The 576,716-nt window shown below is 41.1% G+C and overlaps 4 protein-coding genes, 1 long non-coding RNA gene and 1 other non-coding gene across 11 annotated transcripts; 3 read left to right on the top strand and 3 right to left on the bottom strand.

The window, feature by feature from the left end:
• Positions 1 to 241,851: 241,851 nt before the first annotated feature.
• On the top strand, positions 241,852 to 414,457 carry rims1a (regulating synaptic membrane exocytosis 1a). Its single transcript, XM_069886157.1, has 14 exons — positions 241,852 to 241,941; positions 256,505 to 256,600; positions 261,425 to 261,514; positions 297,186 to 297,295; positions 303,820 to 303,932; positions 306,215 to 306,387; positions 309,346 to 309,498; positions 333,048 to 333,289; positions 340,077 to 340,175; positions 376,381 to 376,519; positions 378,000 to 378,109; positions 384,845 to 384,946; positions 399,060 to 399,199; positions 412,847 to 414,457. Exons 1-14 carry the CDS (start codon positions 241,889 to 241,891, stop codon positions 413,063 to 413,065), a joined length of 1,839 nt encoding a protein of 612 aa, XP_069742258.1. The 5' UTR covers positions 241,852 to 241,888; the 3' UTR covers positions 413,066 to 414,457.
• LOC138736512 (uncharacterized) lies at positions 403,454 to 423,889 on the bottom strand. Of its 3 annotated transcripts, XR_011340327.1 has the most exons (6): positions 423,800 to 423,889; positions 414,087 to 414,161; positions 413,112 to 413,192; positions 412,311 to 412,378; positions 406,075 to 406,275; positions 403,454 to 403,655 (listed from the first exon to the last, which is right to left on the bottom strand). It is a non-coding gene; the product is annotated as an uncharacterized lncRNA (long non-coding RNA). The 3 variants fall into 3 exon arrangements; XR_011340326.1 differs by lacking the exon at positions 406,075 to 406,275; XR_011340325.1 differs by lacking the exons at positions 406,075 to 406,275; positions 412,311 to 412,378.
• b3gat2 (beta-1,3-glucuronyltransferase 2 (glucuronosyltransferase S)) lies at positions 423,506 to 456,201 on the top strand. Its single transcript, XM_069886162.1, has 4 exons — positions 423,506 to 424,123; positions 436,313 to 436,457; positions 451,087 to 451,235; positions 455,906 to 456,201. Exons 1-4 carry the CDS (start codon positions 423,638 to 423,640, stop codon positions 455,990 to 455,992), a joined length of 867 nt encoding a protein of 288 aa, XP_069742263.1. The 5' UTR covers positions 423,506 to 423,637; the 3' UTR covers positions 455,993 to 456,201.
• Positions 456,202 to 456,685: 484 nt separating this feature from the next.
• Positions 456,686 to 564,696, bottom strand: smap1 (small ArfGAP 1). 4 transcript variants are annotated; one of them, XM_069886158.1, is made up of 12 exons: positions 564,477 to 564,695; positions 533,962 to 534,095; positions 524,520 to 524,605; positions 515,832 to 515,907; positions 508,694 to 508,762; positions 502,318 to 502,398; positions 500,222 to 500,317; positions 495,368 to 495,440; positions 480,703 to 480,830; positions 476,495 to 476,669; positions 465,554 to 465,867; positions 456,686 to 458,462 (listed from the first exon to the last, which is right to left on the bottom strand). In XM_069886158.1, the coding sequence occupies exons 1-12, from the start codon at positions 564,592 to 564,594 to the stop codon at positions 458,328 to 458,330; spliced, it is 1,485 nt and encodes a 494-aa protein (XP_069742259.1). In that variant the 5' UTR covers positions 564,595 to 564,695; the 3' UTR covers positions 456,686 to 458,327. The 4 variants fall into 4 exon arrangements, with proteins under 4 accessions (XP_069742259.1, XP_069742260.1, XP_069742261.1 ...); XM_069886159.1 differs by having other exon boundaries at positions 465,554 to 465,864; XM_069886161.1 differs by lacking the exon at positions 456,686 to 458,462 and adding an exon at positions 461,138 to 461,265 and having other exon boundaries at positions 564,477 to 564,696.
• A 2,372-nt stretch (positions 564,697 to 567,068) lies between these two features.
• Positions 567,069 to 575,962, bottom strand: sdhaf4 (succinate dehydrogenase complex assembly factor 4). The gene is made up of 3 exons (XM_069886156.1): positions 575,789 to 575,962; positions 573,426 to 573,575; positions 567,069 to 567,851 (listed from the first exon to the last, which is right to left on the bottom strand). Exons 1-3 carry the CDS (start codon positions 575,850 to 575,852, stop codon positions 567,742 to 567,744), a joined length of 324 nt encoding a protein of 107 aa, XP_069742257.1. The 5' UTR covers positions 575,853 to 575,962; the 3' UTR covers positions 567,069 to 567,741.
• Positions 575,963 to 576,039: 77 nt separating this feature from the next.
• Positions 576,040 to 576,111, top strand: trnam-cau (transfer RNA methionine (anticodon CAU)). Its single transcript has one exon. It is a non-coding gene; the product is annotated as a tRNA-Met (tRNA).
• The last annotated feature ends 605 nt before the right edge of the window (positions 576,112 to 576,716 follow it).

Here is a 576,716-nt window from a genome sequence, read left to right as displayed (position 1 = left end):
CCAGTTCTCCCTCTTAGTGTGTGATCTAGTGCCCTGCTCCAGTTCTCCACTTCCCTGGAATCTGCAGCCCCTTGTGGCTGCAGCCAATTAATAGATGCCGCCATCTTGGACACAGACCATCATCAGCTCCCTCAACAGGCTGTTCAAAGCCCATGTGGAACCAATGGCAGTTAAATGGACGGTTGGACCCTGTGGGAGCATTGCATCTCTGCTCCCTCGCTCCCCGTGAGATTTGGAGCTGGAATCTGCACCAGCGGCAGTGCCACCATTTTCACAGGAAGCTTGATGAGGGCAATGTGTTTGATGAAGGCTTCATTGATTTAAGGAAGATTTTTGACCAGATCCAAATGGCATTTGGGTCAATAAAGTAAAAACCCAGGGAGAGTGGCATGTGGGATCCAGGGGCAGGAAGCAAAGTATAACATTGATTGGCATGTTTTTAATTGGAAAACTAGTACCACAGGAATTTGGATTTGAATTTTGAATATTTGTAATAAATTTTCTAATTTTAGGTAATTATCTGCTCCACTATTTCAATCTCTTCTTTATCAACTGCTGTTTTTATTTTTATGTCTAATTCCTTCCTGTGTATTGGGCAGGCAAGGGGGTGGGTGCAGGGGAGAGACAGCAGCGCAACTCAGGCAGGCGGGCTTAAAGGGACCGAAATCAAAATGATTCTGAAATCCAGAAGATTCCGAACAGCGGCAAGTGTCCAGTCCTGATGATCCCGGATATAAGGTTAGGCACCTGCATATATTATCCTCCTTTGGATACTGCGTGTCCAGCTGAGTTCCTCCAGCATTTTTGTGCATTTTCTCAGATCGTATTAGGAGCACTGTTTTCAGTTCTGATTGTCACACTAAGAAAGGATGCATGGGTGCAAAGGAACTTCACGAGATGTTTCCTGGATCGAAGCATTTTTGTTATAAATAATGATGGGATAGGTTGAGTTTGTTTTCTATGGAAAGAGAAGAGATATACAAAATAAGAATCCTTTTCCAACAGTGAAGGTGTCTAAGACTAGAAACAGTAGTGTGACGTAAGAGGTAAGATCTTTCGTGTCAATCTGGAGATTATTTTTGCACAGAGTGTGGTTGGAATCAGGAATGTGCTGCTTGAGGTGGTGGTGGAAGTAGATGCTTATACCAATGATTATGAAACACCCAGACACAGAAGGCTACAGATCTAATAAAGCAACATGCAATTAATATATCACTCACATTGCCAGGTTCAAGAAACACATATTACCCTGAGTGGTGATTTCAGGAAACACTCATCACCATGAGTGGTAATATCAGGAAACAATCATCACCCAGAGTGATGGCTTCAGGAAATATGCATCACCCAAAGTGGTAACTTCAGGAAACACGCAGCACCCAGAGGTGTGACTTCAGGAAACACGCAGCACCCATTCTGCCAGGTTGAGGAAACATACATCACCCAGAGAGGTGGGTGCGGGAAATATATATCACTCATACTGTCAGGTTGAGGAAATGCACACCAACCAGAGTGGTAAGTTCAGGAAACACATCACCCAACCATTACATACAAAAATGTCTGTTTTCGTGCTGTAAACGCCAATGGCTCTGTGACTTTATAGTTGAACAGCAGGAAGCAAAATCATGTCTGCCCTTGATGAATACTATGTAATAAGCTAATACAACTAAGCTGAATTTATAAAAGCAAAATTCAAATGGGAAGATTGTGCAGCCAATCTCATTGATAATTACCATTGAAACCCATAATCCTGAATCCCTTCAATTTTCATTCTTATTGAGCGTGTGTGTTGAGTTGTCCTGGTGTCGATTATGCAGACGGTCAAGCTTGATTATTAGTGCTTTGCACAATCAAGGTTATGTGCTCCACAGACACCCTGATGAAGAGCCTTAACTTTAGAAATGTGTAAAAACAGCATATATTCTCAGAAGGAGGGAGACAGGCATTCCTCTGTTGAAAACATAAATGCATAAGAAAAATATTCATATCTATGTTGTAAAAAGAATTGCATAAATTTGGCATTCAACTGACTGGTTAAACTCGTGTTTTGCAGAGTTTAAATAGAATGTATCCCTCTTGGTGGTCTTTGGAAACAGAATTCAATGTGTTGGCAAATACTTCAACAGCAGATTTACTGTAAATTTATCATATGTTTTACTAAACTGAACCTATTCCAGAAATATTGCACATTTATGTTGTTGGTTTTGTCCCAAACTATGAATATTAAAGATTCCTCATTTGAATTATATCTTAATACAAATAGATTTTAGATACAATGTGATAGATAAGACGCTCAGTAAATTAGGTTATTTGTTGGTGTTTTGTCTGTTTCTCCCTTTATATTTTCTGGTATTTATTTGTCTGCAGCAATCTTTAATTGTTTTTGTTTGTATCCAGTTGTGTCAGTTGTCTCTTGAGCTGCTGCACTGATGTATGTGAGGCACATGTAGGCAAGTACAGATTATCTTAAAATAGGAAATTTCAGAGCTCTTGTGTTCTTGTTATAGTTTAAATTTGTGAGAATCAGTATTGTATATTGTGAAGCCTGCATTCATCTCAAAAATTGTATTTATAAATTTTGTTTAGTGCATGTATCTTCAAATGTATGTACCTAGTATATAGTTTTTTTTAATTTTCTGTTACATTCTGGATGCATTCAGTCAGTCTTAAAATTAAATTAATTAAAATAAAATTAAGCTATTAGTCTGGAAAACTTTTTATTTAAGGTGCATTCAAGATAGATTTTTGAATTCAGCCAGAACAGACCAGCAAAAGGGATACTGTATCTTCAACCCAGTACAACATTTGCAGTTTATCCTGTAACAAAATAACATGGGATAAAATAATAATTACAAACTATGACTTTTATAGCTTGCCCCAATGGAATGAATTGCCAACAAGACCATCGAAGAGACTCAGCAAGATGTATTCTTCTCCAGATCTGGACCAGTATGTTGTGTTTTATCCATTCTACATTTTACAAACATGTATTCATTGAGCTTTTTGAAAGAAACATTTATGGATATTAAAAAGAACCTTTTTGATTGGTTAAATTATTTATTTGTTTACATTGGTTCTGCTGTTTCACAGTAAGCATTCAAATGAGAAATTAATTTTGAGTTCTTTCATTTTATTAGTGTAAATTATTAGCCAGTTGATATTAAAAGAGATACTTGTGTGTCTTGTTACTTCAATTTATAGATTCTAGTTTTTTTTTATTTCAATGATATGGTACATGTATTTTTGTAGCTGATTGTGTATAACTGGTTGTTGCTGGACTCAGGGTATGGAATTGTGAATTCTCAGGGCATAAATAGATCAGGTTCAGAATTGCCCAGAGTAGTGCAGCCAATTTTTTACTGATGGGCAAAACTATCGATGAATCATATGACAAGTTTGCAGCCATGAAGAGATGTTGAACAAGCAGTGGTGAAAATGTCAGGGTCATGTAAACTGAATGACCTGACCCCCAATTTCCTTATGAACTAAGCAAGTACGTTGGTATTGAATCATTCAGTTTAAAAATGAACAGGCGCTGGATAAAAACATCAGAAACTAAACAATAAAATAGATATAACTTAAATGTGAAATAGGAAGAGGAAAATGAATGGCGAAAAAAGATAAAAGTTAAGTATGATGTTGTAAAACATTTCATTTAAAATGAAAAATACACAAAGTGCTGGAGAAACTCAGCAGATTCATCAGAGTCCTTAGGAGGCAAAGATATTGAGGTGCGCTGTTAGCCAGAATCAGACAAAGATAAAGACTGTACCACAGGCTTTAATCCACAAAGTCTTCCACAGAGCCAGGCTGGCTGTGACTGCAGCAACTCTGAGTGAGGCCTCGGGAGGCCGGCACAGGCTTGTATCCCAGAGGGTGATTGACACCCGACCGGGTGGGGCTTGATCCATTCAGGCCGACTGATTGATAGCCAGCCAGGCGTTGTCCTGTCCCCTTACCCTCCTGCAGGTACAGAGGTTGCTCCCTGCAGTAGGCCAGTGGTGTACCACCACAGATATATAACCAACATTTCAGGCCCGAGCCCTTCATCAATTCCTTCTTCAAGCTGCGGACCTGCTGAGTTTCTCCAGCATTTTTGTGTATTTACTACTATCACAGCATCTGCGGACCTTTTTTTTCACTGCAGTTAAAACTGTATCCTTTATCAGTATCTCATGACATTAATCCCTTTTGTGTATGATTATATGATATGATATAACAATGATTAAAATAAATTTTCTCAGAAGTACTGATCTGTCCAAAATTTATTTGAATTCATAGAGTTAAACTGAATTCAAACACTGCAATCTTTTCTTACTTGATAAGCAATGGGGTGTAAAGTCACCATAGGTCAGCAGGAATGTGAGATTGGTGTTACAGTAAGTAAGATCAGTGATGATCTTATTAAGAGGTGGAGCAGGGTTGAGGGGCAAGTGAATTGCAATCTCATTGTAAAATTAAATAATGATACAGGACTTAAGAAGAATGACAGTCCTTCTGTAAAGCAATTCATTGTCCCTTGATATCTCCTCATTCTTGAGCCAGTAGAATGTGAATTTGTTGCTTGGGACCAGTAGTCAGTGCTGCACAGAAATATTCCATGGCTGGCAACCATTGCTCCTTGGGAAATCACAGGAGGGGTAGTCATTGTGAATGAGGAAATAATTAGACAAGCAATCAGCAGTGGTTTGAAAACCACAGGATTCATTGTTAGTCCAGTTTGGAATTTACAGGACCATCAATCATTGCTAATTAGGAAGTTACAGGATTAGGAGATGGTGCTGGTTGTGAAATGTCAGGGCATATAGTAATTGCAAGGTAGAAAAATTACTTGACCATAAGAATACAAAACGTAGAAGCAGAAACAAGCCACTCAGCATCACATTGCCTGCTGAGCAAATCTGGTATTATATATTGGATAAGGATTGTGAAACTGAAATGTTTAATGTTTCAGTCCACAGGTGCTGATTAACTTGCTAAGTTTTTCTAACATTTTCTGTTTTTGTTTCATGCTTCCAGCATCTGCAGTTTTTTAAAATGTATTTTTGTCAGAATCAGAATTATTATCGTGAACATGTGCCACTGAGATTTAAATTTTAAGGCAGACAGGGAAAATGTCAGATATGAACTATGGGAAGGTGAATCGAAGGTGGAAATTGACAGCAAATGTGGCGATTCACATTTGAGCAAGGGAGTTTTGAGTAGCACTGAAATAGCCCCCTTCACACTGCCAATTCCGTGTGGGTTAACCAGCTAATTTAGCGGGTCCTTTCCTGGTAATTATGCGGCATAAAATGTTAATTCTTGTTAAATTCAACCTGGCTCTGACACTTGATGGGAGCAAGGGTCAGAGCCTGGCTGAGTTAACTCATTAATTGCCTTCTGGTGGTGTGAAAGCACAACCTGCTCTCGTTGGAGGCGTGACCTCCCTTAAAATGTTGGGTTGTCGAACAGGTAAATCATGGGGCAGTGGGAAAGGCACCTGACTGCAGCATGCCCGGTAAGTTTTCCCACTTCTTAGGAGGGTTAGCAGTGTGAAAGGGGCTAAAGGTTATTACATTGTGGCAAGTAACATTTGTATCACAGTAGTTCTAAGCCAGTGGTTTTCAAACTTTTTCTTTCCGCTCACATACCACCTTAAGAAATCCCTATGCCATAGGTGCTCTGTGATTACTAAGGGACTACTTAAGGTGGTATGTGAGTGGGGGAAAGAAAGGTTGAGAACCACTGCTCTAGACCCAATTGTTACTGAAATATTTTGCTTGAAAAAAAATTGTAATTGACCTATTTCTGATGGAGTTATGAAACAGTGCTCATAATGAGTCAATTAGGTATGATTAAAATTAGTTTTCAAACTTTTTCTTTCCATTCATATACCATCTTAAGCAATCCCTTACTAATCACAGAGCAACGATGGCATAGGGATTACTTAAGGTGGTATGTGAATGGAAAGAAAGAGTTCGAAAACCAATGTTCTAAGCAATGATCATATCCTACAAGAAAGTCTGAGTAACTGCCCTTGGCATTAATGGTATTACCATCACCAAGTCACCCATCATCTTGGTGTTCACCCCTAACCATATAATTGGTCCAACCATATGGATGGGATTGCTTTAAATTCAGACAAAAGGCTGTATATTTTGAAGTGAGTAATGCGGTGGTGGCCCCATGTAGTAGGCACAAGCTAGATGTCTGGCAGAGTACTCAGTTTTGTTTTATGCATTGGAAATAATGTCTCACAAATTTGGTTGAGTTTTGAGAAGAAATAACCAAGAGAATTGATGAGGGGAGTCTATATTGACTTTACAAGGCCTTTGACCAAGTCTCACCTAATTGGCTAGTGCAGAACAAAAAGTAAATTAGCAAATTAGATACAAAATTGGCTTGTTTTTCTCAATGGGGCGGGAGTAATGACTTGAAGTCCTGTGATTAATGTGTGTTGTAGGAATCAGTGCTGAGTCAACTGATCCTTGTGCTACATATTGATTTGGATGAGAATGCAGGTGGAATGATGCAATTTTGCATCTGACATTAAAACAGGTGGAAGAGTGAATAGTGGAGAAAGTTGTCTAAGATTAAAACACGACCCAGATGAAGTAGGAAAGTGGGCCGAGGAATAGAAGATGGAATTTAAGTCTGATAAGTGCAAAGTGATGCATTTGGTAGTTAAACCAGGACAGGACAGTCTGGTGAGTAACAATGTCCTGGGGTGTGTTGTGGAGAAACTTTTTGATTGAAGAACATAGTTCCCTGAAAATGGAATATGGGTCGAATGTGTGGTGAAGAAAGCATAATGCATGCTTGACTGTATTAGCCAAGGTATTGAACATTATATCTGGGATATCATCTTATTGTAATACAAAATATTGGTTAGATTGCACATGGCCACAAATATTGCTGCTGAAATTGTCTGACTGACTGACCTCTCGCTTGCAGAAGCCAGATGGAAGTTCCTGGACACCTTCTGGATCATGACCCCCACCAACACCATCTTTCCCATATCATGACAGAGCTCAGTATTTCAGGAGATCTCCCCTCCCCAGGCTCCAACCTGATAGTTCCTCAACCCGAGAGTGCCTCGTTTCTTTATCTCTCCCAAGATTCACAAACAGGATTACCCTGAAGACCCATTGTTTCAGCTTGATCGTTGATCTTACCCCACTGAACTTATCTTCTCATATCTCAATTCAGTATTGCTCCACAGTTCCTCATTCGTGCTATGTTTTTACAGTCTCTAAACAGGTCCATTTCACATAAGGAGGGATTTAGGGCCCTCTTCTTTATGAACACAGATTAAATCAGTTTGCATCTACTAAAACTCCTCCCCTTGCAGAACTTGTTCTTACCTTCTCTCGATTCCTCTCACTTTCTTAAAATCAAAGGCACCTGTGTGGGTCCGAGCTACATTTGCTATCTTGTTGGCTATGCCAAACAGACATTATTCAAAACCTACTCCCAACTCTTTTTCCACGAAATCCATTGTGTTAGTGATAACTCCTAGATCTGTGTGGAATTGGTCCATTTCAACAACTTCAGCAAAATCCTCAAATTCACCTGGACTGTTTCTTTCCCCTTTCTGGATCTCTCTTCATCTTATGAGCAAAACTTCTAATGACATTTGATACAAACCCACTGACCCTTGCAGCCACCAGGACTACACCTTCTCTCACCCTGTCTTTTGTAAAGTTGCCATCCTTTCTCTCAGCTCCACTCTATCTGTTCCTGGGAGGAGAATTTTATTCCAGGCCATCCAAAATGCCCTCTTTATATTTGGCTTCTACCTACCTCCTCCTTTCTCCCCCTCCCACCCACCTATTGCCATTTATAAACCCTTTCCTGCATCTTCATTTCTCACAAGACCACTTTCTACATGACTACTCTATTAACTCTTTCCTGCTCACCCATTCCCCTATGCCACCCAGGCACTGTCTGCTGTAACCATGGGAGGTTTAACACCTCTCTATACAGCCTTTCCAGCTGAGACAGTTTCATATGCAATTCCAACATTGTAGCATCTGATGCTCCCAATGTGGCCTCCTCTACATTGTGAGACCATGTGCAGAATCAGCATTTGCTTTGCTGAGCACCTATGCTCTGTCATCACACACCAGATTGCTGGCCATTTCAATTCCTCACCTCACTCCCACACAGACTTGTCTGAATTCCGCCTCCTCTGTTGAGGGTGAATACAAATGAAGTACAGCATCTTGTATTCCATCCGGATCATTTAAAACAGTGGTTCTCAACCTTTTTCTTTCCATTCACATGCCACTTTAAGTAATCCCTATGCCATAAGTCCTCTGTGGTTAGTAAGGGATTGCTTAAGGTGGTATGTGAGTGGGAAGGAAGGTTGAGAATCACTGCTCTGGACCCAATTGTTACTGAAATATTTTGCTTGAGAAAAATTGTCATTGCCCCATTTCCTTTGGAGTTATTTAACCGTGCACATAATGAGTCAATTATGTAGGATTAAAACAATGGTTTTCAAACTGTTTCTTTCCATACACCTTAAACAATCCCTTACTAATCACAGAGCATCTATGACATAGGGATTACTTAAGAGTCGTATGTGAGTGGTAAGGAAAAAGGTTGAGAACCACTGATCTAGAACACAATAGCATGCACATTGAATTTTCCAATTTCAAGTAAATTTGAACACTTGAGTCACTTAGGCAGAGAGGACTATGGATCAGATGTTGGGCAATGGGGATAATTTGGAAGACCACTCACTAAATGGCATGGACTAATTGGGCCAAAGGTCCAGTTATGTGCTGATTGACTCCATCTGCAGTCTCTTTTATCTCTGCAATACTCCAAGTAGAGTCTCACCAACATCTTATGCTCTTGTAATATGGTGTCCAAATTCTTGTTCAAAATCCTTTGACCACTCTTCTATCCATGTGCGGGTATACCCTGCTTTACGAAGCTGGAACGTTCCTATCAAACCTTTCCTAAGCCTAAATAGTGTAAAACGAAGATCCATTCACTACTATTGGAGGTTATTTTAGTAAAAGTGAAAACCCATTCAAAAGCTTTTGAGAAAGTGAATACGGCTTTCTTCGTAAAAGCGAATTTTCGTAATTTTGAGTATTCGCAAAGTGGAGTATATCTTTATTTGTATCCCTTGCTCTCTCTGGTTTACAGTATGCTCCAGTGCCATGCATTGTGCAAGTTCTGTCCTGGTTGAACCTACCAAAATGCAACTCTTTGCATTTGTCCGACTTATAACTAAAACCTTAGTCCTGATAATGGATCCCAACCCGAAATGTTGACTGATCATTTCTATCTATGGTTACTGCCTGACCTGCTGAGTTCCTCCAGCAGTTCATTGTTTGCTGAATATTCCAGCATCTACAGTCTTTGTTTTTCCTGTACTCAGTATTCTGACCAATGCCACCTTCTTCACCGTGTGTCTAAGAGTGTGGCCACTTTCATGGAACTATGCACCTGTACCTCTAGGCTTCTCTGTTATGCAACATTCTCCAGGGCCTATCATTCGCTGTTCAAGTCATGCCCTGGTTTGACATAAAGCAGCACTTAGTATTTGTCCAAATTAAATTCTATCTGCCATTCCCTTGACTCTAAATTATCTAAATCCTTTTGTATTCCTAAGTAGTCTCTTCCTGACAGCCTACTACATCATCTATAGGGGTTTATTTAATGCAAAAAAGCCATGATATTGCTTACTCAAGTTTTTTTTTAAAAAGGCAAATTTACCTTTTATGTAGAGGATGGAAAAGGCGGATAGCACAGTCATTTTATGTAACCCAGAGCAGTGCGCCAGCTTCTCAGGCCAAAAGGGATGGGTTGTGTAGCACAGTGGTTCTCAACCTTTTTCTTTCCACTCACATACCACTTTAAGTAATCCCTATGCCATAGATGCTCTGTGATTAGTAAGGGATTGCTTAAGGTGTATGGAAACCATTGTTTTAATCCTACATAATTGACTCATTATGTACATGGTTTCATAACTCCAAAGGAAATGGGCCAATGACAATTTTTCTCAAGCAAAATATTTCAGTAACAATTAGGTCTAGAACAGTGATTCTCAACCTTCCCTTCCCACCCATATACCACCTTAAGCAATCCCTTACTAATCACAGAGCACCTATGGCATAGGGATTACTTAAAGTGGTATGTGAGTGGAAAGAAAAAGGTTGAGAACCACTGGTGTAGCACAACAGCAGCTGCCCTGCGACAGCTCTGTCGCCCACCCCGCTGCCTGACAGCTCTGTCGCCCACCCCGCTGCCTGACAGCTCAGTCGCCCACCCCGCTGCCTGACAGCTCTGTCGCCCACCCCGCTGCCTGACAGCTCTGTCGCCCACCCCGCTGCCTGACAGCTCTGTCTCCCACCCCGCTGCCTGACAGCTCTGTCTCCCACCCCGCTGCCTGACAGCTCTGTCTCCCACCCCGCTGCCTGACAGCTGTCTCCCACCCCGCTGCCTGACAGTTCTGTCTCCCACCCCGCTGCCTGACAGCTCTGTCTCCCACCCCGCTGCCTGACAGCTCTGTCTCCCACCCCGCTGCCTGACAGCTCTGTCTCCCACCCCGCTGCCTGACAGCTCTGTCTCCCACCCCGCTGCCTGACAGCTCTGTCTCCCATCCCGCTGCCTGACAGCTCTGTCTCCCACCCCGCTGCCTGACAGCTCTGTCTCCCACCCCGCTGCCTGACAGCTCTGTCTCCCACCCCGCTGCCTGACAGCTCTGTCTCCCACCCCGCTGCCTGACAACCCTCCCCGCCGCCTTGATGCCTTACAGCCCCATCAGAAGCGGGCGGTGTGAGGGAGCGGGTGACATGAGGAGCAGGGAGGAGTGAATGAGCGCAGCCTGACAGTTCCACCAGCCACTCTGTGACAGTGCAGTGGGGCAACAGGGTTGTCAGCATGATGTCAATCATCTTACCTTTCTTTATGGAGCCGCTTTCAGCGGCAGTCCTTTCATGCAGGTGGTGGAGTGACTTCACTCCACCTCTGAGTGTACCCACCTCTGGCAGATGGATGATTGAGCGAGTTCAAGCATTCAGTCCACCTTCCAACCTTTTATGGAAGTAAGTGAAGCAATGTGAAGACTGAGTCTCTCTGTCTTTACAATTGCTTTTCCCTCCCACTATAAAAGGGCCTTATGTTGGTGTCATCTCCAGATTTGCTAGCCATCCCAACTACATTCTCTTCCAAATTGTTAACATTGATGACAAACAACAATGGACCCAGTACCAATCCCTGCAGCATGCCACAGGCCTCCAATTTGAGAAACACTCTTCACTACCAGCCATATGACTCCTTCCATCAAGCCAAATTTGAATCCAATTGGATCCAAATTAATTTATCCTACTGAACTAGCCAACTATGTGAGACCTTACCAAAGACCTTGCTGAAATCCATGTAGACATCATCCACTGTCCTGCATTTTCAATCCCCCTGGTTACTTCTTGGAAAAAAAAAGATTTCTGAGACATGATTTCTCATGCACAGAACCATTTCTAATCAGTTCCCGTCTATCTAAATGTTGATAGATCCTGTCCCTCAGAATCCACTCCTTTAACTTTCCCATCAGGGATGTTCAGCTCACCAGCCTAGTTTCCTGGCTCATCCTTGCAGCCCTTAAATAAAGGCATAACATTAGTCACCCTCCAGTTTTTAACTTCTCACCGGTGGCCAAAAATTATACCAATAACTTTGTCAGGACCCAGCAATTTCTTCCCCAGCTTTCCATAAATGTCTCAGAATACAGTTGGTTAGGCCTTGGGATTTATCATCCTCAATTTTTAATCCTCAAGCTTTAAGACTGCTTGTACCTTTTCTTCTATAATGTGGATATGGTCCAAGCCACCACACTCATTGGCTTCTATGAAATGATGCCAATGAGTCATGAGAAATGCTATCTCGTCTTTACCATGCGAGCATGGAATGAACGATAAATAAAGGTGACTTGACTTGATCCTCTCCATAGTAAATGCAGAAATAATAATTTGCAATCTCACCTATCTGCTGTGGCTCAACATTAATACTTGAGGATCTATTCTCCAACATATCAGTAGTTATCTCTTCTCCCTTTAAAATTTTGGGTCACATTTACTATCCTCCAAACTGTTGGAATGGTTCTTGAATTGTATGGAATTTTGATGGATTATCCTTGATATTCATCATTAATTTCTCTCATCATGCAGGTACTCCCTGACTTATAACCTATGCGACTTGTGTCCATCTGCACATAGGACCGAATTTTTAAAAAATGTATATTAGAAAAAATATAAAATTTATGCAGTTTATGTTGTATTTGACAAACTATAACAGGGATACAAAGCATGTAAAAGCCAAAATGTATGCACTTACTTTGTTCATCAGAATCCCGGGGTCCATAGGCTGGGCGCAACCATCTTGATTCCTGTGTGCATGTGTGAGTCTTCAGTTGGTGCATGTGCGGAGGGTTCACATATTGGAGTTTGGTTGGCGCGTGCGCGAGTGTTAAGGGCGCAATTCAATATCATCAGGGTGCAAGGTTATGGTGTTTTTCCTTGCATTATTGCTGCATTTTATTTCTCCCAAGATCCATGGAAAAAACTCTGATGTTCAGAATTTATGTGAGAAAACTAAATAAACAATTTATTTTTCACCTCCTGTTTCTTGGCACACGTATTAATGGCATGGCTGTACCTAGAATAGGTGCGTTGTCTTGAGAGGAATGGTTGGAGAAGCTAGTTTTCTATCAGATGGAGTTTAGAAATGAGAGGGGTAATTGATTCAAACATACGATTCTGAAGAGTTCCTAGAGGGGAATATGGAGAGGTTGTTTCCTCTTATGGGAGAATTTAGAGCTTGAGATCACTGTTTCTCCCATTTAATTCAAAAGAGATGACTTCTGTCACAGAGTTCTGGGTCTTTTGGGGTCTCTTCCTCAAATGGAATTGGAAAGAGAGTCTTTAAATATTTTGAAGGGAGAGGTAGATTGATTCTTCGTAATCAATTGAGGAAAGGTCTTTGTGGGTTGAAGGCAATATGGAGGAGAAAATGCATTTGGGTCAGCCACGATCTTATGAAATAGTGACACAAAGGAATCTGGAACAAAAAAAACTTGCTGGAGGAACTCAACAGGTCTAACAGCATTAGTGGGAGAAAACGCATTGTTGACTTGAGAAGAAGGGCTTCAGCCAGAAACATCAACAATTAATTTTCTCTCTCTTATGCTGCTCAACCCACTGTGTTCCTCTGGTAGATTGTTATATTGAATAGTGAAGCATTCCTGGGGAGCTGAATGGCCACTCTTGCTCCTAATTCATATGTAGATATGTATGAATGCAAGCTCATTTTAGACCATTTCATGCCAGGCCTCCGATTGGAGGCCAGCTACAAGCGTGCAGGAAAAACTTAAAACTTACCTTTCATAGAGCTGCTCCAGCATTGCATTCATGTCATGTGGTGCCTTGAACCGCCCTCCAGATCTGATGGAGGTGGGGCGACTGGTGCATTAGTGCCACCCATCATAAATAGGCAGCAGAGCAATGGCTGTCTTCTCTACCCATAATCCCCCATGCAACTGGAACCGCTGTGTTTCCCAGAACAGTTCCAGCGGGATTATGGATAGGGAAACAGGCTATTGCTCTGCTGTGGTTTGAGCTGCAGAGGGCAGCCCAAAGGCTGAAGCGGCTCAGTGAGGCTGTCACAGCCTATTTCGGCCACCTGGCCTGACAGCTCCTGCCCGCCGCCACTGCCTTGAAGGGGTCATGGAGGGAGAGGAGTGAGTGGGGAGATGGGTCACAGGCTGATGTTGTCATCAGCCTGCCCCTAACTACCGCTAGCAGCAGCTGTACATTCAAGCCAGGCGCCTAATTATCCTTCCCTGAAAAGGGTTGGATTCGGCGCCTTGGAGCTGGCCATAACACATTCAGAAAGGTAATTCTCTAGGTGTAAGAGTGGAAAACCTAACAGTTTAACAACAGCATGAATGCATTTTACAGTTTACCTAATGTTGTAATGTTTGCATTGTTTGAAAATTAAAGTTGAACTTAATTTGCATATCTGTGAATATTTTAAAATCAATGAGAAGAAACAGTTTTGATCAAACACCCAGACTTCACTTGAACTGGTGATTGCTTTAAAAATGACATAAAGCGCAAATTAAGTTGTTAAACACATGAAGATGCTAATCAATTCTCCTTGTATTTTAAGGAGGAAACCATTGGTTTAGTGCTGACTTTTTTTAAACTATTTCATTTTTTCCTTAAATATATTCATACAGTCTTTAAACTCATACATTTCAAATATGTATTAAATGTTTACAAACGAAAGAAAAAATTTCCCCCTTTTTCCCTCCCCCCACCAACCCATTTAAGAATATAACTGCATGCTGTCAGTGCTCTCATTTATTTCATAATTCTTATTTCTGGGCTATCACATCTTTACATACATTGAAGGGTCAGATTTACAATTGGACCACTGGTTGCCATATCTTAATAAAAGTGTCATATTTATTTTTTAAGTTATAAATCATTTTCTCCATGGGTATACAACTACACATCTCCCCATCTCCCCAGCCCATCGAGAAATAAGTAGAGGAGAGTCAGGCTTACAAGTGGTTGCTATACACTTGGCTATTTTTCTTTTTATCCAGGCCATGGACCTCTCCCATATACTCCTTCTTTATTTTTTTTCATATATGAAATTATCTGTCCCCTCAAGTAAGCTTTTAATGTATCCCACATTAGGAATTAGTAGAGGGTCTGTTTGTTTCACAAAACAATTTTATTTGTTCCCTGATAAAATGACAGAAATTTGTCCTTCTCAATAGTGAAGAATTAAGAAACCATCTGCATATATTCTCTTGCTTTTCAGGTATCATTATCATTAAAATCAGAGGCACGTGGTCAGAGCGTAGTCTGGTTAGATATTCCATTTCAACCACTATGTTGTTCAATTGTGCAGACATTAAAAATCAAATCTATTCTCGTATAGGAGTCATGAACATTTTGAGTAGAATGAGTAATCTCTCGTTGTGGGGGTGTAATTGTCTCCATTCATCTATCAGGTTTAAATCTTTCATAAAAGATTGAGTAACTTTCGCATCTTTTGTCTTTGTCACTCTCCTTGCTGATTTATCAAGGACGGGATCCAGGCAAAAATTAAAATCTCGCATCAGTACATTTTGTCTCTGCGCCTCTGTTTTAAAGAAGGCATTTTGTATAAAGAATTCATCATCAAAATTTGGACCATAGATATTCATGAGTGTCCAGGATTCTGCATATATCTTACAATCTGCCATTACAAACCTTCCCTCTGGGTCAATGGATGTGCACTGGTATATTAAAATTGCTGCTTCCCTTGCTTTGGTGTTAAAAGAGAAAGATATGACTTGTCCTACCCAGTCCCTTTTAACTTATTGTGTTCTGATTTTGTATTTCTTGTAGAAAAACTCTATCTTCCTATAATTTTTTAAAAAAGTGTGCCAAAATTATTTTCCTCTTTATGGGTCAGATGATGTAAATATGAATAGAATGTTAATATTATAACTGTAAAATTTTAATGTTATATTCCTATTTACATTTGTACATATTTAGCTCTATCATTAGACTCTTTTGATTATTTATACAGAAAAGTGATTTTTCCCCTTTTAACAAATGCATGATTTGCCCCTACTCTGATGGTGATGTAATCAAGAAACCCCGGGAGCCCATGAGAAAAGCCCGCAGTACTGTCCAAGGAAGAACCCCTTCCCTTTAACCCCCTTAAGTCAGAGTATTCACCCTGCTACTCTCTGTTGAGCTCTTCATATACCTTTCAATATTACTTTAAATAATGGATAATAAATAGTTCAAAAAATATAACTATCATTTTACTTGCTATCTGATTTTTAACATTTACAGTTCACATTCTTGTTTTTCTTATTCTTCTTTCTGGCATCAGTTTTTGGGTACCCTATACAGTTCTTGTAGAAATCTCTACTTCCTTTACTGTTTTACAAAATCTTTTGGGTACAGCATTGCTTATTTTATATTCCATGTTCTTAATTGTCTTTTAACATCATCAAATTCTTTTCTTTGTTTTACCAAATTAGTACCTAAGTCCTGAAAGAATAGTACTTTTCCTCCTTCCTTCTTGAGCGGGCCACTATTTTCCCTGGCATACTCCACTGCTGCTCTCAATGTTATGCAGTAACTCAAAAATCTCACCAGGACCAGTCTTGATGTTTGGTTGTCCATTCTCCTGGGGCCAAGGGTCTGATGGGCTCACTCCATAAGAAGTTTTTCCCACTCCCAGTGCTTGTGGGATCCATTTTTCAAAGAAATTCACTGGGTCCTTCATCTTGGTCCCTTCTCTCAGCCCGACGATTTGGTCATTATTTCTTCTGCTGAAAGTTTCCGTGTGGTCGATTTTGTCCAGCAGCAGTTGTTTATCTGCTTTCCATTTCTTTGCATTTTCCTACAGGGTTTTTAATTGTTCTTGAGTCATTATCAGGTCATTTTCAACCTGGTGCCCTGAATATTCAGGTATGGTATTCAGTCACTGTTGTCATTGCTGTTAGTGCATTTTCTACCTTGTAGAATCATCAGGCCATTTCACGTCGGGCCTCTGCCTTGAGGCCAGCTACAGAACGGATAGAAAATGGGAACTTACCTTTCAGATAGCAGCCCTAAAAGGCTGCTACAGCATGCCGTTCATATCCGGAGGCACCTCGTGGTGCCCTCAGGATCCAACGGAGGTGGGACGACTGGTACTGTAGCAGCACCTGTCATCAATATGTGGCAGAACAGTTCTATTTGCATGGGGGATTATGGGTATGGAAGACGGCCATTGCTCTGCCGCATTTTAAGCCGCAGAGAGCGCCCCAAACGCTGAAACAGCCTGGTGTGTCTGTCCCAGCCCGCTCCGGCCACCCCCTGATGGACCCCGCCAGTCCCCGCCGACACCCCCCCGCTGCCCCGCCGGTCCCCGCCGACAGCCCCCGCTGCCCCGCCGGTCCCCGCCGACAGCCCCCGCTGCCCCGCCGGTCCCCGCCGACAGCCCCCGCTGCCCCGCCGGTCCCCGCCGACAGCCCCCGCTGCCCCGCCGGTCCCCGCCGACAGCCCCCGCTGCCCCGCCGGTCCCGGCCACAGCCCCCGCTGCCCCGCCGGTCCCCGCCGACAGCCCCCGCTGCCCCGCCGGTCCCCGCCGACAGCCCCCGCTGCCCCGCCGGTCCCCGCCGACAGCCCCCGCCGGTCCCCGCCGACAGCCCCCGCTGCCCCGCCGGTCCCCGCCGACAGCCCCCGCTGCCCCGCCGGTCCCCGCCGACAGCCCCCGCTGCCCCGCCGGTCCCCGCCGAAACCCCCCGCTGCCCCGCCGGTCCCCGCTGAAACCCCCCGCTGCCCCGCCGGTCCCCGCCGACAGCCCCCGCTGCCCTGCCAGTCCCCACTGACACCCCCCGCTCCCCGACTGCCCTGAGGGCTCCACGCCGCCCCTGACTTGGAGGGAGAGGGGTGAGTAGGGAGATGGGTCGCAGGCTGATGGCATCATCAGCCTGCCCCTAAACAGCCACTTGGTGTGGCTATACATTCAGATTGATCGACGGAGGGCTGCGTTGCGGAGATTATCCCTCTCGGAGAGGGGTTGGAATATGCGGCTCGGAGACCACCTCTGCACATTCAGAAAGGCAGGTGATTATGCGTTTTGGCGGAGTTTCTCTTCCTTTACATCTCAACTTTTGGGCTATCTGAAAAGGCCTATTCACTAGGAACCTCCATAGATTCTATCATCTTTTGGAAATCCTGTGTCGATCCCCTTCTTTCTTGGGTTGGTGCTGACATCGTGGCTGCACCTTCTTCACCACTCCCTTGACTTTCTGTCAAAGATCTCAACGACTTTTGAGCTTCTTTAGTGTTATTTTCTGGGTCTTGACCTTCTTACCCATCAATCCTTTGTTTTTAGCAGCTAAAAAAATGTATTTTGATGACTAAATAGATCTTTTAATCAATCGTCAAGGAAAGCTCTTTCACCCTAAGTCTGTCTAGGTCCTCAGCGTGGCCTTGCCCCTGCTGACTAACTGCTAATAAAATCTTACAGATGTGTCTTCATGGTTGTGATTTAAAATATAAATACCAAGATATATTTGCACATTTAACAAAATACTTCTCATCAGTAATTTTATGATTGTCACTCTAGATGTCCTACAAAAAAAATGTTGTCCACCACTCTCTGAAATTTTGTGTTGTATAATCTACATGGAAACAGTCTGAAATCACAGCCTTTACTGTATTTCCCCACTTCACAGACGGCTCCATCAGCAATTTGAGAGTTACAAGGAGCAAATAAGGAAGATTGGTGATGAAGCCAGACGTTACCAAGGGGAACACAAGGATGATGCTCCAACATGCGGGATCTGCCTCAAAACTAAGTTTGCTGACGGCTGTGGCCACATCTGCTCTTATTGCCAAACCAAATTTTGTGCCAGATGTGGGGGTCGAGTTACTCTTCGCTCAAATAATGTGAGTACACCTAACTCTAATTTTTTATGGCTTTGCTCATTATTTATATTTGAGAGCTACCAATTATTTTGTGATATTTGTATAGATTCTCTGCCCAGGAGAATAACTTGCCAATGGTCTTTAACATACTATAAATGAATACGAGATTTTAAGCAGTTTGTTCTAAAGGCAAAAATGTTAGAGTCTTAGTTTTAGATTCTTCAAAGCAATTTTCATAACATTACTACTGGAAGAAAAGCTACATGCACAAATATTGAGTCAATTGTGGAGTCTCATTTGTGAATGAGTAATCAGATTTTATCAATACAGATACTCCCTGACTTATGACTGTAATTTGGACTGAATGAATGGATGGACGTATGTCAGAATTGAGCATTTGTGTTTTTTAGTTTAAAACCTATAACATTTACACGGTTTATGTTGTATTTGACAAACTATAATGGATACAGGGCAAGTAAGAGCCAAAATGTGCATACTTAGCTTGTTAGTCAGCGTCCAGGGATCCGTAGGCTGGGCGTGGCCATCTTGATTCCTGTGTGCATGCAGTGGGTTTGCGTTTTGGAGTTCGGTTGGTGCCCTTAACTCTTGCACATGCACCAGCCAAACTCCAATGCTTGAACCGCGCTTGCGCACAGGAATGAAGATGGGCGTGCCCAGTCTACGGACCCTGGAACACCAAATAACAAAATAAATACACACATTTTGGCTCTTACCTGCTTTGTATCCCTGTTAAAGTTTGTCAAGTACAATGTAAACCACGTAAATTTTATATCTTTATATTTTTTAACTAATTTTCAGTCACATGTGCAGATGAATGGAAGTCGTATAGGTCGCAAGTCGGGGAATACCTGTACTTTGCCAGTCAGCTCTTGGTTTGTTGAAGCTTGATTCTCTTTCTGAGCTGCCTAACATTTCATTTATTAATATGCAGCAGGCCACTTATGAATTGGAAATAATCTGAAGGAATGCTATCAAAGTTTATCTCCGTGTAATTCCTGGTTTAATGTGAATTTGATTAAGAAATTGTAAGAAGGACCTTCCCTGACCTCATTCTTATGCTTTGACAGATGTGTTAAGTGAGAACAGAACAAGACAATGGAATTATTGTTGCATAAATTTTAATATCTGTACTAACTCCCATGCATATGCCTGGAATTTGCTGTTTATGTATCAGTTGGGAAAATATATTATCCAACCTTACTTTGTAGTGTTCTATGCTCTTATTTACATTCTTTTGAAGATTCTGAATATCTTCATCCTGATCAGAGGAAATAATACAGCTAATTATTTTGGGATGCGTAAGGATCTTTTTGTGAGGGGTTCCTTGGGGAAGAGCAGCAAAATCATGATCTATTTATTTATTAAAATGGAGAATTAATTGTGAGAGTAGAGTTCTGATTCCAATTAAAGGAAATTATTAAGATGTGAGAAGTGAGTTACGGTGATAGATTGGGAAATGCTATATAAAGGATGACCATGGATAGGCAAAAGCAAACACTTAAAGAGTGGAATAATTACAACAATCTCAATCTTCTGGCACAAAATGGATTTTAAAATTAATTTGAGATGCTACTCAATCTAAGGAGCAGAAAAAGGACAGAAGAAGTAGCATGCTTGAGAATTGGGAACAATTTAGAATTTAGAAAAGGAGAACAGGGGGATTGATTTATGAGGGGAAAACAAAAATATGAGAGTAATTCAGGGAAAGAAATTGACAGTAAACTGACAGAAGGCATCAGTGAAGTTGGTCAGAAACTGGTAGAGCCGCTGTCTCATTGACCTTGGGTGCTGTCTCCAAGGAGTTTGCAAGTTCACCCTGTGACCACTAATTTTATTTTATTCCATCCCCTATCAAAGTGGTTCTCAACCTTTTTCTTTCCACTCACATACCACTTTATCCCTATGCCATAGTGCTCTGTGATTAGCAAGGGATTGCTTAAGGTAGTATGTGAGTGGGAAGGGAAGGTTAAGAATCACTGCTCCAAACCCAATTGTTTCTGAAATAGTTTGTTTTGAGAAAAATTGGCATTGGCCAATTTCCTTTGGAGTTATGCACATAACGAGTCAATTAGGTACGATTAAAGCAGTGATTTACAAACTGTTTCTTTCCACCTACATATCACCTTAAGCAATCCCTTATTAATCACAGAGCACTTATGGCACAGGGGATACAGAGTCGAAAGAAACAGGTTGAGAACCACTGCAGACAGAGAAAGATAAGCAAAAGAGAGTCTCCCTGGGACACTGAATGTCCATGGCTTTGCCTCCAATGCTCCCACAGCCTCCACAGCTACACTGCCTTCATTCTGAACCATCGGCAACCCAAGCTTCAGATGTACATCTCTAACACAATCAGGGAGCCTCCAATGCCCTCTCGCATCCCAATTCCAATATCTGGTACCCCTTCAGTCAGTCTCCAACAGGCTGTATCCTTTGTGAGTTCCTTGGCTCGAGTCACCAACAGGCCGTTTCCTGTGTGTTCTTCAGCCTCAGAACCCCTCACTGGTCCGCTGCAAAGGTCATCATCGCGAGGGTCTCTCCTATTTTGTGGTATCCTATGCCAGTCATCTGCTTCCCTGGAGTCTGCAACCCTTCATGGCTGCTACTGATCATAGGTGCAGCAGTTTGGCCAGACCACACGGTCGCGGGATTTTAAAATAAACCACCACCAACTCCTTTAACAGGTTGTTTAAAGCCTGTACCAAGTCAATGGCAGACATATTTGGTGATTGGACCATGCAGGGGAGCACTGAGACTTCGCTCCCCATTATCTTTGGGTCCGTACCAGCTCCAACAACATCACCAATTTTTTTCTACTTCTAGATTAGGGGCATGCCTTTGGGATGTGGGAGGATGTAGGGGCACCTGGAGAACCCCATGCTGTCATGGAGAAAATATGCAAACTTCACTTAAACAAGTTCAAGTTTTTTTGTCCTATTTTACCTGAATGATGAGAAGGGTTTGTTTCGAGAGCAATCGAACAACTCAACTCCAAAATGCATACAGCAGTATAAAAGAGAAGGGCAAGAGGACATGAAAACATGTAGCATTATAGTGAAAAGATCAATTAGTACTTAGAAGAGGTAGCACGATTATCAGATGCTTATCAATCAAAGATACTCACAATTCCTGATAGTGACTCCAGGGTTACACACCAATATCTGTCAGTGCTCTACAATACGCAAGCACAATACACTAATCAACAGATAAACAACAAGCTTAATTACAACTATAACAGGTGTATGGCACAAAAGCCCCACCCTGTACTAACATACACCTCATAATTAGTCTGCAGCATTGCCTATGGCTTACAATAAGACTCTTCACTTTTGGTTTTTCGGCGTCGCCTGTGACCTGAAACCTGGAGCGAAGCTCAGGGAAAGCAATCTGCTCCATGAGGTGGGGTTTTACTGCAGCCAGCTAGAGGAGTCATCCTAGGTGCACTCCCAAGATGTGTGAGGACTAATGGTGTCTGGAGGGGTTGGTTCAGATGTGCTCACCTGACCTAGGAGAACCAATTTCATGAGAGCTCACCTGTGGGTGGGTCTAATCTTGAATGACATGGGAAAATTACTTTCGACCTGCCTCCTGGCTGGCTGGTTAGATGATCCTCCAGGACAAAGCACATGAAAATTCCTTTGTTCGGGCCAGTTTTCAGTCAGATAACATTCCAGCCTCGAAAGTTGCTGCACCATGTCACTCAGTCTACAAACTAATACAATCTCAAGGGACGCTTTATAAAATTACATTCACAAAGAATGGGATAATGCATGCTATGGACATGATCATTATTGCCTAGTGAATTATGTTGGCCCACCAACTTCCTGCTGCCTAAAAAACCACCAGCTTCTCCATGGAATGTTGTATTCAAGAAACTGGTCCCTAGCTTTAATTTGTTCACCAACTCAAGTAAGTGATATTCCCTGATTTTTTTAGGAATTCAAGTGCAGCAGTCTTGACCAACCACAGCACATGCACGTCCTTCATCTGCAAGCAGGAAGTCCAGGGCCATCCATTTCTTTCTTATGCTGAAGTGCCACAGCCATAACATTGGACAATGATTCCATTATGGTGGCTTTTCATCTGGGAAAGACCAGCCTTTGAACCCCCACCTCACTGAATGTGCGGTTGTTACTGGTATGTTGTGGGGGGGGGGTTGAAGTTGGTTGGGGTCCATTACCTCCTGGCCTCTTCCAACGCTGGATATCAAAACTCACAGTTCTAGACAATTTCCCCCTTAGTTTCTTTATTGAGTGCAGCAGGAGGGATCAGTGTCGGCGACAACTGGTTTGTTGTCTCTCGTGCCGTATTTGCAATCTACTCAACAGATCTTCCCATCGCCGCTGTCACTGATTCCAGCGTCTGCAGATGTGTTATCCTGTGAATTAGGGCAGACTCGCTCTCTCCAGGTAAGAGTGTGTGTGTGGGCAGGTCATTTCCAGTTCACCTGGTAACACGACACATCATGTGTCTCCCAGTCTGTGTGCTAAAACCTCCCTCCTTCTCAGTGAGATGATGGACCCACTAACCCCTAAATGAAAACCCAAGATTTTTACCATGTCAGGATTTTCGGGGATCATGGTGTGCTTGGCATCAGAAGTGTCAGTCACCACTGGATGTGCCCCTTTCCCCATTGTGCAGCCACAGGGATATAGGCCATCGAGCCTCCTGGCTGGGAAAGGGCCACCAAACATATCGGTTGGGAGACAAGCCCCAATCCTACGGCAGCAGATCGGAGGGCTGCCACTCATTGGTTGATCCTTGCTGCAGCTCTGTCTGTCTTTTTGACCCAAGAACATACTCCGCTAGCCATTCTAGCACGCAGATTGCCCCCCTCACAGTTTTCCTGACTGCTGGCCTGATCAGGGACACTCCATCCCCTTCATGTCAGGTCAGGCTGTGGTGACCAGATGTCCCATCAGTGCGGGGCTAACTCCAAAATTCTCAGGAGAATCACAGACATGGTACCCTCATAGAGCCCAGTAATCAGGGCCCATTCCCAAACAGCCGTTGTTCTGTCTTCCACCATATAACACTCTGCTCAGGACCTGAGATTCCACTCTAGTGCCACAGGGTTGCCTTGTCCTTGAAGACATGCAGTGGCATCTGTAAGGCATTATTAATGGCCTGCTGGATGGACACTTCATCCAGGATTCCTGCTTCATGACAGTACAGGCTCAGGCTGGTACTGCCCTTGTCTCAGAAGCAGAGTAGCCACGTGGCCAGGGACTCACCCATCTTTGCCAACAGTCAACTCCTTGATAGAATGCTCCTGGCTCTTGTGATCTTGTAGGGACCTGGGGCATGATCACACGTGGCATCCTGGCTCTCCTCCGAATTACTATTTGAAAGGGTTGACAAAGGTGCCCATGTCTGGAATGGGACTGTGTAGTCAATTTCTGGCCTGCAAGGTTTGGGTGTATTGGGAGGGTGAAGTCTGCAAATCTTATCTGCATCCTCACTATCCTTGCTGCCCATCCAGATGTGCACATTCTCTAACCACATGTCAGCTCCATCTCCCGCACCTCCCCACTCCCCCCCCCCCCCCCCCCAACAGCATCATGGGTCGCACCTTGACTGGGCCTGGCTGCCACCTATCTCAGTGAGCCACTTCCAGTTGCTGCACCTTCAGTAGCCTGCACACCAGTTAATGCCCTTAAATTCAAGCTCTAATGTCCAGATTTGCGCCATTGGGACTGCATTTCTCATGGTGGAGCAACACTGCTTCAGTATCTTCTCCTCACACTTTAACTGGGTAGTCACCTGTTTCTCCTCCTGAGGAGTGGCACAAGATGGTTGCACATTTCCTACCTTCACGACTCAAGTTTGTCTGACCAGTCCATTGGCTTGCCATAATTTGCCAGCAGGCTGGCCAAGTTACCAAATCCAGCACTATTGTCTAACCATACAGTTATTCTCCCTCCTCTACCCTTGAAACTCTTCCTGTTGGTCCTGTTTGCAAAAGTATGCAGCAGAATACACTCTCCCCACCCCCCCAACTCTCCCTACCCCCCAACTCTCCCTACCCCCCCACTCTCCCTACCCCCTCACTCTCCCTACCCCCCACTCTCCCTACCCCCCCACTCTCCCCACCCCCCACTCTCCCCACCCCCCACTCTCCCCACCCTCCCCCACTCTTCCCACCCCCTCACTCTTCCCACCCCACACAGATTTGTATCAAGCAAAGCCTCATGACCATGCTTGTGTCCAGTCAAGACTGGATACATGTTGGTGGAAATCAATTATCTTTATTTAAACGTGAGGGAATTGGCAACAGAACACACTCAGACACAACAGTAGCATGCAAATCATACACATTAGGTGCTAATCATTTAAAGATACTCACAACTCCCAATAATGATGCTTGGGTTACACAATACCCGACAGCACTCTACAATATCCAAGCACAATACACTAATCCACAGAGAAACAGTAGTCTAATTCATCTTTCTTTGGCTTGGTTTTGCGGACGAAGATTTATGGAGGGGTAATGTCCACGTCAGCTGCAGGCTCGTTTGTGGCTGACAAGTCCGATGCGGGACAGGCAGACACGGTTGCAGCAGTTGCAAGGGAAAATTAGTTGGTTGGGGTTGGGTGTTGGGTTTTTCCTCCTTTGTCTTTTGTCAGTGAGGTGGGCTCTGCTGTCTTCTTCAAAGGAGGTTGCTGCCTGCCGAACTATGAGGCGCCAAGATGCACGGTTTGAGGCGATATCAGCCCACTGGCGGTGGTCAATGTGGCAGGCACCAAGAGATTTCTTTAGGCAGTCCTTGTACCTCTTCTTTGGTGCACCTCTGTCTCGGTGGCCAGTGGAGAGCTCGCCATATAAGACGATCTTGGGAAGGCGATGGTCCTCCATTCTGGAGACGTGACCTACCCAGCGCAGTTGGGTCTTCAGCAGCGTGGATTCGATGCTGTCAGCCTCTGCCATCTCGAGTACTTCGATGTTGGTGATGAAGTCGCTTCAATGAATGTTGAAGATGGAGCGGAGACAACGCTGGTGGAAGTGTTCTAGGAGCCGTAGGTGATGCCGGTAGAGGACCCATGATTCGGAGCCAAACAGGAGTGTGGGTATGAGTGTGGGTCTAATTACAACTATAATAAAAGCCCCACCCTGTACTAGCATAAACCACACAACTAGTCTCCAGCATTGCCCATGGCTCACAACCTGGTTCAGACACTTCACAGTCAGTTTTCCAGCATCGCCCATGGCCTACAACTGGAGTGAAGCTCAGGGATGTCTTGAGGGCACTAAGAGAGCGATCTGTTCCACGTGGTGAAGTTGATGCTGCAGCCGGCCTGAGTGACCTGTGAAGACCAATGGCATCTGGAGGACAACCTCACCTGTAGGCAGTTCTAACCTTGTTGGCATAAGGAAATTACTTTTGACTTATCTTCTGCCTAGGGTGGCCATTCCAAAAGGAGGATGTGGTCATAGGTCACTCTATACACACATAGTGTGTTAACATTTGTTGTTTTTGCAATCCGGTTTAAATTTTATTTTAAAAAGATATATATATTTTTTGAAACACACTAGTAACCATTGATCATGTTCTCCTTTTTGGAAATTTGGAAATGGACACCCTGGCTAGTCAGATGACCCTGCAGGAGCAAGCACATGGAATTTCCTTTATTCAGTCCAGTTTCCAGTCCAATTTGTTGGATAATCCTCTTCATAACAGCTGTATCTCTAAATTAAAATTAAATATTTAAAATTAAATATGTTGATGTGTGATTTCACAGTTGTCAACCTTTTCTCCAACAGGAGAAGGGTGAGAGAATGTATCTGGAGTAGGATGGGTCCTTCAGTTTGTTGACTGGCTTTCTGAGACAGTGAGATGTGTAAATGGAATTGATGGGGGAGAGGGAGGTTTGTGTAATGTTTGAAGTTGCATTCACCACCATCTGAAGCTTTTTCTGATCTTGGACAGAGCAGCTGTGATACATCCAGCTTGGATGCTGGCTGTGGTACACCTTTAGAAGTTGTTAAGAATTGGTGGGACAATCCCAACTTTCTTAGCCTTGTACGGACATAGAGACATTTATGTGCTTTCTTGACTGTTGAATCACTGTGGTTGATCAGGTCACTTGAAATATTTACTCCCAAGAACTTGAAGATATCAACTATCTCAACTTCATCATCAATGATGTGGACAGAGGTCTGGTCTCTACCTTCTTTCCTGAAATCTATGATCAACTCCTTTGTCTTTCTTACATCGAAAGAGGGATATTTTTTATCTTGATAAGAAGCCACTGATTTCTCAATCTCCTTGTATTCAGTCTCATCATTATTTGATAGATGGAGTAGGATATGTATTTGGCAATGCATTTTTGGATGTAGAGGAAGTATACCAAATGGATTTGTACACATGCTTGCCCCAGACAATGCTGGAGGTCAGAATTGAACCAGGGTATCCAGATTTGTGAGATAGAAACTCTACTAACTGCAATACATTTAAGCATGAAGCAACATGAGATATGTCACCCAACTTCGATTGATTTTTAATTCCTCAGTAGCACATTTTGCTGGTTCAGAATGGTTAATGATTTTGCATTAGCTTCTGGTTGGTCACGTTTGTTGTTCTTTGGAAAATGAGAAATCGCTTGACTGAATTGGATGGGAATGCTGGTTGTAAGAGGTGATACTCTGGTCTGAAACACAGTTTACCCATTTACCATCCTTGAACTCCAACCTCCATCCAGTATGTGTCCAGTCTCCTTCTCAGGGCTTCTCTGATCACCCTGAAGTCTTCCCGTTGCATTCTAAAATATTTACCTTGTATGCTCACTGATGTTTTCTTCACTAACCAATATATCAGCATTTTCTTGTCTTGGCAATAAGATGAGATTTTTGTTTCCTTATTATTTTTTTAAGTTTGGCAGCATCTTTATTGAATGACTTTGTAAAACAATCTTATTGATATTTTTCACTTTGAGCATTCTTCACAGAAGAGATGACCAGATGCAGTCATGAACATCTGGTAGAAATTTTCCAAAATTAAATGCTGGAATATATGGATCCAAATCCAGCTACTTCAACAGTTTTCTTTTGATAATGTTTCTCTGCACCTGGTTTCAAGGCAGTAGTCACTTCACTAGAAATGTCACTTTTTATGAGTAGCGGAGTCATCGAAAGGCTGTGTTCCTATGGTAGAGAAGAATGTGCTATAACTGAAACTAGTATTGTTTTCACCTAACAGGCATGCACTGTTCTCTCAATCTGTCACTGAGTTTCTGAATTGTTATCACAATTCCTTAAGTTTCAAAATGGTTATGAAAAAGGATAAGCCTGGACTTCATGGGAAAATACTATTTTATATCTTTGTTTCTCTGTTGCCTATCACTCACCTGCATCTGTCTTCCAACTACTCCTCCTCCTCCCCACTTGACTCCTTCTGTCCATCGTCCTTCCGCTGTCCACCAATCTACTGGTCTCTTACCTCTCTTCCTCTCCTCTTTATACTAGCGATCTTCCCTCTCCACTTTCAGTCTTCATGAAGGATTTTGACCCGAAACATTATTTCCCTCCAAGGATGCTGCCTGATCCACTGAGTTCCTCCAGTGTCTATTTTTTGTTCAACCAGAATATTGTCTGGATTGGAACAATTCATTTTATAAGGAGAGATTGAATTGGCTGTATTTGTTTTTCCCAGGAGTGGGATAGGCTGTAGGGTGACCCAAAGAAGAGCAGAAATTTATGAGGGGAATAGATAGTAAAACTGTTTTTCCATTGGTAGAAGCGTATGGCAGGAGGTTTAGAAGCATCACTAGGAAATAGAAGGTAGCCAATAAATCAGGTCTGGGCTTAACCTTGGTTACCCTTTACTTTCTAAGGGTTCTGCATGACTGCTGAGTTTCTTCAGCACATTTTCCTGTCTCACCACTTTCAGGAAAACTTACCTGAACTCCAAGATCACTCCATTCTACAATACATTCTCCAGAGCCCAACCACTAACTGTACAAGTCTTGTCCTGGTTTAAAATACAATACTTCACACCTGTCAAAATTAAATTCCATCTGTGGTTCCTTGGTTGAATTCCCCAGTTGATCTACATCCTATTATAATCTCAGATAACTTTCTTCACTGTCCAGCATACCACCAATTTTGGTGTCATTTCAAATTAACTGACCATGTTAGCTACCTTGCCATCCAAATTATTAATATGTATGAAAACTAACAGGAGAACTAGCACCAATCTCTCTGGCACACCTCAGGCTTCCATCCTGAAAAACATAAACTTCCACTTCTAGTCATTGACTCTTACTATCAAGGCTAATTTAGTATCCAAGTTAGCTAACTTACCCTGGACCCTATGTGATCTGACTTTCCAGACCAGCCTAGCATGCAGTTAAAGGAGTCCCGTAAGGCAGGTGTCTTGCTTAAACAGATTGTACACCCTTGTGCTCACTGGAGTGAAGTTTTACTTCTTTTTTGATGAACTCAAGCTCATTAATTTTTTGGCAAGAGCTGTAGAGATGAGGGACATTCTTGGTTAACTCTTTGATGCACCTTTCTGCTTGGTGAAGTAGGGTTTCAGTTTGTAATCTCACCTAAAATTGTCCTCAACATAGCACTGATTTTTGCTTTCTGGGGCTCCGAGATAAATCCACAACCTTCTGGCTGGAATGTGAGAATGCTGCCTACTGAGGAAAAAAAGTTAAGTATCCCAGGGTCCACTAATTTTCCATTGGACAGGTGAATTAAGGTTATCTCAGATTGCAACAAGAAGAAAATGAACTGTCACAGAATGGCAGATGGAATATAATAGACAAATGCAAGATGTTGTACTTTGGTAGATTAAATGAGCATACATCTTGGACAGTGAATACTAGGCCTCTAAAGTTTGTTGTAGACCAGCGATACTATGGATTACAGGTATATAGCTCAATCAAAGTGGAGACACATGTATACAAGGTGGTAAAGAAGGTATTAGGCATACTTGCATTTATTGATCAAGCAAGTATACTTGCTTGATAGGAGCAGAGACATCATGTTACAACTATACAAGATGCTGGTGAGACTGCGCTTGAAGTATTGGCATAATTCAGATAACCCATCTTTTGGAAAGATGTCATTAATCTGGAAAGGGTGCAGAAGAGATTTATGAGAATGTTATCGAGACCGCTTTAGTTGAATTAAAAGGAAGGATTCCAGGAGCATAGGATGCTAAGGGGAGACCTTAAAAAAAAGGCCATAGATAAGTAAATAGTCATAGCCTTTTACCCAGGGTGGGGAAATCCAAAAGAAAAGGACATAGATTTAAGATGAGAGAAGAAAGATTTAAAAGGGAGCTGGGAGGGTGGTGCATGTGTGGAACAAGTTTCCAGAGAAAGTGACATCTCTCAGATTCTAAGTTCTGACATTTGCATACCGTAGAGCTCGTTGAAAGAATCAAAGACTTGTTGATCCAAACCAAGGCTTTTATTAGCAAAAGACAGGAGCTCTTCACAGGTGGCCGACCAGTCCGGAATGATCCGACCTGGCTAGGGACACAACCCTTTAAGGCCCAGACAATAGGTGTGGCTTAGCTCTCAGCCAATCGCTGTAAGCACAGTCTAGATACAGTAACTATATACACTATGTACATTGGTGATAATCTGTACTATCACACATACACAATCATCCTCTTAGTGTATGTGCACTTAAAGTCAAAGTCAAAAAATCAGAGAGGTACAGCAAGGACAGAGGCCTTGAGCACACCAAGTTCACACTGCTTCCAAATTCCAATTTGTATAATTAATTGTGCCCTTAATTCTCTTTGATTCTCCCCATATTTGCACAATTCTTCTCCAGATTTTATACACTTGGGGCAATTTACTGACTAACTTGCACATCTTTGGAATGTGGGAAGTAATTGAAGCATCCTCAAGAAACTAACACAATTAGAGGAAAAAGAGACAACACTGTTCAGGATTGAACTCAATTGCTAGAGCTATAATGAACTGGGAAAGTGGACAAATATGACAAGAAGAATTTAACTTGGACAAGGGCAGGGTGTTACACTTTGGTAGATTAAACCAGGGCAGGGCTTAAAAGATGAATGGTAAGACTCAGAGGAGTGCTATAGAATGAAGAAACTAGGAGACATAGGTCCATTTTTCCATGAAAGTATTGGTGCAGATAGGCAAGATGGTGAAGAAGGCTCTTGGGACACACTCCTTCATTAGTCAATAAATTGAGTATAGGAGCAGGTTAAAATTGAGTATTAGTTCAAGGTGTTGGTGAAACTGTACTTGGAGTATTGTACTCAGTTTTGGACACTCAGCTTTAGGTAAGATAACATTGAGCTGGAAAAGGTGCAGAACAGATTCACAAGAGTGCTACTGGGACTGATAGGTTTGAGTTATAAAGAGAGGATGGATTGGGTGGGATTTTTCTCTCTGCAGAGAAGGAGGCTAAGAGGAGACCTTATATAGGTTTATAGGGTAAATAAGTCATCAGCTTTTCCAAGAGTAGGAGAATCTAAAATTAGAGGGCATTGATTTAAGATAAGAAGAATAAGATAAAAAGGGACCTGAGTACATCTTTACATAAGAGTGTGGTGGGTATATGGAACAAACTGCCAGAGGAAGTGGTAGAAAGATTATAACACACAAATATAGGAAAACATAGGAAAAGTTTTGAAGGATATGGACCAAATGCATATAAATAGGACTAGCTTGGTTAGCGTAGACAAGTTAGGCAGAAGGGCCTGTTCCTGTGTTGTTGAACCTTATTACTCTAATATTACCTTTTTCCAAATTGCACCACTGTGCCACCAAGTTACATTATCATACTGCTACTTCCTTGCTTTCCAATGAAAAACTCTTCATTTTCTTATGTTCATTAAAATTTGAATTACATTTTTAATAAATGTGCTCTATAACTAATTTTTCCGAAGAATGATGGAATTGTCCTTCCAAACAGTGATGCAAAGGGGATTTTTGAAAGCCCCTATTCAAATCAATGCTTTCTTTTTTCAAACTGTTATTTACTTCTCAGCTGGAACCTCAGAATTGAGGATGACTTGTTTCCAGTCCTGTTCTTTGGGTTCTGAGAACACTTCTGAGACCATAGTGCAGACTCTGCCACAGATGGGATAGGAGGTGCTTGATAAAATAGGTGTATGGGTAGTTGGTAAAGTGGTTTGAAATTTTGTAAACCTCCATGGTGTTTTTCTCTGTATAACTGCTTATCTTTTACCCTGATTGAGTTCAGTAGTCTGGTATTGAACTCGTGAATCATATGGCCTGCCAGCAGATCTACAGTGTGCAAAAGGGCCTCAGTGCTGGAATGTTGACCTGGCAGAGGACATTGCGTTTATTTTGCTTGTCCTTGCAGTGTATTCGGAGGATTTTACAGAGACAAATTTGATGATATCTCTCCAGTGTTTTCAATTACCTTATTTAGGCAGATCCTATCTTACCAGCATGTTGGATGGCAAGGATCACTGCTGCCTCCTAGACCATTAGCTTTGTGCTTGGTTTTGATCTTCAAACACGGATATACTTTGTCACCAAAGACTGTTCTGCTTTACAAAACAAAAGCAATGAATTCGCACAGTTGTCTCCTGAGATACAGGAAGTAGTCCAAGTTTTACTGCAAAGGGCAGAGTTGAACAGTGGAGACAATTTGTAAGAGTGCTATTTTGTTTTGAGTGTCAGGTCAATTCTCTTGTATGCTTTGTGAATGAATTGTTGTTTCCCTGGAGACCAGAATGTAAAAGTATCTATTTGCAAGTAGTTATCTGCATACTGCAGATTGATATCTGACATTGAGTTATTTGGTACAAGAATGAAAGTGATCAAGAGTTGGTCAGTTTCTCAATTAGTACTGCATATTTGATGTTTTCCTTCTAACAGATGCTGTCTGCTGTCCTATTGATAGGTTAAATATACAGTATATAGCAAGCAGAGGCAGTGCTGAAGAACCTGCACATGCCATGGACAGTTGCTGGACCCCCGTGCTCTTTTTTTCATCAGTTATTTAAGACACGTGATTTTTTTTTAACTGGTACTTGGCTTTCAGATATCTGTGAAAATGTAGCTTTTCCCTTGAGATATGATGGAGATTTCAATATAAAAACTAGATTTTGCTCAAAAAACTCTTGGATCATCTGGTCATTCTCATTAAATCAGTCATGGTATTTCCAGGTAGAGAAATCAAGTGTGTTCACAGGGGTTCTCATTCAGAGATATGCTGACATTATAGAAACCCTGGACCTGGTGTTGGTTTGGGTGGTCAGACACTGTCCACAAAGATACTTTCCAAGGTTTTCGACAAGATGTTCACAGATGAGAAGGATCAAAGGTGAGCAAGGTCAAGGAAAGGGTGGGTAGATGTTCCTTGCATCACTTGACCTGATCTGACCTATATAATAGCTCTAGGAGATGCTCAGTATGGATGATAGAGTGCTGGTAATGGACAATAAAGCAAGTCAGTCAATACCTCTGCTGAACTTTCCTTTAGTATTTTCAGTCATTTTCCACAACATAGCATGAATCCATCCAGGCATTTATGCTATTACATAGCCAACAGTAAATTCCAGGTGTAATTGTTGAAACTTTGCCCAATTAAGATATAGAATTTATTGCATTCATTAACACAGGCTTTTATAGAAGTGCCTCGAGAATAGAACATCTTTTGGAATAATGGAAATACATTAAGCTTTCACCATGCACTTTGTCAAGAAGATGGACATCAGTTTAGTACTGATTTGAAGTTAGGGAAGGATATTTTGGATACTGTTCAAACTTAAATTGAAAGAGGTCTTGATGAACAAATGTAAATACAAACAATTACTAATTTGGTTTATTGTGTGATTTGCTTATAACTGTTGATCTAATTACAATAAAAAATAAAATATTATCTCCTGCTGTGTTGTGTTGAAAATGTTTATAGTATTGTTCTTTAATAAAATTGTGAATCTTTCCATTCTCGTGATTAACACTGCCTCCTTTCTTCCTCTCTCGTTTTTTTTTCTTTGCTATGCTTCCTTGGATGCTCTCTAAAAGGAGGACAAAGTGGTTAGATTTTATGATTTTTCTATTTCACTTTTTGTTTATCTATTATTAACAAAGGAGGAATGTAAAATGTAAAAAATAATCTTGAAAAGTATTTGATTGACTCGTCCTTAAAATGCTGAAGAAATATAATTTTTGTTAGAATTTGTTGTTAATCTGAGTTTGGAGGTCTAATGTGTTGGATATTTCTTTAAGTTTATTTACCAATCCAGTTATGCCAGAAATGGTTATATTTTGCCATTTTGGGCATCCACCAAAATGTGTAGGTCAGGTATAGCCTAAAATTTTGGAAAACGGCCTTCTTCCCACTCAACACCACATGTCACACAAGATCCCTACAATTTGGCAGCCACCATCTCGTAAACAAGGTTAGAACTGTGATACAACATCAATAACCCCTGCACCATCTAGTTCATTCTTAATATTCTAATTATTTGTTTGTCATAGAGGAGGGAAACAGATCATTTGGTCAACCATATTTGTGCCCATCTACATCAATTGTACCTCAGCCTGTACCTTTCTATGCCTGAGCAATTCAAGTGTTTTTTTACACACTTCTGAAATGATTTTAGTGGCTCTGTTTCCACCACCTTCTCAGACAAGGTATTCCAAGTACTCACTATACTCTGGATGAAAAAAAGTTTTCCTCAATCCCCTTTAACTCTCTTAAACTTATCCAGAATCTATGTCCTCTAGTTTTATCTATCACTGAAATGGTGAAAGGTTTCATGCATTGTACCCGATATCTAACCCTTGTAATTTTATGCAAAAACAAAATGATAGTACATATAGAGAAACACAAAGATGGCAGATGATGGAATCTTGAGCAAATTAAAAATTGCTGGAGGAAGTCAATGAGTCAGGCAGCAGCCATAGTTAGAAATGGTCAGTCAGCGTTTTGCATTGAGGACTTTTGTCAATCATGAACAATATTTGTATTTTTAACAACTGTGGAGCATATAGTTTCATCTGTGATTAGTTGGTAATATTAGAAATGACATCATGGTCTTCTTACTATATAATTTTTAGATAATGCTAATTCTCAGAAACACGCCATTCCGTGAGGCAGCATGGTTCTGCTGTGTGCTGTTCCAATAATTTTCCTCATTGATAGGTAGTGTGTAGTTCTCAAATTTTGGTCAACTTGTCTTCCAAGGTTAGGTCTTCAGGAACATGCTAGGGGAGAGGGGGTATTTGTGGTGTCTGCAGTTGGATGAATTTGGGTGATTAAATCAAAAGAAAAAATAAATTGCAAAACAGTGACAGTACTTTTTAAATGAATGAATATGAATTAAATGAATATCCTGGGGAAAAAATGACTAATTTATGGTTCTAAATTGGGCAACAACTAAAGTGACAGAAGAAAGTGGTTAGGGAGGTGTATGTAGAGTGGCCATTTCCAAATGTCCATAATGGAGGACATTCCTCTAAGCTGTGTGCGTGGAAGTACATTGCACACATTGTTCATGTGCACATGCACAGAAAACGCACACAGTTTAGAAGGGACACAGCATTAGAAAACTTAACCAAAAAAGTCATCCCCTCTGTCTCCATCTCTCCACACTTCCATTGTCCACTGCATTAACAGGATGTAAGTTTTAAAAATCTATTTATTATTGTTTAAACAAACTTTCCATAACATTCAGCTGAGAGATTATACATCTATATCTTATGTTCATATTTGCCATGATTTCCCACATAATATTTATCTGAAGTATACACATAGAGAGAAGAAAGGCAGAACAAGAAAAAGTATACATGTAGGGAGTGATCGATTTTTTTTTAATATATATATATATAACATAATCATTGATTTGTAAGAATAAGGTCAGGCCTATGAAGTATTATGTAATTAAACCATTTTCCCCAGTATGAATCAAATTGTTCCAGTTTATAATTAACAGATGCTGTTGTCTTCTCCATTTTATAAATGTCCATTATAATTTCCTTCCATGTGTTTAAAGTTGGGCTCTCCTGTGATAACCATTTCCTAGAAAGAGTCTTTTTAACAGCCACCAGCAGTAAATTTATTCAAAATGTATCTCTTTTCAACCATTCTTGAGGTATATATCCAAAATATATGGACTTAGTACTTTCTAAGGGTATTTTACATTTAAAAATGTCTTGTGGGGCATTGGTTTCCCACTCCAATAATCTTTGATAACAGGGTAGTCCCAAAAATATTGTAATGTTTTTCATTTTGATTTCCACAATTTCTCCAGCAAACAGGAAGGTTACTATTAACCATATAACCATATAGCCACTTACAGCACAGAACAGGCCAGTTCGGCCCTACTAGTTCATGCCGTAACAAATCCCCACCTTCCTAGTCCCACTGACCAGCACCCGGTCCATACCCCTCCAGTCCTCTCCTCTCCATGTAACTATCCAGTCTTTCCTTAAATGTAACCAATGATCCCGCCTCAACCACGTCTGCCAGAAGCTCATTCCACATCCCTACCACCCTTTGCGTAAAGAAATTTCCCCTCATGTTCCCCTTATAATTTTCCCCCTTCAATCTTAAACCATGCCCTCTAGTTTGAATCTCCCCCACTCTTAATTGAAAAAGCCTATCCACATTTACTCTGTCTGTCCCTTTTAAAATCTTAAGCTCCTCTATCAAGTCCCCCCTCAATCTTCTACGCTCCAGAGAAAAAAGCCCTAGTCTGCACAACCTTTCCCTGTAACTCAAACCTTGAAATCCTGTCAACATTCTCGTGAACCTTCTCTGCACTCTCTCTCTATTTTGTTTATATCTTTTCTATAATTTGGTGACCAAAACTGTACACAGTACTCCAAATTTGGCCTCACCAATGCCTTGTACAATTTCAGCATAACCTCCCTACTCTTGAATTCAATACTCCGATTTATGAAGGCCAACATTCCAAATGCCTTCTTCACTACACCATCTACCTGAGTATCAGCCTTGAGGGTACTATTTACCATAACTCCTAAATCCCTTTGTTGCTCTGCACATCTCAATAGCCTACCATTTAATGCATATGACCTATTTCAATTTGCCTTTCCAAAATGTAACACCTCACACTTACCTGTATTAAATTCCATCAGCCCACACCTCCAGCCTTCCTAAATCACCTTTTAATCTACGGTAATCTTCCTCACTGTCCACAACACCACCAATCTTTGTATCATCTGCAAACTTGCTTATCCAATTCTCCACCCCTGCTTCCAGATCGTTAATATATATAACAAACAATAGTGGCCAGGACCGATCCCTGAGGAACTCCACTAGTCACTGGCCTCCAATTTGACAAACAATTTTCTACCACTACTCTCTGACACCTCCCATCCAACCATTGCTGAATCCATTTCACTACCTCCTTATTTATACCTAATGACTCCACCTTTTTTCCTAACCTCCTGTGGGGAACTTTGTCAAAAGCTTTACTAAAGTCTAAATAGACAACATCCACAGCTTTCCCTTCATCAACCTTTTTTGTAACCCCCTCAAAAAACTCAATCAGGTTTGTCAAGCATGATCTACCCCTGACAAAACCATGCTGATTACTCCCTATCAATCCTTGTACCTCCAAATATTTGTAAATACCATCCCTCAGAACACTTTCCATCAACTTGCCCACCACAGATGTCAAACTCACAGGCCTATAATTCCCAGGTTTACATTTGGACCCTTTCTTAAACAGCAGAACCACATGCGCCACCCTCCAATCCTTTGGCACTACCCCGTGGCCAGTGACATCCTAAATATCTCTGTTAATGGCCCCACTATCTGTCCAATAGCCTCCCCGAGTGTCCTTGGGAATATTTTGTCTGGTCCCGGAGATTTATCCACCTTTATCTTTTTCAACACAGTCATCACTACCTCCTGGGTTATCCTTATATGCTTCATGACCTCCCCACTATTTTTCTTTACTTCTACTGGTTCAATATTTTTTCCCCAGTGAATACCGAGGCAAAGAAATCATTCAAAATTTCCCCCATTTCCTCTGACTTCTCACTCAGCCTACCCTCGCTATCTACAAGCGGTCCAATTTTATCCCTCACTAATCTTTTACTTTTAATGTACCTATAGAAACCCTTTGGATTTATTTTTACTCTGTCTGCCAAAGCCTCTTTGTGCCTTTTTTTGGCCTTTCTAATTTCTTTCTTAAGATTCCTTCTACACTCCTTGTAGTCCTCCTTCAAATTCTCAGCTCCCTGCTCTTTATACCTCTTGTACACCTCCCTTTTTTTCCTAACCAAATTTCCAATATTCCTCGAAAACCAAGCCTCCCTATGACTTCCAGCCTTTCCTTTGATCCTCACTGGGTCATATCTACTCTGTACCCTCAAAATTTCTTTTTTGAATATCCTCCATTTTTAATTTACATCCTTATCTGAAAATATCCTGTCGCACTCAATACTCCCCAAATCCTTTCTTATTCCTTCGAAATTTGCTCTTCTCCAATCCAGAACCTCAACTTTAGGCCCCTCCTTGCTCTTCCCTAAAACTACCCTAAAACTAACAGAGTTGTGATCACTAGACTCAATTTGTTCTCCAACATTAATGTCTGATACCTGACCTAGCTCGTTCCCTAACAGGAGATCCAGTATTACACTGTCCCGAGTCGGTTCTTCTACTAATTGATTTAGAAAACAATCTTGAACACATTTAACGAACTCTAGCCCATCCATTCCTCTAACTGTAAGGGTATCCCAATCAATGTAATAATTATAATGGGATTTCTGAGAGGGTGTAATATTTTATCAGGTTTTCCACCCGAACTCCCTACAATTCTGTGAACTGGTACACCTCCATATCATTGTCCATTCTTCCTCAGATACAGTTATCGCTCCTTCCTTTTCCCACTTTGTTTTAATGTATGAAGTTGAGTACATTTTAAGATTTGACAGACCTTTATATACACTTGAAATGATTTTACTATCATTATCTGAATTACAGTACAACTCCATTTATCTTAAATGGTCGGGACCAGGCTTATGTTCGATAAGCTGGTCATTTTTTAAAAACAGCCCAGCCTCAACAACATATCACTTGTATCAATGTTTAATCGACAAGGGAAGCGTTTTTAGGCATTAAAATAATGTTTAATTCTCACCAAAAAAAAAGCTGGCCGCAGCGCCGCAATCTTTCGCCAAGACTGACCAACTACTGCTGCTGATCCCTGGGGAGGCTTCCCAGGCTGGTGGAATACTCACTGGCAAGTCGGCAGGCTCCTGCCTCCCTGGCCCCTGGAGCTCCTAACTCCTGACTCTGAATCCTCCCCTAAGCCTACCACACACGCACACCAAGGTGTCCGGTGTATGTGTGCAGCAGTAGTCCAAGGGGAGGGTTTGGCATTGGGAGCTCGTGTGCTGCGGAGGAAGGGGAGAAGGAGGGAGAGAAGGGGTGAGGAAAGGGTGAGGAGGGAGGAAGAGAGGGAACACCACTGAGCCTGAGGTCCTGCTCTTGTCTGGGAGACCACACTCCTTTTTTTAATAGTTTCATAATTTTATATCATATAACATTAATTTATAACAGATTAATACAAACATTATACAATTGAATAAATCCCCCCCAACCTCCCTCATCCACCCCACTAACACCCTCCTTCCTCCCCCTTCCACCTACAAAGAAAGAAGAAAGGAGATTATCGCTAAAAGACAACAATAATCAACTTTTTATCTGCGGAGACCGAGACATCCAGCAGAGTGGACTGAGAGATTAAATCTTGATACCAAGAGTTTTTAAATATGGGCTCCATACTTTTACAAAAAAATGATAGTTTTACCTCAAATTATATGTTATCTTTTCTAAAGGAATACAAGATTTCATTTCTCGCCATGCAGCACCCCCATCCCCAGACCACTCTCTTTGATGATGCCAGGAGAAGGGATTCTCTGACCACTTGTGGCTAGGAGACAGTGGCACACATTTTGAGAGGGAGAGTTAGAGAGAATGGTAAATAGTAGAAGGTAAAGAAGAAATGGAAAGAGAGAGGGGAGGGAGTTACTTGAAACAAGGATAATCGTCATTCTAATTTCATGACGAGTGAATTTGTTTTCAACCTGTGAGGTCAGTTTGGCTCTGAAAAAAAAAATTCAGATTGCTGAGGATTTCTAATTTGTTTCAGATATCTTCATTTATCTGAAATTTTTTAATTTTTTCAGATAATTGAGGATTTTGGAGAACCCAATTTCGGATAATCAGAGTTGTATTGTATATGCTTCGAAAAAAAAAGTTCTATCAAACATGTACTTGAATTTTTAACTCTCCTATTAACATAATTTGCATCTTCATATTCCAATAAAAGTCTTGTTTTACTATTTTGAAAAATTAAATAAAAATTTAATGAAAACGGAGTTATTCACCCTCAAAAATCACAATCCATTCTCTACTCGGTGGTCGTCATTGACTGAAGCAGAGCTGAAGACCTTTTTTGCCAGAAGTACACGCCTGCGCCTTACCCTAAATGTTCCCGAGTCCCAACCCGAATCCCTCCCTCCCGTCTGTGTGCAGGCCTACCGCACATGCACCAGCTGGCCCCAGTACTCAAATCCATTGTGTATGCACGCAAGAAGAAACATGGCCACGCATGGCCTTTGGACCCCGTGACACTGCAAATGAACAGGTAAATGCGTGCCCCTGCCACCTTCCTTGCCATTTTTGCAGATTCTGCTCCTTAAATTGGGGGTGTAGGGTCTACATTGCTAAATGGAGGACAAATTTACTTCTGGCTTGAGGTGGCGCCAGACGGAGGAGACTTTTCGGCCTAAATCTTGACATTTGGCTACCCTAGGTGTATGCATGAATGAAAAGCTGATTGAACAACAGTGAGAAAAATTGAATTCCTGCTGCAGCATTATATCAGCAACTTTCTTTGCATGGTTGAATTCTTACCCATGGAGTCCAGATAGAATAAACTGCATCGCTCCATGAGATTGCTGGAGCCTCTTTATTCAAATTCAGATTTTTTTTTTAGTAAAATCAATAGACAGAAACAAAATGATTGTTAGTCAACACCCAACCTCTTCGACTTCATGTCATTAGGAGGACAATAGACAGTTAAAACAAAATGCCGAAAACATTTCTTAATTTAATTTGAAGCTTGGCATTTTTTCTTATAATCTGTTTTATCATTGCTAGAACTATTGTGAACACCTTAATAAATCATGGTATCAAGGGTGACCATATAGGGGTGGAAAGCCGGCAGAAATGTCAGCTTTTGCTCTCTCAAACTAAACATGCATCTCCTCTATGAATACCAGAGTGCCCCACTCTGCCAATGTTCAGTTTTGCTTTCAGTAAATCTCAGAAGAACAGCAGCTAGTTGAGTTTCTTGTGCTATGTTTTTAGAAAAACATTTGGCAACAAAACTTATTATTTCAGAGGAGCTTTCTGTAATGTAAAATGGATTCTGCACACTTATTAAAGAATGTGGCAGGAATTGTGCACAATTCCTTTAAGTGACAATGAAAACTGAAAATTGAATATAATCAAGATTACAATAAACAAAACTTTTGTTTTACATGCCAATGTTCCATAATGCTTCATGGAGCATGAGGGAAAAGCTATGAGAAATATCATCAAGTCATTTCCTTTAAACATGCAGACTCTGAGTTATCCTTTCAACTTCAAAGTGCAACTCTTAAGTTGTATGCTACATTTTACTGGTTGTTTCTCATGGATAGCCGCAATATCGTGACATTGGCTGGCTGTGGTCAACCTAACATGGAAGTTGAAAGATTGCCCAGAACCAAACAATAGGCAGATTATGGAACAATTGTATTTCAATCCTAAAGGTCTGTGAACTTCCTTTGAGTTCGAGGTATAAATTCAGTCCCAATTCCACTCTTAAAATCAAGTTCTTATTCTGAGTAGGTAAATGGAGTCAGCTATGGCAGTGGATTGCTCCGGTTACGGGATGTGGGAAACCTGGAATAGCGCAATTTCCCATGAAGACTACACTTGCAAAAGGTGCATCCACTTGCAGCTCCTGATGAGCCAAGTAAGGGAGCTGGAGCTTGATAAACTCTGGATTATTCGAGAGACACCGAGGGTGATAGGAGTTTCAGGGAGACAATCACCCTCAAAAGTCGGGAGGCAGGTAGCTGGGTGACTGACAGGAGAGGGGAGGGGAATAGACAGAGAGAGCAAAGCACCACTGTGGACGTTCCCATCAACAATAAGTGTACCGTTTTAGTTACTGTTGGTGGGGACGACCTACCAGGGACAAGTTATAGCGGTCACGTCTCTGGCACCGAGACTGGACCCTCAGCTCAGAAAGGAAGTAGGGAAAAGAGGAAAGTAGTAGTGATAGGAGATTCGATAGTTAAGGAACAGATAGGTTCTGTGGGAGAGATTGAGAATCCCGGATAGTCTGTCGCCTCCCTGGTGCCAGGGTCCACAATATCTTGGATCGTGTTCTCAGTATTCTCAGGAGGGAGAGTGAGCAGCCAGATGTCATGGACCATGTAGGGAACCAATGACGTGGGAAGGAAGGATGAGGCAGTCCTGCAAAGAGAGTTTAGGGAGTTAGGTGCAAAGGTGAAGGACAAGACCTCCAGAGTTGCAATCTCAGGAGTGCTACCTGTGCCATGTGTTAGTGAGGCTAGAAATAGGAAGTTAATGCAGCTAAATATGTGGCTACAGAGATGGTACAGGTGGGAGGGCTTCACGTTTCTGGACAATTGGGCCCTATTCCAGGGAAGGAGGGACCTGTTCTGACGGGATGGTTTGCACCTGAACTGGAAGGGGACTAGGTTTGCTAGTGCTGCTCCAGGTGGTTTAAACTAGATTGGCAGGAGCATGAGACCCAGAGTAAATAGTGAGGTGGAAGAAGATGAAGGTCATGCAAGGACTGCATGTAATGACAGAAATCAAAAGTTTGTCTGTGATAGAAATGTTCTCAGGTGTATTTATTTCAATGCAAGGAGTATTGTTGAAAAGGCAGATAAGTTTAGTGCATTGATTGGCACATGGAATTATGACATTATTGCCATTAGTGAAGCTTGGTTTCAGGAAGGGCAGGACTGGCAGCTCAATGTGCTGAGGTTCCATTGTTTCAGATGTGATAGAGATGAAAGGGGAAGGAATGGCTTTTCTAGTCAGGGAAAATATCACAGCTGTGCTAAGGCAGGACACTACAGAAGGCTCATCTACAGAGGCCATACGGGAAGGGTGTGACCACACTGTTTGGGTTTTATTATAAAAGAGCTAGATGGCTTGGAATTTGTCAGATATGTTCAGGAAAGTTTTCTAAATCAATGTATAGAGGTACCAACAAGAGAGGATGAAATACTTGATCTCCTATTAAGGAACTAGACAGATCAGGTGACAGAAATGTGTAGGTGAACATTTTGGGTCCAGTTACCATAATGTCATTAGGTTCAAATTAATTATGGATAAGGATAGGTTGGTCCTCAAGTTGAAATTCAAAATTGGAGAAACGATCTGGGAGGAGTGGTTGCAGTAAGTTGTTTTCTGACAAGGATGTGTTCAGTAAGTGGAAGGCCTACAAAGGCAAAATTTTGATCATACAGACTGCATATTCCTGTTAGGATTAAAGGCAAAGTTAACGGACATGGGGAACAATGGATTTGAAGGGATATTAGCAATCTGGTAAAAAGGAAGAGAGAGGAGAACAGCAGGTCTAGCAACAAAGAGCAAATGAGAAACTAGAAGTGTATAGAAAATGTAAAAATATACTTAAGGAAATTAGGAAGGCAAAAAGAAGACACAAGGTCTTTGGCAGGTAAACAGCAAGGGTTTCTTCAAGTATGTTAAGAGTCAAAGGATTGTAACGGACAAATTTGGTCCCCTAGAAGATCAGAGTGGTCATCTATGTGAGGAGCCTAATGAGACGGGGGAGATAGTAAACAATTTTTTTGTATCAGTATTTACTCAGGAAAATGGCAAAGGAAGGAAGGGAAACCAGCAGTAGTGGCATAGAACATATAGAGATTAAAGAGGAGGTGCTTGCTGTCTTACAGCAAATAAAGTTAGATAAGTCCCCTGGACCTGACATGATATTCTCTCAGACCTTGAGGGAGATGAGTGTAGAAATGACAGGGGCCCTGGCAGAAATATTTAAAATGTCCATGGCACAGGTGAGGTACCAGAGGATTGGAGTGTAGCTGATGTTGTTTCCGTCGTTTAAAAAAGTAAACCAGGAAATTATAGGCCAGTGAGCCTGATGTCAGTAGTGGATAAATTATTGGAGGGTGTTCTGAGAGATCAATTATACAAGTATTTGGACAGCCAAGGGTTGATTAATGCTTTTTGCATGGTAGGTCGTGTTTAATGAATCTTATAGTTAAGAGTTTTTTTTGAGGAGCTTACAAAGAAAGCAGATGAAGGAAAGGCTGTGGATGTTGACTACATGGACTTTAGTAAGGCCTTTGACAAGGTCCCACATGGAAGATTAGTTCAGACATTTGGTATCCATAAGGAGAGTTTGTAAATAGATTTAAAATTGGCTGAATGGGAGAAGACAGAGAGTAGTAGTGGATGATTGTTTCTCAGACTGGAGGCCTGTGATTATTGGTGTGCCTCAGAGATGCAGGGAGCATTGTCTGTATCAGTGATCTGGGTGATAATGTGGGAAATTGGATCACCAAGTTTGCTGATTACTCTAAGATTGGAGGCATTGTGGACAGTGAGGAAGGCTTTCAAAGTTTGCAGATAAATCTGGATCAATTGGAAAAATGGGCCAGGAAATGAAAGATATATGAGGTGTTGCATTTTGGAAGGATAAATCAAGGATGGGCATGCATAGTAAATGGTAGGGCAATGAGGAGGAGTACAGTGGAACAAAGGGATCTGGGAATAAAGATGCATAATTTCCTGAAAGTGGCATCATAGGTAGACATGGTTGTAAAAAAAGCTTTTGGGCATCTTGGCCTTCATAAATCAAAGTATTGAGTACAGGTGTTGGGAACTACCTGACCATATGCTTAAAGGGATCACAGTAAGTGGCACAGAAAGACTCCAAGGATTGTTATCACTAGTCACACAAAACTTTTAGCAAGAGATTGGAAACGCTACCCCTGCCATCCTCCTTGTAACCTGTTGTCTTCTGCTGTGCCCTCCCTCTCTGATTTCGCTGTAAACTTTTGTACAATCTAAAAACGTATTACTCACTGAGACTCACTGGCCTGAATGATTACAATGAAAGCCAGAAATGAAATTAATCTGGGCCCTCTACTCTGTAGTGCAAGTGTGAATTTAACCATTAACTGAAGTAATTGGGTGAAATTGTATTCCACATAGTGTTTAACCTTCTAATTATTAAACCCAATCTGTCTAGTCACTTATCTAACTCTTACATAATTTTTAAAGAAAGTCTGTTTCACCAAAGTACCGGGAATTTTTTGGATGACATTTTAGGAGCAAGTTAGAGTTTGGGAGGAGATGAAAAAACTTGGAGTTTTTAAATGAAAAGTTCATTTAACTTTGGTGTTTTGGAAGGAAAATTAAATAAATAGAAATTGAAAGGTTAAGACATGTATTGTAGGAAATGTCTGGAATGTGGGATTCAAAATCAATAATCAGTTAGGGCAGACTTAAGGAAGCTGACAAGTGAGCAGAATCACAAGTCAGCATCCCAAAGGAACTTGTTTCATCAGTGCTAGGAATCTAGTTGATCCTACTCTGCCATCCTCTCTCCACAACCCTACAAGTTATCTCCTTTCAAATACTTTTTCAGCTCCCTCTTGAATGGTACAGTTGAATATGCCTTTCACAGCATTTCAGAGCTTGTCTACTCACTGCAAAGAAAATCATTTTTTCTCATGTTAGTTTTAAAATTATTTTACAAGGGTAACTATGCTACAGGAGTCTCAGCAGAAGGTGCAGCTGAAATTTTGGATAAGCTAAAAACTGATAAATAGGAGATAATGTAAAGCTGTCACATTTAATGGATGAATCATTACTCCAGATGGTATGGATCCTGAACTGGGAGAAACCTAACAACTGCAGACTAGTTCATTTAACTTTGGTGTTTTGGAAGGAAAATTAAATAAATAGAAATTGAAAGGTTAAGTAAGATTCACGGAGTGAGAAAAAGTTGAAAATTTTCAATTCAGCATTGAGACCTGATGGATATAGTGTTCACAGACATATTATTTCTCAAGTTTACATTGGATATCATTGGATCAATGCAGGAGGTTGAAATCAGAATGCATCATTGAAGTGAAAGGTGATTGGAACTCAAGAGCATCCTTGCAGTATGATTGCTCTTTCTCAGGCTTAATGACAACAGGCTCAGATAACCAGCTATGAAGGCACATACTTAGACAACCAAGTAGTCAGATGTGTGATAGCTGTGTTCCTGTCAAGGCACAAAAAGTACAACCAAGCCACAAAGTACAATACACACAGAATTTATTTGAGTCATGCCAATGGGAATGAGCAGTATTTAGTAGTGGGTAGACAAGGTCACCTCACGAATATGGGTGGATCTCATTCAAAAAGAACTCTTCAGAAGCTATATTTAAGGCATTTTCCTGCATAAAAATTTGATAAATAACATTCCTTTGAACTCATTGTTACAAGTTTAATGTTTACATCTTGCATATATTCTTTCTAAAGACAGGAAATGGTTTGATGTCAATCATTTATTCTCATGCAAGTCATGATTAAGAGACATCCTTCTTGTAAACAGAAATTAGCAGAAGTCTGGAAGGGTTACTCCCAGTACATGTTGACTTCTATTCTCTGCCTGCCTGATTACTTAACGCGTGCAAATAGCTAGTATTACACTTAAGTCGTTAAAGTTAACAATGGTGGGTGAAACTACTGAGCAGAAACAATGGGATAGGGGTGGTACCATTAAAGTTTGTCATAATAAGGCACTTTCAAGCAGGGAAAATCTCAGTCTGTAAAGATGGAGGTTCTTCAACCTTACAGCTAAAGATGTACCATTGTAAATGCACCGTGGCCAGCTCTGAGGCGCCGATTCCAACTATTCTCGGGGATGGATAAGTGTGGGGACCGACACAGGGCTGTGGGGAGAGCGCGGGCCAGTGGGATCAGTGTGGGGACCAACATGCGGCTATGGGGAGAGAGCAGAGTAGTGGGATCAGTGAGGGGACTGACACAAGACTGTGGGGAGAACGCGGGCCAGTGGGATCAGTGTGGGGACCGACATGGGGCTATGGGGAGAGAGCAGGGCAGTGGGATCAGTGTGGGAACTGACACAGGGCTATGGGGAGAGCATGGGGCAGTGGGATCAGTGTGGGGACAGCCCGCACCGGCCGCCCCAGCGCTGACAGTCCACACCGGCCGCCCCAGCGCTGACAGTCCACACCGGCCGCCCCAGTGCTGACAGTCCACGCCGGCCGCCCCAGCTCTGACAGCCGGCCATCCCAACCCTGACAGCCCGAAGGGACAGGAGCCGGAGTGCGCTCCAAGGAGCCTCCCGTGCAGCTGTTCCTTTCAGATGGCAGGCACTGCGCTTTCAGCGCTACCTATTGACCTACCATTCCACAGGTCTGAATCCGCTTCTGCAGGCATATTCTTGGCAGAGAATGCACCTGAAGAAGCCTATAGAATAGCACAGCACAGGAACAGTCTTCAGCTGCACATGTCTGTGCCAGTCCCGATGTGCAAATCAAACTAAAATTCTGTTTAAACATCCCTTCATCGTCTTCATAAGGATTTGGCTATCTAGAAGCCTCTTAAATGTTTTCAACATTTCTCTTTGCAAACTGTTGCAGGCACCTACTACTCTCCACATAAAAATTGTTCTTCACATCTACTTTAAACTTTTTCTCCTGCATATTCTCGTACGGTGAGCCTGGCAATTCATCTCAACTTCTTCATATTTTAAAGCTCTTCATCCAGAAAATGGTTTTATTGAATATCTTTACTCAATTTATTTGTGATCATTTGTTTCTTATGTCTCTACTTTAAATTATCTTCACATTCACTTGATTTCCAAACACCATCCTGATTTTATTGACTGACAAGTATCTCCTTTGTTAATCTCCTGAGATAAAAGCTCGCCTGACTGAACTTTGAGCACTAAAGTTTGCAGACTGTTAAGTAGTTAGCTAGGATTGTTCGCACCTATTCAAGGAGTCTATTTGAAAAAAGAGTTCTAAGGTGGTTAATCTTCTGAAGGCAATGAATTATTTTTATTTAAATAGAGAAAAAATGATCAGGCAATGGTCTTCCCTTCTAACATGAAGTAATGTATGAAAAATGTGCACTGATAAATGGTTACTTTTTTTTAAAATTTTTTATTTTTCACACCATAAATCACATTAGCCATGATATACACTTTTTCTTTTTCACACATTTACAGTGACTTTTTCTCCCCCCCCCCTCCCTCCTCCCAAGCCACCCCCCCACCCCCCCCCCCACCCCCGCTCTCATCCATTTTAGGTATACAATCTAGGTTGCATTAATTCAGTCAGACAATGTTGTCATTCAACAAAAATACACTAGAAATTCTACAGAGTCCATTCTTTTCTTTCCTTCTCCTTCCATCAACTTAGGTAATGTTTGTCACCGGTAGGTTTTCGCTATTGTATTTAATGTAAGGCTCCCATACTTGTTCGAATATTTCAATATTATTTCTTAAACTATATGTTATTTTTTCTAATGGAATACATTTATTCATTTCTATATACCATTGTTGTACTTTTTTAATGCCTAAATTTTTCCCATCTATTTTAAGAACTGCTAATTACGAGCTTGCTTTTGTCAATAACCTGTTTTATCTTCAGATAGTGTCAGTAGAAAATTTAAAGTGGCCTCGTTGAAACAGGGCTTAAAATCCTGTTAGTATGCACATACTTATTGCCAGAACCATAAAGGAATAAGTCAATTGGGAAGGGGGGGGGGGGAGGGGGGGTTAGATATCAAAAAATGTCTCTCTCTCTCAAAGGTGGGGTGGGTCTGAGTTTTGAGAATAAGTGGAGAGAACTTTATCTATAGGCTTTTCAGGTGCATTCTCTGCCAAGAATGTGCCTGCAGAAGCAGATTCGGACCTGTGGAATGGTCGTTGCGGTGGTCATCTGAAAGGGACAGCTTCACGGAAGGCGCCTCAAAGCGCACTCCGGCTTCCATCCCTTAGGGCTGTCAGGGTTGGGATGGCTGGCTGTCAGAGCTGGGACAACTGGGGTGGGCTGTCAGTGTGGGGACATCCCCACACTGATCCCGCTGCCCCATTCTCTCCCCACAACCCTATCAGTCCCTATACAGTAGGGAGGCCGGCGTGGGCTGTTAGCGCTGTCAATATGTGGGCAGCGGGATAATCATCCCCTTTGTGTTCACCTGTTCCCCTCTCTGGGGTTCTGTATCACTCTGAATTGCCACTTTGGGCTGGTCCATGTTTTCATTACACTGTGTCTGTTTCTAGCTCATGCTGGACCTTGGTTCTTCTTCTCTGGTGGGTTTTTGCCTCGTCCATTGTCTGGTTGGGTCTGCTGTGGGGTTTTATAGTTTGTATGGGATTCCTGTTTGGATCATTTGGGGGGGTTAGGATAAGGTGGGGTCTGAGTTAGGGTGTCCCTGTTATCCCTCATGTGTGCTGGCTTGGGGAGACTGCATTGCTGATTCCGCTACCCCACTCCCCACAGCCCTATATCAGTCCCCACCAGCAATACTGACAGCCCGCGCCGGCCACCCCACAATGTGGGGTGTGGGGAGAGAGCGGGGCAGCGGGATCAGTATGGGTACAGCCCGCGCCGGCTGCCCCAATGCTGACAGCCCGCGCCGGCTGCCCCTGCCCTGACGTCCCGCGCTAGGGGGCAGGGGCAGCTGGGGACTGATTGTCATCCCCTTAGCAGCCGCTTTCAGGTGGGTGCGTTCATGTGCCGGGGAGAACCTCACTGCTCTGGCGATTATCCCTCCCGGAGGAAGGTTACAGAGTTCGCTTCGCATGCGCCTCCTGCGCTTTCAAGTGGCCTCCCAACAGCCGCATATGGACATAATATGCGGCTTTACATTGGGCGATTTTGGCCACCTGAAAGTGCCTTATTTTAACCCTCTTGCAATCTGTTCCCGTTCATTTTTATAAATCATTCGTGTCTGTATTTTCCGACGCTATAAATTGTGCGCTTGTTTTTTCTCATGATTGCTAATATTTTAATTGTAACTACCAGGTTTTTAATCTGCAAGGATAAGTTAATTTCACACTCTGTATTTGGTGCTGGTCTGTTCCTTATTTAAATTTTAGTCATTTGTGGTCCTTAAATGTAATATCTTCTACAGGGCTTCTGTTTTGACACCTGGAAGCCTCCACTTCACACCTTCTAAATTGGTTTGCTGGAGAAAAGTTTAATGTGTGTCTTTTTGGATGAGCTTTTACCTATTTTGTTGTTGCCTCATACCCTACATCATCCCCCTCTTCTTCATCTGACTCTGAAGGTATTAGAGCTGTGGGATTTAAGTTTTGTCCTTGAATTGGGTGGTTTGGGGTAAGGGGTTGAGGTGGTACATGTGGTGGGTGGATTCCAACTGGGAATCTAACTTTCCTCTTTTCATCGTCATGAATAAATAGGTTTGTAATGGCTGACACAGTGTGATCTAATATGTCATTTTATTTTCTCATTACTTTATTAATCATTAAGTTATTTTGTTTAATTTCCTTATCCCTCTTCGTTTGTTATCATGCCAGTCCTGCCATGTTTTTTGATGTTCTTTTCTCCTATGCCCCTTCTACTTGCATTATCTCTCCAATTCTTCTTCCCTTCTTCATCGCACTTTTTGTGAGCCTCCTCCTTTCGTTCTTTAATTCTATTTTTCCCATTTCTTAGAGGCATCTTTTTGCCATATTAGTTGTTCTGCTTTGGCAATTCCACGTCCCTCCTGTTGGCCATGCTTTTTTCCTTGATCTCTTAGTTGATACAGCTGACAGGGTACAGTATTGTTTTCCATGTTTAGGGTGGATGTAACACATGGTATATAGGCCTCCAAATAGTAGTGTAGAGGTGAGGGAAGGCATTAAAAGAGAAATTAGAAAAGCGTGCAATAAGGGAACAGCTGTCATCATGGGAGACTTTAATTTGCATATAGATTGGACTAGCCAAATTAGTAAAAATACTGAGGAGGAGGAATTCCTTGAATGTTTACGGGACGGTTATCTAGACCAATATGTCGAGGAACCAACTCGGGAGCAGGCTATTTTAGATTGGGTATTATGCAATGATAAGGGGCTAATCAACAATCTTGTTGTACGAGGCCCTTTGGGTAGGAGCGATCACAATATGATCGAATTCTCACTCGACATGGAGAGTGATGAAATTAAAACCGAGACTAAGGTCCTGAATTTAAATAAAGGGAATTATGATGGTATGAGATGGGAGTTGAGTAAGATTGATTGGGTGGTGTTTATGGGGGAGTTGACTGTGGATAGACAATGGAAAGCATTCACAGATCTAATGGAGAAATTGCAAAAATCGTTTATACCGGTTTGGCATAAAAATATACCAAAAAGTGTGACTCAACCGTGGATAACAAGGGAAATTAGAGACAGCATTAGGTCCAAAGAGAGAGTATATCAATTGGCCAAAAAAAGGTGCCACAACCGAAGACTGGGAGCAGTTCAAGATGCAGCAAAGGAGGACAAAGGGATTAATCAAGAGAGCAAAAATAAATTACGAAAGTAAGCTTGCGGCAAATATAAAAACCAACTGCAAAAGCTTTTATAAATATGTCAAGAGGAAAAGATTGGTGAAATCCAGAGTAGGTCCTTTGCAGTCAGAATCAGGGGTATATATAATGGGGAATAGGAAATGGCAGACCAATTAAATTCTTACTTTAGTTCTGTTTTTACAAGAGAGGATACAAATAACCTCCCAAGGATGTTGGGAAACATAGAGACTAATGCAAGGGAGGAACTGAAAGAAATCAGTATCTCTAAGGACATGGTCTTGGGGAAATTGATGGGATTGAAGGCAGATAAATCCCAAGGGCCTGATAATCTACATTGTAGGGTACTTAAGGAAGTGACCATTCAGATAGCAGATGCTTTAAGAATTATTTTCCAGAACTCGATAGACTCAGGTTCAGTACCCATGGATTGGAGGGTACCTAATGTTACCCCACTATTTAAAAAGGGGGTAGAGAAAAAGCGGGGAATTATAGGCCAGTGAGCCTTACATCAGTAGTGGGCAAAATGATGGAATCCATTATTAAGGATGTAATAGCGGAGCATATGACTAGCAGAGAAGGGATCGGATGGAGTCAACATGGATTTACAAAAGGTAAATCGTGCTTGACAAATCTATTGGAATTCTTTGAGATGGTGACAGGTAAAATAGATGGGGGAGAGCCAGTGGATGTGGTGTACCTGGACTTCCAAAAGGCCTTCGATAAGGTCCCGCATAAATGACTGGCTTACAAAATCAAGGCTCATGGGATTGGGGGAAAAGTATTGATGTGGATTGAGAACTGGCTGGCAGGTAGAAGACAGAGAGTTGGGATAAATGGCTCATTTTCTGAGTGGCAGGCGGTGACCAGTGGGGTGCCACAGGGATCTGTACTGGGACCCCAGCTGTTCACAATTTACATTAATGATCTGGATGAGGGGATTGGATGTAATATCTCCAAATTTGCAGATGACACGAAGCTAGGAGGGGTTGTGTGCACGGAAGAGGGGGTCAGGAAGCTCCAGTGTGATTTGGATAAATTGAGGGACTGGGCAGATACATGGCAAATGCACCTCAATGTGGATAAATGTGAGGTTATCCACTTTGGTAATACAAACTGGAGGGCAGATTACTATTTAAATGGCAATAGATTAAGAGATGGGGAAGTGCAGAGAGACTTAGGGGTACTTGTACATCAGTCTCTGAAGGCGAGCATGCAGGTACAGCAGGCGGTTAAAAAGGCAAATGGTATGTTGGCCTTCATATCAAGAGGGTTTGAGTATAGTGTCGGACTCTGGCTTTACCTTACTCTTAATTTAGTCTATGTGTAGTCTGAGTCCAGCGCGTTCTTTGAATGAAGTGATAGGAGAAGGTATTCGGTTCAACAGTCAATTTATTACACAGCACAAGAATAAAACTTAACAGAGCTCTGGGTCACTCATTAGTTCATAGGTCACCTGCACAGTGAGCTACTCCCCAAGACTGACCCCTATTGTCCAGTTGGCTCAGGTTATATAGATCAACCTTATCATACAGAACAAAAGTTGGCTTCCTTTGCTAGATTTCATTATCATACAGAACAAAAGTTGTCTTCCTTTGCTAGATCTTTTTGCATAAGGGTTATCACAAGTCATCTCCTGTTTTGCAGATATCTGGGGTGTAGCACTCCCATCTTAATCCTCCAGGCCAGACTATCCTGTTGTGTTGATCAGAAATTAATTCATCCCCAGATATTTCTAATCACCATTCTGTTCTTGTCCGGCCAATTTCTGCTGTTCTCTTTAACACCTCCTCCTGCCTTAATCTTCCTCCTAGACTGGTTTTCCATTCCCTTTGTTTCTTGCAGGCCATTCTTTGTTCTGATCTGGCCTGTGTCTCCTGTGCTACTCACCACCTCCTTTAGTGTGAGCATTCCTCCTAAATCGTTTTATGCATTTCCTCTCCCTGTATTTTGGAGAGACAATTTTGTTCAACCAACTTTGCTCCATGCTGTGATTGCCACTTAATCACATTCCTTTTTCCCTGAACCATGCAGTAAATATACACTTATTAATTAATCATTTATTTCATACTGTTTTAACCCCTAGATTCCAACAGTCCCCCTTTTGGTCTCATGAAAATGAGACCAACCACCAGTTAACTTATGGGACCAAGACCTCAGGAGTTTTTGCAAGGACCAGCATCTCCGACCACTTGTTAAACTTAACCTCACAAACTTGGCCATTATGAACACACTTCAGTCCAGTGGGGGCCCCAACACTGTGTTCAGGAACATCAGTCCAATCCGCAAAGTACTGTTTTGGTTCGTTATGGGCCTCCCAGGTTGACCCCAAACCCTTTGTACAGTTGTTTCCTTCTCCAGATGGTTCAAGGGCTAGGAACAACATCACCCATAGTCCCCACATAGTGTCCATCACAGCTCCCTTCATTGTTTTGATGCCAATAAATTGATTATACCGTCAACCACTGATACACAGTCACCGTAGTCCAATAGTCTCTTTAAAAAGGGACGTTAAGTGTTCTTAGTCCGTGGTTGCTTCACAGGTTCTCAGTCACCTCCGTTCGAATCTGTTCCAGTGTCCGTGTCGGTGGGTCCGTTGCTGCACACTGACTCCAATGATACCACGTCTCGCCTTTTCCTTGTAATCGAACCGCGTGGGACGTCCTCTCCACCACTCTGTAGGGTCCTGTCCACCTGGGCTCCGACCACTTTCTTTTGATGACCTTTAGCAGAACCCACTCCGCGACTGAAGGTATCGGTGTTTCCCCTTGTCTGTTGGGACTTGTGACCTGTTGTGAAAAATCTGACACCAGAGCCGTTAGTTTTTCATAATAAAGCTTGCATCCCATTGAGCTTACCTCATTCTTCGTAGTCTGAATTCCGGCTCCCGGTCCTGGAAACTGGTGCCCTGTTTGTAGTTCATATGGAGTAAATCCTGTCACAGAACTTACCGAACTCCTTATTGACATTAATGCCAGGGGCAACGCATCCACCCAATTTAGTTTGGTCCGTGCCTGTACTTTCCCAATCTTACTTTTTATTGTTTGGTTCATCCTCTCCACTTTCCCTTGGGATTGCGGATGGTACACCATTCCAAAGGCATGTTTCAATCCCAACATTGCTTCTACCTCCTGTAGATCATTATTCTTAAAATGACTTCCATTATCAGACCTGATTTTTCTAGGAAATCCGTGTCTCGGAATATACTGGTTGATCAGGAATTTACATACCGTCCTTGCAACTTCTCTTTTGGCAGGGATTGCCTCCGGCCACCCTGTGAACACATCTACTGCTACTAAGAGGTATCGATAGCCACTTACCCTCTCAATCATGTCCGTATAATCAAGTACGATTTCCTGCCCTGGTAACTTAGGTAGCGGGAACTGACCTTCATGTGGCTTTACAGTCGCCTTTACATTGAAAGCTATACATACATCACACTCTCTAATATGGTTCTCCACCATCGCCGGCAGGAAGGGGTGCCACCAATGTATCAAGTACCTTATCATCTGCTTCTTTCCACAGTGTGTTAGCCCATGCGCCTCCTCGAGGAGGGGTTTCATGAGTCCAGATGGTAAAACTGGCCTCCCGTCTATCGATCTCCATAGTCCTTGATCCTCGGTTGCCCCCCTTTCCTCCCATACCATCCTTTCCTGGGGTGATGCCTTTGCTTGTTCCTGTACTATTACTTCTACCCTACACGGTGGTAATAAGTCATGTGCTGTTCTGTCTGCCTGTATCATAATAAACTGAGGGCCGTATCCTGCTGCCCTTTTAGCGGCCATGTCCGCTTCCTGATTTCCCCGAGCCACCATCGTATATGTTCTATCATGTCCTTTACGTTTAAGAACTGCTAATGCCCTTGGTTTCAGGAGAGCCTCAGCCAGTTTTCTAACATCCTTCTCGTGTTTAATTGGGGTCATTGCTGCTGTTAAAAACCCATTCTAATCCATTGACTAAGTTCAACCTGAATTGTCCCTACCACATATGCCGAGTCTGTATATATATTGACCTCCTTCCCTTCTGCCCATTCTAATGCTGCTATCATTCCCTGTAGTTCTGCGAGTTGTGCTGACTCCTTTCCTCTCACTGTCCCTGTAATGATTTCTTCAAATCCTCCTGTAGTTTTTCGTACCACCGCATAGGCAGCTTTCAATCCATCTGTGGGGTGTCTGTAACAACACCCATCTGTAAACAAGGTTTCATCTGGTTCTCTTAAGGGTGTAGCCTGAAGTCAGGTCTTATTTTAATATCCTTTACTACCCTCTTCTCACAACAGTGTGGTTCTCCCTCTCCCATATTGTCTGCCATGTTAATGCCTTCATGGGTAAACGTAACATTTGGAGCATTCAGGATCTTTTCTAGTCTCGTCTGCCTTAGTGAAGTCATTGTAAATGCTGTCGAGCTCACAAATGCTACAATACTATGTGTTGTTAATACCGTCAGGCCATGTCCCATTACTATGTGTGCCACCTTTTGTAAAATCTTTGCTACTCCCGCTGCATGTCTCGTACATGGTGGGTGTCTGTCTTCCGTTGGGTCTAGTGTGATACTCACATACATGAGCACACATCTTCCACACCTTTTTTTCTGAAAAAGAACACCATCAATTGTGTGTGCTTTTTCAGAAACATCCAAAAAGAAAGGCAGTTTATAATTTGGAATCGCCAAATCTGTAGCTGTTGTAAGAGCTTGCTTCAATAGAATAAAACTCATCTCAGCCTGTGCAGTCCAATCAAGTGTAGCTCCCAGATTCCTCATCCCCTGCTCATTCACCAAAGTTCGCAGTGGATGTGTCAATTCACCATACGATGGGATAAACTGCCTACTATAACCTGACAAACCCAAACACGAAAGCATCTCTTTAACTGTCTTTGGTTTTGTATAATGTAGTATCGCTGTTCGATGTGCAGGGGAAATCCCTGTGCCTTTCGCTGAGACCATTCTCCCTAAAAAGGTGACCACCTGCCTGCAGCTTTGCAGCTTTGAGCGAGAGACTTTAAAGCCTGCCTTGAACAGCTGCACTAGCAGGAGACAGGTGGCCTCCAAACAGGAAGTATGATGAGGTGCTGCTAATAGGATGTCATCTACATACTGGATTAGAACTACCCCACCTGGCAGTGCTAGCCCCCCCAGCTGTTCTTTCAACACCTGATTGAAAATCCCTGGAGATAAAATAAAGCCCTGCGGAAGCCTAGTATACTGCAACTTTCTACCTCTATACGTGAACGAAAACACATCTCTTAATGGTTCTGCCAGCGGCAAGCAAAAGAAAGCATTCGCTAAATCTATGCAAGAGAACCACTTGTGGTTGGGGGTTAAAGCAGTCATGGCAGTATATGGGTTTTGTACTGGAACTGTGGGTGTTCTCACAATACCATTGATGCGCCTTAAGTCATGGGCCATCCGATATTTGCCCGTGTCTTGTTTAGGAACCGGTAAAATGGGTGTACTCCAACTAGAACGCGAATGTTCCAACACCCCTGAATACATAAGGCCATCAATGGTCTTTGCCAAACCTTCCTCAGCTTCAGGTTTGTGGGGATACTGCATCTGCCAAATAGGGGTGTAATCTGACAGTTCGAAGGTTATGGGATCAACCTGCTGACAAAAACCCACATCTGCTGGTCCCACTGACCACAGGTTCTCAGGGAGAGAATCTAGCATAGGGGCCGAGTCGGGGTGATCCATCTTCTCTCTACCATGAAAGCGTTCAATCTGTTTATGCTCAAGGAGGACTTGATCATATGTTGGAGACAAAATTTTGTATGCCTGACCAGTGAGGAGAACTGCACTGTCGGTATTTGGGTGTCAGACCAGTCCCTTAGGGACCTCAAGTTCCGACACATCGGTCCCAAATCTTTTGCCTGATGAGTAGTGCCAATTGCAAGGGTGACATGAGGAATGGCCTCACCTGCCATCTCATACCATTCCAGCTGATCAGATGTCAGTGCCACCGCAGCGGCCACTCCCTCCTTTCCTACCACTATGTAGTCCGAATTAATTTCCCATTGCCTGCCCTCTACCTCTTCATAAAAGGCATGCTGATACATTTCATCCCCATCCCTATCGTAAAAGAGGGTCATATGGGGAGGGTCCGAGGGAGGGGTATACGGGTGTAACGTCTGGATCCACGGCTTCCATTGATTATAAAGTTTTAGCAGCCCTCCCTTCTGAGGGTCCTCTGGTTGCAACAACACCCAGTAAATGTCAGCCCATTGTCCCTCAGACGCGGATCCTCCAGCTGCCGCCAACAACATCTGAGAACTGGAATGCAGTGTCGTCAATGAACAGTTCATAGAATATCCATTTGGAAAGGTGACCTCTATTCCGCTGGGTCCACAAAGGATCGATGCTCCGCACTTGACCAACAGGTCTCTGCCCAAGAGATTGGTAGGGCACCTGGCTGACAAAATGTATTGATGTGTAAAAGTCTGTCCCGCCACAGAAGTGACTAATGGTGTAGAAAACGGCAGATTTTCTGGTGTACCCGAGAACCCTATCAGCTGGACGCTAGAGGATGATGTTTTATCTTGAAATTCAGTGCCAGTGAGTGTTGAAAATCTGGCTCCCGTATCCACTAAAAAGGATACTTCCATGTCCATAACTTTAATCTGCAGGAAAGGGTCTGCCAACCTAGCCTGCTCGTGGGTGCTCGGGCTCCGTCACTGTGGGCAATATTGCTCCTCCTCTGTCAGCAAAGGGAATTGTCTCTTTGGAGCTAAAGCCGCATGGGGTGCCTGATGTACCGGGGGTGGCACTGACGATCTCTGGGGCTGGACCCAATGCTCATTTTGTGGTGGTCCATATCCCCTTCCCCCAGTGTCCCGAGGATCCCAAGCCAGGGGGCATTCTCTCTTCCAGTGTCCTGGCTGACCGCATACAAAACATACGGCTGGTTGCATTCGTGGAGCACCCCGACCTCTCCCTCTTACTCGGAATCCCCCCATTGGACCTCCCATTCTGGCCACATAGGTGGGACCCGGTGCCCAATATGGGGCCGGGTGCCAACTCATATTATTCCCTTGTGGTGGCTGCGGTGGCTGCTGAATCATCTGGTTCGCACCCTTTGAGGAATGTTTCTATGTTTCTATTCTTTGCACTGGCTACCAATCCATGCTTTTATCGATAGTCTGTCCCATTTTCCCTACCTGATTTCCGAATAGATCCCAGATGGTATCTCTTGTGGCAAGGTATACCGAATCTGACTGTGTCATCTGCCAAATGACCTTTGCACTTATCAGGAAGAATTTGGCACAAGCTACTGTAGTAACCTGATTCTGAGTAAAGTATCATAATTTAGTGTGGTGAAACATCGTTTGACTAATTAGTTTTAGTAGACCAGGTTGACACCGCAACCAATTGCTCAGTATGATACTGAAGAGTCAGAATGTACCCTTCCACATACCAGTCTCTGAGATCTCTGTGTGAGTCAAACTTTCCCCAATGGTATCTCTTGTCAACGCACATCTTTTTTTTCTGAGTACTGAATTAGTGCAGTAGGCTAGACAGGTTTAGAGTCTGTATACTGACTTATCGTTTGTGTACTGACTTCGGCGCCTAAGTACTGACAGGCAGGCTGAGATGAGAGGCTGTCGGCTTAGTAACTTTCTTCAGCTGGCAGGACACTGTGGCCAAGAGTTAGGTATCATAATTTAGTAAAGCCGATTGTTTTTAAATTGACCAGGTTGACACCGCAACCAACCCTTCCTATACCCGCAACTGGCAGAACAGTCTGCTCAGTTTGTAGGCTACAGTCTGTGTGATGTTCCGCATGTATACATTTTTATCAACACTCAATACTTGTAAAACTCAACCATTATCATCAACATCATCATCTTAATTCTCTTAAAAACTCATTTCACCTTAGGCATTGTGTCTTGGGCTTTAGTTCTTTTTCTCTTGGCAGGGATCCAGATCAACCATGTATGAGGGACCACAATGCTTCCCTGGACCAGTGCAGGAGTTCGGGCTCCCAAAGGTGCACTTCGACTCCATTCGATGCTCCAGTGTCCTTGTGGCCGCTTACAGCATATGTTGTGATATTGATCTTCCTAATGAGAGATTGCCGACTATGCCAATGTGATTGCCGTGCTCCTGTCAAAGCAAAAAAAGTATAACCAAGCCACACAGTACAACATACACAGATGAGTCATGCCCATGGGAATAAGCAGTATTTAATGGTGGGTAGACAAGGTCCAACCAACTAATTTTCCCTTGCAAATGCTGCCACCGTGCGTGCCTGTCCCGCATCGGACTTGTAGGTCACCAACGAGCCTGCAGCAGACGTGGACATACCCCTCCATAAATCTTCGTCTGCGAAGCCAAGCCAAAGAAATAAGAAGACAAGGTCACCTCACTAATACTGGTGGATCTCATTCAAAGAACTCAGTCAGAAGCTACAATATTTAAGGCATTTTCCTGTGTACAAATTTGATAACATTTCTTTGAACTCATTATTACAAGTTTATGTTTTACATCTTGCATATCTTCTTTCTAAAGGCAGGGAAATAGTTTGATGTCAATCATCATTTCTCATATACATGTCATGATTAAGAGACATCCTTCTTGTATGTATACAGAAATTAACAGAAGTCTGGAAGGGTTACTCCCAGTACACATCGACATCCCTGCCTGATTTCTGGTTTTTACTTAACGCATGCAGATAGCTAGTTTTACACTAATCTTAAATCGTTAAAGTTAACAATGGTGGGTGAAACTTCTGAGCAGAACAATGTCACACTGGGATTGGCTGGCACCATTAAGGTTACTGCTGACAATTCACATTGCATCTGATAGGTAGTAGGCTCAATCATTTGCGTTTGGGCGGGAAACCGGTTTGAATGACTAGATAGGTAGTCAGTTAGCACTACTGTGTTAAAAGGAAGACATCAAGGATTCTGGAGCCTGAGGGCTTTGTTGGGCAGCAGTGATAATTGATCACTATCTGGAAGGTTTGCTAGCCTCTAAACTTGTATTTTCTCTCCCAGCCTGTTCTCTGGAAGCCTGTGACTGAGTAAAACCTATGCTGGTTTTCTTATAATCGATATTTGTAGCTAACCTATAAACATAAACTTCTACAGCTGTATCTTCTTCTTTGGGTTGGCTTCGCGGACGAAGATTTATGGAGGGGGTAAATGTCCACGTCAGCTGCAGGCTCGTTTGTGGCTGACAAGTCCGATGCGGGACAGGCAGACACGGTTGCAGCGGTTGCAGGGGAAAATTGGTTGGTTGGGGTTGGGTGTTGGGTTTTTCCTCCTTTGCCTTTTGTCAGTGAGGTGGGCTCTGCGGTCTTCTTCAAAGGAGGTTGCTGCCCGCCGAACTGTGAGGCGCCAAGATGCACGGTTGGAGGCGAGATCAGCCCACTGGCGGTGGTCAATGTGGCAGGCACCAAGAGATTTCTTTAGGCAGTCCTTGTACCTCTTCTTTGGTGCACCTCTGACACGGTGGCCAGTGGAGAGCTCGCCATATAACACGATCTTGGGAAGGCGATGGTCCTCCATTCTGGAGACGTGACCCCCCCAGCGCAGCTGGATCTTCAGCAGCGTGGACTCGATGCTGTCGACCTCTGCCATCTCTAGTACTTCGACGTTAGGGATGAAAGCGCTCCAATGAATGTTGAGGATGGAGTGGAGACAACGCTGGTGGAAGTGTTCTAGGAGCCGTAGGTGATGCGGTAGAGGACCCATGATTCGGTGCCGAACAGGAGTGTGGGTATGACAACGGCTCTGTATACGCTTATCTTTGTGAGGTTTTTCAGTTGATTGTTTTTCCAGACTCTTTTGTGTAGTCTTCCAAAGGCGCTATTTGCCTTGGCGAGTCTGTTGTCTATCTCGTTGTCGATCCTTGCATCTGATGAAATGGTGCAGCTGAGATAGGTAAACTGGTTGACTGTTTTGAGTTTTGTATGCCCGATGGAGATGTGGGGGAGCTGGTAGTCATGGTGGGGAGCTGGCCGATGGAGGACCTCAGTTTTCTTCAGGCTGACTTCCAGGCCAAACATTTTGGCAGTTTCCGCAAAGCAGGACGTCAAGCGCTGAAGAGCTGGCTCTGAATGGGCAACTAAAACGGCATCGTCTGCAAAGAGTAGAGCCTTGTGACCCCAGGATGGCAGAGGCTATCGTGGAGGGCATGGAAGTGATCAATTTGCAGCCTGGCGCAGGTCCCCCTGGACAGGGCATTGGGTGGCTTATTGAGTTGCGCTGCCGGTACAAGATCTCATAATTGTAGGTGGACAGCTCAATTCTCCACCTCATGATCTTGTCATTTTTGATTTTACCTCACTGTTTAAAGCCTTACAGGTCTCCGTAGACGGGGGAAGGTAGTAGTTTTCACTAGGGGTTGAGGCTTGTCTGCATAGTTAGGGATACATTGGGCATAATACAAGAAGTGCCCCAGGCACCTTTTTAAAGCTGGGGTTCTGTGGCAGATATAATTCCAGAAGGGGCTGCATGCACTCAGGGTCGAGGGCGATGATGCCATGCTCCACCATGTAGTCCAGGATTGCCAGCCGCTTAGTGCTAAACAAGCACATTTTCTTATTAGATTGAGGGCCTTTGCAGTGCCAGAAACCTCTACAGGTTCTCGTTGTGTTCCTTCTGGTCATGGCAGCAGATGGTGACATTGTCCAGATATGGATATGTAGCCTTTATCATCCACCATGCAGTCCATTTCCTTTTGGAACACCTACACCCCATTCATGAGGCCGAATGAGACCCATGGGAAATGGTAAAATCAGCCATTGGCCTCAAACTCCATGTACAGGCGGTCTTTTGGGCGAATCAGGATTTGGTGGCATCCCGATTTAAGATCTATGGTAGAGAAGACCCTAAAGTTGGTGGTTTCATTCACCATTTCAGCTATGTGGGTCAAAGGGTAGGTACTTAGTAAGGTGAACCAGTTGATGGTCCTGACTATAGTCTATTACATCCGGTACTTCTCCCCACTCTTCACCACCACTATTTGTGCCCTCCAGGGACCGCTCCACCTCTGTCTTAATGAATTCCCTGTCCTTGGGGCTGTATAGGCTGCTCTTGCAACTGGTTTGCAGTCCGGGGTGAGGTTTTGGAACAGTGGAAGCGAAGGGATTCAGAGGGTGGCCAGTCCGCAGGTTGGGAGCCCAACCCGGCATTCAGCCGTGTGATTGGGTCTCTTTGGAGGGAGGGGGCGGGCTTCCTGTAATTGGTTATTACTGACACAGCAATCTGAAGTTCTTGTGTTTTGTGATCCCCATGGTTAGATTTTAATTTTTTTCCAAAATGGTTGAACTTTATCACAAGACTAAACTGCATGTAAAAACATTCCAGTATGAAGTCCACACCTAAAACATAAATCTGAATTACTAAAGCCATACCTTTTTAACTTCTCGGGAGTCAAGTATACCTGATGTAAAAAATTATAATTAATTAAAATATACCTTGCATTAAGTAATTTAGTCATACTATCTTGACACGTAACTTCCCATCCTCCTGAGATATATCAAAAGATAAACCTTCTTCCCATTTAATTCTAGATTTACTTAAATCTGATTTGTTCATCTTGTAGCAAAGCATACATTTGTGAAATAAAACCCTTTTTTAATGTATCCAAAATCAAAAGCTCAAACTTAGATAATTTTGGAAGAGAAATGATGCTACCTAAATGAACTATCACCAAAGCTTGCAGTATGATAATATACAAATAGAGAATTAGATGGTATCCCAAACTTCTCCCTAAGTCTAGTAATAGAAAGAAACTGTCCATCTTCAAAACAATCATCTATCACCTTTATGCTCTTAGAATTCCAAATCTTTAAATATGGATTATTCATCGAAAAAGAAATAACTTCATTTTGATATAATGGGGTTTGGGCCATAATCTTACCTCTCGAACCCATAACATAATTTCTTTTAGTCCAAATCGCAAATAGATGTTTTAAAACCGGCATATTATATCACTGTAACAAGCAACGATTCAACTTTAGCCCACCCAGGAGGTTGAGTAACATCTAACATTCTATTAACAAATTTTAATTGTGCAGCCTCATAATAATTCTGAAAATGAGACAGTTGAAGTCCACCTAAAACATATTTCCAAGTCAATTTCTGCAATGCTTCCCTAGCTAATTTATCTTTCCACAAAAAACCTTCTCACCGCAGTATTCAATTCCTGAAAAAATGCCTTTGGAAGTGGACATAGAATTGATTGAAAAAGATATTGAATATGTGGAAAAATATTCATCTTAATACAATTCATGTGGCCTATTAATGTTAAAGGAAGATTTTTCCACTTATTCAAGTCTATTTTAATTTTTAAAATAACAATACATACTTTATATAAAGAATGATAATTTACATCAATGGTTTCCCCTAAATATTTAATTTTATTAGACCATTGCAACTTTATAATCTGTTTACAATCTGTATAATCATCTTCTGAAACTGGTAATATTTCACTTTTATCCCAATTAACTTTATACCCAGACATAACTCCATATTGCTCCAAACACTGTAACAAGCAACGATTCCACTTAAATATAAATTGATGAACTTGTGATTCAGAAATACAAGCCAATTCAACTTTAGCCCACCCAGGAGGTTGAGTAACATCTAACATTCTATTAATAAATTTTAATTGAGTAGCCTCATAATAATTCTGAAAATGAGGCAGTTGAAGTCCACCTAAAGCATATTTCCAAGTCAATTTCTGCAATGCTACCCAAGCTAATTTATCTTTCCACAAGTGTTTCAAAGATTGTTCCGGATGTGTTAAATATATCAACACATCATCTGCAAATAAATTAATTTTATATTCATCTTCTGCAATTTTTATTCTTTTAATATTATTTTGACTCTGACCAATACAAATAAGGTTGGTGACAATGGAACAAAATAGAAAAATATATAGAAAAAGTGGAAGATTCCTTCATGGGCTGGGAAATTCAGAAGAGAGAGTTGTTGAAGAAGATTGATTTTTTGGAAAACCAAAGTCAGCGTAATAATGTGAAAATAGTGGGACATCCAGAAGATATTGAAGGCTCGGATCCAGTTAAGTTTTTTAAGAAGTGGATTCCTGATATTCTGGGTGCTGAATTTTTCCTCGATGGCTTGGAATTGGATAGAGCACATAGGGCATTAAGGAAGAAACCTTACCCAGGACAGCTGCCTTAAGCTGTCCTAATTCGATGTTTGAGGTATCAGGACAGGGAGATGATTTTGTGGATGCTGTTCAAAAAGCTCATCAAAGTCAGGCTCCACTGATAGTTCAAGGTAATAGAGTATTCTTTTATGCAGATTTGAGACAAGAGATAATTAAGAGACGTAAGGAAATTCAGCTAAAGAGGTATTGTGGAGAAAAGAGCGGTATCCCACTGTGTTGAAAATTTTTTATGGGAATTATCAGTCTCAATTCTTTCAGAGTGATCATGATGCATTAATTTTTGCTAATTCTTTGCCAGATCTACGTGTTTGATCTGATCGACCACAATCACCTAAGAGCAGAATATCTGAGAAGTGGAATGGGAATGGGAACGGGAAGAAGGGGGAAATGACGCAAAGTCTGCTTGATATTGAGGATCCGCAACAATCTTTGTCTGGACTGGAGTTAGTAGGATGAACTTGAACAGGATGATTAATTTCTAAAGAAGCTCAGTTGGGGGAGGTGGATGACTTTGATTCTTCCGAAAGTCATCTGCCAATAGTGGCATTGTCCACACCCGGTTAATTGGGGACTTACTACAGTTGGGGAGTTTTTTTTAAATATATATATTTTTTAGGGTTTTTTTGTGCGACGCTTTAGAGGCGAATTCTTTTATTTATGCAAGGGGAGCTTTTTTTATATTTGTATTGGCTGTGTGAGGTGCCCTTTTTTAGTAAAATATGGCTAATTTGAATTTTGCAACTTTTAATGTTCAGGGTCTTAATAATCTGATTAAGCAAAAGCATGTACTGGCATATATTAAAAAGATGAAGGTTGATATTGTTTTTTTACAGGAAACACAGTTGACCGAGAGAGAACATATGAAGTTGAAAAGAGATTGGGTTGGACATGTTATTGCTTCTTCTTTTAATTCTAAGGCGCGAGGAGTGGCAATTTTGGTACATAAAAAGATACTGTTTGAATTGGAATCATTTTCTGAGACAGCCAGCAGAGTTTTGATGGTGAATTGTAACATTTTTGTGGAATCGTGGACATTGCTAAATGTTTATGCATCTAATATAGACAATGAACGGTTTATATCTGAAACTTTTTTGACTTTGAATCAGGCTAATGAAAATATTTCAATTGTGTTTTGGATACGTTATTGGATAAATCTCCAAAAAGTGTAAACAAATCTAAGATGGCTGTACAAATGGCAGCTTTGATGAAAGATTTTAATTTGGTTGAAATTTGGAGAAGATTAAATCTGACAGAAAAAAAATTTTCTTTTTATTCAAGACATGATTCTTTTTCTAGAATTGATTTGTTTTTAGTATCAGCACATCTCCAGGCTCGGATTACTCAGGCTGAATATAAGAGTAAGATTGTATCCGATCATTCTATGTTACTTATATCTTGTGTTGGTTCTGAAGCTATGTAGACGACATCAATGGAGATTTAATGCAATGTTACTGAAACAACCTATATTCATTAGCTATATTAAGGAACATATTGTGTCCTTTTATAGATAAATACTAATTTGGTAAAGAGTAATTTTGTTTTATTGGATGCTTTGAAAGCATATTTGCGAGGTCAAATTATTAGTTACTCTGCAAGAATTAAGAAACAATTTTTGGCGAAGAGTTTGACTTTGGAGAAGGAATTAGCAGTTTTAGAAAAAGATTTTCAAAGGAATTCCACTGAAGATAAAAAAAAAAGCAACGTTGACTAAATTGAAACTCCACCATAATACATTGCAAACGTATCAATATGGACGCTTAATACAGAGATCTAAACAACATTATTACAAATTAGGGGATAGAGCCCATAAGATGTTTGCTTGGCAGTTGAAGGCTGAATAGGCTTCGAGGACTATTAATGCTGTAAAAAACAATTCAACGGTTACCTATAAATCTCAAGAAATTAATGATCAATTTTGTTTATTTTATCAAAAGCTATATACTTCTGAAGGGGTTCAAGAAAATGGTTCTATTGAGTCTTTTTTTATCTGCTTTAGATTTGCCAGTTTTAAAGGATGAGGATATGAAGAAACTGGAGGCCCCATTTACAGACTTTGAAATTAAGGAAGCTATACAGACTATGGCAAATGGGAAATCTCCTGGAGATGATGGGTTTACTGCAGATAAGGAGTTTATGAAGTTTTGTCTCCTGTATTTATGGATGTGCTTAAACAGGCAACAGATGAACAATAATTACCAGATTCTTTTTCAAGAGCGATAATTACAGTAATTCCAAAGAAAGACCCTTTGAAAGTAGCTTCATATTGACCAATTTCCTTATTGAATGTAGATTATAAAATAGTAGCAAAAGTACTAGCAAACAGACTTGCTAAATATTTACCACAATTGATACATGTTGATCAAGCAGGTTTTATTAAGAATAGGTATGCCTCGGATAAAATTCTTAGATTAATTATTTTGATCAGTGCATTGAGACATCAGCTCAACCAACCAATGATCATCGCACGTGATGTGGAAAAGGCATTTGACTGAGTGGAATGGCATTTTTTATTTAAAGTACTAGGAATATTTAGGTTTGGGCCAATTTTTACTGGTTGGGTCAAGGCACTATATAAAATTCCAGTTGCTAGGGTGGTGATGAATAGTCAAACTTCATCATTTAAATGATCGAGATCAACGCGTCAAGGCCAGTGTTGGGTATCTTGAAGAGATTTGAGAGGAAGGGTATTTTTGTGGTTGGAAGCCTGTGATCAGTGGTGTGTCTTAGGGATCAATGCTGACTTTTACATACATGAATGATTTGAGTATCAATATGGGAGTTATAATTACTATATCTACAAATCTCACAAAAGTTGGTAGTTTGTGATAGTGAGAAGGATTGTCATAGACCACAAGGTGGCATTGATGGGCAGAGAAATGACAGATGGAAATTTGGGAGGACGAATATGGCGAAGACAAGAGGAACAAATACTTGTTTTCCTCTTCAGCAATCTACAGGCCAAAGGTATGAACATAGACTATTAATTTCTCTCTTCCTCCATACTTCTTCTGTTCTTCCCCTCTCCCCTTTTTTATGTCCCCTTTCACATGCACTCCCACCCAGCCCCTCACCGATTCTCATCCTCCACCTCTGGTTCTATCCGTTTCCATCCTCATTTCATCACTGGGCTCTTCCACTCTTCCCTCCTCCCCATTCTACCCTTCATTATACTCTCCCCACCATTTTGGTTCATCTGGTCTCTCTTTATACCACCATTGTCATCTTATTTTATTCGATTCATCCACTGGCAACCTTTGTCTTCAAATTACCCACTCCACCCTTCATGACTCATCTTCCTCCACCTGACCCCATTACTTTTTCTTTCTCCTCTCTCTCTTCTTTCTCTGCTGATCTTCTGCCTTTGCCCATCATGCTTCATCTCTACATGGTCCACCAATTCCACACAGTCCCCTGTCCTGCTCCTGCCACCTGTCCTCTTTGCACTGTCTTCTCTCTCTGCATTTCCTGTCTTGATGAAGGTCTTTAGCCTGAAATGTTGACCATTCTTTTCTCCACCAATGCTACTTGACCCGCTGAGTTCCTCCAACAGATTGCTTTGGATTCTAGCATCTGCAGTCTCCTGTGCGTCTTTAATCGGGGTAGGACATGCATAGTCACTGGCTTTGACTGAGGGACCTCAGTGTATAAATCCAAAGATCCCTGAAGGTGGCAGCACAGATAGATAAGATGGCTTCATTAGCCAAGGCAAAGAATTTGAGATTGGAGCAATTGGGTTACAATTTTATAAATCATTCAATAGGTGCAATTCACACTTGTGGTTTCACACAGGACGGATGCAGTTGTGGAAGAGAGGATATTCACCAGAATGTTGCCTGGGATGGGTGTTTAATTTAATTTTAATTTGGACATACAGCACAGTAACAGTATACGTGCCTGAATACCCCAATTAACCTACAACCGTAGTACATTTTTGAAGGATGGGAGGAAATTGGAGAACTCGGAGGAAACCCACACAGACATAGGGAGAACTTACAAACTCCTTACAGACAGTGCTGGATTCGAACCTGGGTCGCTGGTGCTCTAATAGCATTGCACTGACTGCTACACTAACTGTGCCCCCCTTTGAGTGGAGTGGAGGAATCTGAGAGATATAATACAATGATAGGCCTATATATAGTGGATTGTAAGAAATCTTTTCCATTGCAAAGGTATCTAAATCAAGATGGCAGAGATTCAAGGTAAAGAGTAAGAGATTTGGGGGTGAACTGAGTTGGGCTTGAATCTAGATGGCATTGATAGAATAAATGGTAGAAGCACATATTCTCTCAGCATTTAAGAAGTATTTTGATGAGGGTGATATCACCAGTGCACAGAATGCTATGGACCGTGTGGAGGTAAATGGGATTGGTATATAGGTATTTGATGATTGGCATTCTGTTATGTCTGACTAAATGATTAGAAGTAAATAATTTTAATGCACTGTCGAACTTCAGTGGTAGATACAGTGATGCAGTTGGTAGAGATGCAGACTTATAGCTCCTGTGTCTCAGATTCAATCCTGATCTTCACTGCTTTCTGTGTTGAGTTTGGATGTTTTTCCTGTGATCCTGAGTGCATTAATTTGATCCCATATACCAAAGACATTAATGATTAGTGTAATTGGTCAATGTAAATTGCTCCTTATGGAAAAATGGTAATATCTGGGGGAGTTGATAGGAATTCTTGGAAAAATAAATGCCCTTAGTATAGAACTATAGATGGAGCTTGACAGTGAGTACAGACCTGGTGGGCCAAAGGGCTGTATGATTCCATGACTAACTTCATTCCTGTGTGTTTATTGTAGTATTTTCATTAGTTTTCCTTCAATTCTAATTATACACTGAGTTTACATCTGATTGTTGTAGAAGCATTGGATGTGGACACATTTTAATGAGGTACTATTAAATGGATTTAACTAAACAGGTGAGGCAGAATCACACAGAACAACATTGATAATTTAATACATTAGTCACTGCAAATGTACCCCAGTTCAACTGCTACTGGAGTCATCTCTGGTACCCACTCAGCCCACTGAGTTGCCTTAATCATCAAGCTCTAATCCTACACCAGCCCCATATTCCCATGATCTACTCCTAGATTTTACCACTCACCCACACACCAGGGAAAATTTATAGTTGCCAATGAATTTACCAATCCATAAGCCTTTAGAATGTGGGAGAAAACAGCATTTGGAGGAAACTCGTATGGTCACATGGAAAACTTGCAAACTTCAGTTCGCAACAGAATTCGGGATTGAACCTGGGTTTTTGGAGTTAAAATGCAGTACCTGAGCCACCCACAGGAATAGGTGGGAGTGTTGGATGCAAGAGATTGAAAGTCTTTCTTCAGCTCCATAGAGATTTCATAAGAACATCTTTACCATTGAATATCTTTTAATACTTGGTTAAAGAACGTTATTGGGAATTGTTGTTTTATGCAGAGCTTCAAAATAACTTAAGAAGAGTTTTGATAGTAATTAAGGGTGAGGTACTTTCGAATTACAGAGGATAGTGTGGCTAAATATCTTCTCTTTCTGAAAGCACTTGACAGGAAAAATTGTGATTTGTGATTCAACAGATGGCATTAAATATTATGAAAGTAATGGTGAAAATAATAGAATTACAATGCATTTAAACTATGAAGTAATTCAATGGTATAAAAGGTTATGGGGTTGATTGGCTAATTTCTGTTCCATCGTGGCATTCACAATTTGCTTCTAGAGATCTTTAGATGTTTTAATTTTCATTTGAAGGGTGCATTGCTGCTACAAATTAAGAAACTGAAATAAGAGCCTACTGCCAGCGTAGTTTTCAGCTCAAGGAGTGTAAAATATCCAAACATGGTTAAGTACTTGGGAAAGTGAAAACTTGTCAGAGATATAATTTAAGGAGGAACATATGATTTATTATATGGGCAGCTGCCAGTATCTTTGGTCATGCTCTGGAATGTTATGTTCAGGCTGAATTTATAAACTCAGAATATACATCAAAACATTATGTCACTCGGGTTTCTTAATTGAAGAAAGTGACTAACAACTCCGTTAATTACTTACCTTATCCAGATGTGATGTATCTTAAGGTCTGACCACAATCTTTCAGATTTGGGAGCAGCCTTTAATGAGCTGGATGATTCTAAATTTTACAACTGTTTTTTTTTAAATGGGAGAGCAATAGTCCTGGTAAATAGATTGAATTCTCAAAGTAACAGCCAGGATAGATTGGTTGAAAAACAAATTGGACCTAACTAACCTGAGATTTTTGAAGAAACAAAGTAGGTTGATGAAATCAAAGCAATGTTACATCCAATACACCAATGCATCAAGAGCATAGATATTGGTCAACAGACACAATCATTTCCCCAAAGTAGGGGAGTCTAAAACTTGAAGGCATAAGTTTAACGTGAGGGGAGAAGGATTTAAAAGAGAACTCAAGTGGCAACTTTTTCCACACAGAGGGGGGTGCATATACAGAATGAGAATGTGTTGGACTCAAGTAAAATTACAATGCTAAAGACATTTGGACTGCTGCGTGGATAGGAGAGAGTTAGAGGGATTGGGCTAAATGCAGGGAAATGAGATTAGCTCAGATTGCTAATCTGGTTGCTGTGAATGAGTTGGCCAAAAGACCTGCTTCTTTGTGTACAACTCTGTGAATCTATTACTGAATGTTACTGTATTTGAAAGGAGGAGAAAGATATGATACAAGTGTTTATTGTGTTAGAGCCCAAAGGACCCCAAAACCCAGCAGCAATAGACATTCACCAAGACAAGTAGTAACTTAAACAAAAATTGTTTTTAAAAATCTTTAAAGATGAAAACAGAATCAAAATTTAACTTATCTCTATTAACTAAACCCAACTTAACCTCCTTCTAATTCTAAGCACACGTGTATGTGGTGTGTTTGTAAATGTAGGAAAAGTTCTTTGGTTTACAGTTCAATCTCACTTCTCATTCTCTGGTTGCAGGCATTTCTTATACCATGCATAGAATTTAACATGCATAAAGTTCACCAGGCTTTGGTGCTCGAAAGGTAAATGTTTACCACTCAGGAGAGTTTGCAGAGAGAGATTTGTTGTTCCAGGATTTCCACAACTGAGGTACCACCATTAGTCACCTCAATGTCTTGCTGGTGAAACTTGCCCCATCAGGGTTCTCTTGATGATAACCTCCTTCTTTCAGGCTAGCACAGAGTTCCTTTCTGTTCCACTTATTCGAAGAGAAACATCAGACAGATAGCACTTCCTAAAAATGTTCAACACAGCTGACCTGACTCCAGTCCAAGATAATGGTCTATTAATTTAATTACATCATTTCAATTAGCACCTACTTGTTAACTGTGCACAGCATTCTCCACTTTCTGTTAAATCACTGAATATGAATTCTTCAGTATTTCAAATAAGATCTTTTTTTAAAGTGTGTGGTATGTATGTTACCTACTCTAATTTTACCAATTTATCTCCCAAATACATCTACTACAAATATTCTATCACAATTGTTATATAGATAAGAAAAATATACCTATGCACCAATATTTGCATTTGTGCACCCACAGAGATGCCAAAAATACATTAACAGTAATGGTAGAAATTAGTTTGCCATAATATGCCATGAGACAGAAAGAAGGATAATAAATATAAAAAGATAGATAAATTAACATTTTCGATTCCATAGATTTTTATTAGTTAGTCCTATCTAAAGTAATTCATTTTTTCCTCCCTTGGTTCATATTGGTTTTTATCAATGGCTTAACTTAGACATCCAATCTTTCTTGAACCTTTTTATTGACCATAATCTTGCCTCTTTTGAACAACTATCTGCTAAATTTGATATACCCAGACAGGTTATTTACAGGTTAGGGATTTTTTGAACTCTTTAACTTTCAGACTTCCTCAGGATTTTGAGTTTAATTTTATGAAGAAAAATATAATTTTCAACCAGACCATAAATGGCTGTGTCTGCCCTGTATTAACTACTTTTGCTATCGATGGAAAATGCCCTGGATTGAATTAAAAAACTTTGGGAACAAGATTTCAAACAAATATTTTCTGAGACTACATGGGATTCTATTTTAAGACATTCATTCATCTTCTCTTCATGCTGGACACTCGGTCTTGCAATTTAAAGTAGTACATCATGCCCACAGTTCCAAAACCCAATTGCTAGATTCTATCCTACCTTCAACTCACTCTAAATGGCTGTCTGATATGATGGCTTGTTTGTCTTTAGAAAAAGTTAGATGTTCCACTACTGTAATGAATGTAAACTTTTATTAATTATAGGGTTATTTCCTTAATTATTTCCCCAATTTGTAATCTTTACTAATTTCTGATTCTTGACCTCATTATTTTGTTTTCATTATCAGATAGTGGACCATGTATTTGCCAACAGCCTCTGTAGGTAGGGGGTCGAATTTATAGATGAGGCAGTTTCTTTTTTTTTCTTTTTGCATGTATTCTTTTTTTAAAAATATAACACAGATTTTGTCATTACTGTTCTATTCATATTTATTTACCTATAACATTTGCTAAATGAAATTAATAAAAATATTGAAAAAGAAAAGCAAGATAAATAAATATTCACAAAGAAACAGCAGAAGGACCTAGGAGATGGAGATAGAGATGGGAGAATTTGACATGAAAGATGGTGCATAATCATATCCTTAAAAAAAATAGATCAAATCAATTTTGAATCCATTCTAAATCCTTGTAATCAGTGGTTGGACCTTTTAGATAATTTAGATTGATAACAGAGGTGGAAAACCTTTTTGGGAAAGAGGCATTTAAAAGTAGATCCAATGGAAACATTGAATGACAAATTTATTCCAAGAAAAAATTCCGCAAATCTGCATGTCATTCTTCAAGCTACAGACAGGAATGATGACAGTTCAAGCTTTTTTAAAGAATGGACACCCAACATAGCCACAGTTGAAATGAGGAAGATCCTACCTAGGGTGAATCCTATTAAGCAGCAGGTCCAGATAACACTCTTGGTTGGGTGCTGAAGGTCTTTGCGGTCCCATTGACAGAGGTCGTAATGGACATCTACAACTGCAGCAGTCCACTGTCCCTGCATGCAGGTTTCAAGACAACCACTATCAACCAAGAAAGCGATGGTACTAAATGACTACTGCACAATGGCACTGATGTATACGATCATGAAGTGCTCTGCTGGTGATGGAACACATCAAAGCGTACCTTCCAATGACATTGGACCAGTCCCAGCTTGCCTTCCGTCCAAACTGGTCAAAGGATGATGCAATAGGCTCGGCCCCCCCCTAGAGGACAATGTCTGATATGCCAAGCTATTGACTTAGCTTAGCATTTAAATGATCATACCTCAGATAAATGTGGATAAACTGTCCTCTCCCCTCAACACTCCTCTTTGCAACTGAATTCTGGACTTCTTGACGGAAAAGCCACAGTCTGGGTTGGCATCAAATTTTCAAGCCCAATTACACTGAGCACTGGTGCACCTCAGGCTATGTGCTCAGCCCGCTACTGTTCACGCTGCTGACTCACAACTAAACTGCCAGATTCCTATCCTGGTCTCTCAACACCTCCTCATTAGTCAAGAAGGCGCATCAGTGCCTACACTTCCTAAGGAGGATGAGGAAGGCAAGGCTACCAGCCTCCATCTTGACAACCTTTTACAAGAGCACAACTGAGAGTGTCCTGTCTGGCTGCATCATTGTGTGGTACGGTAGCTGAAAAACATCATACTGGAGGTCTACCTAGAGGATCATTACAACGGGCAAGAGGATCACTGGTTAAAATGTACTGGGATCACTGTCTAAATAGAGCTCTAAAAATGACTAGACCTTTTCCATCCAGTGCATAGTATCTTCAACCCACTACCACAGGAGCATCAACATCAGGACTGCCATGCTGGAGAACAGCTTCTTCTCACAGGCTGTGAAATTGTCCTGTAACCATGACAATCATCCCAAATATATGCTTATATTTCTTTTGATTATTTATGTGATAATTATGCATTGTGTGTTTCTTTGTGTGTACCATGGTCTGGAGAGACACTGCAGAGAGGATGCAGGAGAGATGTACTAAAATAATTCAATTTATCCAGCTCCTATGCATAGGCTGGAGTCACTGCAATAGTTTTCCTCCTAAAGAGACATTTAAAATTATGGGAGTTATAGATAAGTAGATAGAGAGCAAATTATTCTCATTTACTGAAATGTCAAGAACCAGGGTACAATGAATAAAGGTGACTGGCAAAGGAGCTGAGCCTTTGTGCAGTGCTGTTTACAGTTGGAATGGATTTCCCAACAAATGCTTCAATTAAAATATGAGAATGTAACTTTGGCATAGAAATTATTTGAAGAGACTAATTTGCAGCGTTATGGTGGTACAATTCCAATTGTGACTGAAGTGGAAGCACGGATAAAATGGCATGAACAACCTTCAGTGTTGAGGTTCTACAGGGTTGAATTTTATTCAGGGGGAAAAAGCAGGGAGTAATTTTGGGACAGCAGCTGAAAATAAGGTGATAATCATATTTGGATCTCTAAAAGGAGTGTTACTCATTCCACTGTTTGCAGAGCACAGAGAAACTCTTGCAAAACTAATATAGGAGCAGGTATTCCGCCTTTCTGATGTTGCACTTAAAATATCTTTAGCAGGAGTTGGTACCAGGCTCTTGTTCATGAAAGTGGACAAGGTGTGGGATATGGGGGATGATATTGGTATCAGGAAATCCTTTGTTAAATGACACAACAATGGGAAGAGTGTGTCAGGTGAAAAACCCTGGTTCACATATCCAATATTGTTTAAATGAGTTCACAGATATCGTCAAGGCATGACAGTCAACGTGGACATGGTGAGCTAAGAGGGTCTCATCCTATGCTCTACCATACACCATGCTTATGGACAGTGAATTGATTGAAGCTTCAGCAACCTGCAACTAAATACCTGCAAGAATCATGCTTCAGCAGGACAGTTCCAACACATACAAACCAGAGGACATGGGTTAAGAGTGAAAGGGGAAAAGTTCAGGGGGATCATGAGGGGGAACTTCACACAGAGTATGGTGGGAGTGTGGAATGAGCTGCCAGCTGAGGTGGTGAATCCAACTCAATTTTAACATTTTAAGAAGAATTTGGACAGGTACATGGACGGGAAACATATGGAGGGTTATAGACTGGATGCAGGTCTGTGGAACTCGGCAAAAAAAATGGTTTGACACAGACTACAAGGATTGATGGGGCTGTAGTGTTCTATGGTTCTATAAGTCTTACAAGAGTCTTCAGCATGGGGGCCTTGCCTTTAGGTCCTTTAGATACTATATTGTACACATAAATCTATTTCACTGTGGTAGAACTGGTTTCAAATAAACAGAATTGCAAGAGGATTGATGTTATCTCTGCATTATCTGAACTCAGCATTTTAGCATTGTGCATGGAATGCTAAAATGTGCAGCTTGCAAAATATGTGAAAGTCCTCAGGGTGTTAAAAATATTGCACCATGAGATGGAAATTCTGGCACACTAAACTCCTTGTTGTTCCTTACTGAGAACATCTTATTGACCAATCAGCTCCTTACTAGTTTGGGGAAAAGTCGGGTTGAAAAATTACAGCTGATCTATCATCTCATGTGGCAGGTGCAAGCCAAAATCTACTTATTCGTAAATCAATGGCTGGGTCAGGTTATGTGCATTCGGAGTGCAACTGCATTGGCCATCTCAGGAGAACTGAATCTCTCTTAACATGTCAGATTCTCATCAAGGAGGGAAAAAACAGCAGATGGACAAAACCTCAAGCTTTTTATTCTCTTTTCTAATCCAGTGATATTTAAGCCAAATTAATTGTGTTTGTATTACAATTCAGAGTGAGGTCAGAATACATGGGTGGAACCAGGGACCTTTCCTATCTATCTGTGTAGCTAAGATCCTCATTCAACACTTTATTAGGTACAAAGGGCCTTCCACAAATACAATTCAACATTAATTTGTAAGCTGGGGTATTCATTTGTAATAATTTGTTAATTTGCAAGTTTTCTAATGTACATTCTTGTCTTTTTCTGAAAACATTGTTTTTCAATTACATTTGATCAGCTGGAGTAAAGGTATTTAATAATCCTTTCAAGGTAAGGATTTTAAAAACATTTTCATCATCCATTGTGCTGCATTTGGGTAATGCAAAAGATAAAAGCAAAATTAGATCCTCTTAATCTTTCATCAGAGTGTTTGTGTTGGGAGGCCTGACATCTGTGGATTGTTATTCTAAATTTGGATTAGTTTGGATTGGATCCAAATAATTATCATTAAACTCTGGTCTGATCGTTGGACACAGCCACGACTAATGTAATGTTTGGTATCTTTTGTACATTTCTCAGAAATTATTCTTTTCTTGTAGACCAGGAAGCAGTTTACATTTAGAACTGCCTTAGTTCAGAGATTGTTATCTGCTTGACAAGCAGCTTTGAATTGCAAAGACAAGAACTTCATTTGTGGTACTGTTTGCAGTTGCTGTGTGAGTATAATAACTGCATTTTTTGTCAGTGTTCCTTGGGACACAGATTTCCTTGATTGATAAATGTGTAAATTGTATTGGAGATGCCAGGTACAATAACAATTGAAACCAATTTTACTACCTTAATCGAGAATGAAAATGTTTTGTGATTGTAAAGTAAACCAACATTTGAGATGAGAATCTGTATTTCAGTCAATGTCTAGGTATTGAAGCAGGTAGTTGGGTAATAAATTTTTAAGTTAAATAGCAATGTTTAATTGTTGTACTGTTTTCAATAGTGAAAAGTTCTTGGTACCAAATAACCTAGAATATATAAATTGTATATTTATATATAATGAATTGAACATTTTCTTCAAAGTTACACAATGCACGTAAATATGTCTAGTGTGAAGAAGCATCAGGAATCAATTTATTTGCCTTGCTTCTAGATCCAGGACCAATATGTGGCAGATGAAAACCTAGATTTTTTTTGGTGGTGGTGGTGGGGGGGGGGGGGGGGGTGTTAAAAGTAGAAATAAATGGAAACAGTGGAAGTAGAGATCCATGTAGGATGCAAAATGTGAAAAACAGAGCATAAATATCAGCATTGCACGTCTGAGACTTTGCTATAAAGTGATAATTTGTTGAAGCCACATGCAGCAATATTAGAGGATGCACCATCATTTGGGGTATTGCTGGAAGTATGGTCACAATTTTCCTTAAGATAGGTTCTCAACCTTTGAAATTGTCCATAACACAACCCTCAACCCCATCCCATTCAGCAAGATAGTTCTCCCTGATCCCTTCCCTGTGCAGCTTTCTTTCCTCTAAATGTCTTCTTGTTCAAACCTTTCTCATCCTGCTTCATATCATCTCTTCAAGCAAGAACCAATGCCAAAAAAATATTCCCGGCACCAAAATTCAACAATTATGATGATAGAGTATCACTCCTTCACACTTTGAATTAATGGGACACATCAATGAAATTTTCATTACTTGGATGCCCCAGGGTTTTCCAATCCTTGTACCTATTCTGTATCCGATTAGACATTAAATTCACCTAGTCTAATTTATATTTTTTTCAGTTCATGTCAGCCACAAACGAGCCTGCAGCTGACGTGGACATTTACCCCCTCCATAAATCTTCGTCCGCGAAGCCAAGCCAAAGAAGACATCTCAGTGGGCGAGCATTTTGGTGAGATTGACCACAACCCCCTTAGGTTCAATGTAGCTATGGAAAAGGATAAAAAGAGTCAAACTGAGGAAGGGCTAATTATTTAATGGATGAAGCAGGAACTAGTGAGAATAAATTGGAAACAGATGTTTAAGAGTGAAAGCACAAAAGTAATTTGGAGGAAATTTAGGGACCACACGAGCAGGGTTCAAGATAGGTTTGTCCCACTGGGACAAGGAAAAATGGGAGGAAAAGAGAACTGTGGCTGACAAATCAGGTCAGGCAACAAGTCAGGAGGAAGAAAGAAGCATACATTAAATATAGGAAGCATGAAACTGGAAGGGCTCATGAGAAGTATATGGTAGCCAGGAAGGAGCTTAAGAAAGGACTTAGGAGAGCTCAAAGGGGGCTTAAGAAGGTGTTGGCATGTAGAATTAAGGAGAAGCCCAAGACATTCTATGCATATGTGAAGAACAGAAGGTTAACGAGAATGAAGGTTGGGCCGCTAAAGGATGAGGGAGGCAACGTGCCTGGAGGCGGAGGAGGTTGGGGAGGCCTGAAATGAATTCACAAGAGAAAAGGACCTTGATTATAGTGAGGTTGAAATTCTACAGGCTTGTGTGCTGGACAATGTGGAGATTAAGAAAGCAGAAGTGTTGGAGCTTCTTAAAAACTTAAGATTGATAAGTCCCTGGGGCCAGGCGAGATATACCTGCTGTGGTAAGTGAGAGAAGAGATAACTAGTCAGTAGCTATGATCCTTGAATCCTCTTTGGCAACAGGGGAGGTGCCAGATATTGAAGGATGGCAAATGTAGTCCCCTTGTTTAAAAAAAAGCAACAGAGAGAATCTTGAGAATTATAAACCTGTGAGTCTTACGTCAGTGGTGTGTAAACTAATGGAGAAGATTCTGAAGGATAGGTTCTATGAACATTTGGAGAAGTGCAGTCTACTCAAGAAATTGATGAGGGTAGGGTGGTAGATATAGTCTACATGGATTTTAGAAAGGCTTTTGTCAAGGTCCCCCACAAGAAACTCATCCAGAAAGTCATGAGGCTCGAGATCAGTGGAAAATTAGCTGTATCGATTAAAAAAAAATTAAAAAGAGCTTGTAGGAAGAAAGCAGAGAATAGTACTGAAAGGAAATTATTCTGTCTGGAGGTTGGTGACAAGTGGAATGCTGCAGGGATCTATTCTGAGACCCTTGCTCTTCGTGATTTTTATAAATAACCTGGATGAAGAGGCAGAGGGATGGGTCAGTAAGTTTGCAGATGACGTGAAGGTTGAACGAGTTGTGGATAGAGCTGACAATTGTCGAAGGTTACAAGATGAGTTGGACAGAAAAGTGGCAGATTGATTTCAATCTGGATGTGTGAGGTGATGCATTTTGAAAGGACTAATCAGAAGGCTGAGTACAGGGTTAATGGTCAGTTACTTAAGAGTGTGGATGAACAGAGGGACCTCGGAGTGGAAATCCATACATCCTTCAAGGTCGCCACACAGGTTGATGGGATAGTTAAGGGCTACAGATGCTGGGATTCATTAATGGGGAATTGAATTCAGGAACAGAGAGGTCATGTTACAACTCCACAAATCTTTGGTAAGACCACATTTAGAGTATTGTGTTCGGTTCTGGTCACCTCATTATAGGAAGGATGTGGAAGTTATGGAGAGGGTGCAGAGGAAATTTACCTGGGTTGGGAAACAAGTCTTTTGAGGCAAAGTTAGCAGAGCTGGGACTTTTCATTTTGGAGCGCAGAAGAATGAGTGGAGACTTGATAGAGGTCGACAAGATTATGAGATATAGATAGGGTGAACAGCAAGCACCTATTTCCTAGGACAGGATCAGCAAACACTAGAGGACAAATGTACAAAGTTAAGGGAGGGAAGTTTAGGGGAGTTAAGTTTTTTACACAGATTTGTGGGTGCCTGGAATACTTTGCTGGGGATGGTGGTGGAAACTGAAACATTGGGGAAATTTAAGAGACTCTTAGACAGACATGGGTGAAAGAAGATTAGAGGGTTATGGGGTAAGGAGGGTTAAGTACTTTTTTTAAGGAAGGGATATATGGGTTGGCACAACATTGAGGGTTGGAGGGCCTGTACTGTTTTTTTTTTCTATTCTGTGAATCATAACTTCCTTCATTAATGTTAACTTGAATCCCTCTTCCATCCTCCCTCCTATTCAATGCCCCCTTTCCTTCCATTCCCTTGGGTCTTCTTTAACTTTGCACATCATTGGTATATGATGTGCTTTCATCCCTCTTGCTCATTCAGATCCCTGGTCCTTAAGTTAACAAGTTCACATGGAAGATAATCTTCCAGAAAGGGAAGGTCTGAGGAGGTGATATTGTGACTTCAAAGTGTAAGTGGGAAAGGGTGCCTGATGTCTATAGTAAGCTGGAATGGAGAATCAGTTGGAAAGCACCCTAAATCACAGGCACGAAGGGAGAAGAATACAAATAATGATTGTTGGAACTATAAGGGTTAAAATGGATTGCAAATTTGCAAGGAGTCTGTGTTTTTCTGGATGTTGTTTAATATATTTTGATGCTGTCTCCTAGCAACATCTGAATGCCAAGATTACAGATGGTTTCTCAGCCATGTTAGAGAGATTACATGTTTTACTTTGATTCTTTTGTTCTGCAAAATGGACAAATCAGAAAAATTCCAACAATTTCTATTGATTGTATAACAATGTTTTAATGGCTTATAACATATAGCAACTGATAATAATATTAACAATGTTATAATATTTAATAAACTTTGGAAAACTCAACTTTAGTACGAATTTTTTGAACAAGTTATAGGCAACTGCAACATTCTCTGATCCTCCAAGTGACTATAAAGGAACATAGTTGCTATATTTAAGTCAATAAAAACAGAATTAAGTCAATAGAAATGGAATTAAGGCAATAGGAAGTTGGAAATTGGATTTGGAATTTGAACTGGAGGAGGCATGATCGTAAACAACATAATATAACCATATAACAGTTTACGGCATGGAAACAGGCCATCTCGGACCTTCAAGACCACGCCGGTTCACTCAAACAAATCCACTAGATCCTCCATAACCCTCCAACCCCCTCCTATCCATGTATATATCCAGCCTCCTCTTAAATGAAAGAATTGACTCTGCCTCAACTATTTCCTCCGGAAGATTACTCCATTCAGCCACCACTCTCTGAGTGAAGAAGCATCCTCTAATGTTTCCCCTAAAATTTTGCCCTCTTATCCTCAACTTGTGTCCTCTTGTTTCAACCTCCCCTGCTCTTAGGGGGAAGAGTCTACTTGCATCTATTCTATCTATTCCCTTCATAATTTTAAACACCTCTATCAAATCCCCTCTCAACCATCTACGTTCCAATGAATAAAGTCCTAACCTCTTCAGTCTTTCTCTGTACTCTAGGTATTTTAAGTCAGCCAACATTCTTGTAAATCTTCTCTGCACCCTCTCCACCTTATCTATATCCTTCCTATAATTTGGAGGCCAGAATTGAACACAATACTCCAAACCTGGCCTCACCAACACCTTAAACAGTCACAGCATCACTTCCCAGCTCCTATACTCTATGCTATGATTTATGAAGGCTAACATACCAAATGCCTTCTTAACCACCATGTCAACATGGAAATCCACCTACAAGGAACGCTGCACTATAACTCCAAGATCTCTTTGTTCTTGTGCATTCCCCAATGTCCTCCCCTTCACAGTAAGCAGTAAGCTTTACTTAAGGATTTCTTCTGTGTGTTTATCGCAAGTTAGAAACTGCATGTTTGGAGAAACTGCTGTTTGTCCTTTGAGGACTGTTTTGATTTTAGAGTTATTGTTGTGTAAGTTTGATGTCTGAGTGCGATATTCAGCTGAATGAATAAGGATCTGGCAGTCGCCACTGGAATAGTCCTTGTGGAACTATGTGTTGCTGAGATGAAGGTCAAGAAACTTAAAGAAGAATTGGGGGCAGGCCATGTGATGATGTGGGATTAGACTGTAAATCCCTTCTCTCTCTGAAAAAGTTTTTTTAAAGTTATAAAAGGTTGAAGAAGTTTAAAAAAAGAAGGAAAAGGTATTGGAAGATGTCACCAAAGAAAGAAAAAAACAAAAGTAACTACACAAGATGTTGAAGAAGGATCCTGAAGCTGTCCGAAACGTAGGAGCCAGTGGAGAGAAGCCTGGAGCCATTGCTGTATGAGGTATCTGCCAACAATGGCCACCCGTTACAGGTGAAGAAGTGACTGCGCATGCGCAAGGAGTCGCACATGTGCAGAACACAAAAATAGGAGGCAAGTTTTAAAAAGACTCAAGAAGCCTCCAGCTCCAGTGGACAGGAAGGGAATCAAAAAGAATGTGAAATATCTTCAGAACAAGGAGCTATGGCCAAAAAGGTGGAAAAAGTGAAAGAAACCTATGTAATTGCAGCTGAAATGAAAAACTAAATGGACAGTTTCCAACAATCTTTGGTGCTATTAACAGAAGTTAAAAAGTGTAATGAGAGTATAGTTGAAAATAAGAATTTTACAAAAAAGGTGCAAAAAATTATGCAAAAAATTGATTAAAAATTTGAAGTTATGTAAGAGAAAATTAAAGGGAATGAATTTGAAATTCAGAATGTCAAGGAACAGATGAAGAAAATGCAAGCTGAAGCAGCTGCAACAAAAGATCAAGTCACTCAAAAAATTGATATTTTAGAAAATTTCAGTAGAAAAAAATAACATAAAAATTGTTGGACTTGAAGGTGATGAAGGTCAAGAAATTAAGACATTTTTTACAACATTGGATTCCAGAATCTTTGGGGGGGGGGGTAGGGGTGGGGGGGGGGGGGTAACTGAATTTCAATGAGACATTGAGATTGAAAGAGCACATAGAGCATTACATTCAAAGCCACAACCAGATCAGAATCCACGTCAAATTGCTTAGTTATAAAGTGAGAGAAAAGATCTTGGAACTGGCACTTAAGCAAGCGTAAGAAAGACAATCACCATTAATTTATAATGGAAATATGATTTTCTTTTACCCTGTTATAAGTTTTGAATTGTTGAAAAAGAGAAAAGAATTCAATGCAGTTAAAAATGTATTATGGAAGAAAGGTTATGTCTTTGTCTTAAGGCATCCAGCAGTTTTGAAAATCTTTGTTCCAGATGGAAAAAAAAGAGGGAGAAGTAGTGGGTGACGCTTGAAATGTAATATAATACCGAATGATTTTGGGTGGTATTACAGAGGGGGGGAAATTTTTTTTTGAGAGAGAGATAAATGGGGAGGAGAGTTTTAACCTGTAAGATCTATAATCATGTTTAGGATTTATAAATGGCTAAGAATGTATAGATATAATGAAACAAGAAACAGTACTGTATTTCGAGAGAGTTAGATGGGAGTATGGAATTAACTACTACAGAATCATGAGTGCCGGTATGGTTTCGACCACAACTCAAATAGATCAGGGGTTTAAAGTCTTTTGGGAGGGGGGGGTTCTATCCTTTTTCTGTTTTCTTTTTCTTTTCTAATACTCCAAAACTAATCAAGAACATTATGCTAGTGTTATAAAAATGAGAGGGATGAGAGTGGAAAGATAAATTACCAATGTTAGATAAAGATGAAAAATTAGAACTATCTAATTCTTTTAGAGAAATAGAAGTTTATAAGACTGATGTTGTTGCAGAATAATAAAGCATCAGGTGAAGATGGTTTCCCACTGGAATTTTATAAAGAATTTAAGGAATTATTAGTACCTGTTTTAATGGGTGTATTAGACCAAATGATAGAGGTACATGACCAACCAGAATCTTTTAAAACAGCATTAATAACAGTTATTCCAAAAAAAGGAAAAGATTATTTACAATCTTCTTCTTATAGACCTATATCATTGTTGAATACGGATTATAAAATTGTATCAAAATTGTTAGCTAACTGATTAGCTAAATTCTTACCAAAATTAATAAATATGGGTCAAAATGGTTTTATTAAAAATAGGTGAGTGGCAGATAGTATAGTCACATTTTTAAGTTTGATAAATGTAGCACAGAATAGAAAGAAACCAGCAGTTGCGGTTGCATTGGATGCAGAAAAAGCATTTGATAGATTGGAATGGGACTTTTTGTTTAAAGTACTAAATATATTTAGGATTCCAAATGCTTCTATAAATTGGATAAAAGGACTATATAATCAACCTAAAGCTAAAGTGGTTACAAATAAACAAATATCAAAACCCTTTTTGTTAGAAAGGTCATCAAGACAGGGATGTCCAATGTCACCATTTTTGTTTGCATTAGCAATAGAACCGTTGGCGGAAATAATTAGAAATGATAAAGGAATTAAAGGTTTTGAGATAGATAGGTAGATAATAAAGAACATAAAATTAGTTTGTTCAAAGGTGATGTTACAAGACCAGAAAGATCATTGAATAAACTAAATGTAAGATTAGAAGTTATGTAAGAGAAAATTATTATGGATTAGTATCAGGTTATAAAGTTAATGTTGATAAAAGTGAAGTGATGCCTATGGTTTATATGGATTATTTGCAATGTAAGAGAATACAAAGCTTAAATGACAAATAGAAGCAATTAAATATTTAGGAATAAAAGTTAATAATTTATTTAAGTTAAATTATTCATTGCCATTAAAAAAGATAGAAGAAGATTTGAAAAGATGGGAAGATTTACCAATAACGTTAATAGGCCAAGTGAATTGTATTAAGATAAATATTTTCCAAGAATACATACAACATTTACTTCAATCATTATCTATTTGTGTACCAGAAATGTTTTTTTTTCAGATTTTGAATAAAAACATGTGAGAATTTCTTTGGAAAAGTAAAATCCCAAGAATAGGTCTCTTAACATTAACATGGAAATTTGATCAGGGAGGATTAATATTACTGAAATTTTAAAATTATTATAAAGCAGCTTAATTTAGATTCTTGTCTTCCTATTATCAAACTGGTGAGAAAGAAGCTTGGGTTCAGATTGAAATGAATAAAACTACTCCAGAAAAAAATTCTGCATAAATGGAATAGTGAATTGTTTAAAGGGAAAGTGGGAATACCAATTTTAAAGCATTTATTGAAAATATGGAATGGGATCCATGTGGAGGGAGAAATCAAAAATGATTAATTATCTGAAATGCTAAAATAAAATCAACTTATTCCTTTCACTTTGAATAATTCTTTATTTGATCATTAGTACAATAAAGGTATTCAGAGGATAAAGGATTGTATTTTTAAAAACTTTTATTCAATTAAAAGATAAATATAATATACAGAATAATACAATTTTTGCATATTATCAATTAAAATTGTATTAAAAAACTGGGAACAACTTTGAGACTTCCAGAACAAAGGCAATTTGAATATATAATAACAGATACTGTTGCACTAAGTAATTTATATCCAATATGTATATAAAATTACAAAAAATAAAGAAAAAAAAGATCTATATAAATCAAAATTACAATGGGAAAAAGATTTAAATATACAAATTCAAGAGGAAATATGGTCTAGATTATGTTGAGAGAGTGTTACAAATATGGTCAATGCTAGATATCAAGTGGTTCAATATAATTTTCTTCATCATTTATACTATACTCCACATAAATTAAATTAAATCTAATTACTCAGATAAATGTTCCTGGTGTAATAAGGAAATAGGGACCTTTTTACATTTAGTATGGTCCTGTGTAAAAATGGAAGAAGTCTAGAAGGATTTGAGTGAATTGTTACGAGCCCAAAGGACCCCAAATCCCAGCAGCAATAGATATTTACCATTACAAATGGTTACTTAAACAAAAGTTGTTTTTTAATTATCTTTAAACATGAAAACAGAATCAAAATTTAACTTATCTCTATTAACTTAACTAAACCCAACTTAACCCCCTTCTAATTCTAAGCACACGTGTATGTGATGTGTTTGTAAATGTAGGAAAAATTCTTTGGTTTACAGTTCAAACTCACTTCTCATTCTTCCAAGTTCTCTGGTTGCAGGCATTTCTTATACCGTGCATAGAATTTAACATGCATAAAGTTCACCAGGCTTTGGTGCTCGAAAGGTAAATGTTTACCACTCAGGAGGGTTTGCAGAGAGAGATTTGTTGTTCCAGGATTTCCACAACTGAGGTACCACCATTAGTCGCCTCAATGTCTTGCTGGTGAAACTTGCCCCATCAGGGTTCTCTTGATGATAACCTCTTTCTTTCAGGCTAGCACAGAGTTCCTTTCTGTTCCACTTATTCGAAGAGAAACATCAGACAGATAGCATTTCCAGCCATCCTCCACTCTGGAGCTTCTGTTTCAGTTCCAACAAGCTTCTCCTGGTTTGTTACAGCTTTCTGTGTCACACACAGTCCAAGACTCCCTTCTGACTCCCTCTCTCTCTCTGAGACTCTGACTCAACAGGAAGCATGAGCTCTTCTCTCTCTCTCATTTGCAAAACCCCTGACCTTCTCCAGCTAAAAATTTGTCTTTTGTTTCATCTGTTGTTTTTAGGTAAACAAGAACCTCTCGATGACCTTTCTGTGAAGAGGTATTAGGAGACAGCCTGTCTCTTGCTGTGGCTTTAAGGACAATAGTCCATTCATTCATTTAAATTAATTTTTCAGTATTTAAAATAATATCTGTTTTAAAGTGTGTGTATGTAACCTACTCTACTTTTACCAATTTATCTCCTAAAAAACATACCCAAATATTCCATCACAGTATTACAAGGACAAATTATGAAGATAAAGATTGTCGGACTCTGGCTTTACCTTACTCTTAATTTAGTCTATGAGTGGTCTGAGTCCAGCATGTTCTTTGAATGAAGTGATAGGAGAAGGTATTCGGTTCAACAGTCAGTTTATTACACAGCACAAGAATAAAACTTTACAGAGCTCTGGGTCAGTCGTTAGTTCATAGGTCACCTGCACAGTGAGCTAATCCCCAAGACTGACCCCTATTGTCCAGTCGGCTCAGTTTATATAGATCAACCTTATCATACAGAACAAAAGTTGGCTTCTTTTGCTAGATTTCATTATCATACAGAACAAAAGTTGTCTTCCTTTGCTAGATCTTTTTGCATAAGGGTTATCACAAGTCATTTCCTGTTTTGCAGATATCTGGGGTGCAGCACTCCCATCTTAATCCTCCAAGCCAGACTATCCTGTTGATTGGATCAGAAATTAATTCATCCCCATGTTAGAAATTAAAGTACCTTTAAAGAAATTGCTCGAGACAAAAATTGAGAACAAAGAACATTTATTACAACAACAATGCAAAGTTGGGTGCTTCCCCTTACCCTGGGAATACACACACATACTGGGGCTCACCCAACTTTTATACAGTCAATTTCAGTATCAGAGTGCCCTCCCCCTTACATTCTTCTGCCCCCTGGATGGGTTTGGCATAGGTAATCCTTCCTGCCTACGTGCAGTTTCAGTACACTTGGAGGACCAGGGGGTATCCTGTGGGTGCCCCATCATGTCATTGTCCTTATTCACACCTTCCTGATTCTCTGGGCTACAGTCTCTTGATATGCAGAGTTGACTCATTCTATCTAGGGTTGGCTAATTTCATATGTATAAATCTGTGTATGGTTAGCTAATTAGAAATGTATGACTTGGTACTTCTGTCCAGGGCTAGGAGACCCTTATCTGATCCAGACTACCTCAACTTCCTACATTCTATTGTACCTTACCATTCCTTATCTTAGTCCTATGGTCTTGTCACAAAGACTAGAAGATTCTTATGTTAATCGTGCTGACTCTGCTTTCCTGCATCCGAAGCCCCAAGCTTATCCTGTTTGAACTGGTTACAGCCATTTTACTGATGAACTTTAGTTTCTTCCATGTTCATAATTTTAGATCAATTTTCCCATCTCTCACAATCCTCACTTTTCTTTTAGATCAGTAATACTGATCTTTCACCATGATCAGTGTTACTGATCTTTGGTTACTAGTGTCAGTGTGACTGATCCCCCCCCCCCCCTCCTCACTTTTCTTTTAGATCAGTAATACTGATCTTTCAAGTGTAAGGTGTAGTTTTACCCAGCTGGTCAATAACCGAATTGTAATCTCTGTGTAAAGTCTTTAGGTAGGGGAGCACCATGAAGGTCAGAGTAGCGAGTCCAGCTGCTTATTAGGGTTGCGAGTATCAGGCTCCAGTTCTCAGTAAAGAGTCTAGTCCATCCCACATCAGTCCGAAGTTGCCACGTCTGAACATGGGCATGGGCAGATTCACGTTGAAACATTGAAGCAGTGTCTTTTAACCACCCGACTTTTGTAAGCATTGTCCTGACGAAGTCTGTGAGAAACGCTGCCTTCAGCAGCGAACGAGTAGCAGTAGTCAGGCGGTTCCGTTGAATTGTGGCTAGTATCTGATGTCCTCTTCAGCCCCGAACCCTAGGGCTACCGATCTCCAAAGGCTGTTTGGAGCCTGATATTAAAGTGTCAAGCAGCTCACGTTGTTGGAAACTGGTGCTCCCCTTCACGGGGTGATGAAAAGTGACCAAGCTGGGGGGGGATTGTTTCTTGTGATTTAACTGTGTGTTGCATATGTATCATTGAACTTGTGAGTTGCAGCCTGTCTGTGTACATTAGCATATGTATTAACTCTCTCTCTCTGCTACATGTACAATCCTGACTACCATTCTGTCTGTCTTTGTCCCACCATGTCCTTTGTGCTATCGCTTTAAAACTCCTGTCTTTAATACCTGTGTAGGCTAAGATACAAATTAGATGTACTCCACGAAAGCTGTTCAGTTCCCCTGGTCCGTATTGGAATCCCTTGTTAACCCATATCCCACTATGACTATACATTAAATCTATGCCCTGTCTACATTCTAAAGGAGCACAATTGTAACCTCTGCTGCCCCTATTCCAGGGGGACTTAAAACATTAACGAACAATATTCCAAAAAATGAGTAAACAACAATGAAAGTAAAACCCATTGAAAGCAGCAAAAAAACAACAATAACTGAATAAACCACCATAAATGTAAAGCTCATTGAAAACAGCAATAAAATACAACAAAAACTGAATAAACCACAATAAATGTAAAGCTCATTGAAAACAGCAATAAAATACACAAAACTGAATAAACCATTAAAAAAACGAATAAAATTGTAACATTACGGCACTTTGTCACGGCGCAGTGTAAGTTTCAGGTCTGATGGATAAGGAACTGCACGCCAGGTTGGGGTTTGAATCTGTGTGTCGTGATGTTGTGGTTCAGAAGCTGGTTTAATTCTTTGAATGTGGGTCCAGCCTTTCTCTCTTGTTCTTACTGCGGTGTCTGTAATTAAAAGTACACAGAAGGGACCATCCCAGGCAGGTTTTAGTTGATCCTCTTGCCATGCTTTTACATATAACCAATCACTAGATTTTAATAAAATGAATAACAATCTGACTTTCCTTTGTGTTAGTGTAAAAATTGTAAAATGAAACACAAACCATATTTGCATGGGTTTTGAATATGTTAGACCTTATTAAAATGCAGTTGGAGCTGCTTGTCTGTATGGGGCACAACCCTCCAATTTGTTAGAGTGAGTACATAACAGACATTGTAGCACAAGAGCCCCTGCAAGAGAACTTGAAACATATTCAACCTTTAGTTCTGCCTTAAGTAAAATGCCTTGTGCCACAGCTCACAGGAGCTGGCCTTATTTAAAACAGTCTGTAAAACAGGCACCAAAAAAAGTTAAAAGATGTTCTTATGAAGATTGCACACACAATAATTTAAGTACAGGCTAGTTTCTATTATATTCCACTTAAAAGTTCTGCTGCATGAATCCTGGAGCTTGTGGAGTCATTATTGAATCAAGAAATATTGGTACCATGCCAATCTCATTCTAACATGCCAATTTCTCCAGTCCTTAAGTCAAGATGTACTGAATAGCATCTGGTACAAGATCTGTGAGTTCTTAATGATATTATTCTTATGCACCCAATTGTTCTGAACTATGCCACCAATTTAAATCATATTCCACCTATTGCAGTACTCACACAGCACCATAGACCAGTTCGCAGGTTTATTTCTCCATTAAGTTGAATCCAGTTGCGCAGGGTTTACCTCCATGATTATTTACAATGTAACTTCCGCACTACCGGATTTAAATATAAACCTGATGAATGGGGGAAAGTTATCATGAATTAAATAACAGCGGCAATACAGAGAAATTGTGCTGAGGCATTAATTTCACTCCAGAGGAAAATGCACCAGAGAAATGAATGATTAAACTTATAGGAATCCCCATAGGAATCCCCAGAGGTATCTTTATTCTCCAGAGGTGGGTGATCTTTCAACTCACGGACCTTGACTGCTGAATGTGTAGAAGAAATGTACTAAATCTGTTGATAGGGCTCCATACCTCTAACTGCAAGACAAGAGCCTGAAGCCTCAATTTCAAGTGCCACAGTGCACTTAAAGGGACATGCACACTCCCCCTTCAACTGGCTGATCCAGCCACTTTACACATCAGATCCTTTCTTTATCTTACATACACTTAAAATAAGACGTGTAGAACTCACCCTATTTGCGCAAACATTTCTCCCTGCAAATGTTATAACATCACAACTCTCAGGTAGTCCCTGTGCAAAATCACATTTGAATACAATTTATTTCATAAATTGGAATTAACTGGTAGTTAAATTCGCTAATTCTACAGTATTGAAAAACGATCATTTATGACATTTAATTTTTAGCATGAATTTTAATCAATATTGGTCAGTGACTGAAGTGAGAAGTCGTGATTTATGAAATTATCTCTGGTCTCTACTCTCCCACTCCCTGCACTTCTCCCAACATTCAGGAGCTGGCACACAGTCCCTGCCTTTTCCATGTTACTCATCTACTATTACTTTAACTGCTTGCATCAAAATGTTAGCCTTTGCTTTCTGCTTATCCTCAGATGTCTGGACAAATGCTTTTTGTGTGATCTGTAGAAGCTGGGTTATTCCCTGCTCATGCCAATTTTCTGTCTTTTGTAATTTTCTCCTAATGTCTGGGGCTGAGTTGGTAACAAAGCCTGTTAGTACCAATTGTTCCCCTGCTGGGGATTCTATGTCGAGACCCCCATATTGTATATATATTTGGTCCCAAAAATTGGTCTAACTGTTCGGCACATCCCTGGGGATCTTCTATCAGGGAGGTCAGTTCTTTCTTAAAGTTACGCACTTCAGTACTGGTCAGGGGCACATTTACGAAACCGAGACCCTCTCCCATGGGAACTTCCCGCAGTGGTCTCATCCAATTGGTTTCTAGCTTATTAGGTCTGGGTTCCTGCTCCCTGGGAAATGAATCAAAGGGTTCTGCCCTTTCTTCCTGAAGAGTTTCACGCTGTTCTGAATTAAAGTTACCTCTCTCTCCTGCCAACAGAGGTGGTAATCGAGTGCTTTGTGAGCAAGTTATCATACCACTCCTGCTCTCTTCTCTCTTCTCTAGTGGTGGGGGAGGTGGGGAAGGTGCAGAAGGGTAGGTCATAGGAGGGGAAGGAAAGATAGGAGCCGGCATAGGAGGAACATAAGGTGGAGGGAGGGAATGTAACATATCCCAACCCTGTGATTCAGGGACAAAAGGTTCCTCCTCTCTCTTATCCCTGAATTCTTTCTCATTCAAAACCAGCTGTTCAATGGATCCCTTGAGCCAGCAGGCTGCATATTCCCTGCTCTAAACATTGTCTTTCTGGTTTTGATAGAGCCATAGGTTCAAAGCTTTACACATCCATTCATCCTCGGATCCGAATTTTGGCCAGTACACGGAGCTCCCTTTAACCGGGTATTTAACCCATTCATTACAACAATACCTGACCATCGTCAGTTTGTCTTTACCACGGGTCTTTCCTGTGCCCCACTCAGATAACATCAACCCAAGCGGGCTGTACGTAGCTATCTGGTGGTCACGTCCTGTGTCAGGACTCTCATCTTTACTGCCCGCTATTCCCATGCTTAGGAACAAGTAAAATACTCTTACCGAGTTCTAGCAGTACTGCTCTAGCACGCTTCCTTCCGCCGTTTGTTCTCAATGCCTCTTCTCGGATATCACTCGCTTCTTCCACTGACCAGCCACCCGTCGCCCGTGAGTCCAGCTGAATCAGCCGGGGTGCACCTACTCTCGTCGTCGGGGTACTCTGTCAGTGGAGGGAGTGTGATCCCGGACGAGCCCCCATTTGTTAGAAATTAAAGTACCTTTAAAGAAATTGCTCGAGACAAAAATTGAGAACAAAGAACATTTATTACAACAACAATGCAAAGTTAGGTGCTTCCCCTTACCCTGGGAATACACACACATACTGGGGCTCACCCAACTTTTATACAGTCAATTTCAGTATCAGAGTGCCCTCCCCCTTACATTCTTCTGCCCCCTGGATGGGTTTGGCATAGGTAATCCTTCCTGCCTACGTGCAGTTTCAGTACACTTGGAGGACCAGGGGGTATCCTGTGGGTGCCCCATCATGTCATTGTCCTTATTCACACCTTCCTGATTCTCTGGGCTACAGTCTCTTGATATGCAGAGTTGACTCATTCTATCTAGGGTTGGCTAATTTCATATGTATAAATCTGTGTATGGTTAGCTAATTAGAAATGTATGACTTGGTACTTCTGTCCAGGGCTAGGAGACCCTTATCTGATCCAGACTACCTCAACTTCCTACATTCTATTGTACCTTACCATTCCTTATCTTAGTCCTATGGTCTTGTCACAAAGACTAGAAGATTCTTATGTTAATCGTGCTGACTCTGCTTTCCTGCATCCTAAGCCCCAAGCTTATCCTGTTTGAACTGGTTACAGCCATTTTACTGATGAACTTTAGTTTCTTCCATGTTCATAATTTTAGATCAATTTTCCCATCTCTCACACCCAGATATTTCCAATCACCATTCTGTTCCTGTCTGGCCAATTTCTGCTGTTCTCTTTAACACCTCCTCATGCCTTAATCTTCCTCCTAGACTGGTTTTCCATTCCCTTTGTTTCTTGCAGGCCATTCTTTGTTCTGGTCTGGCCTGTGTCTCCTGTGCTACTCCCCACCTCCTTCAGTTTGAGCATTCCTCCTAAATCGTTTTATGCATTTCCTCTCCCTGTATTTGGGAGCAGACCATTTTGCTCAGCCAACTTTACTCCATGCTGTGATTGCCACTTTATCACATTCCTCTTTTTCCCTGAACCATGCAGTAAATATAAACTTATTAATTAATCATTTCTTTCATAATGTTTTAACCCCTAGATTCCAACAGTCCCCCTTTTGGTCTTATGAAAATGAGACCAACCACCAGTTAACTTATGGGACCAAGACCTCAGGAGTTTTTGCAAGGACCGGCATCTCCGACCCCTTGTTAAACTTAACCTCACAAATTTGGCCATTATGAACACACTTCAGTCCAGTGGGGGCCCCAACACTGTGTTCAGGAACGTCAGTCCAATCCGCAAAGTACTGTTTCGGTTCGTTATGGGCCTCCCAGGCTGACCACAAACACTTTGTACAGTTGTTTCCTTCTCCAGATGCTTCAAGGGCTAGGAACAACATCACCCATAGTCCCCACATAGTGTCCATCACAGCCCCCTAAATTCTGTTGACTTCAATATAGAAATATCACTTCAAATACTGAAATACAGTCACCGTAATCCAATAGTCTCTTTAAAGGGACCCGTTCAAAAAGTTCTTAGTCCGTAGTTGCTTCACAGGTTCTCAGTCACCTCCATTCGAATCTGTTCCAGTGTCCGTGTAGGTGGGTCCGTTGCTGGACACTGACTCCAATGATACCACGTCTCGCCTTTTCCCTGTAGTCGAACCGCATGGGATGTCCTCTCCACCACTCTGTAGGGTCCTGTCCACCTGGGCTCCGACCACTTTCTCTTGACCTTTAGCAGAACCCACTCTGCGACTGATGGTATCGGTGTTTCCCCTTTTCTGTTGGGACTTGTGACCTGTTGTGAAAAATCTGACACTAGAGCCGTTAGTTTATCATAATAAAGCTTGCATCCCATTGAACTTACCTCATTCTTCGTAGTCTGAATTCCGGCTCCCGGTCCCGGAAGCTGGTGCCCCGTTTGTAGTTCATATGGAGTAAATCCTGGCACAGAACTTACCGAACTCCTTATTGACATTAATGCCAGGGGCAACGCATCCACCCAATTTAGTTTGGTCCGTGCCTGTACTTTCCCGATCTTACCTTTTATTGTTTGGTTCATCCTCTCCACTTTCCCTTGGGATTGTGGATGGTACACCGTTCCAAGGGCATGTTTCAATCCCAACATTGCTTCTACCTCCTGTAGATCATTATTCTTAAAATGACTTCCATTAACGGACCTAATTTTTCTAGGAAATCCGTGTCTCGGAATATACTGGTTGATCAGGAATTTACATACCATCCTTGCATCTTCTCTTTTGGCAGGGATTGCCTCCGGCCACCCTGTGAACACATCTACTGCTACTAAGAGGTATCGATAGCCACTTACCCTCTCAATCATGTCCGTATAATCAAGTACAATTTCCTGCCCTGGTAACTTAGGTAACGGGAACTATCCTTCATGTGGCTTTACAGTCGCCTTGACATGGAAAGTTATACATACCTCACACTCTCTAATATGGTTCTCCACCATCGCCGGCAGGAAGGGGTGCCACCAATGTATCAAGTACCTTATCATCTGCTTCTTTCCACAGTGTGTTAGCCCATGCGCCTCCTCGAGGATGGGTTTCATGAGTCCAGATGGTAAAACTGGCCTCCCGTCTATCGATCTCCATAGTCCTTGATCCTCGGTTGCCCCCCCTTTCCTCCCATACCATCCTTTCCTGAGGTGATGCCTTTGCTTGTTCCTGTATTATTACTTCTACCCTACACGGTGGTAATAAGTCATGTGCTGTTCTGTCTGCCTGTATCATAATAAACTGAGGGCCGTATCCTGCTGCCCATTTAGCGGCCATGTCCGCTTCCTGATTTCCCCGAGCCACCATCGTATATGTTCTATCATGTCCTTTACGTTTAAGAACTGCTAATGCCCTTGGTTTCAGGAGAGCCTCCGCCAGTTTCCTAACGTCCTTCTCGTGTTTAATTGGGGTCATTGCTGCTGTTAAAAACCCACTTCTAATCCATTGACTAAGTTCAACCTGAATTGTCCCTACCACATATGCCGAGTCTGTATATATATTGACCTCCTTCCCTTCTGCCCATTCTAATGCTGCTATCATTCCCTGTAGTTCTGCGAGTTGTGCTGACTCCTTTCCTCTCACTGTCCCTGTAATGATTTCTTCAAATCCTCCTGTAGTTTTTCGTACCACCGCATAGGCAGCTTTCAATCCATCTGTGGGGTGTCTGTAACAACACCCATCTGTAAACAAGGTTTCATCTGGTTCTCTTAAGGGTGTAGCCTGAAGTCAGGTCTTATTTTAATATCCTTTACTACCCTCTTCTCACAACAGTGTGGTTCTCCCTCTCCCATATTGTCTGCCATGTTAATGCCTTCATGGGTAAACGTAACATTTGGAGCATTCAGGATCTTTTCTAGTCTCGTCTGCCTTAGCGAAGTCATTGTAAATGCTGTCGAGCTCACAAATGCTACAATACTATGTGTTGTTAATACCGTCAGGCTATGTCCCATTACTATGTGTGCCACCTTTTGTAAAATCTTTGCTACTCCCGCTGCATGTCTCGTACATGGTGGGTAGGTGTCTGTCTTCCGTCGGGTCTAGTGTGATACTCACATACATGAGCGCACATCTTCCACCCCCTTTTTTCTGAAAAAGAACACCATCAATTGAGTGTGCTTTTTCAGAAACATCCAAAAAGAAAGGTAGTTTATAATTTGGGATCGCCAAATCTATAGCTGTTGTAAGAGCTTGCTTCAATAGAATAAAACTCATCTCAGCCTGTGCAGTCCAATCAAGTGTAGCTCCCAGATTCCTCATCCCCTGCTCATTCACCAAAGTTCGCAGTGGATGTGTCAACTCACCATACGATGGGATAAACTGCCTACTATACCCTGACAAACCCAAAAACGAAAGCATTTCCTTAACTGTCTTTGGTTTTGGATGATGTAGTATCGCTGTTTGATGAGCCGGGGAAATCCCTGTGCCTTTCGCTGAGACCATTCTACCTAAAAAGGTGACCACCTGTCTGCAGCATTGCAGCTTTGAGCGAGAGACTTTAAAGCCTGCCTTGAACAGCTGCACTAGCAGGAGACAGGTGGCCTCCAAACAGGAAGTATGATCAGGTGCTGCTAATAGGATGTCATCTACATACTGGATCAGAACTACCCCACCTGGCAGTGCTAGCCCCCCCAACTGTTCTTTCAACACCTGATTGAAAATCCCTGGAGATAAGATAAAGCCCTGCGGAAGCCTAGTATACCGCAACTTTCTACCTCTATACATGAACGAAAACACATCTCTTAATGGTTTTGCCAGCGGCAAGCAAAAGAAAGCATTCGCTAAATTTATGCAAGAGAACCACTTGTGGTTAGGGGTTAAAGCAATCATGGCAGTATATGGTTTGGTACTGAAACTGTGGGTGTTCGAACAATACCATTGATGCGCCTTAAGTCATGGGCCATCCGATATTTGCCCGTGTCCTGTTTCGGAACAGGTAAGATGGGTGTATTCCAACTAGAACACGAATGTTCCAACACCCTTGAATACATAAGGCCATCAATGGTATCTGCCAAACCTTCCTCAGCTTCAGGTTTGTGGGGATACTGCATCTGCCAAATTGGGGTGTAATCTGACAGTTCAAAGGTTATGGGATCAACCTGCTGACAAAAACCCACATCTGCTGATCCCACTGACCACAGGTTCTCAGGGAGAGAATCTAGTATAGGGGCCGAATCGGGGTGATCCATCTTCTCTCTACCATGAAAGCGTTCAATCTGTCTATGCTCAAGGAGGACTTGATCATATGTCGGAGACAAAATTCTGTATGCCTGACCAGATGAGGAGAACTGCACTGTCGGTACTTGGGTGTCAGACCAGTCACTAAGGGACATCAAGTTCCGACACATCAGTCCCAAATCTTTTGCCTGGTGAGTAGTGCCAATTGCAAGGGTGACATGAGGAATGGCCTCACCTGCCATCTCATACCATTCCAGCTGTTCAGATGTCAGTGCTACCGTAGCGGCCACTCCCTCCTTTCCTACCACTATGTAGTCCGAATTAATCTCCCATTGCCTGCCCTCTATCTCTTCATAAAAGGCATGCTGATACATTTCATCCCCATCACTATCGTAAAAGAGGGTCATATGGGGGGGTCCGAGGGAGGGGTATACGGGTGTAACGTCTGGATCCAGGGCTTCCATTGATTATAAAGCTTTAGCAGCCCTCCCTTCTGTGGGTCCTCTGGTTCCAACAGCCCCCAGTAAATGTCAGCCCATTGTCCCTCAGACGCGGATCCTCCAGCTGCCGCCAACAACATCTGAGAACCGGAATGAAGTGTAGTTACTGAACAGTTCATAGAATATCCATTTGGAAAGGTGACCTCTATTCCGCTGGGTCCACAAAGGATCGATGCTCCGCACCTGACCAACAGGTCTCTGCCCAAAAGATTGGTAGGGCACCTGGCTGACAAAATGTATTGATGTGTAAAAGTCTGTCCCGCCACAGAAGTGACTAGTGGTGTAGAAAACGGCAGATTTTCTGGTGTACCCGAGAACCCTATCAGCTGGACGCTAGAGGATGATGTTTTATCTTGAAACTCAGCGCCAGTGAGTGTTGAAAATCTGGCTCCCGTATCCACTAAAAAGGATACTTCCATGTCCATTACTTTAATCTGCAGGAAAGGGTCTGCCAACCTAGCCTGCTCGTGGGTGCTTGGGCTCTGTCACTGTGGGCAATATTGCTCCTCCTCTGTCAGCAAAGGGAATTGTCTCTTCGGAGCTAGAGCCTCATGGGGTGCCTGATGTACCGGGGGTGGCACTGACGATCTCTGGGGCTGGACCCAATGCTCATTTTGTGGTGGTCCATATCCCCCTTCCCCCAGTGTCCTGAGGACCCCAAACTAGGGGGCAGTCTCTCTTCCAGTGTCCTGGCTGACCACATACAAAACATACGGCTGGTTGCATTCGAGGAGCACCCCGACCTCTCCCTCTTACTCGGAATCCCCCCATTGGACCTCCCATTCTGCCCACATAGGTGGGACCCGGTGCCCAATATGGGGCCGGGTGCCAACTCATATTATTCCCTTGTGGTGGCTGCGGTGGCTGCTGAATCATCTGGTTCGCACCCTTTGAGGAATTCTTTTTTGTCTCATTTGCCTTTTTCCTAGCCTCTTCCAATTGATGCTTCCAATTGCACTTGTGCCGACTCCGTAGTTTGTTTGTCCTCCTTTTGCTTAGCCCTGTAACGTTTCATGTGATGGGTCAAATGTTTTTCCCATTGCTCATTCGAGCAGCCAGGAATATCAGGGTTATTCTCTAACGCTTCCCTAACTACAGCTGGCAGTCCACTCGTTACTGCAGCCCTAAAGAGTGTAGTTTGCCAGGGATCTGTGGCAGGGTGTAGTCCTGCTTTATCCGTCCAACTCTCCTTACACTGACTCAAAAAGGTCAAGATCTCCTCATCCTCTGACTCCTTTTGTCTATTGTGAGGAGTGAGGGTGGTGTGATCCTCTGACATTCCTACTGAGAAGGCATTCTCAAGTGTCTGTTCTTGCTCTCTCTCATTTGTTATTTCCAATCGCATACTAGTTTCCCTTACTTTACATACATCATTCTGAATTTCCTTCGTTAACTCCTTCATTTCCTCCACCCTTTCCTGCATAACTCTCTTAAGTCTCTCCTTCGCCTCCTGGAGTTCGTAACCTGCTAATTCAGTGACATTCATTATTCCCTCATTTATCTGCATCACTGGCATGTGGGAAATAGGATAAGGTGGTGGCAATGTCTCCGGTAACTTTGGATATAGCGGGGCTGACGGCTTAACCTCCCCCGTATTCTCCTTAGTGATATAGGATCCTTTTTTAATATCATGTTGAAGGTTCGGTTCCACAGTCATGCAAGCCAATGTCATATTGTGTAAATCTGCCCTTCTCTGTTCCTTCACTTCCTTCTGCTGTTTAAGCCTTCTTCTATTCCATATAGATCCTTGTCCCTTTGCCTCATGTTCCTGTACCTCCTTGGCTGCTTCCCTCTCTGCTTCTCCTAAGTACAGTACCAGCTGGATTTTTTCAAACCCTCGTGGTACCTTCCCCTGACTCTGCAGCTCTTTCCATATCTGTTCGTACCGTGCCATAGCCTGTACCTCCTCTCCCTTCGGTAATCCTCCCAGTAATTGATTCCTTGTTTTTTCCCCACTGTCGGTTTACAGCTGGGGGAACCCTTCTGTCTTCCCCAAGCTCTTGCCCTACATCCCTATTTACTCCTTCCATCTCTGTTCCGATTTTTAACCCTTTAGACTTCGTACTTCACTGGGTCTCTCCCCTGGTAGGATTTTGCCACCCTGCAATCTACTTCGACCCTTCCTAAGTTATTATAAACACCAGCGGCACACTATACACAATCCTTAAACGAATACTTATTATAAACTATTATGATACACTACACGATTCTTAAACAGATACTTATACACTATAGAAACAAATAACTATAACACAATACACCTTATACAGATACTTATTATACACTACTATGGTACACGATCCTTAATCAAATACTTATTACACACTATAGAAACAAATAACTATCACAATACACCTTATTCTAATTGGCCAAGTGTGTTTAAACCTATCTCTCGAGATCGCTACGAGGGGACTCCAACCCCGTTCTACTAGGGGGACTCCAACCCCCTTTTTTCTACAGGGGACTCCAACCCCGTTCAACGAGGGGGACTCCAACCCCCTTTTTTCGACAGTGGACTCCAACCCCGTTCTACTAGGGGGACTCCAACCCCCTTTTGTTTTATTCTTTGGCTTTAACTAGGGCTTTTGCAGAGTAGTGACAACACACAATTTTATCGTTGCCAATAGCAGAACTTCGTTTAAACAGGCGTCTGCTTACCTCCTTTTGTAGAATGGTCACTTGTTGTTATCACCACACCACAATCGACCGGTGTTTCGTATCTTTTTCTTCCGTCACTTCTCCATCTTCATCACGTCGGGGTCACCAAATTGTCGGACTCTGGCTTTACCTTACTCTTAATTTAGTCTATGTGTGGTCTGAGTCCAGCGTGTTCTTTGAATGAAGTGATAGGAGAAGGTATTCGGTTCAACAGTCAGTTTATTACACAGCACAAGAATAAAACTTAACAGAGCTCTGGGTCAGTCGTTAGTTCATAGGTCACCTGCACAGTGAGCTATTCCCCAAGACTGACCCCTATTGTCCAGTCGGCTCAGTTTATATAGATCAACCTTATCATACAGAACAAAAGTTGGCTTCCTTTGCTAGATTTCATTATCATACAGAACAAAAGTTGTCTTCCTTTGCTAGATCTTTTTGCATAAGGGTTATCACAAGTCATCTCCTGTTTTGCAGATATCTGGGGTGTAGCACTCCCATCTTAATCCTCCAAGCCAGACTATCCTGTTGATTGGATCAGAAATTAATTCATCCCCAGATATTTCTAATCACCATTCTGTTCTTGTTCGGCCAATTTCTGCTGTTCTCTTTAACACCTCCTCATGCCTTAATCTTCCTCCTAGACTGGTTTTCCATTCCCTTTGTTTCTTGCAGGCCATTCTTTGTTCTGGTCTGGCCTGTGTCTCCTGTGCTACTCCCCACCTCCTTCAGTTTGAGCATTCCTCCTAAATCGTTTTATGCATTTCCTCTCCCTGTATTTGGGAGCAGACAATTTTGCTCAGCCAACTTTACTCCATGCTGTGATTGCCACTTAATCACATTCCTCTTTTTCCCTGACCCATGCAGTACATATAAACTTATTAATTAATCATTTCTTTCATAATGTTTTAACCCCTAGATTCCAACAAGATACAAAAAGATCCAAGAATATTTTTACTTGGAAATATATATGAAGCAGATATCAAATTGAAATTAGATAAATGTCAAGAAGAATTTTGAGTATAGCAATAGCTACAATAAAGAAATGTGTAACAATAATGTGGAAAACATAATTATGTAAAAATAGATGGCATATAGAATTGCAAAATTGTATACCTTTAGAAAAAATGACCTACAGTCTAAGAAATCAAATTGAGAGTTTTTATAAAATTTGGGAGCTGTATATGGATTTCGTGAACAGAAATCCATCCACATCTTCCACTTTACCCACTCCTCTCAGTTAGTACTTATGAAAAATAGTCAATAAATACAGTGTATGTAATAATTTAGGTGCTCTCTTTTTCCTTTCTTTTTTTCCTTCTTTTGGCATGGGGAAGAAGGAGAAAACAAAATATTTATTGTATCATTTTGTATTGTTTGTTCCAAGTTACTATTTCATTGAAATAATGTTTTGTATTGATACAAATGATAAATAAAACTTACAAAAAAATTACAACTTCAGGGAGACAAAACTACTCTTCAAGCAACACTGAAAGAGGCAAGAGAAGGAGAGAAGGTAACAGCTGCTGGGAGTACAAATCCCACAGAATAACAGCAAAAAACATCAATAGAATCTAAGAACAGCCATATGAAAATGGCAGAAGATGTCCCATAAGATGTTGATTTGGAGGATGGCTGGAAAACTGGAGACAAAGTCAGAGATATTAAGGCAACATTTGGCATATAAGATGAGATACAACCATGTGATAGTGCGTCAAATGCTGGAAGCAGGAGAAGTAAGAGAAGTTCTAGAGCAGGGTCCAGAGTTTCAAGAACTGTATCTGCATGTTTAAAAGCTCAGGCTGAAGTGGCTGCTCTTGAAGCAGGACACGAATGGCTTAAGAATAAATATGCCTTGGAAGAATTAGAGGAAGAGCAGGAGGAGCAGTTAAGGAAGAAAGATGAACAGGGAAGAAGGCAAAAAAAGCAGCTGAAACTGGAACCCAAAATAACTGTTAATAACGCCAAGTCGAGGATACTAGAAGGCTGAGGTAACTGGTGTTCGAAGTAAATTATCTAAAACGTTTAACATTATAGAGTCATGTTTTGAGCAAGAGCAACTGGAAAATAAAATATTTAATATCAAAGAAGAGCCAGTACTACGGTTACAAGATGCATATCTATCAGAACAAAGCAGGTTAAAATACAGCGGCGCCAGATCTCGAACCCCAATAATGACCCCAGTGGACAGAGATGTGAGCCAAGTACCATCTTACAAGGCAGGATAACGAATCTGGATGAACAAAGTAATATGCACCCAGGCATGAGAAAACAAGATGAAATGGCTGCATCATTATTCCAATTATAGTCATTCTTCACTGCCTAAGAGAGAGAAGTTTTTAATGGTGACCCACTTCAGTTCCCAGCGTTCTTGAGAAACTTTGAATGCAGTATTAAAAATAAGAGCCAGAACTTGGAGGGATGTCTATATTATTTGGAACAGTTCATGAGCAGACAACCACAAGAACTTGCCATCACATGGCCCTGAATGAAGGATTCAAAAGGGCTAAGTTTTCACTAAAGAAGCATTTTGGCAACAAGCATAAAATTGCTACAGCTTATGTACAGAAGATTCTTTCATGGTCGTCAATAAAATCGGATGACACAAAGGCTCTCTAAGCTTATGCCTATAGACTACACTTTCCATTTTCTAGTATTTCCCAATTTCAAAATGTGTCATCTTCCAAGAAACGCAAGGACGATATTCCAAATTACAATCTTATCAATCCAATAAACCAAACTCTGTAGATGCAGATTTACTTAGCTTTAATTGGTTGCTATAAATCACCTACGGCTCCTAGAACGCTTCCACCAGCGTTGTCTCCGCTCCATCCTCAACATTCATTGGAGCGCTTTCATCCCTAACGTCGAAGTACTCGAGATGGCAGAGGTCGACAGCATCGAGTCCACGCTGCTGAAGATCCAGCTGCGCTGGGTGGGTCACATCTCCAGAATGGAGGACCATCGCCTTCTCAAGATCGTGTTATATGGCGAGCTCTCCACTGGCCACCGTGACAGAGGTGCACCAAAGAAAAGGTACAAGGACTGCCTAAAGAAATCTCTTGGTGCCTGCCACATTGACCACCGCCAGTGGGCTGATATCGCCTCAAACCGTGCATCTTGGTGCCTCACAGTTTGGCGGACAGCAACCTCCTTTGAAGAAGACCGCAGAGCCCACCTCACTGACAAAAGACAAAGGAGGAAAAACCCAACACCCAACCCCAACCAACCAATTTTCCCCTGCAACCGCTGCAACCGTGTAGGCCTGTCCCGCATCGGACTTGTCAGCCACAAACGAGCCTGCAGCTGACGTGGACATTTACCCCCTCCATAAATCTTCGTCCGCGAAGCCAAGCCAAAGAAAGAAAAAAGAAATGCATAAACATATTGCATAACTTTGGCATCAAGATTTTCATAACGATGAATAAACAAAGCATTCGGTTATATTTAAAGACAATAGTATAAGATGATAAGACAAATTAAGATGATAAGAAATGAATAAATTGAATTCAAAGAAAAGTATTTCTACCTTGTGTCCCTTTCATGGTTCTCCAAAGAATGAGAAAGCAAGCTCCAAGTCTGCACAGATGTTACAACATATGACATCATAGTAACTATGGTAACACTACAAACAATACTTATCCTTAAAGAGATAGGCACAAAATTACTAAGGAGCAAAAACACAAGGTTTCAAACTGTATATTAATGAATTGTCATGTCCAACAAGAGATTGGAATATTCCAAATGAAAAGAAGAATTTCTCCTGAATTTTCTCTTCAAATTCAGCATTCACTGTTCTGCAATTATTTTATTGTCTGGCCTACAAATTTCTCTTCTTCAAAGGTTATTACGATACAGTAATGACATGTTTAACAGAATTTGAAACTAAATCCAGAAACTGCTTATCCTCCTTTGAAGGTTTTTGAATATCTGTGAGACTTTAGGAAAATCAATTTTAAACTGTTGTTCCCATAGATCATTAACTTTGACAATTTAAATTAGATTGACATTTACATTCGACAGCTCCTGATCATCAATCATTTTTCTTCCTAACGTTCTATTAATTGTCTATCCAAGCAATGTTCTCACAGCATAAGGTCTGTCATTTTGACTCCAAGAACATAAGTTTTTGGAGCATCTAATCTAATTAGCATCTTAATTTTGGCATCAATCTTGGGTAAGCAAATGCCCTTTAAATGATCCCACTGTTTGGTATCATCCTGATAGGGAATATTCTCCTTATTCACAGACATAGTCTTCTAAGTATGTACACTTGGGAGATCGTAAAATTAATTGCTATTCAATCTAGCAATTTGTAGACCTGAAATTCTATTAGTTTCAGTGTTCTTTTTATCATTCATCGTCTTCAACAAGATCTGTGATCTTTTACCAGGAAGATTGTTTATTCATTAACTCAACAGTACAAAATGATGCAGTACTTCCTGGATCAAGAAATGCATAGGTCTTCAGAATGAAGCTTCCTTTTTTAGCTTTAACCTGTACAGGAACTATTGAGAGAGCTTTGTCACCAGCCCCAGTAAGAATGTTAGTCTGAACTGAAGCTGAGCATTCTTTTTAACTGTGTCTTTAATCTTGGATTCAGATTGTTTGACATACTTCTAAACTTTACTTCATTGAGTGTGCAGTAACTTAGGATGCTTTAAACTGCATATATCACAACTGAGTCACTTGTTACAAGGTTTTGCTGATGTGTCCTTTACACAAGCAACCAAAATATATTCCATTCTTTAAAAAGGTTAATTTCTCGTCACATGACTTTTTCTCCAACATTTTTCTAAAGCATGCTTATCTTTGCAATACAAACAGCTTTCCTGAACAATCTGATCTTCTTTTTCCATTGTTTCCTTGTTTTTTCTTGTCCTTGTATCTGACACAGCAGTAACAAAGGTACTTCCCTTTGGTTTCTGTTGAAACAATGATTTAGACTTCTTTACATCTTTAGAAACTATTCAAGTATTCTTAATATTTCCAAATACTGGTACAGTGTTAACATGCACCTGCCATTCCAAAATTGTACAACATCCTCAAAGGTAGTGTCCCTTCTGGGAATCATTTTAAGCTCTTCAACTTTGGTTCTCCATAAGTTCTTAAGCTTGTAAAGTAATTTGTTTATAATAATGATAAATTAGCAAGCAAATTCGGCTCTTGCAATTATGCTCTTCTTCCCATTGCTTTACAACATCCTCTCAGAAAGAGTGTATATGCTTGTAAAGCCTTTGCATCCTTTGTTTTTATTGCTGACCAAAAAAGAATCTTTGTGGACTCTTGTGATTTTATGTTCTTTGCCATAATGATGATGCAATAATTCTTTTGACTTTTTAAAACCTTGGTCTAGATCCATATATTGGCAACTTTTGATTAGTTCCTTCACCTATCCTCCATTATACTGTTTTAGGTAAAGCAGACCATCTTTAGCATTTTTATTAGGCCCTTTCAGGTGGACTCTCCACCTTGAGGGTGGTGCCAGGAGCAGATTTTAACTTGTGGACTTACTTTTCAGGTGGCAGCCCTAAATGCTGCTAGCACATTACCTGGTCCACCTGAAAGGGCTATTCATATCCAGAGCATAGCGCTCTGCCGATTCTCCCTCCCAGAGGAGGGTTTGTGTCGGCGCCTCGGAAGCACTTCTGCTGTATTCAGGTGAGTATGTCTTTAGCCGCAATGGGGGAGATTATGTGGGTTTATTCTGGGATGTTCAGGCCACCTGAAAGGGCCTTATCACTTTCAATGTGATGTTCAAAGGATTTCATGACCATCAGATATTGTCACGAATCTCCATTAAAACTTGGAATTACCTTCTTAATTAAACAGTATGAACCTTGTTGCTTCGCTAACATAGCAGAAATTTCATTTTGTTTCGCTATGAATGATAATATATTGTTTTTTCCACCATGGCTTGTGACTGGTTGTCTTGTTGTGAATGGAGCTGGTGCTGCCTTAGGTGCAGGACCTTGAGTTGTAAGTGATGACATTGATGGGGATCCTTGGTATATAAGTGATGGTAATGGTGGAGATCTTTGACTTGTCGCTGGTTCTTCGGCAACACATAAAGACATCAATTGTTGAGTATGATCAATTTGCATGGTTGAACCTGGTTGAAATGCTCTCCTTTCAGGAAGATTCATAAATTGTGTGCTCAGAAGGGATTGAATGTTCCTAGCTCTTTCCACAGGGTCGGTCCTTGTCATTTGTGCACTAGGAGGATCACTGGTGGCTTCTTGCTCGAGTATACTCATTTCTTGTGATTGTGGTACCCATTGACCTGCTGGAATGTTAGGTGCTGGCCCTTTGGGTGGTTCACTTTGAGTGATAGAGGAGTCACGTGATGGAGTAGTGGCCGGTAGGAGAATACCAGCCCTCTCTAGAAAAGTAGAAAAAAAGTGAAGGAAAAGCAAAACCCCAGATACACAAAACACAACTAATAAAAGGTAAAGGTATGGAGAAAAGAAAGAAAATGGCACCTAAGAAAGAAAAACCAAAAACAATGGGAAAAAAGAAGGAAAGATGCTGGAAGAGAAAGAATAAAGCCTTACCTGCATGAAAAAGCAGGGACCCACCATGGATAGAGGAGCCCACGCCCCAAGGTTAGTGGAGACCCCGCAGGGTCATGACCTCCCGACCACAAGACTGCAAAAATGGCTCACTGAGCCAAACAGAGGTGCGCAATGCACACAACAAGGAAAAGGAGAATACCGACAGGAGGGAGGACCAGCTATGGAGTGAACCTACACAGCACAAACAGCTGAGAGATGCCCAACAGCAGGGCTCCCAGCTGGAAGAAAAGGAAAGCAATGGGAAGGGGAGAGATGAGAAAGAAAAACAAAAGCAGGAGGCCCAACAGATAACCAGCCCAGAAGAAGAGAACCAACATCAAGAAGCCATGAAAAAAAACCCAACAAACTGAGGTAAGCAGCTCACCAAGAAAGTCAGAAGAGACACAGATACAAGGAAGAGAAGTAGAAGACACAAACCCAAGAGCAGACACAGAAAAAGAAGAAGAACACCAAGCTCTGCACAGAGGAATAGAAGGTAAAGTGAATGGACAGTACATAGATTAAAAAAAATTTCAAGAACAAATGAAAGCATTAAAAGAATGGTTGACACTAGAATTTAGTGAAATGAAAAGAAAAATGAAAAGTACAGAAGAAAAAGTGAATAGAATAGAGCTGGTCATAACAGATGTCGGGAAAGGATTAGAAAATGTGGAAGAACGTGTAATGGCAGTAGAAATGGAAGTGAACGACTTAAAAAGAAAATTGGAAGAAAGTGACAAAAAAGTTAAAGAAACACAAGAGTTGTTAGCTCCGAAGATGAATATAATGGAAAACTATAGTAGGCGAAACAATATAAAGATAGTGGGCCTAAAGGAAGATGAAGAAGGCAAAGATATGAATGAATTTATAAAAGAATGGATCCCAAAAGTCCTGGGAATGCCAGAAATGCAGGAAGGAATGGAAATAGAGCCCCGAAACCACAGTCACAACAAAAACCAAGATCCGTTTTAGTAAAATTTCTGAGATACATGACAAGAGAAAATATATTGGAGAAGGCAATGAATAAAATTAAAGACAAAAAAAACCACTGGAGTACAAAGGGCAAAACATTTTTTTCTACCCAGACATAAGTTTTGAGCTCCTAAAGAAGAGGAAGGAGTTTAACACATCAAAAACGATCCTATGGAAGAAAAGCTATAAATTTATGTTAAGATATCCAGCAGTGTTTAAAATAGTTATCCCAGGGGAGCAAAACAGACTGTTCTCGGATCCGGAGAAAGCACAAGAATTTGCAGAATGCCTGCAGGACAGAAAGAGAGATGAAGAGATGTAACAAGAACGAAGAACAACGACAAACTACATATAAAGATGTAAAATAATGTATAAGTAACAACTAAAGGAGGGAAGAAAAGGGAAGTAAGGGAGAAGGGGGGAAAAAGAGGAGGGGGTAAAAGAAAAGAAAAAGAGAAGAAAAGAGGGGAGCTTTGTTTTAATGTAAAGATAAAAGTCTTTTCTGGAGGGGTTTGGGTGGGAGAGAATAACAGTCACTGCGAAATCAGTTGACACTTGCGAACGGGTTCACAGTCTGAATGGAGAGGGGAGTTGTGGTTGCCTTTCAAGGATTGACCTCTTCCTGTTGTCAGCCCATATCCAAGGGAGAGTGACTCAAAGAGGGGGGTGGGGGGAAACACTTGGGGTTCAGGGAATTTTAGATGTGGCAGTGGTTGAGGTATTTTATGTTTTAGAAGTGTTGTCATACATTGAGTTCAAAAAATAAAAACTGAAAAATGAAAATGGGGAAAAGAGGAAGCGGAAATGAGATGTAAACAGAGTATGAGATGGTCATGTTGAATTATATGACTATAAATATTAATGCAATACATAGGCAAATCAAAAGGAAGAGGCTATTTAAATTTACTGAAAAAAGAAAAAATAGATATAGCATTCGTGCAGGAAACGCATCTAACTGAAGTGGAATACAATAAATTAAGGAGAGACTGGGTAGGGCACGTAACGGCAGCATCATATAATTCAAAAGCCAGAGGTGTAGCTATATTAATCAACAAAAATGTACCAATCAAAATAGAGGAGGAAATGATAAATCCAGCAGGGAGGTATGTAACGATAAAGTGTCAGATATATTCAGAACTCTGGAATTTGGTCAATATATATGCACCTAATGAAGAGGATCAAAAGTTTATGCAAGATATTTTTTTGAAGATTGTAGATACGCAAGGGAATATATTGATAGGAGGGAACTTTAACCTTAATTTGGATTCAAAGATGGATAAAACTGGACAGAAGACTAGCAAAAAGAACAAAGTAGCCAAATTTATGGTTAAATCAATGCAGGAAATGAAACTTTTGGATATATGGAGGAGACAACACCCAAAGGAGAAGGAATACTCATATTATTCAAGTAGAGATAAAACATACTCAAGGATTAACCTCTTCCTGTTGTCAGCCCATATCCAAGGGAGAGTTAGGAAAATGAAATATAAAGCTAGATTGTTATCTGATCACTCACCCCTGTTATTAGCAATAGAACTGGAGGACATCCCACCAAGAACATATAGATGGAGATTAAACTCCATGCTACTTAAAAGACAAGAATTTAGAGAATTTATTGAGCGCCAAATTAAAATGTACATTGAAATAAATACGGAATCAGTGAAAGACAAATTTATATTATGGGATGCAATGAAAGCCTTCATCAGAGGGCAGATAATAAGTTATGTAATTAAGATGAAAAAGGACTACAATCGGGAAATAGAACAGCTGGAAAGGGAAATAATAAGTACAGAAAAAGAACTAGCAACAAGGGAAGATACAACAAAAAGAAGAGAATTGGCGGACAAAAAAAAACCGAAACACTACAAACGTATAAGGTGGAGAAGAACATAATGAAAATAAAGCAGAATTATTATGAGCTAGGAGAAAAACGCACAAAATACTAGCCTGGCAGCTTAAAACAGAACAAGCTAAAAGAACGGTATTGGCATTAAGGAAAAAAGACAAACAAATTACATATAACCCAACAGAGATCAATGAAAACTTCAAGGAATTCTACGAGCATTTATACTGAACTGAGAACGAAGGGAAAGAAAACAAAATAGATGAGTTTTTAGCTAAAATTGAACTACTGAAATTGCAAGGAGGAGCAAAACAAATTGATAAAACTATTTGAAATAGAGGAAATACAGGATATATTAAAAAAAGCTGCCGAACAATAAAACACCTGGAGAAGACAGACTCCCAATATAATTCTATAAAACATTTAAAGAGTTATTAATTCCTCCTCTCCTGGAAGTAATGAACCAGAAAGAAGAAACACAAAACTTTCCAGATTCATGTAAGACAGCAATAGTTACAGTAATACCAAAGATGGGGAAAGATCCACTAACATCAGGATCGTATAGACCAATATCTCTACTTAACTCAAATTATAAGATAATAGCAAAACTATTAGCAAACAGATTGGCCGACTGTGTATCATAAATAGCAAAACTAGATCAAACAGGATTTATTAAGAAAAGACGAACAGGGGACAATGTCTGTAAGTTCATTAACTTAATCCATGCAGTGCAAGAAAATAAGATACCAACAGTGGCTGTTGCTTTAGATGCAGAGAAAGCCTTTGACAGGGTAGAGAATGGAATTATTTATTCAAAGTATTAGAGGTTCAACCTACCAGAGAAATATATTAATTGGACTTTGAGTGATAGATCTTGCAGTTGCCTGAGCTAATGCTTTTACTCTGGCCATATTCATAGCACGTTGTCCCTCTAAATCTAGTCTTTTCTTTTCTCTCTTCAATAATCGTTTTTGTTCTTCATTAGTCATTTGTAGCTTCAGTCGCTGATTCCTCATTTCAGCTTCTTACCTTAGTTGCTGATTCTTCTTTTCAACTTCCATATCTTCTAAAGCACGTCTTTTCTCCAACCACTCATGTTGTGCACAGATAGTAGCCAAGTCTGCTTGCGCCTTAGCATACATAGCTGATATGCTTGAAGCACGTGAACCTATACTTGCTCTAGACGTCTTTTTTTAAAAAGCTTTTTATTTTTCACACTATGAACCATATTAACCAAAATACACACAAACATTTCTCTCTTGAATATACACAGTGTCATTTTCTCCCTTTTCCCCCCTCCCTTCCCTCCCTCCTTCACCCCCCCCTCCCCACCCACTCAACATTCAACATATATGATACATTAAACCCATTAAACAATGTAATCACACAATGAAAATAAACAAGAAAATTGTGTCATCTACTTTTACACACTGTGTCAGTTCATTTCGTCTTCTCATTCTATCATTTTCTTAATTTAGGGGGTGGAGGTTTGCAGTAAGCCCTCTCTGTTGTGTTCCATGTACAGTTCCCAAATTTGTTTGAATAATGTGACTTTATTTTTTAAATTATATGTTATTTTTTCCAATGGAGAACATTTATTCATTTCTATGTACCATTGCTGTACTCTCAGGCTCTCTTCTGATTTCCAGGTTGACATTATACATTTTTTTTCCTACAGCTAAGGCTATCATAATAAATCTTTTTTGTGCTTCATCCAGTTTGAGGCCTAATTCTTTACTTCTCATATTACATAGAAGAAAGATCTCTGGATTTTTTGGTATGTTGCTTTTTGTGATTTTATTTAATACCTGATTTAGATCTTCCCAAAACTTTTCCACTTTCTCACATGTCCAAATTGCATGTACTGTTGTTCCCGTTTCTGTCTTACAGCGAAAACATCTACCTGATACTGTTGGGTCCCATTTATTTAACTTCTGGGGTGTGATATATAGCATGTGTAACCAATTGTATTGTATCATGCATAACCTCGTGTTTATTGTATTTCTCATAGTTCCGGAGCATAGCTTTTCCCATATTTCATTTTTTTAATGTTTAGATCTTGTTCCCACTTTTGTTTGGGTTTACAGCTTATTTCATCATTCTCTTTCTCTTGCAGCTTGATATACATGTTTGTTATAAATCTTTTAATTATCATTGTGTCTGTAATCATTCAAAGCTGCTTCCTTCTGGTAACCTCAGCCTGCTTCCCAATATGTCCTTTAAGTAGGTTTTCAGTTGGTGGTATGCAAACATTGTACCGTGAGTTATTCCATATTTGTACTTCATTTGTTCAAAAGATAATAAATTATTTCCCAAAAAACAATTTTCTATTCTTTTAATCCCATTTCTCTCCCATTCTCTAAAGGAAAGGTTATCTATTGTGAAAGGGATTAGTTGATTTTGTGTCAATAATAATTTTGGTAGTTGGTAATTTGTTTTTTTCCTTTCTACGTGAATGTTCTTCCAAATGTTGAGCAGATGGTGCATTACTGGTGAACTTCTATATTGTACCAGTTTTTCATCCCACTTATAAAGTATAAAGTATAAATGTTCTGGTACCTTCTCCCCTATTTTATCTAGCTCTAACCTGGTCCAATCTGGTTTTTCCCTTGTTTGATAAAAATCTGATAAATATCTTAATTGCGCTGCTCTATAATAATTCTTAAAGTTTGGTAGCTGTAAGCCCCCTTGTTTGTACCATTCTGTTAATTTATCTAGCGCTATCCTCGGTTTCCCCCCCTTTCCATAAGAATTTCCTCATTATTTTCTTTAGCTCATTGAAGAATTTCTATGTTAAGGGAATTGGTAACGATTGAAATAGGTATTGAATCCTTGGGAAGATATTCATTTTAATGCAATTTACCCTTCCTATCAGTGTTAGTGGTAAATCTTTCCAATGTTCTAAGTCATCTTGTAATTTCTTCATTAATGGCTGATAATTTAATTTGTATAGATGGCCTAGATTATTATCTAGTCTAATACCTCGGTATCGGATTGCTTGTATTTGCCATTTAAATGGTGATTCTTAAACTTTGTGAAATCCGCATTATTCATTGGCATCGCTTCACTTTTATTTGCGTTGATCTTGTACCCCGATACTTCTCCATATTCGTTCAATTTCTTATGTAATTCTTTTATTGATAATTCTGGCTCTAAGTTAACTATGATGTCATCTGCAAATAGAATGATTTTATATTCCTTCTCTTTTATTTTTATCCCTTTTATTTTATTTTCTGTTCTTATCAGTTCTGCCAAGGGTTCTATAACTAAAGCGAACATTGAGGGAGATAATGGACAACCCTGCCTAGTTGACCTGCTTAATTTAAATTGGTTCGATATATATCCATTTACTATCACCTTCGCCAATGGTCCCTTACATAATGCTTTAATCCAATTAATATATTTGTCTGGTAGGTTGAACCTCTGTAATACTTTGAATAAATAATTCCATTCTACCCTGTCAAAGGCTTTCCTGTGTCTAAAGCAACCGCCACTGTTGGCGTCTTATTCCTTGTACTGCATGGATTAAGTTAATGAACTTACAGATATTGTCCGTTGTTCGTCTTTTCTTAATGAATCCAGTTTAATCTAATTTTACTATTTTTGGTACACAGTCTGCCAATCTGTTTGCTAATAGTTTTGCTATTATCTTATAATCTGTGTTAAGTAGAGATATTGGTCTATATCATGGTGGTGTTAGTGGATCTTTCCCCGTGTTTGGAATTACTGTAATTATTGCTGTTTGCTCCAGATGTGTTTGAAGACTTTGAAGATCTTCTAACGCTCATAACCTTGGAAATACTATAATCAGGATTCACATGTGAACATGTGAAGTCTCCAACTTCAGCATTTAACTCGGTACAGCACCAGTGTGGCCTTCCAACGCACGTTCATCTGGTCCAGTTCCACTAACCTCTTCAGCAAATGAGGTCTGCAGTGCCTTATCGTGGCCCTCTTCTTGCTTGGTAGTTAAAGTTGCTTCTTCAATGGTGACTGGCTCCAAACTCCTGCCTCAATTCATGATCAAACAGTTCTTTAAGATGAACTGCTTGCTTGAAGTCTCTAACCTGATGAGACTTCTTCTCCATTTTGGATTCTCCACATTGCAGCCTATCTTCTCCTCGCTTCTTCCGTGTTTTACTTGCAAGGGACCAAAATAATCAACTCCCACATATGTAAATGGGGGTTCATCAGGTGAAACTCTGTCTTGTGGCAAATCTGCCATTTGTTGTTGTCCAAGTTTAGCATTTGCACATCCACAATTAAGACATTTTGATATAATTCTTTTGAACGATGTTGAAGCAACAATTATCCAATATTTCTGGCGCAATTCTGATAATACGTGATTAAAACCACCGTGACCTGTTTTCTCATGTATATGTTGAACAATCAATTGATTTCACAGAAATGTGAAATTCCTTTGCTAATATATTGGATGTTTCACTTCTTCTGGCATTATTGCTTTTTCCAATCTTCTTCCTACTCTCAATACATCATTTACCAGAATAGGATTTAGCTTGTAAACACTACTTGCTTTTGTAACATTCAGATTCTTCTTCAATTTTGATATCTCATTATCAGACGCCTTTTTCTAACAAAAACAAATGATCTCAAATTCAACATTCGCCAATTAATTAACTGTTAGGTAACAGCTCTTTTGAGACTTCAGATTTTCTTTTTTGATACGATGTAAAAACATAGATTTTAATCTAAGAATCCATGCTACTGCCTTTTTCAAACTAAACTATGAAGAATGATAGCAAATTAATTGAATAATGGGATCTTTCTCAGTAGATATTAGATTAGTATTCACATTAGTGTTTTGGATTTCTGGATCCTCCATTGAAAATTCTTTTAACTCTTCTAGATTTTGAGGCCAATCTTCAGCTTCTGACTCCTGCTTATACTCCATTGAGGGAAGCTGAGCACCACTGAAGTGAGTAATATATCTGTATTACTCTAAATAATATACTATATTACCATAACTTTACTATCTCACCAGCAATGAGCAAATGAAAATCGAGCTTCACTTAAACTGGAAGTAGGCATAATTCTCCTTCCAGTCAGCTTGTCATTTCATAACTATGGGTTCTTCATAAATTGGATATCTTCAACTGGGGGACTGCTTGTACCAGAAAAGATGTGATAAATCAGCTACTTTTATGGATTTGCTGAAGTCATTGAAGGGCAAGTGGACATTGTCACTAATCCAGTGAATAGAAATATCAAAACCACTCAGATCATAAGGAAAGATGTTGAGAGGTACAGATCTTACCCGCAACCAAAAGTGAAAAAAAGTACATTTGGCATCTTTCTGTCAATTGCGGATAAAGAAATTAAGGAAAAGGAAAGTTTGGCTGCTGTGAAGAAATGTTTATTCTGTAATGATGAGGATGCTTTGGAAAAGAATGTACAGTTGGAAAAGACGCATAGTGAGAAAATCGCTTTTCTGAACGAAAATGTAGTATGTTTTGGCCGTCTGTGTAAAGGACACATCAGCAAAAACTACAAAAGGCGACTTAGTTGCAACATATGCAGTCAAAAGCATCCCAAAAAGCTACACATCTTCTGGGAAAAGAAGAATACAGAAAAGGAACAAATAACAAAAAAAAGAAGCAGATGGAAACAGTGCTGAAGCTTTGGTATAGACAAATGGTCTTACTGAGGCCAGAGAAAATAACTGCAAACTTTTAATAATACCTGTGCAAGTCAAATCCAAGAAAGGGAGTGCAATAGTGCATACGTAAGCATTTCTTGACTCGGGTAGCACTGCATCATTTTGGAGCTAATGAATAAGCTTAATCTTCAAGGAAGAATGTAAAAAATTCTATTGAGAACTATAGGTCAAGGTAAACACATTGAAGCCAGCATTGTTCTTGGCCTAGAGATCACTGGACTGGATAATAATGATTTTTGTGAACTCCCAGATGTATACACCAAAAATCTACGTTTGTGCATAAAGGAAATATCCCACATCAATATGACATTGAACTATGGACACATTGAAAATGTTTGTTTACGCGAAATCAACTCTTCAGTTTGAGTTGCTGATTGGTCCAGATGTACGAAAGGCTCTGGAACCACTAGATATGATAAGGAGTGTGGGAGATGGACCTTATGCCTTCAAAACAATGCTTGGTTGGATGATTAATAGACTATTAGGAGGGAGAAATGAGGTTCAAGACCAGTCGGCTATATGTATCAAGATATCGATTGTCAAACTCGATGAGCAGTTCAAGATTGACTTTCCTGAGTGCCTCAGGAACGACCAAGAACCGATGTCAAAATCTGCTAGGATGGGTAATATCATTATTGCATTGGATTACCTTAATAGAAAGGGAAATATGCATGCCTGATAATAGAACAGTTGTCAAACAACGTATACTGAATTTAAAGAGAAGGTTCAAAAAGGATTCTTCCTAGGGATGGAGAGATGGTACACTGAATTACTTAGCTGTATTCCACTTGAGAAGATAACTTATAATTTACATAATAAATATCAATTTTTTTGGAAAATGTGGAGTCCATACTTACAATATGTTGGTTTGAAAATTTGAGGGACTCTCTGAAAGTCCATCCTGTTGGTAGCCCCCAATTTCATTAGTAGTAGTAGTATTGAGATTTTATGTTTTCTTGACATTCTCCAGGTTTTTAAAAACATTTTCTTATCTTTTTTTCTTTTGGTATATTCTAAGGTGGAAGGAGGGTGGATGGGGTGAAGGGAGGGCATTTTAAAATTCTTAAATAAAATATGAAGAAAGATGATTCCTTTCATTCAGACTACACCAACTGTGTCTCTGAAATGATAGTTAAAGGTTATGCAGAGAAAAGTACCAGATGATATCTTGGGACGTAGTGATTGCAAAAAATCCACACCATGGGGTTTTGCATGCACAGAAGAAAAAGCTTCGAGTGGTGTTTGATTGTGGAGCAACCTTTCAGGGAGTTTCATTGAATTTTTAACACTTACAATGTCCAGATTTGACCAATACATTGATAGGAGTCTTAACTAGATTTCGTAAAGAACCTATCGTCATAACTGCAGACATTGAAGCAATGTTCCACCAGAATATTGAAAGAAGGCCATGACTTGTTATGTTTCATTTAGTGGCCTGATGGAGACTACAGCCAAAACATAGTGGAATACAGAATGACAGGGCATGTAGTTGGAGTGAATTTTGCCCTTTGGAAGTGTGCTGAGGATAATATGAAACTGTTTAGCTCTCAAGCAATAAGCACTATCAAGAATAACTTCTATTTTGATGACTGTCTTACTTCTGTAGCTACAGAAGAAGAAAGAGCTCTTTCTTAGGAGTTGAGAGCAAGTTGTTTAAAAGGAGGCTTTCTACTTACCAAATGGATAAATAACAATTGTCATGTATTGGTGGCCATATCTGAAAGAGTGAGGGCAAAGGAAGTGAAGAATTTGGACTTCGACCGTGACAACCTTCCTGTGGAGAGGGTGTTAGGTGTACAGTGGTGTGTTCAGTGTGACCTTTTTCAGTTAAAAATTATTTTGAAAGACCGACCTCTCACTTGAAGGGGGTTTCTGGATAAGTCATCGAAAAGGGTTACTAAAACTACCCTGATCTTTATGAAAGAGCTGAACTGCATTGAGGCGGCAGCAGCCAAGGGAAAGGGATTATTCCTTTTATTCGAGAGAGCATGACTCCTAAACCAGGATAGATTTATTTTTGGGATCAGCCCAAATAGAGTGTAGGATCGTGGAAACTGAGTACACGGCGAGACTTTTGTCAGACCTTTTCCCTTTGATATTGACAATTGCAATGCGATAAACAGGAGATGGTGTACAGATGGCAGCTTAATCCATTGCTTTTGAAGTTTTGTAGCTTTATTAGAACATAGATATGTTCTGTGAGGCCAACTGTAACTTGATTGTGGACAAATTCCATCTTTGGGACACCCTTAAGGAATACCTGAGAGGTAAAATAATTGAATGTACAAAAGCAGTTAAAAAGGAATGTCAAAGGGAGGTAGAGGAATTGGAGCAGGAGATTGCAGACAGAGAAAACTACTTTCAAAACTCAGGCTCAGAAGAGAAATATCATATACGATGGAGAAAGCCATATTAAGATCGAGGCAAAAATATTACGAGCTGAGGGAGAGAGCCCATAAAGTCCTTTCCTGGCAGTTGAGGGCAGAGCAGGCCTCAAGAATAATTAATGCAGTCCAGACAGGGATGACAGGATCTCATATAAGCCAAAGGAGATAAATGAAGCCTTCAGACAATTTTATGAGAAATTGTATAAATCAGAATCATTAGGGAAGCCTGAGAAAATAGATGAATTCCTGTCAAAATTGGAGTGACCAAATTTAGGTCAGAAAGATCAGGAGGGATTGAATTCTCCCTTCACAGAAGAAGAAATAGGAAAAGCATTGAGTCTGTTACAAGCTGGCAAGCCTCTGGGGGAAGATGGTTCCCATTTGAGTTTTATAGGGAATTCATAGATCTGATGCCCATCTTTATGGAGGTATGGATCAGGTAGTCGAAACCCATACACTCCCAGAATCTTTTTCAATGGCAATTGTTACGGTGATTCTTAAAAAAGATAGGGACTCATTGAAACCTAAGGCAAATAGATTGACGAAGCATTTACCAAAGTTAACAAATGTAGACCAACCATATAACCATTTACGGAGCGGAAACTGGCCATGTTGGCCTTTCGAGTCTGCACCGGTTCACTGATTTTGTGCGTCCTCTTCAGGCAATGGTCCCGTTCTTCCATCCTCCCAACACCAAACTGCCAGACAAAATCACTGAGAGTCACGACTTTGTGACAACCTTTTCACATGGAGAATTTTCCCCTGGGCCAACCTCCCCACCTGTCACCTACATCTTCCTGGGCTTTGTGCAAAAAATACAGGCTGCGGATAATATAAGCAAACTACTGAGTATCATACATTTGGCACAGTCAAGGGATGATTCAAGTGTAGCCGTGGCCCTGGATGCTGAGAAGGCATTTGATTGTTTAGAATGGGACTTCCTGTTTAAGGTATTGTAAAAATTGGGATTAGGGTAAACTTTTATAAATTGGATCAAAATGCTGTACAATGCGCCTAAGGCTAAAGTTGTGACTATTGGAGAAATATCTCTTGCCTTCCCACTATCGAGATATAGTAGATAGGGGTGTCCATTGTCTCCTGCTCTATTCATTTTGGCTATAGAACCGTTGGCTGAAGCCATATGACAGGATTCAGACATCAAGAGATTCAGAGAGGGCCGAAAAGAACACAAAGTCAATTAATGTGCTGATGTATCTGACAGACCCAGCAACTTCGCTGGCCAGATTACACTCTGGAGGATTATGGGAAAGTCTACTGGTACAAGATCAATTGGGACTAAAGTGAAATTATGCCACTTACAAAAGGGGATTATGGTCAATTTAAAGAAAACATTCAATTGAAGTGGCCACAAAAGGGGATTAAGTACCTGGGAGTCAAGGTGGACAAAAATCTGCCAAATTTATATAAATTATACTCCCTTGCTCAAAAGAAATTGAGCTAATCCTGCCCATCACGTTGGTGGGCAGGGTCAATTTTATCAATTTGAATGTGTTGCCAAGACTTCAGTACCTCTTTCAGATTTTGCCCATGGCATTGCCCCGGAGATTCTTTCACAGGTAAGTAAGTTCATTTGGAATAGGAAGGTGACCAGAGTCTCCATGCAGAAATTAACCTGGGATTAAAGTCTGGGCAGACTGAATTACCAGACTTTAAGAAATATTATTGGACCACACAGTCGAGGTATATTGCTTCACTCTCTGAGGGAGAAGAAATACCATCCTGGGCACAAATTGGTCTGCACATGATAGGTGAGAACATAGCAGAAGACTTTATTTATAAATGGAATTCTAAATAGTTATCTAACGACAAAGACATCCCCTTATTAAAACATACTATTTATGTGTGGAACAAGATTAATCAATGCATTGGACTTAAAGTGGGGGTTTCTTCAAAAATACCCTGACTCAGAATGGCTTAATACCACTGACAATAGGTAACACGATCCTGGACACCTGGTGCTAGAAAGGGATCAGTCTATCAAGGGTTGTTATGAGCGGGGGCATCTTAAGTAATGTGAACAGCTTAAAAATAAATATGATTTGTCAAACAAGACATTCTTTTGCTATCTTCAGTTAAGGCCTTTTTTAAGGGACAAATTAGATTTAGCTATAGACCCTCAGTAGCATGGAGGCCCTGATTTGAAAGGGGAACACGCATAAATTTATTAGAGTAATGTATTTCGTACTCCAAGTGGAAAGCCCAAAGCCATGTCTTCATAAGTCTAGGCAGAGGTAGGAGTCAGTCTTGGGTGTAATGATTGATGAAAGGTGCTGGTCAGATCTATGTCATGACAGCATGACCTCAATTATTAATACTCAATTTAGGATGGTGCAGTATAATTTTCTACACCAGTTGTACTATACGCTCCAGAAATTCAACAATGCTAAGCCAGAAATTTCAAATCAATGTTTTAGGTACGGCATAGAGACAGGAACCTTTGTGCACTCAGCCTGGTCATGTGCCAATGAGAGGTCCTTTTGGGTAGACCTAGGCCAAGTCCTAATTCCTCTGGAAGATGTAATTTAAGTTTCTCTTCCCAAGCCATTTTAATTTTGACATTAGAATTTGATTGCAATTTTAAGAACATTAAAAATGTTGCCTATTAAACCCTTATGAGAAGGGTTCAAGTGGAAAAAAAAGTAGCAACTAGATCCAGTTGATACAATGTTGGAAAGTTGGACAATAAAGAATTCAGAAAATTTCTAATTTGAAAAGTATCTAAAAAAATGCGACTTAGGTGTATTATATTTATTGGATAATTGTTGAAAAGACATGAAATGGTTAACTATGGTATAATTGTTCAAAAGACATGAAATGGTTAAATATGGTATACCTTTTAACACATTATTTTGTTATTTTCAATTGAGGGCTTTTTTGAGAGATAAATTGTGACTGGAAATTATTTGAAAAGATCTTTCAAATTTGGAACAAATTATTGGTGATGGAATGGTTTAAAAAATTATTTCAATTATAGATATATTATTACAAGAACAGACACCTAAAATAGGTTTGTTTAATTCAAAGAAAGATGGGAACAAGATTTGGACACGATAATAAATCAACAAGATTGGCAGAATTTATGTAAAGAAGTTATGACAAATACTATTAATGTATGATATAGGTTACTTCATTATAATTTTTTACATCAAAAATATATAACTCCTCAGAAATTGAGTAGATAGAGATCGGATTTATCAGATCAGTGTTTTAGATGTGGAACAGAAATCGGAACTTTCCTTCATTCTGCATGGTCTTGTTTAAAGGTTAATTCTTTTTGGGTTTCTATTAGTAAATTTCTACAATGGATAACGGGAGTGAATTTTCCTTTAAATCCTGAATTGTTTTTGTTAGGAAATTTTGAAAGTGTTACTCCTAAATTATTGTTGTCAGATTCTCAATTAAAGTTTGTTAAATTGATCTTAGTAATAGCAAGGAAATGTGTCACTGTAGCATGGAGATCTGATGTTTCATTAACATTAGACGGATGGCATGCTGAAATTCAAGTTGTATTCCATTAGAAAAAATTACGTATAATTTAAGGGATAAATATTTATTATTTTTGCAAATTTAGGGTCTCAGCAAAAATAATGAAGTTAAAATTATGAATTTATAATTTTTTTCTTGATCAGTGAGGTTTTCCCTAAAAATATAATTATTTTATGATGTTTTTGAGGTCTTTGAATGTCAACTGAGGCAATCTGATTTAATTATTTGTAATAATTTTACAATGAATATTTTATATATTAGTTTTGGGATTAGATAAATTTGGGGGGAGAGTGGGTTACTAGTGTTTTCTTTGTGTAGTTTTTTAGTTTCTATAAATAGATTTTCAACATATACTTGTTAATTTTTTATTATGTAACTATATCATAATGTTCTTAATTTTTGACATTATATATGCTGAATAAATAAAATATACCAAAAAAGACATTAAAGTCCATCTATAAACAAAGCTGAAAAATAAATGATTTCTTTAACTTTTCAAAAAGAGAAGGCTTGAGCAATTATAGATGGCAGAAAAAAATAATTAAGAGAAATGGTGCTGGATAAAATAACATTTTTAAAGTCAAAGCACTTCTGAAATTGAAACAAAATCCGTAATGTATGCTTAGTATTGGGTTGAAAGTATGTCTACTAATCTTAGAAAGTGTAAAAGGAAGAACTGCTCCCAATAATGAGGCTTCTAAACATCTGCACATCCTTCAATTCCAAATCTACCCAATAAGGGCGTGCAAATTTAGCAGAATAGTAGATCCAGAAAATAATATGATGAATATTAACTGCCCGATAATGGAGTCGAAGATTAGGTAAAGCTATACCATCATCTTTCTTTAATTTCTGCAAATGGAATTTACTCTATCTGGGATTCTTTTTATTCCAAATATAAGGAGACATTTTAGAGAATATTCTCAAAAAAGGATTTTGGAATAAAAACTGGGACTGCTTGAAATAAAAACAAAAATTTAGGTAATGACATTAATACGACTTTATTAAAGATAAAGCCAATGGAGATCATTTAGAAAGAGATTGTTTCACACAATCTATCAAAGAAAAATTTAAATGTTTTGGTAATTTTAACCTCAAGATAGGTAAGCTGGTTTTTATAACCATATAACCACTTACATCACAGAACAGGCCAGTTCGGCCCTACTAGTCCATGCTGTAACAAATCCCCACCTTCCTAGTCCCACTGACCAGCACCCGGTCCATACCCCTCCAGTCCTCTCCTAACCATGTAACTATCCAGTCTTTCCTTAAGTGTAGCCAATGATCACGCCTCGACCACTTCTGTCGGAAGCTCATTCCACATCCCTACCACCCTTTGCGTAAAGAAATTTCCCCTCATGTTCCCCTTATAATTTTCCCCCTTCAATCTTAAACCGTGCCCTCTAGTTTGAATCTCCCCCACTTTTAATTGAAAAAGCCTATCCACGTTTATTCTATCTGTCCCTTTTAAAATCTTAAGCACCTCTATGAAGTCCCCCCTCAATCTTCTACGCTCCAAAGTAAAAAGCCCTAGTCTGCACAACCTTTCCCTGTAACTCAAACCTTGAAATCCTGTCAACATTCTTGTGAACCTTCTCTGTACTCTCTATATTTTGTTTATATCTTTCCTATAATTTGGTGACCAAAACTCCAAATTTGGCCTCACCAATGCCTTGTACAATTTCATCATAACTTCCCTACTCTTGAATTCAATACTCTGATTTATGAAGGCCAACATTCCAAATGCCTTGAGGGTACTATTTACCACAACCCCTAAATCCCTTTGTTGCTCTGCAATAGCCTACCATTTAATGCATATGCCCTATTTTGATTTGCCTTTTCAAAATGTAACACCTCACACTTATCTGTATTAAATTCCATCAGCCATTTCTCAGCCCACACCTCCAGCCGTCCTAAATCACCTTTTAATCTATGGTAATCTTCCTCACTGTCCACAACACAACCAATCTTTGTATCATCCGCAAACTTGCTTATCCAATTCTTCACCCCTGCTTCCAGATCGTTAATATATATAACAAACAATAGTGGACCGAGGACTGATCCCTGAGGAACTCCACTAGTCACCGGCCTCCAATTTGACAAACAATTTTCTACCAGTACTCTCTTACACCTCCCATCCAACCATTGCTGAATCCATTTCACTACCTCCTTATTTATACCTAATGACTCCACCTTTTTTCCTAACCTCCTGTGGGGAACTTTGTCAAAAGCTTTACTAAAGTCTAAATAGACAACATCCACAGCTTTCCCTTCATCAACCTTTTTTGTAACCCCCTCGAAAAACTCAATCAGGTTTGTCAAGCATGATCTATCCCTGACAAAACCATGCTGATTACTCCCTAGCAATCCCTGTACCTCCAAATATTTGTAAATACCATCTCTCAGAACACTTTCCATCAACTTGCCCACCACAGACGTCAGACTCACAGGCCTATAATTCCCAGGTTTACATTTAGACCCTTTCTTAAACAGCAGAACCACATGCTCCACCCTCCAATCCTTTGGCACTACCCCCGTGGCCAGTGACATCCTAAATATCTCTGTTAATGGCCCCACTATCTGTCCAATTGCCTCCCTGAGTGTCCTTGGGAATATTTTGTCTGGTCCCGGAGATTTATCCACCTTTATCTTTTTCAACACAGCCATCACTACCTCCTCGGTTATCCTTATATGCTTCATGACCTCCCCACTATTTTTCTTTACCTCAACTGGTTCAATATTTTTTTCCCTAGTGAATACCGAGGCAAAGAAATCATTCAAAATTTCCCCCATTTCCTCTAACTTCTCACTCAGCCTACCCTCACTATCTACAAGGGGTCCAATTTTATCCCTCACTAATCTTTTACTTTTAATGTACTTATAGAAACCCATTGGATTTATTTTTACTCTGTCTGCAAAAGCCTCTTCGTGCCTTTTTTTGGCCTTTCTAATTTCTTTCTTAAGATTCCTTCTACACTCCTTGTAGTCCTCCTTCAAATTCTCAGCTCCCTGCTCTTTATACCTCTTGTACACCTCCCTTTTTCTCCTAACCAAATTTCCAATATTCCTCGAAAACCAAGCCTCCCTATGACTTCCAGCCTTTCCTTTGATCCTCACTGGGACATAACTACTCTGTACCCTCAAAATTTATTTTTTGGATATCCTCCATTTTTCATTTACACCCTCACCTGAAAATATCCTGTCCCACTCAATACTCCCCAAATCCCTTCATATTCCTTCGAAATTTGCTCTTCTCCAATCCAGAACCTCAACTTTAGGCCCCTCCTTGCTCTTCCCTAAAACTACCTTAAAACTAACAGCATTATGATCACTAGACCCAATTGGATCTCCAACATTAATGTCTGATACCTGACCTAGCTCGTTCCCTAACAGGAGATCCAGTATTACACTATCCCAAGTCTGTTCTTCTACTAATTGATTCAGAAAACAATCTTAACACATTTAACGAACTCTAGCCCATCCAGCCCTCTAACTGTATGGAAATCCCAATCAATGTGAGGGAAGTTAAAATCTCCCATGATTACTACCTTATGATTCTCTTAAGCCTCGTATGAGGCTTTTACGTTATCTCTCTGCACATTTGTTCCTCTAGTTTTCTTGACCCATTTGGTGGTCTGTAATACACCCCTATTAGCACCCTTATGTCTCCTTCACCCCTCAATTCCACCCAAACAGCCTCACTGGACGATCCCTCTAGACCATCTTGCCACCTCACGGCAGTAATGTCCTCCTTAACAAACAGAGCAACTCCTCCCCCTTTTTTACCCCCTGATCTATCACATCTAAAACAAATGTATCCTGGAACGTTAAGCTGCCAGTCCTGCCCCTCTTGTAGCCAGGTCTCACTAATTGCCACAATATCGTGACCCCAAGTATCTGTCCATGCTCTAAGCTCATCTACCTTGTTCACTATGCTTCTTGCATTAAAATATATGCATTTCAGAGAATGACCCTCACATACATTCTCTTTTCTACCTTCTACCCTAATCTCCATCCTACCTTTGTTATCGTTTTTATTCTTATCTAGGTGGCCATGCTCCCTTGACACTGCTCTCACACTCTGTTCATCACCCCCCTGCAAAACTAGTTTAAACCTTCCCCCACAGCTCTAGCAAATCTGCTTGCCAGCACATTGGTCCCCCTCCAGTTCAAGTGGAGTCCATCCTTTTTGTACAGGTCCGACCTTCCCCAGAAGAGATCCCAATGATCCAGAAATCTTATCCCTTGCCCCTTGCACCATCTCTTTAGCCACGCATTCATCTTCCACATCCTCCTATTTCTACCCTCACTAGCGCGTGGCATGGGCAGCAATCCAGAGATTACTACCTTGGAGGTCCCGTTTTTTAACTTCCTACCTAATTCTACATAATCCTGTTTCAGGACCTCATCCCCACTTCTAACTAAGTCATTGGTCCCCACATGGACCACGACTTCTGGCTGTTCTCCTTCCCCTTGCAGAATGCTATGTACTCGATCAGAGATATCCCTGACCCTGGCACCAGGGAGGCAAAATACCAACCCGAATCCCCGATCTCGTCCCACAACCCTTCTATCTGTCCCTCTGACTAACGAGACCCCTTCTGAACCTCAGGGGCAACCCCCATGCCAGAGACCTGACCCCAACGACTCGTCCCTGATAGGCTGTTCCCCCCAGCAGTATCCAATGCAGAATACATATTGCTGAGTGGCACTTCCACAGGGGTACTCTGCACTGGCACTCTTCCTCCTTTCCTCACAATCACCCAATTCCCTGACTCCTGCCTTCTAGGGGTGACTGTCTCCCTGTAACTCCTCTCTATCACTGCCTCTGCTTCCCTTATGATCCTCATTTCATCCAACTGCAGCTCAAGCTCCCTAACACAGTCACTCATTATATGCAATTGGATGCAACTTTTGCAGGTGTAGTCATCAGAAACAACTGTGCTGTGTCTGATTTCCCACATCCCACAATTGGAGCACTTAACTACCCCAACTGACTCCATTTCCTCCTTTCTTAATATTAATACCCTTCCCACACAAGAAGCTACTTCTTGCCAAAGTCCCTCGAGCCATAGTCTTAAGACCCCACCTTCACTGGGCCACTCACTCACTGCACTGCTCCTCGCTGGCCACTCCCTCCCTTTCTACTCCCTGTATTAGCCCTTACCAATTAATCCCAATTAACTCTTGGCTCCTCCTCCTCTCACCCGACACCAGGCACTGACTCACTGTCTCCTCCGTCCTGAGTCTGACCTTTCTGAGCCCAAGCCCCGGTAAGTCCAGCTATTTATTATACTCACCCTGTGATGCTGTCTCTTGGCTCCTCCTCCTCTCACCCGACACCAGGCACTGACTCACTGTCTCCTCCGACCCCGAGTCTGACCTTTCTGAGCCCAAGCCCCGGTAGGTCCAGCTATTTATTATACTCACCACTTTAACCACTCTGAAAGGTGTATCATTATGGACAGGTACATGCATGTTTATTGGGAATAATTTGCTCTTATAAAGGTTCGATTTATATCCAGAGAACCTACCAAATGGGAAAGAAATGACAACATTGGAGGAATAGATGTCTCAGGATGTTTTGGTGTTTAGAGATAATCTGAGGAAGAATATTTTCCTAACTGTTAGCTAAAATCATGAAAAGAATTTTAGAATCAACATTCAATAACAATATTAGTCTTTTGGAAGCGCAATCAGAAAGGTCCTTATCTTTTTTAGGAATAAAGGAAATTGACGCTTCATAAAATGTCTGTGGAAATGTTCTAAAAAAAATTAGAATCACTAAAGTATATTAATAACATTTAAAGGTATAACCATCCAGACCTGGCACTTTACCAGACTGAAGGGAAGAAATTTCTTTAAAAAATTTTATCTCTGAAATTGGAACTTCCAATTAAAGTTGATCATTAGGAGAAATTTTAGGGATATTCAATTGTTGCAGGAATCTGTCCATAGAAACTTAATTGTTGGGAAATTCAGATTTATATAAATCAGATTAGAATCATGAAATGTCTTATTAATTTCAGCATGATCTGTCTTTTACAAATCTTCGTAATATCTCTTTTAGCCATAGCTGATTTTAATTGACCAGCTAACATTTTACATGATTTATCCCCATGTACTTAATATTTACTTTTAAGTTTAAGAAGTTGGCTTTCAATAGGGTATGTTAAAAGTAAATCATGTTGCATTTGAAATTCTTTCCTTAAAATTGGCTTTCTGAACAGATCAATTACCAAAATCTGTCTTTTATAAGAGGCTTATTCTTTGATAATTGACTTTTATTTTGAAGTTTCACCAATATACTACTACTATTTTTTCTTTGTAATGGTAATTATTATTTTTTATACCTATTTATTAGGGGCTGGCTGGTAATGTAAGGGTTAAAATGCATTGCAAATTTTCAAGTAGTTCTGTTTGTGTCTTTCTGGATGTTGTTTAATATATTTTGATGCTGTCTTATAGCAATATCTAAATGCCAAGCCTACAGATAGTCTCTCGGCCATATTATAGAGATTATAGTTTTAGTTTGGTTCTTTTTTCTTTGAAATAGATGGATCAGAAAAGTTCCAATAATTTCTATTGATCATATAATGTTTTAACTGCTTGTCACAGTGTATATCAACTGATAATAATGTTAACAATGTTTAATATGGTTCAATACATTTTGGAAAACTCATCAACTGTAATACCAATTTGTTTGAATGAGTCATAGACAACAACATTCTCTGATCCTCCAAGTGACTATAAAGAAAAGTAGTCACCTCAGGAACTGAATTCATGATGTTCAGTGATGTAGCAAAGGCAATCTGTAGTAATGGAAAAAATTATTATTGTATTTTTTTTGGTGTTAAATTTTAAGAAGATAATTTAGTGACAGAAAGGAGATGGTGATGTAGTTCAATCATCACATCAAGGCAGTAGTTACAGAACATGAGGTGTATAAGTGAAGAAGTGATCTACTGAATTTGTAATTGGTTGAATAAATAACTGTATATTCATGTAAATCTCTAGCTGTATTATTTCACACATAAAGTGTTGATGTTTTTTGTGGCTTTGTTTTTAAGAAATGTATGTAAGTGTAAGTAGACCGCAGAGCCCACCTCACTGACAAAAGGCAAAGGAGGAAAAACCCAACACCCAACCCCAACCAACCAATTTTCCCCTGCAACCGCTGCAATCGTGTCTGCCTGTCCCGCATCGGACTTGTCAGCCACAAACGAGCCTGCAGCTGACGTGGACTTTTTACCCCCTCCATAAATCTTCGTCCGCGAAGCCAAGCCAAAGAAGAAGACCTTAAGCACACTACAATTTTGATCTTGACATATCATTGAAGCAGACAGTGTGCAAGGGTTCAAAGTTATTAGTATTACTAAAGGAGGTCCTGGTTTTGCTCTCTATCATTTTTGCTTTTACAGTCGCAATACCAGGGAACCTAGAGCCACTACATCCACTGGATAGGCCCTCATGTAACTCAGTCTCATCCAAACTCTGCACTTCATACCCTGATCACCATCAAATCTAGCTCACTCACCACCTCTTGCTGACCATCACTGGCTTCTGCTGAAACTATGTTCACATTTTAAATTGTCTGTCCTGTATTCACATCCCTCCATGGTTTCACACTTCCTTCCTCTTTAATCCTCTGATGAATAATGGCCAGTTCTCATCTTTTGTGCAATAGCAGTGTTGTCCACTATAACCATCTGTACCTGAGCTATCTTGCTTGTGGACATCTTTCCCTAATCCTCATATTTCTACTTCTATAGAAAATAATTACTTTGAGCAGAAAAAAGTCATATTATATGCAGGTTTAAGGATTGGAGAGAGAGAGAGAAAGAGTTTTCTTCACCCAGAGGGTGGTGTTGGCTGAGAACTCAGTGCCTGGGGAGGTTTCAGTGGCAGAAACTCTAATCACATTTAGATATTACTTGCATGTGTACTTGAAGAGCCCACCTCACTGACAAAAGGCAAAGGAGGAAAAACCCAACACCCAACCCCAACCAACAAATTTTCCCTTGCAACCGCTGCAATCGTGTCTGCCTGTCCCGCATCGGACTTGTCAGCCACAAACGAGCCTGCAGCTGACGTGGACTTTTTACCCCCTCCATAAATCTTCGTCCGCGAAGCCAAGCCAAAGAAAAAAGACTTGAAGAGGCATAACCTGCAGTTTTACCAACCTATAGCTGAAAAGCAGGATAGACCATTCTGTTACTGATATAGATGTGATTGACTGAAATGTCTTCTGCACTGTAAATTTTCTATGATTCCCTTCCTTTTAGACAATTCTTGCAACTCTTCTCAATCTTTTGATTACCTGGTCCAAATGTGCCAATGTTCCTGTGAAACCACTTGGAATATTAAATATGCTCAGAAATTAGAAATGTGGCATGATGGAGGAGCAAGGAACTGAGGGGAAAAGAGCGTAGGTTATCTGAAATTGTTCATACAATTGGCTTATAGACTACCTAAGTGGAATATGAGGTATTGTAGTGTTCCTTTGGTTTGCATTTAGCCTGATCCTGACTGTGGAGAAGGCTGAAGACTGACAAGACTGTATGTGAATGGAAAGGGGAGTTGAAATCAAATCAACCTTCCAGTCTCCTACCAAAATATTAATTTCTCAGTTTTCCATCTCCACTATATCTGTACTACAGATGAAGCTTTTCACCTCTGGTTGCATTCCATTTCAACTCCCCTTCTCGTTCCCATATTGATCAGTCAGTCCTTAGCTCTCTGCCTTTCTCCATCGTCAGGATGATGACCAACTCAAAAGTAAAAGAACAGCACCTCATATTTTACCTTTTGTACTCTTGACTGCCAACCGTTATGGTCATCATATTGGGTGCCAGGACTCCAAGGTTCTTCAATTGAAGAAAAATGCCACCTGCTCTGTTCAACAGTCAACTTAAAACTGACAGGGCACTGGGAGGGACAGATTGTCAGTAGAACCCCACTGTGGAGCGCTGAAAGACAACATCTATGTACTCCCCCACCTCCACCTTGGCCTACATCAGTGGCAGCACTGCGTTTACAGCAGCTATAGCAGTCCACCATCTTGAATGTATTGAATTCCTCATCAAAAAATCTTCTATTAGCTGTCTTAATTGCTTGTTGTATTTGTATGCCAGCCTTTGACAAATCATCCAGGAATACACCTTGACCCCTGTAATTTGTATATATCTCCAAAAGTAAAAGTCACCATGGTTGGAGGAGTGTTCCTCACCTCCTTTAGTTTAGTTATCTCCTGACCAAATTTTGATCCATTGACTTGCACTGGTTACTTGCAGTTTTAGGTCAATAGAAATGCTTTAACCAGTGATCACATCTTTATCAGTGGAATGCAATTGAAAGTGTGACCTTATTTTAGTTTTACAAGTAGGTGGACTTTGTTGGCCACACCTCACATCTGAAATCAGAATTATAAAATATTAAACTCAACTTCACTGGGATATTTTTCTAGGTTTCATGGATATGAACTATTTTCATGTATTCCAGCAGTCCTTAGGTGTCTTCCCCAAGGGCTAACTTGTCTGTCAGTTTAAATATTTTAAGAATCATGATCAGATGAAATCCTGCTTTCATATTTGCACTTTATGACATTCCCTTAGGATTGCTCTAAAGTCATTGAGTCCTACAGGATGGAACAGGCCCTTCAGTCTGTGTGTTTTCTTGTCCCCTAAACCAGGATACTGAGAAGGGTGAACCAATTACAGCTTGTTAAGATTAGCTATTGCAGCACATCTTAATCGAAGGCCTTTCATGGATTTGCACACATTGCACTGGATCCTAACTATTCTATTCCAACTTTTCCATGACATCATCAGTTAAAACCTTTATTGAGAAAAGAAAATGTATTCTGAGCAAAATTATGATTAAATGAATCACAGCACTTTTGTTCACAACTTATTCTCAAGCGATATTGGTAGTAATATGAAATTAGTAAGAATTCAGGTAATTTTGTAAATGATAATCTGTATTTATATGATAACTGAATCAATCAACAAGTAAAAGTTTCAGTCAAAATATTACATAAGATAATGTAAAAAGATAATCATGCAGACTTTGGAGATTTATGTTTGAAGAGTCTGTGACCTCATCACTTAATCACTTTTGTCTTGACCAGGTAATGTGGGTATGCAATTTATGTCGTAAACAGCAGGAAATTCTTACAAAATCAGAAGCGTGGTTCATTGGAAGTGGGGTGCCACAATCATCCAATCAGGATGGAACCGTGAGTGACACAGCTACTGGCGGTGGTTCTAATGTACCAAGGGAAAAGAAAACAAGATTGCAAGAGCGTTCACATTCCCAGACTCCATTAAGTACTGCAGTAGCGGCACAAGAGGCTACTCCACCTGACAAGACTCGGGTATCCGAACTTGCTCGACAAGAGATGGGTTTTGAACAAAAACAGTCTGCTTCAAGATCAAGGAGCGAACCCCCTAGAGAGAGGTAAGCTAAGAAGAACCAAATCCACGTTGTTCAATTGTGAATCGGCAGTGAGTCCACATTGGTGCAATGTGTTGCAGCTGGAGTAGTGTATTATTTCTTAATACTTACATGAATTAAATAATTTGAAGTAGAAAGAAATAAGATGAGTGTCAAACAGCAGACAAGAAGGAGTCATACTGTATGAGATAACAGTGACCTAGGAAGGTTTACAAGGAATATGGATAGACACAAAGTGTGGCTAATAATTCTGGTGAGTCTCAAACACTAATAGCCATTTGGGATTATCATTTAATGGCAATTGGAAATTGGTTTAGAAATAGTGAGGACTGTGTAGTTAATATTGCTGGATATGGAAAGAAAAACAAAGGGTAGGATGGGAGCAATCATTAGGATGTAGGAAATTTGGTGAGTTAAAAGCCACCACAATGGCCTCCAAACAATGTAGGGGATAAAGGAGCAAAACTACAGGGAAATTACTGAGATATAAAAGCCAAAGAGTGTTGATGTAGGGTGTTAATTACTCAAATGTTAATTGGGTTAATGTTATCGGGAAAAGAAGCAAAGGAGTTTCTGAAATGCATTTAGGGGGACTGGGGGCTTCTTTGATTAACCAGAATGAGGCATTTCTAGATCTGGTGTCAGGGAATTAAGTTGGAGAACTATTGATAAAAGTGATCTTTGGGCATAATTGCACAGCAGAGGGTGCAGGGAAATCTCCCAGTACGTTGCCTGGGGTGGAACATTCCTCCAATGAGGAGAGGCTGGATAGGCCAAGGTTGTTTTTTTTTAACTAGAGGAGGCTAAAAGGTATCCTTATAGAGGGTACAAAATTATGAGGGACATAAATAGAGTGGATAGCACAATACTTTCCCTTAGCAATGGTGTCTAAAACTAGAGGACAAAGATTTAATGTAATAGGTGGTCATTTAGAGGAATCTGAGAAAGGATTTGTCTTCACAGAGATTGAGTGAAATCTAGAATGCAATGCATGATAGGGTACTGGAGGTGAAAACCCTCATGTATCTAAATAGTATCTTGATGAGCACTTGAATTGCAAACATGTTATAGGCTATGGACCATCTATTGTTAAATGGGATTCGTATGCATGAGTAATTGATGGTCAGATAAATATTGTGAGCCTAAGGGCCTATTTCAGTGCTTTATGACTTTCTGAAGTTACATAAGAAGGAAAGGATTTTAGTGATTCAAATCCCAATTACTTTTGTCCTGCATCCAATTCTGGGATTCATCAAAGAAATCCATTCATGCTTGGATTTTAGCTGATCCATCATTAAAGAAACTGGAGATGTTGGAATTTTGAGTGAACAAAGAGAAGCTGAAAAGACTCATTTGGTCAAGCAGCTTCCAAGGAGAGAAATGGACAATTCACAATTTGGGTTGGGACCTTTCAACAAGACTAAAGTGGGAAGGGAAGATACAAAATAAGTAAAGTGGAGTGGCTGAGGAGGGCCAAGAGATGACAGGATATTAGATAGAAGAAGATGGGAGATGTTGAGAAACAGGCACAGGAGAAGATCACAGGTGATTAGGGAGGGACGTGGAGGTGGAGAGAGAAAATTTCAACATCTCTGTTTAAGTCTTAAATCTAAGAAACTGTGTCTTCTGACTGGATCCCTTTTGGGGAAGAAGTATTTATAAATTGAGCTGGATCATTATATACTGTGTGTTCTGTTGAACTATATGAATCTTGTTCCTGTTCTTTTATGGAATCGTTATTTAAATGAAACTTAACACTTCATAATGATATTGTTTGTACACAACGTTGACTTTCTGTCACCATCCTGATTTATGTTAACAGGATTTTACTTGACTTTAATTGTCTTGGATTTATTTCATTGGTAGTAAAAATCTTCAAATAGAAGGTTAAGTATTTACATGCTGTTAATGCCTGTCATTGCAGGAGGAAGAGTTCATCATTTTCAGAACAGAATGGAAAGTTGCAGAAAGGTGAACGGAAACGCACATCAAAGACATCTCCTCGTCAGAGTGACAGACCAGTGGAGGACAGGGAGCATAAGGAGCGCAGAGAGAGTCGGCGTCTAGAAAAAGGCCGGTCACAAGATTATCAGGACATGGGTGAAAAATTAGAAGCGGATAAGCTGGTAGATAAAGACACACAAAGAAATGGAGAGGAATATCAGAATCGACACAGGAGTGATCCCAATCTGGCAAGGTATCCTGCTAAATCACTTCCTGAAGAGCAGCAGATGCGCATCCATGCTAAAGTGTCAAGAGCACGACATGAAAGAAGACACAGTGATGCATCCCTTCCACACACTCAAGCTGAGGAAGGCCAAGTGACAGAACACAGGTTACCAAGGAGGACACAAACACAGGAAGAGGAGAATTCCCCCACTGATCTACAGAAGTCCTATCCTGGTGAAAGAACTGCAGATGTGCAGTTGTCCACCTCTAGGCAGCAGCATCTGATCAATCATAGCCCACCAATACTGGCAAGGAGCACAGGTTCTACTGAACATGTGGATGTGAAGGAACATGATTCCTACAGAAAGCAGTCCCACCTGGATCCCACTTCTGCAGTGATTCCAACCAAGCGGGAGAAAAGTGAAACTATGCTGAGAAATGATTCTCTTAGTTCTGACCAGTCTGAATCTGTCAGGCCACCTCCACCCAAACCACATAGGATGAAGAAAGTGGGTAAAAAGAGGCAAATATCAGTCAGCAGCTCTGAGGAGGAGGGAGCATCAACACCAGAGTACACCAGTTGTGAAGATGTGGAAATCGAAAGTGAAAGTGTCAGTGAAAAAGGTAGGCACTGCAATTTTCTGATACATAAATAATGTTTACCTGAAATAAAATGTCATTGTGAAACAATGAAGCAAGAAGGGAGAGTTGGAATGTATCAATTACATATTTGAGATCCTGATCTGAGACCTTTGATTGGAAATAAAGGAAAATCGGAAATGTATCTCAATGCAAAGTGTTCAGTTGGGTGCATCGCATACTCATTAATAATGCATTTCATAAATTAAAAGGAATTTCACTGATGTTGGAATAAGTAGAGGCTGCACTAATAAGTTGATTCCATATACTGTTTATAAAATCACACATCAGCTACGCTAAGACCCAGTTATTGATTTACAGTGAGATGAAATTTAATTGATTAATATACTGTGATACAAAAGCAAAGTGACTGTTATACTGTGATATAAATACATGATAACTGTTAAAATTTGACAGGAAAACTCGGTGATTAATATACACTAAGGAAACTGAGCAACTGTGTACTGTGATTGTAAAGTTTAGTGACTGATAGGCTGAGATAGGAATGTTCTGTGCTAGATGTACTTTGGAATGACAGTTTGACTAATTGTATAATGCAAAAAGAATTCACAATAACTGACACATTGTGATAGGAAAGCTCAATGACTGATAAAGTACTCCTTACCCTAAATCTATGTGTTCTAATTTTATTCACCTCTGCTAAGTGGAAAGGAATCCTGAAATGAACCTCATTATCCTCATAATGAACCTCAATCTTTACCCTCATAATTTTATATACCTCAGCCATGTCCCCCCCCCCCTTAATGAGTTCTGCTCCAAGGTGAAAAGATTAACCTCTCCAGTCTCTGATCAAAACAGAAAAAGATCAATCCCAGTCAACATACTGTGAATCTCCTCTGCATCCTCTCCAATGCTAGTGCATCGTTCCTGCAGTGTAGTGACCAAATATATGTGCAGTACTCCAGATGAGGTCTGGCCAATATTTTTTTAAGGTGGAACATAACATCCCTACCCTTATATTCACTACCCCAACTAATAAAGGCCAATATCTCATTTGCCTTCTTAACCATGATACCTACTTGTGCTGCCACCTTTAATGATCTTTGGATTAATGCACCAAGGTCCCCTGGTTCCTTGGGGGCCTAACCATCATGGTATATGTACCAGTCTCATTAGTACTCCCAAAACTGTTGCATGTAACCCAAGACTATCCTCCATGCTGTCAACTACTCCACTAATCTTCATGTCATCTGAAAACTTACAGATCTTGACCTTCTTCCACATTTAAATTATTCATATAATTACAAACATCAAGGATCCCAGCACCAATCCTTATGGGGCACCAGTAGTCACGGGCATTTATTCATAATAACAGCCCACCAGCATTATCCTCTGCCTTCTATTGCCAAGTCAATTTAGATCCAGTTTGCCAACTAACCCTGTATCCCATAGGCCTTCACCATTTGGACCAGTCTCCAACATAGCACCTTTTCAAAGGCCTACTGAAGTTTATGAAAACCACATCAATGGCTCTGTCCTCATCAAATCTCTTGGTTAACTCTTCAAAAAATATAAATTATTAGACAAGATCTGTTTTTGATAAAGCCACACTTGCTATGATTTATCCCTGTCTTTCTAAATAATGATTAATATTGTCCTGTAGAATTTGTTCCAATAATTTTACTGCTACTGATATTAGATTGATTAATCTGTAATTGCCAGGCTTCTCCCTGCTTTCCTTGAAAAGGGGAGGTATGTTTTGCATCCTCCAGTGATCTGGTGCCTCACTGTGGCCAGCGAAGATGTAGAAATATCAGAGCCCCTGCAATGTTTTTCCTTGTCTCCCACAGCAGCCTGAGTTAAGTTTCATCTGGCCCAATGGAATTATCCACATTAAAGCCAAATCATATTGAATTCCTCCCCTTTTCATGGAGGTGTGCTAGAATTTCAATTTACCCTTGGCTGAATCCTCCAACAACAAAATCCAATTAATTTATGCATATTAATGAAAATTATCCATTTGGAACTCACCTATACTTTATTGCAACATGCACAAATTGCTCCTGTTGTCTCCAATCTTATACTATTTTCCTGATTTTTCTTTTGTTCTTTCTTTCTTTTTCAATATTTTTATTAGCATTGAAATTTCACATTAAAAAAATACAGAGTACATATGTTAAAATTTAAAAGGATACATTACACTTAAATCATATCATTTCATCCAAGGTGCTCCACATTTTAATCAAACTGATTAATAAATTATTTTATTATTGAAGAAAGGAAAATCTAAACACACTTCTAAGAATGAAGCTATTTGGCCAAAAAAACGGAAAAGAAAGATAGAATTCTTATCAAAGTGATTAATTACCTCTTTAGTCAACAATTCTACCTTCATAACAAATCAAAGATTTTAAAAATAATTCAAAATGGGTCCCCACAGTGTTTGAAAATTTACATTCAAATTGGAAATTGAACATTTAATCTTCTCTAACTTTAAACATGATATGATGTCACGTAGCCATTGAGCATGACTAGGTGGAGTAACATCCCTCCATCTGAGCAAAACCGCCCACCTAGCCATAAGAGAAATAAAAGCTAATACATGTAGCTCAAATGTTGTTAATTTTATATCACTCTATACCAAATAAAGCAGTTGAGGGATTTGGTTTAAAATTAACTTTAAAAAGTGCAAAGGAAGTTTGAAATACTTTGATCCAATATTTCTCAAGTCTCTGGCATGTCCAAAATATATGAATTAATGAAGCATCTCCATCGATGCATTTATCACAACGAGGAGATACATGCCCATAAAAACAAGGTCATTTGATTGTAATTGCTTTTGCTCTTAATATACTTGCAAATGCCTTTTGGATTTACCTTAATAATGCTGTCAGTAAAATTTAATGACCTTCCTTGAGTCCCTCATTTCCTTTTTGATTATGTTCCTACATTCCTTTTACTCTTGATGGAACTTCCATAACATTAGTTCTCTACACCTGATGTATGTTTTTTAATTTGTTTTATTCCTCTATCCAGAGTTCCCTTTAATTGTCACCATCAGCTTCACCCTGACAGTAACGTGATGTGGCTTGAACTCTTGTTATTTCTATTTATAATGCTTCCCTCTATGCAGATGTAAACTTAGCTGCATGTGGATGTTTTATTTAAATAAAGTTGGCTTTCCCTTAATTTTTCACCTTTATTCCTGGTCTGCCAATATTTTTTTTTACAGAATCACTTTGAAGTATATGGAGTTATGTCAGATTTCAGATTTATTGTCAGAGTACATTCAGTACATGACATTATATACAACCATGAGATTCTTTTTCCTGTGGGCAGGGCAGAATTACCATTTATGGGAAGTGCAAAAAAACTGTATTCAACATATACTTGTAAATAAATTTAAAAATGTATGTTAACTGACTGCAATACAGAGAGAAAAAATATCACTAAAGTGCAAAAGTAAGAGCGCTTAAATGAGTTCCTGATTGAGTTTGTTGTTGAGGAGTCTGATGGTGGAGGATAGCAGCTGTTCCTGAACCTGGTGGTGTGAATCTTGTGGCACCTCTATTTCCTGATGGTAGTAGTGAGAACAGATCCTTGATGATTGCTGCTGCTCTCCAATGGCATCATTCCCTGTAGGTGTTCTCAATGGTGGGGACAGTTTTGCCTGTGATATCCTGGGCTGTGTTCACTACCCTTTGGAGGGATATGCGCTCAGGGGTATTGGTGTCCCCATACCAGACCATGATGCTTTGGCGAGCATATTTTCCACTACATATCTGTAGAAATTTGCCAATGTTTCTGATGTCATACCAAATCTCCTCAAACTCCTGAGGAAGTAGAGGCGCTGATGTGCTTTCTTCATGATACCATTCAGTGTGTTGGGTCCAGGACAGATCCTCTGAGATAGTGACTCCAAAGAACTTAAATTTGCTCACCCTCTCCACCTATAATTTCCCAATGATCACTGGATCATACACCTCTGGTTTATAACCATATAACCATATACAGCACAGAACAGGCCAGTTTGGCCCTACTAGTCCATGCCGGAACAGATCCCCACCCTCCTAGTCCCACTCACCAGGACCTGGTCCATACCCCTCCAATCCTCTCCCCTCCATGTAATTATCCATTCTTTCCTTAAATGTAAATAACGTCCTTGCTTCAACCACCTCTGCTGGAAGCTTATTCCACATCCCAACCACCCTTTGCGTGAAGAAATTTTCCCTTATAATTTTCCCCCTGCAATCGCAAACCATGGCCTCTGGTTTGAATATCCCCCACTCTTAATTGAAAAAGCCTATCCACGTTGACTCTCTCTGTCTCTTTTAAAATCTTGAACACCTCCATCAAATCCCCCCCTCAATCTTCTACGCTCCAGAGAAAAAAGCCCCAGGCTGCTCAATCTTTCTCTGTAACTCAAACCCTGACATCCTGTCAACATTCTCATGAACCTTCTCTGAACTCTCTCTATTTTGTTTATATCCTTCCTATAATTCAGTGACCAAAACTGCACAAAATATTCCAAACTTGGCCTCACCAATGCTTTGTACAATTTAATCATAACATCCCAACTTTTGAATTCAATACTCCGATTTATGAAGGCCAACATTCCAAATGCTTTCTTCACCACTCTATCTACCTGAGTATCAACTTTGAGGGTACTATTTACCATAACTCCTAAATCCCTTTGTTGCTCTGCACTCCTCAATTGTCTACCTTTCAATGTATATGACCTATTTAGATTTGCCTTTCCAAAATGCAACACTTCACACTTATCCGTATTATATTCTATCAGCCATTTCTCAGCCCACTCCTCTAGCTTTCCTGTATCTCTTTTTAAGCTATGGTCATCTTCCTCACTGTCCACAATATCACCAATCTTTGTATCATCTGCAAACTTATTTATCCAATTCACCACCCATTCTTCCAGATCATTAATATATATAACAAACAATAGTGGACCCAGGACCGATCCCTGAGGAACTCCACTAGTCACCGGCCTCCAATTTGACAAACAATTTTCTACCAGTACTCTCTTACACCTCCCATCCAACCATTGCTGAATCCATTTCACTACCTCCTTATTTATACCTAATGCCTCCACCTTTTTTCTTAACCTCCTGTGGGGAACTTTGTCAAAAGCTTTACTAAAGTCTAAATAGACAACATCCACAACCTTCCCTTCATCAATCTTTTTTGTAACCCCCTCGAAAAACTCTAAGGTTTGTTAAGCATGATCTACCCCTGACAAAACCATGCTGACTACTACCTATCAATTCCTGTTCTTCCAAAAATTTGTAAATGCCATCCCTCAGAACACTTTCCATCAACTTACCCACCACAGATGTCAGACTCACAGTTCTATAATTTCCAGGTTTCATTTGGACCCTTTCTTAAACAGCAGAACAACATGAGCCACCCTCCAATTCTCTGGCACTACCCCCGTGACCAGTGACATCCTAAATATCTCTGTTAATGGCCCCACTATCTGTAAACTAGTCTCCCTGAGTGTCCTTGGGAATACATTGTCCAGACCCGGAGATTTGTCCACCTTCATCTTTTTTTTAACACTGCCATCACTACCTCCTCGGTTATCCTTATAGGATTCATGACTTCCCCAATATTTTTCTTTTCTTTAACTGGTACAATATTTTTTTCCCTAGTGAATATCGAGGCAAAGAAATCATTTAAAATTTCCCCATTCTCCTCTGACTTTTCACATAGACTACCCTCCCTATCTACAAGGGGTCCAATTTTATCCCTCACTAATCTTTTACTTTTAATGTACCTATAGAAACCCTTTGGATTTATTCTTACTCTGCCTGCGAAAGCCTCTTCGTGCCTCTTTTTGGCCTTTCTAATTTATTTCTTAAGATTTTTTCTACACTCCTTGTAGTCCTCTTTCAATTTCTCAGCACCCTGCAGTTTATACCTCTTGTACACCTCCCTCTTTCTCCTAACCAAATTTCTAATATTCCTCGAAAACCAAGCCTCCCTATGACTTCCAGCCTTTCCTTTGATCCTCACTGGGACATATCTACTCTGTACTCTCAAAATTTCTTCTTTGAATATTCTCCATTTTTCATTTACATCCTTTCCTGAAAAAAATCATCTCCCACTCAATACTCCCCAAAGCCATTCTCATTCCTTCGAAATTTGCTTTTCTCCAATCCAGAATCTCAGCTTTAGGCCCTTCTTTGCTCTTCCCTAAAACTACCCTAAAACTAATAGAGTTGTGATCACTAGACCCAATTTGTTCTCCAACATTAACCTCAGACACCTGACCTATCTTGTTCCCTAACAGGAGATCCAGTCGGTTCCTCTATGTATTGATTAAGAAAACTATCTTGCACATATTTGACAAACTCTAGACCATCCAGCCCTCTTACTGTATGGGTATCCCAATCAATGTGAGGGAAGTTAAAATCTCCCATGATCACTACCTTATGTTTATTACACATATATGCTATCTCCTTACATATTTGTTCTTCCAATTTTTTTTGGCCCATTTGATGGTCTATAATACACTCCTATTAGTACCCTCATGCCTCCTCCACCCCTCAATTCCACCCAAACAGCCTCACTGGGTGATCCCTCCAAACCATCCTGCCACCTCATGACAGTAATGTCCTCCTTAACAAGCAGAGCAACTCCTCCCCCTTTTTTACCCCCTGTTCTATCACATCTAAAACATTTGTATTCTGGAATATTTAGTTGCCAGTCCTGACCCTCCTGTAACCAGGTCTCACTAATTGCCACAACATCATGATCCCAAGTGCCAATCCATGCTCTAAGCATATCTACCTTGTTCACTATGCTTCTTGCATTAAAGTACACGTATTTCAGAGAATGACCCTCGCATATATTCCCTATTCTACCTTTTACCTTCACCTCCATCCTTCCTTTGTTATCTTTATCATTCTTAACTAGGTAGCCATGCACCCTAGACACTGCTCGCAAACTCTGCTCCCCACCCCTCTGCCAAACTAGTTTAAACCCTCCCCCACAGCTCTCGCAAATCTGCTTGCCAAGATATTGGTCCCCCTCCAGTTCAAGTGGAGTCCGTCCCTTTTGTACAGGTCCGACTTTCGCCAGAAGAGATCCCAATGATCCAAAAATTTTGTCCCCTGCCCCCTGCACCAACTCTTTAGCCATGCATTCATCCTCCACATCCTCCTATTACTACCCTCTCTAGCGCATGGCACCAGCAGCAATCCAGAGATTACTACCTTAGAGGTCCTGTTTTTTAACTTCCTGCCTAATTCTATGTATTCCTGTTTCAGGACCTCATCCCCACTTCTAACTAAGTCATTGGTCCCCACATGGACCACGACTTCTGGCTGCTCACCTTCCCCTTGCAGAATTCTGTGAACTCGATCAGAGACATCCCTGACCCTAGCACCAGGGAGGCAACAGACCAACCTGGATCCCCGATCTCGTCCAACAAACCTCCTATCTGTCCCTCTGACAAGTGAGTCCCCAATCACAATGACCCTGTTCTTATCCCTCCTTCCCTTCTGAGCCGAAGGGACAGCCCCTGTGCCAGAGACCTGACCCCCACGAATTCAACAATCAGCTCCTTGGTTTTGGTGACATTGAGTGCGAGGTTGATGTTGGTGCACCATTCAGCCAAGTTTTTAATCTCCCTGTATGCTGATCCATCACATATTTTTTATACAACCCACTATCGTGGTATCATCAACGAATTTGTGGATACTATTTATGTCCTACCGATCCACACAGTCATAAGTATGAAATGGGTAGAGTAGAGGGATAAGAACACAAGCCTATAGTGCTCTGGTACTGATGGAGATTGTGGAGATATTCTTACCAATCCTTGTTGATTGTCATTTGAAGGTGAAGAAATATAGGATCCAAAAAAGCAATGGGGTATTGTGTCCCATGACTTTGAGTTGCTGATCAATTTTGAGGGGATGATATAACCATATAACAATTACAGCACGGAAACAGGCCATCTTGGCCCTTCTAGTCTGCACCGAACTAAGTACTCTCCTCTAGTCCCACCTACCTGCACCCTGCCAATAACCTTCCATTCCCCTCCCATCCAATTTTTCCTTAAATGACAAAATGGACCCTGCCCCCACTACTTCTCCCAGAAGCTCATTCAACACAGCCACCACTCTCTAAATAAAGAAGTCCTCCCTCGTTTTTCTTCTAAACTTTTGCCTCTTAACTCTTAACTCATGACCTCTAGTTTCAATCTCTCCTACCTTCTCTCAAAAGCCTATCCACATCAACTCTATCTATCCTTCTCCTAATCTTAAATACCTCTATCAAATCCTCTCTCAGCCTTTAATGCTCCAAAGAATAAAGATCTAATTTGCTTAATCTTTCTTTGTAATCCAGATGCTGAAATCCACATAACATTTTCGTAAATCTTCTCTGCACTCTCTCTCTCTACCTTGTTGATATCCTTTTTATAATTTGATGACCAGAACTGCACACAGTACTCTAAATTTGGCCTCACCAATGCCTTATAGTCTTAACATCACTTCCCATCTCCTGTATTCTATACTTTGATTTGTAAAGGCCAGCATACTCAAAGCCTTCTTCACTACCCTATCCACATAAGATTCTACCTTCAGGGAACGATGCACCATTATTCCTAGATCTTTCTGCTCCACTTCATTCTTCAATGCCCTCACATTTACTACGTATGTCCTGTTTTGATTATTCCTACCAAAATGAAGCACTTCACACTTCTCAGCATTAAACTGCATCTGCCATCTTTCAGCCCACTCTTCTAAGCCGTCCAAATCCTTTTGCAATCTTCGAAAACCTTCTTCATTATCCACAATTCCACATATTTTAGTATCATCTGCATATTTACTAATCCAATTTACCATCCCATCATCCAGATCATTAATGTAAATGACAAACAACAATGTTTTAAACCCATATAATCCAAATGAGGGCTCCAAACTTTTCAATAAAAAAGATAATTATCACGTAAATTATACATTTTTTTCAATGATATAGAAGATCTCAACTGCATATGCCACCTATGTAAATTCAAATCAGTTTGATTTTTCCAAGTAATCACAATACATTTTCTCACTACTGCTAATGCTTATCTCAAAAATGCAATTTGAAATCTAATTAATCTTAATTCCAAACATATCTTTTTAATATTACTAGCAAAAATATTGATAGGTCCATTGAATTTTTAACTTTAAAAATATGTTGTAAAAATTCTTTAAGCTTCATCCAAAAAGGTTTTACCTTGTCACATAACCAAGTAGAAATGTAAAAAGGAACCTATTTCTTTCTGACATCTAAAGCATAAATCTGAAGAAATAAAGTTGTATCTCTTTAATTTTTCAGGAGTCAAATAGAATTCATGTATAAAATTATAATGAACTAATCTATATCTCATATTGATAATTTTAGTCATATTATATTTACATAAGTTCCTCCAATCTTCTTGAGAAATTGCCATCCCTTTTTCCAATTTTAATCTAGATTTTTGTAAATTTTACAGGCATTTTATTCTGTAATAACATATTTATTTCAGATATAAACCTTTTCTTCCCACCTTCTGTAAATAAAATTTCAAATTTGGTCTGTCATGGTAACCTTAAAGTATTCTCAAAATTATCCAATAACAAGGCTCTAACTTGATAATAACAAAAAAAATATATTTGATGGTATTTCATATTTTTCTTTCATTCTCTGGAAAGAAATAAAATGACCAGCTTCATAACAGTCCTATGCAGTTTTAATTCCTTTCTTATCCCATATTTTCAAAAACTGATTATTAGACGTAAAAGGAAAAAGTTTATTCTGATATAAAGGTGTCTTACTTGAAATTTTCCCTATTTCCTTATTTATCTTATTCCATACTTCCATTAAATGTATCAAAATAGGTCATGCTGTGGTGGTGGTGTTGCTCCGATCCATGGTAATTAATTGTTATTGTAGTTTATATCTCCTTTTTCATTTTTCTCTTTTTTATCCTTTTTTTCTTTTTTTGGGGGGCAGGTGATTAGGTGAGGTTTGGGGGAAGGGATATGGGGGGGGGATGGTGTAGAGGGGGAGGTTTGTAATAATAGTAGGGTGGGTTAGGAGGTGTTTTGGGTTATATACCATGTATTCTTTATTGACAACATGTATTATTTGCTTTTTTTACTGTATGTACAGGTACATGATCCTTTATCCGGATCCCTGGAGGGACAGTGTGTTCCAAATTTTGGATTTTTCCAGATTATGGAAAACCCACCCGAATTGTGCTGATGCATCCACCCCTCCCCCTTCCAGTCACCCAGCCGCTTCCCCCAAGCGTCGGTCCCTCAGCTGCCTCCCCCAAGCGACAGCCGCCCAGTCGCCTCCCCCAAGTGCCGGACCCTCGGCCGCCTCTCCCAAGCGCCGGTCCCTCGGCCGCCTCCCCCAAGCGCTGACCACCCCCCACAAGCGCTGGTCCCTTGGCCGCATCTCTCCTCACTTACTGGATTTTGGAGCTTTCCGGATTTTAGATGTCCAGATAAAGGATCATGTACCTGTATCATGGTTTTAAAATTTTAAATAAAATATTATAAAAAAAGACAAACAACAAAGGACCCAATACAGATCCCTGAGGCACACCGCTTGTCACCATCCTCCAACCTGACAAACAGTTATCCACTACAACTCTCTGGCATCTCCCTTCCAGCCATGGTTGAATCCATTTGACTATCTCAAAATTAATACCTTCCGACTGAACCTTCCTAACTTAACCTTCCATGTGGAACCTTATCAAAGGTCTTACTGAAGTCCATATAGACAACATCCACTGCTCTACCCTCATCAACATACCTAGTCATCTCTTAAAAAATTCAATGAGATTGGTCAAACATGACCTTCCACACACAAATCCGTGTTGAGTGTTCCTGATCAGACCCTGTCTCTCCAGATTCTTATATATATGCTATCTCTAAGAATGCTTTCCATTAATGTACCTACCACAGATGTCAAACTTACAGGCCAATAATTGCTAGGCTTGCTCCTCGAACCCCTTTTAAACAAAGGAACCACATGCCAATCCTCCGGCACTATATCCTCTCTAACAACATTTGAAAAATCACTGTCAGAGCCTCTGCTATTTCCTTACTAACTTCTCTCAAGGTCCTGGGGAAAATCCTGTCAGGACCTGAAGACTTATCTAATTTTAAATGCTTCAAAAGCTCCAGTACTTCCTCTTTCTTAATCACTATAGTCTCGATAATTATCCTCCTTGCTTCCTTTACGCTGTACAATTCAATGTCCTTCTCCTTAGTGAATATCGAAGAAAAGAAATTGTTTAAGATCTCCCCCATCTGTTTTGGCTCCACACACAGTTGTTCACTCAGATTCTCTAAGGCACACATGTCAAACTCTGGCCCACGGGCCAAATTTGGCCTGCGATATAATTATATTTGGCCCGCAAGATCATTTCAAAAATGTATTAGAGGTGGCCCGCTGGCCGCCGCGCCAGTATAGCGCATGCACAGTAATACAACAAATCCCAGAATGCATTGGCGTCAGCCAGCTAATCGCCCCCACCTCCTCTGTTTACGTTGCAGGGTCTCACTGTAGACTCTGGTTTTGGGGCCTGGCCGGTGTCAGGGGAAGCCAAAGCCGCTTCCCAGCGCCCGGAGCCGGAGGCCTCGGGCCTGACCTCGCCAGGACCGTTTCCCACTCCCCCTCCCTGCTGCAGGCCGACCCGCGACTCACGGTGATGGGGCCGCTGATCCGCCGAGATGCCGCCCTGCAGCGAGAGCCGATGCCCCTGCACTGTCGTGTCCCCCCGCCCGTCCACCCCCACCACAGCGCGGCCTGGCCGGTGTTAGGGGAAGCCAAGGCCGCTTCCCTGCGTCCGGAACCGGAGGCCTCGGGCCTGACCTAGCCAGGACCGTTGCCCACTCCCCCTCCCTGCCGCAGGCCGACCCGCGACTCACGGTGACGGGGCCGCTGATCCGCCGAGATGCCGCCCTGCAGCGAGAGCCGATGCCCCCGCACTGTCGTTGTCCAACCCGATCGCCCTCAAACCCCCGCCCTCCCGCACACAGGCCTGAGTAAGTATTATGAACTTTAATCTCAGGATAAAACGATCTTCCAATAGTTTCATGTCACAGTGATCAATATATTCCTGGTTAAAAATGGTCCTGCACCTGGATACAAGCTCATTAGGCATAAAACTTGAAAAGTGTGTAAATCAAAGGATATCTGTACCAATGGAAAAAGGGCATGGCAAATAACCCTGCTGGAGTTCATGTCCACAATCAGTCACCCATTTGATTGTTTCAGGAATCATGTTATTCTCCCACATTCTCAATAGCCCTCAGATTTTACTATTCGACAGCACACTAGCAACATTTGACAAATCCTCTATAGAGAAATATTATTTATTGAATATTTTATTTCTCATTTGTTAATGCTTCTGGAAAGGGTTTATCCAAAACTATTATTAAACATTTATTTTAATAAGAAAAAGTTTAACATTACATATGTTGAAAGAAGAGAAAACATGCAGATGTTGTTGAAAATTTTCAATAAATATTTAGTTCGGCCCTCAACTTAGTCCAAGTTTTTAATTTTGGCCCTCCGTGAATTTGAGCTTGACACCCCTGCTCTAAGGGACCAATTTTATCCCTCACTCTCCTTTTACTATCTGCATATCTATTCCCCGTCAGCCCTCCCACCCCAATTCAACAGCTACATTCTTCAGGACAGAGTTCAATAATGTTTCTTTTCTCATTGGGTTCTCCACATATTCTCAAAATGTGGAAAGAAACATTATTGAACTCTGTCCTGGAGAATGTAGCTGTTGAAGCTGGACTTGCTACAAAATTGTGCTCCCTCTGAGCCTTTAATGCTAAGGTAATTCTAGTTGATATTTGAGAAATATCACCCTATTACAATAAAATCCCCATTATCCAGAATTCAAAAAACTCAAACAACCAGCAAAAAAAAATTGAGGAAATAAATGTATACTTAATTCAAATAAATGAGACTGATCAGATGGACCCCATGGGAGAGTGCTGAAACTTTGTTGGACATGCGCAGGTTTGCCCTGCTGAACTAACAATGCCCTCAATGCACACACATTCTTTTCGCTGTCAAGATGAATCAGGTTGTCCGTGCAAGAAAGGTGCAACAAAGGCCTGACCGGGTCACTTGTGTGGAGCTGAATCTGGTTGTCAGCGCGAGGAAGGTGTGCCAAGAGCCTGACCAGGACACTTGCGTGGAGGTGAGCCAGGTTGTCAACTCAAGGAAGGTGTGCCAAGTGTCTGACTGGGACACCTGCATGGAGTTGAGTTGGGTTATCAGCATGACGAAGGTGCACTGAAGTCTCAGATGGCAATCCAAGTGATTAATATGATGGCAGATTTGAATTTAATTGATATTTGATGAAGAGTTAATCCTACAGAGAAAGATTTTTCTTTTTATTCCTCGCGACATAATTCTTTTTCTAGAATTGATTATTTTTTAATATCAGCACATTTGCAGGATAGGGTTACATCTGTGGAGTATAAGGCTAGATTGGTTTCGGATCATTCATTATTATTATTAGAATATTTGAGTTCACAAGATGTTCAGAAAGCTTCAAGATGGAGATTTAATACTATGCTATTGCAAAAACCAGAATTTATTAGTTTTTTAAAACAGCAAATTGAAATGTTTATTGGTATTAACTGTAATTCTGTTTCTAGTAATTTTGTTTTATGGGATGCAATGAAAGCTTTTTTGCGAGGTCAAATTATCAGTTATGCCTCTAAAGTAAAGGAGAGAATTAAAGAGATTGAAGACTTAGAGGAAAAGATAACTGCTACTGAAAAAGAATTTCAAAAACATGCTACCGAAACGCAAAAGAATCAGTTAACTAATTTAAAATTTAAATATAATGAATTACAAACATATCGGTTTGAATGTTTAATGAATCGAACCTAAGCATAAGTTTTATGAATGGGGTGAGAAAGCTCATAAAGTTTTGTCATGGCAATTAAAAAAGGAACAATTATCTAGGATTATACCAGCGATTAGAAAGAAATCAGGTATTACTTTTAATCAAAAGGAGATTAATGAGGAATTTTGTAATTTCTATAAACAATTGTATACTTCGGAATGTTATAAAAAAAGGAAGGTGCACTGAGAGTCTGACAAGGGACACCTGCATGGAGGTGAGTCAGGTGGCTTTGGTGAAGATGGGATCAAACATTCAGCCAGTGGAGTGCCCCAGCCATGCCCCACCCGCAGCAGCTGTTTGAATAAAGTTTTAATAAAATTGTGTTGGAATGAAATGGAGCACCAAGGATAAAGAGCTGGCTGATGCCGCTCTCTGCCGGGGTGGCTCTCCCAAAGTGCCTTCCTAGTAAGAGCCTTTATTTTTATATTAGTATTAAGTATATTAGTAAGGCTTTATCTGTAAACTTGGTGGAGAGCATTAATTTTGATGGCGGCACAGTTAGCGTAGTGGTTAGCGCAACGGTGTTACAGTGCCATTGACCGGTGGTCGAATTTAAATTTAAATTTTGTAAGTTAAGGGAATTACTTGATTAAAGTGAACTTAACATAATTAAAGATTACAATTCTGATTTTGTTTTCATTTGTATTTTGCACTGTGCTTTGTCTTTTAAGTGTTGTATTTTTTTTTATTTTTCACACCATAAATCACATTAGCCATGATGTACACTTTTTCTTTTTCACACATATACAGTGACTTTTTCTCCTCCACCCCCCTCCCTCCTCCCAAGCCACCCCCCCACCCCCCCCCCCTCTCATCCATTTTAGGTATACAATCTAGGTTGCATTAAACCCGTCAGACAATGTTGTCATTCAACAAAAATACACCAGAAATTCTACTGAGTCCATTCTTTTCTTTCCTTCTCCTTCCATCAACTTAGGTAATGTTTGTCCCCGGTAGGTTTTTGCTATTGTATTTAATGTAAGGCTCCCATACTTGTTCGAATATTTCAATATTATTTCTTAAACTATATGTTATTTTTTCTAATGGAATACATTTATTCATTTCTATATACCATTGTTGTATTTTCAAATTATCTTCCAATTTCCAGGTTGTATTCTTAATGCAAGTATATTAGTTAGGCATTGGAAAAGTGAGTCTCAGTCAACCGAAAAATTTGCATTTCCGGCATCTGTGATTCCTGTAGATGTTGGATAATGGGAATTTTACTGTATTATTGCATATCTCAGCTATTTTTGTGCATATCTGTTTTTCTATCTCCTGTTAGCTTGTATGGAATACACCTTCAGCAAAGAGATGACACTCTTTGTGTTCCTAATTTCAACCCAAGTTACCTCTCTCAATACCAAAGTAAAGCATTCCTTGACTAACAGTGCATTGCTACCTCCTCTTCTACATCCTCTCTGTATCACATGAAAACTATGTACCTTAGAACACTGTTGCCAGTCCTGCTCGATTTCAACCATATCTTAATGACAGAAACTCCTTCACAATCCCTCACGTTATTTAAAGCATTGAATTCATCTTCCTTTGTGGTCAGACTCCCTGCATTAAAATCATTGCAAGTTAGTTATTTTGTTCCCCATATGTGCATTTACCCCCTTATTCTATATGATCCTACATCCTTATCTAAACATCTACTCTGAGTTTATTCCCCTACAATTTTAGAAATTCTCTCCACTAGGATGTTGGTCCTATTCAAGTACAACCTGCCCACTTACCCAGAAACGATGCCAGTGATTCAGGAACCTAAAACCCATTCTCATGCACTGTCCCTTGTAAGCATTCATCTGACTTAACCTGAACAATAATGTACTCACAAATTCTTAGCACTGGAAGTGCTTTTTGACTCGTTGAAATGAACAGTCCATTCAAAAGTAGCATTGAGGTTTTTTTAACTGTTTATTAGAACTATTAAAACAATTAAACTATACTTAAAACAATAAAATATTAATCTGTTAATACTTTCAAAAGAATGGACTGTTCATTTAAACGAGTCAGAAAACATCATGTCTGCATGCTGCTCAAATGATTATAAAGGAAAATAGTCACAATATTTTAGTCTTAAGAAATTATGGATTATTGACTCATTAGTCAATAAAATAGATGATTGCCTCATTAGTCAATAGAAGACTAATCTTCAAGCAAGTCTATTTAGTCAAAGAAATTACCTGGACTATCTATATTTTGCCTTGGTTCTGAACAATACAAAAACAAATTCAAAAGTTAACTTGTTAATGTTAAACATGTAGAAAAATACCTATACTAAAAACTGTTACTATGGAGACATATTTGCAACTTACAATTCAGTTTAACCCTTACAAGGTCCTTAAACTCTTCTCCCATGTCATTTGGTACCAATATGTGTGTGTCATGACTGCTGGCTGGTTCACTCTCCTCCTTCAGAATATTCTGCAACTGTGACTATGTCTGTGTCCTGTGACTAGGTGGCTCACTAACGAATCCACAGTAGTGGGTGGTATAAAAAGGGGGGATGAGTCAGTATACAGGAGGGAGATTGAACATCTGGCTGAAAGGTGCACCAACAGCAACCTCGCATTCTGTCACCAAAACCAAAGAGCTGATTGTTGACTTCAGGAAAGGAAAATCAGATGTATATAATCCAGTGATCATTGGGGAATCAGAGGTGGAGAGGATGAGCAAATTTAAGTTCTTGGGAGTCACTATCTCAGAAGATCTTTTCTTGACTCAACACACCAATGGCATTGTGTAGAAAATATGTCAGGCCTTACTTTCTTCAGGAGTTTGTGGAGATTTGGCTTGACATCAGAAACCCGGGTAAATTTCTACAGATGTGTGGTAGAAAATATGCTGAACGGGTGCACCACGGTCTGGTACCCCTGAGCATATATCTGTGCAAAAGGTGGTGGACACAGCCCAGGAAATCATGGGTAAAACCCTCCCACCAACAAGAACACCTACAGGGAACGCTGCTATCAGAGAGCATTAACAATCATCAAGGATCCACATCACCCAACACATGCTCTGTTTTAGCTGCTACCATCCACAAGACTCGCACCACCAGATTCAGGAACAGCTGCTACCCCTTCACCATCAGACTCCTCAGTCAGTTTGTTTACATTTGTTTATTTGCTTACATGTTAAATTTTAAAATTTAAATTTATTTTTAAATTAAATATAAACATATGGAGCGGTACAGGCCATTTCGACCTACGAATCCATGCCGCCCAATTTACACCCAATTAACCTACACCCCTGGTCCTTTACGAATGGTGAATGGTGTGAGGAAACTGGAGCCCCCGGGTAAAACCCATACAGACACGGGGAGAATATACAAACTCCTTACAGACAGCATGGATTCGAACCCCTGTCCCGATCACTGGCACTGTAAAGGTGTTGCGCTAACTGCTACACAAACCATGCTGCCTCACTCAATGGGTATGTTGAGTCCGTTTTTTTTGCACTATCAATAAGTGGTAATTCTGCCTTGCCCATAGGAAAAGAACCTCAGGATTGTATGTGATGTCATGTATATACTCTGATAATAAATCTGAAATCTGAACGGCAGGAGGGAGGCAACAAACTATCATGGAGTCACATTTGTAGTCACAGAAACACTTGCTTGTCTTCTTAATGCTCGAGTCACCTAACACTCTTCCTTCATTTCTATGGATCAACGCCCTCTGTGGTGCTGATGCTGCTGCTCTCCCCAGTGAGGCCATCCTCTCTTACAGTGTTTTAAACAGTATTCCTGTTTGAGAGGGGAATGACCACAGGAAACTCCTGGTCTCGTTTCTGCCCTCAATTCTGTGTCTGTAGCATGACCAACTCAATAATGGTGATATCTACCACATTTTCCACTTCAACCATCAAATACCCATTGACGCAAAACTGATACAGATCTTATAAAACTGATACTGATCTCATTTTATGCTCTTCATATTCCCATCAGCTCCCCTAAATTCTCATCTATCAACTTCAGGGGCTAGTTGCATTGGTCAGTAACTTAGGAAAACACAGTCATGTGGTGCTCTAATGGGAAAGCAAGGTGTTTTATTGTTGGGAAAACACTGATTAACTGACAATGAATGCATACCTCAGTGATGGATAGGCTATGGTTGGAAGATTCACTGACTGCTTTAAAATTGGATTTCCTTTTATCCAGAGATAATAATGACTAATATAGGCATACCCTGTATGACACATTTTCAAAAAGCACGAGTTTTGATATTATACGGTTTGAAATTTCTGGCCCGCTGTTTTAAATTTGCAGCGTTAAAGTTTTCTTGTTGTTGCTATTTAAACCACCTCAATACTTTGCAAGACTCCAGTTTAAAATATTTAAAATATAGACACTGAGCTGTGGAATAGAGAGAGTTAAGTGGGTGTGTTGAAAGTTATTGCTGTCTCCACTGTGATTGAGCTCAATGCACTATCCTGCAGCATGCTGCCTTACACTGACTGGAATCTTTTTTTAGTCTCTGCTCTGATGTAGCAGACCAGTGAGTTTCAAAACCACTGAATCATGCCAGTTTATTTGGTGGGGAACCCCTGGAATTTGCTGTGGAATATAAAAAGTTAAGTGGCTGGTGTCGAAAGTTATTGCTGTTCCCGCTGTGATCGGGCTCCCTGAACTATCCTGCAATGGTAACTTTGGTGAAAGTCTCATGTAAATGATTTGACACAAATCTACATTTGACAAATATTTTGCTAAATTAACGATGGCTACATTGCCATTAAAGATCAGCTTTATATACCCCTTTTATTAGATTGGAATGCATTACATTAAAGTGCATTGTAATAATGCTTTGAACAGTGCGGTTTTCCATAGCATTGAACTTTCTTGGAACGTATTAACCATGTTATACAGGGTAAGCCTGTATATTGTGATACCGCCCTCTGTTGGTGATAAACTGTGAAAGCAATGTTCAGAGACTTGTAACAGGAAATATCAGCTACCATAATGCTTTAGAAGTAAGCTAGTGACTGATATACTGTCATTAAAATGCACCATGACAGAGGTGTGAATGAAAATGTTATTTACATATATCATAAAATTGTCACTCCTACCTTTGTCACATTAAATCTGGTTTAGTAAAAATATTTTTTCACATGCAGTCTGGCAAGTCAACTCTAACATACATACAACGGCACAAAGTTGAAAAGGAAGAGCTTTTGGTATTACAGTACATTTCTGATTATCTGAAAACCACTTAACTGAAAATTTCAGTTATCTGAAAAATATTTTGGTGGCAATATGACGTCACAAGTTGAAAAAAAACATCCGAAACGCTCGTGTGGGGCTCTGACACACTGTTAGCGCCAGTTTGGTAACAACAGAGCTCAGAACCAGCTGGGAAGACAGATGCTGAATGGTTGGATGCCAGCTCGAAGAAGCAGTCTGGAATCTCAAGCCATCAGTGAGTGACTGGAGGAAGTCAGCAGGTCAGGCAGCGCATGGGGACATTGTCCTTGTTTTGGGTCCCAGGCAGGAGTAGGGACCTCAGGCTCCTGGGCAGTATTGGCAACAATGGTGGGGAGGTGAAGAGGATCGGCAACAGCAGCAAGAGCGGGGACCTCAGGCTCCTGGGCAGGATTAACGACGATGGTGAGGAAGTGAAGAGTATTGGTGACAGCGGCAGGAGTGGGTCCTTGAGCTTCCGGGCAGGATTGGCAACGGCAATGGGGAGGTGTCAGGGATCGGCGACAGCTGATACAAGTATCCTGCTGATGCTATTGGGGTGTTTAAAGCCATTTCTTCGTACCCAAGAAATCAAGTTAACTGAAAAACCTCCGGTCCCAAGCATTTTGGATAGTCAGAAACGTACTGTACAGTGCAAAAATCAATTAGTACATAGCAAAACAGCATGCTATTGCTATTGTGTGGTTAATGTGTGGCCCATTTTAGAATTGCAGATGCATTTTCAAGTATAGAAAGAAACCAAAAATAGAAATGATTTTTTTCCATTACATTTTTTTTATTCTCACAGAACACACTTTAAATTTAACATTTTCAGTATTTCCTGACCTTAAACCTGTAAGAATTTAAATATTCTGCAAATCAATGATCTAACAGAAAAATGAATCAACTCTGTTATAGACAAATTGAATTAAATATATGTAGTCAACAAATGTAATACAATTTAAAACCCGTCTTCCCTAAGAGTACTTTTGTGTCTACGTCCATTAATTCAACTTTAAGGCTAATAAGATGGAGACTTTATGTTTTGGAGTAAAAATATCATCACATTTAACTGAAAAGTTGCCAAGATTATGTGCATTTTCTCTAAACATAGCTTTATGTTTGAAATTATGTTTAAAATGCTTTGAAATTTCATGTCATGAGAATGTTAGTTATGACACAGCTTCTGATCAATTTGTTAATAATAAAATATATCTAATGATCATTTTTAAAGCAAAACTTTAAACAGTTGAAATAGATTGTAACAGAGTTGATATGAATGACAGAGTTGACCACCCCAGTTAAAAAAAACCCCAAAACAACATTTTCTGCCTGACTCTGAAACTTTTAAACAATTTTTAAGTGTAAGAACAATTATTTAATCCTAACAAATGCATCTGAATTACAGATCTTCCATAAACTTGAATAATAGCTGTATGTGTCTCATGCGTTACTGATCTGGAAAATAAAATGATTTTCAAAAGGTTTTTAACTGATGGGCATCTTATTGTAGCAAATTCAGGGGCAGCCAGGAATCGCAGACCTTAGGCAAGCATACTAACCAGTCAGCTAAAGAGTCCAATCTATTAGTCAAGGAATAGAGAGCCTACACATCCATGGTCATTATGCTGCCCCTTCAGGAAGTGTGGCCCCCATGCTTCATCATTCCAGCTCCCTTGCCCTGAACATGCGAACCGGTCATTGCCGATTTCTGCCCATATTTCTTTGCTTATTTCTACATGATGTCCCATCACTAAAGTTGGTTGTGGGATGATTCTGAGGACATCATCAGAGATACCACAAAGAATCCTCACAGTTTGGCCAGAAGAAGCGATTTCTCCCCACTTTGTGCATGCATGTGACTTTTGTATGTGTCTCATTGACCTTGACAATGGTCCTATGATAAATTTCATCATCATATTTGATGATGCATCACTGTCCAATTATACCTTTGCTTTCCCACTTGATTTCATCTGTTGTCTGCGCTTGTTGCTCTTCAGTGGTGTCAGAAAGGATGGGTTGAACATCATATTCAAACCTTTTGTGTGTTATGACATGTACACTTAAGAATCTGCTTAGTTGAGCAGAGACAGCTGACATCTTTGTAGACCTTTTCTGGTATGAGACTGATCATCTGATGGAGACGCATTGTGGAAGAAACCGCCGGGAGTCATTTTGGCATCTTCTGTACAGCTTTATCCACAGCTTCCTAGTCAATGCCAGAGGTGTCTCGAGGTCTAGGCATTCAATAGACAGTCATACAATAGTCATACATACAGTCAGACAGTCATACATTTGGAATGCCTTTTATTTCACTGATCTGTTCTTTTTAAAACCTCACCCACTCCAACTGGAGCACCTCTTCTGTGTCTTGCTTCAAAGAATCTTTCTTGAAGCCCTTCTTGAACAACTCTGTGCTTAACATATAGAAGTTGCCCTTCTGGCATTATTGGATGCATGGTCCATCAGTAAAAAAAAAATAAAGTTACTGATGAATGATGAACACACATGATCTAGCACAGGGGACAGGTGTGTCCATATAGCACCACAATGCATAAATTATGGAGGATACCTTTAAGACACAACACCTTAGAAGAAACAGTTCAGTTACTATCATGTTGACAATTCTAACAATCAAAGAACCAGACTTTTCTCAATCTACCTATGACTTACTTTGCAGTTACTCTATATAATATAATTAAGGACTCATGGACCTGTGCACTCATCTAACATAGATGTTTGTGGTTCAGGGTCTGGTTCACGACTTTGTGGTGCTGTCATCTCTACAAGTCTCTGCCTTTTTGCTTTGCACCTCTGCTGAGCCTCTCTCTAAAACCTGCGCTTGTACCTTACTCCCTATCACCCAGATCGGCCATTTTGATTGTCTGCCCTGCATTTCTCCTTTTGTGCCATTTATTTCTGACTTATAGCAAATTTTCTACCTTCCTTACAGGGTCAGCATCTCACTGTGCCCTATATTGTTGTTGCCTTTATGATGCTGACGGCTTCATCAATCTGGAACTGAAATTGTTCAATTTCCATAACCTGGATTGATTTACCACAAATGTACCCTTTACAGTAAAATGACCCAGCAGAATCCAATTCATATTTGTGCATGTTTGTCTGCTTGTCTGTTCTCCATGCAATATGGAGCACTCTAGAAATGTACAAGGAGGTTCAGTAGGGATAACATTTTTTTTAAATTTTTATGCTGAATGTCATGACCTCATTGAATTTAACCTTTAAGGTCATATGAAGTTTAAAAGTTTTTTAAAAATTGAAATTGCTCCAGGACACCTCAATTAGTCACAGTGCTGTGCATCAATGTACATTCAGAATAAAAACAAGTGGCCAAACCCAGTTCAATATGGGTCCAAAAAAGCAAAGCAACATTGGTAGAAGCTCTTCACAAGCCATATGAAATTCAAAATTTCAAAAAATAATAATTTTGAACTTCCACCAGGGTCATCTCAATTACTTACAGTGCTGTGGAAGAAGATGTACTCATTCCAAGAAGTTCCATCATTCCCACTGATATACCGTTTGAGTTCAAAAGACTTCCATTTCCTTCTTTCCTAAGTAATTTTCTCCAGGGGAACACAACTATGCATTTCCTCATTCAATCGCGCTATGTCCAGAAGGGAATCAGACTTCCAGGTAACCACAATAAATTACTTAGCCACTGCTGATGCAATTTTAAGAAATTCTAATTGATACTTAGCTTAATTTTAATATAACGTTGTGGCGGTCCACTCACTACGTTTGTGAACCGCCTCCCAAAATGGCGGTTGTACATTGGCAAAGAGGCCAGCTCCCAGGAAAGCCTCCTGTATGTCTGGGACAAACAGTCTGGATGGCGCTTTCTGGTCCACACAGGAACGGAGATCAACATTCTGCCCCTGACGGGGCACGACAGCCTCAGCAGGAAGAACCTCTTAGGGTGGCAAACAGCAGCGTGATACAGACCTATGTAACCCTCAAAGTCCACCTGCAGTTTGCAACAGCAAATTCAAATGGGTCTTCACATTGGCCACTGTGACCCATTCGCTCCTGGGGACAGACTACAAGTGCACAGCCTGCTGGTCGATCTACAGGGGAGAAGCCTTGTCCATGCCAAGATATTTCAGGCATTCTCTTTGGGTGAAGCCAGGTTACCACCCTGGACCTGGACTTCATGACAATCTCAGAAGATGAGTTCACCTGGATTCTGGTAGAATTTCCATTGGTGCTGGTCCCACCGGTCACGTCAACCAAGCCCAAAAATGGAGTGCAACATCACATATTGACACAAGGACCACCACTCCACGTCATAGCATGGAGACTTCCCTTGGACAAGCTCCACCTAGAAAACAAGGAGTTCAAGAGGATCTTGCGGTGATCCAACAGCCATGGGCCTCCCCCTGTACATGGTGTCCAAGACAGCGGGAGGCTGGAGACCATGTGAGGACCACCACCAGCTGAAGAAAACTACAACTCCAGACTGCTAACCTGTGCCACACATACAGGACATTGCAGCGAACCTGCATGTGGAAAGCATTTTTTTCCAAGGTAGAGCTTATCTGGGAATACCATCAGGTCTCGGTAGACCCCAAATACATCCCCAAGACAGCCATCATAACCCTGTTCAGCCTGTTTGAGTTCCTCCGCATGCTATTTGACTTGAAGAATGCCGCACAGACGTCCAGCGGCTAATGGACACTGTGGACCGCGACCTGGATTTTGTGTTCATCTATCTGGATGATATCCTTATAGCCAGCAGCAGTTGCCAGGAACATTTGTCTCACCTCTGCAAACTCTTCACCTGCCTGAGTGAGTTTGGCCTCACAATCACTTGGCCAAATGCCAGATGAGATTTGACACCATTGATTTCCTGCGCCACAAGATTACAAAAGATGGCGTGATGCCACTGACGGCTAAAGTAGACACCATCTACCAATTCACCAGACCCAAGACCGTCAAGGGCCTTCAGGAGTTCATCAGCATTGTGAATTTCTGTCACAGCTTCATCTCTTCAGCAGCATGCATGATGCCCCCCTTGTTCGCTGTGAAGTCGGGCAAGGCCAAAGACATCACTTGGGTTGATGCCACTTTCGTGCAAGCAAAGGAAGTCCCAGAAGATACCGCATTGCTCACCCATCCCAGGACAGACATCCTGACCACCCTCACAGTGGATGTCTCTACACGGCATTCAGTGGGGTGTTGGAATAGTTGTTTGAAGGGTGCTGGAAACCCCTGGCATTCTTCAGCAGACACCTTCAGCCCAAGCTTAAGTACAGTGCCTTCGACTGGGAGTTGTTGGGGCTGAACCTGGCCATTCAACATTTCAGATACTTTTTAGAAAGAAGGCCATTTACAGATTTTTACAGACCACAAGCCATTGAGTTCCATGTTCGCGAAGCGGTCCAGTTCTTGGTCAGCATGCCAGCAGTGACATCTGTCCCACATCTCCGAATACACACAACCATCAAACATGTCTCGGGGAAGGACAATGTTATGGCAGACGCACTTTCCAGGCTGACCATCCATGCTTTGTCCTGGGGGTAGACTTTGCAGCACTGGCGGAAGCGTAGCAGGCAGACGATGAAATGCCCAGCTACAGGACAACAGTCTCAGGTTTACAACTACAAGATATAACTGTAGTCCCCGGCAGGAAGACCCTCCTGTGTGATGTTGCTACCAGTTAGCCTCACTTTATTGTCCCGGCACCATGGAGATGGCAAGTTTTATACTCCATACATGGGCTGGCTTACCTGTCTATCAGGACAATCGTCCAGATGGTCACCAACAGGTTTGTGTAGCACGGGATCAGGAAACAAGTCAGTGGATGGACAAAAGCATGCACGCAGTGCCAAGCAGCCAAGGTACAGCAGCACACTGAAGCCCCACCGCAACAGTTTGCACCCATTCACCAAAAATTCGACCACATCCATGTAGATATCATAGGACCCCTGCTGGTGTTCTGAGGAGCATGGTACCTCCTCACCATAGTGAATTACTTCTCGAGATGGCCATAGGCAACCTCACTCACCGACACAACCGCCGACTCCTGCGCCCAAGCACTGATTGCGACCTAGGTGGCACGTTTCAGACTATCATAACCTCTGACAGAGGTCCTCAATTCACCTCCAGCCTGTGGTCAGCCCTAGCCAGCATTTGGGGAATGCAGCTACACTACACCTGCATTCAAACTGGATTTCCACGGGCACCTAAAGTTTGAGCTTGCCTGAAGGGGCCCAACTGGTAGACAAACTTTCCTGGGTCTTACTTGGAATCTGCACAGCACCCAAGGAAGATTTGCACATGTTGTGAACCAAGTTGTTTTACAGAGCACCTCTGGTCATCCCCGGAGAATTCGTCCCCACCCCACGGGGCATGAGGAAGAACCTGCGGCAGTCCCGGACAGACTATGCAAGAGGCTCAGTACCCTGGCCCCCATGCTGACATCACAGCACGGGCGGACCCAGACCTGCAGAACTGTTAGATCATTTTTGTAAGAAGGGTGGCACATCGGGCACCGTTGCAGAGACCGTACGCAGGGCCATTGAACCTGCTTAAGAACAATGAGTCCACATTCGTTTTGGACATTGGGAGGAAAGATAAGGTCTTCACAATAGACCGACTGAACCAGCCCATGTAGACTTGGTTCAACCAATGCAAGTCCAGACACTGCGGCGCAGGGGCAGACCGCCCAATCAGAGGCTGATCCAAACTTTGGGTTTTGGAAGGGGTATCACCAGTCCTGGGGGGGGGGTTCATGTGGCAGCCCATTCACTATGCACTCGAACCGGCTCCCAAAATGACGGTTGCATACCAGCAAAGAGGCCAGCTACGTAGATGGCATGGGACTTCCTTCATTGTGTAGAGAAAGCCCATGAGAGGGAAAAACCCTTTGTATTCGCTGGTGACATCATTTCGGCCGACAGCAGTGGAAATTGAAGTGCGTATAAAATTGGGCCTGCGGGCCAAAATAAAGCAGTCTTAAGTACAACTCCAAGTGTGCACATCATTGTTATTTCCGCGCTGTGTGTAGCAGATTGCTACAATATGTTTTTATGTATAATATGTTTTTGCAGGAATGGCAGCCATATTTGCACAATGCAGGGTTGAATACTTAAAATACATTCTATTTTTGAATTTTCTTTCCATTTTTTTCCCATATTTGAGAAGCAGGAAAGAAAAAGAGTTGGATTTTCTAAATTGGATTCCAGATCCCAAAAGTCCCTCTTTTTATTTCTTTCTTCTACCTTTCTTTTTCTTCTTCTGCATTCTATTTTCTTACTCACTTTCTGTCTTTTTCTTTCTAATTTCTATTTTCTTTTTCTTATCAAGGGGTTTTTGTTTCGGGGGAATGAAGGATGGGGTTGTTTTGAAATTTGGACAACTTGTATCAATGATTTCTTTTCATATATTTTCCGTATTTGTGATAGTTAATTTTTGATACTTGTTTGATCACAAAATTAACATAAAATATTCAAAAAAAAAGGAAAATGAATAAAGTTCACATCTCATTAAAACAAAGAAAAAAGGGAAATTGAAAGAGAAAAAAAAGACTTCAATTCCCATACACCTGAGCTTTGCCATGTCCAGCAACAAACCCCAAGGTTAGACGTTGAAGGTAGCTGGACTGCAATTGGAAGAGCCCTGCTTTTCCCATGGGCAGGTCCATGTTGGATGTTCATGTGTTTGAAATCTGAACAGTCTTTATGTAAATACTCCAGGTGGAAAAACTAAGAACACTGTTTATAATGAACTCCTTATCTGAGAATTGTTTGTCTATGTTTTGCCGGAAGTCAACTTTGTTTGAACCATGTATCTCTGTTACAAAGAATATAAATGTTATACTTAAAAACAGAATTAGCATGAAATTTTTGGGGTAATTTGGTTCAACGATGTGGTCAATAACTGAGTGTTTTATTTCCTGGGTAATACTGGGTATCCTTTTAGTCCATAATAAATGTAAAATAATGCAAAATGCTTAAATGTGATTGGGAACATTTGACTCTGTTACTCATTGTCAATTCTGTAATCAATAAACTGTTTGAACCATTAACAGTTGAAGGTAACAGAGTTGACGTTTTCCACCATTTTGTGCCTTAACTCTATGTGTTAATCCAGGGCAGGCAACATTTCACCATGCGTGGGCCAGATGTTAGGTCAGCGGGCTGCATTGATGCTCCCATAAATTAAGTGAAATAAATAGATTGATCAATTATTCAATAGATAGATAGATAAATGATTTAAAAATATGACGATGCATTTCAGGACAGGGAAGGCATCTTCAAATCTGGAAATGCATCAAAAATCACAAGTTAGTCACAATTTAAAAAATGCATAAAAGTCAAAAAGGAGCAAAATTAGTCACAATTAAAGCAAAATAACTAACCCCAAAACAGACAGCAGCTCAATCAATGGGAAACTTGATTTTGTTTGTTGTTTGAAACCATTTTGATCTTGGATGACATAGTTGTTGATGCCAATAGCAAGTCATCATTTCAAGGAGTTAGCTATCAATCTTATCACCAGTATTTATGTAGGACTAGGTGTTAATATCTTTTATTGCACTCCTGAGACTTGCTGCCTAGACTCTGCAGGATATTCAAGTGAGTGGTGGCATCTTCTGGGTTATCAAGTGGGTGCCCTCCTTCTTCAGTGTTTCGTTGATAGATTCACTAAAACAAGCTACATAGCAGGAGTGATAAAATCATTCTTTGCTGGATATAAATATTTCAGACAGATATTTGGAGGCTGAAAACTGTCACTTAAACTGGGTTGCTTTTAAATAGTTCAGAATTTTTAAAAAAATAATGAAAAACAATGATTTTTGTTGCAAAACTGCAGACATAAATAAATTTGTCAAATGCTTATCTTGAATGTTTCTCAGCAGAAGATATTGTGTATTCCTCTCAGCTTTTGCCTTTGATCCACGAACTAAAAGTACATGAGGTAAATCCCATTTCCGAGTGAATGAAATTTGCTTTGTGCTAAATGAGGTTTGCTTGCAGCCAGTCAGATGAAGGAACATCACAGTGTCACACACACGGACATCTGGCTTTGCACATTTTTGAGTAGCTCCGGGAAGCAGGAAGGGGGGAAGTGGAGAGAACGGGAAGAGTGGGCGGCTCGGGAGAGGGGAAAGGGGGGATGGCTTAGGAAGCAGGGAGAGGGAATGGCTCAGGGGAGCGGGAAAAGGGGGTGGCTCAGGAGAGAGGGGAGTGAGAGTGGCTCGGGAGCAGGGAGAGGGGGGTGCTCAGGGGAGCAGGGAGAGGGGGTGGCTCATAGGAGCAGAGAGAGGGGTGACTGAAGGGAGAGGGGAGAAAGAGTGGCTCGGCAGAGCAGGGAGAGGGGTTGCTCTGAAAGGTTTGCTCCATTGATCGCCTGGCTCCACATTCACCAGTGGGTGAGTTGCCTGGGACCAAGCACAGGACAGCTAACCACTAATGCCCAGCTTACCTTAAGGCCCATCTTGAGGCTATGTGTGTTCCCAGGAGTGCCAGGGTGAGTTATTTTTCCAGGGGCAGAAAGTAATGCGGTTGATGATCAATTCCTGGTTGTAACAATGTGGAGACTTCAGTGAACATTCCGCGTGAACGCAATAATTTCACTCCCTGGTTCACGACCCTGAAGGAATGGGTGGCATTTATGTAGCCACAAAGTATTTCCTTTTTTGAAGGATGTTTAATCCACGTGCATAGTTCCTGGGGCCACCAATGACAAAGGCTGACAGTTTAGTGCAGCAAACGGTGTATGATGGAGTGGCTGAGGGTGATTGGGTGAAGATATTGGGTTGCAGGTCAGATACATTTGGCCATAGGTTGCCCACCCCTCTGCTAACCTTAAACCAGATACCACATGGCATGTTTAAAAACAAAATTTTATGGATTTTCATCATATTATGATTTTTTTTTAATTGAATGAGAGATTAAATGCAATATTACAATAACAGATTTGACAAATAATTAAGCTACTGTTGGTGTATCCTCAACATTTTGTACAAAATAATGAAATAAGAAGCATGACATATCTCACTGCCTTCCAGAGTTTTCCACCCAGAGGAAGTGGCATCACGGGGTGTAGGTTACAAACTTTTTATATGAATGCTTTGGCAATTTTTATTCAGTTTTATAACAGAGGTTACAGAGTTGACCAGAATATGGGGACAGACACAAAATATATTTTTTATGACATATGATACAGAAAGTAGATACAGTACAACTCCAATGATCTGAAATCAGATTCTCCAAAATCCTCATTTATCCAATTTTTTTTAAAAGATGACCTCGACCCTCAGTGGCATTCCCTCCTGTCCCCTTCTTGTTATACAGAACTTTATAATTGTGTTCATTTACCTCCCTAGGTGATCTGGATTACTATTGGTTGGATCCGGTCACGTGGCATGGCAGTGAGAGCTCACTGATCAGCTCGGTAAGTTCCTGTCAGGATTTTTATTTTCACCACTTGAGTTGTTTTAGTTTTTGTAGATGTGTACGTACTCTTAAATTATGGGGATAATTAATATTATTAATCTAATATATATTTGTGCATGTATGTCTGTTCTCCAAGGAGGTTCAGTAGGGATAAAATTTGATGCTGAATGTCATAACCTCATTGAATTTAACCTTTAAGGTCATATGAAAGTTCAAAAAAAATTGAACTTGCATCAGAAACACCTCAATTAGTTACAGTGCTGTGCATCAATGTACATTCAGAATAAAAATAAATGGGGAAATCCAGAATGCCCTGTGTTATTGAGGCAGCATTATTTTCTGGATGTGGCAAAGGAGAAGATGTACTCATTCTGAGAATTCCCATCATTCTCACTGATGTGCTGTTAGAGTTCAAGAGACTTCAATTTCCCATACACCTGAGCTTTGCCATGTCCATCATCAAACCCCAAGGTCAGACGTTGAAGGACTCCAATTGGGAGAGCCCTGCTTTTCTCATGGGCAGCTCCATGTTGGATGTTCGCGTGTTGGAAGCCCGAACAGTCTTTATGTAAATACTCCAGGTGGAAAAACTAAGAACATTGTTTATAATGAACCCCTTATCTGAGAATTGTTTGTCGATGTTTTGCTGGAAGTCAACTTTGTTTGAACCGTGATTCTCTGTTACAAAGAACATAAATGTGTTTGAAGAAATATATTTATGCAAAATTAGCATGAAGTTTATTGGGTTATTTTGTTTCAACCATGTAGACAACAGCTGAGTGTTTTATTTTCCAGGAAATCCTGCTTGTTAAGAATAATTGGTAAAATGAGTACAAAGACACTGACACATTACTTGCATTAATATGGCATAATTAAATGTCTTGACTCTGAAAAGTTACTAGTATAAAAAGTTGTACTACTCCCAAGAATTTCCTTTGGCTGTGAATTTAGAACTAGTGCTAGCTATGGAAAATCCTTGATAGAAAGTGGGAATAATGTCAGTGACACACCGCTGTCATCAAATATCAGCTGTGATGTGTAGGCCATTGTGTGTACATGTTGGTCAGTGTTTACCCAAACCACTGCTTATTCCCAACTTGTTATCAAGTAAGAACTCAAAGAGGCTAGAGGAAATGCTCCAAGAACATTCTGAAAGCAAACTTTAATAAGTGTGACATAGGTATTAGAAGTTAGCATAAATCAGACCAAATGCCATCAGTTCATGAGGAAGGTGTAATGGCCTTACACTTTTTCCTCTGTTTTTAGTTGTGGGAGGTGAGGTCAGACCTATATCATGCTTCGGTACAATGTGGGAACTGAGGGATGATGACAATATGTGCAGAAAGTGTAGCCAGTTGCAGCTCCTGATGGACCGCATAGGAGCTTACTTTGGAGCATTCGCAATGCTGAGAATGTTGTAGATAACATGTTTAGTGAGTTAATCACACCACAGTTTAAAGGGTGAGGAAAGATAGTGAAATGAGTAAGCAACAAGCAGGGCAGCAGCAGGGAGGTTGTGAAGGAGATCCCTGCTGCCATCCCCCTCCAAAACGGATCTACTGTTTAGGATATTGTTGAGGGAAATGGCCCATCAGGGGAGGGCAGCAGTAGTTCATTGCACAGTGGCTCGCTATGCTGCACAAGAGGGCAGGAAAAAGAGTGGCAGAGCTTTTCTGATTGGGAATTCCATGGTAATGGAAAATGGAAGGGAGCTTCTATGGCCACAAATATGTCTGCCAGATAGTGTGATACTTCCCAGGGGCAAGGATCAAGGATATCTCAGAGTGGGTCCAGCACATTCTGAAAGAGGAAAGTGAATGGCCAGTTTTTATGGTCCATGTAGATACCAACGGAATAGGAAAAAAGCAGGATGAGGTCCTGAAACCTGAATTTAGGGAGGTAAGAGATAAATTAAAAAGTAGGACTTCAAAGGTAGTAATCTTGGGATTGCTACCTGTGCTATTTGCTAGTCAGAGTAGGAATAGCAGAATAGTTAGGTTAAATAAGTGGCTTGAGCAGTGATGGAGGAGGGAGTACTTCAGATTTCTGGAGCATTGGAATGAGTTCTTAATTTATTTTTTTTAAATATAAATTATTTTAATTACAGCACTTTTAATGGCCGATTCTGGCCACCTAAATCTGTGCCGCCCAATTGCGCCCAAATTAACTTATAACCCTGTACGTTTAGCAAGTTGGGATAAAACCAGAGGACCTGAAGGAAACCCTCACATATGGCGAGAACGTACAAGATTCTTACTGACAGCGCCATATTAGAACTCGGGTTGCTGGTACTGCAATAGTGGCACGCTGACTACTAAGCTAACCATGGCACTCCTTCTGGGGGAGTTGAGAGCAGTGTAAACTTGACAGTCAACAGTGAGGCAGCACCAAGATTATTGCTTGTGCTGTAGAAAGGTTGAAACCGATATGACAAGGGGATGGGATTCCATACAGAAAGACAGAGGAAAACAATGTAGAGACAAAAACAAAGGCTAAAAACGAATTGGAACCATCAGGCAGATGCAGCATAAATTCAGCAGAGGAAAATCTTGTTTGACAAACTTATTGGAATTCTTTGAGGATATATCGAGCACAGTGGATAAAGGAGAAGAGGCGGACATTATTAATGGATTTCTAGAAAGCATTTGTTAAATGTGCCACATAAAAGGCTTATCCATAAGATAAAGATGCAAAGAGTTTGGGTGTGTTTTAGCATGGATAGAGGATGAGTTAACTAATAGAAAGTAGAGAGTTGGATACATGAGTATTTTTCTAGTTGTCAATTTGTGATGAGCAGTGTGCCGAAGGGGTTGGTACTGGGCCTGCAACTGTTATACATTAATGATCTGGAAGAGGGGATTGTCTCTGATGTATCTAAGTTTTCTGATGTCATTAAATTGAGTGGAAAAGCATATTGTGCAGAGGATAGGGAGAATCTGCAGAGGGATATACTGTAGAGAGGTTAAGTAAGTGGGAAAGGGTCTAGCAAATGGAGTGCAATGTTGGTAAATGTGAGATTATTCACTTTGGAAGGAAAAACGGAAGATCAGATGATTTCTTAAATAGCAAGCAATTGCAGCATGCCGCTGTTCAGAAGGATTTGGGAGTGCTGGTACATGAATTGCAAAAGGTTAGTTTGCAGGTGCAGCAGCCTATCAGGAAAGCAAACGGAATGAGTTTATTAGGAGCAGGAAAGTACTGCGTGGTTTTGGTCTCCTTACTTGAGGAAGGATATACTGGCCTTGGAAGCAGTGCAGAGGAGGTTCACTAGATTGATTCAAGAGATGAGTGGGTTAGCCTATGAGAAAAGATTGAATTGTCTGGGGCTGTACTTGCTGGAATTCAGAGGAATGAGAGGTGATCTTATAGAAATGTATAAAATTACAAAAAGAATTGTGACATATTATAGATATGTTTTTGAAAGATAAATTGGGGCAGGTTTTTTTTAGTGTAGGTCACATACAAACACTTAAAAAAAACAGATCTCATTTAAAACACTGGAGCTCTGCTCATGCTAGACAGGCCGGCTCCTAGAGTCTTTGCAGAAGCTTTGGAGAGTGCCCAAGAGTCTTCACTAATAGATTGTTATTTACAAAAAGGCAACAGATGAAAGAACTTGTCAGAGTTTTGCAAGCAGAGAGAGAAAAACAGTCTTTTTCTCTGAGAGAGAGAGAGAGAGAGAGACACAGAATTCAGTTCTGCAGTTTTACAGTCAGCAGCAGCAGCTAGGACTGGAATAGGACAAGCTGGCAAGCTTGTGGGAATCCCCCATTTGGAAGATGGGTTGTGACTGCTTAGTTCAGCCTGGTCAAAGCCCTTGTGGTTCATGCAAGAGGAGAGGACTGGCTGAAATAAGAGAAACAGAAAGGAACTCTGTGGTGACCTTAAAGAAAGAGGTTATCATCTGGAGAATCCTGATGAAGAAAGTTCTTCGCAAGACACTGAAGTGGCTGGTTACAATTGTGGGTGTCCAGCGAACAACAAATCTCTCTCTCTGAAAACCAACAAGAACCTTCCTGAGCGGTAACCATTTACCTTTCAAGCACCAAAGCCTGGTGAACTTCATAAATGTTAAATTTTGTGCACAGTATAAGAATTACCTGCAACCAATAAAGTTGGAGGAATGAGAAGTCAGATTGGACTGTGAATCAAAGAACTTTTCTAAACTTACACACACATTACACACATGTGCGCTTAGAATTAGAAGGGGGCTAAGTTAGGTAAGTTAAGTTAATATGATAAGTTAAAGTTTGATTGTGTTTTCATGTTTAAAGATAATTAAAAGCAACTTTTATTTAAGTAATCATTTGTCTTGGTGAATATCTATTGCTGCTGGGTTTATGGGTCCTCTGGGCTTGTAACAGCATTGATATGATAGAGGTAAGTTCTTTCCACAGGTAAGTGAGATGAGAACGAGGGGGCTTAGCATCAATTTTCAGGGCAGTAGATTTAGGATGGAGATGAGGAGGAACTGCTTTTCCCAGAGAATGGTGAACCTGCCAAATGCATGGTAACAGGCTCTTCTGCCCCATGAGCCCGTGCCAGCCAAATACCCAATCAACCTACATGTTCTTGAAGGATGGGAAGAAATCAGAGCATCTGGAAGAAACCCATGCAGACATGAGGAGGATATGCAAACTCCTTATAGACAGCGCCCTATTTGAACCCAGGTCACTAGTGCTGTAATAGCGTTGCACTAACTACTAAGCTAACTGTGCTGCCCAAGATGCATATAGGCAGACGTGTGAAGAGGCTGGAAATAGATACAGGCCATGTGCAGGCTGATGGGATTAGTTTAGACTGGCACCATTGTTGGTGCAGACATTGGGTAGGCTGTAGGGTATGTTCCTGTGCTGCTCTATTCCATGTAACCAAGTACAGAATGTAATAGCTTGGCTCTCCTTAGGATGGTCAGCATTAAAATTAAATTATATATCTGAAGTGCAGGATACGAACAAGAAATTTTGAAACTTAACAGCTCAGAATCAGGGCCTTTTGATCCACCTTGTCCAATCCAACTGTTGGAATGTTGGCTTTCATAAAGAGGGGATTGGAGTATAGGAATAAAGACGCCCTTCTACAGTTATACAGGGCCCTGGTGAGACCCCACCTGGAGTATTGCGTCCAGTTCTGGTCTCCAAACTTGAGGAAGGACATACTAGCTATAGAGGGTGTGCAGCGCAGATTTACAAGGTTAGTTCCAGGGATGGCAGGGTTGTCATATGCAGCAAGGCTAGAAAAACTGGACTTGTATCCATTGGAGTTTAGAAGGATGAGGGGGGACATGATTGAGGTATACAAAATCATCAGGGGGATAGACAAGGTGAAGTCTGATTACTTGTTCCCAATGCTGGGGGAGACGAGGACTAGAGGGCATAGTTTAAGAATACAGGGTAGGCCCTTTAGGACGGAGATGAGAAAGCATTTTTTTACCCAGAGAAGTGTGAATCTGTGGAATGCTCTGCCACAGAGGGTGGTAGAGGCGGATTCGCTGCCTATGTTCAAAAGAGAGTTAGATAAGATTCTTGTGGGTAACGGAGTTAAGGGTTATGGGGATAAGGCTGGAAAGGGGTACTGATGGTAATGATCAGCCATGATCTAAAATGGCGGTGCTGGCCCGACGGGCCAAATGGCCTACTCCAGCTCCTATTGTCTATTGTCTATTGCCTATATTTGCTATTCACATTTGCCCACATCCATCCCTTATCCCTCTAAGCCTTTCCTATCCAAGTACTTATTCAAATATCTTCCAACCATTGCAATTGTATCTGTATCTACATCTTCCTCTTGCAGATATCCAGATATCACCTCCCTTGTGTTGAAAAACATACCCTCAGCATCCAGACTGGCTTCAAATAGTTGAGTGGTTGAATAGTTGAATAAAGCATTAAAACATCAGTATACACTAGATAAGCAACCTAGTAAATAAAAGGGAATTATATGACTCCTTAAGACCATGGCTGATCCTAAACATCAAATCTGTTTTGTTTTGTCTTGCTTTCCTTCATTTTCACAATTCTCTGGTTTCATCCTTTGAATATACTCAGTCTCTGAACATCAACAGTCCACCAGGTCAGAGAAGTCAAAACACTCACTAGCCAATGAGAAAACAAAAGTCTGCTTCTCCCTGGCCAGCACCAGGCATTCTCCAGCTGCAGTTTTCATTTTAAATCCCCTGCAAATGCATTTTTTTTTACATTTCAATTTCACAGTAACTCCATTGCAAATCCATCTCAAAATTTGATACATCAAATCCAATGAGAATACATCAGTCCCCATCAGACTGGTTGTGGAATTGGAGTAGGAATTTATTTCCTAGAAATTTTATATGAATCAAGATTGCACATTTGTTGCACAATCCCATTGGTTGGCAAACTGATGTTCCATCTTTTCTGTTTGTCTTTACATCTTCTCTCTCTCTCTTCAGTGTTTAACATGTCCTATTCCATTCTCTCAATTCTTCCATCTCTGTCGCATGGAAATTGAAGACTTCCATGCTAGGTCATTAAAGATGTCCTCCTCCTTCTACCACCGTCAATTTGGCGCTCACCGCATATCCTTCAATCCCGCATATCTGCCCTGGCCCCCTCCGCCCCCTCTTGTCCTCATCTACCACCCCACTATCCAACACATCCTTCTCCCCCATTGCCTCCATCTACTATGTGATCTCACCACAAGACACATATTCCTCTCTCAGCCTTCTGCAGGGACCTCTTCTCCAAGACTCCTTGTTTACTCCTCCCTCCCACCAGTTGACCCCTTGGAGCCTACCCGTGACAGCAAGAAATGCTCCACTTGCACCCACACCTCCTCCCTCAGCACTGTGCCCAAACAGTCCTTCCAAGTGAAGCAACATTTCACTTGTGAATCTGCATGGATCATCTACTGTATCCAGTGCTTACATTGTGGTCTCCTCTACAACAGAGATACTAGATACAGACTGGGAGTTTGCTTTGTTGAGCACCTCCTCTCTGTCTGCCGCAATTACGTGGATCTCCCAGTGGCCATCCCACTCCCTTGCTGACGTATCTTTCCATGGTCTCGTACTGCCAGACTGAGGCCACTCATAAATTGGAGGAACAGCACCTCATTTTCCAAATGGGCACCCTCCAAGTGGATGGCATTAATATCTACTTCTCTGGCTTTTGTTTACATTCTTACCCCCCTACCCACCCCCTTCCCCCTTCCCCCTTCCCCTGTTGGGTCTCCATTGCCTTTCTTTCTCGTCTTGCACTAAATTCCACTTGGACCCTTATCACATCTCATTAACACCTTTTGTTGCTTTGGATTCCTCCCCCATTGTTTGAATTTGGAGACTCCTTTATATCCTGCTTCTACCTTTTCTGATTTTTCTTTGAAGAAAGGCTCATGGCTGAAACTTCTGCAATATATTTTTGTCAAAAAAATTCTAAATGCTGAATAAACCAGCTGAGTTTCTCTAGCATTTTGGTGTTTTTACAACGTCTGTATTGGTTCTGGGCTGGTACCTGTTATGCTCTGATAAAAATGGCTTGTAATTTATTTGAATAGACAGTAAACCCTTTGGAGAATCTGACTCCACATTGCATAGATTGTACTGGGCATATGCTCTCTGCCCTTTCTGGGGACATTTTGAGAACTAAAATCACAAACTAATCCATGGCAATGGATTATGAATTTTTGCAAATAAATTCCAGAATTAGGATTAATCAAAAGAATAATGTTTTATTTTGTGGTTTTCCTCTTGCTTATGTAATGTAATCAATTTCTAACTGTCAGCATCCTGTAACGTGGCAACCATCCAAAGAAGGTGATCGTCTTATAGGACGTATTATTTTGAACAAACGAACAAGTATGCCCAAAGAATCTGGAGCTTTACTTGGGTTAAAAGTGAGTCATTTTTAATTCTATATGTGCAGAGTTCATTCATAAAAAAACATAGCCATCCTCAAGTTATGAACCCATGTATATATAATCAAGCTCCCACAATAAATTCAGAAGTCCAAAGTAGGTACATTTGTTCATTCTTATGAATGGAATAAATAGTCTTGGTAATATATCTTTACCTCCTCTGGACACAGCAAAATCCATTGAATTCCTCCAGCATTTCTGTGTGTTTTTACAGCTAGTTTCTTCTCGCTCTCTCCTCTTGTAGTAATACTTTTGATACCATTCATTACAATAATGTGGAAGTTGCCATATTGAGTGATTTTTATGTATTTTCTGACTTGCAGACAAAATTAACTTAAAATTATCTTTGAAATTGGAACCTATTATTTACCTGGGACAACCTGTAGATGGAATCTCTGTCATGAACACTGAGCTCTTTAGAGAAGACTATTCCCCCATGTGTACTCAGGGTACATCAACCCCTGCAGGTCCCATCAACCCCTGCAGGTCCCTTGTGAAATTAGGAATTATCTGCTGGCTGAATGCCTTTCATCACTAAATAGCTGAAAGGAATTTAGGCACATATTTTGTTTTAATGTGGAAAGAATACATGTGACATACACAAGATATGAATGTATTAATATATAATTCAATTCAAATTGCATTGAAGAACATAAATGCTGATTTAAATTGACTTACTGGATAATTTTCCAAATCAAATGGTTGTTAAATCATTTCAGAAATGTACCACTGGTTTCCTCAGAGGTGGATCTGGATAGTCCAGTTATGATAAGCAAGTGGTTTTCAAACTGCCACCAAAAAACTCATATTCCACCTTAAGCAATCCCTATGCCATAGGTGCTCTGTGATTGGCAAAGGATTTCATCTGATAGTATGTGAGTGGGAAGGGAAGGTTGAGAACCACTGTTGTAGATCCAATTGTTATTGAAATATTTTGTTTGAGAAAAATTGTCATTGGCCCATTTCCTCTGAAGTTACAAAACTGCACATAACGATTCATTTAGCTACGATTAAAACAATGGTTTTCAAACTTTTTATTTCCTCTCATATACCATCTTAAGCAATCACAGAGCACATGACATAGGGATTACTAAAGGTGGAATGTGAGTTTAATGGGGGCAGTTTGAAAACCACTGTGATAAACTATTCATTGAGGCAGCAGAGTTCTTCTAAAACAGAATGTTGGTTTTATGCAGAAGAAATTTGCCATTATTGTTATCTGAAGGCTTGAAGTGCACTTTTTTTCATTTCAATTTAATCTGGCACAAATTGAAAATCAAACCTGGAACTCCATTCAGTACTTCATCAGATAATGCATGAATAAGTGAATCCACAAATAAATCTCTCATGATTGTTCACCTCATGGCAACGTGACTTCAGTATAGTTTACAAATTCTGTGAACCTGCAGGTCCTTATGATTGATGGGTAATATTGCTATAAATAAGTGAAGTTTCTCTTTTATCATATTTAGACAAGAATCAGCTTACAGCTAAAAATCAATTTGTCAATTTTGCCATCCAGGTGGTTGGAGGAAAGTTAACAGAAACTGGAAGACTTGGGGCTTTCATCACCAAAGTGAAAAAAGGAAGCTTAGCTGATGTTGTTGGGCACTTGAGAGCTGGTAAGGGAATGTCAGATGATGTGATGGATTTCGTATAGCTGCTATGGAAAATACTACCTCAGGCTGATGGATTGCTGCTATGATAAGGGACACTGACACATGGTTATAGAGTTATACAGCACAGAAACAGCCCTTCAATCAAACACGTCTATGTCTACCTACAAGTTCACATTTATATTATCCCCGAAATATCAACACTTAATTAGTAGCCATCTGTGTGTCACCATTTCAGGTGATCTGAAATCTTCTTAAATGTTGTGAGAATACCTTACTCAGATATTGCATTGTAGATTCAATCACCCTCTGGGTAAAAAAATATTATTCATTAGATCTCTTGCCCCTTACCTTAAACATATAACCTCTAGTTTTAGAAACCTCTGTTAAAAGGAGAAGCTTCTCACCTGTCTGTGCCACATAATTTTGTGTATCTCTCCCATAATATCCCACCACCCCCTCCCACCTCCCCACAATCTTTCAGCTTCCTCTGATGCAAGGAAAGCAAAACTAGCTGATCCTTACAATTGAAATTCTCCATCCTTTTCACCCTCATATCCACTCACTATTGGCATTGTTACACATGGCTTCCTGTTTTGATAAAGCCCCATTGCCAGAATAAAAATAATGATGTCAGTCAAAGGGATTTCTTGTGCTCATATTGAACAGGGTCACTAATTTTACATTAAAAAATATGGTGTGCCATCTAAAATAGAAATGTTGGCAACTTCTACTTCTTCCTCCCTCTGACCCCCAGTACACTCTTCCTTTTCCCTTCCTCACTCTCCTTAGTCTCTATCTCACCCTTTTCCCTCTGTGCCTCTTCCCTTTACCTACCCTCGCCTCTCTCTCTCTCTCTCTCTCAGTGGTCTCTTTATTGCCAGATCTTTCCCCTTCTCTAGAAATTCTTACTTGCCTTTTACTATAAATCTAAAGCTGCATGATTGTATTTCTATTTTTTTTAATATTTTCCCCCATTGACAACATAAAGGCATCTTTGGCTTGTGCACTTATACAATCCACATGTACACAATAAAGACACAGTGTGAGCAAGCTGGTGAATATTCTAAAATATATTTATTTCTGCCTACTACATTTGATGGTGACCTCTGTGACAGAGTATATAGATATGTTTTTTGGAGATAAATTGGGAAAGGTTTGTTAAAGTAGGTCACATATAGACACTTTAAAACAGATTTTATTTAAAATACTGGAGCTCTGCCACATGGTAGATGTATCAAGAGCTTTGAAGAGTGCTCAAGATACTTCACTAATAGATTGTTGTTTACAAAAGGCAACAGATGAAAGAGCATGTCGGAGCCACTATGTCTGGAAGAGAACTTGCTGTTCTGAGAGGTTCATGTGATTTTACAAGCAGAGAGAGTCAAACAGGCTTTATCTCAGAGAGTCAGAGGGAAAGAGAGAAACACAGAAATCACTTGTATAATGTGGGACTGGAACAGGACAAGCTGGCAAGCTTATGGAAATCCCCCTATTTTAGAAAACAGCCTGGTCAAAGCCCTTGTGGTTCAGGCAAGAGGAGAGGATTGACTGTCTAATATTTCACTTGGAATAAGGGAAACAAAAAGGAACTCTGTGGTGACCTGAAAGAAAGAGGTTATCATCTGGAGAACCCTGAGGGACAAGTTTTGTCAACAAGACACTGGAGTGGCTGATAGAAGTACATCAGTTGTGGATGTCCTGGAACACCAAATCTCTCTTTGAAAACCAAAAAGAACCTTCCTGAGCGGTAACCATTTACCTTTCGAGCACCAAAGCCTGGTGAACTTTATAAATGTTACTGTGCACAGTATAAGAATTGCCTGCAACCTATGAACTTGGAGGAATGCGGTGAGATTGGACTGTGAACCAAAGAACTTTTCTGAACTTACACACACATTACATACTCATGCACTTAGAATTAGAAGGGGGTTATGTTAGGTTAAATAAGTTAATAGAGATAAGTTAAAGTTTGATTCTATTTTCATGTTTAAAGATAATTAAAAGCAACTTTTGTTTAAGTTACAATTTGTATTGGTGAATATCTATTGCTGCTGGGTTTTGGGGTCTTCTGGACTCATAACACCTCTGAAAGATTCAAACTTCCAGGATGCTTTATTTCATCTCAGTATTTTACCTTGGAAAATATGGACGCTACAGTTTTTGGAATGGTGTAATAATTATGAAACTTACTTTTGTCTCTGAGGTGATGAGGTCCTTGAATGGAATGGAAAACCATTACCAGGAGCTACAAATGAAGAGGTTTACAATATAATTTTGGAATCAAAATCTGAACTTCAGGTTGAAATAGTTGTTTCAAGACCAATAGGGTAAGGTTTTAATTTACTGTTGGTGTTGCTTGTGAAAAAAAAAATATTAGGTGACAAATAAAAGTGGTCAGAATCACTTGAATCTATTGGTCGAATATGGATTTTACATTGTACATACGTTCAAGTGTACTTATACAACCTGCAAAACAGTGTTTCTCCAATCCATGGTGTATGCATATACACACAGACAATACACATAATAATTACATTTATACATAAAGATATAATTTGAAATAAATATAGATGAATATTTTGGGATGATTACTCGGTTGCAAGATGCTGTTCATCAATTTCACAGCTTGTTGGAAGAAGCTATTTTCCATCTCAGCAGTCATGATTTGGCTGCTCCTGCATATCCTTCTTGATGGTAGTGAGTCAAAGATATTATGTGCTGGATGGAAAGAATTCTCTATAATTCTTTGAACTCCATTCATTGCTTTCCTGGGCCAGCTAATTCTGAATCTAAACTGTCAATGCCTCATGGATCGCATGCATCTGTACCTTCTGAGTCAGCTGATCATGAAGGACCTTATCAAATGCCTTACCATATACTATATAGACAGCATCCACTGCCCTACTCTTATCACCACCTAAGCCTCCTCAAAAAAAACTCAATTAAATTTGTAAGTCAAGATCTTCCCCACACAAAACCATGCTGACTGTTTCTAATCTAACCATGCATTTCCAAATCTACATAAATCCTATTCCTAAGTATCATCTCCAATATCTTCCCCACGCTGACGTGAAGCTCAGAGGCCCATAATTTCCTGGAATATTCCTACTTTTCTTCTTTTTGTAATACTTTATTTTTTATTTTCCATAAAAAAACAATTATAACATTTCAATAAAAATACACACACACACACACACACAAAATTTTGAATAAACCAAAACAAAGAAAAATCCTAACTCTACCCCCCACCCCCCCAAACTGCCTCTTTATTAAATATCTCTTCATGCACCATCAGTTCTCACAATTTAAATTAACCTCAATATTCAGGGAAAGATCACTTTTTGAATTTAGCAAGATTATTAAAGTTGAGCACCAACATAGTTCAAATATGGTCATCATATTTTAAGAAGTGTCATACTTTTTCCTTAAATTGTAGATTATTTTTTCCATTGGTATACAGCTATCCATCTCATTCATTGATTTCCTGCCATATTTTTTGCCACAGAACATTTTACAAATGCTCCATTTGTAAATAAAGTCCTTAACTAGTGCTTCATTCATAGAATGTAGCCCCATATGAACCCAGTTTGGTGAATTCCCTTCAAAAAATGATGCTAAAAATCTTTCTTGTGTAGCCAAGTAATATTTTTTTAAAGTCTGGAAGTCTCAGCCCTCCTAGTTTGTTGTCTCAGGTTAGTTTTCCCAATGCAATTCTTGGTACTTTGTTATTTCATAGGAATTGTCTTAATTGATTGTTTAATAATTTGAAAAAATTCTTGGGTAAAGATATAGGTAATGATTGGAACAAGTATTGAAGTCTCCATCACTTTCATTTTTACACAACTCAATCTTCATTTTAGTGTCATCAGCAAGTCCTTCCATTTTTGTAAATCCTGTTTAATTTTATTAAGCAGGTGAACATATTTCTTAAACAGATTTTGTAAATTGTTGTCAGTTACTACTACCAAGTATTTAATTCTTTCTGCTTTCCATTTGAACCTACTATCTTTCATATCTTTCATAATCATGGTTTGTTAAGGGCATTATTTCACTTTTATCAATATTAACCTTGTAACCAGACACGCTACCTTATTTTCTGAGAGTCTCTTGTAACTTTTCCAGGAACCCTTCAGGCTCTGACCAGTATAGTAATACATCATCTGCAAATAAACATTTTATGCTCATCCTGTCTGACCATAAAGCCTCAGGATCTCTTCTAATAATTTCAGATAGAGATTCAATTGCCTTTATAAACAATGCTGAAGACAGAGGACACCCTTGCCTACCTAATCTAATCAAAGAGAATACTATTGACATTTGACTATGTGTAATTATCTTCACCTGTCGGCTGTGATTATAGTACCTTAATCCAATGAATAAATCCCCTTCCTATACCAAATTTCTCCAGTATTTTAAACAGAAACAGCATGCTAAATGGTCGAATGCCTTTTCTGCATCTAGAGAAACTGTTATACTTGGATTGCACCTTGCTTTTGCCATATGTATTATGTTAAATAGTCTGGCTAGATTATTCACTGAATAATTTCCCTTTATAAATCCTACCTGGACTGAATGTATTAATTTTGGTAGATATTGCCCCAGCCTATTGGCTAACCCCTTTGCTACAATTTTATAATCAGCATTAAGAAGAGAAATTGGCCTATATGACAACATTTTTAATGGGTCTCTATTCTTTTTGGGTAATACCATAATTATTGCCATTGAAAAAGATTCCGGGAGCATCTGTGTCTCCACCACATGTTCCAATAATGACATTAACATATCTTCAAATTCTTTATAGAACTTTGGTGAAAACCCATCCTTTCCCATAGACTTGTTAGCCTGCAACTCACTCAATGCTTTCTCAATTTCTTCCCTTGTGAAAACAGCATCCAGGCCATTTCTATCATTTTCATCCAATCTTGGAAACTTGACCCCTCCTAAGAACTCACATATTTCATTTTCATCCTCCAGTATATCTGATTTATAAAGGTCAGTGTAATATTGCTGAAAGATTATATGTAACTACATTATCTTCCTCCGTATTGCATTTATTGCCCTTGCTGACTCTTCCACGTTTAATTGCCATCACTTTATGAGCCTGTTCTCCCAATTTGTAATATTTCAGCCAAGTATTAAGTAATGTTTTCTCCACTCTGTATCTTTTTGTTTTCCATTATTCTATATTTATCCTGTTCACCTGTTCTCTGGTATTCTTTTTCTAATTCCAATATTTCTTTTTCCAATTTATTTAATTCTGTATTATATTCCCTTTTACATTTCTTGTAAATGAAATAATCTGACATCTCAAAAAAGCCTTCATTGTATGCCATAATTTAAAAAAATTGTTGATCCCAAATTTGTTTCACGAAAAATTTCTATTTGTCGCCTAATGAATTGTTTAAAATCCTCCTGTTTTAACAATATGGGGATCAGAAGCCACCTATAAACACCCTCCTAATTCTCCATTATTGAAATAGTCCACATAAGCAGTGAGTGATTAGAAAGTAATCTCGATTAAATACTCTTGACTTCCCTGCCCTATCTTTAGTCCAGCCGACAGTAAAAATATAAATTGATTCTTGAATGTGAATCATAAACCCTTGAGTAGAAAGAATAGTCTCTCTCTGTTGGATTAAGTTGCCTCCATATAGCAATCACATTTAAATCCTTCATATAAGATAATGTTATTTTAGCAGCCTTAGCCCTAGTTACTGTTCTTGCAGATTTATCCAATATTGGGTCCAGACAGAAGTTAAAATCCCTTCCTATCAAAATATTTTGTCTCTCCTCAGGAGCTATTAAAAATAGATCCTTTATAAAAGCTTCATCGTCATAGTTTGGTGCATAAATATTCATAAGCATCCATGATTCTGAATAAATCTTACAATTTACCTTTACGTATCTTCCCACTTGGTCTTTTGATATATTTTCTGCAACAACTGGAATGTTTTTATTTATTAGAATCACAACACCTCTTGCCTTATTATTGAAAGATGAAGAAAAAACCTGCCCCACACATACTCTCTTTAACTTGTCGTGTTCCACCTTAGTAAGATTTGTTTCCTGTAAAAAGACTACATCTGCCTTTGACTTTTTCAAGTGAGGCAAAAACCTTCTTTCTCTTAATTTTTCCATTTAATGTTAAAACTTTGTTTTATCTATATTGGTTTACAGACAAATATTGCACAGTAATACAGTCATAATAAATAATTAAACAATCTTGTGATCCCTATTTTAAAAAAAATGGAAAAACCCCTGCTCTGACAGTGACGTAAACAAGAAACCCCAGAAGCCCACGATAAAAGTCCACAGAATCCTCCAGGGATGAAGAACCCACCCTAAAGCACTATCTTTAAAACAAACTTCCCTCCTGATGCCATTAACCCCCCCACCACCTTAGACTGGAGTATACAACCTGCTACTACTTTCTTCAGCATTTAACATTTCCTCGAGCTCTCTGTGAAATATCAATAAGAAAGGTTGACTTTACCTAATAAATATCAGACGACTCAAAAAATATATATCTTAGTCCACAAAAATACAACCTTCATAAAGTTTTCTTCCAAAGTAATTTTTTCCTTAAAGTCCACAAACAAATTCTTCTGCTTCTTGTTTTGTCTTGAAAAACCGCTGGTTGCCTGCTGACACCTCCACCCATAAAGTCAGGTAGACAATGGAATACCTCAGGCTCTTCGTCCGTAGCTGTCACTTTCTTTCCTTTTCTGTACGACTACTGGTCTAAAATCTTAAAGAACGTGACCTCTTGTCCATGCCATTTCAGTGGGGCACTCTTCATTTTAGCATAATCAAATGCTGCTCTAAGAATCTCTTCTCAATTCCTGAAGCTCAATAGCCTCACAAGGACTGGTCGAGGATGCGCATCTACATTTCTTCCATGTCCGAAAGTTCGATGGGCTCAGAAAGTACTTCAGGAATCCAGGATTCAAAGGACTTAACCTCATCTCTTCCTTCCACACCTTCTCTTAAACCAATTATTCGTACATTATTTCGATTGCTGAAGTTCTCCATATGATCAATCTTGTCAAGGAGCATTTGCTTATTGTTTGTTTGGTCATGCAGTTCTTCCAATTTCTTAACGTGCTTTCCTGTAATTTTCAAGCAGAAGTTCCTGCCACTGAAGAAGTTGAGGCAGCTCCCTTCAGATTATCAGCGATGTCGCAGCCGAACTCAGAGCCTCTTCCGACTTTGCTTACAATTTTCTTGCAGTCATCTTTGTTAGTTATCAGTATTGGTAAACTCTTATAGAAGAAAAATCTCAAAAAAAATCTTTTGAGTTGTCTTTTATGTTTATAAAAGAACTAATTCAAGGCATATCTGTTCAGTTTCATTGCATGGCCATGCACCCCCCCCCCCCCCCACTTCTTGAACAAAAGTGCAAAACTGGTTACTCTTCAATCCTCTGAGAACTCACCTTTTATTAGCGATCTTTGACTGCAATCTCCTCACTTGCCTCTTTTGACAACTTGGGATATAGCTTAACAGGGTCTGGGAAATTATCCACCTAAATTCTCTTCACAAGACGCAGCACTACCTCTGCCCAAATATGTTAGGATTCTCCACCCAATGATCACTATTTTCCATGTCCTTCCCTTGGACATATCCTTAATTACATTTACATAAATTTTTCTAAAATGGTTTAAGAAATTCTTGATAAGATGATTTATGTATTTTATGCTTAAATTTCAGACAAAATTATTTGCAGTCCATAAAACTGTGAATTATGAGTGGAAGTAGGCTTTTAAGTCCTTCAAACCTGCTCTGCTTTTTAAATTGTTTGTGGCTGATCTGATTGTGACCTGAACTCCGCCTCCCCAGCTACTCACGGTAACTGTTCACATCTTAGCTTATCAAGTATCTCTTGACCTTTCTTAGAAATATTCAAACACTTTGGTTCCACTTCTCTTTGGGAAAGAGAATTCCAAAGTCTTACCACTCTCAGAAAGAGAAAATATCACCATATCTGAAATGAAGAGCTTCTTATTTTTAAAATAACCAACTCTAGTTTTAGTTGATTTCACAAACAGACACATCTACCATTTCAAGGCCCCTCAAGATCTTTCATATATTAACCACAACCCCTCTCTCCCAAATTCTAGCAGCTGCAAGCTTAATCTGTCCAGTATTTCCTCATAACAGAATTTGCCCATTCCAGGTACTGGTCTCATAAATTACTTCCACTGCATTGATATCCCTCTTAAATAAGGAGCCTAATGCTGCGGTCAGTGCGAAAAATGTGGTCTCATCAGTGCCCTTTGTAACTGAAGCATAATATTCCTATTTTTTCCCCCATAACATTAGCATTCAACAAATTTCTGCTATCCTTGTGAACTTATTGTGCTTCTTCTTTTTTTTTTTTTTTTTTTTTTTTTTTTTAATTTTTTATTTTTCACACCATAAATCACAATAGCCATGATATACACTTTTTCTTTTCCACACATTTACAGTGACTTTTTCTCCCTCCCCCCTCCCTCCTCCCAAGCCACCCCCCCATCCCCCCCCCCCTCTCATCCATTTTAGTTATACAATCTAGGTTGCATTAATTCAGTTAGACAATGTTGTCATTCAACAAAAATACACCAGAAATTCTACTGAGTCCATTCTTTTCTTCTCTTCTCCTTCCATCAACTTAGGTAATGTTTGTTCCCGGTAGGTTTTCGCTATTGTATTTAATGTAAGGCTCCCATACTTGTTCGAATATTTCAATATTATTTCTTAAACTATATGTTATTTTTTCTAATGGAATACATTTATTCATTTCTATATACCATTGTTGTATTTTCAAATTATCTTCCAATTTCCAGGTTGACATAATACATTTTTTTGCTACAGCTAGGGCTATCTTAACAAATCTTTTTTGTGCATCCTCCAAGTCAATTCCAAATTCTTTATTTTTTATGTTACTTAGGAGAAAGATCTCTGGATTCTTTGGTATATTGTTTTCTGTTATTTTATTTAATATCTGATTGAGATCATCCCAAAATTTTTCTACTCTCTCACATGTCCAGATTGCATGAATTGTTGTTCCCCTTTCTTTTTTACATCGAAAACATCTATCAGATACTGTTGGGTCCCATTTATTTAACTTTTGCGGTGTAATGTATAGTCTGTGTAACCAATTATATTGTATCATACGCAGCCTCGTATTTATTGTATTTCTCATCGTTCCCGAGCATAACTTCTCCCATGTTTCCTTTTTTATCTTTATATTTAAATCTTGTTCCCATTTTTGTTTAGTTTTACCATTTGTTTCCTCATTTTCCTTTTCTTGCAGTTTAATATACATATTTTTTATAAATCTTTTGATTAACATTGTATCTGTAATCACATATTCAAGGTTACTTCCCTCTGGTAAACTCAAGTTGCTTCCTAATTTATCTTTCAAGTAGGATCTCAGTTGGTAATATGCCAGCGCTGTATCTCCCGTTATATTGTACTTATCTCTCATTTGTTCAAAGGATAAGAATCTACTTCCTGAAAAACAATTTTCTATTCTTTTAATTCCTTTTTTTTCCCATTTTCTAAAGGCAAGGTTGTCTATTGTAAAAGGGAGTAGCTTATTTTGCGTCAATATTAGTTTTGGTATTTGGTAATTTATTTTATTTCTTTCTACATGAATCTTCTTCCATATATTGAGGAGATGGTGTAATACTGGAGAAGTTCTATGTTGTACCAATTTTTCGTCCCATTTATATAATATGTGTTCAGGTATCTTTTCCCCTATTTTATCTAATTCTAGTCTCGTCCAGTCTGGTTTTTCCCTTGTTTGATAAAAATCTGATAGGTACCTTAATTGTGCGGCTCTATAATAATTTTTGAAGTTTGGCAATTGTAAGCCTCCTTGTTTATACCATTCTGTTAATTTGTCTAGTGCTATCCTCGGTTTCCCCCCTCTCCATAAAAATCTCCTTATTATTTTCTTTAACTCTTTGAAGAATTTTTCTGTCAGTTGTATTGGCAATGCCTGAAATAAGTATAGTATCCTTGGAAAAATGTTCATTTTAATACAGTTTATCCTTCCTATCAGTGTTAATGGTAGCTCTTTCCAATGCTCTAAATCGTCCTGTAATTTTTTCATTAGTGGATTGTAATTGAGTTTATATAATTGGCCTAGATTTTTGTTTATTTGCACACCTAGGTATCTTATTGCCTGCGTTTGCCATCTGAATGGGGATTCCTCCTTAAATTTTGAGAAATCCGCGTTATTCATAGGCATTGCTTCACTTTTATTTACGTTTATCTTGTATCCCGACACTTCTCCATATTCCTTCAATTTCTTATATAGGTGAACTTATTGTGCTTCTTGATAAATTATCTTATTCGACATAAAAAAAGGTTGTAAACTATCTTCCTACATTCTTCCAAGCCCAGCCAAGATTGCTATTTAACCTTTCTGTCTTAAACTTCTAATTCTATTGTCTTAGTTCACAATTATAGACTGGCGTCACAGTGGGATTGTGAAGTAATATGTATATAAATCATATAAAGATTAAATTTAATTGCATTTAACCAATACTAGCGAAAAAAGCAAAATGAATCACAGTTTCAAGGAATCTGAAATATTGGAAACTTTCTGTGAGTTGGGCAGCATTTCTGCAGAGATAATCAGACCGAATGTTTCAGGTCAGTCATTTTCAAATTCATTTATTTTTGTTTTGCAAGCAGTGCAGCTGGACATCCCATCTCATACAACAAGTAAGACAGTATAAAGGTGCAGAGTTACAGAGAAAGATTAATTGGTATGGAGTAAATACGGCATAGTTTTACTATTCTGGTAATTCAGGAGTCAGGGCAGGAAAGAAACTCTCCTCTAATCTAATGGTGCATGATCTCATACTCATGACACTACTTCCTGATGGAAGAGGGTAATGAATCTTTTAATATGATAGTGTAGCAGGCTGCACTGATCCACAAGTGAACCAGGTCACAGAGGTGCAGGGTCATACTTGCTGACATCACAATGGTCCTAGTTGGGGGTGGAGGGGGGTCACAAAGGATCATGGGGGTCATACTGATAAGCTGTCAGTGAGTTCCAGTTTAATCAGTTGATTGGTTCAGCTCATTCTCATCTTCCATGTGGCTTTTCTTTCATTTGCTGCACAGCACACTGACCACAGTGGTGACCCCAGCGGTCCAAAACAACATCTTGGACTCCACGTTGAATGGCACGAGTGCACAGAATACAGTCTCGCTGAAGTTGCTGACCTTTTGGTCCTCACAGCCACTAGTCTAGTTCGAACAAGCTGAGGCCCAGTTTCAGGTCAGTCAGTTCACTATGTGGTCAGTTCACTAAACCAGGAGATTGCTGGATGAATCATTGACTTCTTGCATCAGCCCCCAGTCACTAACAGGTATGAGGCAATGAAGGCATTCCTTATCTGCACCTTCAGCCTTTCTCGCTGCTGTCGAGTGGCACGGCTGCTCCACATGGACGGCCTGGGCATCTGCACACCATCTGCCTTTATGAACTATATGCTGACATTAATAGATGGCCCCAGGCCCAGCTTACTGTTCGAGCAGATAGTTCTTGAACAGATGCCAGAAAAAATACACCTACTTCAGCAGACAACAACTTCTGTGATCCACACAGACTAGCAGCCCTTGCAGTTGTCCTGTGGCATCCTTTGATCTAGTTGCTGCATCACGCCCAGTGACTCGTCTCTCTCTCCCACTCCACGAAGGAGGCTGGCGATAGCTGCAGCAGGTGGAGACTCAAACTTGGAGCAATATTGTTTCCACCATCAGAAATGGGTTTCTGGAGCCTGCCACTGACATCCACTTTTCTCCCATCCAAGAAACACTGGGGCCGGCCATCACTGATGGCTACGACAGTTGGCTGCTGGAACAGCCTCCTTTACCTATGGGACCGGCACTCAGGGCGGCATTTTCTCATGGAGATGGGTGGAGGTCAGCATCTTGCCCCCTCAAACCAAGACACCTGTGCCAGGAAGCCAGGATCATCTCTCATCTCTTCCAACAATAGCAGCATATGCATGTACGGGGTGCAGAACATCCCATTTGAGTTCAGCTCCTTCCGTGTTACCTAGACCTTCACTTGGGCTGACATGTCTCAGCCCCTACTGGGCGCAGACTTCCTTCAAGCCCTCTACCTGCTAGTGGACCTGAAAGGCGCCATCTGGTCAATTCCAGAACCTTCCAGACCTTCATCCTTTGAGAAGCCAAGTTCCCAGCCCCCCACCTTGACTCAGTAACCTTATCAGGTAACAAGTTTGCCAGCATCCTAGCAGATTCACAGCCATTATAATGCCACAGTTCTTCACCACGGTCCTGAAACATGGCGTCCAGCACCACATTCCCACTCAGGGACCACCGCTACATGCAGGCTTCCTCCCAACAAGCTGCGACTCACCAAGGAAGAATTCAAGAAGATGGAAGAGATGGGAAGCATTTGGCGCTCAGACAGTCCATGGGCCTCTCATCTACATGGTGCCCAAGTCTTCTGGGAGATGGAGATCGCCTATTCAATGACACCATGACAGCTGACTGGTACCAAGTTCCCCACGACCAGGACTTCACGGGCAATTTACATGGAGCAAGGATCTTTCCAAAAATTGTCCTGGTCTAGGGGCACCACTAGATTCCCATGAACCCCAGCGATGTCCCCTAGACAGCCCTTATCAGTCCACTCGGCTTTTTCAAGTTCTTCTGCATGCCTTTTGGCCTTAAACACACAGCACAGACTTTCCAGAGGTTCGTAGATTTAATGGGGCGCAGCCTAGATTTTGTTTTTATCTACCTAGACGACATCGTCATTGCCAGTCATTTGCGACTGCATCTGCTCTGCCAGTGCAGTGACTGAGTGACTATGGCCTAGCCATCAACCCAGCGAAATGTCAGTTCGGCCTGATGGCCATCGATTTCCTTGGACACCACATCGATCAACATGAGATAGTCCCTCTTCCATCAAAGGTTGAGGGCATTCGTAAGTTCACCAAGCCAACTACTGTCAAAGGTTTGCAGGAGTTCATTGGGATGCCGAGATTATGTGACCTCTTTTCAAGCTCCTGTCCAGTCAGACCAAAGAACACAGCTGAGATGCAGAGTCTATGGCAGCTTTTGACCAGGCCAAAGATGCTCTGGCCAACGCCACCTTCTAGTGCATCCACGCGTTGATATTCCCACTGCCCTCACAGTCAACACATCCAACACGGCAGTCAATGGCATCCTAGAGCATCTGATTGATGGACATTGGAGACTGCTCACTTTCTTCAGCAGACACCTGCAATCCCTCAGAGCAGAAATGTAGTGCATTTGACAGAGATTTGCTTGCCCTCTACCTCGTTGTATGTCATTTCTGCTATTTCCTTGAATGACAGGATTTCACGGTCTTCACCAACCACAAGCCCCTCACTTTTGCCTTCGCCAAAGTGTTGGACCCGCGGTCAGCAAGCAGCAGCATCACCTCTCTTACATCTCAGAATACACGATGACTATCAAGCACATTTCCGGCAAGAACAACCTTATGATTGTCCTGTACGTCCATCCTGTATATACAGTCCTTGTCCCTCAGTATTGACTATACAGTGCTCGTAGTGCCCCAGCAGCAGAATGGTGAGATACCAGCCTACCCCACTCCAATCTCAGGGCTACAGCTAGAAGAAGTGCATTTATCACCTGTGGTTTATGTAATACCTGAATTTCCACGTACTGCATTAATTATTCTGGAAGTTTGTTCCGTTTTCAGCTGCCACGCTAGTACTTTATGTGTTCTTTCCCCTAACTCATAATGCACCGCTGCTTTGATCTCAAAATCAATTTTTCATAATTATAAGTTTGTTTCGTATTATAATGAAGTTTTAAATTAGCTAACTGTATCTTGTTATCTTCTGTTGCACTCTGTTGAAATTTTTTCTCTAACTCTTCGATCTCTTTCTCCAACTCAAGAAGTTCCTTATTATATTTCTTTTTCACTTTAGCCATATAACTAATAATCTGACCTCTCAAATGCACTTTCAAAGCTTCCCATAATGTAAATTTACTCTGCATTGATCTCTTATTTATCTCCAATAAAAGTTTTATTTGATCCTTTAAAAACATAACAAATTCAAGTCATCTAAGTAACATTTCATTAAACCTCCAACGGTAATTCCTCTCGGCCTTTACAGCAATCTCACAGGATATCAATAATTTGACTGACTCAAATTTAAAAATGCATCAGTTACAAATTGTATATCATCCTCATTCGGAGCATATAAATTCAATAAAGTCCATGTTTCAGAAAACAATTTACAATCCACCTTCAAAACTCTTCCAGCACTTTCAAAAACAGAGTCCAACATAAAAGGTACTCTCTTATGTATCAAAATCGCCACTCCCCTCACTTTTGAATTAAAAGATGATGCCAATACATGTCCGACCCAATCCCTCTTCAATTTCAAATGTTCTTTTTCAGTCAAATGTGTCTCTTGCAAGAAAGCAATATCCACTTTCATTTTCTTGATATAATCCAATACTTGCTTCCTCTTTATTGGATGATTCATCCCTTTAACATTAAAATTCAATTTACTAATTTTATCTAAAAAAAACTTTTAACAACCAAACCATTAACAAACTCAAGCTCCGGTAAAGAAAATATAAATTAAAAAAGAATAAAAAAAACCAACCCCGCCTCCCCCTTTAAAACCCTCAAAAAAAACCCTCCCCTCTAAGAAAAAAAAAGAAAAAAAAAGAAAAAAAAAGAAAAGATAAAAAACCCACCAAAGTGGTTCCCTCCTCTATATACCTGGTGTGGTAAAAACCACTAGTGGCAGATGAGTTCGGAAGTTACAGTGCTATCCACCCCCCTAGCTGAATTTCATACATCTCAAAAATTCATTTAAATATCAATCTAATTCAATCCACCACCCCCACAACTTCACCAACTGCTCCCTGAACATTAACAACAACAGCAGCAGACTGATCATCTCCAACTTTCTGATTCGATTGATGATTTCGACCATTTTTCTTACTACTCCCATTCGCAGGACCATTACGCTTCGGAGATCCATTAGGCTTGGATTTCTGTAATTCAGAACTCTGAGATTTATTAGGCAAAGAATTGGCAAACGACAAAGCATCAGTTTCATCATCAAAAAATTCAACTTGTGAATCCCCAGGGTATCTAAAAGCAAACCGATAACCCTTTTTCCACAGCACTGCTTTCACCGGATTAAATTCTTTCTGACAGTGCATCACATCTTGACTTAAATCTGGATTTTAAAAAAAAACTGTGTCCCTGAACCAAGATAGAACCTTGAAGTGGGTGTGGCAAGGTGGCATAGGGAGCAGACGTGGAGTTCCATCTCTCCCCAGTTGAATATTTAAAACCCGAAATTTAAAAACTGTTTAAATATTAAAATTTCTTGTTGTAAGTTTTTTTAACAACTATAACTCAACCATCAAGAAAAACACATTTTAAAAGAGTTGGAAGTGCAGAAGAATTGAGGTCTACCTTGCAGAATGATCCCCAGAAATTGATTTTAGAACATCTGAGGACTCCAAAGACTAGTCAGGCTAAGGTAATGCTGACTCCAGCGTCCTCATCACAAGATGGCACGCCGCTGCCCGTTCATTCAATGAATGGCACGCTTACGATACTTGCATGCAGGGGCCTGACATCTGATCGACGTCTCGAGCATGTCGGAGTGACCGCCGACTTGCTGAGCCCGGCAAAGGAAATGTCGGACCCTGGTCACAGGCTCAGTCTTCTGAATTTCCCAACCAGTAACTAATCCTCCATCTGTCCCACCTTCTCTTTGCAATGATCAACATTATCTTTACAATCAATAAATTCTTCTTCAATCTTCTTAAATTTGTCCTGAACCTTATCCACAGCTTTCAAACATTTTTCCACATCCATTTTATTTGAAGCCATTTCCCCCTTCATTTCAGCAAATTGACCTTTAATAATTGAAAATCCTTGACTTATTTGCAAAGTCAGATCAGCAGTTGAAGGCAAATCCAAATGGTGAGGGTTAGATTTAAACTTAGAAGTCTGCCTCACCATAGGCCCACCCTGAAATATTGCTGCTTCCTCTTCCATCTGATATTGTTCTTCTTCCTCCTCCACTCCAACAATGTCCTCTTCTTCCTCCGTTGGTATAAAGGCCACTTCAGCCTGACTACGGGTGTGGATACCCTCCCCCTCCAGGCCAGAATCACTGGGCTGAGTGAGATCAGGTCCACCTGCAGCCTGGGCCATTTCGGGTGATGCGCAGTTGATCTTCCTGGTCAGGAGTAGTTTGACACCGCGCACTGGCGCCATCTTGTGCGACCACACGCAAAGTCGGCACTGGTGTTGAATACACTTTATCACTGGACTAGCGTTGCAGTCAAGGTTGAAGAGAAATCGAGTCGGCAGGCTGCGTTGATAAGGTAGGCCAAGATTCCTCCATTGTAATTAGTTGTTTAGTGGCTTTTTTTTCCACAGTTTGAGTCTTAGTTTTCTCATAGTTGCTAGTAATATACTTAAGCAATACAATCAACAATTTTTAAGGTAATTTAAAAACTTTTATACGGGTTTTAAAAAGTTCTGCCAGGGTAGGTGTTTTCCACATCTTCTCCCTACGCCATCACGCCATGCACCCCCCTTTGGATACTCCTTGGCATCCGCACAGCGCCGAAGGAAGTTTTGGCCACGTCCTCCGCTGAGCTCGTCTAAGGGGCCCTGCCAACAGTCCTGGGAGAGTTTGTGCCAGCAGCTCGTGGCCAGAAGGAAACACCTACAGTGCTGCTAACACAACTTCGCGAGAAGATGGGCACCCTGACCCCTGTTCCAACCTCCATCTCAAAGACTGCAAATATGTCTTCATAAGAGGCACGCACCAGACATCCCTTCAGCATCCATACGAAGGTCATACGACACAACAGGACTACATGCCTTTTGGACATTGGGGATTGGCAGGAAACACAGGAAATGTTCATGGTCGACTGCTGCAAACTGGCACACCTTGACTTCAACCAAGGTTTCAGCCTCGTGGCGGAGAGTCAGTGACACAAATGTACGAACTGTGGACTTGGCACATCCGAGCACCAGTTCTGGGGGTGGGGGGGGGGTAAATCATGTATCATGTGGTGGGCTGCACTGATCCTGAAGCAAACCAGGTCACGGAGGTGCAGGCTCACACTCGCTGATGTCACAATGGTCCAGGTGGGGGAGGGGCACAAAGGACCATGGGCATCGTACTAATAAGCTCTTGGAGAGTTCCAGTAAAATAATTTAGTTGATTCAGCTCACTCACAGCTTTCGTGTGGTTTTTCTTTTGTTTGCTGCAAAGCACATCTACCACAATGGCTACTTCGTCTATGGAGAGGAGTGGGGTATATATGATGGCCTGAGCTGGGTTCACAATCCCCTATAGTTTTTTCTGTTTTTTAAAATATATATATTTTTTCAAAAATATACATTGTAACATTTTAAATATACAATATATTAAACTTTTTCTTACAAACAAAACAAAAACATAACAGTCCTTCCCTCCCTCCTCACTGCCAGAGCTGACGTGTATTTTAAGTATATTGAGTATAATTGGGGAAACCATGTTTTGTGTGTATAATAGTTACTTTTATAACCTTTTTTTCTATTTTTATTACTGTATCTGGGCCCCATGTGGTCTAGGTATGCTGCCAGACCTTTACAAAAGTGTCATATATGTTCTTTATGTTATATTTTTCCATAGTATACAGCTATTCATTTCCTCAGTTCATCGTATTATAAGTAGAGGGGAGTCAGACTTCCAAGTGATCGAAATACATTTTCTCGCTATTGCCAGTGCTATTTTTACAAATGACATTTTATATTTTGTCAATTTATTGCTTATTTCCTTAAAATTGCCTAGTAGATATATCTCCAGGTCGCCTGTGAAGGCCACTCCTGTTATCATGGTTAATTTTTCTGTGATTTCTTACTAAAATGGCCTCACCATCAGGCACGACCACATTGCATGTAGAAAAGTTCCTGTCTCAATCCCACATCTGAAACACATCTCTGAAATTTCGGCTTTTGATCTATGTAACTTTTGTGGGGTAAGATATAATTGGTATAAAAAATTATACTGAACTAATCCATAATCTTACATTTATAATTGACTTTATGCTGTCCTTACACCAGTCTGACCAGCTTCTTCCTGGAATCGCCACACCCAAGTCCGACTCCCATCTTTCCCTTGACCTCCGCAACCCTGTTTTGAACTTTCGCTCTGAGAGCATAGTGCATTTTTTTTAAATGATTTGGGTGTATTCCCCATCCAGACCATTCATTCCATTTCACTCTTTTCAGTTGGGGTCAACGTTGGTCCCCATCTTTCTCTTAAAAGTGATTTAAGCTGGAAAAAACAGAAGGTCCCATTGGCCACTCCAGATTTGTGTTTTAATAGTTCAAAGAACATAAGAATTCCTTCCATTTAACTTTCCTTAATATATCTTATGCCTTATGCTTTTGATTGACTTGGTTGTTTGGCCATTTTTGATGCTAAAATTTTGGTTTTGAGCTTTCTAACTATCTTTTTCATACATTTTGTAGAGAGCTTTTTTCAAAGTAAGTCTGCTCAGCTCCTTAGCATGGCCAGCACCCCCCCCCCCCCGCACCCCACCCAGCTTTTTGTGGTCTTGAGAAGAACAATTACTGGACCACACAGTGTTGCACCCTGATAGAATGCTTTTATGGTGCATCTGTAGAATTTGTTAAGGGATGGAAGTGATGTTGCGATTTCCTCAGGCATCTGAGGATGTAGAAGGATAGAGCACTTTCTTTACCAATATGTCAAGGTGGACAGACTACAACAGGCTGTTGGAGATGTTCACTCCAAGGAACTTAAAGCTGTCTTCTATCTCCTCCTCAGCACCATTGATGTAGGCAGTGGGGTGAACCCTGGCCCTATAACCAGCTGCTTGGTGCTGCTGACATTGAATGAGTGGTTGTGTTCTGGCTCTAAGCCACTAGACTCTGTAACTCCCTTCTATTCTTCGACACTTTGTTAGAGATCTTGTCTACGATGGTGATGCCATCTGCAAATTTATAGATAAGGTTGGAGTGATGTGAGGAGTATAGTAGAGAACAAGTGTTGAGATGATCTCAGAGGAGGTGCTGTCATCAATCCTCACTGTTGGAGCCTGCAGAATAAAAAGTAATGGATCCAATTGAAGAGAGAGGTGGTGAAGCCAAGGTCACAAAGTTTGGGAATGAGTTTGTTTGGTACTATTGTATTGAAAGTGGACCTTTAGTTGATGAATAGTAGTCTGAAGTAGATGCCCTTGTTGTCCAGGTATTCCAAAGCTGAGTGCAGGGTCAGGGCGATGACAGCTGCTGTGGACCTATTCCAGAGGTAGGTGAATTGAAGTGAATTGAGGGTGGCTGGTAGGCTGGGGTGGAAAAAAAAACAGTCCTTGTGAGGCTATTTAGACCCATTGGTGTATTCTTCATTACACTGAAGCAAGTGGATACTTCAACCAGTAGCAGGGAGAGGGTGAAGTTGTCTGTGAATACACCACCAGCTCTCAGCCATGCATCCCCTGCCACAAGCACCTGGTTTCCATGCAAAGACTTTGTTTCTCCACAGATGCTGCTCAACCTGCTGACAATCTTGAGTACATTCAGTCTTATTAACATGTACTGCACAAGATTCCTCTGTGATGCAGAATCTACCAGTTCAATGATCTGTGTTAAGTGGATTTAATAGAGATATCATAACAAGCATGTTTAGATATGATTGCTGGAATGGCATTTATAAGCAGTATTTATTGTAGCCCTGCTGTATGACTGATAAATATGCAAGGCCTTGCCCCTTCACATTCACTTGACATTGATGAATGAGCTTACACACGGCAACAATTTAACGTAGGTGGATCAGTAAGTTTGGAGAATTTTTAGAGGTCAGCGGCTCACTGCTAAAGGCCAATAATCAGTGATTTTCCAATTCATTTGGTGGGAGTTATGTTTTATTTCTGGAGACAAACTAATAATCGTACATTATTTGGAGCTATGACATCGACAACAGATGCAGCTTCATGAATAGAATGATAGAGTATTGATAGATCTCCTTGTGGAGTGAACCTAGGAAAGAACAGAATGAACAGCTGAAGGCCCTCATTGCAGAAGTGACAAAATTAAATTGAAGTGATTTCAAAGTGAATTTCATTTTTTAACCCTGATGTGGATTTTCTTAGTTAGAATTTTTTTTTATGTGGTGCGTAGCCATATTAAATTTACTGCAGTTTCTCTCAAACATAAATATATTTTGGAATAACTAAACTGTGATTGTGTGATTGCATTGAAGTCCTTTTCACTTTTTCAATCAGAGTGAAATATTCTTGAAGAATATATTTTGAAATAGTTTAATCTTTTTACCATTAATAGCCATAACAATTCCTTGATATTTTAAACTAAATTTTAAAAAATTTAAACTTGAAAACAAAGAGTTAAAAACGGGTTCTTAAAAGTCTGGCCAGAGAGGTTGAGATTACACGTCTAGACTCTACGCCATCTTGCAACGCCCCCCTTTTGAAATAGTATAAACTTATTAACTTGTTTATGGTCAAATGTGTTTATATTAATTGATTGGTGGTTGAATGTGATGGTTTATTCTGCTGAAAATACAACAATTCAAAATGTTTTTTTGTTCTGTCTTCAGTGATATACCTAGAATTCCGGAGAGTTCCCATCCTCCTTTGGAGTCTAGTAAGTATTTATAAGAAAGAGATGGTTTTAGCTTTTGATTCTGTTTCTATGTTTCATTTATTGTATATTATTCTGAATCAAAGGTAGTCATTTCCCACTCTGCCCAAAAAACCTGGGCTGACACAAAAGGACAAGAATCAAGATCAGGAATGGGCCAGTTGGCTCTCAGCCCTGCTCCTCCATTCTTTAAGATAATTGTTTATTGAATTGTGGCTTCAACACCACTTTCCTTGTTTTATTCCCATACCTTTCAACTCATGTGGATGGAGTCCCTGCCAAAGTGGCACACTCTACTTTATTGGGCAAGGTATTGAGTACAAAAGTTGGGATCTCATGATACAACTGAACAAAGTATTAGTGCGACCATGCTAGGAGTACTGTGTACAGTTCTGGATGCCCAGCTACAGGAAGGACATTAATAAATTGGAAAGGGTCCATGGGAGATTCACCAGGATATTGCTGGGATGAGAAGACTTAAAGGAAGAGGATGGATAGGCTGGGTCATTATGCTCTGGAGTGTAGTAGGATGAGGGGTGATCTTATACAAGTTTAAAAAGATAATGAGGAACATGGATAAAGTGAATGCTCAGTCTTTCCCATGGTAGATGATTCTAGAACTAGTAGGTATAGGTTTGAAGAGGAGAAATTAAGAGGGACCTGAGAGGTGACTTTTTCCACTCAAGGGGTCATCTTAACTGGAATGAGTTGCTAGGGAAATCTACAGAAGCACGTACAATTATAACATTCAAGATATATTTCAACATGGATAATAAGGATAAGAAAGGTTTAGAAACATGTGGACTAATTGTAGGCAAATGGGGCTAGTCCTGAATGCAAACTTAGTAGCAAAGATGAGTTGGGCCAAATGTCCTCATCCATGACTCTTCCCCCTTGAAAATATTCAGTGATTTCATCTCAGGATTTTCCACTAGCAGTTTAAAAGGGAGCCATCCACACTATTACCAAAAATTACCCAATAGCATGCTATAATGAGGCGGCTGTTTTTGATATTTGGTGCTGCCATGACAAATCCTGGTCAGATATGAAGCATCTAATGAGAAACAGAGGGGTCAAAGAGATTTGTTCCAAAAATAAGAGAATAGGAAGGTGAACATGATAATATGTTTTTCAAAAAAACCGGCAACAGTGGAAGAAAAGAGTGACAAAATGGGAAAGCTTAGGGAGAGAACTACAGGACATAGGCAATGAAAAATTTGGCTGCAAATGGGAGTGTATCTGAGATGGAACATAGAATAATACCTCAATGTCTATGCTGAACACAATACCAAACTAAATCTCTTCAGCCACATGATCCATGTCCCTCCATTCCCTACATATTCCTATGTCTGCCTAGAATCCAATGTATTCTAAAGTGAAAATTTATCACCCTAGTAAAGGGGTAGAGACCCATTTTTTTTCTGAGGTGAAGGGATAAGAGCCCAGAGCATCTGAAGGTACAATGTCAGAAACGTAGTGAATCCTGGGAATAAATTAGGGGCTATATATATTTTTTAAATTAATATTTTTTTTTGTTTTCTTTGAACACAGTATATGATTCAAATGTATGAAATAATAATATTGGCAATGATAGGAAAATAATAGTATTTTCTCTTTACTTGGCATGGCACAAAATTATTGGCAGGCTTCTGCTGTGGTATTTTACCCATTCAAGTACAGGTACACGATCCTTTATCCGGAACCCTTGGGGGACAGTGTGTTCTGAATTTTGGATTTTTCCGGATTTTGGGAAGCCCACATGAATTGTGCTGCCGTATCCACCCCCACCCCCTTCCAGTCACCCGATCGTCTCCCCCAACTGCGGTCCCTTGGCCACCACCCCCGATCACTGGTCCTTCAGCCACCTGGCCGCCTCCCCCGACCGCCGGTCCCTCGGCCGCCTCCCCTGACCGCCGGTCCTTCGGCAGCCTTCCCCAACCGCCGGTTCCCACTTGCCGGATTTTGGAGCTTTCTGGATTTTAGATGTCTGGATAAAGGATCGTGTACGTGCATTTTGTTTCTCTACCCAAATTTATTAGGAACAAGATTTTTAATTTCCAATATTTAGGGCTGCATTTACTTTGGAGTTGGTACAATGGGTCTGTATGTAACCCACTAACTCATTTTAACATTTTTTACCTGCTTTGACCAATGCTCTGTAACATATTTTCACTCATATAATGCACACATGCATATAACGTGCAGAAAAATATAAATTGTGTAAAAATATTTTCATATACTGCGCACACACATAGGTGTAGTTCTAAATTCCGAATGACAAAATCAATTTGCATTTAAATGAGGCTTGAGAAAAAGCCATTATCTGCCAGTTAATCTCCTGCAACTAACACCTAATCAACTTCCCCCAGAAGTGTCAATCGCTCATTATATAGATGATATCCTGCTGCAACACATTAACAAGCATTGGAGAGAAATCAATTAAATAGATAGAAGACAGACTTCAGAGTTAAGCAGGATTTTAATTCTAATGTCTCAGATCAGAGGTACTTGATATATTAATCTCCTCTCTCAGGGGATCATATCCAATGTATGCTAAGCATCTGAATGGACAAAAATATTTTGAATTAATGTTATCTTGCTAGGTTCAAGTTCCTTTGAGTCGCAGAAGATGGAACGACCTTGTATTTCAGTAATTTCTCCAACCAGCCCAGGAGCTTTGAAAGATGCCCCTCAGGTCCTGCCTGGACAGCTCTCAGTGAGTAAAACAATAGAAATATACAGAGAACTAAAAACTTAGGTTGAGAAAAACCTTGACCTTTTCCATTGATGAATATGCATTATGTAACTAGATTAGCAGCTTTCACTTAAAACTGACATGTAGCTTTACTACCTTATTGACTTTTGTTAGTAATCATTACCCCCTCCATAAATCTTCGTCCGCGAAGCCAAGCCAAAGAAAGAATTTGGATGGGTGGAATATTCAACTGGCTCCAATTAAAGACTCACACTTTTTTATTGTGATCTTTTATATCTTTTCACTTTATGCCAAACTATGGAAAGGAAAACCTAGCCAGTTATTGGTCATTTTATTTCTCTTTAGTATCTTATTCATTCCATTTATCAGAAAGTTAAAATGATACACATATCCCAGCAAGAGAAATGGGTAGTTCCTAAATCGTATTGTGTATTGGCAAAAAAGAAAAAACGCAATGCTGTAGAAACTCAGCAGGTCAAAGAGTGTACATGATGTAGCAAAATTAAAGATAAATAACCAACGTTTCAGGCCTGAGGCCTTCATCAAGGTAGGACTTGTTCTTTATTTTCATGATTTGATTTCGTAATTTATTTTGCCTTCATAACTGACACCTAATCTGTACATTTTTCATATTTGCCTTTGTCATTATGTATTTTAGAGACACTGGACTGACACAGAAAGTCACAACTTGTTCTGCAGTAGCAGGGATAGGACTAGAACATTTATCGCTAGTTTTTTACTCTGATTTAGAAAATGGGAAATAGAATATACCTCTTCAGTTTAATATCAGGGAAAGAAAAAAAAACTAAACTCTGCACAAAAGCCTTTGATAAAAGTAGAAAACATAAAGGCGAAGATTCTGAAGGTTAAGTTACACAGAATTAAGTTATAGAATTGTTTTGTTACAGTGGAAAGAGTAGACAAAGTTTAGGCAGTGAGGAAAGAGGAAAAATAATCTAGAATAACTAGGCAGTCTTGATGTCCAAAACTATCCCCTCCAAAATGATGAAGTCCTGCATGTTTTCAGAATCTCTTGAAATATCATTTGCATGTTAGTCAGTGTAACTCATCAAAGCAGCAGAGAAAATTATGAAGTCTGCCAAGCCACAGCCCCAGGCTATGTAAACAACATTTTCAAAAGTGATTCTTGTCATTTAAATACTCCTACTAATTAAAGCATATTTTAAGCAATTAAATCATTTTTGAGACTCAATTTAAAATGTGTGAATTAGTTAATATTTAACTATTTTTCAGTAATTTCTGAATAAAATGGATGATTTTGAATCCTGAATGTCTGTGTCAAGATGATAGTTATCTCGTCTGCCACGAATTCACCATTACCAGCAAGTTTACCAATCTGATTTCTGGTTGGCTTGAGTTCTCACATTGTGACAGCTCAGCTAAAACTTTATAATTCTTTGCTTTACCCCTAAATTATGAAGTCAAAAGATGGTTCCTATTCTAGATTTCTGCCACCTGACCTGGGCTAGAAAGTCTCGAATGCAGATGCAAGAAATTTGAAATAAAAATAGCACTCATTGTAAGCACTCAGCAGGTTAGGTCGAATCTATGAAGAGAGAAACAATTAATGTTTCTCTCCATGGGGCTATCAGAGAAAATCAAAATTAACAATTACCAATCAGGCTTACACATGAAAATTGCCTATGAGGATATATCCTAGAGTATAGGTTTTATCTCTGTGGTGATTCAAGTATATGCATATATGACTGTCAATGGCCCATCCCCCACTGGTAACTTGCTCCCTCGTAACTCCTCCCCTTGTGACCCTACAATAAAGGTCGACTTCCCTCTCCCTGTCCTCAGTCGAGCACTTGGAATCAGGCCAGCTACACTTATTAAAGTGTAATAAAGTCTATCGTTCTTCTCTCTATGGCTTTGGAGTCATTGATAGAGCGTATCAATTTATTACACTTTAAATCTTCCACATGGGATGGACAAACTGCTGCGACCCAACAGACTAGACCTCGACACACAGACACCCAGAGCCCCAGAGTTGTATGAGCAGTGGATCGAGTGCTTCACAGACTTCCTGGCGAGAGAACCTACCTACTCAGGATTCGGGAAGAAAGGACACGACGAGAGTGTATGTAAGTCGAAGCCTTCTCTCCGTGCACTCCCGAGGGTTGGCCATTGAACCTGACTCCATTTCCTCCCGGAGTAACGATGTTACATCCAGCCTCAAGCAGCTTAACCACGTGCGTGACCCGAGGTTGCTATCTTCCCCGATTCCATTTCTGCCATTGTGGACGATGTCACTTCTGCTGTTTTCATCCAACTCTCCTTGTGCGACCGTGTGGTCAACATGGGGGCCACCATCTTACCAAACTGGCTTCCCTTCAGACAGCAACATGACCTGGTACTCATGTCCACCATCTTAGATCAAGGCAGCCCTCACCTGATCACCCACTCGATGATGGAGATTGAGGTAAATGGGAAACAAACTAATTGCCTGTTTTACACTGGAACCTCTGAAAGCTTCATCCACCCAGGCACTGCTCACAAACTCTCTCTCCCCGTCAGACCAATGAACGGCATGATATCAATGCCGAGATCCGTGGGTATTGTATTGTGTCGTTAACGGTGTGGGGAAACGTTTTGATAGTTTCCATTTGCTCTTAATGCCTCAACTTTCCTTCTAGGACTGGACTTCCAGATCAAGTTCAGGAGTTTCATGATGGTGTTCGGAGGGCCCTATCCACCCATCACTGTATACAACCCCTAGCTCATGGACACACGCCTGGCAGCCAGTCCCCACCTGAGGATTCTTGACCATCCGCATACCCCCACCATCATTGTTTGAGAACCTGACCCTGGACTGTAAGCCATATAGCCACTAAGAGCAGATGCTAGAGTGCTGAGGATAGGGCAATCATAAAGTTTGAGATGCAGTGACTCTTGGCAGAGGGGGTCATAGTGCATAGCTCCAGCCATTGGAAAGCCCAAGTGATCAGGGGCAGAAGTAAACCCCGTATGGTGATTGACTACAGCCAAACGATCAATCACTTCATGCAGCTGGACGCATACCCTCTTTCCCAGATTACCAACATGGTCAATTAGATTGCCCAGTATAGGCAATTGACCGAAAGTCGGCGTACCACCACCTTCCCCTTCGCCCAGGAGACTGCCAGTACGCCACATTCGAAGCAGATGGCAGACTCTATCACTACCTCTGGGTACCCTTCGGAGTCAACAATGGTTTCTCTATTTCAGAGAGAAATTAATTGGATGGTGGGCAAGCACAAACTGACAGCCACATTCCCCTACCTAGACAATGATACCATTTGTGGCCATGACCAGCAGGACCACAACATGAGCCTTGCCAAATTCCTCCATACTGCTAAGTCCATCAATTTGACCTATAATGAGGACAAGTGTGTGTTTAGCACACTTTATTGTAGGGTCACAAGGGGAGGAGTTACCAGGGAGCAAGTTACTAGTGGGGGATGGGCCATTGACAGTCATATATGCATATACTTGAATCACCACAGAGATAAAACCTATACTCTAGGATATATCCTCACAGGCAATTTTCATGTGTAAGCCTGATTGGTAATTGTGCACATGGTGTCATTGCCCTCAACCACGACCATATGTGTTCCCTAATGGAACTACCTATCCTACCCAGCCTCAAGGCACTAAAAAGGTGCCTCGGGTTCTTCTCCTATTATGCCAAATGGTGCCCAACTATGCCAATAAAGCCGAACCCCAGTAAGGTCTACAACCTTCCCCTGGATGAATCCATCCTGTTCCAGGTGAAAAGCGATACTTCTGACTTCTCACTGGCCACCATTCTCAACCAGGCAGGCAGACCAGTAGCAATTTTTTCCCATACCCTTCACGGTCTTGAGACATGACAGTCTTCCATCAAGAAGGAGGCGCAAGCCATCATTGAGGCAGTACGCCACTGGCGTAATTATCTGGACGGGAAGAGATATACCCTGCTAATGGATCAACAAGTCATTGTTTTCATGTTCAATACCAAATTGTGGAGTAAGATCAAAAATGACAAAATCCTGAGGTGGAGAATCGAGCTCTCCACCTGCAACTACGATGTTCAATGACCCCCCAGACACCTATCCCAGGGGACATGCACCAACGAGCATCTCAGCTGCCTCCAGTCCCCCCACAATGACCTTTGCCACCCCAGGGTCACAAGATTGTTCCACTTCGTGAAATCATCGAACCTTCCCTACTCCATTGAAGATGTCGGGTCATTGACCAGACACTGTTGGGTCTGTGCGGATAGCAAACCACAGTTCTTCCAGCCTGACAGGTCACACCTCATGAAAGCCACACACCCTCATCCAACAGGAATGTTTATTTCCAGAACATCATTGACGAGTACTCCAGGTTCCCTTTTGCCATCCCCTATCCTGACATGACCTCAGCAACTGACATAAAGGTGCTCCACAGCATATTTACCCTCTTCAGGTACCCGAATTACATCCGCAGGGATCGGGGGTCCTCTTTTGTGAGTGACGAACTGTGGCAGTACCTGTTGGCTAGAAGCATTGCCACTAGTAGGACGACCAGTTACAACCCCTGGGAGAACGGCCAGGTCGGGAGAGAAAACACTACAGTTTGAAAAGCTTTCCTCCTGGCTCTCAAATCCAAGGGCATGGCAGTGTCCCATTGGCAGAAAGTCCTGCCGGAATCATTCCATGCCATCTGATCTCTGCTATGCACTGCTACCAACTCACCCAACATGATTGCATGTTTTCCTTCCCTGGAAGTCGGGGACTGGAACTATACTACCACCCTGGCTCTCATTCCCAGGACCTGTCCTGCTGTGGAAACATGCAAGGGGTTGTAAAACCCTCAGTATGCCTTCGTGTTGTATGTATCCAGTCGGCCATGAGGACACGGTCCCCGTCCAGGACCTGGCACATGCCGAAGATCCCTGCCCAGCCAAGCTCCACCTCCTACTGAGCCAGCCCTCCCTCCCCAGCCTCAAGACACTCGACCAGCAATGGAGATGACCCTTGTACCACCAGTGGAACTGCGCCGGTTGCAAAGGCAAAGGAGACCACCCGTCTGGCTGAGCCTCTAGGACTTTTAACCCAGCAGGGTTTTGTTTTAAAAGAGGGGGTGAATGTGGTGATACAAGTTGGGTAGTTGGCCCGGCCCTCACTGGTGACTTGCTTCCTGGTAACTCCTCCCCTTGTGACACTGGAATAAAGGCTGACCTCCCTTTCCCTGTCCTCAGTTGTGTACTTGGAATCGGGCCAGCTACGTTTAAAAGTGTAATAAAGTGTATCGTTCCTCACTCTACAGCTTTGGAGTCATTTTGATAGAGTGCATCAATCTCACAAGGAGTTAACACCTCAAGCAAGAAGAGAACTGGAGAAAAATCAGTAACCCTCATCTTTTACCTTCTTAAAATATGCTTCTTTTTCCTGTGATATTTATACAGGAAGCATCAGAAGCATTCATGGGCGAATGCATCACAGTTTAAAGACAAGATACAGCCATTTGGTGGCTGATTGGGATTAATTAATAGTCCATCTGGTGTTCCTATTGATATCAGGTTATTCACGAACACTCAAATCTCAGTAGTAGAAGATACTTAGATTTAAGATCCACATTTTTACTCATAAGTGGAGATATGTGACCTAGATAAATTTTCATCTATATTGGGTCAATAATCTGGCCAGAGTAGAATTCCAGAGAATGGCATCAAATATTTTAGTTCCCTTTGTCAGTACAGTCAGGAGTATTTATCATGTACTGAAAGTCTGAAATTTTGTAGTGTGAAATCTTTGCAACAATGAGGTTTCTATACGATGCATAGACTTCACAAAATGCATTGTTTTCACAGGTGAAACTCTGGTATGATAAAGTAGGCCACCAGCTGATAGTTAATGTGTTACAAGCCACGGAGCTTCCTTCCCGAGGGGATGGTCGGCCCAGGAATCCTTATGTAAAAATGTACTTCCTTCCAGATCGAAGGTGAACATCTCAAATCAATTCTTATTTTTTGTTGAATTTTAGCTGCACATCTGTTTGTATTGCTGTGTCGTAGGCATACTATTTTTTTTTCTCTCCAATTATTTCTTTGCTTTCAATATGCTGACAGAAACTTGTATGGAAATAAGTCATCAACTATCTGTCGGGTCTTTTCCTCTTAATCATCAATGACTTTGACCATTTTGTTCTTTTAAAGCAGCTTTGCAAGCATTGGTTCTCATGATCAAAAGCCCTTTAGTCACCCTGCTAGACGAATATGATCAAGAACAGTATTGTGAATCTGTTCCCCCATTGGATTGGCATGAATCACAGTGTATGTAAGCTTGCATGGAGTGCAACCTCCTTGGAAATAACAGTGTAACTTACTCCCTTGTTTTCCTAACCCACCCCCCCCCCACTTTTCTTTCCCTAATATCTCTGTCCAGTTCCTCTTTCTCATTTCCTTCTCTTTTCCATCCTCTCTTTGCTTGTGAGTCACTCAGACTCCAGCTTCCTTCCTGCAGCTTCTCTCCTCTTCCCTTCCTTCCATGACCTACTGTCCTCCTATCAGAATACTTCTTTTTCATCTCTCTGCCTCTTCCTTTTACCATCTCTTATTTTTTTTCTATTTCTTCTCCCTCCCACCTATATACACCTGTCACCTGCCAGCTCGTGCTCTTCCCCTTCTCCAGCCATAAATTTGGGTTTCTGCCATTTTCTTACTCTCCTAATGATGGGTTACATTGAATATCATTGTCTTCCATGAATGCTGCCTGACCCGGTGAGTTCCTTCAGCATTTTATCTGTAACCTTACATGGAATAAAGTTTGGGAAGTCCTTCTATGAGCAAATAGCATGAGCCATTAAATTACTATTATTCCTATTCCTAATAGGCCATGTTACCTGAAGCTGGTAAATAGAGAAATGTAGCATCCTTTTTTCAAACTGGGTCATTAATCTAAATTAGGAAGGTTTATGCACATGAGTGTAGTGGGTTTTTTTTTAGTAGTGCCAGAAGAATATCAAAATGTAATCTTTCCATGCATCCTTTGCATTTCTAGATATTCATGTGATTTGTAACTTTTTTTATCCTTTGTGGAAAGCTAGTTTCTACCTCTTATTAGGGTTTTTGAGATCTTATGCAGCCTGTGTGGATGGTGTTTGAATGGGTGGTTAGATATCTTGAATATGTTTCCACATTCTCCTTTTAGCTGCTTGTGCTCGCCTCTCCACCAGATTTGGTGCTTGATGCCTTCCTTAATGTGTCTTTACCAGTTTAAGTGGCATTTGACAAGAAATCCCATGTTACATTTTCTCAAGGAAGTTTGGAGGGCTTCCTTGTTGCACTTTCTCTGTCCTTTGGGAAATTTCTTGTCATGCAGAGCTCAGAATGTATGGTTTAGAAGTCTTGATGCCAGACATGTGAGCCTTGGTTAAGATATTGGCATTGGGTTGTGAACTTGTAAGACTTTACAGAGGTAGAACTAATCATGCTTCTCAAGTTCTCAAGGGTGCCTACTATTATTTGTCCATATCCCTGATGCATACTAGTAGGATGGAACCATTGCTGCTCAGTAGACCGTGAACTTTGTGTCAAGTTTTGGTCTTGATCATCAAGCTCTTTTCGGTGGGTTAAATGCTGTTGAGGGGTATTGGTGGATTTTTTTGTCAATCTAATAACAATAGATAGCCTCACATTAAACTCCATTTTCACAGGATTGGAATTTAAGAGATGGCAGAACAACATTGTTAGAAATATCACATTTTAACAGGATGATCATTTTTACATAATATTCACAGAACTCTTTTGATGCTTGTTTAAAGAAAACAAACTGGCAAATTTAAATAGTATTTGAGCCATGAGTTTGCTTATGGTACACTGAATATATTCTCCAGAAATAAAGATATTGGCTTGATGGTAGTTGGAGAAGGATCATCTTGACACGGTTGCAGTCACTTTAATGGCAGTTGGCATCATGTGTGTTCTGCTTTCAAAAGGAAGACGTTTTAATCAGATTCCTGGGTATTTTCCTGAAAATTGATTGAATTTCAACAGTTGCTACCAGGATTCTGAAAACCTGACAGTAAGAAGTCTGGAGCTGCTGGATCAAGAAGGTGAGTACCTTCACCAGCACAACTGTGGACCTGGAGTGCTCTCCTTTGCTGCTCAAGGAAGCCTTCTACCAATTGTGGACTCTGTCTCCTTCCCCCCCAGAACCCTCCTCCCCATTTCCCCAGAAATTTTGTTCCAAGCACATTATCTTGCATCTCTCTCCTTAAAAGCAGAAAATAAGAATATTAGAATCGGAGCAGGAGTAGGCCATCTGACCCGTCAAGCCTGCTCCGCCATTCAATAAGAATCTGGCTGCAGACTCGCTCCAACCATCTGCTGTTTCCCCATTCCATTAATTCTCCTACACTGTAAAAATCTATCTAACTGTATCTCATTGGTATTCTGTACAGTTATATCAGCATCTCCCTACTCCTAAATTTAATCTTTCTCTCAATGAAGTCCAATATTCCATTTGCCTTCTTGATTACTTCTTGCACCTGCAAACTAGCCTTTCGCGTTTCATGCTCGAATATTCCCAAGTCCCTCTGCACAACATGATATAATCTTTCACCATTTAAATAATAATCTGATCTTATATTTTTCCTTCCAAAGTGGATACTTCTAATTTATCAATTTTGTACTTCATCTGCCAAATCCTTGCCATTCATTTAACCAATCCATCTCTGCAAACTCTCTGTATCCTTTGCACAGTTTGCTTTTCCACTCAATTTAGTGTCATCAGCAAACTTAGATATGCTACACTTGGTCCTCTCTTCTAAATGGTCAGCGTATATCATGAATAGTTGCATTTTTCGATCACATAAATTAAATTGAAGGGTGTGTAGTTACTTATCTTTCGCCTACATTCTTTTTTGGGATTTATCTCCCCATGAATGGTAATTTCCTTCTTACTCCTGCTGTTTAATCCCTTCTACAGTTCCCATTCTTTTCATAAAAATTTCAAAATTTAACTAACCTCCTCCAATCAAATTTGTGAAGTCGTAATTGCTTTGGAGAGGCTAAGAAGAGGAATATTTAATATTGTTCCTGTTACTAAATGTTTCAAGGGTGAAGAGAGAGTAAATGCTTTGATGTTTGGCCAAGCATGGTGTCAAGATTCCCTGGTAAAACTGAAGTTAGTGGGTATCAAAGGGAAAATGCTCCAGTGGTTCAAGTCCTACTTATCAGTTGCCTGAATGTGGTGATATATATCCTGCAATTCCTCTGTTTGTCAGAGTTACACTCTACACATCACCCCCGCCCTCCCCACCACAAACAGAACAAGGATAGGGTTTCTCTTCTCCTTCCCTTTCATCCCACAAAGTTTCTCGTTCTCTGTCATTTCCATTGTTACGAGTCCAGAGGACCCCAAAGCCCAGCAGCAATAAATATTCACCAAGACAAATGGTTACTCAAACAAAAGTTACTTTTAATTATCTTTCAACATGAAAACAGAATCACACTTTAACTTATCACTATTGACTTAACTAACCTAACTTAGCCTCCTCCTAATTCTAAACGCATGTGTAAGTTCAGAAAAGTTCTTTGATTCACAATCCAATCTCACTTCTCATTCCTCCAAGTTCACTGGTTGTTAGCAATTCTTATACTGTGTACAGAGTTTAACAATTACAAAGTTCACCAGGCTTTGGTGCTAGAAAAATAAATGGTTACCACTCAGGATGGTTCTCGTTGGTTTTCAGAGAGAGAAATTTGTTGTTTTCTGGACACCCACAACTGATTGCTTTTTAAGCCACTCCAGTGTCTTGCTGACGAAACTTGCCCCGCAGGGTTCTCCAGATGATAACCTCTTTCTTTCAGGTCACCACAGAGTTCCTTTTTGTTTCCCTTATTCTAAGTGAAACATTAGATAGCCAGTCCTCTCCTCTTGTATGAACCACAAGGGCTTTGACAAGGCTGAAATAAGAACTCACATCCAATCTTCCAAATGGGGTTTTTCACAAGCTTGCCAGCTTGTTCTGTTCCAGTCCCAGCTGCTGTTGCTGGCTATAACACTGTAGAACTGTTCTCTCTCTCTCTCTCTCTCTCTCTCTCTCTCTCTCTCTCTCTCTCTCTCTCTCTCACTCAGCCTGTTTCATTATCTCTGCTTGCAAAACCACATGATCCTCTTAGAAAAGCAAATTCCCTTCCAAACAGAAGGCGGCTCTGACAAGCTCTTCATCTTTTGCCTTTTTGTAAACAATAATCCATTAGTGAAGTCTCTTGGGCACTCTCCAAAGCTCTTGCAAAGGCTGTGGGGCTGATATGTCTAGCATTAGCAGAGCTCCAGTATTTCAAATAAGATCTGTTTTAAAGTGTTTGTATATGACCCATTCTAACAAACTTTTCCCAATTTATCTCCCAAAGACATTTCTATATACTCTATCACACCACTAATTGAAATTAACATTTCCCCCTCCCCCCACCTGCCATATATACACCCCTTTCCACCTTCCAAATGGGTCTTCCTTCTGTGATTGCCTGCCCGCATATCCTCCCCACCTACCTCTGTTACCCTGGTGCTTCTCCAATCGCAGGAGGTACAACCTCCTCTCTTGCCACCATCCAAGTTCAAGTTTATTGTCATCTGATTGTACATGTACAACCCAACAAAAATCCAGCAACCCAAACAGCAAATCCGTGTGAGGCAAAGATTCACAAGCATCTCCTCCAACCTTTTCTACTACATTTAATGTTCTTCGTGTGGTGGTCTCTACATTGATGAGACCAAGAACAAATTTAGGGACTCTGTCTGCATTGGCCACCCCAAAATCGTGTTCGCATTGCAACTTCTCTTTCCATTCCCACACTGTCTTGTCCATTCTTGGCTTTTTCCAGTGCCAAAGTGAGGCCTAACAGAAACTGGAGGAACATCACCTCATATTCTGCCTTGGCAACCTGTACCCCAATTGTATAAATATTAAATTTTCAAATTTCAGGATATAAATCCCCTCCCTCTTCCTAGCTACTTTTGTTCATCCCCATTTTTTGTTCCCTTCTCCACCCATTGTCATTTCCTCTCTGATTCCATCCTCTTCCACCCACATTTCCCCTGCAGTAAACTTCCACCTATCCCCTCTGCTCTTTTGATCCATCTGACCTTCCCTAACAGCTCTTTCCCAAAAGGTCCATTATACCACCATTGTCACCTTCTTATCAGATTGCAGTACTGATTGCCTCTCTATAAATAAAAACAATGATTCTGCACGGTTTTTAAATAGCCCTGTATAGATTCAGTCTTCCTGCAGGAATATCTTTTTATTTCAATTTCAACTTTTTCGCAATCTACCATAGGATCCACAATGAATTGATAGTTTGGATTCAGAAATGGCTTAGCCTGTAAAAAAGAGAAAGTACTGATGCCTAATCTGTGACTAGGTCAAGTCAAGTTTATTGTACTTGCATTTATATAAGTTTATTGTATTGCACAAGAGCAATCCAATGAAACAGCATTCTCCTGTCCTCAATACAAAATACACAGACACACAGCCAAATGTAACACACAAACAGACAAAAAATACATATACAGGATAAGTATTCATATCTACAAATAAATAAATAAATGTTGTTTCGTAAATATGAGTCATGGATGATTAGTGAATAGTTCCCTTGGTCATTCATTTTGGACCAGTATGTGCTGCAGGGATCAGGGTTAGGACCATTGTTTGTGATTATATATATATATATCTATTCTTCTTCTTTCTTTGGCTTGGCTTCGCGGACGAAGATTTATGGAGGGGGTAAAAAAGTCCACGTCAGCTGCAGGCTCGTTTGTGGCTGACAAGTCCGATGCGGGACAGGCAGACACGATTGCAGTGGTTGCAGGGGAAAATTGGTTGGTTGGGGTTGGGTGTTGGGTTTTTCCTCCTTTGCCTTTTGTCAGTGAGGTGGGCTCTGCGGTCTTCTTCAAAGGAGGTTGCTGCCCGCCAAACTGTGAGGCACCAAGATGCACGGTTTGAGGCGTTATCAGCCCACTGGCGGTGGTCAATGTGGCAGGCACCAAGAGATTTCTTTAGGCAGTCCTTGTACCTTTTCTTTGGTGCACCTCTGTCACGGTGGCCAGTGGAGAGCTCGCCATATAACACGATCTTGGGAAGGCGATGGTCCTCCATTCTGGAGACGTGACCCATCCAGCGCAGCTGGATCTTCAGCAGCGTGGACTCGATGCTGTCGACCTCTGCCATCTCGAGTACTTCGACGTTAGGGATGTAAGCGCTCCAATGGATGTTGAGGATGGAGCGGAGACAACGCTGGTGGAAGCGTTCTAGGAGCCGTAGGTGGTGCCGGTAGAGGACCATGATTCGGAGCCGAACAGGAGTGTGGGTATGACAACGGCTCTGTATACGCTTATCTTTGTGAGGTTTTTCAGTTGGTTGTTTTTCCAGACTCTTTTGTGTAGTCTTCCAAAGGCGCTATTTGCCTTGGCGAGTCTGTTGTCTATCTCATTGTCGATCCTTGCATCTGATGAAATGGTGCAGCCGAGATAGGTAAACTGGTTGACCGTTTTGAGTTTTGTGTGCCCGATGGAGATGTGGGGGGGCTGGCTGATGGAGGACCTCAGTTTTCTTCAGGCTGACTTCCAGGCCAAACATTTTGGCAGTTTCCGCAAAGCAGGACGTCAAGCGCTGAAGAGCTGGCTCTGAATGGGCAACTAAAGCGGCATCGTCTGCAAAGAGTAGTTCACGGACAAGTTTCTCTTGTGTCTTGGTGTGAGCTTGCAGGCGCCTCAGATTGAAGAGACTGCCATCCGTGCGGTACCGGATGTAAACAGCGTCTTCATTGTTGGGGTCTTTCATGGCTTGGTTCAGCATCATGCTGAAGAAGATTGAAAAGAGGGTTGGTGCGAGAACACAGCCTTGCTTCACGCCATTGTTAATGGAGAAGGGTTCAGAGAGCTCATTGCTGTATCTGACCCGACCTTGTCGCGCATGCAGCCATCTTCAGCGCAAACTCCGGGAGATCCAAAATGAGTGGTGGACTAGCCTCGCCAAACGAACCCAGCTCAACGCGGACATTGGCGACTTCAGGGGTTTCTACGAAGCTCTAAAGGCTGTGTACGGCCCCTCACCCCAAGTCCAAAGCCCGCTGCGCAGCTCAGACGGCAAAGTCCTCCTCAGCGACAAGATCTCCATCCTCAACCGATGGTCAGAACACTTCCAATCTCTTTTCAGTGCCAACCGCTCAGTCCAAGATTCCGCCCTGCTCCAGCTCCCTCAACAGCCCCTAAGGCTAGAGCTGGATGAGGTTCCCACCCTGGATGAGACATATAAGGCAATCGAACAACTGAAAAGTGGCAAAGCAGCAGGTATGGATGGAATCCCCCCCAGAAGTCTGGAAGGCTGGCGGCAAAACTCTGCATGCCAAACTGCATGAGTTTTTCAAGCTTTGTTGGGACCAAGGTAAACTGCCTCAGGATCTTCGTGATGCCACCATCATCACCCTGTACAAAAACAAAGGCGAGAAATCAGACTGCTCAAACTACAGGGGAATCACGTTGCTCTCCATTGCAGGCAAAATCTTCGCTAGGATTCTACTAAATAGAATAATACCTAGTGTCGCCGAGAATATTCTCCCAGAATCACAGTGCGGCTTTCGCGCAAACAGAGGAACTACTGACATGGTCTTTGCCCTCAGACAGCTCCAAGAAAAGTGCAGAGAACAAAACAAAGGACTCTACATCACCTTTGTTGACCTCACCAAAGCCTTCGACACCGTGAGCAGGAAAGGGCTTTGGCAAATACTAGAGCGCATCGGATGTCCCCCAAAGTTCCTCAACATGATTATCCATATATATCTATATATATATAGATATATATATATATATAATATAAATTGATTTGATAAATAGATTACTAAGTTTGTATATGACACAGACATTGATACAGCTGTGGATAGTATAGAGGGCTATCAACAATTAAAACAGGATACAGATCAGTCACAAATATGGACTCAGAAAAGGCAAATGGAGCTTAATTCAGATCAGTGTGAGGTGTTGCACTTTGAGATGTCAAATATAAGTAGAAATGATGCAGTTAAAGGCAGGACTCTTAAAACTTTGGTGTGCAGAGGGATCTGAGGGTTTAAGTTCGTAGCTCCTTGAAAATAACACTCAAGTGAATAGGCTGATAAAGAAGGCATGTGTTATGCCTGCCTTCACTGGGCAGGGCACTAACTATAAAAGTAAGGAAGTCATGATGCAGCTTTGGTTAGGCTGCAGTTGTGTATTGTGTGCAGTTCTGGTCTCCCAATTACAAGAAAAAATTGGAAGCTTTGAGGAGATTTATTAGGATGTTGCCTGGAATGGAGAGAGAGGATAAACAGACTTGGGTTGTTTTCTCTCATGCATCAGAGGCTGAGGGGTGACCTGATGGAAGTTTATCAAATTATGAGAGGCGCTGATCAGGTAGATAGACAGAATCCTTTTTTTTTGCATGGTAAAAATATCATGCAAAAATATCACATACTGAAGGACATGCGTTTGAGGTGAGGGAGTTTTTTGCAAAGTGGTAAGTGCCTTGATTCTGTTCCCAGGAATAGTGGTGGAAGCAGATAGTGGTGCAGAGCATAAAGATATATGTATCATGTGCAAAACAGTAATCTTAGCTGTCCCATGCTGCTGTGTTATATGCCCCCCTCTCAGTTTACATTTTCAAATCTTGTGTAATTCATGCGGTGTATAATGTCTGCCTGTCCCGCATCGGACTTGTCAGCCATAAACGAGCCTGCAGCTGACATGGACATTTACCCCCTCCATAAATCTTCGTCCGCGAAGCCAAGCCAAAGAAGAATGTACCCCAAGTAAAGATCAATATTCAACATTATTAACCCTACGTCCAGTTGATAGGTTTCTGATGGTGATTATGGACAAAAATCTGCTTTGGGATAGCTGGAGCAAGGCTGTTTAGGCGTAGAATTCCAAGTGCCTCAGTGAATGGAAATGTTTGGAGATTTTTGCCTGCTATTGCAAAAGGGTACAGGGTCTGCCTGGTCCTATTCACCAGTTTTTCATCGCCACTGTACATAATTTTACTATAAAATAGTGACAGCACAGACTTATTTCAACTGCTGTTCAGTTTGAACAGCTAATCTTATCTGATGTTTATCAAACAACCAATTTAAGATTGATTCCACCCTTGCCACACTCTCTTCACACCCACTTCTGTCACAAAGAAGGTTCACCAGTATGAAATCACATACCACGAGATTCAAGGACAGTTTCTTTCCCATCATTATCGAACACCTGAATGAACGCCAAAATAATAAACTTGTGTTGCTTTTGCTCCGTACCAACTGATCTCTCTGTAACTACTTTTGTACTGTGCCCTACTTGTGCAATGTCATCTGGTCTACTCATAAAGCAACATCTATCATTGCATCTTGGTACATGTGACCATAAACCTGAACTTGTTTGTCTGAGATTTTCATTTATTTCTCGGAAATGTTTTAATATTACATATTATGTGATAATTTTGTCATTTGTCTTTTTTTAAGAAATTTCTCACATCTTTATTGCTGATGGGGGACCAGTTATGTCAGCATTTCCAATAAGATTCTTCGTGATTTAAACTTTTGCCACCCATCTCAGATTTGTTGGATGGCAATGTACAGTCACAGAAATGTACATGCACTTAGAGCACCTTTTCAAAGAAGGACAGGCTAGTTTTCATCCTCTTTTATTTATTCACCCATCCTTGAGGGAGCAGTTCTTCATTAAACATTAGGTCAACCAAATTTAAAGAGGATGAAAATGCAAATGATACTATATGATCAGGACTTTGAGAGCTGATTGCCAGTTCTTAGCAATGGAGATTATAAGAGAGTGTGTGTGGATTTCGCAGGTCGATATATGTAAATTAAATGTCATACAAGGCTTGAGTTTTCAGGTCAATGATGAACTGATGTTGCTTGCCACTGATCTTTGAAAATGCTATCCTCAAAGAAGTAAAACCCTCTTGATCGGCTATGTTATTTTCTGCTTTACTTTCTGTCCCTGATGGGCAGCAATCATGAGCTCATTAATTTGAGTACCAATTGCTCAAATCGGTCAGGGAAAGGGACAATATTTTAACTTTTTATAGAGTACAAAGATTAAGTGGAAATTTCCATATGATTGTTAAGAAGAAATATACTTCATAAACTTTTAAGATATATGCATGTTAAATATTTTGTTTTATAATCCATTATATACAGAAATATTTGTGTAAGTAAATTAAAATAGCAAGCATAAATTGGGACTTTGAGAAGCATTTGGTTTATTAGCCATTACAGCTCACCTACTGCAAATTTAACAAAGATAGTTTACACACAGGCTAGTTTATAACATCTAAAGTTTTTGATATGATTCTGGCAGAAAAATGCCAAATCATGCCTAACACCCTCAGGATTCTGCATTAGGTTACGAGCCTGAAATTCTGAATATGCTGAGTTGTGATGTCATGATGGAGACTATCAATGGTACTTTTGCCTAATCTCAGCCATTATCTTCATGTTTGCAGCTCAATTGTAGAAAAAGATCTGCCTCGATTTTGAAATTTCTATGGCAGCACAATATGAAACCTTATCCAGTTGATGTATTTTCACAATGGCATGTTTGTTTCAGATATTGAAATGGTTTCTTTATAAATGTAAATCTTGATTTCTTGACTTTCTTTGTGTTATGAACTTGAGTATTTTTGATGGGAGTTAGCAAATGTAATTGAACTGTGTATTTTAATTGGCAGTGACAAGAGTAAAAGGAGGACCAAAACAGTCAAGAGAAGCCTAGAGCCAAAATGGAACCAAACATTTATCTATTCTCATGTACATCGAAGAGACTTTCGAGAACGGATGTTAGAAATCACATTGTGGGATCAACCGCGAGTGCAAGAAGAAGAAAGTGGATTTCTTGGAGAGGTAAATAACACAAACAATTTAAATCTGAGTTTATTTTATCATTAAAATAAGTTCTCATCATTCAATATATCAGAACTGGATTTGCCTCAGAATTAGATCCTTGATAATTAGATAATTTTGACAACTCAATCCTTCAAAACCAAAGTGAAATGGGGAAGGATAGAGTAGCCATGCATTAAGCATGAGAGATGTGGAAATATGTGATGGGAAAAATATTATTTTCCCATCTTTTGTAGGATAAATGAATAGCGTTTTTTTTTCTTGCAGATCTGTGAAACAAGTTCTGGTCCTTCCATTTTGGAAGAACAAATAACATTTACATTTGCAGTACAATCACAACTTCTAAGTTAAGGGTTGGCATTAAGGAGCTCACAATGTAATTGGATCCCAGGCACTCCACCTATTTGTGGAGATACCCACAGATGTAATTCATTAAAAGAATTTCAGTTTCCAATTTAAAGCTCCTTGGTCGTGTTTATTTTGCTTGATTTCTTTTTTTATGTTATATTTTGATTCTCTTGACCAGAAATGAGGATTTATATACCAAGATGAAATCAGGTCCTGAGCTGTAGTATTTTAACATTGACCAAATGGCATTGCCTATGAGGAGATGATGATTATATGTTGTTTTATGAGTTGATGAGTTCAAGGTGAGACTTCAGGAGGTCACTTTTCAGAGTTTAGATCTGAAATTACCTTGTAACTGTTGACAAAACAAAACTGAATAGAGAATCCTCACCTAGCAGTCCACAATGACAAATGTTCATGTATAAGCCTAATTAAGGTTGCTTTACAGAAAGTATTTGCTCCAGTAATTATGCCAGTTTAGGTATAAACCAGATATTTCAATTTTAAGACCCAGATTTTTTTTCGAGCTATCCATTCTGAAAGATGAAGATAGTTCCTTTCAGTCAATTTGTGGGGTTTGTGGGATCCTGGAGTGCCTGTACAGATTGATCTTGCTTACCACATACTTGGCAGGTGAGGCCTGGAGGGCCAGCAGGGACAGAAGCTCTGTTGTGGCTCTTCCTGTTCTTTTCCTCTGTTGCCTCTTTGCGCTTGTTGTCAGCAGCGTCCACACCTTTTTTGATGGTATCCCTTCATTACAAGCAATCTTGAGCTAGATCCTCTCACGTTGATGGGGCAATGTCAGTTTTCTGGAGGTTCCTGTGCAGGACATCCTTGTACCGCAGTCGTTGGCCTCCTCATTTTCGGATACCACTGGACAGTTGGCCATACAAGATGTCCTTGGGCATTCCATCAGGCATTCTGACAACATGTCCTGCCTAGTGCAATTGGGCTGAAATCACCAAGGTTGAAACTCCTGGTATTCTGGCTCAAGAAAGGACCTCAGTATTGGAGACCTTGTCTCTCCAGGTGATCTTCAGAGAACGTAGATGACGCTGTTGCAGTTGGTCAAGCTGACGTAAGTGACTTGATATGGGCACTATGTCTCATGTCCATATAGCAAGGCTGATATGACAATAAAGACCCAGAATACCCAATACTTGAAGTAACAATGTTCTTGAGTATTTTTATGAGATTAACATGGTGACTTTTTCAACTCATTTCCAGTATTGAATTAATTGGATGCTTTCCTTGCCCAGATGTTTCTACAATTACCACATTCTGTGGAAAAGGACTTTCTCTCAGTTACATGTTTATAATTATTTGCATCCTGTTCTTAATTACATCTTTATCCATTTGTTTCTTTGCAGTTTTCTTGTAGATGGTGACTGCTATAGATGATGTTATTGAACTTTTGCAGATCCTTATAGAGTTGGAGACGGCATTACTGGATGATGAACCCCACTGGTATAAACTTCAAACACATGATGTATCTTCACTACCTCTGCCCCAACCATCACCGTACATGCCACGACGGCATGTCCATGGGGAAAGTCCAAATAAAAGGCTACAAAGTAAGTAATTGATCATTGTGGTCCCTTTAAGAGTCTTGGAATATTCAAAGCTAGGTTCTGAAGTAAATATTCAATGCAACAATAATTTATTAAATATGAATTGAAACAAGAATTTCCACTGAAGTGTGACTTAAATGAAGCAATGCAATGATGCCAATTTTCATGAAGAGACTGCAGGAGAGTTCATCAAAGCCATAACCAAAAATAAAAGTTTTAAGGAGTATCCGAGAGAAGAAAAAAAAGTGTTGGAGAGATACAGAAGGGAATTCCAGAGCTCAAGCTCTTGGTAAAAGAAAGAATGGCCCCAGATGGAGGAGCGATTAAATTTCAAAGTGCTTATGAGGTTAAAATCAGAGGAGTGCAGATATTTCAGTGCATTTTAAGCGTGGAAGATATCACAGAGTGACGGAATGAAATGAATGAAAATAAGCTTGAGATTGTTGAAAGTTAGGTGTTGCTTAACCAGGAACCAATATAAATCAGCAGAGAATGTGTGAGGAAACAATGGTAATTAGGAACTGAGTAGAAGAATTTTGGATAGATTCATGTTTGCTGAAGTAAATGTTGAAAAGTTAACTAGGAGAACCTCGGAATCTGGACACAAGAAAGGCATTGATGAGGTTTTCTGCAACATCTGAGCTGCTACAATTTGATCAGGTGGTAAGAGATTGCAATGATGGATAAGAAATCTGAATTTTAATTCATTGTCAAATATAACAAAAAGCTATGATCTATTTTGTACTATTTTAGAGTTGTCAGGGGAAAAAGGAAATAGATATTTCCCAATTGCTGATCTGGTACTGAATGATGGACAATTTAGAGATAGTGGAGAGCTTACCAGCTTTCATGGAAACAAATACCATGTTATAAGTGATATTGCTGAGAGGCAGCTTGATGATGTGAGATAGGAAGGGTTTTGACCGGCACCAGAAGGAAGAGTGTGTGTGGGAAAAATCCAGTTTGAAGCTTGAATAGGCTGTTGAAGACTATGAAAAGAAAGGACACACAGTTTTAAAAGTATGGGGAAGGATATATCAGCCCTTGATACCATGAATTAGGATGTTGTGAGGGACCTAATCAGAATTTGTTCTGTACTGCTGAAGACTCCAAAATATGAATGGAGGGAATGTTACCTGGGAAAAGAGCCATAAATTTAAAGGCTATTTCAAGCTTGCACTCTAACAAGAAAAGGAGATTGGAGATTGAGTGATTGTTTGCAATGGCATATTTAAAGTAGGTCCTCAGTTGTATTTTGATTATGATCTCTGCCTGAAATCACTAGATAAAATAGAAAACACTGTCAATTTTACAATCAGACTGTCCTTGAAGTAAGATTTTCTCTTTATCAGTGAGTAATGATATTGTAATTAAATTATCAAAAACCTATGTTAAAAATTGTCACCCAAGTTGAACAGATAGTTTAAAAGCATATGGTGAGCTAGCCTTCAATAATTGGGGAATTGAATTCAAGAGCCACAAGGTTAGACCATGCTTAGAGATTTGTGTTCTGTTCTGGTCACCTCAATATAGGAAGGATGTGGAAGCTTTAGAGAGAGAGTAGAGGAGATTTACCAAGATACTGCCTGAATTAGAGATCATCTTATAATGAAAGGTTGAGAGAGCTAGGGCTTTTCTCTTTGGAATGATGGAACATGAGAGATGACTTCACAGAGGTGTACATGATTATGAGAGCCATAGATAAAGTGGACAGCAACATCTTTTTCCCAGGTCAAAAATGTTAATACCAGAGGACATCTGTTTAAGGTGAGTGGAGGAAAGTTTAGGGAGATGCCAGAGGTAGATGTTTGATACAGTGGTTGATGCCTGGAATGCGCTGCATGGGTTGTGGTGCGGGCTGGTACAATAGTAACATGTAAAGGACTCTTTGGTACATTGATGTCAGAAAAATGAAGGGGGGGGGGGTGGTTTGAGGGGTGTTGATATAGGACAGCAGAATATTGTGGGTTGAAGGCCTGCAAGTGCTGTAATGTTCTATGGAACTATCGAGAAGACAATTGCCCTCTCAAAAATGTATGCATTATTGGCATACACCTAGCAATTTCACCTTTGCAGTTATTTTAGCAGTAGATTAAAACAATTGATATTCTCTTTAAGAGTATATTTTCAAGTGTACTTGCATAGCATTTAATTGCTTTCAAACTAAATATTTATTTAGTTTAGAAAACAATTAAATGGTATGTAACTCAAACATATACATTTTTATAGTGAACTAATCTAATAAAATTGTATTTTTAGTCCATTAAAACATTGGATGCCTTATTATCTTTGTTTATTTTTTTCCATTTACACATCTAAATATCCAAAAATCAAAATATGAGAACATAAGAAATAAGAGGATAAGAAATTAATTTACTGGATCATTCCTTAGATAATGGGTTAATGCTGCAGTGTAATATTGGAGAAACTAACATTATTCTTCATGAAATAACAATAGTTGTGAAGGGATTTAATAGTGATGTACAAAATCATGATGGGTTTGAAACACAAGTTGGTTGCCCAGTTCTCTCTAATGCATAGGTTTACTTTGGATAAATGGAGAGAAATTGATCCCATAGTGTTTAAGGATCAGGGACACATATTAAAAGTGATAGCAAGAGATCTGTGGGGCATGTTGGGAATAACTTCCACCAACAGAATTGGTCATGATCTAGAACCCATTGCCTTTTGGAAAAATGGATACCAATTTGAGGGAAAGTAATCTGCAAGGTCAAAAGTATCCCATTTGATTGGCATCTCATCCACCAACCTCGAAATTCATTCTGTCCACCATAGGTGCACTCTGGCTGCATTTGCAAAATTTAGTGCAGTTACTTGCCCAGGCCACTCTGACAGTTTTCAAACCCAAATCTTCTCTGCCAATGACAAGACGAGTGGGCACATAGGAACACCATTACCAACAGCATCTTTTCCAGGTTACATTTCATTCTAATTTGGAAATAAAACACCAGTTCTTCATTATTGCTGGGTGTACATGAATAGATCTTTTGGTACAGTGAGTTTTCAAACTGCCTTCCTAAACTCACATTCCACCTTATGCCATAGGTGCACTGTGATTAGTAAAAAATTGCCTGAAGTGGTATGTGAGTGGAAAGAAACAGGTTTGAAAACCACTGTTTTAAACATACCTAATTAACGTTATGTGCACAGTTTCATAACTCCAAAGGAAATGGGCCAATGACAATTTTTCTCAAGCAAAATATTTCAGTAACAATTGGGTCTAGAGCAGTGATTCTCAACCTTCCCTCCCACTCACATACCACTTAAAGCAATCCCTTACTAATCACAGAGCACTGATGGCATAGGGATTGCTTAAGGTGGAATGTGAATTTATGGGGGGGGGGGGGAGCACTTTGAAAACCACTGCTTTTGTATCTTCACCAGAAGGACTACATTGCTTCAAGAAGGCAGTTATTTTGGGGAGTTTACACATTCTCCCTAAACCACATGTTCTCTTCTAAATCCAATGATCTGTGAGTCCATAGGTTAATTAATCACTGTAAATTTCCCTAGAGTATTGGTGATGGTAGAATCAGAAAGTAGTTGATGATAATGTGGGGTGAGTTTTTAAAAAAGAAAGATTAGTGTAGGTGGTCAAAAGAACTGCTTCTGTGCTATGTCCCAATGACTCCATCATTTTTTTAAATGAATTATGGATAAGCAATCAATGCTGACCATATTAGTGATATTCATAATTGCCCCCTCCCCCCAAAAAATGTTTAAAGTTCTATTTAGGCCAAGACACGGTCATTATTTGATGGCATAAAGCCCTTGATACTGCAGCTCTCAGCAGAATATTTGCATCCTTCTTCACCTTTGGATGTGATACATATTGTTTTTTTTCATCAAAGTCATGAATATTGGTGCATGTGGTGGAGGGTCATTTTTTTTTCTTCACAATATAGAAGGAAACTATTCAGCTTACTGAGTACATCTTGGCCACAGAGCAATCCCATCAATCTATTTCACTGTAACGTCTTCTCTTTCACTTGCCTTTTAACTTCTCCAGTCAGCCACTTTGGCAAGGGTTGATTCACCAGTTCATCTTTAAGATGTAGGAGGAAACTGGAGCACCTGGGGGAAACTCGTATGGGCCACACGGGGAATATGCAAATTTGACACGGTCAGCAACAGAGGTTAGGATCAAACTTGCATCACTGGAGCTGTGAGTTATTTGTACCGTCCGCATCGCCATGGTGGTGTCGAATGCAGAACTGTAGGGAACCTCACCAGTCACAACCGATAAGCCTGAAAATGACAATATCTACGCTATGTAAAAGTACACCGTTTGACCTGCTGAGTTTCTCCAGCATAGTTTATTCTTACTCTGTGTTCTGCTATTTTCCCCAATCCTGTGAGTACTTGTTTTATGTACTCATTAGGTTTTCTGTGATAACATGAAATAACCTCTTTATCCAGATTATCAATGTAAAGACAACTTGACCAAGTAACCTGAGTTATACCTTGTGAAATCTAATTCCTTCAAAGTTCTCAATTTTGAAAATATGTTCTAGTATATATCAGTGCATTTGTTCTGGTTTATAAACTCTGCTATTTGCATCTCGATTAAAAAGTCTATCAGAATTTTTGAATATGATTTTCCTGAAAGTGTTTACTCTGCCCAATCATACTAGAATATGTCAGAAATGTAACCACATAGCAGTAAAGAGGAGGCTAAATGTTTATTATGTGCAAAACTAACTGCACTCTGGGGGAGGTTGAAACTCCCAAAATTGAAATTTAAAATGGGAAATACTGGAAATCCCCAACATGTCATTCTTGATCTGAGACGAAAGGATACATTAATATTGAAAGGTTACCAATTCTCATCCTCTTGTCACAATTTAATTTCTGTGCATTTACAGACTTTGTATGTGCGTTTTATTTTCACATGTTGTACAAGTGCCTCTTCCATACTAAATGAAGTCAGAATAGAGGTTAAATAAAAAAGTGATTTTTTTTTCCAAGGCATTTTGCCAACAATATTGTGACGTATACGGTGGAACAATAAGAAATTAATAATAATTCAAAATGAAGAACATTCAACCCAAATTTTGTCAAGAATATGATCCATGTTTCATTTGTTTTGAGCCATTCACTAGCAGTCTCAGCACGCTGTGTAAATATGATGTTAGTAATGAGCAATCCTGTGGAACAAATACAATGCAAAGATATTCCATGTGTTAGAGTACATTTCAGAGTGTACTGACCTGCATGGAGCCTTGCTGGCTGCTGTCATATATTGGGAATTTGTATGTGTTCTCCACAATTTTCAGATGATTAATAGATGAAAAATCTTGGTTGTGCACAATTGAACACGATACAGTGTCCCAACATGCTTATTCCTGTGAATAAGGCTTTGCAGTAAGAATGTTGTTGGTCACATCATGGTTAGAGTTTATTTCTTTTTCTTAATTTCAGTCACATAGTGAAATATGGTGATTACCTAAATAAATGTCTCTTATTCATTTAGTTTAAATTGATTTATTCTGTTTTAAACAGACCCAATAAACGTGTTGTTAAAACGGGAGAATAACTCACCAGTTTTTAATTTTCTAGGTTATTTACTCATCTAGCATGTACATTTGTTCAAACTTTTCTGTTTTTAAAATAACTACCATGTATGTTAATGAGTCCACACATAGTTGTTTTGTCTGTTTGTTCCATCACTGACCAGGATCTCAGCGAATCAGTGATAGTGACATCTCAGATTTTGATGTTGATGATGGTATTGGAGTGGTCTCAGCAGGTGGGTGGGTGGCAGAATGTACTCTGATCCTATCTGCATTTAGAATTGCTTTTGATGTGGGGCTCTAGCAGGAGGTCAGTAACAAGAAGCAGATAATAGTCATCTGCCAACCGTGATAAATTTTGTAATCAGACATGTGAAAACACACCTTTGTTAGCTGAGATTTAATAGTTAAAAACAATGATAATTATCGCTTCAAATTTACTGCTTAAGCATTTATTTCACACTGTGAAAATGGTGCATTTTGACTTAAATGTACCTTTTGAAGGTGCACAAATGATGATTGCACGTACCTTTGAACTAATTCATTTGAACTTGGGTATTATGATCATGGGTGTTCAAGGAATAACATGACAAGTGTCTTTATTGTTACATCGTTACATTGACCATGCTATAATTAGCACCATTTTTATAAAGCATGAACTGGCATAAATTTTGATTTTAAAACAAACAATGAAAACATTTCAAATCTGATTGAAGACAGTAACCTACAGGTGAACAACACAAAATAAATTGTTTTGAGTTTATTAACTTTACATCCAGAAAGTAACTTGGTGCATCTTCACTTTTATACACAAAATGAGCAGTCATAATTGTGCACTTAACTGTAAAGCTAAGGATGAGATATAAATCCTGGGTAGAGAAAAACTTGGGTTGGAGATAGAGTTACCTAGCCCTGATTCTACAACCTGTTACCCTGACAACATGTTCACCAAAGCCATACAAAATGTCACATGAAAGAAAAGAATAAAGTCGTAGAATAATTTAGCATGATATTCAGTTAAATCAAACCTGCTTAAAAGTTTTGGATTTTTTGAACATGTAATTGAACTTGCAGATTTTTGGGCTACAATTTGTGTTCAATTTGGAACAGTTGTGAGCAAATTATGAAAGTGTTTATACTTTTTGTCTACTTTAGTTTTATAAAGCAATCTATGTGTGAAGGAGATGATGTGCTCACAACTCAGTAAAATTAGAATGAACTTTATGCTCTCTTCTTCTCCTATGAAATAAGTCTGCCATTTGTGCACAGAAATTAAAAAGCACCACAATAAAATAGTGATCCATATTGGAAGAAAAAGAGGCAGAATGTGGCAAGCCAAAACAATGGTTCAGTTGGTGATTTTTGAATAGGTAATTTATTAGGATAAAACACTAAGATCTTGAGGCTTAAACACAGTTCTGTAATTAATTTCTTCATAAAAATAATCTTTAGATTAAAGAATAAAAATGCATCTAAATATTCTGCTTTATTTTGTGTTTCATTTTTCATTAATTAGTTTTAAGGAATTGACTTTTGTTTTGTGCTTGACAGCTTATATCTCACTGCATAGCTGGGCACTGCAAGAGGCTTGAGTTTTCTGTGACTTCAGTGGCGAAGAACATGTCCTTTGACATTTTTCTGGACAACAAGAAAAAATAAATGAAGGGTTACAAATGAAAATGAAAAGCAAAATTGCCTTTTATATACATCAGCCACATTTACCTGCCATCTCCTTAATATTCTCAATTTCCAGAAACTAATTTTGAAGTTTTAAGACCGAGCCTGATCTTGCTGAATCACTGCTTATGGAATTTTGTTACTCTTTGCCTAAATAGATTAACCTAAATTTTTTGATTCTCTTTGTTTAATAGTAACATTAACTAACTTATTTGTAAAATTAAATGAACTGGAAATTCTGTGCTATCTAAATACCCTTCAATTCTTAGAATATACCTTGCAAACCCTTCAAAAGACTGAGCAGTTTATCCAGATCAACTTCCTTCATCATTTTGAAAACCACCTGAGGTTTCTCTTCACCAAAAAAATCAACTTTGGAACTCCATGTCACAATCAGTTTCATTAAAAACTGAGGTGCACTTCATAGTTTTAGGAAATACTTAAAATCAATGCTCTATATTTCAAAAGAGATAATCATTTAAGAGCCCCTGATTTTGACTGCTGAAAAAGTTGCTTTGTTACATGCCTTTGAATTTCCTCCCATTAAATTGGCTGGCAAACAAAATTAGAAGGTGAAGTTTCAGTTGTCACACTCCATGTTTTGGTTTTAGCATTGACTTGTGCCACTGCAGTCTGACAGAATAAAAATATTATTCTCATTTATTCTGATGTTATATTCACTTACTGCTTCTCAAAATAATTTGCATTTTACAACTTCCAAGACTCTGGAAACAATGCTACCTTTTGACAGAGTCAATGGCCATGTTCTAACCGTGCAATATACTATTCTTGTGGCTTGCCTGTACTATTTGAGGCTGTTTGGACAAATAAACTGTCACACACCAAGATCAGTTATGTACATTCATGGAGCAAATGACATTTGTACACTTTTCAATAAATGCTTGATCTACTTATTTCCTAAATGCCTTCCTGCTTGAGCTCCACAGGTGAACTGCTGTAGGGCAGCATACAGTCATAGGCACGACATCTTTCAAATGATTGCACCTGCATGGCTTTGCTTTAATCCAATGCAGACATTTGCATGACCGCTAGATTTGTTCATGTTTCAAAGCTGATGGTTTTTTCAATTGTTTTGAATCATAACAGTGCATAATAAATGTCAATTACACAACTAAACTAGCCCCATAACAATCTAATTTGGATACAGGTTGTTTTGTTTGCATGCATTTTAAGGAAATTCTTATAATTTAAGGATTAAAAGTGATGAGCAAAAGAGAGGGTGAAAATGCTGGTTGCATGGAATCACGCTTTTAAGGTCTTGTTTCATTAAAGTTCATCTTTACAGTTGCAACATTGCTCGTATTGATTAATGTTCTTGCAAACAAATATTAAAACTTACATTGTACTTTTATTTTTGGCATCTTAACCAACAGATTATAGGGTTAGCAGTAGAGAAAGTAGAGCAAGCACACTAACAGTACCAGATCAGCAGAGAAGCCCGCATCATCGTTCACGTTCTGTCTCTCCTCACCGTGGTGACGACCAGGGCAGGACCCGGTCACGATTACCCAGTGTCCCACTACAGAGGTGTGTTTTTCATCTTCTTGCTGCTAGTTCCATATTTTTAAACTATGGGCAGGAAGTATCTTAGATATAACCTTTGTTTTACAAATTTGTCAACTAGATTATCTGTTTTTTTTTGAAACCTGACAATTTATTTTGTGGACTTGCAAAATCATTGGAGAAAAAGACACTTTGATAACAATATGGGTTTAGTGCTCTGTCATTTTTTTTTGCACTAAATCATTTTCTCTTGAGATGAAAGATTTTGAGAGAAAGTTTCCACTTGTAGTGTGGTCTTAATAATTCTTTATTGAACTGTTAATCTTTTCTCACAGGAGTCTAGATGAAATCCACCACAATCGACGGTCTCGTTCTCCCACCCGATACCAAGCTGTCTTGTACAGTCCTGTTGAGCGCAGGCCCAGGGATGTAGACTCTCACTACGCATATGAAAGAGACAGGTACAACGTTCATCACTTCTCCTCTTCCTCGAGTTCAGTATCTTGATCAACATTTGTGTCAGTTTTCATTTTGCTGGTGCTTGTAAATAATTCCACTCTTTTAAAACTTGATCTCCCCAAAATTTGGGGAGGTGGCTAAGTTACAAAGTATCTTTACTGTTTTACCAGCTGAATTATTCTATGGTTGCTTCACCTCTGATCTAAAGTCTCTATTCTGAGGTCCACGTGCATCACCTGACTTGCTTTTGATTGCAAACTTGCCAACATTCTTAGCCATATGATAATTAAGATTTGACATACAAGGATTTGGCAAAGATCCACTGGAAAAATAAAAGCAAATTAATATCTTTGTATTCTTCAAAGAGAGGTGAGAAAAAATGGCATAATGCAATTTGCCACAAATTGTGTAGAATAATTTGAGGCATTTCAATAAGAGCATGATGGAATTGGAAGGGCAGTCAGTTTCTTAATGGGTTTGAAGAAATTTTTGCCAAAATTAATTTAACGAGCACAGAGTTGGTATTAAAAAAAATGGGAAGAGCATAACCATTCCTTGAAGCTCTTTCAATTAGAATTCTCCTATTTCCTTTCTTTCTTTTTATTTTTTTCAACACATTGCATCTTCCTTTCCCTTTATTTAATTCTGCGCTTGTTTGATTAATTCCTTTTCTGTTTTTTTTTCTTGCTTTTTGCATTAGAACATAGAACACTACAGTGCAGTATAAGCCCTTTGGCCCTCGATGTTGTGCCAACCCATATATTCCTTAAAAAAGTACTAAACTCTCCCTACCCCATAACTCGCTATTTTTATTCCATCCATGTGCCTATCTAAGAATCTATTAAATGCCCCTAGAGTTTCAGCCTCCACTCCATTACCATAAGGCATTCCAGGCACTCACAATTCTGTGTTTTCAAAAAAAAACTTACCCCTGATATGTCCCCTAAATTTCCCTTCCTTCCTTAACTCTACACACATGTCCTCTGGTGTTTGCTATTCCTGCTCTGGGAAACAGGCACTGGCTGTCCACACTATCTATGCCTCTCATTACCTTGTAGACCATTATTAAGACTCCTCTCATCCTTCTACACTCCAAAGAGAAAAGTCCCAGCTCTGCTAACCTTGCCTTATAATGCATTTTCTAATCCAGGTGACATCCTGGTAAATCTCCTCTTCACCCTCTCCATAGCTTCATTAGCCTTCCTATAATGAGGTGTCTACAACTGAACACAATACTCAAAGTGTAGTCTTACCAGAGATTTGTAAAGTTGCAACATGACCTCTCTATTCTTGAACTCAATCCCATAGATCTTCTTAACTATCCTAACCTGTGTGGCGAACTTGAGGAAAGAATGGATTTGGACCTCAAGGTCCCCCTGTTCATCAACCCTCTTTTTAAAAAAAATATTTATTTGTTTAAAACCACACAATAAAACACATAATTAAAGATAATTCAAAACAATACAAATACATATATATATATATAGAAAAATATGAATCCCCCTCCCCATATATACCACTCCCTTTCCTCCCACCTCCCCCATATCCCCTACAAAGATGAAAAAAGAAACAGAAAGATCTGGACAAGAGTCCTTCAACAGAGGTGCCTAGTACTTTAATGTTTCTTATAATATGCTGAGACCTTAAGGAGAAGGAAATGTCAGAGCTTCATTTAAATATTAACACCCATATTTTGTAAATAAGGGCTCCATATCTTCCAAAATATATAATATTTGTCTCTCAAATTAGAAGTAATTTTTTCAAGTGGTATACAACTCCGAACTTCCTTATGCATATTTCTATACCCAAATCCATATCAGACTTCCAAGTTATGGCAATACATTTTATTGCTATTGCTAAAGCAATTTGAACAAACTTCTTTTGATACATATTCAATTTCAACTTAGGTTTGTGGCAGCCCGCAGATGCCACAATCACAACCAAAGGCCAGCAGCCCACACAGCAGCACAGGCCCCAATAAGCAAACCAGTGGGTGAATGGCAAGGGCAGCTTAAAGGCCAGTGACCCCAAAATGGCACTGGCCTTGCTGCGCAGCTAACAGACAGGGACAATGCATGGGGAAGAAGGGCATTGTTATGCAGGAAAGTACCTGCGCATGGGAAACCCACTTTTATTATGCATGTTGTGATGTCAGCTGGGTGGGGGAGGGGGGCAACGGTGAGATCAGTGCAAGTATAAAAGTTGGCACTGAATCCTAATAAAACTCAGAACTTATTCTGACTACACTACGTGTGTGTGTGTGTGTGTGTGTGTGTGTATCTTCTTTCGAGTAGCATGCAGCTACAATTTGTGACCCCGACGGTTTAAACGACATCTAAACCCAGCGATGAGTGAACAGGCAGCAGTTAACGTGGCTCTTCTCAAGCTGCTGACCTTCTGGACAAATTGACGATGCGTGTGGTTTGACCAGGCCCAGCAGATCACAGCAGAATCCACCTGGTATTATCATGTGGAGAGCACCATGGACCAGGACACAGCAGGCCGGGTGGCCAACTTCATCCAGGAGCCCCCATCAGAAGGCACATTCACCTCCATCAAGGGCTTTCTGATCGAGACCTTCGGCCTCTCATGGCATGAGAGGGGTATGCGTGCTCCATCTGGATAGGCCCCCATCAGCCCTTGTGAATGAGATGCTGGCCCTCCTGGGAAAACAGGAGCCCTGTATTATGTTTGAGCAGGAATTCCTGGAGCAACTGCCCGAGGACATCAAGTGCTCCTGGCTGATGCGGATTTCAGCAACCCCGCCCCGGAAAGTTGCAGCACGAGAGGACGTTCTGTGAAAACAGAAGAGAGAGTGCTTGGCATTTGTGGGGCTCAACACTAAACCCCACAGCCAGACCCATGCAGAGCCGTTGAGAGAACAGCAGCGCCACAGAGGAGGTGATCCAGATGACCAATGGTGTTTCCTACCACCAGAGATGGGGCGCCATAGCCCACTGGTGCAGGCCGCCATGAATGTTTCAGGGAAACACCAAGGCTAGCCATCGCTAATGGCCACGACAGCTGGGCATCAAAACAACCCCCTGTAAATCTGGGACCACCAGTCCGGACGATGCTTCCTCATGGACTCAGGAGCAGAGATCAGCATCCTGCCCCCATCAGGACAGAACACCAGGAACAGGCATTTGGGAGGCAGCCTTTTCTCGTGGGTGTTCACACTGGCTGCAGTGGAACATCCGTTCCTTGGGGCAGACTTCCTGCACGCCCACAGCCTGCTGGTGGCCCTCAAGGGAAGGAGATTGGTCCATGCCATGACTTTTCAAACCTTCCCCCTCAAAGACGCCACTCTATACAGAGATTAAATAAAGAATACGCCAGAATCCTGACCATTTTCCCTGTAGTGCTTACCCCCCAATTCATCATGGTGATGCCCTGATATGGGATACAGCACCACATCCTGACCCAGGGCCCGCCACTCCACATAAGGGCAAGATGCCTTCCTCTGGAGAAGTTTCAGCTGGCAATGGAAGAATTCAGGAAGCTGGAGGAGCTTGGCATCATAAGGCTTCTCTGCTGCACATGGTACCCAAGACCACTGGGGGCTCGAGACTGTGCGGCAACTACCACTGGCTCAACGAGGCCACAACACTGGATCAGTACCCTGTGCCACACATCCAGGACTTCACGGCTAACCTGCATGGGGAAAGGATCTTCTCCAAAGTGGGCCTCGTGTGGGGATATCATCAGATTCTGGTACACACCCCCAAGACTTCCATCATCACCCTGTTCGGCCTCTTCAAATTCCTCCAAATGCCGTTTGGGCAAAAGGACACCTCACAGACCTTCCAGCAACTTATGGATGCAGTGGGCTGAGACCTGGACAGAACCTTCGTGTACCTGGACGACATCCTGGTGGCGAGCAGGAACCAACAGGAGCATATGGCGTACCTCCGCAACCTCTACACTCGACTGAGTGAGTTCAGCCTGATGTTCAACCTAGCCAAATGCCAGTTCAGATTGGAGGCCATCAACTTCCTGGGCCACAGGATAACCAGGGAAGGAGCCACACCACTACCCAGCAAAATAGAGGCCATCCAGAAGATCCCCAGACCCAACACAACCAAGGGACTACAGGACTTTGTGGGGATGATCAATTTCTATCACAGGTTCATTCCCTCAGCTGCCCAGATCATGTGACCCTTGTTCTCCTGATGGCAGGCAAGGCAAAGGACATTACCTGGGGCAAGGAGTCAGTGGAATGCTTTGTGAAGGCCAAGGAAGCCCTGGCGGACACTGCTCTTCTGACTCATTCCAGGTCAGAGGTGGATGCCTCAGGAACAGCGATCGACGGAGTTCTGGAGCAGCAGATCGAAGGAATTTGGCGGTCGCTGGCTTTCTTCAGAGAACATCTGTGGCCTCCAGAACTGAAGTACAGTGCTTTTGACAGAGAGCTACTGGCATTGTACTTAGCCATCTGCCACTTCAGGTACTTCCTAGAGGTCAGGTCCTTCACGGCTTTCACAGATCACAAGCCCTTGACTTTCACCTTGTCTAAGATCTCAGACCCATGGTTGGCCTGGAAGCAACGACAGCTGTCTTACAATTCGGAGTACACCACAGGTGTAAGGCAAGTCTCCGGCAAGAACAACGTGGTGGCTGATGCGCTGTCCAGACAAAGCATCCACACACTATCAAGGGGAGTGGACTTCATGGCACTGGCGGAGGGGCAGCAGAAAGATGAGGAAATGTGCCAATATAGGACTACCATATCAGGACTTCAGCTCCAGGACATTCCAGTCGGCACAGGTATCAACACCCTCCTGTGCGATATGGCCACTGGTCAGGTCAGACACATCGCCCTGGCAGCTTGGAGACAAGTTTTTGACTCCAATACATGGACTGGCTCACCCATCCATCAGGATCATAGTCTGGCTGGTGGGCAGAAAATACGTGTGGCATGGATTGCAGAAACAGGTCAGTGGGTGGGCGAATGCACGTACGCAGTGGCAAACCATCAATGTACAGCAGCACACCAAAATCCCACCTCAGCAATTTGAGCCCGCAGAACGAAGGTTCAACCACATCCACACGGACAGAACAAGACCCTTGCCGGTATCCCAGGGTTTCTGCTATCTGTTCACGATAATTGACCGCTTCACCAGGTAGCCAGAAGCAGTACTGCTGACAGACACATTCATAACCTCGTGTTCCAGGGCCCTCATCTCACCCTGGGTGACACGATTCGGGTTACTGTCCCAAATCACATCCGACAGAGGGACCCAGTTCACCTCCAGTCTGTAGTCTGACCTTGCCAGTCTGTGGGGTGCCCAGCTGCACCACACGACAGTTTACCACCCACAGTCCAATGGGTTGGTGGAGCGAATCCACAGGCACTTCAAAACCATGCTTATGACCAGACTCCAAGGACCCAACTGGGTAGACAAGCTATTATGGGTGCTGTTGGGCATCCGCTGGTGGTCCCGGGAGAATTTGTGCAATGCCCAGGTGGTCAGCAGGACAACTCTACAGCATTCCTCAGCAGGCTAAGGGAAAGAGTCAGCAATCTGGCTCTGAATCCACTTTCCAGGCATGGACATGCAAGGACCAACATACCCAAAGACCTGCAGGACTGTGAGTATGTATTCAATCACAGGAGTCCACATTGTCTACCGCTTCAGAGGCCATACAAGGGTCCATTCCGGGTCATCCACAACAACAGGGCCATGTTTGATCTGGAGGTTGGAGGGAAGATGGAGGTCTTCACCACAGACAGGCTGAAGCTGGTACACCTGGACCCTGTGCACCCAGTCGAGACACCAGCACCAAGCCTAAAAGGCAGGCCTCCAAAGGTTGCAGAGACTTTGTCTCTGGGCACCAAGGACAATAACAAAGACAATACTGCTGGTTCTGTGGGTTGAGTCATGTGACAGCCCACCGCCATGGCAATCAAACTAGCATTCCAGGTGGCAAATGTAACTAAAGGCCAGCAACTTGCGCAGAGGCACTGGCCCCAACAAGCAAACCGGTGGGTGAATGGCAAGGGCAGTTTAAAGGCCAGTGACCCCAAAATGGAACTGGCCTTGCTGTGCAGCCAAGAGACAGGGACAGCACACAGGGAAGAAGGGCACTGTTACGCAGGAAAGTACCCACGGATGGGAAACTCGCTTTTGTTATGCATGTTGTGACGTCAGCCAAGGGGGGGGCCATGGCCAGAATAGTGCAAGTATAAAAGTCAGGCTTGAGCCCTAGTAAAACTCAGAGCTTAATCTGACTACACTACACGTGCGTCTGTTTCTCTGTGTGTGTGTGTGTGTGTGTGTGTGTGTGTGTGTGTGTGTGTGTGTGTGTGTGTGTGTGTGTGTGTGTGTGTGTGTGTGTGTGTGTGTGTGTGTGTCTGTGTTGAGTAGCGTACGGCTACAGGTTCAATATTCTTAATATCACCCATTAAAAATAGCATTGGATCCTTTGGGAATTAAATTCCGACTATTCTTTCCAATAATTTACCCATTTCTAACCAAAAAGGTTTAACTTTAGGATACTGCCAAGTAGACTGCAAAAAATCTACCAATTTCCTGTCCTCATCTAAAACATAAATCTGAAAGAGTCTGATTCAATTTTTTAAATTTATATGGTGTTAATTATAACCAATGAATAAAATTATATTGCACATTTCCTTGTCTCACATTTATTGTACTATTTTCTTTGTATTTCCCAATCCAATCTTGTTCATCTATTTGTTTATTCAAATCTATTTCCCATTTTTGTCTTGAATTATGAAGTCTTATTTTTCAGGTTTTCTTTTGTATTAACCTATACATCAATGAAATAAATTTCTTTGTATTTCCATTATGTAGTAGCTAGCTGCTACAAACTATGGCTCTGCAAAGCCTATAGCACAGGAGAAATTATAGCTGCAAGCAGGTTAGCTCAGAAAAAACGTGCTGTTCCTAGAAAGAACGACACGAACCCAGTTGAGTGTGGTTAACACTGAGCTTTATTGGGCTCACAGCCCTGTTTTTATTCTCAAGCTGAGAGGTGTGGTCAAAACCCTCTCAGCACTGATTGGTGTGTTTGTGATCTGCTTTCCCTAATAGACCAGTTAAGCTCTTTTGGTTGTGACCATTTGGAGGGCAGTGCTACAGGCCTCGTGCAGCCTGCGTTCATCCTTCATTTTGTGACTCCCCATGGGGGAGCTGCAAAGGGCCGCCACACGACCCCTCCCCCCCCCCCCCCCCCCCCCCGAATCAGTGATCGAAATGTTGTAATTTTTGGAAGGCCAGCCTCTTTTGCAGGAGGCTGTGTAATATCCAAATGGGCTGGTTTCAACCTGTCAATGGTAAAGGTCTCCTCTCAGCCCCCAATGTCAATTACACAGGTTAAACCATTGTGCCGGATTACACGGTATGGCCCCTCATAGGGTTTCTGCAATGGGGGTCTGTGCGCTCCGTGTTTTACGAAAAGATGTGTGAAGTTCTGAAAGATCTCTGGGGACAAACGTGCGGCTGCCTGTGGGCTTTGAGTGGTAAAGGGGGCAAGGTTCCCAACTGCTCAAGGTGTGCTAGCACTTCACTTGGGGGGGGGGGGGTTCTTTGGTTCCCCTGTTAGTGGCCAGGAATTCGCCCAGGATGACCAGCGGTGCCCCATATACCATTTCGGCAGATGAGACTTCCAAATCCTCTTTTGGCGCGGTTCGGATACCTAAGAGGATCCAGGGTAATTCATCAGCCCAGTTGGGCCCAGTGAGTCGGGCCATCAGGGTTGCTTTTAGGTGCCTAAGGAATCTCTCTACTAGGCCATTTGGGTGGGGATGGTAGGCTGTAGTGTGGTGCATCTGTGTCCCAAGAGCTGTTGCTAAGGCCGCCAAAAGACTGGAGGTGAACTGGGCTCCCTGGTCTGAGGTAAGGTGTTCAAGGACCCCAAAATATGCTACCCAAGTGTTGAGGAGTGCCCTGGTACATGTTTCAGTGGATATTTTGGATAGGGGAATGGCTTCTGGGCATCTGGTAGACCTGTCTACCATAGTGAGTAGGTAATGAGCGCCTCGGGAGACTGGTAAGGGCCCACTATATCAATGTGAACATGGCTAAACCTGCGCCGTGGAGGTTCAAAGGTTTGGAGTGGGGCTTTAATGTTTGGCATTGTGTGCACGTTCTGGCCCAATTGGTAACCTGTTTACGAAGGCCGTGCCAGATATAATGGTTGGCCACTATCTTGACCATGAACTTGATGGCAGGATGGGCTAAATTGTGTAAGGATTTCAGTATCTCTCTCCTCCATTTGGTGGGGATAATGGGACTGGGCTTACCGTTCGAGGTGTTGCAGAGTAAAGTTATATGTCCTGTACTAAAGGGAATGTCCTCAATGTGGAGGCCGGTTATAGCCATTCTGTAGGCTGCAATATTGGGATCAGAGTACTGTGCCTCAGCCAGGGTCTTGTAATCGATGCCTGGAGTGGTATGGACAGCCAACATGTTTGGGAGTGACAGTGCATCTGCCACAACATTTGCCTTGCCAGCAATATGTTCAATGTCTGTGGTAAATTCTGAGACATAAGAAAGGTGACACTGTTGTCCGGCCGACTAAGGGTCTGAGACTTTTTGAAAACATAAGTGAGTGGTTTATGGTCAGTAAACACTTTGAATCTTCTTCCTTCCAGGAAATTACGAAAATGTTTTATGGCCAGATAGAGTGCCAGCAGTTACCTGTCAAATGCACCGTATTGAATTTTGGGTGGCCGCAGGTGTTTACTGAAGAAAGCTAGAAGACTCCAGCGTCCATCAATTAATTGTTCTAATACTCCTCTGACTGCCATATTGGAGGCATCAACCATGAGGGCTGTGGGTGCTTCTGATTGTGGGTGGGCCAGGAGAGTGGCATTTGCTAAAGCATCCTTAGCCTTTTGGAAGGCCTCGGAGGCTTCTGCATTCCATTTGAGATCTTTTTGGGTGCCCGACATTAGAGAGAAAAGGGGACGCATGATGTGGGCTTCTGCCAGTATGAATCTATGATAAAAATTAATCATTCCTGTGAATTTCTGAAGGTCTTTAACTTTCATAAGAAGGATTTAATGGCCTAGCACCGTGGATGTCAATGTGGTGGCCCAGGAAGTTGATTACCCCTTTTCCAAACTTTCATTTAGCTGGATTGATAGTCAGTCCATATTCACTCAGTCTATTGCACAGTAGTCTTAAATGAGTGGCCTGCTCAGCCCAGTCGTGGCTGGCAATTAGGATATTGTCTAAGTAGACGAAAATAAAGTTGAGGTCCCTGCCCACAGCATCTATTACTTGTTGGAATATTTGGGCTGCATTTTTCAGTCCATAAAAATTGAAATAAGCCAAATGAGGTGATAATCACTGTTTTCGCGATGTCCTCTGGGTGGATTGGGATTTGGTGGTAGTCTCGAATGAAATCAATCTTGGAAAAGATATGTGCCCCTTGTAGATGTGGGGTGAAGTCCTGAATATGGGGTAGCAATCAGGTATTGTGGCTTCATTGAGGTTTCTGTAGTCCCAGCATGGCCTTCACCCTCCTGTGGTTTAGGGACTATGTGGAGTGGGGAGGCCCAGGGGCTGTCAGAGTGGCGTATAATGCCCAACTCCTCCATTTTATGGAACTCCTTCTTTGAGAGGCTGAGCTTTTCTGATGGGAGGTGGTGCACTCTGGAATGAAGGGGCAGACCTGTAGTAAGAATATGGTGTCTTACCCCATGCTTGGCTTTGGATGATGTAAATAATGGCGTCGTAACGGCAGGAAATTCGGATACAATTTGCACAAACTCATTGTCAGCCAGCGTTATTAGGTCGGATGGGGCCCTGTCCCCTAACCCATCCAGATGCTCTAGGATGGCTTTGTACTTACCCTCCCATGGCAGCTTTTTCAAGAAATCTGTGATCTTGGCGGCTGTGGCTTGTTCGAGGGTGCCCACCTCGTGGTAGTAATGGGTGTCGTCAGAGGTGATTTTCTTCAGGGTGAACTGTGCCTCAATTTGTTGGAACCATTCTTCAGGCTGCACTGCCCAGAAGTTTGACAGCTTCAATGACATGAAATTGATTGTAGGGTCTGTCTCCATTGCTGGGTCCAGAATGTGTCTGGACCGTCAGGGTCACCGCTGTAGCTAGCTGCTACAAACTATGGCTCTGCAAAGCCTATAGCACAAGAGAAGTTATAGCTGCATGCAGGTTAGCTCTTTCTGTTCCCAGAAAGAATGACACAAACCCCAGTTGAGTGCAGTTATTGGGCTCAGAGCCCTGTTTTTATTCTCAAGCTGAGGGGTGTGGTCAAAACCCTCTCAGTACTGATTGGTGTGTTTGTAATCTGCTTTTCCTGATAGGCCAGTTAAGCTCTTTTGGTTGTGACCAATTGGATGGCAGTGCTGCGGGCCTCATGCAGCATGCTGGGTTGTCGCGTTTGTCCTTCATTTTGTGACGCCCCTGTGGGGGCGCTGCGAAGGGCCACCAAAATGTAACAATAATTCTAATTCTGTCTCTACTGGTAATAACAGCTCTTGACCATAATTTTCACATACAAATTTCATAACTGTTCATCCACACTCTTCAGTAACCAACCATTAACCCTGTACTCAGCCTTCTGATTTGTCCTTCCAAAATCCATCAGTTCACACTTATCCAGTTTGAACTCTATCTGCCACATCACCCCCCACCCCCCACCAACTCTGCATCCTGTCTATATCCTCTTGTAACCTTTGACAACCTTCAGCTCCATCCACAACTCCTCTAACCTTCATATCATCTGAAAACTTAGTGACCCATCCTTTTGCTACTTCATTCAGGTAATTTATAAAAACCACAAAGAGAAGGAGGTCCCTGAAGAGATCCTTGCCATACTCCACTAGTCACTGACTTCCAGGCAGAATACTTTCCTTCCATTGCTACTCTCTGTTTTCTACCTGCAAGCCAATTTTTTATACACACAGGCAAGGTTCCACTGATCCCATGCCCCATGACATTCTGAACAAGTCTCTCATTGGGGATCTTGTCAAACGTCTTGTTAAAATCTATACAGACCACATCTACCACTCTACTCTCATCAGTTTCTTTTGTTACTTCCTCAAAAAACTCAATAAGGCTCGTGAAGTACGACCTTCCCTTCACAAAGCCATGCCGACTCTTCTTGAGTTGACTGCACTTCTCCAAATACTCATAGGTCCTATCCTTAAGAATCCTCTCCAATAGTTTCCACACCACTGACGTAAGACTCACTGGTCTATAATTCCCGGGATTCTCCCTATTACCTTTTTTAAACAAGGGGATGATATTTTCCATTCTCCAATCCTCCAGCACCTCTATAGCCAAAGAGGACTCAAACATCATAGCTACTGCTCCACCTAACTCATCCCTCTATTCACACCATAACCTGGGGTATATCGCGTCTGGCCTGAGCAAATTTAATATCTTCTTAAAGATATCACTTCCTCTTCCTTAATCTTCACATTGTCCAGCATACAAACCTGTTCTATTGCGACCTCACCCTGATTAAGGTCCTTTTCTCTTGTGAATACTGAAGCAAAGTATTCATTTAGGACCTCCCCAACCTTCTCTGCCGCCAGGCACACGTTGCCTCCTATATTCTTTTGCAGCCCCACCTTCATTCTCGTCATCATTTTATTCTTCACATACATATAGAATGCCTTGGGGTTCTCCTTAAGCCTACATGCCAAGGCCTTCTCATGCCCTCTTCAAGCTCTCCTAAGTTCTTTCTCTTCCTGACTAACATGTATTTCTCATGAGCCCTTCCTGTTTCTTGCTTCCTATATTTAATGTGTGCTTCCTTTTTCCTCTTGACTAGCTATCTCATCTTCTTCGTCAACCATGGTTCCCCTTTCCTACCATCTTTTTCCTGCCCCAGTGGGACAAACCTATCCATAAATTCCAGAGGGTTGTTAACTCAGCCTGCGACATCACAGGCATCAGACTTCACTCCATAGAGGACATCTACATGAGACGGTGTCTTAAAAAAGGAACCTCTATCCTCAAAGACCCCCACTGCCCAAGCCACACCCTCTTCACTTTGCTACCATCAGGAACAAGAGCCTAAATATGAGCACTCAATGGCACAAAGTCAGCTTCTTTCCTGCTGCCATCAGATCTCTGAATAATCAATGAACCAAAGATCCTGCCTTACTTTAGTAATGTTGTAAGATGGTTATAATATGAATGTTTACACTGTGATGCTGCCACAAAACATCAAATTTCATGACTTGTTCATGACATTAAATTCTGATTCTGAACCCAAGTGGTTTCCTAAACTTCCTCCACGTTAATTTCTGTGAAATTGAACATCTGTTTCACAATTGACTCTCACTAGTTCCTGCCTCATCCCATCATAATTAGCCCTTCCCCAATTAAACACTTTCCCATTTTTATCTGCTTTTATTCTTTGTCTGCTGAAGCTCAGGGAGTTGTAGTCACTCTCACCAAAATGCTCCCTCACCGAGAGGTCCGCCACCTGACAGATTCATTACCTAGGATTAAATCCACTATTGCCTTTCCTCTCATCAGCTGGTCCACATATTGTGTCAGGAATCCTTCTTGAACCCACCTGACAAATTCACCCCCATCTATTCCTCTTGCAGTCAGGAAGTGCCCGTCAATATTATGAAAGTTGAAATCACCCATAACTTCTACTCTGTATTTCTTGCATCATTCCAAACTCTGCCTGCTTATCTGCTCCTCAGTGTCCCAAGGGCTATTTGGGGGCCTATATACCACTACTAGAATAGTGATTGCTCCCTTCTATTTCTGACTTCCATCTACACACTCCCACTGCAACGTCCTCCCTCTCTATAGCTGTGATACTATCCCTGACCAGTAATGCTACTCATCCCCCCCCTCCCCCATCTCTTACCTTCCATCCTATTATTTTTAAAACACTTAAACCTTGGTACCTGCATCAGCCAAACCTGCCCTTCCTCCAGCCAAGTTTCTGTAATGGCCACAGCATCATCGTTCCACATACAGATCCATGCTCTAAATTCATCCTCTTTATTCCTAATACTCCTAACATTGAAGTAGACCCATTTCAAACCCCTATAATCAGCTACATTTGTTTTGTCTCCTGTCTGTCCTTCCTCACAAACTCCGAACACATAGCCTAATTCTCTGCACTCATGTTCTGATTCCCATCCCCTTGACAAACTAGTTTAAATCCTACCCAACAGCTCTAGAAAATCTGCCTGCCAGGATATTGATCCCTTTCCAGTTCAGGTGCAGCTCATTTATTTTGTACAGGTCAGACCTTCCCCAGAAGAGATACCAATGATCCACAAATATGAACCCCTGCTCCCTGCACCAACCATTCAGCCACACATTCATCTGTCACAACTTTCTATTTCTGATTGTTATTTATGTAGAAGATATTCATGGAGCAGTCCAGATGGACCAAATGATTTAATTCTTCTCCTACATCGTATGGTCTAAGATAAATAATTAGCTTCATTCATCATAAGCCCCCTAGCCATCCCATTGATTTTGGGAGCACAGGAATGACTAGGAACTGAATAGATGAATACTTAACAATTATCAAATTCTGGCAGTGTGCATGACAAACATTTTTTGTTGATGGATGACAACACCTGACATGCCTTGCTCCAGAGAATTTGGAAGCACAGGCTATTATATTTTCTCCTGAAATCCAAAATCTATGATGCATTTTCTCCACTCCCTTTTGTATTTCTCCTATAATTTAGGTCTATCTCTGGATTTATCTTCTCTCTATCCTACGTGATTTCCTAGATTAGTAACCATATAGGACTCTTGCTGAAAAAGGGTGGAGACTTTTTTTAACACCGGATGTTTGATTTTAAGACGTTTTCTTGAAAGTTTTAATTTTTTCCACATGCCCTTTAATTTTTGTTTTGTTCAGTTATGAGGTCCTAATGTAGTTGCAGTCATTCCAGATATCCCTTAGAAAACTTACTTTAACCAAGCTTTTGAGAAGGCAGCCTGTTCTCATAAATTAAGATTTTCCCTCATTTTCACATGTGATCAAGTGGAATCTAGCAATGCCCTTCTTGTCTCTATTCCCTGAGATAATATTGCTTACTGGGCTCAGTCAACCAAAACTTTTCATTTTCCAATACCTCCAGTCGATTAGCAAATCTTCACACAAGAACTGATGCAGTGTGTGTTGGAGGGTGAATTTGTTCTCATGCTTGGCACATACAGGACTAAGCAAATAAAAACCTAGATTTTCGTTCCAGCCTTTTCTCAAAGAGAATTCAACAAAGGTTATTATCCTGAAATGCCAAAACTGACAAGGTCTGGATCAAGAACCTGAGAACCTCCAAAGTAAACAACACTGCAGCTTGATGTGTGGCCATCATATTCTGTTTACTGGAAATGCCTTCTCTACATCCAGTCAGTGAGTGAATCAACAAGTGAATTCTTAAAATGTAGAACTAGGAATCACTGAAACCTTTCTCAAATTAAAAGAAAGCAATGATGATCATGGTTTATATGGATCACATCTAGGCACTAACTTACCCTTCTTACAATTTCTATAATGTGATGAAAATGACTAATCATTCCATTCTGGTGTACTTTTCAGAAGACAAAGAAGGCCAGTCCTACATATTAATTTCTGCTTTATCAACCCTCATGCTAAGTGGTGGTAACATTTAATGGCAGTGTGCAACAGGAGGCACAGAAAACTTATTTTCTCCTTTAACTCAGAGTGGATATTTGCTTCTGTGCTTTGATTCCTATGCTGCTTGCAGCCAGTGACTAAAATTTGCAGGAGCTTGTGAATTGCACTGCAACTGAGATGGGGAGGCATTCGATTCTGGTTGGAGTGCTGCAATGGGTGAAACATGGAGGGGAAAGGATGCTCTTTAACATTGTATTAGCACCCTCCTCTTCAGCAGCTCCCACTATCCTCTCTCTACAGGAAACAGCTGGGGAAAGATAAGCAGCATTTTTGAAGCCCATCTATTCTATTCTCCAGTGTATGGAACCCAATGTAAATGTTGGCAATCAGAGTTTGCAAACCCATTCATTGTGTATCAAGCAAAAACCAGATAAATGACTCGTGATTTAATTTCAGAGCTTGCTTGACTGAGCTGTCATTGGGAAGTGGAAAACTCAGCTAACAGGTTGGATTCTTAAGAACATATAGCCAGGAATAGGACATCCCAACATTCAGTTACATCATGCTTATTGGTGAAATTATGGAGAGTGTCAATGGCCATCAAAGAATGCAATAGGATATTGATAAGTTACAGATTTGGGCAGAGAAATGGCAGAGGAGTTTAATTCAAACAAGTATGGAGTTTAATCTTGACAAATATGAGATGTTCTACTTTACATAATGATTATTGAGCATCTGTGCAGCTCATTTCATTTACTAACCTGTTTGTGTTTGAAAAACTTGAATACTAATAGCTGGGAAATAAGTTTTGAAGGGATAAAAAAAGTAGGTTGGTACATTAGTAAGTTTGCAGGTAGCATTAAGATTGTTGGAGTTATGGACAGTATAGAAGGCTATCAAAGAATACAACAAGATATAGATCAGTTACAGATATAGGCAGAGAAATGACAGATGAAATATAATTTGAACAAATGTGGATATTGCAGTTTGGGATGTCAAATGTAAAGGGATGATATAAAGTTAATGTTATGACTCATGGACACAATGTGCTGAGTGACAGTTCATAATGTGCAGAGAGATAAGTGTACCTTGAAGAAGGACTCAGGTCTGAAACATTGGTTATATATCTTTACATTTGGACACTGCAAGACCTGCTGAGTTCTTCCAGCATTTCTGAGGAATCTGATAGTTGAGGTCCATAGGTCCTTGAAAGTGGTTATGCAAGTAGATTGGGTGGTAAAGAAGGCATTCAGAATGCTTCCTTTAATTGGATGGAGCCTTGAATATAAAAGTAAGGAAGTCATGTTGCAATTATTAAACTTTGGTATTGTATGCAATTCTGGTTTCCTCATTAAAGGAAGAATGTGGAGGCTTTGGAATTCTGAGAGATATTGATAAGGTAGGCAGTCAGAATTTTTTTGTAGGATTAAAATATCAAATACTAGAGGACATTAATTTAAGATGATGTGGGGAGAAATTTAAAGAAAATAGAAGATGCCTGGAATGGGTTGCCAGAGGTCATGGTGGAAGCATATACAATAGAAGTTTTTAAGAGGCTTTTGGATAGCCTCATGAATATGCAATAAATGTAGCATGCAAGCAGCAGAATTTTAATTAATTTGGGGATCGTGTTGGGCACAGACATGTGGCCCGTCAAACCTTTTCCTGTGCTGTACTATGCTCTGAACATAAAAAGATTCACGATAAAGCTCTTCATGTCTCTGGTTAGGTTTGTCTAACAGTATGTCTTTGATTCTAGACATCAAGAAAAGGTTCTTGGAGGCCTGAAAGTGGACAAGATTCATCAGGCAAATCCCATAGATAGGGCATTCAGATACATATAGAAACTGGAGAACCTGAGATGGTTCCTCTTAGACACCAGTGATATTCCAGTGCTGTTCCTTGTACATCAGTCTACGAAAGTAAACATAAAGGTGTAGCATACGATTAAGAAATGATATGCTGGCCTCCATAGCAAGAATATTTGATTCTAGGAACTGTGGCTTCATGGTGGAATTATATAGGGCTTTGATTTTATTTTGAGGATGTTCTTGCTGTAAAAGAAATTCAGTGAACCATGATCCAATTGGGAAGCCTGGAATTGAGGTGTAATTTTTAATTTGCTAGCATCTTTCCTGAAAAAAAATCCTTGTTGCTATGAGATGAATTTCAAACAAAAGTAGGAGCAGTTTTGATAAAGAATCAATTTTAATGCATCACAATAAAATATAAACTCTATCTCCTAAAGTCTGACTTTCAGTGTCCTGTTGCTTTTTGGGCTTCTACCAGGGTTGCAGCAAACTGTAGGGTAAGTAATTTGTGGTGAATAGATTAAATCTTGGTACACTGTCCTGGTTTTAACAGAGTTAGAGGCTAACCACTGACATTTGTTGATCTCTTCGCTAAGTGAGGGTATGGGATGTTTAAACATTTTGTTGTTGAGGCAAGTACTAATATGTGTGAATTCTCTTCATCTCTGCCATCTCCATGTTTACATAACCCACTGGTTTGATATGGTATGGAAATAGATTTACCATCCCAATTTTCATCCTGATAGGATGTGGTTTTCAGAGTGGTTATACGGGGATGAGGAACATCTTTTGACATTTCCCACTTATTGTGAATAGTTTTCTGCAATGTGCAGTAGTATATTATGACCTGGAAAACAAGTTAAATTAAATCAGACATAACTTTATTTAGCAGCTCTGTTCTTAATGTTATGCTGCATTTAAATTAATTTTCACTGATATTTAGTCACAAGAATTAACGCATTGCCTGTTTGCAAGTTTTAAGAGCTTGTATCATTAAAGTGTACAATGAAAAAAATTAATTTGTTCACTGTTAGTGTCATCTTCATCAAATCTCACTTTCTTTTTCATTGCTCCATCTTTTCTCTTCACTGAATTGCTCCCCACTCATCATGTCTGTGCAGTGAGTTCCTTATGCTGCCCAGGGCAAAACGAGGAAGGAGTGCTGAGTGCCTGCATACTGCCAGGTAAATATAGCAGCCCAGCATCATTCAAGACTGCTTTCTCATTCTGTAAAAGAAGGTAATCTGTGAATGACTTTTTCTTCTTTGGTTTAGTGTTGCTGTTGTAAGAATGGTTTTCAGTTGTAAATATATGAGTTCATTGACAGACATCTTGTTGTGCTTTAACACAGCTGCACTTTCTGTTTCTATAATGCTGCCTTTCATCCTTGTGGTGAATAATATTGGGAGTCTTATCATTTTCATTGTACATGTTTGTGTGCTCCGCAGAGTTTTGACAATGCTGCAAAAAAAAAGTAATAAAAGCAAATACATTGAGCTAAAGGATCCATCCAATCAGATTTTTGTTTCCCTCGTTTTATCTGTACATTTGGGCATTGTTCCTGCCTACATTCCTAACATCCCATCATAATACACACCCTTTCTATGAATGTTGCTTCTATAAATTAACATTGGACATACTGTGACACATAATGTTGTGTAATATTTGATTGATTACACTAGACAACGAAGATTTTGCATCCTGAACACTTTCGGGTGTATTATTTATTTTAGGCTGCTGATCACAAAAATCACCTTAATATTTTTGTGATTTCCTGTCATATTTTAAGTCTACTAGTATATTGCCCTCAAAGCAAGTTGTTTTGGTGAGTCCAAGCATGCCTGGGCATGCACTCATTGCATTTGCTATGCAAATGTTGTCTTAGGCCTGGACATGCTTAGTTAGGATAGATGGAGACAGGCTATAAAAGCAGCTTGCCTATACAGATGCAGTGCATTACATTGATATAGATTGATGCACATGTTCTTCAGGCAATAATATAGAGTGTACTAAACAATAGCATTTATTGTCTTCAAGTCATTTCAATAAAGCAGAAAAGCAACAGCTGTGATATATTCTGTTACATTTGTGGCAAGTGCTAAGGCTCAAAGACACAGCATGACTTCACTTATTAAGGAAGCCAACTTTGATTGTAAAATTTGTGACCAAGACAAACCCAAGACTCCTCACATTTGTTGTGCAACATGTGCAATCAACCTGAAAGCATCATTATATGATTAAACGTGCAAAATTCAATAAAAGTTAATGTTTCTCCAACTTCCTACATGATGCAGCAAATCTGAAATTATCTTTGAGTTCAGTTTGAAGTTGTCTATCATAACACCTTTTTTTCAGGAAGCAACCTTTTTGAAAAAAATTGTTGTTCAGTATTATTCATAAAATCCTTGTTAATATAAACAGCTGCTTTTTAAATGAAAATTACACATAACTCCAAAAACTACTGCTATGAATGGGAACTCCTCACCTCGATGTAAATTTAATGAAAAAATAATTTTTCTTTCTTTGAGTAATTTTCACTTGAAAGTGCCACAAGCATTGGACAAATAACTTTCTGAAATGACATACATTTCACAAATAATAAGCTATGCCCTGGAAGAGTTTTACAATTAGTGTTATTTTCATCTGCTCCAGTGTTGACATTTAACATTTTGTTCTCACTTTTGGGTCTAACCAGATTGGACTGAATTATCCCCAACCTTGTCAAAAGTAGGGGCAGTGTGTCATCTTGCTTGGAGCGAATTTGTTATTTGTCCCAGAGAGAATTTTTTCACAGGGAATTTATGGCGCTATTTTGAGTTTTCATTCCCAGTAGTCCAACACTTCCCTCAACAAAGAGAAATGACTGAACTGTTGAGGCAGGAGGAGACCTAGACCTTAATATATTAATAGGCCTGGGGAAAGAGAGAGCAGTCACAAGATAACAAGTTTAATTTCAGATGAAATTAAACAGAATTTCACTCCACCCTTCCCTCTCTTGCATGCATTCTCTCTCTCTCTCTCTCTCTCTCTCTCTCTCTTTTCCAAGAACATTAGAATACAGCATCATTCCTCATAATTCATGTCTGGGTTGTGCCAATTTCTTGTCTGAAATATGGTAGAGCAGGAAATGCTCGCAGAATGTTCCAAAGGGAACATTGTGAAACCTTCTAAAAAGTCTGCCATTTGAGACAATTGGTCGATCATCAACCCCGTGGACTGAGTTTTCCAAGTAATAGCCTGGGCAACAGATTTTGCTTGGAGATGATGGCAACTTTGGGATTTCATTGTACATGGAAATCTGGAAGTAGTGTTTGTAATTTGCTGATGGAGAGCAGGCTGTGTCCAGCACTAGAGTCATGCTGCAGTCTGGCAAGGAAGCAAGATCTCGGCTGAATTGTCCTATACTTATGATGCAAACTCAATAAAAGATTCCTCTCTGGGGCCAGTGGGGAGTGCTGTTGGTGTTTTACTGGAAGGGAACAGTTTCAAAAGTCTCAGGTAAGAGTTTATTCATTTGGTAAGACTCATATGTATTTGTCCTCATTGATGACATTCGTCTCATTGCTGTCAACGCATTTTGCTCCTTGGGCAGCATAATAACATCCTCAGCTTCTCTAGATGTAGAGATTGAGTCAAGAATCGGAAAGGCCTGCTTTGCCTTTGGTCAATTGAAAGATCGGGTTAGTCACAGAACTTCAGGTTGGCCACCAAGTGCAAAGTGTACAGGGGCATTGTCATATCAGCCTTGCTATATGGATGTGAGATGTGGTACCCATAACAGAGTCACTTACGTCAGACTGACAAACTGTAGCTGCATCACCTATGTTTTCTGATGAAGATCAACTGCGAGACACGGACTCCAATACCAAGGTCCTTTCCCGAGCCGGAATGTCAGCAGTTTCAACCTTGGTGATGTCATCCCAACTGCACTGGACAGGATATGTTGTCAGAATGCCTGACGGAAGACTGCCCAAGGACATCGTGTACAGCCAACTATCTGAAAGTGAGGAGGCCAGTGACTATGTTCTACATAGGAGCCTCAAGAAAGCTGACATTGCCCTTTCAACAAAGGAGGATCTGGCTTAAGATTACTCACAGTGGAGGGACACCATCAGAAAATGTGTGGACGCTGCTGAGTACAAGCTCAAAGAGGCAATAGAGGAAAGGCATAGAAAGCACCACAACAGAACTTCTGCCCCTGATGCCCCTTCATGTCTCACCTGCTAAGTAGTGCCTGTCAAGGACTCTGCAGCCACTCCAGAACTCATATTAAACCCCACAAACTGATTTAAAGGAACCATCATCATGCTATGGGATGGATAGCCAGAAGAAGATGTATTTGTTTAAAAATTCTCCTTGAAAGTTATTTTAACAAACTCTAATTGTTTGCTCATTCAAATTTTTTTAAATGTTGACAGATGCTTTGTTTTTGAATACTGTGCCACTCACTGCAAAATCTACCTCACTGTATTTAGATGCATTTGATTATTCAGGTTACATTTATATGAGCTTTATGTGAGGTTGCTGGGAAAGAAAGATTGGTGTTAAGTGAATCAAAGTTCACTAAATTCACTCCACCTTAGAGTCTCAGATTAATGGCTCAATCAGTTGATTATATGTCAGTGGAATATATGACAAATTTAAAAAAAAATATTGGAAAAGCATGAGGAACAATAAGATTTATTTAGAGTATACCTTAAATAAAAGGTAATATCAAATTACACACCTGCCCAAGTTATTTCACAGAAGTAAATGTGAACAAACTAGAAAAGTGGTGTTAAGAATGCTAAAAGCTTGCTCAAAGAAGAGGATTTGCTGAGTCTTACATGAGCAAGAGGTGCTCAGTCATTGTGAACTCAGGGGGCCATTATTACCTTCTTTTATATATCGATCAAACTCATGAAGTCTTCCACTGGTGGGCACGGAGATGTTGCTTTATTTGATGAATGGGATCAGCAGGCAACTGGATTCATGAGACTAAAAGTGGATATTCCATGACCTATGTAAAGAGGGTGAAGAACAATGAGTTTAGAGGAGGAATGGAAAAGCCAATAATTGGTTGAACTCTTCAGATCAGTATGTTGTTAATTGGCAGTCGTGAATTCAGGAGTTAGGTTTGGCCGGTAAGAGGTTTACTACTGACTAAGATATGAGCTAGAGAGCTTTGTAGGACCTAAAATTTCTCAAAGATATGGATGGAAAGCCAGACAGAAGAGCATTGTTATAATCACTGAAACATATGATGGAGAACCATGAGAAGGAGTGGGAGTGAGCAATCTTGTTGTTCTGTGATGGTGAAGAGATGGTCAAAATCTCAATTCTGTATTGAACATGACAGGGGTTCTCTCATTTAACTTGTGTCTAATTCAGTATTGGATCGAGGATAACCAGGCTGTTAACATAGATGCAAAGGAGTGATCAGGAAAGATGGAGTGAGATATTATCAAAGGCCATAGAGGAGCTAATTATGTATTTGAAATGATGTTACAATTGGGTAAGTGAATAGAAAAAAAAACCCTTCTATGAACCTTGAGGCCACTGACAATGTTGGTAAGATATTAGGAAAGAACTTCCATTGTGAAAATTATTAGTTAAATTGTTTGGCAAGGGTTGCAATTTTGCCGTGCTGGACAATGGAGAGGCTGATCTGGCAAATGATTAAGTAATTAACTATGCCAAGTAGAACAAGGAACAACACAGTGCCAGCGTGCATCAGGCCAAGGAAGAAAAGCTTGTGGGCAAAAGTCAAGGGAGCTTGGGTTATGAGATGAGAGAGCTTAGAATAAGCTCAAAGGGCAACTAAACATAGGATTGGAAAGGTTAGCTCTTGGTTTTAGACAAGCTTGGGTTAGAATGATGATGACAATCTTTGGAAAAGTCTCTTGAAAACTAAACCTTTTTAAATGTCATTATACAATCGAAGAAGAATACAGAGGAGAGCAGTAAACAAAACAATTGAGTGGAGAGAGAGGACACAGATATGGCACTAATGGTGCCACTAATTTTATACTTCTGTTCACAAATCCATATGATATATCCAATGTCATAAGGACATCATGTGGAATTAAAAACAGACATAAAGAGACTAAAATAAATAAGAACTTGCGTGGTCTGCTGGTCTGGAAGGTCAGATCGTATACAATCAAGGATGAACTAGCCAACTGGATATAGAATTGGCTTGATGTTAGAAGACAGGGTGGTAGTGGAATGTTGTCACTCAGTTTGGATGACAATGTTGTCAAACATTACAACAGGATGTAGATGAATTGCCAAAGAGGTAAAAGGAATAGTAGATAGAATTTAACTCTGACAAGTGTGAGGTGTTGCATTTTGGTAGACTAACCAGGGCAGGACTTGCATGATGAATGGTAGGGCCCTGGAGAGATTTTTTGAGAGAGACTTGTGGATCCAGGTACATAGTTCCATGAAATTGGTGACAGATGGACAGGGCGGTGAAGAAGACATCTGGCATGCTTGCTTTCATTAGTCAGAACATTGAGTTCAGGAGCGGGAACACCATTTCACAAATTTTCCAAATGTACAAGACATTGGTGAAACTGCACTTGGCGTATTGTGAGCAGTTCTCAACACCCATGGAAAGATATCATGACTACACAGAATGGTTGATATCTTGAACTTGGTGCCCAAGGAGGTGATGGAGTCAGATGCAGTCATGACGCTTAAGAAGATAGACTATTATCTGAGCAAGGCGAAAGGATGCGGACTTTGTTCATGCAAATAGGATTACTGTAGATAGGTAAAGTAGTGGACCACAGGGCCTGTTTCTGTGCTGTACAAATTTGATTATTTTCTCTGTATATCCTCCTGGCTAAAATTATATGAAATGATCAAATGTCAAAAGTACAAAGAGAATAAACTTTACTAATGGTGCCATACTTGTGGGGAATTATTAAACAGTAATGAGCTGCAGGCATTTATAAGCATGTAATCTTACTTCCGACAGTGTTTTCAATCATTAGTTCCTCAGGCACAGCTGGATGGCTTTTATCCCACCATTTCCCAAGAGATCCAACGATTCAAAGCCAAAGTTGTCTTACGCTCTGAATTTTGTTTCAAAATACAAGAGTAAAAGGTGGCAGAAACTTGAATCAGAAGAATTTCTGTGAATTATAAATTCAACCTGACAGTTAGTCCTCCAACATCACAAACATTTCTAAGACTGATTCCACCTGCATTGAATTCGCCCATCGTTATTGAATGAAGATCTACCGGGACCAATGCCTGAAGAGGGCGCACAAAATCAGTGAACTGGTGCGGACTCGAAAGGCCAACATGGCCTGTTTCCGCTCCATAAATGGTTATATGGTTATATGGAAGCGAGAAATGGAGTAAAAAAGATTCATAAGAATGTTACCAAGACTGGTGGCCTTGAATTATTAGGAGGTGCAGGATAGATTGGAACTTTTCTTTCTGGAGGGCTGGAGGCTGAGGGGGAACCTAACTGAGATTTATAAAATTTCGAGGAGAATAGATAAGTCACAGTTTTTTTTCCTTAGGGTTGAGGAATCTAAAACTAGGGGGCATAAATTCAATCTGAGAGGGGAAATATTTAAAAGGGACCTGAGGGGCATATTATTCACACAGTTTGTTGAGAATATAGAATGAGCTACTGGAAGAAATGGCAAAGGCAGGGACAATTATAACATTTAAGAATCATTCAAACAGGTGCATGGACAAGAAAAGTTTAGAGGGATATATGCTGAATGCAGGCAAATGAGACTAGCTTGGACACATTGGGCTGAAAGGTCTGTTTCCATGCTGGAAATACTCAGCAGGTTATATAGCATCGGCATAGGGAAAGCTCATCAGTCTGAAATGTTAACTGCATTTTCTTTTCACAGATGCCTGACCTGCTGAGCATTTTCAGAATTTTTTTTTGTTTCATTTAAAAGTCACAGAGTTGCCCAGCATAGAAAGGGGTCCCATAAGCACAACTCACCCTCACCAGGATGCCTATATGCTAATCCCATTTTCCTGAATTGTCCTGTGTCCTACCATTCCTTTCCTATGGATGAACCTGTCCAAATGCTTTTAAAATACTGATTGTAGCTGTCTCTACCACTTCCTCTAGCAACTTATTCCATCATCCCACCACTCTCTGTCTGAAAATCTTGCCCCTCTGATTTCCTTTTAATTGTTCCTCTCTCATTTTAAACCTCTGTGCTTTCATTCTAGACCTTTTTTTGGGGAAATGACTGTCTGCTTATTTGTACCCCCCATAATATTAAAATCTCTATATGGTTACCCTCAGTCTCTTGCACTCCAGTGAGAATAATCCCACCTATCTGATCTCACCTTGTAACTTAAACTTGTGATTCCAGCAATATGCTAATGAAACTCTTCTGCACTCTTTCTGGCACTACCATATCTCTTCTATGACGTAACAACCATAATTAACTAACTAATGTCTTGAACAACTACTTCATGATGTCTGAAGTCTTGTACTCTCTGCAATGAAAGCAAGTCAGCTCAATGCCTTCTTCATTACACAATCCACAGGTGAAAAAAGGCAACAATACTTCTAAGGTCCCTGGCATTTACTGTATCTGTCCAGCCAGTATTAAGTGATCCAGAATTCTCTTGTCAGTTTAGTTTCATCTTTCACCATTCTACCCATTTTCTTAATTTTTTAAAAATTTACATTTCGACATACTGCAATTCAGCCCTACAAATCTGTGCTGCCCAATTTACAACCTATTAACCTACACTCCGGTACGTTTTTGAAGTGTTTGGGAGGAAATGGGAGTGCTGCAGAACCAATAACATTAGTATAGAAATTCTAGTGGCAATAATGTAAAGCAAAGTAAATTGTTATTTAGAAAAGTTTATGGGCTCATAAAAGAAAGCAAACATGCTTTTTTTTAGAATTGAATCATGTTTGACAAACCTGAGTTCTTTGAAGTACCAACAAGTATGGTTTGGTTAATATTGACTTGCAAGGTTACTGTAAACCTATAGAAATGAAAAGACAAGGAAGTACAGCTATAATGTTAGTCAGGGAGGGGAAGGGTGTGGGAAGAAAAGAAGAAAATAGTGGTAAATGGTTGCTTCCCAAATGAGAGTTATCAGAGTTGCATCTGATTTTTGATATTAGGATCACTGATCTTTTTTGCATGTATTAGATTCAGATTTTTCAGATTTATTGTCAGAATACATACCACAAACAACTCTGAGATTTTTTTTTCTTGTAGGTGAGGGAGAATTACCACTTATTTGTTGTGCAAAAAAATGTATACAGCATACACACATAAATAAATAATGAACTGTAAATGGATAATGAATGTAAGCAAACTGTGCAATACCAAGAGAATAAAAAATAAATAAATAAAGTGCACAAGTAAGAATCCTTAAGTAAGTCTCTAATTGAGTTTGTTGTCGAGGAGTCTGAAGGTAGCAGCTGTTCCTGAACCTGGTGGTGCAAGTCTTGCGGCACCTGTACCTCTTTCCTGATGGCAGTAGCGAAAACTGAGCATGTGTTGGGCGGTGCTCTCCTATGGCAGTGTTCCCTGTAGATGTTCTCAATAGTGGGGAGGGTTTTGTTTCTGATGTCCTTGGTTGTGTCCACTACCTTTTGAAGGACTTTATGCTCAAGGGTATTGGCATCCCCATATCAGACTGTGATGCAGCCGGTCAGCACACTTTTCACCACATCTGTAGAAATTTGCCAGGGATTCTAGTTTCATACCAAACTTTCACAAACTCCTGAGGAAGTAGAGGCTTTCTACTTCTTTCTTCACTATACCATTAGTGTGTTGGGTCCAGGAAAGATCCTCTGAGATAGTGAATCCCAAGAACTTAAATTTTCTCACCCTCTCCACTCTGATCCTGCAGTGATCACTGGATTCTATACCTCTAGCTTTCCCTTCCTTAAGTCAACAATTAGCTCTTTAGTTTTGGTGATGAGTGCAAGGTTGTTGTTGGTACATGATTCAGCCAAGTTTTCAACCTCCCTCCTGTATGCTGACTCATCGCCTTTTTTTATACAACCCACTACCATGGTATTGTCATTACATTTGTAGAAGGTGTTATTGTCGTACTGAGCCACACAGTCGTGAATGTAAAGTGAGTAGAGCAGGGGGCTAAGAACACAGCCCTGTGGTGCTCCAGCACTGATGGAGATTGTGGAGGAGATGTTCCTATCAATCCTCACTGATTGTGGTCTGGAGGTGAGGTAATCCATGATCCAATTATACAGTGGGGTATGGAATCCCCACTTGCTAGCCTACACTTGGGCATGCGGCAAACAATTTCAAATTAAAATAACATTGCACTGAATACTGAGGATATTTTTCAGGCACCAACAGACTAGAGAGAAAAGAAGGAATCTGGCCATTGGAATTTATTGCAGTACAGTGTGTGGATGTACACATCAGAATAAAGTGGGTGGTTTCTGGGAATTTATGTGCACAAACCAAGTTGGTCAAAAGTAATTTCTATCCCCTTTTTTGGAAATGACACAGAGGAGCATCCACAGAACAGAGTACAAGCAGAGATTTCATAGTATGCATGAATTTAATACATTGTGCAAGTTAATGCCATTTGTTGGCAGTACACCTACGGGAGAATTTCAAAGACTGTGATGGTGCAGAGGAGATTTACCATTATGGCAGATTTGATTGGTCAATGACCCTTTGTCAGAATTGGGCAGGAATTAAAAAGCAGCTTGTTAGACTGCAGGAGTGTTGCAGGAGGGAGGATATCTCTAGCCCCTTTCACATTTGCCAGTGATCCTAGGAATCGAACGCCAATCGGCCTTTAAAGTGGCAAATGTGAAAACAAAATCTGCTCAATGCCGGCATCAGATGATGTCATCTCACAACAAGGATTGCTGATCTCGACCCCTAGTACAATCCCTAGCGTCTGCAGATGTCGGCATTGAGATCAGGCAAGTGTGAAACAGGCAATTGCATTGCAGGCACTTCCTATAAAAGGAAGAACAAACCAAATGCAAGTGTGAAAGCGTTCAGTGTCCCAGTTATGAGTGGTCTAGTGTGAAAGACCAAACCCCCATTCCTATCCCAGGACACTGAATGGCCGATTTACTGGGATGCAAGTGTGAAAGGGGCTTTTGATAGCCTAAAACTGGGTCACTACGGTGAAAAGCTGTAAACAATGTTATCTGATCAAAGAGTGAATGGGAGTAGTAATAGAGTGAGAACAAAGACAAAAGAATGTATCAGTTCTGAAATGTAGAGCAGGAAAACATGGCTAGCTGGTTAGAGAAAAAAAAAGAATAGGCTCCGCTTGTCTGTTGTTTTCTAGCCTTTTTTTCCACGAAAAGAGTGGAGGATGTACCCAGCCTAACTACATTCATGATTTTCTAAAGTAAATATTCTCTTTTCAATATCAGCATTACATGGATGAAATGACTTGGTGACAAACACTCTTCTCAACTAAAGATACAGTCTATAAATACTGAGGAGAAATGTGATAGCCAAATGCTAGGTTTTATATTCTTCCTTAATTGATGTCTAAAGATCTTAATAGGACAGAACTGGACAACACAGGGACAGGCCCTTTGGTACATGTGTGTGTGTGTCAAAATCACAAAATATAGGAGCAGAAGTAGGCCCATTGGCCTATCAAGTCTGCTCCACCATTCTAATCATGAGCTGATCCATCCACCCACTCAGCTCCACTCCCCAGCCTTCTCTCTGTAACCTTTGATTCCCTGACAAATCAAATCCTGTCAACCTCTGCCTTAAATACACCCAACGACCTTGCTTCCACAGTCACTTGTGGAAGTCCCATGGACTCACGACTGTCTGACTAAAGAATTTTTTCCGCATCTTTGTTTTATATTGACAACCTTTTATACTAAAATTATGCCCTCTTATCCTGGAATCACCTACCATGGGAAACATCCTTTCCACATCTACTCTGTCCAGGCCTTTCAACATTCGAAATGTCTCTGAGGTTCCCCTCTCATCCTTCTGTACTTCATTGAGTACAGTCCAAGAGCCAACAATCATTCCTTATATACTAACCTTTTCATTCCTGGTATCATTCTAGTAAATCTTCTCTGAACCCTCTCCAATGCCAGCATGTTCTTTCTCAAATATAGTGCACAAAACTATACACTGTACTCCAAGTGAGGTCTCACCAGGCCTTTATGGAGTATTACCATCACATCCCTGCTCTTGTATGCTATCTCTCTAAAAGTGAATACCAACATTGCATTTGCCTTCTTCACCACCAACTCAACCTAGAGGTCAGTCTTTAGGGTATCCTGCACAAGGACTCCCAAGTCCCTTTGTACCTTAGAATTTTGAATTTTCTCCCCATCTAAATTATAGTCTACCTGTCTATTTCTTCTACCAAAGTGCATGACTGTACACTTTCCAACATTCTATATCATCTGCCATGCCTTTGCCCATTCTTCTAATCTATCCAAGTCACTCTGCAGCCTTTCATTGTCCTCAGCACCACCTCCCCTAACACCTATTTTGGTATCATCTGCAAACTTAGACTCAAAGCCATCTATTTCATAATGTGATGTTAAGAGTGTGGCAACAACACTGACCTCTGTGAAATACCACTGGTACCTGGTAGCCAACCAGAATACGATCCTTTTATTCCTACTCTCTGTTTCTTGCTGACCAGCCAATACTCTAGTTATGCTAGTATCCTTACTGTAATTCCAAGGGCTCTAATCTTGTTTAGCAGCCTTATGCGTAGCACTTTGTTGAAGGCCATTTGAAAATCTAACTATACACAACATCTACTGTATCTCCCCTGTCTATCCTACTTATGATGTCTTTAAAAAATTGCAATAGGTTTGTCAGGCATAATTTTTCTTTAAGGGCACCATGCTGACTTAAGCCTGTCTTTACATGCACCTCCAGGTATTCCATGATCTCATCCTTAACAATAGACTCCAACAGCTTCCCAACTATTGAAGTCAGGATAATAGGTCTATAATTTCTTTTCTGCTGCCTCACTCCTTTCTTAAACAGCAGGAGTGACATTTGTAATCCTCCAGTCCTCTCGAACCATGCCAAACTCCATTGTTTCCCAATGCCTCCTCAGTCTCAACAGGTACCTCCTTCAGAACCCGAGGGTGCATCCATCCGGTTCGGGAGACTTATCTATCCTTAGAACATTTGGCTTCCCAACTACCTTTTCTTTGGTGATCTTGACTGCACTCACTTCTCTTCTGAGAGATTCATGATAGTCCAGTATGCTACTAATGTCTTCCACAGTTAAGACGGATCCAAAATATTTATTCAGTTCCTCTGCCATCTCCTTGTCTCCCATGACAATTTCTCCAGCATCATTTTCTATTGGTCCTATGACTACTTTGGCCACTCTTTTACTCTTTATATATTTTTTAAAAACTTTCAGAATCCTCTTTGACATTACTTGCTAACCTCCTTTCATAGTTCATCTTTTCCTTCCTAATCAGTCTTCTCCAAGTTTTTAAAAGCTTCCCCATCCTCCATCTTCCCACTAATGTTTACTTCCTTGTATGCCCTCTCTCTCGCCTTTCTTTTGGCTTTAACTTCCCTCGTCAACCACAATTGTCTTATTTCTCCATTTACAATTTTCTTTCTTTTTGCTCTGTGTCTGCCCTGGATTTTCCTCATTTTGTGCAGAAACTCCAGCCATTGCTGATCTGCTGCCTTCCCCATTAATGTGTTTCTCCAATCGACTTTGACCGTTCCTCTCTCATGCAACTGTAATTTCCTTTACTCCACTGAAATAACACACACCTCTCCTTTTCAAATTTCAAAATGAACTCAATCATATTGTGATCACTTTAGCCATGACTCAGTAATAGCCACAGCATTGTACTTCCCAACCTGTTGCTGTGCACCAAAATCATCCACCTTGTTTCTAATGCTCCATGCTTTTAATTATACATTTAGACCAGTTTTTGAATGAATATACTGTGTGTCTGTCATCCCCTCAGCTATTATTTTGTCCCATCACCTGTCTGTCATCTTTGCTGCACACTATCTTCAATTTACTGTTTTTTTCCCCCTGACAAATTAGATTAAACCCTCCTGAACTGCTATATTAAACCTGAACACCATGGTATTGGTCCACTTTGAGTTCAGATGTAACCCATTCTTTTTGTATAGGTCCTACCTTTCCAAAGAGATCCCAATTATCCAAGAATTTGCAAACTTACTCATCCACCCACTTAACTTTATCATCCCAATCATATATATGAAACCAAAAATAGATCTTTAAATGAATTATAAAAACTTTTCAATGAGTACAAGTCATGACAAATCATTAAATTAGCTTTTTTTGTGGAATCCTAATCAAAGTGCATAGCAACTTTAGTCAATGTCTCCTTTGATTCCAAGTTAGTTATTTTAACTTTAAAATGATCAAGATGGCAAATGCGTAATTTTCAGAGAAGAATGAAAAGAGTATTCTCCCAATCCATCAAACAAACTTGTGGCTTCCCTCTTCCTGGCATAGAATCTGCTATTCCTCCCTCCCACGTATTCTGATGGAGTTACTTACAGTAACTAGTCACCAGTTTCTCAACCAGCTATCCTGTTACCTGGCAGAAATCACAATAACAGTATTGATCATGCTGTTAAATCTGGCAGGTTCTGTACCCTCCCTAATTTTCTCAATAGGCCACTTTCCTTAACTTGTGTTGGAGACAGCTGCTCTTCAATAGGTCCAGCTGGTGTACCAATGGACTAGCATAATCATCTGGTATAGCATGGGACTAGCATGACCAGCTAGTATACAATGAGACTAGTGTGTACAGCTTGTGCACCATGAGACCAACATGAACAGATAGGTGTAGCTTGAATATCATGAAATTTGCAGGACACAGCCACAATAGCCCTTTGCTCAGCTAATCCCATTTGCATTTAGTCCATATCCCTCTTAACCTGTGGTTCTCAATCTTCCCTACCCACTTGCATTGCATCTTAAGCCATCCCTATGACATAAGAGCTTTGTGATTGGTAAGGGATGGCTTAAGGTGGTATGCAAGTGGAAAGAAAAGATTGAGAACCACTGCTCTAGACCCAATTGTTACTGAAATATTTTACTTGAGAAAAATTGTAATTTTCTCATTTCCTATAGAGTAATGAAACTGTGTGCATAACGAGTCAATTAGGTACGATTAAAACAGTGGTTTTCAAACTTTTTCTTTCCACTCACATACCACCTTAAGTTATCCCTTATCAATCACAGAGCACATAGCATAGGGACTGCTTAAAGTGGAATGTGAGTTTTGGGGGACAGTTTGAAAACTACTGCTCTAAATCTTTCTATCAACCTGTTCAAATAGCTTTTAAATATTGTAATTGGGCCCACCTCTACCACTTAGTCTACCAGTTCATTCAATATGGGGCAAATTTATTTATGTTATGTTCACCGTTGTCAATTGAATCTTTTTTCTCCGCACTTATTTTTGATTTCAGTCAAACCCTTCAGTCAATTTCTGAAGAGGAAATATAATTGTTAGCTCTGCTTTTATGGGAAATAATTCCAGGATTTTAAAATTCTGATTTTCAATGCAATTCCTGTTAACATGAAGCTCAGATTTCAAACGTTTGTCAGAATTTGCATTATTTAATTTTGCTGTATTTTAACATGGTTATTTTTCTTACCTGTCATAGTGCATTTTAATTGCAATCTAAATATTTTAATGTATTTGAACTTTTGTTTCTAATTTAGAGTGGATTAATTATCCATTTGCATGAATTAATCATTTACTTTTAACATTTAATTTTCAAACTGCTTCTGAAGCTCCACTTTGCCTTCCTGCTTTAAATCCAACATTAGACAGGACCAATCTCAGAGTCGGGAATCACGGATATTTTCATTTACAGACATCCTGGTTAGGTAAGAAGGGTTGCAAGTGTCTGGATGTTTCAGGTCCCTTCCTGTTACTTTTTTGGAAATATGGCTGTATTTTATAATCAGATGCAGCTTTAAATCAGCGTAGCTACCTTTTGATCCATTTCAAAAATAAGCTTTAAAAAAACTGCCCATGATTTTCCTTTTACTTTATATACTAATCTATGCAGCCCAAGAAGGGACATGGAACTAAGTGATGGTGATCATGTGCTCTGACCTTCTAACAGATTTGGGCTGATCTAAATCTTAACTCTGCTCACTTTGGTTTCAGAATTGTTAATTTCTTTGCCTGTCAGTTACAAGTGTGTATCTTTGACTAAGTTAGCAGAGAAGATCTTTTGGAGAAATTGTTCCAGATATCCTAATTTTAAGGTAATTTTCCCAGATTCCCTACATGCACAAGAGAAATTTAAGATTTATTGCCAAGAATATATACGGTGATTCTTTTTCCTGCGGGCGCAGCAGAATTACCAGTGCAAAAATAAACTTTACACAGAATATACATATAAATGAAAAAATAACTATAAACAGATAATGAATGTAAACAAACTGACTGCAATACAGAGAGAATAAAAAAAATAAATAAAATGCGCAAGTAAGAGTCCTTAAATGAGTCTCTGATTTAGTTTGTCATTGAGGAATGTGATGATGGAGGGTAGAAAATGTTCCTGAACCCAGCAACTATACCTTTTTCCTGATAGCAGCAGCGAGAACATAGTGTGTGCTGCGTGGTGTGGGTCTTTCATGATTACTGCTGCCCTCTGACAGCAGTGTTCCCTGTAGATATTCTCTATAGTGGGGAGGGTTTTGCCTGTGATATCCTGGGCTGTGTCCACTACCTTTTGAAGGGCTTTACACTCAGGGGTATTGGTATTCCCATACCAGATCATTCCCCAGCTCTGGATTGTATACCTCTGTCACTCCTTTCCTGAAGTCAACAATCAGTTACTTAGTTTTGATGACATTGAGTGGAATTGGTTCCTTTCCATCTAACCTATAGAAGTGTAACAGATGTGCATATGACCTTTCCTCGTAATTTAATTTTAGAGCTAGCTGTTTTTGGTGTATCTTCTCCTTCCAGATCCAATATATCCGTACTCAAGTGTGGATATGCTATAGTGGATTGGCAATAGTCTAACCAGAGCTTTATTCTATGACACTTTATTCCAGGCCCTTAAGATGAAGTCAACAGCAAATTGTGGGACCTTTTGTGAAGCAACCTAACTTGCTTCTTACGAATGTCAGCAAAGATTTGCCCCAAGCCAAATAAAAATGTAGGGAAAATGACCAAAAGTTTAGGCAGCATCTTAAAGGAGAAAGGTAAACAGTGAGCCAGAGAGGTGAAGAGAAGGAATTTTAAAGCATAAAGATAGATTAAATGACAGCTGGAGCTAGGGGAAGTTCAAGAGGCAATAAATTGAGTTCTACAGATAGCTGAGCAGTACTGTTGGAGACTACAGTGATAGGGTGTTGTGAGACATGGAGGAAGTTAAAACCAGAGTTAAGAATATTAAAATTGAAGCATTATTTAACCAAATTAGCCAGCTCTGTGATTTGTGAATATCTGTCCATTAGACACTTAAATTATATTTGCACATACTGAATACACTTGTTTTAGGCTCAACGTCTCCACAATACCTAGCTTAGTACCAATTAACATTGCAGAAGATGCTAGGTTAAAGGTGAGTGTTGCAAGGGAGGGACATCTGATCTTCTTGGGCTTCAATCAGGCAGAAGGTGAAGGAATCAAGTGTGGCAGCTCAATGACAGGAGAGCCCACATCTATACTGTTTTAGAAGACTCAGCTCAGCACCATTAGGCAGTGGTAATACTCTTTCACAAGTTTTACTTGCCTTACTTGGAGGACTATAGACTGACAAATATACAATTCGGAGCATTGGGAAGACACTTGAGCCTGACTCCATCATTTAATAAGATGATGGCTGATCTGCTGGCAACCTCAACTCTGCCTTCCCATCGGCCCTCCATAAATGTTCATTTCCTTTCTTATTCTGTAAATATCTGTCCAGGCCCAACTTAAAATAAACAAAGACTGCTTCCACTGCTCTTTGAAAAAGGGCTCTCTGAGAGAAAATTTCACCTCATTTTTGCCTTAAATGAGTAACCCATTATTTTTAAATTGTGACCCTCAGTTCGAGGTTATCCCACAAAAGGAGATATCTTTCCCATATCCAACCTATCATGACCCTTCAGGATCTAACAGATTTCAATCAAGTCATCTCTTTTTCTTTTGTGGATGCCAGTGAATACAATCCTACTTTACTAATCCTCACCTTATAAGACATCTGAACAGTTGAAAGGAGACAATCATTCATCTACATCAGGCTCAGTTTGAACTAGTTTTTATTCAGTTTTACTTAGTGGCCCATACACTGAAAACACAGCTCAATTCTTCAACTTTCCTCATTTTTACAAAGGATTTTATGTTATTGCAGACATACCAACACACAGCAGTCACGTCTATGTGGTGAACTGATGGTTGCCTTCTCTGGTATCATGCCACCATATGATTGGTATGAGATCCATGAGTCGATTTAATATTAGTATAACACAAGCTTGTCATGTAGGTAAGGTGTATATAAGATTCTACCCAGGAGCCGCACTCCACAAGCAATTCAGGTGTTAGTTATGTGAACCTTCTCTGAAAAACTTCCTTACTTTAGACAATAATGTTTGGTTCATCTGTTCAATTGCTTGTTACGCTTGTGCTCTAGACTTTTGCAAGTTGTGTCCTTGGACGTTCTGATCCCTCTGAACCTCAGATCTTGCCCCTTGGATAACATTGAGTCATCCAGTAGTCAACTGTCATTGGTGAAAGAATCCAGGTCTTGCCCACAGTTGTTTCACCTAGTGAGACTGCACCAGGTGCGCTGTGTGCCATTCTGGACTCCTTACTTGAGAAAAGAAGGCACAAAGGAGGTTCACCAGGTTGATTGTGGAATCAAGAGGGTTAACTTATGAGAAGAGATTGAATAATTTGTGTCCATCCTAATTGGAGTTTAAAAGGATGAAGGGGATTCTTTGAGAAGTATATAAAATTATGAAAGGAATAGATAAGATAGAAACAGGGAGGTTGTTTACACTGGTAGGTGATACTAGGACACAGCCTCAAGATTTGGGAAGTAGATATTGGACAGAACTGAAGAAGAATGGCTTCTCTTAGAGAGTAATGAATCTGTGGAATTGTCTGCCTAGAATAGAATTGGGTAGAGTGGCAAATCAGGTTTTTTTTTTGCATTTGTGATGACTAAATAGGTAATGTGATGTATTTTGAAATTCAAAGGCATTTGGTAAAGTGTTGCAAAATCAGAGTACATATGGGAAGTCACAATAGTGTAGTTAATGGAGCCACTACCTCACAGCTCCATTGTCTCTGGTTCAATCCTCATCTCTGGTGATGTCTGCATGCAATATGCACTTCCTTTTGTGACTCCGTAGGTTTCTTCCAGCTGATAAGAGCTTGGCTTAAAAATATATTAACAGGAGAAAATAGAGATCAGGAATTCTGAGTTAAGTCATTTCAGTCATTTCTGAGTTAAGAGCTGTGACCAAAAGATAACTACCGAACTTGGTACTTGGGCTTCCCCTCTTCACAGTCTATATCAGTGATTTGGATAAGGAAGCCACATTTTCCTGAGAAATGGATTGAAGAGAGTCAGTGAGAGAGGGGAGGAACAGGGAGGGAGAGAGCAGAATGGGTGCAGAGTCAGTGACTGTGGAAGGAGGGAGGAGCTACATTTTATTATTGAAGTTGGTGTCACGTAATTTGTTGATTCATTGGAACCAGGTGTTTTATTTTTACCTTCAGTGATAGTTTTTTTTTGCAGCTTGGTGTGGATGAATTGAGCTGTCAGTATAACAGACCTTGATGTTCTTGTTTTGTCATGTGGGCCTGATTTCTGACCTGCTGATCTGCTCTATACTTTTCTACTGATGGTGTTTCGGTCTTCTGCTCAGTCTTCTTTGTTGACTCAGCTGTTACAAAATCATTAATCTGTAACCTTCAAAATAATGCTGAAATATGAACAGATTCCAGCTTCAGGGAGTTGATGTAAACAATCGTTTTCATATAAAATATGCACAAAAATTGGATCTCCCAGATAAACTGAATTGTTGAAAACTATCATGTTTTTATATTTCTCTGTAAATGACATAGAGACTTTTCACCCTTTTTCGTGTTTTGATCCTTAACATACAATGTTCAGTTATTCCTTGAATTAACACCTCAGTTCTCAAAGCCACAATTTTGGTTTTCTTTTCACATCCCTTCAAGATCAATCTTTACTTTCAGCAGACAAGGATTATTTCAGATCAGAAGAAACATTTTACAGCCCCATGTGAGCTTAGAATCACAATATTTTTCAAAGTTCCAGAAACACCCAAATCAAACTTTGTGTGCAATCCTGCTGCATCTTTCAGAGATACAAGCGGAAACCATCAGCATGTCAATTGCTCGCCATCTAATCATGCAAACTATCAAACATACATCAACTTTTACTTGTATTGATTTTTGTAAATATAAGAGTTAAACCCACTCTGTACAACATTAGCAAATGATTGTCAAAGGTTGCTTTAACTGTGTCATGCTTCTGTTTTTGACCGGATGGTTTTAACATTCATCCTGGCAATTTTTCAGCATTTTTGAATGATTGAAATCATAACTGTTTTGTATTATGTTTTGAAGAGTGCATTGCTTTTATGATTTACGATCTAACATTATATTCCTTCTTTGTTTTCCTTTCCCGTCCTCCTCCTCTTCCACCATTGGATCCCATGTACTGGCATTAGTGAAATACAGCACTCTCTTGACAGGGCTAGGAGTGCTAGCACCAACTGTTTGAGACCAGATACTAGTTTACAGTCACCAGAACAAGACAGGTATATCCAACCCTTTTTTATCCTTGTCATCTGTGCCTGATGATTCCGTGTTTCTTTAGTTGTGACCCTGTAGGAGTCTTTGCTTTGTGTCATGTTCAGACTATAGCAGTGTTTACAATGTTTTCTGCCCTTTGGCATAAGGTGAATCCTTAGACTTGAATCATATTAACCTTGTGTATACCTTTCACTCTGAGAGCTTGGCATTTCAATAATTTTGCTTTCCTTGCTTATGTTTTTTTCCCTCCAGCTTGCAGAGAGCCTTTCATATGTTGACAGTGGTTTTGTACCTTATTATTCAGTGGCAACCGTGTCTGCCTGTCCCGCATCGGACTTGTCAGCCACAAACGAGCCTGCAGCTGACGTGGACATTTACCCCTCCATAAATCTTCGTCTGCGAAGCCAAGCCAAAGATTCAGTGGCTAGTATTTAAAAACAAAACTAGGAATTTTCTCATTTAAAAAAAAATTATTGGTGTTTACATGATACATTATAAATATTTAAACATTACAGGTTTATATTATGTTATAAGATTCAAAAGAAAAAAATGAATTATTACAAAAAACTTAATGATTTAAAAAATATTTCAGAGTGCAATCATATTGAAGAATATAATTAATCACACACAAAAAAACACAAACTACAAAAAAAAATCAAAACCCCCCACCACTAAGCAAGGTTAAAATTTAACATATAGGAATCAAGTGACAACTACTTGGAAATGGACAACACAGCACTAAAGTTTCAGAAGAATCCTAAATCTTACATTATGATCATAGTCCATAAATGGGCCCCATGTTTTTGGAAGTTAATATTTAAATCTTTGATGGCATATCTATTTTTTTTCTAAACTGAAACAAGACATAATATCACTTGACCATTGTGTTTGGGTTGGTGGAGCATTGTCTTTCCATTCAATCAAAATTGTGTATCTAACTATCAATGAAGCAAAAGATAAAATTTAATTTTGGCTTGAAATTATCCAAATAAAGCAATTAAAGGCCAAGGTTCCAAGATCTCGTGATAAAGGGACAGAAGTAGGCTATTAGGCCCATTGAGTCTGTAGACATGTTCAGACATCTTACTGCCATCCAAATTTACAACAGTCATAGTCTGAGAGGCAGTGCAAAATAATTTGTCCATTGGTCACTTGCATTCGAGCAGAGAGTGATTTCCGAGTAATATTTGTTGAAATTGTAATTCCACTCTTATGACCGCGCAGTGCCTGCTTTATATTGGCAAATCCTAATCCTCAACTCAGTGCAGATAGATGACAAACAAAATAATCTGTGTTGTGCATACTCTATCACGTATCTTACTCAAGAAAGATGAACTATATCAAATAATTTGCATGAATGCATTGTTTACAACCTTGTCAACATATTATGGGCTTCTCTTCTACATGTTATTTGAAGTTTTTATTCTCTTTAGGCTATGCCTCATCCTTGAACAGAGCAAGTTAAATGCTACAGGTATTTATTTATAAGATGTGTATAGGCAATGTTTGGCTTTAATTTGGACAGGTGAGATGCATGGAAGCCATCCAGCACTTTCTGAGCACTGCACAAGGTACAGGCATGGTGGCAACTTTTTTTCCCCCTTTTCCTCACTTACAGCTGCTTTGCTAGGTTTACTCAGCTTTGCAAGATTGACCGGAGATACTTTGATGTTTTCCTGTGTTGCTCAGCGGTAAACAGCCAACTGGAAAGATGCCCCAGCCACAGAGTGATGTGTTTAGACACAATGCAGCATTGCAGTACTAAAAGTAACTGGATGTCAAACAGAGTCAAACTAGTAAATCCTCTGCTTATCCTTATATGTTTTCCCAGTGACTTAGTGTCATTATTGCTTTACCTTGATAGGGTTTGATACTAGCCTGGCCAAGTTTGACAAATCCAGGTCATGACTTTGCATAAAAGGTTACCTGTAGAATTGCATTTCCTAAATGTTTTTCTTAAACATGAGTGAACATTTCTGTGGCATAATCCATTTTTAAAAAATCCTGAACAAACTGCACTCACGATGCATTCTCTCCACTGGCCGGCTCATTCAGAGAAAATCATGTTATTTAATGCAAACAAATGAGATTTTCCACACCACTTTAACATTGATGATTTGGAGACATCACAGAAACATAAACTAGAAAAGAAAAAACTTAAACATTCGTGAAGTAACACCTAGCTGGCCACCCATGACTTCTTTCGCACTTCATGAAATCTTTCAGATAGCTGGCTTTGAGTTCAAAGAAGCCACATGCCTTCATTAAAATGATGAAAACTGGAGTCATCCTTACAGGTGTGGCAGAGTTCTGAGGGCCTTACTTGGCATCATCTGGAGCTGCAGCTGACACAGACTACACAATAATGAGGACACTGATACTTTTCACATGGATCATGTTAAACAAATTAAAAGATTGGTAGTTCAGAGTCAAATACCAGAGTCCTAACTGTGATCACTTCATTGCAATTAAGTTACCAAAACATCTGATAGATCTAAAAAAATCAACTTCCTCTTTTCTTGTTGACAAGCTGGTTAAAAGGGTCCTCCACGACAGAAGGTTGATCCGTATTGGATTATCAGTAAATGATATGTAATTGATTATTCAAGATGAGAGAAACTGGCAAAACTATTGTGTCTGTGTAAATGCTTGTGTGCACTTTGTTTGTGGCTGTGCTATACAGTGTACATGTGTGAACATTTAGCGAAGATGGAATCCAAATCCATCATAATGCCCCACATAGTGAAAGAGTTGTGAACAGGAAAAAGGAATCTCAGGGTCATTTGTGATGTCATATATGTACTCTGGTTGTCAAGGCTATCTTCATAGAGTTTTCAGCATTAAAATAGGACCTTTGACCCACCACATCCACTCCAACTATTGCACCCATCAATATTTTTTTATGAAAAATGATCTCCCAAGGAACTTGCAGTGAATCAATGGTCTTGAATTTCCTACTTTTCTAAGTGGGCAGGATGATAAATTCACTAAGGACAAAGCCAAGGAAGTAAATTGGCATGTCAGTATTCAGAGGAGTATCTTGTGCCAATTTTGAAGGACAAGGTGTGCCTATTTTCTGTTTGCCTCTTGTATGTTCAGTTTGGGACAAGAAACACCGAGACTTTAGCTTCTTCTTGTTCTTCCATAAAAGTGTAAACATTAAGGGGTCCATTATTTAGAACACCAGGGGAGAAAATTTGATGGAAAAGAATTAGAATATCGAACAGTAAAGCACAAAAACAGCCCTTTCAACCCATGTGTCTGTGCAGAATGTGATGTCCAAGTCAAACTAAAACTCTGCTACTTGCACATGATCCATATTCACTCCATTCCTTCACATCCATGTGTCTATCCAGAAACCACTTATATGATGGTATTGTACTTGCTTCCACCAAAACCTGTGCTAGGCTATTCCAGCCACCCATGACTTTCTGTAAAAATACCTTCCCCACATTTCTCTCTTAAACTTCCCATCTCACATCCTCATTTAACCCTAGGAAAACGATTCTGAATGTCTGTCATGATTTTATAATTTTCTTTAAGGCCTACCCTCAGCCTATGTTTCAGAGATAACAACACAAGTTTGTCCAACCTTCCCCATAACTTGTACCCTCAAAGCCAGACAACATCCTCTTTTATTCCCCTTCCAAAGTCTCTATCCACATCCTTCCTATAATGGGGCAACCAGAATTGCATAAAGTTTTGCCTCAGCAAAGTTTTATAAAGATGCAAATTGACTTCCTTCCTTTTGCACTCAGTGCCCTGCCAATGAAGGCAAGCAAACTATACACCTTCTTAACCACCCTCACTGTGTACCTCATCCCCCAGATCTCTCTGCACATCAATGCTTTCAAGAGTCCTGCCATTAACTGTATATTTTCCCTTTACATTTCACCTCCCAAATTGCAGCACCTCACACTTGTAGGATTAAACTCCATTTGCTATTTCTCTGCCAACTGATCCATATCTTGTTGTATTCTTTGATAGCCCACTACACTGTGGACAACTCCACCAATGCTTGTGTCATCTGCAAAAATACCAACCCAACAATCTACTTTTTTTAATGCAAGTCATATATATCTCAAACAGCAGAAGTCCCAACACCACTGGTCATAGACTTCCAACCAGAATAATATAATTCCACCACAATCCTCTGGTTTCTATTGGCAGCCGTTTCTGCATCCAAACTATCAATTTAATGTGGGTCCCATACATCGGTACGTTCTAGATCAGCCTAACACAAAACCCAGAAACATTGAGCCAACAGTCTTGTTCTTCTTGGAACCACATCTAATGGCCACATTATAATTGCATGTACTCATCCAGTCTCTAAATTCATCTACCTTACCTATAACATACTTTGCATAAAATAAACACACTTTAGTCCATCTGTATCACTGTAACAATTCACCTGTCCCTTCGTGTCCTTCATTTCAAATTTACTTGCCTTAAAATCTGCCATCCCCTTAACTCTCCATTTGCTGCCCTGCTGCTCTGCTTCCGCCCACTCCAATTTAAATCCTCGCCAGTAGCACGAGCGAACCTCCCCATGAGGATATTGGTTCATCTCAAGTTCATGTTTAGCCTGTTCCTCTTTTACAGGTCTCACCTGACCTGGAAGAGAGCCTGATGATCCATATATCCATATTTCTTGCCTCAATACACAATGCACGGGTAGTGATCCTGAGATTATTATACTGAAAGTCCTGCTTTCTTACTTACTACCTAGCTCCCTGAATTTGTTCTGCAGGATCACATTTCCCTTCCTACCTATGTCATTGACACTAATATGGACCATAGCCTCTGGCTGCTCTCCCTCCTGATGCACCATCAAAGACTATAGTTGACAAATCCATAGGCTTTTATTCACTTAAAAAACAAAGGCAGATCCCTTCTGCTCAACAGTCCTGCACTGAGGAAGGGGGCTGTGCAACAGTCACCTTTATATAGGAGCCTGTGGGAGGGGCCACAGGTACAGCTGGCCAATGGGTATGCCTGACCAGACAAATACATTTAACAGTAGTTTACCACATTCACCCCTCATTTTTAAAAAGAGACAAGTGGGGTGAAGTGGTGCTTATAAAGTCAAAAATTGTCTTTCGATGGTTGAGACCATCATTGTACCAGTTGTAACTGCAAAGCAGTGACAAGGTCCTGGAAGGTCTCGAGTGCCTGTATGTGCTCATCGGCGCTGAGCTGGTGGGTAAGCGATGACAGGTCTGGTGTATCCCTCTGTTGGGGAAGAGGCAGGGTACAATGGCTCAGATGCATCGTATGTAGTCAGGGGTGAGGAGGGTGTGGGGTGATCAGTGGAGGCCTCCAGGGCCCCTAGAGGAGCCAAATCCCTACAGAGACAGTGTCCTATGTCCATCAGGATACACCACATAGGCATGGAGGAGATGGATCCTTTCGACTAGAGGGGCCAGATTTGTGGCTCCTCAAATGCTTCCAGAATAGGACCAACCCTGGGATATCAGCCACACCAGCGGTTTGGTCCCTGTCGCAGATTTCCTTGGAAAGGAAAACATACGTTCATGCGATGTGGCATTTGTGGCAGTACATAGAAGGGACCTGATAGTGTGGAGAGCCTCCAGCAGGACATCGCCTGCAGGAGTCTGGAAGGCCCCTCGGTCACAAGGCCAGGAGAATGGCCTTCCAGACTGTAGTGTTCTCCCTTTCCACTTGTTGGTTCCCCTGGGGGTTGTAGCTAGTGGTCCTGCTCAAGGCAATGCCCCTGGGCAACAGGTACTTTTGCAATTCATTACTCATAAAAGAGGATCCGCCAGTCGCTGTGGATATAGCTGGGGAAGCTGAATAGACTGTGCAGGGCCTTGATGACTTTGGCAGCTGTCATGTCAGAGCAGGGGATGGGAAATGACATTGATAAAATACACGTTGCAGTCTGTGGAGGGCAAAGGCCCTTTAAAATTAACACTGAGGTGCTCAAAGGGGCGGGTGGCTTTTATCAACTGTGCCCTGTCTGGCCGGTAGAAGTGTGGTTTGCACTCAGTGGAGACCTAGCAGTTCTTGGTCATGGATCTGATCTCTTCAATGGAGTTCGGCAGGTTGCGGGCTTTGATGAAGTCAAAGAACCTGGTAACTCCAGGTGCAGAGATAATTATGGAGGGTTTGTAAGCAGTCAATCTACACACTGGAACAAGTCCCATGGGACAGGGCATCCGGTGGCTCATTAAGTTTCCCTGACTGATACAAGATATTGTTATTGTAGGTGGACAGTTCATTTCTCCACCTCAGTATCTTGCCGTTTTTAATTTTGCCACGCTGCTGGTTGTTAAGCATGAATGCAACTACATGTTGGTCAGTTAGCAGGGTAAATTTTTTTACCTGCCATGTTATGGCACCAGTGCCTCACTGTTTCTTCAATGGCTTGGGCCTCTTACTTGACCGAGGAGTGTCAAATTTTTGGGCTCTGTAGGGTGCAGGAGTAAAAAGCAACTTGCCTGCTTGCCTGTTGTTTTAAAAAAACTTTATTTAATATTTTGAAAACAAAAACTTTTACAAAATCCATAATATAAAAATGAAGACTACAACTATCCCACCCTCAACAGACCCCACAAGGGAAGCATTAAAAAAAGAAAAAAAATACATACAGCAGTTTAAGATATTACTAAATTCATACATTTCAAATAAGGTAACCACATCTTAACAAAAAAAAATCATAATTATCATGCAAATTATATGTTATTTTCTCCAAATAAATCCAGGACCTCAACTCATTACGCCAATGATTTACATTTATCTCAACCTCGTCTTTCCAGGAAGTCGCAACACATTTACGTGCTACCGTCAATGCTAAACGTAAAAATGCTGTCTGAAACTTATCTAACCCCAAGTCCATAAATGGAACAATATAACCCAACAAAAAATTTTTGGGATCTAATAAAAATTGAATTTTAAGCAAATTTTGAAGAAATTCCCTAATTTTAAACCAAAATGATTGAACTTCATCACAAAGCCAAACAGAATGTAAAAATGTTCCAACACATCATCCACATCTAAAACACAACTCTGAGTTACTAAATCCATATTTTCTCAATTTCTCAGGGGTTAAGTATAACTGCTGCAAAATATTATAATTAATCATACTATATCTTACATTAAACAATTTATTCACACCATCAAAACACATCATCTCCAAGTCGGCCTGGTTGATATCACAAATTAAATCATTTTCCCATTTAATCCTGGATTTATCTAATTTTATTTTATCCATAGTATCTTGCAACAATGCATACATCTCTGAAATAAAGCCCTTACCTGAAAAATGAGAAATCATAAACTCAAATTTCGTTAACTTAGGAATTTTAATTTCTCTTCCAAAATTATCTTTCACTAACGCTCTAATTTGATAATAAACAAAGAATTCCCTGAAATCCCAAATTTCTCTCTTTTGATTAAATGATAAAAATTTACCCTCTTCAAAACAGTCCTGCAATAACTTTATTCCTTTAATCTGCCAATTTCCTAAAAATCTGATATTCCATGAAAAAGGAATCAATTTATTTTGATATATTGGGGCCTGAACCGATATTTTACCTTTGAGCCTATTAATAAATTCATTTTGGTCCAAATCCCTAACAAATGTTTCAAAAATCGATACATCATATCTCTGTGATAAAGCAGAATTCCATTTAAATACAAATTGATGTGGACAAGGTTCCAATATACCAGCCAATTCTACCCTACAAATTGCAAACCTCCCAAAGCGTATTTCCAAGTATTTATGCATCGCTACTCTAGCTAATGTTCTCTTCCATAGAAATTCTCAAGCTACTTTATTTAAGTCTTGAAAAAAAGATTTTGAAAGAGAACAAGGAAATTATTGAAAAAAATACTGAATTCATGGAAAGATACTCATCTTAATACAGTTTACTCGACCTATTAATGACAAAGGTAAATCATTCCATTTAATCAAATCAATTTTAATCTTTCTCATTAACAATACATAATTTAAATTATACAATGATTGAATATTTACATCAATCATTATCCCTAAATATTTAATTTTATCAGTCCAATGGAATTTAGTAATTTGTCTACACTGGTCGTAATTTCCTTCAGAAATTAGTAATATTTCGCTTTTATCCCAGTTCACTTTATATCCTGATAATTTACCATATTGTTCTAAACATTCTTGCAAGTAAATTAAAGATCGTTGCGGATTAGTTAAATATATCAAAACATCATCAGCAAATAGATTAATCTTATATTCATCATCTACTATCCTTATACCTCTAATATTCTCATTCTGCCTAATAGCTTGAGCTAATGGTTCGATGACCAATGCAAATAGTGCTGGCGACAGAAGACAACCTTGACGAGTTGAACACGATAATTTAAAGAAAGAAGAGGTTTGACCATTTGTCGCCAGCCTAGCTACAGGATTATTGTATAATGCCTTCACCCAACCAATAACAAAGGGTCCAAACTAATATTTCTTCAAGACTTTAAATAAAAAATTCCATTTGACTCTATCAAAAGCTTTTTCAGCATCTAATGCAACTACCATTGGTAGGCTAGGTTGCTGACATGAAGCATTGATAGGTGAAATCACTCTAAGAATATTATCAGAAGCATAACTATTTTTAATAAAATCAGCCTGATCAGCATGTACCAATTGTGGTAAATACTTAGCAAGTCTATTCACCAATAGTTTTGCTATTATTTTATAATCCACATTTAATAAAGAAATTGGCCAATATGAACCTTCTTTCAAAGGGTCTCTATCTTTTTTTGGTATAACTTATTATTGCACTTTAACATGAATCTGGTGAAGCTTGTTCCTGGGTTACCTGATGAACGTCCATAAATAAGAGGACAGATCATCATAAAAAAAATTCTAAAATTCAACAGTGAACCCATCATCTCCTGGAGATTTCCCATTAGGCATTTCTTAAATAACATCCTTTATTTCTAAATCTGTAAAAGGAGAATCCAGTTGGCAGCCAGAGCGAAGACTAACTCATCGCTTTCCTCCTGAAATGGGACAGATTCATCCACAACATTCATTGTGGCTTTATTAGGGACCCATTGGGCATAATAAGAGAAGAACCCAAGGCATCTTTTCAGGGCCTTAAGGCAGTGGGGTTGGAAGTTCCAGGAGCGGCCATATGTGGTCAGAGTCTGGGCCAATGACTCCATTCTCCATGACACAGTCGAGGATAGCAAGGCTGGTTGTGCAAAATATGCACTTGGCCTTTGTGGTGAAACACTATTACAATCATTGAACTGGTTGGCCCGCCCCAGTACTGTAACTCCTCCCCCTCCAGGATTCCTAATAAAGGCGGTATTGCCCAGTCCCCTCCCTCAGTACTGCCTTGGAATCAGGCCAACAGCATGTAAGATATGACTAAGTTTATAGCAATTAAAGCATATTAATCTTGACCTGGTCTGTTGGGTCTAATTCATAGCATTACAACCTTATTATACATGAGGTTGAGGAGTTTGACAATTTGGAGGAATTTCTGGAGGATGGTGTCATAGCCCTGCAGGGCATGGCTGCAGGTGGTGATGTGAAAGTGGCCTGAAGCTTGTACTGGTCCACCATGTGGTCCATCTCGCTTTGGAAGACTGAGATGTTGTTTGTTACGCTGAAGGGAACCCACAGGAAATGGTAGAGGTGGACATCTGCCTCAAACTTAATGTATTGGGATAGGGAGCTGGTGACATGCTGATTTCAGGTCAATGGTAGTAAACACCTTATTCTGTGCAATTTGGTTCATCATGTTAGCTATGCGGGGGAGGGAATATGCATCTAATTGTGTGTACCTGTTGATGGTCTGAGTGTAGTCTTCCCCATTCCTCACTACCACTACCTGCACTCCCTAAGGGGTGGAGCTAGCTTCAACGATCCCTCTAAGTAAACAATGTACCTCTGCTTGAAAGAAGGCCATGTCCCAGCATTGTACCGTCTACTTTTAGTGGCGGTAGGTTTATAGTCAGGGTTGAAGTTGGTGAACAATGGTTGAGAGCCTGCAGGTCGTGTGTGGTGGGCGAATGGGTTGTTGGCCATGTACTTTGAGGGAGAGGGGATATGGCTGAGGAGTGGGTGGAGCACAGCAGTCAGTTTGAAAATTGCAAGTTAGAGACAGGGGTGGATGTGGCCCATTAAACTTCATCATCATATTTTTAAGATAACATTGAAAATCAAGTCCAAATAGCACAGCAACACAGACTTGTGTCACTACCAAAAGCTTTAGGTCTTTATAGTCTGTACCCCATAAGGTTAGAGTCACAATGCAGTAGCCCCAGACATCTGCCATGTGCGATCTGGAGGCTAAGGGGACCTTCTCGTTCATCGGCATTACTGGAAGGGAGAAGCACCGCACTGTGTCGAGGTGTATGAAGCTCTCTGCGCTCCCATTGTCAAATAGGCAACTCATCACGTGGCCATTTACCTTAATGTCCATCTTTGACCTGGCGAGCTGTCTTGGTTGAGTGTGATGGAGGCTAGTGTCGGGTCACTGTTTGTCACTGTTACGGAAGACGGCAGTGACCAAGATGGCGGGCCTAACAGTTCGCACATGGTGCTGTTGGCTCCCGGCAATGGCGGCGTCCAGGGTGGAAGCCCCCGTGATCAATACACAGCGTTGCTAAGAAAGGGTTTAGGAAACACTTTGGCATAGTGTCCCTTCTTCCCACAGCTGGAGCAGGTCTAATCCGTTGCTGGGCAGCATTTCCTCTGGTGCTTACCCAGGCCGTAAAAATAGCAGGTCTGGTGCTCCCAGAGTACTGTGGCTGTAGTTGGGTTTCTCATGGAACAGGGCGAAAGCAGTGGGAGGCATTCACGGAGCACTGCTGCCGTGGTCAACTCATTAGCGGAGCATAGGGGTGGTGGTGCGACTCAAGATGGCGGCAAACGCGGTAACCATGAGGCGGCCGCATTATCTGTCGAGTAAGCCCCCATATTCTGGAAGGCCATCTCCACTGTATCTGCCAGCTCAACTGCTCTCTGCAGACTGAGCTCCAGTCTCTGGTAGATGTCGTTCAACCTGATCCTGGTGACGTAGGCATCCCTGATCAGGTCCTCAGTGTACTCAGCATTCACAGACTCTTCCAAGGGTTCTTAGGGCCCGAAGGTACTCGGCATTTGACTCACCGGGTTGCTGTTTGTGGGTGACTAGAAGATGCCTGGTGTAGACAGCGTTGATCTGCAGGTACTGGCCTTTAAGGATCTCTGTGGCCTCCTGGGATGACGTGGCGTCCCTGATCATGGTGTACACCAGGGTGAAGACTTAGGAGTGCAGTACCTGCAGTTTATCGATCTCTGACCGCATGATGGCTGAAGATACCTGCAGGAATGCTTTAAAACAGCATAGCCAGACTTCAAAGTTGGTAGATGCCTCAGGTGATTGAGGGCCTTTCTGGGTTTAAGATCTGCTCCATTGCAAAAACTTTAGTGAATAAAATTAATGCACCATAAAACCAATAGGCTTTTATTCATGAAAGACCAAAGGCACATTCTTACTGCTCAATTGTCTGGCACTGAGGAGGGGGGCTGTGGAATAGTCACCTTTATACAAGAGCCTGTGTTGGGGGGGGGGGGGGTGGCACAGGTACAGCCAGCCAATGGGTGTGCCCAACAGACAAATACATATAACAGTGGTTTACCACACATCCCCTCTCAGAATATCCTGTATTCGCTCAGAAAATATGGCATCAGGAATGCAAGATGTTATCCTGGAGTCTTGCATGCAACCACAGAAATGCCTATCTGTGCCCCTATCTATGGAGTCTCCTATCACTTACACTTGACCTGATTACCTTTTCCTCCTGAGCCTCAGAGCCAATCGTGGTGCTGGTAATCTGGCTGCTGATGTTAAACTTTGATAGGTCATTCCCACCCCACCCTACCCTGCCACCTCCCCACCCCTCCCCTCAGCAGTATCTGTTATTATGGGAAATAGTCAGAGGGGCATTCTGTATTGTCTGCCTTGACCCTTTACTCTTATGAGTGGTCACCCAGGTACTTTAGGTGTGAGCACATCACTATAAATGTCATCTCTGACCCTCTCAGATGATCCCGATTTCATCCAACTGCAGCTCAATTCCCTGACTTGATCAATAAGAAGCTGTAGCTGGGTGCACTTTCCAGGGACACTGGAAATCTGTCTGATAGCCCTCATCCTGTAAGAGGAGCATACCTCAGCCCTGATTGACATCTCCACAGCACTGAACTAAGTTGCACTCTGCCTCAAAAGCTAAAGACTATCTGTCCCTATCTGAACCTCTACTCAGCTTCACCCCCCCATCCCCCACCCCCTGCCAACTTGTCGAAAGACCCTTTTGCACAGAGTTTGAAAGCCAAGCTTTATCCACCTTTTGCGCACTGTGACAGAATTGCAAGGTGGATTGTTGGGGGTGGTGGTGCGGGTTTCTAGACTTACTTACCCATCTTCAATCCACAGAGGTTGGTAGTCTCAGTAGTTGAGCATATTTGATGGCAAGAACATGACTTTTCAGTGTAAAAAAGGCTAATGTCTCTCAATCCAAAGCAACTGCACTTGAACTCTAGTATTATTGGCCTAAGAGCATTGATCCACACTCACTTTTCAAGCTATGGATCCAGACTTAATGCAATCTCCACATACTTCAGAAAGACTAGTTCAAATTCTGTACCACTCTATCCCTGTTAAGTGATCACAGTTTTCATCTTCATCATTTGACAGTTGATTCTCAATGACAACAGCAATAAAAAGTTCGAATAGGATTGATCCATGTTTTGGCAGATAGCTAAGAAAAAATAATTTTTCAAGCTTTAACCTAACATTCAGAGTAGGTGGGAAAAGCCTATTCAAAAGTAATGTGCAGGTCTTGTGCTTTATTAGATAAACCCACTATTATGAGACTGTCACATGAACAAGGAAGGTCACACATTTATCATGAAGTCATCCAGCACACAAAACAATCCCTTCAGCCACCACATTTGTGCCAGCCATTTTTGCCCATCTAATACTAATCCCATGGATCCACATTTGGTCTATGCCTTACCTAATCAAGTCTCTTTCCAAATACCTCCTAAATGTAGAGACGGTATCTCATTCCACCACCTCCAGCAACACCTACCAGATATCAACGATCTGAAAAATTTCTTCTTGGATCTCCTTTAAAATATCTTCTTCTCACCTTAAACTTGGGTCCTTATTTTGACATCTACCACAGGAAAAATATTCTTTTTATGCCTATTATAATTGTATATTCCTCAATTAGTTCACCCTTTGCTCCAGACATCCTCAAAGACAGAATCATAGAAAGAATGTATTAGTTGGCCTCACCACCCATCAGACAGGATGGCAGCGATAAAATGGCACACAACGCAGAGCCTTATTTTTCACATGGTGTGTATAATTCAGAAGCACCCGGCAACCATATGAAACCCACTGTCAAAGAAGGAGGTTTCGAATAAGGGATGTCATACATATATGCAAAGGCTAACACAGAGCCAGACAAGATTACAGTACCAAGTACTGGCACATTACCAAGTTTTTTCCACTGTACTTTTAACAGACTTTTCACATCAAAATAATGCAAATTTGATCAAAACTTTTCAGTTACAATAAAGTTTAAGTGACAGAATCGCCATAATTCGCCATCACCATTTTCCAGCTTTGCATTATTCATGCATTATACCATTGTAAAATCTGAATAAGTTTCCATGTTGCTTGTGTTTAGACACCTGGGGTACACTCCGAGTCAGCCATCTACCGCTAAGCCTTTGCTGGCATTTTCTGGTTGCCAGTTTCTGTTTAACTTGTCTATGTATCTTCCTGTTTCATGGTGGAACAGGTGGTTTCACTCCCTAGATAGGAAACGACCTCCTAGTCCCAGGATTCACATCCAGCATGTCTCTCCAGAGGATGACAGGTACTGACTAATTCAAAGTGTACATGGAGATTTATGTATATCAATATGTGCTGCTCATTGGTAACAGTTAACTGCTTTTTTTCATTTTTGCTTTCCAGTACAGGTACTAAATATAATTGACAATTCTTATCTTTCATTTTGATCTGCAGTAAATAACTTTCAGTTTATATTCTTTTTCCATGTTCCTGTCTACTGAACTGCCCGGTGTGATAAAGAGGATATTTCACTTTCAGAATCTAATACTAAAATTACTCATCCTTTATCCTTCTGATATTGATATATTTCTGCTGATTGTTACTTCATCCAAACCAATATTCAGTCCAAAAAGCCTGAAAAGAGCCACGTTTCTTTGAATCCATAGAGCAAAAAAATAGATTGCTTCTGAAAGCGTGCAGGAAACCAGCACTAGATGGAGGTGGTGGGGTGCTTGTCTGCTTGGTCTGGGTCCCTGGGAGCATGGTTTTCAGTCCTGAGTCTCGAGTGGTTGCAACGCCTGGTTCCACTGGTTTGGATCTCATCATTGCAGCAGTTCTTGCTGGCAGTGAAGGTGATCCAGCACTGTGTGTTTTCACAGCTCCAGCTCACCAGAGCACCACTGAAGCCAGTTCACCAGGTGTAGTTTGATCACAGTCAGTCACATGGGAGGAGACACTCTCTCCCAATTCATAGTGCTGATCTGGAAGCCTTCAGAAATAAGGTGGCAAGCCCTATTGCCTGTGGTTCCAGTCACTCTCCTCTTGGCAATAATAGGAGAAATTATCAAGAATGATTGATGGCTGTGGTGAACTATGGGACTTCTGGGTCAATACAGGTAAAGGTTGATGATCCATCTTTTCCCTGGAGGAATTCTATGTCATTCCAGGCATCTGGAGGAGAAGTTGTTTGCATTGTTACTGTGCGGTCACCCACCCAAAGGAAAGTCATTCTGCTTGAAGTATATATCAAATATGTTCTGCATTATCTCTCTTCTTTTGTGCATTAATTCTCTGTGTATCAGCATCAGTTGTTAAACATACTGCCATTGGACCCTGCTCTCACCATCAGTCATGCTGTAATGCAGAAGGTCCTGTGTACCCATCCCTTTACTGGGACAGCCCATTCACACAAGGTAGACAGTTTGTGGCCAGAGGTCTGTGATAACTCTTGTAAAGCATAGTTCAGAGCTGTGTTTCACATGATGAAGTACGGCAGAAGTTTCCTGCAAGCTTGCCAGTTGACTGGTGTGGCTGGTGGCAGCACCCTGGAGCAGGGGATAATGCCCCAGTTCTGTTCTTGAAGGAGTTGGATGACTATAAAATTTAGCTGAATCAGTGTAAAGAGCAATGGTCAGTGCATTTTCCAGTCTGTCAGGGCATCTATAGGAAACAAGTCCATGGGGATGTTTTACTGCACTGTTCACACAGCATTGCCTGGGACCCTGGAGCCCATCCTCTGCAGTTGGGAAATAGGGTCAGCTGTTTACCAGACAGACACAGACTAGTGTGACAGAGCACAGGTAGAGCCTCTCTTAACGCTGAACTAGAACCTCTGCTTACATCTGGCTGACCCGTGCTCACAGCTGGTCAAACCCTCTCACTGCTTATTGCTGGCTGGCTGGACAGAGTTCAAGTTTATTGTTACAATATACCTAGTATAGTGAGAGTGATTCATATTAAGTCAACTCTAACATACAGTATTTAAGGCAGAGATTGCCAGTTATTTGATTTGTCAGTACTGTACATCAAGGGTTACAGGGAGAAAGCCGGGGATGGGGCTGAATGGGAGGATGGAGCAGTTCATGATTACAATGGGGGAGCAGACTCGATGGGCCAATGGGCCTACTTCTAAATCTTGTGATCTTATAATGTATACAGCAGTACAAAGCAGAAAAGCAAGAGCACGTTGCAGTGCATAGCGGACGATGAAAAAAATCATTATAAACCAACGGCAGCATGAGATCACTATTGGAAGTTCATTCAGGAGGCTCTACTCCAGCAGTTATCTATTGGGACCTCATCCCTTTCTATCTCTGCATTTCTTTACAGTTGACACTGACATTCAACTGCATATTCATTCAATGACGTGTCTCTTCTCCATAGTGGCTTTCAGCAAGAGTTCTCCATCTCATCTCTCCATCTGTTCAACACTCCACCACTCTTAGTGATAGTTCTTCTCTGTCAGATTGTTCTTCTCCACCCATAGAGTCATAGAGCTACACAGCATGGAAACAGACCGTTTGGGCAATTTCCCAAGACCATTTGCAGTAACAGCACCCCAGAGCCAATTGGCATTTCCAATTGGAAATGCAGAGATGTGGGGGGGGGGGGGGGGCTTGCAGCTGCATTATAATGGAATTCAATCCACACTGAACACAATAATCACTCAAGAGTGAAAAATAAACTACTAGAGCAACTTAGCGGGTTGAGCAACATCTGTGAGGGGAAGGAATTGTCAACGATTCAGGTTCCAACCCTGCAACAGTCATTCAGGTGACCCTGAAATCAGAAAAGAATAAACAACAATAATTTGTTTAATGTCAACAAATAAGCTGAATATGGTGAAGACAACAACAGTGACTTTATAGCCCGACTTTCCGCTGAACAGTACTTTAACACAGCATTTTTAGCAGGAGAGACCACTGGTACTCACATTCGTTGGGGTCAATAAGAAAGATAGTTTGAATTTCACCTGATGACTTGCATATCTCAAGTGATTGAGAGTAGATAGGTGAGACAGGAACAGGAATGGGAAGACCATATGAGGGTACATAGACTTTCCAAACTCTGCTTACTTGGATGCCAATGCTGCACCTTTGGAGAAGGTGGAAGAACAAGATGACATTGGCCTATGCAATGTGCCTTTGCCCATGGAGAGGAAGGCTATCACCAAGTGTAATAATCACAGAAGAGTTTGCAGATCCTGGTTAAGAACATGCACACAGCAGTTATTGGAGGTTAACCATCTCAACTGCAGGAGTTTATCAAGGCACAGGCACAAGCCCAACCATCTTCAGTTGCTTTATCACTGACTTTTAATCTTTCAAAAGGTTGGAAGTGGTGAAGAGTGTGGATGATTGCACAATGTTTAATTCCATTCACAACTCCCCAGCAAATGAAGCAAGCTATGCCTACCTCCAGCAAGTCTTGTAAACATTCAAGTTCAAGCTAATAATTGGCAAAGAATGGCCCACCAATGACTATTTCCAACAAAAGTGCTCACCATTTATCAATGGTATTTTCATTATTGAGTCTGCCACCATCAATTTCCTGAGTGATTATTAAGCAGAAACGTAGCTGGACCAGCGATATAAATTTACTGGTAGCAAGAGGAGGTCAAATATCATATATCTTGTGATAAGTGACTCATTTCCAAGTTCACCATCTGCAAACAGAAGCATGATGGAGAGTTCAAAATGGCTGTGCAGCTGCTAAAGGACCAGGTGTTATATACAGTGGAAACTTGGGACTATTTTATGCTGGCTCAGTGAGACACAGTGTGAGAGCCACATCACACTGAGTGGTGAGCATGCTCAGTGCAACAGTGTATTCCTACTTGACCGGCAGCCTGAGATGTGAGTAAAAGTTTGTGCTGTAAACTTACAAGCTTCTCTGAGTGTTTATTAAAACCTCCGATGGTACAACCGAGGACATAACATGGTGACAGCGATGGGATTGACAGAAACCCACATCAGATAAGGGAAAAATCCCTATAAACTAAAATAAACATGAAGAGAAGGAACAAAGGGAAAAAGCACCATTACCTGACGACCAGAGGTGGAGAAGAAAATGGCCATAGCAGCAGCAACATTACATCTAGTCATGGACTGGGAAGCCGACGACATCATAGAGGCTTTTAAAAAGTTCGAGCAGAAGTGCAACCTGGCATTCAAAAGTCTCCTCAAGGGAATCACACTAGAGGGAAAGGTTAGTTACATCCTTCTTTGGATGGGGGAGCGAGGACTAGACCTGTTTAATAGCTGGGAGATGGGTGAAGGGAAAGAAAATAATCCAGAAAGGATATTAGAAAAATTTTCCTCTCATCTGTAACCGAAATCCAACCATAGAATAAAGTGATTTGAGTTCCAGGGATTAAAACAAGAGCCTGATGTGTCAGTAGATAATTTCCTCACAAGGCTAAAGAACATGTCAGCAAAATGCAAGTTCAAAGAAATCGAGGAGAGAAGAGATGACCAACTAATCTGGGGAAGGGCTCATCCTGAAGGGGAGAAATCTCTCATGGGAAAAGACTGCTTGAAAGTAGCAGATGCCGTAGACGCAGCTAGGGCCTTCGAGGCCACTCGGAGGCAAATGCAATCCCTCTCCGTGCAGGCCAACACACTCCACAGTGATAGAAGGGTCGATCCCATAAAGCACATGCAGAGAAAGTCGCAGACATCCGAGAACTGCAGGAGGTGCAGCAGAATACACCCCTTCAGTGACCGCAAGAAATGTCCCGCATATGGTTCGAAGTGCAGGACCTGTGGGAAGGTCAGTCATTGAGAAAAGATGTGTAGGTCTGACATGAAAAAAGAAAGAAACTAAGAATACAGAAGGAAAGTACACCACGTCAAGGGAAGTGACAGCAGTGACTCCGACCCAGTGGCACTCGGCATTGAAACAATACTCCTTCATGAGATGTCCAAGAAAGTGAAGGGAGAAAAAGATGAATTGCACACCACGATCCAAGTAAAAAGAAAGATCAGAAACAAACCAACAACATTCAACTTGAAAATAAAATTGGATACTGGATCACAAAGCAACATCCTCCCACTTAGACTGTGCCGCCAAATGTTCCCCGAGTACATAAAGAATGGGTATCCAGAGGAAGGCAGACTAGAAGCTGCAAATGTAACACTCACAGCCTATGGTGGCCCTGTGATTAAACAACTAGGAAAAGTCCAAATAAAAGGCAGACATAAAGGAAAGAGCATCATATGCACATTCTTTGTGGTTGACAACGACAGACCAGCAATCCTAGGCCTGAATAACTGTCAAAAATTATACCTAATCTCTGTAAACAAAGAGATCAGGGAGAAGAAGATGTCCAAGAGGATCAATAGTGACACCCCACTTGAGCAACGTCCTCCGATCACAAATAAGGCAGAGCTCATGGACATGTACCCTGAATGCTTTGATGACACAGTCGGGTGCTTTGGGAACTTTGAATACCACATTACTATAGACCCAAAATACAAACCAATAATCCATACTCCATGGAAGGTGCCAATAGAGCTGAAACAAAAGCTAAAGCAGGAGCTGGAAGAAATGGAAGAAAAACGAGTAATAGCAAAAGTAGTCGAGACTGAGTAAATTCTGTAGTAGTAAAAGAAAAACCGAATGGCCGCCAAAGACCTAAACCAAGCAATCAAAAGAGGGCACGATCCAATACCAATGCTGGAGGACATCACTTCTGAACTAGCAGGATCCAAAATCTTCAGTAAGCTAGATGCCAAGAATGGGTATTGGAATGTGAAGCTGGATGAAGAATCGACACTGCTAACAACATTCAAAACTCCATTTAGCCGGTACAAGTTCCTGCGTCTACCTTTTGGCCTAAAGGTGAACCAAGACATCTTCCAGCAAAATATAGACGAGTCCTACATGGGATGCAAGGGCGCCGTCGGCATCGCAGATGACATCCAGATTTTTGGCAGAGACGGGAAAACCCATGATCTCCACCTACATGAGGCAATGGAGAGAACAAGTGTGGCCAGCATCAAATTCAATGCAGACAAATGCATCATCAAGGTGGAGGAGTGCAAGTTCTTTGGAATGGTGTACACACCTGAAGGGGTCAGGCCAAACCCAGAGAAGATAACAGCCATTGCTGAAATGGAACACCCGAAGGACATAAAGGAACTAAGAAGCTTCCTCGGCCTGGTCCAATATATGAGTTCCTTCATCCCACACATGTCAGACAACACAGCCAACCTCAGAGAGTTACTGAAAGAGGATGTGGAGTTTCAGTGGTCACCATCGCATCAGTGAGATTTGAAAAGCTAAAGGAAGTGGTCTGCAGAGAAGTAGAACTGAGCAACTATGACAGAAAAAAACTGTCACGTTACAAATAGATGCTTCCACCAGAGGCCTCAGGGCAGGATTGGTGCAGGAAGGAAAACCGATAGCCTTTGCCTCAAAAGCCCTGACAACAGCAGAGACCCAATATGCCAATATTGAAAGGGAGCTGTTGGCAGTCGTATATGGATGAGAAAAGTTCCACAAGTTCCTCTATGGGAGACAGTTTGTGGTAGAGAGTGATCATCGTCTGCTGGAACACATCCAGAAAAAGAACCTAAGCAAGGCACCAGCCAGATTACAGAGGCTACTCCTCCGGCTCCAATATTACAACTCTACCTTGAAGTATAGGCCAGGGAAGGAAATGGTGCTTGCTGATGCTTTGTCATGTCTTTCTCCAAATGAAAAATAAGAAATGAAAGACATGGAAATTAAGATCAATCACCTTGTCAGGATAACCAATAACAAACTAAACCTGATTAAAGAAGAAACCGCAAAAGATGAAGAGCTGCAGCTGCTCTCCCAACAGGTGATACAGGGATGGCCAGAAAGGATAAAAGAGGTACAGCCTACAATATGTCAGTATTGGTCTGTCAGGGACGACATATCCTTGGAGAATGGTGTACTACTGGCAGGGTCTCGGCAGATAATACCAGAGACAATGAAAAAAGAAATTCTCCAGAAAATACACCAAGGCCATATGGGAATGGAGAAATGCAAACTTAGAGCAAAGTCAGCAGTTTACTGGATAGGCATATAGAAGGACATCAAAAACATGGTGGCTACATGTCCGGCATGCCAGAACTACACAACAAAAAGAGATGATACCTGCGGAAATACCCGCCAAGCCATGGTGTACAGTGGGAGCAGACCTGTTCACAGAAAATCAAGAATGGTATCTGATTGTGTCCTGCTACTACTCCAAATTCCCCTTCATCAGGAAAGTGAAGGACCTGAAAGCATCGACTATCACTGCCGCAGCACGTGCAGTCTTCACAGAACAAGGGATACCTGAACAAGTGATATGTGACAATGGGACCCAATTCACATCGCATAAATTCAGAGAAATGGCTGCAGAATATGGGATCACCATCACGACTTCATCACCACATGACCCCAAAGGCCATGGATTCATTGAGAGGCATGTACAATTAATCGCACTCTTACAAAGTGTTGAGAAACAAAGGAAGATCACCAACCTCGCCCTACTGTCACGGTGAGCCACGCCTTTGAGGGCCGACATGAAATCCCCAGCAGAGCTTCTGAATGACAGAAAGTACAAGACAACCCATCCACCAGACGACCAAGAGGAAACAAGAAGAAAGTTGACTAACATACTAGAGGAAAGTCGTCAACATTATAATAAACATGCACAAACACTACCAGAACTCTTCCAAGGGCACCATGTGCACATTCAAGAGCCAGTGATAAAAACTTGGAGTCCAGCAAAGATTGTTCGAAAAGCTCAGACACCAAGGTCATGCATCATTGAGACAGAATCTGGCAGGCAGCTGAGACGAAACAGGACTCACATTCGCCTAAACCCAGATCTGACACTGAAAGCACCAGAAACTTCTGTAAATTCAATAACTTGTGAAGGAATGCGAGTAGAAACCCCAACCAACAACACCATAACAACTGAACAGCAAGCAACAGGAGAACCGAGGCAAACAACACCACCACCCACAACCGTACTAACACTACCGAAGCAAACAGACACAACAAAGTCTATGAGGTGGAGATGCAACGTCCTACCACCAGTGTGATACCCCTGAGAAGAATATAGAACTGCAGTTGTGTATTAATTAGAAATCTTAATTCTTAATGGCAAGTGCAGGTAAAGAAGCAGTAACATTTTATTTTTAAGAAATGTAAATCTTAATAATCTTTTCACTTTTAGACTTTTTTTTAAAGAAGTGGATGTTATATACAGTGGAAACTTGGGACTATTTTATGCTGGCTCAATGAGACACATTGTAAGAGCCACATCACACTGAGTGGTGAGCATGCTCAGTGCGACAGTGTAGCCATACATGACCGGCAGCCTGAGATGTGAGTAAAGGTTTGTGCTGTAAACTTACAAGCTTCTCTGAGTGTTTATTAAAACCTCCGATGGTACAACCGAGGATATAACACCAGGCAACTTGCAATGTACACCAATCCTCTCAATCTGTCTTCAGCATCTCCTTCATTGATGCATCAAAAACCATTCTGCTCTCAGCATATCCAGACCTATTCTGCTGAAGATTGTTGAGCACAGCATACCCCACCATTCTGGAGGGACATCCCACAATGCTGACTAATGCAATGCCTCTTGCCTCTGTCACTCCAAAGGTCCACCCCAAAAGATACTTCCACTAAAAGTGCATCTTCAGCATACCATTGGGTGGTCTCATGGCCATTAAATGGTTGTAATAATTCTGAGCTTCACTGGTTTGTCATTTAAAAGTGTAATCAGCCATATTACAAAACAGACCCATTGTTTTTAAGTTGCAGCTGATGAGCTGGTGAATTAGCATTCAGGTGAATGGACTGCCACAGGACAAAGGCCAAGTAGCAGCTGCCAACAATCTTGAATAATCTTGCAGTGGTTTCTCATCTGCTTGTTGGAGTAGTAATTCTGGGTAACCAGCAGGGCATTGCCTATCACATTTGTGTGGTTGAGAACAAATATGTGACAAAGCTGGTATAATTGATGTTGTTTCAAATTATTAGACTTCTTAGAATCGTGCATGTTTCAACAAGATCTCCCACAATAATAATGTTCCCTAGATCCCTAACCCAAACCTTCTTTGTTCTTATCTTGTACTCTGATGCCTTATTGAATTCTGACAATTATGGTACCCTGCATCTACTTGTTCCCCATTATCTAACATGTTTGTTACATTGTTCAAGATATCAAACAGATTTGTTGAATGCTCTTTCCCTTTCATAAAACGATGTTAACTCAGCTTGATTGTCATTGAATTGTGCAGTATAAAATCAAGCCCTTCAGCCCAGCATCAAACACCCCCTTTACATTAATCTCCACTAATTTTATTTTACTCTCTTTGGAATGTGGGAGGAAACTAGTGCATACAGAGGAAATCCATGCAGTAACAGGCATAGTATGCAAACTCTATATAGACAGGACTCAGTGTCAGGATTAAACCAGATCACAGGAGCTCTGCAGCAATGCTGATTAATTCTGTACAGTATTTTGATTTTCTAATCAACCTGCTGTTAATTCCTTACAGCTGATTCCAACTTTTTCCCAAAGGCAGGTGTCTTCCTCTTTTCTTCAGTTACATTAACAAATGTTTGCAGTTTTATAATTTTCTGTGACCTCACCAGAATCCATGGATTTTTCTTGTAGTTTGCAACCAATGCATTCTCTATCCCTGCAGCCACTTTCTTTAAGATCTTAAGATGCAGACCATCAGCTCATTTGGACTTATTGACCTTTGCTTCCATTAGTTTTCCCATTACATTTTCTCTGGTGGAAAGGTGGCTCCTTCCTCCTTTGCTGTAACCTCTTAATTTTTTTAAATTATTTTTGGAATGCTTTTTGCCATTTAATTCAAGTCAAAATATTCATTTGGAATCTTTCTCATTTGTGGAGAATAATATTGGTATATGCAAGGGAATGTACAAGATCTGATTATTATTTAAATCGTGAACCATTGCAGCATGCTGTTTTGCAGAGAACAGGGAATGTTTGTGCATGAATTACAAAAGGTTAATCAAGAAGGCAAATGGGATGGTGTTCTTCAGTGTTGGAAGGATTGAAGTTAAGAGCAAGGAGGTTCTGCTGTTACTGTACAGAGTACTGGCGAGCTGAATCCAAAGCACTGCATCTCCTGATCTCCTGACTTGAGAAAGGAAAAACTGGCTTTGGAAATGATACAGAGGATGTTCACGAGGAATGAGGACATTATGTTATCAGGGCAGATTGAGTAGCATGGGACTATACTCGTTGGGGTTTAGAAGGATGAGAACTGAGAAAATGAGTTTTAGGTGTACACAAACACAGTGCTATTCTGTCCTGTCTTTTTTGTGAGATCTTTGTCTTGCAAACAAGATTTGAAAAATTAGTTTGGTCATATTTCTAATAAAACATTATAAATAGTCATTTGAAGAAGGTTAAAAAGTACAGTATTTCAAAATGACTGGCTCACAAGTTACTTTTCTTTTTCTGCAGTGATGTCTTTACTGCCTGACCTTGGGTTGCTCCAATGATCTTCCCTAGAACTATTGTAGTACTTAGTTAATCACAAAAGTTTCTCACTGCAGGAAACTTTACAAATCATGGTGTCCCTTCATGTAATTATTGGGAGAACAATTCTAATTTCTCTAAAATCTCCCAACAGTCTTTTCCTATAATTTGGAACAAAATTGTTGTTCTAGTAATTACATCCTAATTTTTACCACATCAGAATTAATTGAGGTTAATTAATTGACCTGACAGATTTCCTCGGCTTTGCGGAAGCAAAAAGGTCTGTTTAATATTTGATTCAGTCATCCGGCTGACAGTCATGTGGTGAAGACAGAACCAGAAGAGAAACATTAAGGGAGTGTGACTGTCAGATCCTCTTCTCATTTTCAATCATCCATAAACCACTTCGTCCCTCTCATCTTACCCCTGTAAATAATCGCCGTTAGTTGTAAGTAAATAAAAGTGAGTTTGTTCTCCTCACAAGTGTCCAAGTACTATCGATCACGTTACAATTTTACTAACTTACTTTTGAAGATGGGATGGAAACTCTTCTGAAGCTTGACATGCTCCAGGTTGACCCTCTGCTCCCAGAGGCCCCAGAAGAATTTGTTACTGGTTGGAGAGCTTTCAGTCCTACATCGCAGCCACCCAAGAAGTCTTCCACTCCGACGCTCTCTGGAGATCAGCCCTTCTCTCTCGAGTCAGGCCCAAGGGACACTTGGTCATCAGGGACCGTGTGACATATGAGACAGCCATGAAGGGTCTGTAGACCAACTAAATGAAGCCCCAGAATGACGTGGTGGTGAGGCACTGACTCTCTCAACGTCGGCAATGACTGGTGTAGTGCGAATAAAAGCTCTCACGACTGGAGCCTATAATTGAGGGTAGGGTCTTAAAGTGGTCTTCAGAAGGGCTCGGGGTTTAGGTGGAAAACCAGGGTTATATCTGGGTAGATGGGAGCGAAGCCAGCCATCAGTATAACACATCACCAGTGAATCTCAGTTCACTGCATTCACCCCTTCCTGCAGAATGTAGGATCTGTGGATGAAGACAGAGAACATTGATTCAGAAGAAAATAAAAAGAATATTATATTTACAAATTTAAGCAGTCTTGGGGCTCTGGAGATCCTGGTAGAGCACCTCAGCACTGGAGGGCCTTGGTCCCCTTGTGAAGGAGGAGCAGTGTGCTGGGTTTCTAGCTCTAAGATGGAGGGGGATGCAATCTCCTCCTGAGCCGAATACCCCAAGGCCCTGGCTGGGGGTGGCAAGAATGAGCTCTGGGGCTGGTAGGGCACTTGAGGCAATGGACTTTCTGTTCCGGCGGGTGCCAGGTCCATGATGGAGATAGTGTCCTTGTTATTCGGGTACTCCACATAGGCATACGTAGGATTGGCGTGGAGCAGTTTCCCCCTTTCCACCAGGGCGTTGGTCTTGCTTCTCCTCACGTGCTTCCTGAGAAGGAGTGGTAAGCCAGGTTGGGAGCATAGTTCCTGATGCCGACCTCTCAAAATTGCATAGGAGTTCATGAGGAGTAGCGTTGGCCACTGTACATAGTAGCAACCAGATGGAATGAAGCACCATAGGTAGGACTTCCTGCCAGCATGAGTCTGGAAGGCCTGTTGACTTCAGGGCCAGTTTGACAGCCTTCCAGACTGTGACATTTTCCTTTTCAACATCCATTCCCCCGGCTCATAGCTCGTAGTCATGCTGGATGTGATGCCCCTCACCAGCAGGTACTGATGTAGCTCGTCACTCATAAAAGATGAGCTCCAGTCGCTATGTATATAGCTGGGATGCCCAAACAGAGTCAAAATGGAGTCTAGGGCGTTGATGACTGACAAAATGGATGAGTCCAGACATGAAATGCCGAATGGGAAGCGGGAGTACTCATTAATGATCATGAGGAAAAATGTGTTCCTACTCTTGGACCAAGATGACTTGATCAGGTGCACCCTTGTGGGGTGGTAGAAGTGCGACTTGCACTCTGGGCAGACCTGGCGAGATCTGGTCATTTCTCTGACATCATCTATGGAGTAGTTCAGATTGCGTGCCTTGACAAAATGAGCTATACGGGTAACTCCTGGATAACCGAGCTCATTATGCAGAGACTGCAGTTGGCCAGTGTGTGCAGAGGCACAGCTTCCTCTGGATAAGGAATCTGGAGGGTCATTAAGAGCTCCTGGTTGGTAGGTGATGTCATAATTGTAGGTGGAGAACTCAATCCTCCACCTAGCAATTTTGTCATTCTTAATTTGGGGCCTTGTTGACACTATTGAACATAAATACAACAGAGTGCTGGTCAGTGAGGAGCATAAATTTCTTACCAGCCAGGTAATGCCTCCAGTGCCCCATGGCTTCTACAATGGCCTGACCCTCTTTTTCTCATAGGGGTTTCAGAGCTCATGGCCTTGCAAAAGATTGCAACTGGACTGCCCGCCTGGTTGAGGGTAGTGGCCAGGGCTACATTCGAAGTGCCACTTTCCACTTGGAAAGTACATTCTCATCAGCCGCGTGCATGGTGGCTTTCGCAATGTGGTTTTGGACGTAGTTAAAAAGCCATTTGGGCTTCAGCCAAAAGGGGAAATGTAGTGGCTTTTAGGAGGGAATGAACCTTATCAGGGATTCACTGGATGTAATATGAGGAAAACCCAGGCATCTCCTCAAAGCCTTCATGGTCCTGGGAACAGGGAGCTCTAGCAGGCGGTGCATCCTATCGGGGTTGGGCCAATGATACTATTCTCCATCACGTAGCCAAGGATAGCAAGACTTTTAGTCTTGAACAGACACTTGCTGGAGTTATAAATGAGGTTCAGGGCTTTTACTGCTTGGAGAATGCTCTGAAGATTGGCATAATGATCCTCTAAGATATGGCCACAGATGGTGACATTGTCAAGATAGGGGAGGTAGCCTTCAACCCATACTTATCCACCATTCTGTCCATCTGCCTCTGGAAGATGGAAACACCATTAGTAATACCGAAAGGGACCCTCTGGAATTGATAGAGATGACCATTTGCCTTAAATGCCATGTAGGGATGGTCCTCGGAATAGATTGGCAGCTGCCGATAAGCATCTTTCTGGTCAATGGTCGATACTGTGCTATATCATTCACCATGTCCGAGATTCGAGGGAGGGGGTATGTGGCCAGGTGTATAATGCGATTAATTGTTTGGCTACTTGTTTTCCACTTTTACCACCGCCACTTGCGCTCTCCAGTAGCTAGTGCTAGGTTCAACAATTCCTTCATCGAGCAGACCTTGTGTCTCAGACTTTATAAAATCTCAGTCTGCTGTACTGTACCTCCTGCTCTTGGTAGCAATGGGTTTGCAGTCTGAGGACAGGTTTGGGAAGAGAGGAGGAGGGGGTCGATATTCAGTGTGGAGAGGCTGCATGTTGGTTCTGATTTTAGAGGCCCTCTGTTTTGAACCATTATGGGAGGGAGGGGACCAGAATACTCCAAGGTGACACAAGAAGTCCAGACCCAACAGTACCGGAGCACACAATTAGTTAAGTACATACAGGCATATTTTACAAAATTCCCCCCCTTCAAACAACAAATGTACGATGTTCATGAATACAGGTAGAGTGCGAATGGGATGCAAAGAATATATGATAATTGGAAGGATAACCTTCAGGTTGTATTCTTGTACAGTTTGTGAGCCTATGAAGCTTTCAGTAGAGCCTGTGTCGATTATGCATTTAGTGGAATGTCCATTTACCTTGACTGTCACTATAGAGTTGCAAAGTTGATGAGGTCTGTCCTGATTCAGAACCATGGAGGCTAGGACCCTGGAGACTCCATATTCCTCACTTGAGTGGCCCCCACCATCCCAATTTACCTGCGGGTAAGATGGTATTGACCTCGTGGCACGGGAAGAAGAGCAAGTCTGGAACATGCTCGTGACTGGAGTGAGTTCGAGGTACGTGAGGCATCAACTCCCAGAACTGGGGAAGGAGGACCTTGCCAGTACACTCGACCTGGTGAAATCCCTCAAACAGGCCCAATTGGAAGCGGACCACCTTGCCAACGAAAGCGGCGCCTTCTCTGAAAAACAGGCCTATGGCGCACAGCAGCTGCCCCAGGTACCAACTACCGCAGCCGCGCGCGACCGGGAGTGCTACTTCTGTGAACAGGCCAAATTCCCCCGCATCAGATGCCCCGCGAAAGACACTGTTCTAGATGTGGTAAGAGGGGACACTAGATGAAAGTCTGTTGGGTAAAGGAGAACCCCCAGAAGGCTACCGAGTGCGTGACCCCTGAAGAGTCCCAAACCCTGTGCTCAAGCCCAGAGGCATGTGCCCCTGCCTCTCCATGCTGCTCACCATTGCCATCTTGCAGTGCCTCATAGTGGGAACCACTACCAGAAGAGAAGCAAAGGTAGGAACGACAGTCGTCAACATTACTGGAAGAGAAGCAGCAGCGGGAACAGTGCCCATCTTGGCGCTCCTCATGGCCGATGCCACCTCTCCAGCCGGCAGATCAAGACGACAGTGGCATGGGAAACAATGCAGCCTCTGGAGTGCTGGCATCAGTCGTCCTTGACCAAGAGAAACCCCATCAGCTGAGAAACTCGACAATGGAAGTGGGTGTGAACAGACATTTAACGGTCTGTTTAATAGACATTGGCTCAACGGAGAGCTTTATAAACTCTATGACTGCTCAGCAGTACAACCTAAAGGTTTGGGCCTTCACGTCCTGTGTCACCTTAAAAGTGCGACCATGGAGTACTCAAGCCCACTTCTCCCAATCACGGTGCAGAACAGAAGGCCCAAAAAGCCGGACATTGCACATGGTCACTCCACACTGAATATCGAACCCCCACCCCTGTTCCAGATCCAAACAGCCACAAAGCGCAGGTGATACATTGCAGGGGACTGGGAATTTATTAGAGCCGAAACTCAGCGGCTGTCTAAAGAGAAAATCATTGAACCAAGCAACAGCCTGTGGAGAGCCCAGGAGGAGTTGTGAGAGGGGGAGAAAAGCCCAGGCTAGTGATTGACTATAGCCAAACTATTAATCACTTCACATTCCTGGACGCATACCTCCTCCCGCGAATCTCAAAAATGGTGAATGAAATTGCGCAGTACCGGTCTATTCAACTATTGACCTGAAAGCTGCATATCACCTGCTGCTAATCTGTCTGAGGACTGTCCCTACACAGCATTCGAGGCAGATGGACAACTTTATCAGTTCCCTAGGGACCCCCTCGATATTACGAACGGGGTCTCGGTCTTCCAGAGGCAAATGGATGAAATGGTAGATAAGTAGTAGTTAAGGGCTATCTTCCCTTATCTTGACAATGTCTCCATTTACGGACATCATCTGGACGACCACGATTCCAATCTTGAGAAATTTCTCCACACAGACAAATCCCTCAACCTCGCGTACAATGTCAGTAAGTGCGTGTTCCGGACCAAGCATCTGGCCATCCTGGATTATGTGGTGGAGAACAGCGTCATTGGTCCAGACCCCGAGTGTATGCGCCCCCTCTTAGACCTCCCCATCCCATAAAAGCACTGAGGAGGTGCCTGGGCTTCTTCTCATACTACGCCCAGTGTGAACCTCATTTTGCTGACAAGGTCCTCCCCCTATTAAAGTCCACCTCCTTCCCATTATCGGCTGAAGCCCAAGTGGCTTTTAGCTACATCAAGAGCTATATCGCAAAAGCCACCATGCATGCAGTGGTTGAAAAAGCATCATTCCAGGTGGAGAGTGATGCCTCTGGCTTAGCTCTGGCCATGACAGGCAGGCCAGTAGCTTTCCCCGCACCCTGCAAGGCCATGAGCTCCGGAACCTGTCTGTGGAGAAGGAGGCTCAAGCCATTGTGGAGGCCATCAGGCACTGGAGACACTACCTGGCCGGCAGGAAATTCACACTGCTCTCTGATCAGCGATCTGAAGCATTTATGTTCAATAATACAAATAGGAGTAAAATAAAGAATGACAAGATCGTGAGGTGGAGGATCGAACTCTCCACCTATAACTATAAGACAGTGTATAGGCCAGGTGGACTCAATGAGCCTCCAGATGCCCTATCCCGAGGAAGCCGTGCTGCTGCACACACTAGCCAGTTGCAGTCACTCGATCATGAGTTCTGCCACCCAGGTATCACCCACATGGCTCACTTCATCAAGGCACACAACCTGCCCTTCCCTATCGAAGACATCAGGGAGATGACCAGGACGTGCCAGGTCTATGCTGAGTGCAAACTGCACTTCTACCATCCCAAAAAAGCACATCTGATAAAGGCTTCCCGCCCCTTTGAACAACTCAGCGTCGATTTCAAGGGGCCTTTACCCTGTACAAACAGAAACATGTACCTTCTCAACGTTATCAATGAGTACTTGCATTTTCCGTTTGCTATACCCTATCCAGACACCACCACCACCAGTCACTAGAGCTCTGCACTCCATTTTCACCATGTTTGGGTGTCCCAGGTATATTCATAGCGTCTGGGGCTCATTATTTATGAGTCAAGAGCTACACCAGTAACTGCTCACAAGAGGGACCGCATCCAGCAGGACGACTCGCTACAACCCTCGGGGGAACGAACAAGTTGAAAAGGAGAATGCAACGTTTTGGAAGGCTGTAAAATTGGCCCTGTGGTCTAAAGGCCTTCCAGACTCACGCTGACAAAAGCCCACCACACTCCACTCCATAAGATCACTTCTCTGCACAGCAACCAATGCCACTCCTCACGAAGAAATCCACGTCGGGGGTCACTCTGCTGGCATAGCTAACAACACCACGACCGGTCCCGCTGATAAAGCATGTGAAGAGAATCAAAACAGACCCTCTGGTCAAGAAAGTGCACCTACTGCACATAAACCTGATGTATGCCTATGTGGCATACCCGGACAGCAGGGAGGACACTGTCTCAATCAAAGACCTAGCACCCTCAGGAACTGAAGTCCTGAAGCCCTCAATAGGCCAGGAGCCTCCAAAATTCCCGCGCAGGGTTCTGGGCGACATGGTCCCAACGGAGCCACCATCAGACCCTGGACCCTCGAGCCCCACAAGAGGCCCGGAAAGTCCTGGAAGAGCAAAGTCCACCAGTACCAAGACGCTCGACTAGAATAACCAGGACCTCAGACAGGCTCAACTTGTAAATAATTGTAAATATTCCTCACTGAATGTGGTCTTTGTTTTCGCTTGCAGGCTCTTTTCTGAAGGAAGGGGTGAATACAGTGAACTGGAATTCACTGTCTGTGTGTAGAGTAGACAGCTGATCCCTCCTCCTGGCTCCACCCTTGTCGGTCCCGATATAAACACTGTTTTCCCGCCTTTCCCCAGATTCACCTGAAGACCTCTGTAAATACTCGCCATTAGTTGTAAGTAAATAAAAGTGCGTTTGTACTCCTCACAAGTCTGAGTACTATCAATCACGTTACACAATGTTAAAGGAGTTTATCAACAAGTGTGATAGCATCCCATCCACCACCCTGAGCATTAATACAATCTACTTATCATGCACTTTTGTTTACCGATTCAAAGGCTTTTTCACCATCATGCCTGCCACAGACTCCAACATACTCATCACACACACACACACACACACACACACACACATACACACACACACACACACACACACACACACACACACACACACACACCCACCCCCCCCCCCCCCCCCCAGAGTGTGGATGTCCCACACTCTTACCAGTCAAAAGAGACCATTACAATAAGTCTATTTTACTTCTTGCAGAATGGTAAGGAAGCCCCTATAAAGGGAGTCCAGGCCTCTCTTTCGCTATGCCCCACCTCCTGACTCAATAATGCTTTTATATAAGTTGGGTAGGAGACAAAACTATTAAGATTCTTACAGCAATGGCCAGTTGATTTTATTGATTAAAGTTGCCATTTAAGGAGTAAATATTTATTCTGGAGTTTGGACTACCGCGTTATTTTTGCCACTTCTAGGTCAGGCCAATTTCCCTTGCAGTTTCCTTATATCAACATCTTGAGGGTACTAGTGATCAACCACAACAATTCTGTGGCCACAAAATCAAGCCAAAGATTGAATTTCCTACAACAAGATTTCACCTCTTGATATCCCAAGATCATTCCACCACCTTCAGGGCACAAGACAGAAAATGATGGACTACTCTTGTTGCCCGAGTGCATATAGCTTGAACAGTTCTCAAGAATTTCAACATCACCAAGACAAGGCAACTTATTTGACTGCACTTCATAAACCACCTGAAACACTGCCAGAACACAGTGATTGCAGTGTACACATTTATAAAATGAACTGCAGCTGTTTGCAACTGCTACGCTCACAGCATCTTCCAACCACCAAGAATCACAAGGGCAACAGGAGGTTGCGAACACTACCAACTAAGTATCTCTCCAAATCACATATTGCCCCCAACTCAAAATATATCACTGTTCTTTCATCATCTCTGGGCCTAAATCCTGGTGCACGTCTACAGCACTATGGGAGCACTTTCATCATCACATGGGATTGTTAAGAGCAGGTTCAATCTGACCAATTTGATTGAATTCTATGAAGAGGTAAGAGAGTATCAATTAAAGCAGGCAGTATATGTGAATCACATGGACTTTCATAATGTCTTTGACAAAATCCCACACGGAAGATTAGTTCAAAAGGGATCCAGGGCAAGTCGGTTAACTGGGTCCAAAATTGGCTTGGGGATAGGAGATAGAGAGTGATGGGAAAAGGTTGTTTTTGCCTTTGAAATATTTTGCATTTGGATGCCTATGAATAGTGGTGTCCCACAAGGATCAGTGGGGCTCTTACTGTTTGTAATATGTATTAATAATTTGGATGTGGGAGGCATGATCAGTAAGTTCATGAATGACATGAAGATCAGTGGAGTTGTTAGTGTTACGGAAAGGTGCGTTGGCAAATTGGGCTGAAAATGGCAGATGGAGTTCAGTCCAGACAAATATGAGGTTTTGCATATGAGAGTAAAGGTGACCCTTGTGCTACAGGTGGGTTCTGTTTCTAGAAATGGTCTATATTGAGATTTTGTATCATGCAAATGTGCATCAACTGCATTTATGACAAGAAATGCAAGTAGATAAAGATTGTATTTATTAACTTTTTACACATTAATTTTATGAGCAAGTATTATTCCATACCTCAAATTTTTGGATAATTTCTGAATTCTGTGAGGATGAATTTCTGTTACCCAAATAGCAGTAACACAGGAGACACCTGGATCAATGAGACCCGGATGTACTCTGTGAATATTGGGTCTTAGGAAGTCTTGGACTTCGGAGGACATCCATTGATCCTTGAAGATGGTTAGATAACGTTGTCAACAAGGCATATGGAATATTGGCCTTCATTTGTCAGGGAATTAAATATGAAGTTGAGAGGTTTTGCTCCAACATTATAAAACCTTGGACAAACACATCTTGAGTTCTGTGTGTAGTTCTGGCCATCATACTGTGTGATAGTGCGGAAGAGGGTGCAGATAAATTCACCTGGATGTTGCTTTGGTTGGAAGAGTTCATTTTTGAGGAGAGACTACAGGAATTATGTTTTCCCCAGGATGTTCAAAGATAAGCAGAGAGATATTTGAAGAATTTAATTTTATGAGGGGATAAGATAGTTTATACTGAAGGAAAAAATTCCTTATACAGAGATGCATTAAATTAAAGCACATGAGTTTAAAGTAAAGGGAGGAGATTTAGAGAGAATCAGAGGGGGATCTTCTTCAGCCAGAGTGGTAAGTACCTGGAATGAATTGCCTGAGAGAGTAGTTGAAACTGGGGCAGCATTTAAGATGAGTAATTCAATTGGTTAGCTATTAAAGGCCATGGACAAAGTGTGGGGAGATGCAGAGAATGCCCATGGGTCAGCATAGTTAAAGTGGATGGTGACCTATTTCCATGCTATGATTTTTGCAGTCCATGAAGGTAGCTCACAGGCACTTGACCAAAGGCAATTGGGTGTGAATAATAAATGTTGGTCTTGATGATGATGCTGAAGCTTTCTGCAAACACTAATCTAATATTGCTTAAATCAGTACGAAGCAAGGATTGTGCACAGCTGTAGATAGAGCCTATGATACACTACATGGTGTTTTTACATTGTAGGTCCATGATTTCACCCCTCTCAACCTCATCCCATTGGGGTACCTGTCTGATGAATGCAAGTCCTACCAGAGATGCCACTCTCGTCTCAGCTGTATTGTCTGATGTTAAATAATTTATATAACTGGATTTAGGAATCACTAGGACATTCCTGTGGTGGGGCTTTGGGACACAGTGCAGTGTGGGATTTGAGGTCAAAATACATTTTTAATTTAGACAGCCTTTCCCTGTGGCTAGTATTTGGTCACTGCCCATCAACAGGAGGCTTATTGGTGCTGGCACCCCACTTGATCAGTCTCTAAAGAAGTCTATGTTTATCTTCAAAAACGTTAACAGTTTTGGTCCTATACATTGAAAAAGATTGGTACTGAGAAATTAGGTTTTGTGATGTATTTTTAAAGGGTAATGCAATTGAATTTTGATGTTTGTATGTTTTGAGAATACTTTGTACATTAAATCACTTTGTTTTACAATCTTGCCCCATTCATTCTAATAAAGACTTTTCTAGCAACTGTTACCAACACCATTTTGAAAGCCCGTTGAATTGTGTTTCTAGTTTTCTTTTGTGTACTACAGGCAACAACTTTGAGGTTATTATTCCTGCTGAATTCCCAGTAAATTGTTTGTCTCTTGAAGTTATTATGGGGCATATCCAAAGAGGTCTGTGCAGTAATTGTTGATCTCAACTGCATGATTTCCGATTCATTAAGACAAAAAAGTTTATTAAGTGCACAGAGATCCAGCCGAAACTTCTGATGTAACCATCCATTGTAGAATCTTTTTCTCTTAATGATTTTTATGGCAATTCATTATTTTATCTATATACAAAAAGTATCAGTTATTGAATATCATTCAATGGATAAAGTTATGGGTTGTGAGGATGGTGTTTACTTTGTACACTTGGTAATATATCTGAGTCCTGAGTTATTTGGCCAGACCGAGCTCACCTGTGGCTGGCAGTTCAACTTTGTCACTTTTTGTTGCGTGTCTACTCATCTGACTTCACACATCTGCATGTTGCAGCACTGAAGTCCAAGGTGAACTGCATCTCTGACCATCACTCTGCCCAGACTCAGACTGAGTCCTTGGGTAGAGCTCAGGCTTCCTCTGTTGAGGGAGAAAGCTAGAGGCAGCTTATAGAGGTTGGTTGGCATAAGTAACTTGAACTAGGTCATTTGAATGGGGTTGCCAAGTTTGATTAAAAAGGTAGGTATTTATGTTAGTACCTTGTTACCATTTCTAGTGGTTTTAGTTATAAGGATTTGACTCAAACTATTTTTAAATGTCTCTTGAGACATTTAAAACAAAGAGATATTCAACAAAGGTGCAAGTAGAATTGATGTTTTGGTCAGAAATTAAGGTGTGGAGGTCTTTCATAGCAAGGGGTGTAGCCAACAAGGGTAAACTAATTTGCTGTTATTTGAACAAGAATTGGCTGGAAAGGTGATTACAATTGGTTGTTTAAGGTTGTGATAGTTTGAAGTTCTAGAATAAATAAGTTGAAGTCAGAATAGTAATGTTTGCTCTATTTTCACAGAGTGCACCAACAAGGAAGCCTGGTGCAATCATTAACAACAACGCCACTGTCCGGAAGGAGGGGAAGGCAGCTCCCACAGGTCCCTTTTAAAAGCTCAAGTGTCGAGCAAGGTATCATTTTCATTGCTTTTATGCTACTTTGATGTACTGTGGTCTGACAATTAATCTTCAGATTTATTGTCAGAGTTCACACATGACTTCACATACAACCATGAGATTCTTTCGCGAGGCATAGTTACCACTTATTGGTAGTGCAAAAAAACTGTACACAATGTAAAGAAATAAAGAAATGTAAACAAATAAAGAAAAATGAACTATACAATATAGAGAGGGAAAAAACAATAAAGTGCAAAACTAAAAGTTCTAAATGAGTTCCTGATTGAGTTTGTTGTTGAGGAGTCTGGTGGTGTATAATAATTTCACATTTGCTGCTGAAGGATACAAAAAGAAATTGGAAAAAATAATAGAATGGTTTGAGGCATACTCTATACCTAAACATAACGTGACATTAAAGAGGCACCGATTTTTCACATGTATAAAGGAAACAGAAGAAAGTATCAATCAGTATGTGACTGAATTGAGAAACAGAAGCAAAAGTGTGAATTTGGTGGGCTGACTGACTTGCTGAAAAAAGACAGACTTGTGTGTGGTATTCCAGATAATAGTCTAAGGGAAAGACCGCTAAGAGAGTAAAATGTAGACCTGGAAAAAGCCATAGCACTCTGTAGGGCTACAGAAACTGTAAAAAAGCAGGCAAAAGAGCTGTTCATTGAAACTAGCTGCAATGTGGATGCAGTGAACAAGAACAGACATAAATCATTTAACAGAAAGCATGCCAAAGTGGAAAGAGAGACGTGGCCAGTGAACAAAAATCAAAAGCCATGTTGTCGATGCAGTACACAAAACCTACCAAAAAAGTGTCCAGCATATGATAACACATGCAATGTGTGCAACAAAAGCAACCATTTGCCCGATGCTATAGGAAACAAGTGCAACAAAGCAAAGTTCATGCAGTAGATGAAAGGGAGATAGAGGAATTTTATGTAGATGTTGTGACTGAAAACAAGAAAGAAAATAGATACTGGATGTTGAGATTAAAAATGAATGACATATATATTTCAGTTAAATTGGATACTGGAGCACAAATTAATGTAATATCAGAGACTGATTTTAAGAAGATTAGACCGATACCAAAGGTGTATGGTACAAAAGTGAAGGTGACAGGATATTTGGGTACTGATATATCAGTGCAAGAAGAATGCATGGTCAAAGTAAGACACAAGGACAAAGAGCACATGCTAGTATTCATCGTGGTACCAAAGGATGTACAGGCCATACTAGGTTTAACAGCCTGTGAGAAACTGAACCTGGTAAAAAGAGTCCTCGTTGTGGAAAGCGAAGGAGAGACAGTCTATGATGAACTCATGTAAGAGTACAATGACTATTTCAGGGTCTAGGCTGCCTTCCAGGAGAACACACGATCAGAGTGGGACTTTGCACACACCACGTCAAGTCCTCATTTTCCACAATCCAATGGTCTAGTGGAAAAATCAGTGCAGTCAGTGAAAAGACTGATAAACAAGGCAAAAGACAGTGGAACAGACTTCTACCAGATCATGCTAGTGTACCGCACAATGCCACTCAAGTGTGGTATGTCACCAGCACAATTCCTTAAGGGACATAGGCTAAGATCAAACCTACCCATTCAGGAGAACCTCCTAAAAACAAAAGAGGGGGAGAAAGTGAGGAAGTTCAAAGAACAACAGAAGGAAAAGCAAAAGTATTACTTTGACAGAGGAACAAAAAACCTACTGGAACTCTACACTGGTGACCAAGTAAGGCTAAAAGACAAAACAAACTTATAGACTCAGAAGGGAACTGTCCTTAGTGAAGTCCAACCAAGATCATACACCATTCAGACAGATGAAGTTACTGTTCTGCGAAGAAATTGTCAAGATCTTCAAATGGGACCAGACACAGTAGATGGAAAGCTGGATACTGTTGAGCAACCTAAATGCACATCTGAGAAGACATCATCTGAGGCAACAACTCAGATTCAAGGACAATCATCAAGACACATGGATCCTTCTAAGAGATACAGTGAGCAAATTTAAGGACTCCTGTTATAGAATGAAGTACTGCGATCTTATTCGTTCTTCAAGTTTTAGTGTATGTAAATGCTAACACACAAAACAAGTTTAAAAAATGTTAACAATGTTGATAATAATGAAAATGTAAATTCCTGGTAGTACATCCTTTGGTCCCTTGCATGGCTACTACCAAGGCCTTGATTATAGTTACTGTTTGATTAGACTTGACTGCCAGCAGGGAGCTGACACAAAGAGCAGGGCATTGCAGTATGCAAAATCTGTAATGGAGGCTTGCAGCCTCATGGCATGCCTTATGATGCTGTTTACAGCAACCTTAAAGAAAAAAACTTTTCCTTCATCCGTGTGTTGTCTAAGAACTCACACTTATGAATACAATGTACAATGGGGGTCCCCAAAGATGCTACCAGGACCACTAATTTTCTTAATGTTTATTATTGATTTGAAATTGTGTGTACAGAGTATAATTTACAAATCTACATATGACAATACTCTAGATGAGGTCTAACCAGTGATTTGTAAAGTTGCAATTTTTGTTAGCGTTTAAGTTAGAGAGAAGTAAGAAATGTCATGTTGTTATTGGTTTAATAAAAATTGTTATTTTGAATTTACCATTGTCTGGTTAATTTTCTATTACTATTCCTTCGTTAGTGTTAACAAAATCTGTTTAGTCCCTAACAAAATTGAGAGGGTTGTTAGCTCGTAATAATGTATATCTGTGAAAGTGTGTATCTAAGAGTCTTTCAGTTCTTGTTTGGGGGATTTTAACCCATTTTTCCTTGCAAAAGACTTCTAGTTCTGTGAGATTCTTGAACTGTTTTACATGCACTGCTCTTTTGAGATCTATTCACAGATTTTCGATGATATTTAGGTCAGGGAATTATGAGGGCCATGTCAAAACCTTCAGCTTGCACCTCTTGAGATCATCCATTCTGGATTTTGAGGTGTGCTTAGGATAATTATCCTGTTGTAGAAGCCATCCTCTTCATCTTCAGCTTTTTAAAAATTTTTACAGATGATGTGATGTTTGCTTCCAGAATTTGCTGGTATTTAATTGAATTCATTCTTCCCTCTACCAGTGAAATGATCCCATGCCACTGGCTTCAACACGACCCCAAAGCATGATCAATGTAACCCCAAGCTTAACAGTTGGAGAGGTGTTTTTTTCATGAAAATCTGCACCCTTTTTTTCTCTAAACATTGCAGCCAAAAAATTATATTTTAACTTCATCAGTCCACAGGATTTGCTTCCAAAATGCATCAGGCCTGTTTAGATGTTCCTTTGCCTACATCTGATGCTGAATTTTGTGGTGAGGACACTGGAAAGGTTTTCTTTTGATAATTCTTCCAGAAAAGTCAAAATGTATTTGTGCAGGTTTTGCTGCACATTAGAACAGTGCACCATCACTCCAGAGTCTGCTAAATCTTCCTGAAGGTCTTTTGCAGTCAAACGGAGGTTTTGATTTGCCTTTCTAGCAATCCTATGACTAGTTCTCTTGGAAAGTTTTCTTGGACTTCCAGATCTCAACTTGACCTCCACTGTTCCTGTTAACTCCTATTTCTCAATTACATTATGAACTGAGGCCACCTGAAAATGCTTTTCTATCTTCCTATAGCTTTCTCCTGCTTTGTGGGCATCATTTATTTTAATTTTTAGAGTGCTTGGCAGCTGCTTAGAGGGGCCATGGGTACTGATTGTTGGGACAAGGGTTGAGGAGTTTATAAATCTTTGAGATTTGCATCTCCTGGCCTTTCCTAACGATGACTGTGAACAAACTAACAATCCCTAACAAGGTCTTAGACCTTGGTAAAAGTTATCTGAGAGCTTAAATCTCTTGGGGTGCCCAAACTTTTGCATAGTGCTCCTTTCCTTTTTTTTTTTTAACCCCACTCTAAAATTGTACAAAACAAAAATAATGCACTAATCATGTTTAAAACATTAAAAAGAATGTATCATCTTTAGCTTTATGCCTTTTGGAGATCAGTTCATCTTCTATTACTTCACTATTCACTGTAACAGAAATTTTGACCAGGGGTGCCCAAACTTTTGCATACCACTGTCTGTCTCTCTCCATTCATCCATCTATCTATCTATTTATAATTTCTACATCAGAGAGCTCTGGCAAGTAAGATATTCTGAAGAGATTCTATTAAGTATATTAAAGGCAAAAGAATAGAGCCCTTTAAAGATTAATAAGGTCATTTATGGGTGAAATCCAAAAATAGTATTTCTCATTTATACGTATTGTGGGAGAAGATATGCATGCAGGAGAACCTGTGAAAGTTGATATTGATGTCTTGATGAGAGTCCACAGTGCAGAGGAAGAGGTGCTCGAGATCTTATAAAGTATAAAGCCAGATAAATACCCAGCTCCTGATCAATATACATGAAGGGAAACTAAGGAAGAAATTGCAGAAGGGCTGACAGAGATACCTGTATTGTCATTAGCCATTGATGAACAAACCAGGGAACTGTAGGACTGAAATCCCAAAGGCATATTTTTAAACTTCATCATTAAAGTTTTGTGTCCTAAAAATCAAGCCTAAGAATCCTGCTGCATAGTTTTACTCCAGGCTTTTCCATCTGTCTGAAATGTGGTGGGCAGAATGTGCTCAGAACACCAGGGAGGTGAGTCCTACCTAGTGTCTACATTAATCCTTTTGTTTCTATTGTCAGTGCTTTGAACTAAACCATATCATATTAATTACTTTTTGGAATTGGTGGATACCTCAGGGACAACCATCTCTGTAAATCCTCCCAGTTATTAATTTTACTGTTTTTAATACTCCTAAACCAGCAATTCAACTTCCTTCTGAAATCTACTACAATCTTCACTGCTGTCCATCATATTACCAATTTCGCAACATTGTAAAGCTTTAAAATATTACTTTCTACATCTAACTCTCAAAATCATTGTGTTAAAAAGTACTGTAAATTTCTAGTCTAACAAATAGATACACAACCTCATTGCTTACTATAACTAAACTTAATCCCCACCACCAGGATCACATCTGCCTCAATTCCGTGACATTGTTGAATGCTTTCCAAACGTTTATTCAGCCAAAACCTGTTTACCTTGGCCTTCCTTTTATGGTATCTCATCTAAATAAAATTAGGCACGTTTTTCCTTTCGCTCGCTTTCTTTGTAGTTCATAGTGGTTTTTGACACAATGTAGTTTGAACCTATTGTTTCTTTCAATTCTTGCTAACAACTCAATTTGACTGTCAGGAGAAACATTTCAAAGTTTTCCAGTGATGCAAAATATGGTCTCCACTAGTTGATGCTGAAACATCCTTACTTTCTTTGTTCCTTAAAAAATGTTGACTGATTGCCATTCTTTTCAATCATTATGTTGCTGTTCCCTCTTCTCCAAGGGATGCGCCTTTTAATGGATCAGGTGTAAAATTGAACCACATGTTTCATTTCTGGTTTGATCATATCAGATTCTGATAGGTCTCACTCTTTCCATACACTCTTATAGAATCCTCTGAATGAGCAAGACGATATAGGTTGTCTTCCTCTACTACTAACTGCCCCACTTAAGTTCTGCTCACTTACCATCACTGATTTACATTGTGTTTTAATACCTGAACAAATAAAGGCCAACATTTTATTTTTTTCTGTTGCGGTTCCAATTTTCAGCCACATTACCTGTCATCTGAAGTTTCGCTGGTGGATGTAATCCTTCTATTTTTCACTATGTTAGCTTCTCTTCACTGATCAGTTGCTGACTTTAGATTTTACCTTTTAAAGTATTTCCTTCTAATTTCCTTCATCCCACTTCTGACACCATGTTTCTTCTTATATTCGTATGTGTCAGTTCTTAGACAACACATGGATGAAGGAAAAGGTTCTTTACTTTAAAGTTGTTGTAAACAGCACCATAAGGCATGCCATGAGGCTGCAAACCTTAATTACAGATTTTTCATACTGCAGTGCCTGCTCTGTGTGTCAGCTCCCTGCTGGAAACCAAGTCTAATCAAACAGTAACTATAATCAAGACCTTACTAGTGGCCATGCAAACATGATCACTCTCATTACATACATTTTTTCTCCATGCTGCCATAGCCCCTTTTGTTCCTGAATCTTCAACTTGACAAATCCATGATCTGTCACCTTAACAAATGCATTTTGGTAGTCTATATGTAATGCATCAACTGCTTTTCCCTCTTGGATCCATCGTCAAAAAAACTCATGACATTTTTTAGACATGATTTGCTTTTAACAAACCTATGCAAGCTTTCTCTAATTAACACTCATTTGTTTAGTGACAGGTTGTTCTGTCCCAAATTTTGATTTAATTTTGAGAGGGTGTTGGATAGATTTTTGAGCAAGAGGAACATAAAGAGTTATTGCCAAAATATGTGCTAACTGCTTTAAAGATAGCATGGAGATTTTCAGTCAAATTATATCTTTCTGGGTTGTGAGATTCCATGTTTACACACTTAAAAAACTTATATACAACAGCGTAAACTTGCTCAATGTTTGCTTTGGAGATTTAAAAGCAACCCATATTATTTAACAGGAAGCAGAATAGTGGAAGAGCGAACAAAACAGATAAAGACAAAAGTGTATGCCAGCAAACAGCCTGTGGGATCAGTGGCCAGTTTGGAGCAGGAGCGGGAATTATACTCAAAGGTAAGAATTACAGAGAATGTACATTATAAAAACGGCCACACTCAGAGCTGTTTCCTGCATGCAAATAGCGTCATTCAACCCCAGCAACAAATTCCTCCATCCCTTTGTTCATACATCTGTATTCACTCTTCCAACTTAACTCCTTGTAACAATGACTTTCACATCTTCACCTCTCTCTGGGTTAAAAAGACTACTAAATTCCTTACTGGATTTTTTCCTCCAGAAGTATAAATAGCTTCCCTTTGTTCACACTTTTTAAAAAAAACCTGTAATTTAAAATCCCTGACAAAATTAGACCACCCATTTTGCAAGTCAAAAGGTCTCATCTGGTTCCATCTTTCCCAATTTGTTTAATCTCTGATCCTTCCCATATCCATACAAATTAATTTCACTTTCTCCAGTGTCTCTATATACTATATATTATCTACTCAATGTTGTCCAAACATAGTTTTCTCCTTCCTTTTCCCCTGCCCTCCTACTTTTCTTCACTCCTTCCATACACTAAGTTCTACTTCCTTTCCCCCTCCTCTCCAACCTTCCTTCCCACCCCATTCCCTCATTCTTCTCCATGCTTTTCTTTCCCCCTAGTTTCTGAGGCTCCTTTCCCTTCAACCACCCCTTCTCTCCCCTGCGTACTGTCCTCCATCTTCCCCCCTCCCTGTGCTTGACAAAGTACTTTTGGTACTAATTAATGTGATAGCCTTGTTGTCAGCTCTTCTCCATATCCAAGCTCTTCAGGTGTTCTGCAATAGCTGCATCAGTCAAAAGACCAATGTTGGTACAGAGAATGAATTTTTACACAGACAGGTGTAAACAGTCTCCACTGTTTTGAGGTTCATCCTTGAAAGGACAGTTGTACCATCTCAATGAGTGATCATTATTCATTAAAAAAAATTACCTCACTAAAGACTCTAAAAGTCTTACCCATCAAAGTATAATACTGCAGGTGCTGGAAATCTGAAAGAAATCCTGCCCATGGCGTGAGTCGTAACCTTTTCTCTGTCAAATTTAGACTTGAACATCTTGAATAATTTGATGAGTAATTACGGTGTGGTGTTCATAACAACACAGAATGACTGCTGTGAACTCAGATGCTAATTGTTTTAGCTCATTTGCAAGGAATCTTAGAACATTCTGTACTAAGTTCCATCCAGAACTCTAATACAGAATTAAGAGAAACTAAGATTTAAACTGATTTTAGATCTATTTATTAACACTTTGGGATCTGGGGGATCACTGGCGAACCCAGAGCTCATCGCCATTTATATTTCCTTTCCATCTTAAATGATAACAGTCCATCTGGTGAAGCTACTCCCACTCTGTTGGTCAGTGTGGAATTTCAGGATTTACAAACAGCGACAATGAAGAAAAAGCAAGATATTCCCAAGTCAAGGTGGATGCGATCTTGAGATTAAAATACCAATTCCTAGAGGTGAAGTTGAGGGATTTGGATGGTACTGTCAGAAGAGGTTCGTTAACTAACAGTGCGTGGTATACACTGTCTTCATTGTGCACCAGCAGTGGAAGGAATTAATGTTTAGGGTGGTGGATCAGGAGGCTTCAGTTTTGCTTTAATAGCCATAAAATTTATGTGGGTGCACTTTTTCTGTTCTTGATCAACAATAACAATCCAGGAAGTTGATGATATGGAATTTGACTGTGGCAAACCTGTTCAATGTAAAGGATTGTTAATTAGAAACTTCTTATTGGAGAATTTCATTGCCTGGCATTTCTGAGGCAGAACTTTTAATTTAAAAATTTTTTTTAATTAATTGTTTTTAAAAAAAATTCAGACTTACAGCATGGTAACAGGTGATTTCAACTCAATTATACCCAATTGACTTACAATCCCCAGTACATTTTGAACAGTGGGAGGAAACTGGTCCCCTAGGGAAAAACCCATGCAGACACGGAAAGAACGTACAAACTGCTGACAGACAGCGTGGGATTTGAACCCCCATCCCAATCACTGTAACAGCTTTGTGCTAACAGCTACACTAACCATGCCGCTCATCAAACTGACTTGCAAAGGTGTTAAATCTAAACAATGCCGCGAGCCAGTGTTTTACCTTTAAAATAATATTTACAATAAAATAACTTGAAATATTCCTTGGCATATTTAAATACATTACTTGCAGTCATTTAATTATGAAATTACTGAATAAAACATAAATGATCAAAAAGAATTCTGATTAATATAGCTGAAAATAAATCTGTCACATAAAATGGACATTTTTAATGACTCAATATTTGTAAGTAATTTGTTAAATTTTTACTTTCAGCATCTGTCATACAATGAACAAAACAGAAGCATTGACAATGTTTCAGTCAGATCTTCAGACAGTGATGCCAGTGATGTATCAGCCATCTCTCGAACCAGTAGTGCCTCTCGTCTTAGCAGCACTAGCTACATGTCAGTACAATCTGAACGCCCAAGAGGCAGTCGTAAGATTAGGTGAGTTCAAACGCCAAACCTTCATTTGAAAGAATGTGCAATGTGGTAAATAGAGCTGTAAATCTTGTGCATTGACTAATTTCACATTGGACACCCAAAGGATTCTGAAGACTAATACAAGTAAAACACGAAAGTCTGCAGACACTATGGTTGAAGTAAAACCACAAATCTGGAGAAACTCAGCAGGTCAAACAGTGTATTTTATGTAGCAAAGGTAAAGATACATTACCAACATTTTGGGTTTGAGCCCTTCGTCAGGTATGGAAAAATGGCAGCAAGTATTCAAACAAAATGGTAGAGTGGAAGCATGGACCCAAAGGTAGGAGGCAATAGGAGGATAAGGGAAGGAGAGCACAAGAGCAAGCAAGTGGAAGAAGGATGGCTTAGTGGATAGAGAGGGAAGGGGGGTTGAGAACTAAGGGGAAAAAAGACAAGGGGAAAGGAAAGGCAGGGAGAATGGAGAGTAGGTTAGCAGAAATCAAACAAGTTAATGTTAATGCCATCCAGTTGGAGAGTTTTCAAACAGAAAACCAAGGTTTGTTGCTTCACTTGAAAGGCCTGTTTTGGGCCCTGAAATATGATGAAGGAGGAGGCGTGGACGCAAATGTTGTGGGGAAGGTGCCAGGGGAAGGGGGGCATTAGTGGGGAGGATTGAGTGCACAAGAGAATTACAGAGGGAGTAGTCATTATAGAAGGTGGAGATGGGAAGATGTGTATGGTAGTGGGATCATGTTGTAGATGGTGGAAATTACGGAGGATAATGTGTTGGATGTGGAGGCTGGTGGGGTGACTAGGTAAGGACCAGGGGAATCCTGTGCTTTTGCATTTCAGGACAGAGGGAACCAGGACAGATGAGCAGGAAATGAAGGAGATGCGGTTGAGGGCTGAGTTGATGGTGGTGGAGGAGGGGAAGCCATGTCTGTGGAAGAAGGTAGACATTTCAGATGATCTGGACTGGAAGACTTTATCTTGGGAACAGATGAGCAGAGACGGAGAAATTGAGAAAAGGGAATAGAATCCTTGCAGGGACTGGGTATGAAGAAGTGTAATTGATGTATTTGTGGGAGTTAGTGGTTTGTAAAATATGTTAGTGGAAAGTTTGTCTCTCAAGATGGAGATAGAGAGATCCAGAAAGGGGGGAGTGTTGTGAGAGATGGACCAGGTGAGTTTGAGATCAGGGTGGAAGTTGGCTATGAAATAAATGAAGTTGATGAGCTCATCACAGGTGCATGAGATAGCCCCGATGGATTGCTTCACAAAACACACAAACAGGCATAGCTGGGACTCATGTGAGTACCCATGGCTAGTCCTTTGATTTGAAGGAAGGGGGATGAGACAAAAGGGAAGTTATTAAGAGTGAGAACAAGTTTTGCCAGGTGGAGGAGGGTGGTGGTGGAGAGTGACTGGTTTGGATCTCTTGTCAAGAAAGAAACAAAGTGCTTTGGGACCTATATGGGGGATAGAGGGGTAAAGGGACATCCATAGTTAAAGTTCAGCGGTCCAGTTCAGGGAATTTTAAGTGATTGAAGAGATGCAGGGCATGTGAGGTATCGCGGATGTAGGTGGGGTGGGATTTGACGAGGGGAGAAAAGAGAGAGTCAGGGTTAGACAAAACTAGTTTGGTGGGCCATGCGCAAGCAGAAATATGGGTCTGACCAGATGATTGGGTTTATTTATCTTTGGTAAAAGGTAGCACCAGGCAGAGTGGGAATTGGAAACAATTAGATTGGAGGCCGTGGGAGCGAGGTGTCCAGAGGTTATGAGGTTGGAGATGATGATGGAGATGATGGCTTGATGTGCTGTGGTGGGGTCCTTTGGAAGGGGTAAATAGCAGGAAGTGTCTGAGCGCTGTCGGCCTGGCCTTGGCAAGGTAGAGATCAATGCACTAGACCACAACAGCACCACGCTTGTCTGCAGGTTTGATGATGAGGTTGGGATTGTTGTGGAGAGAGTGGAGGGCAGAGTGTTTGGAAGAGATGAGATTAGAATAAGAGAGGTGAGTGGTGAAGTTGAGATGGTTGATGTCTCAGTGGCAACATCATATGTCTGTCTCTGACCTCATGTACTATTCCACCAGGACCATCCACAAATTGAAGGAATAATTTGATTTTCTGTCTGGACACTTTCCAACTGGATGCCATTAACATCGACTGCTCTGGGTTCTGTTTCACCCTCCATTCTTCCTCCCTCCTCTTTTCCCTCGTCTTCTTTCCCTTAGCTCACCATCTCTTCCCCCTCTATTCACTGAGCCTTCCATCCTCTCCCTACTTGCTGCGTTTGTCTTCCCTCCCTTATCCACCTAATACCTCCTGCCTTTGGGACTGTGCTCCTCTCCCCACCCCTCACCCCATCATTTTGTTCAGACACCTGCTTACATTTTTCCATACCTTGATGAAGGGCTCAAGCCCAAACCATTGATTATGTATCTTTATCTTTGCTACATACACTCTTTGAACTGCTGAATTTCTCCAGCATTGTTTTTACTGAAGACAATACATATTAAATAATTAATTTTAATTTACACACATAATGATTAGTAGTTAAAAAAAATTTAAATGTTGGAGACTAGAATCAATTTGACAATTTTATTATATTTGCTCAGAGTAGTTTTAAAGTGACAATCCTTTGTTTAGCTTTTGTTTAGTATTCATTTACAGGTCTATTTGTTGAGCTTTTATTTTTACTTTATGGTGATAACAGAAAAATCTCTCTAATTTTGGATAACAAACCCCCTTAAGAGAAGCAGCCTCATTTTCTGTTCTGTTTATGGCTGTTAAGTTATGTCTAAACCTTGCTTTTATTCTTTTTGTTATAATTAGTTATGTTCATTAACAACTTTGAATTGGCAAGCAGAAGGAGGGCTCTTTTATAATGTGAAGTTTGCCCCATCCAGCTCAACTTGTTAGTTTCCATTTAAGTTATTTTGATTTTATTTTGCATGCTATGATTGTGGAAAAGATTGAAATCCTTAGAAAACAACAGAGATCAGACAAATAAAAAGGAAAGGAGGATATCGTGGGTATTAGTAGACCAGGGTGAGAGAAAGTCTGAAAAGAACTCAGGAAAAGAAGATCTGAAAAAGAGACAACATTCGGCTTCTGGTGAATTGAGGTAAAGCTCAGCTACCTCACCCTGTTGCCTCTTCCCTCAGTGGTAACTCCCACAGCTCCATCAAAGCATTTGACTGCATTTAGTCATTCTCCCTCTTTTTAAAGTAATTGCCCATGGGAAATGAATCACTTTGAATCTTCAAATATCAGTTTGAATCTTACTCGCCAATAAGATGCTGCATCTCAACAATGTACAAAGATCAGTTTACATTTATCACTGTCTAGATAGTTTACATTTTGAGCAGTATATTTTTATATCATCACTTCTTGTTTCATTTTTGGGTGAACCAATGTAGTGTAGGCCTATACCATAGTTCAAAAGGTGAGAATCACAAAGGATGAAAATATGACATTTGAGGCACTTGAATTCCATGAAATCTGAACCCAATAATTTATGTAAACTGCAGAGATTATGGTTTGCACAGTCACTGTGCATTAATAAGTAGCAGAATTTTAAGTGGCTGCTCTGCTAATAATGTAATTAACATATTATTTAATGTAGTTAAAATGTTACATTGAGAAAAATTGGTGCAGGGCATGAATGAATTAAATCTGTATTTAAATATATATTGAAGTATATAAAATTGGTGTGGATAAACAGAAACTAAAGCCATTCAAAAGGACATAAGAGGAAGAGAAATAAAAACTGGATGTTGGAACTTTGAACAATGAACTGGTGAAGAGACTCAGTAGGTCAAGCAGCGTCCATGGCTAGAAATGATTAATTAATGTTTCGCGCTGGGTCCCTTCATTGAGACATAAGTAAAAAAAGAGTGATATCGAGAATGACATGGGGTAAGAAGCTTGGCAGAAGTTAAGAGGTGACAAGGTATTGAACAGAAGGAAGGAGAAGGGGCAAATCAGATAGAGGAAGAAACAACCAGGAGCAGGAATGAGAGTTAGAGAGTAAAGTAAGAATGGCATCACAGTTAGTGTAGTGGTTAGCACAACGCTATTACAGTGACAGTGACCTGAGTTCAAATCCAGCACTACTTGTAGGGAGTTTGTACATTCTCCTCATGTTTTCATAGATTTCCTCTGGGTGCTTCAATTTCCTGCAACATTTTAAAGACAAATGGGGTAAGTAGGTTAATTTGTCACAGGGTGTCATTGGGCAGTACAGGCTTGTAGGCCAGAGAGGCCTGTTACCGTGCTGTAGCTCTAAATTTAAAAATTGAAAACAGAAGTAGGCAAAGGGGAGATGGAAACAGTGGAACCATGTCGAGATGGGGTTACTTAAAAATTCATGCTTTTTGGGTTTAAGCCTGCCCTGAGTTGTTACTCATTTACATTTGGACTCACCCTGGCAATGGATAAAGCCAAGCACGGAGACACCTATGCGAGAAGTTCTCATACTTCTTCCCACAACCTGCCTCCCCCCAGGCAGAATAAGGACAGAGTTTCTCTGGTCCTCAATTTCGATCCCACCAGCACCCACAATCAACACATTGTCCTCTGACAATTCCAACAGCTTCAACGTAATCCCACCACCAGTCACATCACCCCCTCTCCAACTTTATTCATTTTTTTTCCTGTCTGCTTGCCCCTTCCCTCCCACCTTTCAAAACTACAATTACAAAACTTGTCTCCCTCCTCACCCCATCCAGGACCATAAACAGACCTTCCAGGTGAGGCAGAGTTTTTCATGCACATTGTCCAATCTGATCTCCTGTATTCATTGTTTGCAATATGGCCTCCTCTGTGTCAGGTGAGCCTAAACATAGATTAGACAACCTCATCACCAAACATTTACTTTCTGTCTATAGGTTAAAGCTTGAAGTTCTTGGCGCCAACCATTCCAACTCCCCGAACCATTTCTTGGCCTTATCTGTTGCCAGGATAAGGCCAAATATAAAGTTTGGAACCTGTGTTTTAATTTTAATGTTAATTTTTTAAAAGTCATATTCCTCCTGGATAGCCTTCAATGCAAATGCACGAACATCAATTTTTCTATATTTCAGTAACTCCCACTATTTCCATCTCTACTTACTTTTCTCACTAACCTTCCCTCCCTCTGAATGGTTTTTCCTTGCACTCCCTCCACTTCTCTCACCCTGTGACCAACACCTTTGTCCCCTGACCAGCTTCTTCTCCCCTCAATTCACATAATAACACCCCTTCCTGCTGGAGTTTCAATAAAGGGTCCTGACCCTAAACATTGACTGAGCACATCGACCCATGGATGCTGCCTGACATGCTGAGTTGGTTTTTTATTTGCAAAGAAGATAACCCTGGCCAGTCGGTAGGTAATGTGGAAAATTTGAGAAACAATCTAAAAAAAAACAAATTGGCCTTCGGTCACTATTAAAGTCACCACACAGTTATTAAAATAAATTCATGTTTGACAAGCATGATTGAGTTCATTTCTGCATTAATACCAAGGATTGAGAAGGTTAATGTGGTTTTTGTTAGACATACAGCATGGTAACAAGCACTTTGGCCAACAAGCCGGTGCCTGCCAATTAACCTTTGAAGGGTGGGAGGAAATCAAATCACCTGGAAAAAGACCTCACAGACACAGGGAGAACATACAAATTCCTTACAGACAGTGCCAGATTCAAAGCCAGGTCACTGGTACTGTAATAGTGTTACATTAACGGCTATACTAACCTTGCTGCCATCATGTAAAAGCATATAAGGATGTCCACCAAACTTAACTGAAGTTTCTGTAAATAAAAGGAAAGGACCATCACGATAAAAAAAACCAGGATAGACTTTAAATGGGTTACTGACATCAAAGTTGGTGGTGGAAAAATTACATTGCTTTGCACTGTTTTTTTGTATAGCATGTGCTTCACTTCACTTTTAACAAATAACAATTCACAAGGAAAAATCATTAACTTGCTGATATATTTATGAAGGTTGTGATGTGTCTTCAAAGACTTCCATGTAATGCAGAGAGAAGTCCAAACACGTGCAATGGTGTGCAATACCTGCTTGGATACAATTTTGAGATTTTACCCTTTGCATTCTTAGTTTATAGGTAATCCAAGACCTCATGTGAACTCAGGCCACCACAATATTTGTGAGGCTTGCTTGATTTATCTGACAGGGAAGCCCTCATCAATCATTCTTTATTGTTCAACTCATTCCTTATTGTTCCAAATCACCTGATTAATGCCCCAGACCTCCCCATCCCCAATGGTTTGTTTCCAGTGGTTTGTTTCCATTGAGGATTTCCCACTCTCTTCTCCATGATCCTGACCTGATCATACAATCTAATTGACTTCATTCATGCACTCCTCAGAAGTGATGATCAAGCTTTATAAAGCATTGGTTGGACCCCAGCCTCCCTATGTGCAGTGTGAAAGCATAAAGCACCTCCACATAAATTTAAATGGGGTTTGTATTTTCAGCCTTAAATGAAAGAGGTTGACACCAAGCTATATGACCTGTAGAGCCACCAGACCAGCATGGCTCAAGTAGCTATTGTTTGTTGGTTAAATAGATGAGCAACCTGTTTGCACTGGGTTGCATTCAGGCCAGTAATCTAATAATGCCTCATGAAGAACTCCGTTTTACTGAATCAGGACAGGAGTTTTACTGGAATATTCTGTAGTTCTGTATACCATGTTTCAGATATTGAGGTCTGGAAGGTACAGAGTGATATCATATGAAAGAGCAGCTTTTATTGTAAATGTAAAGCAGTTTAAGGGAAGATTTAATTGTGTTCATGATTCTCAAGAAGACTGATGGAGTGAATTAGGAGAAACTTTACCAACCAAAATATTCTTTGATACATAAAGTTAAAGATTGAAATATTTGGCAAAGGAACCAGAAGACAAAGTAACATTTTGCACACAGTCAAAGATCTCTCCATGTAGAGCTTCCATAGACTGAAAATTCCAACTTTGCAGGGTTATTAGGAGATGGTTAGCCTTTTTAGAGCTTGCAGAGATGCAAGGGTGGAATTAGCTGCTATTCTATCTCCAGTCATTGTAAATGGGAGCAGTATCCAGTGGCATTTCCAAATTGTTGATGAAACATTTTCTTCTATCCTTCATCAAGAAAGGCAGAGAACAACAGGGCACATAATACTTAAATGATTAGAGGGAACAGTGGTGCATCTTCTTAATAAATAAGATTTAAAATTGGGGTAGACACAGAAGTCCAACAGAAAAGTGTGTAAAATCATATAGAAAGAATAAAGTGAAAAATGAGATATGGGAAAGGAAAATAATTATTTTTAAATTTCATGAAAAATTGAATGAATGTGATTCACTGGATCTATTGACAATTTCTTGGGTCAAAATGATTAACTGGTAAAAAATGAATTGATGTATTAATTGTTTCCTTCAATATGCAAATCCTGCAATCTTTTAGCAGTAGCATGTAAGTTGCAATTTTTCAGAGTCAAACTGCAGTGGTGTAAATTGATCAGCAAATTGTACTGATTCAAAACTCACCACATATCACATATCATGTTTGAATGAACATAATTTATGGATTTATCATGGAGCATATCATGAATTTGTCAGTATAATCTGAGCTGTAAATTACCATAATTAGTGGTGTTATTCATTTTGTAATTTTAACTCTGCCTTCTTCTTGGCTCCTTTATAGGGGAGATTAATAAGATTTCAAATTGAAATACTTAGAATCACACATGGTTTTCTTAGTATAATGAAACTCAGTATGAAACTTCTTGCAGTGCATAAGGATCAATAAGCAGAAGAGGCAAATTTGATGTAATTTGCCAAAGAAGTATGAGCAATATGGGGAAATATTGCTCAAAACATGAACTGTTTTGATTTGGAATGCACTGTCTGAAAGGGGTGAAATCAATTCGGTTTTAGTTTTCAAAATCTTCTTAGTGCTACTCAACAAGTTTTAAACTAGATGGCCGCGGGTTGGGGTCAGGGCAGGGATGAGGCAGGTGAGAAGTTTGGGGCTCATATTGGACTTAAACAGAGGAAGTTTAGTAAGCAAGACAGGGAGGAGCATGGCAAAGAGAGAGAGAGAGAGAGAGAGATCCATGATTTAAACTGCATTTATTTAAATGCAAGAGGTTTAACAGGTAAGGCAGATGAACTCAGGGTGTGGATTTGTTTCGGAGACACAACAGAAGCATGGCAGAGAGAAGAGCAAGATTGGTAAGATTGGCAGCTCAATGTTCCAGGGTCCAAATGCTACAGGTGCGATAGAACAAGATAAGAGAGGAGGGGATGGCCTTATTGATGATGCTTAGAGAAGATATTCTTAGGGAATCCAGTGAATCTTTCTAGGTAGAACTCAGAAACAAGAAGGGAATGGCCACTTTGAAGGAGTAAATGGGAATTGGGAGAACAGATGTGTTGGTAAATTGTTGATAGCTGTAAAGATAATAGAAGGTAGTATTAACGGGAAATTTTAACTTCCCAAATATTGACTCACAGGTCAAAAGACTTGAATGGAATGTGTTAATTGGGTGGATGAGACCTTCCTCAATCAATATATTGAGAGAACTGGGCACTCGACCTCCTCTTGGGGAATGGATTCAGGCAAGTCACTGAAGTGTCAATGGGGAAGCACTCTAGGTCCAGCGACTGTAACTCTTAAATTAGTCACAGAGAAAGATTGGAATTGTCCACAAGTTAAAGTCCTACATTGTACATTGGGGCAAGGTTGATTTTGGAGGTATTAGGCAGGAACTTGCAGAGTTGATCAGAAGAGGATGTTTGTAGGTCATAGAACAGCTGGAAGTGGAATGTTTTTAAAGGTGAGATTCAGACACTGCATGTCCTGTTAGTGTGAAGGTGGAGTGGGTGGGAGGGGGAAGATCAAGACTGGCAAGTTAAGGGAGCCTGGTTCACAAGGGATATTGTGGATCTGGTTAGGAAAAAGGAGAGGGCTTGCACGAGATTTAAGCAGTCTAGATTAAACAAATTATTTTCTATCCATGTGTAGAAATGTGCTTAAGAGTGTAATTAGAAGGGCAAGAAGAAGATGTGAGATAGAGCTAGCAATGAGGAGAAAGGAAATTTCCAAGAGACTCTACAGGTAAAAAGGTGGCTAAGGAAAGAATTAATCCCTTTAAAGATTAATTTAGCCATCTTTGTGTAGAGCCACAGGAGGTGGGTGAGGTTTTAAATGAATATTTCTCATTTCACTGTGAATTGAAGTGAGTGAGTTGTGATGCTCTGGACCACGTGAGAATTACCAGGAAGGAAGTGTTGGTGGACAAATCCCCAGGGTCTGATGAAGTGCATCCTCACGCCAAGTTGGAGAAGTAATTACAGAGTCCCTTGCTGAAATATATATTTACATTAACTTGGGCACAGGTGAGTGCCGGAAGATTGGATGATGGCTGATGTGCTGTTATTTTAAAAGAACAGTAAAGAACTACACATCACTGATTGTAAAAATTGCTGGATTGGACTCTGAGGAACAGGATCTACCAGCATTTGGTTAGGCAGGGACTGATTGGAAGTAATCAACATGGCTTCATGCATGGAAGATCTTGTCGCAAGTCTGAAAGAGCTTTTTGAAGAAGTGAAGAAGAGGCTAGATAAGGGCAGGGCAATAAAAGTTGAATATATGGCCTACAGCAATGCCTTAGACAAGGTCCCATGTAGCAGATTAATCTGGTAGGTTAGATCACTTGAGATCCAAGAGGAGATGGCCTATTGAATTCAAAATTGGTGTAGTGGAAAGAGTTAGAGGGTATTAGTGAAGAGATGTTTATCTGATTGGCAGTCTTTGTCGAATGGTGTAGTGTGGAGGATGATACTGGGTTCACTGTTTGTGGTCTATAGTAATGATTTGGATGCCAGTGTAAATGATGTAGTCAATTTGCAGATGGCACTAAAATTGGTGGTGTAATGGATAGTAAGGAAAGATAATAGAGTTTACCACAAGATCTTAATCAGTGTGAGTATGGACCAAGGAGTGGCAAATGCAGTTTAACTCCAACAAATATGTGGTATTGCACATTGGCAAGTCAAACTTGTTAGGTCTGCATTGTTCATGAATGAGTGAGACAAACACCAGGCTGAGTCGAAATCAGGGTTCTTTGTTCTTTATTACCGGATTGTAACACTTGCGACTAACAAAGTTAGTTGGAGAATGCATTCTGCCGTTATCAGCAAAATGGTGATTTTTTATACCCTTGGATATGTGCTTAGAACATCATCATATCATTACTTGTCCAATGACTAAAACTGTTGCTATCCTTTCCCTGCTAGCTTCCTGCCTCTCAATCCATCAATGTCTCTCTTATCTTGTAAGTACAAGGATGCATTTACATCTTGTTACAGCCCTGTACATTCCCATCTCATGATGTTTTACCTAACAGGAGTACAAGGACACCTCCCCTTCTTGTTACTGCCCTGTACAGGGTAACTCCCTACACATTCCCATCTCATGATGTTTTACCTTACAAACTATGGGTAGAACTTACACAGTGAATGGTAGAGTCCTGAAGAATGTTGAAAAATAGAGACCTAGGGGCACAAGTGCGTAGTTCCCTACAAGTGACAACTCAGGTGGACGAGACAATGAAGAAGGCAGTTAGCATTCTGTCCTTCATTGTACAGGGTATTGAGTACAAAGATTAGGGATTTATGATTCAGTTGTACAAGGCATTGGTGAGAGTATTGTGTGCAGTTCTGGTTGCTTAGCTATAGGAAGAGGTGCAGAGGAGATTTACCAGGATGTTCCTGGGACTAGAAGGATTAAGTTATTGGAAGAGATTGGAGAGGCTCTGTCTTTTTTTCCTAGAGCATAGAAGGCTGAGAGATGATCATATAAAGGTTTGTAAAATAAGGAAATGCATCGATTATGAATGCTTACAGTTTTTTCCCCCAGGGTGGATGATGCTAGAACTAGAGGGCATAGGTTTAAAGTGAGAGGGAAGAGATTTAAGGGGATCTGAGGGACAAGTTTTTCACTTCGAGGATGAGCTGCCAGAAGAAACTATAGTAGCTGGCATAGTTGTGACAGATATATGAATAGAATAGTTCTGAAGTATATGGGCCAAATGCAAGCAAATGGGACTAACCTAGAATGCCATTTCTTTATTATCTGACATGGATGAGTTGGTCCGAAGGCCCTGTTCTGTGCTGTATGACTCTGTGACTCTAAGTCAAACAAGTACCGAAAGAAAAAATGATACAGATTACACAGGAACAAGCACCAAGTATTATTAACCTGGTAATTCTGCTACATCATTGAGTTCAGACATAAAGATCAAATAATCTTCTGTATTAACTGATCACATTAAAATAGTGTGGCTTATTACGATGCATTAACTGAGGAAATTCTGGTTAAACACACATAAGCAAATGTAATGAGAAGGGCAAGACTTATCCAGTTTTCAGCATGTATGCCATTTATTTTGAATTTGATAATGTGTTCCTTGAGCATTTAAATAATTTCAATCCTTGTGGGATTAATTTTATCTTTTTATTTCCTCAGAGAAAGTTCTAAATAAATACTCACTCAGACTAAATCGAAGAGCATATATACTCAAACCTGTAATTGTGAGACAGGATCTAGATTCTCTCCATTTCCAGTCAATGAACATGTGAATCCATGGAGCAGAAGTATTCCTACCTCTCATGATTTTTATCCCATCCCTCACTTGAGACCTCTTGATGTAATCTACATCAATTTCATGAGTTAAACCCCAGACACACATTGAACTTCTACAGAAGCTAGAAATCTGAAATAAAAGTCTAGAAGACTGAGAAAGCCAGTCAGCTTCTGAGAAAAGAGAAACAGTTAATGGTTCTGGTTGAAACATTTGTCAAAAACGAGTAAAAGAGAAATGTTAATTTTATGTTGCAGAGAGGGTGGGAGAATGGGGACAAGGGAACTGTCTGAAAGGATAGGACCAGGATTAGTGTGGTTACGCACTGTTTATGAAGCCATCTTGTTGATTAATGATGAAGAGAAAACAGAAATGTAATGATGTGATGATCCTATCAGGCTGATAGGATAGTTAAGAAGGCCTATGGGATGCTGGGATTCATTAATAGGGGGATTGATTGCAGGTGCGAGTATTCTTCTGCCTCAGCTGGTTACCCAGATGTGTACTTACCATTTGGGTGTCATCATTGCACATGTCAGCATGAGTGCTAGCATCTGCAGGGTACACTGCTAAAAATACATTCTTTATACCAGTCCTATCTATTTCTTCGTGAAGGTTGTGTGCATTATGCTAATATAACATAATTTTGTTCAAGGTTTCTGATGACTTTCTTCATTAATCCTTTTGTATTATATTACATTAATTTTTCTGTCCTTATCACTTAAATTTTCTTTACTTCTGCCCCTTTCCCTTGTTTTTGTTTTAATTCATCATTCATTCGCGAGCTTCTGTGTATCAGCTGTATGAATGGGGAGGATGAGGAGGAACAGAGGCCTAAAGCTAAGTCTGTGAAATCCAAAAAGCTGACCAAGCAACAGACCATAGTTGCAGACCCAAGAGCACTGCCTCAGTCCATTGAGAAGAAGGCCTGTGACTTCTCCATCTTTTATTTAGAATGATTGGTTCCTGGAACATTGTCAGAGAGAGTTGGAAGCATAGAAACTGTTAAGGTCACAAGTACATGTAATGATCATGTTCAGAAAAGGAGGTAAAAACATAATCAGGACAACGTAGATTGCCTTGTTTCAAAACATTTTCTTATTCCAATATATCAAAATTTTCAAGTTCAATTTTTAATTGAATAGAAAATATTTTTTCAAACCTTGTTTTGTGCCAAATTAATGCAGACTTAAAAGTGAAATTAGTAAACACTTAGGAATTTCACATAACTTGATACAACAAAGGAAACCAAAACGATCAATAAGGTTAAAAAAAAAATCATCTGCCATTGGATACCACAATGGAAAATTATATGTGAAGGTTCCCTCTTATGCTGACTGATGGCCTGGATCACGAGTTCTGTTTTTAGGCTAGACTGTTTCTAAAATGAAATGAAAACTCCTGGAGGTAGCATTCATGCCTCTAGATAATGTGAGTGTTTTCCCTCAAGTAAACCTGTTGATGAAGATTTTGAAACACAAAAGTTGTAGATGCTGGAATCTTGAGAAAGCAATCAGGAACTCAGAAGGTCAAACATCATCCATGGGTAGAAATGGTTAATCAGCATTTCATGTTAGCATCCTTTATTGAGACTAAGGTAAAGAGAGGGTGATATTACTTCCATGAAGGAGGAAAAGAAAGGGGAAATGGCCAAAAGATGATAAGGTATACAAGAAAAGATGAGAGGAAAGTGGCCATTAAGAGTGGACCAGGGAGTTTTGGAGAGACTTTTCCCTGTGAAAAGTGAATGGGTGGGTTAGGGAAAGATGTAACTGGTGGAGGAATTGAGCTGAAGAGTTGGAGGATAACGTGCCAGATGCGGAGGTTGGTTGGGTGGAAACTAGGACCAAAGGGATTCTGTCGTTATTTTACATAGGAGGATGTGATGTGAGGGTGGAGTGGGTGACTGCTTCACTGAACATCTGTACTTTGTAGATTGGAGTTGTACTTCCAGTATCCTACTGATACTTCTTCCAGTAGGTTGTTGTTTGCTCTAGATTCTAATACTTACAGTCTTTTGTGTTTCCGAACAATGAACACTTTTCTAGGAAAAGAAAATATGATACATATTTTAACAGTATGTTTTATTTTAAATTAAATTGCAGTTTGGCATTTTTCTCCAAAGGTACCATAAAAATAGATGCCAATTATACTTAATTTATATAACGTGACTGTAGGTATTCATAAAGTAAATCTCAAACTTAATGGAAAACCATTTAATCAGGGGCACAGCGAGAAGAGAATAGGCGCTTTCACACTGCCCCTAAAAGCCAGTATTTAATCACCTTTTTACCATTTCACTTACCTGTGTGAATTTCACCCCAGTACTTACCTGCCAGGGTACATAGTTACAGAGCTGATGTGCTTCGCATCAGTTCCAGTGGAAATGCCTTACTTGCCTTCCCAAGACCCCAACACTATAATGCTGCAGGTCTCTCCTCCTTTTGTACCAGGATGCCAGTCCCTATGTAAAAGGTCACACTGAACCAGCTTTTCTTGGTTTAATGTGAACACTCGATCTGACCCGACCTGGCTTTCAACACGGGATTTTGACATGCCAATTTACTGGGATCTCGGGTGGAGATCACACATTCTCTCTGTGATTGTGTGGTGCTCCTCCAGATGCTCTAGTATGTATTCACAGCTACCTTAAATTGGCCCAGTGTGTACATGAGTGGTGGAATCTTGGGAGAATTGGTGGGAATTTGAGTAAAATAGATTACATGGAAAATTAGTGGGGGAATTGAATTGCTCTGTTAGCAAGCACAGATAATACAGGTTGAAAAAAAACCATGGAAAAGCTTGAGATTTAAAGATAGAAAATCTGGAGAAATTTTTTAAATAAAGATAGGGCACTAACTTGACAGACAGTAGACTTGAGAGGATTATAATACAGAATGAAAGAGGAAGATAGATAGTGGGCTTTAAAATGGAACAAAATTTTCCACAGAGGTACCCAGTAGTTTATGACAAGAAGGTGTCAGTGATGCCTATCAAGTTGTTCTATAGCAGACAAAGAATTGATTTAGGAACTCAGCAAGTCAGAATGGACAGTCAATGTTTCAAGTCAAAACCCTTTATCACGACTAATTTATTTCTATGGGAATAAATTCATGTAACCCTCTATCGTTTGGGCAAAAGTATAGGTGTGACATGAGAATAGATTGAAAGAGTGTAGAAAAATCAATATCACAATGCCTAGAGGAAACAGAAAGTACTCACCTGTGTTGTTTATTCATTTTAAATATTGTTCAAATTTTATTTTCATTCTCTAGATATTTTGATGCATAATTTTAGATGCCGCAACTGAAAATTGTCACATACAATCAAACAAATCAGGAGCAAGAATAAGCCACTTGTTTCCCAGAGTTTGCTATGCCCCATTTAGATGTCAACTGTGCAATCCTATTTACTTACATGAATTTTTATCTCTTTGCTTCTGGTTCGGGTCCAGGAGTGTGAATAGCAGAAAGTTTAGCAGGATGATGCTAGAGATGAGCAGTTTGTTGAATTGATAGACCAAGTTGATCTTAGCTTGTTCCAAGTAAAGAAAAAAGACAAAGGAGGAAACATTGCTCTTTACAGCTTCAAGTGCCCCAAACTTACCCAGTCTTGAAGTATAGATCTGTGGTAAAACATTTACAGAATAAATCCTTTTTTAAAAAAAAAGACATCATAACAATGACCTGGAAATTCATTCATTGTGTACAGCTTTTTCAAATGTTAAGTTAATAATTTTTGCATATTTATTGTAAAGTCCATTCACAAACTAAAACTGATTACGTCCTTCATATATAGTAAGAGTTTTGTTGGGGCTCTTCTGTGTATTTGTCATTTATTTGGAGCATTCATTTGGGAGCTTTCCTGTAAAACTGAATAACTCAAGTTCCAGTTGTACATGTAGAATAAATAGTTGGGATCTTGAAAGCATGTTCAGAGAGACCTTACGATACCAGTCCATGATCATTGAAAGTAGTGGCACAGGTCGATAGGATAGTGCAGAAGGCATTTGGTATGTTAGCTTTCATAAGCTGAAGCATTGAGTAAGAAGAGTTCATCTACCACGTTGCAGCTGTACAAAACATGGGTAAACCACATTTGGTATACAGTTCTGATTGTCACACTGCAAGAAGGATGTGGTAGAAATTCATAAAATTCAGAAGAGATTTACCAAGATGTTGTCTGGAACAGAGGGCTGAAGAACTGAAGTGATGAGAATTATTTTAATTGAGGCATACAGCATGGTAATAGCCCCTTCCAATTGTAAGGTAAAACATCATGAGATGGGAATGTGTAGGGAGTTACCCTGTACAGGGCAGTAACAAGAAGGGGAGGTGTCCTTGTACTCCTGTTAGGTAAAACATCATGAGATGGGAATGTACAGGGCTGTAACAAGATGTGAATGCATCCTTGTACTTACAAGATAAGAGAGACATTGATGGATTGAGAGGCAGGAAGCTAGCAGGGAAAGGATAGCAACAGTTTTAGTCATTGGACAAGTAATGATATGATGATGTTCTAAGCACATATCCAAGGGTATAAAAAATCACCATTTTGCTGATAACGGCAGAATGCATTCTCCGACTAACCTGGTTGGTCGCAAGTGTTACAATCCGGTAATAAAGAACAAAGAACCCTGATTTCGACTCAGCCTGGTGTTTGTCTCACTCATTCATGAACAAAGCAGACCTAACACAACCCACAAACCCATGCCATCCAAAGACAGCAATGAACATACAAACCCCATGAGATTTTGAATGGTGGGAGAAAACCAGAGCATCTGGAGGAAATTCATGCACACATGAGGAGAATGTACAAACTCCTTACAGACAGTGTCAGATTCAAAACTAGATCCCTGGCATTATAATAGCATTGCACTAACATGGCCCTGAAATTGGTTAGGCTGAGTTTATTCTCATTGGCACCTAGGGTGACCTTACAGAGGTTTATAAAATTATAAGGGGCATAGATAGGATTGATCAATTTCTTTTCCCAAGGCAGAGAGAGGAATGTATTACCATAAAGCAAAGAATTATGGTTAAAGGAACAATTGAAAGGAGATCTGAGATGAGTTTTTTCACACTGAGGTTGGTGGTTATCTTAAATGAGTGTCAGACAAGTTGATAGAGGCAGACAGAGGCAACATATAAAAGACATGTAGAGTGATACGGGACTGATGTGGGTAAATGAGAGTAGCGTAGATAGGCATCCTGATCATCATGGACAAGATTGGCTGAAAGTTCCCATTTATGTGCCAAATGATTCAATTATTCTATCTGAGATCAATCTTTGATTCATAGAACTGTTCTCAACATTCAGTGTGGACAACATGCAAAAACACAAGGGATGTGCTCTGCAATAGTTCATCATTCAGGCTTTTCGGAGGTTGGGTGCAGAAGATAGTTTTGCACTTCAGTTAAAGCAATACACTGCTTGGGAATGTAATGATAGATTGCATGTGATCCTCCTGACCACTAGCGGGTCAGAAACTAGTTTGTTGCAGCTTGGGTTGGATTCAAGATGGATGCCTCCACACGATGTTTTAAATAACCCACGTTTCTTTATTACAATAAAAGAAACTTCACATGGTACATGAGTGTTCATTGTACCAGGAGTGGAAGAAACACCAGGAGTGTGCACAGTGTGTATCAGTCATTATCAGCAGAGAAATGGAAAGTGTGAAGACTCCTGATGCTGTAAATTGGATTAGATATGTCGGCCACAAGTGGAGGTTGTTCAAATAAAGATTCATGCTGTACCTGCAAGCTATTGGACGATAGCAAACCTGATGCATGGAAGATTCCACTGCTACCTCAAGCACTAGAGGTTTTTAATACATTAGTTTTTGCCGAGGCAGAAGACCAGGGCAGGTTCGACAAGGTTATCAAGATGTTTAATGAACACTATTCACCAAGAAAAATGAAAGGTTCAAGATGTACATGTTTCACTTGCACAAGCAGCTAGAGGGAAAGAGCTTTGATACATTTTTAATGGACATGAAATTAAAAGGAAGTACATGCAATTTTGGATTGCTGCAAGATTCAATAATCTGTGATCAAAATGTGTTCAGGATTAATGATAAGAAAGTGAAAGAGAGGTTGCTGCGAAAGACAGAGCTTACCTTAGCTGGAGCTGTGAAAATATGCTACGCCAGTGAATTAGGTCTGCAGCACGTGAAAAAGTTCAGTAAGGGTACAAAAGCCAATGAAAACAAAGGCATAGCTGTAGCTACAGTGTGTGTCCACACACAAACAAAAAACAAGACATAGGAAATAATAAAAAGATGGAGATACATTCATTTGTAAGTGATGTGGCATGCAACATGCACCCAAACAATGCCCTGCTATGGAAAAGTCTGTAATAAGTGCAAAGGACAGAATCATTACGCAAAGCAATGTTTTTTTTTTCCAAAGTGAAACAGAACAGAAGTAAAAGGTGCACACTATAGAAGAAACTGTCCTCAGTGATACACTTTTCATTAGCATGGTAGTGCAGGAAGATTGTAAAGGATAAATGGACTGTGTTAATGCATACAAATGGAGAAAATATTCCTTTCAATCTGACCATGGGCAAAAATCAGTTTGATCTGTAAGCACAACATCAAGACAATGAAGATAAAGCCATACAACCATGCAAATTCTGTACAGCTCAAAGCCTGCAATGGACACGAAAGGTCAATGCTCTAAAATAAACTAAAGGTAAAAATTAAAGATAAAGAGCACCACGTCAGGTTCACAGTAGTCCCAGATGGGCATGAATCACTGCTTGGTGACAAAACATGTGAAAACGTAACCCTACTCAAGAAGGTGTACTCACCAGGGAAACCTATTGTGTTAGCTTATGCATTATCCAAGGGTAATGATGCAGAGTTCCACAATGAGAGTTCCACAGAGACAGATGTGAATCTCCACATGAACCTGATCACTGAAATCCAAGCAGATTGCAGCTGAAACAGAAATAGACACAGTTCTACAAAAGGACATCAAGAATCTGAATAAAGGATGGCCTTGAAGTGAATGCCAGCCATACTACAACATTAGAGCTGAACTGAGTGTTGTCAATGGGCTTCTAATCAGGCAGAGCAGAATTGTCATTCCTCAATCACTGTGACAAGAAATGCTGAAAAGGATGCATGAGGGGCACCTTGGAATGGAGAAATGCAAGAGGAGGGCCAGAACTGCTGTTTAGTGGCCAGGGATAAATACTGACATTTTTTTGAATATTTTATTTAAAAACTAAGAAAAAAAACACCACAGTACATTCAATTAATAAAAGATTATACATATAAAAGCATACATGTGGTATATCCACCTTCCCTCCCCACTACTCCATCCCTTACCCACCACCCCACAACACCCCAAAGAAAGAAAAGAGATTATCAATGAGATAAATGCGGACATTGACAGAATGGTTTCAGCTGTGAGACCTTTTGAAACATCACGCAAGCCAGTCAAAGGAACCCATGATAATAACCGATGTACCAGCAGAACTATGGCAGAAAGTTGGGACTGATCTGTTTAACATAGATGGAAATAATTGCTAGCTGATCATTGATTATCTATCGAAATATCCAGAGATTGTGCTGCTTCTTAACATGTCTGCTGCTTGTGTGATCAAATATGTGAAATTGATCTTTGCAAGGTATGGAATTCCTCAAATTGTCTGCAGTGACAATGGACCATGCTACAGCTGTAGAGAATTCCAGAACTTTGCAGAAGAGTATGATTTTCGATATGTGACTTCAAGTCCTCTGCATCCACAGTCAAACAGTAAAGCAGAAAAATGAGTTTATATAGTTAAACAGTTGCTCAAGAAAGCACAAGACGGTGGCTCAGATCCATTTCTTGCTCTATTGAGTTCCAGAGATTCGTCACTTGAATATGGCATGTCACCTACTGAGCTTCTGATAGGATGTAGACTACGCACCACACTTTCCTTCTCTGCAGACCCAAACAAGAACAGAGATGTCGAAGATATCAAATGGAAACAAAAGCATCTGCAATGGAGACTAAAAGCAAACTATGATAAGTCAGCAAGAAGCTTAGGGCCACAACTCATGTCCTTCGAACAGCTAAGGGGCAAATACGATTTGTCTTACGGGACCTTTCACTATTTCTTCTAATTAAGATCATTCCTGAAGGACAGGTGGGGCCCTGCAATGATTCCGCCTGCGCCTAGTGAGTTTGAGAGGTTGGTTCGACAGGGAAATGCACTTAAATTTATATCAAGAATGTATTCGATATCAAGCTGAAAGCCCAAAACAAGAGCTACATAGATCATAGGAAAGATGGGAGTCAGACCTGGGAATCACAATTGACTGGTGCAAGGACAGTGTCACAACAATCATTAATTCTAAATATAAAATGGTTCAGCACAATTTTTTGCACTACCTCTACCTCACACCCCAAAAAATTCACAAAACAAAACCAGATGTGCCAGAAACGTGCTTCAGATCTGGAGTGGACCAAGGAACATTCCTTCATGCAACATGGTCCTGCGTAAAGGTAGCACCATTCTGCCAAGATTTGGCTAATATACTAACCAAAATAAAGAAGGTAACTTTCCCACCAGACCCAACACTATATTTACTAGGGCATCTTATGGATATTGGCTACAAATTGAATAAATTCCAAATTCAGTTTACATTTATATCCCTGGCCATAGCAAAAAAGTTCATAGCGATGACCTGGAAATCCAACTCTCCTCTTCTCATCAGCAAATGGGCTACTGAGATGCACAGCTGTATTCCCATGGAAAGAATTACCTATAACCTTGGAAACCGGCACAGCACCTTCGTTGGAATATATGGGAGTACACCTGTAGCCACTCCCCAGCAAAAAGGTTTACAAAGACCTGCTAGCAGTCAGATTAAGAAAAGTGCCTATACAAGGGGATGGCTCCATGGTCTCCATGGACACATATGGGAAATACTGATGCCACATTTAGCCTTCGTTTATTCTCTTTGTTCTTTTCTTTTCTAACTTTTTTTTGGTTTGTATCACATCTATCTTTTCTTCTTGGGGGGAGGGTTGGTGGGTGGGAACAGGGGAGGGAGAGACATCATATATAAGTAAAACACTGGATAAAAATGACATGGTCTGCAACAACCAATGATGTATTCTCCTGTTTAAGATGAAAAATCAAAAATAAAATATTTTAAAAAAAGAAGCTTTGGGCCACTGGCACAACATGACACAGCGAGACTCTGAGATTCCAATACTTGGGACAAAAAAGCTACTGTTCTGGAGGATGTAAATCCAAGATCCTACACTGTCAGAGCAGAGGTTGGTCAAATACTGAGGAGGAATTGAAAGAGCCTGCTGAAAATGCAAGAGACACTGAAAGAACAGACAAATGCAAAAGATCCAGCCTACATAGGAACAGAGGAAACACCACCATTGATAGACAGTAGTGGACCAGCAGAGCTGTCACTAGCACCTGTGTAAAGAAGATCCACACACAATATAAAGGCACCTGGCAGGCTGAAGCTCTAAAAGAAAAAAGACCTGCTCACTTAAAAAGTTTGTGCTCCTGATGTTTGTATTTACATTTGTGTTGAACTTTAAATTGAAAAGAATTCTGTATTAGTGTATCATGTTGTTAGATTAAACATCTCAAGGAAAGGAGGTGTAATGATAGAGTGCTAGTGATCCTCCTGACCACTAGAGAGAGTCAGAGACTAGTTTATTGCAGCTGTGGTTGGATTCAAGATGGATGCCTCCATAGAGTTGATACAGTCTTGTGTGTACTTTAGCTAATAAAGTAAAATTGTTTTAAAAGAACCCACTTTTCTTTATTACAATAGAAGAAACATCACAGGGAATTTGTGTGCCTAAAACCACTTGTGTCAATTCTAGTTGGAAAGAATTGCCAAGTCTTGTTCCACCTTCCCACACTGGGTCGATAGCCCTTGAGTTCCTGCCTCCAAGCCCATATCAGTACCGTTTCAATGTAATGAGTGTTTCCAGCTTAACCACCATTCAGGCATTAAGTTCCATACCCCTCTGAATGGAAAGGTTTTCTCATCTCTCCTCATATCCTCCTAATTCTCAGCCTTCCTTGAAAACAGCCCCAGTACTTTCTGATAATCTCATATCATTTTTTGGTTCTTTTGCGAATCACCTTCTTTCTTAACCCCTATGCTCATGGTAACAATTTCTCTCTATCCACTGTTATCCTTCTTGACTTTAAGTATCTCTATTAGATCCCCTTGTAAACTCCTCTATTCCAAGAACAACCTTCTTTTCCCTGGTCTATCCATGTAATCAATTTCCTAAAGTCTTATAAAATATTATTTTGTCAAGTATAATTGTTAGAATTCAGCTTCATCTGCCATGAATTCAAATCTTTAGACTATAATTTTTTTAATTGGTGAAAATATTGCTTTTTCCTTCCCTGCATACTAGTAACAAGAATTTTTCAATGTGATTGGCTGCTCACCCAACATAATGACTTCACTTACTGATTGCTGAGTGATAAGGATCCCTCTGAACTTGACTGCAAAGTGAGGGTCCTGCATCCAGAGGTTGCCAGGTATTGTGGGCAAATCCCTTGCTGGTCGCAGCAAGTCCTGTTCTGTTGCAATGTCCAGCAAACTTATTATTTGTTATTTTGTTATTACTTGTGGGTTGATCTAAGCACTTCTCATTGGCCCATCCTCTTCCCCTCCTGATTTTCCTTTTGTAATTTATTAACATGTGCTGTGACATTATCTCCATTGTTGTGCAAAAAGGAATGAAGTAGGTAGAGTAATGTGGTCCCACTTTGCAAATGCAACCATTCATACATCTTGTAAAAGATGGCATGAAGATATTCCTTTTCTTGCATTTCATGAGTTAATTGTGAGCATTCTTGTCCTGTTAACTGCACACATACTAGGACTAGTCTTTGGCTTGGCTTCGCGGACGAAGATTTATGGAGGGGGTAAAAAGTCCACGTCAGCTGCAGGCTCGTTTGTGGCTGACAAGTCCGATGCGGGACAGGCAGACACGATTGCAGCGGTTGCAAGGGAAAATTGGTTGGTTGGGGTTGGGTGTTGAGTTTTTCCTCCTTTGCCTTTTGTCAGTGAGGTGGGCTCTGCGGTCTTCTTCAAAGGAGGTTGCTGCCCGCCAAACTGTGAGGCGCCAAGATGCACGGTTTGAGGCGTTATCAGCCCACTGGCGGTGGTCAATGTGGCAGGCACCAAGAGATTTCTTTAGGCAGTCCTTGTACCTTTTCTTTGGTGCACCTCTGTCACGGTGGCCAGTGGAGAGCTCGCCATATAACACGATCTTGGGAAGGCGATGGTCCTCCATTCTGGAGACGTGACCCATCCAGCGCAGCTGGATCTTCAGCAGCGTGGACTCGATGCTGTCGACCTCTGCCATCTCGAGTACTTCGACGTTAGGGGTGTAAGCGCTCCAATGGATGTTGAGGATGGAGCGGAGACAACGCTGGTGGAAGCGTTCTAGGAGCCGTAGGTGGTGCCGGTAGAGGACCCATGTATTTCTGCATTATACCCCCTATTACTATCCTCCATATCCTTCTCCTTGGTGAATACTGATACAAAGTACTCACTTAGAAACTCATCACTTACTCTGACTCCAAGCATACATATCCTTAGTTATCTTCTTATTTTTAATATAAGTATAAAGCATCTTGGGATTCTCTTTAATCCTACTTGCCAAGGAATCTGAAACTCACTTTCTTAAAGAGTTGGAGAGACCAAAACTTTCATCAACATTGAAACAGAAAATTTGAATGTGGATGTGGAGAGTCGTGACCTCGGGGCTACAGACCTGGTGCTGGAGGGTGGGATTATGGTGCACAGCTCATGAAACATGAGGGATTGAATGGCCTTCTGTGTTGTAAGTGTTCTGATTCTGAGTCTGGTTCTGTGCTTGTTGGGGTCTGTAATGGAAGAAGTGGTATGGATCCATTCAGGATTACTGGTCAAAGGAGCTATCCTGATGGTCCTACCATTTGTCAGGAGCCAGCAACCCTCTCACCCTGGTATATCCAACCAGAAGCTGGGCCATAAGGGAAAATATCAAAGCAAGGATAGTCACTCCAGCAAATTCAGGGTCATTATTCATTTATTGTCAGAAACCCTTTAAATGTATTTTAGCTTTTGAAAACAGAAGAATTTGTAATCGAATGACACCACCATGCTGTGTTTCACTGGAAGTGCCTGGTATTTCACTGAAGCAAACATTTGTCATAAAGTTGCATGCCACCAGTAAAGATGTGTTAATCAGGTGAGAACCATAAACATTTTGTTCCACTGCACTCAAGGCTAGGGCTCCACTGAATGGGCTCTATATGGTGCAAGATCTTTCCCTGTCAATTTTATCATCGCCTTAGGATTAGGAAGGTCTAGCTGCAGGGACAGAAAGAGCATTTTGCTCAATAGAGAGAGGATTGGAGATGAAAAGGCAAGTGAATCAGGCCAGAATCATTGCTGGGCATTGGGCTACTGTTAATTAAGTGCAGCAGCTGAGGTGAAGATCAACCCAGGACTTGCCAGATGGATGTTGGGAGAAGGTGAATGTGTTTGAGGTGCATTGTCAGTTTGGAGATCAGTAGTCAGATTGGAGATTGGGCAGTAGTTAGGAGGGGAAATGGAGAAATAGGGTGATAAGTAAACTTTTGAGTTAGGAAGTGTGGTGGAGACTCTGACCAGTTAAGGAACGACTCACAGCCCAGACCCTGCTCAGACAGGCATACTAGGTAAATGAACCAGGCCTGGCAAGTGTTGCGAAGGCCCTTCTAAGCAAATGCTTCACTCTATTAATAAGCCAGTACAAATCCCAGGTATGCATTGCACACCCCAACACAAGTCTGGGCTCCCCTGATTTAGCATGGCGGTTGCTTGGAGAGCCACAAAGGAAATTCAAAGACCTCGCGGAACTTGCAATAACTCCATGGTTTTCCTTTTCAAGTGAGTTTTTTTTCTCTTTGAAATCTAATCATTCAGCAGAAAATTCCAGATGCATTTTTAGGCATTTTGAGTTATTGTCACTGCTTTAAATGCTTGGGATTTGCTCACATTATTGTCACATATTTGGATCATTTGAGTTTGTCATCTTCTAGTGAATTAACTCAAAATTCAGCAGAGAGTTAATCTGATTTAATATCCTATTAACAAGAACAGTAATAGGGATGAAGAATTTAACTTCACGTAATTTGAGGAGAGGATGTAGAGGTATTAATCTCTCAGTATAAAAAGTAAAGTAGCATCTGAATAGATAGATTCCAAAGAATAAATGTTGGGAAATCATAGGAACATGATAAATAATATGCAGCAAAAGACTGTTACTTCTGAAAAGCTTGTCAGGAAGTAAGAGCATATCTAATGGGGAAGCTCTTCCACAGGCTCGCGCGCACACAGAGCACGCACAGACACATTGGGCTTTGTTTTATCAATTATGAATTATTCTTTGAAAGGTGCAGGATATTTATCTGCTATGAGGCAGGGAAATGAATTTGTATTTGGCATTGATGGCTGAAGAGATGGTGTTTAGAGAAGTTGTATCTATGGTACAAGAGAGAATGAATCTTACATCAACTCTCTTGCATATCTGTTTCCTTTCTATTGCTCCATTTCGTGCTTGCTTTTATCAATACAAGTCAGAAATTTTGTCAATTAATAGAAATAAATCACTAAACCTATCTCTAATTGTGCACTTTAATCTCCATAACAGGTTAAAATAAGCTAATTTCATAAATTTTATTTGCAAGATATAGGTCATTAAACAGTACAGAAAATAAACATGCCCTTCTGCCCATGTTTCAGCACTGAACTTGATGCCCAATTTAAACTAAAATTCTGCCGCTTGCACATGACCTATATATCCCTCCATGGTCTGCAGAGTCATGTGTCTATCTAGAACCCTCATAAATGCTACAATCATATCCGCTTCCACCACAACCCCTGACGGCCCATTAGAGACACCAATCAATCTGTGTAAAAATAAATCTCATTTAAACACTCCCCACCCCTCCCCCCCACCCACTTTAATTGCATGTCCTTTTGTCTGTAGCATTTGTAAACATGAGAAAAAGATTCCAACTGTCGATCCAATCTATGCCTCATAATTTTATTAACTTCTGTCAGGTCTCCCACTTTAGAGAAAATAACACAAGTTTGTCCAACTTCCTCCCCAAGACTCATATTTTAATCCAATCAACATCCTGGTAAACCTATAAAAATTTAGACATACAGCACTGTAACAGGCCAATTCAGCCCTACGAGATCATGCCGTCCAATTTACACCCCATTAACCTACGCCTTGGAACGTTATTAAAGAGTGGGAGGAAACCGTAACTCCTGGAGAAAACCTATGCAGACACGGGAAAAGCGTACAAACTCCTTACAGACAGCTCAAGATTTGAACCCAGATCCAGTCCTGATCGCTGGCACTGTAAAGGTATTGCGCTAACCACTACACCAATCATGCTGCCCTTTTCTATACCTTTCCAAAGTTTCCATATACTTCCTATAATGGTTGACCAGAATTGCACACAATACTCCAAGCACAGCCTAACCAAAGGTTTATGACTTCCTTACTCATGTCCAAGATTCCCAGTCAGCTGTTCACGATCTTTAGGTCTTGGCCATCCATTTGCATGTTTTTCAACATGAGGACTATCACAAGCCCCCACGATGCCCAATTGGGTGCAATATATGTAAATCTGGAGCAGAACTTCAGGCACATTTTACTTTTCAAATCCTGGCCACATAATTCACGACTGATTTGACCTGTAAACTGGAAATTGATTAATATGATTTATGATACAAGGCAGTTTCTGCTTCATTTAGAGTTCACCATTTAATGTGTTTTCCAGTTTTACTGGTGAAAACATTGAATGTCGAGATTAAAAACAGCATTTTGGTTATAACTTGTAGTATCATTCTGATAAGGGAGAGTGCAGTTAGGTATAGCCCTTGAAATGTAAAGTGTTTTATTCTTTATCTCTAAAATAGCTTGATAATTTGGTTCCAATCTACTTTTCTTCCCTTTTCATGTTTCTCCATGGTAAAAATTGTCGTGGACAATAAGTGCATTTACTTCTAAAATGCAAAGCAGACAAATGGCGACATCAGGGAGGAATATTATGAAGAGCACAAGTGTGAGTGAGGAGATGTATAGTCTGGACAGTAACGATGGCAGTCAGTCCGATACTGCTGTGGGAACAGTCGGAACAGGGGGCAAGAAACGAAGATCAAGTTTGGGTGCAAAGATGGTGGCCATTGTTGGCTTGACGAGAAGGAGCAGGAGCACATCACAGCTCAGCCAGACTGGTGAGTATTCATTTTGTGCACCCACACTTTACCATTGCCCATCTCATCAGAGAAAAGCATATGAACAGTCAGAATGATGTTTTATTTCTGAACCTGGTTTAAACAGAGCTTGCACTTAATATTGAGTAAAACCACAGTATGAAACACCAATTAAGTGACACAGAAGAGAACTCCCATGTGATTTGTGTATATTTGTGTATATTCAAATTCAACAATGTGTGAACTATCCTATCCCATTCCAAGTGTAGCAAAGTAAAAACAGAGCAACTTAAGAAGAAAGCCACTGTACCCAAGATTCAGATAAACATAGGAGCCAACCCATCCTCCCCATTCCCTGGCTACACCAGTTGAGCTTCACTGCTTTGGACCATTGTGTGAAGCTTTCTGTCCATTTTTGGATATTACTCATTTTAATGGGAAGCAAAAAAGAATGTTTAAAAATTTGATCAAAAATAAGTTTATTATCAAATGAGCTCTACCAACTGACCTTCCACAGTTCTGTGCACACACTGTGTCATGGTGATTTTTGATATTCTTTTGTTGCCATGGTGGTGTCCTTTTAATTGTGCATCCAGCTATAAAATGTCTTTGTTTTATTTTATTGTCTTCTCAAATTTATGATTTGAAATCTGGAAATCGGTAAAGGAATAATTCAGTGATGATCCACACCCATCAAGAAACCTTGCCAGGTTGAAATGCAGGTTCAGGAAGGAGTAGGGGCAAGTTGACTCTTATTGTATATTCTTTGCCATTGAGGCTTCAGTTGCCAGAAGTGGAATTAAAATATCTTTTGAAAGAAAAAAGAGCCATCTGCAGCATTCTTGCCACCCGGCTATCATTTACAAAAGGAAGAAACTTTGAAAGAGTCGCTGCAGAAATTTCTGCCTGGTATACCACAAATTTACATTTGTTTTGGTGATCAGGGCTACTGAACCCCACCGCCCCCCCCCCCCCAGCCCCCGCCCCCGCCCCAAGTGCTAACAATCAATCAATCAACACTGTCACACCTTTGTCTTTCTGTCATTGCTTCACCTTATATGATTAAATCTGAGTAACATTTCCCATGCTCCCAGTTTCCCATTGTGTCTGACCTTCCATTGGCTATGTTTTTTATGGATTTAAAATCATTAAAATAATGGCAAATCAAAATGGTTTGGCCTGACTCATGTGGTACAATGGCACAATCTTTCCTCAGACTAGGCATTGTATTGATTGCTGGATGACTTCCATGAATCTATACAGTCCATATTGTAATGGTGTTGGATAAGGAATTCCAGGAATAATGAAGGTGGTGGTGGTAAATGTCCAGCTGAAGATGGTGTGTAATGTGGAGAGGAGTTTGGTGGTGAATGGTGATGCCATTGGATTAATGGGAGGGGGTTGTTGCCAGTGCAAACTAATTTAACATTGTTTCTACATGGTAACAGGTATCAACAAGTATCCTTACTGTGTGGATGAAGCCTTGTTGCTCTTACCGGTGCTATTATGTATTTGGATAGCTATGTTCATGAATGTTAGAGAATATGGCTCACTCCCCATCTTTGCTCCCTCACCACTTGACAGGGGTTATTGCTTTTAACCTGCCACTGACCCAGGCTTTTCCGAGTTTCCCTATTAGTCTATATCTGTCATCTGTGGCAGATAGGAGTCTGAAGTCCTCATCCTTGGTCAATGCCAGTTTGGTCATGAACTTGTTTCCCCATTCCCCACTGATTCCCCACTGCTCCCGGGGGGGGGGGGGGGGGGGGGGGGGGATTCATCCTGAAAATGTGAGATGCAGAACACTGCAGTTTCTGGATATCTGAAATTTTTAAAAAATGCTGGAAATACTTGGTAGGTCTCAGCAGTATCAATGGAGCGAGAAAAGCTGAGTTCATACCAACAAATGTATTACGAGCAGGAGTAGATCTCTCAGCCCTGCAATATCATTGAATAAGATCATGGATAATCGGAATCTAACTATTTCTGCATTCCTCTCTATCCACGGTAACCATTCACCCCTTGCTTAACACATATCTCTCTATCTCTGCATTAAAAATATTCAAAAACTGCTTCTAGTTTCAAATATGCTGAGAGAATAAAAAACCATGCCTCTTTTTGAAATGGACCACACCTTATTTTTAAACTGTGAACCATAGTTCTAGATTTTCTCAAAGGAGGAAATGTCCACTCCACATTTACTCTTTCAAGACCCTTTTATCAAGTCCACTTTCACTCATCTAGCCTGTTAACTTTTTAAAAAAAATCAGACTACCTGATATATCACAGACCATGACAGAACGATTGAATTACTTCAATGTTCTGGGAGGATATCCTTGAATGCTTCTTAAACAAAGAATAAAGATTAGAAACAAAAACTGTTTTGTCACATTACTTGGACTGTATTAAGGAGCTCCCAACAGTCAACAGGAAACAGAGAAATGGGTGTGTAGGCAGCTATCATTGAAATACACAATAAAAGGTTTATTGTACTGAGGGGTTTCAATTTCCCAAATATTAATTGGGATGTCTCAGCACGGAAGGTTCAGAGGGCCAGAATTTTTGAGGTGTTCCCAACAGAGATATTTTTGACATGTTAAGTAAATAAACCAACAAGGGAAAGAACATTACTGAACCTTGCTTGAGGAATGTAACTGGTCAAGTGGCAGGAGTATCAGTAGAGAGATTATTTTGGAGATCTCAACTCTGTATATTTTTAAGTTGTTATGGAAAAGGGTAGTGATGGATGAGTAATAAAGGTCGTAAATTTAGGGAAGACCTGACAAAGATTGAGAGCATCTACTTGCAGGCATGTCTATCTCTGCACAGTGGGAAGCATTCTAAGGAGGTGCCAGGAGTGCAAGACAGACATGTTCCTATAAAAGGTAAAATGCCAGGAGTATATCATGTTCAGGAACCCTGAATTTCAAGGGATATTCAGTGTTGAATAAAGATGAACAATGGAAGTATATGGCAGATAATAGTGAAGTTATGACAGGAGAACCTGTGAAAATTATAAAAAATAAGAATATACAAGGAAATTTGAAAAGCTAAGAGGGGTCGTAAGAAATTACTGAAGACAGGATTAAGGATATCTGAAGATGAGCTGTGTATTAACAAAAGAAAAAAGCAAGGAAAATTAAGGCTCTTTAGGATAATTGGAGCAATCTGTTAGTGGAGCCAGAAGGTATAAATGAATACTTAATTTGTCTTCAGGAAGTAAACAGATATTGTCATGCAAGAAATAACATGGATGATGTACTGAATGTGGAGGCTGGTGGGGTGAATGGTGAGGATAATATCCTCACCATATCCCTGTTCTGTTTGGGGGGGGGGGGGGGTGGTGAAAGCAGAACTCCAAGAAGCACAGGATTCTAGCATCTGCCACCTCTCGTATGTCTCCAGCTTGCCGTGGAAAACTCATTGAAGGAGAAAGTAAAAGTCTAGTGCAGGTCCCATAAATGAAGAAGTGATACTCAGTGTCTTGGTGGGTTTAAAGGTGGATAAATCCCTGAACTGGATGGGATATATCCCAAGCCACTACAGAAACAAGGAAAGAAATTAATGGGGCTGTGACTGAGAATTTTAAATCTTCATTGGACAAGAGTCAGGTACCAGATGATCAGAGAACAGCAAACGTCCCCCTTTCCTAGTAGACTGCAGGGTCAAGCTTAGTAACTATAAAGTTGTAAGCCAAACCTCAGTGATGGGGAAGATACTGGGAAAAATTCTGAAGGAGATGATTAATGATCACTTGGAAAGCAGGGACTGGTCAGAAGCTGTCAACATTTCTTTGTTAAGGCATAACCTGGCTGATCAATTTGACTGAATTGTTTGCAAAGGTAACAAACTGTATCAAAAATGGTAGGACAGCAGATGTAATTTACATGGGTTTTATTAAGATTCTTCATGGGAGACTGGTTCAAAAGATTATGGACCATGGGATCCTAGGCAAGTTGGCTAAATAAATCCAAATTTTGTTTGGCAATAGGAGACGAAAAGTGTGATGATAAGAGGATTGTTGTTGCAATTGGATCATGTGACAAATAGGGTCTCTCAAGGATCGATACTGTTTGTAATACTTGTGAGTGACTCATATGTGGCTGAGGGGAGAATGATCATTAAGTTTACAGATGAGACACAGGTCGGTGGAGTTATTGCTAATCTGAAAAATAGCCCTAAGCTAGAGAATAATGTTAATGTGTTGTTGAAATGGGATGAAAAATGGCAGTTGTAGTTTAATCCAGACAAACGTGAGATGATGGATTGTGAATGTAGTAATGAAGCTGGGACATACACCATGAATGATAGGGTCTCGTGATACAGCCTATTCCATAAGGCAGGGGGTCACCTGTATCCTGATGGAGCTTCACTCATTCACCTAATCTCACGATAAATGGTTGTAGGAAATTCTCAACAGGACAGACAGCATCTGTGGATAGACTAAGAGAGTTAACATTCTAGGTTGCAGACCTTTTAACAGGACCTTAGTTGACAAAGGCCTTGACCACATTGCTTCCATTTCTCACATATCTGCTCTCATTCTCTCAGCAAATTTAACGTCCATACTTTTATTGTCTTATCTAAATGATTTGTACAACTTGAGGCCCAGAACCAATTCTTATGGCACACTATGCATTAAACCTTATTCATGTCTACTGTCTGTTTTCTCTCAGCCACCTGATATTTAATCTATGCTAATATGTTGCCTCCTGTATGATGAGTTTTTAAAAAATTTTCTGAAGTAACCCTTTCAAATGACTTTTGAAAATCTACCTCAATTTTATTTTATCCACAGCACACATCACTTCTTCAAACATGATTTTCTATAACAAAACCAAGTTCACATGAAGCACCTTGGTCTGTGTAAATCATTCTAAATGGTAAGGTGGTGGGACCTGTCCAGCAGGATAGACTTAGCCATGTAGAATAGTCTATAGTCATATAAATGTAGCATGCCGGGCAAGTCCAAACACCTTCTCTTTAACAATACTGCATGGACCAAGAAGCTTAATGTGTTGCCAACTGCCATCATTGTTCCATTTTGATTCATCATCTCAAGGACATCCCCTTTGTTATACACATCCCTCCATTATCTTCTCTTCACTAAAAGTAACTTGCGTCTCTCTTTTTCCCAGTTCTGATGAAAGGTCGCAGATTTGAAACATTGATTGTTTCTCTTTCCACAGATACTGCTGATCTGAGTTTTTCCAGCATTTTCTGTTTTCACTTCTTCAGTGAAGTTGGCTTTAAGGGATAACTTTGGGCTGGCTTCAGCTCATGAAGCTGAATCAAGGCCTGGGCATGGAGACCTGAGGGGCCTGTTTCTGTATGACTCTATGATCCTCTAATTCCAAGGCAAACACTACAGAGGTAATCATGAAGATGGTGTTATTTGCTGATGAACCTTAAACATATCCATGATTTGGGATCTGGTTGAGCAGGCTGCTAGAATTTTGGAATTAATGGCTTTAAATTGTTGATGTGTTAATGGTTATCCACTAATCATCTAAGTCACTCCTGCTCTGTCTTAACTCATTTTGTTTCATTCACAAACCCCTCCATCCCTTCCCACCCCATTCTTGCTGATAAACATTTGCTTCCATTTAAGCAATGCCTCATTTTTGACAATTGTCTCCCTTCCAAGCAATGTCATGGAGTCATGCTGACCAAATTGTCAATTCTGGGCTTGTCCTTTTTGCCTGCTTTGGTCTATATCCTTCTAAGCTCTTCCTATCCATAAATCTGTCCAAATGTCTTTTGAACATTGGAATTGTACTCTCTTCTATAGCTTCCTCTGACACCTCATTCCAGATAGGGACTACCCTGTGAGTGGAAAATGTTGTCCTCCAAACTTTTTTAAATCTGTCCCCTCTCACCTTAAACCTGTGTTATTCTATATCTCTGTATGTTACATTAGCATTAGACTCTTGCCAGGATAACTTCAATCCTGTAATTCTGATCTCTTGAACATAATCACTTCTCCATTGATATCTGTGTATTCAGTTGACAAGGCCCTAAATCTCTGGAATTCCATCCTGAAAACTATTGGCCTGCTGCCTTGCCTTTCTCCTTTTGGAAGGTTTTTGGCAGAAGTATCTGATGACCTCACTCAGTGCCAGATATGAGAGCCCTTTCATGAAGTGTCTCTGGTAGTGCCCATGTCCAGGGGACACAGGGTTAAGGGAATTCGAAGAATATTCTGAGGCATCATAAAGATTTTGAGTATGGAAATTGCTGTGATTTGTAGAGTTGTCATAAGGAGGGTAAAATAGTCTTGTCTTCTCCAGGCATTGCAACTCATCACAGCCAGTGGAGTGTCACTCTTTTAACAAAGGAAAGGGTAGTAATAGCAGATGTATTTCAAATGTGAAATGGATCAATATCTGAATGGAAAACATATGAAGGATGCATAGATTAGTGATGGGTGATGTGTTGCAGACCAAGGGGAAAGATTGGGAGGTGAAAGGGATAGATGAGGACAGCAAGGTGCCGTAATTAATTTCATAACTTTATTCTAAGACAAAACAGTATTACACACTGCAAGGATATCTATGTTAGAGGGTACTGTATCAACTATCTTCAGCCTGGGCACTGAGACAACAGACCCTTTCTAGTCTCTGCTCCCATTGATGCAGAATTCCCCTATCTAAGAAAATTGAATAAATATTTTCCCATTCATCAGCATCCAGTGATTTACTGGAAGGTGCATGTGTGGGGCTTAAATGAAGAGAGGATCGTAATTGGCCATGATGCCTTCCACATGCAAATAGTCATCCAACATTGACTGTCTGTGCTCACTGCCTAGGCTCACACATGAAGAATGGCCAATTGAGCGAGGTACTGGAGGGTGCCCAGTACCCTTGGATCTGTTCTGAAACTGGAGTCAGCACCTTAAGGAGAAAAGGTGAGAAAATAAGATAGAGAAAGGAATGATCTGTCCGTCTGCAGCAGCGCTGTAGTATGAGCTGTTGTGGCAGGAGAACGCCACAATTCTGCTCAGAGATACGGGATGATAATAGGGTGAACTTTGCTGCTTTAGGCCCCAATTCCCATTCCTGCACCTTGCCCCACAACAGCAAATCTACCAGTTAATGTTCTTCTCAATTCACATTTCTACACACTTTCACATTTTCTTTTTTGCTGAAATCATTCCTGTGTCTCTGAAAGCAACTTTTACTGCGATGTACTCTGTCTGACAAGATTAGCCATATAATTCAGAAAGATTGATCATGCTTAATGAGTTGCCAATCATCGGTGGCACAGCTCATCAGTATCTTACTTTTCAAAAGCCTCAGAAACAGCTCAGTCTAATGCATGGCCCCAGCTTTTACCTTTCCTTTTGATCTGGACCAAGGTATTGTGAAAAAGCCACTGGATAAATGTAGCAAATAAACCCCTCTGTTCATATTGATCTGCACCCAATCCAAGTGGACTTCTTTCATTCTCCAAATTTTTCAAGATGATAATTCATTTTATTTTTGATTATTCCTTGAAGGTTTCTCCATAATAATCCCGCTGAGGCCTCACTGGTGTATTTTATAACTTTATAGTAACTGTTTACTGTCTGCTTCTGATACAAAGGATTCTGAATGCTTTTTAGCTACCTCACAGTTCTTTAAATTATTCTAAATGCATGTCTGGGTCTCTACTGCCATAACTAGTTTAAAATTGCATCATTTAATTTTTTTCTGTCTTTGGTGTTTTGACCAAAATTTAACACTGAGGGTGAAATTTCCCATGCCATCTAACTGCCTTTTTCATTGACTTCATCTGCTTCTAATTCTATGGCACCTTGAACATTGAAAAATGCCCCACTTGCTTCACAGGAGTATGAGTGAACAAGCATTTAACCACAAATCATTTGAACAGATGCAAGAGTAAAAGCTCAGTTCATGAGCTAGGGTTATGAAGCATTTTAATAGTATTGAGCAGCACAGTTAACAGAATTAATTCCAGAGCTCAGGGCTTTTTTAAGCAGTTCAGAAATTTCCAAGAGACTGGAATTGGATGAGTGTGCAGGGAGCTTTAAGGATCTGGAGGATATTGCAGTTAAGGAAGGGTTGAATTATTGAGAGGGTTTTTTTAAAAAAAGGAATCCATTTTAAAATTTAATTGTGAACTTGAACCTATTGAAGTCAGCAAGAATAATGAATGAAGTTGCGTGGGCAACCATATAGGCTAAATGTGTTAAATCTACAGAAGCTGTGAAACCAGAGAAGGAGGAGTATTGACACTGTCAGTGACAGGGTGAAAGTTCCTGCAGCAGATTTTCTGAGATATTTGACAATGTTTTATGATAGATTATACTTTTACACTGGTGACCTCAAGTGGTCCAAGCTTTTCCATCAGGCAACAGTCTCCATATCAATCAGATTTGCCTGCACTGGAATCACAGGGTTGGAACAAGCTACCAATTTTTAGAGGAGGCAGTGTGACAGCCTTACAGTGGAAGTAAAATTTAACACATAACACTGCCAATTCCTAGTTCCATCACCCCAAAATTGGATTATTTTCTCCCCACTGCCTGCTTCCTTTCCTCCTACGCTTAATTTTCAAGTATTCTGAGTTAGCATTCTGGCCTAGCAGAGGTGATTAGGGAATTCCAGTTCAATTAACTTAAATTGGAAAGGAGATAGAACCCAAGAAATAGCCTATGATTAAGTCAAGCAAGTTTATTGTCATCTAATTATACATGTACAACTCAACGAAACAGTGTTATCTGGTCCCTGGTGCAAAACACGTAGACATTCAACCAGACATAACGCACATTCAGACAAACAAAACATATGCAACAAATATATATAAACACACACACACACACACACACACACACACACACACACACACACACACACACACACACACACACACACACACACACACACACATTTGTGGCTTCTCTACATCGGAAATACGGGGCACAGTTTGGGAGATCACCCCTTCGCTTCGTCCATAGCAGTGACAAAGACCTCCCAGTAGCCAACCATTTCAGTTCTGTATTACACTCCTGCACTCACATGTCTGTCCATGGCCTTGTGTACTGCCTTACCAAGAGCACCCACAAATTGGAGGAACACCACCAGATTTTCTGACTGATCACTCTCCAGCCAGGTGACATTAACATTGACTTTTCTAATTTATGCTAACCTGCTCTCCTCTTCCCCCTCCCCTTCCCTTTTCCAGTTTTCCACCCTCCCTTCCTCTTCCCTTCACCTAGCCATCCCTCCTCCCCTTGATCACTGCTATCCCCTCCCTCCCTTCTCTGCCTATCACCTCATGTCTTTACGATCACCCCTCTTCCACCCCATTCTTTTGTTCAGATGCCTTCATAGGCTTATATAAGGTATGGCAGCTAGGCCACATGCCCTGGTTGCCACTTTTCGGGGAGTGGGGGGGAAGTGCCACTGTCCTCACCTCGCCCACCCAATATCCAAATCTCTAGCCCAACAATAAATCTTCATCTCAATGGTGCAGTGCAGCCGGAGCTCTCTTGAGCACCCCAGAGCACCGCTCCGGCACTTCGCTCAATGCGGGATCAATGGGCATAATGACTACCTTCCTTACCCATAATCCACTATGCAACTGGAACTTCTAACCCTGTTACAATGAACCTGATTGTGAAGAACAGTGTTGATTTAGGGAACGGGAATTCATGACCTCTGAGAAAGTGCCCAATACACATGCAGCTGATTTTCAAAACTAGCCCAATTGTGCATGAAAACTGCCCAACTGCCAACTTTATGTGCACTTTTTTTTAATGACGGGCACAGTTTCAATGCTTGCTGTCAGCACTATTTTACCTAGATATCCCACTGGACACCTGCTGATGTTTTTCCATACCTTGATGAAGGGCTCAAGCCTGACACGTTAGTTATGTATTTTTAACTTTGCTATATATAAGACACACCTTGACCTGCTGAGGTTCTCCAACTTAGTGTTTTTACTTCAACCATGGTGTCTGCAGATTTTCATGTTTTACTTCCAATACATATGCAATACAGGTATTCATCTATATAAATATTGTTTCATGAATATGAGAGTCTTGGATGGTTAGTGTGAGCAGTTCCTTTGGTCGTTCAGCATTCTCACTGTGCCCGTGGGAACCGCCTGGTGGTGCTGGCTCTTATATTTCTGTATCTCTTCCCTGATGGGAACAGCTGAAAGATGCTGTGAACAGGGTGGAAGGGATCCTCATTGATTTTGCACATCCTCTTTAGACAACGATCCTGGTAGACCACATCAATGTGGATGGTGGTTGGGGGGGGGGGGGGGGGAAGACTCCATTGATTCTATCTGCCTCACTTATAGTCTTGTGAATTGACCTCTGATCCATTTCTCACGATGGAAAATGTGTTACGTAATGTGAGGTTACCAATGGTGTGGTTGCCTCACAACTGAAGGAACAATAAGTTCAATAAGGTTAATACCTTATAACAATAAGGTATGAGCAATTTAAAGAATAAGGCAGAGAGTGCACATTTTTTGGGAGGGAGTAAAAAGTAACATTTTTTTTAAATATTTTATTTAAAAATTTTAAAACCACAATTACATTTCAATTAATAATGGATTTATATATATGTGATATATGTACCTAATCCCTCCCTCCCTCCCCACCACCCTCCTCCCTTCCAACTACCCCCTAAAAGAAAGAAGAAAAAAAGATTATTAAAATAGAAATATAAATTCAAATCAACTGCTGTGAAACTGAGAACCACCACCAGGATGAGCTATTGAGATCTTAAATTTTGAGAGCTAAATATAAAAACAGAACAGAATATATACAATATTTCAAAGTATTTTCAAATTCATATATTCCAAATAAGAAGACCACATTTTAACAAAAAAGGAATAAGTACCATGCAAATTACATGTCATTTTTTCCATAGTAATACAAGCTCTCAATCATTATGCCAACGTGCTATATTAATCTCCACATTATCTTTCCAAGTACTAGTTACACATTTTCGTGCTACAGACAACACTAAATGTACAAATTTTAAATTCATCCAACCCCAATCCCTTCAAAGAGACCATATAGCCCAACAAAAAAATCGATGGGACTAATGGTAATTTAATAACCACATAACCATATAACCACTTACAGCACAGAACAGGCCAGTTCGGCCCTACTAGTCCATGCCGTAGCAAATCCCCACCCTCCTAGTCCCACTGACCAGCACCCGGTCCATACCCCTTTAGTCCCCTCCTATCCATGTAACGATCCAGTCTTTCCTTAAATGTAACCAATGATCCCGCCTCGACCACGTCTGCCGGAAGCTCATTCCACATCCCCACCATCCTCTGCGTAAAGAAATTTCCCCTCATGTTCCCCTTATAATTTTCCCCCTTCAATCTTAAACTATGTCCTCTAGTTTGAATCTCCCCCTTTCTTAATTGAAAAAGCCTATCCACATTTACTCTGTCTGTCCCTTTTAAAATCTTAAACACCTCTATCAAGTCCCCTCTCAATCTTCTACGCTCCAGAGAAAAAAGCCCCAGTCTGCACAACCTTTCCCTGTAACTCAGACCCTGAAATCCTGTCAACATTCTCGTGAACCTTCTCTGCACTCTCTCTATTTTGTTTATATCTTTCCTATAATTTTGTGACCAAAACTGTACACAGTACTCCAAATTTGGCCTCACCAATGCCTTGTACAATTTCATTATAACCTCCCTACTCTTGAATTCAATACTCCGATTTATGAAGGCCAACATTCCAAATGCCTTCTTCATCACACCATCTACCTGAGTATCAGCCTTGAGGGTACAATTTACCATAACTCCTAAATCCCTTTGTTGCTCTGCACTCCTCAATTGTCTACCATTCAATGTATATGACCTATTTAAATTTGCCTTTCCAAAATGTAGCACCTCACATTTATCTGTATTAAATTCCATCAGCCATTTCTCAGCCCACACCTCCAGCCTTTTGAATAATTTTTCCAAGACCTACCTAATTCCTTTCCAAAATGGATGTACTTTAACACAAGACCAAACGGCATGTAAAAAAGTTCCAATACATAATCCACATCTAAAACAAGAGTCCGAATTACTAAACCCATATTTTTTTCAATTTCTCTGGAGTCAAATATAACTGTCGTAAAAAATTATAATTAACCATTCCATATCTTACATTCGTCAATTTAGTTACACTTTCTTGACACATAACTTTCCAATTCTCTTGAGGGATAATGTAAGTTAAATCACTTTCCCATTTAGTCCTAGATTTCTTCCATTCCAGTTTATCCATACTTTCTTGTAACAATTGATACATATCTGAAATATAACCTTTCTTTAGTATAGAGGAAATCAAAGATTCAAATTTCATCAACATAGGTAAATTAATCTCTTTACCATAATGATCTTTTATCAAAGCACTGAGTTGATAATGCACAAATAAAGAATTTACAGATATATCAAATTTCTCCCACAATTGATTAAAAGAAAGAAACTGATCTGCTTCTAAACAATCCTAAACTATCATTATACCCTTAGAATTCCATCTCTTTAAATGATTATTGAACATTGAAAAATTAATAAGATGATTATGATATAACAGGGTTTGAATTGATAATTTACCCTTCGATCCTAAAACCATATTTATTTTAACCCATATCTTTAACAAATGTTTTAATATGGGAATATTACATTCCCACAATAAGTTCATATTCCACTTAAATATAAACTGGTGTACATCAACTTCAGAAACACAAGCTATTTCCACCTTTGCCCAACTTGGGGTTGGTCCATATCCATCAATTTACTAACAAATTTCAAATGAGCTGCTTCATAATAATTTTGAAAATGAGGTAACTGAAATCCACCTAATGCATATTTCCATATAAGTTTGTGCAAAGCTACTCACGCTAATTTTCCCTCACATAAAAATTCCCGCACCGCTCTATTCAAATCCTGAAAAAAACCCTTTGAAAGTAAACATGGTATTGACTGAAATAGATATTGGATTCGAGGAAAAATATTCATTTTAATACAATTTACTTGACCAATTAATGTTAACGGAAGATCTTTCCATTTAATCAAATCCATTTTAATCCTTTTTAATAAAGGAATGTAGCAGCGGCTACACCGTTCCTGCAATAACACGCACAACCAGACGGGTTGAGCTCAGTGAGCAGACTTGTTTATTGCAGCCTGCTGGGCTGCCCTTATACTCCCAGACCGGACCTGGCTGAGAACCGCGCTGGAGAGCGCTGACATCACCCGGGTGTCACGTGGTCCCCCAACGTGGGTTTCTGAGCCCCGTGCTGAAAGGAAGGGAAACCCCTGATGGCACCATTTTGGCCGGCTGCTCCACTGCGTGGCTTACAAGCGGGGCCGGTTCGCCTGCCTTGTGGTGAGCCGCCACACAGCCCCCCCCCCCCCCCCCCCCAGAACCTGCGCCAATGTCCTTTTTTGCCAGGCAGCCTTGCTTCTTGGGCTGGGCCACGACCATGAGCTCGGTGGGATCGAGGTGCACTGGCTTCAGCCTGTCCATGGTAAACAGCTCCCGCCTGCCGCCAATGTTCAGCGTGAACGTCGAGCCGAAATGCTGCACAACCCTGTTCAACCCCTCGTATGGTCGCTGCAGAGGTGCCGCGGTCGGGCCCCGCCAAACGAAAACGTACTCCGCGGAGAGCAGTTCGCCGGGAATGTGAGACGGGCAGATTCCATGCCTGGGCAGCTGTGGGGGTTCAAACAAGTCCAAGCGTGCCCTGAGGTGAGGAAGTAGTTCATGCGGTGACCACTGGGGATTGTGAGGTGCATTGACAAACTCACCAGGTAGTGCCAGCGGCGCACTATAGACTAGCTCAGCTGATGATGCCTGCAGATCTTCCTTGGGAGTGGAGCGGATGTCCAGGAGCACCCAAGGCAATTCGTCCACCCAGTCAGGGCCATGAGCGTCGACTTAAGGTGGTGGTGCAGAGGTTCAACCAGTCCATTGGCCTGCGGGTGGTAGGCCATGGTGCAGTGTAGCAGTATCCCCAACCTGTTGGCAAGTTGTGCCCAGAGCACAAATGTGAAATGGGCACCCCGATCACTGGAGAGGTGACCTGGGACACCGAGCCGGGTGACCCAACCATGCAACAGTGCTCAGGAGCAGGAGTCAGTGGAGGCGTCTGGCATCAGGATCGCCTTGGGCCAGTGAGTGGTGCGGTCCACCACTGTAAACAGGTAATGGGTGCCCTGGGAAACGGGTAAGGGTCCAACGATGTCCACGTGAATGTGGCTGAACCATTCCCGGACATGCTCAAACTCTCGTATGGGCTCCCTGGTGTGCCTGAGCACCTTGTTTGTCTGGCAATGGGTGCATGTTCTGGCCCAGCCCACGTTCTGCTTCCGCAGCCTATGTCATACGAACCGTTCTGCCACCATCCGGACCGTGGACCTGATGGACGGATGTGAAAGGTTGTGGATGTGACGGAAGACCTGCCTGCGCCACTGCTGGGGAACCACTGGCTGTGGGGTGCCCAAGGAGATATCGCACAGGATGGTGCCTTCGCCGCTCAGAGTCGGGAGGTCTCAGAACTGCAGGCCCGTGATGGCGGTCTTGAAGGCCCTCATCTCCTCGTCAGATTCCTGGTCCCAGGCAAGTTGGTCGAAGTTGAGGCCAGGCGTCAGCGCGCAGATGGCCGGTCGCGAGAGTGCATTGGCAACCACATTGTTCTTCCCCGCCTTGTGTCGAATGTCGGTGGTAAACTCCGACACGAGGGGGAGGTGATGCTGCTGGGGTCCGACCAGGGATCCTTTACCATCGCGAGTGCCTGGGTGAGGGGTTTGTGGTCGGTGAAAATGGTAAAAGTCTTTCCCTCCAAAAAACAGCAGAAATCCCGCACTGCCAGTTACATGCCCAGTAACTCGCGGTCAAAGGCACTTTACTTGCGGAGCAGGCGGCTGAAGAATGCCAATGGCTTCCAATGTCCATTCACCTGCTGCTCCAGGATGGCACCGACGGCTGTGGCAGAGGCATCGACAGAGAGTGCCATATGCAGGTCGGTGTGCGGGTGGGTGAGCATGGCAGCCTTCGCGAGGGCATCCTTGGTGGCCTCAAATGCGGTGCAGGCTTCTATGTTCCAAGCAAGCGTCTTGTGCTTGGCTGCGATGAAGACGAACAGTGGCTGCATGATGCACGCAGCTCCCGGGATGAAGCAGTTGTAAAAGTTGACCATACCCGCGAACTCCTGTATCCCTTTGAGACTGTCCAGGCGTTGGAACTCCATGATAGTGATGACCTTCGCAGTGGCGGGCATGACTCCTTCGGCCATAATGTTATGGCCCAGGAACTGCATGAACTCTTTCCCAAACTGGCACTTGGCCGGATTGATGGTAAGGCCAAAGTCGGTCAGCCAGGAGAAAAGGGCACGTAGGTGGGCCTTGTGTTGCGCCTGGTCCTTGCTGGTGATGAGGATGTCATCCAAATAAATAAAGATTAAATCCAAGTCCCTGCCCACAGAGTCTATGAGGTGCTGGAAGGTCTGAGCAGCTTTCTTGAGCCCGAACGGCATGCATAGGAATTCGAACAAACCAAAGAGGGTGATGACGGCCGTCTTGGGTATGTCCTCAGGGTGCACCCAGATCTGGTGATATCCGTGCACCAGGTCAACCTTGGAGAAGACCCTCGCACTGTGCAGGTAGGCCGTAAAGTTTTGGATGTGAGGGATGGTGTAACGGTCAGGAACGGTTATCTCGTTGAGCCATCAATAGTCTCCGCAGGGAGGCCAGCCACCGGAGGCTTTCAGGACTAGGTGGGACGGTGAGGCCCACGGGCTGTCGGACCGCCGAATGATTCCCAGCTCCAACAAGTGCAAAAACTCCTCCTTCGCTACCCAGAGCTTGTCAGGCGGGAGCTGGCATGCCTTGGCGTGAACCAGTGGGCCGTGGGTGGGGATGTGGTGGAACACCCCGTGGCGCAGCGAGGCAGCAGAGAACTGTGGCTTGAGGAGTGTCGGGAACTCGTCCAGGATTTGCTGGAACTCGTCTCTGGGCGTGCTGATCATGGCCATCTGCAGTTGCTCCGAGCGGGAGGTGTTGAGCCGAACGGCTTGGAAGGTACGGGCTTCCACCAGGCGCCTACCTCGAATGTCCACCAGAAGCGTGTGTGTGAGGAGGAAGTCTGCACCCAGGATGCCAGTCGGGAGAGACGAGACAGTGAACCTCCATGCGAAATTCCATTGGCCGATCTGGAAGTGGACTGTCTTGTATCCATACATCCAGATTGCCGTTGCGTTGGCCGCACGGAGGGGAGGTCCACAAGGTCGGTTCCTGGACTCGACAGCCGTGGCTGGGATGATGCTGATCTAGGCACTAGTGTCAACGATGAACTGCCGGCCACTGACTGAGTCCTGCAGGTAGAGGAGGCTGTGTCCTTGGCCAGCTGCTGCAGCCATTAATAGCGGCTGGCCTGGTCGTTTCCCTGGAACGAGCAGGGCTGACGACACTTTCGAGCCTTGGCTCCCCAGCGCTGGTGGTAGAAGCAGAGGCCTGAAGTGGATGCTGTAGCCTTGGTTATGCTCTTGGGGGCCCCTGCATGGGTCGGGTGATCTACCGCAGCGCTAGGGGCAGGCTTGGCGTGGCCGTGCCTGTGCCTCGTGACCTGGTGGACCACTGAGCCCTCCAGGAATCGTGCGAGCCATAGCTCTTGGGCCTTCTAGGCGACCTTCCTCAGGTCGGTGAAGCTCTCCTGGACCAGCAGCAACCGGATGTCCCCAGGCATATGGTCAAGGAAGATGTGCTCGAAGAGTGGGCAGTTGGTGTGCTCACCCATGAGCGCGAGCATCTTGTCCATCAGCTCCATTGAGGACCTGTCCCCCAGGGCAACGAGGTGCAGCATCTGAGCGGCACGCTGGTGTCTAGATAGTCCGAGGGACCTGGTAAGCACTCGCTTGATGGTTTCGTATTTGTCCTTGGCAGATGAGTGCTGAACAAGATGCAGCATGCATCTGGCAGTGGCCTGGTCCAGGGTAGCGACCACATGGTAGAATTTGGTTGTGTCGAACGAAATCTGGCGGAGGTGAAACTGGGCCTCCGCGTGGCCGAACCAGGTCTCTGGCTCCTGAACCCAGAATTCAGGCAGTTTTACAGCTATAGCACTGATCCCAGGCTTGTTCATGATGGGTTCAAAGGCATTTGAACCAGTCGGGGTCACCAATTGTAGTGGCGGCTACACTGCTCCTGCAATAACACACACAACCAGATGGCTTGAGCTCAGTGAGCAGACTAGTTTATTCCAGGCTGCTGGGCTGCACCTATAATCCCAGCCCGTACCTGGCTGAGAACAGCGCTGGAGGGCGCTGACATCATCCAGGCGTCACTTGGTCCCCCAGCGTGGGTTTTGAGCCCCATGATGGAAGGAAGGGAAACCTCCGATGGCGCTATTTTGGCCAGCTGCCCCGCCGCTTGGCTTACAAGCAGCGCCGGTTCACCTGCCTTGTGGTGAGCAGCCACAGGAACATAATTTAATTTATATAAAGATTGATAATCTGCATTTACTGTTACTCCTAGATATTTAATTCTGTCTGACCATTTTAATTTTATAATATTTTTATATTCTGAATAATCTCCTTCCCCAACTGGCAATATTTCACTCTTATCCCAGTTTACCTTATATCCAGATAACTCCCCAAATTTCAACAAACAATCTTGCAAATATTTCAAAGACTGCTCCGGTTCTGTCAAATACACCAACACATCATCCGCAAATAAATTAATCTTATATTCATCATCCACAATTCTCATCCCTTTAATCTTATCATTCTGTTGTATTGTCTGAGCTAATGGTCCAATAGCCAATGCAAACAAGGCTGGTGATAATGGATAACCTTGCCGGGTCGATCGCGTTAATTTAAATGGTAAAGAAGTTAGACCATTTGTCACCACCGTAGCAATTGGATTTTTATATAAAGCCTTAACCCAACCAATAAAATAAGGGCTAAAATTAAACTTCTCTAACACCTTAAATAAAAAATTCCATTCAACCCTATCAAAAGCTTTTTCCGCATCCAGTGCAGTGGTTTGGTTGGTGTCTAGATGCATTGACCAATGTTATCAATCTAAGGATATTGTCAGACGCATTTCTATTCTTAATAAAACCTGTTTGATCTACAATTGAGGTAAGTATTTAGCAAGTCTATTTACTAACACTTTCGCTATAATTTTATATCTACATTTAATAAAGGAATAGGCCTATACGAAGATACTTTCAACGGATCCCTATCTTTCTTTGGAATCACAGTAATTATAACACTCGCACAAGATTCCGGTAACAATTGATCCTCAGTTATTTGCTGCAATACATCTCCGAATACAGAAGATAAATCTTCATGAAATACTTTATAAAATTCAGCTGAAAATCTGTCTTCCCCAAGCGACTTTCCATTCGGCATCTCCTGTATAGCTTCTTTAATCTCAAAATCTGTAAATGGAGCTTCCAATTCCTTAACCTCCTCCTCGCCTAAAACAGGTAATTTTAATTTAGATAAATAAGATTCAATAGAACCATCGTCCTGCTTTCCCTCAGAAGTATATAATTTTTAATAAAATTAATAAAACTGATCATTAATTTCCTGAGGTTTATAGGTAACTATTGAATTCTTTTTAACAGCATTAATAATTCGCGATGTCTGTTCTGTTTTTAATTGCCATGCTAATACCTTATGAGCTCTCTCACCTAGTTCATAATAACGTTGCTTACATCGGTGAATTAAACGCTCATACTGGTAAGTTTGTAATGTATTATAACGTAATTTCAACTTCGTTAAAGCAGCTTTTTTTAATCTTCTGTAACATCTTTCTGAAATTTCTTTTCCAACTTAGTAATTTGTTTCTCCAATGTTAAACTTTCCACCACATATTGTTTTTTTTTAACTTTTGTAGTGTAAATAATAATTTGCCCACACAAATATGCTTTCAAAGGGTCCCACAATACAAAATTACTACTTACTGAATTAATATTCTCAGCCAAGAATAAAGCAATCTGTTCCTTGACAAAAGTAATAAACTCTGGTTTCCTCAGTAGCATTGTATTAAACCTCCATCTATAAGACAATTGCACCACTTCTGGACTTGCACAGGAGAAAAACAACATAGAATGATCCAATATAACCCGACTTTTTTGTTCAGCCTGTAGTACTCTACCTTGCAAATGTGCTGATACCAAAAAAAATCTATTCTAGAAAATGAATCATGTCTAGATGAATGAAAAGAAAAATCTTTCTCTGTAGGATTTACTCTCCTCCAAATATCAACTAAATTAAAATTTTAATCAGAGCTCCTATTTGTATTGCTGTCTTTGATTTCCTTATACTTTTTGGAGATCTATCCAATAAAGGATCTAAAACACAATTAAAATCTCCCCATCAAAATATTTTTATTGGCCTGATTTAACAGTAAAAAAGCTTCCGACGTGAACCGTTCATCATCTACATTAGGTGCGTAAATATTTAACAAGGTCCATGATTCACCAAAAATTTTACAATTCACCATCAAAACCCTCCCTGCATTTCCTTCAAATAATTCCAATTCAAACGGTAATTTCTTATGAATTATAATCACTACACCTCTTGTCTTAGAATTAAAAGAAGAAGAAAATACATGGCCAACCCACTCTCTCTTCAATTTCAAATGTTCTTTTTTCAGTCAAATGTGTCTCTTGCAAAAAAGCAATATCAACTTTCATTTTCTTTATGTAGGCCAATACTCGTTTACGCTTGACTGGATTATTCAATCCCTGAACATTAAAAGTTGCAAAGTTCAAATTAGACATTTCGTTAATAATAAACTTCACACTACTATAAAATATTGCTCCCCTTTCTAATTCCCTTAATATTCTAAACCCTCCCCTATATAAAATTCCAAAAAGTTAAAAAAAATAGAAAAAATATACGACCTGCAAATAAACTATTAGAAAGTAATAACTCCCTAAAATTCTAGGTGTGGTAAAACCCACTAGTGGCAGATGACTATAAGGTGTCAGTGTCATCAACCCCCCCCCCAGTCAGACTTTCACAAAGTACTTAATCAAATATATTCAACCCAATGATTCCAGTCAGAATGATTGTTCTGGGTCCTCAATATCAAGAAGACTTTGCGTCAATTCAACTTTCTTTCCATTCATTCTGTGTTTCCCATTCTTCCTGTTCCCATTTCCATTTACCCTCCTTTTAGGCGACAATAATGGAGACCGTCAACTTACTTGTAAATCTGGCAACGAATTAGCAAAAGTTAATGCATCATGATCATTTTCAAAAAATTGAAATTGAAAATTCCCATAAAAAACTTTCAATACAGCCGGGTAACAAAAAGCAAATTTATAACCCTTTCACCACAATACTTCTTTAGCTGAATTAAATTCTCGGCACCTTATAATAATTTCTTGACTCAGATCAGCCTAGAAAAACACTCTATTACTTTGAACCATCATTGGAGTCTGATTTTGCTGCACCTTCTGCACCGCAACTCGTAATATCATTTCTCTATCCTGATATTTCAAATAATGAATCAAAACTGCTCACGGTGGTTGACCTGGAAACGGTTTTTTCCTCAATGCTCTATGTGCCCAGTCTAGCTCCAGACCATCCGGAAAAAATTCATTGCCCAGTACCTCAGGAATCCATTTCTTAAAAAACTTTACCGGATCTGAACCTTCAATATCTTCTGGAAGACCTACTATTTTTACATTATTTCTTCGACCTTGATTCTCTAATGAGTCAATCTTCTTCAATAATTCCTTCTTCTAAATCCCCCAATCCACGAAAGAATCCTCCACTTTTTCCATTTTTTCTCTATTACGATCCACCTGGTTCTTACATTCAAAAAAAGTTTCTTCAATTTTTTGTTAAATTATCCTGCACAATGTCTACTGTTTTTATACATCTACTAACATCACTTTTAACTAAAGTCATATCTTTCTTCATAGAAGTCATCTCCTCACATATATTGTTCATTTTAGTTTTCACTTCCATAAATCCTTGATTTATCTGAGAAGACATCTGCATTGACATGTTTTCCATTTGATGAGCAATCCCTTCCAATATTGTAAACACAGAATCCAGTCCAGGTTCCATCACTTCCCCTTGAGGCCTAGCTTCTCTGGTCCCAGTCCCCATATATTCTTCCTGTGTTGATTCCAATAGCGCTGGACTCTCTTCCTCTTCTGACACAATGGTTCCTCTTCCAGTGTAGCTGCGGGTCTGGATACCCATCGACAGCATGTCGACCTCGTCAGCCTGCCATCTTTCAGCTTCCCCCATAGCCCACACCTTCTCTAATAATTCTCGAACTCGCAATGCACTGCGCATGCCTGGAAGAGTCACCGACCACGCAGGTGCATCCTCTGACACTACACTGCGCACCCCTAGACCACCAGGCATTACTGCGGGCTCACGCATCTGTCCCCGCTCGGCCAATCTGCCCACACGCCGGGCACACGAAGGTGCGAGTCAGGGCCGGCTGAGCTCATCAGAGAACCAGCGCCATCTTGCGGACATGCGATCGGCGCCGGTGTAATACTCAGTCGAGCAGGGGTCCTTTGAGGCTTGGGAACTCCAGTCGACGACTTCGTGGCTTCAACTTGGTAGGTAGGCCTTGTAGAGCGCGTCGAAAGAATCAAAGGCTTGTTGATCCAAACCAAGGCTTTTATTAACTAGAAGACTGGAGCATATCACATGTAGGCCGACCAGTCCAGAATGACCTGGTCTAGCTAGGAGCAACCCTGTAAGACCTGGCAGTAGGCGTGACTATGCTCTCAGCCAATCACAATCATCCTACACTACAATCTATACATAAACACATTGGTGATAGAATCTGTACTATCACATTCACCCCTTCTTTGAGAACTGACTCTGGGGTGGATGGAGGGCTGTTAAAAAAAGAAAAAAATGGCCTGGGGGGTTAGGGGCTGTATCAGTCAGGGGGCCTGATCATCTGGTGTGACCGCCGTGGTGCTGAGATTGGGGTCGCCGGAATCGTGTCACCGGCAGGCTCATCGGATGTGGCCACTGCTTCACTCAATTTCCCAATGGCGTTTTCGATGGTCTGGCCTGAGCTGGTGGGGTGGTGCTGGTCCCTCTGTTAGAGCACATGACCTCGGGGAGAAGGATTTGGGGGAGGTTGGGTTGGAAACACTGCTGGGCCTGATCCAGCTTGGGCTAGGTCCCTTACCGAGACTGTGTCCTCCCGCCCGTCCGGGTACTCAATGTAGGCATAATGCGGGTTCACTCACTCAACCAAGGGGTCGTCCTTTGAGTACCGGATGTGGCATCACAGGAGGACCAGCCGGGAACCGTGAGCAACGCCGGTATGGTTGTTCCCGATTCAGATTTCCTCGGGAAAGAGAACATCCTTTCATGGGGGGTGGCATTGGTCGCGATGCATAGGAGGGAGCGGATGGTGTGTAGAGCACTAATGAGCACGTCCTGCCAGCGAGAGGTGGGGAGACCTTTGGACTGGAGGGCAAGCGTAACCACTTTCCAGACGGTGGCATTCTCTCTTTCAACCTGCCCATTACCGCATGGGTTATAGCTGGTGGTCGTGCTTGAAGCAATTCCACGCTCCAGAAGGTACTGCCGCAGCTCCATGCTCATAAACGAGGACCCCCTGTCACTGTGGATGTAACTGGGGTACCCGAAGATGACGAAGATGCTGTACAGGGCCTCTATGACTGAGGAGGCAGTCATGTCTGAGCAGGGCACAGCGAATGGGAAGTTGGAGTACTCGTCGATGGCCGTAAGGATGTAGATATTACAGTTGGTGAATGGTAGGGGCCTCTTGAAGTCCAGGCTGAGACGCTCAAAGGGGCAGGTAGCTTTGATGTCGTGGTGTTCTCCAGATGGAAGAAGTGGGGCTTGCACTCAGCGTACATTGGGCAGGCTCGGGTCATGGAGCGAATCTCCTTGACCATGTAGGGCAGGTTGCGAGCTTTGACAATGAGCACGAACCTAGTGACCCCGAAATGACAGAGCTCCTCGTGGAGTCTCTGCAGCCTGTCCAGTTGTATGTTGGCACAAGTCCCCCTGGAGAGCGCATCTGGTGGGTCGTTGAGTTTACCAGGCCAATACAGTATGTCATAATTAAAGGTGGAGAGTTCGATTTTGTCATTCTTGATCTTATCTTGCTGGGCATTGCTAAACATGTAGGAGACTGCACGTTGGTCGTCAGCAGTGTAAAGCGCCTGCCAGTGAGGTAGTGTTTCCAACGACGTACTGCTTCGACTATGGCCTGGTCCTCCTTCTCAACAGAGGAGTGTTGGCTCTCAGGACCCTGGAGGGTTCTGGAGAAGGCTACTGGCTGGCCGACCTGGTTCAAAGTGGCTGCCAGTGCAAAGTCAGACGCATCGCTCTCGACTTGGAACGGGATGGACTCGTCGATGGCGTGCAGCGTTGCAGCGGCAATGTCCGATTTGATGTGGTCGAAGGCCACTCTGGCTTCGGTTGATAGGGGGAAGAAGGTGGTCTTGAAGAATGACTGTGCCTTGTCGCCATAGTGTGGAACCCATTGGGCATAGTAGGAGAAGAAGCCCAGGCAGTATCCGAGTGCCTTCTGGGTGTGGGGGGGGGGGGGGGGGGGTGGGCAAGTCCATGAGTGGACACATGTGGTCAGGGTCTGGCATTACCACCTCGTTCTCCACCATTCAACCTAGAATTGCAAGCCAAGTGGTCCGGAAGACACACTTGTCGAAATTGTAAGTCAAGTTCAGCCGAATTGCAGTCTGAAAAAAATTCTCAATGTTGGCATCATGATCCTCCGTGTCATGGCCGCAGATGGTGACATTGTCCAGATACGAGAAAGTAGCAGTCAACCGTTCTGGTCCACCATCCAGTCCATTTCCCGCTGGAAGACCGCGACACCATTCGTGATCCTAAAGGGTACCCTGAGGAATTGATACAGTCGCCCATTCGCTTTGAAGGCCGAGAAAGGTCGGTCTTCTCGTCGGATCAGGAGCTGGTGATAGGCCGAACGTAAGTCAATGATGGAGAACACGCGGTGGTGGGCAATCTGATTCACCACATCCGTGATCTGTGGGAGGGGGTACACATCCAGAAGCGCGAAGCGGTTGACTGTCTGGCTGTAGTCAACCACCATCCGCGGCTTCTCCCCGTTTTTAACAACCACCACCTGGGCCCTCCAGGGACTCAAGCTAGGTTCGATAATGCCCTCATCCAGCAGTCTGCACACCTCGCTTGTAATGAATTTCCTGTCTTCATAACTATATTGCTGGCTTTTAGTGGCCACAGGCTTCCAGCCAGGGGTGAGGTTTGCAAAGAGTGCTGGCGGAGCGACTCGGAGGGTAGAGAGGCTACAGGCGAGGCCCCGGGACGCGGGGGCGGGTGGCTCAGGCTGCTGCTGGCAGGAGGCTTTAGGGGATGAGAAGTTACAGACAGAGAGTGGAGCGTGAGGCCCCCCAAAGTGCAGGGAAACGGTTCGGAACTGGCACTGAAAATCCTGTCCCAGCAATACAGTTGGGGAAGGTCTAATAGTTTGAAGTCTGTGAACGTGATGCCCTGAACTTTCAGGGTCACCACACAATACCCCTTGACCTTGGTCGAATGTGATCTGGTCACCAATGAAATCCTCTGGGCAGTGGGGAGAATAGCCAGTCCGCAACGGCGGGCCAGGTCTGGGCAGATAAAACTCTCAGTTGATCCTGAGTAAAATAAGCAATTGGTACGGTGTCCATGCACTTTAATCAGTTCCATTGCTTTTGTGAGGGGATGGGGGCAGACCTGGTCTAGGGTTACTGATGCAGTGACTTGTAATGGGGACAGTGGAGTCCTACGTGATGATGTCACGCAACGTGTGCGTGGTGACGCCACAGAAACAGTCGGGCCAGGGCAGTCAGCGTCGAGGAGTTGGTGCTGCTGCCTGCAGCCTGCTGGGGGTGTCGGCCAGCCAATGGTAAGTGCGGGGGGCCGCTGCTTGCTGTCGGTGGTGGGGCGGTCAGTCAGGCGGTCGCGGCGGTGGGTACCGGGTCAGTAGTGTCAGTTATGGCGGCGTGTCCCTGGTCGGCAGTGTCAGTAACGGCACCTCACCTCATTTAATCAAACCCCAGCCACAACGGCATCCCGAATGAGATCATCTGTGCTCTCCGCAGCAGTTCTATCTATGCAGGCACAGTCCCTGCCCATTGCCCTTCGTCCTTGAATATAAGCTCTACAGGACTCACTGGGCTGTTGCCTCCTTGTCGCTAGTTTGTACCGAGTGTAGACCCTGTTCAATCTGTCGCTCGTAGAGCCCTTTCAGCACCTTCATGGCTGCGGCATAAGTGGTCGGGTCCTGGATGCTCTGACAGACTCTCGGGACACCATAGTCATCAATATTAGTAGTCGATGGCTGTCCTCTATCACAGCAGGGTCAGAGAGTTGTAAGTATGTTTTGAAGCAACTCACCCAGTGCTTAAAGTCATTCGAGGCTGTAGCCGACTGTGGGTCGATGTTGAGGCATTCCAGCTGTAGCATTCACTCCATCCCTTTAAAACTTTCTAGTTAATAAAATTGTAGAGTGGGTCGGAAGAATCAAAGGCTTGTTGATCCAAACCAAGGCTTTTATTAACTAGAAGTCTGGAGAGTATCTCAGGTAGGTCGACCAGTTCAGAATGACCTGGTCTGGCTAGGAGCAACACTTTAAGACCTACCAGTAGGTGTGACTACGTTCTCAGCCAATCACAATCATCCTACACTACAATCTATACATATTTTCATTGGTGATAGAATTTGTACTATCACAGGCCTCAATTCTTCAACACTTTTATAGGGTAATTTCTTTTGTAACTGAGTTTTTGATTTCTTCACTTTGTAACCATTTCAATCCTCCACTATTCTAAAGTCTGTAAATACTATTTTTAATCACTTTTACAGGTTTTAAAATCGGGTATTTGTGTCTAACTGGGGAAAGGTGGAACTGCACATCATCTTGCCATGCCCCCCAGATCTTAAATTTTCAACATGTTGTAAATATGGGCTCCATATTTTTTTTAAAAAGTGATAATTATCACGTAAACTATGTTATTTTTTCAAGAGGAATACAAGATCTCATTTTGATATGCCATCGTTGCATTCGCAAATCCATATCAGACTTCCAAGTAATAGCTACACATTTCCTTGAAACAGCTAAAACTAATCACAAAAATTCATTTGCTACATAGTTAATCTTAATTTTAAACTGAATATCTTAATTTTAAACTGAATATCGTAATATTCCCCAACAAAAATAACATCAGGTCCAACAGAAGTTTTATTTTTAATATTTTCTCCAAAGTACTTTAATTTGTATCCAGAAATGCTTAATCTTAGTACATCGCCAAGTCAAATGAAAATAAGAACATGTATCTTTACCACATCTAAAACATATCTCTGAAGATATTAAATTAAATCTTTCTAATTTTTGAGGAGTTAAGTATAATTGATGCAAACATTTGTATTGTACTAATCTATATCTTACATTAATAATTTTAGTCATATTATCTTTATATAACATTCTCCAATTATTTTGATCTATTGTTCTACGTCCTTGAATTTTAATTTTGATTAAATTTTGATTTATGAATATCTGATTTGGACATTTTTTTTGAAGTAACTTATACATTTCTGAAATAAATTAATTTGTACCTCTTTAGTAACCAACATTTCTATTTCAGACCGTCTCAGTAATCTTAAACTTTGACCTAATTTATCAATTAAAAAAGCTTTAATTTGATCACAACAAAAAAAAAGATATTATTTGGGACATTATATTTTTCTTTCATTCATTGAAAAGAAATAAAATTACCAGCTTCAAAACAGTAATTAACATCATCTTCAAGGAGTAAACTTTGCCTTTAAGTATGACCAAGACTGGCCTCTCAGTAACTTCTCCCTGTGGCATTCGTGAATTTCTTATGACCCCTTGGCTTACTCTGGTGCAGAACCAATCTCCTCAGATCATTTATGAATTGCCATAGCTTTGGAAGCTATAAACAAGGCTCAGGAGGACTTTACACTAATCTTGGAGAATTCTGGTTCATATCCAAGAAGACAATATGATATGAGCTGATGCTTCTGAGTGACTTGAGCATCTGGCAAGGTATGATTGGCAGGGAGAATGTCGTGAAAGTCAATTCCAACAGAGTCCTGGCCCTGATGAAATGCTTAGAGCATAGTCTTGTAATCAACAGGCTTTTTTTTTAATTTTAAGGAACAAAGATGAGATCTCAAAACAACACAATTCAAATTGGGCGGCACAAACTAGTAAACTGAAATGGCCCTATTACTGTGCAGTATGTCTGAATAAGTTAAAAAAAACCACCCAAGTCCATTGGGTGTAACGTTTGCAACTAAGGCCTTAACAAAGATCCTTGCAGCCTTACTAGCAACAGACAAGATTTCATAGGATTGGAAAGTTGTTAATATTGGCTTCTTTAGCCCATCTGTCTATGCCAAACATGATGCCTAATTTAAGCTAGAACTGCTTCTTGCACATGATACATAGCCCTCCATTCCCAGCATATTCATACGTCTGTCTAATAACTTCTTAAATGTTATGATTGTTCCTATTTCCATCACTAACTACTCCTTGCGGCCCATCACATGCACCCTCAACTGTGTAAAAAATCTTGTGCACCTCATGTCCTTAAAAACCTGCCCCTCCTCACTTTAAATGCATATCCTCTAGTATGTGACATTTTTATCTTGGAGTGAACAGATTCTAACTACCTATCCTTATGTCTTTCACAATTGTATAAACTCCTATCAGCCTCACCCTCCCTCACTCCAGAGAAAACAACTCAAGTTTGTCAAATATCTCCCCATAACTCAAATCTTCTAAACTACACAAATCCTGCTAAACCTCTGCACCCTTTCCAAAGTTTCCACATCTTGTAATAAGGTAGGCAGAATTACACACAATATTCCAAGGCCTAACCAAAGGTTTTTATTAACTGCAACATGACTTCCTTACTCTTACACTCAATGCTCTAACCTATAAAGTCAAGCACATCTTTACACCCTATCTCCTTGCATCCACTTTCAGAGCCATGGATGTTAACCCCCAGATCGTTCTGCACAATGCTTTTCAGAGTCCAGTCATTAACATTCTATATTCCCCTTACATTCGACCTCTCACCTGTCTGGATTAGTCTCCATCTGCAGTTTCTTTGCCCACATCTGTAATTGATCTATATTTTGTATTTGTTGATAGCCATTTACACTGTTCACACCTCCAGAAATCTTTGTGTCATCTGCTCATTTACTAACCCACCCACCTATTATTTCTCATCACCTTATTAAAAATGTCAATCAAGTATGTAAGATAAGGGCTTCTCTAAGCCATGGTGACTGTCCATAATTTGACAGTGACTTTCCCTTTATACGTAAATCCTATCCCAAAAAATCCCGCACATTGGCATACTGATATGAGGCTGACCAGCCAGGAATTTACTGGATTATTCCCATTTCCCCTTCTTTTTTTTGAATATTTTGTTTATAGTAAACACATGCATAGATACAGTTTTCATATCTCAAAATGTAAACAAAGAAAGTGATTAATACATGTTGAATTTATATATATAAAAAGAGAAAAAAAAGGAAAAACTAAAGCACCCTCCCACCCCCCTCCCCTCTCCAAAACCTCCCTACCTGCCCAAAAAAAAATAAAATTACAAAAAATATAAAAACACTAATATACTAAAGAATAAGAATACATATTGATTTGGATTGCTCTTGGAAACACTCGAAGATCTCACATAAAAACATTTCCACAAAAAGATAGTTCATTAAGGGAAGACTTCATTAAACCAGAGGAATCAAAGGAATTATTTATAAATGTAAACCAACTGTTTGAGCATACAGGCTCCAAATCTGTAAAAAAAAAGAACATTTTTCCTCAGTAGTCTCACTTCTTTACCTTTCCAAAGAAATTTCCTAACGCGCTTATTTAATTTCTGAAAAAAATTTTGAGGAACGGAAATTGGTAAAGTTTGAAACAAATATTGAATTCTCAATCAAAAGAACATTTGCCGTTCTCTAATTCTCTGGGACTTTGGTTAAGATGCAATGATCTTAGTCAAGAGCTCAATAATCCTTTGCCTCTTTCAATGGCCTGAGCTACATCCCATCAGCCCCTGGGAATTTATTCACTTCAATACTTCTCAGAAAACCCAGCACCATCTCTTTCTTGATTTCAAGAGATGCCATAACACATTAGTATTCTCCGCTCTGTACTCACTATTCACCGGGTCCTCCTTGGTGAATATTAATGCTAAGTACTCATTGAGTATCTCACCCACTTCTTCTGATTCCAGATATAAATTCCAATTCATCTGACTGATATATAATACCTATTGTATTAAAATAAACAGAACTGCCCATCTATCATTTTTTAAATTTTGTATTTTATTTTCAGCATGGCAGAAACTGATTCCAGCCATTTAAACCCATGCAGCCCAATTACACCCATTGACCTACAACCCTGTGGTACGCTGTGGTGCAGCAAGCAGAATCAAAACACGGAAAAGACTACTACAGGCTTTAATCCACTTCAACTCTTTTGTACACCCGTAGTAGTCTCGATGGCTCCGTGTGTGACTGGCCTGGGAGGGGGCGGGACAAGTCTATATACAGGTCAGTGATTGACAGCCAGCCAGGTGGAGTCAGCCTCCCAGGTGGCCTTCCTGTAGGTACAGAGGTTTCCCCCTGCAGTAGGCTGGTGGACACGCGGCCCAGTGCTGAGGTTGTATCACCACATTCACCCCACTTCTTAAAATGAGCCCTGGGGTGGGGGTGCCTTGGTGCTGGGTAGTATTTACAAATTTAGGCAGTCCGACGGCCGTCTGTGCCTCTGTGACTGTCAAAGGGTCAACTCCTGGTTAATGGTCGGTGAGGGTGGGGTTGCCTGAGGGTCAGCCAGGTCTGGGGTGGCCAGGGCAACCAGCAGTGTGGGCAGGGCGGAGTCTGGCAGTGAGGGGGCGTATGAGTGGGTCTGTTCAGTGAGGAGTGAGGTCCTCTGGAGAGGCTGGGGAAGGAAGTCAGCTCCCGTTGAATCCTGGGTGAGCTAAGGATACCCGTGGTAGGGAGGGTGGGCAGGGTACTCGTGGTGGGGGGGGGGGGGGGTGGGGCCCCTGCTGGTGCCAGATCCCTGGTTCAGACGGTGTCATCACATTCATTGGGGTACCTGACGTAGGAGTAGCTCAGGTTCGAATGAAGAAGGAGCACCTGCTCGACCAGAGGGTCGGACTTGTGAGTCCGCACATGTTTGCGGAGGAGCACCAGTCCCGGAGACATTAGCCATGTTGGGAGGGAGATGCCAGTTGTCGATTTCCTAGGAATGAGAAAAGGAGCTTGTGAGGGGTCTGATTGGTAGCCTTGCACAGAGCGACTGTATGGCATGGAGTGCCTTGGGGAGGGCCTCTTGCCAGTAGTGCCTTGGGGAGGGCCTCTTGCCAGTAGTGCCTTGGGGAGGGCCTCTTGCCAGTAGTGCCTTGGGGAGGGCCTCTTGCCAGTAGTGCCTTGGGGAGGGCCTCTTGCCAGTAGTGCCTTGGGGAGGGCCTCTTGCCAATAGTGCCTTGGGGAGGGCCTCTTGCCAGTAGTGCCTTGGGGAGGGCCTCTTGCCAGTAGTGCCTTGGGGAGGGCCTCTTGCCAGTAGTGCCTTGGGGAGGGCCTCTTGCCAGTAGTGCCTTGGGGAGGGCCTCTTGCCAGTAGTGCCTTGGGGAGGGCCTCTTGCCAGTAGTGCCTTGGGGAGGGCCTCTTGCCAGTAGTGCCTTGGGGAGGGCCTCTTGCCAGTAGTGCCTTGGGGAGGGCCTCTTGCCAGTAGTGCCTTGGGGAGGGCCTCTTGCCAGTAGTGCCTTGGGGAGGGCCTCTTGCCAGTAGTCGACTGTCCAGGAGGACTGCCTTCCAGATCACCCCATTTTCACGATCCACCTGCCCCTGGGGTGGTAGCTAGTCGTGCGACTAGCCGCGATGCTTCGCACTATCAGGTACTGGTGCAGCTTCTTACTCATAAAGCCAGACCCCTGATCACTGTGGATGAAGGGCGGGTCTCTGAACATGGAAAAGATCTGCATCAGTGCCCTAATAACAGTGGCCGTGGAGGTGTTAGAGCAAGGATGGAGAAGGGAAAACGGGAGTATTTGTCTACGACCAAGAGGAAGTAGACATTCTTGTTCGTGGAAGGCAGGGTGCCCTTGAAGTTAATGCTGAGCTGCTGAAAGGGCCGAGTGGCCTTGACAATATGGGCCTGTGACGAGTGAAAGAAGCGCGGTTCGCCCGGGTGGCAAAAGGTGTCATGCAGCACCTGCAGTTGGTTGGACTGCAGGCTGACGCAGGTCCAGGACAGGGTATTGGGGGAGCCGTTGAACTTCACCGGTCTACACTGGAAGATGTCGATGAACATGGCCAGCTCGACTCTTCAGCACAAGATCTTGTCGTTCTTGATCTTCCCCCTGTGGGTGATACTGAACATGAATGCCACTGCATGCTGGTCAGTGAGAAGGGTAAATCCCTTGCCTGCTAGGTAGTGGTGAACAGATTCCACAATCACCTGGTCCTCCTTTTCAATGGCGGAATGCCCGAGCTTTGAACCGTGGAGGGTCCTGAAAAAGAAGGCCCTTGGTTGAGGGTGGTGCGAGGGCAACATCAGAGGCATTGCACTCCACCTGGAATGGGGGCGGGGGGAGGTTCCTCCTCCACATCATGCATCGCTGCATTGGCGATGTCTTCTCTGATGTGGGTGAATGCTGCTTGTGCCTCGATGGTGGGGGGGAAGGGAAAGGTAGTGGCTTGGGCCAGTGGGCGGACCTTGTCTGAGAAGTGGGGGCCCAATGGGAGTAGTAAGAGAAGAGCCTTAGGCGCCTGCGGAGGGCTTTGAGCATGTGAGGGAGGGGCAGTTCCATTAGGGGGCGCATGTGTTCGGGGTCGGGACACCATGCTCCATGATGCACCCCAGGATGGCAAGGTGGGTAGTGCTGAACATGCACTTTTCCTTGTTGTAAGTGAGGTTCAACTCCACAGCCATCCAGAGAAATCTCTCCAGGTTGGCATCGTGGTCTTGTTGGTCATGGTCCCAGATGGTGTCATTGTCCAAGAATGGGAAGGTCACTCTTAGATTGTGCCAGTCCACCATCTGGTCCATCTTCTGCTAGAACACGGAAACTCCATTTTTGACCCCAAAGGGAACCCAGTGGAACTGGTAGAGGCGCCCATCTGCCTCAAAGGTTGTACTAGGTTTATCCCAGGTGTGGATGGGGAGCTGGTGGTAGGCTGACTTTGGTCAATTGTGGAGAAGACCTTATAGTGGGCTACTTCATTGACCATGTCAGCTATTCAGAGTAGGGGATAGGCACCCAGCTAGGTGTACTGGTTGATGGTCTAGCTATAGTCGATGACCATCCTCAGTTTGCTGCCCCCTTTTACAACCAGGACCTGGGCTCTCCAGGGGCTGGTGCTGGGCTCTATGATACCCTCCTCACTTCTTCCGCACAATAACACCTGCTCTTGGCTTGCAGTCCGGCATTAGGTAGTTGAAGATGGATTGAAGGGGGAACCCGCAGTGTGAAGAGGCCGCAGTTGGACTGGGGGCAGTCGCTGGGCTTTGTGATGTGGACAGTGAGAGGGGGGACTGGGCCTCCAAAGGCAAGGGTGAGGTTGTGGAGGTGGCACTGGAAGTCCAGCCCTAAGATGACAAGGGCACAAAGCTTGGGCATGACCAGGAGCCTGAACCCTTGATATGTTTCCTCACCCATTGTCAGAGGCAATGAGTCGTTCCACTTCCCCTACAGTCACCCTAGTCTCAGTCAGGCACGGGTGAGCTAGCTCATGCAGAGCCCCCAGATAGGTGTTTGCCATCTCACCTGGCTGCTGCACCCTGATGCTGAGCAGGTATCGGGTGTAGAGTATGTTCGTCAGGGGCGTGAACATGCTTTCCAGGACAGCCATCGCAGGTTCATAGTCTGAGCAGTCTCTGGAAAATGCGGGGGCCCAGTTTGGTGTGAAGTACCATTAGTCTCTTTTGGTTCATGTTAATCACCTCAGCCTGCATCTGGATGATCACTTCAATCGCATGCTTCCAGATCTCGAAGCGCGCTGGGGAATCCGGGTATTGGGGGTCGATTTCCAGACTCCAGATGGTGAGGAGCTTCTCCATGGTCTTTAAATTTTAAGTGGATTAAATTGTGGTGTGCTGTGGTGCAGCAAGCAGACACAAAACACATAAAAGACTGTAATACGGGCTTTAATCCACTTCAACTCTGTTGTACACCAGTAGCAGTCTTGATGGCTCCACGTGTGACTGGCCCGAGAGGGGCTGGCTCAAGTCTATATACAGGACAATGATTGACAGCCAGTCAGGTGGAGTCAGCCTCCCAGGTGGTCTTCCTCAGGTACAGTTCTGTGGTTGTATCACCACAAACCCCATATGTTTTGGAAGGTAGGAGGAATCCAGAGTACCCTGGGAAACCCACACAGACATTGGGAGATCATACAAATTCCTTACAGACTGCGTCGGATTTGAACCTGGGTTACTAATGCTGCATTAGCATCGCATTAACTGCTATCTAACCATGCCACTCATTAATTGTCAAGCTGCTCTGCTTCCCACCCCTCTGCCACCTAGTTTAAAACCTCCTGAGTGACACTTGCAAACCATTCTGCAAAAATATTAGTTCCCCTCCAATTTAGGTATAACCCACCCCTCTGGAACTGATCCCAAACACCCTGGAGAAGACCACAATGATCCATATATCTGAATCCTTCCCTCCTGCTCTAAGTCCATAGCCACGTATTGAAGTGCATTATATTTTTGTTTCTTGCTTCACTAGCATGTGGCCTGGGTAGTGATCCTGAGATGACAACCTTGCAAATTTTGTATTTTAATTTACAACCTAGCTCCTGAACTCATTCTGCAGGACCACATCTCCCTTCCTACATATGTCATTGGTACCACTATAGATCTTGACCTCTGGCTGCTCTCCCACTCCTGGCTCAGTCTTGATTGGGGCCACAGAAACACCTATATGTGCCCATGGCCATGAAATCTCGTACCACTATCGCACATCCTAATCATCTTTCCTTGCTGACCTTCAGAGCCAGTCATGGTGCCATTAACCAGCTACTGTTGCTATCTTTTGATAGGTTATTCCCCAGCAGCATCCAAATCAGTACACAGTAAAATCCCCATTATCCAACACTTACCAGCATTGCGGATGCCAAAAATGCTAATTTTCCATTTGACCGAGACACACTCTTACAGTGCCCTAATTAATACACCTGCATTAAGAATATATTAAGATAAAAGGCAGTGCAAAATGTAATTTGAAAAAAAAATCAGTATTGAAGTCTTTAATTATGTAAAGTTAATTTTAATCATGTAATTCCAATAACTTAAAAAAAATTAAATTTGAACCCTGGTCACTGGCACTGTAACAGTGTTGTACTAGCCATGCTAACCAGGCACCGTCATAATTAACACCTTCCCCAAGTTCACAGATAAAGCCTTAATATATACCTAATACAATAAAGATACTTACCTGGCAGGGATAGAGAGACCCTTTGGAAGAGTCACCCTAGTGGTGAGTGGCATCAACTGGCTCTCCATCCTGGTGTCCCAGTCAGACCCTCGGCACAACTCAACTCATCTCTATGTAAGTGTCCCAGTCAGCCCCCTACCACAACCTTACTCATCACACTAATGTCTCAGGCAGGCCCTTGCCATACTTACCGGCACTGACGACCCGACACCTCTACGCAAGTGTCCAGGTCAGGCTCTTGGTGCATTTTCCTCACGCTAACAACCCGACTCACCTCCATGCAAGTGTCTCTCTCAGACCCTTGGCGCAACCCAACTCACTTCCACACAAAGGTCACGGTCATGGCCTCACCCCATCTTCCCCACACTGATGAACCTGACTCACCTCCATGCAAGTGTCTCTCTCAGACCCTTGGTGCAACTCGACTCACTTCCACACAAAGGTCACAGTCATGCCCTCACCACATCTTCTCCACACTGATGAACTCGACTCACCTCCATGCAAGTGTCCCGGTCAGGCCCTCATGTTGACAACCCAACTCACCTCCATGCAAGTGACATCAGCAAAATGGATGCGTGCACAATGAGGGGCATTGCTTATTCAGTAGGGCAAACTTGCACACATCCAACAAAATCTCGGTGCTCACCGCAGGGTCCATCTATCCAGTCTTATTTATTTGAAGCTTATTTATTTATTTGTTTCCTCAAATTTTTTTGCCGGTTGCTTGAGTTTCCAGTTGATTGAGCGCCATATAATGGGGATTTTGAATGTACTTGGTAGTAAGGAGAATGGCCACAGGGGAACTCTGCTCTGTCTACCTTCTCCTTTACTCTTTCTATTAGTTACCCAACTGTCCTCAGTTTAGATATGACCACATGACTTCTATGGCAATGTATGACCCTCTTGGCCTGGTGAATGATCATGGGTTAATCCAACTCCAGCTCCTTGATGCATTCAGTAAAGAGCTGTCACTGGATGCACTTCCCACAGATATAGGCACGCAGAACACTGGAAGTCTCTCTGATATCTCACGTTAAGACGATGGAGAAAACCTACGCCCTGACTGACATCCCGACCTCACTGAGCTAAGCTGCACTCTGTCTGAGAAAGGTAAAAGGTCCTTACCTGGACCTCCTGCTCATCCCTCTCGCTGAAGCCTCTTGTCCCAAAGCCTCTGCAATTCACCTCAGTCGCTTCTTTGGACCTTAAGCTCAGCCACTCCCAAAATAGCCACTGCAAAATGCTATACCTATTCTTTTATTGGTTGTTGTGCTTCCCAAAAAACCAATAGCAATGTAGCTTTTTAAATGGCTCCCGCTGTTTTAAGGCTGCTCAGATAATGTTCAAAGTTCAAATACAACCCTGAAATTTTTTTTTCTGCAGAACTGACAGAATTTCTAATTTTAAGTAATTGTGAACTGTACTCAAGAGGAAAGAAATGTAAACAAACTGACTGTACTATTTATTCAGTAAGAAATAATGAGCAAATTAAGAGTTCTTAAATTAGTCTCTAATTGAATCTGCTGTTTAGGAGTCTGATGATGGAGGGGTAGCAACTATTCCTGAACCTGGAGGTATGAGTTCTGTGGCACCTGTACCTTTTTCCTAATGGCAGCAGCAAGAACAGAGCATGTCCTGGGTGGTGTGGATCCTTGATGATTGCTGCTGCTCTCCAACACCAGTGATCAATGTTGATGTTCTCGATGGTGGGGAATTTTGCCTATGATGTATTCAACTGTGTCCACTACCTTTTGCAGGATTTATCGCTCAGAGATATTGGTGCCCCCATACCATTCCAAGCTATGATGCAGCCGGTCAGCACACTTTCTGCTACACATTATGGAGAATTTTGCCAAGGTTCCAATGACATACTGAACCTCTGCAAACTCCTGAGGAAGTAGAGGTGCTGATATGCTTTCCTTACGATGCCATTAGTATGATGATTCCAGGAAAGGTCCTCTGAGATACTGACTCCCAGGAACTTAAATTTGCTACCCTCTCCATCTCTGATCCCCCAATGATCACTGGATTTTACGCCTCTTGTTTTGCTTTCCTCAAGTCTACAATCAGCTCCTTGTTCTTGGTGACATTGAGTGAGTGGTTGTTGTTAGTACATCATTCAGCCAAGTTTTCAATCTCCCTCCTGGACGCTGACATATTGCCCCTATTTATACTGCCCACTACACTGATATCATCAATCAATTTGTGTATGGTATTGTTGTCGTAGGTGTAAAACAAGTAGAGCAGGGAGATAAGTATGAAACACTGTGATGCTCTAGTGCTGATGGAGATCATGGAGGAGATGTTCTTGCCAATCCTTACTGACTGGGCTCTGGAGGTGAGGAAAATTCAAGATTCAATTGCACAGTTTGATATTCAACATCATCATACCTTCAAAACTAATCTGCAAACTCCAAGACATGGGCCCCAATACTCTACTGTGCAATTGAATACAATAAAGAACATCCTGATGTATGTATCTTCACTGACCAGATGTTCCAGGGTTTTCTGTAGAGCCAGTGATATGGCTTCAGCTGTAAACCTGTTGCTCCAGAAAGCAAATTGGAACAGGTCATGTCACTGTTCAGACAGGAGCTGATATGCTTCAACCGTGCCTCTCAGAACAGCCACTCACATCACTGTGGATGTGAGTTCTACGAGTCAGTAGTCATTTAAGCAGATTACCACACTCTTCTTGGGCACAGGTACAATTGAGGCCTATTTGAAACAGGAGGGTACTATGCCCTGTCAAAGTGAGATGTTGAAAATATCCATGAATGCACTAGCCAGTTGGTTGGCACAGGTTTTCAGTATTTGGCCGGGTACTTTGTACAGACCAGATCCTTTCCTTGGATTCACTCTCCTGAAGGCAGCCCGCCCATCAACTTCAGATACAGGTGGTAGAGAATCATCGGGAAGTGGTGGTGCACAATTGTTCTTCCTTGTTCTGGTGATCAAATCGGGCATAGAAGGCATTGAGTTCATCTGGGAGTGAAGCTTTGCTGTCTCCTATTGCACTGGATTTGGTTTTGTAGTAGGTTATTTAGGCCCTGCCACAGTTGTCGAATATCCTTTGTAGTTTCCATTCTTCGACAGCAGCATTCGATGTAGATGTTCGTGATGGCGGGAAGAATTTTGCCTATGTACTGGCCCATGTCCACTACCTCGTTCAGGGCTTTCCGTTCAGAGGTATTGGTGCCCCCAATATCAGGCCATGATGCAGCCGGTTAGCACACTTTCCACTACAATTCTGTGGAACTTTAAGGTTTCCAATGTCATACTGAACTTCCACAAACTCCTGAGGAAGTAGAGGCGCTGACGTGCTTTCTTCATGATGACAGGCAGCATTTGAAAAAGGAAACAATGTTTCAGGGCAATTACACTTCATCAGAACTGAGTGGAAGTCTGTTCATTATTAATAAATTTAGGTTTTGATATAATTAGTTTTGCAAGAGCTTTCTATTGCACAATATGCTCTGGACAATATCTTTAGCAGCCAGCCTCAAAATGTCTGTCTATTCTGCACTGTACCCTCAGGACAAAGAGCTGACTAGCAGAGGATGAGCAGCAGGTACTGACTAAATAGGCAGGAAAACAGAAAGGGAATTTAGGGAGTTAGGGATAAAGTTACAAATCAGGGCCTCCAGGGTAGAAATCTGGGGATTACTCCCTATTTCATGTCCTTGTAAAACCAGAAAAAGGTTATTGCTGTTGAATATGTAAAAAGGAGATAAATTAAAAAGACCTCAAAAGTAGTAATAGCAGGATTACCACTGTGCCACATGCTGGTCAGAGTAGGAATAACAAAATAGATAGCATGAACACTTGGCTTGAACAGCGGTGGAGGTGGATGGGTTTCAGATTCCTGGCGCAATTGAACCAGTCTGGGGAGGTGACATCAGTATAAAAACAATGTACTACACCTGGGCAGAACTGGAATCAATGTCTTCAGGGGATTGTTTGCAAGTGCTTTTGGGGAAGGTTTAAACTAATATGGCAGAGGGATGGGAATCCAGAGGGAAGCAATGCAGAGACCAAGGCAAAAGTTAGAAAAGAGAAAAGGAAGAGAGGTGACATGCAAAAGACACAAAAATTACTTAATTTTAAAAGGGAAATGGGTGTCAGGATGCCTGTAGTATTCAAAGCAAAGTCAGTGAATTTGCAACACAAATCAGAATAAAGGCCTACAATTTAGTGGCCACTACAGAAGTGTGGCTATAGTGTAGAGATGAGTGGGAATTAAATATCCAAGAGTATCAGGTAATTTGAAAGGATAGGCAGAAAGGTAAGGGAGGTAGGGCAGCACATTCAATTATGGAAAAGATCAGTGCATTAGTGAGAGATGATATAAGATGTGAGGATCAAAATTTTGAATCCATTAAGGTAGAGATTAGGTAAAGAGAGAAAAAAAATCACTTGTGGATTTATCTTTAGGCCACCAAATAATAACATTACAGTGGCACTGGCAATAAAACAAGTAATATTTGATGCAATTAAGAAAGGAATGGCATTTGTCATGAGGGACTTTAGCTTATATAAGTCACGCTGGTTGAGCCAGTCTTCCAATGCATCTGCAATGGCTTTCTTGAACAGTACGTTACTGACCTAAAAGAGAACATATAATCTTAGATCTGGTTCAGTGTAGTGAGATAGCTAAAAATAATGAACTTGTAGTTAGGGATCCTCTCAGAAATAGTGATGATTGCATTTCTCATACAAATAGAGGGTACAATATTTTGATCTAACACCAGTGTATTATGCTTGAGACTATCATGGGATGAGGGAGGAGTTGGTTAGTGTAGACAGGAAACACAAGTTTAATGATGCAGATAGTTGAGGAACATTGGAAGACTTTTGAAGAGATTTTTCACAGTGTTCAACAAAAGTATATCCCAGTTAAAAGTAAGGGCAGGGACAGCCAGCCTTGGATAACTAAGGAAATAAAGGAAGGTATCAAGTTAAAGGATAATACATACAAAGCCACCAAGAGTGGTAGGAACTGAAAGATTGGGAAAGCATTAAAAAGCAACAAAGAACCACGAAGCAAGTAAGATTAGTTACAGAAGTTAATTTGTGGAAAATGTTAGTCCCTTGGAAAAATGAGACAGGGAAATTAATATTTGGTAATGCAAAAATGGCTGATGTCTTAAATGACTATTTTCTGTTACTCTTCATAGTGGAAAACATATGTCACATGCCAAAGATAGATCAAATAAATTTGATGGGAGCTGAGGCCCTGGGTACAACTGCTATCATTAAAGAGATAGTGCTAGGCAAACTTGTGGGACTAAAGGGAGATGTCCCCTGGTCCTGATGCACTTTATCCCAGGCTACTAAAAGAAATGGTGCAAATTAGAGTAGAAATGTTCGCAATAATTTACCAAAATCCTCTGGACAAGTCCCAGCAAATTGGAAGACTGAGAAATTCATCCTACTGCTTAAAAAAGAATATAGTCAAAAGTCTGGCAAATATAAGCCAGTTAGTTCACTTAGCGTCTGTAGTCAGGAAAATGCTGGAGCTATCATTAAGGAAGAAATAATGAGACATCTGGATATAAGTTGTTCCTTAAGGCAGACTCAGCATGGATTCAGGAAGGGCAGGAAATGTTTGACAAATTTACTAGAGTTTTTTGAAAATATAATGAGCGCAGTAGATAGAGGGTAACAGGTGGATGTTGTGTACTTGGATTTCCAGAAAATGTTTGATAAACTGGTTTTCCTAGAGAGAAGTAAATATGGATTTCTCTACCCAAGGAAGCAGTGGAAGCTGCCTTATTAAATATATAAAATTTTGCATGGCAGGGTGAATTAAGGGTGATGGGTAAAAAGGTAGAAGATGGAGCTGAGTCAACAGCCAGATCTGCAATGATCTGATTAACTTGCATAGCAGGTTAAACGAGACAGATTACCTATTCTGACTCCCGTTACTAAAAAAGAAGTTGCTTGAGACTGGAGAATAGCCAATAACCTTTGTTCAAGCATTTGACAAGGTCCCTTATCATGGACTGGTCCAGAAGATTAATCACGTGCGATCCACAGTGGGTGGTTAAGTTGGATACCAGGTTGGCTTTGTTTATTGAAGAAATAAGGTAGTGTTGGAGGGTTGTTTCTCTGACTGAAGCTTTGTGACCAGTGGGGCAATGCAAGGATCGTGATTTGTGATGTATATACCTCAGTTTGTGGTAAATGTAAATAATTGGATGAAAATGTGGATGGGTTGATTGGGCAAATGTGTAGTTGACATGCAAAGTGCTGATTTTTGGATCAGGAGGAACATTGTCAAATGATATTACAAGATACACATTAGTAAGAAATTTGGACAGATTTCAAATGAAATTTAATCTGGACAAATGTGAGATGTTGCAAGTTGGGAGGTGAAATGCAAGAGGAAAGTATAGTTAGTAAACAGTAAATTAAAGAATCCTCAGGAGCACTTATCTGCAGGATCTTGGAATGGAAATATATAACTTCCTGAAAGTGGCAACATGGGTGGATAGGGTTAAAAAGGCATACAGCATGCTTTACATCTTCAGTCAGGGCATGAGTGTGAACGTCAGGAGTATTGTGTGTAACCGCACTCTTGGAAGGAATGTGAAAGTTTTGGAGACGGTGTGGAAGAAGTTTACTAGGATGTTACCTGGATTGGACTGTATTAGCTGTAAGGAAATGTTGGACAAACTAAGAAATTTTGTGTGGAGCTGACGGGTGACCTGATGGAAATATTTACAATTATAAGAGGTATAGACATAGTTTTTTTTCCTCAGGGCAGAAATATCAAATAGTAAAGACAGGTTTAAAGTGAGAGGAGAAGAGATTAAAGGAGATTTACAAGGCACATTTGGTACATGCTCAGAACACACTGCCAGAGGAGGTGATGGAAGCAGATACAATTGCAATATTTCAGAGCTATTTTGACAGCCACATGAAGGGATCTAGATATGTGCAGGTAGATGGGTCTTGTTAAGATCAACATTATGATCACTACAAAAAGCCAAAGGGCCTGTTTCTGTGCTGTACTGTTCGATGTACTCCTTATATCAGGTTGCTTAATTTAATGCCTAAATGAACAGAGCTTGCCTTTACCCCCATCATCTTCTTCTCTCATGTTCTCTCCCCTTCCATCCTACCTGCTGCTCTGCACCTTTAATTGCCCTGTGCCAACCTCTTTATCCCTTCTGCATTCCATCTTCCACTTCTTTCTCTCACCTGCACTCTTCCACAGCATCTCCTCTCCAGACCTGTACCCCCTAGTCCTCTCCCCTGCCCTGCTCTCTCCTTGCATGTGCCATTCTTTTCTCTCCCCTACAGCTCTCTCTCCTCCCCTCCCCTGTACTCACATATTCACATTCCCCACAATCTGTATCCTGCAATGGCAGGAGCTCATATGGGCCTTGTGCAAGGACTGTTCGATTACCTTGGGCCACTTGTGCTACTGGAAGTGCAGACTCATGGAATGACTGCAACACAAGAGGCTGTTTGAGTAGCTCCTGACAGATCAATCCATTCTATACTATTGGCTGCTCTTTCAGAGGTGGGAAAAGGTAGGATTTTTTTAGATGTAAGGGTTTGATGTAAAAAAAACTCGAGTGAGTGAATAAGTAAGTAGAGGTCAAGACTATTAGGTAAGTGGTGAGGGGGTTGAGGGAGGAGAGGAAATTCACTTGGATTTTTAATTATATGGAATGCTCTGGCTGAATATATGGTGGATAGATAAATAATTTTGATAATTGGATGTATTTGAACTTAAGAGTTGTTGTCTTCAGAAAAAAGCAAAATATGGAAATCTTATATTTGATCTCAGCATTCTAATGAGATCTCCCAGTTTTAACTCATTTCAATTCCCTGCCCCCATTCCCATGCCAACATGTCTGTCCATGGTCTCGTGCACTGCCCCCAGCCCTTCTTCCCTCCTCCCCCAGCCTTTTTATTCAGGCACCTGTCTGCTTTTTGCTCATACATTGACAAAGGGTTCAGGCCTGAATCATTGGTTATATATATATCTTTGCCTCCTATGGATGCTGCATTCCTGCTGAGTTTCTCCATTGATTTGTGATGTAAACTACAATTACAGCATGTGCAGACTTTCTTGTTTCATAGTATTCTAATGAGGCCTGATTCTTTGAAACATATCTTAAATCATATTAAATGATTAAATGACCAAACAAGCATGAGTTGTTTGGCTATGTCCCATGTACTCACTATTGTACTGGCTTCACTGCATGAACTGCTCTGATAATGCTAGAGTGGTGGGAGCTCCTGTCTTAAGTTTCACTCAGGCAAAAATATAATTTTGGATGGCAGCAATTCGACACTTTTCCACATGACATTCTCTGCTGGAGCTTCCTTGACATGCTGGAAATCCAATATTAAAAACAACATGGAATTGAAAATACATGCAAAGTATCAACTGTCAATAGGTCTGCAGCCATGCTGGTAGATTGTTCCTTTGTTGAAGTTTTAGTCTTTGCCTGAATCAGCTTTGTATCCAACGCTGGCAAGTTAGAAGACTAACTAAGCAACAATTACAGTAACATATCAAGCATCATCCAAAATCCATCCTCTACTGTTATTGAACAGCCTGTTACTAAACTGATCTGAGGTGTTTCAAACGAGTATTTGTCAACAGAGGCGAGAGTGAAGAAGTCAAGAAATGCCATTCAGAGAAGCACTGAGACCGGTATGGCAGTGGAAATGCGACGCATGACACGGCAGGCCAGCCGGGAATCCACTGATGGGAGCATGAACAGCTATAGTTCAGAAGGAAAGTAAGTATACTGAATCGTCTTGGTATGTATGCTCGCCTATGGCTGGGATCCAATGTGTCTGATGGTGGGAAAACAGGATGCATCAATCAATAATAAGAAGGCATTATTAGTAACCAGTTAGGACTACACTGTTACAGTGGCAGTGATCCAGGTTTGAATCCGGCTCTGTCTAAGAGTCACTGCCAGGCAGGTAAATGAAGGTGGATAACCGCAAAGGTAAGAATGAGTCTGGGGTAGGGATGGGAGTTTTGGAAGTAAGAGGAGGAGATTGTTATGGTGTTATGATCAGTAGCAGTGGCCAGCAGAGGAGTGAGATCAGGTGTTCAGCTTGGGCCTCAAGGAGGTATTTGACCTTTGATTTCTATCTGCTGATGCCTGCACAGGTATAGCATTGCATGGAATTTTTTTTGACATTTGACTTTGGGGTGTATAGGTATATAGTTCCATGAAAGTGGCATTGCATGTAGACAGGGTAATGAAGAAGGCATTTGGCATGCTTGGGGATTGAGAAAAGGAGCAGTAATGCCAGGATACAACTGTACATCACTGTCCTGGTCACCTGGAAGAAAGAGATCATTAAGCTGAAAAGGATGCAAAAAAGATTTGCAAGGGTGTTGCATGAATTGGGGACAAATAATAAAGAGAGACTGGATAGGCTGGGACTTTTATCCCTGGAGTCTTGGGGGGGTGGGGGGGGGGGGATTTTTTGAAGGTTTATAAAATCTTCAGGTAAATAGTCATGGCCTTTATCCCAGAACAGGTAAATGTAAATCTAAAACTAGAGGGCATGGATTTGAGGTGAAAGGGGAAAGAGTTAACAAGGACCTGAGGGGCACCTTCTTCACACAGAGGGTGGGGGGAGGGGGTATATGGAATCAGCTGCCAAAAGAAATGGTAGGAGCAGGGGCAATTGTGATGTTCAGCCAGGCACATCAATGGGAAAGGTTTAGAGGGATTTGGGCTGAATGCAAACAAATGGAATGAGCCTATTGGTCAGCATTGACAACTTGGGCTGAAGGGCCTGTTTCCATGCTGAAGAACTCTATGTAACTGCACTGGAGAAGATGCAGGGGAGATTCATCAGGATATTGCCTGAAACTGATGATTTTAGGCTCAGGAAGTGACTGGATAGCCTAAATTTAATTTGCTTAATTTGGAGATACAATACGATAACTGGCCTTTCTGGGCTATGAAGATGTGACACCTAAGTACACCCATGTGACCAATTAAACTACTAAGCCGGTATGGTTTTTCCTTGGAGTGGAGAAGGAGAGCTTGAAAGAGAAATAAATATCTGAAGTACTGAAAATTTACTCTTGGTAATAGTCCAGGTGATGCAGGATTGGAAATCAGGGAAAGAGGGTTGTCACTCATCCCACTTGTGCTGGCTGTGAATCCACTTCTCATTGACATCGCACAGTGACAAGCAGCAATGTGGCTTGTAAATTTTTATTCCACTAACTGCTGTTGTCTGTTCTAGTTTATTTCCTGGGATGAGATTAGGTGCTGACAGTCAATTCAGCGACTTCCTCGATGGTCTGGGTCCTGCACAGCTTGTTGGAAGACAGACATTAGCCACACCAGCCATGGGTAAGTGACAATTTACTACATCCATACCCAGGGCACTAACAGGCTTCCAAGCACAGTGTTGCCATCTAGGGCCCCACTATGAGGAACCACTTAACTGTGGGCAGTCATTTCAAGTGTATTTATCATCATATTATACCAGTTCAACCTGATGAAACAGCATTCTCCAATCCGTGTAAAACTGTGCAAACACACATACAGACATAACATACACACAACCAAATGATACATACACACTACATATTTACACATATTAAAAAAAATATTATTAATAAATAGAATTTCGGAGAGTTGTATTAGCAACTCAACAGTCATTCAGCAGTCTCACTGCTCGTGAGAAGAAACTGTTCCTCAGCCTGATGGTTCTAGCTTTAATACCAATGGAAGTAGCTAGAAGATGCAGTGTGCAGGATGGTAGAGGCCCTCCCTGATTTTGCCAGCCCTCTTTAAACAACAATCCGGGTAAGTCACATCGATTGGGGAGGGGGACACCCCAGTGATCCTCTCTGCCACTTTAATGGTCCTGTGCATTGACCTCTGATCTGATGCTCTACAGCAACCATACCACACTGTGATGCAGAAGGCCAGGACACTCCATAAAGCTCCTGTACAAAGTTGACAGAATGGTGGCCGGTTTCCTTGCCCGCCTCAACCTTCTAAAGAAGTGCAGTTGCTGTTGTGCCTTCCTGACAAGTGAGGAAATGTGCAACAGGTCACTTCTCAAGTGGACTCCGAGGAATTTGCTGCTCTCCACTCTCGCCACTACCAGGCTATTATTATATAATGGAGGGTGGTCATCCCTGGTCCTCCTAAAGTCCACAGTCATCTACTTTTCTTGTCCACATTGAAACTCAGGTTGATATTCTTGCACCATTTTATAAGATGTTCCACCTGTAGTGTGACTCATTGTTTTTGCTGATGAGGCCAACTACTGACGTGTCATCTGAAAACAATGACTCTTGGAGCTGGAGCTGGCATTACAGTCATGCATCAGTAATGTGAACAGGAGCAGGCTGAGCACACAGCTCTGAGATGCACCAGTGCTCAGTGTGATGGTTCTTGATATTCTGCTTCCAACCCAAGCAGATTGGTCTTTTTGTAAGAAAGTCCAGAATCTAATTACAGAGAGGGGTGTTGAGTCTCAGCGAGGCCAGTTTCACCACCAGCTTCTGGGGTATGATTGTCAGTAATTTATCTTTACTTTCTCTGGATGCTTCCAGATTGGCTGAATTCCTCCAGCATTTCAGTGTGTTTTACTACATCTGCAGACTTTTGTGTTTCACCCTGATTGTATTAAATCCCAAGGTTAAGCCTGGTGTATGAGGTGTCATTCTCTGAAGTGCACTTTGATGCGTTCCATCACCAGATGTTCCAAGTAGTTCATAATGCTGGAGGTCAGTGCCACTGGGTTGTAGTTATTGAGGCTTGTTACTGTTACTTCTTTGTTCTGGGGACGATGAACTTGATGAAGATCTCCATAAGGATCTCCATCTGATGGTCTGCACAGGACTTCAGTACGCAACCAGGTATGTTGCCTGGAAGAACTCAGTTTACACCATTTTTTTCCCCCTATCTATTGGCAGTGGTGATATCTGTGTGGGGGGAGGGGGAGCATTCATGGCTCACCTGGTGAGACTGATCAGGCACGAAAGTCAGACAGAAGTAGCATAAGCAGCTGGGCACTCACTTCTGGTCTATTGTGAACTGTTCTTCTTTGAGAAAAGACTCATCCACATGATGCCTTCAGTAGCAAAATGCTTTGTAGCCATTGAACTATGTGGTCGCCATTGGTTAACAAGGTAACAATTAGTGTGCATACAGCAACTCTTATAAACACCAATGCAATGTCCGGAAAGACAATTTTTAGTTATACAGACTGAAGAATAAAATATGCTAAGACAGTGTGGATAGCTCTCCATCTGTCTTTGAAAGCTGCCCTAAAGTCCACATGAGTGCAGTGATGGGCCCTGGATTGAAGGTTTCATCCAAGAGCTGGTGCCTTTATCAATGTAGTGGTACATAGGGACATTGGACTAAATCTGTCTGCAGAGACTCGGGGGCTCAGCTTATTGATGTGAAGCAGATACCACAGCACATGTGATCCTGAGTCCATTCCAGCATGAAAAAATTGCAAAGGTCATCCTTCAGGGAGAATCATAGAAAATAGTAGCAGGAGAAGGCCATTCAGCCCTTTAAGTCTGCTCAACCATTCAATATGATCATTGCTGATTATGCTATCCAGGTACCCTCTTCCTACTTTCTCTCCATAGCGCTTGATCCCTTTAACCAATTAGGCTACACCCAACCCCAACCAACCAATTTTCCCCTGCAGCCGCTGCAACCGTGTCTGCCTGTCCCGCATCGGACTTGTCAGCCACAAACGAGCCTGCAGCAGACGTGGACTTTTACCCCCTCCATAAATCTTCGTCCGCGAAGCCAAGCCAAAGAAGAACTCCCTTTTGAATTAATCTCATTAAATGGCCTCACCAACTTTCTGTGGTGGGGAGTACCGCATGTCCAAGAAAGGTCATTCAGTGCAAAATATGACCCGATGCTGATTGAAAGGTTCCTGAGGTATTGGAGTTCCTTGGGTTCAGAAGTATGAGAGACCAGTAGCCCCAATTTTCTTGTGTGATGTAATTTTAATTGAAGGATCTTTTCTTGTTGAAAAATGTTATGTTTTGGAGAAGGGTTATTTGGGATTAATGTAACTTCCATGCTGAGCTGAATTAATATGTTTCTTAAGCTGTCTTTTAAGCTCCCTGATGCACCATCAATTACTCAAAAACTGAGGTTGAGAAACCAATAGGCTTTTATTCACTGAAGTAAAAAGACACATGCATACTGCTCAACTATCCTGCACTGAGGAGGGGGGCTGTGGGACAGTCACCTTTATACAAAAGCCTGTGGGAGGGGCCACAGGCACAGCTGGCCAATGGATGTGTCCAATCAGAATAACACATACAACAATGGTTTACCACATTCACCCCTCATTTTTAAAAAGAGCTCAGCGAGGTGAAGTGTTGCTTACAAAGTCACAAATTAAGTCTCTCAGGCGGCTGGTTGTTCATTGGGACCGTTGTAGTACTGGTTGTGACTATGGAGTAGTGACAAGGTTCTGGATGGTCTTGGACACCTGTATGTGCTCATCAGTGCTGCGCTGGTGGGTAAGCAACAATGAGTCTCATGTATCCTCTGTTGGGGCAGAGGCAGGGTACCATGGGTGGTGCATTGTGTGTGGTCAGGGGTGAGGGGGTTGTGAGGTGATCAGTGCATATCTCCAGGGTCCCTGGAGGAGCCAAATCTCTAACGGAGACAATGATCTCATGTCCATCAGCATACGCCATGTATGCTCATTAGGGGTTGGCATGGAGGAGATGCATCCTTTCAACCAGGGGGTTGGCTTGTGGCTCCTCACATGTTTACGGAGTAAGATTGGCCCTGGGGATTTCAGCCATGCCAACAGCGTGGTCCCTGTCGCAGATTTCCTGGGAAAGGAAAGGATACGTTCATGCGGTGTGGCATTCGTGGCAGTACATAAAAGGGACTTGATGGTGTGGAGAGACTCTGGGAGGACCTCTTTGCCAGTGGGAGACTGGATGTCCCCTTGATCACAAGGCCAGGAGGACAGCCTTCCAGACCATGGCACTCTCCCTTTCCACTTGTTCGTTCCCTCAAAGGTTGTAGCTAGTGGTCCTGCTCGTGACAATGTCCCTAGACAACAGGTATTGGCACAGCTCATCACTCATTAAAGATGACCCTTGGTTGCTGTGGATATAGCTGGGGAAGCTGAATAGAGTGAAGGGACTGTGCAGGGCCTTGATGACTGTGGCAGCAGTCATATCAGAGCAAGGAATGGGACACGGGAGTATTCGTCAATGACATAGATAAAATGCACGTTGCAATCTGTGGAGGGCAGGGATCCTTTAAAGTTAACACTGAGGCATTCAGAGGGGTGGGTGGCTTTTATCAATTGTGCCCTGTCTGGCCGGTAGAAGTGTGGTTTGCATTCAGTGGAGACCTAGCAGTTCTTGGTCGTGGATCTGATCTCTTCGATGGAGTTTGGCAGGTTGCGGTTGACGTTGGTCATCAAGAAAGAGGCCCAAACCATTGTCGAGGCAGTGCAGCACTGGCGCCATTACCTGGCTGGTAAATGATTTACCCTGATAACTGATCAACATGCAGTTGCATTCATGTTTAACAACCAGCAGCGGAGAAAAATTAAAAACGACAAGATACTGAGGTAGAGAATTGAAATGTCCACCTACAATTACAATATCTTGTACCGGCCAGGGAAACAATTAGCCATCGGACACCTTGTCTTGCGGGACCTGTGCCAGTGTGCAGATTGACTGCTTACAAACCCTCCTTAATGATCTCTGCCGGATCTCTTGTCAGAACCACATGCTGTCTGAAGGGGAACTTGCTGTTCTAAGAGGGCCATGTGGTTTTGCAAGCAGAGAGAGTCAAACAGGCTTTTATGTGTGTGTCTGTGTGTGTGTGTGAGAGAGAGACACACACAAAGATCAGTTCTACAGTGATACAGTCAGCAACAACAGCTGGGACTGGAACAGATCAATCTGGCAAGCTTGTGGAAAACCATATTTGGAAGATGGGTTGTGAGTTCTTAATTTAGCCTGGTCAAAGCCCTTGTGGTTCATGCAAGATGAGAGGACTAGCTGTCTAATGTTTCACTTGAAATAAGAGAAACCACAATAAGGAATTCTGTGGTGACCTGAAAGAAAGAGGTAAATATCTGGAGAACCCTGAAGGGGCAAGTTTCTTTAGCAATACACTGAAGTGTCTGGGTGTCCAGCATACAACAAATCTCTCTCTGAAAACCAACAAGAATCTTCTTGAGTGGTAACCATTTGCCTTTCAAGCACCAAAGCCTGGTGAAATTTGTAAATGTTAAATTCTGTGCACAGTCTAAGAATTGCCTGCAACCAGTGAACTTGGAAGAATGAGAAGTGAGATTGGACTGTGAGCCAAAGAACTTTTCTGAACTTATATGCACATTAAATAAATGTGTGTTTAGAATTAGAAGCGGGTTAAGTTAGGTTAGTTAAGTTAATAGTGATAAGTTAAAGTTTGATTCTGTTTTCATGTTTAAAGATAATTAAAAGCAACTTTTGTTTAAGTAACCATTTGTCTTGGTGAATATCTATTGCTGCTGGGTTTATGGCTCATAACAGTGTGGAGAGCCTGCAGGTCATGCGTGGTAGGTGAGTGGGTTGTTGGCCATGTACGATGGGGGGGGTTAGGTGCTGAGGGGTGGGTGGAGTGCAGCAGTTGGTTTGAAAATTGCCAGTTAAACACATTGAGGGGCGGAAGGAGCCCATTGAACTCCATGGTCACACTTTTAAGGTGACATTGAAAATTAAGTCCTAATAGCACGGTGCCACAGAGTTGTAACATTACCAAAAATTTAAAGTCTTTATCATCTGTACCGCTCACGGTTAGAGTCACTATGCAGTAGCACCAGACATCCGCCATGTGCGATCTGGAGGTCAAGGAGACCTTCTGGTTCACTGGCATTACTGCAAGGAGAAGTGCCTTAGTGTGTTGGGGGTGTATGAAGCTCTCTGTGCTCTCATTGTTGAATAGGCAACTCATCACGTGACCATTTACCTTAATGTCCATCATTGACCTGGTGAGCTGATGCAGGCTGTCTTGGTCAAGTGCGATGGAGGCCAATGTTGCATTGCTCTTTGTCGCTGTGATGGAGGATAGTGGTATCCAAGATGGCAGCCCCATGGTTCGCACATGTTGCTGCTGATTCCCGGTGATGGTGGCATCCAGGATAGCTGCCTCCACGATCCGAATGCGGTGCTGCTAGGTGTAGTGTCCCTTCTTCCTGGAGCTGGAGCAGGTTGAATCCTTTGCTGGTCAGCGTTTCCTCTGGTGCTTGCCCAGGCCGGAAAAGTAGCACCTTGGGGGGGGTCCCGGAGTACCGCAACTGTGGTTGTGTCACCAACGGAACAAGGTGAGAATGGTGGGAGGCATTCACAAAGCACTGCTGCCGTGGTCAGCTGGTTAGCAGAGTGAAGGGGTGGCGTCATGTCCCAAGATGGCAGCACTTGGGGTAACCACAAAGTGGCCACGTTCACAGGTCATTCTGAGGGTTTGAAGGTACTTGCTGTTTGTGGGCCACTAGTAGGTGCCTGGCATAGACAACATTGATATTCCACAGGTACTGGCCTTTAAGGATGTCTGTGGCCTCCTGGGATGATGTGGCATCCCTGATCATGGAGTACACCATGATGAAGACTCAGGAGTGCAGTACCTGCAGTTTATCGATTTCTGACCGCATGATGGCTGAAGATGGCTGCAGGAATGCTTCAAACCAGCATAGCCAGACTTCAAAGTTGGTAGATGCCTCAGGCGATTGAGGGTCGATTTCCAGCTTTTCTGGCTTCAGGATCTGCTCCTTTACAATAAACTTTTAGTGAATAAAATTGATGCACCATCAGTTACTCAAAGACTGAGGTTAAGAAACCAATAGGCTTTTGTTCACTAAAGAACTAAAGCACATCCATGCTGCTCAACTGTCCTGCACTGAACAGTCACTTTTGTAGAGGAGCCTATGGGAGGGGCCACAAGTACAACCGGCCAACCAAACAAATACATACAACAGTGGTTTACTACAATCCCTTTGTCTGATATACTGTGAATAAGCATCTCCAAAGTTCCAAATGCATTCTTCAGATTGTCTTTGAAATTTCTGTGTTTTCTCAGGTGACATTCAAATTGGGATGCTGGACAGGAAAGGGCAGCTGGAAGTTGAAGTAATTCGAGCACGAGGCCTCAGTCAAAAACCAGGCTCTAAGTCGCTCCCAGGTAAGTCAGCCACACACTTGACCTTTAGCACACCCTGTATCACATTGGCCACACTGGCGTGCAGACTAAACTAATCTATTTCCCTGAGGGGGTGACTCTTCAATTTACTTTAAAGGGAAGGTTTTTGGCACACAAGGCACAAATAACTGAAAATGAAAAGTTTAACAATTAATGAATAGGAAAAATATAGAGTTTGAAATTTTAAAAGTGATAAAACATACATGAAATCTTCATTGAGGATGCTGCTCTTCTGCTGTGGCCCCATGCATAAATGACCACATTGATCCTTAAGGAGACCTATTCTTTCCCAATGAAAGGGGCTTACCCTTCCCAAAGTTTATACAACTGAAACATGACTTGCCAAGTTTAACACTCTATACTCCAACCAATGAAACCCAGTATGCCATATGCCTTCTTTACCACCTTAACTACATATGTTGCATGTTCATGGAACTATGAATGTCAGAGCTCCTGAAGGACTATGCCCTGCAGAATCCTTTGACATCCTTTCTCTCTATTCACAACTCTACTGATTTTTTTGTCATCTGTAAACTCTCTAATCAGCCCACCTATATATTTGTCCAAATTAATTGCATATTTCACAAATAACAGAGAACCCAGCCCTAATTCTTGCAGAACATGGCTGGTTCCAGACCTCCAGTCAGAATAACATTCTCTGCCTTCAATGCCCAAGCCAGTTTGTAGCCAACTTTACCAAGTCATTGTGGATCCCTTTCGCTTTAGTCTTCTGGATCATTCTACTGAAAAGGACTTTGTTGAAGCTTCACTGAAGTAATTTTACACAACATGCCTTGCCTTATCAATCACCTTCATCACCTTCTCAAAAAACTCCTTTAAGACATGACACAACCCCCTCTCAAATCCTTACCAACTATCTATAATAATCCTCTGCTTATTATCCTAATAATCTATTTCTGAAAGTTGCCTGTGGTTTAAAAATTATACAAAAATCTCTGTCAAGACTCATGTCTTTTCTTTTAAAACATGGGATAAATCCCATCAAACTCTGTGGACTTATTAGCATGAATGTGGTTCTAGAGACCTAACACCACCACCTTCTTGATATAAAAATGCCCAGGAATATCAGCCTAACCTCCCCCTGATGTCACTATCCTCTGAGTACTTGTCCTTGGTGAGTACTGATATGATGTACACTTTTAGTACCTCACCACATCCTCTGACTCCAGGCATAAATTCTCTCCTTTGTCCTTGAGTTCTCCTACCCCTCCCCAGATAATATCTTGTTTAAAATATATGCATCAAATACTTAGGATTTTCTTTAATTCTATTTGCCAAGGTCATTTTTATGACCCCTTTTAATCCTCCTGATTCTGTTTAAAATATTTTATTTAAGATCAACACATATGTGACAAATTTAAAAAAACATATATCACAGTTACAGCGTTATTGATTAAATACGTGTTGATTTATATAAAGAAAAAGAAATAAGAAAAAAACTACAAAAGAACTCCATCTAAACCCTAAAAACCCCCCCTCCAAATCCCCAACCCCTTCTACCCCAACTAAAAAACTATGCTAAACTACAAAAAAGAACTAACTTACTGAAAAACATAATGAATATGAAAATATATTGAATTGGATTGCTTTAGGAAATGCTCCACGATTCCAAAAACATTTCACAAGAAAACATTATTTATTTATTAAGAGAAGACTTCTCTGTCCGGAGGTTTAAAGGAATTATTTATAAATTCAAACCTAATGTTCAAACATACAGTCTCCAAATCTGTAAAAATATAGAATAGTTACCTCTCAAATTGTATGTAATTTTTTTCTGATAGAATACAACTTTGAATCTCTGTTTGCCATCATCCTAGTGTTAAAGAAACATCTGATTTCCAGGTAATAGCTATATATTTCCTTGCTATCACCAGAGCTAATTAAACAAATTTCAACTGAGAATCTGTTAAATGTAATTTAGGAATTATATTTTCAAAATTCCCCATCACAAATAACTCAGGATTCAATGAAAAAACAACTGTAACTTGTTGCAAAAATTTACTAATGGAAATCCAGAAAGATTTTACTTTTGAACAAGACCATGTAGAATGAAGAAAAGTTTCAATATCTTCACCACATCTAAAACATTGATCTGATATATCCAATTTCGGAGATGTAATATATAACTGCTGTAAAAAATTATAATGAAGTAATCTATATCTCACATTAATTGTATTAGACATAACCTCTTTACACAAATTTATTGATCTATCGATATATTTGAATCTTGCTTCCATCTTTCCCTTGACTTAAATAAACCTAATTTAGGTACTTTCCCTTGTAATTTCATATATGCTATTGAGATAAACTTCTTAACAGTTCCATCAACAATCAGCTGTTCTAAATTTGTAGGATTTTTTAATACCGTATCTGGTCCTAATTTCTCTCTTAAATAAGGTCTCAATTGAAAGAAACAAAAAAGAGTATTATGCGGGATATTGTGGCGGCGCACATCTCTAAGAATGAACCGGCCCCTCTTGTACTGCCTTGCTGGCGGGGCAGCTGCAGAAAGATGGCACCATTGGGGCTTGCTCATTGCCTCGTGACTTAGGCCACAGCTCGTGCCCCGGGCAACATGGTGATTCACCACAACGCAAGACGGAACTCCTGTTGGCCTTAAAGGGGCATGCAAAATTCAAATAAACTGAAATCTCCACCATGTCCAGTGGTGTGTTTCTGTGTGTGTAGCAGCTGCCTCAAGGATTAATTAATGAGATTTTTGCTGACAAAAGACCCATCATTTTCAAACTTAAATCTTATTCCAAATATTAATCAATTGTTTCAATAATGGAGCATCTCTGTCAGCAACCATTAACCTTGGCTCCCATTTATAAATAAATTCATCAGGTATACTTTCTTCAATTTTATTTAACTCAATTTTCACCCATGACGGTTTAGTATTTCCAAATAAAGGAGCAAGAAACTTTAATTGTGCTGCTTTATAATATTCTTAAAATTAGGAAGTTGTAATCCATCTCATTCATATTTCCATGTTAAATTTTCTAACAATATTCTTGCCATCTTACCTTTGCAAAGAAATTTCCTAACTTGTTTATAATTCCTGGAAAAACAAAATTGAGGTACAGAAATTAGTAAAATCTGAAACAGGTATTAAATTCTCAGAAAAAATATTCATTTTAATACAATTAACCCTTCCAATTAAAGTTATAGGTAAGTTTATCCATTTTTTCAAATCTTCATTTATTTTCTTAAGTAACAGAATATAATTTAATTTATATAATTTTTTTCAAATTATTATCTATATGTATTCATAAATACTTAATTCCACATCAGTCCATTTAAATTGAATATCTTTTTGACATTGTGAATAATCACCTTGTACTAATTCCATTACTTCACTTTTATCCCAATTTATTTTATAAGCAGAGACTCTTCCATAATCTATCAATTGTGTAGAAAGTCTATTTGTGGTTGAATTAAATATACCAACACATCTTCTGCAAATAAACTGATCTTATGTTCAGTTTGATTTACCATAAAACCTTTTAACTGTTGATCTATACAGATCATGTGTGCAAGAGGTTCTATAGCCAAAGCGAACAAAGCCAGAGATGAAGGGCATCCTTGTCTACTTGATCTAGTCAAATTAAATGATTGTGATATCTTCCCATTATTTATTACTTTAACTTTAGACTTCTATAAAGTGCTTTAATCCAATTTACAAAATTAAATCCAAAGCCAAATTTACTTAAAACTTTAAATAAAAAAACCCATTCTAATCTATCAAAAGTTTTTTTCTTCATCCAATGCAACTACAATGTTTAAATCCTTTTTTATGCTAAATGAATTTTACTTAATAATCTTACTATATTTTCAGAAGTTTGTCTTGTTACGAGCCCAGAGGACCCCAAAACCCAGCAGCAATAAATATTCACCAAGACAAATGGTTACTTCAACAAAAGTTGCTTTTAATTATCTTTAAACCATGAAAACAGAATCACACTTTAACTTATCACTATTGACTTAACTAACCTAACTTCTAATTCTAAGTGCACGTATACATAATATGTGTGTAAGTTCAGAAAAGCTATTTGATTCACAGTCCAATCTCATTTCTCATTCCTCCAAGTGTACTGGTTGCAGGCAATTCTTATACTGTGCACAGAATTTAACATTTATGAAGTTCACCAGGCTTTGGTGTTTGAAAGGTAGATGGTTACTGCTCAGGAAGGTTCTTGTCGGTTTTCAGAGAGAGATTTGTTTTATGCTGGACATCCAAAACTGATTCTTTTTAATCAGCCACTTCAGTGTCTTGCCAAAGAAACTTGCCACATCAGGATTTTCCAGATGATAACCTCCTTCTTTCAGGTCACCACAGTTCCTTTTTGTTTCTTTTATTTCAAGTGAAACATTAGGCAGCCAGTCCTCTCCTCTTGTATGAATCACAAGGGATTTGACCAGGCTGAACTAAGCACTCACAACCCATCTTCAAAATGGGGTTTTTCCATAAGCTTTCCAACTTGTCCTGTTCCAATCCTAGCTGCTACTGCTGCTGACTGTAAAACTGCAGAACTAATCTCTCTCTCTCGCTCTCTCAGACGAAAAAAAACTGTTCAACTCTTTCTGCTTGCAAAAACCACATGACCCTTTTAGAACAGCAAACAGCACTCTCAGACAGCCTGAGGCTCTGAACCTACTCCTCCAAGTTCTTTCATCTGTTGCTTTTCAAAACAACAATCCATAAATGAAGTCTCTTGGGCATTTCCCAAAGCTTTTGCAAAGGGTCTTGGAGCCGGCCTGTCTAGCTTGAGCAGAGCTCTAGTATTTTAAATGAGATCTGTTTTGAAATGTTTGCATGTGACCTATAATAAAAAAAACCTACCCCAATTTATCTCCTTTAAAACATATCTCTAATCTGTCACAATCTTTTTTTAACAAATCCCATTTGAGCCATATGTATTAATTCAGGAAGACAATTATTTATGCTATTTGCTAATATCTTTATTGCAATTTTATAATCAACATTTAACAATGAAATAGCTCTATATGAAGCTGGTTTTAATGGATCTGTCTTTTTTAGGAATAACTGGAATTATCACTGTAGAGAAAGTTTCTAGAAGAACATGTAGCTTAAAAGCTTATTCTATTTACCTGCATAAATAAAGGAATTATTAAATATTTAAATTATTTATAAAATTCCACAGTGAATCCATCCTCTCCAGGAAACTTATTATTCTGTAAACAATTAAGTGCTTTTTTAACTTCTTGTTCAGTAAATGGTCCATTCAAATTGTCATTGTCTAACTCAGTTAATCTGGTCAGTGTTATTTGCGACAAATAATTATCTATAATAGTTTCATCCTGTAGTGATTCTGAAATGTATCATTTTTCAAGTAATTCCCAAAAAGTTTCATTTATTTCTTGTGGTTTAAATGTCATTTTCTTATAATCCTGATGTACAGCCTTAATTGTTCACGAAGTTTGTTCTGCTTTAAATTGACATGCCAAAACTTTGAGATCTTTCCCCAATTCATATTTCTGTTTAGACTAAGAATAATTTTTTCTGTTGTATAAGTCAACATTGGATTATATTGTAACCTTTTATTAATTAAATGTCTATGTTTATCCTCTGATGGTAATTTTTTAATATCTTTTTCCAATACTGTTATTTATTTTTCTAATTTATCTAATTTTTTAATTTTTGAAGTAAAATTTATAATCTGTTCTCTCAAATATGCTTTTAATGCATCCCAAATAACAAATTTATACTCCATTGACTGTAAATTTTTGTCACAAAATAATTTAATATGCTGTCATATAAAAACATGAAAATCTTCCCTTTTTAACAACAAAAAAATGAATCTGCATCTATATACAGATTACTGTTTTTCAGTGAATTCCAATTCCATCAATAATGGAGAATGATCAGACATTATTCTTGGTTTATAATCAATGTTCAAAACTCTTGATTGATTTTGAACTGAAAGTAAAAATAAATGAATTCTAGAATTTGAACCAAATCTATTAGAATAAAAAGAATAATCTCTATTCCCTAGGATGTTTCTGAAGAAACACATTCTGTGTCGTGGAGAATGGAGTCATCAGCCTTGACCCTGACTGCATGTGCCCACTGTTAGAACTCCCTCTCCCCCATTGCCGCAAGGCCTTGAAAAGGTGTCTGGGGTTCTTCTCTTATTAGACTCAGTGGGTCCCTAGCTATTCAGAGAAGACCCATCCCCTCATCAGGACCACCGTTTTCCCCTGTCGGCAGAAGCCCACAAAGCACTCGACCGGATCAAAGCTGACATTGCAAAGGCCACAATGCACACATGGATGAATCCACCCCATTCCAGGAGGAGAGTGATGCATTGGACTTTGCCCTGGCCACCACACTTAACCAGGCAAGCAGGCCCATCGCATTTTTCTTGCGCACCCTCCAGGGTCCTGAAATCTGGCACTCCTCCATCGAGAAAGAGGCCCAGTCTATTGTTGAAGCAGTGCGGCACTGGAGGCATTACCTTGCCAGTAAGCATTTTACCTACTGACTGACCAATGGGCAGTTGCTTTCATGTTCAACAATCAACAGCAGGATAAAATCAAAAACGATAAAATCCTGAGGTGGAGAATTGAGCTCTCCACCTACAACTATGACATATACTACTGGTCCGGAAAGCTCAACGAGCCTCCTGACACCCTCTTTCGAGGGAAGTGTGCCAGTGCGCATGCAGATGGACCGATTGCAGGCACTGCCACCTTGGGATCACTCGCTTTATTCACTTCATCAAGGCCTGTAATTTCCCTATTCTATTGAGGATATCAGGACGCTGATCAGAAATTGCCAGGTTTGCATTGCTTCTAACAGCCCGAAAGGTCACACCTGATCAAGGCCACTCGCCCCTTTGAACATCTGAGTATGGACTTCAAAGGACCCCTACCCTCCACAAACCACAACGTGGTTTATCACAATCATCGATGAATACTCGCGTTTCTCCTTCACCATCCTTTGCCCAGACATAACTGCAGCCAGCGTCATAAAGGCTCTGAACAACCTGTTTACCATTTTCGGATATGCCCACAGCGACAGGGATACGTCCTTGATGAACGACGAGCTGCACCGATTTTTGCTGTCCAAGGGCATTGCCTCTAGCCGGACCACCAGCAATAACACCAAAGGGAACAGCCAGGTGGAGCGGGAGAACAGCACAGTCTGGAAGGCAGTACCACGGGCCTTAAAGTCCAAGGGCCTCCCCGTCTCCCACTGGCAAGAAGTCCTCCCAGAGGCCCTTCACACCATCCAGTCTCTCCTGTGTTCAAGACACCTCATGAGAGACTTTTTACATTCCCCAAAAGATCAGCATCAGGAACTACTTTACCTACCTGGCTGATGTTGGTCCTACTTCGAAAGCATGTGAGGACATCTAAGTCCAACCTGCTGGTCAAGAGGGTCCAGCTGCTCCATGCTAACTCACAGTATGCCTACATGGCATTCCCGTATGGATGTGAGGACACAGTATCCATCTGGGACCTGATACGGGGGCATCTGGACCCCCCCCCCCCCCGCAGCCAACAGTTGGGTATCCTCTCAAGGGCCTCAGACCCATATCCCCAGCACCTCAGCCAACCTATCAGCTGCCACACACGTGCCCGCCTCCCGGCTCAACCAAGCACCCCAACCGGGCCATCCAAGGTGAAACAGTCACAACCAACAGAGGTCACCACATCACCACACCACCAGAAGTACATCAGTAACAGGAGTCTGCTGGACAGACTGAACCTATGAGGGCACCTGACTGCACCACACCACTCTCGCTCGGGACTTCTTTTTAAAAAGATGGGGTGAATGTGGTGAAACAAATGCAATGACCTTACATGTTTGACCCTGCTCTCTCTGGCCAGCTCATGACTCCTCCCCTTTATCCCCATAAAGACTGTTATGCCACAACCCTGCCCCCAGTTCGAGCCCAGGTCAGTGTGAGCCAGCAACTCAAAGGGTCCTGTCCATCTCTTGCTAATAAAGCCTTCAGCTCCTGTTACTTCAGTCTTTTGGTTAAATGATCATGCATCAACCTTGCTGTCTTGCATCAAAGATCCACATCCCATCTTCTGGTGCCAGCTTTTCCAGGTCACTCTTTCTGTGTCTCTCATTATACCACTTTGCATTCTTACACCTCTTCTCCCTCTCCTCATTCTGAACTTGTAGCAAGTCTGGGAGCTCCAGCTGCAACCTCTCTGGAAGGGTTGGGAGAGTTGTGTGAAGGTGAAGTCCCATGAGCAATTGGGCTGGACTGTAGCCGTTGCTCAGTGATATGGCTCTCTATGCCAATCGTGCACAGTAAGGGTCTTTTGCTTTCTTGAGCAGGTTCTTCACTGTTTGTACTGCTTGCGCTGCCTCACCATTGCTTTGTGGATACTTAGGGCTACTGGTCACATGCTCAAAGCCATAATCGCTGTGAAGACTTTCATGTTTTGTGCAGAGAATTGTGGACCATTGTTGCTTACTAATATCTCTGGAATGCCATGCCATGCAAACATCGATTTTAAATGAACAATTACATTCGTAGTGCATGTCAGGCTTATTTGTGCTATTTCTATAAATCGAGAGAAATAGTCCACCACTAATAAGTATGTGTTTTCTCCAAGAGTAAATAATTCCGCACTAAGTTTTTGCCTTGGCCTATCAGGGAATTTACTTGGCATCAGTAGTTATCTTATGTTTGTCCTTTCCTGGATGCACTCTCAACACCCCAAGACAATTTTGCTTATTTTATTACTCTGACCTGGCCACCACACTGTTTGAATGACATGTTCCTGACACTTTACAACCCCCTGGTGGCCCTCATGTATTCTCTCGAGTACCTCGTTCCGCATGTTAGCTAGAATAACTAATTTCATACGACGCAGGAGTAGTCCATTGTGCACACTCAAACGCCCCTCTCTTGCCAGTAGTGTTGGACTGGTCCTTGTAACTGGTTTCTGTCTGGCCAGCCTCCAGTGCAGTATTTCATGACATGCGCGCACACATTGTCAGCACATAATTGCTCTCAGAGCTTTGTCAGGAAACTGCCACTTGTTGGGAGGTCTTCCATCACCATCTCTACATAAATATTGGTGTCAGTCAGCACACATAGTTCCATCTCGCAGTGGGAAGTGAGAGAGTGTATCCACAGTTGTGAGGTTCTTCCCAGGTGTGTGTGAGATTGTGTATGAGTATCTCATCAGCCTCATCCAGAATCTCTGTATCTGTGGCGGCGGCGAATCCAGCGCTTGCCCACCTAGCAGACTCAAGTGGCTTGTGGTCGAACTGTAGCCCCAAAATAAAACCGTTGAATCTCTCGCAAGCCCAAGTCAGTACCAATGCCTCTTTTTCCAGCCACGTGTACCGTTGCCCTGTCTCTGTTAGTGATCTGGAAGCATAAGCGACTGGTGGACAATTGTCTCCATTCTTCTGTAGTAATACTGCTCCCAGTTTATATGATGAAGTGTCAGCTGATATTTTCAGTTGCCTATTTGGATCATACAACTGAAGTACCAATGTGGATGATAATTCTTGCTTGAGGTTACGAAATGTCCTCTGTTGCTCATGTCCCCAGCTCCGCTGGTTTTTATTGGACAACAGGTCTTTCAGTGGTTTGTCGTTTTCAGTCAGGTTTGGTATGAAACTTCTCGAGTTGGTTCACCATACCAGGGAAACATCTGAGTTCACTAATGTTTGTCAGCTCCTTCATGTCCTGCACAGCTCTTGTCTTGTCTGGGTCTGGTCTCATGCCATCTGCTGAGAAGATGTACCTCAGAAATTTCACTTGCCTCCTTCCAAACATGCACTTCACCATGTTGAGAGTGACCCCTGCCTTTTCTGCTCCTTCTAGGACTGCATGGACCCTTGTGTCATGTTGGTCCTTCGTAGTCCACCAAATGAGGATATTGTCCATGTGACAGACAACTCCTTCCAGGCCTGCGATAGCCTCGGTCACCATTCTGTTCTGGAAGTGTTCAGGATCAGAGAGATACCAAAGGGTAGGCAGTTGAAATAGTAACACCCAAATGGCATGATGAATGTCGTGTAGAGAGCTGATTCTTTGGACAAAGGAATTTGCCAAAATCCCATGTTCATGTCCAATTTAGTAAAATATTGTGCACCAGTGAGCATGCCTTGGGTTTGATCCACTGAAGGAAGTATAAACTTTTCTCTGCACACTGATCCATTTAATGGTGTCAAGTCCACACAAATGCAAACATTTTTATTCTTTCTTGGTGCTACCACCATGCCACAACACCACTCTGTAGGCTCCTCTATGCGGCTGATAACTCCAAGCTTCTCCATTCTTTCAAGCTCTCTCTTCACTTTGCCCATGAGCGGCAATGGGACCCTTCGAGGTACCTTCAGTGAAAATGATTTCACATCAGGCTTGAGTTTAATGATGTGTGGCTTTTGTACTAGCCTGAGTCCATTGCAATGTTTGGGGTATGCCTTCCTGATTTAGGGCATCCAATCTGGCCACTAGCTTGAGTCTCACCGAAGCTGGTATGCTCAACAGCGCCGCTTTTAAGTCTCTCATCACGAACACTTTTTCTGTGGTGCTCTCTGTATGAGAGCATTTCTTTTGCCGATCACAGGATCATCAATTTCACTCCTCACCAGACCATACAGTAGCTTCTGTCTTCTTTTGAACACCTGCTCAGGAATGGCTGTAACATCGGCACGTGTGTTGATTTTGATGGTCACTTTGCTGCCTCCTACGTTAATGTCAGCCATCCATGGTTCCTCACCTGATGCTATTTCTCTGAGGAACAATCTGTCCATGTCCTCCACTACCTCATTCACCATGCAGGTTGACCTACAGACTTTTCCGTAGTGTCCTCCTTTGCTGCAGCTGTGGCACTCTGCACTCCTGGCGGGGCATTGAAATGCTGGGTGGAACGGTAGTTCTCTACACTTGGGGCATGTCTTATGCTCTACTTTGCTCTGCATCATTGTTTTAACTTCTTGCTGTCCTGATGCCTGCCATTTGCCTTTAAACTTCTGCTGTCTTCCTCTCAAGTTGCACTGTGTCTACTGTTAATTCGCTTGCACAAATTTCTCGTAAGTTGGTTTGCTGGTGCTTTATCGCCTCTGACTGTCTAGCCATTGTGACTGCTTTCATGAGGGCGAGGTCTTTGTCGAGTTGCATCCTCTCTGACAGTGATGAATCTCTTAGACCCACTACTATTCTATCATGTAAGAGCTCGTCGTGCAGATCCCCATATTCGCAGTTCTCTGCCGGTGCATACAAGGCTGGAATGAACGCGTCTACTGTGTCTGCAGGTGCTGCATTCTCTCGTTTAATTTCACACATTCTTCTTAAGCACAAAATAATAATCGAACCCTCTCCATACTGCACCATACTGCTCCCAATGCACGCTTGTGAAGTCTAAGCCTCGTAGCGCGCTGTCAGCCTCATCCCCCATGCAGTATACCAGATTCAGAGGAATTATTTAAATTACTTGCCAGTCTGAAGTGCTCATATCCGCTTTTCCCACTCCTGTGGCTTTGAGAAGTTGAAGGGCTCTGGAGGTTTTATTGTGAAAGTTGTCATTGGAGGAGCCTCCACGCCCAATTCAGATGCCTCCACGTGTCCTCCATCTTAGTTCACCTCCTTCACTTTTATTCTTTCACACCCTGTCCTTCTCTCTGTGACTCAAAGGTCCACTTCTGACACCATGTTGTGTTGGATTCAGACACACTCGTTATAAAAATGACCTTGAGCCTGGAGTCGTGTTCGTAGCTTGTTTTATTTTACCATACCCTTGGTGAAAATCTACATGCGCAGGCTTTTCCCTGCAAGTTACTGAAGGAATCGCAGTCTATATTGGGGAAATTAAAGTTACCTATCACTTCTTATTTTTACATCTTTCCATGATCTGCCTGTATATCTATTCCTCTATCCCCTGCTGGCTATTGGGAGACCTATTGTATAACTCCCATCATAGTAATTTATACCTCTCTTATTCCTGAGCTCTACGCTACCTGGCAGAGGAAAGAATGATCCAATCAATGCCAGGAACAACAAAATTGGAAAGAGAAGACAGAACATCCTATTGGGGTTGCATTATTGAATTGTTTTCTGAGCTTCATCAATGTATCTGAGGAAGAAGAAGATTATATAGATGAGCCTGCTGATTGATCTGATAGACAGAACCAAGAATGGGTTGCAAATATGCATAAATCCAATCCCTAAGTATGCTCTCTAATATGCTATGTTGAAGTTGTTTAAGGCATTAGTGAGGCCAAATGTACTCATTTTGCACATCGCCCACTCCATAAATCTTTCCTTTGTCATTGAGTGGTCCTATCCTTTCCCTAGTTATCCTCTTGGTTTCAACAAGTATAAAATGCTTCAGGGTTGCCATTAATCCTGCTCACTGAGGATATTTCATAGTCAGTGTGGACTCTGTGGGTCAAATGGCCTATTTCAATCCAGAATCACTTTGATTACTTGAATGATCTTAAAACCCAAACTTAAACTTAATCTAACCATTGTTAGAAATTAGTAATGTGCAGATTTTTACCTCTCCACAGACTGTTTATCTTGCATCATTTACTTATTTGTTTGTTATGTGTCTGAACATAGTGTCATCATGTGTCCAATCTCTTTGTCTTCAGAAGTTCTGGGGCTCCCCCAACACTGTAACTCTCACCTTTCATGATGACCTTTCTAATGCTGGAGCTTCAATCTGTCTTGTCACTGTTCTCACACTTCCAGAAAGACAGACTAAGCCCTGTAAGAACCATTTGTACTTGGATTTCCATCCCAAAATTGGGCAAAATAGCCTCCAGTGTGGTCATAATATGTAAGTAGAGGAAGGTTGCTTTCTCAGTTTAACTTTGATGGTGAAGTTATTAGAAATGATAACCCTGTATGAAGTTAACAGCTACAGCCACTGATCTGCACCTCGACCATCATCAAAGTATGTCAGAGATCTGAAACTAACTGAATGTGACTGACTGAATGTCTGGATGAAATACCAAGGGGGTGGCTAATGTGGCATATGTAGATTTGCAAAGGACATTTGATTGAGTGCTCATCTGCAAGAAGGAAGCCTTGGAATGAAAGAAGCAGAGGCAGCAAGGATATTAACTTAGTTCAGTTACAGATAACAGACATTGTGAACATTTATTTATCAAATTGGGATAAGGGGGACTCCCATGTTCCCCGAGAATGGGTGCTGACAATGTTGAATTTCCAAATGCATTCCAGTAAAATGAATTTGAGTGTACATGAGATAGCCTCACAATTTACAGAGAGCACAAAACTTGGGAATGGTGAGGAGGATATGGACAGGGCTGTGGCATGGGCAGACTCAAGGCAGATGAAGTTTTGTGCAAAGATAGAATTTGGTAGGAAAATGAAGATAGGCAATAAAATGCTCACAGCATAGGAGGAATAGAGAAACCTGGGCCAATTTTGCACAAATCCTGATGATGGAGAGATGGAGAATGTGGTTTCATAACATAGTGAAGAAAGGCAGGACAAACCCTTGTTTGGCCACAACTGGAGTATCACCTCTTCACCATAGCAAGAATGCGAAAGCATTGGAGAGGGTACAGAAAAGACTTAATGGAATGTGATGTAACCGGAAAAGGCTGAAGGATCTGGGATTATCCATAAAGTAGAGAGCCATCTGATGGAATTGTTCGAAGTACCAAGAGGTTTAGACAGCATTGGTAGAAAAATTGGAAACCAAATTGAAGGTACCAGGTTAAAGAACCAAGAAAACACATTGATCACAGAGAAGGTTTAACATTCAGAATATTCTATTGGACTTTCATCATAGTAAGGATCAAGACTTGATAGAAAAATAATCATAGACCTTTGGGGAAAGGCCTGGGGATTGCAGAGACTTGTTGGCTCAAATGCATGCTTATATATTAATTCCGTTGATTGGTTTATGGGTAGTTTTAGCTTACCTAACAAACAACCAAGCTGCCTTTTGAAGCATTTCAACAATCTGCCCTGTATCTTCCCTCCCTAGTTCCGAAGATAAGTTATTTGTAAATGACATGACGAAGTCAACTCTCGGGAATTTGATCTTAAAGTCATAGATTTATCTAATTTTTAATTTCATCCTTTTGCAGCTCCTTATGTCAAAGTATATCTGCTGGAGAATGGTGTTTGCATTGCCAAAAAGAAAACAAAAATTGCACGGAAAACCCTTGATCCACTCTATCAGCAGTCATTGCCATTTGAAGAAAGCCCGCAGGGTAAAGTTTTACAGGTGGGTCTATTCAATGTCTTAGTGAACCTCATGAAATATTTCAGCAGGCTCTCAGAATGGCACACATGCCTATTCTCTATAAATCTTGGCCAGCAAATTTTCCATCCTGGAGGTGACAACTAAATGACTCCACTGTTCCCGTGCCACCAGCAAGATGGAGAACATCACAACTAAATGACTCCACTGTTCCCGTGCCACCAGCAAGATGGAAAACATCATTTCTTTTGGTGACAGGGATTGGTGCTGGGACCTTTTCTGATTTTTAGAGACAAGACAGATCTAGATATAAACGAAGGGATAAGATCATTAGGTTTATAATGTCACAAACACTGGTGGTATAGTTGACATGAGGAGGAGAGTCTAAAGTTATTAAATGAAAAAACAGTAAAATCCTGGTGTCTGAATTCAAGCAACCAGCAGCCTCAAACATCCGCAAAAAAAATCTAAATAAAAAAAATAAAATAATGGGTAAAAATGCGTAAGCTTAAAATTATAACAGTAAATGTTCTCTGAAGTAACACATAAACCTTTGGTGAAGATGGGAACAAATATTCAGCCATCAGAGTGCCTTGGTCGCACTTTGCTCAAAACAGCTGTTTGAATAAAATTGTGTTTGAATAAAATGATGTCACCCAGGGATGAAGAGCTGGTTAATGCTGCTTGCCTTTGGGGTGACTCTCTTAAAATGTCTCCTTATCCCTGCTTAGTAAGAGTCGCCCCAGTCAGAGGCTTTATCTGTAAATTTGGGGGAGGGTGGGGTTAATTGCTATAATGTTATTGTTTGTCTTTCGGGTGGCTCCTTGAAGGGGGAGGAATCTGCAGATACAGTGACAGTTAAATGTTTTCAAAGAATTTAACTGAAAATAAAGTAAAATGTGTATGGTTTATATATTCATGCAAGTGAAATTTGTTCAGAGTAAGTACAGTATAGTTTTTTTGTCTTTTAAACTGTTTATTCTTAATGCAGGTGTATTAGTTTGACATTTTAAGAGTAAGCCTCAACCAACTGGAAAATACAATTATCTGGCATCTACAAATCCCTATAGGTGCTGGATATCAGGGGGTTTACAGAATCTGGATTTTCAGAAAGCTTTTCATACTACCATGCTTCACTTCACCAAATTGGGAAAACATTGGTTCATGAACAGAAATGAAATAATGGAGCTGAACCACCTAAAATTCAAACTCTATTGCTTTTTCTATAGATGATGTCTGAACTACTCCATTTTGCATAAAGTTTGGTCAACATTATTCCAGTAATCCCTCACAGCTGAGGACAATCTGATCTGGTTGAAAAGTCCATTCCTTGTACCACAGACTTTATGGGGGACATCAGAGAAGGAGTTTTCTGAGAGGGTCAAATGTCAGTCATAGGTCAGACTTTTACAGCATTGAAACAAGACCTACCAAGAGATGTCTGGGGCAAGGATTTTTACACAGGAAGTGTTAGGTGTCTGGAATGTGCTGCTAAGGGAGGCAGTGGAAGCAGATAGCAACATTTCAGTCGAGAGACACATAAACAGACAGAATCAGAGATGCAGGCTATGTATAGGGGAACAACAGAGTGGGCCAAAGGGCCTGCTCCTCACCTGAAACCTGTGCCCTCTAATTTTAGATGTCTCCATTATAGGGAGTTTCTCACCTGCTACAGCCCTCATAATTTTGTGAAGCTCTATCATTCAATTCCCCCAACCTCCTCAAGTTCAAGAAAAACAAACCTAGCCTATCCAGTCACCTCATACTTAAAAACTCCACTCCAGGTACATCCTAGTAAATCCCTTCTGCACCTTCTCTAATCACAGAACCATACAACATTACACCATATAAACAGGCTGTTTGGGCCTTCTAGTCTGTTCCAAACTATTTTTCTTCCTAGTCCCACTGACCTGCACCTCGACCAAAGCCCTCTATACCCCTCCAATCCATGTACCTGTCCAAATTCCTAATAAAAATTAAAATTGAGCCTGCATTCACCACTTAGCAGGCAGCTCGTTCCACACTCCCACCACTCTCTGTGTGATGAGGTTCCCTGTAATGTTCCCTCTAAACTTTTCCCCTTTCACCCTTAACCCATGTTCTCTGGTTTTATCTCATCTACCCTCAGTGGAAAATGCCTACCTACATTTGCTCTCTCTAGATCCCTCATAATTTTAAACACCTCTATCAAATCTCCTCTCATTCTTCTATGCTCCAGGGAATAACTGCCTAAACTGTTTAACCTTTCCCTGTAACTCAGTTCCTGAAGTCCAGGCAACATCCTAATAAATCTTCTCTGCACTCTTTCAATCTTACTGATATCTTTCCTGTTTTTAGGTGACCAAAACTGCACACTCCAAATTTGGCCTCACCAATGTCTTATACAACTTTAACATCCCAACTCCCATACAATACTTTGCTTTATGAAGGTCAATATGACAAAAGCTCTCCTAACCACCCTATCTACCTCTGACTCAATTTTCAGTGAATTATGTATCTGTGATCCCAGGTCCTTCTGTTCCACCGCACTCCTCCATGACTTACCATTTGCTGTGTATGTTCTTTCTTGGTATGTCCTTCCAAAATGCACTTGACTGCATTAAATTCCTTTTGCAATTTCCAGCCCATTTTTCTGGTCCAGATCCCTCAGCAAACTTTGAAAGCCTTCTTTGCTGTCCACACCAGCTCCAACTTTTGTGTCATCTGTAAACTTGTTGATCCAATTTACCACATTATCACCCACCTCATTGATATAGATGAAAACAACAATGGTCCCAGCACCAATCTCTGAGGCACACTAATAGTCACAGGCCTCCAGTCTGAGCAGCAATTATCCACTACCTCTCTCTGGCTTCTCCCATGTAACCAATGTCAAATCCAGTTGACTAACCTCCCCATGAATACTTAGCGTTTGAATCTTTCTGACTAACCTCCCATGTGGGACCTTGTCAAAGGCCTTACTAAAGTCGATGTAGGAAACATCCACAGCTTTTTCTTCATCAACTTTCATGGTAATCATTCACACCTTTCCTGTAGTGCAGTGACGACACCATTCCAGCTATGATTTAACCAAAATTTTATAAAGTACCATGATCACCATCTTCTTCCATTCCATTTCCCAGCGAATGAAAACAGCATCCCATGTACCTCTTCACCACCCTGTGTTTCCACATTTAGGGATCAATGGACATACTTCAAGATCCCTCTGTTCCTCAATACTCATTCAGGCCCAACCTTTCATGGAATATCCTTCTGTAATTCAACTTCTTCAAATGCATCTTGCACATCAGAGCAGAAATAGGCTATTCAGTCCATCAAATCTGATTCATCTCCTCTGAACTCTCTTCAGTGTCAGCACATTCTTTCTTAAAAGAGGAGTCCAAAACTTCTCAAAATACTCTGGGAGATCTCACCAGTGCCTTATAAAGCCTCAACATCAAATTCTTGCTCTTATATTCTCTTCCTCTTGTCAGGATTAAAGTCTATCTGGCATTACTCTGCCGAGTGAACCAGTTGATCAGTATCATTCTACAACCTCAGACCATACTCTTCACTGTCAACCACATTGCCAATTTTCATGTCATCTGCAAATGTACTAATCTTATCGCCACATTCATATCCAGATCATTAATCTACATCACAAGCAGCAAGGATCTGAGCACCAGTCACTGAGATACACCATTAATCACAGGTTTCCAATTAAAAAGCAACCATTCACCATCACACTCTGTCTCCTATTGCCAAGCCAAATTTTTATCTGATTTGACAAGTTGCCTTGAATCCAATGAGTTCCAACTTTTTAGGGAAGCCTTTCATATTGGACCTGTCAAAATCCTCACTGAAGCTCATGTAGACTACATCAACTGTATTACCTGCATCAATAATATATATATATATATATATATAGTTACTTCCTCAAAAAACTCAATCCAATTAATCAGAGATGATCTCCCATCAATAAAGCCATGCCAACTATTCTTGATCAATTCTGCCTTTCCAAGTGTGGATTATCACTGTCGCTCAGAACTTTATCTAAAAACTTCTCTGCCACTCATGTTAGATGCACTATCCCACATTTACCTCACTTATCCCTACTACATTTACTTTCCAGTTGTTATGTGGCACTCTATATATAGCCAACAGAGATTTAAATTCACATCAGATCCAGGGATCTATTCCCCTTTATGCACACGAAGACATGCAATGCCTCTTCCTTCTTAGTGATAAAATGTTCCAGAATATCCTTGTAGCGTAGATAAAAGCTCACACTCGACTGGAGAGAGAACAAAAGCTTTTATTAGCTTACAACACAGGTATGGTTCATGAACAGACTTCAGAGGGGTTCTGGGTTTAGGCAGGAAACCAAGGTTATATACAAGCCCCAAGGGGAGGACCTGGGAGGCGGGGCCAGTCATCAGTTCAGCACATTTCTAGTGAATCCCAGTTCACAACATTCATCCCTTTCTTCAGAATTAAGGGTCTGTGGATGAAGAGAACAAGGATCAGAAGCTGGTAATGGACATAGAAGATAAATATTTACAATACTATTTACAGATTCAGGCAGTCCAGGGATCTGGAGATCTTGGTGGAGCACCTTAGCAGTGGGTCTCCTGGCTCACCTGTGATGGAAGGGTAGTGGGCTGGGGCTCCAGCTCGATGATAAGAGGGGGGGTTCACTCTCCTCATGAACCGGGTCCACTGAGGCCCTGAGCGGGGATAGGGAGAAAAAGCTTGGTAGCTTGTGGGGCACCTGAGGCAATGGCGTTCTCTTTTTCAACCGTTCTTCCAGGGGTTGTAACTGGTAGTCCTGCTGGATGAGATTCCCCTCACCAGCAGGTACTGATGCAGCTCATCACTCATGAAGGCTGAGTCCTGGTCGCTATGATTATATCTGGGATACTCAACAGGGTGAAAATAGAGTCTAGGGCCTTTATAACGGATGAGGTGGATGTGTCTTGGCGCGGGATGGCGAACGGGAAGCGGGAGTACTTATCGACGACTGAGAGAAAGTAGGTGTTCCCATTCGTGGAGGGGAGACGTTTCTTAAAATTGACACTGAGTCGTTTGAAGGGCTTGGATGATTTAATCAGGTGAGCTTTCACAGGGAGATAAAAGTGCGGCTTGCATTCAGCATAGACCTGGCATGATCTGGTCATTTCCCTGACGTCTTCTATTGAGTAGGGAAAGTTACGGGACTTGACAAAATGAGTCATGCAGGTAACCCCTGGATGGCAGAGCTCATTGTGTATGGTCCGCAGTTGACTTGGACAAAGCATCTGGAGGGCTGCTAATGGCCCCTGGCTGGTAGGCGATATCAAAATTGTAGGCGGAGAGTTCAATCTTCCACCTAGCAATTTTGTCATTCTTGACTTTGCCCCTCTTGGCGTTGCTGAACATGAGTGTGACAGAGCACTGGTCCATGAGGAGCATAAATCTTCTACCTGCCAGGAGGTGCCTCCAGTGCCTTATAGCTTCTACAATGGCCTGCGTCTCCTTTTCCACAGACGGTTTTCGGAGCTCATGGCCTTGAAACGTCAGTGAGAATAAGGCAACCGGTCTGCCCGCCTGATTGAGAGTAGCGGCCAGGGCTACGTCCAAAGCATCACTTTCCATTTGGAAAGGTACATTCTTGTCTACCGTGTGCATAGCTGCTTCCGCAATGTTACTTTGGAGATAATTAAAACCCATCTGGGCTTCGGCAGAATGGGGGAAAATGGTGGCCTTTAAGAGGGGACGAACTATGTCGGTGTATTGAGCGACCCACTGGGCGTAATATGAGAAAAGCCCCAGGAATCCCCTCAAAGCTTTAACAGGAGGCACATCCTATCAGGGTCAGGGCCAATGACGCCATTCTCCACCACATAGCCAAGGATAGCCAGTCATGTAGTCCTGAATACACACTTGTCAGAATTGTAAGTGAGATTCAGGGCTCTCGCCACGTGGAGAAAGCTCTGGAGATTGGCATCATGGACTTCAACGTGTGGCTACAGATGGTGACATTGTCGAGGTAGGGGAAGGGAGCCTTCATTCCGTGCTCATCCACCATCTTGTCCATCTGCTGCTGGTAAATAGACATCCCATTGGTAATACTGAAAGGGTCCCTCTGGAACTGATAGAGTCGACTGTTAGCCTCAAATGCTGTGTACAGGCAGTCCTTGGAACAGATTGGCAGCTGGTGAAAGGCAGCTTTCAGGTCGATGGTTGAATAGACACGATACTGAGTGATATTGTTCACCATATCCAAAATGCGAGGGAGGGGGTATGCGTCCAGGATCTGTTAATTGTTTGGTTATAGTCAATCACTAACCTGGACTTGTTTTCCCCCTTTACCACCACCACGTGTGCTCTCCACAGGCTGGTGCTGGGTTCGATGATCCCCTCCTCCAGCAGGCGCTGGGTCTCCGTCTTTATAAACTCCCTGTCTGCTGTACTGTACCTCCTCCTCTTGGTGCGATGGTCTTACAGTCGGCAGACAGGTTTGTGAACAGAGGTGGGGGGGGGGGTCGATGTTCAGCGTGGAGAGGCTACAAGTGGATCCTGTTCTTGAGGGCCCTCTGTTCCGAACCATTACCGGGGAAAGGGACTAGAAAACTCCAAGGTCATTTTTTTAAGGTGACACAGGAAGTCTAGACCCAACAATACTGGAGCACACAATTCATCTAAAATGTACATGCGAAATTTACAAAATTCCCTCCCTTCAAATGACAGATGAATTATACAATGTTTCTGTCCACGTGCCGAATGGGACTGGGATGCTAGGAAGATTTGGTAATTAGATGGGAACTGTGATGCACTGTAGTGACAGTAAGCAGACACAAGATTTGAAGACTGAACAACAGGCTTTATTCAGCTTAAAATCTCTGCTGTGGTTAGCTGTACCCTGTTCTCGAGTAACTGACCTCAAGGGGGCCAGATGTGGCTTATATCCTGGGCGGATGATTGGCAGCCAACCGGGTGGGGTTTGGTCCATTCAGGTCGACTGATTGACAGCCGGCCAGGTGTTGTCAGTTCTCCAGTGCTCTTCCTCCAGGTACAGTGGTCGCCCCCTGCAGTAGGTTAGTGGTGTATCACCACATTCACCCTCTTCTTTAAAATTGTCCCTGGGGGGTGAGAGATTACATGGCAATCTTCCACAGGACTCTACATATTTACAAGTTCAGATGGCCCGGCGGCCGACGGAGTCTCTGTGACCGTCACAGGGTTGGCTCCTGGTCAAAGGTTGGCGAGGGTGCGCAGGGGCTAGTTGGGGGGGGCTGGGGTGGGTGCTGGAGCGGCTGGCGTGGCACAGCGTGATGGGGTGGTCAGGGCAGCCAGAGTCGGAATGTATATGAGGTGTTGGAGGGGTGGGGGAGAGGGGTCGTCCCTCGCGATTTGAGTGTGTAAAGGGTGCCCAAGGTGGGGAAAACATGCCAGGCCGACATGGTCCTGGGTGTCCCATGGATGTCCAGAGCAGGGGAGATGTGTTGCGCCAGTAGTGGGGGCTGTTGTGTAGCAGTGGGTGCCCCTGTTGGTGCCAGGTCCCTGGTCGAGATGGTGTCCTCCCTGCAGCTTGGGTACCTGACGTAGACGTAGTTATGGTTTGTGTGTAGGAGGAACACCTGTTTGACCAGGGGGGTTGGCCTTGTGGGCCCGTGTGTGTTTACACAGGAGCACCAATCCCGGGGACATGAGGCATGCTGGGAGGGAGATTCCAGTCGCCGATTTCCTAGGGAACAAAAACAGGTGTTCGTGAAGGGTCTCATTGGTAGCCATGCACAGGAGCGACCTGATGGCGTGGAGCACCTCGGGGAGGGCATCCTGCCAGTACTCTATGGACCAGCCCTTGGACTTAAGGGCCAGGAGGACTGCCTTTCAGATTACCCCATTCTCACGCTCTACCTGCCCATTACCTCTTGAGTTGTAACTAGTCGTGTGACTAGTTGGATGCCTTTTGCTGTCAGGTACTGATTGCAGCTCCTCACTCATGAAACTGGACCCCCGATCGCTCTGGATGAATGCGGGGTAGCCGAACAGAGTGAAGATCTGTGTCAGTGCCCTGATGACGGTGGCTGTGGAGGTGTCTGGACACGGGATGGCAAAGGGTAACCGGGAGTATTCATCTATCACTGCGAGGAAGTAGACATTCCGGTTCATGGAAGGCAGGGGGCCCTTGAAGTCAATACTGAGGCGTTTGAAGGGCCAGGTGGCCTTCACGACGTGGGCCTGGTGTGGGTGGAAGAAGCGGGGCTTGCATTCCACACAGACCTGGCATGCCTCAGTCATGGTCCGGACTTCCTGGACGGTGCATGGGAAGTTCCAGGACTTGATGAAATGGCAGAGGTGTGTAATGCCCGGGTGGTAGAGGGATACGTGGAGTGCCTGCAGCTGGTCACCCTGAGCCGACACACAGGTCTGGGATAGGATGTTGGGGGAGTCGTTGAATATCCCCGGTCGATACTGAATGTCATAGCTGAACATTTCTAGCTCGACTCTCCAGCGCAAGATCTTGTCGTTTTTGATCTTGCCTTTGTGGGTGGTGCTGAACATGAATGCCACTGCACGCTGGTCCGTGAGGAGAGTGAATCTCCTGCCTGCCAGGTAGTGGCGCCAGTGGCAGACCACTTCCACGATCGCCTGGGCTTCCTTTTCAATGGCGGAGTGCCCTAGCTCGGAACCGTGGCGGGTTCTTGAGAAGAAGGTGACTGGGCACCCCTCTTGGTTGAAAATAGCGGCGAGGGCCACATCGGAGGCATCGGTCTCCACCTGGAAGGGGGAGTCTTAGACCACAGCATGCATCATGGCATCCGTGATGTCCTGTCTGATGCGAGTGAAGGCTGCCTGCGCCTCGGGTGGGAGGGAAAAGGTTGTGGCCTGGGTCAGTGGGCAGACCTTGTCTGAGAAGTGAGAAACCCACTGTGAGTAATAGGTTAAAAGGCCAAGGCACCTGCGGAGGGCCTTGAGCTTGGGACGAAGAGGCAGCTCCATTAAAGGGCGCATCAGATCTGGATCCGGGCTGCTGACACCATGTACCACGATGGATGTACCCCAGGATGGCGAGGTGGGTTGTGCTGAACAGACACTTCTCTTGAAAGTGAGGTTCAGCTCCTCGGCCGTCCGGAGAAATCTCTCCAGGTTGGCATTGTGGTCCTGCTGGTCGTGGCCGCAGATCGTGACATTATTTTATGCTGGTCTACAATGCGATCCATCTCCTGCTGGAAGACGGAGACCCCGTTAGTGACCCCATATGGACTCGGTGGAATTGGTAGAGGTGCCCGTCCACCTCAAAGGCGGTGTTGGGCTTGTCCCACGTGTGGATTGGGAGCTGATGATAGGCCGACTTCAGGATGATTGTGGAGAAGACTCTGTAGTGGGCTTTCTCATTGACCATGTCGGCAATCCTGGGTAAGGTGTAGGCATCCAGCTGGGTGTCCTGATTAATGGTCTGATTCTAGTCTATGACCATTCTTGGTTTGCTGCCCCCTTTGACCACTTTGCTGGGTTCTATGACACCCTCCACCAGAAGTCGCTTTACCTCCGCCTTAATGAATTCCCTGTCAGCTGTGCAATAGCACCTGCTTCTGGCAGCTATCGGTTTGCAGTCTGGCGTGAGGTAGGAGAAGAGGGCGGGAGGAGTGATGTGCAGTGAAGAGAGGACGCAGGTTGGCCGGGGATGGTTGGATGGCGCACTGTGGAGTGTGAGCAGGTGTAGGGGCCCACCGAAGGAGAGCCTGATGCTCTGCAGGTGTCACTGGAAGTCTAAGCCCAGACTGGGGCACAGAGCTTGGGCATGACCAGGAGCCTGAACCCATTGTATGTGTCCCTCTCCCCACAGTCAGATCAGCAGAGCAGTGCCCAAGGGTATTTTTAGAGCGGTCATGGGTGGCGAAGGCAATAGCGAAGGTGGTGGGTTAGATTTTAAGTCTCAAAGTTTGGGCCACGTTTGGGTGGATGAAGCTCTTGGTGCTGCCGCTATCGAGTAGGCATTTTGTTATCTGCCCATTGACAGCGACGTCCATCATGGAGTGCCCAAGACTGTGTGGAATGTCTCTCGTCAGAGTGGTGGCCGCTAGGATCATTTTGGGGTCCGAGTCACTGCTCCCCGACGGTTGAGGTGAGTGACAGCCGGTGGCGTCCTCTGTAGGCATGGGGTATGGTGAGTGGTGATCCGCAGCGTCTGCAGGGGTGGGGTGCATGGGTAGGGCGATCTGGTCAGCGCCTGTGTTGACCACGTCATCATCATCAGTGCAAGTAGAGTCATTGATAGGCCCAGGCGGCCTTCCTGTCACAAGAGGGTGGCACTGAATTGGGGTGCATGGCAGTGGCATGGCTGCCCTTGCCTGTCGGTCGCGCCATTCGTGCAAAAAGTGACGTCATCCATCGAAGGTGGTGACGTCATTCTGGAAAGTGGATGTGACGTCATTGTAGTCCGGGGCTGGTGTGACCGTGGGCAGTGCAGCACTCGTGAGCACGCAGCGGTTATTCCCGGTGGGGCCGGAAATGGGGCTGCCGAGGCCGGGGAGGACGGATGTAGCTGCAGGGGCAATGGCGCCTCCCGGCACTCACATATGGCAGGGCCCAGATAGGAGGGGGATGGTCGTAAAGGGCCGACGAGCTGCTAGCAAGCTTAGAAAGGTGTACTTTAGTGAGATGGCCTTTCTTGCCACACTTTGAGCAGTACTGATTTTTCTGGCCGGGCAGTTTTGGCGTGATCGTTGATCTGACCCACACCGAGACCGACAGTACTTACACGGATGCGGGGTGCCTGCGGCAGCGATGCTCTCGTCTACTAGCTGGTTTCGGGTCACAGCTGCAGTCTGGGTTTTCCACGTGGAGGCCTGAGGGAGTCGTGAATCGAAGGCTTCGGTGTGAAAGACTGCTGCCTCCAGGGATCAAACTACATCCACAGTTCGGGCCAGGGAGTAGATATTGTCCTCTGCAGCTTCTGTCGGGCAGTTCTCGAGTGCAGGCCTTGAACACAGGCGTCCCTGACCAACCTCTCGATCTCCTTTTCGCTTACCCCAGGTTCTGCCAGACACGGTCGGGCCAGCTCATACGGGGCTGCCAGGTAAGATTCGGCTATCACTCCTGACTGTTGGGCATGAATACTCAGGAGGTACCTGGCGTTGACTGCATACGTTGGGGGCTTGTACATAGCCTCCAAGGTGTCCATCGCTTCCGAGTATTCTGAGCAGTCCTTGAGTGCTTGGAAGGCTCGGGGACCCAACTTCGAGCAGACCAGTATGTTTCCTCCTGTCGGAGTCTAGGACGTCGGGGTCTACCTGGATAATTGCCTCGACCGTGTGCCTCCTCCAGATTTTGAAGCGTGCTTTCGCCTCCAGGTGATTAGGGTAAATTTTGAGGGTCCTGGCACTTAGGAGCAGGTTAAATTTAAGCTGAATAAATTGTGATGCACTGTAGTGACAGTAAGTAGACACAAAATTCAAAGACTGAACAATAGGCTTTATTCAGCTTAAAGTCTCTGCTATGGCTAGCTGTGCCCTGCTCCAGAGGGGCCAGATGTGACTTATATCCCGGGCAGATAATTGGCAGCTGACCGGGTGGGCTTGGTCCATTCAGGTAGACTGTTTGACATTCGGCCAGGTGTTGTCTGTCCTCCAGTGCTCTTCCTGCAGGTACAGTGGTCACCCCCTGAAGTAGGCTAATGGTGTATCACCACAGGTACATTTTTAAGTTGTATTTTTGCACAATCTGTGAGTCTATGAAACTTTCCGTGGAGTCTGTGTCAATCAGGCACTTGGTCAAATGTCCAGTTGCCTTCCCCATCACCATCGAGTTGCTGAGCTGGTGAGGACTATTCTAGTTGAGGACCAGTGATGCCAGGTTGCCGGAGACGCCATGTTCTTCCCTAAAGTGGCCCCCGCTGTCCTGAGTCAACCTGTGCAGGTAAGATAACGCCAACCTCGTGGCACGGCAAGATGGCCTCCCTCCTTTCTCCTCCTCCTCTGATGATGGCACCGAATTAAAAATCAGGCAGCTGCAAGATGGCTGCCGAGCCTTTTCACACCATTTCTGTAGGCGGCAGGTTGAGCACAGGTGATTTCGGGTGAGTCCAGGGCAGACGGCTTGGCACTGGAATCAGATTCAGGAGCGTGGACTTCCCCGGAACTCCCTTAGTGCAGCAGACCCACGCCCAATATCCCTTCTTCCCGCAACTGGAGCATGCCGAGTCTTTGGCCGGGCAACAGGCACAGAGGTGCTGTCCCTTGCCACAAAAAAAAGCATTCCTGGGCGGCCATTAGACTGGCCTGTTCCAGTGATTTGACCACCTCGACATGGTTAACGAGGTACTTCCTTCCCAACTCGAGTGAGCAGTCACTGGCTCGCATACCTCGAGCGGACCCCTACGACTAGTGTCCTGGATCTGTTTATCTTACCAGACGTGGCCCGAAATGGCCTCATACCTGTACTTCTTAGACAGCGTCCATAGATCTAGCAGGTAGTCGTCAATCGACTCTCCAGGTTGTTGGCGACATAGGGGTAGCCGGTGTCTCGCTAAGACCTTGTTTGGGGCCTTCATGTAACGGATCTTCAGAACCTCGACGGCGGTCTCATACATCGGGCAGTCTCGGATGACTGCATTCCTCTTCGTCCCTACCCTTGATATGAGCTGGTTTGTATGGAAGATGTCCCAGGTCGCGTTCAGGTAGGCCTGGAAGCAGTCCAGCCAATATGCAAAATCCTCAGCCATGTTGGGGGACCGGGGGTCTATTAACAGCAAACTGGGCTTGAGCAACACCTCCATCCTTGTTTGTAAACTAATAAAATTGGAGCATAGATAAAAGCTCACATTCGACTGGAGGGAGAACAAACGCTCTTACTAGCTTACAACACAGGTAGGGTTCACGAACAGACTTCAGAGGGGTTCTGGGTTTAGGCGGGAAACAAGGGTTATATTACAATTCCCAGGGGGAGGAGCTGGGAGGTGGGACCAGTCGTCTGAATCCCAGTTCACCACAATCTTCTAGTTCTTCAGTGTTGTTTTAGAAATGTTATTTTCACCATTTAACACTCTTTAACCAGAGTTTGTTCTGAAATGCATTTACTGTGCATTTTCTAATTTGTACTCGGTAATGTTCAAAATGGACTAATCAGAAAAATAGTAGTTATTTTTAATGGTGGTACTGTGATCTTTTACCTTCCCCTGAAGAACTTGAACTGTATGCTGCAGTGTTACCAAATTCAATTGGATGATCCTTGAATCTGCTGAAGATTTGGAGGCAAGCACAGAATCCTAAATGAAATTATGTCTGTCGGAAGTCGGACTAATTGTATTTTAAAACCTCATAATTGTTGTGGTTGAAATGCACCTCATAATTTCATTACCTTCCTAGTCAACCCCAAACCTGGTGAACTTCAGACTGTGCCCAAGGCTGTATGATTATTGAAAAGTTTGTTACCCAATACAATAAACACCCAGTATCTGGCACCTATGGAGATAGGTAGACGAGGAATAAGTAAATTTGCCAGTTGCTTGAGATTGTGTGTTGCATGGTTGGCAAACTGACTGCTAGGGGGTGCCACTTTCAAACTTGCATATTTTTTTAACCTTATTTTCCACATTTTTTTTTCCAGTTGCTTGAATTCCAGATAATGGGGATTTTACTGTACTATCAGTGCCATTCAAATGGAATTACCCGTGCATTATAATTTTCTCATGCTGTTGCTTTACAGGTGATAGTCTGGGGAGATTATGGCCGAATGGACCACAAATGTTTTATGGGCGTGGCACAGATCCTTTTGGAAGAGCTTGACCTTTCTAGCATGGTGATTGGCTGGTACAAACTGTTTCCAACATCATCATTAGTGGACTCCACCTTAACACCACTTACTCGAAGAGCTTCCCAATCATCTCTAGAGAGTTCAACTGGATCTCCCTGCATAAGGTCATAATGATTTTAAAATAAATCAGCAAACAGAAGAAAAATCAGACACCGACCACAAATCGTTGCTGGAGCCAGACAATCACTCTTGTTTTTCCAATGGCACTATTTCAACCAACAGTAAGGCTTCATAAATGCTAAAAAAAAGGACATACATATGTGAATGTATTTCTTTATGTATGCTGGCATGAACTGGCACACACACACACACACACACTGCATTAAATCTGAATGGAAAATGGCGGTCGGTGAGATTTACTGAATGAGACTAGTACCCTGACCTAAAAATAAATAAGCTTTAGCTACAAACTGGAAAGTATCAAACTCAGATAGAAAAAATTGGAATTGTTCATTAATATTTCTATAAAAATCACAGTGTTACCTTCCTGCTCTTACATTTTGTTTTCTTGCACATACTTCTACTGCTGTCTTCTGTACTGAAGTCGCACTAAATTTCGGGAGTTTTTTTTTCCCTCCCTTCTCCCTTCGCTGCTGGCAGAGCCCCTTGCCCATGACTCAAGGCCAGTGACATGTTTACGTGAGCAAGCAAATGGTATTCAACAGTTGCAGACTTCATGCAGATAATGTCAGTGTGTGGATATCATTGGTTCCTGGTCAAAAGCATCACATTTATTGCAAGTTAAGCGAAGAGAGGAATTCAGATTCAGAATTGATTTAGCACAACACTCATATTTCGAGTCTGAAGACTTTAATGTGTTGTTTGTCATTTGCCATATAATTGCCATTGCTTCTCTCGTTGTAAAACAGGCACATGATTGCATCATGAATTAATAATTTTTGTTTTCTGATGTTTTGCATGAAAATAATGTTTTGAAACTGCTGTTGGTGCTGGGGTCTGCGAAAAGCGACTTAGTTTTGGTATTCTGCGAAGAGCGTGGCACTAAAATGATTCTTGTAATGCAGTTCTCTTCCAATAACTACCATTGAGATAACCACTGTATAAAATTGTACATTTGACTGCCTAAAGTGTTGGCCAATAATGGAGAGAGCATAAACTGTTTGAGCTGTACCTGAGACTTTTCCTGATTGTTTGTCCCATGGCAATCCGAGCTAGCCCAGACAGAGCATGATGGTTGCTGCAAATTCTGGTGGAAAACAAAATGATAATTTTATATATGATTTAGTTAACTTTATTTTAGAATTACAGCAAGAACAATTTTTAACAGTAAAATTGATTACTTTTTTGAAACTTTGGATTGCCTAAAAAATTTAATTTTGTTTGAGTCCCACAGTACTTGATGCCCTCTGTGTAAGTTTTTTTATGTCCATGAGGTGCAGTGATTCTCCTTCCTTCTGCACCATGGTCGTCTTGAGTTTCTGATCACTGATGTGGAGCAGCATGACTCTGGACCTGTTCAACTGCTGCATGCACGTTTTATAAGGGGGGGGGGGGGAGGGTGGTGGGGATAGAACATGGGAGTTATGATGTGTGTTAGTGCCACATAGGCCAGCTTGTAAGTTGCATGTACTTGTACAGTTTGCTTGTTAATTAATATATGGAAATTACTAAAAAAAACAAAGCCATTTCTTTCTGTCTTAGATCTTATTGCTGATTTTAATAAGCCTCAGGTTTGCTGGTGGATGTCTATTGAAAGATTTTTTTGTACCCTATCTGGCAAATACATGCTGATGCAGCACAGAAAAGCACCTTATTGGCCTTGTTGTGGACTCTTACTGTGGGGCTTTGGCAGCCTTGTGTATACAGTTTTGAATTGAAGGTATTTTGCCTGCACGGATTGAAGTGTCTCGTTTAAATTGGTCAGCACTTTGTCTGAGTCCCACAATATAGAATAAGACTGGTTTGCTGCTCGACCTGCTGAGCAGGATGAATTAAAACACTGCTTTTAGCTGATTGGGTGGTATCTTTCGAACAGCAACAGTTGTCTAAACACTCCCCTGTGCTTTTAAATGAACCTCAGACATATGTTATGTAAACAATGTTTAATAAAAAGTTACTTTTCATGTCCATTTTAGAAGTTTCCCTTTATTCATAAACCAAACTTTATATGCAGGGACTGAATGGGAACAATGGTGTGGATGTCAAAAAGGAAATCATCCATCTTCTCCCTCCATTCTCCATCCTTCCTACTCTTTCTCCTCCTGTCCCTACCCTCTTCGCTTGCTTCATCTGCCAGCCCCCTCCTTTACCCTTCCTCATCTCCTCCTCTCCCCCTGTTTAGCTATCTCCTTTCTCTTCCACTTTTCCTCTCCCTTTTGCCCTGTCCCTATCTACCCATTCACTCTCCTCTAATATTTCATACACTGCTCTGATTTCCACCTGACTCCTCCAGCATTAATTGTCCCTCCATCTACATCCTTCTTGTTCTCCCTCCTCCCTCTACACAACACTCTCCTTTCCACTCTCCCCTCTCCACACCTTCCCTCTTCCCTTTCCCTTATTTCTTCCTTCTGTTTCACTGCCCTCCCATTTCTTCCTTCCCTCTCCATTTTTCCCACCCACCAACTCTCCTCCCCAACACCCCCTTCATCCTCCCATCAACCCCTCATTCCTCTTCTATCCCCATCACCCACTCCATCAATCCTTGCCTCTTCCCATCACTGGCTCCCTCCCTTACCCATCATGCTATCCCACCCTCCCGTGTTACTCTCCTCCCTCTTCCCTCCCCATCAGCACCTTCTCTCCTTCAGCTCCTCCCTCCCTCTCTCCTCAAACTCCCCCACCACCCTTTCTCTCTCCCTCCTCCCATCCCTTCTCCCCCCCTCCCTCATCCCCTCCTCTTCGCTTCCATCATTGACAATCCATCTCCCCCACATCCACTCCTCTCTCCCCTACCCATCTGTCTCTCCCTCCCTCCTCTTTCCTCGATACTTCTTTCCCCTTCCTTTCTTTTGTTCCCTTTCCAGTTTCCACCATCTCTCTGATCCCTCTATTCCTCTCAAATCTTTACCTCCCCTCCTCACTCACTGATCTCTCATCTTGCTCCTTCCATGTGTCCTGATCTTTCCCTCTCTCGGCATCTCTCTCCTGCCCCCTTTCCCTTCCACTTTCCTTCTTCTTCCTCATCCTTCCTTCTCTCCACCCTACCGCTATCTCCCTCTTCCTGTCTTTTCATCCTCACTCACTCCCAGCTCTCCCTCCCTTTTTCCACTACCACTCTCACATTCTTCACTCGATCACCTCCCCCTCACCATTTTCCTCTCTTCCCCTCCCCACCTCTTTTTGCTCTCTCTCATTCCCTCACCTTTCCTACTCCCTCTTCAATTCCTTTTTTTTATTCCCTCTCTCCACACATCCCCTTATATCTCCCTCACCCCTCACATCTCTATGCTCCTTGTCCTTCCCCACTCCTTTTTCTCATAACCAGCCCTTCTCCACCCTTTACTCCTCACATCCCCTCAATCCCTTTCCACTCTGTTCCCATCTTCTTCCATCTCTTCACACCCTCCCTCTCCCCTCAACTATTTCCTTCATTTCCATTCTCTCCTTCCTTACCTCTTCCACATTCACTCACAACACACCTCTACTCCCCTTATGTTCCCCTCCCCCTCTCTCTGTCCCTCACCGTCCATCTTATCTTCCTGCTTCAATGCACCCTTTCTCATCCCCTAAGAACAGTTCAGCACAGGAACAGGCCCTTTGACCCATATGTCTCAGCTGAACATGGTGTCTAAATTGAACTAAAAATCTGGTGCTTGCACTTGACAGATATCCCTCCAACTGTTTCATATTCATGTATCTATCTAGAAGCTACTTAAGTACTACTCATCTCTGTTTCCACCTCTTATTCCTGGCAGCCCATTCCAGGCACCAATCATTATTCCCTAACCCATTTCTTTTAAACTTCCTCCTCTCACTTTCAATGCATGTTCTCTTTTATCCTGGGGAAAAGATTCTGACAGTTCACCCATCAATGCCTGTCCTGATTTTATCAGGTTTATCCTCAGCCTCTGACGTCTAGACAAAGCAATCCAAGTATGACCCATCTCTCAGAATGACTCATACCTGCTAAACAAGATAACATCCTGGTAAATCTCTTCCGTACCTTTTCCAAAGCTTCCACACTCTTCCTGTAATGAGGTGACCAGAATTGCACACAATATTCATGTGCAGCCTGTAATGATAGAGTGTTAGTAATAATCCTGACCACTAGGATGGCGCAGTTGGCATAGTGGTTAGTGTACTGCTTTTACAGTGCCAGTGATCGGGACTGGACCTGGGTTTAAATCACGTGCTGTCTGTAAGGAGTTGTACTTTCTCACCATGGGTTTTCTCTGGGGGCTCTGGTTTCCTCCCACCTTTCAAAAACATTCTGGGGTGTAGGTTAATGGGGGTAAATTGGATGCCACAGATACTTAGGGCCAAATTGGCTATATGTTTAATTTTAAAATTTAGAGAGTTGGAGATGAGCTGTTGCAGTTAGGAGCAGATTCAAAATGAATGCCTCCTCGAGGTCATGAGTGAGTACTATAGCTAATAAAGTATAGTTGTTATAATAGAACCTGTTTCTTTATTACAATAAAGGAAACATCACATGATACCAGGAGTCCACAGAGGGAGAATCAGTCGATAGCAGCAGAAAACATGGAGAATTTAAAGGCTCCTGATGCTTAAAATTGAACTGGAAATGTTGATCATAAGTGGAGGTTGTTCAAACAAAGATTCATGTGGTACCTGCAAGCCATTGGACTTGATAGAAAACCTGTTGCACGAAGATTGCTCTGCAACTTACCGTGGCGGGACATCAAGCACTAGAGGTTTTCAACACCTTTGTTTTTGCCGAGGCAGTAGACCAAGGCAAGTTCAACAAGATGTTTGATGAACACTGTTCATGAAAGAAAAATGAAACATTTGAGAGGTACATGTTTTGCTCACGCACACAGCTGCAGGGAGAGAGCTTTGATGCTTTTTTTCAAACTTGAAATATGCATTTTCAATGATCAAATTGTGTTTGCATTATGGATACGAAAGTGAGGGAGAGGTTGCTGAGAAAGACAAAGCTTACCTTAGCTGGAGCTGTAAAGATATGCCATGCCAGTGAATTAGGCCTGCAGCATGCAAAAAAAGTTCAGTGAGAGTGCAAAAACCAGTGAAAATGAAGGCATAGCCACAGTATCTCAACGCATGCATAAACAAAAAGTGAGATATAGGAAACAAAACATGGAGAGACATTCAATTGTAAATGATGTGGCCCTCAACATGCACCAAAATGATGCCCAGCATATGGAAAAGTGCAAAGAGCAGAATCATTACACAAAACAATATTTTTCCAAAGGGAACAAAACAAGAGTGAAAGTGTGCACACTGTTTAGAAGAAACTGCTTTTAGAGATGCACTCTTAATTGGTGTGGTAGTGCAGAAAGACTATAAGCCAACAGACACTGAACAGCCAAGCATGAACAGAGTTGAGCAGTATAAGTGGACTGAGTCATTACATAAAAATGGAACAAATATTCCTTTCAAGCTGGACACAGGGCCAAAGGTCAATTTGATCCGTGAGCACGGCATCAGGGCAATGAAGATAAAGCCATACATCCCTGCAAATTCAACACAGCTCAAAGTCTACAATGGACAAAGCATCGATGCAAAAGGAACATGTAAACTCAAGGTGAAAGTTAAAGATAAAGAGCACCACCTCAGCTTCACAGTAGTCTCAGATGGACATGAATCACTACTGGGTGACAAAGCATGTGAAAACTTAAGTTTATTCAAGAGTGTGTACCACAATAACAGCGACAATACATGGACCGCATAGAGGAAATACTGGATCAATTTCCAGACATCTTCAAGGGGTTTAGAGTTCTACTATTCACCTATAAGATGCAGTTAAAAGAGGACGTCAGTAGTACATGCCCCAAGGTTGGGTTCCAGCACCACTAAAAGAAATGCTCAAGCAGGAACTCAACCAAATGACAGCACTAGGGGTCATAAGGTGGAGGAGCCCATTGAATGGGTGAATTTAATGGTGTGTGTCAAAAAGAACAGTGACCTTCATGAGTGCATGGACCTAAAAGACTTGAATGCCATTTTAAAGAGGAAACATTATCAAATTTCAACCAGGGATGAAATTACAAGCGAGATGGCCTGTGAAAAGTTTTTCACTAAATTGGATGCATCCCAGGGCTTATGGCAAATAAAATTGCCAGAAGATATCACAAAATACTGTACATTTACTACACTATTTGCCAATACTCCTGTCTGAGGATGTCTTTTGGAATTTCCTCAGCTCTGGAAGTGTTCCACAGGAGAATGGAGCACATCATAGAAGGCATACATGGGGAACGTGTGTACATGGATGACATGATCCTATGGGGATCCACACAGGAGCAACACAAGAGGCTCAACAAAGTGCTACAACACATTCAGAAGTATGGATTAAAGTTTCTGAAAGATAGGATATATAGATATTTGGACCATCATCAGATAATTAAGGACAGTCAGCATGGATTTGTGCATGTAGGTCATGTTTAACAAATCTTGTAGAGTTTTTTGAGGAAGGTTGATGAGGGAAAGACTGTGGATGTTGTCTATATGGACTTCAGTAAGGCTTTTGACAAGATTCCACAAGAGAGGTTAGTTCAGAAGATTAGGAAACTAGGTTAACATAGAGTGGTTGCAAACTGGATACAAAGTTTGCTTGGTGGAAGAAAACAGAGTGGTGGTTGATGGTTGCTTCTCAGTGTGGAGGTCTGTGTCAAGTGGTGTGCTTCAGGGATCTGCTTTGGGACCATTATTGTTTGTTATCTATATAAATGACCTAAATGATAACGTGGTGAATTGGATCAGCACGTTTGCTGATGCCACAAAGATAGGAGGTGTCATGGACCGTTAGGAATATTTTCAAAGCTTGCAGCAGGATCTGGAACAGCTGCGAAACTGGGCCAGTAAATGGGTGATGGAATTTAATGCAGATAAGTGTGAGGTATGGCACTTTGGAAGAGCAAATCAGGGTAGGACGTACAGTAAATGGTAGGCCATTGAGGGGTGCAGAGGAGTAGAGATCTGGAATGCATATACATTGTTTCTTGAAGGTGGTGTTGCATGTGGACAATGTTTTAAAGAAAGCTTTTGGCATCTTAGACTTTATAAATCAAGGTATTGAGTATAGAAGTTGGGATGTTCTGTTCTGGTTGCCCAGCAGCAGGAAAGATGTCAATAATATTGAAAGAATGCTCCTTGGAACGAAGAAGAATGAGGGGAGATGATAAAGGTTTATAAAGTTATGAGGGTATAGACAAAATAGATGTGAGTAGGATGTTTCCACTTAGATTGGGGGAGATAATTATGAGAGGTCACAGCTTTAGGCTGAAAGGTAGAGGGAACATAAGGGGAAATTTTTTCACTCAGAGAGTGGTGAGAGTGTGGAGTGTCTGATGTAGTGAATCTTGAGTTTTAAAAATAAATTGGATAAATACATGGATAGGAGAGGTCTGGAGGGTTAGGGAATGAGAGTAGGTCAGTGGGACTAGGTAGTTTTATTGGTCAGCATAGACCAGAAGGGTTGAATGTCCTGTTTTCCTGTGCTGTAACATTCTTTGGTTCTAAAAATGTCAGTTTCGTGTGAAAAATCACCTTTCTGGAATAATCTGTCAGATCCAGGTGAGAAACCTGGCAAGAGCATGGTAAAAGCAATTTTAGAGATGCCCAGACCCACTAACAAAAAAAGGCATATAGAGAGTACTGGGAATGATCAATTTCATTGATAAATTCAAACCAAACCAGTCTTCCAAAACAATGTCGCTAAGGAAGTTGTTCTAGAACAAATGTGAATTCAAGTGGACAGACAATCACGAGGAAGAATGGGGATAACTGAAGATCATTCAAACTACAGAATCAGTGCTTTTGACATTTTTTGATGCATCCAGAAGGAAGAAAATATCTATGGACATTTCAAAAGATGGAATGGGTGCTGTACTACTTCAGGCTGTGGGAGATTTGAGGCCAGTAACATCAAGGACGATGACAACATCTGAATGTCGATATGCACAGATTAAGAAAGAGTGTCTAGGTCTGGTCTATGAATTTGAGAAATTCATGGCAGAGACAAACCACAGGCCATTATAGTGATAGTCAAGAAAAATCTCAGTGAAATGTCACCATGAATCCAACGACTGACGAAGCTGCAATGTTATGACTTTGAATTGGTGTACACATTGGGGAAACTTATTGTGTTAGCTGATGCGTTTGCCATGGCAATGACATAGAGTGAAGAACACAATGAGAGTTCCACAGAAACAAATGTGAACCTGATCACTGAATCTCTTCCCGTATCTGATATGAAATCCAAGCAGATCACAGCTGAAAAAGGACACAGTTCTACAGAAGGTCATCAAGAATCTGAATGAAGGATGGCCTAGAGGTGAATGTCAGCCATACTACAACATCAGAGCTGAGCTGAGTGTTGTCAATGGGCTTCTACTCAGACTGCAGAATTATCATTCTTCAATCACTGTGAGAAGAGATGCTGAGAAGGGTGCATGAGTGGCACCTTGGAATTGAAAAATGCAAGAGACACTGCAGGAACAGACAAATACAGAGGATCCAGCCCGCACAGCAACAGAGGTAACACCACTAGTGCTGGATGGTAGTGGACCAGCAGAGCCAACACAAGCTCCTGTGTTGAGGATCCTTGCATTTTTTTTAGTTACCAAAACACCTGACAGACTGCATCTCTGAAGGAAAAGAACTGCACACTTAAAAAGTTTGTGCTGGTAATGTCTGAGTTTACATGTGTTGAACTTTAAAGTGAAATGAATACTGTACAGTACAACTCTGATTATCCGACATCGGATTCTCCAAAATCCTCATTTATCCAAAAAAAGTTAGATAAATTAAGATATCCTAAACAAATCAGAAATCCTCATTTATCCAAATTTTTTTTTGGAGCCAAACTGACCTCACGAGTTAAAAGAAATTCACTCAACATGAAATTAGAGCAATGATTGTTCTCGTTTTAGATAACTCCCTCCCCTCTCTCTTTCCATTTCTTCTTTACCTTCCCCTATTGAGTTTTCCCTTCAACTCTCCCTCTCAAACTTCATTCCGCTATCTCCCAGCTGCAGGTAGTTGGAAGAATCCCTTGTCCCAGCGTCATCAAGGAGACTGGCCTCCCAATGGGAGTGGGGTCCTCTGGCTCCTGGCAGGAGCGGGGCCTCAGTGGGGACATATCACTGATTGGAGAGAATTAAACATTATTTTAATGCTTAAAAAGCTTTCTCTTGTTGTTTGTTGTTTAAACAATGTTACAATTGATTTGCTGTTGCTACTGGGATGATTTTTTTTAAAATAACCACCTATCCAAAAAAAAGGTTTATCTGATTTAGGCCCAGTCTTGACCATTTTAGATTATTGGAATTGTATTAGTGTGTCAAGTTGTTTGATTAAACATCTCAAGGAAAGGGGATGTAATGATCGAGTGCTATCCAGACCACTAGAGGGAGTCAAATACAAGCTGTTTGCAGCCAGGAGTAGATTCAAAATGGATGCCTCCATGAGATTGTAAGTACTATAGCTAATAAAGTATAGTTGTTATTAAAAGAACCCAACTTTCTTTATTACAATAAAAGAAACATCACATAGCATAACCAAAGTTTTACACAGCTGCAACATGGCTTCCTAACTTTTATATTCAACTTCCTGCCCAAGTTTCCTGTGCCTTTTTAACCAGCTGTCTTATGTGTGGCCATTTTCAAGGAGCAAAGGACTTAGACTCAGTCCCCCTTCAACATCAATACTTTTAAAAAACCCTCTCTCCCCTGTCTCTCATCATCCCTCTTTGCTCACTCAAACTTCCAACTCCCAGTTCTTTCCTCTCTCTTCCTCCTCCACCAGTTCCTATTCCCATTCCTTTTTCCTCCCCTTCACTCTTGACACTTCCCCCTCCCTCCTCTCTTCCCCCTACCCCCTCTACCTCCCCTCTACCTCCGCCCTCTCACCCCTCTCCCCCTTCACCTCCCCTCTCCCTACTTCTTTCTCCTTCCCCCCACCTCTCTCTCCCCTTTCTCTCCTTCCCTCCACCTCTCTCTCCCCTTTCTTTCTCCTCCCCCACCCCTCTCCCCCCACCTCTCTCCCCTTTCTTTCTCCTCCCCCACCCCTCTCCCCCCACCTCTCTACCCTTTCTTTCTCATTCCCCCCACCTCTCCCCCCTCTCCATCCCACCTCTCCCCCCTCTCCATCCCACCTCTCCCCTCTCTCCATCCCACCTCTCCCCCCACCTTTCTTTCCCCCTACCCCTCGCCCCCATCCCTCTCCCCACCCCTCACCCCTCTCCCCCTTCTTTCTCCTCCCCCCCTCTCCATCCCACCTCTCCCCTCTCCCCCCACCTTTCCCCCTACCCCTCGCCCCCATCCCACCTCTCCCCCCTCTCCATCCCACCTCTCCCCCCACCTCTCTTTCCCCCTACCCCTCGCCCCCATCCCTCTCCCCACCCCTCACCCCTCTCCCCCTTCTTTCTCCTCCCACCCCTCTCCCCACGTCTGACATTTGCCCCCGCCCGCTCGGTGGTCCACGGGAGACCCAGCTGCTTGTAGCAGCGCGTCGGCGGCCGGGGAGCTGGGATGAGGAGTGGACGCCGCCGGGCTCTCCTCCGACCCCGGCCACACCATGAAGTCGGCTGCGCTCGGTCGCCTGTGCTTCGCTCTGCCCTGGGCGTTGCTGCTGGTCCTGGTGGCGGACATTGACTCGGGGAGACGGCCCCGGGAAGCCGGGGTGCCCGCAGCCTCCAACCTGTCGTTGCCCACCATCTACGCCATCACCCCGACCTACCGGCGGCCGGAGCAGAAGGCCGAGTTGACGCGCCTGGCCAACACCTTCCGCCAGCTGCAGCACTTCCACTGGGTGCTGGTGGAGGACGCCGCGTCCCGCAGCCGCCTGGTCGCCGACCTGCTCGCCAACTCGGGCATCCCGTCCTACACCCAGCTGCACGTCCCCACCCCGCGCCGCTACAAACGCGCCGGCATGGCCCGGGCCACCGAGCAGAGGAACGAGGGGCTGCGCTGGGTGCGCAACAAGAACCGCTCCCGACACAACCCCGGCGTCGTCTTCTTCGCCGACGATGACAACACCTACAGTCTGGAACTCTTCCAGGAGGTAGGCGCTCGCCGTCCGTCGCCTCTTCCTCGCCGTTGATCCCTCACTCTCTCCCTTTCACCACCGCTTCCGCTGTCGTTCTCCCCAATCTGGCCTTTTTGTTGCCTCCGCTCTGGGTACTTGCTCTGTATCTGGCCTTGAAACTCCCATCCGTACAACTTGCTCTTTCTCGTCTGCCTTCGCTCTCCCCCTGTTGCCTATTACCCCTCTCTCTCGATGCCCCTTCCAGTCTCTGGACCCCCAAAGTTACCCCCTCCTTACTAACCATTTGAGCTGACTCTGACCTTGACCCTTTCTCTCTGCAACTGTGTGTAGATTTTTCTACCTATTCCCTCTCCCGAGGTCGATATTGTCCAACTACATGTAAATGATCTTTTAGTTCTGCCTGTCTTTGTCAGTATTCATTCCTGGCAATCACCTCCCTCTCATTTGCGCTTTGTCCCTTTCTGCATCTTATCCAGTTTCTGGTCTCAATGCTCTTGACAATGGTTTCCTCTTTACTTTCATGTTTTTGTCAATGGAGAAATGCTTCCAAACAAGTTCCTGTTAGAACTCAACCCTGAGGACACTTAAGTCAAAGGAGTTTGTATGCAGGTGATTGGCGTTTATCCCAGAGACAATACTTTGACATGTGGGCAGTTTATATTCAAGAGATGAAGTATAAACGAGAGAGAGTGGAAGTGTGAGAGGTGATGTGTATACCAGGATCAATTTACTTCGGAGAATCATTTTGAAAAGTTGGGGTGGGGTATACCTGAGTGTTGTTGTGTTTTCTGTGCGGCAGTATACATCAGATCAATGGTGTGCATCTTGCTTCAATGGATAGTCCTGGCAACTGTGTATCGGAGGGGTGCATTGGTACAAGAGACCCTGTATATGTGTGTGAGAGTGTGCATGCTGGCATGCTCTGTACATGCAGGAGATGGAGTATGTACTGGAGACCATGTACATCCAAGAGACAATATGTATACTGGGCTGCTTCCATGTACATTCCTTTCCATACTACTCCAAAATGTGCTCCCATGTCTATGTGAAGACACCAATCGCTAAATCTCTCAGCCTCTCAAATGCTCCCACTGACAGGTTGCTGTGTACACAAACCCCACCTACGTACGCATCCTGGCACAGGATCCCACACATACACGCTGATGGGCATGCAACCAGGAACACAGTGCACTGGTCAGCATATTATGAGAAGAGTAAAGAGGCAGTAGGATGGAGTAGAGCAGGGGTGGGCAAATCTTTTTTAAAAATTCACATACCACTTTAAGTATTCCCTATGCTGATACAATGGTGATTTAATCGAAATTTTCCCTTTAGAACCTATAAGCTGATCCTACTTATACCAGATATCCAATATATGTCTTAATACTGGTAAATTATATTTTTGTAACAACAACGGATTCAATTTATAAATAAATTGACTCATTTCTTTTTTGAGAATTTGATCCAACTCAACTTTAGCCCAGATCGGTTGGTGATTGTTGAACATCAAACAACCTATTAATGAATTTCAACTGAGCCGCTTCATAATAATTTTGAAAATTTGGTAATTGAAGTCCTCCCCATTCATACCGCCACGTTAATTTATGCATAGAGACCCTAGATAATTTACCCTTCCGTAAAAATAATCAAATTACTTTATTTAATTCCTTTAAAAAATTCTTCAGCATCCCACATGGAATAGATTGATAAAAATATTGTATATGAGGATAAATATTCATTTTTATACAATTTACTCTCCCAATTAAAGTTAATGGCAAATCTTTCCATTTCTGTAAATCAATTTTAATCTTATTCAACAAAGACATATAATTCAAAATATATAAGTCATGATCATCTTTATTAACTATAACCCCTAAATATTTAATCTTATCAGACCATTTAAATTTAGTAATCTATCTACAATCTAAGTAATCATCATTTGATATCGGCAATATTTCACATTTCTCCCAGTTAACCTTGTAACCTGACAATATGCCATATTGATGTAATAAATTTTGCAACATCCTCAAAGATTCTTTAGGATATGTTAAATATATTTAAACATTATCAGCAAACAAATTAATCTTATATTCTTGTTCACCTACTTTAATACCTTTAATATCCAAATTTTCCCTAATAGCTTAAGCTAAAGGTTCCATTACCAATGCAAACAACGCTGGTGAAAGAGGACAGCCTTGCCTAATTGACCGAGATAGTGTAAAGCCGATGAAATCAGACCATTCGTCATTATTTGTGTTGTATCAGAATAAATTAATTCCATTTTCTTTAAATAATCCTTATTTGAAAATTTGGGAATTGAAAGATTGTTTTGAGGTGGGTAAATTTTCTACATTTAATAGATTACAAGAGAAATTTGGTATTTCTGTAAATTCTATTTTAGCTTATTATCAAGATATTTTGCGAATACAATTTGGTAAGGAATTAATTTTACCAAATCAATCTAAGTTCGAGATTATAATGATTGGCAAGGACATGAAAGGATTTATATTGGATATGTACAGGTTGTTGCAAGAAAAGATGGATAAAGTTGGGATAGATAGAATAAAAAAGAAATGGGAGAAAGATTTAGATATTGAATTGTCTTGGGAGGAATGGTCAAATATGTGTATGGACGGTGTTGCAAAATTAATTAAGGTGAAATATAGTATGGTTAATTATAATTTTATTCATCAATTATATCTGACACCTGAGAAGTTGAATAAATATGGATTTAGACCAACAGATTTGTGTTTTAGATGTGGAGAAAAGACAGGTACTTTTGTGCATTGTGTATGGACATGTAAGAAAATTAAACTTTTTTGGGAAAAAGTTATTAAATTTTTGAGAGATTTATTTACAATCGATTTGCAAATGGATTCAATGATGTGTTTGCTGGGATATATAAATGCTGTTACTTTGGGGTTGGTTGATAAGCCACAATTGGCATTTCTGCGGTTTGGGTTAGCATTTACAAGAAAATGCATAGCGATAACTTGGAAAAATGATGTGGAATTGAATATACAAAGATGGCATAATGAATTGCAATCGTGTTTATATTTGGGAAAAAAACTTACAATTTGCTAAATAATTATTCTTTTTTTATTAAAATGTGGAGTTTATATTTGGATTGTATGATTATTGATCTTAAGTAAGAGTTATGTAGAATTGGCACATTGATTAATTAATTTTAATTTTTTTTTTAAAGGCTCCAAGGGGTGAGGGAGGGAGTCAAGATGATGTAGTTAGTAGAGGGAGGGAGAGGGTGGGGGGGTGGGTGTTATTATCATCACCAGTATTTTTTTAATACTTTTTTTTAATATATCTGTATTTATATCTTGTATTTCTTTTTTTTGGTAATATCTTGTAAAATTCTTAAATAAAATTTTCAAAAAAAAGTATTCCCTATGCCATAGGTGCTCTGTGATTAGTAAGGGATTGCTTAAGGTGGTATGTGAGTGAAAAGAAAATGGTTTGTAAACCACTGTTTTAATCATAGCTAATTGACTCATTATGTGCATGGTTTCATAACTCAAAAGGAAATGGGCCAAAGACAATTTTTCTCAAGTTAAAATATTTCAGTAACAATTGTGTTTAGAGCAGTGGTTCTCAACCTTCCCTTCACACTCAGGGATTGGTTTAAGGTAGAATGCGAGTTTTTTTTTAAAGTTGCCCACCCTGTCTGTGTGGAGTTTGCATGTTCACCCTGTGACCATGGGTTTCCCTCAGGACCTCTGGTTTCCTGCCCTATCCCAAAGACATGCAAGTCAGTAACTGAATGTTCTAAATTACCTCTGAGGGTCAGTGAGTACAAAAGAACCAAATGGTTCCAATAAACAGTAACCATAGTGGAAATACGTTACAGAGGGACAGGAAAGTGGAAATGGGAGTGATTGTGTGCTCTGCCTGGATGGGCAGAATGGCTTCCTTCCATAATCTAGTAAATCATGCAAGCACTAATCCTTCAACTACCACATCCAAGCCCATCCTTGCCTCTACAGTGGCCAGAGGGATCTTGGGCTGTGAAGAGTAATGAGGAAGTCTCAGCCCTGCCCACAACCACTTTTCTTGGGGATCAATTTAAGTCAAAGATCAAAGGCATATGGGGAAAAAAATTAATGTGCAGAATGGTGTGTTAGGTTAATGATGATTTAGCTTCCCAGGGCAGGGAGGCTAAACTGGTGGGAAAAGAACATTTTAAAAGGGACCTGATGGGCAGAGAGTAGTGGGTATATGGAACAAGCTGCCAGAGGAAATGGTAGAAGCCAGGACAACATGCCACATCTATAAAACATAAAACATCTATAAAAGTTTGAAGGGATATGGACCAAATGGAGACACAAGGGACCAACCCAGGTAGGCAATTTGGTCAGCATGGACGAATTGGACAGCCTGTTTCCTTGCTGTAAAATGTTATATTTCTAATGTAAATGGAAGCAACTTGTCCACCTATTTTGCCAGTCCCAGCTCATTAAACATTCTACTCCCACTTATTTCCTCCCACAGGTGTTTTTTCATTCTGGTATTCAATTTCCATTGGAAGATCCCAGTTAACTTGTGTTGCACCAAAACCACTTTTGTTTAAGCTAACCCCAAAAAGTGAAGCTTGAACCTCTTTCCCCTAAATCTGAATTGGTTTGGGATCTCCAGGAACTGAAGCTTCATTTGTCAGAATGAAAATATAAAGTGCTGGAAGTTCTCTGATAATGATCAAGTGAAAGGACGTTGGGTGAACCAGATGCTTTGGTGGGTGAGTCACAAAAGGCTAGCAGCCAGTAGTTAAGGCAAATGGCATTTTGGTCTTCACTGCAAAGAAGCTGGTTTTTCAATTTGGGGATGTTTGGTTACAATTATATGGGGTGTTAGGGTGGTCTCACCTGGAGTACCGCATACACTTCTATTCCCCTTGCCTCAAAGAAGATATGATAACAAAGGAGATTCACCAGGCTAATAATTCCTGGGATGAGAAGTTGTCCTGCCAAGAGACTAAATAGTTTGGGCCTCTATTCCTTGGAGTTTAGAAGGAGGTACAGGAGCATCAAAATCAGGACTGCCAGGCTGGGAAATACTGTTGTTCCTTCCTGCAGACTGTGAAATTAATCAACAGTATCTTTTAACTGAGCAAATCATCTCAAAACATTTGTTTTTAAAAATTATATCTTTATGTCTATACGTGATTATTCTGTGTTGTGTATTGTGTGTGTTCATGTGCGTGCATGGTCCAGAGAAATACTGTTTTGTCAGATTGTATATGTATAGACAGATGATAATAAACTTGAACTTTAATGAGGGTAACCTTGTTCAAATTTAACAGATCCTCGGAGGGCTTGACAGAAAAGATTTTGGGATACTTTCACTGATGGGAAAGACTCAAACAATGGGGACATAACCACAAAGGGCCAGTCATTTAAAACTGAGCCACATAGGGGTCTTGGGCTGTGAATGTGGTGAATCTCTAGCATTCCCTGCCCCAGCAAGTTTTCGTCCTTGAATCTCTCTTTTCTTTCCTGATTCTCATTAGCGTTTTTGACATCTTGCCTGTATAATGGATGGTTGGTAGAAATCATACTTTTCATCTGGTCAAGGATATCAGTAATCCTGAAATTTCTTCCTCATGATTATTTTTACAATTCTTCCTGTTTTTGTGACGACCATTTTGATGCTTGTTATGCTCATTGCTGGAGGAACTCGGCAGGTCAGACACCATCTTTGGATAGAAATCATCCGTCAAGGTTTCGAATCTGAACCCTTAATTAAGACTAATATAGAATGGGTGAAATTATGTACAAAAGTGGAAAGAACCGGGGGAATAGAGCAGAAAGTGTGAGAAGGTAGAGGGAGAAACCATGAGGAAGGAGTGTGGGAAAGGAAAAGGTAGAAAAGAATGAAAAAACACAGGAGTGGGTAAAGATATGGTGGAAATAGTGAAATCAGATGAGGGTGGGATTTAGATAAAATCAGAAAAATCAATGTTCGTGCATTAATTTAAGGCTGTGGAGGAGCAATGTGATGTGTTGTTCTTAGTTTACGGTGACCTTCACCCTGGCGATGGATGTGGCCGAGCACAGACCAATCATTCTTGGAATGGTTGGAGGTTAAAAAGTTTCACCTGATTTATATTAATCATAATGAGGGGTTCACACATAAGCCTTCACTGTTCATTTCCATCCATTGGTCTCTGTTGGAATTGTTTTTGGCTTGTTTAGAACTATCAAAGCCTGCAGCATAATTACTGATGGCTTGTCAGTGGTTCATTGATTTCCCAGTCTCTGCGCAGCCTTAGTTAAATGTAGAGAGCCCAAGGGATCTTTTAATTTCAGATCTTTATAAAATGGCTTCGATTTTAACATGAATGATGGAAATTTAGTTGTTTAATGGAGGAACCTCGGTTTTGATTGCAGACTTGATTCCTCTGGTTAATATCCCACAAACCTTTGAAGACTTCTGCTTGTATAAATGGTGAAAAATTGTCGCATACTGTTGTGCAAAGGGACCTAATATATGATCAAGGAAGCAAGTGGAATGTTGCCTTCATTGCTAGAGGGTTTGAATTTAAGAGCAGGGAGGTTCTACTGCAACTATACTGGGTACTGGTGAAGATGTACCTGGAGTGCACCTGTGTGCTGTTCTCGCCTCATTACTTGAGAAAGGATACAGGTTTTGAAGGCAGCGTATAGGATGTTCAGCAGATTGATTCCAGGAACAAAGGGGTTAGCCTATGAGGAGAAATTGAGAAGCTTGATACTTTACGCATAAATGAGGAATGAGGAATGCTGCACGGTTTGTGTAGCAGTTATCGCAATACTGTTACGGTGCCAAGCTGGGAAATAATGTTGTTTCTTCCTGCAGACTGTGGAATTAATGAACAGGATCTTGTAACTGAGTAAATCATCTCAAAATATTTATGATTTTAAAAATTTTTATCTTTCTGTGTATATATGTGATTATTCTGTGTTGTACTGGGAAATATTGTAGTTTCTTCTTGCAGACTGTGCTGTCTGTCAGGAATTTGTATGTTCTCCCCATGTCTGCTTGGGTTTTACCCAGTGGTTCTGGTTTCCTCCCACCGTTCAAAATGTACCAGGGGTTGTAGGACAATTGGGTCCAATTGGGCGGCTCAGACTTGTGGGCCGAAAGGACCTGTTATATTTTAAATTTAGACATAATGCATGATATAAACATTGTGAAAGGAGTAAATAAGATAAAAGCAGGGAGGTTGTTTCCACCAGCAGGTGAGACGAAAAGTAGGGGAGTCGACAACACAAAAATGAGGATGAAGTGCTCCTCCCATTGAGTTACCTGTAAAATTCTCTGCAAAAGCATTGGGTTTTCAAACTTTTTCTTTCCACTCACATTCCACCTTAAATAATCCCTATGCCATAGGTCCTCTGTGATTAGTAAGGGATTGCTTAAGGTGGTGTGTGAGTGGAAAGAAAGTTTGAAAACCACTGCATTAGAGACTCTCATTAAGCTTATTGAAGATGTATTTTTGAAGACTTGGGAAATGAGAGTTATGAGGAACAGCTGGTTCTTTACGCAAAGGGTGGTAGGGATGTGGAATGAGCTTCCGACAGACGTGGTCGAGGCGGGATCATTGGTTACATTTAAGGATAGACTGGATAGTTACATGGAGAGGAGAGGACTGGAGGGGTATAGTCCGGGTGCTGGTCAGTGGGACTAGGAGGGTGGGGATTTGTTACGGCATGGACTGTTCTGTGCTGTAAGTGGTTATATGGTTATATGGAGTGGAGCTGTCAACATTCAGATCAGCCATGATCTTGTTGAACAGGCACGATATGCCAGATGGCAGACTCTTTATTTTTTTTTAATGATGCTGTATGTTATAGGATGTTGTGAGTCAGGTTTGAAGGCCTTGGCTCTTGTTTATGCAAATCGTCTCTGAGGGTTTCTGCATCATGTCAGATGATTAGATGGATTGGTGACTGCAGAACCTGAGGTAATTTTGTTTGCAGAGATTTTACAGGACACAAAGGAGTTGTGTGTCAAAGTGTTCAGAATAGGTTCAATGGATTCAAAGAGACTCAAGGCTGGACACTTGTGATGAACAAACCATCATCTTTATTTACACAGGGGAATTCACAAAAAGGGAGAGGATGGAGTAGAAAGAGAAGGGAGGGAGGCGAAAAAGAGGAAGGGGAGAGAGAGAGAGAGAGAGAGACCTTCACCCCCCACCCCTTGAGCTTTGAGTAATAAGGTGGGGAAATCGTCCCACTAGGTATATGAAGGAGTGAATGGGAGGGTGTGCACAGACAAGGTGTTGTAGTTGTAATTTTTATTCTCATTTTCATTGTTTATCCCCTACCTTTTATTGTTTATTTAATACTAAGGGTCCAGTAGCTTGTTTTTCTTATGTAATTGTGTATCTGTATAAGTTATGGGAGGGAGAGGGGAAAATCTGTGAATCATATTGTGCGGAAGGAAAATGTACTATATTGTTTGCTTGGATTTGCATGAGTCTTGAAAATAATTTAAAAAAGAGTGAGAGAAGATAGGGGAGGGAGGAAGGAGAGGGAAAGCATGACGGAGAAGGAAGGAGAGACAAGCAAAAGAGAGGGAAGGGAGAGAGAAGGGTGGGAAAGAGAGGGAAGGGAGAGACTGAGGAGAGAGAAGGGAGTGAGAGGAAGGATAGATGGAAGAAGGGGGAAGGGAGAAGAATGAAAGAGAGGGGTGGGAAAGAGTGTGAAAGTAGGGATAGAGGAAGAGAGAGGGTAGGGAGAGAAATAGGAGAGAAGAGAGAGGAGGGAGGGGGAAATAGGGAGAACAGAGGGAGGATTGTGGAAAAAGATAAGAGAAGGAAGGGAGGAAAAGGTGAAAAGAGGGAAGAAGAAAAAAGAGCAAAGGGGAGAAAGAGATGGAAGGGAGGAGTGAGCGAGAGAATGGAACAGGAAGGGAGAGGGAGGTGGAGAGAGACAGGGGGAGGGGAGAGAGAGAGGGAAGATGATACAGTATCAATAATACCAAAAAACTGGAGTTGCAGGATGTCAGGCTTTTTAACACCATAAGACTTGGATGATCCCAGGACTTGTACTGAAGGAGGGACTTGGCTTAACTGCCTTTATTTGGGGATTCCAGGGGTGGAGTCACCGAGGGAAGGTGGGCCAGACATACATACATATGAACCAGGTATACACGCAGTTCCAGTAATAGTATACAGTGGTGTATTACCACAGAAGTGGGGGGTGGTGGGGGGGGGGGGGAAGAGAAGATAGAAGGGAGGGGCAAGAGACAAAGGGAAAATAGTGTGAGAAAGAGAAACAAGGGAGGGAGGGGGAGGAGAGAGACGGGAAGAGGAAGAGAGACGAGGAGGGTGGAGAAAGATAAGGGAGCAAGGAGAGAGAGAAGAGGGAGGCTAGAGAGAGGGAATGGAGAGAGGCAAGGAGAGAGAGGTAAGAGGGGATGGGGAAGTGTGAAAGAGAAAGTAGGAATGGAGAAGAAGGGAGGGAGAAGAGAGGGAAAGGAATGTGAGAGAGAAAAGGGAGAGGGAGAGAGAGAGAGGAGAAAAGGTAGAGGGAGAGAAGGGTGGGAAAGAAGGGGGAGGTGGGTGAGAGAGTGATGGGGAAGAGTGTGAAAATATGGATGGAGCAAGAGAAAAGGGAGGCCCGGAAAGGGAGAAGAGAGAGGGGAGGGAGAGGAGAGAGGGGAGGGAGGGGAGAGAAAGGGGGAGAGAGAGAGAGAGAGTGGAGGGGAGATATGGGAGGCAAAAGAGTGAGAAGAGAGGTGTGGACGAGTGAGAGGAGAAAGAGAAGGGAGGGAGAGAAGGGTAGAAGAGGATGAGAAGGGAGGGGAAGATAGGGGGAACAGAGGGTGGAATAGAGAGATGGAAGGGAGGAAAAGGTGAAAAGAGAAAAAGAGAAGGAAGGGAGGGGAGAGAGAGGAGGGAGAAAAGGAGGGATAAGAGAGAAGGGAGGGGAAAGACAGAGGGGAGGTGAAAAAAGAGCAGTGGGGAGAAAGAGAGGAGGGGGAAAGAGAAGGGAATGGAGAGAGAGGTAGAGAGAGAAGGAAGGGGTGAGAGAGAGAATGGAACAGGGAGAGGGAAAAGGGAGGGAAGATGATACACTATCAATAATACCAAAAGACTGGAGTTGCAGGATGTCAGGCTTTTTAACACCATAAGACTTGGACGATGCTCCTGTTCTGGCCCAATCCCAGGACGTACCGAAGGAGGCACTTGGCTTAACTGCCTTTATTTGGGGATTCCAGGGGGTGGAGTCACTGAGGGAAGGCGGGCCAGACATACATATGAACCAGGCATACACACAATTCCAGTAACAGTATACAGTGGTGTATTACCACAGAAAGGGGGAGGGGGGAGAGAAGGGAGGGGCAAGACAGAAAGGGAAAATAGTGTGAGAGAAAGAAACAAGGGAGGGAGGGGGAGGAGAGAGAAAAAACAGGAGAGAGAAGGGAGGGGAAGAGAGACAAGATGAAAGAGGAGGGTGGAGAAAGATAAAGGAGGGAGAAAAGAGGAGAGAGGTAGGAGAAAGGACTGAGAGGAAGGAGAGATGGAAAGGGAGGGGAGAGGAGGGTGGGTAAGTGTGAAAGAAAGTAGGGATGGAGAAAGAGGGAGGGGGTGAGAGAAAGGAGAGAGTAGAGAGAATGGTGGGGAAGAGTGTGTGAAAGTAGGGATGGATCAACAGAAGAGGGAGGAGGGAAAGAAGGGAGGTGGGAGGAGGGAGAAGAAAGCGACAAGGGAGAGAGGGAGGATAGTGAAAGAGGAAAGTGAGAGGGGAGGGGAGAGAGAAGGGAAAGAGGAGGAAGGGGAGAGAGAGAAACAGAAGGGAGGGAAAATGGAGAGAGGGAGAGAATTTACGTGCTCTCCTTTTTTAATGCAGGAGATATCCACGTGACCTGCGACGACCAATCGTGTGTCAGCCTTACCATTGATTGGCACCTGGAGGACCAATCTACACATCAGGGCCAATCACACAGCCTCAGGTGTGCAGATATAACCCAATGCAGGTTAGGTGAGTTCTCACTTGGCTCCAGCTAGGGTGGTCACATGACTCTCCACAATCCATAGTCGGGGAGGTTATGGAGATGGGAGCCAAGGAGAAGGTGACAACTGCAGCAGGCTGAAGATTCTCTAGAACAAGTGCTGGTGAGGTTGTGGCTATCGTTCACACACTTTTTTTGTTTTGAAGCAGCCACAAGGAATGGCAGGGTGAGAAAAGGTCATTGTGAGATGGAAAGGGTGCCACTGAGGGGGAGTGTGTTTTGGGAGCTGGGACAGGGCTGGGTGTTGTCACCACCTGTGAAAGTATTTCATTGGCCGTAACATGGTTTGGCACTTCCTGGGATTGTGGAATGTAGTGAATGCGGGCACTTTTTTTTTCCTTTTCTGGGAAGAAATTTGCACCTGCCTTGGTTATTTCATTTCAGTGATGAATGCAAACCCTGTTGGCATTTATTGTCTTGGAGCGAAGGAACAAGCGCTGAACACCCAAAAGAGCAGTAAACTTTCCAATCTACCCCTTAGATCTGATTTAAAGTTAGCATTAAGGAGAGGAAGAGCATCCAAACCCAATGAAAGCTGCGAACAAGTCAGCATTGAAATATATCAGAGAATGTAACTCATTAGTGGAAGATTAATTTGTTGAGAACATTGGTTGACGAGAGACATTGAGTGAGGGGTCTCCACAAATCCATGTGGCTGGTACCAAATGTTGAGATGATTGCATGCCTCACCTTGTTTGATCAGCCTTTCCACTGGCCCAGACGATCACAATCCCCAAAGAGTCAACTACCTTGCCCATGTAGGATTTTATCAGACTTTGAATGTGCTCTAGCTATTAGCTATCTAAGAGTGAAATGGAGATTTTAAATGTGTCAACTCCTTTGTAGCCAAATTACTTCCCAATAAAGATACTGTATTTTGTCATAAATATTTTGCAACTGAATGCAGGATAATAACTCACCATGAATACTGCTCTGGAATATGAGCAAGCTTGTGATTACTTTCCTTTCATGTACACATTAAGTGGCCCATGGATCATGTTGAGTGTCCCATGTTCAGTGATTTACAAGTACCATCGTGTTCAGGAGTAGGAAATGTACCCCCAGGCCGGTGTAACAATCATCAGTGGTAACTGAGAGAAAGGAAAATTGTTATTATCGTGCCTTTCTTCTATCCTTGAAGGTAAGTAGGCACTTGCTGATTAATCTCTTGAATGCCTGGTGCTTTTCCAGATGCGTTTGACTAAAAAGGTGTCTGTCTGGCCGGTGGGATTGGTTGGAGGCCGACGCTATGAGCGTCCACTCGTGAAACAAGGCCATGTAGTGGGCTGGTACACGGGCTGGAGACCAGACCGACCCTTTGCCATCGACATGGCAGGTAAGCAGAACAGCTCCATCATGTTTTGAAATGTTCAGTGAGCGATTTCTAGTGTGAAGCCCATTTCTAATTCCTACATTCAGTGATATCAGAAAATGGTTTCAGCCTTACACTGCCACCCAAATTTAATGTTAACAGTTCATTATAGTTACCCAAAGGAGTTGATCCATTTTGAAAGTATCCACGTAATTGCTCATCTTTATGTTCTTTAATGACCCCATGGGTAACATTCGAAAACCTGCTGAATTACTGCACCTACCACTAAACTTTTAGGACTGATGACTTGAATATGTAAATCCTTTTAATTGGAGTGAAATGCCCTGTCAACATGAGATATTCATGTTTTATGAAAGAAGAATTGAAGTTCAAGACTGTCACACATACCAAGATGCAGGAATGTAAGTTGTTTTGCGAGCAGTCCAGCTGACATTTCATACATAGTATCAAACATAAGGGACTGTACAAAATATGCAGAGATACAGAAAGGTCAGTTGGGAGGGAACAAAGGCAGCATAATTTTATAATTTTGGAGTTCATGAAGGCGATTGATAACGGTGGGAAAGAGAGTGCTCTTGAATCTGGTGGACCGTGATATCCTCCTGGCAGGAGGCAGTAAAGAGAGTGTGGTTGGGATGGGCTGAGACTTTTAGTTTGTTGGCTACTATTTCAAGGAGCAGGGGTTGCAGATGGAGTGGAAGAGGATATGTGATATGACCTGAGCCACACTCACAACCCTCTGTGGCTTATTTTGTCTCAAGACTATTCCATTTTTAGTTTTAATGTGGATATTTTATTTTGTGCAATAAATTGCGATCAAAGTAATTAAATTTACTACTGATTCTATTTGTTTGACATATTCATAACCAATTATTGAGGACTTCCAGCCTGAGCCAGAAATATGATACAGACGTAGATGGGTACAAAGAAGTGGCAGACAAACTCAAAAGTATTTTGTGTCAGTCTTCACTGTGGAAGATGTCAGCAGTTTGAAAGTGTTAAGGGGCAGAAGTGGTGGAGTTCCTATTACTAAGGAGAAGGTGCTGGGGAAGTTGAAAAATCTGAAGGTGAATAAATCACCTGGACCAGGTGGACTATCACCCAGGGTTCTTATTGAGGTAGCTGAAGAGATTGTGGAGCCATTAGTAGTGATCTTTCAAGAATCACCAGATTCTGCAATGGTTCAGGAGGTCTTGAAAATTGTAAGGGTCATTCCACTCTTAACAAGGGAAGAGGGAAAAGACAGGATTTTAATTTTTTTAAAATTAAGACATACAGCATGGTAACTGGCTCTGTGAGCCCATTCTGCCCAATTATCCTACACCTCTGGTATGTTTCGAATGGTAGATGAAAATCCACATAGACACAGGGAGAATGTGCAAACTCCTTACAAACAGCGTGGGATTCGAACCCCAGTCCTAATCGCTGGCATTGTAACAGCATTGTGCTAACTGCTACACTAACCATGCCACCCTAATTATTGGCTGATAAGATGTTGAAATCTATTATTCAGGTTTTGGGGGACCTGGAGGCACAGGGTAAAATAGGCTGAAGGCAGCATGGTTTGCCAAAGAGGAAATCTTGCCTGACAAACTGTTAGAATTGTTTTGAGAAAGCAACAGGAAGGACAGACAAAGGAGAGTTGGTGGATGTTGTTTACTTGGATTTTCAGAAGACATTTGACAAGGTGCTGCATTCGAGGCTGCTAAGCAAGCTAGGAGCCCATGGTATTACAGGAAAGGTATGGGGATTAATAGAAATTGGCTGACTTGCAGGATGAAGAGAGTGACGATAAAGGGGCCTTTTCTGGCTTGGTGCGAGGGACTGCTTCTTTTCACATTATATTGTCAGTGATTTGGATGACAAACATGATGGCTTTGTGGCCAAGTTTGCAAAACCAGGAGGAGGAGTTGTTAGAGTTGAAGAAGGACAGAGTCTGCAAGAAGGCAAGTTAGGAGATTGGACAAGGAAATGGCAGATGGAATACAGACTGGAAAAATGTATTGTCATGGATGTACAATGAGTTCAGAGCTCAGAGAATCAGAGGGACTTGGGAGTCCTCACAAAGATGCCCAAAAAGGTTAACTTGCATGTAAAGTCTGTTGTTAAAAAAGGCAAAGACAATGCTAACATTCATTTTGAGAAGGATAGAACTTGAAAGTACAGGTGAAATGTTGAGGCTTTATTAGGCATCCCAGAAATCAGTCCTGTGCACATCATCCTTGGCAAGTCCATTCTTCCTTCAGTATGTATGATCTCACCATGGCCCTGTAGCAGGATATCCTGAATTCCAAACCTTTCACAATGCAGGTTGATGCACCACTTGCCTTAACTGCTTGCTGCACTTCCATGTTTGCTTTCAGTGGCTGATGTACAAGGATAACAAATCTCTTTATACGTCAGCTTTTCCCAGTCTATCATCAATTTAAATAATACTTTTCCGGTCTGTTTTTCATACCAAAGTAAATTCACCTTAACCTATTGCATCTGCCCATTCATATGTAATTGCCTGAACTTCCTTAAAACATCGTTGCATTTGCCTCACAGTGCTCCATCCTACTTAGTTCTGTGTCATTGATAAATTCAGAAATAGTACTTTTGAGTTCCCTCATCCAGAAACATGAATGTACAATGTGACTAGCTGGGTCCTAACCGCTGATCCTCATGGTAGCTTATGACTCCCTGCCTGCTACGACAAGGATCCTACTCTGTTTCCTTTCTGTCAAAAGTGTTTTTCTCTATGTCAGTATGTCACCCTAGTAAGCTGTGCTTTAATTTTGTACACTTATCATTTTTAAAAGGCTTATGAAAACATCACATCTACAGGTTCTGCTCTATCAGTCACTTATTCAAAAAAACCTCCTTGATGTTCGTCAAGCATATTGCTTTCAAAAGTCCATCTTTGTCCAATCTTGTTGAAATATTTGGAGTGTCCAATAATTTTACATTTTGTGTTAGACTCCAGCATTATCCCTACTCCAGGTGTTAGGCAAATTAATCTGGAGGTCCTTGCTTTATCTTTCCTTCCTTCCCTATTACATCACAGTGTTCCATTTATCATCCTCCAATCTGCAGGACTTCATCCACAATATGTGGAATTTTGGAAAATTATAATTAATGCATTAATTATTTCCAGCTCTCCCTCTTTTACTACTTTAGGATGCTGATTATGTGGCCCTAGGGTTTGTTGGCTTTCAGTTAAATTTGGACATTGTAACAGGCCCTTCCAGTCCACAAGCCAGCGCTACCCAAATTTCCTAATTAACCTGCAACCCCCATAAGTTTTGAAAGGTGGGAGGAAACCCACACAGGGAGAGTGTACAAGCTTATACAGATAGTGACAGATTCCAACCTGGGTCACTGGCACTGCAATAGCATTGCACTAACCACAGCACAAACCATGCTGCCCTCATTCAGTTACATTTCTTTAATTCCTCTTTTTATTAGGCTCTTGGGATCCCTTGCATTTCAGGTAAGTTATTTCAGTGATTTTTGTGAAGACAACCACTTTGGCCATTCCCCTCATTATCAAGTATTCTACTTTGGATATTGCTGGGGTGTGAGGTGATTACCTATCAAAGGGTAGCAGAAGCAACCAGGTCAGTGGCTCGGAATGTCAGTGAGGAAGGGCGAAGTCAGGGAGAACTATAGTGGTTCATTAGGTGTGTCTGTGGCTGCAAAAGGGTCTACAGGATTTCCTTTCTGGTGCCAAAACCAGACAGTTTGGGAGGGGAGGGAAAGCAGCAGAGATTGTGATCCACTATGGTACCAAAATCATGGATAGGAAGGAAGGTGTGTACTGGCCAATGAGTTCAGGGAGCTCAATAGATTCTGAGATTTGAATTATTGGCCTCTCTTCCAGAGAAGGTGGGACCTGCACATGAGGAACAGGTTACACCTGAACTGGAGAGGAACCAATATCTTCACGGGGAAGTTCACTCATGCTAATGTGGAGGGTTTAAGCTAGAGTGGCAGGGAGTGGTAACCTAATGATCTCCCAGTCTGTGACTGGTCTCTTTGATGTAGAGAACACTTAACTCAGCATCTCCTCTCTGTTCACAACCACAACAACCTCTCAGTGGCTAACCATTTCAATTCCGGGTCACAGTCCCAAGTTCACATGTTTGTCTATGGCCTTGTGTCCCACCCAGACCACCTGCATATTGGAGGAACACCTTATTTTCCATCTGGGCACCCTCCAGCCAGATGGCATGAACACTGATTTCACTGCTTTCCATTAAACCTGCTTGCCTTTTCTTCCCCTCCCCCATGTCCTGCCGTTCCAGTTCTTTCACCTACACAGACCTGCCTTCCCTCCCTCCCTTCTCCACCTTATCATCTCCTGCCCTGCCACCCCCCCTTCTCCCTCCCCTCCCACTCTTTTATTCTGACACTCAGAATTTTCTCATACTTTGATGAAGGACAAGCCTGAAACGTCAGTCCTGTATCTTTGCTTTTGCTACATAAAGGACGCTGTTTGACCTGCTGAGTTTCTTCAGCATTCTGTGTTTTTACTTCAACCACAGTGTCCACAGAATTTTGTGTTTTACTTTTATCCTTGCAGGAAGGTTTGCTAGTGGTGCTCCTGGGGATTAAACTAGATTTGCAGGGGTATGGGAACCAGAGGGCCAGAGCAGGGAAAAGATGTGAAAATTGCACGTACCATGTCAACGGGTGTATGTGGTGGAATGTGTTCTCAGGTGCATCTATTTCAATGCAAGAAGTATTGAGGGAAAGGCAGAGGAACGGAATATGTGGATTGGCAGGTGGAATTTTGACATTGTGGCCATTAGTGAAACTTGGTTGCAGGAGGGGTAGGACTCAAATGTTCCATACTTCCATTGCCTTAGACACAATAGAAGTGGGGGGTGGGGGTGGGGGTGGAGGGGATGAAAGGGGGAGAAGTAGCATTGCTTGTCAAGGAAAATATCACAGCTGTGCTCCGGCAGAACAGACCAGAAGGCTAGTCTATTGAGGGTCTATGGGTGGAGCTGAGGGACGGAAATGGTACGACCACACACACGTGGTGTTGTATTACAGACCACCCAATAGTCAGTGAGAATTGGAGGAACAAATCTGCAGAGAGATAGCAGACAGCTGTAGGAAACACAAGATTGTGATAGTAGATTTTAAACTTTTGACTGGGACTCCCATACTGTAAAAGGACTGGATGGCTTGGAGTTTGTCAAATGAGTTCAGGAAAGTTTTCTAAATCAATATATAGCAGCACCAACTAGAAAGTGTACAATACTGGATCTCTTACTAGGAAACGAGACAGATGTGTAGGAGAACATTTTGGGTCCAGTGATCATACCATTAGTTTCAAGTTAATGATGGAAAAGGATAGATCTGGGCCTTGAATTGAGATACTAAAATGGAAAAAGGCCAATTTTTGGGAAATGAGAAAGGATCTAGAATGCATGGATTGGGATAAATTGTTTTCGGGCAAGGATTTGCGAGGTAAGTGGAGGACTTTCAAAGGTGAAATTGTAAGATTACAGAGTTTTTGTGTTCAGGTCAAGGTTAAAGGCAATGTTAGCGAGGATAGGGAACCTTGGTTTTCAAGGGATATTGGGGATCTAGTTCAAAAGAGAGAGGTGTATAGCAGGAATAGGCAACATCAAACAAATGAGATGCTTGAGGAGTATAAAAAATCTCAAGAAAGAAATCAGGATGGCTAAAAGAGGACATGAGGTGGCTTTGGCAGACAATGTGAAGGAAATTCCTAAGGGTTTCTTACAGGTATATTAAGAGGAAAAAGATAGTAAGGCACAAAATTAGTCTCCTTGAAGTGGTGAGTGGTTGTGTGGTATTGGTTGACAATGTCATGAAATGAATGTGCTGTGTATAAGTGTAATAGAGTTAAGATGTTGGATACTTAGAAACAATTAGAACTATTATGAAAGGTGGAGCAGACTTTGAAATGATTGCTGTGACTTATAAGAAATGGGGATTGGGATTGGGATTGGGATTGGGATTGGGATTGGGACCCCCCCCCCCCCCCCCCCCCCCGACAGGTTAGGTGCAACAAACAACATTCCAGACAACTATCCATTATCACCTCTTCCAGCATCTCCTGGCCCTCTGTACACAATGGCGGGCATTACACATAACGAGCTGTCAGACGCAGCCCATTCATAAACGGGTTCCCACCCAAAAATATGGAAATGCCAAAAGCCTGCAGAATTATGTCAAGCCACGAATTCACATCTTTTAATTATGTCATGTACATATAGAAAGCCAATCAATGATAACCACTTTCCTGACTTTAGAAATCAGCAAATACTGACTGTAACACCTCAGCTTTTAACAATACCCTCAAAGGAATGGTTACTTAACCATATAGAGCAAAAATGCCTTAAATTTTGTACTCTGTAACCTTGTACCTTGAATAAGGTTCAACAGTATTAGGGAAGTGACCTTGTCTACCCAACCCTAACTACTGCTCATTCCCACTAGCGTGACTCTAATAAATTCTCTGTGTGTTGTACTTTGTGGTTTGGTTGTACTTCTTGTACCTTAATGGGGGGAGGAGGGAAGAAGAGATCTTAAATGGTTTTTTCATTAGTATTCACTTAGAAAACGGGCACAGAGTTATAGGACGTAAGGAAAACAAGCAGTGAGGTCATGGAACCTACAAAGATTAGAGATTGAAGTGCTTGTTGTCTTAAAGCAGTGATTTTCAAACTACCCCCATAAACTCACATTCTACTTTAAGTAATCCCTATGGCATAAGTGGAGGAAAAACCCAACACCCAACCCCAACCAACCAATTTTCCCCTGCAACCGCTGCAACCGTGTTTGCCTGTCCCGTATTGGACTTGTCAGCCACAAACAAGCCTGCAGCTGACGTGGACATTTACCCCTCCATAAATCTTCGTCCGTGAAGCCAAGCCAAAGAAGAAAGATGGCATAAGTGCTCTGCGATTAGTAAGGGATCGTTTAAGGTGGTATGTGAGAGGGAGGGAAGGTTGAGAATCACTGCTGTAGACCCAATTGTTACTGAAATATTTTCAGTAACACGCTGTCCACGCTGCTGAAGATCCAGCTGCGCTGGATGGGTCACGTCTCCAGAATGGAGGACCATCGCCTTCCCAAGATCGTGTTATATGGCGAGCTCTCCACTGGCCACCGTAACAGAGGTGCACCAAAGAAAAGGTACAAGGACTGCCTAAAGAAATCTCTTGGTGCCTGCCACATTGACCACCGCCAGTGGGCTGATAACGCCTCAAACCGTGCATCTTGGCGCCTCACAGTTTGGCGGGCAGCAACCTCCTTTGAAGAAGACCGCAGAGCCCACCTCACTGACAAAAGGCAAAGGAGGAAAAACCCAACACCCAACCCCAACCAACCAATTTTCCCTTGCAACCGCTGCAATCGTGTCTGCCTGTCCCGCATCGGACTTGTCATCCACAAACGAGCCTGCAGCTGATGTGGACTTTTTACCCCCTCCATAAATCTTCGTCCGCGAAGCCAAGCCAAAGAATTTTGCTTGAGAAAAATTGCCATTGGCCCATTTCCTTTGGAGTTATGAAACCATGCACGTAACTAGTCAATTAGGTATGATTAAAATAGTGGTTTTCAAACCTTTATCTTTCCACTCACATGCCACCTTAATCCTTTACTAATCACAGAGCACTTATGGCATAGGGAATACTTAAGTTGAGTGTAGAGGACAGCTTGAAAACCAAATAAGGGTGGATAAATCCCTAGGGCCTGACAAGACATTCCCTTGGACCTTGAGGGAGGCAAGTGTAGAAATTGCAGGGGCTCTGGCAAATATTTAAAATGTCCCTAGCCAGGGGTATGGTGCAGGAGGCTTAGAGGATAGCTTACATTGTTTCAAAAAGGCTTCAAAAGTCACCCTGGAAATTGTAGGCCGGCGAGCCTGACGTCAGTAGTAGGTAAAATTATTAGAAAGTTTTTTTTGGAATTGAGTTATTGTAAGGAGTGGCACAGTTGGTGCAACACATTTACAGCGCCAGTGGGTTCAAATCCCATGCTGCCTGTAAGGAGTTTGTCCCATGTCTCCGTGGGTTATCCCTGGAGATTCTGGTTTCCTCCCACCATTTGAAACGTACCGGGGTTGGTTATTGTGGACTTGTGGGCTGAAATGGCATGTTACTGTGCTGTATGTATAAATTTTAAATTTTTTAAATTTAAGTTGAATTTACACTTATTTGTATAGCCAGAAACTGATTAGATCAACAAGGCTTTGTGCGTGGTAAGTCGTGTTTAACCAATCTTACCGTGTTTTTCCGAGGTGGTTACCAGGAAAGTTCATGTGGATCTTGTCAACGTGGACTTTAGTAAGGCCTTTGACAAGTTCCCACAAGTGAATTCAGTTAGGAAGGTTCAGATGCTGGGTAGATGAAGTAGTAAACTGGATTCAACAATGGGAGAAGCTAGAGGGTAGTTATTGCTTCTCAGACTGATGGCCTGTGACTAGTGGTATGCCTTCGGGATCAGTGCTGGGACCATTGTTGTTTGTCATCTATATCAATAATCTGATGATAATGTGGTGAATTGGATCAGCAAGTTTTCAGCTAAGATTGGAGGCATTGTGGATAGCCCAGAAATTTTTCAAAGCTTGCAGAGGGATCTAGATCAGCTGGAAAAATGGCAGATGGAATTTAATGCAGGCGAATGTGTGGTGTTGCATTTTGGAAGGACAAACACATTAAATGGTAGGGCACTGAGGAGTGCGGAAGAAGAGGATTCGGGGAATATAGATACATAATCCCCTGAAAGTAGTGTCACAGGTAGATAGGGTTGTAAAGAGAGCCTTAAGCATATTGGCCTTCATAAATTATATTATTGAGAAAAGGAGCTGGGATGTTATGATAACATTGTACAAGACATTGGTTAGGCCAAATTTTGAATATTGTGTGCAGTTTTAGTCATCAAACTGCAGCAAATGTATCAATAAGTTAGAGAGAGTGCAGAGGATGTTGCCTGGACTTCAGGAACTGAGTTATAGGGAAAGGTTAAACATGTTAGGACTTTATTCCCTGAAGTGTAAAATAATCAGAGATTTGATGGAGGTATTTAAAATTATGAGGGGGATAGACAGAGTTAATGTAGATGGGCTTTTTCCACTGAGGTTAGGTGAAATACAAACCAGAGGACATGGGCTAAGAGTGAAAAGGGAAAAGTTTAAGAGGAACTTCTTCAGAGTGTGGTGGGATGAACTTTCAGTTGAAGTGGTAGATGTGTGCTCAATTTTAACATTTAAGAATTTGGACAGGTACATGGATGGGAGGGGTATAGAGGGCTATGGATTGGGTGAAGGTCAGAGGGATGAGGCAATCAAAAATGGTTTGGCACAGATTAGAAGGGTTGTTTCTGATCTGTAATGTTCTTTAGTTCTACAGTCTTAGGTGATGAGCAAGGTCATCAAGGATTAAAAAGGAGGCATATTTGAGGAGCAAATTTGCTAGGAGATTGCTGCCAGTCAAACAAGTTTTTCATAGTTGGGCTTTTTAACATTCCAAGCATTCATTGGGTAGTGTGAAAGATTTAGGCAGGGTGGAATTTGTCCAATGTGTTCAGGAAAGTTTCCCTGGCAATATGTAGAAGGCCTATAAGGGAGAAGGCAAGGCTTAATCTAGTCTTGAGAAATTGGGGTCACATGGTTAATTCAATGCTATTCCAACAACTCAGGTTCAAATCTGGCACTGTCTGCAAGTTTGTACGTTCTCCTCAAGCCCTGTTTAGGTTTCCCCCAGATTCTCTGGTTTCCCCCCCATCCTCCAAAACTTTCGGGATTGTAGTCTAATTGAATGTAAGTGGGCAGCTGTGTTGTAATTTAAAAAAAAATTGGGAAGGGCGAGTGGGTGGCGTGTTCATGGATGAGCCATTAGGGTTTTAGTTAATTATGGAGAGCGGCAGGACCTGGAGTTAAAATTTGGGTTATAAAAAATGGGGCAAGGCTGAGTTACAAGAATTAGCTTGAGTTAATTGGAACAGATTCTTTGAAAAAAGAATGCAAGGAGAATCAAATGTTTTTAAGAGTGTTGACAAGAGGCAAGGGCATGCATGTTCCTGTTAGATACAAGGGTCAGACTGGAAACGTACGAAAGCTTGGATGATGAGGGAAATTCAGGCTCCCTTCAATGGCAAGAAGGAGGCTTGGGGTAGGTACAAGCAGCCCAGGTTGATCAAGTGCATACACAGAGGAGTTTTGGGAACTGAGGAGCAGGCTATAAAAGGAAATCTGGAAGCAAAAAGGGGTAAGGAGATAGCTCTGGCAGATAACATGGAGAATTCCAAGAGAGTTTATCAGTACATAAAAGGAAAAAAAACATAGGACCCCTCTAAAATCAAAGTGGTCAACTCTAATATGGAGCTACAGGTCAAGCAGTATCTGTCCTCTGTTTTTACCATGCAAAAAGACACAAGGACTTGGAAACTTGGGGCAGTCAATGGTAATGTCTTGTGATCATATATTTTGACAATTGAGGTGAAGTTAAAGGTCCTGATGTGTTTGAAGGTAGACAAATATCCTGGGCCTGATCAGTTATGTCCAATCACACTGTGAGAAATGAGACGAAGCTGCAGGTAAGTACCTTGGCTGGGGTTTATGAGCCATTATTAAATACAGGTGAGGTGCTAAATGTGTTTTTATACAAGAAAGGATACAGGGAAAAACTTGGGGAACTACAGATCATTCAGCCTAATATCTATGGTTGATAAGTATTCTGAGAGAGAAGATATACATGTACTTGGATAGATGAACGCTGATTAGAACTTGTAAATGGAGGTCATGTCTTTTGAAAATATGATCAAGGTTGACAAGGGTAGAACTATAGTCCAATATGAATTTTAGCAAGGCATTTACTAAGGTTCAGCACAGTATGCTTCTTGGGAGAAAGTCGAGGGTGATGCTGAAAGTTTGTTTTTCAGACTGGAGGCTTGTTACGAGAGGTGTGGCACAGGGTTCAGTGCTGGGCCCATTGCTGTTTGTTATCTATATCAATGATTTAGAATAGATAAAAACATTCATAGCATTATCAGCAAGTTTGGGTCTGCAATTGTAGAGAGTGAAGGTTGTAACAAGATCACAATTGGTTGGACAGGTAGGCAGAGGAGTGGCCAATAAAATAGAGTGATGTGTAAGGTGTATTTTGGCAGGTCTAAAGTGGGTAGGATCTGGGAAGTGTGGAAGAGCAGAGGTATCTTAGAATACAGGTACATTGAAAATATCATCACAGACTGAAAGGATGATCAAAAAAGCTATGGCCTTCAACAATCAGTGTATTAAGAAGTTAAAAAGTCATGTTACAGTTGTACAAGATGTTGGTGAGGCCTCATTTGGAGTAAGGTGTTCATTTTGCTCTCTTCTTTAGGAGAGTTGTCAAGCTGGAAGGGTGGGTGCAGAGATTTGAGGATGTTGCCAGGACTCAGGGATCTGAGCTATCAGATTGAGTAGGCTGGTGCTGGGTTTCAAGGGATATAAGCTAAACACTGGCAGCTGTGATTAGTGTTTTAGTCAGCTTAGGCAAGTTGGGCAGACAGACAAGGCCCTGGTGGAACATCACGATTGCAGCAAAGCGCTCAAGCAGGGTATTATGTTCAAAACAGTCCAATGGAAAGTCCTTGGTGAGGAGGATTAAAGAAAAGCTTCAGGCACTTTATATTTGCATTAAAAACAAGAGAATGGCATAGGACAAAGACAAAAGGGGAAATTTATCTTAGAGAGGAAATGGTCAAGGTACTAAATGAGTATTTTGCATCTGGGTTTACTGAGGAGGACAGTGACAGGGCGCATAATGTGGAGAAGGCTCACAAGTTAGGGGATTTTGAGATCAAGAGGTTAGGTCTTTTGAAGAGTATCAAGGTGGACAAGTCTCCTGGGATATTTCTCCAATTATTGAAAGATGCAAGTGAAGAGATTGCTGACATCTTGACAAATATATAGTTGCATCCTCACTAGTGACATGACAATCCCAAAGGATTGGAGTGGCTAGTAATATACCTTTGTTCAAGGTTTAAAAAAAAATCCAGCAAGTTATAGGCCAATAAGACCCACATTAGTGGTAGGAAAATTAGTGGAAAGGATTCTTGGGTGATTGGATTTATGCACATTTGAAAAGTCATGATCAGATTAGGTACTGATTATGTCTTATCAATTTGATTTTTAAAAAAAAAGGTGGTTGGTGAGAGTATGGCAGTGGCTGTTGTCCACATCGACTTCAATAAGGCATTTGACAAGGTTCCTTATGGTTCGCTGATTCAGGTGTTGATGCATTGGAGTCATGGTAAGTTGATAATTTGGATAGGAAATTATCTGGCTCATAGGAGACAGGATAGTAGTAGTGGTGGAAGGCTATGATCCCAGCTGGAAGTTAGTGACCAGAGGGGTACCCCAAGGATTGGTGTTGGGGCACCTATTGATTGTGATATGGGGAGGGATTCAGCAAGCTTGCAGAAAACACAAAGGTAGATATTGTGGATAGTTTAGAGCAGTGGTTTTCAAACATTTCTTTCCACTCACATACTACCTGAAGTAATCCCTTACTAATCACAGATCACCTCTGGCATAGGGATTACTTCAGGTAGTATGTGAGTAGAAAGAAAATGTTTGAAAACCACTGGTTTAAAGTGTTTTGTAGGTTATAATAGAATATACGATGCAGAGTTGGGTGGAGAAGTGACAGATTAAATTGGAAAAAAGTGTGAAATGATGCACTTTTGAAGTCAAACCTGAAGGCAAAGTATATGATCAATGTCAGGATTTTTAACAGTGTAGAGGGATATTGGGGTCCAAGACCATAAGATCTATCAAGGTTATTGCATGAGTTGACAGGGTAGTTAAGTCGCATGGTGTGCTGGCCTTAATAAGTTGAGGCATTGAGTTTAAGAGCCACAAGGAAATGTTGCAGGTCCATAAAACTCGAACAGTGTATCAAATTTCTGAAGAAACTCAGAAGGACATGCAATATCCAGGTAAAGCAAAAGGCGGTCAAACCCTAACCCTTCGATTGTATTCTGATCACCTCATTATAGGAAGGGTGTAGTCATTTACCAAGATGTTGCCTAGATTGGAGGATGTGTCCAACATTTACTGAATGAGGGCTTTTCTCTCCGGGGAACAGAGGATGAGAGGTGACCTTGCTTGCTGGAGGTATAGAAAATTATGAGGGGCATATGGGATGGACAGCCAGCACATTTTCCCCAGGGCATCATTTCCGAGAGAACATTTGTTCAAGGAGAGTGGAGGAAAGATTAAGGGAGATGCAAGAGTTTTACCCAGACTGGTGGGGGCCTGGAACAAATGTCTCTTAGATTGGCACAAAGAAGTAAAAATTGTAGGTTAGCACACCATCATGGGCTGAAGAGTCGATACTGTTCTTTGATCACTTGATTAGCTACAGTTGTGTAATTTGCTGGATTATCCTCGCCGAGCTTCTTAAACAAAGGAACAACATTGGCTATTCTTCTGACCTTGTGTAAGACTAAAGTGGATATTCTGGGATCTCATCCACTTTAATGTTCTTCAAGAGGCACTGTACCTTCATGAAGACAACCTTCCTGATATCACCTCCACGATCTCACCATTGTCCTTCTCCTTGGTGAATTACTCACTTAATACCTTGTCCTCGAGTAGCCCTAACCTCTCTAGTTACACTCTTGTTTTTAAATCTATGAAATGCTTGGGATTATCCTCAATGTCTTACCGGGAACATTTCATAGACCCTTTTAGCCCTCATGATTCTTCCCAGATTCCTTAATATTTCAAAGGTCTTCTCCAATTTTTACCTCTCAAAAGATATTGATTGGTCTTAAATTCTGTCCAATTGGTCTTTAAATGACTCCCACATGGCAGATTTACCCAGTAACAGGTGCTCCCAATTTATTCTTTCCACCTCCAGCTTAATATTGTACTGTAATTAGCTTTTCAAGTGTTGTAATCGTATCCTCACCTCACCTGTCTTGTTCACTAAACTTGCATTTAAGGTTATTGTAAGCACAGTCAAACTTGATAACCTCATTTTCAAAACTGCTTTTATTCTGACTTCCAGCTCCTCACAAATCATTATATAAAAGCAATTCAGATCCCCCTCCATGTACCTTGTACATGCTCCTTGTTTGTACTCTCATACACTCTCCTTCTAAAAATCCAATGCACATACTGCCAATTCTAAAGTAATCACAGTAGATCAGTTATTTTTGATTATTCAATATCATGTTGATAATGTAGCAAATGTTACTTATTTTTAAAGCATTGAACACATGAGATTGTGATTTTTTTAAAAAAGATTTCATTGGTTGAAGTTCAACATTTTCGTTCACACTTTAATAATTTTGATTCATTGTTATTTATCACAATTGTTGTGAGTCATTCACAGATCTCGAAGTGGTTGTAACCACTTTGAAAGTTATAGCATAGAAGATGAGTTAAAAGGCATGACAGACTTCTATGGATATATATTCCAGGTAATCAAACTATCCACAACAAGTGTTGAACTAACAAATAAACCATATAGTTCCCTGAATGTTTAAGCACAAGTAGATATGGCGGTAAAGGTATACATTATTTTAATCGGTATGAGGCTGAGGGTAATCTGATAAAGAAATATAAAACTATAAAAGGCAGGATACCTAACCAACCCAATTTGTTTTCAAATAGGATTTGCTGTGAATTTGAAAGTTATTCTCTCAAACCCTAATGCTGTCTTCAAGCGGGGTGGATCGCAGCCTGGGATGCAAGAGTCAGACTTTCTGAAACAAATTACAACTGTCCAAGAACTTGAGCCGAAAGCTGCTAACTGCACCAAGGTATGACTCCTTGTATTATAAATTTTGTGCAAAAGCTCTCTCTGCTAGTTATTTTTTTGCTGATTCAGTATTGGAAAGGATCAGTGTGGAAGTGTTCAAGGAAACTGCACAGTCTTTAGTAGAAGATACAATTGGACCTCTCAGGTAAAAGCACCAGCCTTTCCCTGTCTGATCATTTGTCTCAGTCCCGAAAAGTTAAGTTTCCACAGGCAATTGATGTTCTCTGTATGAACTTCTGTAAGGCCTTTGACAAAGTTTCCATATGATCTCAGACAACTCAACCTATCCAAACCAACTATGGACCAGAGTATGATGATGATAGAACCATGGAACATTACAGCAGAGAAATAGGCCTTTCTGCCCATCTAGTCTGTGCCAGACTATTATTCTGCATAGTCCCATTGACCTGCATCCATCCAAGTACCTACCCTTATTTTTCTCATATGACAAAATAAAGCATGTAGACAGTTTGTTCCACACTCTCTGCATGAAGTTCCCACTCATGGATCCCTTCAAATATTTCTTTTTTCACTATTAATCCATGTCCTCTAACCTCATAACCAGGTCTCTCATAACCTCAGTGGAAAGAGCCTGCTTGCATTTACTCTACCAAATCTCTCCTCATTCTTCTATGCTCCAGGAAATAAAGTCTTAATCTGTTCAACTCAGCTCCCTAAATCCCCGCAACATCCTTGTAAATTTTCTCTGCACTCTTTCTATCTTACTGAGATCTTTCCTAAATTCAGTCACCAAATTGCACACAATACCCCAATGTCTTATACAATCTCACCATAACATCCTAACTCCTATAGTTGATTTTTGAAGGCAAATGTGCCAAAAGCTCTACACGACCCGACCTACCTGTGATGCCACTTTCAAGGAATTATGCATCGTATTTCCAGGTCCAGACTTGTCACTCACAAGGGCCATGTTGATTATCCCTAATCAGTACCTGTTTCTCACTCACTATCGATGTCAGGCTCATTGACCTACAACTTCCCAATCTCTTGTGGTTCCATATATAACTGATCATTCTGATCTTCAAGAAAACTCAATTTTGTTTTTTTGCTCTCCTTTTGTTCACTAAACTTGCATTTAAGGTTATTGTAGACCTAGAATATAAGAGCAGGGTGATCAGGGTACTTTATATATTTTTGGTTAGACTACAGCTGGAGTATTGTGTGCAATTCTGTTTTCCACATTAGGAAGGTGCAGGAGTTTTACCAGGATGTTGGGATATTTGATACAAATAAGGTGACTACTGAGAAAAGAACTCCCATAACACAAAAATTTAAAAGCTAAGTGCATAGGTTTAAGCTGAGAATAAAGATGATTGAAAGGGATCCAAGGAATTTTTTTCTTAACCTCGAGTGGTTGCAAACTGGACCCCACTGCTTAAGGAGATGGTTAATCTACATAGAATGACACAGCACAGGCCCTTTATCTCACAATGCCAAATCAACTAAATGTCCTCTGCTTGTCAATTACATCCCTTCATTCCATGCATATCTGCATGTGTCTAATTAAAAGAAGCCTCCTCAAATACTACTGACATATCTGCTTCTAACACTACCCCTTGCATCCTGTTCCAAGGATATCTCTCGGTAAAATACTTCCACCCCTCACCTTAAACCCCATATGCTCTCGTAGGTGACTTCTTTTTAAATCCTTGTAAAGTTTCTTTCTCTCATGATCTTATTATAATCTACCTCAGCCTCCAATGCTCCAGAGAAAATAACCCAAGTTTGTCCTCCTTCATATACTTCATACCCTTTAATTCAGGAAACATGCTGGTAAATATCTCTTGTAGCATTCCAAAGTTTCCAGGCCCATTCTCTAATAAGACAACTAGAATTGCACACAATATCGCAATCTCAGCCTAACCAAAGGTTTGTTTTTACAGCTGCGACTGAAACGCAAAAGTCACAGCAGACAAGACTTTCTTACTTTCACACTTGATTCCCCACACATTGAAGGCAGGCATAGCGTTAACCTTCTTTACCATCCTTACCTACTTGTGTGGCCACTTTCAATGAATTTTAACTTTGAAACCAAGACCGTCTATTAAATGTTAAGAATCCTGCCATTTACTTAATGTACACTTTGACCTCGCACAGTGCAGCACCTCACACTCGTCCTTTCATCATGGAACCATGCAACTGTACCTTCTGGATCAGCCAACCATGAAGAACCTCATAGTCAACTCCTCAAAAATACCCACAAATTTGTAAGGCAATGCCTTTCCAAATGTGTTTAAATTCTGAACAAAGGTACATTGGCTACTCTCAGTTCTCTGGAACCTCACCTGAGCTAAATAAGGATGTAAAGATCTTCTTTCAGGCCCGAGTAATCTCCATATTTGCTTCTTTTAATAACCTGGGATATATCCCCATCAAGTCTAGGGGAAGTGTGTACTTAATACTCTTCAAAAGACCAGTACCACTTCTTTCTTGATCTAAATGCCCAAGCACTCTCATTCTCCACATTGTTCTCACTACCCTCCATGTCCTTTTGCTTGATGTTAACAATTGCAAAGTACTTCATCAAACATAAATTTCCTCTGTTTTCCTGAAGTGGTTCTATCCTCTCTGCAGTCAACATTCTTGTTTCTAATACAAATTTATAATGTCTTGAGGTTCTCTTTGAACCTTCTCACCAAGGACCCCTTTGCACTCCAATCCCCTGCTTTCTTCTTCTTTTCTTTGGCTTGGCTTCGCGGACGAAGATTTATGGAGGGGGTAAAAGTCCACGTCAGCTGCAGGCTCGTTTGTGGCTGACAAGTCCGATGCGGGACAGGCAGACACGGTTGCAGCGGCTGCAGGGGAAAATTGGTTGGTTGGGGTTGGGTGTTGGGTTTTTCCTCCTTTGCCTTTTGTCAGTGAGGTGGGCTCTGCGGTCTTCTTCAAAGGAGGTTGCTGCCCGCCAAACTGTGAGGCGCCAAGATGCACGGTTTGAGGCGATATCAGCCCACTGGCGGTGGTCAATGTGGCAGGCACCAAGAGATTTCTTTAGGCAGTCCTTGTACCTTTTCTTTGGTGCACCTGTCACGGTGGCCAGTGGAGAGCTCGCCATATAAGACGATCTTGAGAAGGCGATGGTCCTCCATTCTGGAGACGTGACCCACCCAGCGCAGCTGGATCTTCAGCAGCGTGGACTCGATGCTGTCGACCTCTGAATCTCGAGTACTTCGACGTTAGGGATGAAAGCGCTCCAATGGATGTTGAGGATGGAGCGGAGACAACGCTGGTGGAAGCGTTCTAGGAGCCGTAGGTGATGCCGGTAGAGGACCCATGATTCGGAGCCGAACAGGAGTGTGGGTATGACAACGGCTCTGTATACGCTTATCTTTGTGAGGTTTTTCAGTTGGTTGTTTTTCCAGACTCTTTTGTGTAGTCTTCCAAAGGCGCTATTTGCCTTGGCGAGTCGGTTGTCTATCTCATTGTCGATCCTTGCATCTGATGAAAAGGTGCAGCCGAGATAGGTAAACTGGTTGACCGTTTTGAGTTTTGTGTGCCCGATGGAGATGTTGGGGGGCTGGTAGTCATGGTGGGGAGCTGGCTGATGGAGGACCTCAGTTTTCTTCAGGCTGACTTCCAGGCCAAACATTTTGGCAGTTTCCGCAAAGCAGGACGTCAAGCGCTGAAGAGCTGGCTCTGAATGGGCAACTAAAGCGGCATCGTCTGCAAAGAGTAGTTCACGGACAAGTTTCTCTTGTGTCTTGGTGTGAGCTTGCAGGCGCCTCAGATTGAAGAGACTGCTATCTGTACAGTACCGGATGTAAACAGCGTCTTCATTGTTGAGGTCTTTCATGGCTTGGTTCAGCATCATGCTGAAGAAGATTGAAAAGAGGGTTGGTGCGAGAACACAGCCTTGCTTCACGCCATTGTTAATGGAGAAGGGTTCAGAGAGCTCATTGCTGTATCTGACCCGACCTTGTTGGTTTTCGTGCAGTTGGATAATCATGTTGAGGAACTTTGGGGGACATCCGATGCGCTCTAGTATTTGCCAAAGCCCTTTCCTGCTCACGGTGTCGAAGGCTTTGGTGAGGTCAACAAAGGTGATGTAGAGTCCTTTGTTTTGTTCTCTGCACTTTTCTTGGAGCTGTCTGAGGGCAAAGACCATGTCAGTAGTTCCTCTGCGCGAAAGCCGCACTGTAATTCTGGGAGAATATTCTCGGCGATACTAGGTATTATTCTATTTAGTAGAATCCTAGCGAAGATTTTGCCTGCAATGGAGAGCAGCGTGATTTTCCCTGTAGTTTGCCCTGCTTAATCTGCATCTTAAATCTCAACATTTAAAATGCATCTGGATAAGCACTTGAATCACCAATGAAGAAATAAAGTAACCTGCCCCCTAAAAATGGATTTTTGATTTGAATTTGGAATCATTGCAATTGTTTTTAGATCAGAGATGGTTATGGATATTTAAGGGGTTTGATTGAGAAATTATATCCACGGAAAAGACAGAATGATAATTTTTGTAAAAGTAGCATATGTGATCTTCACTGCCCTGTGTGAAGTTATAGTATGGCCAGACTCCATTAGAATTTTTAAAGTAGCTTTGGATAGTCAATTAATCTGAATACATGTTCCAGAGCTATAAGGAAAGAGGTTAATTGCAAAGTTTTTTTCAGAAAAGACATCAAAATAATTATTCTTTTTACATTTTAGGTCCTTGTTTGGCACACGCGGACCGAAAAGGCAAACCTCGTTTTTGAGCCTAAACAAAACCAGGATGTAATTCACATTGAAGTATAGAATCATTTCTCAGAACATTGAGTGCAGGGAGCTCAGCACCTGTCCCAGAGAACCTTCAGCTAAACAGTTTGAACAAACAATCTGATACAGTAACTGGAAGGAAAAGCTGATCATTTGGGGCACTTCTCAAATCAAAACAATTCACATCACTTTCAAATAGTTGTCTTCATCTGCATGTCTAATAGTATTTCAATAAAACTTGTGCCAAACAAAAGCATCCTCCTGCTTATGTCATTGAATCACATCTACTTGTCCCATTTATACAAATTATATTGCCACTACTACCACCTTATAGCTGCATGGATTGGAGTTTGATTCATACCTCTAATATGGTCGTGTTTTCACATTCTTCTTGTGACCTCGTAGGATTTACCTGGTTGGTTGGATCATAAAGAACTGTAAATTAACCTTGGGTGAGTAGGAGAGCTAGTTACTGAAAAAAATAAGAGAATGGGATTGCTAAGTGGGCCAGCAACAGAGAATGAGCTTTGAGGCCACTTTCAATGTCATAAGGAAACATGAAATAAGTGTACTTACATTCACATCTTTATTTAAAAAAAAGCAATATCTGCAACTCAAGTAATATTCTAAACTCAAGATTTCAGCCTCAATCATTCTCACACTAACGATTCAGGTAAAAGAGGTCAATACTCTCAAGCCAGGATTGCAAATGAAATACTTCCACCAGACAAATGATGCACAATAGATAGTGGTTTAATTGATTTAATACAGGTAAATAACATTTGTTATACTAGGCACCATAAAATGTAAACACAGCTGCAATAAACCTGGATGTAGCTCTAGGGAAAATTAATGTCTTGAGAAGTGCTACACAGTAACTGCTTACATTTGGTGCACTGAATGGGTAATTCTTTATATATTAGTTACAAAGCAGCAGTTAATATTTAACAAAGCCATAACACTCAGCTTCAAAAGAAAATTCCTATTACAATGGGTGTTTTAAGACATATCAATACAGCTAAAATATATATAAATAACTGACATCAATAATTCATAAATTGGGAATTAAAAAAAAATGGTTTGCAAGTGAAATCTGTGCCCATCAGCCTGGGATCTTGTGCTTCTCATTAACTCAGTCCTCCACTTTTGTGGGTGCAACATTATCTACTACACTAGATTTGCCTTCTCCAGCAAGATTCCCATTTAGGTTACTGCTGTGATAAAGGGCATCATAAAGCACTCTAAATATATTCCTTTCACTAGCCTTTTAAAACATAAGCAAACATTCAATTGGCTCATAGCTTAAAATAAATTTAGAATTATGTAGGATTCTCAACATCATTTCAATCAATGCTGCAACATTTTGTTGCATTACACATGAACTATTCATGACGGCCTAAAGTTATCACTTGGCACATCATTTGAACATGTTTTGGCTGCTCAGTTTTTGAGACAGCCTAGTTTTGCAATCGCCCACAATTATTTCTAGCAACGTTGCTGAATATTTCCTTTAAACAGGTGAGAATTTCAGCTTTGTTAACATTTATTGGAATGGACACAAATGTTACTCATTTGTCCATTTGCACGAGGTAATATATCAAATGAGATTTGAAGTTTGTGTTTCAATATTAGCACTGCTTTGACTTTAAGCATTTATGGCAATCAGTTGACTAATAACTTTTTTAAAAAGTGAATGCATTTACTCAGTTATGGGAGTGAAGCCTTTACACAACAAATTAATGAACTTGGTGCAGGGATAGAGAGCAATAAACAATTTCAAGCCTGGGTCATTTCCAATTCCTGGAATCAAAACCCAACCAAAAGTTCATATAATTTATTCTAACATCCAGATTTATTGTTTCTTTTATTTGTTCCACATCAAAGTATTATTACAAAATTAATGGTTGGGACAAAGACAAACGAGGTTGGTATTCCAGGAACAGCTTTGTAACACACACATTATTTAATGTACACTGGCTCATAACATTTCATCTGTAGGGTCCTTTGCTGGATTATTTTTTCTCAGAAGAGCAGGTGGTTGCTCAAATGAGTCGACTTCCTCTTTCCCTAACTGTACAAGTAATCGCAATGTCACACAATATCATCACAAGTTATTATAAACTGCTCAGACAGCCTGCAATGGTTAAATTTAGAAAAAGACACATGGGGAAGAAAATGTTGTGAAACTGCTATTCCATAGCTTAACCAGGGAATCACTTAATTGGACTGAATAAACAAGACTGCCAGGAATGATCTAGATCAACTAGGTAATAGTAGCAGTCAAAACAGAGCTTTCTTTCACATAGATCAAACACTAAGTCTGTTATGCAATTTGAAAATGATTAACCAGATAAGGTGGTGCATCAGCTCAACTTCATTTCCACAGCTGAGTGCTGAGAGTCTGACCTGCAGAACTGCCCGTCCATCCGCCCATTGTGTTTGCAGGTTGGCTGAAGCCCATCATACCACTTGGACAACTTATATTCATTCCTGCCATTTGCTGATTCATCTGTGAATGCAGAGAGACATAATCGTCATACATGGATACCAGTGGTTCTCAACTTTCTTTTACCTGCAGCTCACCCTAAGTTTTCCTTTACTTACCACAGACAGAATTTTTGTTATCATATTTACAACCTTGTTTTACATATAATTTCCTTATTGCATCTGGAGTATTTGTCTTTTCCATAGACCACCAGTTATCCACTGTCCACAGGATGATAAATGCTGCAATAAACCAATAAAAATCTACCTGCTCTGAACACAGAAACAGGCCATTTAGCCCAACCACTTGAAGTATTTATTTTCTGAGACTCTTCTGCATTTATCAACTGACCCTCTATTCTCTTCTTCCCCACATCTTTATCCTACCTTCCCTGTCTGAAATGGATCTATACCATCCAGATTAGCCCTTCCAAGAGGGAATAATTCCCTTAACTTCTTGGGTTAACAAACTTCTCTGGAATTTCTTGTTGGATTTTGTATCCACTAAACCTAAACCTCTTGTAACATTTTCAAAAATCAGATCTCCCTCAGCTTTCAAAAGGGCTTTCCATATTCACATGGTCACCAACAACTTTATGTAATTTAAAAAAAACTGATGTGCTGGGAGAGAGAAAACAATCGAGGTACACATGAAAAGAAGAGTAAAACTTACACAGAATGTGCAAAAAGGGACACAAAAATGTTAGAGTGAAAAATTGATGGCCTAGAAAATAAGGCTATGATAGTTGAAGCTTTAACTATCAGTTTTCCCAATCTCTCTTTGAAGCTCTAATCCAGACAATATTTTCAAGCTCAGTGACTTTTTTTTGCACATCAATTCCAAAGCCATCTTGCTTTTCCTGTAATGCAACATCCACACCTTCACACAATACTCCAACTATGACCAATCAATGTTTTATTCAGCTCCATGTCTTCCATGACTTTTTGTATTCAGTGCCCTGACTGAAGATGACAAATATTATTTTCACCACCTTGACCACTCTATTCACTTGCATTGCCACTTTCAGGAAGCTGTGACCTTACAGCAATGCATCTGGCAGTCCTGTCATTCACTGTAAATTCTCCCCTCATATTTGACCTCCCAAAGTGGAACACCACACATTTAAATTTTAATTTATTAATTTAGACATAGGGCCTTCCAAATCCAAATGAATAGACATAAAAGATCATACAAACCTACAGCACAGTACAGGCCCTCCAGTGCACAGCCTTGTGCCTAACTTTTTTTTCCGAATACTTAACCATAACCATATAACCATTTACGGAGCGGAAACAGGCCATGTTGGCCTTTCGAGTCCGCACCGGTTCACTGATTTTGTAGTAAATACATTTCTTTCAATAAAAAAACTTTCAAAAATTATGCATGTGGTATACAACACCCCCCCCCCAAAAGGAAAAGAGATAGAAAATAGAAAAGAAAAAAAATTGAATTAAACTATATAATGAAATGTTTTAATAATATAATGCTGCTGGAGGTTATCAAGAGATGGGGTATTCAGAGTCTATTAAAAATTTGCAAATGTGGATTCCATACTTTCCAAAATACCTGATATTTATTTTGTAAATTCTAAGTAATTTACACACAAAATTACCAGTTTCAAGCCTCTTTTATTGCATTTCAAAGTAAAAATGGACATTACACAATGTGAATATGTCACTGTATACTAATAACATTTTTATTATTTTATTGATTTTGAAAATGTTTGTCCATGCAGGGATTTGCCAATTTATTCTTTCTCCATGCCTTTTTGCTACCTTCATGGTGTGTTTGCAGCTTTATTCCACCTTGTTCCCGGTTACAATGATCACTTCACTGCTTTATTCCATCTCGTTCCTAACTTTCAAAGAAAAATTGCTGGCCTCTGTCAATCACTGACACCTCCCCACCGAGGTCCTAAAGCTGCCACCACCGGCAGCCTAGGGTGTCCTGCAGCTGCCGCTGCCAGCAACCTGGGGTCAACTGCACTTCTGTTCTAAGGTTGCAGTGAGAAGACCAATGGGCCCTGATTCGAGCTCCTGAACATGGAAATAATTCAAAAACAAGCAAAATGGATTTTAAAAATGTGGAAAACCGCAGAAAATTCACGTACGTGCCTGTTCCAAGTAATAGCTATACACTTTCTAGAAACTGCTAAAACAATTTGTAAAAATTCAATTTGATACATAGTTAATTTCAATTTAGGCATTATAGTTCTAATACTACCCAACAAAAATGACATCGGATCCTGTAGGAACTTAACCCCTGTCAGTCGCTCCAAAAATGTTTAACTTTAAGACACTCGCAAGTAGAATGCAAAAATGATCCAACTTCTTGACCACATCTAAAATATAAATATGATAATAAAGGGTTCAATTAAAAAATTTTTTTTGAGGAGTTAAATATAGCTGATGCAAAAACTGTATTGAACCAACCTATATCTACATTAATAACTTTTGTCATATCTCTACATAATTGCATCCAATCTTTCTCATCTATTTGTCTATTTAAATCCACTTCCCATCTTAATCTTGACTTCTGTACCTTAGTTTAGGGGATTTCTTTTGAAGTAAATGATACATTCCAGAAATAAATTTATTCACATTACCATTACGAATCAATAATTCCAATTCACTCTGGATAAGTAATAGCAAACTAGGATCTATCTTATTAGTCAAAAAAGCCTTAACTTGATAATAACAGAAAAAAGTATTATTTGACACATTAAATTTATTCTCCATTCGTTCAAAGGTTATAAATCTTCCAGCTTCAAAACAATTTTCTATTCTCTCAATACTCATCCGCACCCAACTCCACAGAAATTGATTATCTGTAGAAAATGGAATAAGTTTATTTTGACAAAGGCATTTTTCGTGAAATTAAACCTTTTGCATCTATTTCATAATCAATTTTATTCCATAGTTCAATTAAATGTTTCAAAACAGGTGTATCTCTACTTCCCATCAATAATTTCAAATTCCTCGTAAATAAAATCCTGTATATTACTTTCTCCTATTTTACTAAGTTCTATATTAACCCAAGCAAGAATTTTATTCACACCAAACAGTACATTAATAAATCTCAATTGAGCTGCCTTATAATTCTTAAAATGGGGATGTTGTAAGCCTCCCAATTCAAACTTCCAAGTCAATTTTTCTAAATAATCCCTCGCCATTTTCCCTTCCCATAAAACCCCAAATACCAGCAGCAATAAAAATACACCAAAGTAATGGCTCCTTAAAAATTAGTTTAATTCCCTCAGTATAGAACAAGATCAACACTTAATTTATCAACACCAAGTAATTTACGCAATCCATATCCATTCCCACTCCCCCAACCTAATCTAAGTGCAAGTGTGTGTAATGTGTTTTCAAGAAAGTCCTTTTTACTGTCCCCTCTTACACTGTCCACGTTTCCAAGGCTAGTTTCCAGTAATCTTCAATTCTGTGCAAATAGTCATTACATTCAAGCAAACTTCAGTGCCTTACTTAGAATTGCCAGGCAGGAAAGTTGTGGAGGGTTGGACACCCCAAACAGGACAGTCTTCCAGAAGAAACTTGTCTTTTTTCCAGGTTCTTCTCACAGAGTTCTTCTCCTCTTTACCACCCTGGGAAGACTAACCATCACTCCTGATTTCCACAGAGAGTATACTCAGGATACCATAGTAGAACTCTACCCAGTCTTGAAAAAGGAAGCCTTTTTAGCAGGCTCCTCTTCTGTCCAGCCTTTCTCAGACTGTCTTCTGCTAACTCCTCTCTGGTTCTCTGCCCATCCCCTCCTGATGTTCCAGGCACTGTTATTTCTTGGTTTGAGTTTGCAAATTTTGCAATTTCCAGTTACAAAAAACACATGACCCCAACTCTGCAAATGTTTCAGTTTCTGGGATGTGCTTGCAAATGTTGCTAAAGCCCAGAACCTTCTGTTTGCACCTGCCCGTGGAACTTTGAAAGGCATTGTTCTGTCTGTAAAATGCATGCAACCTAACAGCTAACCCAATTCTAATCCATTTTATAAGCATATATTTAATTAGCCCATTGCGCCACACTAATAAGTCTTTAAAAGATTTTTGAGGAATTAAGATGGGAATCGAATGAAAAAAAAATTGATTCTAGGGAAAATATTTGTTTTGATACAATTAATTCTACCTACTATAGGTAGAATATTCCATCTATTCTAATCCTCTTTAATTTTATTAAGTAATGGCAAAAAGTTCAAATGATATAAATTATTAAAATCAATATCGACCCTAATACCTAAATATTTAATTCCAGCATCTGGCCACTTAAATTGAGCTCTTTTGCATTGAGTATAGTCACCCTTAACTGAAGGGCAAAATTTCACTTTTAATCCAATAAATCTTATATCTAGATACTTCGCCATACTCTTCCAATCTTTATACGTAATTGACACAGCAAATTCGTAGGGTCTGTCAAATAAACCAGATCATCAGCAAACAAATGTATTTTGTATTCTTCTTGATTAATCTTTATATTCTTAATCTTAAAATCATGAATATTAATTGTGCTAAAGGCTCTATTGCCAAAATAAACAAGACTGGCGATAAAGGACATCCCTGTCTACTTGATCTAGTTAATTTAAAAGGAGTAGAAATTTGTCCATTAGTCACCACCTTTGCAGACGGATTTTTATGTAGTTTTAACCCAATTTATAAATGTCGGCTCAAAGCAAAACTTTTCCAATACTCTATACAAAAAATTTCATTCTAACCTATCAAAAGCCTTCTCTGCATCTAATGCTACTGCCACAGATAAGTAACCCATTTTCTGAGCTAAATGAATGAAACTAATCAATCTAACAACATTATCCTCAGATTGCCACTTTTTAACAAACCCTGTTCGATCTATAGACGTTAAATTTACTAAGTATTGACCTAATCTATTTACTGATTTTAGAAATAATTTTATAATCTGCATTCAATAATTGATCTGTCTATAAAATGCAGGTTTTAACAGATCCTTATCTTTTTTTGGCATAACTGTAATAAATGCATTTGAAAATGATTCTGGTAGAGAATGGGATTGCGACTGTTGTGTCTACCTAATAATATACTCTCACAACAGCCTACAATTTCCCTATTGTATAATGCTCCTGTTTCCACAGTTCCATGTGCCCATCTAATAATCCCTTGAAAGATCCTATTATATCTGCCTTCCACCACCACTACCGGCAGCAAATCATTATTTAATTCCTGAGCTGGTCTTCTCATCCTGAACATAATTGATGGTGTAAGATCAATCTTGCGTCTTTAGGGTTTAGAAGGGGAAAATTAAAGATGTTATTTTCCAATACTCAGTGTTGGTTTGATCATGGAAGATAAAGGGCAGTGGAGGGGTGTATTCTAATGGTATATCTGTGACCCAAGATGTTCTGCGGGGAATGGTGCAGTTCAATGGAAGAAAGTCAGGCTATTTTTAAAAAAAATAGTCAATTCACAAACCTATGAATACTGGACATTGTTTAAAATTGGCTCTATAGAGTCCTCTGCAATGAAAAATGCACACTTATGTAAAGAGAATTAAGATAAAAATTCTCAATATAAACTATTGCCTTAAGAGAAAAGGAAATGATACAATGTAATTCAAGTCCTAATAAAACACAACAATCAAAGGACAGTTGTGTAAAGGTACTTTAAAATACATGAACAGCTGAGTTTATTCAATGGCCCTAAATTCTCATTTCAAGTGGTGTATGCACAAAGGCATTCAGGTGGGATTTGTTAATAATCATGTACTTTGTTTTTGGGGCATGTAAAATCATCTTCATAGAATGGAAGAAATCACACTCGACTTTTCAAACTGTTCTGGCACCTTTACTCTTTTCCAAATTCTCCTCTACACAGGTCAGTTCGCTAGGCAAATGGCTTATCGCGTTCAATTAGTGTGTCAAATAGGTGTTGCTATTTTTCCCACAATAACTACCGTAATTATATAATGTCGCAGCAGAAAGAATATTTGAAAAATTTAACCTGAAAACCACATTTGCATCATTCTCTCAAATTATTTCTTGCCAAACCTGATACAGAACATCTGATTCCAATGAATAACAAAAATTGAAGTCTAAATTCACAAAACGAAAGTTTTGGTACTGAGCTGCAGTTAACAGACCATTCTTTGGAATGACACTTGTGTTTTTTTAAAAAAGCTCTAATGGTGTCATATAAAGTATTAGCCAAAAAGAAAGAAAATACTGCAATGGAGAGGAATTACTGAACAAGAAGAAACTCAGCGATGAGCGATGAATCTGAAGCTAAACACAATCTGCTAGAGCAGCATCAGTGAGGGAAAAAGAAAGGCCAATGTTTTGGGCCTAAACCTGATATTGAGACTGGGCACGTGCAAGTGTAAAGATAGTGTGGAAGGTGTAAGACAGACCCATGTGGGACCAGTGATCAAAGGAGAGGTGAAGCATAACAGAGAGAGGTAGTAGATAGGTAGATACAGACAAAGAGAGAGAGAGGCAATAAAAACAAAGGGGTCAGATGGAGGAAGACGAGTCATACAGGGTGAGAAGACAAAGGCTGCCAGTGCTGGAATCTGATATGAGGGTAGAAAGGAAGGGGAAAGGAGAGGCATTCTTACAAGAGACAGGGTGGGTGGGATTAAGTGCAATGAAGATAGCTGTGGGAGTCAGTGTCAGTATGCTTGTCCACCAAGGGAGACAGAGGGATCTTCAAAGGGGAAAGTGTCAGAAATAGTCCAAGTGAATTTCAGAGCAGGGTGTAGATAAAAGCTCATAAAATAGACAAGTTCTGCACGTGCAGAAAGCAGCCCCAATACAGATATCAACGTTACAGAGGAAGACTTGGGAGTGGTAGGTTCGGAAAGTCTGAGTTACTCTTTGTGATTATAGTTAATGTCACATCATGGCAGGTTCCCTTGCAGAACCAACTGTGCATTTTAATTGGAAAAAAAGCTTATAAAACACTTAACAATAACCAACTAGATTTGTCACAACAACATAGCAGACTTCCACAGCTAAATCCAAATGATAATTTTAAGTTCACCAAACAACAATTCAGTTTAATATTTTAATCGATAACATTGTTGCATAGTATCTCATTTCATTCTTCTACTAAATGAACACTAGACTTCACTGACCTGACCAAGGTTCCACTGTGGTTGCTGGCTTGGTTGTACGCCGTATGAATTTCCCACCACTCCTCCTTGGGGACCCACCACGTTCTCTGGGACTCTGATGACACCAGTCTGTGTATTACCCATGAATCCATTTGGCATTCCAATCCCAACCAGCATCCCTGCTGGCTGCCCCATTATTCCAACCGACTGTCCTATCATATTCCCCATCATGCCAGAGGGTGCAGGCATAGGCGCTCCAAGGGTTTGGAAATTAGGATAGCTGGTCGTAGAGTGTGAGACAAATGGCATTGGAGAAGGTGCCATGAACACAGCTGCTGCAAGCAAAATAATAAACAATTTATGATGGCAAGGTCATAAGCTTCAAATTCCCCTGCATGATATACATAACTGCGATTTGGATGTCAACTGCTGTTCTTTCATTGAGGATCAAATTCCTGGTAATCCCATGAAACGTCATTGTGGATTCACAGTGATGTAACAAGGGGGACACCAATCAACTCTGGACATGCAGAAAATGTGGCCATTTTAAAATTGTACACATATTAAAGATGTATGAAACACTACACACAAATAGAAATTCCTGTAGTTCATTGCACTCCTATTGGGAGATTAAATTATTCAAATTCAGACATATTGAACATTCATTTTTTAAAAAATGGCCTGTTGTAGTAGTCCATTTCCAGTCAATCTAAGCATCCCTGGTCAGTGGTCATTCATTCAGTAAAGTGAATAGATAGCCTGAAAATTACAGGGTATAAAAAAAAAGGCAATAAGCAATATGAATGATACCGAGTGAAGGTTATATGGTCTGTAAAAATAAATTTTGATTGAATCTATTTCAGTAACAGGATGTGGTTTGGCAAAAATATGGCTCTGAATGAATAATGATCCCTCAAATCTGGCCTCATAGAAGAATTATTCCCCAGGTATAAAGTGTTAGAAAAAGGGAAAGAACTACTTTACAACTAGTAGAAGGCCCTCAAAAATTACTGCAAAAAAGAAAGGGCAGAGGAAGTATCCAAGAGTCTGGGAATAGAGCTTTATCAAGTCAGGTATCATTAACTAAAATGTGGATTTTCCCTTGAGAAAGTTAAATCAATTCTTGACAAGCAACATATTCCATAAAACAGTAAGAAGTGTTACATCTATACATGTCTATGTGTACAGACTTTTTGGTTCATTTGCATTATTTTCAATTGAGTTATCGGGGAGGAATTTTATACTTTTTATAATAAATGAACTTTTCAGTGAGATTATTTTGGAAGGGAGTGGACAAAATGGGAAGGGACACAGAGCATTTCACAAGGAATACTTGACCAAGATGATTTACATTTTCAACAATTATTCTTCAATCCCTAATTATTTTTTTATATATACACACATCTGATTGCCCACATCTGCAATGTCGGCACAGAAATAAGTCACTACCCACTTCCAGGAACAAATGTTTAATCTCTGAAGGTCATTGGGTAGGGAACCAAGTTGGGGGAATCCTGTTGTTAGGAAGAGGACTTCCATGGGTAAGCCGGTTTGATATTCCTCTCTAACATACAGGCAGTCCAGAAGTGGTCTGGAAACTGCAAACACAAATTGGTTTGGTGCATGGTGCATTAGATACTACAGTGCCTTGGTTCAACACTTGAGTACAAGAATCAGTTAACCCAAGGATAATTCACATATTATATCAAAAAGGTGTAAATACCAGTGAACTCCATTGACCCTTGAAATCATAGCCTGCTCTACAAAATGAAATATAAATGCAAAAAATAGGCACATCTAAAGTGTGAACAATTGCTTCTTTTGCCATGATCTTAATGAGTCAGCTTTCTAGTGAAATAACACACATCATGAAGAATATGCACAAAGTAGGATAAACAAACACAATGTAACGAGGATAGGGTGGGAGGGGTGACTCAGGAGCCCTATGTTGGATTGGTGAAACACGAGAGGCAAGGGGAGAGAAGGGCAAGAGAAAAAATGGGTATGGTGGAGGAAGATAAGTCGTTCGGGGTGGAGTGAGTGACTGCAGACTATTTGTCCACCTATCTTTTAAGAGGCCACAAAAAAATATAGGCCTGGTCTTTACAAGACAGATAATAAATATATTAGAAAATGTTGAACTTTTAAAACATAGTAAGTACTGTGTCCCTTTCTGATCACCATACATAGAGAGCACATGTAAATGAAGTGCTTACAATTACACCATCTGAAATCCCATTAGTTCACCATAAGGCTCTCGTGAAACGAATGAGGAAAATGGACAGGTGCATTTAAACACGGATTTTATTTTTAAAGGCATTGTTTTCCACACTACCAAGCATTTGGTGTGTTCTAGTTCCTGTGCCCTCTGTCTGTTTGTCAGGGCCCAGGTTTCAAAATTCTCCCCCCCACCCCCCCCCCCCTCTACTTGTGGCTCCAGTTCCTGCAGTCCCTTCCAACTGGTAATATACCTGCTCTTATGCTCTCCATCCACTTGACAGGTCTTTGCTTCCTGTGTTCCCTTTAAAGGCACGGTTCTGGTCCCAAGCTCCTGTTAAACATACCTTAGCCCCGGTTCTTGAGTTCCCTTTACAGATATACTGTAAAATTATTAAACCATACAAAATTTTCAGAAAATGTGAATTAAATATGAGGCATTAATACAACATCCAATAGTCTGGACACCAATAGTGTGCAGGATTAAAGGATTTGCTGTATATTTTTTAAAAAACAAATAGAGGTCTGGAGAAGGGTGAGCAAGTGGGCTAACAGGCCAGTGCAGAATTGATAGGCCAATCGATTTTCCTCTGCTTTCCTATTCTATGATAATCAGTTTTCATCTAAAGTACAGAAAGATAAAAAGATAATGAAGGAAATAGTCCAAAAAGTAGATTATTCTCAGAAACCAAGTTATTTCTCAGGTTTCAACATGGTGTGTTGTAAAGCAGTTTCTCTCCAAAGGGAGAGAGAGGTAAGAGCAAAAAAAGGAAAGAAATGAGTCATACAGGATGGAGTGAGACAAAAGTTTCCAGAAGTGGAATCTGATGAGATGGTGATAATAATGGCATAATGAATGGGAGGTGGGTGAGAAGGAGGTACAAGTAAATAGTTGCATGAAGGTATTGTCCCAAGTACACAAGTGAAGACACTCTCCTTCATACGTAGAGCCACTAAGTACAGTTGGGAAGTCACCTTACACCTGTACAAGCCGATTGTGAGACCTTAGAGTTTTGTGTGCAGTAATAGGCTTTTTCCCACGGTGAAGGGAAATCTAAAACTCTAGGTAATAGATTTGAGGGTGAAGATTTAAAAGGGAGCTGAGGACCACCTTTTTTTGCAGAGGGTGGAGATATGTGGAAAAAAATTGCCAGAGGAAGTGGGAGAGGTGGGCCCAATTACAATATTCAAAAGGCATTTAGACAGGTACAAGGATGGGAAAAGTTTAGAAGGATACAAGCCAAATGCAGGAAAATGGGTATAGTTTAGGTAGGCACCTTGGTCAGCATTGGCAAGTTGGGCCAAACATCCATTTTCTGTGCTGTAAAATTAAATGACTCTAATGTAAACAATCCACTTTTCATGGAATCGTGCAGAGTCCAAATTGTCATTGTTATACAAAAAAGAAATTGCAGAGCACCTTTATCATTCCATGTGGTAAAAATATACTGTGCAAAGCTACTTTTCTTCTTCGTTCATTGTGCCTGTGAGCTACACATTTAAAATAAGCTCCCATCGTGCTCTGGCCAATGTTCACATCCATGCTTCCAACTGTGTGGACCACTGTACAATTAGGCAAAACTAACATTTCCCCTTCCAATTGTAGTTCAGAAATACATCTGCCTTCAACCAAAATATCAAGCTTGGCATATTTTATTCCTAGTTTGCACAGTACAATAACTCATACACAATATCAGATGCGCTTGTCTTTCATACAAATAGACAAAATTTCAAGTTGTATCTCTGATTTGTTGTATGGCTCTTCTATTGAGCATGCTGCTCTAGATAAATCTCTGAAGTGCAGAGGTAAAGCAGGGAGACAACAGCTTCCAAAATACCTGACAGGTCACACAGGATCCAAGCAGTCTGTCAACACATGGAACAGTTACTTCCAGGCCCTGGAAAATGATCACACCCAGCATACTGGCAAGAGTACAGCGCTGAGCCCCCATCTTAGCGTTGAGTAGCTGCACCACCAACAAGCAAACCCTGTATATTGGCTCAGTGATATACTTTGCACCAATCTATTCAGCAATGAAATGATCACATCAATGATGTAGGGTGACACAGGTTCCTGGCACAGCACCAGCCTGGCAGAATGTTTTTTTTAGAAAAAGTACCAGGTGGTACTGGGTACCCGTGAGTGTTTAGAGATCAAGACCAAGAGTGCAATAACCAATTTGTATTCTGGAAAGTAGCACTACAGTGAACAGAAATTTCACAAGCAAAGTCAAAGAAACTATTGATAGCTCCAGAAAAAAAAAGGCTCAAAGTCACTTGGTATTCCTGTCTGAATTCACTACTCAAATGTACTGTATCCCAAAATTTTCCTGTTTTCACCTGGGGAGCTGTTCCATCAATTGAGTGGTAACGAAACAATAAATTTTGAAAATCCTCACAGTCGATTTTCTATTTTTATTTCATATTTCCAAAATTCAAGATATGCCTCCACCCCCATCCCCCACTACTTGTTTCCTGAAATAATACTTCTGCTCATTAGATGTGAGAAGTCCACATTTTCCGGTTCAATTGCTCTGTACAAAGGGAATTAGCTCATCATAATTGAACACACATTGTACTTCCCCTCACAAACCCAACACTCCCTCCAATGCAAATCTTTCCCACACACTGATGCAGATCACAATCTGAACCACCTCCTGGATCCCAAAGCATATGTTTTGTGCATGTTACTGCCTCGAGAAAATACTAAAATACATCAACTTCCATCAAAAATATTATAATTCTTGTTATGGGGGTGAGTTAATTTGAACATGTCCAACAAGGAGACACTGTTAGTGGAGTGGTTAGCACAATGTGATAACAGCACTAGCAGCTTGGGTTTGAATCTGTGTTTTCATAGGTTTGTTCCATCTGGGTGGCCCTGTTTCCTTCCACATTCCAGTAACGGACTGGGTTAGTAGGTTAATTGATCACATACGTGTATTTGAGCATCACAGGATCTTGGGCAGGAAGGGAAGTACCGTGATGCATCTCTAAATTCAAATAAATGCAGCTGTTGCCAATATAAGGCCTCTTTAAAAGAAAAAAAGACTGGAAAATAGTGTCGTTGAACTATTTATTATTCATAACATGCATTTAAAATTCTACTCTTTGATAATAAATGTAAAGAGACATTAGACTTGCAACTTGGCAAATGATATTTAGTACATTTCCTTATCTTTATACTTCACCAATTTCTTTTAAAATCCAGCAGGGCGCTTTCCTAAATAAGAACCTTAATGAATCAGAGATATTTGTCTAAAAAGTTCTTGGAGGATAGAATCATTGATAATACTGGACAACATTTTTTCAAAAGATGTTTCCTGAAAAAAAAAGGCAATTATGATAGACAACTTCAAGCTAAACACAAAGATAATGTATCACGTAGGAAGTTGGAGAAACATTAATAGGGGGATTGAATTCAGAAGTCGAGTGGTCATGTTGCAACTCTACAAATCTCTGGTGAGACCACATTTGGAATATTGTGTTCAGTTCTGGTCACCTCATTATAGGAAGGATGTAGAAGCCATGGAGAGGGTGCAGAGGAGATTTGCCAGGTTGTTACCTGGATTGGAAAACACATTTTATGAGGCAAGGTTAGCAGATTGGGGACTTTTCTCTTTGGTCCGTAGAAGGATGAGAGGCGACTTAATAGAGATCTACAAGATTAAGAGAGCATAGATAGGGTGGACAGTTTCCACCCTGTTTCCCAGGGCAAGAATGGCAAACACTAGCGGACATATGCACAAAGTTAGGGGAGGCAAGTTTAGGGGAGACATCAGGAATAAGTGTTTTTTTTTAAAACAGAGAGTTGTGGGTGCCTGGAATGGTGGTGGACGCTGAAACATGAGGGGCATTTAAGAGACTTTTAGACAAGCACATGAAAGAAAAATGGAGGGCTACAGGATAGGGTTTGTACTTTTTTTTTTAAAGGGATATATGGGTGGGCACAACATCGAGGACCGAAGGGCCTGTACTGCGTTGTACGTTCTATGTTCTGTTTACCATGACACATGCAACCCAAGTATAGATCTATAATATAAAGCTGTTTCATTGTGGATTTTATTCACCTTCTAAATGCTGTCACTTGACCTGTGTGATGTGTCTCAATCTGTATGCTGCACTTGAAAAACATTTCAATTCCAGAACAAAATGTGCTTTTCTCTTGTGGTGAAATTAATATTTGTCACTTCCAAATATCTGAACAAACTTAATTACTATAATTAATGACAGTAAAATTATCTTTACCTTTTGGATACAAGAGCGAGCTCTGAAGCATAGCTTGAGCAGTAAATGAAATGACCAGTAAATGAAATGACCAAACTTAAGACATTTTGGCCATACTAATAGCATAATTTAGACAACAGTTGTTTTCTTACCAATACCAAAGAACTATTCACAAGTCCTCTTTAGGGCAGGTTGACTGATTACAGTGTGCTGAGATCATACTTCAGGAGAAGCTGCACATTTCAATGTGTACTCCAAATACTACTCGACCCATACAAGATCACTGCCCTAGAGGTAAAATTTGCCCCAGATTCAGAGGTCTTGCAGACTGTAAATATATGGAAACAAAATGCATTGATCCGACATGCAGAGATCCAACTCCAGGATACAGATGCTCCCTGACTTACAACTGACTCAACTTACGTCCATCCGCACATATGACCAGATTTTATGTATGTGTGTATACATACATACATACATACACATATTAGAAAAAATATAAAATTTACGCGGTTTATGTTGTATTTGACAATCCATAACAGGGATACAAATCATGTAAGAGCCAAAATGTACGTACTTACCTTGTTAGTCAGTGTTCCAGAGTCCATAGGCTGGGTGCGGCCATCCTGTGTGCATGTGTGAGTCTTCGGTTGCGCATGCGTTCACAAATTGGAGTTTGGTTGGTGCATGTGTGAGAGTTAAGGGCACAAATTCAGTATCGGCAGGGCACCTAACTCTCACGCATGCATAAACCGAACTCCCAACACACAAATCCTCTGTGCATGCGCCAAGTGAAATCCAATACGCCAACCGAAGACTCAAGCATACACATAGAAATCAAGATGGCTACACCCAGCCTACGAACCCCGGAATGCCAAATAACAAGGTAAATATACACATTTTGGCCCTTACATGCCTTGTATCCCTGTAATAACTTGTCAAATACAACAAAAATCTATGATGGAAAAAAGATTTGATTAAAAAGTTTGCTTTAAGACGGGTACTCGACGTGTGCGGGCAAAATTCTGACTTGCATCCGTTCTGAGATACAACCGATCCCAATTACAGTCGTAAGTCAGGGAGTACCTGTACCAGGGACACATTCGTGCAAATGAAGAAATAAAAATGTTGTGAACTAAACATTCCTGAGCTGGATGTCAGAGAAAACGTTTCACCCGATCATGTACTTTTTAAAATAAAGTCATTATTACTAATTAATCTAATACTGAGTCAACTTTTCATTGAATAGCCATTACTTCCATATTTCAAGGGTGAAGAATGGATTCTACAAGATAGAAGTACAAAGTAAACAACTTCGGTTTTGTACATGACTGGTTGGCTTTACACAAAGAGACTATCCAGTACACACTTTCAACTGGAAAAAGGCTGTTTCAAGATGATGCAGGCTGAAAGACACCCAGAACCTGAAACTTATCTTGATAGTTACAAGATATTTGACAATAGTACTCCATTCAGACAGCACAATGACCACATTAAATGAAATATTCAGTACAGGAGAGGTGGGAGGGGGTGGGGACAGTGGAAATGGGTGAAAATCAAGTTTGTACTCAGGAGGTTTCCACAAATACTGCCCTCTCCTAATAGTTATAAGGAAGCAGCCATTTAACAGAAAATCCAAAGGTAATGCAGGTATGTATCTTTGAAATGATTAACCCATTAGGTTTATCATTGTTTTAAACAAAACATTTGAAAATATACTGAGCAATGAACAAGGCCATTTTCAATAAACGAGAATGCTGACCTAAAATTAAAACTAATGTTCAATTTGGTGGTGTCTACAGTTGACTACAAATGCTGACGTTTAATTTCTGTGGGGGAATTAGGACAATTATTACCAATTAATTTAAACAAATCACAGCACTGAGAAATTTCAAATGAGAACTGTTGTTGATTAGCAGCATTCTATATTCTTGCAAAGCTGAGCTGAGAACTAACAGAAATAATGCCACCAGTTATCAGCTCTGTAACATCACTTAACTGGGGGAGAAGGCAGTCATTTATAGCTATGAACAATTTTTCACAAGTGATTTCTTTACTTGAGGGAGGTTATGTGCTGTGGAAAGAAAGGGTTAATCAAATGGCAATCATTTATAAAGATATTAATTGCTTAGTAAATTTCTGCAAGGATTGTAGGAATTAAAAACTGTACTAGTCTTTCAGGAAACATTCAGCTGATGTAATTCAATAGCAGCAGCAAACAAAGTCTTTTTCCTTCAATTAAGGTTGGAAAAGTGTACAGAATAACTGTTTGAGGATATTTTTAAGCTTTGCAGGGAAATGCAGGGACATGGAACATGATGGCAGTTATACATTCTCTCAAGCTACAACCAAGACTCAACTTGACCATTATAGATTATAATTTTAATTGAACATTTATGTGAATAAAACATTTTGTTGAGATTTTAATTTATCAAAGGATAATTCAATCTGAGTAACACGGACCTCATGGTGCTACTTGTACAGTGACCATTTTTATAAATCTATCTTTAGATCAATAAAGAAAACCAGGTGTGTACCAGAGGCTTGGTAGGACATTGGCTATCTTGATTCCTGTGCACATGAGGAATCTTCGGTTGGTGCATGCACAGTTCGCGTATTGGTTGGCGCATGTGTGACAGTTAAGTGCCCTAATGATATTGAATTTGCAACCTTAACTCTCGCGCATGTGCTATCCAAACTCCAATACACGAACCCACTGCGCATGTGCCAAAGACTCATGTATGCGCACAGGAATCAAGGTAAGTACGCACATTTTCAGTGAGGAAATCAGAGGTGGAGAGGGTGAGCAAATTTAAGTTCTTAGGAATCACAATCTCAGAGAATCGTTCATGGACCCAACACCCAAATGGCATCGTGAAAAAAGCACATCAGCACCTCTTCTTCCTCAGGAGTTTGCAGAGGCTTGGTACGACATTGGAAACCCTGGCAAATTTCTACAGACGTGTGGTGGAAAGTATGCTGACTGGTTTCATCACGATCTGGTATGGGGATACCAATACCCTGAGTGTAAAGCCCTGCCAAAGGTAGTGGACACAGCCCAGGATATCAAAGGCAAAACCCTCCCCACCATCGAGAACATCTACAGGGTATGGTGCCATTGCAGAGCAGCAGCAATCATCCACTCCACCCAGCACTCGCTCTATTCTTGCTTCTACCATCAGGAAAGAGGTATAGGTGCCACAAAACTCACACCCATAAGTTGAGGGACAGCTGCTACTCCTTCACCATCAGACTTCTCAACAATAAACTCAATCAGGGGACTCATTTAAGGACACTTACTTATGCACTTTTTTTTCCTCTCTGCATTGCACAGTTGTTTACATGTACAAGACCTCCCCGACTTGCGACCTATGCGACTTGCATTCATTTGCACATACGACTGAAAATTTGTTAAAAAAATATAGAAAAAAGTAAAACTTATGTGGTTTATGTTGTATTTGACAAACAATGACAGGAATAAGGATATGCAAGACCCAAAATGTGCGTACTTACCTCGTTAGTCAGCATCCCAGTGTCTGTAGGCTGGGCACAGCTATCTTGATTCCTGTGCACATGAGGAGTCTTCGGTTGGTGCATGCACAGTTCGCATATTGGAGTTTGGTGGGCACATGTGTGACAGTTAAGTGCCCTAACGATTTTGAATTTGCAACCTTAACTCTTGCGCATGTGCCCACCGAACTCCAATTCACGAACCCACTGCACATGTGCCAAAGACTCATGTATGCGCACAGGAATCAAGATGGTCGTGCCCAGCCTATGGACTTCGGGACACCAACTAACAAGGTAAGTACGCACATTTTGGCTCTTACATGGCCTGTATCCCTGTTATAATTTGTCAAATACAACATAAATAGCACAATTCCGACATACATCCATTTCGAGATGTGACTGATCCTTTCATCCAAATTACAGTTGCAAGTCAGGGAGTACCAATATAGTTTTAATATAATTACCAATAAGTGATAATTCTGCCTTGCATGCAGGAAAAAAAGAATCTCAAGGTTGTATGGGATGTAATGCACGCTGACAACAAATCAAAAACATGAATTTCATTAATAATTGTCAAGGTGAAGATGCAAAACTTACGATAATATGAAACACATGAGAATTAAAATTATTTGTGGTAAGAAGAAAGGCTAGTTGAAAGAAATGTAAATGATAGCACACAAGAATTCCTACATCACAGAAAAATTATAACTGTTGGGAAGAACACCATCGTATCCATCAGCATTAGATGGCCTCAAAAATTCCAAGCTCAAAATCTTGCAAGGTCTTGTTGAAAATGTTGCTCTTGTGTTTTATGTTTATTCAAGATTGTATGCTTGATTCAAATAAAATCTCTGATCCATAGTTTAGGAATAGCTTGCAAGTATATTCATCTTCTAAATTTCACTAATTTGAAAGTATTACAGCAATGCTCCTTTATGGAAATATTAATGCATCAGGCATAGATATTTTTCTGTCAATGCATTGTGTTCCAAACTTTCAGTCCTTTACCTGGGGTGCCTTGTTGTTGCTGCTGCTGTATTGTTCCTGTACCATATAATGATAAAATCGAATCCTTTGAGAGTTGTTTCTTAGGGTCTTCTGATTTTGTGGTTGGTTCAATAAAAAGATCAAGATCTCCTGCTGCGGCAGATAAGGTTGTTCCTGTTGGCTTAGTGGTAGTGGGCTGTGAACAAAAGGTTAATTAAAATAAATACAAAGATCCACAGATAAATGTACAGGCATACTCTGTTTAATACTTTTTCAAAAAGCGCAAGTTTTAATATAACGTGGTTTGAAATTTCTGACCCACAGTTTTAAATTTGCAAAGTTAAAGTTTTATTATTGTTGTTATTTAAATCACCTCATACTACTTTGCGAGACTCTAGATTAAAATATTTGAAATATAGGCACTGAACTATAGAATAGAGGGAGTTAAGTAGCTGTGTTGAAAATTATTGCTGTCTTCTCTGTGATCAGGCTCCGTGAACTATCTTGACGCAAATCTATTTAAATTTAAGCATACAGCATTAGATAAATATTTTCTTAAATAAATGATGGTCACTTATTGCCAATAAAGATCAGTTTTATATATCCCTTTTATAGGATTGGAACATTGTGATATTGCTTTGAGCAGTGCTGTTATCCATAGCACTGAACTTGTTTGGAACATATTAACCATGTTATTCAGGGTATGCTTGCACTTACCAAGAATACTGCCAGGTGGCAGAGAACATTCAACTAAAAATACAAATTTTCAGGATTTTGAGCTATTATTCCACATATGTTAGCTCACAATACAACTCAATACTTCTTTCTTAATGCACTAAGAGGTGCCACTGTAGGACAAGCTTTTCAAAACTGTAAGTTTTTGATACAAAGAACGGCAAGAAAAGTTTATTGTGATAGGAATGGCATGCAAGTTATTAAAAATTGAGTTTATTGTCATATACAAAGTACATGTGCACAAAAATTCTTTCTTGCTGCAGCTGAAAAAGAACTTTGTAAAAAGAACAAAAAAACAAATGCAATAGTATACTTAATTGAATTAAAGAGAGACATTAAATTAAAAAAAAATTCACAGTCATATAAATGTAATAAAAAACTTTGCCATAATGCAGTGGTGTGGAGCAGTCCCTGAACAGTGTAACAAGGGGAGGTTCAAGAGACTGATAGGTGTTGGAAAAAAAACTGTTCTTGAACCTTGAGGGGCTGGTTTTCGGATGTCTATCTTCTGCCCAAAGGTAGCAGTGAGAGAAGAGGTTGTAATCAGGGTGACGGGGGTCCTTTATGATGTTGGCTGCCTTCTTTAGACTGCACCTCAAATATGGGAGGTAGATGCAGGTCAAAGATCTGTTTGTTACGTTCTTAAGCCTTCTGCATTCTTGGGCAGTCAAATTCCCAAACCAGGCTTGGATATAACCAGTCAGTATACTTTCCACAATGCACCTGTGGAAATTTAATAGCGTTTTTGATGACAGACCAAATTCCCTCACACTTCTTGGAAAGAGGATGCAATGATGTGCCTTCTTCACAGTTACTTCAGCATGATGGCTCTAGAAGAGGTCTTCTGAAATATGGACCTAGGAAAAAGAAGTTTTAAACCCCCTATATCTACATGTGGTGAGTTGCATGGACTCTCAGCCTCCCCTTCTTAAAATCAACAAAAAGCTCCTTGGTTTTGGTGGCCCTGAAAGCAAGATTGTTGTTCTGGCAGCACCAAACCAGATTTCCAATCTGGATCTGTATTCTGACTCAATTTCTAGTTATTTGGCCAACAATAGTGGTGTCATCAATGGACTTGAAGATTGAGTTGAATGTTGAACTGTAGCCAATGAACAACAGTCTGATGTAGGTGTTCCTGTGATCCAGGTCATCAGAGTGGAGGGCCAGTGAGATGGCATCTGCCATTGACTTGTGATGGTAAGAGAATTGAAGTGGGCCCATGCCTTTACTGAGATGAACTTGCAGAGTTGTGCTCTATACCAACCTCTCACAGCACTTCATCACAGTGGGCATCAGTGCCACTGACCATCAGTGTCACCGTGCTATTTTTGGTCACTGGAATAATGCAAGCCCTCTTCAATCACCGACTGTAGCAAGAGGTTGAAGATAACTGCATGACCTCTAGCCAGTCAGTTCACACAGGTCTTAATAACACCGCCAGAAACACCATCTTGGCTGGATCCTTTCTTAGGATTCACCCTCCTGAAGATCCTATACAAATTCAGCCTCTAACACTCGCACCAGAGTCGCTGGGAGCTGTGGGGACTCACGGGGGTCCTTTCAAAACAAGCATAGAACATTGAGGATGAGTGAATAAGAAATGTTTGGAGGGATATGGGCCAAATGCCAGTAAATAGAACAAATTTGGGTAGACACCTGACCAACATTGACAAGCTGGGATGAGTGGCCTGTTTTCATGCGGTAAAACATCACTGTTAATGCATCCTAGTACTTTGTTTAAACAAAAAATTTTTCTTTTGTTTCTGTCATTTTCTAAAATAGTCACAAAAGAAAACGCATGTTAAAATAAGACCAGAGGATTCACTAATTTAGATGGTTTGGTAACTTGGATTTTACACTGGTTTGATTAACCTATGACTACATTTTGCAAATAACCAACAGGAGTTTGGCATTCTGAAACCAAATATAGACAGGTAATTTATGACAAAAAACACACATCGAGGTGATCACTACGTCACCATCCAACCGTGCCAATTGTTCAGAACTCAAAGCTTAAAGAAAACTGCAGAATGAGACACCATTTTGTTAATATTTTCTACAAGTACTTTTTGACTCAATCATATCTTCCATAAACAATGAAAGGTAGATCTGGAAAAATTACAAAACAATAAAGGTCATTGTTACAATTCTTCTTTTAAACCAAGTTATTCTGAACTAAATTTAATTGGAAGCTTCAGAGACATATTTCCCTCTTGGAATGTACAGAGTAGATTCATCAATCAAGGATGCAGTACCTGATAAAACTTTCCATGAGCACTAGGCAATAATCAACATTTTAACCAATCAGTTTTTAAAAATGATTCTCACGTTTCAAATACTAATCCTCATACACAACTAGTAACAATGACAAGCGAGCAGGACCCTTTGGATACACTGGTCTTGGAAAATAATACTCTATGATCAGTTCCACAGAGCTGCCTAATGTAAGCATCAAGCTAAGCAGTTAATTCTGAGAGGCACCCAGGATTCAAATAAAGTCCAAATGAAAAGTTTAAGGTAACAACTTGATCTAAATCAACTGGGAAACCAACCAGAAAGACAAACTGTATAAACCATTCCCACTGTCAAAACAAACTTCCCTGCTTTTTACCAAACCACACAAAAACATTAAATCTAATAAACAGTAAGCTTAGAAATGCTCCAGCGTCACAAAATCTGCAAGCACAATTTCTTGAATACATGGGGGTTGAAGATATTTGTGAATGGATAATTTTCTTCTTGAGAACTGAAAACATTGGCATTAATGGGCTGTTTAATCATGAATTTGGTCTGCCAACGGGAGTAGACTCTGCAGAAGAGAGGCAGATAGATGGGTGGATGACATCCCCGAGACAGCAGAGTTCACTGTGGCTGTCCCCTTTCAAACCAATGTACTGTCTTGGAGGGGCAGTGGGTGGAGATAGCCTCTGGGGAAAATAGCATTAGCAGTCAGATCAGAGGCACAACTCAATCTGCAGCTGAGGAGAGCAAGTCAGAAATGATAGGTAATTCTTTAGTCAGGCAGTTCTGATGGCATGAAACAGGAACTTGCAGAGGTTGATTGAGAGTTACTGTTTGGCATATCAGGTTGAGAAGAATTTCAAAAGATTAGAATCTTATATTAAAGGCAAAAGAGTAACTCATGAGAGACTAGAGCCCCTTAAAGAGCAACAAAGTAGTCTATGAGTGGAGCAACAGGAGATGGGCGAGACCCTGAACAAGTATTTCTCATTTGTATTTAACTGGAGAAAAACTGGACAATAAATAACTTTGTCTCAAACAGAATCCATGTGACACAGAAGGTACAAAAACACAAAGGTACACAAGTCTTTGGGGTCTCATCAAATATATCCAAAAAAAACTTCAAAACAACCACTGAAACAGTAATAGAACAGTTGAAGTGGAGAAACCTACAACATCATCTCCCTTCATTAAAAGCCCAGAGGGGGGGGGGAAAAAAAAAAACTATCTAACACTCATCATAGCTTACTTACCGGGTGCAACTGTAGATCTGATGTTGGAAGAGGATTAGAAATCATGGGGCCAAAAATATCAAGGTCATCATTCAAGGTTGTATTTGAAGCGGTGTTTCCATTAGCAACTGGAGCTTCAATAGGTGTATCTTGATGAGAGAAAATCAAGAAGTTTTAGTTCACAAGGATAGGTTGTACAAGATTTAGATTTTTTAGAATGTTTAACTTTGTCCTATGATCGTACTTATACAACCAAATGAAACAGCGTTTCTTCAGACCGCCCTAAACACACACAAAATACAGAGCACAGAACCAACATTTTTCATAAAAATTGAAAAACGTATCAAATATTTTAGAATAATTTACTTGTTTTATTTACGTGACCCAAGGACGCAGGATACCGTTCATCAATCTCACAGCCTGCGGAAAGAAGCCATTTCCTAGATTTTGACTCTCCTCTATTTCCTTCCCGACGGTAGGAGTTTAAAGATACCGTGTGATGCATGATAGGGACCCTCAATTATTTTTTAAGCCCTACTTAGGCAATTTTCCCAGTAAATGTCATCAATAGAAGAAAGGGAGATCCCAGTAATCTTATCGACTATTTAAATGATTATCTGTATTGACCTGGTCTGATGCTTTGCAGCTACCATATCACACAATGACTGGACACTCTCAAATGCACTTCTATAAAATGTTATAAAGATGGAGGCCGCTAGTCTTGCCCTCCTCAACCTGCTTAGGATGTATAGGCATTGCTGGACTTTCTTGACTAATGATGAAATGTTCTAGGTCCATGATAAGTTGTCCGTTATATGTACACAAACAAACTTACTCATCTCCACAACAGATCCATTGATGTGTAGTGAAGAGTTGTTGGTCTCGCACCATTTAACGAGCCTCCTAACCTACTCTCTGTTGCCGATGGGGCCAACAATTGTATCGTCTGCAAATTTGATAATTCTGTTTGAGCTGAATCTGGTGATGTAGTCATGAGTCGATAGTTGACTAAGCGTGGAGCCCTGAGGTAAGACAATGTTCAGCATGAAGGGATGAGATTTTGCTGCCAACCTGCCCTTCATGATTTTGTAAACTTTATTCATGCCCCTCATGATTTTATAAACCTCTACGCCCTCCAATTCCACTGGACGGATAAACCAACCAACAGCAACATCCTCTGCCAGGGCAATATCTCCACCACTAATACTCTAATTGCAGTCAGTGTGAGCTATGTTGTTCATACAAATGACACCAGACTCTCATAATAAACTCTCTGCTCAAAGCTCCATCACAGCAAAAAATGGAAAAGGTGGAAGAGGAAATAATTCAAAGATGTTCTCAAATCCTCTTGAAAAGAGTGTAACTGACACCTGGGAATCCCTGACCCATTACCACTTGAAATAAAGCAGCATTCGGAATGGCCTTAAGAATTTTGAGGCTGTACAACAGGAACATTAAGCAGCCCAGTTTAAATGATAGCCGGAATATACTATTATCCACACCATCCACAAATGGTGTCGCCTTCTCAGCATCATCCAGAACAGGCACATGTCCCATAAAACTAAACAATCTTTGTATGTGCATGACTGAATAGGGGCCAAAATGCATTAAGATTTCCAAATATAACAGCTATCACTGAGAAACTAAATATTTATTTATTCTGGATCTACCAGTTCCTCAGGAATAATACTGTCGACCTAGAATTATCCAACCTTTATCACAGCACCAAAATAGGATACGCACAACAATTTACCAGTCTGAATGTGGCATAGATACACAAAAGCTCTGCGCAAATTTTTCTCCAGCACAAAGTTCAAAAGTAGTAGTCACTGATTCAGTTATAACCTGAACAGAATTAATGGTCAAGCATATTGTTTATAGTTTTGTTACCCCTTTTCACATATTTCTCAAATGAAATTTTTAAAAACCATTTCACTTTCAAATCACTAATTTTCCCAACCTCAAGTTTATTGTTACATCTACCAAGATGCAGTGACGAAGGTTGTTTTGTGCGGAGACCAGTAAACACTTCATACATAGTACCGCACAGCACAAAAGTGATGAACTACAGAGAGATCAGTTGGTATGGAGCAAAGGCATCATCATTTTACCATTTAGGAATTCATTCTGGAGCCTGTCCTAGAATCTGTTCATACTTATAAATCTTTGACCTAACGGTGCAGTGGGGGGGGGGGGGGGGGGGGTGGGGGGGAGGGCGGTGAGGTGAAGAGAGTGTGGTCAGGGTGGGATATGTTTTTTAATATGTTAACTGCTTTTCCAAGGCAGTGGGAGTTATAGTTGAAGTTGATGGAAGGTAAGGGATTTAGCATGAGAGCTTGAGCCACATTCACAACCCTTTACAGTTTCTTGTGGTCTTAGATAGAGTAATTCAGTGCAGCGCCTGATAAGATGCTTTCAAAGTTGCATCTGACATGCCAAATTTCCTCATGCTTCTGAAGAAGTAGGGGCACTGGTGTGCTTTCTTGGCCATTGCATCAATATGGGTTGACCAGACAAGTCCCCTAGCAACCTAAAAATGTAATGATAGGTTTCATCTTCTAGAAATGAGTACTGATGATTTGTTAGAGGATAGGAACCAGTGGTAGAGACCACACTTCTATTACAATGTATATAAATGATATGATTGAAGATGCCAGACTAATTATTACAGATCCAATCACCCTCTGGGTGAAAACATTCTTCTTCCAATTCTTCCCTTAATCTATGTCCTCTCGTCAAATATGTTACCTGAAGAGAAAAGCATCTTACTATTTACTCAATTGTGCACCTTGTACTGTAATTTTGTTTGCTTCATTCAGGTCATCCTCAAACTTCCCACTCCATGGAAAACAAAGCCAGCCCATCTTGCTCTTCCTCACAATAAAAATACTTCAACTCCACATCCTGTAATGACGAGAAACGTACACAGTACTTTACATTGTTTCACCATAAACTCCCTGGAATTTTATTCTATGCCACTGCTAATGTAGGCCTTGTTAATCATCTCTCGTCCTCTTGTCAACAGATCCACATGATCCAAAAGTCAAACCCTACCCTTACAATTAGACAGCACAGAACAGGTTCTGCAGCCCAATTAGTCTGTGCCTATCAAGTTTGCATTCTGCACTAGTCCCATTTACCTGCATTTGCCCAGATCCTTCTAAGCCTTTCCTATCCATATTCTGTCATAATATCTTTCAAACATCAAAATTATGTCCGTTATCACTTCCTCATAGCTCATTTCAGATACAGGCCATCCTCTGTGTGGAAATCGTCGCCTCTTAAGTCACTCTTAAATTTTTCCCTTCTCGCCTTAAAACCATTTCCTCTGTCTTTAGAATAATCTACCATGAGAAATAGACTGACTATTCACTTTAGTCATGCCCCTATGATTTATAACCTCTATGTGATCACCCTTCAACTCAAGGGAATTAAAATGCCTATCTAACCTGAAGTCCCAACTTTTAGACTCAATACTCCATCCAATAAAGGCAAGCATGCCAAACTCCTTCTTCACCATCCTTTATACCCAAGTTGCCACTCTCAAGGAACAATGCATGTCTCTCTTTTCCACAACACTCTCCAGGTTCCTACCATTAATCCTGCAAGTCCTACCTTGGTTTTACGTCACACTTTTAAGAATGAAATTCCTGTTTGTTACTCCTTAGCCAATCTTCCCAACAGATCTAGATCCAGTTGAAAACAATATCTTTCCTCACTGTCCATTACACCATCAATTTTGGCGTCATCCACAAATTTATGAATCATATTAACTATATTGCCAGCCAAGTCATTAATAGACAACAGTAGATGCAGTACTGACTCCTGTGGCACACCACTGGTCACAGGCCTCCACCACCCTCCCCCCCCCCACCCCCCACACTTTCACTTTAGTCATTTGCCCTATTCTGTTCCCTGAGAGGAGATCTCATGCTGCACCCTCTGTGGCCCTCAATATATTAGATTAGATTCAACTTATTGTGTCAAGTAAAATACAAGCCAATGAAATACAATTAGCCTCCAACCAGAATTTAAAAAAAAATGCTAATACAAATAACTACGTGCAAATATTGATTTAGGAAGCTCTCTTGGACACTTAAATTCCACCCCACTCAAGCCCTTTGCAATATGAATACCCCAGTCAATATTAGGGATTTAAAATCTTTCAGTAATACTACACTATTATTCTAATAGCTATCCACATATGCTCCTCCAATTCCCACTGACTATCCCAAAGTGATCATTCCCCTCTTGTTTACAAGTTCTACCCATATCACTTGACTGGACGTGTTCCCAAAAATATCCTAAACATTGTTGTTCTGACTTCCCTCATCAAAAAGGTAACCCTCCACTTCTCTTACCACACAACAATCAGATACTCAATCTCAATCACGTATTCAGACACATCATTTCATTGGCAAATTTACAGATTGCGTTGGAGCTGAATTTGCAATGCAGTCATGAATGTAGGAAACTAAGCTGATTGGGGTCTGCCAATGAGGAAGTTGAGGATCCAGTTGCAGAGGTACAGAGTCCCAGATTCTTTAGCCTTAAAGTTTGCTGATATGATTGTGTCGAATGGCAATCTTCAGTCAATAAAATATAGCCTGATGTTCTAATCTGGTAACTCTTCTCTGAACTGTTTATAATGTATTAACATCTTTCCTTTAATAGGGAAAGAATACTCTACTCCAGATGTGATCTCACAATGCCCTTTAAAATGGGATTATCTCCTTAATTCCCCCTCATGATGAAATACATTACTGTTGTCAATCATGCATTAGAACTCCTAGATCCTTCTGCATTGCAGATTTCTGCAATCTGTCCCCTGTTGGATAACATGTTGGTTTAGATTTTTCTTACCAAAAAGGATAGTTTCACACTTTATCACATATTACAATTGCTAGATCTCTGCTTGCTAATTCCTGGTTTTCAAATTTTTGAGGGATGCTAACTGCAGGAGGTGTAATGAAGACCCATGTAAGAATCCATTTATCTACCATGTCCTGATTTCCCATTGATCCCATAAAAAATTGTTTGGGGTACTAATGTTCACTTTATTAGCTTTTAAAACATAAATCTCACTAGTTTGCAATATGACGTACTCCGATTTTCCCTCATTAATCAATAGACAATAGACAATAGGAGCTGGAGTAGGCCCTTCGGCCTGTCGAGCCAGCACCGCCATTTTACAGATCATGGCTGATCACTACCATCAGTACCCCTTTCCAGCCTTATTTATCCCCATAACCCTTAACTCCTTTGCCCACTAGAGTCTTATCTAACTCTCTTTTGAACATAATCAGCGAATCTGCCTTTACCACCCTCTGTGGCAGAGCATTCCACAGATTCACACTTCTCTGGGTAAAAAAATGTTTTCTCATCTCCATCCTAAAGGGCCTACCCTGTATTCTTAAACTATGCACTCTAGTCCTCGTCTCCCCATTGTCCAGTATTGCAACATCTGTCATTGTGCAATGATATCCCTCCTCTTTGATACTATGTTTAAATTTTTTTTTTAAATAAACTTGATTATGAATTTCTTTCAATTTGCAAAAATTGTGCACTCTGAAGGGGAAACCCTTAATATGTGTCTCCAAGTTTATTTAAATGCTTTAGATATACACTTTCAAGTACTTTTCCACGTTTGACTAACAGCTAATCTAGGGCTAGTAGCTAGACCTGATTTTTTTGGAAAATTTTTATACAAGGGTGAAAGGGTGTCAACAAAACTTGCCCATTTTAAAATTACAACCCTTTTACATTAAAGGCCAAAATCCAATTTACCTTTCTAACTATAAGTTGGACCTACCTTCTAACTTTCTGTGGTTCATGCTTTAGAGAGAAAACCAAGATCCCTCTGAACTTCACATTTGCAGTATTTCTCTGTTTAAATAATATATCACCTCATCATTTTTCACACCAAAGTGGAACATTTCACACTTTACCCACATTAAACTCCATTATCTATACCCTGTTGAAGAATCACAATGTCTGCATCACTAAACACCATTCCACCCATTTTCATATCTCGAGCAATATACCATGTGGTATTCCAAGTTTCAGGAAGATTTGGCAGAATCTTTATAAAAGACTTACAGTCACAACTGGAACATCGTATTCAATTCTGGCCATCACTCTCTCAGCAGATCCAAGCCAATATGTAGAAAGGATAAACTGGTGGTTCCAGGGCTGAAGCTAGTGTTATCCTCTTTGACCTACCGAGTCTATATTTCCCTTGTAAGTTTCCTTGGTAAATTCTTACCAAAATGATAAGGAAACAAAATAACTCATAACACTGTGGCCCCTTCTATGGAATCAGATTCATTTCTGAGATTAAGATTTCCAGAGCATTTACTGCACTATCTATTCATATCAATGATTTGTATTTCATTATTTGTGATGGATGCAATCTCTAATTTGCAATGTTAAAATCTTTTAGCCCCCATGACAACTATTTACCAACATCAATAATTTTGTCAATAAACAACAGCAAATGCATGAAAAAGCTTTGGATATTAGGCAAATTATTGATTTGAATGAAAAGGTCATATACCATAATTGTAATGTATTATTTAAGTGGAAGTACTCCAACTCCTCTAGCTTAATGTAATTTCTTCACATAATTTTCTTATCATTGTTCTTACAAAAAATAAACTTGGAAATATACAATGTCACAGAAGTAAATCACAAAATTCTGTCGATACTGTGGTTGAAGTAAAAATACAAAATGCTGGAGAAGCTCAGCAGGTCAAACAGTGTCCTTTATGTAGCAAAGGCAAAGACGTTTCGGGTTTGAGCCCTTCAACGAAGTTAGAGAAAATGCCAGCAAGCATCCAAATAAAAGGGTCGGGGGGGGCATGTGGCAAGGCAGGAGGTGATAGGTATAGAAAGGAAGGAGGGGACAGCAGTAGTGAGGGGAGGGGAATGGTAGGGCTGTGTGGAGAACTGGAAGGACAGGAAAAGGGGAGTGGGAGGAAAAGGCAAGCAGGTTTAATGGAAAGCAGTAAAGTGAATGTTAATGCCATATGGCTAGAGGGTGCCCAGATGGAAAATAAGGAGTTGTTCCTCCAATCTACATGTGGTCAGGGTGGGACAGAACATAAGGCCGTGAACAAACATGTAAGTGTGGGAGTGTGACCCAGAATTGAAATGGTTGGCCAATGGGAGGATGCTGTGGTTGCGAATGGAGCGGAGGTGCTGAACGAAGTGATCTCCCAGTCTGTGAAGGGTCTCTCCAATGTAGAGAAGTTCACAAAGGTGCACTGGATGCAGTAAATAAGTCCACTGAATGTACAAGTGTTGCTTCATGTGAAAGGCCTGTTTTGGGGCCCCAGACCGTGGTGAAGGAGGTGTGGGCACAATCGTTGACCCTCCTACAAGCAAAGGAAAGGTGCCAGGGGTTCAATGGTGGAGAGGTATGAGTGCACGAGGGAATCGCGGAGGGAGCAGTCCCTATGGAAGGCTGAGAGGGAAAAATATGTCTGGTGGTAGGATCCTGTAGTAAGTGCCAGAAATTCCAGCAGATGATGTGTTGGATGGAGAGGCTGGTGGGGTGGTAGGTGAGGATGAGGGGGATTCTATGTTTGTTTCGTCTTGGGGCCGGGAGGGGGTTAGGACTGATGAGTGGGAAATGGAGGAGACGCGGGTGAGGGTGAATTGATGGTGGTGGAGGGAAGCCATATTTGTAGAAGGCGGCAGACATTTCAAAAACTCTGGACTGGAAGACCTCATCTTGGGAACAGGTGCAGCTGAGATGGAGAAATTGAGAGAAGGGGATGGAATCCTTGTGGGGGCAGGGTGAAAGTAAATGTAGTCCAGGTAGTTGTGGGTGTTGGAGGGTTTGTAGTATATATCAATGGAAAGCTGGACTCCCGAGATGGTGACAGAAAGATCCAGGAAGAAGAGAGTTTTATCAGAGATGGACCAGGTGAGCTGAGATCAGGGTGGAAGTTGGACGTGGTGGATGAAGCTGACAAGTTCATTGTGGGTGCATGAAGCAGCCCCAATGTAGTCATCTATATACTGGAGGATGAGTTTGGTGGGGAGGGGGTTCTTGCCTGTGTAGGCTTGCAGCATGGCTTGCTCCACAAAGCTTACAGGCAGGCAGGCATAGCTGGGCTCCATGTGAGTACCCATGGCTACTCCTTTAATTTGGAGGAAGTGGAATGAGTTGAAGGAGAAGTTATTTAGAGTGAGGACAAGTTCTGCCAGGCAAAGGGGGGCAGTGGTAGAGGGTGACTGGTTAGGTCTTTTGTCTAGGAAGAAGCGAAGTGCTTTCAGATCTTTTGTGTGTGTGTGTGTGTGTGTGTGTGTGTGTGGGGGGGGGGGGGGGTGAAAGCGGATTGGTCGTCCACCGTGAAGATGAGGTAGTCCAATTCAGGGAATCTGAAGTCACTGAAGAGATGGAGGACGTGAGGTGTCGCGGATGTAGGTGGGGAGGGATTGAATTGGGGAGAAAAGGATAGAGTCAAGGTAGGATGAAACTAGTTTGGTGGTGAAGGAGCAAGTAGACATAATGGGTTTGCCTGAATGATTGAATTTGTGCTGTGAGGGGATGGGAGAAAATGGGGTTGGTAGCCATGGAGAAGAGGTATCCAGAGATGATGAGGGTGGAGATGGTTTTGGAGACACTGACTTGATGTGTAGTGGTGGGGTCCTGTGGGAGAGGTTGATAGGAGGAGTTGTCTGAGAGCTGTCCGCTGACCTCAGCAAGATAGAGGTCAGTGCACAGACCACAACTGCACCCACCCTTGTCTGCGAGTTTGATGGTGAGGTTTGGATTGTGGCAGAGAGAGTGGAGGGCAGAGCGTTCTGAGGAGGTGATGCTGGAATATGAGAGGGGAGTGGTAAAGTAGAGATGGTTGATGTCTCAGCAGCAGTTGGAAATAAAAAGCTCCAAAGAGGGTAGGTGGCCAGGACAAGGAAGGCGGAGAAAAGGTCTGAGTGGTGGGTGGTGGGGGGGTCCAGAGTCACGGTCACGTAAATGGACCCAGAGGCACCAGAAGAAGAGTTTGACATCAAGGCATGCATAGAACTTATTGAGGTGTGGGTGGAAGGGGATGAAGGCGAGGCCTCTACTGAGGACTGACCGCTCCGTCTCAGAGAAGGGAAGGTCAGAGGGGGTAGTAAAAACCAAGTAGGGGTTAGTGTGGGGATCAGTGTTAGGAGGAGGAGGGGCGTTGGGGATATGAGAGGGGTAGGAAGGAAGGGTAGGGGAGGTCAAAGTGGGTGGGAGGTGGGGGGAGGTCAGAGGGGAAGGAAGGTCGGGGGGGGAAGAGGAGGGTAAGGGGTAGCCAGAGAGGGGGAGGGAGAAGAGATGAGGTCTGGGGGTGAAGGGTTAGAGGAGAAGAAGGGGGCAGAGAGGGTGAGATGGGGATGGAGTAGGGAGGGGTATAGAGGATGGGGAAGGAGTAGTGAGGGGGATAAATAAGTAAGATCCAGTAGCAAGGTCAGGACTCAGGTAACAGTCTGTGTTGGGAGCCACAAAGAGTGAGTCAGCGAGGAAGGCTCCAGGATCTTCTGCAGGTCCAGCGCTGAAGTCAGCAGTCAAGGTGTCAGGAGCTCTAGTGAGTGGGAGGGGGTGTAAGGGCTCGGGGGAATGGGAAGCCATGGCATTGGGAACTCCTTGGTGTCCGTGGCCCGGGTGGACTGATGAGTAACTATTTAACAACAATCTGTGAGAATGCAGCTTGACTGTGTTATGATGATAAGGTGATGACCATTTCTTCATCCTCTTCCATCTATCTTGAAATTTTCTTCCCTTTAAAAAGGTTCAAGTTACTTACGGATAAGGATAATTCTGGTCCTAGAATCGAGGTTCTAAATTGGAGAAAGGCCAATTTTGTGGAAATGAGAAAGGATCTCAGGAGTCTATTGGAATAAGCTGCTTTCTGACAAGGATGCCTCTGGCAAGTGGAAGGCACTCAAAGGTGAGATTTTGAGGGTCCAGAGTTTGCATGTTCCAACCATGGTTAAAGGCAAAATTAACAGGCATAGGGAACCTTGGTTTTCAAGGGATATTGGTGATATTAAAAAGAAGAGATGTGTATAACCAGTAGAGGCAACAAGGAGCAAAGGAGTATAGAAAATTAAGAGAATACCAAAGAAGGAAATCAGGAAGGCAAAAAGAGAACATGAAGGTGCTTTGGCAGATAATGTTAAGGTAAATCCGAAGGGTTTCTACAAGTATATTAAGAGTAAGAGGATAACAAGGGACAAGTTGGTCCCCCAGAGGATCACAGTGGTCAACTATGTATGGAGCCTCACAAAGAAGTGTCATGAAACCTATGGAGATGGAGGAGATGGAGGAGAAGGTGATTGCTGCCTTACAGCAAATAAAGGTAGACAAATCCCCTGGGCTGGATATGATATTCCCTCGCACCGTGAGGGAGACAAGTACAGCAGCCCTGACGATGGATATATTCAAAATATCCTTAGCCACGAGAGAAGTACCAGAGGATTGCAGAATAGCTCATGTTGTCCCACTGTTTAAAAAAGGCTCATAGAGTAAACCAGGTGGCTATAGGCCAGTGAGCCTGACGTTAATAATAAGTCAATTATTGGAAGGAGTTCTGAGAGATAGGATATATAGGTATTTGGACAGCCATAGGCTGATTAAGGACAGTCACCACAGGTTCGTGCATGGTAGGTCATGTTTAACAAATCTTGTCGAGTTTTTTGACACAGAAGGTAGATGAAGGAAAGGCTGGGCACGTTGTTTACATGGACTTTACTAAGGCCTTCGACAAGGTCCCACATGGAAAGTTAGTTCAGAAGATTAAAACACTAGGTATACATAGAGGGGTTGTAAATTGGAATCAAATTTGGCTGTGTCGGAGAAAACAGAGAGTGTTAGTGAATGGTTGCTTCTCAGACTGGAGGCCGGTGACAAGTGGTGTGCCTTCGGGATCTGTGTTGGGACCATTGATTTGGATGATAACCGTGGTAAATTGGATAAGCAGGTTTGCAGATGACAAAGACACGAGGCATAGTGTGGACAGTGAGAAAGATTTTCAAAGCTTGCTAAGGGATCTGAGCCATCTGGGAGAATAGGATAGTAAATGGATGATGGAGTTTAATGCAGACAAGTGCGACGTATTGCATTTTGGAAGAGCAATTCAAAGAAGGATGTACATTGTAAATGGTTGGGCACTGAGGAGTGCAGAGGAGCAAAGAGATCTGGGATTATAGGTACATTGTTCTCTGAAGGTGGCATCGCAGGTGCATAGGGTTGTAAAGAAAACTTTTGGCATCTTGTCCTTTATATATCGAAGTATTGAGTATAGGAATTAGGATGTTATGTTAAAGTTGTACAAGACATTGGTGAGGCCAAATTTGGAATATTGTATGCCGTTCTGGTCACCTAGCTACAGGAAGGCTATCAATAAGACTGAAAGAGTGCAGAGAAGAATTACTAGGATGTTGCTGGGACTTCAGGAGTTGTGCTACAGGGAAAGATTAAACAGGTTAGGACTTTATTCCTTGGAATGAAGAAGAATAAGGGGAGATTTGATAGCGGTTTACAAAATTATGAGGAGTATAGACAGAATAAATGCGAGTAGGCTCTTTCCTGAGATTAGGAGAAATAAATACAAGAGGACATGGCTTTAGGATGAAAGGGGGAATATTAGGGGGAACTTCACTCAGTGGTGAGTATAGACTCGATCTTGAGTTTTAAGAATAAATTGGATAGATACATGGATGGGAGAGGTCTGGAGGGTTATGAAATGGGAGCAGGTTATTGGGACGAGCTGAACAATGGTCGGCACAGACTAGAAGGGCTGAATGGCCTGTTTTCTGTGCTGTAGCATTTTTATAATTCTAGGACCTATCAAAGCGTTCCTTATAAAGGAAAGTTATGGATTCAACAAATAGTTAAAGATTGGTTTTTAAAACAATGCTCTGATCTGAAATTTTTCATCCAGTCACGTGAACAAATAATGAATTTCCACTCAATTTTCAGAATCTGCATTTGCCATGTTTATCTAAGGTGCAAGGATTGTTTATTTATTTACAACAAACTAGGATAAGGGGTCTGAGCATTGAATATATGTAATAATTTTGAGTTATGACAACTTCTGAAAAATAATCTACAAAAATAGATATGCAATAACAAATCATTATATTAATTATCTGTGGTAAACGGCATATAAATTCAATGCATCAAAACTAAAACCAACATTGACAATCCAAGTGCCTCCACACATGCCGTCTAATCTGCTCAGTTCCTCCAGAGGTTTGTTTTATTGCTTCAGATTCCAATCTGTTGTCTTGCGTAACCAGATCCTTAACATAATTGCATTACAAAAAAACTATCTGCAAAGCCATGTCTTTAGCTTTCCTGCTTGAATTGAAGACAAAGATTGACAAAACTCAATCACTTTAAAATAATTTACTTTTTTTTCTAAGCCCAGGGATGCAAAACAAAAACAATTATTGTCAAAAAAATCAAATCATGCTCAAAATCATCTTCTCACTGAAACTTGAACAGGTCTAATAAACAAGTTTTTGTTTATGATACACACTGTATCACACAACTCCATATACAAGGATGTATTGGCTACTTGGGCCCTACGTCTGAGGAAGGATGCACTGACAATGGAAAGAGTCCAGAGGAGCATTATGAGAATGACCCAGGAATGAGAGGGTTATAGCCCATGAGGAATGTTTGCTGACTCTATGCCTGTACTCACTGGAGTTTAGTAGAATGATGAGGGTATTGCATTGGAGCCTACTGACTGTTGAGAGGGCTAGATGGAGTGGACCAAGATAGGCATTTCCTGGAGGGGGAGAGTCTAGGACCAGAGGGCGCAGCAGACATCCCTTTGGAAAAGAGATGAGAAGATATTTCTTCAGTTTGGTGGTTAATCAGTGGAACATGTTGCTACAATTGGTTGTGAAGGTCAAGTCATTGGATATATTTAAAGCTGAGGTTGACAGGTTATTGGATCTCTGCCAATAATTCGAGCATTGAACATATCAGCACGGTACAGGCCCTTTGGCTCACAATGTCATGTCAATTGACATAAGCCTTCTCTACACAATCTAATCCTCCCCTACCTCACACATTTTTCTTACACAGATAAGGCAGGAAAATGGGGTTGAGAAGAAAAATATCAGTCATAATTCAAATGGCACAGCATACTCAATGCACCTAAAAACCTAAATCTGCTCCTATGCCTTGTGGTCTTCAGTTCTCTTTCTAAATGCAAGTGGCATATCAGGCCATTGAAATAAATAACATATTTCATGTGCCATTAATCCAGGAAAGAATCCTTAACGTGATTCATACTGAACTAATGAGCTCTGTTGTGGTCATCTGATCTCTGCCAAATGCCATTGTGATGGGCAAAGTAGTGTTAAACTGAAGATTTCCTTAAACTAAATACAATTTACAGTAGAACAAACAAGGTTAAAACTAAAACAGTAAAAAGGAAAAAAATCATTCAACTCGGTTAAATTACTAGTACACAAATAATTCCAAGCAACTAAAATAATCGCAAGATAATTCGGCATCATCGTCATAAGGGAGATTATAAATGTGCATTTCAGAAACAGGACTATATATCTCAATGTGGATGGCAAAGCTGATACAGTGCCTGTGATTGGCACCAGGTTAGAATCCAGCACTGTCCTCAAGGAGTTGGAACATTCTCCCACTGTTTGTGTGGGTTTTCTGGTTTCCTCCCGCCATTCAAAATGTACCAGGGGTTGTAAGTTAATTGAGTGTAATTGGGCAGAGCACGGGCTTCTGGGCCAAAATGGCCTATAACCGTGCTGAATGTATGTCTAAAGCTTTGGTATCATTAATGTTCAAATGTCATATACAATTGTCTTGAGAAATCACTTTCTTTGGAGCTGTTGTGTGAGATATGCATGGGTTTCATACTGTCTGAACTGCTGCATCAGGTCTCTCTGCCCCATCAATTTTGGTCAATAGCAATGGACAATAAATATTTTTTCAAAGGTTTGCTTCCTAAAAAAAAAATTGGAGATTATGATAGACATCTTCAGGCTGAACACAAGGATAATTTCAGATTTGTTGTATCATGTATGAAGTTGGAGAAACATTAAATTAACTTTTATTGAATTTAGCTTGTTTAATTTCATAATAATGCTGACACGTTGCATTTGCTCAACTGACCTAAAAAGGTTTTGCCACTGATTTTCATTTCAACTCAGCAATGATGCCTCTCATGTCAGTACCTAACGTTGATGGATTCCATGCTTTTCCATAGCTGCAATATCATGGTAAAATCTTTCACCATGTTTGTCACTGACTGCACCAAGATCAGCAAGAGCAAATGCAGAAAATTTTTCAATGGCATATTGTACTTCATGGTTTTGTAATATACTTGAAATAGACTTAAAATGACAGGATATCATAAATTAAGGTTTTATCTTTTTTTAAAAAGTGATTGGAAAATTTATGGGCATTTTTGTGATCAGCAGCTCCAAAATACACCCAGAAGTATTCAGGAAGCAAAACCTTCATTGTCCAGTGTAATAACAACACTGTTAAGAGCATTATTATTTTAATTTCAGTAAACTACAGTCACATGCAGGGTCATGACGTGAAACACAATCATCCTTTTGCCTCTTATAGATGCTGCCTAACTTGCCATAATGTTATGGCACTACTAAGTTGCATTATTATAAAATCATGTAAATATTCTTTACTTACCCAACCCTAACAGATCAATGGTAGATGGTGTCACTTTTTGAGGGCTTGTCCTGGTGTCCAATTGATCTTTTTTCTGTATTGATCAAATTACGTGCAAATTAATAGAGGTGGCTGAGATAACTTGAATATAAAAATTATTTAAAACAAAAATCTTTAGCCACTTGATATTCACATTCTCTTATTTTTTAACATTTTATTAAATTGTTAAAAGGGGACATAAGTGAGATAAATAAAATTTAGACTTCAAGAAGATTTTCCCCTAAGAGGTGAATTAAATGAAATGGCATGGATTTTGGGTGGAACAATACAACAAAGGAATAGTCTCTTCAGTCCATGTCTGCACCAACCACTAATCTAATTCTATGTCTGTACATCTCTGTTCCCTGTCTGCTCATGCACCTGTCCTGGTTTAATGTTGTTATTTTACCTGTTTCTACCATCTCCCCTGGCAACACATCCCAGACACCTACCATTCCATAAACAACTTGGTCTAGTATTTGATATTTCCATCCTGGGATAAAGATAATTTTTGCCTTCCATAAAGTGGGCTTGGAAAATTGAAACAGGCAAATGGAACAGTGGAACCATTTCGGGATGGCTTTATGTGTGATTGGAAAATTTTATGTTCCTGTCATTGGGATGTAGCAAGGGTCATCAGACTTGCTTAACATAACGTCCACGTATGATAAACTTCATGTTTGTGAGTCTAAGACATGAATAAATTTTACAGACATATTTTTACTCTTACATGCATTTTGTTACAAAAAAAATTATATAAATAGCTCTATGTAATAATATTTAATCATGTATGTAGTTTTTAAACTGCTAATTTGTATTCGTTTCAATAATGAGAAAATGCACATACTGCAGATATGCATGTAAGAGTTGAATTTTGTGGACCAATTTTTAGGGTAAAAGTTAGGAGATCAACTATTACACACATACAACCTTTGACCGCAGTAAATACCTGCGTCATTTGAGGCGGTGGGAGCTCGGGTGGGCAAGCAGCCAGGGGCTAGGTGAGAGGCCACGGTCAGAGCCAAAATTTGGGTGGGAGACGGAAGTCGACTATTACAAGTGAATATACAGCATACATACCAAATATTGTTAATTACAAGCATGCACACTAAAACTACCATTGTGAGCACTAGCTCGAAAGAGCCGCATGTGGCTCACGAGCCATGATTTGGCCACCCCTGGGTTATAGGCTAGCAGGGAGAATGGGAGATTCTGGATTTCAATATGCGTTAAGTCTCACCCTGACAATAGATGAGACAGAGGACAGAGGTTTGTGTTGGAATGGGCAGGGAATTAGAAAGGCTGGTATCCGAGAATTCCAGTTAGCGAGCAAGAACAAAGCAATTACCCAATCTGGATTTGAACCCTGACAACAATTTGATGCAAACTCTATCCTTAAGCTAATTCACACACCTTTACAATTTTTCCCCCAAAAGGACTTGGGTGACCATGGATTCCAGACAACTCAAATTCCTTAAATAACAGATGGGTTATTCTTTGTGACAGATTGGTAAATTACAATTGGACAATTAATTCAAACTAATATATGATCAAAACAACACAGGACAGCCTATCCATTTCTTCATGAGTTAAAAGAAGTGAGGGTTTGTGCAGAAGAATTCTTGGCATTCTTATCATCCCAAGTCAAAATAGTTCTGCCAATGAACTCTTTTGCTGGATGAGAAGTATTGTAATCTTAGAATCAGACCAGTACAAAAATTAACAAACATGTCCACAAACTTAGTGACAAATTCTTTGCAAAATAATGCTAAATTTGACAACAATCAAATGAAAACCATTCCTCCAATGAAAAATAATAACTGAGTAACAAAACAGATTGTAACACTCAAAATCTGTAGCTGGTTACAATACCACTGTTGTCTTTTTGCTTGACTGAGTGCATTCTTCCTTTTCAGTTGCTCATACAATACAAGTAAATTAGAAATCTATGTAGTCAAATGAGTACTGAATGGATTCTTCACATAACTTCAAAATTCAAAGACAACTAGAGCAACTGCAGATTAGTTTGACAGATTTAACAGCAATCCAACAGAACCTCTTCAAGTACATATACAATTTATTATGCTGCAACAATTATAAAAATCTGCAGACCTCAAATTCTTCCTTAAAACTTAACAGGAAAACAAGTTGCAATATGCACTAATATTTCACAAGTAATAAGCCCATATAATGACTAAAATGTAAAAATAAATTAGATTTTAATGTTTATACAAAATATATCTTCATAAAAAGGATAACCATTGTGATAAAAGGTCATCCTACTTAAACATTAATCATTTCTATTTCCACAGATAGTGCCTGACTTACTAAGCTTTTCCAATAGTTTATTTTGCATCAAAGTTTCAATATCCACAGTTTGCTTTTTAATTCGTTTAAGGGTGGAGATAAACATGAATATTTATGGGAACATATAGAAAAATGAGGAGAGTGGTACAGTACAACTCCAAATATCTGAAATTCTCATTTATTTAATTTTTTTCAAAACAAATCAGAAATGGTCATTTATCCAAATTTTTTTCGGAGCTGAACTGACCTCACAGGTTGAAAAAAAAATTCACTCAACATGAAATTAGAACGATGATTGTCCTTGTTTTGGGTAACTCTTCCTCCCCCCCGCTCTCTATTTCTTCTTTACATTCCCCTTGTTATGAGCCCAAAGGACCCCAAAACCCAACAGCAATAGACATTCACCAAGACAAGTGGTCTTTAAAACAAAAATTATTTTTAATCAACTTTAAACATGAAAATAGAATTAAATTTCAACTTAACTCGATACTTAACTAACCCAAATTAACCCCCTTCTAATTCTAAGTGCACATGTGTGTAAATTTAAGAAAAGTTCTTTGGTTCACAGTTCAATCTCACTTCTCCTTCTTCCAAGTTCTCTGGTTGCAGGCAATTCTTATAGTGTGCACAAAATTTAACATGTATAAAGTTCACCAGGCTTTGGTGCTTGAAAGGTAAATGTTTACTGCTCAGGAAGGTTCTTATAGGGATTGCAGAGAGAGATTTGTTGTTCCAGGATTTCCACAACTGAGGTACCACCATTAGTCACCTCAATGTCTCGCTGATTAAACTTGCCCCATCAGTGTTTTCCAGATGGTAACTTCTTTCTTCAAGCTACCACAGAGTTCCATTCCTCTTATTCCAAGAGAAACATCAGACAGATAGCACTTCTAGCCATCCAGTGCTTTGGAACTTTGTTTCCAACCAGCTCTTCCTGGCTTGCACTGTTAGGCTGCTTTAGTGTCACATACACTAGCTGACTGAGAGACCTTCTCTTCTCTCTCCAACTGAAACTTCCAGCAAACCCATGCGACTCAGTCACTTGCAAAACCCCCATCTTCTTCAGCAAGCAACAGGAGTTCTTTCTTCTGCTCAAGCTGTTGTTAGATAAACAAAACCCAGGGGTGACCTTCATGTAAGCACCCTGCAGAAAGGTACTTGTAGCCATCCTGGCCTCAGTTCCAAACAATGGTCATTCATTTTATGAAGTCAGTTCAATTAACACCTACTTGTGAAATGTGCTTACATTCTCCAGAGATCTTCAATATTTCAAACAAGATCTGTTTTAAAATGTGTGTATGTATGTAACCTACTCTAAATCTTACAAATTCCCCAAAATAATACCAAATTCTCCCAAATTATAAATCCATTACACCCCTATTGACTTTTCTCTCTAAACTTCCCTCTCAAACTGCGTGGCACTATTTCCCAGGAGTAAGCAGGTGATAGAATCCCTTGTCTCGGTGTCATCAAGGAGAGGGGGGGACCTTTGGCAGGAGCAGAACATCAAGCTCCAGGGTAGGAGTAAGGACATCAGGCTCCCAGGCAGGAGCGGGGACGTTGAGCTCAGTGGCATTCCCTCTCCTTCCCTTCCAAGCACATTGGATGCCAATGTCAACTCCAAACCCTCCCCACTGCCTACTACCACATACACTGGAGTCCCCAATGTGTATATGTGGTAGGCCTAGGGGAGGATTTGGAGTTGGGACTTCAGTGTCGGAAGGTCTGGTAACTGGGCAGGCAGGAACCCACCAACTCGCCAGTGAGTATTTCACCAGCCCGGGAAGCCTCCCTGGGAATCAGTGGCAGCGTTGGAGATGTGTCGGGGATCAGCCACAGCCAGCATGTTTTTGGTGAGAATTAAACATTATTTTAATGCTTAAAAGGCCTTCCTTTGTTGTTTGTTGTTGTTTAATCATTGATACAAGTGATTTGCTGTTGCTACTGGGCTGCTTTTAAAAAATGACCAGTTCTCCCAAAAAACTATTTATCCAACATAGGCCCGGACCCAACCATTTTGAATAATGGGAGTTGTACTGTCGTTTCTGCAAACAATGCAGATATGTTGGCCACCTATTCTGGATTGCAAATGTGAACTTAGATGATTAACAGAAGAGGCCATTTACATAAAATTATCTGCCACAGCAAATCCTATATTTTTTCTCAAGTTGAAATCTTTATGCTTGTTAAAACTCCATCAATTTAACACTTTACTTAGCTGCACCTATTTTTCTCAATTCACTTCGTTGAGTTCTCTACCACCATTCCTGTCAATGTTGCTTACTCTTCTTTCTAACACTTGTAACTCAATTCATTCAAGAATCCATTCAATTCTTCCAGTTATTTGACTTCACATGTAGTTCTGATGATATCCATTATCTCATTTATTCAAATATTGCTTCCTTTTCCAACCATGTTTGAAGGTCCTCAGCTATGTTTAACTTATGACCTATTCTTTAGCTATCACCCCCTTCCTTTCCCTTTACTGAATGGTTTCTATTCTTGCTACATTGAGAAAAAAATACTCACAAGGGTGGCAGTAACAATGCTCTCCTTCTCAGTAGGAAGTTCTTCTCCAGTTAGGTTGAGAATGGTTGGCGGTAATCCTATAGAATGGGGAGGTGACTGGAGTGAAAAAGAAGAGCCAAGATCTAAGTTCGTTAAATGAAAAGACCAGTGTTTGGAATGATTAATGGATACAAAACTATTCAAGAAATTCCTGCAATGAAAACATTTTCCTCAGTTCTGTTCAATGCACAACCATTTGTGTAAACAATTTAATACATTTAAAAATGAGATCCTAAATATTTAAATTGCTGAGAATTTAGCTTAAAAAAAACTGAGGAGCATCCATCATCCTTGTCTGCAGAATACATTTTAATGATGACACAGGGACTTCAGATATAAGAATATTTGAAATCTACAGCAAAAAAAACAAACTGCTGAAGAAAATCTGTAAGTTGAGCAGCACCTGCTAGGGAGTGAGGGGTAGAAATTGTCAAGTTTTGGATCAAGACCCTGCATAAGTACACAGAGTGACGAGGAAAAATAAGCATTTTAAAGAGGTAAGGGTGTCACAAAAGGTGCAGTTCTGCAAAGCTTGAGTGAACAAGAGACAATGTGATCTTACCACCAGCTACATCCTCCCACCCTTATCCATTCCTTGGTCCACTCTTGTTTCCCCATGCACTGTCACCCCCTTTCAATTTCCCTCTGTAAGCACAGAAAGTGCAGCAAATCCCGACATCTTCCTATTCCATCCACGCCAACAGACATCCCAGTCAAAGCAGACCTCGCCCAAATAATCTCAAGATGAACCACAGGAGCACCATCAAACAAAATCTGTTGACAAGCCATGTGCAGATATTAGGATTGATGACAAACTTAAGATGATACAGGAAACTGCAGGTATTAAAGTATTTGAAATCTGGAGTGAAAAATAAACTGCTGATGAAAAGCATGAAGTGAATAAAGCTTTAGTGAAATAGGTGGTGGCATCTTGATGAGCCACGTCTTCAAGGCTCAAATTTGAGGAAAGAATTACAATCAGCCAAAGTGGATTAGAAAACACCAAATCAGAACAATAAATTGCATCTTTATTCCTATAGCAAGATCCAATCCAAATTTGGTTTGTGTCTTGGCCTTTAAAAGGGATTCTGTGGAGCATTGTGTATATTTTACTATATTATACAGTAGTTCTATATAAATTTATTTATTTTTTCTTGGCTTGGCTTTGTGCACGAAGATTTATGGAGGGGGTAAATGTCCACGTCAGCAGCAGGCTCATTTGTGGCTGACAAGTCCGATGCGGGACAGGCAGACACGGTTGCAGGGGAAAATTGGTTGGTTGGGGTTGGCTGTTTGGTTTTTCCTCCTTTGCCTTTTGTCAGTGAGGTGGGCTCTGCGGTCTTCTTCAAAGGAGGTTGCTGCCCGCCAAACTGTGAGGTGCCAAGATGCACGGTTTGAGGCGATATCAGCCCACTGGCGGTGGTCAATGTGGCAGGCACCAAGAGATTTCTTTAGGCAGTCCTTGTACCTTTTCTTTGGTGCACCTCTGTCACGGTGGCCAGTGGAGAGCTCGCCATATAACACGATCTTGGGAAGGCGATGGTCCTCCATTCTGGAGACGTGACCCACCCAGCTAAATTAGACATCATACAATTCTGATCTTGATGAGCTATTTATCACCAAAGGATACACACACATGCTCACAAGAATACATTCTTGCATTTCACAAATAAATAAGAGAATTGGAATAGGGAAAGGAACTGGGTTGATTTGCATCTCTTTAATAAAGCAAACTGCTGTTCCCACAAAGCTAATCATCAGTCAACAACTCAGCAGAGTAGAAATGGACTCATTGTTCTGTCCTTTTCAGTGCTGCTTCGTTATTCAGAGCCAAAATAAATAGTTTAATACTTAATTCCTTTTGTACTTCAATGAGCAATTGTAAAAACCACAATTGCCAATCATAGTTTGTGCTGCCCAATCTTCTTCCCCAAACATATAATAAGCATGCCATTAAACATTTATGCACATATTTGTCACCTCCAGGTTCTGAATGAAACAATAACACCAACACTTAAGAATAATGTTATTCAAAATGGATAAATTAATGAACTTACCATTTTTACTTTGTCGAAAGCAACAGGCTTCTCCTGATCTTTGCCCCCTTTCTTTTCATCTTTCCTTTTGTACTTTTCTCTCTACAAGTATAAAATTACATAATAACGTGGCAAAAAGCAACTCCAAGCCCAAAGATGTTTACTCCCTTATAGATACACAATATCACTTGTATAAATATGCATCAATAAATGGGCACCCGTTCTCAACTTGTAATTATTAATGTTTCAAATTCAAATGTATTATTTAATGGAAAGTAAAAGTAGATCACAACTAATAACCTTTGGGAAACTGTGGTGAAAGTGGCAAGAACACAAAGGCCTCCAAAGCGATTATTACAAGTTCAGCAAATGGGCTAGCAGATGTAAGACAATTACTGTTTCTCTTTGAGACTTTCTTACTGAAGTGACTGACATGATAATTGTCTTACTATATTGCTTGAAAATATTAATGGTTGGATATTGAGATCTTGGAGTGTCAACTCCCGCCACCCCCTCCCCCCTCCGCCCCAATTAAATACACAAAAACCCCACGTCCTGGATCTCCCCTTAAAACCACCTCGCTATTTCCTTCGCTCCCTTGATGCTGAACGGATGACTGGAAAATTTATTAGGTTTTGTAGCATCCAAAAAGGGAAGCATTAATATTTGTGCTGGAGTTAGTACAGTTCAGATTCCCAGGAGAGTATTTGTCATATCAACTGAGTAACCTGGCCTACAATGAATGGAACGCACAAGAACGAGTGAGTAATCACATTAAAACAGAAGCTTCTGTAAGTTATTGACAAGATAAATGGTGAGAAGCTAGAAAATCTTAAAACTAGGAAGCACAGTCACAGGATAAACATTTAGGACCAAGATGAGAGAAATTTATTTCTCCCCAGAATTGTGAGATGTTCTAATCATCACGCACTATGGAATACCAATGGGACACAGAAAAGATTCACAAGTATGTTGCCTGGATTGAGTACTTTAATTACAAAAACTGATTGGATAGACTTGAGATCTCTTTTCTGGAGCAAAGGAGACATTAATAGGGTAGAAAATCATAACCCTTTTCACCCAAGGTATGGGAGGCTAAACCTGAGCACATAAGTTTAAGGGAAAGAGATAAAAGATTTAAAAGGGACCTGAAGAACAAAATTTTCAGACAAGGAACAAAAAAAAGCTGCAAGGTGTGATGGCAAAGGAAGGTATAACTATAATGCTTTAAAAAAACTATTTGGACAGGTACATGGATAGGATTACAGAAGCGGGCTGAATGCAAGCATATGGGGAAATAACTTAGATAGGCATCATGGATGAGTTGGGTTGAAGGGCTTGTTTCTGTGCTATTGTGTTGGTGTGAGCAGTGGAAGAAACACAGCCACCACATTGAAGGTCGTTAACGACTGTTTTTATTCAAATTCAGCATGAGCTCAGTCACCTGGTGCATTGTGATGTCATAATCACTGGCCAGGGTATGCCGTGGAAGGGATGCTGGAGTCAGAGAGAAACCTCTGATGCCATTTCCCCATGGCTGCCCCACCACGTGGCAATACAAGTAGGGCTGGTTCGCCATGAGGATGTGCACCGCCACAAAATATTACTTTATGAATCTGTGAAATGTTTAACATTATGGTTGTTAACTGAGTATGTTCAAAAGGTTTTTTTAAATTCAAATACAAGGAATGTGGGATTTGTGCACAAAAGTAAAGATGTAGGATCATCTGTCACATTCTCTCAGAAGATTTATTGTCAGAGTACAATTCATGACATCACATATAACCAAGATTCTTTTTCCTGCGGGCACGGCAGAATTATCCCCAACTAGAGGTGCAAAAATAAATTGTACATAATGTAAACATGAAAACAAACAAAAGAATTGTATGCAGATAATGAATGTAAACAAACTGACTGTGCAATACATAGAGAACAAAGAAAATCAATGAATAAAGTGCACAAGTAACAGTGCTTAAATGAGTCTTTGAGGATTCTGATGGTAAATAGGTAGCAGCTGTTCCTGAACCTGGTGGTGCAAGTCTTGTGGAACCTATACCTCTTTCCTGATGGCAACAGTGAAACAAAGTGAGTGCTGGGTGGTGTGGATCTTTAATGATTGCTGCTGCCCTACGAAGGCAGTGTTCCCTGGAGATTTACTCAATAATATGGAGGTTTAGCTTGTAATGTCCTGAGCTGTATCCTCCATCTTTTGGAGGGCTTGACGCTCAGGGGCACTGGTGTTCTCATACCAGACTGTGATGCAGCTGGTCTGCACACTTTCCACCACACCTCTGTAGAAAATTGCCAGGGTATCTGGTGTCATTCCAAACCTTAGCAAATTCGTGAGGAAGTAGAGGCGCTTGTAGTATACGCACTACATGAGTGTGGAGAATGACACGCGCACCAAAGCCTTGGAAAATGAGACTGATTTATTGCTCTGGCCGTCACACTTATATGGACCCCAGGTGCTGATGTCGGGGCCTTGCGTCATTGGACCGCAGGTTTCGGATTGGCCTGTGTTTCCGCCAGAATTCCCCATCTTCCCACCACGCGTAGGTCACCTGGGACGTCGGCTGGAGTCACCCTCAGGTCCATGTGGTTATCGGCCATTTTGTGGGCCGGTCCATGTCTCTGTGCATGGGCCACTACACAACCCTTCCCCATAGCTTTAGGTGGCCTGTGCCTGCGTCACGGGGGAGGACTAGAGACCAGCTTGTTGCAGTCCAGATATGCCAGTTTTAGGCAGTTGACGATAAAAGTCTCCTCTTTATCATCGATGTCGAGGACGAAGGTGGAACCTTGTAGGGCCCCTCATGGGGTCATTGTGTACACCCCTCCTCATGAGCAAGTACTGACAAGTGTTTAGATCCTTTTGGATGCTATGCTTTGAAGTGGGGGTAGCCATGGGACCAAGGACCCCAGTTTTCACCGCAAGTTCGAGCGTCATCGCGGGGTCTTCTGGGTGTTTATTTTGGGGCCATGAAATCCCCGGGATGATTAAAGGTGCATCATAGACCAGCTCCGCTGTGGAGGCATGGAAGTCCTCCTTCAGCGCGGTAAGGATTCCCAACAGTACCAAAGGCAGCTTGTCCACCTCGTTGGATCTTTTGAACCAGGCCATCAAGGCTGCCTTGAGGTGCCTGTGCACACTCCACCAACCCTGTGGGTGATACACTGTGGCGTGGTGGAGCTGCGACCCTAGAAAGTTAGCCAGTGCCGCTCAAATCCTGGAGGTGAAATGTGTCCCCCTGTCCAAGGCGAAATGACCCGGGACCCTGAATCGGGATACCCATGTGTCAATGTGTGCCCTGGCGCAGGTTTTGGTGGCAGTATCAACCAATGGGACCGCTCATGCCACCTTGTGGAGCGGTCTACCATGGTCAAGAGGTATCTCGCCCCATGGGAAAACACATGCCTGAACCTGCACCGCACTGGCTCAAAAATCTGTGTGGGCACTCTTGTATGAACCTACATTTCGGAGGACTGACAGTTCGTGCAGGTCTTGGCCCACTGGCTGACCTGTTTACAGAGGCTATGCCAGACAAATCTGCTGGCCACCATTTTGACCGTGGCGGGGATGGCAGGGTGCGCCAGGTTGTGGATGGCCTCAAAAACCTGGCACCTCCATGCAGCCAGAATGATGGGGCATGGGCTGCAGTTGGAAACGCCGCACACAGTGTCAGGTTACCTGGGTCAACTGGGACATCCTGCACCCTGAGTGCGGAGATGGTTGTCCTATCAGGGGGGGATCTCAGGGTCCTACTGCTGTTCTTTGGCGAGGACCATGTAATTGACTCCTTGGGACAGAGTGTGTATCGATTAGATTGCGGGGCGTGACAGCGCGTCAGCTACCACATTGTTTCTTCCAACAATATGTTGAATGTCTGAAGTAAACTCTGACACGTAGGACGTGTTCTCTGTTCTCGGGCTGACCACACGGGTCTGATACCTTATTGAAAGCAAAAGTCAGTGAACGCCCTGAATTACCGGCCTTCCAAAAAGTAACGGAAATGTCTTATCGCCACAACTCCCAGTCAAAAGTGCAGTATTTGAGCTCTGGGTGGCAGAGGTGCCTGCTGAAAAAGGCCAGGCGTTGCCATTGGCCTTCAATAAGTTGTTCTAGCATGTCCCCTACCACTGTGCTGGAGGTGTCGACAGTTAGGGTGGTAGATGCCTCTGGTCTGGGGTGGACCAGGAGGGTGGCATTAGCCAGTGCTTCTTTGGCATTCTAGAATGCCCTGCAGGATTCCTCATCCCAAGCGATGTCTTTTGCCTTGCCTGTCATCAGCACGAAAAGGGGCCGCTAGATGTGTGCCGTTGCCAGTATGAAGCTGTGGTATAAAGTTTATCATACCGACAAATTCGTGCAGCCCTTTTACCATGCATGGCTTAGTGAAATGCCGGATGGCCTCAACCTTCTCAGGGAGGGGTGTAGCCCCGTGTCTGTTAATCCTGTGACCAGACCAAACTGGCACTTTGTGGAGTTGATAGTCAGTCAAAACTCACTCAAGGGGGTGCACAGTTGTCTCAGGTGGACGGCGTGGTCCTTACAGCTGCAGCTGGCGATGAGGATGTCGTCCAAGTAGATGAACACAAATGGGAGGTCACAGTCCAATGCGTCAATCAGCCGCCGAAGAGTTTGTGCCGCGTTCTTTAGACAGAAGGGCATTCAGAGAAAGTCAAACAAGCCAAAGGGGATTATGGTTGCAATCTTAGGGACGTCCTAGGTGTGATCTGGGATTAGGTGGTATCCCCGCATGAAGTCCACCTTGTTGAACACCCATGCAGGTTGGTGGCAAAAGTCTTGGATGTGGGACACAGGATATCTGTCAGGTGTGCTGGTCTCATTAAGGGGACAGTAGTCACCTCATGGTCTCCAGCCCTTACTGATTTGGGCACCATGTGGAGGAGAGGGGCCCAGGAACTATCAGAATGCTGCAAAATCCCCAGCTCCTCCATTAAAAAAAACTCCTACTTTGTCAGGCTGAGCTTTTTGGGAGGGAGTCAGTGTGCCCTGGCGTGGGGGGGGTGAAAGAAAGAGACCCTCCTCAGTCAGTATGCGATGCTTTACCCCATGCTTTGCCTTGGCCATGAACTGTGGGCAAGTTCATTGTCCGAGAGTGTTTTGGAGTCCAGGTGGGGTCGGGTAGCTTGACTTCTCCCAGAGGCAGAGTGTGAAAAGTTCTGGTGTGCACTGTGCTGTCCTTTAAAGTCGACAAGCAAGCAGTGAGCCTTAAGGAAGTTGGCTCCCAGGAGCAGTTGTGCCACTGCCATGAGGGTCAATGTCCATGTAAAGCAGCCATTGCCGAAATGAAGGGGGATGGTGCGGGTCCCGAAAGTTCGAATTAAGGAGATGTTGCCCTCTGTGTTAAGCCGTTTGCCACTGTGGGTATCGAGGCCTGTGGATGCTTATCTCGGCACCCCTGTCGACCAGGAAATGCCTACCCAACAATGAGCCCCAGACAGAGGCTATCTCATGGGTCAACCGCCGCAGCCATCAACGAGGCCAAGTCATTTCCTGGAAACCCACAGAGTGGGCAGCATCAACAGGCCTCTGCACCTCATTGCTGGTGGTAATAGCATAGCTGTCCCGAGGTGTTGACTAGCCTCTCCGCTGGCCTTGATCTCGCTGGAGATTTGTTCGTGGGGCTTGCTGATGAGGTCTATGATGGCACTAGTGTCTGCTCTCCGGAGCATGTTCTTCCGGGCTGCGACCCTCTGAGGATCGCTGAAGTCCTCGTTGGTGAGCCAGATGGTGTTATTGTTGTACCGAGCTGCACAGTTGTAAAAGAGCAAGTTTAAGGACCTGGATGCCCCATACGAGTTTCCATATTCAAAGAACTGGCCTGATTCACAAAGGCAGCATGTTCCCAGATCTGATGAATACCACCATCATTTTCAATATTGCATGCTTCTGCAATTCTGAGAACGATCCTAGAAAAAGCACTGTTTACTGAGAAACTGAGGACAGAACAAAAAACTCTGCAGACCCTCTCACTGCACAAGTAATTTTCAATTACTTAAATATTTTTTTCAAAAAACAGGATATTTAATGGTGGTGACATTTTAAAAAAATGTGCAAACATTTTGAATTAATTTTCAAAATCAGATAAAAAGAAATAGGACTTGCTTGCTTCTTGATTAGCAATTTTCTTAGCAAAAGCAATAGCATTGTACATAAACAAATTAATGTTAAAGACAATGCAACAAAATGTAAAAATTGACCAAGCATGAACTTTAGAAATTATCTGCACCCTGATATAAAATTTATCTTCTTGACCTGCATTCCTATTATGGCTTTCCAACAAAACAGAGAAGTGAGAGAAAACCAAGCAGAGCAGCGTAAAATGCATCTCATTCAATGTCCATAACTATTTTGAAAGTCCTAAAGTAGTACCTCTAGTTTGCTCTTCTCAGCAGCATTTGATAAAGGAGATGATGGCAAGGGCACAGCAGCAGAGCTTATCTGCACAGAACAGATAAAAAGCAAAAGCAGAAGCATATGAAATAAGAGCAGAGAACAATTATTAACATGAAACATGAAAGTCTGCAGATGTTATGATTGTCGTCAAAACACAAAAATGCTCATCAGGTCTCACAGCGTCCATAGGAGGTAAAGATATAACTAATATTTTGGGTCTTAGCCTTTTGTTAAAGTTCCTTGAAGGAGGGCTTAGGCCTGAAACGTTGATTGCATACCTTCATCTCCTATGGATGTTGAGAGTCCTGGCGAGTTCCTCTAGCATTTTTGTGTATTTGAAAATAATTATTAACACACACTTAAGAATACAAAAGATAAAAGCAGAAACCAATACCAGTGACCAAAGTACTTGGTAAGCCATTTTGGCATTAATTACTTTACATTGTGTAACGCCATAATGAAGGAATTTTTTAAAAATATGAAAATATTGCAGAGGCCGAATTCATGACATCTTAAAATGTCAAAACCATGTCAAAAACTCAAAATGCAGTAGAATTTCAGATTTATAATCCAAGATTAGAATGAGATCTTGTGTTCATCAAACACAACAAATTGAACTGGAGATAAATAGCTACAAAATAATTATCCCATTGCTCTTTTATTATTAGAGAAATTAGGAAATGAGAAAAAACATGCTCAAATTACACTGGACAATGAAGATTTTGCTTTCTGAGCACTTTTGGGTGCATTTTATGGATTTTGGTCTGCAGATCACAAAAATCATAATAAAATTATCCTATCACTTCCTATTTTTTTGTGATACAATCTATTTTTGTGATTTCCTGTCATTTTCAAGTATACATGTCATTGAAAATTAATTTCCTGCATTCGCCCTTGAAGTCAGTGAAAAACATGGTGAAAGGTTTCACCAGGACATTGCGACCATGGAATCCATCAATGCTGGCCGACTATTGTTGGACACTTTCAGGAGAGTTATCAGATGCTGAGTACAAACGAAAATCAGTGGCAAAACATTTTTAGGTCAATTGAACTAACACAATGTGTCAGCATTATTATGTGATTAAACATGCTAAATTCAATGAAAGTTAATTTAATGTTTCTCCAACTTCTTGATAGAGCAAATCTAAAATTTGTGTTCATCTTGAAGAAGTCTATCATAATCCCCAATTTCTTTTCAGAAAGCAAATCTTTTGGAAAAAAAAATTGTTGTCCAATATTATTGTAGAAATCATTTCAGCCCTCAAATGAGTTCGATCTTTAGCATTTTAAGCTACTTGGTTTACTACTCCAATTCATCAAAAATCATTAAGATTTGTGATTAGAACTAGACAATAACCTGAATACACCAAAACAATCTCTTATCTAAAACTTAGCAAATCCAAGACAATCCACATCAAGGTAAACAGCATAGCTCTCACAGAGCAGGTGATTTAATTACTACCACAAAAGCATCTCTTTGGATTAATATACCATCTTTCCTTCAGAGCTGAATTTCAATAGAGCACTGGCACAATAAAGAAATGAAATCAGGAGACCAAAAGCATTATCAGAGTTAAATTTTAAAGGAGCCCAAGAAGAAGACAAAAAGCAAGGAAGAGTGACAAGGCTCATGGAAGAAATACCAGAAGATCTATTGCTACTTCATTACAGCTGCAACCACAGACTGAAAAGCCCTTTACATTAGTAAGATGTTTTTAAATTTCCATGTTCAATTAAGACATTTGGAAGATGCAGAATTGCCCATTTAAGCTATTGCCTTTGTACCAAATGAATTCATTTATTTCTAAAATGATTTTTTTATTAACAATGAATAAACTTTATTAGACCAAAATCCTTAAATTTAGTTGCTGCTTAAATGCATAGTTACAAACTGTGCATTATTCTCAAACCACATAGACCATAACTGCACACATAGGCCAAGAGTATTATGTTTCAGTGTCAACAAGATTAATATTAGAGTGCTCTCAATATTTGACCAAATTAGTAACCACAGAGAAGTTAAACCTTGGATCACTGTACTAATGACTAGCAGATCCAGAAAATCCATGTCAGTATATGATTACATCACAGATTGTTTGGGGCTGGCATCTAGCAATTTAGTATATTTCTAACGTTAATATTTAACAAATTCCCTCAGAGCTTGTTACTGGAGAACAGGAAAGCTCGAAGGATACGTCATACTTGGAACTTTGGTAGTGCCAGACTGGCAGATTTTCAAAGTGAGACGATATTATTCCTTTAACACTTCAAGCGCAATTTATTTCAAAGTTTCCTTGTCATATTGTACCTGGTACAGTGAGAAGGGCTCTTGCAGGTCAACTCTAACATTCATACAGCCATATAAAGAGAACAAAAGCACATGTACAACGTAGTTATAATGAAAAAAGAAACAAATGGAACAAAGCAGCATTACTGTACTGTTGTGGATTCATTCAGGGGTCTTTAAGTTGTTGGTGCAATTTCACACTCTTAAACATTGTCTCTGCAGAGGAGAGAAAAAAGTGTGTGCCTGGGGTGTGATGGCTCTTTCAATATACTGGCTACTTAACCTCAGCAAAGGGAGATCTGGAGGAGCCCATTCAGGAGAGGGAAACTCCCATACCACACTGTGATGTAACCAGCAAGCATCCTTTCAGTGATGGTGCACGTTTATAATTTGATGAGATACATGGGAGACATATCAAAGTAAAGGTGTGACAGATTATAGATATGTTTTTGGGAAATAAATTGGGGCAGGTTTTTTTTTTTAAGTGTAGGTCATATACAAACACTTTAAAACAGATCTTATTTAAAATACTAGTGCTCTGCTCATGCTAGACAGGCCAGCTCCAAGAGCATTTGCAAAAGCTTTGGAGAATGCCCAAGAGACTTCACTAATGAATTGTTTACAAAAAAGGTAACAGATGAAAGACCTCATCGAAGCCACAGGCTGTCTGGAGTGGAAATTGCAGTTCTAAGAAGGTCTGAAGCAGAGTAAGTAAAACAGGCTTTTCTGACAGAGGATTTAGTTCTGCAGTTTTACGGTTCAGCAGGAGCTGGGATTGGAACAGGACAAGCTTGAAACCCCATTTTGAAGATGGGTTATGAGTGTTTAGTTCCACCTGGTCAAAGCCCCTGTGGTTCATACAAGAAGAGGACTGGCTGCCTAATGTTTCACTTGAAATAAGAGAAACAAAAGGAACTCTGAGGTAACCTGAAAGAAAGAGGTTCTCATCTGAAAAACCCTGATGGGGCAAGTTTCTTCAGCAAGACACTGAAATAGCTGGTTACAAAAAATCAGTTGTGGGTGTCCAGTGAACAACAAATCTCTCTCTGAAAACTGACAAGAACGTTCCTGAGTGGTCGGTAACCATGCGCCTTTCAAGCACCAAAGCCTGGTGAACTTCATAAATGTTAAATTATGTGCACTGTATAAGAATTGCCTGTAACCAGTAAACTTGGAGGAATGAGAATTGGACTGTGAATCAAATAACTTTTCTGAACTTGTACACATGCACTTAGAATTAGAAAGGGGTTAAGTTAATAGTATGAAGTTAAAGTTCGATCCTGTTTTCATGTTTAAAGATAATTAAAAGCAACTTTTGTTTAAGTAACCATTTGTCTTGGTGAATATCTATTACTGCTGGGTTTTCGGGTCCTCTGGACTTATAACAAAGGGACTTGTATGACTTATCGACCACCACATCAACATGGTTGATCCAGGTCAGGTCATTAGAAATGTTTACCACCAAGAGTTCAATGGTTTAAGAACATGAAGTTCTTTATTTTTTCCATTTCTGTGCTATTGATGCAGATAGGGTGTGATCGGTGACCCTCTCCTTAAGCCAATTATCATCTTTGTCTTGGTCACATTGAGAGAGAGTTAGTTATATTGGCACTACATCATTAACTGTTCATTCTCCTTGCTGCATTTAGTCCCCAACCTTGTTCTGGAAAATTAAGATGGGGCTGCAACATTATTTTCCTGTACAGGCTTGGAGGTAGAGGGACTATAGTAGGAAATGGAGTATGCAAACTTGAGGAGTGCTGGAATTGAGTGTGATTGTGGAGATTTTGTTACCGATCTTCACTGATTCAGGTCTGTTAGAAAAGAAATCAAAGTCTATAAACTGGATGTTTGGGGATGAATTGCTAGGAAGTATGGTTGAGAAGATAGAACTAATTTTGGCGTCTTTGGTGTCCAGAGCTGTAGAGACCTATGGCATCTGCCAAATTGAAATGGGTTAAAGCTTGTGGAGACAGCCATTCACATTACCTGGGTTCACAAAATTAGAACAATAAAAGTGTCATTCTTCAACAAATGGCATTTTATCATTTATAATTATTAATTCTGAATACAACAGAGAAGTCTTGTGATATGAACAGCTGAAACCAAATAAAAACAAAGCGTTGGATATACTAAACTGGTTAGGTAATATCTGCAAACCTGAATTAATATTTCAGATTGAAGATCTGGTGAGGAAACAAGTACATATTCCATGTCGAGGAGTTGGGAGGGTGAAAGAGAACAGGGAACGAGATTGGTTGAAGATGATACCAATAGCATGGTCTGAACCCTGAGTTTGTCAATGCTGATCCATCCAAAGAGGCAAATACAAGTGTTGCAGCAAATACAAGTGTAAATGAGCAGAACACACTTGTTGGAAATGGCCAGGAAGGTGTGAGTGCTGGTACGACCATAACCTTAGCTGTATATAATTTGTTTGTCTCCCTGTGATCATATTGACCAGACCCACAAAGCCTGAATCTCAAAATTTAAAATCTAACATAAAATCTAACTCAGAAGGAAAAATTTCAAATGCGCATCTCAGGAGACTAATTATACATTGTTTTTAACAATTTGAGTAAAATTTGCTTTCAAAGTAGAAAAATAAAGCAGTGATAAATGCAAGATTCAACAGATCAATTCTTTTGCCAATCTCTCCATAATTACCTGTTACAATGTCAAAACTACCAAAAAAAAATGAAAACTGATGGAGAATTCAAAATATTTTCAAACAAATTTACTGATAAACTTTCAAATTTTCATTTAAATTTAGGATACAAAATGCAGAATCAAGAACAGAGCAAGAGAATATTTACATTAAGGTAGAAAAAATAGTAGCATTAAAGCAAAACTTTAAATTAAGATTTGATTTAACGATCAAGAACTGTTAAGCTAGAGAAAGACTAATAATGTAAACATCTTAAATTATGTTTGCAGTGAACTGATGGAAATTTAATTCTGGTAGGTCTATAGAGGAAATGGTAGGGACCTTAGTAGAATTGATGGGTGATTATTTATTGGTGGTTGTTGTGGAAACTGAACAAAAAGGCCCACCACAGAGCATTTGAAGTCAGAGATTACAAGTTCAAATATTGTTGAGGGCAAAAGAGAAATCAAAAGATAGTTTGTGGTCATTTATTACAACATGTTAATTAATTCTTTCCAATGATCAGGAAATGTTACATTTCACAAGCTTCAGAACTTTTTTTAAAAAAGCAACTTCGTGAAAACATTGTACACCTTGTGAATACACTTCATTTTGGAGATGGATGAAACATTGCATGGACAATTGTTGAATGCATAGATACAACAGAATCTAGTTTGAGGTTTATATACAGAACTGATGAAGGGTTCCAGCATTTTCTTCTTTTCCCGTTAATGTTGCAAGATCCTCGGAGTTCCTCCAGCAGGCTGTGTGCTGTTCCAGATTCTAGCATCTGTAGTCTTTCACATCTGGGGTTAAATACTTCTGTGAACGTAGAAATTCTTTTGCCCCTTTCACTTGCAATAATCTTTGCTTCAGAGTTTTGATCAATAAATAACTTTGCATTCAACTTAAAACGCTTTCTTTTAATTTTCAACTGTTTATTATAATTAAGACTTTAGTGCACTATGGTTTTGCGTCTGTAAAAACCAAAGAGGAAACTCCTCAGGATTAATGGCTTTGAAAATATTATACTTGTTTATTGTAAAAGATAAACCTCATGAATACTTCATTCCTGCAAACACAGAGAATATACTTGACTGTGAGAATGGCAGACTAGATGAAATATTATTCTCTGAAGACCAAAATACCTCCTGGTACTATCTCAAACAGCTGAATTGATTCCCCAGGGGTCTTGGCCAACAATTATGCCTCAAAAGAGAAAACTCTGCCAATGGACATTACCTTTAATACATGGGTGACTACACTTGGAAATATTTCATTAGTTGTAGAAATGTTTTGCACTGTTCCAAACTCTTAAAAGGCACTATACAAAATGAAAGTTCACTCTTTCTGTGAAGGTGCATGAAAGAAACATTTAGGTATTATAGAAGTAATCAGGGAGTTGCTGGAGACAATCAGGAATCAATAGAGATTACTAAAGATTGGCAATCAAATAGTTTAGGTTAGCTTTATGAAGTTTTTAGATTGATCACATGGTATAATTAGATTCATGAAATAAAACATCATTAATTGAGGGTTACTTGCCAGAGTGGAAAATCAATGACCTATTAGCTCTTGAGTAAAATAACCATTGACGAGGAAGGGGCACATCTAGATCCTTTGGGGGCAATTGAGGGGGGGGGGGGGGCTGCTTGTGCAAACAGCTAATGAACAGTTTTTCCAATTTATAGCTGAATTTTACGATTTGTTTAGGAGTTGCAATTCAACTGTCAATTACTCCAGTAATTCTCGGCCTGAACAACAGTTCAGCAAATTTAATTAGGATAATACCACAATTTCTACAGGTCCTAGAGTGTGGAAAACCTATATCTATCAAAGATTGTGATTTTTAAAAAAATAAGTTGCATCAATAAAGATCCTGCCTTAATGCCCATATTTACATACTGTAGGTATAAATTTATCAATGGTTTTCCCTAAACCTCGTGAAACTTGGAACAAACAAATAAATAAAACTGAAAAGGCTAGAATTGAGTGGATGGTGATGTTACCTTGGCAACTAGGTTGGCTTCTTTTTCTATTCTTTCCTCTTTTTCTATTTTTCATAGGGTTATTATTTGGGGAAGTATATAAACCATCATGTACAATGGTTATACGACTATTACATTTTGAATTACGACAAATATGTATGGAAAACAAATAGATCCTGCCTCAATACTTACCATTACTCCATTGTTTACATTTTTATCTATGTATTTCTTCTTTTCATACTTGTCTCTGATGAAAAACTCTACAGCTCTGATGAATATTCAATCAAGGAATTTTTATTCACAAAATTAGGGAACATTTCACTTTGTGCTACAATACAACCAGAGAAAATTCACATCTGGAATCACATTAACTGTTCATTAATATAGTCTTCAGTGTTTTGAACTTAGCTTCAGAAAATCCTTGAAGCATAAACGCTCCTTTAACATGCAATACAATTACGTTTGAAGGTGAAGTAACATCTTGAGCAAAGGAATATTTGCTGTTAAAATTACCTTGTAATCAGAATTTATAGCATCATTAAGATTAAAAGCCAAAAGGTTTTGCTCCAAAAGATTTCCAATTTTAGACTTTCATCTATATTAAATGGATTCTAAGCATCCAAATAGCTCATCAATATTAATATGGAAAAATCCACAAATGATCCAGTATGCAGAACACGATCCACTCCAGGAAGCACTCCTTCACTTAAGGCGTATGCATTGCAATTAAACTGTGAAATTATTTATGATTGGAAATTGGGAAATTTTTGAAATGCCAGAGACCAAATCCAACTAAAGAATTTTAGGATGTCTGGCAAATGCATGCCATTAAATTGATGAAAACACTAAAAATTTGACAAATTCCTATCAGCTCAAGACAGTCATGAGCCTTTAATTATCAATTGTTACACAGGTAGAATACATTCTGACATGGGGCTCACATCTAAAATATGAATGTTTGCTCCACTGATCTACTGAATGTTGATAATCCATTTGTCCTTATGATTACAATATTTGTACATGCGTGAACATAAAAGGCATATTGTCGCATGCCAGAAAAATGTTGGATAAATTAAGAACCATCAAAACTTGGACTGGTTTTAATTTTAATAGTAATTCACGAAAAAATCTGCATTCAAAACGACCAATTTCAAACAGATACAGACAAGTCTGAAAAAATAATTTCTTTGGCTTGGCGAAACAATGCAAGCAAGCTGACCAATGAAAGGTTATATTTTGACTGAATAAAAAATATTGTACAAAAAGAGTGAAGTGGAACAAGTATATTGCAAACTGGAGACAAAAATGTGGTGGCTGGTTTCTAGTTTTAAAAACTGCTGGCAGAACTCAGCAGGTCAGGCACCATCTAAGAAGGCAGAGGTGTGGTTGGTACTTCAAGTCAATTCCCTGCATCAGGACAGTGTGAAGGTAGTAAATATAAAGAGTTGAAAGGAGGAGTGAGGCAAGAGCTGGCAGGCAAGAGGAATCTGATGAGTTTCCAATAGCTTTCCCACTAGAGCACTGACTGGTCAAAACTTGCCTGGCACATTCCTGCAAACTTTTCCAGATCAAGAATTTCAGAATTGCTAATTTTCCAGTCTTTGATCTTCCTCTTATTGAGGAAGGATGACAATTCTATGGCAAACCTTTTAATCTCCAGAAGCCTTTCAACAAACCTCTCTCAATAATCTCCCATGTATTGCATTTAGTCTTGAAATGTTGGCTATTCTTATCAATTTTCGGCATCTTAACAACCTCCACTTCCAATGAGATTCTCGTCCTTGCTAAAGACTAACACAAACTGCCAAGTATTCAAATTCATTTACAAATCCATTTATCATCCAATTGTACCAGTACAACCAGGCAACTGTATTCTCCATCCTCAGTGCAAATGCAGACAAAAAAATACAAACAATGCATATGCACAGAATGGTTCTTTATTTTTTTTTAAATAGACATACAGCACAGTAACAGCATGAGTCCATGTTGCCCAATTTTACCAAAACCCCCGAGAAAAACCATACAGACAGGGAGAACATACAAACTCCTGACAGACAGCGCAGAATTTGAACCCTGATCTGGTCCCAATAGCTGGTGCTGTAAAGGTGTTGTGCGAACCATCACGCCAACTAAATAGTTGAGCCACAGAGTTTGTATGAGGAGTTCATCAGTTGTTCAGCAGTCTCTCTGTCCATGGGAAGAAGCCTGGTGATTCTGGCTCTGATACCCCTGCACCTCTTCTCGATAAGAGTAGCTGGAATAAACTATGTGCAGAGTGGTAGGGGTCCTCAAATATTTTGTGAGCCCTCTTTTGACAATGATCTCAGCACATCATTGATGGGGTGGGGAAGAAGACACCAGTGTTCCTCTCTGAAGCTCTTATGGTCCTGTGCTTGGACCTCTGAATCGATGTTCTATAATAATTGTACCACGCACTGTGATGAAGTCTTCCAGAATGCTCTCAAGCGAGTTCCTGTAGAAAGTTGATAGGATGGTGGGGAGTAACCTTGCCCACCTCAGTTTTCTCAGGAATTGCTGTTGCACCTTTTGTGTGTGTCCAGTCTCGGGGAGGCCGTCTTCAGTCCTCCCGAAGTCCACAATCATTTCCTTCATCTTGTCCACGTTGAGACTCAGGTTGCTATTCTCGCACCATAACATAAGATTTTCCACCTCTTCTCTGTCGTGGAATTCATCATTGCTGCTGAGAAGGCCAACTTCTGCAAATTTGATAACTGTTGGAGCTAGATCTGGCATTGCAGTTACAGGTCAGTAGCCTGAATATGAGTGGGTGAAACACACAGCTCTGAGGTGCATAAGTGCTCAGCGAGATGGTGCTCGATGCTCTGCTGCCAACCCCGACAGACTATGGTCTTTCTTGACCTGCTTTTTTTTTTTTTAAATGCAGAGCCTTGCTGGTTTCTAATCAGCTCGATTCCTCTTAATGCAGATTTATATATTGATTTATCAAAGTCTTCTGGGATTTGCATTTTTAAAAACTGCTATAACATCAGGTTTATTTGTCATTATTACTCTCAGCTTACAGTATTACATCTAGCTCTCACTTCATTTACTGAGTGTATCAGAGAACATTTTTGCTCTCTCAGTTAAATGGTACAGGGAGCTTGGTTTTCTGGTTCCCCTACATTTTCTGTACACAATGTATTTTGTCTTGAACAATCCCTTCAAAAGCAATCTTGAAAGTTCTTCCAAAGCTTCATTACATACCACGTTGCACGTTAACAAATCTGAGTAAATCTTTAGAGGCATGCAAATGATGAACCAGATGGTACCAGTTTACTGCCATTAGAACTTCCTCTGGGCATTCAAGTATATTTTTGATTTTTTCCAAAACCAGTTCAGAAATGACTACACACTTTCAAAACCAATGGGGACTGGGTTTCCAATACATGTTTGTCTAGGACTCTGATGATACCAGAGTGTAAATTCAATGCTGTCTCATGCTACTTATTTTAACTTGGCTCTTCTCCTCTAAGAGGCTACCACTGGCCCATTCTATTTGCACCCCATTTTCATGCTTCCAGTCCATGCATTGTTCAGAAAAAGTCACCCATTGCATACTAATCAAAATAAGACACAAATGAGACATACAGCACAGTAACAAGCCCTTTCAGCCCACAAGCCAAACATTGGGAGGAAACCGGAGTACCCAGGGGAAACGTACAAACTCCTCCTAGACAATGCAGGATTCAAAATTGTATATACTGTGTACCCCATTCATCACAAATCCAAATTGTAGCCAACTTCACCCAAACCATCCTTTATCAGAAATTAACAAAAATCATTTTCTATGAATATTTAATTCTGTGCAAAATCTCATGGTTGAAATTATGCAATGAGTTTGAGAATCTTCAGATGAACATTTTTTTGTCATGTACTGATGACATTTATTCAAATTGCCAAAATTCAGATGTTAGCTGGAATTTTAAGTAAAATTAGCTCAAGCAATGTACTCACTAAATATTTATACATAAAAATAGCATAGAAGGACCAGATGTTCTTGAACACCTGTACAGAAACTGAAAATTAATGTGCAGGTATGGCAATTAGTTACAAAAATATGCTGCTTGCATGTACTAGAGTAGACAGATAACTGCAGGACTTTGGCAAAGACAGACTTGGAATGATGCATGGAGTTCTGACCTCTCTGCCCAAAGGAGGATTGTGATAAAGTACAAAAGAGCATCAGATTAATTCCTGGGACCAGTTTGCCCTAAAGCAAGATTTTATGTTTAAGTGATGATCTGATTGAAACAGTTAATAATAAACAGGGCTTGACAAAGCTAATAAGGAGTTGATGCATTACCTGGCAGGGGAGCCTTGAACCAGGACTTGCATTTCAAAATAAGTACTGGCCCCTCAGGACTGAAATATGGAAAATATCTTCACCTAAAAACTCGATCTCTGGAATTTTCTGCACAATAGGGCTGCATAGGCTCAGTAAATGCGTACAGTCAAGATAAATCTTGAGATATGAAAAGAATCAGTGATATGAATTTGTATAGGGAGTGAACACAAAATAAAAATCAGTTGGCAATCCTACAGAATGGCAGGGCAGGTTCAAAGAGCCATAAAGCCTTCTCCTGTGCAATCCAGTGAAAAAACTGTTCATTAAGAGAACATGAACTGCAGTTGTCCTATACGCAAGGCTGTCAAGCCAGCCCTCTTAACATCCCAAGTGTAAAATACCAATCTTGAACTCTTTCTTTGCTCTCTCACTGGATACCTTGTATTCAATACAAAAATGCGAGACTTAAATGAATTCTTTTTGCAAGTTTGATAATAACAGCAAAAAAATGCAAAGCATCAAATCCAAAAGTTTTTGGCACTCTTTCAACAGATGCCCCCTAATTTAACACAAAAAAAGGAGAAATTGCAATAAATTCTAATTATACTCTTAGGAATTTAAACAGTAATACACAATTTTGAGCCATTTTATCACAATTTTTTTTAAAGTAGCTGAAGTACTTAATATCATGGAAATTTACTTTAGGAAATAGAAAATCATTAACATTCAAATTTTACAAATGAAGGAAAAATCCTTCAAAGGAAGAGGGCTCATGGTGGAATGAAATGGAATAAAACTAGTGAATAAATGCAAGCCGTTCAGCCAATTTAAACAGGTGACCAAAAAACAAAGAACATGACTCTTGGACTTAAAATTTGCAATTTCCACCAAATATAATGGATAATTCTGTTTTATTTCAGGTCTTTTTCATGACATGAAAAGAGCCAGAGATTTTGCTCAATTTAATGATTTTGCAAAAATATTACATATTAAAGAGTTACAGCAATCCAGATTTTGAATTTAATTCAACTGAATCAATTCCTTTAACTAGGTAATACTTGTAGCAGCTGTGTAGCGGGCCGAGCGGGCGCACAGCGCGTTATCGTGAACTGTCACTGATGCGGTTCTGCAGGCATGTGGAACCTTAATACAGACAGCCGAATACTCACCTAATGGACTGCATGTGAGCGGTACTCCGTGCCGAGGAACGGCACGTTGATCTGCTGAGTCTCCTGTTGGAAGGCATGGGACACTCACAAGGGTTAATTTAAACCTGCCGGTCCCATGGAGTGGCAGCAACCTCATAGTGACGTCCCACTTTGTCCCGTGGTGCCCGGGACATGCAATATATAAAAGAAGCTTGTAAAGTCTGAATAAATAGTCTTGTGTTGACTAGCCTGGTTTGTGTGTGTGTGCGCATTGCTTTAGTAGCCACTACATGCTGTAAAAATCCAAAGGTGGCAGAAATTAATTCAAAACATTCACTAGATCTTGTAGCGATATGACAAACCATTAAACATAGAACAACGCAAATATGTAGATATGAATAGGCCGTTGAGCCTACACGTCTGCTGAACATGATAGCCAAATTAAACTAAAACTCACCTGCTTGCTCATGATATGCATCCCTCTATTCTCTGCATATTCAGTTGTCTTGTATATTCATATTCAGTTGTCATGTACAAGCCTCTTGTACATGACAATTGTATCTGCTTCCACCACTCCACATAGAATAGTAGATGCCTGGAATGGGCTGCTATGTAAAACAAATTTGATTCACACATCTTTACACTCCCACTCCCCATCCCCACCACCATCACTTTAAATGCATGTCCTCTCACACATGAGATTTTTACAATAGAGAAAAGATTCACACCATCTACCTGACCATCGCTTCTCAATTTTATAAAATTTCTTTCAAGTCTCCACTTAGCTTCCGATACTCCAAAGAACACAACCAGTGTTTGCCCAACCTCTTCCCATACATCATACCATCAAATCCAAGCAACATCCTGGTAAACATTGTTAACTTTGCAGTCCTCCACAGTTTTCCTGTAACACAGCGACCAGAACTGCACACAAACTCCAAGTGCAACATGACTTCCTTACATTTTTTTTTAATCCAATGCCCCAACTGATGAAGGCAAGCAAGCCATGCACCTTAACCACCATAAGATCTAGTTGCATGGTCACTTTCAATGAGTTATGGACCTAAACCTTCAGATTCCACTGAATGTCAATGCTTTCAAGAGTCCTGCTATTAACTATGTACTTTCTTCTTACATTTGACCTTCCGAAGTGAAACACATCACACTTGTTCCGATCAAACTATAGATACCATTTCACCGCCCGTATCAGTAAATTATCTTTATCCTGTTGTATTCTTTGATACCCTTCTATACTGCTGACAACTACCAATTTTTGTGTCATTGCAAACATACAAACTTCTTCACCTTTGTCATTTATATACATCACAAACAACAGGGTTCCAACCCCCATATGAAGGGAACATCACTGATCACAGACCTCCAGCAAGAATACCCTTTCACTGCTATCCTCTGTCTTGTGATTTTAAATTATAAATTCACCTACCTCTTCTGGATCAGCCAAACAGGAGGAATTTTGTCAAACTGTCAACTGCTCATTGCTTTCCATGGATGCTGCATGACCTGCTGAGTTCCTCCAGCATCTTTTGTGTATTGATCCTGTTCACCAGCATCTGCAGATTCCCTAAACCTCTCATTATCCAAGGTTCCCTTACCTTCAAAAGCCAGTCCTTCCTCCTTACTGCAACATTCTGGCCCTGGACTCTATAATTAGCTGGTCCTTGAATAAATCCTATGTCAGTTGTGAACTTGTCTGATAACTGCTGTCCCCAATCAACTCCCTCCCAATTCTAATAATGTCATTTTTTGCCCTCACTCAACTCAAATTTAACATTTCCAAAGATCTAGTATAGCCTCTTTCCTATTGGACTCTCGACATTCCGCTTTAAGAAACCCTCTTGAGCTCCATTAAGCCTCTGATACTGAGGATACTGTAGACAATACTTGAGAAATTAGTCTCTCAGTACAACAAACCTGTTGCTTTAACACCTTTTCATAATCCATCTATATATGTTTCTCTATCTCAGTGGCCTTGGCCTATAGTATAACTATAAAAAGAATTGTACATTTCTTATTCTTGATCTCTAATAATGCCTCAGTGAATGAGCTCCTCTGCAACTGTGACACTCTCCCGATTAATATTGTAATACCTCCATCGCTTTTACTTCCCTCTCGATCCCATCTAAAACATTGAAATCCTGAAACATTTAACTGCCAATCCAGTCCCATGTACAGTCTCTCATGCCTAATTATGAATTACTCCCTCCTGCACCAGCTTCATAGCCACATATTAAACTGCTCCATCTTATTTCTTGCCTTCCTAGCTCATGGCACAGTTAGTAATCCCAAGGTTACAACCCTGGAAGTCCTGCTTTTTATCTTGCTTCCTTGCTCCCCGAAACTATTCTGCAGGACCATGTTTACCCTCTTAGCCTATATTATTGGTACCAATATGCACCACAACATCTGGCTGCATATCGTCCCCACATAATATGCAGAACATGATCAGTCATCCTTGACCTAGTCACCAGAGAGGCATCAAATGTCCTGGAGCTTCCTTGCAGCCACAGACATGTTTATCTGTGCTCAACTATCGAACTTCCTATCATTTTCACTACATCTGATTTCACGTTTCCCTACTAAGCTTCAAAGCCATTTATAGAGCCAATGACCTGGGCACTGCTATCACCCTGCAACAGGTCACTTCCTCTAACTGTATCCAAAATGGTATATTTATTAATAAGGGAATAGTCATAGGGAAACTTTGCACTGCAGGCCTACTACCTCCATATCACTATAACTCCAATCTATAATCCTCTCCAATGATCCCAAGTTCATCCAACTCCAGTTCTTTGACTTGTCAGCAAGGAGTTCCAGTTGGACACACTTCTCAGTTGTAGGCCCCAAGGACACAAATTCTCCCTTGTATTCCACATCCTGCAGGAGCATACCTTGACCTGACATCCCAAATGCATGAAAACCAAAATGTAAAAAAAACCTTACCCATACCTCGCTCGGCTCAGCCCTCTTTGCCAAAGCCACTTACCCTCAATCGCAGCTTCTTCTGTACCTAATCTTCCTTTTACTGGCAGCTGAATCATACAAAGCCTCTGTTCTTCCTCCTGGAACTCACTGGGTTTGCTGCTGTGTGTTATTAATAAACTTTTAATTTACACATGTCCATTATTTCATAAGCCCAAATGACATTTATAAGACCATTAAAAAATTACAGTAACAGAAAACTCAGTTGCTGTGCATAGAAAGGGATGGAAATTGAACCTAGATTTCTATTTCAGATAACTGCTAGATAATGAATATCAAAATACAAATATAACTACAGAAAAATTCAATACAGAATGACAAATTGTGGAATAAAATTAGCTGTGGCTTTTGCATCCTGACCAAAAATACTTTCAATTCATTCTTTACATTTTGATATTAGCTGATGCTACAAATAGTTAAGGATACTGGTCAGTCTGAGGGCGTCGAAAATGTTCAGGAAGGTTTGCCTCGTATAGAAGTTGGGCCTTGGTGTTTCCCATATCTTGCATACACTGTGAAACCAAAGCAAAGAATTATCAATTCTCAAGCATCTACTCCAGCCAAAATGTGCAATATTAAAATATACCATTTTATTTTAAATGAATGCCTTTTATTGGTAAAGATCAATGAACTGGAAATGACCAATTGGATAACTCAAGGCACATTCTGAGTTAATACAATTAACTCAAAGTCTGACAATATTGGATGAATGTTTCCTGTTCTACTACAATAGCTGCAAATATGAACATGGTAGAAATGCCCTTTATCTTTCAAATATCACACCTCTTAGACAACATAACTGATCCACTCCCTCTTCCTTGCATTGTACCATCACATACAAACTTGATAAGTACCACTATAGGTGTCTAAAACAATGAATTCCCAAGTGTGGCAGTTTACAACTTTGTTCCAAGGAATGTGCACTTTCACTCCAGATAAAATTTTCAACTAAATTACTTTCTTGAACATTCATGACGTCAGGGCACCCGGTGAACAAGCATTAAAATCCTTATGGGGTTAGTAATTTGGGAATCTCCATCTCTTTCTTTGAACAGTATTTTATTTGGACCACATAACAATTCGCTTTTTATTTTTTAAAAAATGCTCTTGACACAAATGAAAATTAGTTGTTCTAGATTCATGATTGCAATTTTTTTCCCCACAAAATATTTCAACTTTTACCAAAGGCTTGACATAAATGAAAATTAGTTGTTCTAGATTCATGATTGCAATTTTTCCCCCCCACAAAATATTTCAACTTTTACCAAAGGCTTGACATAAATGAAAATTAGTTGTTCTAGATTCATGATTGCAATTTTTTTTCCACAAAATATTTCAACTTTTACCAATGGCTTGACATAAATGAAAATTAGTTGTTCTAGATTCATGTTTGCAATTTTTTTTCCACAAAATATTTTAACTTTTACCAAAGGCTTGACATAAATGAAAATTAGTTGTTCTAGATTCATGATTGCAATTTTTTTTTTTACAAAATATTTCAACTTTTACCAAAGGCACATAATTATGATTTATGAAAAAGATGATACCATTCTAGTTTTTTTGACTGATACTAGTGCTACCAGCCAAAGAAAAATTTCCTAAATTGAACTCAGAACAAACTATGAAAATGCACCAATCCACCATTCAAGTAATACAGAAAAATTCCTATAATTCCCTATTTAACCATAAAAAAAATCTCAACTGCTCATCTTCTGGCTTACCAGGTACTGTTGGTTGCGCTCCCTTCTGACTTTCCAAGACCCTGGCTTCTTAATGCTCCTTTGAAATTACTGAGTGAACTGGAAAATTTATTATGTTGTGTTACATCTTTTTAAAAAAAAAGTGACTTACAAATTGTGTTGGAGATTACAATTGGATAATAATCAATAGTCCAGAAAACCTACTGGTCTCGTATTGAATTACTGGAGTTTTACTGTATAGCTATTTTGCAGGATCACGGAAGTGTTTAATTTATGGAAGGAATGCATGAACAGGCAAGATTCATGCAATAACACAAATGTTTTTTAAAAATTTAGACATACAGCACAGTAACAGGCCCTTCCAGTCCACAATCCCATGCTGACCAAATACTCCAATTAACCTACAACCCCAATATGTTTAAGGATGGGAGGAAACCCGCGTATGCGGAGGAAACCCACGAAGACATAGGGAGAAAGTACAAACTCCTTACACACAGCACTGCATTCGAACCAGAATTGTAATAGCACTGCTCTAACCATTGTGGTAATATGCTGAACCAAAAGTTGAAAACTTCAAATGATTCAATTTGCATTGTTATGTTTGTCACATTTGGTTTTAAATAGGATATTTTGCGGAAAAGGTGACGATGTTGCCAATGTGTGAACTATCAGAATGCCAAAAATCTGAGATTAATCCAACCAAAAACATTGTAAACTTTCCTCTAGACCAGGGGTGTCAAACTCAAATTCACAGAGGGCCAAAATTAAAAACTTGGACTAAGTCATGGGCTAAACTAAATATTTATTGAAAATTTTCAACAACATCTGCATGTTTTCTCTTCTTTCAACATATGTAATGTTAAACTTTTCCTTATTAAAATAAATGTTTAATAATAGTTTTGGTTAAACTCTTTCCAGAAGAAGCATTAACAAATGAGAAATAAAATATTCAATAAATAATATTTCTCTAAAGCCTTTAAGCTCCTTTTAAATGTATTTTTTTTCACAAGCCAACAATTCAAAAAAAAACTTGCTTCAATGAAAATCCAATCTTTCAATTATGAGCAGTCCAAAGTTAACCAAAGAAAATATTAATCCAAGCTTAGCTTGCTACACTGTGATTTACTCTGATGCACCTGGGTCTAAACCAGATACTTGGCATCTCTTCTTAGATGCAAGTTCATCAAACTCTGGGGTCAGAGTTTGCCTCCCACCTGTCTTGAAAGGTCCTATTTTCTGTCTTTTGTTTGGCCATTTTTCGTAAGGGGCTTATTACATGTGAGTTAGGCGACAGGTCACAGATGCTAAGGAAAGTAAACAGAGGAGGCGAGGGCGATTATCAGGCTGACGGGCCGGCGCCAATGCATTTGCAAAGCATTCTGGGATTTGTAGTATTAGCTGTGCATGTGTATTCTGGTGTGGCAGCCAGCGGGCCAGCTCTAATACATATTTGATACGATCTTGCGGGCCAAATATAATTATATCACGGGTCAAATTTGGCCCGCGGGCCTGAGTTTGACATGTGTGCTCTAAACCATCAACTATTGCACAATCCTTTGAATCTGCAACAAAATCTCACTCAACAGTGCTTTTAATCCACAATAACGTCCTCCTATCTGAACAGCATATTCTCGTCATCCTTTTCATTCTCATATTTACCTATCACTTAACTACATGCATATCATTCATCTCAATTACTCCATGGTCACTTTTCACCCAAATTCTCATAACCAATTTCCTCCCACCCACAAATTCCTTAATGCATTTATCAGTACTGCATATGGTAGACTCTTCAGTTTGTATTTTTTGCCATTCCTGAACTACTCTTGAGAATATGGTGAACCACTTTTCCAAATGTTGCTGTCTACACGTAATATACCAATGTATTTAGGGACCAATGGCCTTTCAAACAAACTTGAAACCAGATTCACTACCTGTACTTGAATACAAATATTTCACCATAAACTTTGGAAAAAATCTTATGGGAAGAAAAAGCAGAAAAGGGTAGAGAAAAACTAGCATCATGTTTGATTTTTATTATCAAAACATTGTTCATTTTCATAATACACAAATCAATCCTTAACAACATTGGTTTTGCAATGTTGCAAAGCCAAGTTTTAAAAATAAATGGGTGATGGTAAACCTGATAAGCACTAAATCATTGAATAGCAATGCCAACAAGTCATGAAAATGCTAACCATCCCCAAAATTAGAATCTCCTCCTCCTCACTGACCATAAACACAGGGACACCTTAGGGCTGTGCGCCTACTCCTGACTCATTTCCTTCTACACTCACAATTGTGTAGCTCAGTTCAGCTCCAATGCTATCTAAAAATTCTCTGATGGCACCACTGTCGTAACAATGAATAAGAGTATAGGATGGAGATAGAGAATCTGGCTGTGTAGTGCCAGAACAAAAATCTTGCTCTCAATGTTAGCAGGATCAAGGAGCTTATTGTGTAATTTTTGAAAGGGAGGGCAAGGAACCATACAATTGTCTTCATTGATGGAACAGCAATGGAGAGGTTTACCACCTTCAAGTAACAGGGGTCCACTTATTAGAGGACCTCTCCTGAAGCCTGCACAGGAGAAGGTGGCACAGAAAACTCCATCTTCCAAGAAATCAGAGAAGATTTGGAATGTCATCAAGTAATCTATTGACCCTTTGCAGGTGCACAGTGAAAAGCATATTGTCTGGTTCCATCATGGCCTAGTTTGGAAACTTGAATGTACAGGTAAGTAGAAATCAGCAGAAAGGATAAAGCCAGGAGCAGCCACATAGGGAACTAATGACTGGGAGGGAAGGCTTGTCAAAAGTAAAAAAAGTGTAGGGAGGAACTTGAAAAGGAAATGAGGAAGGCTGGGGAGTGGGGGTGGGGGTGGGGGTGGGGGTGTTAAAAAAATACTGGCAGACAAATTATAGCAAGTCCAAAGGATGTTCTAGTATTATTCAGGGCAAAACCAGGAGGGATAACATGGGTAAACAGGGCATAGAACCAGAAGGTATAGGTGAAGTTCCAAATCTTCACTGCTATTCAAAGAAACCAGCTTTGCAGTTGGAGAATTCAGTAGTGGAGTAGTAAACATTGAAGGCTGGTCTCCAGAAAGAGACATTCTTAAAAATGGACAAATCTCCAGGACCAGGTTGCTGCAGGAGACACTGGGAGAGCTTTCTGAAACTCTGATTTAGAAGCAAGCGAGTTACTAGATGACTGGAAGACAGCAAGGGCAACCAGCGCTTTTCAAGAAGAAAAACGTAGCAGGGAAAAGCCTGGCAAAATTAAAAATGAGGACATGGGGAGAGGTACATCAAGAGGTAATAAGAATAAATAAGGGCAGACCAGATGCGATTTACGTAGAGTTTAGTAATGCCTTTGTCAAAATCCAATACAACAGATTCAATAGGTTAAGGTGCAGGAGGCCCAGGTCAAGCTGGCGAACTAGATCCAAAACTGGCCTGACAAAAGTTGATGATAGAAGGCTGTTTTGCAATTGGATGTCTGTGACTAGTGGCGTCCCACAAGAATTAGTGTTGGGATCCTTGCAATGGATCTGTGTTAATATTAATATTTAGGTTAATGTTAAGATTCATTTAATCTAAAAATGTCTTAGCAAAGTAAGTTTATAGAATTAAAATATTTGTATATTCTTAATAAGTTAGCTGTGGCTGTTATAGGATAAAACACAGGTCAGCACAACATAGATATAACATTGAACTCACAGTGTTCATTTTTGGAGATGCAGCACATCTATAAACAGAGCTAGTGGAACTGAAGTGGATTTTAAAAACTGAAGTATTCAAGTACTCAAGAAGAACTGCTGAAGGAGGCCATCTATTTAAACAGAAACAAGTTTTGTTTGTGACATTAAACTTTCTCTGGAACCAACCAAACCACTTAAGCCTCTTGGAACAGAGATGAGGTCAGAGATTGCTATGGATATGGAATGGTTTTGGAAAAGGCTAGATGCTTTGAAGAAATGAAACTAAAACTGTTAAAGATGCCAGTATATGGTCACATGGTTTCCAAGAATGGAGATGATCACATTGATGATGTAATGTCACATGATTTTGAGAAATATATTGGCAAATTTGGGCATTATGAATCAGTTCAGAAGTCAAGACCCTGTGGGGCACACACAGGAGTTGTGAAAGACAGGGTTGAACTACAGTAACTGGAATAGGTGCTGTTATGTGTTTCTCTTAATAAAAGGTGAATACAGAAAAAGTGGATTTCAAATGGGAGACCATTTTCCGACTGCTCTTTTTGAAAATAAAGAGTACAGTCTCATTGTGGAAGAAAACTGAAGATATGAGACAAAAGATTGGAATATTGACATCCTGGAAACAAAGAACTTCTCTTTTAAAAAAAGAAAAGCAGCCTCATTTGTGCCCAGAAGATGGTCACTCCTGTTTGAAGATTATCTCTCTGAAAGACTCAAAAGACTCATGAATTTAAAGATAACTGAAAATATATTTAAAAGTGCTTCATAATTACTTCTGAACTGCAATTTAAAAGGATCCTGAAGTCAACAAGATATTTAAAACTGGACTTTTTCAGAATCAAGTTTAAACGGTAATGGTTTTGGACTTTAATACACAATTACATTTGTGCATAGTGGGGTTAAATTTAGAGTTAAGTTTAGAGATAAGTAAGAAATGGTATGTTATTAATAGTTTAATAAAAACTATTATTTTGAATTTACCATTGTCTGGTGAATTTTCCATTGTTGTCCCTTTGTTAATACTATTAAAGGTTTATTAGTTTGTAACAACAGTACACAAATGACTTGGTGTGGGAACACAAGCAAATGACATGAAGATTGGTGGAGTTGATGTTGATGGTAGCATTGGTGAAATGGGCTTTAAAAAAAATGGCAGAGATTAATCCAAACAAATGCATGTACAAAGAGACTAGGATACAAAGCGTAAATAGTAGAGACTTGTGAAGTTTTGTGGAATAGAGTAACCTAGGTAAAAGTCCTACATCCTTGAAGGTAGCAGCACAGGTAGATTTGTCATTATGAAAGCAAGAAGGGATGCTGGTCTTCACAAGTCAGGCCATGAGAAAGAGAAAAAAGTTTGATGTCATAGTCAGAAGTAGTATTGAGTGGGGTCCCTGTCATCATATTATTGGAAGGATATAATAGCACTCGAGAGGTTGCAGATAAGATTCAGCAGGAGATATTACCTGGAATGAACAAAAAAGGTCAAGGAGATAATATTTGAAGCATATTAAATTATGTGGGGTATAAACTGGGTAGACTGCAGAAAAATGCTTAGAGGTAGATAAAACATGATCAGAGCAAGAGGTAAAAGACATTTAGAAGGTGACCTTCTCTCAATGAGTTAAGTCACTGAAATACTCTACCCAGGGGGTCGAAGCAGAGTTGTAGACAACATTTAAGTGTCTAGGTGAGCACTCAAATCACCTAGGCAGAGCAGCTATGGAACAAGGGTTTGGAGATGGGATTAATACAGAAAGGTGCCCACCAGACATTGAGCAAAGTCTGTTCCCATGTTGTTTGATTCTATGATTCCAAATGAAATTAAGACACACTTGTACAGAAACTGTTGCACCATCCTTGTGAATATCATGAACAGTTCGCACAATACATTGAGCAACTTGAACAGGTACTGAATGATGCAAGGAAGAGTTAATACCTCAGGAGTGGCACTGTAGGCAGGGCATATTATCTCTATGGTAGTTTTAGAGCTCTTTCAAATGATAAAAATTATGAAGTTTCCACAAGTGGGTGAAAACAGAATTGGCGGCTACACATAAACATGATTAACAAAATAATGAAAAGAAACAAGAGCCACAGAAAACAACTTGTTCATCGACCTGATCAAGTGATCAATGCAATTATATTAAAGGGTATCTTTTTAATAAGGTCAATATTTTAAGATTAAAAACAAAATATTGCTGGGGATCATGAAAATGATACTGAAGAACAAATCTACCTTGCAAATCAAGGAGAAAGGCTAATGGTGAAAATATGAACAAGCTGGTATGGTGCAAAAATAGGCTCAATTTTAACATTTAAGAGGAATTTGGACAGGTATATGGTACATGGATGGGAAAGGTATGGAGGGCTATGGACTGGGTGCAGGTCAGTGGGACTAGGCAAAAGAAATGGTTCAGCACAGACTACAAGACCCAAAGGGGCCCGTTTCTGTGCAGTAATCTTCTATGGTTCTATCTGAAAGTTTGTCATTGATGGATGACAATCTGAAAGAAAATAAAACTACAGAATGAAAAAAGAATACACAGCAAATAGCACGATAGTCAACATCTGTGGGAAGAAGGAAAGATAGAGTTATTGCTTAAAGATCTTTGGTCCAAAACAGGAATTTAAAAATATCAAAAATTGTGACCCTCTCAACATTTACCATCATTTAACTTTAAGAGCCATAATGAAGTCCTAAAGTACATCTCTACACAATAGTTTAAATGAAACCCTTTAAGAGAATTCCACATCTAGCACTTCAGACTTTTTACATTAAGAATAACTGTCATTTCAAAGCCAACTTAACATTGGAAATTAAAAATTGAATAATTAAGAATTCCAGATGCCCCAGAGAAACCAAATAAATCAATTTTAAGAATGGGAGAAAATGTACAAAAGTAGCACAAATGGAAAACCCCAAAAATTAAGTATCCAAGATAATAAATGGCAAGGGAAAGAAATGAAATTCGCATAATTAATAGCTATAAAATACCCAAGCTGTATAGGACTAACAAGTAAATAATCTGAAGAGCAGAATGCGGAACTCAAGAAACAGGCAAAACCAAAAAGCAGCCAGTGATTGGTGGGGAAACTAAAGCAAATTGCATGAATGTTCTACAAATTAGATCAAATATCTACTATATGAAAGCATACAAGTTCCAGGATTGAACCAAATCAATAGAAATATGAAAAATGCACTTTTGCCACAAAAAATGATCAGGAAGTGCCTCACTGTCATAGAAGCAATCAGGTCAAATGATCAGGAAAATTATTGTTGAGCCATTTTAGACTTCATTCTAATGAAAATCAGGCTTTTTTTCAAGATAATATCAACATAATGGAGAATCTCAGAAACTTTACTGCCTGACCTCATGATGTTAAGAATAAGATTAAAGTATGCTAAATTTTTGCTAAGAATTTGCATTTCCTTTGAAGACATTGATCGTATTTGTTATTGAGTGGTTCCCTAAACGACAGGAGTCTATGTATATTATACTGCTAAATAACAACAAGTGTTTAAATTTTTTTTAAATCAAGGAAGCAATCCACAAGCCACCATTAGTCGACAATTCAAAATTCATAGCATGCCCAAAATGGCACATTTCACTGGTTTACTATTAGTCAGCTTTTTAATACTTCAAATGACTAAATACTTCAAAATCTTTCTCATCAACAAACAGCAAATAAAATACTACATCTGTTTGTGCCATTAATACATGACCACCACAGAGGCATCATATTATGGAAGACTACTTTTTTTTTTAAAAGTAGTAACCATCAATTTTACAGACTTCAAACTAAGATTCTCCATTGAAAATTTTTAGCATAAATTAAACAGCATCAAATTATATATGGAACCCCTTGCATTATGGCAGATCAGGTAACAAATATTTTTTTGTTATTATTCACAACACATGGGGCGACTCCGTAGAGATGTTGCTTCATTGCTCAAGTGTCCCAGTTTCAATCCCAACCTCAGGTGCTGTGTGTGGTGGTTGCATGTTCTCCTTATGACATCTGGGTGTCCCATTTCCTTCAACACAACAAATACATGTGTTGGTAGCTAAGTGGTTGCTGTAAATGATCTCCAGTGTGCAGATAAGTAGGAGAGTTTGGAGTGGAGCTGACAGATGAGCAATATGAATGAAATGGGATTTATGTATGATCAGCAGATAGCATGAACTTGGTGAGCTAAAAAGCCCACTTCTGTGCCCCAGGACTATTATCCTTGCCACAGAACTGGACACTGCTGTCCTTCAGACCCTAGAAGGATCAATCAACAGGAGCAATACAAGACCAGTGCAAGCTAGTTAAAAGACTACAATTTGTACAAAAGAATTTCATTCCAGGTTTTAAGAATTACACTCCAGAGGCATGAAAAATTGCTAGTTCAAAACCAGGATATAGAAAGCAACTTTCAAGTTGATGAGGTTCTTACCTGTATTTGTTCTGGTGTCCATTGATCCAAGTTAACAGACTTCACTCGTGATATATGAACACCAAGATTTCGATGGATTCCCGCACATCGGATACAAACAAAAACACCAAGATTCCAAGAAGCCCATCTTGGACCTGCAGGAAAAAGATAAGGATGAAATCTTCACTTTTTTTGTTGCACAAATGGAATTTCTATTACTCTTTTTTCCTAATTCACTTGAAACTTTTAAAGATGAAGGTTCAGCACACTCAAAGACTGGAATATTAGAGAAATCCAATTGACTAAACTATACAAAAAACCATGATGGAAAGCAGAAAAAGTCCATAAAATCAACTATATTCATCAAGATAGCTTTCTCCTTATCCTTAACTAGAAACTCCTTTGAGGTGACATTTTGGAACTCATCTTCCAATGACCACTGGTCATCTTCCATCAGACTGCCTTGTTTCTTTGGGACTTGAGTTGATTGTAAAATGAGTAAGAGTCAAGACTAAGACATTCAGCCTAAAACAAACTATTTTGTACATATGATTACATTGACTAGTGATAACAAGTCAGTCAGAATTATTCAGTGGAGGGATTTGTAGCCACATTACATGTACTAAATTAAGACATGGTAGAAAACTTTCTTCATGGAAGAGAAAAACTAGAGGACAGACATTTTGAGGGTATTAGAAGAATTATTTCCTGCACCAAGGCCCCTGAGGAGACAGGTCATTTCAAACATTTACGTAATGACTGATGGAAATGGTGTTGATAAATCTTGTAGCTGGTATAAAGAGCCTATTGCTGTGCTCCAACTCTTATCCACTAATGGACCCAGTGAGAGGACAGACAGACATTTGCCTGAATATTTCTCATGCACTCAAGTCTATAGTGGTTCTCTAAGCAGTCCTGTTTTCCCACAATTTATTTTACCTCGCCCATTACCAGACCCTGGCTCCATTCAAATAAGTTTCCATATTAATCTACTTTTGGCTCAAGTTCAAAGACAAACACAGTTACCCTTGCATTAGGCAATGCTTCAATAATTTTGATGACGGAGGAGGGGGATTGGAATAAAGGAAATGCACAGTTGGTTGGCATTTATATTCTTTAACAAATGAAGACGCGAACAACAATGAGGAACTGCAAAGGGGAAAAATGTAAACTTAACAGGGATGAATGTGGGATGAAGAGAGCGCACAAAATCAGTGAACCGGTGCGGATTTGAAAGGCCAACATGGCCTGTTTCCGCTCCGTAAATGGTTATATGGTTATATGCAATGTGCAATGGTTCACAAAACAACAAATGAAACATAAAATTGAACGTTATAAGATCTTGGATGCAATCATAAATTAATGTGTGGTGTTCCTTTAACACTAACTGGAGATTTGTCAAATGCCACCAGTAAGATACTACAGCAAAAGAATTGATAGTCTTAAAAGTATCAGATTTGGGGGAAAAGTTAAATGACTACACTTAAAAACTAACATGTAGGCATATTTGACAGATGAGAAACAAAAACTGCAGATGCTAAAATCTTGAACAATGAAGATGGAGGAACTCAGCAGTTAGGTTGCATCCATGGGTAGAAATGATCAGCATTTCGGGTCAAAGCCCTTTATGAACATTAAAGTAAGCAGGGGTGATATTATACAGAGAAAAACATTGGGGAGGGGGTAAAGTGTGATAGGATATCAGACAGAAGGCAGGAGCAATGAAGAGACAGGCTGAGGGTAAAGAATGGGAGTGAGAAGAAAGTAAAAATGAAATAGAAAAGTAGCTGAAGAGGTGGAAACAATTGAACCGGATAGAGGTGGGAGATATTCAAGATTAGAAAAATCAATGCACATGCCATTACTTTTAAGGCTATCCAGGAGGAATATTTCTATTTTAAGTTTACATTTAGCCAAGGAGACAGATCTGCGTAGGAATGCAAATAGTCATGGGCACATGGCATTTATCCTCAAACTGCATTTGGAGTTTTAATGCATTCTGTTCACAACCCCAACCACAAGATTCTTGATTAATTCATCATAGAATATCAAATCTAAAATAGCCCAAACCAGGGTCTGCTTCTCAATATATTGCTCTTAAAAAGACAAACCTACAGTATTCCTCAATAATCTTACTAGTTCAGATTGTCTAATCAATGTATAGATTATAATTTCCCATGAAAATTGTAATTTGCTTTAAGATTCTCCTTCACAATTCCCAATTTATGCTCGGATTTATTGAGAGGTCACATTTTGGTAGCTTGTCAACTACCACCTCTTCTGTTCACTTCAACCCAAATAGATACTGCATCACCATTTATTCCCTTTGTATAACAAATCAGCATTGCTCCAGTCCTTCTTTTGGAATAAATCAAAATATTAAGCACCCAGTATTGGTCACCAAGCTGTACTCAAAATATGGACTTGAAGCATCTGCTCATGGCAGCGCTACTGAAATGAAAGACAGCCACACAGCACAAGGTGAACCAGTAAATTAAATACCTGTGAAGGGCATGCTGCTCTAGGAAGTGACGTCAGCGTGTTGCAGCTTCACTCCTTGTCCAGTGGCACACAACATGGAAGCAACACTGTCCCCCGGGGCAACGCGTGTCACCAACCGCGGGCTTCTCCTTGGAAGAGAAGAGGGGCCCATGCCATCTTGTGTCATATGACCGGGGTGGCAAATTTGGCCTGTCTACCGCACAGTCGCTTTGCCCAGTACACACCCCCAAGAATTGCTGCCACTCTTTAAGCAAGTTACCATATAGTCTTTAGGTGGGTGGCCTTTGTGTCTGACCTGGGGATCCAGGACAGGCTGGTTTGAGTCCAGATGCGCTGCCTTGAGGCAGTCAATGGTAAACCTATCATGCCACCCATTAATGTCCAAGGTGAAAACACCAACACATTGGGTTGCAGCACCTTGAATGGGCCTTCGTAGGGGCATTGTAGAGGTGTCCCTTGCCATCCTCTCTGCACGAAAACTAATTCAGTGGACTGAAGGTTCACCAGGACATGGCAGGGTGGAGAGCCATGTCGGGAAGGTGGTGGAGGTTTCTGTCTACCAGTTTGTTCTCTCAATCGGTGGAGGATGTCTAGAGCATTGGGTTTGGGCCAGGAGGGTTGAAGTGAATGTCTTCTGGGATGGTAAGCGGAGAGCCGTACACCATCTCAGCTGACGCTGGTAGGTGGTCTTTTGGTGCTGTCCGAATTCCTAACAGCTCCCATGGGAGTTTGTCCATCCAATTAGGGCCTTGTAGTAGAGCTTTCAGGGCTGCTTTCAGGTGGTGTTGGAAACGTTCAATAAGGCCGCTTACCTAAGGATGATAGGCCATGGTGTGGTGTAACTGGTTGCAGCAGAACTTGGCTAGGTTGGCCCAGAGTGAGAACGTGAACTGGGCCTCTCAATCCGAGGTGATGTGGGTCAGGACTCCAAAGCGTGTGACACAAATGGACAAGAAAGCTCTGGTGCAAGTCTCTGTGTTGCATGTGGACAAGGGTATCAACAAGTAAAACGGTCATTACTGTGAGTAAATACTGCATACCTTGACTCATGGGAAGTGGGCTGACCATGTCCACGTGAACATGGTCAAAATGGCACTGCGCTGGGTCGTAGTTCTGGAACGGGGCCTTGGTGCATTGGCAGTCCAAACAGTCATCCCACAGGGTTACATCATGGCGGAGGCCATGCCATATGAACTTGTCAGACAGCAGGTGGACTGTGGACCCTATGGAAGGATGTGACAGACAGACCATGTATTTGGTTGAACACCCACTGTTGACAGGTTGCAGGTAGGATGGGTCTGGGGAAAACCTGTGGACATGTCGCACAGTAAAGCCCCGGTGAAGGACAGAAATTGCTAACCTTCAGGCTGAAAAAGCCTGGACGTCCACAACCTTTGCTTGGTCTTTGGCTAGCTGAGCAACATCGAGCCCTCCTGAGGTAGCATTGATGGTTGGTCTGGACAGCACATTGGATTTGCAACATGGCAAATGTCCATTGTATACTCTGAAATGTAGAAGTGTCATTGTTGCCTCGTCGACCACGGGTACTAAAACTTGCTGAGTGCATGGTGAGTGGTTTGTGGTCTGTGTAGGCAATGAAAACCCTTCCTTCTAACATGTACCGGAAATGTCATTGCCAGGTACAGAGCCAGCAGTTCCCGGTCAAATTGCACTGTACTCAAGTTGTGGTGTCCAGAAATGTTTGCTGAAGAAGGCCAGGGGACACCACTGTTCATCGACCCACTGCTCCAGCACCACGCCGACTGCTCTGCTCATTGCATCTGTTATAAGATCCGGGGAGGAAGAGTCTGGATGGGCCAAAGATGTGGCCTCTGCCAGTGCCGCTTTGGTTGCCTGGAATGCTGCTACGGTTACGCATGTCCACTGGAGTGAGCGCCTTGTCATCAAGTATGACAAGGTTGAAAAGGGGTTGCATGAGGATAGCTGCTCTCGGGAAAAAATGATGGAAGGTCAGCATCCCGAGGAATTCTTGTAAGCCTTTAATTGTGCTCATCCTGGGAAAACGTGGGATAGCTTCTACCTTATCTGGCAGCAGTGTGGCCCCCTCTCAGGTGATGCAGTGTCCCAAGAAATTGATAGTTTCCAGATCAAACTGGCACTTAGCCAGGTTCACCATGAGTCTAAACTCTTGCAACCTGTCGAAAAGGCTAGTCAGATATGTCCTTTGTGCTGGCGTCAGGGCTGGCGATGAAAATGAAATCAAGATCTCTGCCAACTACGTCCATTAGGCACTGAAACATCTGGGCTGCGTTCTTTAGACCAAAGGGCATCCAAAGGAAAAGGCCAAAACGTGTAACGGCCATTTTCAGGACATCGTTAGGATGGTATCTGATGGTATCCTTTGATGAGGTCCACCTTGGAAAAGATGCGGCAGCCCTGAAGCCTTAAGATGAAATCCTGGACATGTGGGATGGGGTATCTATCTGGGACAATAGTATCGTTGAGTCACCTGTAGTCACCACACGGGCGCCAACTGCTGCCGTTCTTCTGGACCATGTGTAGCGGGGACACCCAAGGGCTGTTTGAACGGCATACGATACCAAACTCCTGGCAGAGAACTCTGTCTTGGCTTGAAGGAGCTTGTCCTGTGGAAGGCACCGTGCCTGCGATTACATTGAGGCCCCGGTGGTCTTGATGTGGTGCTCCACGTCGCATGCTGGTTTGGGGGGGTGGGGGGGTGTGTGTGTGGGGGAGGCTGAACCGGCGCGCCGACTGTGTAGATCGGTTGCACATGTATGGAGCTCTGTTGCGGGGTGCAGAAGAGAAACAGGGCCTCGAACAATAATCAGTTTGTGTGTCTGTCCATTAAAACCACCATTTTGTGCATGAGCTCGGAGGGGTTCCTATTGTCCAGGCTTCGCATATTCAGGATCCGGACGGCACGCACTAGTGCTGGCAGAGTTCCAGGGAATCAAGGAGGAAACGCCAGAATTATTCTTACTTATGCTCCATAGGAGGATTTTCCACAGAAGCTTACTTTTGCTGTGGTAGCGGTGTCCAGGGTACTGACAACGTGCCAGAACTTGGTGTCCTCCAAGACAATGCCTCTGATCTGGAACTGGGACAAGGCCAGTTATAACCAATTCATGGGCTGATTTGCCCAGAAGGACGGCAAATGCGTGCCCACACCAGTTTTTTAGCCATTGTGATTGTAGCAGAAGTAGCTTCCGTAGAATTTCGTGGTAAATCCTTTTTCAAAATCTATCTCCTTCAATCTACTTCGGTTACATGTTGTTTCTTAATTTTAGCAGTATAACTATTAATTTGTCCCATTAAGCTTTTAAAGCATCCCATAAAATAAATTTTACTATCAACTGAATCCATATTTATTTTCAAACAAAGGTATATTTGATCCCTTATTACAAAATTCAACATTTTTCAACAGCAAAGAATTAAATTTCCAACAATAAACATTATCAATTCTCTCCAAACCAGTACACGTTATTAATAACAAAGAATGATCAGATAAAATCCTACTTTTATATTCAACCTTCAATACCCGGCCTTCTAATTGTGCTAATAAATCTATTCTAGGATAAGAATCATGTCAAAATGAATAGAACAAAAAAATCTTTCTCTTTAGGGTTTAACCTTCTCCATATATCAACTAAATTCATATCTTTCATTAACACCATCAATTGTTTAGCCATTTTAATTCTAATTACGGATTTTGGAGATTTACCTAATAATGGATCCAAACAACAATTAAAATCATCTACCATAATTTTATCAGATGTCTGATTTAAATTAAGAATCCATCATAAATTCCTCATCATCTCTACTAGGAGCAGAAATATTCATTAAAGTCCAACACTCAGAAAAAGTTTTACAATTATCAAAAGCCTATTAGCTGACTCAATAACTGATTCCAATTTAAAAGGTAACTTTATTAATCAAAATAGCCACTTTTCTTGTTTTTGAATTAAAAGATGATGCTGTAACTTGTCCAATCCAATCTCTTTTTAAATTTCTGATGTTCCTGCTCAGTCAAATACATCTCTTGCAAAAAAGCAATATCAACCTTCAATTTTTTGATATACACCAACACTCTTTTCCTCTTAATCGGATTATTAAGCCCAATAGAATTAGAATTAGCAAAATTTAAATTAGCCATCACTAAAAAAACATGGCAAAGCACCTCCCCATGGCAACCACACAAAAAGGACCAAAAGATCTTCTCAAAGAAAAAAGAAGAAAACAGCACCACGGTGGACCAAATTGCACACAGCCAACAACAAGGCCACAGCAAACAGAGAAGCAAGTGGACCCCCAACCGAACAGTATTGCTACCATCACCAATGATAGGGTGCGGGAGCCCGTCGATGCAGCCCACCCTGCGCATTTTGGCCATTAACGACAGTTGGCAAACAGCCTCCTCCAAGTGTGGGGCCGCCAGGAAGGCGCACCTTCGTTGACCAGTGCCAAAATAACTGTTCTCCCCCTCCCCCCTTGGTCTACGACATTTGGAACAGCATGCTGGGCCCAGCACTAAGGGCAGAAAACAGCACCACCACATGAACCATTGGCACCCACACCGTCTCCTCCACTTCAACAGCAACTGCTTCATGTGGACATTCACAATTGAGGATGTGGTCAATTGCTCCTGGGAGTGGACTTCCTGCAAGCCCATTGGCTGCTAGTAGACCTTAAAGGGCGGCGTTTGATGCACACCAGGACCTATCAAATAACGCCCTTGGGGAACGTTACCTGTCCCCCACCTCAACCCCGTTACCCTGTCCAACAACGCATTTACGCGGATCTTAGCGTAAAATATAAGCAGAACTTCCAATGCAATAAATTAGTCTTCAACCTCTCGTGTCAATTGTGGTGCCAGAAGCACGGGGTAAGGCACCACATTCTCACTGAGGGCCCCCCGCTCAATGCCACCTCCCCACCCCTTGCCCCACTGAGAAGCTCACACTGGTCAAGGAGGTTTTTAAAAAATCTAAGAGCTGGGGATAGTGCAGCATTCCGACAGTCCCTGGGCCTTCCCCTGGACTTGGAACTGAAGGCAGCAGGAGGGTGAAGGCCACGTGGTGACTATCACCACCTCAATGAGGCCACCACACCTGACAGGTATCCCATGACTCTACCACTAATTTACAAGGGACATGGGTACTTTCAAAAGTTGACCTCATCAGGGGCTATCATCAGATCCCAGTCCATCACAATGACATCCCTAAAACCGCCAACATTACCCCTTTTGGACTTTTGAGTTTCTGAGAATGCCCTTTGGACTTAAGAATGCAACCCAGACCTTCCAGACGCTGATGGATGCGGTGGGTCTGGATCTCCCATTCGTGTTTCTCTATTTGAACAATATTCTCATCACCAGCCGAAATCACATGGAGCATGCAGTCCATCTCAGGCTATTGTTCAGGATGGAAATTATAGACTCTCTGTGGCATCAAATCAACAGGCATGGAGCGAAACCATTGCCCGAAAAGTTAGAGGCTGTTCAGCGCTTTGTCAAGCCCCACACAATGAAGGAGTTGCAAGAATTCACCAGTATGATTAACTCATCACCAATTCATACTGACAGAGGCCCACATTACGCACCCCTTTTTGCACACATGGCAGTGAAAAGTAAAGTCATTACCTGGGACAATGAGGCCTCAGAAGCATTCCAGACGCCAAGGATGCACAGGCTAACATCACCCTTTTGGTACACCCCAGGCCAGAAGTGCCAACTGCTACCACTGTAGACGCCTCCAGCTCAGCGGTAAGGGGTGTACTCGAGCAATTCATAGAAGAGCAATTGCAGCCCCTGGCCTTCTTTAGCAGGCACCTCCAGCCACCCAAAATCAAATACAGCACCTTTAACCAGGACCTATTGACACTGTACTTAGCAGTCAGGCACCAGGTATTTTTTGGAAGGGAGACATTTCTGGGTCTTCATGGACCATGAGCTGCTAACCTTTATCTTCCACAAAAGGTCAGATCCATGGTCTGCCAGGCAGCAGTGACACCTCTTATGCATGTCTGAGTTCACCACGGATATCCAACATATCGCAGGTAAGACCAATGTGGTGACCGACACTGTTCCAGCCTGCGATCGAGACCATCTAGGCCCTGTCCCAGGAATAGACTATTCCACCCTAGCTAGGGCACAGCAGGAAGACCCTGAGATCGCGGCATACAGAGGATGTCATCATCAGCCCTGGTTACCAGACGCTGCAATGTCTCCACCAGCAGCATGGGAAGTGGCAGGGTTTGTCGCGGTGCCCAACCTGGCGCATCCAGCCACCAAAGCTTCTGTTAAAATGGTGGCCATCTGCATGGTGGAATATAATGAGCAACAGCAGGAATGACACTCAATTTGAGGCTGGCACTGCCGTGATGTCACTTCTGTTGTCAGCAGTGGGCAAGAAAATATAAGCAGAACTTCCAGTGCAATAAATTAGTCTTCAACCTCTCGTGTCATCATACTTTCCACACTTCGCAGTAGCACGCACACAACAGTACAAACATTCTCCCTGTATCTTAGTGCACACAACAATGAAGCTGAACTCTGATGGCACCAAACCCTGAGAGAATCTAACGAGACAAGAAATGAAATGTCAGTAAGTGAATACTATGGAGATATTGTGTAAAGGGGGGAAGCCTCGAGTTCAGTTACTGTGCAAAAGCCTGGGCTCTGCAGTGGCTGTGTAGAATTTCCTTTCTCTGCACTTCTTCCCCACCACCTCCAATTTGTTTTGCATTTTCATCACTTGCTTAGCTCTGGCTCCACCCCATGGTGCAGCAGTGCCAAACACTTTTTAAAGTGTTCATTAAGCTGCAACAAATGTTTATTTGGCTATCTTTTTAAGCTGTTCAATTAATACCTCAGTTCAGTTTTTGTGGCCAAAATATTGCATGGCTGCCAGCAGAGAACAAGGTATTAAATCAGTACCATGCAAAGATAGAGTTTCTTGCAGATATGGTAAAACCAGAAATTGGATCAAGTTTTCAAAATCTACTGACAGCATCACATCAATTTTCAAGGAGAGAATGACGTGCAGGCCATCTTCAAGGCAGTGAATCCAAGGAAAGCATCCAGTGTGGACAGAGGACCCTGACCCTGAGTAGTGAAAACCATTGCTGACAAATTTTCCAATGCCTTCACAGATATCACCAACATCTCACTCTGGCAGGACCTGCTGTAAACAGGCCTCAATCTAGAAGCGTGTGGAAATCTGCCAAAATGACTACCGACCAGTGACACTCATTCTCAGCGATGAAGAGTGATTTTGGGAGACTGGTGTTAAAGCACATCAGCACCTGTCTGAGCAGTGACAAGTTCCAATTTGCTACCGCAGCAACAGGTGTATAGTAGATGCCACCTCACTGGCTCGACACAAAGCCCTGGATCAACTGGATAGCAAAGATGCATATATCAGGATGCTCTTTATTAACTTCAGTTTGACATTTAACACCATCATCCCATCAAAACTGATCAGCAAACTCCAAGGCCTCAATTCCCCACTGTGTTATTGGATCCTAGATTTCATCACTCAAGAACCACTCTTTTCTCATCTGCAAGATCAAATTGAAGTTTCAAGAAATTTACTGAAGCAAAACATAATCCTGCTGAATATTTTATTTGTAAAATTCAAGAATCAGAAACTGACAGTTTAAAACACAAGATGGCATGAAAATAGCAACACAATTATAATTACAGTAAAATCCCTGGCATCTGGAAATCAAACAGAAAAAAGGAATAAATAAATAAATAGACATAAATAGATAGATAGATCTAAGATAAATAAGAATAATTTTTTTTTAAAGTTTAAAATGGTAAAAGTAAATGTTCTCCAAGACAACACACAACTCCTTGGTGAAGGTGTGACAAGCATTCAGCCAATGTAGCTTCCCATGTTCTGTTCGCAGTAGCTGTTGGAATAAAGTTTCAATGAAATTGTATTTGAAGAAAATGGCGCTGCTCAGAATGAAGAGCCGGCTGATGCCAGCCTCTGGTGCAACTCTCCTTATCCTTGCCTAGTAAGAGTCTATCTTTATTAGTATTAAGTATAATTTTTCTTCTTTGGCTTGGCTTCGCGGACGAAGATTTATGGAGGAGGTAAATGTCCACGTCAGCTGCAGGCTCGTTTGTGGCTGACAAGTCCGATGCGGGACAGGCAGACACGGTTGCAGCGGTTGCAGGGGAAAATTGGTTGGTTGGGGTTGGGTGTTGGGTTTTTCCTCCTTTGCCTTTTGTCAGTGAGGTGGGCTCTGCGGTCTTCTTCAAAGGAGGTTGCTGCCCGCCAAACTGTGAGGTGCCAAGATGCACGGTTTGAGGCAATATCAGCCCACTGGCAGTGGTCAATGTGGCAGGCACCAAGAGATTTCTTTAGGCAGTCGTTGTACCTTTTCTTTGGTGCACCTCTGTCACGGTGGCCAGTGGAGAGCTCGCCATATAACACGATCTTGGGAAGGCGATGGTCCTCCATTCTGGAGACGTGACCCACCCAGCGCAGTTTGATCTTCAGCAGCGTGGATTCGATGCTGTCGGCCTCTGTCATCTCGAGTACTTCGACGTTAGGGATGAAAGCGCTCCAATGAATGTTGAGGATGGAGCGGAGACAACGCTGGTGGAAGCGTTCTAGGAGCCGTAGGTGATGCCGGTAGAGGACCCATGATTCGGAGCCGAACAAGAGTGTGGGTATGACAACGGCTCTGTAAACGCTTATCTTTGTGAGGTTTTTCAGTTGGTTGTTTTTCCAGACTCTTTTGTGTAGTTTTCCAAAGGCGCTATTTGCCTTGGCGAGTCTGTTGTCTATCTCGTTGTCGATCCTTGCATCTGATGAAATGGTGCAGCCGAGATAGGTAAACTGGTTGATAGGTAAAACGGTCAACCAGTTATTAAGTATAATAGTAAGGCTTAATCTGTAAACTTTTGGGGGAAGGGCTCACATAATAAAGTTACAATACTGATTTTTTCAAATTACATTTTACCCTGCCTTTTGTCTTTTAAATGGCTTATTCTTAATGCTAGTGTAAATTAAACATTGTTACAGTGTGTTGCAAACAACCAGAAAATTTGCATATAGGGTATCCACAATCCCCATAGGTGCTGGACCCTGGTATTTTAATGTATATCCTTGCATTCTTCAGCTTCACCTCATTCTGCAATTCCCAAAGGAGCCAGAAAAAGAATGTCTTCCTGACAATTAGCAGAGTGGAAAGAAAAAGGTTAGGAAAAAGTAATTTGGATACACATTGGCCTAAGCACCTCAAGCTCCTGAATTTCCAACTTCATGTTGCATTACTAAAATTAGGAAGGATCTAAACCAGTGGTTCTCAAACTCTTTCTTTCCACTTTATGTAATCCCTATGCCATTGATGCTCTGTGATAAGTAAGGGATTACTTATGTGTGTGAGAAGGGAAGGTTGAGAATCACTGTTCTAGACCCAATTATTGCTGAAATATTTTGCTTGAGAAAAACTATCAATGGCCCATTCCCTTTGGAGTTAGGAAACCGTGCACATAACAAGTCAATTAGGCACAATTAAAACAGTGGTTTTCAAACTTTTTTCCACCCACATACAATTTTAAGCAATCCCTTACTAATCACAGAGCATCTATGGCATAGAGAATACCTAAAGTGGTATGTGAGTGGAAAGAAAAAGGTTGAGAACCACTGATCTAAACTAAATAAACCAAACCAGTTACTATATTAACTATCATTTTGGAAAAAAAATACTTCCACAAGAGGAAAGAATAGAAGGTTGAAGGAGCAGAATTTTTAAGAACCACAAAGCTACATTTCCTGTTTTGCATTATACTAGGGGAACTGAATCATGCAGTATGTTCAAAATATGCTCAACAATACAAATGTTAGAAGACAGTTTTGCGCATTATTTGAAGCTTTAACATGCATTCTTCCACAGATAGAGACAATGGAGGAGCTATCAAACCACACACAACCTAGCAATTTCAAAGCTAATTATTCAATTTTCCCAAGCTGCCCAAAATAAACCTGAAGTTTTTAAAACTGCACAATAACTTGTTTTGAAACAAAATACCATTTGTTAACTGCTTTGTTCTAATATCTTAGTGTGGTTTTCCTTAAATGGAGGCACAAAGAATATCAAAATGAGTTCAAAACCAGTACATTGTAAACATGTAGATAATTTCTAAGCAGTTTTTCAAATTAATGTAAATTAATACTGGCATTGCAAAGTTTAATTCACTGCTTTATGTCATAATTTAATGTATATTATCACAAGAATAAAGCAGAACCAAGTGGCAACTCAAATTGCAACCAGCATTGCCATAAACTTCGCATGCACAATTCTAGGTGTTTTCACTGAACTGCTCAATTAATCAGAAGCCCTTTCCAAACTAGCTAACCAGTAGATTGGCCGTTCAGTGAACCAGTTAAGGAAGCCATTTTTGCATTCATCCTAGACCACTGTTAACCAGTTCTCTGTACTTATCACAAGGCATCCCCAGAGATTAATGATTTTATTCTCCACCAGTGGCGTCTGAGTGCCCCAAATCCTGATCTTATATTTAAACAAAATTAATCATACCTAATTATAACATAATTAAGCATTATGAGCCCTTTTAAAAATTTATAAAAGACTGTGGGGAAGTATAGCCGCACAATTTATAAACACAGTGGTAAAGTCCTAGCGGCAATAGCGCACAAATTTAAGTCCATGGGAAAGAGCGATGGTGGACCTACCCTCCCAGAATTCTGTGCGGCAAAGAGATGTATGCACAGCACACTTGTGTTGCACAGAATTCTGAGAAGGCAGATCCACCATCTCTCTCTCACTGCAAGTTTCCTACAGTCCTTTAGACATTTATAACGGTGTATATATATCAGCAAAGTTCATACCTTTTTAAACTTTTGTTTCCTTCATGTTCCTGCACTCATGCAAAAACGTAATCAAGGTCAACATGTGCTGTGTGTGATATCCTGGTTGTACAGGCACTATCTGACCAGCCAATCAGATCAAGTCCTGGAGCTTATTTGTGAGCTCTGGCAATAAGGCATTTTGCCAGATGACCTATGCCACAAGTCTCTGACTTGTGTCTGCAGGATGTTCAAACTGACCACTGCCTTGTTGATGTATGGTCAAACATGTTTGTCTGAATAAACTTTTCCATGAAGGATAGGTATTGTGGTAATGTCCAAGTGACTGGGACTTGCGTGACCAGGCCCATCCTTCATGTCACCTGGGAGAGATAGAACCTCAGCACAGATCAGCACTTAGTGCTCATACTTGGTTCCACACACAGCATGATGCAGCACAAATACAGTAAAATCCCCATTATCTGGCACAGATGCCGAAAAAACAAATTTTCCAGTTGACTGAGGATCACTCTTCTACTGTCTAATTCATACACCTACATTAAAAATACACTGTTTAAAAGTCAAATGATAGAATGCGAAGTAATTTAAAGTATTGAACTCTTTCATTATGTAAAGTTCACTTTAAACAGGTAATTCTCCTTACTTACAAAATTTAAATTCAAACACTGGTTACTGACACGGTCACAGTGTTGCACTAGCCACTACGCCAACCATGCCACCATCATAAATATCACCCTCCCCCAAGTTGTTGGTGAAGTTGAGATGCTAATGTCTCAGCAGCAAGTGGAACTAAAAATAAAGCCTTACTAATATACCCAATACTACAAGATAAAGACTCTTACTAGGCAGGGAAAGGGAGACTCTTTGGGAATTGCCCCAGTTGTGAGTGACATTAGCTGGCTCCTCATCTTGGGCGCTGTCATTTCAACTTTACTTGAAACTTTATCCAAACAGCTGCTGCAGCTGGGGCACTCCACTGGCTGAATGTTTGCTCCTATCTTCTGTCCTCTGGATCAAAAAGCTTCCCGTGAAACTTTTGGAAGCAGCACAAGCACATCTCATCCTGCCTCACTGTGCATACTCTATATTGAAGGATTGACAGGTGAATAGCAAGGCTTGCTGGCTCTCTACCTCTGAGTTTCTCCCTCGCATCCAAGCTGTAGAGGTTGCTGCAGGTCTACCTGCAGTTGGCACAATTCCCTCAGACTATCTTGCTCTCTGACCATTTTTGAGGATAAAGAATATCTTGATGTTCTCCTTGAACGCTTCCCACCAGTTAATCAGAATGTTAAAGAAGGGTTTATAGTTCTCCAACCTGCGTAATTCTTTGGTTCCTCCATGTTCCCTGGTATCAGCAATTTTACATTCAGCTTCCACATTCCCCTGCCTGCCCAGAGTCAAGCAAGCTGATCATGACCAGATGGGCTGAGGCTGTGCTCCATCTGCAGGGTCAATGAAGGTATTGCACAGCTTTGGCAGGGCACTGGAAACTGGAAAAGTTGTTGAGGCTCCTGTTGGCACCGCCAGACCATCTAGCCATATTCATGACAAAGTCACCAGCCAGAACAACCAACCGAGAGGTTTCTAACAATAGTGGGAGCTGCTGGATAAAGAATGCATGTTGATCAACCAGAGCAAGGTGTTTGTTACATCAGCCAGGAAGAGATGTGCCTTAATTATCTCTAATTACCAAGTTACGTCCCCCCAGGGTACCAAGACCAGAGTTGAAACAATTGGTCCCCTCCCGACCATACAACCAATGGGGCCACCACTGTGACCACCTCCAATAGTTTGGAAGTGCGACAGACCACACTTCTGCATGAAAGTTATGTCTGCCTTGGCTAGGTATTGCAAAGCATCAATTACAATGTGTAATGAATTTCATGTTCCACCCATTTAGTGTTCAACATTAATCTCATTATGGTTCTTGAAGGCTCAAGGTCACAAACCTTTACAGTTAAGTGTAAATCAGCTTGGAAATGCAGCACCTTTTTTGCACCCTGGTACAGACAGTCATCTTCCCACAGAAGCAAGATCTCCACACAAGGGATCACTGATGATAGGGGAGGGCAGAGTGATGGGAGACTCACCTGTGCTCTTCTGCCTTGGCCTCCTGGCACATATTTGGACTCTCTACCAAGGTCTTTGTGAGGGAGGGGGGGGGGGGAGGAGAATGACAGCTACTATGCTGCTCCTGTCCACCCAGGGCTCAGAGGTGATTGGCTCTGCGCTGCTCCCGGGGCAACCGCCTCTGCACTGCTCCTGGCCTCCCGAGGCTCGGGGGTAGGAAAGGAAGAGAGAATGTTTCCTGGATGGGTTTCTTCCTAAATCTTTCATAACCATTGTCCTCCTTTCATTCCCCTACATCTTTGCACTCCCTCTGCCTACATTGGCCATTCATGCTGGTTTCATCCTCAAGACAACGATAAGTTGCTGGCTTCTGACTACAATATGGACCTTTTCTTCCCTCTGTTTGGGGTGTTGCTTACGGCTTTTGAGGTTTCTTATGTTTCTCAACAGTGTCCCTTTTCCAATGCAGCTCACTTCTCCATTGACTCTGTCTCTTAAAGAGAAGCCTCCAACCATGGTTGGAGTTTGGAGCTGAATGCACTTGGGATCCCCTCATTCTCCCTGGTCTTGGTCTTAATTGGGGTCATAGTTGAGATTGAGGGGGTGTGACCTCACTGAGTGGTGATGTTGGCAGATTTCCCTCTTATGGTTTGTGCATAGGTATTGGCATGTTTTGGGCAGGTTCTGTAGATATGGCTTGCTTCCCCACACAAGATGCAGCTCTTGTTCTTTATAGTCCTTAATCTGGGAGCCTTCCTGTTTACAGATAACTGCTCTGTATGGCGCCATCACATGCTAAAGTTTGTTGCAGTTCCTGCATATCATGTGCTGTGTAGACCAAGTACACACAGTTCTCTCCTACAGCGAACACCAAGAATGGGTGGATGATGGTACCTTTGTTGTCCACGCTCAGCTTTACCTTCACTTGGCATGTACTTGTCCAGATATCAAACATGTATTTGATGACCACACAGTTCTTTGCCCCTTGACACAGCGGGCCAGGAAGGAGAGTATATCTGTGATTGGCACATGTGGACTAAACACTCCTACACTGGAAGGGTGAAGAATAGTTACACTTCAACTGAGAGTGGAGCCATGTTCCTCTTCTCTTGGAAGTTACAAAGCATCTTCTGCCTTCCCACTGGGTCTTAATGGTCACATCCTGGAGGTTTAAGTGCCTCTCGCATCAAACTTGCAGAAATCCATCGGCACTTTCTTGACAAAGAGGTCCCAAGGGCACACCTCACTCATGTCCTTAACTGTTACACTAAACCAAGCCATTTGCTACTTGGGTCAAAAAAGAAAATCAAAATTTAAAGTTGAGATTTACTGTCAGAGTACATACATGTCATCATATACAATTCAGATTCTTTTTCCTGCAGGCCAGGCAAGATTTCCAATTACTGGTAACTGTAAACTGTACACAAGAAAGAAACAAACAAAAACAAATGCAAATTGCAAATCCAGTCAATTCAGCAAGTTAAGAGTCTCTGAATGAGTCTGTTGTTCAGGAGGCTGATAGTTGAGGGGTAGAAACCATTCCTGAACCCGGAGGCACCTGCAGTTCCTTCCTGATGGCAGCACCAATCACAGAGCATGTCCTTGGTTTTGTGCATTACTGATAATTGCTGCTGCTCTCTGACAAGAAAGTTCCATGTCAATGTTCTCCATAGTGTTGGGGAGTTTTGCCTGTGATGCATTGAGCTCTGTCCACTATTTTGCAGCACTTTCTGATCAGAGGCATTGGTGTCCCTATACCAGGCTGTGATGCAGCTGGTCAGAACACTTACCACTACACATCTGTACAGGTTAGCCAAGGTTTCAAACAACATCCCAAACTCAACTCCAGAGTAGAAGCACTGACACGCTTCACGGCAGCATTAACATGATGGGTCCAGAAAAGATCCTCAATGCTCTCCACCTCTGATCCCCGAATAATCACTGGACTCTACAACTCTAGTTTTTCCTTTCCTGGTCTACAATCAGCCCTTGGTTTTGGTGACATTGAGTAAGAGGTTGTTGTTGGTTGACTCTTCACCTCTCTTGAAATAGCCATCTTCGGTGGTATTGTCAGAAAATTTGTAGATGATGTTGTACCAAGTAACAGTCATAGGTGTAGAGCAGGGTACTAAGTACACAAGTGCTCCGGGACTGATGGAGATTGCAGAGATGTTCTTGCCAGTCCACACTGACTGCTGTCTGCAGGTGAGGAAATCCAGGATCTAATTGTACAGTGGGGTATTGACCTTGCTGATTAGTTTTAAGGGGATGATGGTGTTTAATGCTGAACTGTAGTCAATGAAGAGCATCCTGATTTGTGTAACTTTGCTGTCCAGGTGTTCCAGGGTTTGGCAAAGAGCCAGTGAGAAGGCATCTGCCGAGGATCTGTTGCCACATTAGGCAAATTGTAATGGATCCATGTCTCCATTCAGACAGGAGCTGATATTTATCATGCATAATGAAGGCCCAACACAAATGATCATACTTTTAAATGGAAAAGGTGCACATTTTGATTTGTCAGCAGAATAGCGCACACCTTGGAAAAACTACTTCCCATTAAAGATGAAGGAAACCTCCAGCAATGACGCATCCTTTTCTTAAATGTGCTGAACACACAGGCCTATTACATACCAAATTCAACATCATAGTAGTCCAGTGCTCTGCCAGACGCATCAATACAAGTTTTCCTTTTTTAAAAAAAATTGATTTAATATTCCATACATGCAGTAACTACAATTATTATAGTACTACAAGTAACAAAGAGAAACATATATAGTAGCGGGCTGCACTAATCCACAAGTGATCCAGGTCACATAGGTGTAGGATCGCACTGGGCTAACATTACAATGGTTCCGGGGCAGGGGGGCACCAAGGATCGTGGGAGTTGTGCTTATAAGATCTCAGAGAGTTCTAGTAAAAATCAGTTGGTTGGTTCAGCTCACTCACAACTTGGGTGATTTCTCTTTCAATTGTTGCACCAACCACAGTGGTGACCCCAACGGTCCAAAACTACATTTTGGACCCCATGATGAAGGATGAGTGCACAGAAAGGAGTCTCAATTGAAGCTGCCGACCTTTTGGACCTTGCAGCTGTTAATCTGGTTCGAACAGGCTGAGGTCCAGTTTCAGGTCAGGCAGATCACCACAAACTCCATAAGATCTTACTAAGTGGACAGTTCGCTTGACCAGGAGACTGCCAGACTAATCACCAACTTCTTACATCGACGGCTAGCTGCTGTCAAGTATGAGGCAATTAAGACATACCTTATACATGCCTTTGGCCTTTCGCACTGCAAATGAGCAACATAGCTGCTCCACATGGATGACGTGGGCTACCACACACCATCCACCCTTATGAATGATATGCTGGCGTTAATGGACCACCATAGGCCCTGCTTATACTTCTCAAACAGATGTCAGAAGACACCTGGTTACTCCTCGCGAACCATGACTTCAGCGACCCACGCAGGTTAGCAGCCCATGCAGATGTCCTATGGCACATCAAGCAATATAACAGGGCATCCATTTACCAAGTTGCTGTGTCATGTCCAGTGACTTGTCTCTATCCCACTCCACCGAGACCAGCCGCAGAAGGTGGAGACTCAAACTCGGGAGTGGTGGTGTTTCTACCATCGGAAATGGGGTTCTGGAGCCCGCAGCTGCCGTCCACCTTACTCTCACCCTGGAAAGGCCGGGGCAGGCCATCACTGTTGGCTACAACAGTCAGCCACTTCGACAACATCCTTTATCTATGAGGCTGGTACCCAGGGCATCGTTTCCTTGTGGACACAGGAGCGGAGGTCAGCATCTTGCCCCCCTCAAACAGAGATACCCACGCCGGGAAGTTGGGACCGTCCCTCATAACTGCTAACAATATCAGGATATGCATGTACAGGGTGCAGACCAACCCGCTCAAGTTCAGCTCTTGCCATTTTACCTGGACCTTTACTTTGGATGACATGTCTTAGCCCCTACTGGGCGCAGACTTCCTTTGAGCCCACTGCCTCCTGGTGGACCTGAAATGGTGCCATCTGGTCAATTCCAGGACCTTCCAGACCTTCAGCCTTCGAGAAGCCAAGTTCCCAGCCCCTCACCACGACCCTAATCGGGCAATGAGTTTCCCAGAATCCTGGCAGGATTCACGGCCATTATAACACCACAGTTCTCAACCATGATCCAGAAACACGTTGTCCAGCACCACATCCCCACGCAGGGACCACTAGTACATGCCTGGGCATGCAGGCTTCCTCTTGACAAGCTGAAGCTTACCAAGGAAGAATTCAGGAAGATGGAGGCGATGGGAATTATTGGGCACTCAGGCAGCCCATGGGGCTCTCCTCTACACGTGGTGCTGAAGTCTTCTGGGAGATGGAGACCTTGTGGGGATTACCACCGGCTCAATTATGCTACGACAGCCAACTGGTACCTGGTTCACCACATCCAGGACTTTACGGCCGATCTACATGGACCGAGGATCTTCTCAAAAATCGTCCTGATCTGTGGACCCCAGCGACAGCCCTCACCACTCTGTTCGGCCTTTGAGTTTCTCCACATGCCATTTGGCCTCAAAAAAACAGCACAGACTTTCCAGGGACTCATGGACTCGGTGGGGCACAGCCTGGATTTCATTTTTATCTATCTAAACAACATCCTCATTGCCAGTCGCTCACAACAGGAACACCTAACATACGTGCATCTGCTCTGCCAGCGAATGTCAGTTTGGCCTGATGGCCATTGATTTCCTTTGACAGAAGAGGGACTATCCCGTGTCGATACATTTGGTGTCCAAGATGGAGGCCATTTGTAGTAAGTTTGCCATGTTAACTACAGGCAAAGGTTTACAGGAGTTCGTTGGGATGGTCAACTTCTACCATTGGTTCCTACCATCAGCAATATCATGCAACCTCTTTTCAAGCTGCTGTCCAAAAAGAACTCAGCTGGGATGGAGTCTACAGCTTTCGACCAAGCTAAAGACACTCTGGCCAACACCACCCTTCTAGTGCATCCACGCGTTGATATGCCCACCACCCTCACAGTGGATGCATCCAACATGGCAGTCAGTGGCATCCTGGAGCAGCTGATTGATGGACATTGGAGACCACTTGCTTTCTTTAGCAGACCCTGCAATCCCCTGGAGCAGTAGTGCATTTGACAGGGAGTTGGTAGCCCTCTACCTCACCATACACCATTTCCTCAAAGTTCGGGATTTCAGTCTTCACAAACCCCTCACTTTTGCCTTCGCCAAGGTGTCGGACCGTGGTCGGCAAGGCAGCAGCATCACCTCTCATATCTCAGAGTACACGACAGCAATTAAGCACATTTCCAGCAAGAACAACCTCATGGCTGATGCTCTATCCCATACGTCCATCCTGTCTGTTCACTCCCTGTCCCCCAGAATCAACTATACAGCACTCGCAGTAGCCCAGCAGCAAGATGGTGAGATACCAGCCTACTGCACTGCAGTCTCAGTACTGTGCATTTCAGGCCATCTGAAGCCACACTTCTTTGTGACATGTCCACTGGCTGACCAAGGCCCATCATTCCCACCGCATGGAGGCGCTCTACATTAGTTAGCCTGCCCATCCATCTGGGCAACAGCTCAACTGGTCACGGACAGATACATGTGACATGGCCTGTGTTAACAGGGCGGCCATTGGACTAGAACTTGCCTACACTGTCAGACAACCAAGGTGCAGAGGCACGCAAAAGCCCCTCTTCAATCCTTCCCACTGACACACAAGATGATTTGACTACGTCCACGTGGATATTGTTGAGCCGCTGCTGGTTTCCAGAGGTGCCACGTACACAATGGTGGACAGGTTCACTAGACAGCTGGAAGCTGTCCTGCTCTCTGACACCTCCATGACATCCTGTGCCAGGGCCCTCATCACCAACTGGATAGCCTTTTCAGCCTTCTTTCCAATATCAAGTCAGACAGGGGTACAATTCACCTCCTGCCTATGGGCAGCACTGGCACAACTCCAAGAGACCCAGTTACATCACACCACAGCCTACCATCTACAGTTTAACGACCTGGTGGAAAGATTCCATTAGCATTTGAAGACTGCCCTTACGGTGCAGCTCCGAGGCCTGGATTTGGTGGACGAGTTGCTTTGGGTGCTCCTTGGCATCTGCACAGTGCCAAAGGAGGATGTCGCCATGTCCTCCACGAAGGTAATCCATGGGGTCCCAGGAGAGTTTGTGCCAGCAGCTTGTGGCCAGGAGGAAACACCTATAGCACTGCTAATGTGACTTTGCAAGAAGGTGAACACCCTTGCCCCTGTTCCAGCCTCACGCCATGGTCCAGCTCCATCCCACGTACCGAAGGATATCGAAGACTGTGAATACATCTTCAAAAGGAGGTGCACATTGGATGCCCCTTCAGCTCCCAGACGAAGGTCCATGCAAGGTGTTATGACCCAATGGAACATGCCTTTTGGACATTGGGGGTAGGTAGAAAATGTTCACAGTCGACCTTGACCTCGACCAACCAATAACTGTTTCAGCCCCATGGCGGAGCAGTTAGTGTCACAAATTTATGAATTATGAACTGTGGTCTCAACACCTCCAAACACCAGTTCTTTGGGAGGGGGGGGGGGGGCATGGCATGTAGCAGGCTGCACTGATCCACAAGCAAACCGGGTCACGGAGGTGCAGGCTTGCATTGGGCTGATGTCACGATGGTCCCAAGGAGGAGGTGCTGCAAAGAACAATGGGTGTCTTGCTGATAAGCTCTCTGAGAGCTCTAGTAAAGAAAGTTGGTTAGTTCAGCTCACTCACACTCTCCGTGTGGTTTTACTTTCATTCACTGCACATTGACCACAACATAAAAGTTTTCATCCCAAACCAAATATCCCCTCCCTCCCTCCCACCAACCTCATCCTTCCCCCCATCAAACATAGTAAAAAGGTTTAAAAAATTATATAGGCTTAAAGAAAGAGAAAAATGTCTGGACTGCAGAGAAGGATATCGTGCAGTACATTTCATCAGTTCTAATATAAGTATATAGAGGAGAAATCTGCAGGGCTAGAGGGATAGATAGGATATCACTACGTTTAATCCCATTATTTGAGTATGCTGGCACCAAATTTGATAAAACATAGAATATTTATTTTCTAAATTATAGGTAATTTTTTCCAAATCTTTAACCTTGGCAGAGTTAAAGATATATCCGATTTCCAAGTAATTGCATATATTTTCTTGTTACCACTAATTTTAATTTGACCAATTTCAATTGATAATTTCATTTTAGGATTTGTACCTTCAACATTTCCTAATAAAAACAGGTCAGGATTAAACTGAAAATTAACTCCTGTAACTTTTTCCCCCATCATTAAAATAGCCAAAGTATTTTCTGAACAAGGTGCAAGAGTTTGTAACTTTCAACCAAAAAAGTTACCCAATTGCTTAACATTTCACAAACTGTCAAGATATAGGGCATCTTGTTTTAAACTTCTACCTGCAGAAGTGCCGCTGATCCAGAAGATTCCACAATACCTTAATGCAGTAATTTTACACTGCAGGAATATTATCAACAACTCAATAATAGCGTAAATTATGACTTTTTTAGAAAAATCACCATAAACTCTGCACACTTTTTAGACATCTTTAGAAGAAAAGTGGGAATAAGGATAGCTTCTAATGGTGGTAACCAAATCCAAATTTGAAGACAACTTACTCACTTTGGATACTGCATTCAGTTTTACAAAAACAGCTAATCATTTTTGACCAAAATAGATTTAAAATGAGTTCACAACTTTCACAACTCCTGTAGAGATCTTAAATGCCAACAAGCTTAAAATCAGTCATAATACCCAAATTTCAACAAGATGAAGTACACCAAGCAGCCTTCGCATCCAAAATATCTTCAGAAATTAGAAAAATCGATGTTCATGGTATTAGGTTTAAGGCTGTCCAGAAGGAATATGCTGTGCTGTTCCTCAAGTTTATGTTTGGCATCACCCTGACAATGAACGAGTTCTGAACAGCTTTTAAATTAACTTTTTAAAAAATTTAATAAGCCATTTCAGCCCATGAGTTCATGCTGCCCAATTTACACACAATTAACCCATACCCCCTGTATATTTCAAACAATGGGAGGAAACCGGAGCCCCCAGAAAAAAAAACCCATGCAGACACAGGGAGAATATACAAATTTCTTACAGACAGCGCAGGATTCGAACCCTAGTCCTGATTGCACAATCCAATATGCCAACTGTGCCACCCCACCGGCATGAACATTGATTTTTTTTAACTCTCTAGGTAACCACCACTCCCACTGTTTAAATCTATTCAATTATTCCTGTACTTTTTTCTCCAATTTTTCTTTCACCCCCCCCACCCTTCCAAATGGTTTCTCTCTCCACCTCCAACATCTTCTATCCTATACCCTATCACCTGCAGGCCCCTCTCACAGCTTTTTTCCAATTCTACCAATTTTAATCTTGATAAAGGGCTCAGACCAAAAAACATTGGCCATTTCTACCCCTGGATACTTACTGACCTGCTGAATTCCTCCAGCAATTCTTCATCTGCAACTTGTGTTTCTCTTCCAATTTCTTGCTTGTTAGTTCCTCCTAATGCCTTTGTTATCTGTTTATTGTGTTACTATGCCTCAGTTTTAACTGTTTATTCAGGCTTCAAATAACTAATGAGTCACTTGAGTGACAAAAGTTATTGGCTAAGAGCTGGAACAACAGACCTATGCTGAACACCAGTGCACCTCAGGACAAGGCCAGGGACACATTCTTTTAACAACCCCCCCCCCCCCTCCAAAAAAAATTAGGGATACATTCTTAAATACAACTTTATGTTTACTGCCTACAGTCAAGTTTATGCACAGACTAGTCATCTTCTTCAGGCATATTCATACAATGCACACAATAGGCACTTTATGAGCTCCCATTCGTTAAAATGGATTTTATAGTTAATGTAAATAAGGCTCTCAAATGGTAAAAAGGAACATGTGGCATGATTTAATCTTTAATAGAATAAGAAAAACCATTTGCCACACTTGAAATGTTGTGCGTGATTTTAGTCATGGGACTCGATGAAAGGATGTGATGGCACAATAAAAAGTGCAGAAAGGATTCACTCAGATGTTTCCTGGAACAGAAAGTTTTTAGTTAGGAGAAATTGTCATTGTTAGGATTGCTGGGACTGGAGCACAGGAGGCCAAGGAGCAACCTTAGTGGCTTATAAAATTACAAAGGGCACAGATAGGGTGGATAGTCTGTTCCCCAAACATAGGGGACTCTTTTAAAAAAAAGGACAGCATCAAGGTGAGAAGGTAAATGTTAAAGAGCTGAGGGGAAGGGTTGAATAGCCAGTGCTGTCCGGAATCTGGTTTCATAAGCCAGAAACACCCATTTTCTATAATAACTCAATATTGCATCACTCTTCATGTGTTACAATTCATTTCAATGAATAATTAATCTCACAAACACCCATAATTAGACTGAAGTCATGAATACTATTAAATATTTTTTTTAAGCTTGGAAACTGTTTAAAAAGCAAGATTAACTTCAAATCAAATCATTTGTAACCCAGCAAGCCTTTGTATTTCAAAATATAAATTTAATACTTTACAAAAAAAATGGCTTAAATTAAAATTTTAAAACTATGGATGTTGGAAATCCAAAACAAAGGGTCAGAATAATAAAAGAATTGTGGATGTGATGGTCAAGGAAATGGATTCAAGACAATGCAGTAAAAGCGAACATCTTTCCATTCATTAATTTTTGAAGGCTTCATTTTTAGAGCATTAAATAATAAACAGCTGTGAATTCATGAGGAAAGGCTGAAAATAATTTTTAACAAGAATGCCAAGCTACTGTAAAATCCCTGGTATCCAGAATTCAAGCAACCAGCCACTTCTTCAAGCAGCCAGTCAAAAGGGAGGAAAATAAGTTTTAAAACATGAAAATAAAAATAAAATAATATGTAAAAATATACAACTTTAAAATTGTAAATTTCATCTTAAGTAACGTTTAAACCTTTGGTAAGACATGGAGTGCCTTCCCCCGAAAGTAATAATTTAAGAAAAAAGGTGAAGGTGACCAAATTTGTATAATCAATTTTTAATAATAAACAAAAATGAAACATGGAAAAGAAAAAAATATTACAACAAATTAAAAGTTGCATAAACCCTACAAAAAAATTAAATTTTCATCCATGCATGAAATTTCTTAAAAAAAATTAAAGAACTAATGTTCAAATAAGCCAATTTAAATTTAATGACTCTTTTGTTCCTGTTTATTGCTTAAGAGTTTTTCAAAACGTGGCACTTTGTTGCTGATAGCAATCCACATGTCTGCCTGTGCACCCAAGAGATTTTGTCATGATTGAGAAAAGGGCACTAAATCCAGACTTGCATAAGTAGGTCGTCGCGAATGGGATGAGCACAGTTAGTGCTTTTTCACAGTCTTGGAAACATGTCCATTGGCGAACACCAATATTGTTCCAAAATTTTGCTTTCAAACTGCATTTCAAGAACACAATTTGTGCGCAGTTCAATAAGATCTTACTTCAGCTCTTCATCATCCGACATATTATCCAAATTGAAGGAGTATGGGTTTAGTTTTAAAAAACTGAAATGTTATCTCGCACCCCTGGTTGGGAAACCCTGACCTCGGACCAAGAGCTGGTTGATGATGCTCACCATTAGGGACTCTCAAACTGTCTCCTTATATCTGCTTATTAAGAGGAGTCACCTCTCCTCTCCGCCCCCCCCCCCCCCCCCCCACCACCACTGGTTAGGGGCTTTATCTGTAAACTTGATGGGGAGGGTTAATTATCCATGTTATTTTTTGTCTTTTAGGCAGCTCCTTGGAGCTGCAGGGAAGAACCTGCAGATGCAATGATGATTAAATGTTTTCAAAGATTGTGACTGAAAATAGACCAAAATGCTTTAAGGTTTATATATTCATAAAAGTGATGTTTGTGCATTGCAAGTAGAGTATAGTATTTTAAACTGTATTGTTAATGCAGGTTTATTAATTATGTATCCTCAGAGCAAGTCTCAAGCAACTGGAAAATACACTTCTCTGACATCTACCAATCCCCATAGGTGCTGGATACAAGGGGTTTTACTGCATTAAGCCTAATAATAACGACTTTCATCTGTGGCATTGCTTTTTCAAAGATCCACTAAAACTGCCACACTTCAATATGCAGCACACAAAAGTGCTGGAGAAACTCAGCAGGTCATGCAGCCTTCCTAGGAAGCAAAAGCCAGTCAATGTTTCAGGCCTGAGCCCTTTGTCAGGAATGTGGAAAGCCAAATATGAATGCTGCAGGATCTGTAGTTTCTGTAGTTCTGCACTGGACCCTATTACCTGCAGATTTTCTCATTTACCTCCATTATGCTATAATGATGCAATTGCAACAATCAGAACAGCAGAACAGAATTCTCACATTTCAATACCTTCTAATGTCCAATATTTCAATTCTGAAATGTAACTTAGCTTGTTTTACATATTTAATTGAGTCAGAAAGTGCAGGAACAGGCCCTATGATGAACCAATTCTGTGTCAATCATGAAGTTAACCTAATCCATCTGCCTGCACATGACTTGCATGATGCAACTTCCATCCCTGGCTTGTTCAGAAGTTTGTTTAAATTCCCCTTCAGCACTGATACCATACCGACTTCTACCACTCTGCCAGCAGCATGCCACACTCATTTATCACTATACAAAAAAGTTGCTATGCCCTTTAACATTTGACATTTTCATTCTGAAGAAAGATTTTAGTATTACAGTACAAGTCCTAAAGTCCAGACTTGCTTGGGAGTTGGGACAGTCTGAATTTTCTGGATTCTTAAGGCAGTACATCTGAGGCACGCACACAATCCTTGCACATGTCAGGAGGTTGAGGTCCAAATTATTAGGTGGCCTGTATTTCAGGCAAGAGTTCAAGTCCAGATTTTCAGATGATCTGGATTTTCAGACTTTTACTCTAATAATTATCTGATTATAATCTTATTTGGTCAACCTCAGGCTTTAATATTCTAGCAAGAACTCCGGTTTGCTCTTCCTCTGCTTACAACTAAGTCTCCAATCCAAGAAAAGAACCTCTTTTGCATCCTTTCCAAAACCTCCAATTCATCCCAAAAGTTCAGCAACTAAATTGACTGAGATTAGCAGGGACAGTACAAAAATTCCTGGTACCATGTTGGACTCACCTTCACTTTGAGCAATAACGAACCTTGGATTCCCACAAATGTTATGCAGGATACATTTCACCTTCTTCCCCCACCAAAAGAGGCTTTGAAGCTATCTTTGAAGTACTTTCTTTATTCATCCAGTAATTATAACAATGCTTGTAAATTCCCAAAAATCCTGGTGTCATGCATATGAATGGAATGAATGATGAGGCCCACCCATCAATTAGCTAACCATTGGCACTTTCAAGTGCCCAACTGGCCCGCTTGTAAAGCCACATATTTTGGCAAAATATTAAGTAACTATCTCCTGGGGAGATACTCATATCCAGATAGACGTGGGGACGTCCCCGCGCTGGCTGTCCCAGCCATCCTGAATTGACAGCCCAAGGGACAAGAGCCGGAATGCGCTCAGCTGAGCATCCCAGCGCAACTGTCCTTTCAGGTGGCCAGCACATTCTTAGCAGAAAATGCACCTGAAAAAGCCTCATAATTAGACCCTTGACATTAAAGTTGTTGGTTTGGGAGAGGACACAAGAGGCTAGGTCACTTCCCAAGCCGGTAGATTGGAAGGATTTTATGCAGCAAGATTAATGATTTCTCTCAAATGCTCAATGCGCCTGCTGAAGGTATCTCAAGCACTCAAAGGGTCAGGAATTGTTGTTGAGTAGAACCTGGGCTTTCTGCCAGTTTTAAAATCATAAACATTTTCAATCAAAAGGCCAACGGTACACTAGAGGCAGTGGTGAATTATCATAATTAGCTGAAAGGTAGCTGAAATATTGAAATTGACAGACTTGGAACTCAGCCTCCAAATGAGCACATACACATGGTTCATATAAAGCAGTTGATGACAGATTGGAACAACCTTGGTTCTGCAATGGAAGTAATGTGGGTTGTACAGTTTTTCTTTATTCACACCACCACCCCTACAGATTAGCACAAGAAAAATCTTGGAAGTTCAAGATTGGAGAGAGGAGACTGAGGAAGGTGAGGGGCTGGCAGAAAGAAATTACATACATCTTTTTCGAATCATTCACACTGCAATTAGGGCTATCAGAGATAAAATTAAGGGCAAAATTTGGAATCGTTTTGAATACAAGCCAAAATTGTTACTCATGTTCAATGTTGTACAAGTCTAGATTCTGGGGCAAAAGTGGGCAGATTTCACAAGTCCAGTTCACGATTTGAAGTAACAATATTTTTGCAGGAGAGTGTTGGCAATTTTCAATTAGAAATTCAAATCAGATTCATTGCTATGTCTGCCACTTTTACAATGTGCATGACCTAAAAGGTATATAACAGCAAAAATGCAAAAAAGTTGGCTTAGTCCTCTTCTGAACAAAGTTAAGCAACATTCTAAATTATGACAGATTGAGAAGGAATTTTTAAAATTTTCTGGAGATTCTGTATGATCTGTAGAAAGATAAACAGAATTAATGCTTTTCGACGATGGTGTGCTGGCCTTCATTAGCCAGGGGATTGAATTCAAGAGTCAGGAACTTAAGTGACAGCATCATAAATCTCTGCTTAGACCTCATGGTCACCTCATTATAAGGATTTGGAAGCTTAGAGAGGACGCAGAAGAGATTTACCAGGATGCTGCCTGGACAACACATCTCAGGAAGAATGGTTGAGTGTGCAAATGCTTTTCTCCATGAAGTGACAGAAGGTGAGAGGCAACTTAATAGAGGTGTACAAAATTAATAGATGGACAGCCAGCATGATTTCCCCAATATGGCAGTGACCAATACCAGAGGACATACAGTTGAGTGAAGGAAAGTTTCAATGAGATGTTAGTTTCTTTTGTGCAGTGATGGACACCTGGAATGGATCAAGAGTGGTGAGAGAGTATGTTGTAATGGGGATATTTCAGAAACTCATAGATAGGCACATACATGCAAGAAAAATGGAGTGTTATACACTGAGGCAAGCTTTTGGTTGACATCATTGTGGGCTCAAGGGCCTGTACCATTCTGTTCCATGATTTGTTAACAGAATCAAATGTTTAACTCCTTTTTTTTTACAAATGCTTTCCCACTTGCTTGAGAGCTGTTTTCTGTTTGCATTTCACCTTTATAGCACCCTTTACTCTGAGACAGTGTTCACTGTCCAGAAGTGGGTAATAAGCACTTTAAGCAAGTTGGACAACAGATTCTGGAGTGCACATAATGACTTGAGACTCAACAACTTACCACTGTGATTCATGTACAGTGAGAGGAATTCCAAGCAGTAGAAATCCATAGTCATCAGAACATGAAAGCTCCACACAAAACAACTTTGGAGCCAAGAGAGCACCTTCACATCACCCATCTCCAAATAAACGAAGCAAATAGCAAAACTGAGAGGTGATATTGAAGAAAAATAAAACCCGAGCTACTGTAGGGACTCAGTTAGGCTACATTTGTGGAAACAAACGGATGGTCGCTATTGCGGGTTGAGATTGTTCTGCTATATCAGATGTTGTTTGATCCAATGATTTCCTTCAGCAGTTTTTTTGCTACATGGCAAATTAACCTCACTAGGACATTTTGCTTTGACAAAGCCAGAATTCACAACTTATCCAGTCTCTTGACCCCTCCTGATTTACTATAAATACATTCAAGTAAACGATACCGAAAACGGATGCCACCTAGTTTTTCTCTTGATACTTTCAACGCCATGAAGGGTTGCGCTCTCGGCAAAAATAGCTTTGGATAACTAACGTTTTTAATTATAGAAACATTAATTTAGTTATCCAAGAAATAAAACGCGTGATTGCACTAGTGAGACAAGTGTCCATTCGAGCTGGAGAAGTTCTTGGTTTATGGTAAAGGATGAGAACACAGCACTGGGAGAGGACAGAAACACACTATACAGAAATTGCTCAGCCGAACGATGTAGCCGGCTTCCCACCTCCACCGCATGGTTCAGGTCACTGCGGCAAGCGGGCTGCCACAGAGCACCCACCCCTACCGCTCCAGGCGGCCTTACCTTTCGCTTCGCAGTCGGCGCAGTACTTGTTGTCCTCCTCTCGAAGCAGCTTTGACAAGATGGCCTGGTGCTGTTCGTTCTGCTTCTGTGACTTTTCACGCTCTGACCGGGTGGCCATTGGGGAAGTTACACGACTGAGAGCAAAGGAAGACAAATGCTACCTCTCCTCCACTCTCACACCAATATGGCGGCGCCGACCGGAAACGGCGCCTGTTCACTCCTTAACAGCACCCGCACGACAACCCCCTGCCGCCCACGAAAGGTAGTGTCATCATAAAATCCGACCTCGTGTAAAAATGGAAACGGAAGGCAAAAATTAAATTATAATTTTTATTTGAAATAAAATGCAAACATATCATCAATGCGCTATTTGCAGGAAGTCAGTAATTCACCCTCTTTTCATCCATTGATTCGAGTTCCGGGACGATTCACCGATCCGCGGTCTCATCCGTATAGTTGCGCCAGCAGGTGAGTCATGATGTAATCTACGGGATGACGTGAACCACCTTACACTGGAAGGCTGTAAGCCGGTAGCCCCCGACGCTCCGTGACGTCGGTTAGCGTTTGGTGATGCGGTGTCTGCCATCTAAATGGCCCAGATCGCTGCTTCAATTTGAAGTTACACTGGTGGGGAGGCAGTAATTAACGAGACTGTTGATTTGACAGAACCTCATTCTCAATCCCATGGAAAGCATAAATGCGATTCTTCCAGCTGGCAATATGGAATGTTGGAGTTTATTGTCATATGTATTCAATGATAAAGATCATTTTGCGAGCACCTGTAATTCCCGTTAGTTTAGAGCAGATATGAGTTCATAGGCACAAACTGACGTTTGAAAACTTAAATCTAAGGTCTCTAGTTTGAAATTCCCTTATTCTACGAAAAAGGCTCCTTATGATTTTATAAATCTCTACTCGGTCTCCTTTTAGCCTCAGCATTGATGTGGGGGGGGGAGGTGGGGTTGTATTGGTATAAGGGTATGGTGGCAGCAAATGTCATGTTTCCATGCTGTACATTCTATGCTGACAATTATGCAGTGAAGCACTCATAGATTACTTCCAATGGTGCACCTGTAAAAGTTGTTAAAAGTTGTAAAAGGATGAAGGCAATATGCCAAGTGGTGCACTTTCTTGGCATGGGTGGACCATGGGTTGCAGATTTCACTTGGGCCAAACATAGACAGGAATCAAGATCCAGAGTGAGACAAATCTGTTTATCTCTCTTCTTTAATCAAACCAACACCCAAGTTATTAAGGCCACAATAGACTAAATGTGACAGTAAGGAATCCTTATAAACCTAAAGACAATTGGAATTGAAGGAAATTCTTCCCTGCCTGGAGTCAAATTACTAAGTGTCAAATGTCTGTAAGTGGTGCAAGTCCATCTCAATTCTAGGATATGGCAGGAGTTTGTCAGGGTCATGTCCGATACCCACCATGGGAGAGTACTTGCTTAAAGTCAGAGTTCAACAGTAGTCAAACCTTCAGCCGATCTTGTCTATGCCAAACAAGCTGGACCCATTTGCTGTGTTTAGCCCATATCCTTCAAAACCTTTCCTATCCAAGTTTCTATCTGAATATCTTTTGAATGTTACAATTCTGCTCCTCAGGATCTGTTTAAGTCTTTCCTTTCATGCCTTAAATCTAAATTCTCTAGTTTGAGATTCACCTGCACTGTGAAAAGCCTGCTCATGATTTTATAAATCTCTATTAGGTCTCTTTGTGTGGTGGCGGGGGGAGAAAGAAAGAGGCACAAAGGGCCTGTTTCCATGCTGACAATTTAGAACAGAGGCAGCCGAGGGAGATTTAATTTATGCACATTTTAAAAAGCCAAAGAGGAGGTAACAGGAAAATATTTTTCCTTCATTTTATAACTATGCATGTAGGTAGAAATATTGAATGTGAATTGACAATAACTTTTTCACCCAGAGTGCTGAAGATGTGAAACTTGCTACACTCTTTCAAAGCAAGTGACCACTATGAACCTTAGCAAGAATTAGGAAGAGGAATGAGTTGCAAATGGCCCCAGATGTCCTGTGAATTGCAATAGATCTAGATGTCTATTCACTCAAAATTTATCAAAAGCAACTTCCAAATTGCAGATTTCACTTTTTCCTCCATGAACGAGTAAAAATTAACTTTAACCTTGAAAATAAAACACTATGTTGGGCTAGAGAATCAAGATCCAGTATTCTAAATTACAAATGAGGAACAAATATTTCTCTATTTTTCAAAAGGCATTTTTTTTTTTAAAACAGGAAAAATTAAAAAGTAGTCTTCAACTTTGTTTAAAAAATGCTTTTGATATGCAACAGTTTTTTGCAAGAGATTGTCTGTCATTCGAGCGAACAAAAGAAGTAATACCGAGAGGTATTAAAATATGGCCTATTATCAGAATTCACTGAATTTCATGACAAATTCTGATTCTGATATAATAGTTTAAGCCTACGATATTGCATCCTGTTAGGACATGGATATTTTTCCCTAACCTTCAACTTTTGGAATTTTAGTTGACCAAAATAGTATTTGATGTGATGAGGTTGGATTAAAACAATCAATCAACTTCAATTTATATTAAAGTGAACATTAAGCAGTTATGCAGAGTCATTTAATCAAAGTAATTCATGAATCCTAAGAGTGAAGAACACAACAATTTCCCCACATCAGCTCTGATGAATTGAATGCTTTCTTTTACATCACTGTGCATCTTGTATGCAGGTCCTTACAACAAAACAAAAAGTTTGGCAATAATATTGCTCATTGTCACATCACAGAAAGAATATCCGAGAGGAAGTATTCCTAATAAAGTACATGCATCAATTTGAGGAACTCCACCCTTGACAGGCACATACTTGGTTAATGAGTATCTGCATCACACCGAGCACACATACTTTGAATGAACCACAGGTGTGGCTGGATGCAGCTGCTTAAACTGCAACACACAATCATCTCTCCAAATCCACCTTATTTTTATGGCTTCTATGACATTAATACACATATAGGAAGTGTGTACAATGCCATTAACTGATCTTGAAGTCAAGATCAAACCTCTAAATTATGAATTATTACATACATTATTTGCTGCATTGAGACAAGAATATGTACTTTTCAGAGATAAAGGATCACTCTATTATATAGTGTGTTATGGAGTTTTATACATAATTACAAAGTTCTACCAGTCAACCAGAACAAAGCAGAATCATCTAGGCATAGTCTAATTGTACATGTAAACCACAAAAGATCCAAAACATACACAACAGAAAAACTAAAAATCAATGCAACGACCCCTTCGCTCCCAGTCTCCATAGCGAGTTGGCTCTGGGCCCCTCGGCCCATTCTTTTCCTTTGTGACTGGATTGATGTCATCAGGAAACTCTAGAAAACAGAATATCAGCTGCTTAATTTCCTGTTATGTAATAAACTGTTGTCCCAAGAATGCCTGTACAAAGAAATGGGATGACAGGTCAGAGTATGTGGTTCACAATAATCTAATCTTAATTGTTAATTAAGTATCCAGGTCCAATCATTAAGGTAGCTACAACAACTCAGTTTGTGAGTTCAAGATTTATTATAACAATATGTGAAATTGAATGTCAAACCTGGCATTGTACATAAAAATACCAATTGATTCACTTATTTCCTTCAGGGAAGTCATCTGCCATTTCAAAAGATTGTAGATGCAAGCGTGGACACTCCTTCCTCTCAGAATTCCAAAGTAACCATTCCCTTCTAACTCTTTGGTCCACTCTTCCAACTTCACCAATCACTCCATTTCCTGCAGCATTTTCCCACAAATGCAGGAGATAAATCTGTCCATTTTATTTCATCCCTTGTCACAATCTGGGATCCTAAACAGTTCCTCCAGGTAAAACTACAATTCACTTGCAGTTCTTTCAACCTTGCATAATGCATTCAATTTTAGTATGTAATTTCCTCTACAATAGAAAAGCCAAATGCAATTTGGATAATAGTTTTGCTCCCCACCTACACCAACATACCAAGAAGAATTGCTTAAGACTGAGCTTTCTGATGTCTGCCACTTTATTTCTCAATTCCATTCTCATTCTTACCTTTCAGTCAATGGTCTTCAGCACCGCCAAAAGGCCAAGGCTAGCTTGGTGACCAGGACCTTCCATACTGTTTGGGAAAAGCCACTTTTTTTCCTTTATTTTTCCCTGTGCTCCACAGTTTTAAATTTGTAATCGAACAACTCACATGTGATTAAAATGCATATTCCAGATTTTATTCAAGGCTATTTGTATACATTTTGGTTTGACCATGTAGAAATAACAGCATTTTTTATACAGTAATCATTGATATATCCACACCTTCCTCCTGAAGAGTGTTTCTGATCTGTCAGACAGCCGTTTGGGGATTTTTCTTCGTTATGATGAGAATTCTCCTGTCATCAGCAGTGGAGATCTTCCTTGGAATACCAGTCCCTTTGAGATTACTGAGCTCACCAGTATGCTCTTCCTTCTTAATGAAGTTCCAAACTGTTGATTTTGGTAATCCCAAGGTCTGGGCGATGTCTCTTACTGTTTTATTCTTGCTTTTCAGCCTCAAATGGCTCCTTTGTCTTTCAATGGCTCATCTCTGATCCTCATGTTGAAATATGCCAACTACAGACGCCAAGGTGCTCAAAAGCTTCGAATCAAGCCTTGCTCTCTTATACCTGCACCAATGAAGCAATTAAACATACCCAAGTACTCACAAACACCTGTGAAGCCAAATGTCCCAAAGATTATGGTGCCCTAAAATTATGTTGGGTGGGGGGGGAGGGGTAGAGAACTATGTATAAAAAGTGCTGTTATTTCTACATGGTCAAACCAAAATGTATACAAAAAACCTTGAATAAAATATGAAATCTGCACTTTAATTATGTGAATTGTTCAATTACAAATTTAAAACTGTGGAACACAGGAGCAAATCAAGGAAAAAAGTTTCTTTGTCCAAAACATTATGGAAGGTATTGTAGGTATTTCGCAGCCTTCCATGCTCAATATTGAATCAATAGCTTTCAATCATTTTCTTTTTCCTTTTCAAACTGGCCAAGGTCTGCTCTTTCTCTCTTTAGGATGGCCTGATGTGTTTTGCAGTACTTACAGCTCTGCATTTTGCTGCTTTCGTTCACCAATTGCTGTCATTAATATATCAACAAGATTACTTCATCTTCAGGTTTATTATCTGGCAACCCTAGTCTCACCCTATACAAGATCATCCCTTTTGTCCTTTCATCCCTCCCCAACTCTCTGTTGCAATTTAAAGTACTTTCTCCATTTTCCTGCTCTGATGAAAGATCTTCTACCCAAAACTTCACCTTGTTCGCTTTCCACAAATTTTGCCTGAGCTGCCAACTGTTTAGTAAATAATTGTGGTTCAATCTGAAGGGCTGATGTGTTGAAATGTACCACATCCATGGCTCCCCTCACATTTATTCTGCTTTTCAACAGCAAAAGAAAAAGGATTTTTCAAACATGATTTCCATTTCATACATCCATGTTATCTTAAACCTCATTAACAACTACATTAATAATTTCTCTACTTTGAAGTCAGACTGCTAGTCAGTTGTCCAGCACAGAATTGTCAGTTCAGCCCATTTTTCATTGTTTATCAAGAACTTATCTGCACCAATCCCATTCTCCAGTATCCAACCTAGGCCTAAAGTCTTTCAAATGCTTGTCTAAGTTATTAAATAAGAATCTCTGCCTCTGCAACACTCTCAGTGATTAAAAAATATATATATTTTCAAATTCCCCCAAATATTCCTCCCTTTATCTTAAGCATTTCTTTGATTGTCGTCACATCTGTTCAAGGAAAAAACGTATCACCATTTTTACCACTCATAATTGTGTATTCTTCATTCATACCTCCCTCAACCTTCTCTATTCCAAGAAAAGCAAACAAAGCATTCCAGTCTTTCCTTATCGCCAAAATTCTCCATCCCAGTCAACATGCTGGTGAATCTCTTCTGCACCCTCTACAAGTGAATCTATAGATTCAAAAATAGTCAAAATAATATAGCACAGTGAAAAGTCCTTTGGCGTAATTTATCCATGCCAAACAAAATGTCTATCTGAGCTAATCCTATTTACCTGTGCTTGGCCAATATGCCTCCAAACCCTTTCTATCCACGTAACTTTCTGATGTCTTTTAAACATCGCAATTGTACCTGCCTAAATCACTTAGACTGGCAGCTCATTCCATATACCAACCATCCTATTGTGTGAGAAAATAACCTTGTTCCTCAGATACCCTTTTAATCTTTCCCCACTCATTTTAAAACTATGGCCTCTGGTATTATACTCCCTTACCTAATGAGTGGTTTGAGAGGTTGGTTTTGGAGTGAATTAACCATCTCAGGAAGCACGTACCCATTTCAGTTTGCTATTGTCATAACAGGTTAACAGCAGAAGTTATCTTGCTATTGTGTTAGACCACCAGAGGAACACCCATGTCAGGCTCTGTTCATTGACTACAGGTAGTTATTCAACACCATCCAACCAGTAAGATTCATGAATAAACTAAGAGATCGAGAGCTCTTTCCATCCCTGTGCAACTAGATCCTTAATTTCCTCATTGACAGACCAATGTGGATCTGCAACATCACCTCCTCCACTCTGACCATCAACACAGGCACCACAGTGCTGTGCATAGTCTCCCACTCTATTCCTTGTACATCCATGACTGTATTGCCAAGTTCTATTGTCACTCAAACTACAAGTTCACTGATGGACACCACCATTGTTAGCTGAATAACTGGAAATAACGGAATACAGATAGAGATCAAGAATCTGGTTGAGTGGTGCTAGAACAATAATCTTGCTTTCAACACCACCAAAGACCCAGGAGCTGATAGCTGATTTTAGGAAGGAAAGGCCGAGGGACCATGTATTGATGGAAAGGAGGAGACCTTCCCTGGAGCCGGTACTCTGAAGCAACCATAAAGAAGGCACATCAACACTTCTTTCTAAAATGTTTGAGTAGATTTGGTATGTTATTCAATACGCCATCAAACTTCTATGTGCACTTTGGAAAGTATACTGGCTAGTTGCATAACAGCCTGAATTGGCAATTCAAATGTCCAGGAACGCTGAAGGCTGTAGATAGTACTAAACATAGCCAGGACCATCACAAGTTGACTTCCCATCCACGCCAGACATGCTGCCTATGTGACATGCTGCCTAAAGAAGGCAACCACAATAACAAAAGACCTCTATCACCCTGATTACAACCTCTTCTCACTGCTACCTGGGGGAAAAATCTGTAGGATAAAGAGCAATTTCTTTAACAGCTATCAGACTCTTGAACATCTCCTTGGTTCACTAATTATAGTCTGCTCCTGCATCACAAAAGGACTGCGTGAATTATGGCAAGTCAATATTTTTGGTACCAGGATTACTGTGAAAATTTATTACGTATTGTCTCTTTTAACTTATTAGTTTACTATCATAGTTTTTTTTAACAAGGACTGTTTGAATGGAGCAAGAATTTTTTTGATTATTTTATTATTTTGATGTACAATATGTATAACAATAAGCTCAACCATAACCAACCTTCTCTCTACTTTCTTTAGAGAGAAGGTTGGTCAATTTGAAAACCCTAGTTTTCAAATTGACCAACACAATTTTCAAACTTGCATAATATTCTATTATTCATAACAAGGTTATCAACTGCTTTATCAAGCAAGATACAAAATAACCTTTATCCAGATGATTCAATATATTTTAAGGCAACATTCTGTACAAAATCCTGTGATGTGAATTGCCTGTTCTCTCAGTAAATTTAAATCTCCCATCATAACTACATAATTCCCATTATATGTTCATCTAATTTTCAGAACTTTGCAGTGTGTATGGTTAGAACAGTTATAGATGTTTCTATACTCTGTTCATTTGCTGCACACATTTGTTTCTGAGGCCTATTAATACTTTTTCATCTTCCACTTGGAACTGGCTGAGGGAAGGAAGGGTAATTTATACTGAGGTGAAAAAATAGGTCCTCCAATTCCATCCTTCTCGTTAGGATGAAGTTGATATAGCACATGAAATTGTTCTTCATCTTTAAACCCTGCTGGATTTTTGCCTTCTACTGAACTTAGAAACATATAGGCTGCAGTTCTCCATGACCAGTAATAATACAAATAGTGGGTGCATCTTTGGGTGGGTTTATTGCTGCAGGATAACCAACAAGGTCCTGTGCAGTGTTATGCAGTTTAAGGACTTTCCAACTGCAAGTGGATGGCTGCAATCCCAGAGTTTCTTTGACACTGTAGGAGGTCAAGAGCTGGGCCACGTGAGGAAATGTGTACTGCCTCATTTAACATCACCTGTACAGTGCTCATATCCTGGGACTGTCACCTAACTACAAAGGAAGACTGCACTGGGATCCCCTTGCTTTGGAACACATTTAAAAGTTATAAAGTATCCTCAGGACTTCTGGATTTCAGAGAAAAAAAACTTTATAATCAGCTTCTAAATTTACCCTTTTAAACTTTCCTGCCATCATGACTATTTGTGGGATATGTCTACACAATATGATGTAACAAAAAAAAGGCACCAGAGAAAATCAAGCAGCCATCCAGTTTATGCTTTCTGGGATAGGATTAGTTGCTCAGGACATAAAACATTGATATTAGACAAAGGTATATTTGTCCTGATAAATATTGATTTAGAATACCAATAATTTACACAACCTCCATTCAAGAGTACCAACAAGGGTAGGTTGCCAACTCAGTTTTTTGTTTCTGGTCGCTGTAGTGAGGTAGGAAATAGAAAATGGGGAGTTGGGGCATACAAATGCATCAGGGTATCATTTCTACTTGCTGCTCATGCCTACATTTGGGGACTGAACCAATTCCTTGTAATTAAGTAGACTTTTGACATGCTTTCACATTTCATTAATAAACCTGAATTGAGTACAGATCATTGTTAGGACATGGAGACTCACTTTCCAGAAGATCTCCTCCCAGTGGGTCCTTCTGTGGATGATCAAAGCGACCAACAGGTGTTTTAGGTTTTTTTAAAGGCTCCTTTTTGAACCCCTCCTGGTCTCCACTTTTGGAACTGGATAATCTCCAGGAGTTCCAGAAAATAAAACCTGCACAAGGAAGAATCCCAACACAAATAACAAAATATTTTGCAATAGAGACAGAGATACAACTTAGTAACAGGCCCTTTATCTCAGAGATCAAGCTGACCATAATCCACCAATTTACACTAATTCTATATTTATCACATTTTATCATCCCCATATTCCCATCAACTGTACCCCACCCCAGATTCTATTGCACAATTACACTCAAGGTTCAATTAACCTAACAGCCTGCATATCTTTGCAATTTAGGAGGAAACCAGAGCACCTCAATGAAATGAACAGTGATAGGAAGAACATACAAACACTTCAGACAGCATTTTTGATTGATAAATTTCCTAATGCCACAAAGAGTGGTACAGTTGTACAGTCAGATACTGCTGTCTCTCAACACCAGTAACCCAAGTTCAAAACTGATTTCTTGTTCTCCCTGTGATATCATGGCTTTCCCCAGGTGCTTCTATCTCCTCTCACATCCCAAAGATGGTAAGTTAACTAGCTCCTGTAAATTGCCTCTGATGTGTGGAAATTTGAGGATAGATGACTGGAATGTGGGGAGAATAAAATTGGAAGTGTAAATGGATGGTCCACCAACGTCAATGCAATGGACAAGGCACACTAGCACTTTAGATCCTGAGAAGCCTGAGGAAATTTGGCATATCACCTGCACTACTGTAACTGTGAACATTTATCTTTTACATTTATTACCACTTCCATAAGATAATTTAATATTAGAGTTTATTTTTAAAACAAAACAAAGTACCAGGTTGATTGCAGTAAGAGTTTTGAAGCACATGTACATTGTACTTGTATGAGAATAATCTCATTATCAAATTACATTGTCAACCCATAACTCCTCTAGGTGCAGCATTGAAAGTATCTTGTCAAGGTGCATCACTGTGTGGTACTGGGAACTACTCCATCCAAGATGCTAAGAAACTGCACAGGGTTATGAACATGGTTCAGGCCACCCTCTCCTCCATTGACTCTATCGATATTTCCTGCAACTTAGCCAACTTATTAAAAGGCTCATGATACCCCAGCCTCACTCTTTTCACCCACCCTCCGGTCAGGAAAATTCAAGTGTGAAATGCGCACCACCAAATTCAAGGACAGTTTCTTTCTTGCTCTTTTTCAACTCCTGAATTAACAGAAAATGAACAAAATTATGTCACCATATCAACCAATCTCTCTAGAACTCTTCGTTTTTGTTCTGTATCTTACTTCTTGTACTATCCATGAGATGAAGTCAAACGTGAGGTGTTGCACTTTGAAAGGACAAACCAAGGTAGGTCATACACCATAAACACTAGGGCACTGAGGAGTGTGGGACAACAGATGGATCTGGCAATACAGATACATAATTCTCTGATAGTGGCATGATAGGGTCGTAAACAGGGCATATTGACTTTCATCAATTAAATTTGTTTATTATCATCCAATTGCAGAAGTACAACCTGACAAAACAGCTTTCTCCAGTCCTCCTACCAAACACTCAACCAGACATAACACACAGGGAAAGGTTAAACAGATTAGGGCTTTATTCCCTGGAGCATAGGAGAATGAGGGGAGATTTGATAGAGGAAAACAAAATTATTATTGGTAATAGATGGAGTAAATTCAAGCAGGCTTTTTCTACTCAGGTTCAGTGAGATACAAACCAGAGGGCATGAGTTAAAGATGAAAGGGGAAAGTTTAAAGGGAATAGAGAGTGGTGGGAATGTGGAACCAGCTGTCAGTCTAACTTCAATGTTAACATGTAAGAAAAATTTGTAGAGGAGCATGGGCGAGAGGGGTATGGAGGGATAGGGTCCAGGTGCAAATCAGAGGGTTTGGACAGAAGAAATAGATCAGCGCAGACGAGGAGGGACGATGGGCCTGTGCTATAGTGTTCTATGAGTCCATGGTGTGGTCAAAACAACCTCCATCACTGCATCTTGGTACGGGGGACAATTAACTTGAGCAACAGCCTCCTCTTTACCAACTGCAGCCAGCCAGCTTTCCCCATTCACTTACGGCAGGAGGAACATAGACCCCTCCCCACCCCCCCCGTCCGTGGTGCCCGCCTTCCCTCCGGCGCCCCGCCCACAAGGAACCCGGTCGACAAGCACCGCCGCCCGGCCGGAAGGACCTTGATCATCTTTCCCGCCAGCATTCCCCACACCACGACGCAAACCCCCTCCCCTCCTTCCTAACCCTCGGCCCTGACCCTCACTCACCCCGTGACGACGGGGCACTCCGCCGAACTGCCGACACGACGTGCGCCACCCAACCCCGTGCCATCCCGACCCAGGCCAGTCCGGCACAGGCGACTGGGGACGGCGCGCTGCGCGAGACGAAATGCACGGAACGAGGCGCCGACCCAATGCGCTCCAAATCCGAACGCCCGAACAGCACACGTGACCCTGAATGCAAGTAAGTTTGATGTGCAAATAATGTAATGATAGAAAAGGCTAGTTAACTTGTCATCAGCAGAGTGGCGCAGCGGAAGCGTGCTGGGCCCATAACCCAGAGGTCGATGGATCGAAACCATCCTCTGCTAACGTTTTTAATTGGCAGTGCTGCTTCTGTCCATTGGAATAAAAACTACTTTTCTTAATATAAATAGTGTGGAAACTCAGCAGCTCAAGCAGTGGCCTTTATTCAGAATCAAATTTATTGCCATAAAAAAGTCATGAAATTTGGTGTTTTGCAGCAACATCAACATGCAAACATTCATATTATAACCATCTTACAACCTAAGATGTGTGTTTACCTTTTACAAAGGGCTTATGGGAAAATGTCGGCAGGCGTCTGAACAAAAGAGTAGGGGGAGAAGGGGTGATTGCAAGGCTGGAGGTAATAGGTGGAGAAGGGAGGGGGACAGCTACGATCAAGGGGAGGAGGGATGGCTTGGTGAAGGGAAGGAGAAGGGAGGGAGGAGAAAGGGGAAGGGAAGGGGTGAAGGGGAAAGAGAAAGGTTGAAGGGGAAAGAGAAAGGTTGAAGGGGAAAGAGGAGTCCAGGTTAGCAGTAACTGGAAAAGTCAATGATAATGCCATCTGGCTGCAGAGTGCCCACATGGAAATTAAGGGGTCATTCCTTCAATTTGTAGTGGTCTTGTTGGGAGAGTCCATAAGGCCATAGACAGTGTGGGAGTGTGACACAGA

The sequence above is a fragment of the Narcine bancroftii genome, chromosome 6, assembly GCF_036971445.1.
Source record: "Narcine bancroftii isolate sNarBan1 chromosome 6, sNarBan1.hap1, whole genome shotgun sequence".
Taxonomy (NCBI): domain Eukaryota; kingdom Metazoa; phylum Chordata; class Chondrichthyes; order Torpediniformes; family Narcinidae; genus Narcine; species Narcine bancroftii.
The sequence above is the reverse complement of the archived record's forward strand: the minus strand, read 5'-3'. Positions and strand labels throughout refer to the sequence as shown.

What these genes read in the sequence shown, in the direction of transcription:
- rims1a (XM_069886157.1), top strand. Translation starts at nt 241,889, where the DNA reads ATGCTGCCCAGGGCAAAACGAGGAAGGAGTGCTGAGTGCCTGCATACT. An exon ending in AAGCTCAAGTGTCGAGCAAG is followed by an intron (nt 297,296 to 303,819) that starts GTATCATTTTCA and finishes ATTATTTAACAG; the next exon opens with GAAGCAGAATAGTGGAAGAG. An exon ending in TCGGCTTCTGGTGAATTGAG is followed by an intron (nt 309,499 to 333,047) that starts GTAAAGCTCAGC and finishes GTGGACAATAAG; the next exon opens with TGCATTTACTTCTAAAATGC.
- smap1 (XM_069886158.1), bottom strand. Translation starts at nt 564,594, where the DNA reads ATGGCCACCCGGTCAGAGCGTGAAAAGTCACAGAAGCAGAACGAACAG. An exon ending in CGCCGACTGCGAAGCGAAAG is followed by an intron (nt 534,096 to 564,476) that starts GTAAGGCCGCCT and finishes TTTTTCCTGCAG; the next exon opens with GTCCAAGATGGGCTTCTTGG. An exon ending in GCAACAACAAGGCACCCCAG is followed by an intron (nt 465,868 to 476,494) that starts GTAAAGGACTGA and finishes TTTTGCTTGCAG; the next exon opens with CAGCTGTGTTCATGGCACCT.
- b3gat2 (XM_069886162.1), top strand. Translation starts at nt 423,638, where the DNA reads ATGAAGTCGGCTGCGCTCGGTCGCCTGTGCTTCGCTCTGCCCTGGGCG. An exon ending in GTCTGGAACTCTTCCAGGAG is followed by an intron (nt 424,124 to 436,312) that starts GTAGGCGCTCGC and finishes GTGCTTTTCCAG; the next exon opens with ATGCGTTTGACTAAAAAGGT. An exon ending in AAGCTGCTAACTGCACCAAG is followed by an intron (nt 451,236 to 455,905) that starts GTATGACTCCTT and finishes TTTACATTTTAG; the next exon opens with GTCCTTGTTTGGCACACGCG.
- sdhaf4 (XM_069886156.1), bottom strand. Translation starts at nt 575,852, where the DNA reads ATGGCACGGGGTTGGGTGGCGCACGTCGTGTCGGCAGTTCGGCGGAGT. An exon ending in GAGTGCCCCGTCGTCACGGG is followed by an intron (nt 573,576 to 575,788) that starts GTGAGTGAGGGT and finishes TTCCTTGTGCAG; the next exon opens with GTTTTATTTTCTGGAACTCC. An exon ending in GGGAGGAGATCTTCTGGAAA is followed by an intron (nt 567,852 to 573,425) that starts GTGAGTCTCCAT and finishes TCTGTTTTCTAG; the next exon opens with AGTTTCCTGATGACATCAAT.